The 523524-nt window shown below is 39.6% G+C and overlaps 3 protein-coding genes, 1 long non-coding RNA gene and 1 other non-coding gene across 6 annotated transcripts; 4 read left to right on the top strand and 1 right to left on the bottom strand.

The window, feature by feature from the left end:
* The first annotated feature begins 29962 nt into the window (after positions 1–29962).
* On the top strand, positions 29963–35162 carry LOC128628578 (uncharacterized). Its single transcript, XR_008392996.1, has 3 exons — positions 29963–30089; positions 30334–30409; positions 35105–35162. It is a non-coding gene; the product is annotated as an uncharacterized LOC128628578 (long non-coding RNA).
* A 2205-nt stretch (positions 35163–37367) lies between these two features.
* LOC119034874 (small nucleolar RNA SNORA51) lies at positions 37368–37500 on the top strand. Its single transcript, XR_005079654.2, has one exon. It is a non-coding gene; the product is annotated as a small nucleolar RNA SNORA51 (small nucleolar RNA).
* Positions 37501–47942: 10442 nt separating this feature from the next.
* GPHB5 (glycoprotein hormone subunit beta 5) lies at positions 47943–53199 on the top strand. Of its 2 annotated transcripts, XM_053673380.1 has the most exons (3): positions 47943–48181; positions 49169–49381; positions 52562–53199. In XM_053673380.1, the coding sequence occupies exons 2-3, from the start codon at positions 49178–49180 to the stop codon at positions 52748–52750; spliced, it is 393 nt and encodes a 130-aa protein (XP_053529355.1). In that variant the 5' UTR covers positions 47943–48181; positions 49169–49177; the 3' UTR covers positions 52751–53199. The 2 variants fall into 2 exon arrangements, with proteins under 2 accessions (XP_053529355.1, XP_036981915.2); XM_037126020.2 differs by lacking the exon at positions 47943–48181 and having other exon boundaries at positions 49096–49381.
* A 12614-nt stretch (positions 53200–65813) lies between these two features.
* On the bottom strand, positions 65814–146826 carry RHOJ (ras homolog family member J). The gene is made up of 5 exons (XM_037126018.2): positions 146141–146826; positions 89135–89193; positions 78655–78819; positions 76650–76745; positions 65814–66751 (listed from the first exon to the last, which is right to left on the bottom strand). Exons 1-5 carry the CDS (start codon positions 146385–146387, stop codon positions 66605–66607), a joined length of 714 nt encoding a protein of 237 aa, XP_036981913.2. The 5' UTR covers positions 146388–146826; the 3' UTR covers positions 65814–66604.
* An 89472-nt stretch (positions 146827–236298) lies between these two features.
* KCNH5 (potassium voltage-gated channel subfamily H member 5) lies at positions 236299–496001 on the top strand. The gene is made up of 11 exons (XM_037129143.2): positions 236299–236662; positions 263433–263556; positions 270833–270939; positions 275676–275804; positions 283822–283937; positions 287596–287988; positions 311895–312321; positions 400610–400809; positions 432605–432857; positions 444253–444449; positions 495054–496001. Exons 1-11 carry the CDS (start codon positions 236590–236592, stop codon positions 495999–496001), a joined length of 2967 nt encoding a protein of 988 aa, XP_036985038.2. The 5' UTR covers positions 236299–236589.
* The last annotated feature ends 27523 nt before the right edge of the window (positions 496002–523524 follow it).

The raw sequence follows: 523524 nt of genomic DNA, 5'->3' as shown, positions 1-523524 counted from the left end.
ATACCATTTTAACTAAAAAAAAAAAACACAAAAACAAAAACAAAAAAAAACAAGAAACAAACAAAAAATAAACAACTGGTGCTGGTTAACCGGTGGGAAAACTGAAACCCTTGTGCACTGTTGTGAGGAATGTGAAATGATGCAATCATGGTGGAAAACTATGGCAGTTTCTCAAAAAACTGAAAATAGAATTTCTACGTGATGCAGCAATTCCACTTCTGGGTACATACCCAAAAGAAGTGAAAGCAGGATCCCAGGAAGATATTTGTATGCCCACATTCATAGCATCGTTATACGCAATAGCCAAAACATGGGTGCAACTCACGTGTGCATTCAATGAATGGGTAAGCAAACATATATATACACAATGGAATGTTACTCAGCTTCAAAAAATAATGAAAGTCTGAAATATGCTACAACATGGATGACCCTTGAGGACGTTACGCTAAGTAAAATAAGCCAGTCACAAAAAGACAAATACTACATAATATCGCTTAGAAGAGGTACCTAAGAGTAGTCAAAAGTTACAAAGACGGAAAGGGTAATGGTGCTTGCCAGGGCCTGGGAGGCGGAGAGAATGAGGAGTTCTGTGTGACAGGTGCAGAGTTGGGTGTGAGACCAGAGTCACCAGGATGCCTGGTGACGATGGTGCGCAGCAGTGGGAATGTATTTCATACCATCGACTTGGACACTTACAATGGTTAAGCATGACAGATTCAATCACGTGTTTTACCACAGTAATAGAACACTACAAATCATGTCCTACAGTGGATGTAACATTTCATACTCTGACCAGCGACGTGTACGCCAGCTGCTCCACATTTTTGTCAACAGCGGTGGCTTTCTTTAGAATGTTAGCCATTCTGGTGAGTGTTTACAGTGCTGTCTCATGTACATGGCTGTGATCTGTGCTCTTGATGACTGATTATATTGAACAAGTTGTTGATGACTTGTATACCTTCTTTTGTGAAGTATCTTCTCAAATCTTTTGCCCATTTTGCTTTATTGTGTTCTTGGCCTTTTTTAAAAAAAATATTTTATTTATTTATTTATCTTTAGAGGGGAAGGGAAGGAGAGAGGGACAGAAACATCAATGTATGGTTGCCTTTCATGCATCCCCTGCTGGGAACTGGCCTGCAGGGAACCGGTCTGCAACCCAGGAATATGCCGTGACTGGGAATCGAACCGCAATCCTCTGGTTTGTAGGCCTGTGCTCAATCCACTGAGATACACCAGCCCGGTTTGTTCTTGGCCTTTTTATAATTGAGTTGCAGGAATTCTTTATACACCCTGAATAATAATTCTTTGATATATGTTTTGTAATATTTTCTCCCTGTCTGATAAGAAGTTTTAAATATTGGTGAACTATAATGTAACTTTTTTCTTTTATAATTACTGTTTTGTGACCTAAGTAACATTTCTCTCTTCTTCCTCCCAACCCTGCCAAATATAATTCTCTTATGTTTTCCCTCTATGAGCTTTATGGTTTTTACTTTTATGTTTATATCCATAAAACCTTGGATTATTTTTCTGTTGCATAAGCTGTGAGATAGGAGTCTATATTCATTTTTTTCCTATATGGATATCAAGTTATTGCAGCAGCAGTTTTTGAAGACTTTCCCAAAGAATAGCTTTGATGCCTTTGTCAAAAATAAAACTACTGCCCTGGCCAGTGTGGTTCAGTTGATTGGAGCACTGTCCTACACCTGAAAGGTGGTGGTTTCATTCCCAGTCACGGCACATCCCTGGGTTGTGTGTTCTAACTCCAGTCGGGGCATGTACAATTAATTCCTGGTGTGGGTGTGTTTGGAAGACCATCGATCAGTGCTTGTCTCCAGCATCAAGACTTCCCTTCCCCCTTCCCACTCTCTGTAAAAGCAATGAAAAAAAATTTCCTCAAATGAGGAATAAAAAAAACCTTTTAAAATAAAGTTACCATAAAAGTGTGGATCTGTGTGTGGGTTTTCAGTTATGCTTCAGTGGTTGACTTGTTGATCTTTATGCAAGAACCACATACGCTGTCATGATTACTGTGGCTTTAAAAAACTCTGTAACCAAGTTGTCTAAGTCCCTAATTTGAAACATTTTTTCAAGATCACTGTGCACATTACAGGTCTTTTGTGTTTTAATATAAAATTTAGAAGGAGCATGTTGATTTCTACAAAGAGAAAACCATAGTGGGTTATAATTGGAATTATATTGAATCTGTATAATTTTGAAAAAATTTGATTATAATATTGAGTCTATAGTCCATGAACATGGTATAGTTCTTCACTTACCTAGTCTTTAATTTGTCTCATCAATATTATATATTTCACATAGAAGCCTTACACATCTTTTGCTAAATTTATCACTTTTATGTTTTTTGAAGTTATTATAAATAAAATTTTCTTAATTTTATTTCAGTTGTTTGCTGGTAGTATATAAGAACAATTGGATTTTGTAAATTAAGCGGCCCCCTTAAACCTTGCTTGAAGAATTATTAGTTTAACTAGTTGTTTTAGAAATACTTCAGAATTTTCTATGCAAACAATCATTTTCTGCCTTTTTATTTCTGATCTCTGAATTTCTATTTGCTTCATTTTGAGACTGGTGAATGGTAGTTATGCTCCCTTTGCATGATCACTCTCAAGGTACTGTTCAGTTTTTTTTAAAAAAGTAACTTTGTATTGAGATAAATGTCTCATAAAATTAACACTTTTACAGTATACAAATCAGTGACATTTAATACATGGTATTGTACAGCCCTCATTTCCATCATTTCCATCTTGTTCCAAAATACTTTCATCACCCAAAAGGAAACCTCATGCTCATTAAGAGTTAATCCCCAATCCTCCTTCCCCAACCCCTGGCAACCACTAATCAGTTTTACATCTTTATGGATTTACCTATTCTGGATATTTATGTAAATGGAATCAAATAGTGTGATCTTTCATGTCTGGCTTCTTTCACTTGGCATTATGTTTTTGAAGTTCATCCACACTATAGCATATATCAGTACTTCACTGTTTTATGGCTGAATAATATTCCATTGTGTGGATATACCACATTTTGTTTATTCATTCATCACCCGATGGACACTTAGGCTGTTTCCACGTTACGGCTGTTGTGAATAGTGCAGCTGCGAACCTTCAGCATGAGTTTTTCCTTGGATACCTGTGTTCAGTTGCTTCGGCGTGTAGGTAGGAGCAAAGTTGCTGCTGGCTGTAGTCATGGGGCTTTTCGAGGGACTGCCAAATTGTTTTCCATAGCAGCTGCACCATTTCACATTCCTGCCAGCAATGCACAGGGTTCCAATCTCTTCACATCCTTTGCCAACACTTGTGTTTTTATTATAATTATCCTAGTGGATGTGCTGTTCATTTTATTTTTAAAAATGTTTAATATTCTCAAATTGAATAACTTCAAGTTCACTGGCTCTTTCTTCTGTCATCTCTAGTAACTGCCATGCCCATATAATATTTTTATTTTAGATACTCTCTTTTAAAGAATTTCTTCTTGGTTCATTTTTATAGTTTCTTTTCCTCTGTTGAGATTTTCTATATTCTTACTCATTTTGATTATGTTTTTCTTAATATCACAGCATAATTATAGTAGTTGTCATGATATTATTGTTTGCAACATTGAGGTTATCTAAGAATCTGCCTATTTTTGTGGTATTTTCCTTGACAATTTGTTACATTTTCCCTGTTCATCATATGTTGGGTAAATTTGGGTTTTTGTCCTGGATACTTTGAATATTATGTTATAGGAAGTCTAGATTGTGTAGTATTCCTCTCAAACATATTAATTATTTTTTTCTCTCAAAAACTTACCTGGAGGGCGTTAAACTGCAAAGCCCTTCTCTTGGGCAGTGGCCCACGTCTCGGTTCAAGCCCTTTATCATTCCCTGGAGCTTGTTCTCGCAGTGAAGGCCAGCGCCAGCTGTCGCCTGGGGCTGAGTCGTCCTTTCGAGGGTGTTGGTTCCTGCTCTCTGGCGCTCTCCTCTGTGGGATACCCCCACGCCCTTTCCAGTAGCCGTGATCGTCCCGGACTGCGTCCTCTGATTCTTCAGACCAGAAAGATAGTTTCTCTCTTTGCCTTCTCCTGCTTCACATGGTGTTAACCCTCAGCCTGAACCCCGTGAATGTCCCTTTCGTCTGCAGCCTCCGGTCCAGGAGTCCATACTGTGTTCACTACGTGTCCTTAGTCCCTTCAGTGTGTGACAGTTCCTCAGTGTTTCCTTATCCTGCAGGACTGATACTTTTGAACAGTGCTGCACTGGCCGGTTATTTTTTTAGAATGTCCCCCAATGTGGGTTTCTTATGATTAGATTGAAGTTTCGCATGAATGAGAAGAATGCTTCCGAGTGATGCTCCTTTGAGGGCGTGATGTCAGGAGTACACGGTATCACTGTCTATTACTAGGCTGTGGAGAGTAGGAGCATAGTCATATTAACACAGTGTCTGATTATATTGGGAAGGTGGGAGAGAGAGATATGGGTCATGCAAAATTAAGCTGAATTCTTAGTAGATAATATCTGTGAAGTTGCTAAGTCAAGGAATAGTAGTATAAGCGACTGGAAATGTGGAAGCAACCACCATAAGGAGTCAGTGTCAGCTACGAGTAGTCAGAAGAGAAGAGCGTGCTCATGCAAAGGAAGTGGAATGAGCCTCATGAAAGTCTCAATGCCTGAGAAGTAGGTCAGACTGATATGGGAAGCTTTGAAGAACCTTTGTTTACCCAAACCCCAAGTACCCTAAGAAGAGTGATAGGGCCGTTTGGGAAAGCAAACAGGATATTCACAAGGGCTAGGACTAGCACCCCCGAGGTTAGCACTAACTTCCGCATTTAGCCTTTGTCCTCTGCTTCTGCCACGTAGCTAGAACTAATTACCGCATTCTGTTTCTGCATCTCGCTTTGCTACGTAGACAGGAAGACACCGTAGACTATATAAACCCCAAGAATCCTTTGTTCGGGGCTCAGAATTTGGAGACTGACTATTATGGGCTCGTGCATGTTAATAAACCTCATACTCCATACTCCAGAATCCCTTGGTGTCTGGTTGCTTCATTTTCCTGTAACATCTGGTTCCCTGACCGGGAAGCAACCTTACACAAATTCGGGCGACTTGCTGCCAACTGGATAACCGGGGAGGCGGCCGGAGGTCCAACTGGGGAAGTGGGGGTGCACGTGCCCTGAGATTTCTTAGGCCCCGTCTGGTTGGGGCGAAGGCCGCCGGCCCGCAGTCCAGGTGGGAAGTGAGGGTTTTGGACTGCGACCTGACAGAAGGCGCCAAATTGGTAAGTGCCCCGGGGACCAGACCCGAGGCCGTCTAGAGAGAGACTGATCACCTCTCAAACTAGGAATCGGGTCGGTTCGAGTCCAACCACTTGGAACTAGGAATTAGGTTGGTTCAAGTCCGGCCAGGAAGCCCTCACCTGGGGAGGGATTGTTTAAACTCATTGTGCTTGAGAGTGAAAGTGTGAGCGACTGTGTTTGTGGCTCCACAGGCTGGTCCTACGGAGCAAGAGTGGGCCCCAACCTGTGGTTCCTGTGTCAGATCATAACAGCATAACGGTTGGCAGCTAACCCCGATTTCTGCTGGGGCAACCTTAGCCAAGACCGACTTCGTCCTGAGAGGGAGCAGGCCAGGTGGGCGAAATGAAACCCCCTTCCCTTTGTTTGTCTGCATCGTTCTGGGAGGATCACCATGGGTGGGGGACCTTCCACTGTGTTAGATTGCATGCTGCAAATCTCTGACTGATTCCGGGGCCAGGAACCGAGCATAGATGCCAGTCAGTTAGAGGTCTTTTGCACCTCTGAGTAGCCAACATTTGGGGTAGGATGGCCCCCTGAAGGAACACTGAACTTAGGTATAATTAGGGCAGTCCACCTCATAGTAACAGGCAAGCCAGGACACCCCAATCAGTATGTTTATATAGACCACTAGCAGGAATTAGTGCAGGACATGCTGTCAGGGGGCAGGTCAGAAGCCTAAGACAGTGGGAAAGGCTGGCGGTAGGTGAAAAGTGGCGCAATCCAGTGTTTTAGTCGCCTGGTCAAGAGGAACACGCTGCCCCCCATTTTCAAAGGAGAGCCAGAGGAAGAGCCGCCTATCAGTCTGCCTCCCCTATATGCTCTGGAAACTCTCGGCCAGACCGGGGAAGCAAAGACCCTCATCTGCGACGAAGATTCCGGCTCCTGCTGGTCTCTGGAGGCAGAGTAGAGACCCTGCTCAAAGGGGTCGGCCTCTCTAAAATATGCCCCAGTATAACAGAGCAGTGAGGCAGCAGGCAGTAAACTGCCCCCCTCTGCTGGAGGGACAGGAGGTGGCTGAGGCCCACATGGCCCCCTGCACCTAGTCCTGCTAAAGGGGTTGCCAGGAAGACAAGCAGGGCTGCCCCAGCCAAGCCCTGTGATTGAGGCAGGAGCGAGCTGTGAAGACCTCCTGGGCCTGTGCTGGCAGCCCTGGCAGTGGGTCCTTTAGGAAACCAGATACCTCCCGGGAGCAGGGAGCCACCAGATTGCCTAAGAAGAGAAAATAGAGACTAGACTGCAGGCCAGAAGGAGAAGTCCAAAGTGGGCTGTGGGAAAGGAGCCTCCCGACCCCAGACCCGTGCCCTAGTGGCCTGAGGACTGAAGATCCCATATATCAGGGACACCTTCCCCACGAGGATGACTTACCGCAGCTCCCTCCCCATATCTCAGGCCTCTGCCTGTGGCGCCAGGGCTCCAATAGGCCCAGACATACCGCCCCCATCCGTTCCATCCGCGGTGAATAGTCCACCCCAGGATTTTCCTCAGCCAGAGTCTGCGCAGCTGCCCTAGCAGCCCCAACTGCAGATGTCCAGAAAAAGGGGAAAGAAAGGCCACTTAAGGTTGAGAGACCAGTGCACCTACTACAGAGAGAAGGGGTACTAGAAAAGAGAGTGCCCCAAAAGGAAAGAAGAGAAGCCCACTGGTGGGTGACAAAGACCAAGGTTACAAGCGCCTACAGTCCTCAGGTTAACTGGCTTAGACCCAGACCAGACTGCCACGGGGCTTCAGAAACCCTCCCACTCCCCTAGGAGAGGCCCTGGCCAGAGATCTAAAATCATTTACCAAGAAGGAGACTGACCCAGTGTTATCAGTGTGTCGATAACCTCCTTTCAGCCGCACCAACCCGAGACTAGTGCTGGGAGGGCCCTTGCCAGCTGTTTGAGCTGCTGGCTGGGACAGGGTGCCGGGTGTCCTTGAAGAAGGGACGCAGGCCTGGGCAGGGTGGGCACACTGCGTGCTGACCCCAGAGCTCGGGAAGGGTGGGGTGTGTGGACTGGACTCTCAGGGAAGCTCTGGCTCGGTTCCACTGGAAGGCTGGACTGATTTGGTGCTGCTGGGGCTGCTTAGGGTTGGCAGTGCCCCTAGCCCTTTGGGCTGTGCCCCATGTAAATTAGTCTTTAGGAGACTTCCTCCCATCCTCAGAATAGACAATGGGGGACCCTTGAGAGCAGGAACTCCAGTAGTGACGCTGCCCTCTGGGTAAGTGAGGCCCAGTACAGCTTCTCCTGCCCTGCAGGTGGGAGAAGTCTCCACCATGGATTTGCAGCCTCTGCAAGTGGGCTCTGCTCACCCGCCAACCCAGGGGTTGGCAGGGGCTTCCTTGACTCCCAAAAACGGAGCCGCAGGGCCCCCACCTTCAGAGATGGGCAGGACCTCTGCCCCGCCTCCACTAGTGACTGCAGCCTCAGTAAACCAACCCCAGTGGGTGGAGGGTGGCTTTGTGGTGCCTCCACACCCACAGATGGAAGGGGCCTTGGGGGCTTTCGGGTTCCTGAAACTGGAGCCCTGGGACCTTCACAGGTGGGCAGAACCAGAGTACTGCCATCGTAGGTAAAATAGATGAGCCATGTGAGTACCCCACTTGGAGAACAGAGCATGCACGGGTGTCGCCATCTTGGACCTGGGTAAGGCTTCTCTTCAGATTATAGGCTGCATGCTACTGCTGCGTGGGCACTACAGCAGTCAGATTCTCTGTGTAATTGGTCCTAATAGTAATGGCTCTGGTTTTGAAGGTCATGAACTGAGGTCCAAGAGTGACCATATGATTTATAGGGTATTTGCAAGGTCTAAGCTTCAGAAAGGTGCAAATATCCCTGTGAATCTAGGGACTTTTAGTAGAAGATACCTAAAGTGCTAGGGACTTTTAGCTGCCACATACTGAGTTTAATCTGTGAGTTTAAGTATAGTCCTTCCCAGTGTGGGAAAGGAACTGAAATGAAAAGAGTAATAATTAAATCTAGATGAGTATATATATATATAAAGGATATGAAAGTTTTAAACCTAGAGTAGAGGAAATCTCAGCTACTTGTTTTCTGGTTTTGTAGGAAAAGAGCGAATTTCTCTTCCATTGGTAGTTTCTGATCAGAAACCCTGTGTACCTGAAGACCTAGAAGAGGTCACTATAGCTGTTTGGAGAGGATGCCTTTGCCACCCAGGACCCAGGAAGGGTCATTAGGGGCTGATAAGTATTTCAACCTGAGGCAAAGCAGCATGTCTCTGCCATGAGACCGGGCCTGAAGGAGCATGTCTCTGCCAGGCACCAGTGGACGCATTGGTGCAAGAGAATGCCTCTACCTGTGTATTGTTTCAGAACTCTGTGTTTTGGGTTTTGCTCTGTATCTACTCTGAGAAAGGAAATCGAGGATTCCAGAAAAGTTTGAAACTTTATACTCTATATGAAAGTGAATAAGGGAAAGTATAAGATATATAAATAAGTATATGAAAGAATGTAAAAGTTTTTTAGATGTTGCTGAGGGTCTGTGGAAAGCTGTGCAGATAGAAGAGGGTGTGTAAAAGGTTACAGAAGTTTACAAAAGAATTATAGAAGAGTTAGTAATGGGAGGTATAAGGCATGGAGATGCAATCTTAGTGGGTATCAGAAAGAAAAGGACTTTCCGTCACGCTTTGTATTTTCTCCCTACCTGATCCCTCCAGAATTTGGCACTCTAAAGGAATGAGTAATGACATAAGGTTTCTTTGCATAAAACCAATAAGGCCAGTCATTAATAGTGGTTTTGTTAACCAGGACTTTGACTGAAATGTCACACCTGAAGGAAGCATGTATAGGTTCTGGTCATTATCAGAAAGCCCTGAGGAACTGGGATTGACCTGTGAAGTTAGCAAAAGCCCACGAGAAAAGCCTGGTACTTTGGTTAGTTGTGTGGTTCCAGCCAGCCTTTCCAGGGAAGGAACGAAGGTTGCTTTCCCGAAAGATGGCTAAAAAGGAACCTTTAGGTACAATAGAGGCTCAAGGATTTGAGTGAAACGACTGTTACAGGCGAAGCCAGATGGCAGCTGTGTGGCTCTGCTTCTGTGCCCTGAGGGGTGGACTGAGAAGTCAATCTGAAGGTTCCCTGTGTGAGTTCCAGCAAAGCATACTTAAGGATCAGAAGTGATCCAGGCTGCTCTTGGTGTGTTTATGCAAATGAACAGTCAAAATCAAAAGCAGGACCCAAAGTAGTCCCTGTAATAACAGCGAGGGTAACCTTAAGGAGAAAAATTGTAGTTCAAGGAAAAATCACTATATTCAGTATTAGAAATCAGAATGGCACAGCTAACTATCTTAAAAGTTTGTTTTCATTTAAGAGTTGAAGTCAGGTTTGTGATGTCACCGAAGATGTACAATTTACAGGTGCAAAGGACCTGTCAAATTGCCACTGTTAAATGTCATTGCAGGAAGGACTTTGCAATGGAATGTCTTCCCAAAAGACAGTCTCACAGGCACAGAGACTAGTTTAGAGATTGTTGTGTGAATTAACCTGTGTGTTCTGTTTTCATAGGGTGTATGCCTATGACCAGCCTATGCCTATGAGCGATTAGTTACAATATAGGCCTCACTTAAGGAGCCCATCTTCATCATCACCCACCCTGAGACTCAACGGTTTGATTCAGCTACGTAGTTAAGTTGATAAAGGGTTAGGGCAGTCTGTGGGTTTCACTTTAGAACTGATTTTCCCTTTTCTGCCTTGATAGCTTGGACAGAAAGGGCTCAGAAATCCGAAAGGATGGAAATCCTAATGTATTCCCCTCAGCCCGAGTAAAGTATAATAGACCACAAGAGTCTTGGATAGGTGTAGCATACCTTGTACACCTTCCTCCAGATAAGCCATTCTTTACTGAAGTCCCTATTTTTGTCACTTAATAGTTATGATTTAATTGTGCTTTCAATTTCTTGCCTAATCTGTCACTTCCAGAATACAACCTAACCAGGATACAACCTAACCAGGATGTCAACGGTCCAGTAATGCCAGACTTTGCATGCAAGCCTGCAACTTCCTGGTGACAGCCAACTGACCAGGACCCTGTAAGGTCCTTCCCCTTGCAGGAAGGACTCCCTCCGTGCTACACCCCCCCTCTTTCAGGGTACCCCTGACCCAAGGGTAGGTAGGACGACATCCATGTCCAGCCGGAAGCAGTTACAAAAAGGTGAGACCTTCGTCCATTGTCCTGTATATAATTCCAGAAGGGAAAGAAACCTCATTAATACTCTGAATCCAGGGAATGGGGGGACCTGTACGCTCCTAGGAGAGGAATATCACTACTATGTAAATCAGTCAGGGATCATAGCTAAGAAAGTTAAAGAAATCAGAGAGAATATAAACCGCTGCACCAAAGAAACAGAAAGTTAAAATTAGAGAAACTGAGGAATAAATCCTCAAGCCTGGCTCCAGTAGCTATTTCCCTTTCTAGGACCCCTAATTATTATCTTCTTAGGTTTAAGCTTCGGCCCCTGTACCCTGTGGATCATAGTCCAGAACTTAGAAGCAACAGTTACCCGCAGGGCAACTGCTAGGATCCTGTCCCTCCAGTGATACCGTTATCAGATATTACAACAGCCCCCTGACATATAAGAATAACCGTAATGTGATGCTAGAGCAGTCAACATCACTGTCAAGCATCAAAAGGAGGGACTTGTTTATTCCTACAAGAAGAATATTGTTATGCTAAAACAAGCACTAGTGTTGTTTAGCATAAAAGGGGGGAATGATGTGGGAAGCTTTGGAAAACCTTTGTTCACCCAAACCCCAAGTGCCCTGGGAGAGCGATAAGGCCTTCTGGGAAAAGCAAACAGCAGGATAATCACAAGGACTGGGGCTAGCACCCCTGCAGATAGAACTAATTTTCACATTTAGCTTTTGTACTCTGCTTCTGCCCTGTAGATAGAACTAATTACCGCATTCCGCTTCTGTATCCTGCTTTGCTACGTAGACAGGAAGACCCCGTAGGCTATATAAATCCCAAGAATCCTTTGTTCAGGGCTCAGAATTTGGAGACTAACTCCTCTGGGCCCATGTACGTTAATAAACCTCGTACTCCATACTCCAGAATCCCTCGGTGTCTGGTTGCTTCATTTTCCTGTAACAAGACAAATAGGGTGAATGCTTTTTTCAAGCATAACAGACCTTAAACAACTTCAACAACAGATTGAGACATGCCTGTTGGTATAAATGGGGCTTTCTTTGAGGCCACAGTGGCTGCAACATGTACAGATAAAGCAGACCCAGGTCAAGCATTAGGAAGTTGCTTTGACAAGCTGCCAGCCCCTCCCCCCCCGCAAATACATAATATTTTCTTAATTTTTGACAAGGTAGGGGGTCAGAACTTGACCTGTGCCACTGTTTTCTGTATCCCAGACTAGAAAGAAAGTTGGCTCAGATAGCTTTACGTTTGCTCAAATGAGGGAATGTGAACATCGGGTGGTGTTAATTAGTTAGGTGTTTATGGGCGATTTCCCTAACACAAAAAGGATATTATCACTGTTCTCCATTGCACTTCAGCCCCTGGAATGTCTCAGACAATAGCAAATTCACAGAGTGAGCAATCTGCAGTGCCAAGGGGTTAGGACTGAACAAATGGAGCTTGTAGAATCGCAAAGGCAGGGCAATTTCTTTGTTGAACCCTGGAATAGCACTGTTTCCTTAGAAAGCCCACTGCTGGTTACAAGAGACCCAGTGAGCCAGGAAGGTCTGCCTGGAGAGGCCTGAGAGGAGGCAGTGAGGAAGTGGGAGGGGCTTCTGAGGGCCCAAAGGCATCCTTTGTGGGGTGTAGCCTGGAACTCTTCTTATTAGTGATTTGAAGGAGAATTATTAGAGAGAAACATCCGAAGACCCATAAAACACTGCACGAACGGTTTAGCTCAATTACAGCACTGGGAGAGAGAGAGGAAGTGCTGGGGAGGATGCTTTTAAAAGCTCATAAATAAAAAGCACATCAATTTTGGAAGCTTTATTTTCATTATGAAATTGCATGTATGCTTTTATTTTTACTGTTTATTGAAGTATAATATCCTTGAAGAAAAGTACACATGTCATACACAAACAGCTCACTGTTTTTACTGGTAGCTTTTTTTTTTAATATTAAATTTTATTTAGTTACTTTTCAAGTACATTTTTTTTTTTATCTATTTCTCCCATCCCACCCCCCCCCCCCCGCCTGGTCTCCCCCCTCCCTCCCATCCCCCCCCCTCAGTCCTCATCTCTGTGTCTTTCATACTTGTTCCTCAAAATCCCTCCCCCTTTTTCCCCTTAAGTTCCCTTCCCTCTCCCCTCTGGTCGCTGCCCACTTGTTCTCTATTTCAGCGTCTTTGTTTTTATTCTGTTTGCTTGTTTGTTTTATTCTTTAGCTTCCTGTCAAAGGTGAGATCATATGGTATTTGTCCTTCAATGCCTGGCCTATTTCACTCAGCATAATGCTTTCCAGTTCCATCCATGTTGTTGCAAAAGGTAGTAGCTCCTTCTTTCTCTCTGCTGCATAGAATTCCATGGTGTATATGTACCACAATTTTTTGATCCATTCATTTACTGATGGGCACCTAGGTTGCTTCCAACTCTTGGCTATTGTAAATTGTGCTGCTATGAACATTGTGGTGCATAGGTTCTTTGAAATTGATGTTTTAGGATTCTTGGGGTATAATCCTAGCAGTGGAATTGCTGGGTCAAAAGGCAGGTCAATTTTTATTTTTCTGAGAAAATTCCATACTGTTTTCCATAATGGTTGTTCACTGTTGGTGGGATTGCAGACTTTACTGGTGGCTTTTTAAAGGTTAAAACAAGAAACCAAAGTTAGAAGTAGGAGACAGGTTGGGAGAGACAGTATTCTTGTCTGTCACCATCTAGTGACAAGTGTGCACTTGATGGCCAGCCGTGGCTGCATCTCCCCAGGACTGTCTTTGTTCCTTGAGGGACCAGTCAGGATGGCCTGAGGCATGACCTTTTGTGGGCATGCCCACAGTGACCTGCAACCTGACACCTGCATGGCTGCACCCAGTGACACCTGGGAGGGCAGCAAAAGTCTCCAGGTTCTAGGCTGTGAAAGAAGTAGGGCTACGAGCAAAAAAAGGGAATAAATACGAAGATCCTGCTGTGATTTTTCCAGGGAACAGCTTTTGTTTCCATGCCGTGACTCATCACTGATTCAGACATGGAAGAAACCTGAAGGAAAGACAGTACCTGGTTCTGAATATGACATCATGTCACTCCCCTTCCTAAAACCTTTCCATGACAACTTGCTACACTAAGAATAAAAACTAGACTCCCAACCATGGTCTCCAAGTTATCTGGCATTACCCAACTCTCTGACCTTCTCTCCCGATCCCCTCCTCCTTTACTCATTGATCCTAACCCTACTGGCTGCCATCCTGTTCCCCAGCCGTGCCTCAGGGCCTTTGCACTTGCTCTGCCTGTGGGGTTCAGTCTCTCTGCTGAGTGAGCAGGACAAAGTCCCTTGAAGCCATGCTGCTGCATCTAGATTCTGGGCTTGAAGTTTCTGGAAAATATTAACACCAGGGAGGATACAGTTGGGTGACAGTGGCTCCGACTGGTATTAGGGATGAAGCATTTGGTGATGGGATGTGCTCTGTGGCTTTCAGCGCATCTGAACGAGTGAATTCCCCAGCAGGCTACTGGGCCACTGCCCATGCATTTCCTCCAGCAGACTGACCTTTGAGCAGGATGAGCAGTTCCTACAATGGCTGTCCCCTTGGGTGGCAGCCAGGGTACCCATGCATTCTGACACATGATAAAAAAGCTTCAGGCTAGAAAGTCCTCCTAGCAACTGTATTCTGCTCTAGCAAGCCAGGTTGGCAGTGGGATTCCTCGGCCTGTGTCCACTTCCAGGGATTTGCCCTGAAGGTGAGTCTGAGGATCTGAGGATCTGAGGATCCCGGCTGGGGGTGTCCTGCAGCCCAGGAGTGCCCAGTGGCAGTCACGCGTGGTCCCTGCTCATCCGGAATGTTTCCCTGCAGCGAGTACGAGGGTGACTGATCTATGGACATTGGACGGCCCTGAGGATCATGCCCATCTGACTTGGGGTGTGTTGCATGAGCTTTATTAGACATGAACTCAGGGAGGCCCTGGGCACATCCCTCAGTGTCCTTACACCTCTGCTGACCAAGCGAGCTGTCGTCCCGCATGCACAGCATCTATTCTCACGATGTTCCCTTTCATCTCGGTGGATACAGTCTTCAGTTCTCTCCGGGACTCTCTCCTCCACTGTCGTGTGGATACAGGAGTGCTCTGTGTCTGTTTTCGAGATTCATTTTTACTTGTCTGTTAGGAAACCTCCCTCAGTCATGGGTGGTCCTGCCTTGTAATTACCCCCAAGAGTTTTTGTCCAAGTTTCCAATCAACTTTAATGAAAACTCATTATCTGTTTTCCCTGTTTGGGTGGACGGGGTCCCCAGGACAGGGTCATGTGGGTCGCAGTAACTTCGGTTGACATGAGGAGCAGGTTGTTTCAGAGTGCTCTCTAAGTAGAAATGCCAGTTCTTCAACACACACCCACCAACACACAACTCAGATCATTGTTAGCTTTTTTGGGATATATATATATATATATTGAATATTATTGCCTTGAACAGGAAAGAAATTCTGACATGCTACAATACAGATGAAACAAGTCATTTGCAAAAGACAAATACTATGTGATTCCACTTAGATGAGGCCCTTAGATGACTCAGAATCCTGGAGACAGAGAGTAGAATGGTAGGTGCCAGGGTATAGAGTTTCAGTTTTATAGGATGAAAAGAGTTATGGAGACGGATGATGGTGATTGTTGCATGATACCATGAATGTACTAGATAGCACTGAACTGTATGCTTCAAAGGCTAACATGGTAAATTTCATGTTATGTGTGTGTTACCGTAATAAAAAATGGGGGGTGGGCAACACTGGCCAAACACCTTGACAGGGTCCCTTTCATCTCTGACTTGTTACAGCTTTATGAGAGGAGTTGAGGCCTGGCTGATGTAGCTCAGTGGATTAAACACCGGCCTGTGAAGCAAAGGGTCGCCGGTTCAATTCCCAGTCGGGCATATGCTTGGGTTGCAGGTTAGTTCCCAGCAGGAGACACATGAGAGGTAACTATACATTGATATTTCTCTCCCTCTCTCCTTCCCTTCCCCTCTAAAGATAAATAAATAAAATCTTAAAAGAGAGAGAGAAGTTGAGAGTTGGTTTACTTGGCATTGAAATAAACCAGAATTGTTTGGTTGGGGTGAGATTGGAAATAGCCAATCTTTTTTTTGTATTTCATTTTATTTATTTTTCTTTCTAATATATTTTATTGATTATGCCATTACAATTGTCCCATTTCCCCCTCCGTTCCCCTCCACTATGCACGCCCCTCCCCCACCATTCCCCCCCTTTAGTTTATGACCACGTGTCTCAAGTTCTTGAAATTCTATATTTCCTCTACTATTCTTGCCCTCCTCCCTATCTATTTTCTACCTACCATCTAGGCTACTTATTTTCTGTACCTTCTCCCCCTTCTCCTCCTCCCACTCCCCTGTTGCTAACCCTCCTTGAGATCTTCATTTCTATGGCTGTGCTCCTGATCTAGTTGTCCTCTTAGTTTGCTTTTGCTTTAGGTGTGGTTGTTAATAACTGTGAGTTTGCTGCCCTTTCACTGTCCTTAACAGAGAAGAAGGAAGGTACAGGCGCTGCTCATTTCTCATCAGCTGTAGAGGGTGATTGGTGGACTTTCCCTAATGACGTCATATCTGAGCCCACTGTGCAGCCTTTCTTCTCTTTTCTCTTGAGTCTATCAGAGTTGGTTTCTCTTGCTTGCACAATGTGTCCTTTTGTAGAAATTAGACTCTCTGGCATCAGCTTCAAATTAAGCTCCTTGGAACACTAGGATGAAAGACTGGAAGCTACTGGGGTCAAGGTGTCAGAATCAAAGCTTGCTTATCTTTTCCTCCAGATCAGGAGGTGAGAGGCTCACTCTAAAAACAGCCCTATACGTGTTCAGTTATTCATTACCGCACGGTTTGTGGCCACAGAAAACCTCCACGGTCTCCGTTTTCTGAGACAAGGAGACCGTGGAGACCGATGGGCTGCACTGGAGCATGCCCGTGCGGCCAGCAGTGAAGGACAAGGCCGTCTTCGTGAAGCAAGGACTCCGGGGCACATCATTAGGCTAAAAAAGCAGAATTCCAGAGAGTTCATATGCTATGCTTACATTACTTTTTTAAGAGGTAACATAAGATTGGGGGGGGGGGTACTTCCTTATATGTGCCGTGTGAAACCCTGAAAGGATAAGCAAGAAATCAATGCAAATGGTTCCCTAGAGGGGGTGAGGGCAGAACAGGGAGGAATAAGACGTAGTACTGGTTTGCTTTTTAAATAATGTAAATATGCTACTTTTCAAGAAGAGACTAATAAGACTGAGGTTTTCTTTTTTGTAAATATAGCATGTTATATATAATATATAAAATCCATAGACCTAACTAACTAGCTACCTTTCTTCTATGCATCTATGTATAATTTTTTAAAAAAAATTCAGTCTGACAGTTCAGTCTTTTACTTAGAGTGAGGTCTTCAGAAGATGAATGTCCAGGTGGAGAGAGCAAGGAGCAAGTGGGCGGGGCTGGGTCACACACAGCTTTATAGTTGGTATCGCAAGAGCAATCCAGAGTCACCGAAGGGCTTTAAGAGGGGAAAGGGCTGAATACAATTACTACATATTAACCTTTCACTGCTCAATTTTCTTTTCTTTTTTTTTCTTTTGCCATTTCACTGATAGAATAAATGAAGTTTCTTGCAACTCCCAATACTGTATCACCAATCACCATGAATCGACCCTATTCAGGGCAAAACACTTTTGGAAACTTAATAAAACCTAACATTATTAACAGAGTAATCACCTAATATGAAGACCACTCTTTCAGTTAAAATGGTTTTTCCTAAAAACTATTGGAATTTGATTTTGAGATTCAGAAAGAAATCTTGGTAATTGGTAATAATTCATGTGTTACTGACCTCATGACCATTAATACAAGTTGCTGATTACGTCATTGAAAATGTATTGAAATGCATTCATTTTAGTTATACTACGAATAAGTTTATGTAAAAAAAGTATAGTGACTTTTAGAAATGAATTAACCAAAAATCAAATTGGTCTCTTTCTCTTTTTTCTCCCCCACCCTTTCTAGTTACAGTTGAGTCTACCTTTTTTTGTAGAGTAGTACCCCTCAAAGTGAGACCTTTGAACACTGGGATGTTTTTAGGAGCTTGCAAGGTAGAAACTATTGTCTGGGTAAATCAGGACAGTATTTGCTCCTTTTCCTGCACTGGAGTCCTCTCTGGGGCTGAGAGCACGGGGCTGGGGTGTGAGGTGTGGAGCCCAAGCCTGAGTTAAGGCAGCGGCACCAAATCAAAATTTTCACCACCACACATCTGTAGTTAAAAACAAAAAGCTAGTTTCAGCCAAGAATATCATGTAAAAAGTATTTGAGTTATCTTTCTTTATGCCCCATAAAGAGAACAAATCCAAGCGGTAATCCCTAAGTAATGCTTGTTGTTGGTTTCTAAACAGAAAAAGTGGTGCAGCCCGCTACAGAACTTTCTTTACAGAGAGCAGCAACCTGCTGTAGCATCTCCTTATCCTCAGGCTGTCTGGGAACCTTAGTGAATCCGAGCGACAAGTTTCTAAGAGGAGAGATTACAGAAATCTTTTAGTGCATTGAAAAATCCCTACTTACAACCTTTCTTTTTTTTCCTCTGCTTGACAAACTGTCCCTAAAAATCATTGACATTACTACTATTTTCTGGTTTTTGTTGCTTTTTTTTAGACTTACCTACAACCCCTCTGAAAAATTCTTGGCTATGATGTCTGAGATTTCAGAACAGAATGGCTCATTGATGTGACTAGAAACTGGATAATGAAATTTGTGTTTGGCTTAACTACTAGGGAAAAGGGCATAGAGAAATAAGCCACATGTAGTCCTTCTAGTATTTTCCTTTGATCAAATGTCATGGTTATGAATAATAGAAATCCTGGGTTAGTTGGAAAGTTGATTAAGTAGCACAGAGTTACTATGTTATTCTAAAGTAAACAAACATGCCTCTTTGTTGTCATTGTGGTTTCTTTTTACAGATGCGTTTTAAAAGTTTTATATATTTTTAAAAAGATTTATTTATCTTTAGAGGGGAAGGAAAGGAGAGAGGGAGAGAAATATCAATGTATGGATGCTTCTTGTGTGTCCCCTGTGGGAACTGGCCTACAACCCAGATATGTGCCCTGACTAGGAATTGAACCGCCATCCTCTGGTTTGCAGGCCTGTGCTCAATCCACTGAGCTACACCAGCCAGGGCCTAAAAGTTTTATATTTTAATGATATGGATTTCATTACCATTGATGACATCTGAATGACAGCTCATGAACATGAATTGGAAGAAGATTAATTCTTTAACTTTGGAAATGGCTGGAGAATATTTTGTTACCAGATAGGTGTCCTTTCTTAAGGAAACTTTCCGAGTCTCCAGTCATGGGAGAGGTGATATGGGAACCCACTTAGAGCCGGCTGGAGAGAAATTGGATAATGGAATTGGAAGAAATTTATGTAAAAGTTGATTTTGCAACCTGGCTATATATTTACTTAGCTTAAATCTCTGTCTCCATTTTCCTCAGTGACTATTTTAAACCCTTGCTAGTCTTCTATGAACCTGAAGTCCACTTCTTCCTTCTCTGTGGCTTGGTTTCTATTTTTAAGAGAAAACATAAATCATAAATATATACTTCCCAAACTTCTTGTTGGTCCCTCTCTGGTAAACTCATCGACTTTTTTTCACTGAGCCCTGCTTTGGTATCATGTCACTAAGCTTCAATAAGAAATAACTTGATATATTACAAAGCTACAGTTATCAAAACAGTATGATACTGGCACGAAGATATAGACCAGCAGAACAAAGTGGAGAGCCCAGAAATTAACCTAGTCATGTATGGCAAACTGACCTTTGATAATGGAGTTAAGACTACACAATGGGAAAATGATATTCTCTTCAACAAATGGTGTTGGGATAATTTGATATCCATATGCAAAAAAAAAAAAAGAAACTGTAACCTTAAATTAGATCATCTGCAAAAGTCAACTCAAAATTGATTAAACCCTTAAATGTGGGACCCAAAACTATAAAACTTCTAGAAGAAAACACAGGAGAAAAGTTCTTGACACTGTTCTCGGTGATTTCTTGGATGTAACACCAAAGCACAGTTAACAAAACCAAAAATCAACAAGTGGGATTACGTCAAACTAACAACCTCTGCACAGCAAAAGGAACCATGAAGAAAATGAAAAGGCAGCCTACAGAATGAAGAAAAAATATTTGAAAACTCTGTTTCTAATAAGGGTTAATATTCAAAATATAAAAGAAACTCCTACAACTCAACAGTGAAAAACCAAGTAACCCAATTAAAAAATAGGCAAAGGACTTAACTAGATATTTTCTCCAAAGGAGACATACAAATGGCCAACAAGTACATGAAAAGCTGTTCAACATCGTCAATCATCAGAGAAATCCAAATCAAAACCGTATGTCAGTTCATACTTGTTGGGATGGCCTGATGTACTTAGTAGGTGTCCTGTAGGGTCCAGTGGTACAGCTTCTCCATTCACCCAAGCTGGGCACTCCAGTTGCACACCTCCATGTGGGCTGTGCACACCCTCCTGCTGCTGTAGTTGAGCCTCCATTGCTGATGGCACATTCATAGGAAGGAATTACCACAAGACCCTTTAGCTGCAGGGACTGGCTGAGGCCACTGTGGAGGATCAGCTGTGCAGGGGCCCACCCTATGGAGCAGGACTTACCTCAGTGGGGCTCTGGTGCTTGCTAAATCTGCCCCTTGAGTGTGCTGCTTGTAGAAGTGGTTGGGTGGTGCTTTGATGTGGTCTGAGCCTGTCCACTGGGTACACTGGCTCTGGGGCCTCCCAGGAGGTACACGCCAAGATCAGCCACCTGTGTTCTTCTTAGAGCCACCTGGCATGAGCTACAAAGTGGTCTGCAGATGGCTACTATGTGTGCTGGGCTTGGAGGTGCCCAGAAGAGGCCCAGCTGTGGACCAAGACCAGCTATTGCTATTGCCAGGCCTGGGGCCATTTAGTGAGAAGTACAGAGCATGCTGAGGCCAGATGCTGCTTATTTGAGAGATTTTAGGAAAATCTGAAGCATGTTCCAAAACAGATCATTAGTATGGAAAAGCCACTGGAAACAGCTTGGGTGGGCCCACAAGTTGGTGGGGTGGGGTCTCAGGGAGTCACCAAGGTGTCATGACCAGGGTGAGCCAGGTTAATGGAGACTCAGATATGGCCCCCACCTGCCTGCTCTATGGGGGGAAAACTCATCAAAGGAACAATGTCCTCTGCCAGCACTTCTGCCTGGGAGAAAGCTGCCTGACCAGCTCTCACTCTGATGCCTGACACTTCAGTTTCTCCCTGTATGCCCCTGGTGCCTTTTGAGCTGCTGCTCCAGCACTGGGGCCCAGAGGGGGTGAGTCCAAGTAAGTCTGTGTGTGGGTTCTTTAAAAGGAATTGCCGGGTACTTGAGCAGTTTGTCTTCCAGAGCCTCAATCCCTGCTGGTTCTTTACAGCCAGAAGTTATGGGGACTTCTCTTCTTGACACTGGAATTCTGTGCTGGTGACCTGGTGCTGGACTGGGACCCCTTGCTCCTCAAGGGGGCCTCTATAGCCATGATATCCCTCCTGATTTTTATCTGTCACACGTGGGTGTGGGACCAGCTCTTTCTGCGCATCTGCCCTTCCTACCAGTCTCTGTGTGGTTTCTTCTTTCTACTCTTAGTTGTAGGACTTTCATTCATCTAGATTTTAGTTAGTTCAACATGATAATTGTTCTGTAGTTTAGTTGTAATTTTTAAAATATATTTTATTGATTATGCTATTACAGTTGTCCCAGTTCCTCCCCCTCCATTCCCTTCCACCCCGCACACCCGCTCCCGCCCATATTCCCCCCCTTTAGTTCATGTCCATGTGTCATAAGTTCTTTAGCTTCTACATTTCCCATACTATTCCTGCCCTCACCCTATTTTCTACTTGTTGTTTATGCTACTTATTCTCTGTACCTTTTCTCCCTCTCTCCTCCTCCCACTCCCCTGTTGCTAACTCTCCATATGATCTCCATTTTTGTGGTTCTATTCCTATTCTAGTTTGCTTAGTTTGCTTTTGTTTTAGGTGTGGTTCTTATTAACTGTGAGTTTGCTGTCTTTTTTCTGTTCATATTTTTTATCTTCTTTTTCTTAGATCAGTCCCTTTAACATTTTATATAATAAGGGCTTGTGATGATGAACTTTTTAAACTTGACATTATCTGAGAAGCACTTTATCTGCCCTTCCATTCTAAAAGAAAGCTTTGCTGAATAGAGCAATCTTGGTTGTAGGTCTTTGGTTTTACTGACCTGGAATACTTCTTTCCAGGCCCTTCTTGCCTGTAAGGTCTCTTTTGAAAAATCCGCTGACAGTCTGATGGGAACTCCTTTGTAGGTGACTATCCCCTTATCTCTTGCTGCTTCTAGGATTCTCTCCTTCATTTTAATCTTGGCTAATGTAATGATGATGTGCCTTGGTGTGTTCCTTCTTGGGTCCAATTTCTTTGGGACTCTCTGAGCTTCCTGGATTTCCTGGAAGTCTATTTCCTTTGCCAGATTAGGGAAGTTCTCCTTTATTATTTGTCCAAATAAGTTTTCCACTTGTTGCTCTTCCTCTTCCCCTTCTGGTATCCCTATAATTCTAATGTTGGAACGTTTAAGGATGTCCTGGATGTTCCTAAGCCTCTCCTCATTTTTACAGAATTCTTGTTTCTTCATTCTTTTCTGTTTGGTTGTTTCTTTCTTCCTTCTGGTCCACTCCCTTGATCTGTGTTCCAGTTTTCTTCCCATCACCATTGGTTCCCTGTGCATTTTACTTCATTTCACTTAGTGTAGCCTTCATTTTTTCATTTAATTTGTGACCAAAATCATCCAGTTCTGTGAGCATCCCGATCACCAGTGCTTTAAACTGTGCATCTGATAGGTTGGCTATCTCTTGGTCACTTAGATGTATTGACTCTGGGGCTTTGATCTGTTCTTCCATTTGAGCCATTTTTTGGGGGGGTCTGGTCATGCCTGTTTTGTGGTGAGGGGTGGAGCCTTAGGTGTTCACCAGGGTGCGGCAACCCAGTGTCTGGGTTGTGGGGGTGAAGTAAGAGAGGGAACAATGGTGCTTGCTCCACTCTCTTGCCACTTCCCTCAAGCAAATTGGGCCCTTCTGGTGCTGGTTCCCAGGTGGGTGGGCTTGTGTACATTCTAGGATCCTGTGGGTCTCTCCAATGAACTCTCTTGTGAGGCTGGGAGTCTCTCTTGGCACTTCAACCTCCACAAGTGTTTTTTTTTTAAAAAAATATTTTCTTTATTGGGAGGGGAGGGAGGGAGTGGGAGTCAACCCGTGGGGATTGAGGGTACAATGTTTTTAATCAGTGCTTTTAGGCTTTATTTTCAGTGCTGGGGCCTTGGGTTGCGTGGTCTGTCTCGTTGCCCATTTTTGCCTGGTTTATCTGCGTGCAATGTGTGACTGTGGTCAGCCAGTCATCTTGTGTGCCTCACTGGGTCTGCCCATTGCCACCCTGCGCCTGGGGTCTGCCAGTTGCTGCCTGTGTGCCCAGGTCCACCAGCCACTGCCTTTTCCTGTCCGGACCCCTCTCCACTGGCCGCCAACTCCGCCCCTCTTACTGGTCTGGATGAATGGTTGTTGGACGTCCATACAGTTCAATTTTCTGTCAGTTCTGGTTGTTATTTTGTTTCTAAATTTTTGTGGTCCTTAATTTTGGTTGTGCGAGGAAGCACAGTGTGTTTATCTATGCCTCCATCTTGGCCGGAAGTTTTTAGTTGTAATTTTGATGTGTTGTGGAAGTACGTGAGTACTGTATTTATCTATGCTGCCATCTTGACCAAAAGCCCCAAAATATTTTCGCTTGTGCCAAACTGCTGCCTCTATTCATGTTCCTTGAATATGAACTTAGTGACCTTTAATTTCTGTGGAGGAATATTGTATTTTGTAGATGTTTTATGTTTTGATACTGATTTGAAAAAAATGCTCTCTAGTAAAATGTGCTTTGCAGTGCTATTTTAACTTCCTTCTCCCTCCCAAGAGAGGGATGTATTTGGCTTCCTTTCTGTCAGGGCTCAGGCACTTCTGGGAGGAAAATTTGTAAGGCAGCCCCCAGATGTAAGTGTGGTATTCAACTCAAGAAGCACTCTAATGAATTGACTGTGTTTCAAGATTCCAAGAGCTCAGTTACTCTACCAGAAAATGCTACCTGGGCTTTAGGAGTTCCTCTGAGTCAAGATCATGGTGATCGTGGCTGGTCGTCTCCCCAAGTCAAGCACTTACCCACTCCGTCCTCACAACCCATGTGAGGCAGCAGAGGCTGATCCCAGCTTTTCTCAATAGGTGGGTTCTGATTCATGGAGTTCTGCCATGGAACTCAGTTATCCTTTTTGATGGCTGCTTCAGGGTGGTCATGTGAAAAAATGGGGCTCAATCAGATCCAAGGGATGACTTTTATTCCATGATAGAGGGTGTGATGAATCCTTTCATATGTCAACCTGAGAGAATTCTGACTAACCTTGGGGGGCAGTTTTGTTCCCTCTCAAGGTACATGAGGAAGAAAGCTCATTGCTCCAGTTGCTGCTTAGCCGTCTTATGACCATGAACAAAACTGGCGGGCTAAAGAGGGAAGGACAGAGAGACCTGCAGAACAAGAAGAAGTCTTGCTTTTTCCTGGAGTCTGTCCCACCTTGGGGATTCAGCTGTGTGAGATAATAAATCTTTTAATTGTTTATATCTGTATTAGTCAGGCAGGTTTTCTCTGGCTTCAATAACATTTTTAAACTGCTCTCTACTCACCAACCCCTATTTGCCAGGTGCTGTCCTAAGTACTGGCTATGGAGCAGCGAACAATATGGTCCAAGTGTCTACCCTCATGAAACATACTTTCTGGTAACAAGAAAATAATACATATATGAACACATAAAATGATGGCAGGTAATCAAGCAGGGGAGTGAGGTAGGGGCTATTGGTGTGGGTCATATGTCTGAGAGGCATGCTATTTAAATCAGTGTGGTGGGAAATGAATAAAGTGAGGGAGTGAGCCATTAAAATATTTGAAGAAAAAATCTTCCCAGGCTGAGGGAATGGCATGTTCAAAAGTGCCAAGGCAGGAACGTGTAGTGTGCTTTATTATTTTTTTACATTTGGAAATCTTTTATTATATTTTATTGATTATGCTATTACAGTTGTCCCAATTTTTTTCCTCTTTGTCCCCCACTACCCAGCACCACCCCCACCTCCCTCAAGAAATTCCCACACCTTCGTTTATGTACGTTGGTCCTGTCCCATGGTGTAAGTTCTTTGGCTACTCCATTTCCTATACTGTACTTTACATCCCCATGGCTGTTCTGTGATTACCAATTTGTAATTCTTTTTAAAAAAAATATTTATTTTAACTGTTGTTCAGGTACAGTTTTCTGTCTTTTACTCCCATTCCAGCCTCCCCCCCCAGTGCTCCCCACCTCCCTTCCATTTCCACCCCCCTTAGTTTTTGTCCATGTGTTTTTTATCCTTGTTCCTGTAAATCCTTTCCCTTTTCTCCTGAAATTCCCTCCTCTTTCCCCTCTGGTCACTGTCACAGCCTGTTCTCAATTTCAGTGTATTTTGTTATATTTTACTTGCTTGTTTGTTTTGTTGTTTAGCTTCCTGTTAAAGGTGAGATCATATGGTATTTGTCTTTCACCGCCTGGCTTATTTCACTCAGCATAATGCTTTCCAGTTTCATCCAGGCTGTTGCAAAGGGTAGGAGCTCCTTCTTTCTTTCTGCTGCATAGAATTCCATTGTGTAAATATAGCATAGTTTTTGGATCCATTCATTTACTGATGGGCACCTAGGTTGCTTCCAACACTTGGCCATTGTAAATTGTGCTGCTGTGAATTTAGGGTGTGTAGGTTCTTTTGGATTGGTGTTTCAGGATTCTTAGGGTATAATCCTTGCAGTGGAATTGCTGGGTCAAAAGGCAGATCCATTTTTAGTTTTCTTAGAAAATTCCATACTGTTTTCCATAGTGGTTGTACCCAATTTGTACTTCTTAATCCCCTTCTTCTTCACCCATTCGCCCACACTCCCCTCCCATCTGCAAACCATCAAAAATGCCCTTTATATCCATGATTCTGTTTCTGTTGTTCTTGTTTGTTTAGCTTTTTTTTAAAAAGATTCAATTGTTGATAGATATCTATTATTGCCATTTTATTGTTCATAGTTTTGATCTTCTTTTTCTTAAATAAGTTCCTTTAACATTTGTATAATAATGACCTGGTGATGATAAATTCCTTTAGTTTTTTCTTGTCTTGGAAGTTTTACCAGCCCTTTGATTCTAAATGATAGCTTTGCTGCGTGGAGCAATCTAGGCAGGAGGTCCCTGCTTTTCCTGACTTTGAATATTTCTTGCCAATTCCTTGTAGCCTGCGAAGTTTCTTTTGAGAAATCAGCTGACAGTCTAATGGGAACTCCCCTATAAATAACTAACTGCTTTTCTCTTGCTGCTTTTAAGATTCTCTCTTTGTCTTTAAACTTTGGCATTTTAATTATGATGTGTTTTAGTGTGAGCCTCTTTGTATGCATCTTGCTTGGGACTCTTTGTGCTTCTTGGACTTGCATGTATACTTCCCTCACAAAATTATCAATTTTTTTCACTATTTTTTACAATAAGTGTCCAATTTCTTGCTCTTTCTCTTCTTCTTCTGGTACCCCTATGACGAGAATGTTGGAATGTTTAAAGTTGTCCCAGAGGCTCCTTAGGATGCTATCCTCATTTTTTTTTTATTCTTTTTTCTTCATGGTTGTTTTTTGCTTCCTTATGTTTCAAACCAGCCATTCATATAGAAAAGGCCCTGTTAACAGTTTGGGTAGGCCCACAAGTTGGTAGGACAGAGGCTCAGGGTATATTCAAGGTGGGGCAAACAGTGTTAGCCAGGGTGATGGAGACTCAGATGTGGCATCTGCCTGCCAGCTCTGTGGCTTTGTGAGGGGAAGGTTCAGAAAAGGGATGATGACCTCTTCCTGCCTTTCTCTCTGGGAGAAAGCTGTCTTGTAGCTAGATGCTACAGTTACTCTTGATGCTAGATGCTTCAGTTACTCCCTGTTTGCCATTGGTGCCTTTCAAGCTGCTACTCTGGTGCTGGAGCTCAGAGAGCGTGAGTCTGAGTAGGTCTGTGTGTGGGTTCTTTAAGGGAAACTGCTTGGAACTTCAGAAGTTTCTTCCATCAACTCATTTCCTGCTGATTTTGCAGCCAGAAGTTATGGGGACTTACCTTCCTGGCTCTGGAACCATGGCTGGGGAGCCTGGTAGGGGGCTGGGGCTCCTTGTTCCTGAGATATCCCTCCTGAATTTTTATCCACCATGCGCGGATGTGGGACCAGCCTGTTCTGTATCTCCACTCTTCCTACCAGTCTGGATAGATTGGTTTCTTTAATTCTGTAGTTGTCAGACTTCTATTTAACTGGATTTCTGATGATTCTGAGTGATGGTTTTTCTGTAGTTTAGTTGTAATTTTGATGTGACTGTGCAAGGAGGTAAGTCTTATTTACCTATGCCTCCATCTTGACCAGAACTCTATTGGAAATTTCTTGGTGTGTTTTTTTAAAAATATTTTATTTATTTATTTTCAAAGAGAGGGGAAGGGAAGGAGAAAGAGAGGGAGAGAAACATCAATGTGTGGTTGCCTCTCATGTGTCCCCCAATGGGAACTGGCCTGCATGTGCCCTGACTGAGAATCGAACCTCGATCGCATGGTTCATAGGCCCGTGCTCAATTAACTGAGCTACACCAGCCAGGGCTCTTGGTGTGTTTTAAAGAAACACAGGAAACTGGCACAGTTGCGTGAAAGGGAGTTTGGTGGTAGAATGAGGCAGTGATGAGAAAAGTGGGTTCCTAAAGGCTGTAGCAGTGAATTGGAATTGCCTGTCTATGTAATTGGAAACTATTGGAGAATACTAACAATGGTAGTTATGTGCAACTCAAAGTATCTTAATGGGTACAGAAGTAGGGTAACTTGGACCTGAAGTTACAATCTGTAAGAACCAGGGTACTCTCTGATGGCAAGTCTGCCTTTAAGCCTTTGAATGGTTATTACACCCATTTAGTCTCCAAGGAATTCATTAGATCAATTAAATGTTGCTGCATTTTTATAGTTTTGAGGAACAAAAATTCATTGTAACTATATACTCATGTATGGATATAATATGATATTGAGGAAATAACTGATTTTCCTGTTGTACAAAAATTTAAACATTATTTAAAATCATAAAAAACTATTGTATTTATTTGAGCACAAACTTTTGCAGCCTCTGTTGAAATGACATCATGTGTTTTCTCTCCTTTGATCTATTAATACAGAGAATTATGTGAACAGATTTCCTGTTACTGAATCATCCTTATATTTCTGGAATAAACCCAACTTGGCCATGGTATGTTATTTGTTTAATATAATGCTGGATTCAATTTGCTAATATTTTATTTTCATTTTTACATTAGTATTCATCAAAGAAATAAGATTATAGCTTTCTATTCTGTTGCTCTCTTGTTCTGGCTTTAGTATTAGTGTCTTTGTAAAAGGAATTGGGATGTTTTTCTTCTGTCTCTGAGATTGTTTAAGTAGTGTCAAACTTTCTTTCCTTGGAAAGTTTTAGAAAAATCAGTTTGTTTAAAAGATTTTATTTATTTATCTTTAGAGGGGAAGGAGAGAGGGAGAGAAATATCAATGTACGGTTGCCTCTCATGGGTCCCCTGCTAGGAACTTGGCCCGCAACCCAGGCATGTGCCCTGACTGGGAATCGAACCATGATCCTCTGGTTCATGTGAGGCCCACTCTCAATCCACTGAGCTACACCAGCCAGGGCGCAAGGTTAATTACCTGGCCAAGGTAATTAACATTGATTGAGCTTGTACTGTATGCCAAAACACAAAGTCTTAACTGCATTTGCTTAGTTAATTCCCCAAAAATAAAATGATTGGGAACATGAGGACTTCTCCAGGAAGATGAAGTATGAGCCTCCTTTCAAAGACAGAATGCCTTCCATCTTTACTTCCTCTCAAACTCTCTAAAAAAAATCAGTTTTTATAGTTAACACAATCTACTCACCTTAAAAAAATAATTTTTTTTCATATGACTTTCTGTTTTTGTCCATATGCCTGAATAATTGTTAAACGGATGTAGTTATACCATTTGTTATATATAATTTACATTCTAATTTTTCCTTTAAACTTATTTCAAATGCTATTCTACAAGCTATAGGCTTTATAATTTCCATTGATAAATACTATTCCATTCTGTGGATGGACCATAGTTTAATAATTTCCTATCCTTGCATAATTAGGATGTTTCCTATTGCTATTTCTGTAAAATAATGCTTCAAAAAGGCATTTTGCATAAGTTGTATTCTCATTTTAGATATTTTTGCTTTAGTGCAAAGTCCCAGGCATAGTATGCTAGAAAACTTTCTATGACTTTTGAGACATGTGGGCAAATTATTTTCCAAAATGTTTGTACCAATTTATCAGGTCTTCAGAATCTGTGCATGTTATTTGCATAACATTTTTGTCAGTATTGAGTGTTATTTATGTATATATTTTCTGTCATTAGGTATGAAATAGCACCATAAACATCTAGTTTGGAGTATCAGAGGTGGGGCAATGAGGAGAGAATTTTCCATTAAGTGCTGATTATCTTATTCATTCTGGAGTTGATTTAATTGCTGTTGTTTCTCAGGTGTAGTAAGTGTTAGTCCTGAGGTCTCTCTGGGACCCTGGCCCCAGCTCTTGGATGCATTGCACTAACTGAAGTCAAAGCTCAGAACTCAGACTTTGTCGTGCTTTGGTTTTTCTTATTTTAGGTTATTGATGAGAGAGAGAGAGAGAAACTTGTTATTCCATTTCCACTTATTAATGCATTTATTGGTTGGTTCTTGAATGTACCCTGACCAGGGATTGAACCCACAACCTTGGCATACTGGGATGACACTCTAACCAACTGAGCTACCTGGCCAAGGTAATTAACATTGATTGAGCTCGTACTGTATGCCAAAACACAAAGTCTTAACTGCATTTGCTTAGTTAATTCCCCAAAAATAAAATGATTGGGAACATGAGGACTTCTCCAGGAAGATGAAGTATGAGCCTCCTTTCAAAGACAGAATGCCTTCCATCTTTACTTCCTCTCAAACTCTCTAATTTGGTGACTATGAACACTGATCACTATCTTCTGAGTAGGCTGTTAGCTGGCTTAGGGAGGGGAGAAAATATCTTGGCTCTTTGGCACTGAACTGATGGTTCTTACCCAGTTAAGCTAGAAAAAAACAAAACACCACTTGCCACCTCAGCGGAAAAAGACCTCTTATTTTTGTGAAATCAAAGTACTTTGTAACCATGACGAATTTCCAGTGTCAGTAAACTGTCCCCAGGGAGAGGTCTGATTACTATCAGCACCTCACGTAGGACAACCACGCTTGCTTTTCCTCCAGCGGCAGTCGTCACACCGGTGACGTCTCCAGCAGGGAAGCTGATCTCACCCACCTGTCAGGGGTGCACAGAAGGATTAACTGGAGAGCCGAGGCCAGCTGACAGAATTTCTATGGTTTTTAAGTTTAGTTGAATTAACTGAGCCCAGGCAATTCAGGAAAATAAAATCTCCTGTTTTCATGGTGATGAAAGGATACAGATGATGGGGTCTAGAAACCAGACTTCTGCTCTTGAGTGAGTAATGAGACTGGGGGGCAGGGAGAAGAGGCGTGTTTTTAGATTAAAATTCATCTCGAGTAATATGCTACAGCCTGGTGCTTTCCTGAAGTTGAAGCCCATCGGACTTGCTATTTTTTGCCTTTTCCATAAATTAATATCAATCATTACTCAATAAACATATTGAACATCTAGGATATTCTTAGTTGTATTTTTGGTCCTGAGAATACTAATATAAATAATGTTTTGTCTCTACTTTCAGGTTAATTATATTAATGAATGGGGGGACTGAAGAGGAGAAGGCACATAGACATGAGAGTGATCGATGTTGGGTCAAGGTACTATGGGAACCCTGAGGAGATAAATACTTTGGTTCAAAGAAGCTGAGTGCTAAGCTTTAGGCCTCTTACTTGACTTCTTGCCTTTTTCTCTACTACACATCTTTCCTAGGAGATCTTGTTCAACCCAAACCTTTCCATCACCCCTGTGTGCAGATGACTCAGTTGTCTTCTTCATTGCTCTGACCATTCTCTGGACTGCATACCCACATGTCTACTTGAGAGTAGGTTTCTCTTCTCAAATTTCTGGCAAATATTTCAAAACCAACACAAAGTGAACTCACATGCCTGCAAACCTATTTCCACAGATTCTCCTCCCAAGCCAGACACTTGGGCCATCTGAGGTGCCTCCCCTCCTTCATCTTTCACAATTGGATCCTGGTGCGTTAACTTCCCAAATAGATTTTGATTGTGCTCTCTTTCATCCACACCTATATTGTCTTAGTCCACACTCTTGGGATTTCTCCCCTCATTACCTCAATGGTCTTATGTCTGATAGGAGTCTCCTTTTTCCAGCCTCACCCTCCGTCCCCAAATACACACACCACTTCAATTATCTGAGTTAGAAGGATCTACTGTATTGGCAACTCCTGTGCGATTGTATCAATACTCTGTACTTTAGTACAAGGATCATACAAAATCCTCCAGTGTCTCCCCAGCAGAACCTGGCCCTTGCTTGCCTCTGGATTTGCCCTCCATCACCAGTCACTCATCCCCATGCCCAAATGATTTTTCACTCCCTGACCCTTCTGAGTTCCCTTTCACTTCTGAGTGTTTCATGCTCTTTCCTCTACCAAGAATATCCTTTTCCTTTCTCTTCACATGTTTAGTCCTAAGTCCTTGATGTGCTCAGAGGACAACTCATCCCAACAGACCTTCTCTCCCTCCTCCAGGTTGGGTTTAGTGTCTCTCCTAACTTAGAGCCTAGCCCTTGTCACTGTTGAAATTATTATCTTAGTTTTTAGTCTGTTTCTCTAGACTAATGCAAGAACTATTAATATGCTTTTCATCTCTATCCCCAATACCTAAAATGGTGCTCAATAGGTAACTGCAGGATAAATGTTGTTGAAGAGGCAACTGAAACTCCAAAATTAAAAAAATATAGTCAAGCATTCAGGGCCAAGTAAATGACATTCTAATAGATCTCACAGAACTGATAGCAGAACCATTGCTAGCAAACGCTTAGAAGCATGGAGGATGACAGGAGAGTCAAGAGATCAGCAAATGTTGCTTACATCAAAAAACAAAGCAAGAGGTGAATTTTAAAGATTAAATAGGTAAGATTGATAGGTGTACATTAATTTAGGAAGGCAATGGTTGTACACCATGAGCTCACAAAAATGTCATGCCAAACTCAAAAATTTGAGAGGTCTATGAAGCTACTAGATAAGGATATAAAACATATTGATTTCAGAAAAGTACCTAAAATGTCTTGTTTTCCCTTTTTGGGGGGAAGATGGAGGAGAGACCCAACATAGTGGTCATCACTGATGCTATTTTAGGAGCTCTGTTCACGGCCCCATTTGCTCTTCCCAGCTTCTTCCCTTCTTGCAATGAAACTATTTAGGAAGATGGGGCTGCAGACCTGTACTTTAAAAAAATTATTATTGTTCATATACAGTTGTCTCCATTTTCACCCCTCATGTCCCCTACCTCTCCCATCCCTGCCTCCCATCCTTCAACCTACCCCTTTGGCTTTGTCTATGTCCTTTACATATGTTTTTGTTGGCCCCTCCCCTTTTTTCCCTCATTATCCCCCTTCCCCCTCTCCTCTGGTTACATCAGTTTGTTCTTTATTTCAATGTCTCTGGTTATATTTTTCTTGCTTGTTTCTTTTTTTTTTTTATTAGGTTCCACTTATAGGTAAAATCATATGGTATTTGTCTTTCACCACCTGGCTTGTTTCACTTATCATAATGCTTTCCAGTTCTATTCATGTTGTCATGAAAGGTAGGAGTTCCTTGTTTCTTTCTGCTGCATTGTATTCCTTTGTGCAAATGTATCACAGTTTATTGATCCACTCATTTACTGATGGGCACTTAGGTTGCTTCTAGCACTTGGCTACTGTAAATTGTGCTGCAATGAACATTGGGGTGCATAGGTTCTTTTGGTGTTTCAGGATTCTTAGGGTATAATCCCAGCAGTGGTATTGCTGGGTCAAAAGACAGTTTCATTTTCAGTTTTCTGAGGAGATTCCATACTGTTTTCTACAGTGGCTGCACCAGTTTGCATTCTCACCAACATTGTACTAGGGTTCTCTTTTCTCCACAACCTTTCCAGGACTTGTTGTTTGTTTGTTTATTTTTTTTACAATGGCCATTCTGACTGGTGTGAAGTGGTATCTCATTGTGGTTTTAATTTTCATCTTTCTGATGGCTAGTGATGCTGAGCATCCTTTCATATATCTCTGGGACCTGTGTATGTTCTCCTTGGAGAAGTGTCTGTTCAGGCCCTTTGCCCATTTTCTAATTGGGTTGTTTGTCTTCCTGGAGTGGAGTCATGTGAATTCTTTATATATTTTGGAGATCAAACCCTTGTCCAAGGCATCATTGACAAATATATTTTTCCATATAGTTGGCTCCCTTTTCATTTTACTGCTGTTTTATTTAGCTGTGCAGAAGCTTTTTATTTTGATGAGATCCCATTTGTTTATTTTTTCCTTTATGTCCCTTGCTCTAGAGGATAATTGAAAATATTGTTCTCTGGAATATCTGAGATTTTCCTGTCTATGTTCTCCTCTAGGACTTTTATGGTGTCATGACTTATATCTTTTAAGTATTTTATCCACTTTGAATTTATTTTTGTGTATGGTGTAAGTCAGTGATGGAGTTTCATTTTTTGCATGTGGCTGTCCATATCTCCCAACACCATTTGTTGAAGAGGCTATTTTTACCCCATTTTATGCTTCTGCCTCCTTGTCAAAAAATTAATTGACCATAGAGATGGGTTTATTTCTGGGCTCTCTATTCTGTTCCATTGGTCTACATGTCTGTTCTTATGCCAGTACCATAATGTTTTGACTACAGAGGCCTTGTAATATAGCTTGATATCAGGTATTGTGATCCCTTCTACTTTGTTCTTTCTCAAAATTGCTGTGGCTATCTCTTGTCATTTATGGTTGCATATAAATTTTTGAAATGTTTGCTCTATATCTGTGAAATATGTCATTGGTATTTTAATAGGTATTGCATTGAATTTATAAATTGCCTGGGGTAATATGGGCATGTTGATGATGTTAATTCTTCCAATCATGAACATGGTACATACTTCCATTTATTTGTGTTTTCCTTAATTTCTTTCTTCTGCGTTGTGTGGTTTTCTGAGTACAGGTCTTTTACGTCCTTGGAAAAGCTTATTCCTAGGTACTTTATTTTTCTTGTTGCTATAGCAAATGGGATTTTCCCCCCCTGATTTCTGATTCTGATACTTTATTGTTGGTATATGGAAATGCCTTCGATTTCTGAATATTGAGTTTGAATCCTGCTGTTTTGCCAAATTCACTCGTATTGACCAGTATGTTTAATAATAATTGAATAAAAGATAAAACACTCTGCTTTGGACTCAAAGAAGGCACCACATTTGTGCACATTTGCTCGTTCCATTTTTCCTTCCTTGACATTTTGATGCCATGATGAGCTTCTTGGTTGTAGCTCTGGGTAGGATGAAGGGAAAGCTTATGAAAACTTCTTTCTCCCTCTCTCCTTTTTATTGGAAAATATGTAGAATTTTTAGCAAAGAAATATAGTACATGGCTACAAAGTAAAATACTATACTAAGAGTTATGATACAAAGTGGTGTTTCTTGCTCTCTTGCAGAAACCATTTTCAACACTTTTGAGCAGTTTCTTTTATAATAAACTTCTTATAATTGACTTCTCCATTTCCAAGCCTTATAATATGCCTATACTTCTGCTTCTAGATTTACAAATTTAGGACATTCTACATTGACTTTGAATTATGGAAGATGAGGGGCAGGTGTAAGCTGGCATGGTGGTATAAGAGAGCACACATATCACCAGCCCTTTTTCCTGTCCTTGTCCTTCAAATAAGTTACCCAGTACCCTTCTGCTCCAGTTGGGGCCATCCATATGGCTATTATTTCGGGATTCTTTTTGTCACTGTCATGTTGGATCCATGATTCCTGAATTTAATATTTTTGTTTCCCTTTGCTTACTTCCTTGTTTACATTGTTTGGTAGCTCATGCAGGTCTGAATATTTCTTTATTCTGTCCTCCTGCTTGATTGAAAGTTGTTTGGGTATAGAATTTCCTAAGATTAAAACAATTTGAATTAGAATTTTGAAGGCATTGTTCCATATTCTTGTTGAAGCTGTGGTGGATGCAGGACAACCTCATCCTCAGCCTCAGTTAGGTCAGGGTTGTAGGACTGAGTTATGGCTAGTGGTTGTGGCTGGAAGTGATGCACCCACTTCAGACCTCCACAGTCCCCCAGGCTCTCCCTTACCCTTCCATGGATGTCTTAATAGGCCATATTTTGAATAAGGTGGCTCCACAAGATGGATCCTTGTCCCTTAAAGATTGCAGAGACTGTCTCTCTGCTTCTGCTGACTGTAATTTTATTGTGTTAACTCATTGAGATTTAGTAGCTGCTGTTAGCTGACCCTGATTAATGAGCAATTCCTATGTCATTCTGATTCTAGTTCCTTTTTATGTGACTTGTTTTCCATGTGACCTAGCTTTCTCTTTGGAAGATGGTTGGAAAGAACACAGCAAGGATATGGCATTTGAGCACATTTCTGAAGGAGGAGTAAGTGTCTGCTGAGCAGAAGGAGCATTGTAAGGTAAGGTATGATGGTACAATAAAGTCTGTTTGAAGAACAGTGAAAAACCTGCACAGGAAGTCATTCATTCATTCACTCACTCATTCAGTATTTATTCACTGTCTATTACCTGAAAGATACAATATGAGGGGATAGAAAATTGGCCCCTTATAGAGTAGAAATAGAAATGTAAACAAAAATTTATAAAATAATATTTAAATACTGCCAGAGAAATGTAGCATGTGACTAAAGGCATAGGATCTGGACACAGACTGCCTAATTCAAATTTTGATTCTGCCTGCTTTAGATGTGTGACCTTGGGCAAATTATTTAACTTCCATTTCTCTATAGGTAAAATGAAGGTAATGGTATTATAACAATGTTCCTGTTGCAACAGTTAAGGAGACAATGAAATGTAAAGTGCTTCATACATGTTGACCACAGAGAAAGATTTTAAAATTTTAGCCATTACTATTATTATTATTATTAAGTATGTGTAGGCATAGGCTGATGCTTGGCTGGGAAGGACCTTTTATAAGCGAGGTCAAGGTGTTTGAGCTGTGCCCTGTAGACATTAGGAGTCATTTCAACACAGAGACGAAGGAGAAAACCATTTTTAGTGTCTTGTCATTCTACTTGCCTTACAAAACCCACTTTCAAGGGAGCAGCAATTTTCCTAAACTTCTGTAAGTCCATTACATGACTACCCTCAATAGCCTGCCTGAGGCGCATTCACAAATTCTTATTTTTATTAAACTGACACTGGCTTCAGAGTTCATCATTGTTTCATCATATATCAGTTTTGATTTCCCAGGGACAATGTGAGTCAATGTGAGAAGAATTTCTTCCTTTTATAACATCTGTTAGGCTACTGAGGTTTGATTCACTGGGTCGAGACATTTGAATGTTATAGGACCACAGGCTATCAGAGCAGGAAGGAGGCTTTGGGGATGCTCTCATACCAACCTCCTCACTTTCCAGATAAAGAAACCGAGGCCCAAGGGGGGCTGGTGATAGCTTTTCCTACAGTCAGCAGTCCTCCTGACAACAATTGTTAATGTTTGGGGGTGATAAGTAATCATGACTCTTTCCTTGCTCTGAGCTGTGAACTAATAGAAAAATAAGACACAGGAATCTGACAGGAGGAGGTAAAAATACTTTTCTTTTTTTTTTTTACTGAATGAAGTTAAATTAGAGAGCACAACTTGATGTGTAGTCAAATGGCCTTTGCTCAGAATTGAACCAACATGTTTGACAGGCACTGGTGGCTGTCTGCCCTACAGGTTTGCCTTTTGCCCTTGACAGTAGAGCTAGTCTTCCACTGTAGAGGCTGTGAGTGCCTAGAACTCCCCTTCCAAGACGTGCTTGCAGTGAGGGCATGGGCATGCGGCCTGATTCTGGCCAGTGTGATGCAAGAGAAATGTGCAGGAACCTCTTGTAAGACCCTTCCTGTCTTAAATAAATGGTTGAGACAAGATAATTTCCTCTCCTTATTCTCTCTCTCTCTGCTTTGGGCAATGTTGCTGAAGGACACTAAGCTTGGAGCTGGGGCAGGTCATGAAGGGACTTATGCCAACACACTGAGAACAGCAGCCAGAAGTCTGGGAAGTACCTGAGCCCTTGGTGATACTTGCAGAGCCATACCGATGCCCATCTCTCTGACTCCGAGCTTCCTGGTACTTAAGCATAAGTACATTTATGCCTCCTTTAGTGGTTTACACTTGTTATTTGCAGCCCAAACCATCCTAACTGATAAATCTACCTGAACTCTAACCTTCCAACATGTTGACTCACCACATTATTTATCTATGTCCTGAGTCAATCAGATAAGCGTCAGGGTGGGAGTGTGGAGCAGTGTCCCATCCACACTTGTTTCTCTTGTCCGCTGCAGAAAAGTGAGAGTGGGAGACAAACACCCCTCCCCACAACCAACCCTGGTCAGAGCACTGAAAGGGAAAGATTAACCTAGTGTCTAAAAATAAAAGGATCTTGTATCTTTTTATAAGATAAACAATAAAAGGATAATTGTTTGAGTTGAGAAATTAGACTCATAACTTTATGTGATGAATGGAGTTGAATTGAGAGTGTGTGTATTCTGATAGAACTTCTAAAGCTTCATGCCTTTGGCTCAGTCTGCTGCAGGCCTCATGGGTCTTCCCAGTTCAGAAAGCAGAATGTTGGCCTCCTGGTACTTACCACAAGTTGTGCTCTTCCACTGACTGTGCAGAAAGAGGAGGCGGAGTAAACCCATTGTATATACCCCACAGCCCAGGCCTTTTGCCTGGTCTGTTTTGTGAATGGGGGTTGCAGGGTGGGGGTCATGGAAAAACAAAAGAAACTAGTACCTTCTGCTTTCTATCTCAGATGCTGACTCTTGAACCAAGCCATGATGTTGGGAGGAAGTCCAAGCAGCCTGTGGAGAGGTCTAGCTCAGTTGGTTAGAGCATTGTCCCGATATGCTAAGGTTGCTAGTTTGATCCCCAGTCAGGGCACATGTGGGAATTAATCAATGAATGCATTGGAACAACAACTCGATGTTTCTCCCTCCCCTTCTCTTTCTATAACCAGCTGACAGCCAGAATTAACTTGTGAACCTAAAGTGGACCCTCCGTGCCCCAGTTGAGTTGGTGTAGTTGATGTCACATGGGTCAGAAATGACCATCTCTCCTAATCTTTGCCTAACTTGCAGAACTGTGAGCAAAATAAATAATTGTTAAAAAAGAAAAAAGCAGAGCATCAACCACAGTGTTAGGCAGACCTGAAATAGGCATCTTTTTTCCAGAGTCCCGGACGTGAACAATGTAAAAAGGATGAACCTAGTGATTACATCTTTGAGGCACAATAATTTCATTATGAAGTTTCCTTCTTCACTTCTGACCCCGAGGGGAGAGGATTATTAAAATTATGTCATTACCCATCAGGCTGTCAGAAAAGCCCAAACTCTTTTTTTTCCAAAGAGAGCTACAGAATAAGAGAAATGATCGAAGTGAATAGCTGTCTGCTAATCAAATATAATTTCCATACTCTCCACATTTCTTTGATGAGATATTTTAAGCTGCAAAGAGGGAAAATGCTTTTTCCCCTCTCCAGGTAATTGGGGTTAGTCATGAACACAACCAGACCAATGTGCCAAGGAAGGCCAAGAAACAGACGTGCACCCTACCTGACCACTCATGTGGAGGGGTCTGTTCAAATGGGTGGGGGTGGAAACCATCAGGTTTAGTGTCCTGTGATGGAAAAGGAGACAGTGGGGAAGTGGGCACTGACCGTGCCCTCTGGACCTAATGTTTCCAAGATCATTGCTGCCTGGGTTAGTCCAAACCCCCATGTGTGGGCCCCACACTGCACAAATGTGAGGCTTGAGGCATTTCATGATCATCCCTGCACAGACCCACTGAGTTTTCATTTAGCTATGGGAAAGCAAGTCTTATTGAATTGACCATTTACTCTTCTGTGTATATTTGCCAAACTTTAATGGAGACTGACAAAGTTTTGAGTTGGAGAGTGTAGAAATAAGTGATATTTGTTGTTTTCCACCATCATTCAGTTGTTCACTCGTGTAAATGTTTGTTGCCTACCATGTGCAGGCATTGGGGAGGGATGGGTGAACTGAAGAACACAGCGCAGCTCCTTGGAGCTAACATGTGGTGGCAGCTGGAGACAAGTGAACTGTTGATGACGATGCCACGTGGAAGGAGCTCTGATAGGGAGGCATGAGGATGATGAAAGCACATGTCTTGGGCACCCACCTCAGACTTTGAGGATCAGAGAAGACTTCTTGGAGGATGCGGTAGCTAAGCCAAGTCCTCAAAGATGTGTAGGGGTGAAGAAAATGTAGCCGTTGGGGAGAGGAACAGGCAAGTGTGAAGACCTGATGGGAGAGAGAATGTTGCTTGGCTCAACCTAGAAGTTCTGAGCTTAGAGTGAGAATGGGGAGGTGGCAGGGGAGAGGCAGGGCTAAGGAAAGGGCTTTGTTAAGGCGTTTCTATTTTATCCTGAGTGCATGGGGAGCAGTGAGGGGTTTCAACTAGAATATACAAGTCATGATTAGACTGGCATTTAGAAAGGAACTTTTAGCCTCAGCGAACAGAGAGAAAGGAGTCAGAGGCATCAGGGAAACGGTCTTCAGAGGTTCTGAATTAGGAAACTGAGTCACAGTGTGTTTGGGAGCTAGAACTGACAGAATTGTATGTAGCAGGGCAGTGGGACAGAGAAGCACCTAGAATGCATCTCAGGGGTTTCGTTTAGAGATGGAGAAGGCCAGGTGGAGGGGGTGGAAAAGAGCCTGGAGAGAAAGATAGTGAACTTTGGTTGGGACATAATAAGGTTGGGTTATTTCTGAGGCACACAAATGACAGGGTCATGTAGATAGGGAGGAAATCCATTAGATGTTCATATAGTAACATTCAGATTGTTCCAGTTCTACATCCTGGGTCTGCTTTACTTCTCTCCATGGATTGTTAACTCAGAATCACGATTTTGAGACTTTTACTTTACTCAGCTCTGAAGTCTCAAACTATATCTCTAATCCTTGGCTAGCATTTTGCAAAGGTGGGTCAGCAGTTTCAGGAGATGCTGGTTCCAAGAGATACCCAGGCCCCAGGGGCCATGGCTGCACAGAGAAAGGGGTCTTAGATCAGCCTATCCTTTATCATGAAGTTTCTCCATCCCTTTGATTGTATTAGCTTCCCTTCTCTGGACCTGATTGCTACCAGGCTTCATTGTTCGCTAAACATCAAGGGCATCAGTACTTTGGAGAAATTTCTTCTCGTAATTTGTTTTGGTGCAAGCCCTTCAGTGCCATGAGGTAAGAAGCTGTGATCCAGTCAGGCAAACTGCACCTTCCCGAAGACTGAGACTCTTGGATACCGTGATTAGGCTCAGCAGCTCAGAAATTTGGTTCTGGATTAATAAGGAGTTTGACAAATTCCCCCCCGAAAAGTCTTTTATGTACTCTTGGCTGCTTGAAGCTTTGAAACTTAACATGCATCAGCCACACAGGATCAGCTGGCCTAGCAAATCAGAGATCTCTAATGTTGATCTAATGATCTCTTCCCTGTAGCCAGGGGTGTTCAATCCATGGCCCATGGGCCACATGGGTTTCAGAATGGCTATGAATGCAGCCCAACACAGAATCGTTGACTTAATTAAAACATTATGAGATTTTGTTGTGATTTCATGTTGGAATGTATTTAATGAGTGGCCCAAGACATCTCTTATTTTTCCAGTGTGGCTCACAGACACCAAAAGCTTGGACGCCCCTGCAGGCTGAGGTTTCTCACTGCAAGAGCAAAAGAAGTGGCTGTAGCAGCCAAAGACAGTAAAACATCAGTCAGTCAGGGCTGAATTTGAATCCACCTCCATCACTGATTAGTCAGTTTGTTTAAATTCTTGGGTCTTGTTTTCCTCATCCTGAAGGGAAGGTAATCACACTTCATAGGATGTTGTTGTGAGGATCAATAGGCATTCCACGTGACAAAGGGCTAGAAGGAGTTCAAATAATTACTCCTTTTCACCAGACTGCACTGTCTAACAGGGGGGCCCCCTCCTGCCGCTCTTGAGCACTTGAAGTTTGGCTGGTTCGAGCCGGGGTGTGTTGTCAGTTACAAGTTATCAATGCAGATCAGACCCAAAGACTTAGTGCAAGAAAAGACTGTAAAAAGAGTGTCAAATATTTTTATTAAAAGTGTTTGAAATTCATTAGTTGTTGAAGTGTAGACATTTTCATAATATATGGTTAAATGTAATCTATTTTATTTCTAGCAATGGTCACACTGTGATTAATTAAAATTAATCTCCTGTGTTTTCTTCTAGTTTCTATTTGTTTAATCCTCACCTGATGATATGTTTATTGAATTGAGAGAGAGAGACAGAGAGGGGAAGGGGGGAATGAAAGAGAGAGAGAGAGAGAGAGAGGCTTCGATCAGTTGCCTCTTGTATGTGCCCCAGTGGGGGATTGAACCTGCAACCTAGGAATATGCCCTGACTGGGAACTGGGAGTCGAACCCACAGCCTTTTGGTGTAGGTGATGACACTCCAACCAACTGAGCCACCTGGCCAGGGTTCCTTCTACTTTCCTCATGTGGCTACTAGGAAATTGAAGATTGCTTATGTGGCTTGAATTTCATTTTGACTGGACACCTCTGTTTTGGAAATAGGCCTTACCTGGAAGGGCTTCAAGATCTGAGGTGGCAAGCAAAGTACTCACCAGAATCACCACAGCCACTTCCCCAGCTGGCGTCTTCGCTCCAGTCTATCTCCTTCCTATGCCCACGAGGTCATTCTAACCACAAACTTTGCTCCTACCGGATGTTAGAACAAAGATCGGATCCTTCACAGTGCCTATCGCACAGCCCGTCTGCTGCAACCGTTCCCATCCCTGTCTCTCTCCTTGAACACACTCTGTGTGCAACCATGATGACTTCTTGTGGCTTCTCAAACTCACCACATCCTCTTCCATGTCTTTATTCATTCAACAAACAGTCTTTGGTAATTAGCTGTGAGCCAGGCAGTATTCTATGCACTGGGGAGTCAGGGCTGCACAAGACTGAGATTCTGCTCTGAATTCCAGTGGCAGAGTCAATGTGTGGATTCCTTTGTCTGGAATGAATTCTCTCCCAACTCACAGAAGTCAGGTCTCTCGGAAGTTTCTCCTAACAACACCCCATCGTCTAAGCTCTCAGGGCATCCGGCCTCCATTTTATCATAGCATTTGTGCATCTAATGTTATTCTTATTCTTATTTATTTATTTTTAAGCTTCTAGCTGTTTTAATTTAGTTTCTTTTTTTAAGATTATATTTATTTATCTTTAGAGGGGAAGGGAAGGAGAGAGGGAGAGAAATATCAATGTATGGTTGCCTCTCGTGTGTCTCCCACTGGGAACTGGCCTGCAACCCAGGCATGTGCCCTGACTAGGAACTGAACCGCAATCCTTTGGTTCACAGGCCCATGCTCGATCCACTGAGCTACACTAGCCAGGGCTAATTTAGTTTCTTAACAGCAATGCTTAAAAAACTTATTTATCTTGTTTTTCTTAATATATCATAATTATTTATTATCATTTAAAAATTGAGCTATAATTGACATACCATATTGCATTAGTTTTAGGTGTACAACACAATGATTTGTTATATGTATGCACTGTAAAATGATTACCAAATTAAATCTAATTAATGTCCATCACCATGCATAGTTACAAGCTTGTTATCCTTGTGTTGAGAATTTTAAGATCTATTCTCTTGGCAGCTTTCCAAGACACACTAGGCAGTGTTAACCGTAGTCACCATGCTAAAGGTCACAACCTCTGGACTTACTTATTTTATAATTGTAAGTCTGAACCTTTTGGCCCCCTTCACCCATGACTCCCACCCCTCAAATAAAATGTTGATTTATTTTTAAGCAAACTTTTTATTTTGAGATAATTGTAGACTCATATGTAATTGTAGGATATAATATGGTGACACCCAAGCACCTCTTATTCAGTTTCCTCCAATATTTTTTTTATATTTTAAAATTATCACACACTATCACAACCAGGGTACTGGCATTGCTATAACCAGCTACCTTGTCTAGATGTACCTAGTTTTACTTATATTCCTGTGCACGTGTTTTACTTCTGTGCAAACTTGTGACATGTTTTGTTCACGTATCTACCACCAGACTCCAGACACAACATTTCCATTGTCACAAAACTCCTTCATGTCACCTGTGTATCACCATGAGCTCTTCCTTCCTACCCCCAGTGTTCCTTAACCCCAGGTGGCACAGTCCATCCCCCATGTCTATCATTTTGTAATTTCAAGTTATATAAATGGGATGCTACAGAATATAACCTTTTTGGATTGTTTCTTTTTCACTCAGCGTGGTTCTCCAGAGATTGGTCCAAGCTGGCGTGTGTTCATTCCATTCTCCTGCCCCGTGGTATTCCATGTTAAGGATGTGCCACACTCTGTTGAACCATTCACTGGTGGGAGGACAGGTGAGTCGCTTCCAGGGTGGAGCTATGATGAGTAAGGCTGAACATCCGTGTACCGGTTCTTCTGTGAACATACATTTCCATTTCCCTGGGAGAAATGGCTAATAGTACAAGTTCTGGGTCACAGGGATGTTGGTATATGTATCTTCCTTGCTAGGCTTTGGACTCTTCGAGGGCAGATTCTTAGCTCTGTTCATATTGGCATCACATGTACTTAGCACATATCTGACATATGGTAACATGTAAGGACAAAAAGAAGAAAGAAAGAAGAGATGAAAGAGAAGAAAGAAATCTATTATTCCTGTCAGTTTTTAGCTATTCAGCCCCCATACTTCCTTATACCATCTTTCTATCTTTTTTAGTGAATCCAGTGACTCCAGTGCTGGGCAAAGCCTGGCACACTGCAGTTGCTTAATAGGTATGTGTTAGATTATGGAATGAACACTGGAGAGGAGACCAGCTCTTCTCTACTCTCTACACGCTCCCATCCCGCCCCATCACCTTGCTCCTTCACTCAAGCCCAAGCACAGCACAGGAGGACACACGCATGCACTCTGGGGCCATAATCCTAGGGGTAGTTTTCTGGAACAAAGCCAATAACTAACAAATGAGGTGCTGTTGCTTCGTAGCTTAGCTAACAAGAGCCTTGGCCTTGCCTGGGGAATTGCAGATGAAGGATTTGGGGACCCAGCAGCCTTGTGGACTCATTCCAATGAGAATACAGGGTGCACTTGAAATAAAGAATGCTTCTTTGTGACTCACTAAGCTCCCCTCTGTTCCTCTCTATTAGGCATGTGTCTGCCACACCCTGCAAAGCTATGACACTCAAAAGTGGAAGAGTCAGGCGGAAATAAAAACATTCCACTTCAGCACCTAAACTATGTGCCCTTAATCTGAAATAAATCTGGGACAATTGACAGATACTTCTTTCAGGCAGTTGTGGAGAAAGGCTTGACTTGTCCTAGTAAATCAGACACAAGCTTCATTATTTTTAGTCTCATAAAAATTGTCACCATAGCAACAGTACTATCATCTAGGGCAAATGTTATCTCTTTAAGTCAAAACGAGGAGCTGTCCCACAAGTACCCAGTGCTTCGAAAGGAAGAAATAACTTTGCAATAAAAGTAATTTCTTCCAAGACTTCAGCATTCATCTTAATTTATACTCCCAGAACTTTCCCCTTGTCAATAAGGGATATTACAAGCACCATACAACTTTGTAAAATACAAGGCTGACCTTTCTTGTAACTGTTACCAGAAAATCATTAATTTTATTACTTCCTTGAGACACATAGCTTCATCTGTGGCTTTTTTATTCATCCACAGGAGGTATACTGCTGATTAATTTTATCCTTGGACAGAGCATTGTGTACTCTGAGAGGACAATGGGGAAAAACATATGGAAGCATGAATATCTTTCTCTACTTGCAGGATATCATTGTAAGTGGTACAGCAAATGGCTTAGTTCTATGGGTCCTCACTTGGTACCTGTAGACCAGAGAGGGTACTCAGTGTGTGTTGGTTGGCTCAGTTGCTTTGACTCCACTCTTGGTCAGAACTGAAATTGTTTGAAAGTAGTCCTGAAGATTTATTAATATATTGAATTTTAAAAATCCTCATCCAAGGAGATGTTCACTGATTTTTAGAGAGACAAAGGGAGAGAGAGAAACATCAGTTGGTTGTTTCCTATACACAACCCCACTAGGGATTGGATACACTCTGATTGGGGATTGAACCCCTTGACCTTTTGGTGCATAGGATGACACTCTAACAAATGAGCCATCGGGCCAGGTCAATATATTAACTTTTGGAACCATGGTAAACCTTATACCTCCAGAGTGTCATTTGGAACTTATAAATAAGCTCTGATACTTCAGACATTTTTTCCTGCTGCAAGCCATGTTAATCGCAGTGTCAGATCAGGTTGGCTTTGATTGGTGCCCACCATGTCTTCTGGTTTCAGAATGCTGGTGAGGTCTCATTGCCTGCAAGGACTTTGCTTCCTCTATTTTTAGACCCATTTTATCCCAGGGTATGCCTAACAATTAGTGGTGTGACATAATTTTTTATTGGCAGCTTTATATTTCTTTGGGCACACACAGTGATGATGGAATAAGAAAAGAGGAACTACCTTTATTGCCAGTTTATCACAGAATGAGCAATGAGATAAGAAATTTATAGACATTATTTCATAGACTCTTCCCATGAGTCTATGAAATAAACTGTGAAGGAGGCATTTTCAGTTTTGTGGGAAGTTGAGATTCAGCAGGTGATGAGACTTATCCAAGATCACAAGCTGGCAAGTGTCAGAGTTAAGATTTGAACACAAATCAGAATGGCTTTATTATAATACAAACCTTTGGATTCTCCATCTAACTTCCCATTAGCTTGTTATTTCATAAAATAGTTTGCAGACATTTACGTTCTGGTGCGAAGAAGGACCTTGGGCACAGGGTCAAATCCATGATGTTAGAAGTGAGGAAGCGAAGGCCGGGAGAAGTGCGTTTCCCAGCACGGCCACACAGGAAGCTGTGCCGCTGAGAATCAGCGTGGCTAAGCCGGCGGGGCGGGGGCAGTTCCAGGCTCTGGCAGCATCTCCACCTCCTGCACACAGTGTGCACTGCCAAGCCCTCCGTCTGGGGTTGCCCATCACCCCTCTGAGGCACTGGCGCTGAGCTCACGCCTCCTTTGTTGTCAAGCTCTTTCAGACCTGAAGACAGTTGCTCACCCAGGCCCCTTCTTTCCTCTCCTTACCCCTAGAGAACCTGTCTCTTGTGACTCACCCTCCAAAGTGGCAATGAATCTATACGAAGATGATAATGGAACAAGATGAGAGAAGATTCTCCAGGGCCTGTGCTTGGAGACACTGCCCACATCTTTGTTACAAGACAGTGACTTTAATGGTAGAAATGTCAACGGAGATGGGAGGGAAGATGGGAAATGAACAGAGTATGGTGATAAGATATTTTATAGCACCAGGGCTTCAAGGAGCTGTTGACTCACTCAGCAGCCTCTCACTCTGCCTATAAAGAGGTGGGTGGGCTGTGTAAGGACTGGCGTCCACACCCCACTCCCCTTGCTACCCCACGATGAAGCTGATGGGCCACTACCCTCCACACTGGGGAAGGATTCGGAGGCCTGTTCAACACAGTGTTTCGGACAGCACCTTTCGATCGGCTGCAGCTGGTTATAGGGGTGAAACAAACCTATTTGCCATCATCAGTGTCATCAAAGGCAGAAGACAGCATAACTGAGCCTCCATTTCTTCCAATGGAAAGAGGAGAAAATAATCATTGGCTTAAAGAATTGCTGTAAGACTGAGAGATACCATATGTAAGAGCACAGTGGATTCCATGGACCCTGGTAGGTAGTGAGTGCTCAGTGACTATACATGGTCATTACCATCAGGTTAATGCTGATGGGGAGAGGTAAGCCTAATGCCAAAGCTGCAGTATAAGGGAGTCAGGGGTTGTAGAAGAAAGGCACTCTTAGCCTCCATTTGTTATTTTTCTTTATCTTCTGATGTTTCAGACACAAGTCCATATGTTTCGGGTCTAATCTAAAAGGGTCCCACAGTTTCCTTCAGAAACTTGGCTCAGGATGGCAGCTCACTGCTGATTGGCTGGCTCTAGACCCAGCAAGCTGGGAAACTGCGCCAGGTAAACAGTCTGTCCCCTTGCGCCCAGGTTCTGATTATGCCATTCCCAGGCTGAAGCGCTGAAGAAAGTACTTTATTCCAAGCCTAGTTCAATTTTGCATAGAACACATACGATAATAATCTGACTCTAGAAATAGGTACATTGATGATACAGTGATGGATTCGCTGAGGGTTGTTATATGTTTTGAAAAAGACAAACCTTTAATGAGTAACATGTTTATTTAAAGAGCACCCTTTTCTTTTGCAGGAAATAGGAATATTTTAACTTATTTATTTAGTATCATTTATCCATTTAATGGGCATCTTAACCATCTCTGGCTATGTTGTTATTTACAGTGATACATAAACTCTGAAGAGCAGGGATAATGCCTGCTTCTTTTATTTTTTAAACCACCCAGAATATTGCTGCAAACACAAGGTTTTCAATCCATTTGTATGCTGCTGCTGCTGTAGATTGGAATGCAAACTGAGTCCCATCCCCATAAGGGATGCTATTTTACTCTTAGTTTAGACTCTTAGGAACCAGCTATCATATCTTGCATGTAGCACAAATGTGTACTTACTAATTTATTTTAAAAAGTATCAATATTAACTGACTTTCTATTACCAAAGCCTGCTCAATGTAGAGAATGTGACAAGAAACATAGAAGACACGAAATGTCTTAATTTCCATGCTGGAAGGTAGATCACTTTGAACATCTTGGTTATTTTTTTCCTGTATGATTCATTTCTAAGTGCTGTTAATATTATCTAATCCTTAACTTATTTTAAGGCTTTCAAACTGATTCTTCTCACTGTGATTTCCATCCTTTCAGTTAGTGATTCCATGTTCTTTCCAGGAAGAATTATTGTTTTGTTATTTTTCAATGTATTGAAGTGTGTCGTGAGGGAAAGGAGTGAGTTTGCCATGAGCTGCCAGTGACTGCCTCCTGTCTCAAAGGAAATTTGTGGTCACCAGAAAGGAAAATTTAATCCATCTTGCCCCAATGCACTTGTTCTCCTGAGAGCCAGGTGAACTACCTTTGACTGTTTCCCTGAGATTATGTCACCCACCAAGGTAACTTTCTGTTTCAGTAGGTGATGTTAGGAAACAAAACAACACCCTTTAAGTGAATCAGTTTTGGAAAATAGAGACCTGCTTTATATCCCAGGTCTTTGATGTGTTTAGTGGTTCCAGTAAGGATCTGCCTCTCTTTTGTTTTGATTTACAAGACCTTTCCTATATATTTGAGCAGTCAAGCAGCCCAGTACAGAGGGTAGAGACATTTACCCAGAGGAACTTCTATCACTCATTGTGACTTGCAGGGATTTCGGGTCCCGGTGTGAGCTCTAAGAGAAGAGTTAGTTCCAGCAAGATCAGGTAAGTGTGCCTTTGCAATTGTGACTTCACTCTTCCTGAGGGGAAGTCCAACGAGCCCTGGTAAAGTGACAGATTGGGCGTAGGGCTGGGAGATCAGATTCAGAAATAAGTAACTTTGTGGCTTTTTAAAGCAAAATGAGTTGAGGGTGTTCCGTAAATGCAATGTCCACTCTCACTTTAACATCCAAGTATGTTCTTTCTAGTGGGTTGAGCATGAATGGATTGATTCTGACTTCTGAAAAAGCACAGGAAGCAGAGGATAGATTAACAGGAGGTTGGGACTACGTTTTAAACACCTCTGGTGCTTTCCATCATTTGGATTTAAATTGAATCACAACTAGGTACCATGATGGCAGAGGCATAGAGCAGAGGCATTTTATAGTGACTAGAGCATATTTTTACAGATGGCCACCAAGTCAGGTGCCAGGTTTGATAATATCTTGTGCATATCCATGCTTTGTGGAGGGCTGGGTTAGTAACAATACAGATGGGCATACAATTATTTACCCACCTCCATACCTTAATTCCCCACCTACGACTCTGAAAGTGTAATTTTGAGCAAACATGTAATGTGGCACCAAATACAGTGGATCTGAGTAAAAATAATTTGTGTGTTTTCATGTATTATGTTAGGAGATATATTACTTTTGATGCAACTCATATTTTGCGTTCATTTTGAAGATACCATTGGAGCATGCTTTTTTAACACCCAGGCCACGTCCAGCAGTTAGGCCAAAATAAGGAAAAGCCTGAGGATACCCGTGGTGTGTTAGGTGTCCAGTGAGCACAGTGGGGCCATGGAATCCATATCGGAGTCACTTAGAGACAATTTTTGGCACCTGTATTGGAGCTTATGGGCATCTGCAATTTCTTGGCTTATTTATTCTGAAATGCCAAGAGCAAGGTCCCTTTGATAGCAACCGTGTTGGCTGCCCCTTGGAGTGCAACTGGATCTGTTCATCAACTGTCTTTGCTTTCCTTCCTCAGAGGAAGGACATGAAGCTGGCACACCTTCTCCTTGGCCCCATGGCCCTCCTCCTCCTGGTTGGCTGCTGCTGCGTTCTCAGCACCTCCGGCGGGAACCTGCACACCTTTGTGGGCTGTGCTGTGAGGGAGTTTACCTTCCTGGCCAAGAAGCCCGGCTGCAGGGGCCTTCGGATCACCACTGATGCCTGCTGGGGCCGCTGTGAAACCTGGGAGGTGAGTCTAAGGCAGGCCCTGGTGGCAAGGCCTCTAGGGTCTGCCACTTGGCCTGATTCCTGAGCACTTTTTTGATGAAATGAGGTAAAGCTGGGAAATCTGTCTTTTCCTGTAGATGTTTTAAAAAATAACAATTATTTGTCATGCTCCAAAAAAAAAATCTGAAAGAAACATGACCTTGCCCCTCTAACAATGCATTGATAAAAGTAATAATTTTACTTGGGTGGCATCTGTGTATTTGGAAATCAACTCTGAAAGTCAAGACGAGCTATTATTCTACCCATTTTACAGATGACATGGAGGAATCAAAGGGGTAAGTGACTACAGAGTCATGTTTATTCCCACAGTGGAAGAAAGGTAGGAATAATTCTCGGTTCAAGCACGGAACCAAAACTCTTCCCTGTGTTCTTCCTCCTGTGACAGAGCCCTGAGAGAGAGAGGCCCTGAGCTGTAGAGCAGGTGAGGAGCATCCTCAGCCCCTCCTTCGGTGCTGCTCCCACCGCCCCACTCCCTCCCACTCCCCCAAATTTCTGGGGGCTTCAGGGATTATCGCAGACATATCCCTTAAGTCCCTTTATATTGAATTTCATTCAGCTTTTTCAGAGGTATTGCATTTAAACTGGGAATAAAAATCTCAAAAGACCCTGTAGGGCCGTGGTGAAGATGTATTTGCTGGATGAGAAGAGAGAGGGCCATGCAGCCCCCCCATCAAATCACAACAGAGTGACCATTGGCTCTTCCCACTGGGCCCTTAATTGGCTAATGAAGTACCAGCTCTGATCTGGTCCTCCGGCTCACAAATCTTTAAACCCACGACTGCCAATTCAATAACCGACTGTCAAGTTGTTAGCCATATGACGTCTGCCTCTTTTTTCAGCGACTATACATATTCTGAGCTCTATCCTTGTCAGATTGATTTTAAAAGTCTTGTTCAACGCCCTTCATGAAATCTCAGTTTTGGCTTTTTTGGTATCCTTTCTCATTTTCATCTGTCATGATCAAATTTATACTTTGATGCCTGTCTCCAGAACTGACTCCTTTCCTAAGGGTTTTCTGACTCCATGGTCAGCCCATGCCTCTACCCTACCTTGTGTCTTGCTTCCTTGCCCACTCTACAACTCTAAATCTAAGATTTTTGAGGGCAGAGATAAATTCTTGCAACTTTTACAGCTTTTGTCAAAGTCATGCATGAACCAGGCAATCATAAACACCTGGCGATTTATATAGGCTTGACCTCTACCTGGAGTTATGATGTTTATCCTCTAGCCCGATCAGTGCCAACTTAGAGGACCTTGAGCACCATGAGAAGTCAATGCCACTAGGACAAATGTCTTTCTATTCAGGGACTCAGAGAGCAATCTGCTATCAGATAAAATTATAGCCCCATGAAGGAACTGAGTTGTGGTGATGAAACTTCCAAATGAAATGAAACTGCTCCAGCAAGTTAGTTTTATTTTTGCATCATCAAGGGCTCGAGACCTAGTAGCCAAATAAAATTGAGTTGCTAAAGTTACTGTGGTCGTGACTTGACATCAAACATACTTAGGGAACTTTGACACCTTCTCATATTCAGGGCCTGGCCTGCTGGTGGCTCCCTCTGCTTGAAGTTCATTTTGGGCTATTTGGAGCTCTTCCTGGGCCCACGTCTCACCCCTCCGTTTCCCTCAATTCCCTCTTCCTTCCCCCTTTTAGTTGATGAATGTCTTTAATTGGATCATGGTCACCCACAGGAGGTCAGGAATTATGTTCTCACTGGAGAAATGAAAGCCCCAAGATGATTAGACAGTGAGATTCTCCTTAATGTTAGCTAGCTTTTATTTATGGCTTTATTTTGCTATGAAAAGGGAGGTTACTTATAAAAAATAAGTAAAAGAATGTGATTAATTTCCCCAGCAATCTGAAAATATAAAGCACTTATTTCTGGTAACTTAACTGGGGAGTATGTCTGAAAATAGTGTGTTCATGGTGAGAAAGTGGCTGCATTTACTTTGAAGGTCAAACTGTTGCTGAAAATAAGCATTTACTCATGGCCTAGGTTTAGGGTTGCCTGGTTTAGCAAAAAACAAAACAAAATAAAAACAAACAAACAAACAAAAACCCCCAAACGGAACAAAACCATGGTGCATTAAACTTGAATATCAGATAAACAACCATTTTTTATAAGTCTGTCCCACACAACATTTGCAACAGACTTACACTAAAAGAATTTGTTGTTCATTTGAAATTCAAATATGACTGGCTATCCTGTATTTTATCAGGCAACCCTGCCTAGGATTCCAGATTACTGAGGAAAAAGGACATGCAGCAAAATGAGGAGGGTGAAATACTATCGTAGAAGCAGGAGAAGGCAACTGATGTTAAATTCAGCTTTTCTACAAAGTCCTTTCACTGAAGAACTTCATCCTAAATCTCCATTACAGATATCATTTATTTATTTAAAAAATTTTATGTATTTATTTTTAGAGAGGGGAAGGGAGGGAGAGAGGGAGAGAAACATGCCCAACTGGGCATGTGGCCTGCAGCCTGGGCATGTGCTCTGACTGGGAATCGGACTGGTAACCCTTTGGTTTGCAGGCTGGTGCTTAATCCACTGAGCCACGCCAGCCAGCGCACCCATGTTTTTTAATTTGCTCTGATAAGAACAATAGATTACATTCACTGAACACTTCCTCGATGTAAGGCCTCGTGCATTACTAGATCGCCTCACCTTATCTCCATGATATTATGCTCTGAGGTGGATACTGTGTTTTACAGATGAGAAACTGAGACATCGGGAGTTTATTTACTAGGAGGAGACAGATGAACAAGTAAACAAATGAATTATAAGTTGATTACTGATAGCAATAAATGGTACGAAGAAAATGAAGCAGGATAGTATGTTTTAATGCAGCAATTTCCAACCTTTTTCATCTCATGGCACACATAAACTACTAAAATTCTGCAGTGCACTGAAAAGTATTCTTTTTTGATCTGACAAAGAAAGATGGTATGATTCTGATTCATTCACACTGGGCAGCTACTATTGTGTTAGCTGTTGTCGTTTTATTTGACAATTTAAGGGAAAAGAGGTCAGTGCCCCCGACTAAGTAGTCAGGTGGTGCATGTTTTAAAAACTCTTGCAGCACCCCAGTTGAAAATCATTGTTCTAATGGGTTTCCTGTTTTCTACCTGTGGGAACAGAAGCCCATTCTGGAGCCCCCGTACATCGAAGCCCACCATCGAGTTTGTACCTACAACGAGACCAAACAGGTGACCATCAAGCTGCCCAGCTGTGCCCCCGGAGTTGATCCTTTCTACACCTACCCCGTGGCTGTCCGCTGTGACTGCGGGGCCTGCTCCACGGCCACCACTGAGTGTGAGACCATCTGAAGAACACAGATGACAGGCGTGAGCCTCACAGACCCACCGGCATGGGCAGCACAAGCAGCTATTACCCCTGGATTCAAGGACTTTAATTTGGAGGAGGTTACCTGTCCCCTCCAGCCCAGGCACAAGACCCAGAGGAAGCATACGTAGGCTCATGATGCAAAACAGTATTTGTGCCTTCACTAAAATAATTCTCTAGTTCACAAACCTGCACATTTAATTTTTCTTCACCTTGAAGCTCAGAACATAATTTGAATAACACTCTCATCCTCCAATTTGGATTTATAATATGCCAATGGTTTAAATGCATTTGGGTGTAATTAATTAGGCATGGGGCTGGAAAGTTTTTAAATTCTCATGTCCTCCTTAATGACGGGTCTCCCACTAGATTTATGACCAAAGGGCCGGAAATCAATAAAATCCATGTTTAATCCTCATACCCCTACCCCAGATCTCACTGCAAGCTTCCTTAGAGGAAGACTCCCTTCTCCTTTTAACTTTTAATCAGTTATCTCCATGAGAGATAGAGAGCACTCAGACCTTTTAAAGATAGAAATAGTAGCTCCAATTGAAAGGAGTCTGGATTTGGGTGATCCTTTTTCTAAGCGAATTCCCTAAGTCCCCTTAAGATCCTTAACAAAGAGGTCCCTTTTAAATAAAAAATCTCACAAAAACTGTAATTATAGCTATCATCTACACTTAGAAACTTATAAAATTAAACTCATGTTTGTGGACTCATGTGATGTTCTCCCAAAGTGACGTCCAAAATGATGAATCACAAATGGCATTTCCCATTTAGCATATTATAGTTGTAATCTTTTAAACTCAGAAATTTTACAGTTTGTAAGGGGTAAAACTGCATTGCTGGCTTAGGTGAAAGTCTGTGGCTGCGTAGCTTGTGCCCTCTCGAAAACCTTTCAGCAGCTGATTCTCTGTGACTTTAAAAAACAAACTCTAATGCTATGCAAGTGTCTGTAATTCTGACATTTTGGGGGTTGAAATTAGCCTTCTTCCTTTTCCACAATATGCCAGGAGAATCTTATTAATGCCAATAAAGCATGTCTTTTGAATTCATGAAAACTTTCTGGTCTTAGTTAATATACTTGGAATAGCAATAACAAGCCTTTTTAGAAATGAACCACAAGGTTATTTTTACTTACATATTAACGTAGGACGTCATGTTTAGTAAGGCACACAGAGAGCTGGCTGGGTCCCATGAGTCCCCAGAGGGTTCCTACCTGTGTTCCTACCCCCCCGCCCATCACAGCTGGGGGCCAGGAGTCCTCCCCGAGTGATGGACTAATCGGTTCCCATGAAAACGTAAAGCAAAACTGGGATTGATAGTCAAGGACTGGGAGCTGAGGTGGACATCTGGGAACAAAGACCACGAGCAAAATGCAGCCCAACCTTTAGTGCGGATCCGGAGATGAGGGAAACGAACAGGGGCTGTGAAACATGTCTGAACACTTGTTTAGGAGCCATGGGCAGCCCGAGGCTGATGGAACAAGAAGAGGATGTGATTATCAGACCCCAAAGAGCCTTGCAGGAGAGGGGTGTACAGGAAGATGCAGCCAACACCACACTGAGACCTGGTAGGGAGGGAAGCTGACAATACGCCAGCATCACGCTGCTCCCCTGCCTGGATTTTCTGCTGAATCCAAGGCGAAGGCAGAGAGCAAGGGAGCCCAGTGACTCCATCCATAACTGTTGGCCTCCTGGGAAGCAGGTTGCAGAAGGGTGAGAGGGGATCTAAGGGGCAAAGAAATGAAATCCATCATAGCTACCCTTTTGGGAAGTGTAGTGAGGATGTCTGCCCCTGGCAGTGCTGTGGCCGAAGAAGCAATGAGGCACGCCGTAGCATCCCAATTACTCTGATGGACTGGGAGGGGATACACATGGGAAAGTAGGTACCGGCTAACACAGTATGAGAGGTGTGGATAATGGTACCTACCAGGACTGTGGGATTAGCTGGTTGGTAAGTGCAATCAAAGCATGGTATGAAAGCTGAATTTGAAGAAATTCTTTTCTCCTGAAGCTGGAAATCAGGCCTAATTGGGAGAGCCTCTGAATTATTAAGAAGGCCGGGCGCACCACACTTGCCATCTCCTATACTTAAGTCAAGGGCCTCCTGGGGAAGGAGTGAGGCACAGAGGCCTGGCATGAGGACAATTAGTGGATGAGGCTGAGTTTCCTTTGCAGAAGGGGCCACTTCACCTTGCCAGAGTCAGCCTCCCATGCTTGGAGACCCGGCTGAAAACTCATCCCAGGAGGACGCTTTCTGAGGTAATACCTGCACTCCTCAAACACTGCCCACAACCCCTGCTCGTTCTACTTGGGTAATTGGGGTCAAGTGTCAGGAAGGCCTGGCTGGGGAAGGGCTTTTCCAGTGATGGGAGGACTGATTGCCACTTGACTAGTGTACACAGTGATCAGTAAAATGAACCTGGGAGTGGATCTGAGGGTGTCAGAGTATAAGACTGGATAAGAGTTCAACTGCATGGGGACACTGTCCCATGCTCAGGATTTCATATCCTCATGAGAATACCTGGATCTAGTCCCTATACTAGTGGATGACTCCGTAAAGCTTGGGGAAAATGGTGGCTTACATTAATGAATAGAAGATGCCAGAACTGTCCTGGAAGAGTGAGGACAAAAGGCTCAGAAAGGTGAGTCTTCTAAATGGTTTTATTACATGAGACCAGAGAACCAGCCAGCTGGCTATGATCATCTGGCGGATTCAGTTGGTGCACCTGCCCTTTGATAAAGCAGTGTAAGGAGTGCCCCGCTGAGGGACGCCCGCGTCCTAGGAAAGCTTCACGGTGGCTGTCCTTTGAGACGGAGGTTGGTGGCAGGAAGGAGAAACTGCCATGAAACTGGGCTTCTTGGTGTCAGTGGAGGGGAGAGGGGTCTGGAATAAGAGACTAGGTAGTGACGTGCAGCTGTAAGAGGCAAGGTGACCATAACGGCTGTACCAGGCAGCAGAGCTCATGGCACCCAGGGGACTCAGAAGGGCAGGGTTTGTGGGCTGTACCTAGTCCATGGCACTCAACACACTTCTACAGGAAATATGTATTATAATAAAAGTTATTAATTAAAAGGAGGAGACTACATCTGTCAGCACTAAACTTGTTTCAAATTTCTCTCTTCCCCTTTTCTTTCTCCTCCCTCCTTCTCTCTCTCATGTCCCTCACTTCTACAAACATTTATTAACTCTAGTTTTGTGCAAGGCACTGTGTTTTGAAAAAAAGTTATAACTATTGCTACCTTTTATAGATTTCTGACTATAAGCAGGACTCTTGATATTAATGCTTTGTAATTCTTGTGTCAACTATACTCTTAGGCACGGTTGTTACCATTCTCCAGGTAATAAAACCAAAGCTCAGAAAGGTCAGGTAAGTTGCCATAGAGCAGACAGCTGATGGACAGCATGGGTGAGATTTCCCCGACCCAGAACCCAACTCTCCCCATCGGAGCACGATGCCTCTTTGGAGTGCTCCTTCCAAGTCAATCCTGCCTGGAGAAGGCTTTGAATTTATTGATGTCAACCTCGCCCTCACCATTGATGAGCACGTTTGCAGTTCCTTCTGGACCTGGCTCAGTGCAGACTTGGGTTGTTTTATGGAGATTGCAACTCTTCTCTAGTTTCTGCTTAACCTCTAGGAAGGCAATGTTTTGCTGTAGCTCAAATCAAAACTTATTTCAGGAGAGACTGAGGGTGGAAAGGAGTTAAGCCTCAAAGGGAAATTCAAACAGACTGCTGTGGAGATGAAGATGGTGTGCTCGCACCTCATTTCCCAGGTAAGGTGAACTTGGGGTGCAAGGAAATGAATGATGCTTCGGTGCCTTTGAGGGGAGCTCTGGATAAAACTCAGCAACTCATTACTCTTGGAAATATGTTTATTTCTGCAGTTAACAAAAGGTAAGGAGAAGTTGAATTTCCCCACTATGAGAGCATTTTTAAATGAAGAAGATAGTTTCTCAGAATTCACTGTACTTCTGGGTTTATTAGCTCCATTGGTTAAATTCTGTTTCCCTTCTTCCATTGGTTAGGAAATGAATGAGGCACCAGGAAAGTATCAAATTCTGCTGAGTGACCAGATGAACTCCTCTGATTAATTAGATTTTTAACTTAATAAAAAATATTTCCGAGATGACAAATGAACTATATATGTAATCGAAAATAATGTAGTATCAGTAAAACAAATGGTATTTCATGGAGTTTTCCGAAAACTGCTTGTCTTCTTCATTCAGAAGATGTTTTCTTAAAAGTAATGTGCACTTATCCTTTTTGGTTTTCTTCAAAACATTAAATTATTAAGAAGTAACTTTTAAACCATTCTTTAGCAAATTCTACCAATTTTATTTTCTGTTGACATTTTCTAGTAGCACAACAGTTTACTGGAAGTTTGGTCTTCATTTGCAAGATGGATCTTCTGGTATTTATTTTACAGTGATCTCCCTTTGTTTTAATAAGTGCAATTGTCTGCATTTGGAATGGAGAGATCCTGGCTTAATGGCTGGTCGTGACCTTGGAGTATGGAAAGGGGTGCTGAAGTCCTCCCCGGTGGTGGTGTCCGGTAAAGCAGCAAGAGACAGGAAAAGGATGAGAAAAAGAGGAGCACGTGAAAGCACTGTAATTGGTAGGGGAAGGCGGAGGCTTGTAACAAATTTAGGGGGATTATTCTATTCTCTGCTCCAGGTCCTCATTATCAAGAGTCAAGCAAACATTTCCCAAGCTTTGTGGCTTTATATTTGACTCTAAGTTCCTCTGGCTGTGCCATTTCCTTAGCACATGGGGTAATTGAGTTAACAAAAACCAAACAAACAAGAAGGCTTCCTGATACACAGAATCAATTACATGATTTGAACTTGGTTGGTAAGAAATTGGGGCTTCTGAAAGTTATTCAAAGCCCCAATAAAACAACTTCCCAACAGCCAGCCAACTAACCAAACATTCCCCAAAAGAGAAAGAAAAAGCATTTTGCTTTAACAAAGAATATCAATATTACTAAAATGAGAATGGTAACTTATTTTGGGGGGGATTGATATTGAAAATAGGATTTCCATCAAGAAATAAATGTAAATATCCCCGAGTCTCAAATAACACGATACGACTTAAAATCACTTGAAAGAGTATCTATTCACTTAGAATACACTATGGACACACAGTGAAGGATATAGGTGCATTGTAAACAATCATTATCTTAAGGAAGTATACATGCAGAATTATGTACTTAAAATAGAAATTTAATCCTGTTCATTTGCAAGTTCTTCTTACAGGAAACACAAGAACAAATCATGCTTTCTCGGCCTCACTGCGATGCTGCAGCAGATTCCTGGGATGACTGTTGGTGAGGTGCACCTTCAAAGGAAGGCGAACTCAGCTTCCAGGCTGCTTTAAACTTTCCTCTTCCATTTCCTTCTTGGAGTCTGCATATTGAAATGGAAATATTTGGGGGGAACCAATGATCCTGAGTGGAATTAAGACACCCAGCACTTTAACAAGATGTTGGGAATGTTTTTAAGAGGAAGATTTTGATCAGCTTTCGGCTCCTGCTTGAGCAAGCTCAGAAGCTAATGCTGAAACATCTCCCCATTGAAATGTAAACACCAGTTAATGAGAAACAGAGTCCATTTGAAATAGGCTGCAAATTTCAGCATCAACGAAGCCCAAGCCAACTTCCAGACAAAGCCAAAAGGAACTAATGTAGCATCGGGTCACTCATGCCAATCTCTACTCTGTCAACTGCAGACACGCCGGGAAATAGAAGCAAGTCGACTCTGATCGAGGGGTTTTTCTTGTTTAGCACTGAATTATTTTCAAGGCGCTTCATTCAGTAACGTTTTTATTCAAACGAAGAGAGGCCCTCAGATATCCTGCACTGGGATTTCATGTTACGGTTGCAAGAAAAAGATGGTGAATCAAACATTTTAAAAATTCCAAGTAAATGGATTTCGAAGGGTGATTGAATATTGATGCAAGTTTTCCTGCCCGATTTGTTTCTTAGGAAAAAGGTGAACAGACTACCCTGTGGCCAGAAAAGACAAGCGAATGTGAGGGTGTGCCCCTGCGCGTAGGCTGTAGGACAGGCAGTCCCCGGGGTAAGAAACACTTTTTGGCGGCTTGCACCAGTGGTTATGAGCAAGAAACCAGGGATGCATTTGTGATGATGAAAATAATCTTTGGTAAGACTCTGTTTTGGGATTTGACTAAACCCTTCCGAGAATGCTAGCCATTTTGGGTAGCCATGCTGCTCCCAGACAAAAAAAAAAGCAGCTGTCCCAGGTTACAAGCTTCTCAGTTTAAAGGTATCTTGGGCACACGTGCCTTCCTGAGCCTAGAGCAGGAAGGAAGACACCTGACTGAAATCACCGAAGCCAGAACTGCCCTCAGTGCAAAGGGCGGCCTGCTTCGGGGAGCAGAGGTGGTCCTTCCCCGAGGGGGTGGGGCCTAAAGGACTGCGCGTGCTTAGTGACAGCAGGTCCTTATTCTGTCATTTTTTCTTTTTTCTTTTTTAAGATTTTATTTATTTATCTTTAGAGGGGAAGGGAAGGAGAGAAGGAAAGAAACATCAATGTATGGTTGCCTTTCGTGCGTCCCCTGCTGGGAATTGGCCTGCAGGGAACTGGCCTGCAACCCAGGAATGTGCCCTGACTGGGAATCGAACCCTGATTGTCTGGTTCGCAGGCCTCCACTCAATCCTCTGAATTACACCAGCCAGGGCTTGTCATTTTCAGGAACAGAAAAAATGGTAACCCTTGTGCACTTTCTTTATTTGTTCGGAGGTAGGTATGATTTGCTTTCAGAACTTCTTTAGCAACAGTGGAACCTGAATGAGACGACAGGCTTCAGTGTGTACGCACATGTGTACACGTTTTTAAGGGCTCTTGTACACAAGGTGGGGAGTGGGTGGGGAAAGAAAACCGGGTTCCCTGGGATGTTTAGCAAAAACATGTTGAATAAGTGAACACAACTCCGGTCTGTGCCTAGGACAACACACACAGAAGTCTGTGGAATGCCCTGCTGAGAGGACACGTTGTTTGCAGTCCATCTTCACTCTGGTGTCTAGGGCGCAGGGTCTTCGTGAAGCTTCACCAAAAGTTTCATGCCTCAGAAATTTGTTTGTTTTATCTGTGTTTTATAACTTCATGCGATATGAATCTTCCTTATTTCTCCACGGAAAGTCATTCTAGGGGGGCATTTTTCTCTCCCTTACAAACAGCAGAAAGACTTTCAGAACAGAAGGATTCAATCCTTCCGAGTGAGCAGATCTTTCCAACCAGATGCTGCTTTTCTCTTTTGATTCCAAAATATGCCTTTTCCTTTTCTGCAGCTGGGCAGCACATGACAGGAAAAAGAAAGGACTTCCAAAAAGCCTTATTATCCATCCGTGAATGTGAACAATATTAGCCGAAGGAGCACCTACCGAAAATGTAGCACCTGAGAGTCAAGTGAAGCTGACGGTCTCTTCCTCAGGCCGCTGCACGTCTGGGTCTCGGGTGTCTCACAGACCAGAATTCTCACATTTTTACGCACACACAAATCACCTGGGGCCTTTTTAAAATGCAGATTTGGATTCATTAAGTCTGGACTGGGCCTGAGATGCTGCCCTAGTCCTAACTGGCTCACGGGCAATATGCACACTGTTGGTTCTTGCACTACACTTTTGAGTAGCAGAGGGCTGGACAATTTCCATGTTCTAACAGAGGCCCGGGGAAGGCAGTTTCCTTGAGTGGCTGCTGTAGACACCCTCAGATAAAGCAGAAATGACAGTGGGAGAAAAGGCACACTACCTAAAGGTCAGAATACGGCAGGAAATAAAGTTCAAAGTTAAAGAGAACATTCCACTAATTACAGTAAGTACACATTAAAAAGTCATGACCTGAGAAACAGATGGCAAGAAAGCAGACCATGGGCAGACTAGCCCCCTTCCCTTGTCCTGTCGTCTCCCCCGTGCAGATGCACAGGGAGAAACATGGACTCTTTCCGCTGGGTGAGATCCCGCTGAGTGTACTCAAACAGGAGTGCTGTTCCCTCAGAACGAAAAGCAGTTTAAGTCGGGTGATGAGAAGAGTGTAGAATTTATTAACCTCCTGGCCCATGGCTTCTCTAGAGAGGGACAAAATCCAATTCCTAAAAAAAAAAGGCTGATTTGAAACATGGTAGTTGGTGATAAAATTTTTTAAGTGTGTATTTACAAAGCTGCCATAAATATATTGCCCTTCCACAAAAGAGTTTCTATTATTTCTCCAAAGACCATAAACTCAAAAGACTGACTTGTGCAGGGTCACTGGGAGGCTAAGTGTGCCACGGTGGCTTCTCGGGGGACCCAGCTCTGGACCTCGGGGACCCTCTCCTCAGATTGCCCCAGACCTCATATCCCCTAAGACACTCATCAGAACCTCTCACCAAAGATAACTGCATGTACGGGAAGGCCTGGTGGACATGGCTGAAAATGCAACACCGTTCCTGCAGCTAGAGGGTGCTGTGAAGTTCCTGAGTCACCAGAGAACTCAGGACAAAATAAAATTGCCAGAGTAGAACATGTTGTAAACACATGCACAAAATGACTCTGGATTGGGGTGTAATACTCCCTAAGGAGGAGAAAAATAGATTGTGACGAAGATTAATCATGCATCTTTTACTCTAATTTCCTGTCCTGGAAGCTGAAAGCCAAGAACTGGGGATGAACTCACACCCCACGACTTCAGAGACGAGCCAAACCCTCCTTGACTCGTTCCACCCTGACCCAGAGAACTCTCCAAGGAACAGGGCCAAGCCCCTCACGCCTGGACTGCCTCTCGTAGAGCCCCGCGCTTTCATTTCCTTTTTGGTCTTTGTTGACTCTGGAAGCACCACAGATTGTTGCTTTATCTCATATTTTTGTACTCCATTATCGCTGCCGTGCATTTTAAATGCAGTCTTTCCGTTTAGATACATTTCACTGAAGATGATTAAATACCATTCATGCAAAGAATGGTTTTTCCAGATATCCTAGTCATTCTGTTCAGGTTTTACATTATGTTCACTCCCAAGGAAACTTTCAAAATAATTTATTCACTCATATTTCTTGGTAAGCTTCCCTTCCCTGCCTGTTCTATGTTAACAGAGAAAGTAGGAGGGTGATGACCAGCATGCTGTTAAAGAGCCTCCTTCTCCCCCTCCAAAAAAAAAAAAAAAGAAAGAAAGAAAGAAACCCAAAGAGCATTGTCCAGAATTCTGTCCGTTTTAAAGGAATGATGAGGTAGGGTAGAATTATCGGGGACTGTCTCACAGCTAATCCTGCCGGTTGCCTCTGCGTAGATGCTGGGAAACTTGAAGTGCTCTCGCATTAACAGTCCTCTTTTCGCTCTGTCTGAGGGACAAGGCAGGCGTACAGTTCTCTGGGAGAATTGTCAGGTATGTGTTTTTGCCTTGTGGGTGGTTTTAGTTTTCTCTCCATTCTCTAAACGTTTCCTTTAAAAAAGTACCTACCTTCCTTTTAAAAAGCTGGGTTCCCCTGACCTTCTTTTTTTCTCTGTGTTCCTAATGGTCCTTGAAATGGAACTGGTTTGTTGAGTTTCCCGATTTGTACTTGGGACTCCTACTCAGTGATTCTTAAGAGAGTGACTGGTGACCCGTGGTTTTCTCTGTGGAGGGAGAGTGCACACTTTGCATTCTGGCATCTAAACACGGGGAGATTTAAAACCAAAGGCATACATGGTTAGATAATCATCTCGAGCATGGAATCAAATGATCTTTTAAAGCAAAAACCCCAGAATCTGATCTCCCATCACTTTGGTCTCATGGATGAGTTTGCCTTTATGAATGCAAACCTGGATCGTTAAAGTGTTACCTCAGGCTGAATGTTTCTTCTTGAAGAGTCTCCATGTTGCGAGTTTATTGCTCACAGAAACTTAACACTCTAAATAATGACATTGTTTTGGCTTCAAATTCTGGGTTTAACTTTTTAAATGTTCTAAAATTGTGAATGTGGTTGTGATTGCTCCTTTGCTACTATGTAAGTTTTATTTCCTTTTGGGTGATTCTGTGAAAATTGTGTATGGTTATATTCACTTTGTCTGGCACTAACAAACCAGAATCTTCCTCATGGTTCTTTGTGTGCCACGATCAGACACATTGTTGTTGAAGTTTCAGGACTAATACTCTTTTCCTGGCATAGGTACCTGACTTACTTTTTCATTTCTCAGTTTGGACCCTCCTGGTTTAGGGTTGCTGTAGTTAATTGTAGTTATTCAGTAACTGTTCTTTGAGTATAATTTTTCTTTGTAGAAATTAGGCCAGATTTCTTACTGTTGACATGGCTTGGACTAATGTCTTAGTATTTTGTGTTTCTAAAATAGCCCAAATAGTCTATTAATTCTACCAAACAACTAGCCATCTGATTTAAAAAAAACAAACAAAACATCTATCAAACTAGTTATCTGAACCACTAGATTGGGATTATGTTTCTGTATACTGCACAATTAAATTGGGATTGTATTACATTGTATACTATGGATTCTAGGCATGTCATGTGTCAATTCTTGTCTCTATGTTATTAGTGGTTTGATGGGTTATCATATTCATAGTGGCCTAAGTTGTGCGTTTGAAATGTGGCTGGGATCTATAGGAAAAAGAGATGCTATTCCAGTAATTATACCTACAAAAGTCAAAGTTACTGTATGTGATAACCATGTAGCATGGAGTTAAAGGGCACCAGGTGGGAAGTACATAAACTGAGCTATGTCTCAGCTTTATCACAAAGTGTCTTCTTTAACCCATTTAGGCTTAAGTTTCCTCATCTGTACAATGAGGGCATTGGACTATAGTTTCTGAGGCCTCTTCTAGCTCTGAAAAGTTAAGACTCTACCTTCAAATGGAGATCAGGTTATCCTTTCTTGACTTGGGAAAATCGTGTAGACCATTAAAGGACCTGTCTTCAGATTTCTATGTGTCTTATCTTTGGTTTCAGGATATCACTGTATTCAATCTTAGGGCAGAAAACACTTTTTCGGGAAATGAACTAATACATCTTGCCATGAAACAGGATAAGTGATTAATGTGGTGTCATGAAATTAACTCATTTTGGCTGCTTTGTTCTTCATTATTTTATTCAATAATTAGCTCCTAAGAGCTCCAGGAGCCTGTGCTCCACCCCCACACTAACAGTCTCCCCAGGTTCTGGTTCTGGGAAAGGGTGCAACCTTCCCACCGTGAAGGAGTTCATTCCTGCGGCGCCACTGGAGAGGCGGTGGCCTGGGGAACCACTTGCCTGTTGAGGGGTTGAGAATCACATCCGGATGATTCTCCCTGGGGGAGCCAACGTCCTGCGCTCAATTTTCCATCCACATCAGTGAAAAGTGAGGAGCGGCCCCCCGGCAAGATGTAACCATGCAGTAATGTAAGAACACTGGCTAAGCGTGCTTCATTTATTACAGAACTCGGTGTTCATTGTTGTTTGTAAAGGAGGACTTCATAACCTCTGCAGAGTTATATTTTATGCACGGTCGATTTCCATTTACAAAGGCAGAAAGTCTTGTTTTCTTGTCAGGCTTTGACTTACAAAACTCCTGTTTTCTTTAGGTTGGTGTGTGTGCATGCACTTGTGTGTGCCTGTGTGTGTAAGTGTTTAAGGGAATGTTTTGCAATTAGATGGGAGAGAAGGGAAATAAAATTCAAAATGTGAAAGAGGGAAAACACACTCAGAAATTCTAGAAAACAAACCAACCAACCCCAACGCACTGTCTTGGAAGGCCTTGACTGAGAGGACTCCCACCATAAACTCCTGTTTTTATGTGCTTCCTCCAGGGGCAGAAGGGACCAGAGAGGCTGGATTTTTCTAACAGAAGGCGTGTGAATCTGAAAATTCTTAAACGAAAATGGGTGTAATTTCATGCTGCAGGGAAGCATTTTGCTTATGTAGTTGAAATAAAAAATAAAGTGCCTACCTGGGTGTTGCTAGGATAATTGTAAGCAAATGAGACTAATTAGAAGTCTTAGCAGTCTGTAATTAAAAGCTGGAAGTAACTTACTCCGTGATAACATATCCCTGGATGTTGGGAAGAGTCGTACAGAAAGGACACTAAAGCTTCCAGGGGGCTTTTTCTCCCCCAAGGCACAAGACCCTGTTCTGGGGAGCACATCACTTTGAAAACGGGATAAATGGATCGAAAGCTTGGTACTCACAGATCTAGCCCCTAAATACACATTTTGGACAATGACTATGGGGAATAGGGAGGGACAGTATTTCAGTACCAGTTGTACTTGGAAAATGTCATTTACTGGTAAAAAGAATGGGAGCGTACATGGGGCAAGCTGAGAAAGTACAGTAACACCCCTTGCCCTTTATCTATGGGGGATAAGTTTGAAGACCCCTAGTGGATGCCTGAAACCAAATCCTACACATATCATGGTTCTTCCTATACATACACACCTTTTCACTTAAAGGAAGCACTTCACAGCTTCTCGTTGGCATATCCAAACGGCCAGCGTCACTGCTCTTGTGCACCGGGGCCATTGTTAAGCAAAATCAGGATAACCTGAACACAGGCGCTGCTACTGTGAGAGTCGATCTGACGACCAGCAGGGCTCCCGAATTACTGGCGGGCAGGCAGCATGTACTATGCGGAGAGGCTGGGCAGAGGGATGATTCCCGTTCTGAGCGGGACGGGGTGGATGGTGCGGGATTTCATCCCAACACTCAGATCAGCATGAAATTTTAAACTTATGAATTGTTTGTTTCTGAAATTTCCGTTTAATGTTTTGAGACCACAGTTGACTGTGGGTAACTGAACTGTAGAAAGGAAAACCACAAATAAAGGGGTCGGTGGGGTACCTGCACTTTCAGTTGAAGCAAGAGGAAAAATTGAGGCACCTGGCTTCCCTTTTGGGGACTTTTAAATGCTTGATTTTTCATGCCCTGTGGCCAGACCCTTCATCTAGATCAGGTTCTTACTGGGCATGGGAGGAAGAGTGAAATCAGGGGAGGAAAAGGGGGCACAATGGGGAAAGGAAGTTCATTTTGCTGAATGAAGACTATTTTAAAAGGTAAGTGTACCATGTTTTTCCTCCAATCAATTTGACTGAAAAGCAAAAATACAACTTTATTAAACACACTTCATTCCTAATTTGCAATGACAATATATAATACAGAAAAAATAAGGCTACTTATCAATGTAAGCATTTCCAGGGTGAATCTTTGGCAAAAATGTAACCTGCAACTGTTCACACAACATTTTTTTCAACTGGGTTCAAAAACCATGGCTCTGAAGTTTCCAAAAGTTCTAACGTTTTCTTGTATCATCTCATAGTCAGGCATTCAGAGGTACAAGTTGGTTCTAATAGCTTTGGTAGGAACAGGCTGAAGATAGAAATGAATATAAAACACGTTAGGCTAATTTAGTATGGATTTGTGAGGCGTGAATAAACTGGGGAGTTAGTAAATTTCTCAAAATAATACATATGAATGTAAGACACATAGGAAGAATAGCAGATGCAGAAAAAGAGGTTGGTATTGTTTTCCCATGTTTTGTAAAAGACATCAAGTCAGGCCACCAGTACAGGAACCTAGTGCCTCTCTTAGATTTCCTACGGCCTCACGTTCATGGGAGGGACAGATGCAAGACAGGCTTTGACTCTGTTTCCAACGTGTCAGCAGTGGCACCGGCTGAAACCCGGCTCAGCCTTCTGGCAGAGTGTGCAAGGTGGATGCTTCTGGCTGGTTAGTGGGCTGTGCTTGGGGGTGCTCGCAGGGCGGAGACGGAGCCTCCGTGTGAAGGGACTTCCTCTCGGGTCGTGTCCTCCTTATTGGCTTGACCTTGGTGGTGGAAGCTGGCTGCCGTTCTAGATGGGGCGGAGGTGGGTCTCAAGCCACCTCAGATAACTGAGCAGCAGCCGTGGCACGCGGGGCAGTGTTTCTTCTTTCTCTTGGGGTGGAAGATGGTGAGGATGGCTTCATCAAACACAGCTTTCAGACCTTTCTGAGTCAGGGCCGAGCATTCCAGGTAGCACTGTGCTCCGATCTGCAACACAAAAGAGAGAGAGAGAGAGAGAGAGAAGAGAGAGAGAAGCACAGTGATGTCAGCCCTCTGCCTGGCCAAGTGCAGTGGCTGCTTGTTCCACAAAGAGCCTGCGGGTTGGTTTGGATAGTGCTTTTTATATTTTGCATTTCATTTTGCCTCTGCTATCCTGATCTTTATATATTTATATATTTATATATTTTTTACTTTATGTCATTAACAATAGATGGTTCTGGATTTCTTTTGGTAAACAAGAAGTTCTGAAAGCGACCCATAGCCATGTATTCCTAATGTAAAAATTTAAAAATATAAAAATTAATAGATGATTCAAAAAGAGCGATGTGGTTTCGACATACTCTGCGATCCGCAGGGCTCCATTCTGTTGGTTTCAGCACCCTCTCACCTGTACACGGAACGTGTAAGTCCGGTCCAAGTGAACTGTGTCTCTTTCTAGACACAGTGAATGAAGCACAGTGTCAACTTGGTTGATAAACATACAGGAAAAAAGTGGCTGATACAGTTTTACAGGTTAATCTTGAATGAAATTTACTTGTGATAGCTAATTCTCAGCAAGGAAATATCCAATTGATGTTATTATTTGGTTTTAAAGTCATATTTTTAAGTGCTTAATAAAACCCAAAGCATGTAAAAATAAAATTAGCAGAATCCATTTATTGGCAGAGACACCCTTCTTGTCAGAAGACAGTCTATATGTATTTAGAGAATAAAATATTTTATGTTTGCTTAGGGCTTTATTTCAAAGCTTCTAATGATTTCATACTATGGTATACTTGATCATCACAAAGTCCCTATGAGAAGTAATAGAGATTCAAGCCAGAACTATAGCTTCTCATTAGAAAAATGCTAGGGCAGAGCAGACCCTGTTTTGCAATCAACTTCACAAAATAATTCACGAGAGGGAGACCCACAGTTGTAAGTGCTCGCAAACTCAGTCTGGGCCAACAGTTTGATGCAGGCCTTTTAATATCAAGGGCATATAGAGAAATGCTCTATTACATGCTTCACATTATGAGAATAACTTTGAAGAATTTAAGCAGGTTTAGAAGAGAATGGCTGGATGGTGAGCTCCTGGAAACCACAGCAGATAAATGATGAAATAAGGGTAGCAAAACCACGTGCCAATAGCTTATGCAAATGAGGAAAGGGCTGGTGCCAGGCAATAGGGAGAGGTGGGGACTGTGGTGTGCTGTGAAGTGCACACCACCTCTAGACTTGGCAGTCTTACTCAGCTTTAGGCAATTGTCACCATGCAGTAATGTTGGTTCACTATTGCCCAGCTTTGTATTTTTCAAGAGGAGTTGGACATTTGCATTTTTTAGTTAATATTTCCCAATTTTTAAAATACTCTGTGGGCCAAGCAAAATCCCGATGTGGTATAGCTGTGGCAGCAGCCCGCACTTGGTAATGTGCAGAGGAAAGAAATTTGTGGTTCAGCTTAGAATAGAGTGGGCACAGTCCCACAAGGTAACATGAATTACTTAAGGACATTCAAATAGAAACTGAATAACTAGACCCAGAACCTGGTCCTTTCTCTGTATGTTCTTTGCCTTGTTCTATAACAGTAACTATGACCCTTATCAATTAGCTTCTCTCCAAGAAGCTGAGCAAGTAGACAATTAGTGAAATAATATTATCCGCCTAGTTGAAAGCCCATAGTTATAAAAAGTAAGCATAATGTTTCAGGAGCTTCCAGTCAAGATGGAGGCGTAGGCAGATATGCTTCACTTCTTCACACAGCCCAAGAAGGATAACAACCAATTTAAAAACAGAAAACAACTAGAACTACCAGAAAGTCAAACCGTAGGTAAGTCTGATAACCAAGGAGTTAAAGAAACATTCATCCAGACCAGTAGGAGGCATGGAGACAGGAAGCCAGGGAGCCGGGCAGTGAGGATGCAACAAGGTGGCGGCTGGCAGCCTGGGGCACACAGGGCAGCAGCTGGTGGAGCAGGTGGTCCCACACTTGCGTGCAGATAAGCCAGGAGGAACAACTGGGGAGCGAGACAGACTGTGCAACCCAGGATTCCAGCATGGGAAAAAGAAGCCTCCAAACTTGTGGCTGTAAAAATCCGTGGGGGTTGTGGCAGTGAGAGAAACTCCCAGCCTCACAGGAGAGTTTGTTGGAGAGACTCAGAGGGTCCGAGAACATACACAAGCCCACCCACCTGGGAATCAGTACCTAAAAGGGTACAATACACTTGTGGAAAGTGAGGGAAGTGACTGAAAGCTGGTGGAGAGCTGAGCACAGGGCACTGTTCCCTCTTGGATCCCTCCCCCACATACAGTGGGACCCCTGCCACAACAGCAGTGACGTGGGTTCCCCACTCTGGTGAATAACTATGGCTTACCTGTTACAACTTAACAGGTGCGCCAAGACAAAGAAATGTGACCCAAATGAAAGAATAGATCAAGACTCCAGAAAAAGAACTAAGCAACAAGGAGATAGCCAAACTATCAGATGCAGAGTTCAAAACACTGGTCATTAGGATGCTCGCAGAAATGATTGAGTGTGGTCACGAAATAGAGGAAGAAGTGAAGGCTATGAAAAGTGAAATAAAGGAAAATATACAGAGAACCAACAGTGAAGGGAAGGAAACTGGGACTCTAATCAAAGATCTGAAGCAGAAGAAAGAAAAAGACATTTAATCAGAATAGAATGAAGAAATAAGAATTTAAAACAATGAGGAGGGGCTTAGGAACATCTGGGACAACTTTAAATGTTCCAACATCTGAATCATAGGGGTGCCAGAAGGAGAAGAGGAAGAGGAAGAAATTGAAAACTTACTTGAATGAATAATGTAGGAAAACTTGCCCAACATGGAGAAGAAAATAGACTCACAAGTCCAGGAAGCTCAGAGGGTACCAAAGGAGTTGGACCCAAGGAAACACACACCAACACCAACTCTGTGGGCCGAGCGAATCATAATTCCATTACCCAAGGTCAAAGATAAGGAGAGAATCTTAAGAGCAACAAGAGAAAAGGAGATAGTACCTACAAAGGAGTTCCCATAAGACTTTCAGGTGATTTCTTAAAAGAATCCTTACAGGCAAGAAAGGGCTGGAAATAAATATTCAAAGTCGTGAAAGGCAAGGACCTACATCCAAGATTACTCTATCCAGCAAAGCTATCATTTAGAATGGAAGGGCAGATAAAATGCTTCCCAGATAAGGTCAAGTTAAAGTAGTTTATTATTATCAAGCCCTTCTTATATGAAATGTTGAAGGGATTTGTCTAATAAAAAGAAGAATATCAAAACAAAGAATAGTAAAATGACAACAAACTCACAACTATCAACAACTGTACCTAAAAACAAAAACAAACTAAGCAAACAACTAGAACAGGACCAGGAACAGAAATGGAGATCACGTGGAGGGTTATCAGCATGGAGGGGGAGGCAGGAGAATGGAGGAAAAAGGTACAGGGAATAAGAAGCATAAATGGTAGGTACAAAATAGACAGGGGGAGGTTAAGAATAGTATTGGAAATAGAGAAACCAAAGAACTTATGTGCATAACCCATGGACATGGACTAGGGGTTGAGAGAGAACGCTGGAGGGAGGAGATGAAGGGAGGAGGAGAAAGAGAGAAGAAAAAATGGGACAACTGCAATAACATAAAATGTACACACACAAAAAACTAAGCATGAAATAAAATTGTTCTGTTTGGGTCTAGGTAGTATGTACTTTTTTTTGAAGAATGATTACTGTGTGAAGGAAACTACCCAAAGAAAAGATATTGGATCTTGAAGATCTATGTTATGGCTTTCATTTTGGTCCTGTGTTGAACTTTGAATTAGATAATTTTTTTTCTTAATAATGAAAAACAGTTGGATGCAAGAGAGGAGTAAAAGGGAAAATTTTCCTAGTAGTGTCATGAAATGCCATTTGTTACACGTCGGGATTGTGTCCAATGCTCGATATGAACACATGTGAAAAGCACATTACTCTGGTGAATGTGTCATCTGAACGTCAGAGAGAGATTCAGAAGCGTCTCTCGGACACTTGCTCTGGGCGTCAGAGAGAAGGTTTCATGCTGGAGTCGGGAAAAGGCACAGCCTTGTTACAGGGATTGCTGAAAAACAAACACATGGTCCCCTCCTGAGTGCCCCCAAACAAGAAAATCCATTGACACCCACAAAGATGTGAAATGGAAAACTGTCTCAAGGAAATATGCTGTTTTTCTTATGGCAGTGAGTTCCTTCACTCCTCGGAGCAAAGTGACCAGCACAGCCAAACACTTGGAACCCATAAGTAAGGGCTTGAGACCTGCAGGTCCTTGTTTAGATACATGTGTCAGCAATCTGGAACAGCCTTCACCAGAATGATTTACTTCCAAAAAAGAAAAGAGAGAACAAAAGAGGGAGAGAGAGAGAGAGAGAGATGGAGGAATGTAAACTGAGAAAACACTTTCCTAATAACTTTATAATAACTAAAATTTTTAAATTAATGTGGGAACTATATGGCATTTGTGAGTCCTGTGCAGAGAGTAAAATGACATTTTTTCTTTTTTCCAGTTTTACTGAGAGAAGGAGCTGACGTCATCACTGCCGGAGCTGGAGGTGCACAGCACGATGCTGGACTTTGACACACTGTGGCAGCAGCGTGCGCCGTTACTGTTCACTTGTTTTCTTGCTTGTTACGGCAATTGTTTATTGTAGCAAATTGGTACAATATGAAAAACAAGTCTTACTTTTCCTTAATCCTGGTATTTCACAAGGTTATTCTAATGTGTACATTGTTGTACCCTTCTTTTTTCATAAAAAAGCTACATGAAATTATTTTCCCTTTCCATAAAAAAGTTATTGTCCCAAAGCTAGGAAATTTATCAGCAGTGTACAGAACACACAAGTATCTGACTAGAAGAAATAAAAAAACAAACAAACTAACAAACAAACCCACACTGACCAAACACGTGGAGAAAACCTAGAGCTTCTTCCAGGCTGCCCTTGCAGAGCTGGGACAGGTTGCAGGATAAGGTAGAGTGTAACTGGGAGGAGTAGAGGCAGAGGGGTTTTTCCAGCTGTAGACACGTCTGAGAGGGAACGCAGATTCAAGGACAACTGTAGTTTCCTGAGCTAGCCCTCATGTTAAATCAGCTGGGTTATTCGTCCACAAGAACCTCGTGAAGTCAGTCTATCACCATCCTCCTTGGCAGCTCAGAAAACAGATGCCCAGAGAGGTTAGGTGCCTTTCTCAGGCCACTGAACTAGCCACATGGCTGAGATTTGGATTTGTCTGTCTGCAGAGCCAGGGTCTTAACCGCTCTGTTGGGCTGCCTCTAGCAAATGTAAAAAAAAAAATGTGGCTGAAAGAGCAAAAGTCATGAACAAGTGGAGAAGGAAAGGGAAAGGAAGACATACCCTCTAACTGGAGAGGAGAGATGAGGTTAGTGGGATAAACAGTCAGCTGGACTCTGAAGAAATGGCTGATGGCAGGGAAGTTCTTTATTTCTTACCTAAGAACTAGAAAAGATACACAGAGAGGGCAACTTGCGAGTCAAGAAAAGGAAAAAGAGTCAAATGGCTTGTGCCAGAAAATCCATCTCCACAAGTCAGGATTACGATAGAATTGCTGAAAGAGGAAAAGCATTTCTAAGCTGGACAGGTGTGCGGCTGCTTTTTCCAAGCCTGTGGAGAAGAGACAGCCCACGCGGGGTGGGGAACGAGGGCGCGCTGCCTGAGTGCAGGTAACAGGAAGTGCTGGGCTTGTGGCAAGCCGAAGGCTACACATCTCGTCTAAAAGGTGGTTTGAAAGTTGTAGTTGATCTGGACATGCTGGCTAGTTTTGCCAGACCTGTTGTTTTAGAAGCCAGAAATGTGTATATTTATGTGAAGTTTCCAAACTGTTCAATGGTGGCCACTAACTCACGTGAAAAACACCTGTGTGGACTGGTCAGAAGATTTAAATGTGGCCCATCGCTCACCAGTGGGCTACTTAGGCCTGAAAGGCCGACTTTGCTTGTGCTGCTCACCCCATTCGAACATTTTCTCCCCAGCCCCTAGCTTTGTCCACCTGCCAAACACCCGTGTCCGTGAACCTGGCTCAGATGTCGACCGCTCCAAGAATTTCCCTCTGAATCCTTCTCCCCTGAATGTACCCGGTACTCCCTCCTCTCTGGTACTTCGCACATGTGCATTGTGCTTACTCAGTTGGCATGATTTTCTTGGTCCGTCTCTCTGCTTTTCTAGCCTGTGGGCCCTTTGAGGGCAGGGCCTGTCTCTCCCTCATCTCTGTAAACACAGGCCTCAGTGGGGAAGCCACAAGTTGCAGGGAGAACAGGAGAAGGAGGAAATGACTGGCGTATAAAACAAGTCAGGACGAGAGTACCCGAGAATACGGTTGGCGAACACGGTTGAACGTTGATTACAGGATTTTTGCAGCAATTTTGCTGCTTTAAACTGCACCGGTAACTGTTATAAACCCAGCAAGACACAGGTGCTACAACGAAGAGTGAGAAGAACAGTAAATAAGGCACAAGGTGAAGAAGATGGCAGGAGAGGGCAAAAGGAGGGCAAAGACCGAAAAGAGAAAAATGGCAAAGTGTTTCTATCAAGAAATGCCTTAGGAAGTCTGAACTTAGAAAACCATGTGTAGGGCCCTGGCTCGTGTAGCTCAGTGGATCGAGTGCGGGCCTGTAAACCAGAGGATCACAGTTCGATTCCCAGTTGGGGCACATGCCTGGGTTGCAGGCCAGTTCCCAGCAGGAGACGCACGAGAGGCAACCATACATTGATATTTCTCTCCCTCGCTCCTTCCCTTCCCATCTAAAGATAAATAAATAAAATCTTTAAAAAAATCTTTTAAAGAAAGAAAATCATGTGTGGGTTGTAACAGATGGAATTGGGAAAAAACACGCACAAAGAATTACAATCTCAGAGCTACATGTAGTGAAGCTCCTGGCACATACTGGGTATTCAATTGATTATTGCTGCACAAATCTAGCAACAGGGACATACAAAAGTGAGCAGCGGATGGGGAAAGTAGGCTGGAGGTTAAAGACGATGATGAAAAAAGAGGGAGGGTCACGTAAGTGCAGGGATAACAATAGGTATTTATTATAAATCGATACAAATTGACACAAAGTATGTAAATGTGGTTGATTTTGGAGTGCAAAGAATTGTAAATATGCATGCTATAAAGATGTCCTTTAAAAATAAAATGCCATTTGAGGGCAAAAAGAGATGATAGATGAAAAATGCTTTGGAAATGGAAAAGTATTGAACAAAAGGAATCAGATATGAAAACTCTGGATTTGCAAAGCATATAATAAGTTATGGGGAGATATGCACATTAAAATATTGGGCTTCAGCATATAAAGAGAAGCCCCAAACCTAAGGGTTTCCTTTCAGATCATGGTAGGAGGGGCAGGAGAACGGTTGTGCTCACTTCCATAGTTCTGCTCTGCCACCGTCTAGAGGCGGGACTACCTACCCACATCTGTTTTCTCTAGGAGAGTGGGGATAATAGTATGCACGCCTCCGGGGGCTGCTGTGAGGACTAATTAAGACAAGACATGTAAAGCACTTGGCACCAAGCCTAGCACTGCAAACACTCCATAAATGCCGACTGTTATTATAAACTCCTTGACAGGAAAGTCAGGGAGCAGAGCAACTTAAAGCATCTCTATAATTACATGAATTGTGATAAAACAAGTTAAACTTTTGCTTGGTTTTCTTCTAAATTGGATTTGGTAAGCTAAACACGATTCTCTCTGTATCTGAGAGCAGTTGCTAGGAGAAGCTGGCAAAAGGCAATAAAGTGGTGAACTCAGCCATTGTTCCTAAAATAACATGACAGGAGATGGGAGGCCTTGGAACAACTTCTTTTCAGAGGGAGAATCAACTTCCCAAATGAGGAGCCAGGCCAGGACGCTGATGGTGGCAGGGGGTGGGCCCAAAGCAAGGGGTGCAGATGCGGCACCAGCAAACAGCGGGTGCTGGGCCCCTGGGACCTCCTCGCTGTGAAAAATGTATAGCTGGGGATCATGTGCAATTATTTATGGAGCTATATGTTTATGCACCTTAATAGGATAGTTTTAACTGGATGTTTGAGGAAAAGACAGAACAAACTATAGACATGTACCCATCTTACAGGAGGAAAAAGAAATGTTGGAGGAGACAGTTTACACAATAGCCAGGTGCACAGGTGTGAGGTCTGCACAGGTGTGATGTCCACACAGCTGGGATAGAACCGTTTACGTGATTATCAGCCTAATGACTCAAATGTGCTTCTCTTTCCAAGACTCTCTGTCCTCATCTGCAAGATGAGACAAACACTGTCTGCTCAGGAGAGGTCTACCACGAGGCCGAAATGGGACAGAGCTTTAAAGTGCACAGTGTACTGAGTGCTCTGTGAAAGGCTCACACTAGTTGTTCTGACACTACTATTCACAGAGGTGGGAAGCAGTCAGTTTCTCAAGTATTTGTACGGAGTTCTCATGTACTATGCCCATAAAAACAATTTTATTGAATTGATTTCTATTCAAGTGTATTGTACTTCGTTTTGGTACCTATAGGAAAGTTTTAATATGAGGAATGCATATGCTTTTGTTAATGAAGCATTTGTGGTTAATTAATTTTTATTCATTGATTGATTTTAGGGAGAGAGAGGAAGAGAGGGAGACAGAGAGAAGCATGGATTTGTTGTTCCACTTACTGATACATTCACTGATTGCTTCTTGTATGTGCCCTGACCAAGGATCGAACGGCAACCTCGGTGTAGCAGGACAGTGCTCTGACCAACAAACTATGTGGCCAGGACCTTAATTTACTCTTTTTTTTTTAAATCAATGTATGGTTGCGTTTGTGCATCCCCTGCTGGGAACTGGCCTGCAGGGAACCTGCCTGCAACCTGGGCATGTGCCCTGACTGGGAATCGAACCATGATTGTCTGGTTCTCAGGCCCGCGCTCAATCCACTGAGCTACACTAGCCAGGGCCTTAATTTACTCTTGATCAGTTTAAAAGGGTGACTCCTAACTCCTTTTGGGGCATGCATTTTGCAGGGTTAGTTACTTTAGAAAGTAAAAGACATTTCCAAAACCTCTGGCTTAGGTTGATAGGTTTATGGCTAAATCAACAAAGGGTGAATTCAGGTTATGAAAAAAGACGTATAATCCTTCTCTTGCATAAAGCACCTCATCCCCTTTATTTGTTTTCTGTGTCTGCTTTTGCATACATTTTTGTGGTAATCGGAAGACACAGATTTGGTGTCTGGCAAATACTTATAAAATATCACCCCCGCCCCCCCAAATCACTATTCATGTGAAGCTCTCAAGAATGAGAAAGGTCTGTCGAAAACAGTTCCAGCTGTGAGCAAGTTTCTATTGTCTGCAGCTTGGATTCTCCAACTACTTACTTTTTGGTCTGTGTTACTCTTCTAGATGCTGTTTGTGACATAAGCCAGCTTCAAGTGGTTACACTTTATTTGGTGAGAAATACCGAACAAATATAAGCCTGCCAGGTGCTTTACCTAAGTTTCTCCCAAGAAAACCACAAAGTGCCTTTTATGGGGTCATTTAAATGAGTTACACCAATAATAAGCAGTGAGATTTACAAATACATATCGAATGACTCTGTTTATTCATAATAAGTACGGCAAGTAGGTATTCTAGAGGTTGCTAAATCACATGCTAAGTGCCTCAGCTGTTTGAGACTCACCAAGTTTCTTTCCTAATGAGAAACAGATAATGCTGGCTGACAAGAACGCGGACCAAATGGTCCCCACTGGCCTGATTACAACAGAGGGGAGAACGTGAGGCAGAGAGAAGATTCCGAACATGAGGCACTTCAAAATCAAAAGCCTGTGTAGCTCCTGTGTTCCAAGGCACAAACCAAACTCTTCTCAGCATACATTTAAAATTGAATTCACATCTGACCGTACCGCTTTTGCAAGCTTCACACCATGCTCGTAAGTGAGAGGTTTTTCTTTCATGTACAGCAAACGGGCCAAGGTTTTGGGGTCATCGCGGAGATCAATCTGACAAAAAACACACGCGTGATAAACTCATTCTTTTCAGGCATGACCAGGTATTTTAAACTGTGACATAACAGAGATCCTCCTCCTCCCCTTAACATCTATGAAGTTGCCAGATTTTCTTTAAGGAAGCCCATATGCGTGCCCCTATTATGTCTACAAGTTAAAGCAGCTTCTTTGTAAATGTATATGCATAAGGCTTTTCTTGTCCTCTCCCCCTCAAAGCAGTTACCCTGGAAGCTGAGGACTTTCTCCAATGATTCTGTGGCTGTCTCAGCTGGTTTGGGAATTTCCTATTTATTTCTAGAGCATTCTTACAGGGCAAACGAGATCAGTCTTACTCCCTTACAGTGATGCTCATTTGATCCCAAACTTTACTACTCATTTTTAGTGGTTACATCCTGGTAAAACAGATGGACTTTGGCTTTTCTAAACCAAACCTTTACCCTCAATGGAATGAGGTTTGCCACCGGCGTGGATATTCTAACAAATGTGCCACTGGCTCGGCAGGCAACTCCCGAAGAGGAGCTTCCAAAGGGTCCGCTCAGGGAGTGAGCATTCAACTTTCCAGAGGCAGAACTGCTCTGAAAATAGCATGTATGTTTGGATTAGGCTTTCTCATTTAATTAAGTATTTTAGTCGCTTTAAAATCTTACTGTGTATGGGAGCCCACGCATCCATGGATGGGTGTGACTGTGGGTCCGTGCAGGCTTGTGCTTTAAAGAAAAACCAACACATTCACGCACTAGGGTCCTGTTTATGAGCACATTGTTCAGCTTTACTAATGTGCAGCTTTTTGGTTTTTGGCTTTAATTGTTCAACTTAGCACTTGAGTTGTATAGAGATAGATGTTCGCACGTCCCATAACGTAATTTGGCGGCAGGGTATCTGGGCTGCGTCAATACGGCCAAATGTTATTATTATTGGGAATCAAGGCAAAGGGCTTCATTTAAACAAATAAGTAACTTACAGATCAGAATCATCAACTATGTTATTATTTATAAATGTGTCAACTCTATGACCATATCTTCTCTAGAAAATATTTTTACTTTCTTTTATGTTTTTTAAAAACTTTATCTTTGTCAAGCAGAATATACAATGAAGAATAGAAAGCAGCAGCCTATGAAACAGACAACAGGGCCCTTCGGTATTTTTTCTTTCTACGTCTCTGGGAGAGTCATTTAGGTTTAAACACAGCAAAGAGCAAAATCTATTTAAAACTATATACATATATACAAAGTTGGAACAATATTTAAAATCTCTGTGCAATTGCTGTTGGAAATTCAAACAGTGGGCCTTCATTAGCTTTCAAAACACTTTTAAAGGCTTTTACAGTTGCGGTTTTGTTTCTCTCGTATATCTGTCTTCACTTTTGTTCTAAGTTCTGGAAGGCCAAGGGGCTTGAAGGGAATGGAGAGGAGTGACTTTTCTGAATTCCCTCCCCAAGAGTGTTACTGGGGAGTTCTTGTCATACTGTGACCATTCTAATTGCTGGGGTTATTTTACATTCGCACCCACTTTGTGGCTTTCAAACAATCATGGATTTCAGATATAAAACATGTTAGGTGACGGGAGTAATTGACATCCCCACTTCAACCCTCTGGCTCAGGGCTGCAGACGGGTGCCTATTTCAAACGTTACTTTGTTATTTAAAATAAAAAGCCAAGAGATTATTTTTTAAAGGTCACACCAGAACCTCCTGCCTCACATTAGATAGCTCTCCTTTCTTTTCAACTATGGCTAAATAATTATGCGGACCTTAAGAACAGGCTGTTCACGGGATTGGTGTCTCTGAGATTCCATAGTGTTTGGTAGAGGAGGGTGTTCAAGGGATCCCTGAAGGCTCTTCCCCTTTGCCGCTCTCCCCCATGCCCCCCACCCTGGCCCTGCCAGTGCCCGCCTCTTATCCAACCTGGGTTCCTATGAGGACATAAGGCACATGAGGCATGCAGTCCTTCAGCTCCGGCACCCATTCCTCCTGGACATTGTGGTAAGAGGCAGGATTGACGACCGAGAAGCAGATCAAAAACACATCAGTGTTGGGGTAGGAGAGAGGCCTCAGCTGGTTGTAGTCCTCCTGTGGGGAAAGCAAAGAGTTTGTGCAGGAAAAGCCTGAGCGAGGTGGGTGCCCTGTGTTCAGGGAGCCACACGGGCAACCTTCCACTGTGACCCACTCCTTCCCCTGCCCCGGGGAAGCTTCCTTATATTACTAAAAATTAAAGAGCCATCAGTTAGAAAAAACCTTTGTGTTGTGTAAGGAGATTATAAATTGCTCTCTTTTAAGATACACTTTCAGAAATATAGTTTTAATAGCTTTAGTGAGGTAATTTACATACCATAAAACTCACCCATGCAATGTGTATAATTCAATAAGGATTATTGCAATTCTACTATCATGTTGAAACTGTGTTGTATTAAATATGGATTTAAATTAGTGGGCCATTGGCCAAGGCACAGGAATTCTCTCCTTATACAATTTTAAAAAATGGCATTCAAATTCAACATTATAGAAAAGCTAACTAAAATGCAAATCAAGAGTTGTTGCCAAATCAAACACCACAATAGTGGAGGAAATATATTGTGCATGGGTTTAGAGCTCAGGATTTGGGATTTGTTTCTAAGTTTACCCAAAGGCTGCTGTGTGGCCTAATAAATAAAATGTCAGCTTAATTCTTTTCTCCTGAAAGGGTTTCAGACCAGAAGATGCTCTGGCTGGAGAGTTCCTGGTTATGTAAAACCTGCTATTTCAATAGAAGATTTTATATACTTTTATAGAATTTAAAGATTAAATTCTATAAGTAACATATAAGCCAAAAGTAATTTTATATGTATGTGTGCATACTTTTGCTACATATGTGTGTATACTATACATACCTACATGTCCTCACACACCACAATGATATGTGTTTACACACACCACACACACTTTATATATGTATACACACATGCATACAAGTACACAGGTACAACCAAACATATATGTTCACACTTATCACATATGTTTGTACATAGAAGTGGAGCAACATGTGAATTCACTTTTTAGGGTCCAGACTACTGCCCCTAACATTAAAAAATTATAAAATATATGCTTACTGCAAAAATGTGAACATTCCAGGTGTACATAGAATAGAAGTGACACTTTGTTATCATTTCCTACATGATCTCTAACAGTTATTTCCTCTCTTTCCAGAGGATGCTGCTACTTAATACGATTCTTTCATGTTTCAGGTGTACAGCATGGTGGTCAATCATGTATTCTACAAAGTGGTTCCATGACATTTCAAGTGCCCACCTGGCCCCGTACACAGTTATTACAATATTATTGACTATCTTTCCAAGGCTCTACTTTACCTCCCTATGACTATTTTGTGACTATCAATTTGTACTTCTTAATTCCTCACCCTTTTCACCCAGGCTCCCAACCCCCTCCCCCTCTGGCAACCAACAGTCTGTGTCTATGAGTCTGTTTCTATCTTGTTTGTTCATTTATTTTGCTGTTTAAATTCCATGTATAAGTGAAATCATAGGATATTCATCTTTCTCTGTCTGACTTAGTTCATTTAGCACAACACCCTTTAGTTCACCATTGGTTCACCCTCTAGGTCCACCAATTTTACCATGTTGCAAATGGTAAAATTCTATTCTTTTTTGATGGCCGAGTATATATTCCATTGTATATATGTACCACAGCTTTTTATTGTCTATTGATGGGCATTTTATATTTATATAGATATTAATACACATAAAGGTTTATGAAGATAAAATGATAATATAATTTGAATTGTTTTGCCACTTTTTAAAAACTTATTGTGTCCTGGATATTTTAAAACAGCAATGTCGCCATCTTTCTATGGACCCTGTTAATGTCTCTTTAAAAGGGGGTGCACACATACAGGGTGGGGCAACAGTAGGGTCACAGTTATTTGTATAGAAAAATGATACAATAATTGATAACTAATACTTCAAGAACAGACTCTGTGTTTCACATACAACTGTAAGCCTTCTGCTGCCCCACTCCATACATGTACACGTGTGGCTGGAAGGAAGCTCCTCAGGCTGTGAGGGGTGCTCGAGGTTGGTGGGCATCCATTTATCGATGGTTTAGCTATTCCAGGTACCCAGCACACAGGACTCAGTACGCATGCCTGCTACTATTCCTGCTGCTAGTGCTATTAAAACCTAAGCAGAGGTTTTCAGCCACCTAAACAAAATGCAATGCAAGATGACAAGGATGCTGAAAAATCCTAAAATCCTAAAAATAAAATTCTTTTTAAAAAGAATTAAAAAAATGAGTTACTGTGGGTCATTTACCATATTTCTATTAAAACAAATAAGTGGAGTTAGGTTCATTGCTGAATAAGCGTTGGTCATCCTGGGTAATCACTCTTAGCCGAGCTGCGCCCATGTCTGTGTGTCTGTGTGTCTGTGTGGTGGGAAGGGGATGGTGTGTATGTTGTTACCAGCCTCCCCTCTTCACACAGTTAGCTGTGAAAATGAGGTCTTGTCTCCCACAGTCTCTGAGCCTCTCTTCTTTCTCTCTGTGAGTAGCCCTGAGCCCTGATGCTAGAACTTCCCATCACCTACAGCTGTTTATGACAACACCCGCCCTCGGCCACTTGTTCCTCCATCTGGACTGTCAAACAAGCCCCACTTGTGCTCTGCCCACAGCAAGTGTTCCGTGAGTACTGTTGACGGATGAGCTGATGCTGGGTCTTCAGTGACTCGCAGCTGAACGCAGGGCTCTTCCATGGGCCTCTTACTGCGGTAGACTCGCCTGCGGAGGCTGAGAACATCGTGACGCCCCGTGCGTTAGCCAACCGCTTGCCTTTACCCACTCTCCTACTCCGGGACCGAGCAAACCGGAATCTCTGGAGAGTGGGCTGGCATGTCTGGGCTTTCTCACTTCACTGGCCTGGAGCTGAGAACCACTGACTGACTTACATCATCATCATCATCATCTTCACCAGCAACTGAAGATTTATCAAGGGTTTATTACTAAGGGCCGGGCATTGTTTCAAGCACTTAAATGCATTATCCTGTTGAATCCTCACCACTGGAAAGATGGTGAGGATTCAACCATCAATATCCACATTTCATAGAAGAGGAAGTTAAGCTTAGCAGAGGTTTGGTGATAGACAAATGTCACAGAACTGTTAAATATCAGGATGGGGTAATTAACCTGAATCCAACTCTAGCTCTTAATTGTGACCACATTATTTTCTTCAGAATTAAAGTGGCAGGTTAACCATTTTTTTCTTTTCTTTTTTAGCACTTTCTTGAATATTCAGTTATCCAGGAATCTTCATACAGACTCATGCTTTACTCAGGGATCTACGAAATTTAGAGAGCTTGGGGTATCGTCATCTATTTCACAGCCTGCATCTGTCAGACACTGCCGCCAGATGGCAGCAGACACCGCATATTTAAAATCTCAAAGCCCAAACAGGAAACACAATAGGGGAAAAATCTCACTAGATGATACACTCGGTAGGAGCAAATAGCTGGTAGTTTGAAAGGATCATGTTTATATTTGACTGTTTCCGCAGAAGCCATCAAAGGAGTCCCTCCGGCTGAGTGACTTCTGAGTGGGTCCTTCCTTGGGCCGTCCCGCTCTGCCTTCTGACGTCTCTGCTTTGCTGTGCTATTCCACTGGAAAAGAATTACTGTACTAATTGCCTCGTCTAGCACTGTTAAGGACGTGTTGTGCATTATATAAGGAGAATAAGAATCGGGAAGCTAGTTGAGGCAAAGAAATGAAAATATGGGAAATGGTTTAATATGGGAAAGTGAGATCGGTGAAGATTTTCTTGTTCTTTGTTAGCGCTCTGATGATAGCATAATGTAGAATATTTATCTGACTGAATTGGAAAAATACGATTTCAAGGCTGGAGGAGGTCTTACAGATCAGTTAGTGCAGCGGCTGCCAAAAGTATGGCCCCCGACCCGCAGCACTGGTATCGACTGGGAGCTCCGTCCACTCCAGGGCCCGCCTGGGCCTCCCAAAGCTGAGGCTCTGGGGAGGGGACTGCACCATCTCTGTCTCAGCATGCCTTCCAGGTGACTCTGCTGCAGCTCAAGTTTCAGAACCATAGGTTACTGAGCTTCCCTTTCACCTCAGCCAATTTTATAGTTTTAAGAAACCAAAGTCTAGACAGACTAAGTGATTGCCTTGGGACTACTGAGCCAACATACCTTCAAAGAAGCCTCACACCTGGGTCGGCTGGGCTCCTTTTGCCCCCATTTACCACCGGCTGCAGCTATGAACTGTGGCAGTAGGATGAGGGTTAATAACAGGAAGCATCCCCTGGGGACTCAGAGTCGGCAGTGGGAGGTTGAGAGATGCCTGCTGATAACTTAAGTGACTCTTTGTATGTGTGTGTGTGTGATGGAGCACATTTTGAGCCTAGGTTGGAGGCTAAGAGAGGGAAAAGGGCCCTGAGCAGTGGATAAATGGCGTAGCTGGTATTTGACACGGAGTGGAAGACCAGTGCTTGAGTGCTTCTTGAAGAGACAATGTTTTCATCTAAAAGAACAGCTCAAATGGGGCATTGGGGGATTTAAGTGGACAAAGAGGCTTGGGTGAGAGTAGGGGTGGGGAAGACAGGGGAGTGGGTAAGGAGGGATTTGGGGCAAGGCAGGCTTTGAGTACTTCCCACCCAACTTCACCCCAACGGCAGGAGAGTGTTTGGTTTGAAGGCAGATCTGGTGTTCGGGGACGACTGTGGGGACTGTGAGAAAAGTTCAGGCCTTGCTTCAGCATCAAATGTACAGGGGACGCGTGAAACCGCCAGAGCAGCCCTTCTCGGACTGCGTACATCTGCATCCCCTGGGACCTTGTTAAAGTGCGGATCCTCATTCAGCAGCAGGTCTGGGATGAAGCCCAGGAGTTGGCACTTCACACAGTTTCCGGGTCGTGCAGACACTGCTGGTCCAGGGACCACACTTTGAGTGGCCAGGAGCGTTGCTCTGTGAGCTCCTACCCCCTGTCCCGCCCCTGATCTCCTATCCCCGCCACGGTTAATTGGAAATAGAATTGCTTCCAAGTCTTCTTGGGTTTAGTGACATTTATCCTGGATTTTCAGCACATCTCATTTTCATGTTGTCCAATAAATACACTCCTATCTGTCAGGCTTGGTTTGGAAAATCCGGACAATGTACCTCTGACGACAGTGTAGCACAGTGCGTAAGAGCATGGGCTAGAGAGGCACGTGCTCTGGGTTCAAATCTCAGCCCTGCCGGTGACTAATACGTAATCCTGAAGAAGTTCTCTCTGCCTTGGTTTCCTTGTCTATAAAATGAGGTTGATAATAGTGCTGGCCTCATAGGACTCTTTATAAGTATAAAATGTGTCAATACTTATAGTCCTTTTAGAACAGAGTCTCGAATACAGTGAGCTCTTTCGTGGTCAGGAGTCCATCCTCCATCCCGAGTCAAAGGCAGCTGCTGTGTCCCGGCCCTCGCTGGGTCTCAGGGCTGAAACTGAAACGAGCTTTCTCTACACTGAGTGATAACGAGACCCACATGTTTACATGCTCCGGCTGAACCTCTGATAATGTTCTACTGATTCATTTTTCTTAATTAAGGGAAAAGTAAGACGGTGTCCTATGGTTACCTTCACCAATAACTTGTCTCATGGGCAAACTGCTTCCTAACCCCCAATTTGCACACCTCCCAAACCACATTCCGATGCATGTGAGCAAGAAAGGGTGAGTTTTCCGCCGAGGAAAAACACGTACTTGGAGGTTTTAGGCAAACTTTCCATAAAGGATTGACACCAGGTTCTGTGCTCCAGATGGCCTCACCGGGTGAGCCAATAACAAAGGGGAAGACTGGCGTCCTTCCACGTGGACCCTGGGTTGTCGGTAATGAACCCCAGATGCACTTGCCCCCTGCCTGGTCCCACGTATCTTCAGTACATTGGGGATGAGGGGCTTCAGAAATCAGGCACGGAGAAGACATGCCGTGTGCAGCCCTGGCTGAGGGGAGCAGCCGAGGGCCTTCCAGCTCCCGTGCTCTGACTGTCACTGGTGACAGCTAAGCTGCTGTGGGCCGTGGTTTCTCGGTGACAGACACCACTGAGTGCTTTCCCCGTGGGGCTGGTGTGCAGAGGACTCCAGGGGATTACCCTGCTGAGAAACCAGGCCCCTGACACCAAAAGATTCTTGTTCCTCCCTGGCAGGGCCACTAACTACCACTTTTGCAAATGTTGCCTTTGAGATATGCCCATCCTGGAGTTTGGCCTGAGAGGCCACGGTTCGAGCAGGGCTTTGCCCACACTGCTCCTGGAAGCCAGGGTGCAGTCAGAGAAGGAGGCAAGACGGCTTAGTACCACGGCTGGCTCCAACCCCAGATACTGAGCAGGGGGTGGGAGGGTGCCGGGCTCAGAGCTGTGACCTGGGAAAGACCCCTCTCCTCGTGGGGCACTCCTCCCCCGGCCAGTGCCCAGGCTCTGCTCCAGCATCCCCACCCCAGCACCTTGCTCTCACTTGGTCCCTCATGATGCACTCTAAACAAACTGGCCTGTGAGCACGTCATGGAAAAGTCGGCTCTCGGACTCCTTGTCGCTGAGCCAAAGCTCTGAACTCTAGAGATCCCTTTGAGAGAGACTTTCAGTCATGTGCTCCAAGGGACATGCGCCGAAAGGGATGAGCTGGTGAGACCTAAAGAGATCTGGTATACAGGCCTGGCCTCACTGCCTCCCCCGTGTGAGCTGAGGGCTAGTGAGCAGAGTCACAGGAGTTTTCTCACTTCATTGCCTAACCTAATGTTTGGAATTCTACCCAACAGATGAACTAGAGTTCTACAGACTTTGTCTTTGAAGGACTTCACTCCAAGTTCAAATATTAATGCGTTCCTGAGTTTTGGGGAGAGAGTAAAGTTGCATAGCAGCTGCCATGTGCTGCCAGCATATGTATGTGACTTTATTATAAATTGTCTTTAGCAGATGCCTGGCTGACTTGTGAAGGCTGGGAGTGGGTCTCAGGTGGGGCCAGTGGGGTTTGCGGTTGTGCCCAAGGCTGATGAGGTGCGGCCGAGAGGTGGAGACCAGGTCAAATGATTTCGTTCAGGGGTAACTTGGAGGGTAGAAATAGTTCCAAGTTCCTATCACTTTACCTTCCAGAGCCCTTGTGCTTCTTGAGGTTGCTTTCATCACCTCTGATCCCCAGTTGGCTCAAGACAAAGAAGAGAGACACTGCTCCTTGGTTTGTTCATGAAAGAAAGTCTAATCATTCACGGCAAGATGGAACTCCACAGCAGGGCTCAGAGACTTATTACTTTTTTTGTGGTTCAAGGAGCAATCAAGTTTGAGATTACTTCTTTCTTATTAGTGACTCTGTCCCAATGTGTATTTTTGAGTTGGTTACAGATGTTCCTTAGCCGTGTGGTTGCAGCAACATTACTGGACTGTAACTGAGGAGGGTGGACGAGTCTACCTGAGGCAGGGAATGGAAATTTTGAGACAAGGCTTCTAAATTAAATTTGTTACAAAGTCTTACTGGCAGAGTCATGGAACCATGGGGAGCAACTCGGGTAATAGTTATTTCTACGACCTTCGAATGTTAGGAGCTGTGCTTCAAGCACCAAAAACTTCTAGAGCAGAGCTCCTCAAATTTTACTGTGCATACGAGTCTCCTGGGGAATCTTTTAAAACTGAACTTTAGAATTTAGTAGGTGGGGCCCGAGATCTGCATTTCTGCTCAGATCCCCGGTGACGTCGATGCTGCTGGTCATGGGACCTCACACACTTTGAGTGACAAGCTTCTAGAACAGTGGTTCTCAGAGTATGGTGTACAGACCAGTGGCAGAATCACCAGGAAACCTGTTAGAAATGGAAATTCCTGGGCTCCACCTGTAGAATAAGGGACCCTGGGGCTGGGGCCCAGTGGCTCTTTATTTTTTAAATTTAAAATTTTTAAAATTTTTACAAGGCCTCCAGGTGATCCTGATGCCTGTTCACATTGGAGAACCACTGGTCTGCAGAATGAACTACCTGTCATCCTTCAGTGTAACAAATTCTGACATTTAATAATTCCTTCCTGCTGAAAGGTCTCCCTTAGGTCCAGCCTCAAGTCATTTTGCTTCATTACTGCATTTCTTTTAGGCTTTCTTGGAGTTCATCTTCTAAATGTCCTAATCACAGAATGTGAGGCCTAGAAGAAACTGTAAGACATGTTCCCATTCCTTTTCCTCATGTTTTATGGCCCTGTACGAACCTTGTCTATCTCTGAGCCTTCTAAGTAGCTGCTGGGAAGGATTAAAGCGAGAATTAAGTTGAAGAAATGCCTATAACCCATTTGTTATTATATTTTATCATCCCTGCCTCCTTTGTCAGAGGATTGGGTCATTCTTTAATTTGGAGATGGAAGACATTTTTTCACTGCCTTAGAGCTTCAACTCTTATACTAGTATTATTTAAAATTATTTTCTATAAAGGACAGAGCAGTGGGGAAGAAAAATTAAACTCTATAAGAGCTTTTAAACCATTTTATTGAATTTGAAATTAAATGGAGGCCTGGGGAGGTTGTCCTGGGGGCAATTAACACACAGAAGCTAACAACTGCCATGGATTTCAATAGGAGCAGGGGGAACGGACAGGTCTGAGGGGCACAGAGCACGTTCTAGAAGACAAGGGAAGCAGAGAGAGTCAGGCAATCATTCTTGCCCTATTAAACTGTTTAAACTGGATTTATCATCTATAAAATCTTGCTGTCAGGAAGAAGGATGTAAATTCCTCTGTCTTTAAGGCCGTGAGTCCCTGATGAAGGGGACAGCCCCATGGTTATGTGATTGAGTTAAGCACCTCCAGCCCAAAGAGCAGTATTCCCCTAATGCCGAAATACTTTCTGGTGCAGGAGTAGCCAAGTGTGAGCTGCCCTGAGCCCTTGTGTTTAGTTCAAAGGAGCCAAACCAGATTTCTGTATTGGGTGTCTGGGGGTGTCCTTTCCTAGTTGCGTGTCTTGGTAATGATGTGAGTGAGCTCCCCAGGTCTGGAGAGGAGCTGGCCCCAACAGTCATCTGCTGATGAGGGGAAACCGGATGCTCTGAGGAGCCTTGGGTCTCCTGCTAGATATTCCAAGTTCCCCACTGCCTAGACCTGCCCAACACCCGCCTTTGACATTCCTCGGGTATTTCTATAGTGGTCCTTGCAAATGCATACAGAGATCCCAAAGAAAATGCCACTTACTATTTTTTTCTAGTATAGAGCTTTCGAGTTGGGCAAAAAGACATATCTTCAGATAACTGTGAAAGAAAAAAGGCCTAGACAAATGTGTGACTATAAATAACAATTACCAGGAAACTCACAGTGGGAAAGAACATGGTCAGACATTCACCCCAAAGGACTTAAGATGTAAGACTAAACAACCTGCTGATTTTGGCCTACATTAGTAACCCAAGACATATGGTAACAAAGGGTCTATCAAAGAAATTGGCCCACAGTGATCAATTGCTTGACCATTTTCCCTGTATACCATGAGCTTGTAACGTTAGAAACTTTTCATAATGGAGCATAGGGTGTGAGGAAGGAAAAATAAAGTGGCATTTTCATCCAAGTAGAGCATGTGCTAACTAATTAAGTGTTCAGAGTTCTAGTTCATTGCCTTACACCATTGGTTGGCCTGGTTTTCTGGCTTGAAGAAATGTATCTGCCACAGTGAGAATATTTCAAAAATCTTAGAGAATTTAGAGACAACCTCTAACCATTCAGAGGTTGACTGACCTTCACTTTTGGAAAACATCTAGTTCTGGCTTTTCTTCCTCCCAAAACTTCGTCTTCTTCCTACTCCCTGGCTCCCCATCCCTTACCTCTTTCTGGACTTTTGCACAGGCAATTCAAAGAAAGATGGGCAAAGAATATTACAAGAAAAAATGGGCGAAACAGACTTAGTAATCCTAGATCTGGAATTGGTACAGGTAGGGAGAGTCTAGAATGGAGAGTCTTGGCCAAATATATTATTTGGGTTATTGTCAGTCATCAATCAGTGAATGAATCATTATTTGCCTATCAACACCTCAAATCATGTAATGGTTTAGTTCTTTATAATTATAAATATATTTTTTAAAGATTTTATTTATTTATCTTTAGACAGAAAGGGAAGAAGAGAGGGAGAGAAATATCAGTGTATGGTTGCCTCTCATGTGTCCCCTGCTGGGAACTGGCCTGCAACCCAGGCATGTGCCCTGACTGGGAATCGAACTGCAATCCTCTGGTTCTCAGGCCTGCGCTCAATCCACTGAGCTACACCAGCCAGGGCTATAAATATTTTTATGATATTAAGAATGTGCTTTGGTCGTCATTTGGGTAGACAATGATCAGAAGAGGTAATATCTATTGAATGAATCAAGATAATGAAAATGAGTGAAGATAATAATAAATGAAGATAAAAATGTACCTGTCCTGCGGTGTCATACAGTCCGAGCAAGTGCTGCTGGCCTCCCACTGTCACGGTAACTAGAGGAGAAGAGGAGAGGAGAGTCCATGAACACGAGCTGCAATCCGGAGCCCTCCCATTTCCGCCTGCCAGCATTTCCCTGGATGGCGAGGACAAGCGTATGCCTCATCCGTGTGCATTCTAAACCAAGTTGGCGGCGTGATTTCCAGATGAAAGACAACCTTGGGCTTGCATTTGGAAATCAGCGACAGTGAATGAGCTAAGCCAAGTCCCAATTTCTCAAATGAGAAGAATAGTATTGGGGCTGCTAAGGCACTCTGTAGGCTGCTCATTGATTTTTATTAGGCCCTGAAATATCAGGCTCATGAAGGAAAAGAATGCTGAGCTTATTCTTGGTGAGGTTATCTTCTCCTCCTTTCCTGTGGTTTGAGTCACCTTTCAAGACACTAGAATTGTGTAAACACTTTCTTAGAGATCTCCATTTTTATCAGTCTTTGAAATGTTAATGAAACCCCCCAAACAAAGAATATTAACCCACATGCATATTTTATAACCTATAAGGCAAAGCAAATAATGAAATGAGATGGAATTCATATTTATTTTAATAAGTTTTTTTTAAATTGAATATTCCTGTGCTTTAGCTCAGCTGATTCATTGCAATGATGAACTTTAGTTGAAGGAGGACATTGTTGGACAGGTTCAGTTTTACGGGCTTGAAGGGTGTACATAGAATGAAATGTGGAGGGTTTGATTTGCAAAGCAGGCTTACTGCTTTGTGAAGCAATTGTATCTGAAAGCGAGACGTGATAGAGGGATGCCAACCACTCTGTACAAGCCTGGAAATGAAATAAACTCTCAGTTTGAAACTAAACTGAGATGCAACAGATTGAATGCAAGATTAACACAATTCTCTTGGTGAATGGAAAGATCAAATTTAAATAAAAAAAATCAGTCTTTGGAAAAGAGAAGTAAAATAATAAAGGAGAATGTGTGATTTTTCTCAGTTTATTGGAAACTGTATAAATGCAATGTAAAGCTGATTTTTAAAAGTTGACTTTATTGGGGTAACATTGGTTAATAAGACTATATAGGTTTAAGGTGTACGGTTCTATAATATATCATCTCTATATTATATGTATGTTCACCATCCCAGATCAAGTCAGATTTTTGATGCTTCCTACTCTTAGCTGTGCAGGAAATGAAAGATAAACTAAATAAGCTATACTTCAAAGCCTATTTCCAACACACGCCAGCAAAATTCTCTAGCCTGCTGCTCAGAGTTGCCGATTTGGGACTGATTTTACTTTTGTTTTCAGGTTCATGGGCTACATGTATGCAAAGTACTTCTTAATGGCTCTTTCTTTGCAAAGCGCTTGTTTAAAAGCATTGCCTCCACAGACACTGGGAAAAATTTTTCTGTCTACTCAGATCCGCATGTGTTCAGCTTGATAACATGGCTGTAGCCATTCAGATGAGCTTTAAATGTGCATTTTAAAGTGGTGAACTGGCTCCATCCAACCTTAGTGACAATGCTGACAGAAGAGGGGATTTTAAGCATTTTTACTTCCTTTCAAATGTCAGCCTAGCAATGGAAATGAAGCTGAGACCACGCTACCTGGACTTCTTCGTCCTATTCTATCTTCCTCTTCCTGCATACTTTTGCTTAAAATTACAGCCAGATGTTCCTGAAATCCGCCTAAATTTTTAAAAAAGTTTTTATTTTATTGTATTTTCCTCCTGCCTAAGTTGTTCTAGTGACTATTTCCCTGCTTAGTCAAGGATCAGGACGAAAGGGAAGAAATCCAGCACATGAAATTTTCTGCCTCCAGCGAGCCGGGCCTCCTGTTCTAGAGACCGGCCTTGCACCTTGCCTCACACACAGGCCCAGAACCATCCGTGGTGTGAGCACCAGAAGCTGAGTCCCCTTCAGGGCTCTGCTGGGTACTGCAGACATTCCTCAGCAATGGCTCTGTGTGAGCTTGTTCAGAGAACAACATCGCCTCCCGTCTGCTTGCCCTCAGGATGCACCCTTTCCCACTCGGCAGATTTGACTGCGAGGATTGTACGAGAGGCCCAAGGCCAGCACCAGCCCGGGAAGGGTGGGCAGTGGGCTGAGAGTCTTCTTTCCCCTCTGGCCTTCCTTTCCTCCAGGGTTTGTCGAGCTCCTGGACCGCTCAGGATTTGGGAGTAGCAGGACTCCTGCCCTCGGGCATGGAGAGGAGCGGTTTACTGGCAAGGTCTGGGCGAGATGTAGCAAACTCCATCCCAGGGAAACGTGGAGGGGTGTGGGAGCTGGCAGTGGGTAGGACTGTGCGTGCGTACACGTGCGTATCTTGCACGTGCGTGCGGGGGAAGTGTGCGGGAACACCGGAGGGGCACTGCTGCGCGTGCGCACAGGAGCTGCTGGAGGGGAGTGGCGAGGAGCATTCGGAGGACGCGTCTGAGCTGAGTCCCGGAGATGGCCTGGAGTTACCCAAGGTGCTTGGAAGAAGGGAAAAGGGTGGCCCAGAAGCTACATGGGTTGCGCCGGGGGAGGCGGTACAAACGAGGTGGATGTGCAGGCTCGGGCTGTGATGGCGCACTAATTTAGACTTGACTCTCAAGGCTTTGGTAATGGAAGTCCCGAATTCTCCTTTTTCCCGAAGAAAGCAAAAAAGAGAAAATTAAAATAATTTCTGTGGGTTATGGCAAATGGCGACAGGAGGGAGGGTGACATGTTGGGGTGGAGGCCCTGCCGCCTTTCTGCTTTGCTGCACAGTGGCGTCTGCTTTGTGTGTTTGGCCAGCTCCGAGGGAGGAATCCCAAGCAAGGGGGCGGAGCTTGTGGCCCCGTCTCTGGACATCACTTCCCCACCCTAAAAGCTAATTTCGTCTTATTTATTTTTTCTTTTCCTTTATTTTTATTGATGACACTATTACAGATGTCCTCATTTCCCCATCCCCCTCGTTTGCCCTCCACCCCCTTCCCTCTGGCCCTTACCGGACTGTTGTCTGTGGCTGAGAGTTACACATATGTGTTTTTTGGCTGATCCCTTCACCTCATCTCTGCCCTTTTATTTTGTGTTTTATCGGAAAGAAGATAAGTGGATCACACAGTTGATGCTAGAGAACATCTAGGGACAGCCAGAGACAGATCCAATCGTTAATCACAGACTGCGGGTTGTCCAAATGGCTTTGCGAGTCCTTATCTTGGACCCGCAGTGGATGCGTTATTGTTGCCAACAGGCTGCAACGTCCTCTGAGGCCTCTCGGTTTGGAAATGAATCAGCCACAACAGCACAGAAGGCGGGTGTGCCCTAAAATGCTAATGGTAAAGGCAGTGAGGTTGAAAGAGCAGGATCTTTTAAGTCAGATGGTTCTGCTTGACAATCCTATCCGCTATTCACCTTCTGAGTGACCTTGGGGAAGTCACCTAACATTTCACAGCCTCTGTTAAAATGGGGATAATATTACCTACCAAAGCGCGTACTTGTGGGGAGGCAATTAAAGAGAAAATGCCTGGCATACAGCACGGCCCGTAGTGGGGGCCCAACAGTTGCTACTTCGCCTCCTTCAGCAACTGCTTATTGAACCTCTTTTAAGTCCAGACTGACTTGCCTACTAACTGTGCCCACTGACTGGCACATAGTGGGATCTTAATGTTTGTGAAGTACTAGTCACTTTCTACCCTAAAGATAGTTATTTAGTTCTTTGTATTCCATCTCCCACTGGACAGGAAGACCCCGAGGACGGAATTTCCATATCTAATGTCTCACGTACTACACAGCCCAGATCGTGGCAGATGTAGTGGATACTGAGTCCACAGCTCAGAAATGGAGCACCAGGGTCAACTCAGGCCGAGGCGAGTCCTCCAAAACACGCAGCATGAAGCTCCCTGGAAGACACCAACTGCTGGGAAGCGCCTGCAGCCAGCAAATCTGCCTGGCAGACAGTGGTCAGGCTAAAGTCCCAGATCACCTTCTATTCTCGGAGCTATTAGAGTTGTTTTCTGAGTGTAGAGAGGTTTTAAAAAGTGCGGGTCACAAGATGGCTCAGATAGTTCTGTCCGTAAAGTGTGAAAAGTTGTCAGTGACCTGTTAAGTATGTACAATGAAAGCCTTCTTGTCAAATCCTTTAAATTCTTTGCTGCTTTGTGCTTCTTCTTTGTGTAGATTGAAATGGCTCATTTTGTGAGTTGAAGTGAAATCTAAGTCATGGGTTCGATGTCTTGAAGCTCAGTCAGTTTCGCCCAGAGAGGAAGTGCCCCAGGCAGGAAGACCTAAACTTACTCCCCTCAGCACTTCAGCCACTTCACAGAACTGAGTGTCTTTTGCAAACCTGGATGAGGACGTGTTGGTTAATACCTGTACACCAGCTCAGCCCCCCAGTCTGGCCCATCGTCAGCACTAGGAACCTGGTTCAAAGTCCCCTCCTTGATGGGCGGTGGGCTGGCCAACTCAGCTGCCAAGAATGGTCTTTTGAAATCCATGTTAGGAATATATGATGACTCATGAAAACTCGCATGGTGAAAATGTCAGGCCCGTTAGGAATAAGCCCCCATGTGCCCTTCCGTTCCCAGCACATAGACAACTGTCTGCGTCACTCATGTCGAGTGTATTCTATTTGGCTGGTAGGATGAAGCAGACCTGACTAGGTGCGTGGATGTAGTACCATCAAGGTGCTGTTTTGGAGGGAGAAACACTGGATTACAGACATGGCATGAAATGGAATTTTAAGAAAGTAACATGGCTCTCATATAAATATAGGATGAGGGTACATCAAAGATTTATTAACTCAATAATGAGAGACCCAGTAAGATTATAAATCTTGTTCAAAGAGCGTTTTGAGGAGGTGGGCATATATACGAGGGGTGACCTCCAAACACCAGAATTACCTTCTGGAGGGCCGGCCCCTTGTAGTACAGACTTCCCTGCTAGGTGAGCCTTCTAGGAACCCTCTGTATCTCTACCAGCTGGTGTTGTTATGAGAGGCTGCATTCGGTTTCTGGGAATTTTTTTGAAGACTCTCTTAACACGTTTGCCCCTTTCATGATGGGTGGTTTATGAGCGCACTTGCCTGCACTGTGCTGAGTGTTTGGCAGTGTTTCACCAAAAACAGCATGACCCCTGTGCCCAGCTTTTCCTGTTTACCTGATTTCACCTTGAGCAACATTTTTTGTTTCCTTGGAGGAAAAGTCTTTCGGGAGTAAAAGGAAACATGTTACCAATGTGGAAGAGGTGAAATAAGAAACAGCAGAAGCACTAAAAGGCATGAAAATCAACAAATTAAAAAACTGTGTTGAACAGGGGGAAAAAAATCTCATTAGGTATATTACATCAAATGGTGGGTCCCTTGAAGGTGACTGAAGTTTAAGTGTGTAAGAATAAATACATAAATTGCATAAATACATAAATTTCATAAATAAATCCCAGGTATTTTGGGGTCCCCCATTGTAGGTACCTAAAAAGGAGAATGTTAGAATAAGATGGTTGTGTTCAATAGAAAACTGATTATTTTCCTATGGAAAAAGATAGCCTTTGGTGTTTTCTTTTATACTACGTAGTAATTATTTGCATTTCTACCCCCCAAAATTTACAAGTTAACATGCAACTTCACAAAGTTTAATCTTTTAGTTAACAGTTGACTGAAACGAAGGTATTTTCATTACCCTGGATTATTAATCCCTGGGGGAGGGTGTTAGGCACTGCCCCAGTGTGACATTGAAAGGACAACTGCATGTCCTTTGCCTGTGTCCATGCCTGAATTCAAGTCCGTTCTTTGCTACTCATGTGGTACAATGTTGGGTAACTGTATGTGTCTCTCTCACCGGAACAATGAACAGATCATGTTTACCCTAAAGGGACGGAGAGCTCTTTAGCAGCTGTTCAGAAGTCGGGGGGTAATCATCACAGCAGCTTGTCTGTCCAGGGGGCTGCAGGAATGGAGCGCTTAGGTGGAAATTCACAATTCGGACCCTCGTGGTGCCTGCTGACTAGACATCTTCAGCAGCATCCACTGACTTTTTCGTTTTACCCCCTCTCTGAACTGACGCTCATCCCCTGCCCTTCCCCTCCTCTCTTGTTTGGGACAGTGACTCACCTACTGCCAGTGCCCACCCTTTGGGGCAGCCTGTGTGTGTCTGTGTGTTTTATAAGGAACCAACCCAAAGTAACTCAGAACACAGTCTGAAACTAGAAATAAACAATACATTTTCATAAGCACGAAGGGTGGTGAATTCCTTCCTGGCGTGTTTTTTTTTTTCATCCTTTCTATGTACGTGATCCTCTTAACATGGCTTAAAACCCTTCTTACTTGTCTGCATGGCTCACCTCAGCCTGCTGATTTCCCTTCTCTGCAAAGAACCCTTCTTGCTTCCTCTGTGTGTATGTGAGTAAAATAAATGTTGCTTGAGGAAGTGTCTTACTGGACGTGTTGGCACGAGGTCCTGTTTCTGTGAGTGCAAAGACTGAGGAGAAAAATCCAGGGGGCTTCCTGAAAACCTGTTAGCCCTCTGAGTTGAGGGCTTGCTTTTGTGAGGTCTGCATGTTTTTCCTGCAGTAACAAGAGTCCTTGTGAACAGGCTAACACGAATCTCCCCTGCCTCTCTGTTCCTTTGATCTGTTTGGTATGCCTGTTGTGATGGGGCATTTGGCTTGTAGTGATTCCATGTCCTAACTGCCCTTTTAAGGTGGAAGAGCTGTTTGGAGCCCTTGACTTGCTGTGAAAGAACTCTAGGACCTTGAGTAAGCCACAGCTCCCTGTGACTCAGTTTTTCTTTTTAACTGGCCAAGTGCAGTTTGTTTGAGGAGCTGAGGAGGTCATGAATGAAAATTTTGTACAACGAAGCTTACACAAATGTAAGGTGGCATCACTGAGCAAAATGGCTTCCTACATAACTTAACTTTTGGGAACAGAGCTTGCGGGAGTGAAGCTGCACTGGTTCTAGATGTGGGGTGGCTGTTCAGGAAGTATCTTCCCTCGCCAGTACTTGTTTGGTGATGGAAGAGGAGGAGGGGGGTGGGTGAGAGAAGGAGCAGCGGGGCTTGGAAGTGACTGGGGATGGGGCTGTGCCAAAGCCATGATTCCACTACATCCACATCCTGGAATTTCAGAGTCTTGCTTGGCCTCACTCACCCTTCCTCCCCCAACATTCATTTGGTCTCCACTTCCTGCCACTTCTACCTGTTAAGTATCTCTAGAATTCAGCTCCTCTTTACCATCCTTGTAGCTACCTTGGTGCAGCCCCTCACGCTAACCTGGTCCATTTCAAAAGGCTCCAAATCCACCTTTTGTGTGCCAGGCTCGGTCTCCTGTGTTGCTTTGTCCTCACTGCCACCTGTCCATGCAGCTGTGGCTCCTAATTGTCTGCAGCATGCAATTCAAATACCTTCCAAGAGTGTATGAAATCTTGGTAATCTGGCTCCTGGTTTATCTTTCCAGATCTCTTATTTTTATAACGTTTTACAATCCAGACTAATTACAGTCTTTTATACTCATGATGCCTTTGCTTAAGCTGTTCACTCTGGAATTCTAGAAATTCTAGAATACTTTCCCTACCCTTGTCAGCCTGGAAAACTCACTGCCATACTCCTCTTTGATGCCTGCCAAGTACCTTAAGCCTCTTTTCCATGCTTGCTTGCCCATCGGGTCATAAAGTGCTGAGTGTTATTTATTCTCATGTTCCAGTGACTAGAATGGGCCTGGCATGTAGCTACTGGTCAGGTGACTGTGTAGTGCTAAACTCCAGTGACATTGGAGGTTTTCTCTGAGGCATCTGTTTTCTCGAGATCAGTCTTTGGCTTTTTCCAAAGGGTCACCATGAGCTTTTATGGACACTAAGTGGCAGGATGGGGTCACCGGCAATGCCATCTTACGCTACAGCTGGCCTGTTCTGAGGTGCTGCCGCAGAAACGTGACTCTCCGGGGTGGCACTGCTCCACTTTTCCAGGCAATGTTCACCAGCTGCCGGGCTCCAGGCCAGTGGGGCAGGGCCACTGCCAAGGTGTCGTCCTGAGGCTCACTGTGGCTGTGCAAGTTATGGTAGTCAGGCTCCCTGGCAGTAGCCACAGAGTCCAGGGGAGCTTTATGTACTTAAGATGTTGGAAAGAAGTGACTGAATTATAAATAGCGCCTGAACATGGAGGCTTGTGGTCTGCAAACCAGAGCATACTTTTGTACGATCCCCTGTATAAAGAAATACTTTAAAAAATGTCAGCTCCTGGGATTATACCCTAAGAACCCTAAAACACCAATCCAAAAGAACCTATGTGCCCCAATGTTCATAGCAGCACAATTTGCAATAGCCAAGTGCTGGAAGCAACCTAGGTGCCCATCAGTAAATGAATGGATCAAAAAATTGTGGTACATATACACAATGGAATTCTATGAAGCAGAAAGAGAGAAGGAGCTACTACCCTTTGCAATAACATGGATGGAACTGGAAAGCATTATGCTGAGTGAAATAGCCAGGTGTTGAAAGACAAATACCATATGATCTCACCTTTAACAGGAAGCTAAATGATGAAACAAACAAGCAAGCAAAATAAAAACAAAGACACTGAAATAGAGAACAGGGGACAGTGACCAGAAGGGAGAGGGGAGGGAATTTCAGGGGAAAAGGGGAAGGATTTACAGGAACTAGTACAAAGGACACATGGACAACAACTAAGGGGGGTGGAAATGGGAAGGAGGTGGGGAGCACCGTGGGGGTGGGCTGGGATGGGAGTTAAAAAACAGAAAACTGTACTTGAACAATAATTAAATAAATTTGTAAAAAATTTAAAAAAATGTCAGCTCCTTTAGTCATATTCACATATTACTAGAAACTCAACAAGTCAAGCTACCATTGAGGTATGGTGAAATAAATAAATACTTTCCACTTTCTCCTTGACTTTGACTTGGTGATCTAAATGTTTTGTGGCAGCCATGGGGCGGGAGGGGAGTGAGTTAAGGACACAGATTCCCTGGTTTCGCACCCTACCCCCCGCCTCTAAGATTCTGAGGAAATAGGTGGGTGAGGGCCGGGGCGCCAAAGTCTGCATCTTTATCACACTCTCCTGGTGAGTGATAAAAGGATGAAGTCAGTTTCTTCATCCTTAACGTGATAATAAAAACTCAATTACTGTATAGTATCCAATCCACTTTAGACAGGTTTTGTGAACAATAGATGAAGTAATAGAAAGGAAAAAACTTAAAATTTATAAAACCCTACAGAGACATTTTTGATCATATCTGTCACGCAGTATAAAACTAGGCGGTCTGTTTGTAACAACACTCCCCCCTCCTCATCTAGAAGTAGTCACGCAGGAAACTCAGACGCTGAGGTGACTATAAAAGTGGAATAGTGTGTTCCTATCAAGAGTTTTCAAAGAATTATTAGGCTCATAAAAATTCTATCAGGTACCAGCAATAACTAGTTAGAAAATACGATGGGAAATATGATTTTCACAACAACAACAAACACTATAATGTGTCTAGTAATGTGCGAGGCCTTTACGAGAAGCCACGCAGGAAGCACTTTGCTGAGACCATAAAAGAAGACAGATGGGGAAGCAACTCATGGTCTTGGGTAGGAAGCTCTGCATTGTAAAGATGTTACACCTCCCCAAATTAGTGAGTTTAGAGTAATTCCAATGGGAGTTTTGAGTAGGGGACATGACAGAGGGATTATCTTTGATACATAAGGGTGCTTTTTAGTCAGTCAGGAAAATAACCTCGAAAAGAAAATAAAAAATATAGGCAACTTAGAAATAGAAGGCCAATGAATACTAGAGTAAAAGAAACACAGATTAAACAAGATGCAATCTTTGCCCTATCCAACTGACTGAAACCGTGAGACCCAGTGCTGATGAGCACGTCATGACGCGGCCCCGCACACCGCTGCAGGAAATGGAGGTGGGCTCGCGTTTCCCCCCAAACCACTCGGCTGTGTAGACCGAAAGCCTAACGGTGGGTCTGTCTCTGACTTGGCAAGCCCGCTTCTGCAGTGTACTCCCCGGAATAGTCACGCGAGGGCACACCAGGGTGTGCGTGGGTAAAGGCTGTTGGTCAAGGGTGTATGATAGCCAACAGGTCGAAACAGCCTAAATGCTTAATTATTGGGGATTGGTCCTCATCAGTTATGGAGCAATCTTACTGTGTAACTTTTTAAAGATTGACGAAAGTGGTAAAATACTGAGGGTATAATGCTAGATAGTAGAGATAAAATTTCACCTTGCATAGTAAAAATATTTATAGAAAATGCTTTACATTTTTTCTATGCTTTGTCACCATGAACGTGTAAATCAGAAAAAAGACATTTGGGTGCCCAACTGCTGTGGCTGTGCCCTTATTACTGTTACACACGGATTGGACTCAGTGTCATCAAATCTGTCTCCTGTCACTTTGGTTCTACCATGGCCTCTTGGTTCACTCTTCGATTTTGCCTGGGGTTTGCCCAGATTTGTTTTAGGCGGTGGGGCCAGGCATCTAGTTTTATGAGCTGGACTGCGTGATGGATCAGTCTGCTGCAGTGGACCTTTATCAACTGCGTACGGCAGAGCAGCTTGTCTTTTTCAGAGAATTACGAGGAACCAACCACTCATGTTTTACCTACACTTGCTTTGCGAAGGTACCGAGAAAATATTGTGCATTTGAAGATGCTAGAATCTGCCAAAACACATTCGCTGTGAACTGACGGAAGTATCTGAGCTGTAAAGACAACAGCAGTAAATTCGTTCTAAGTAGAGCCCTTTCCTGACAGCATCTGGGCCTCACAAAGTGAACTAGCCAAGTGAATATTTAGAGTGTGTTTCTGCTCTCAATAACTTATTTTTCCAAGCGTTTTAAGATTATTTGGAGAACATGAGGCAATTTTTCTGTTTTCTACTGTTGTGCATGGTTGTTGTCCTAGATTATATTTATTTGTCTGTGTTGTCGTTCTTCAGGATCCTAGAAATTTCTGTACTTGTGGGTTTTTCTCCTTTATTTCACTTATCTTAGTCTGATATCCCTAACCAGAGTAGGTGTTCTTTTCAGCTATTTAAAAAAAATTTCTTAACAAGTGTCAAGAAATATTATCTGCTGGTTAATTATGTTTAAAGAAAGATGTGCATATAACAGTTTGAGATAACACTGTCCTTGGATTCTTTCTGCAGTGAATATCTGGAAGCCGATTTTGTAACTTTTTAAAGTATTTTCTCAGAATTTGTATAGGGTAATATGTACGACTTATGTCCTTGTTCACATATATTCTCCTAATTTTTTTGCTTAAACATCTAAAAATAAAAGTACAATTTGGGGATGCTTGTTAGCAATGTAAGCCCATGGCTAGCCAGTCCCGTTAAGGAGAGCCAGTGAAGGGATGTGCTGAGTCTCGGCTGCCAGCAGAACCTGTGGTGCCCATTGTCACTCAAAGCTAGGAGGCCTTCTGCCGTTCTTGGCACCTGGGGGTCAGCTGAGTCAACGGATTAGCAACCTGGGGCTTTGAATTCTTATTCTTGTTTTTGCTGATGCTTTTCTGTTAGGTTTTAGGTGAAGTACCATTAACCTAGTAGAGTTTCTGTTTATTTTCAAAGGCTTAAAAAATCTAACAGACAAGTGGGGAACCATGTGGTATGTTCTCAGTGTAGTTTCACATTCAAGGACACACCACACTAACAACCCAAAGTCCTTATAAACCATCCTGCCTTTAAGTGAAAGATTAAGACACCAAAAGGGGATTCAAGTCATAGACCATGGCACTGCTTCTTAACATCACCTTCTCGGTGTCTGTCATCACCTAGCCCAGCCTTGAAGCTTTGCCCCTGCCCTGCATTCTTCACCACCACACCTCCCGTGAATATTTTAGCCTTCTTCCTGCCAACACAAGAAAGTCCAGGGCTTGACCGGCTCTCTCCTTTAGGGCTTTGGAAGACAGGGAAGGTTAGTCTAAGCAAAAGGCACTTTCTCTCCTCAGAAGAAGTGGGGAGGATTTGGGGGAACGGGAGGATTATAGACATTTGTAATTTAATACTCTTTCGTGTGTCTCAGACACATTTATAATGTGGGTAATTGTTTTACTGGTCAAGGGGTCCTTTGTCAAATGCTTTCAGGATACTGGCATCATGTCTTTCTCCTGGAACCTATAGGCGCTCAGCGATTTATACTGCCACATTGTCAAGGACACTCTGGGTACTTGGAACTGCAGTCCCTGCTAGAGCAGAAGGGTAAAGGCTCAAGAGTAGAAGGGGAATTAGAGATAAGATGATGGTCCTCTTGCATCATCACTAATTGGTCAGAGAAAGATGAGATTGTACCAGTGGGAGCCATGTGGACATAGGCTGTGGACTGCGTGTGTAAAGGCCTGTGGGATCATCTTTACCAGATCAGTGCTGCCCTTGAGAAGGCAGGCGTTCAGGACCTTGCGTAGCAGTGGAGCTGTTCACATATATTCTCCTAATTTTTTTGCTTAAACATCTAAAAATAAAAGTACAATTTGGGGATGCTTGTTAGCAATGTAAGCTCATGGCCAGCCAGTCCCGTTAAGGAGAGCCAGTGAAGGGATGTGCAGAGGGGTGTTCAGTGGTTTTGCCAGTAACTGCAGAGAACTTGCAATACCAAAGGGGAGAAGAAGAAGGCGGACTTGCTAGAGACAAGGAGTCATGGTAAGAGTGAAAAAGAAGATGGAGAGGAAATAAAGGACTTGGGGAGAGGTGGGTTACTCTAATTGAAACCAATCTTTGGAAGCTTAGTGTGGGCTGCACTCCAAGGCAGACTCCAAGAGCTAATTTAGTCTAGATATCTAGGCTAAATTATTTGGGTTGCCTTAAGAACTTCCATGATATCTCCAGGGTTGCCCTGAACTGGCCTTGTCACCCAGGTTGCTTCTGACCTGTGGCCTCTTCGTACTTCCCTCGTTCTTGACTTGTGGTCCTCAGAGGGGAAAACCCAAACCTCTTCTGAAGGGTTAGGCAAGTCTCCGTTTGAGCTGGTTGTGTCAGGAAGACTGATTAGGCCGGGGCCTGGCTCTTCAGTGAACCACTGTCAGGGACTGGGACTGGTTGATAAAGAGACTCTTGTCACTTCTGTCCAGCCTGTTCTTTTCTGTGTGCAATTACATGCTGCTGAGCCCTGTCTTCCATAAGGGCCCTGGTAAAGGGAAAAGGGTAGACCAAGGATGCTGCCGAAGACTGCAGTATTGGCGTGGTGAGGGAGGTTGCACCAACATGTCTATAGCCTTTACTGCAACTCAGGTGACCTCCCTTGTGATGCTGGTACCTCTCCCTCCCCTTCCATCACGAACTTCTACTAAGGGCTGTGATAGCTAATCTTACATGTCAGCTTGGCTGGGCCATTGGGTGTCTAGATATTTGGTCCGACATTATTTTGGGTGTCTCTGTGTGGGTGTTTTTGGTTGAGAGTAACATTTGAATCAGGAGAGTACAGCAGATTTCCCTCCATAGTGTGGGTGGGCCTCATCCAATTGGTTGAAGGCCTAAATAGGAAAAAAAAACCCCAAACCCTGACCCTCCTGTGAGTAACGGGGAATTCTCCTACAGACTGCTGTTGAACTCTGTCAGTGCTGTCGACTCTCCTGGGTCTTGAGCCTGCTGGTCCACACTGCAGATTTGGACCTTCTGGTCTCCATACTCACATGAGCCAATTCCTTATAATAAAAGCCTCTTTCTCCATATTTGTATATTCATATCATATTGGTTTTGTTTTTCTGGAGAAGCCTAACTCTGATCTACAGGCTCTTGGTTAGAGACAAGTGCCTAGCACAGTGCTTGGCCCACTGTAGGAATTCAACAAATAAAAGAGTATATTTAGTCACAGAGTTTGTTAGGTGAGACCTGATGCCAGCGCCAACTGATGTGCAGTGAGTAAGGGACACAGAAATGAGCTATCGAAGCATGAGGGTGATGAATTAAGGTGCTAAAATGATTTTCAAATGCCTCGCTCACCAATGACACAGACCATCCCCTATTACTGGTGGAAGAGGCATCCGTAACAAAGTAAATGCGAGAGCCACTTCTTTAGGCATCAGGAAGTGTGTCTCCAACACAGGGACAGAAAAGACAGCCTACAAAGCGGTGGCCCATCATTTGAATGTGAGATGGGAGAGAGCAGGCCTGGAGCTGTTTTCAGCCGCTGCTGCCGTTAGAAGGTGCATAGGAATCACAAGGATGGTGGGTAGGCGTGGGGAGTCGGGCCTGGGTGTTCTCGTTAGGTAGAGTGCAGATGCTGAATCAGTTGGTCCAGGTTGGGCTTGAGAATCTGCATTTCTCATAAGCTTCTAGGTGGTGCCCATGCTGCTGGTCTACAGGCCACACTTAGGGACAAGGCTCTTATCTGTCTTTAAATGTGGCTTCTTTTGAGCCCATCAGGTGGTTGACAGATAGGAAGTGCAGGAAGCACTAATGAAGTGCGGGAAGGAGCGGAGTCTGGACAGTAGCGGCGTGGTGGTGGGGGGGGACTCACGCTCCCCTGCCCACTTGCTGGTCTTCAGAAATTAAGAGGGTGGATGCGTAATCTCCATCTAAGTCCTGCAAAGAGCCCAAGGCCTCTGCTCTCAGGGGGCCTCTGGAGAGGGCTGCCAGTTTCCCTGGTGGAGGTTTGAGGGCTGGAAAGAACTTGGGCCAGAAGAGAGGACTGCAAAATGATGAAAGTATAAACAAGTAATTTTGAGGCCCGGAAAATGTTGTCTCACTCCCCTGGGTCATCGCGGAGGGGAAATTGACCTCTAAATGTGAGAGAGTGAGGAAAGGGCGGGAGGCAAGCAATTTGGGCAAATGAGACCATAAAAAGGGCTGATTTTCTCAGTCATTTATTTCAATATTTCAGTAAATTGTACCCAGCAGCTTGGAGCATAATAAAAACTAATGTGCTTTCTTCTGTGTGGGGATTTCTGAGTATCTTTTTGAAGTTCTGTGACCTAATTTATGAAAGTGCTTCTGGACCTTAGGAAGTGCTTGCTGTTACTGGTCTGTGGGGCTTCCGTAAGGGCCTGTGTGGTGGACATGGTGGACTTGACCAGGAGCAGCTGGTAGAGTCAGACTAGTTTATGTTCTCGGGCCAGCTTCCCTCACCCCAATGTCTCCTCTCTGGTACTGTAGTTGGTATCCTCTCCTTTTCTCTTGATCAAAATCTATCTTCTTTGCTTTTCCACACACACTGAAGTTCTGCAAATGATTAACAGACTAGACCGTGAACTCCTTACACAAAAAGACAAACTTCTAAGGCCCGGCATAGTGTCTTGAAAATAAAGGGTATTTAATAAATGGGTATTTGTTGAATTAATGGCTAGCTCTAGGTGTGCCCGCTCCCAGGGAGGGTACACATCTGAAAGAGGGTCATGCCAAACTGCTACAGCTCTCATCAGGATCTCAGAGCAGCTGGTAGGCAGGCGGGGAGTTGGTGGAGACCTGCGGCTTTCTCAGCACTCAGGAAATCCCAGTGGGAGGTCCTGCTGGTACGTTCTGGTATGGATGCCAGGAGACTCAATTGTTGAATTGAAAGTGATCAATTCTGGAAAACAAGAAAAGCTATTGAGCCCATGGCCTGGGCTCACTCCTGGATAGGCAGTGATAGAATCTTTGCCTAGCTCCCTGTTCTGACAATTGAGAAAACAAATGCTGATTCAGTTTTGAGTGACAAAAGCAGCCATAGAGGGTGTCAATTTCAGGGCCTGGGGGGTGGGGAAGGGCAGCCTGAGCCCTTGACCCTAACCATTGCCAGGGGCTGACTGGTGGCATCACCACCCTGAACACCACGCTGCTGGGAGGCCTGTGGGGAACGGCACAAGAGCTGCAGACCCTGCTTTCAAATCCGACTTACCAGAAAAACAATGGAGAAAAAAAGAGCTGATTATGTTTCGGTTAAAAAAATTAAAATGAGTGAGAGTAAATGAACGTTATCCATACCTCTTCAATCGTTTCTAGTTTTCCTTTTTTTTTTTTTTTTTTTTTTTTTGTAAATCATCAAATTGGCTCACCCTTGAGTGAGTGATTAGCAAAAAGTTTTCTCTTAAACTTTGGTCCTGAGGCCAGGTCTTCTGCCTCCCCGGTGATGTAGGGCATAGAAACCAGCTGTTTTTGTTATGTGACCCCAGGAAGAGTGGGAAGGGAGCAGCCCATCACTAAGTGCTGACCCACATCGATATGGAATCGGCTGGAGGAAAGCAGAGATCAGCAGGCCAGAAGCGGGCAGTGATCTAAACCAGCGAGAGGAAATACTAAGTGAGTGATTTAAAACATGTAAAACCCATGTGCCTTTGAAGTACGGTTGACTCCTGAACAGTGGTGGAGGTTAGGGGCTCCAGTCCCCTCATGTTTGAAAGTCCATGTGGAACTTTAGCTCTGCAGTCAGCCCTTTGCACCCTGGGATTCACAGTTGGGAATCTGTGCTTCGGAGAGTGAAAATACTGTTTTCCATCTGGGGTTGGTTGAAACTGTGGATGCAAAACCCATGGATTTGAAGGGCCAAGTATATTTATTGATAAAAAAAAATCTGCCTATAAGTGGACCCATGCAATTCAAACCCATGTCGTTCAAAGGTCAGCTGTATTTAGGGGAGTGTACCTTTAGAAAGAAGATGAGGGGATTAAGAACTGACATTTGCAAGCCCTGGCTGGTATGGCTCAGTGGATTGAGCACTGGTTTATGAACTAAAAGGTTGCCAGTTTGATTCCCGGTTGGGGGCCAGGTTCCCACTTGGAGGCGTATGAGAGGCAGTTGACCTGCGTTTCTCTTCCTCCCTCCCTCCCTCCCTCCCTCCTCCTTTCTCTAAAAATAAATAAATTTTTTTTTAAAAAGAAAGAATTGGCATTTGCAGGTAAATGGCAGCTGGATGGTCATGATGAATAACAAAAAAAGTATCTATTGACTATCCTTTTGCATGACACTACCCTGGATTCTGAAGGTCTTTCATCTTGAGAATTACAGAGGCCTAGACCTTTTGGTCAAGAGTAAGGAAAGTCAAGTGGAATAAACAATATGTATGTATAAATCAGAGCTAGGGCCAGGGCTAGAAAAATTGTCTAACAATCCAGCCAAATGCTTCTTAAACAATTACAGGGAATTTCCTCATTTCTCTGTCACACATCACCTCTTCACTTACTGGTCTTATGAGATGCTTCTTATCCTGTCCTCATGTCTCTCTTCTGGTGCTCCTGCATTTCTGGGGAAGGGAGAGGAGGTGTGCAGGGCAGGTGGGAAATGCTAGGAGTGTGTGTGTGGTGTGCAGTGGGCAGGGGCGGTTTGAGGGACCACAGAGGGTGGTGAGTTCCAGGCAGGAGGAAAAGCAAAAGAGCTTCTTTCATCGAAGCTGCATGCTGGAGGGCTGTTGATGAGGAAATAGTGATATTTTTCTTAGATCTTTCAGAGTATCTCTGGACTATGATTCCAGGGTGAAAAAGTATTTTCTATTATGTCTTTGGACTGAACTGTTGGGATACATAAATTGGATGGTACCAGACTGGGAACAGTTCTATGATGTGGTTTTAAAGACATCCCCAATTCATACTTTGGTATTCCACAGGCACCTAATTATTTAATGCAGTGATTTTCAACTGGCGTGCCACAAGAATTTTTAAAACATGTAATACCTGACTTTTTTTTAGTCAGGGGCACTGACCTCTTTTCCCTTAGACTGCCAAATAATAAATGACAACAGCCAACACAACAGTAATATATTTTGGGGGGTGATGCAGAATTTTAGTAATTAATTTATGTGTGCCATGAGGTAAATAAGGTTGACAATTGCTAATTTAGTGTAACAGTGGAGGGTTACACTCCCCCCAAGTATCTACCTTCCAAAAGGGACTTTGCATATGTGATTAAAGATTTTGAGTTGAGGAGGTTATCCTAAATTATTACTGGGTGGTCAGGATGGAAGCCGAGTTTGGAGGGATGCGAAGGAGGCCATAAGCCAAGGAATGAGGGCGGCCTCTAGAGTCTAGCTGGACAAGGCAAAGAATAGATTGTCCCTAGAGCCCGCAGGAATGCGGCTCTGCCCACTCCTTGGTTTTAGCTAGTGAGACACATTTCTGACCTCCAGAAATGTAAGGTAATAAGCTGTCATAGTTTGTTATAGCAGCAGTAGAAAACTAACACAGAAAACTTTGTTATAAAATATCTACTAGCTGAAATAAATGCTTTGAGGTTGATGATGTCTGGGGGGAGAGGACATCCTTTCCTTTGGCTTATTGTTTCCATGTGAAGGGCATTACTCAGTATTAACGCTCCGGACCTGACTGTTCTCAGGAGCGTGGTCTGCTTGGTAAATTTGGGAGTGGTTACGGGCACACATTACTCTGCTCTTCCCCCTTTCCCTTTTGAATCTGTCTGCCAAGGGAATTCAAAGCTCTGCATGCGCTTGAGCTCGCTCTCACTCTCTCTCTCTTTACCTCTACATAGGCCTTTGTTTTCAGTGCTTTTGGTGATGGATTAGGAAGCTCACTGTTACCCATGGTCCTAAGCCAATTGTGGTCTTTTTCTGTTTGACTCTTGTTTCTGTCTCTCAAGCAGGGAAGAGAGGTTTCCTTTAGTGAATCCCCTGAAACGTAGCTCATCATATAGCTATTCTCTCTTTTCCTTGAATAAGTTATTTGTAATTATTTAATTTATTTACTATGTCTTGCTTAGTTCTAGTGAGTATCGAAGATGGCTTATGAGGACATTATAATTAAAAACGAGGAGCATAGCGGAAATGAAGGAGGGATTCATTGGATGAAACCAGAGTGAGATTAGAATGCAAAACACATATCATGAGAGTGTTCTGGCGCCAACAGGGGGTGAGCTTGGGGAAGGTCACACATTTGGCTCTGAGCTTCTTATCACTCAAAGCACCGAGGGAAGCCGGGTTGGTTAATGATTTGTAGAATCATTATAGAATCAAGATCAAATGATTTATTGACTATGGAAGCAAAACACCAACTGGCTGCTCAAGAGAAACCTATTTTTAGAACTGAGACTGTGGAAAAACTCTCTCTGGTGGATCTTTGTAAAGAGAAAACTTATAGAATGTAGTCATTTTGACTACATAAACTATTCCTGACAGTATTCTTCAGTGTATGTAAATGGAACTGTAAAAACACTTCTTCCATTTACACTGAGAATTTATTGAGAATGACTCTGGGTTGGGGCAAGGTTGGTGCTGGGGCAAACACGGTGAGCAAAGCAGAGTTGTTCTTGTCTTCAGGGAGCTTATGGTCTAGAGGGACCCCAATACCATACATGTAATGCCACCCCCTGAAGATGTAAAATCAGGCACTAAGGGAGTGTAAAACATAGGACTCACTTTAGATTAGGGGTCAAGGACAATCTCTTTGAAGAAGTGACATGTACGTTGAACAAAGAACGTGTGTGGAGTGGGAAGAGATCAGGTGTGGTGTGGGGTATGTGTGTGTATAGAACATTCTAGGCAGAAGGAAAAACACTTATAGAAGCTCTGAGATGGAAAAGATATGGAGGAAATGAAAGGTCTGTGTGGCCAACCTGTAGTGGATGAGTTGGGGGCTGGGGGTGAGCAGACAGTGGCCTGGGGAGCTTGTGTATTTTGTGGCATAAGCAGTGGGAAGTCTGAGAGTTTTTGAGGAAGGAAATGACATGTTGTATTTTAAGAAGCCCACCTGTGGCTGCTGTGTGACAGTAGGCTAGAGAGAATTGGGAGACCGTTGCAGGGGCCAGGGAGAAGGCGATGGTGGCTCAGGCCAGGTGGTGGCGGTAGAGATGTGGAGATCTGCCTGTGGTGGCAGGGACAAAAGCAAGCACAGATGGGTGGCTTGCTGTTGATCTAGGGAACATTTCTCCTTATTTCTGAACTTGATTTAATCCTAAATCCATTTTAACTGTTTCTTAACTGACTATAGCATTTAAATTAGTTTCAACATATAAATTAGGCATGTTACCTAGGAGAGACATATCTGCATCTTGAACAAGGTTCTGTGTAGAGCAGCGGTTCTCAACCTTGGCCGTACCCTGGACCCATGATAATGGAACCTCTAGGGTGGAGACTTAGGTATAGGTATATTCTAAAGCTCTCCAAGGGATCCCATTGTGTGGCCAAGATTGAGAACCACTGACTGAGAGCGTTACATTGATGAGGTGTGACATGTGAAGTTAGACTTAAATCCAGCATTCCAGGTTGTGTGTGAGCAGGTGGAGAAGGAATATTTCTACTAATGTTAGGTTTGAATGGAGCCAACTACTTACCGTTTTCTCTATCCAGCTCTATGTGGGGAAAATTAAATCATGATTAGCCAAGGAAACTAACATCCTTGCAAACACTGTATTTCAGCATTTTGAAATTATCTTGAACTTTATTATTATTATTATTATTTTATTTGAAACCTTAAACTTTAAAGGTGAATTCTGAGGCACTGCATGAATCAAAATGTGGGCTAATTGGACATAAAAGGTTTTGTTTTTAATCATTGCCAGAGGCCATCAGTGTTGAGGATATAAAAACTGTTCAATGGCAGTTTTTAACAGAACAATCGTCCTGCATCCTGTTGCTATGGAAAGATTCCCAGGGCTACCCACTTATTAGCTTTTACATATCAGAAATGATTCATGCATGCAGTGAATTGGTTGATTTCTATCATCCTACCAATTCTTTAGAGGCTACTGGGTCTTTAAGGAGAGGGGGTGTAGTATATGTATCATGTTCCTTCCAGCATCAATTTCACATCTTCCTCTCTTTCCTAGAAGTGCCCTGAGCTTTCATGATGCAGTGGGCTCTGATTGGTCCTAACAGTGAGCTGTGATTACTATAGGCCTATCACATATATCCCTGATCACATTACTTGGTTGGGAGTTGGCGCATGGCCCAATTCAGAACAATAGGGACTAACACGACTCCATTCCATGTCCTTTATTTGAGCTATTGAGGGATGGACTACATTTCTCTCTGGAAGTGAGTGGCTATAGAGGTAGCTCCAGGAGCTGCTGGTAGCTATTTTGGAACTGTAAAAAGAATTCTCTCTGAGAAAGGAGCTAGTCCTGAGAAGGAAGGGCTGAAATGTTGTGTGAGTCACGTATAAAGCTTTATCAGAAGCTAGGACTAAGCTTGTAACATGCAATGATGTGGGGACCATGACTCCAGCATGTCCATAAATGTTGAGTGAATGAATGGTAAGCAGAGAAAAGAGGAAAATGTTAGGAAATAAAAATCAGTATTGAGTGTATGTAATTGCAGAAGTAAAGACCATTATCTAAGAGGCCAAACTCTCATTATTTTTCTGACTCTGAAGTCTACTTAAAATAGCAAAATATGGAATTTCCTTCTGATTACTTTATGATGACAAAGGGAGCTAACATGGAAAAGAGCAGTGATAAATAGTAACTCTGGCCATGGGATGAGCGGGAAGGGACAAATCCTTTTTCCAAAACACTAGTATCGAGGGAAATCTGAGTCAGATTTAAGGCATGCAAGTCAGTGTCTTTTCAAACTGAAGCATCTGATTATTTTCTTAGCTTTACAAATGGCTGACTTCATTTAATCACCTTTTTCTTGATTTAATTATTAACATTTTGCTCATATTTGAATTTATAGAATCACCATATCATGAAATAAAATATGTTCACATGTTTTAATATAATGATAGAAAGATAAACATACCTAGTCAATGACCTACATCATGATTTGTTATATGATAATTTATTGGGAGCTACAGGTACTTTAAGAACTCACACAACTCAACTCCAGGAAGACAAACAATCCAACTGAAAAATAGGCAAAGGACCTGAACAGATACTTCTCCAAGGAGGACATACAGAGAGCCCAGCAACATATGAAAGGATGCTCAGTACCACTAGCCATCAGAGAGATGCAAATTAAAACCACAATGAGATACTACTTCATACCAGTCAGAATAGCCATCATAAAGAAATCAACAACCAACATGTGCTGGTGAGGTTGTGGAGAATAAGGAACCCTAGTCCACTGTTGATGGGAATGCAGGCTGGTGCAGCCACTGTGGAAAACACTGTGGAATTTCCTCAGAAAACCAAAAATGGAACTGCCTTGGGACCAAGCAGTTCTGCTGCTGGATTATACCCTAAGAATCCTGAAACACAATTGAAAAGAACCTATCCATCCCAATGTTCATAAGAACACAATTCACAATAGCCAAGTATTGGAAGCAACCTAAGTGCCCATCAGTATATCAATGGACAAAAAAACTATGGTACATTTACACAATGAAATACTATACAGCAGAAAGAAAGAAGGAGCTCCTATCCTTTGCAACAGCATGGATGGAACTGGAGAGCATTATGCAAAATGAAACAAGCCAGGAGGTGAAAGACAAAAACCATATGATCTCACCTATAAGTAGAACCTAAACAACAAAAGAAACAAGCAATCAAATATAACCTGAGATATTGAGATAAAGAACAAACTGATAGTAACCAGAGGGGAGTTGGGAAGGAATAATGGTGGGGGGAATAGGAAAAGAGTTTCATGGAACAAGTATAAGGTCCAAGGAACATGTATAAAGGACACATGGACAAAGCCAAAGGGGGGTAGGATTCAGGGGGGGGAGGGGGAATGACTGGTGTGGATGGGAGTGGTGGGAGAAAAATATTGTACTTGAACAACAATAAAAAATGTAAAAAAGAAATCTGCCTCATTTCATATATAACATGTGGATGAGAAAATGGCAAAAGAAAGGTCTACCAGTGACCTCTCTGATGATTTTTACCCAAGAATGTAATTCAAATATGAAAAAGAGACAATTTACTTCTGTAAATGGGAAAAAAAGATAGCTTGTATTTGCCAATAGGCATGTAGGATAGAAGGAAGAAGAAATGACAGATACCATATGATTTCACTCATATATGGAATCTGATGAACAAACTGAACTAACAAGCAAAATAGAGACAGACTCAGAGCAGTCCGACAGCTATGGGGGAATGGGAGGAGGGTGGAGGGATTGAGGAAAAAGGACTCACGGACATGGACAAAAGTGTGGTGATTGTGGATGGGGGTGTGAGTGGTAAAAGGGGACTACATGGTAATGGAAAAAATACAATAAAAAACAGAATGATGAAAAGTAGGTAGAGTCTGCAAAGGATTAAAGTTTTAAATTTCAAATTTCATGCTTTGGAAATTCAGATATATTTGGTGAGCAGGTAACCATCACTGGAGCTGCTGCTTTAGAACTACTCACTGGCTATAGAATGTGCCCTTGTAAGTCTGCTGCTTCAGAGGCTTGTTGGGGGTCTGAGGAAACAGTGTGGTCCTGTCTACAGGAATGTCGACATTGAGAGAACCTCAGCGTATTATTTCAACACAGTCTTCAATCTGGCTACTCCATCCTTCACTTCACCTGACAATAAGGGCCAACAGCCGTATGTCTTTTGGGAGCCCCCCTGATTATCTCTGATTCTTTCTGATCCTAGCCTTGTTCTGCATTCCCTTCCAATTCTGTCTCCAGACATGGAGTTTGGTAAGATCCCAGTTAACAGTTAAAAGGAATTAATCAGTCTATTTCTACTAAGAGCTGACTCTAATAAGTCTTTTCTTGTAAACCTGTAGCAGCTTGTGATCTGGATTTGCCAAGCTGCATTTGTAGCTTGGAGTATATTCCCCTCATCTCTCAATGTTTAGGTTTCTAGGCTAGCCCACAATAGCACATAATAAAAGCTGAATTTTTATGAGTGTATATAAAAAAACAGCAGGGAGTTTTATTTTTTAATTGAACTTATTGGGGTGACTTTGGCTAATAAAACTATATATGCTTCAGGTTTATGGTTCCGTAACACATCAGCTGTATATTGTGTTGTGTGCACCACCCCTAGTCTCCTTCCCTCTCCATTCATTCCACCTTTGCCCTCGGCTACCTTCTTCCTCTACACACTGTTACAGAAAGAATGTTTAGCAATGTGCCTTGAATCTTAGTGGTGAAAAAAGCTAAGTGCAAGAAATAGGAGGACGATAACAGGATTACATTCCTGCAAACTTGCTGGGTAGGCACTGTGCTGACGTGTTTACCTGAATTATCTCATTTAATTTCTCACTTGAACAATGAAGGAAAAAGTCTCAGGTTAGACAGTTTCCCTAAAACACACTAATAGTCAGGGTCCGAGCTGGGATTGGAATGTTGGTTGGTCTGGTGAAAAGGCCAGGCTTTACCAACTCTGTGGTTTTTGTAGAGATTCTAAAGAAAATTCCGGAAACTTACCACGTTCTTGATGTCACTGGCTTATTATTAAGCCCAATTTTCCTAAACACTCAAGACTTTTTTGATTTTTTAAAATTGTGTGTTGTGTTCTTTTAGCTTACACATGAAATGGAAGAGGAGAGACTAAATGAGAAATAGTCTGAAGACCAAGATGAAAGGTAGGGTGCAAGGTGAGTGGCGAGAAGTAAGAACACAAGGAAAAGGCAGGAGGGGGAAGCGGGTACTTGAGAAGGTGATAGTAAAGGGATATGGGGTTGGGCTGTTCCCTGGAGTCCAGCCCAGTCCCCTTGGCTGCTGCTGGGAGAGAGCTTAGGGGGAGGGGAGAGGGAGGAGCGAAGTGTAAGATGCTCCTGAGCTGGGTCTTTGAAACTTGGGGAGTTCTTGCATGAAGTACAGGGTCTCCTTTAGGTTTATGAAATGGTTACATATCATCTAGTAGTAACATAAGCTCCACAGTTAATTGGTGACAAAATCAGGATTAGAATTTAGGTCTGTACAAGATCAAAGGCTTGGTTCTCACCACTTTCTTTTCCTGATGTCTCTGGTGGTCTGAGCTCCGCTGTGTGACTGTGGGTGTCTGGGTGTGTTCTTCGATGCCCCTGCCATTGGTAGTTATGGATTTTATGTTTTCCAGACTCTCCATAAGCATTTACCCATGAAGAGATCACAGACCCAGACTTGTACACTGGTGTACACTTAGGTCGGGTTTGGATAGTTTAAAAATGTGTGTATTTTCTAAATAATACCCTGTGTGTATTAGTGTAGCCAACTGAGTCTTCTGCTTTTCATTCCAAGGAAGCAAAGCGATCATGAACTTTTTTCCATGATTGAGTTTACACTGTGGTGACTCAAATGTAAGGCAAAGTAATGGTGACAACAGTCCCTTAGTGCACACAGGGCTCCTTAAAACTAGAAGGAAACACCGTAGGTTTAGTACTTCCATAGATGTGACTGAGGTGATGAGGAAATGTTTTGTTTTTAGTTATTCAGTGACTTGATATTATGGGTCAGTTATTTATCAATAGTTGATAAATTATTCAATTTGTTCTTTATATGTTCACTATTATACTTTTCCAGCAAGAATCTAAAGGAGTTTGCTAAAACAAATACAAGATTTTTTTTCAAGTGAGGAAATCAGGGTGAAAAGAAAATTAATAAAGGGAAAACTCAGTGAAGGCAAAGAAGATGCTAATATACAAAATTTACCATCTACGCTCCTGTACACTTAGTAACAAGAGGCGGGCATACGGTCGGTGCTGAGGCTTTCACAGTCGATACGAGGAGAGTCAGAGAAGAATTCACTAGTTTGCATGAGTCCTTTTTGCCGTTAAGGGCCCTGCTAGGCAAAGACGGCCACACAGCTAGTAGGTGCTGGACAGTGCGTTTGAGTTCCTGTCTGTTCGACCCCAAGGCTTGTGCTCTTTTCAGTCAGCTGTGCTGCTCCCGCACACACACAAATACCCACGTGCGAGTGGACTCAGTCAAGGACAAGGGTAAGGACATCAAAGCTAAGGCTTTGTGTGCCTGAAAACTCCTTTATTGTTGAACATTAATTTTTAGGTAGTTTTATGACCTTGGGAAAATTTATTAATGCATTTGAGTCCATTTCCTTGTTTTTGAAATGGGGACCTTAACGTCTTTGTGTTACTGTTGTAAGGGTTGCAGATAATGGGTCTATGAACCGCTGATATAATGCTTGATTGAAATTTGCCAGGTGTTCAAAAATGGTAGCCATTAGTAAGTTCTAAAGCCATGTACTTTTAACCAGGCATTACCTTGGTTTGATCACACTTCTAGCAGTTTTACTGATGATAAGAGTAATAGCAATAATAGCTAAAATAGACTGCCTCCTTGTAATGTGCTAATAGCAAAGCACTTTTCTCTGAGTGCATCGTGTCTCACGTGTTCCTCCCCCAAAGCCCATGAAATTGGAGCTCTCCCATCCCCATGTTAGAGAGGACCAGACTGAGGATGAGAAGTTAACAGAACCATCTGTCTGGAAAATGAATGTTGTATGTGTTCTGAGCAGGAATAGGTGCTGGTAATCAATTGATGTTAGTCAGTTGTAGGAGTCCATGGGTAAAATGTGCGTGTCATGATGCTACTCTTTAGCATCACATCAGAGATAGCACCTTTTATGCAGCTGTATAGAATGATTACTATTGTCTCAGAAGAGTCTGTGGCTCTCACAGAGCTGTTCAAAAGCAGAGCGCCAGCCCAGAGTAGTTACTGTCATTGCTGTGTTTCCCTCGTTATATTTTAAGGAGTCATGAGTTCATCCTTCCTCGGTTGCTGTGGAGTTGTTTCACAGCTATACTTTTAAGGGTATCCTTGCCATTAGGCAAAATATGATGTGAGTCACTGGATCAGAACCTTCACTGGTGCATCAGAAATACCAAGTTTCACGTCAGCATTGTCATTCCAAAGAGCAGGGGATTTGGAGGAGCTAGCTTTGGTTCTCATGGGTGGATCATTCCAATGAGGGGCCAGTTAATGGTGCCTCCGGGCTACCTGGAGACATGCAGGGAAGAAATACTTATTTTCCTTGGCTTTTCTTAGGGCTTGTTCAGATTGGGAGTGGAGAGAGACTGAAGTTATATTTTATCATCTTTTCCTTGGAATTCTATTTTTCAGTTAATTTTTAGCTTAAATTAAAAAAATATGGGAAGGTGCAAGCACTATAGTTCTCCATTTGGCTGCCCTATCGTTTTGAATATTTGTGTGTCAACAGTGCACATTCCCCTGCCCCCCGAGCACAGCGGGGTCTCTGTGTTTGGTGATTTGGGTGACATAGCACATGCCATCTATTGATTTGAACTGGAAAAGCCAATAGTAAATGAATCCTACTTTTGAAGTGTTTGTCAGAATTTTTATTTATATAAACATAATGTATGTAGCAAATAATTGTGGCCATTTCATTTTGCATCTCTGAGTTATCTGTCTGGTGTAACTATAACATAACTGCTTGCAGGGGTTTGTGGACAATTGAATTCACTTTGAATAAAAGCTTATGGACTTTTCCCACAGAATGGGAGTGGGGAGTGGCTCACGTGGAGGGAACGATGGTGAGAACCTTGCAGTGATTGCTGACGTAAGCCTCTCCATCAGGACCGGGCTTCTCAAACAGCATCAGGTCCCAATAAAACAGCCAAGTAACACTTCATTGTCGCATTAGCACAAAGAAGGCTACATTATGGGACAGGATACCAAATTCAAAAGGATATTAGAGATAAAACATGGGACTTCAGAGAAATTTTTTATTTGCCATTGCCAGGTGTGCTCCCCTGCATTCCTCTCCTACTCCCCACCATTTCTAAGTGGCTCACCTCCACTTTGGGCCAACCATTAAAGGGTTTACCTTGTAGTCATTTCCACCAAAAGAGTATATTTGGTGGAAAAGTTGGAGGGGTCCTGGTGATTCTACCATGACCCTTTAATTGACTTGAAGGTAATGGGGTCTTTAGAAATAGTATCTTTCTACTTATTTATTCATTTATCTTGATAAAATGGAATCTCCTGGCATGCATATAAATTAGCTTGACATTCAGCTACTGGATCAACTGGTGACCACAGGGGCTCACTCCTGCGGACCCCTTGCAGGCCTTGGGCTGACTCCCTGGTCGGCCCTGAGTGCCAGCCTGTGCTTCTGTCCTCTTCAGCTCTTAACAACATAACTGACTGCTCTGCAGAGTTACCTGGGTATTGATGTCCCTGTCATCCACAAAGCTACTGAAAGCACATAAAGGTAGTTAATGTGAGTGTCTTTTGCTTGTACTTCCTTTTCTTTATATCAGTAAACCCTAAACCCTTTGGAGTGACCCAAACAGCTGACAAATCATTCTTTTGAACTTGTGCCCTGAGACAGGGAGAACAAGGATCTATTTAAAATATAAAAATGAAGCTGGCAGGTTGTTAATGAGATTCCCAGTCTCTTCTTCTCTCTCTTTCTCTTCTGTGTTTATGACTATGTCAAAGATCTGGGAGGATGCTGATGGTTTTGGTCCTTACTTTCCCAGAGGCCTAGAGGATAGAGGATCAATACAGCTAGGATGGTATCTCATTTTTGCCTTGCTGTTTAAAATCCACATTAAAAAAATAATGGACATGTCCAATGACCACGGGACAAGTGCATGTGTGGTGTTGCCTCCTGGTGTGCTTGACCTGTCCCTGAGTAGCATTTTGTGAGTAGCTCTAGCACTGATGACTTCAAAGGAACTTCCCTGTGCAGTGTCCTTGATAGCTGGGATTTATATAGATTAGTCATGATTTTTCATGAGCACTCTGGGAAGAAAGCAAGTGAAATATTGAGAGAGGACTTGCCAGCAGTTGAATTGGAAAGCAAAAGCTTTAGATTCTTAGTCCACTGTTGGACACATTCTTAACAAAATAGTTTCAGTCTCACTGAATCATTATGGGAAAACAAATACAAATATATGGTAATAAATGTCTTAGTTACATCGAATGAGTTGAATAATTTTCCTTGAAAATTCTAATTTCATGGGGAAAATCCTGACTTAACTTGATTTTGTTATTTTTTACTTATTCTGTAAAACTAGTAGATATTTATGAAGTATCCACTGCGAGACTTAATAACAAGATCTTGAAGTGGTCCTACAGTCTGTGGGCTTGGTTGCTGTTTCTTGACAGCTGCTGCTGGGCATCGATCATCTGCTCCCTCCCTCACTGTGTCTGTCTTGTGTTCAATGTAAATATTCTAGTATCTTTCCATTTACTCACTGTTTCTCTTCTGCTGCCTGGAGGCTTCCATATCTCCAACCATATCATTTTTTTTCTTTCTGAGATCAATCAACCAGCAAGTATTTATTTGTTATATTGTTGCTGTAGCAGGCTTTGCAGGAATTAAGCTATAATTCCTAAAGGAATGGGGAAGATTTCAGTCCAAATTATTCTGTATGGCAACTAATACAGTAATATTTCATGCCAAAAAGTACTTAATGGTTTTGATGAAAATAATAAAGGATAGGATCTTTACATGTAGTTGCTTTTAAATACAACCACACTTAGACTGTTCTAGAAAAAAAGTATATTCACATACTCTTAATATTAAAACATGTATGGTTTTGTTTATCTATGAGTAACCCCCCAACTTTTGTTTCTTCCTATTAACCAAATCCAGCTCCTTCAGGGTTTTTCAACAGCCGCATTTTCAGTACTATAAACTACTCATTTTACCATTCTACCATACTTTCAGAGTACTTATTGTACAGAATAAAATATAAAATTCTGTGACACTCTATAAAGGAAATGCCAGAGCCATTGCCCCTGAGGACTGGAAATAGTAGCATTCGGATAGCTGCAAGGTTTCTATTTTAGTTCTTCAGAATTTCACATCTGGTCTCTCAGCATAGAGCCAGCTTGCTGGATACTCTCCCCTTTCTGCTGCTCTTATTTCCAGAAAATATCACACAGATTGGTAAAGAACCTTTTTGTCCTCTTCCTCTACTCATATTGAGAGGTCTTCTTTCATGTATCTCTATCCTGCAAGTAGACAGCAGTGACCATCACAAAGTTACGGCCAAGGCACCCTGACCTGACTCTCTCAACCCCTGAAACAGAGACGAGCCCTTGACAGGTGCAGTAGGTCGGTCAAGTCAGCTTTTGGCAATTAAATTAGCGGTTCTAGTCAGTAAAAGGGTTTGGACTGCTGACTTCTAGTGTTCTTAGAATGATAAGGGGACCACAGAAATTCTGTGAGGCTTCCCCCAAATTTCTGAGGTAACGTGGGTCAGACTTGTTAGATGAGCTGTTCTATTTCTACTTTAACATGATTTGCTCTTCTTTCAAATCTGTTGTGGTAAGCAGTGTATAAGGATGCAGAAAGACCATGGGCTGAGTTTGGGCTACCATAACCCCCAGCACCCAGCCTAGGGTGGTAGACAGTGTGCTTTTATTGTCTGAGCAAAGGATGGAGTGCCAACTCTGCCACTTGCTCATGAGTGATGCGACTGTGAACACGTTTCCTAATTGTGTTGTATTGTCCTCACTTCCAGAAGTGGAGAAATCATGGATACCTCCCAGGATCACCATGAAAAGGTACTGGTAGATATGAACACCCTCATTACAGTTCCTGAAGCAGGAGAAGTGGTGAATAACTTCTGGGATGATTGTATTATCATTCTGAGCAGGAAAAAGTACACAGCTCAAGACTTGCCCTGGCCCTGATTTTGAAAAGCTCATTTTACAGCATGTAGCTTTCTAATAGTGATCTGTTCTGAACTGTGTTTTTCCTATGCCTGAGGAAAACAAAGAAACAGGTAGATAAGCAAACTATTGCAGTTACCTTTTTTTTTAAAAAAGATTTTATTTATTTATCTTCAGAGGGGAAGGGAAGGAGAGAAGGAGAGAAATATCAATGTATGGTTGCCTCTTGTGTGTCCCCTGCTGGGAACCGGCCTGCAACCTAGGCATGTGCTCTGACTGGGAATCGAACCATGGTTGCTTGATTCCCAGGCCCACGCTCAATCCACTGAGCTACACCAGCCAGGGCTTGGATTTACCTTTAATAATGCTTCTAAGATGGACTTGACTTTAGCTTTCTAAGTATACCTGAATTCTGCATTTTTTCCTTCCTCATGTCTTATGAGTTACCAAGAAAAAATTTTCCCTCTGTGAAAGATTTGTTAAGACATGATCTCCTGCTGGTGGAAACCAAGGCCAAGAGGTGGGCTCATCAGAGTGAATCGAAAATGTGTTGTTGAACGTAGCCTGCAGCTTGCCAATGCCTGGCAGCTATAGAACCAGCAGGACAGAGCAGGGTGGGCTAAGAGCCAGGCTTCTGCACCAAGGAAAATTCCTTTCACACCTAAGTCGTGCTTGCTGAAGAATGAGAAGCATGTGAAAAATCCCTGGATCTCACTGTGCTGTGTGCTAACAAGACCAAGTGTGATAGAGATGGTCCGATGATATACATTAATTAATTCAGCCTAACCTTCCAATGCAGTAGCTCCTGATAAAATCTGATTCACAGAATGTATACCTACATTTTCATCAGCCTTTCTCAGTTCTACCTCTTGTTTCTACCGTATTTGGATATACTGGGACAACCGAACAAAACATTACCCTTTGGAGCTGGATTTGGCTGAAACTTAACAAGTGTGTAGTTGGAGTTTCTGACTAATTGGTCACTGATTGAATGTCACACACTGCTCTCTTGCTGTTGGCCTAAAAGGGAAACCAGGATAATTTCAGAAATAATAATGACTGTCAAGAGCAGGTATGTTTTAATGTTTAAAATTAAACATTTGCAGGATGTGGTATTGATCTGACATTCATACTGTTTGTGTAGAGTACTTTGGAAACTAAAGGAAATTATTCTTTTTAAGTTTTAAAGTTTTTTCCCATGAGATAAACTGAGTTGGTTAGTGTTTCGTCAGATCATACTTTCTAGGTTATGTCATCTTGTTTCCTGCCGGCGCCAAGGTCTTTCTTAACAATAGAAAGACTCTGATTTTTTCTCTTGCTTGTATTTTCTCTTATTTCTATAGGCAAACTACATCTCATGAAACATTATCTTTTGTCTACTCAATGTTCATTGAAATAAAGTTTCCCACTGTGTGTGTGTGTGTGTTTCCAACTTCTTTCTACAAAGAGAGAGTTCTGGCCCTTTCACTGCTTTTTGGCCACTAGAAAATATTCCATGCCATGTGTGGACTTGGGAAAGACTGTCCCCAGAGGCATTCAGCTGAGTCATCTGCCACCACAGCTGGTTCATGTAGCAAGTTCTGTTGACAAGGCTTTGCTAGAGGCAAAGGTACTATGTTGTGTGATTCACGGAACTTGCATCTTCTATGGGAACTGGCAGCCTCTCTGGGAACTTGCTGACCATGTGAGAGACTTTGTGGAGTCACAGTAAGGAGATTTGACTTATGTGGAGAAATGCAGAAACAATTTAAACTCTTTGTGAGTGCTGTGTTTAGCTTTTAAAACATTGCAATAATGAAGAAATGTATTTATGAAGGGAAATTTCTTTTACGTGTCTCAGATGTAGACTTTTCCCTTGGGAAAATATTTAAGCAAAACAAAGATATGTTTTTAAAAAGTAATAAATGTGCATTTGGATAATTCCTTTCTATGTAAAAAAGTATTTTGCATGATTCTAGAGTAGGATTAGAGAATTTAGTCTTCTAATTTGAACACAGGTCCAGATATGATAATCAGAAACAAGGCACCTCTGTAGTGTCAGCTTCAACAACATGCTTCCCTATGACTAATGCAGAATGACCATCTCAATTAGAAAAAGTGTGTGCTGTAGCTCAGGCACAATTATTATTTTAAAAAAAACCTCCCTTTAAAGAGGATTTTATCCCAATGTTTTATTTTGAAAAATTTGAAACATACTGAAAAGTTGAAAGAATGAACACTCTCTATCCCCCACCCAGATTCAACAGTATTAACACTAAGTCACAAATGTCTTGTCTCTTCCTATGCACACAATTGTTTCCTCTTGAGCCATTCGAAAGTAAACCGCACACATGGTATCATTGTACCCATATGTACTTTAGCAGCATCTCCTAAAAATAAGAACATTCTCCATAAAATCATAATGCTGCTACTACACACCAGAAAATGAACATTAATTTCTTCATAGAATGTAAAGTAATTCACATCAAAATGTTCTTATTTTCTCTTTTAGATCAGGACCCAATTAAGTTAAAACATGGCATTTAATCTAGAGTGGTCTCTACTTTTTTTCTTACCTAAGATACTGCCTTTTTTTAACAGCCCAGGCCAGTTTTCTTATGAGAAGTAACACATTCTGGAACTAGTAATAGTTTTGATATGCCTTATCACAAAAGAAGCTTAGGCTTAAGAACTTACTTTAGTATATTAGGAAAGAGATAGTTACCAAAGTGGTGAGTGCTTTCACAATATAGCCACCCCGGGAGATTTAGATAAGAAAGAATAGATTTGGCAGGAAACATAATAGTATTTTGGGATCATGATGTTTCCAAGTTTTCTGGTTTTTAAATATTCTAAATCAAAAGAAAGGGAGCTGATTTCTTTAGCAGGTCATCATTGCTCAGTGGATATGTTTAGCAAATGGCCAGGGATGCCAGTTTGAAGCCGGCAAGGGTAGCTGTGGTTCCAGAGGCCAGTCATTTGTGCACAGGAGGTGGAAATCTGTGGGGACAGGGAACATTGCCTTTCCTCCCACATGCCCAAGTTCACAAACATTTTTTTTGAAAAAGTGAGAAAAATTATCTTTCTTTAATGGTTTATTTCATTTGTTCTAAACCCTTTCAGGTTCAAATATGCAAGTGTATGTATATATGTGTGTATTAATATCCAACAACTTTAGATCTGAACAACTACAAAGCTGGCATCACTGTTACTAATACCAATACCAATGTATCTCTTCTATAGCACATCTTTTATTTTGAAGTGAAAGGATGGTTTGTAAATAATGCCGACAGTATTCAGATAATCTCTTTAGTTCTCTTTTTTTTTCATTTGTCCAAAGAATTTGCAAGCACCTACAGTGTGTCAAGCAGTGTATTGGGGATGCAGAGGCAAAGATAAATGATAGAACATGATCCCTTTTCCCAAGGGATCTGTGGAGGAGACAGAAATTTCTTAACTGTGTGATGTGGTATAATAAAGGGGCATATGAGGTGTCATGTGCTTGACATTCAGTAAAAATTTGTTGAATAAATGGATGGGTGAAGGTAACGTTGAGGAGGAATCATCCAGTAGGACATCTGGGGAAAGAGAGAAGGTTGCAAGAAGAAGGTGGAGTTTATGCTGGATCTTAAAGGAGGTCCAGGAGTTTTCCATGTGGACAAGGATGGTGGGACGTACCAAATGGCTGCACAATCATGGGAGCAGGAGTATGAGGACTACGCCTGGTTTATTTGGCCCAATCTCGGGATCACATGAGGTGCTGATGGGGGATATGGTTGAAAAGAGGAATCACAAGACAGAAAATGAAGGCATTTTCAGCCTTTCTAGAGATTCTTAATTCTGTTCTAGAAGTGGTTGGGAGTCACTGAATGATTGAGTGGAGGACTGACATTCTTGGGTTTCTGTTTGGAAAACCTCTCTAGTTTGTGGTGTGGAGAATGAGTTGAAAGGGAGAACACAGCTGGTTAGAAGGTTCTCACATAATCTAGAGAAGAAACGGTGAATAAATCAGTGACAGGCAGAATGGAGAGTGATTTGGCCTATTAGCCAGTTGTTACTTTAGCTGTTCAGTAGAACTCTGGGTATGCATTCAGGAACTGAGAACTTGGAGGAATTCTCTAAGGGTTAGAAGCAAAGTTCTCTATTGTTGTTTCATTTATTAACTATTATCCAGTTTCAATTTGACTTGTATAAGCAGAGATCACATTAATATTTTCACTTTTTTCTGTTCTCAATTATATTTTATAACTTTTAATCTTGAGATATAATTAATATACCATATGTTTCATCCATTTAAAGTGAACAATTTTTAAAAAGTGTACTATTCTATGATTTGCTTAAGTATAATCACAGAGTTGTACAACCATTATCACAATCAATTTTAGATTATTTTTTATCACTCCAAAAAGAAACATTGCACCCTTTAACAGTTACTCCCTGCTTACCCCTTTCCCCTGCCCTGGGCACCACCTATCTACCTTCTATCTCTATGGATTTGCCCTTTCTAGACATTTCATATAAACAAGATCCTGCAATATATTGTATTTTGTGACCAGCTGCTGCCTTCACTTTTGCTCATGATTACAGCCAGGGAGAATGGACTGAGAAGTGGAGAAATCCTTTTGAGATTCTCTCTCCTCTGAAGACTATAGAGAAGGTACAGTTGCTTAGAGCTGTGTAAGAGGTCAGATAGAGAGAAATAAATACTTTTTCAGTAATGATGCCACTTAAAATTATCATAAAATATGTAATAATATTTCCATGCATCAAATGCTTGTTAGATGCTTTATGTACATTAGCTTATTTATTCCTTATGACATATCCATGAAGTAGGTATTTATTTCTTTTGCAAGTGAGGAAACTCAGTATTTGGCAACAAGTGACTTATTTCATATCCTACCTTGTATAAGCTCAAAAGCCATACTGTTGGCTATGGAGAGAGAATACAAAACACCTTATTTTTTTTATTCCCAGGTAACTTTCCTGTTTCTTTTTTATGTACCACTTTTTAAAAAATATTTTATTTATTTATCTTTAGAGGGGAAGGGAAGGAGAGAAATATCAATGTATGGTTGCCTCTTGTGCGTGCAATGCTGGGAACTGGCCTGCAACCCAGGCATGTGCCCTGACTGGGAATGTACCACTTTTTATAATCTTCATATTTTCTTCAACCTGGAATGGCTTACCTATCCTTTGGCTATTGGCCTCACCACTTAAATAACTAAGAAAACTCATTAAAATATCTCTTAATTCTTGGAGGGACCAAGAGATGGTAGATCCAAAAATCTTATAGCATCTACATCCTTTAGATAGATGGGTGGTAAACTCTATTGTGAGAGTGTTTCCTGTTTAATCATGCAGCCAAATAGGTAACACTCACTCCTTGAAAAGCATAGTCATTTTTGGAATTATTATAATAACAATATAATCATATTTTATTTGTTATTTTCTATCAGTGTTGTACAAGAAACATGATAATCTGACTTCATGTTAAACCAACTATGATTTATTGAGTTAGGTTATAGACTGCCATGAAAAGTGGCCCACAAGGTACCAACTGTGAACCAGCTGTAGGCTCTGCATCTGCCCAGTTCCTTAAACTATTACGCAGTGAAGTGGCTCTAAGAAATAGACTGTTGGGTTTTTTTGTTGTTCACTTCCCAGGCACCCAGCGTATCTTTCTCCCTTCTGATATCATCTGGCTACTCCTTGAGATGATAGTATAGCACAGTGTAAGGGAAATAAGAGCTTTTCTTACCCTGAATTTAAGTTTAATAAGTGCTTGTGAAAATTAATCTTTTCCAGAATCAAAAAGGATGAAAATGTGCCTGGATACGCAAGAATGTACACATTTACTGGAGGCAGGCAGTACTAACTCTCTAGCTGAAAATAATTTCATGGAACTTACAGTGTGGGAAGGCTTGACCAAGAAAAATAAAATGTAGGTCTAGAAGGAACCCCAGGAAATCATTTCATATCTCCCACTGCTTCAGACACATCAGTGTCCTAACCACCCAAGTACCATGATTCTCTATTCTCTTTAGGAAGAAATCCTTGTATACACACACTCTATAACCCTTATCTCATTTCAGTGTCTTATGAACCAAACCAACTAACAGCAGAATCTATATTGGTTTAATCTGTGGACTTTTTGTGTTGTGTACTCTTCCCTGGAAACTGACCATAGTCAGGGAAAATACAGTCTCTGAGATGAGATGTTACAGAAGGACACAGTAGTTGGATCAAGTACCTCTCCCACATGAACAAAAGCAACAATAAAAGCAAAAGCCACTGACAATTATTTAACACTGATGCATACACTGACATACTGGTTCCCTTAAACTTCATATGTCCTTGAAGAAATAAGTTCCATTATATCCTCATTTTACAAATGAAGGAATATCTTAGAGAGTTTAAGTGAGGCCAAGAGTAAACTTCCACTAAAAGACAGAGCTGTGTGTCTAATTTTGGTATATTTGACCTGAAGGACGTTCTCTTGGTACATGTGTGCATCCTTTCCTACCACGGCTATGCGGCAATAATTATAAGATAAAATTTTATAAAAGCATGACTAGTTCTTTGCCCACACAGTCAGGAAAAACAATAGTTCAAGTGTAGCATGTTATGAAGAAAGTGATTTTGATTTATTTCACTAGCAGTTAAAGTCACCCAGCAAGATGGTCGGGTTCATTGAACTATGAAACTGTTCAATTTTTCTGTACTTATTTACAAGTATGCTCTGATATCCATTATAACGGACTCAAAAAATTAGAAGGAAAAGGTAGAGATGAGTACAAAACAATTGTTGGAATGAAGGAAGGACCAAGATATAAAAGTAACTAGAAAGTGAAAGCATTATAGCTTTGTAAACTTTAGTCATTACTCAAATGCTATTTATTGAGTGCCAAGCATTCTTTTAAATGCCAGGGATAGAACCCTTCATCTTAGTAGACAGATGGTAAAGAAATGTGCTTTGTAAATGCATGCATATGTGTGTGCAGTATATTATGTGATATCTTCTACAGGAAATAAAGCAGGAAGAGTGGAAGTAGTTTATTATCATGCAGAGTGATTGGGAAGACCTTGCTAATTAAGTGACATTGGAGAAGATCCCTGAAGGAAGTAATTATGCCAGTCATTTGGCTGTTGAGGATGGAGTGTCAGATTGTGGGATCAGAAAAAGCAAAATCTGGGACTTCCGCCAAGATGTAGGCATAGGTGGAAACACCTTGCATCCGTGCACAACCAAATCTAAAAACAATAAAATTTTAACAACAATAAACGTAACTAAACCACACAGAAAATCAACAATACAAAGTCCAAAAACAACAAAATGCTCAGTTAAACCGGTAAGAGGGGCGAAGCCAGCAGTGGAGCGGGTTGGCCAAAAAGATCCCCGACCAGGGTGGTACGCAAGGAGCTGAAGGCGCAGATCCCAGTTGCGGGCTAGCTACGGGTGGACACAGGGAAGAGGCGTGGCTGGCTGTCTGCGGTCGGTCGAGCATTTGCATGCAGATAAACCAGTGAAGAGGCGAGCAGTGAAGAGGTCTCAACCACATGGTGCAGAGTGGCGGGCTCACATATTTCCACTCAGATAAACAGGCAGGGCGAGCGGTGGGACGGAATGGGCGAGTGGAGAGGACCGCCATTGTTCCCTCCCTGACCCCACCCCCACATACAGCATCACAAACCAGTGACCTGGGTGGCCCTGCCCTGGTAAACAACTAAGGTTCCGCTCCTCATATGTAACAGGTACAAACAAATAAAAACATGGCTCAAGAACAACTCAGAGCCCCAGAGCCGATAAATCTAAGTGATGAAGAAATAGCCAAACTTTCAGATGCACAGTTCAAAACATTGGTGATCAGGATCCTCACAGAACTGGTTGATTTTAGTCACAAATTAGAGGAACATGTGAAGGCTAAACTAATTGAAATGAATGGTAATGCACAGGAAACCAATAATAATGGAAAGGAGACTGGGACTCAAATCAAGGGAGTAGACCAGAAGGAAGGAAAAAATAACCAAACAGAAAAGAATGTAGAAACAAGAATTCAAAAAAATGAGGAGAGGCTTAGAAACCTCCAGGACATCTTTAAACGTTCCAACATTCAAATTATAGGGGTACCAGAAGGGGAAGAGGAACAGTCATGAGTGGAAACCTTATTTGAACAAATAATAAAGGAGAACTTCTCTGTTCTGGCAAAGGAAATAGACTTCCAGGAAATCCAGGAAGCTCAGAGAGTCCCAAAGAAGTTGGACCCAAGAAGGAACACACCAAGGCACATCATCATTACATTATCCAAGATTAAAATGAAGGAGACAATCCTAGAAGCAGCAAGAGATAAGGACACTGTCACCTACAAAGGAGTTCCCATCAGACTGTCAGTGGATTTCTCAAAAGAGACCTTACAGGCAAGAATGGGCTGAAAAGAGGTATTCCAAGTCATGAAAACCAAAGACCTACCAAAGACAACCAAGATTGCTCTATCCAGCAAGGTTTTCATTTAGAATGGAAGAGCAGATAAAGTGCTTCTCAGATAAGACCAAATTCAAGGAGTTCATCATCACCAAGCCCTTATTATATAAAATGTTAAAGGGACTTACCCAAGAAAAAGAAGATAAAAAAGATGAACAGTGAAAGGACAGCAAACTCACAGTTATCAACAACCACACCTAAAACGAAAGCAAATTAAGAGGACAGCTAGATCAGGAGTGAACCATAGAAATGAAGATCATGTGGAGGATTAGCAACAGGGGAGTGGGAGAAAAAGAAGGGGGGAGAAGGTATAGAAAATAAGTAGCATAGACAGTAGATAGAAAATAGATAGGGGGAGGGTAAGAATAGTAGGGGAAATACAGAATCTAAAGAACTTGAGACACGTGTTCATGAACTAAAGGGGGAATGGTGGGGGAAGGGTGTGCAGGGTGGAGGGGAACGGAGGGGGGAATAGAACAAATGTAATGGCATAATCAATTAAAAAAAGAAAAATAAAAAAGAAAAAAGAAAAAAGAAAAAGCAAAATCTCTAAGGGAACTTAATTTTTTTAAGATTTCATTTATTTATTTTTAGAGAGAGGGGATGGGAGGGAGAAAGAGAGGGAGAGAAATATTGATATGTGGTTGCCTCTCATGTGCCCCCACTGGGGACCTGGCCCACAATCCAGGCATGTGCCCTGATTGGGAAGCAAACTGCCCATCCTTCGGTTCACAGTTCTGGTACTCAAGCCACTGAGCCTCACCAGCCAGGGCTAAAAGGGAAATTTATTTATATGAAACAGTAAAGAGATCGGAAGGAGTGGAGGAGAGAGTAAGCTTAAAAAAAATACTACTAATATTTTCCTTGTATCTGAGTACTTCATCTTGTACCTCCCATAAAATGTCAAATAACAATGGTAATATGGGAACCCTTGCCTCATTTCTGACTTTAGTGGAACTATTTCTAGTCTTTTCCACTTAAATATGATTCTGGCTTTTGTACTGAGATAGGCATATAAACTAAATGCCCATATGTTTAAGTGGTGTATTGCTGCATGAGAAACTACACCAAAAATTTAGTGACTTAAAACAATAATCATTATTTCATGTATATGTGGGCTGACTGGGCTTGGTGGGGCAACTTTTTCGCTTTGCCGTATGTCAGTAAGGGCTGCAGAATTCTGGGGGCTTGACCTGGTTGGAGCTTCCAGGATGGCTCACTGCTATGTGCGGTAGCTGGTGTTGACTTGGGGAGCCCTGCTGGGGCTGTTGACCAGAGTGTTTTAATTCTCATTTGGTCCTTCCATATGGCTTGGGCTCCACACTGTTGACAGCTGGGTTCTAAGAGAGAGGAAGTCCTGGGCTTTCATGTACCAGAAAATCAGTTCCTCTTCATTCTCCTGTTGGAGAATGAAGGACCAGTCCAAATTCAAGGGTTGGGGAACGAACTTCAAGTCTTTGGAGACCATCATATCATAAATTACCTATTTTGTTATTGTTTAAATCAAATTGTAATGATAAATTTTTATAATGCTTTTCCAATCTCCATGAAAATGATCATAATACTTTTCTCTTTAGACATATTAATAAGATGAATTTTATGATTATTATTCCTAATATCGAAATATCCTTAAATACTTGCAAAAAACCTCTTTTGCACATGGCTTTATCTGATTCTTAATGGGGTCCTTAAGTTTCTCTAATCTGAACCTATTCTCTTTTCTGGATTCTTCTGTACACATGGGATATAGATCTTTTCTCTTTTAGGTGAGTCCCTCACCTTCTTCAGGAACAGTATATTTTTGTTGGCAGTTTTTGACCCCTATTACCAGTAGATTCTGTTTCCTCAACTTCTTTTTACTCCCTTCTTTTCTCCAGTGAGTTCTGCTGTTTTTGGCATTCTTTTTTTAAAAAAGATCTTATTTATTTATTTTTAGAGGGAGGGGAGGGGAGAGTGAGAGTGAGACAAACAACAATGTGTTGTGGCCTCTAGCTTGCCCCCTACTGGGGACCTGGGCTGCAACCCAGGCATATGCTCTGACTGGGAATCAAACTGGCAACCCTTTGGTTTGCAGGCCGATACTTGATCTACTGAGCACACCATCCCAGGCTGTTTTTGGCATCCTTTTAAAAGTATTTTGGAGTATATGTCCTGGTTGTACTGAAAATATAGTTTGTATTTTTGTTCTCCATTTTTTCTTTTGGATAGTTTTCAGGAAGAGGAGAAAATGGGATTTATGCAATTATGGTTACATCAGAAGTCCCAATGAAATATGATTACTTTTACAGAAGTAAATATAAAAATATTAAATTGATTTTCACAAACTCTCAATAAACATTTTAGAGTTGAAATTGCCTGAGAAGTGAAAGATTTCAGTATTTATGGGACTGGGATGAAATTATTATAAGTTAATTATTTATCTTTGGTAACAAACATAACCCTCTCCTAGAAAGTTAGAGGCAATTTATATTGCTCACACAAAAATTTTTCTCCCCACCTCAACTTCCATCTGTAGCTTAACATGTATAAATGATAATTGTATAAGCGATAAGAGTTAAGTGATAGTTGGATGCAATTGGGGGAAATGCTTTTTCTTGATGGGGTTCAGGGACTGAGGAGTCCCTGAACAAGTCCTAACAAGGCTGGGAGTTAGCGAGAGTCCCCCAGGGTGTGGGGTAAGGGTGACCATTAACTTCAGAAGTCAGAGAATGCTGGGGGAATCAGGAAGGAAGCAGACAAAATCTTCCAAACAACCAACTTCTTGATCTATCCCAAGAGGGACTAATTGAACTTATTAACTACCCTGAATTTGGTATAAAGTAGGCCTGGATTTTCCACTGGGCAATAAATTGTTTGAGGTACATTACCAACAGTAAACAATACAATTACAATTATGTCTTTAGAATAGAGTGTTTTAATATCCAAATGTTCTTCTTATGAGTCTTTTTAAGGTAATAAAAATGGATTTACATGCTTGATTAGAAACGATTTCTCTGGTACTACAGCTGGATGATTTGAGCTGTGGAGACCCCCACACCCCTCCCCACATCTGCTGCGGAGATAATGCCAACAGTTCTGAGTCATTCCACCCATAAAAGGCACAAGCAGCCTGCATGCACGAGTTACAGGACACGAAGCAGAGACCTCTGGTTCTGAGCCCTGCTTTTGGCACTCATGAATCCACATTGCTTAGACACATGTGAAGGAACAAATAAGGATTAACTGCATTCCTGGAGACTCAGTCCTGGAGAAAGAGGCTATGTTTGGTTTTATGCCTTTGCTGTACCTTGTGGTTAATTACATCTTATGTCATTCTACACTTGTAGTGCCTTTAATGAATAAAGTGATTTATTACTAATAAAAAATAACATTTGATAGTGTTTTCTAGCACACGAAATACTTTCACGCACATTATAGGATATGTAATTTCTTAGAGATGTTTGGCTAATACAGATTCATTATCCAAGGAACCTCACAACGTTGTTACCAAGAAGAAGGGTTATTTCCTAGATACTTGCTTTCAGTGCAAAATTTCATGTTAGAGTTATAGTGATGATAAATTTGCTCAGCAAGATATTTTTAGAGGTACTCAACATAGAGTAAAATTGAACTATAAGGTGAAACTAGAAACTTTTAAAGTGGGTTTATGGGTAATACCACCTTCTCTTAAAAACAAGTGAAACATGTTGAAATCATTTCATAGGGATGAGACTGAGCCCTAAGCTGGAAGAGCAGAGTTGTGTAAGGGAAATACCCCAGGAATAGATTAATATGTGCATGCATCCTGCCTTCTTTCTCTGTCTCTCTGCCTCTGCCTCTCTCCCTCTCCCTGTCCCTGTCCCTGTCTCTGTCCCTCTCCCTCTCCCTCTTCCTCTCCCTCTCTCTTCTAGGGATGACCGGCTGTCTCCTGTTACGTGCCTGTGCTGACTCAGAGGGACAGGTCCCCAGGCAGCTCCTGCTTTTAAACAGCACCTCTTTTGTGGAGTGAGCTGGAGTTACCTCATCAGGGACCCCAGGGACAAGGTATTTCCTCTGCTGGTCTTCATCCCTGCAATATAATCTTTTTGTTTCTGAGACTTGGTAGTAAAACAAGGGGAAAAAAAAGCAGAAATTTAGAGAGTAATAGAGGAGGAATGTTGTCTGTACTGAAGAAAGGATCCTTTTGTGATTCTAGTGGCAAAGTATAAGGATTTGAGGCTCCTTGAAGAAGCACACAGAAAAAATTTACTTCATTTTCTCTTCCCATAAATTTGATAGACATTGCTCAAGGGTAGACTTGGATTATTCCTTCTGAATCACTGATTAATTCACCAAGGAAGAAATATTCAGCCCTTCTTCATTCCTCTTACATCACAGTGTAATTTCCATAACTGAGTTATTGTGATTCTCACATATACCATTAAAATATTTCTTAAGTTTTTCCCTTAATAAAGGATGGCATTTAAATGGTATTAGTATTAAATTTGGATAATCAGGGGCTGCTTGTCAAGTTAATACACCAGCGCCTGTCTTTTAAAAGAGGGGCCTCTCTTTCTTATAGAATTCACCAGATAAAGGGACCTAGGAGGGAGGGAAAACTCATGTTCACACCGAAACAAGTTTAGGACCCTTACAAAAAAAAAAAAAAGAACATAGAGAACGTGAAAAGACTAAGTAAAAGCAAAAACAATTTTAGTGAGTGTCTTTCTTGAATATGTCATCTATCTTTCAATAGCAGATTTTCAATTTTAAGAACCACAAAAAGAAAAAAATGTTCATTAAATTTTCTGCAGTCACCATTTTCAATTACTTTGCTTAAAGGTTGTTGGTGCCCTTTTACAAAGAGAGAGAAAATGTGAACAACTTCTGATGTACCAGATGGATCATCTGTGGGCTGATTCTTCTCACCCTCAAACTGCTCCACCTGGTGCTCTTTTTCTCTGGGCTCTGAGTTAATTGCAGGATTTGTGAAAGTAATGAGACTTTGGCCGTGGAAGTGGAATGAAACATCTCTGTCAGTGGAACAGAAACCCCTTCCTCATTTCACAGGCAAAGGCTTCTAAACTGTTCATGACGTGGTAAAATCTGGGAAAGTGGAGGCAGTGAAGAGGTAAGATAGGAAATCTACAATGGACTTGGTGGCTCCTTGTTACAGTAAAAGCAAATAAAATGCATTCCCAGATGTTGTGTGGATCATTTGGAGGCTACACATTGATTAATCTATTTTTCTGACCCTTCCATATCCTCCCCACTACTGTAAGCTCTAACACTTGGATATCAGTGAACATTTTGGAGACGACTTGAGAACCCACATGTATAAACAGACACAATGTGAAGTCATCTCCTTTACTGTGTAAATTACTTCAGGTTAGTTGGTAATATATAGTAGGGTCTAAAATAAATTAGGACCTTTTGTAGATACTTCAGGGTTTTTTATAGCTTGGCATCTAAGATTTCTTTCTGTGTCCAGAATAACCCACTGAGTTCTAGATGACACTGGGCCTTTCCTTTCTGTGAAACTGGAGTTGAATCTGTGATCATTGGTGAAGTTGCTAAGTAGGATGTTTGGCTGGTGCGCACAACTCTTAAGAAGCTTTTAATGTGTTAACTGGTAGGAAGTGAATGAAATATAAAAGTCAGTCAGAATGATTTGTAGTCTACTGTATCCTAAATCCTTGTAAGACTAGCTTATCTGTTACAGAGGCAGGGTGAGTACTCAGCACAATAAAACACAGTGATCTATGGTAACCACAGGGACCAGCATGCTTCCTGTAATACCAAAACATGTGTCAACTTAAGAACACATTAATTTTCTAATAACAAGAGGGTAATAGATAAGATAGTGGTATTCAAAAGGATTATGTAGTCTAGACTTCCACATCCTGTTAGGACTGCACCTAACTACTCCTACTGAAAGAAAAATTACAAAAGCTATTGTGTGCTGGTTGTGGATTTGAAAGATAACTTGTTTATGATTGACTTGAAGTGAATTAATGAGAAATGGCCCATAAAAATGGGGAAAGAACAAGAAATATATTTAACGGGAGGTGGAAACATCTGGATGTCTGTATTATCTGAGGATGACAAGGATGAAAATTTCCTCGGTCTTCAAATACATTAAGACCCATTATCCTGTGGATAATAATGAGGGTTTGTCCAGCTTTGTTAGACTTCAGACAGAGGAAGTGGCTTTAATTTTCAGTCTGATAGATTCAATTTACCTAAAAGGGAGGATGGTATGGAGAGTTATTAGGATGGTAAATGAATTAAATGGGTAGAGTAAAATCTCTATAGCAAAGTTAGTGCCTAATACTGATACTTAATATTGAACATTAACTCTCTGTCTCTTTTGAAAAGTTTGGTTAAAACCTGTTATTGAAAATTCTTAAGCCTTTTATTGATCAACTTGAACTACTGCAATTGTCACATGAAATTACTTTTAGTTGAAGAAAGCAGCATGTAGGACCCGTAGTGCAAGCTAATCCAATATGAACAGAGGGGAGAGAAAGCATGGCCATTTTCCCCTAACAACTCTCACTTTGACAAGTATAAAGTGCCCCATTATTAATATATATGAACATGTTCATTGAATTTCTTGCAAGCATACCAGCTGAAAGTCCACTTGCTAGCAAATGAGTGGGTTGCAATTTGTAATCATCATTCATAATTCTTAAGAGGTTTATACCTAATATACATTAAGGAGATTATTGACTTCCTGTTTTTCCTCATTATTTGAAAAAAGTTATACAGTACATGCTTTATGAAATTAAATTTTCTTTTTTGCCTGTAGTATGTGGTGGGGAGAGAAACCTAGTTAAATCATTCAGTATTCACAAGTTTGAAACTTGGAAGTTTTTTTAGTAGTAGCTTTTATTTTATTTTATTGTTGGTCAAGTACAGTTGTCTGCCTTTTCCACCACCACTCCATGCCCCACTCCAGCCATTCCCATCTCCCTCCCCTGATTCCACGCCTAACCCCTGGGTTTTGTCCATGTGCCCTTTATAGTTGTTTTGCCTCCATTATCTGACCCCAGCTCCCTTCTGGTTACTGTCAGTTTGTTCTTAATTTCAATGTCTGTGGTTATATTTTGCTTGCTTGTTTGTTAATTAGGTTCCACTTAAAGGTGAAACCATGTGGTATTTGTCTTTCGCTGCCTGGCTTATTTCACTTAGCACAATGCTCTCCAGTTCCATCCATACTGTCACAAAATGTAGGAGCTCCTTCTTTCTTTCTGCTGCGTAGTATTCATCATGTAAATGTACCATAGTTTTTTGGCCCATTCATTTACTGATGGGCACTGAGGTTGCTTCTAGCACTTGGCTATTGTAAATTGTGCTGCTACTATAAATATTGGGGTGCATAGGGTTCTTTTGGATTGGTGTTTCAGGGTTCTTAAGATAAAATCCCAGCAGTGGAATTGCTGGGTCAGAAGGCAGTTTCATTTTTAGTTTTCTGAGGAAATTCCACACTGTTTTCCACAGTGGCTGTACCAGTCTGCATTCCCACCAACAGTGCACCAGGGTTCCCTTTTCTTCACATTCTCTCCAACACTTGTTGTTTGTTTCTTTGTTTATGATGTCCATTCTCACTGGTGTGAAGTGGTATCTCACTGTGGTTTAATTTGCATTTCTCTGATGGCTAGTGATGCTGAGCATTGTTTCATATGTTTCTGGGCCCTCTGTATGTCCTCCTTGGAGAAATGTCTGTTTAGGTCCTTTGCCCATTTTTTAATTGGGTTTTTTGACTTCCTGGAGTGGACTTGTGTGAGTTCTTTATATGTTTTGGAGATCAAACCCTTGTCTGAGGTATCATTGGCAAATATGTTTTCCCGTACAGTTAGTTCTTTTTTCATTTAAATGCTGTTTTCTTTAGCCATGCAGAAACTTTTTAATTTGATGTGTAGGGGACCGGTTTGTTTTAGTCTGGCAAATGTGACTCAGCTCTGTATGGAAAACCTACAGAAGTGAAGTGGTGGGCAGAAGCCAGACCCTCAAACCAAATTTTCTCATGGGAATCGGGCCTAGAAAATGCGTACAGACTGTTATGGCTTACTCTTGCTAAAACTCCATCACCTTGGTCTAAAACAACAAATGTGTATTGTCTATCTTCAAGGTAATATCCAAAGCCTGTGTGAACTTTCCCAAGGACAGAGCTAATCAGCTAATCACCATTCCCCTCTGCATGTTATTTTCATTTCCTTGATTGTACCTAAAGTGTAGACAATAACATTCTATGTAACAGATAATAAATCTTTCTCTGATGTAAGACCCGAGGAAAACAATAAAAGCCTGTCTAGGCAGGGGTCGGGACACTCTCCTCTTGAGGGAGTAGCCGTGCTGTTCCCCTTTTCTCCACAGGATTGCTGTCACCTGTGCATTCATTCTTGTCGTCAGCCACAACAGGCGGACTCTGCTGGCCGGAGTCCACCACATGTTGAGGTCCCATTTGCTTATTCTTTGCTTTGTGTCCCTTTCTCTAGGGAACATATTGGTGTAAATATTGCTGCATGGAATATCTCAGATTTTTCTGCCTATGCTCTCCTCTAGGACTTTTATGGTATCATGACTTACATGAAATTTGGAAGTTTTAGAAGCAAAACATTTTGGAATTTTTTTCCTAGAAAAGTGAAATTGTTTTATCCATTCTAAACAAAGCTGATACAGTATTTCTGAATGTATGTTCATGATGTTTAGAATATATCCTTTTAGGATGTGGGAGGGTCAAAGTCAACATAGAAAGTTATGTTCACACTTTACACAGGGCGCTTAACTTCAGTATAGTGTAGTGGCTAAGACTCTGAGATGCTTGGATGTCCTTCATCTGCTCATTCATTTGTCAGTCAGTCAGTCATTTATCCAGTAGACATTTCTGGGTGTCTGCTGTGGCTCTTTCCCAGGCAATGGGGACATGAGAGTAAATGAGACAGAAAGAGCTTTGCCTTCATGAAGTGTACATTCTAGGAGGAGACAAGCAATGAGCAATTAAATAAACAAGATAATAACTACAGAGGAAATAAGCAGGTTTTGAAAGGGAGCCCAATTTAATCAGGGTGGTCTGGCCTCACTGAGGAGATACCATCTGAACCAGGTAGAGTTGAATGTCACTTCTGCCACTTGGCTATGTGATGGTTGACCAGTTACCTCTCTGAGCTTCAGTGTCTTGTCCGTAAAGTGAAGATACTTACTCCCTGGAGATAATGTGAGGCTCAAGAAAGATAGCAACAGTAACACAGGGCTTGACACATTAAATAATTAGCTACTTACTATTTTTATTTATAAAATGTAAACATCACTGCAGTTTTGTCCAATTTTCTAATTTGTTTTAAAACAGATGGAGAGACTCCAAAGGAGGGCTTGGTCCCCACTACCAAGGGTGCTTGTTGGTTGGCTGTTCAGATAAAGGTGCCTTAGTCCCAGTTATGAAATTTCTGCTGCTTCCACAGTTTACGTGCTATCTCTTTCAGGAACCAGATTCTAGTCCAAGTACAAACTTTTTGGACTCTGAGAAACTGAATTTTAGGCGACTTTCCATTTTTTGTTTTTTTCTCCCTTTCCCCGAAGCATGAAGAACAGAGGGATTTGCAGAAGGGGAACAGATGTTTTTGTTCATTTCTCAATCATAGAGCTGGATGGATATGGAAGAACGATAACAGCGTCCAAGACAGAGATGTACCAAATCATCCCAAGGATTCCAGGCTCTTTCCTGTTTTTAAAAACTCCTTTGCTTCAGAGAGTAGGTGTTCTCTGATTTCCTTCAGTGACCCTTCTGAAGGTCTTACAGTCATGCTGATTATTGTTATACAGACAGCAGGGTCAGCCAACAGCCATTCATGCTTATGAAGCTTTGCTAATCGTGACTGAGGCTTTTCTCCCAGCAGCGTGTGCTTGGTGCACCCACGTTTGCCTGCTGCTGTGGTCTGCAGTCCCCACTTATCTCTCTGCTGAGTCTCCAAGGCTCCTCTCCCCTTCTCACACTAGCCTTCTCCCAACTCTCTCTGGTTCTCAGCATCGTATGTTCTCTTTCTTCCAGGGTCCCCCCTTCCATAGGGGGGACCCCCAAGATGTGGGTACAGACATTATTGCCAAGCACTGTGGTTCCTCATGGAGGCATTTGCTAGCTGTTTTTGAGCAGCTCTGAAGGCCTCTTCCAGTTTGACACAATTTCTCCTGTTAGAAACTACCAAGTCAAGAAATTATATGTATGTATTTTAAATTGCTTTTTACTGATTGATGATTGATTATAGAATTGTTCCTCTTAACTTGATTTATAGGCACTGTTTTAGCATAAAGAAGGTTTTTCTGAACTTGCTAAATGACATTAGATCAAACTATGTGAACTTACGATATCCAAATGGCTTTGAACTATAACATGGGAGTTTCATCTGATCAGAAATGCTAAGGTGCTTGTAGAAGTTTATATTTACAGCTCTTTTTCTTAGTGGGCCTAGTACATCAGCCTTGGCGTGGAGCAGAGAATCTGCATTTTTAACAAGCAGGTGTTTCCAATGACTGGTGAACTGAAGAATACAGGCATGCCATTTGTAGTTGAGTAACACCTAACTACATGTGGTGCCTCGGGCAGTTTGCGTTGTTTATGTGGGTCTATTGTGTTTAACATAAAATCTGTAAAAATATGTCCTCTCTTTGGGCATATAGTCAATCTCTCTTAAAATTATGTGTGGCCGAGGGTCTAACTCCCCTCCAGTGAAATGTGAACAGGACTGGTGTATGCTACTTGTGGACCTGGCCCATGCACCACTCGGTGCCGTCTCTCTACCATAGTCTTTCATCTTCCGCTGTCTACATACAGGGCACCACAAAGTCCCAGGCAAGAGCAGAGTCACAAGACAGAAAAAACTGACCTATGAATGACCACTTGGAACAAACCATCTCACCAATATGAATCTTCCTCAGGTTTGTCATATGGCAAGAAATAGAATTCTTTTTTTTCTACTTTATTTTTTTTTATTGTTCATTCTATTACGGTTGTCCCAATTTTTCCCTTTTGCCCTACTCCACCCAGCCCACCCTCTCTCCCACAGTCAACCCCCTCTCTGTTGTACATGTCCATGAGTCATTCATACATGTTCTTGACTAATCCCTTCCCTTCCTTTCACCATCCCCCCCTCCCCTCCCGTAGCTATCAGTCTATTCCACGTTTCCATGTCTCAGGTTCTAAGAAATAGAATTCTAATAGTTTAAATCACTGTGTATTTGAATCTGTCTGTTACAACATCCTACCCTATCTGGTGAGCTGCCATCATTTAAAAAACCTTTAAAAAGTTTTGGCTTAGCCATTAAGTGGTAGGTGGTTAAAAAAAAGCACACAAAAAGCAGAACAGGCTGGGAAGATAGAGATCTATGTCATACTGTGGAGAACTGTTCTGCAAAACTCTTTTCTGTGAAACCTGGAAGGTGAACCTAGTTTACAGATTCTATTGTACTCAAAGAAAAGACTGGGAAATGCCAGAATTATTGTGTTTAGCCAGATGTTGAAAGAAAGAGCTGAATTTGTTGTTTTTAAAGCAGGGGTTGGTAGAACACATATTAATGGACTTTCAGAGTTAGAAAATTGATTATTTCTGGATCCCACAAATAGGGAATACAATAAAGAGAAGATTTGAGCAACAAATGTTCATTTCCCCCTTTAAACAGGAGACTCATCTCTGTGTCAAAGATGAGATCCAGCCTATCATCCTCCCATCAAGCCTACTGTTTCCTGTGGCCTCCAGATACCTATTGTTGATTTGGCCAGAGGAAGCAGACGAATGGAGCGTGTTTAAGAAATATGTGTACGAAAGACACACTTCAGTTTTGGGTGTGGTTCCTGACACCAGGAACTTACCAGAAGCCCAGTGAGTTTTGGAGAGAGTTGTATTTCCAAAGAAACATCAAGCTTGGACTAAATGTACTTAGGACTATAGTAAAAACAACCACATGAGCCCCCCAAACTGCACAAGTAAGAGACGGGCTCTGAAGTTGTGCAGCTCCCACGGAGACATACCCTCAAAGGCCCAATGCAGATGTGAGTCCTAGACCATAATGGGCGAGGAAGGAAAGCCTCCCAGAGAGTCTCGCTGGGGACAGTCAACAGTGATGGATGAAGGGATTCCTCCTAAAGAACACCATTGGGATTAATTCAAGAGACTTTCCCCACTGCCAGGGAAGAGGTGGGTTTGCCACCAGGAGCCTGTTATTGCCAGGTGTCTCATTCTTTCCAGTCCTGAACGGGGAGTTGAGTATTTTGGTTATCCTGTGCCCATTCTATTGATGTCCAAGAGGTGATGGTGCATATAGGGCAGATAATTAGTCTTCTGTGGGACCATAAGGAGCCATATCTCCATCGGATGGAAAGGACAATGTGTCACTTGCAGACGCCAGACTTTGACCTGCTTCAGTGACAGAATGGGACCCTGTGCATTTCCTCTTAGGAACAAGGTGAATTTGTTTTACATGAGGGAAAAGGTATACAAGGATATTTGGTGGCTAGTGACCATGCAGACAGAGATGGCTGGTTTCCGTCAAAATCCATTCTTCCTTCTTTTGGCCATGTAGGCAGGCTTCATTCCCCAGCCTCACCTAGGGTGCGGTGTGGCCTTGTCAATAAGTTATCACCTGTGGAGTGTGACTAGAAATGATGTCTGTCACTTCCAGACCTAACCCATAAAACTTTCCACTCAAATTTTTCCATTTTCTTTCTCATTAGTCTGGTTGGATGCAGATAACTGTGACATCCTGGGGGACAGCAGGGCCATGAGGTGGAAGGAACCCACATTCCTAAAAGACCACGTGGAAGAAAGCAGCCTCACTGACATGAATAGCTGCTCAGGACCATAAGATGCTCAAGGGACACCCTACCATGGTGTTAACCCCTCACACGTTTGGGTCACATGTTGCTATGTGTTATAGCAAGTTGGTGTACCCTGGCCAACACTGGCTTTGTGATTAGTGTTATTAGCTAAAACCCATACACTGCTTAAATGTTTGTTACTATTTTAAGATCTTCACTTCCTCCATTACTAGGTACTTAACCTTGGGAGAATTGGAAAATGTCTTTGTACCTCAATTTTCTCATTAGTAAAATTGGGAAAATAATAGGAGCTCATGGAATCATCACGAGGAGGCAATGAATTGATATACGAAAATATAAATGTGCCTGGCAGGCTGTGGAGGTGCATAGCTGTTATTGTTGTTAATACACATTTTTGTGGCATGTGAGTGTCATAATTAATACTACCTCATAATGAGATTGGGACTGAATAACACCCTAAATAAAAGCTGTATTGTGAACCAAGACAAAATGCTGAGTGAATTCACACATGAATCAGCTCTTTTTGTTTTGTGAAGATTGAACACATCCAAAAAGTTCTGAGTATTCAGCAATGACGCCAGCCCTCTATGACTCACAGATGGTCCCTACTGAATTTATGATGGGATTTATCCTGTGTCACACCCAGAAAATTAACTATTTGGGTTCTGTGAACTAACCCAAAGGGTGGTGTGTCTTTTTGTTTGTGGGAAGGTAAATTTTCTGCCTTATCAGAACCCATGTCCTTACACAGAGGGTAGGGTGTCCTACATCCCTGTGACCTTGTGCTCATGATTGATGAGGCAGAAGGTTTCTGCTGCATTTTCTTCCCTGTCCTTTCCTGAGAGGCCCTTTGTGTGTTGTCCACCTTCATGCTGCCTTTGTAGACCAGGCCACCTCTATCCAAAAACAGACACCCACTGTACAGAATGCTCTCTGAGCCAAATTTGCTGTTCGACTCACAAGAAGAGAAAGAGATGGCAGATTTTGAGAAAGCTATCACACTAATAAAATACTGTTTACCCGAAGCCCAACCTAAATGGGCAGTTAAGTAGTAAAATTTATGAAGCATTTCCTAGCCCAGACAGTGAAAGGAGCCAGGCCTCATGGAGCTCAAAGCCTTGGTCACCAGGAGCCTGTCCTCTGCAGCCTGAATTGGTCAGGGCCTTGGTTTGCGGCCAGCTACAGCTGGGATGCAGGAGGGTTGTGGATGGCAGATGCAGTTTCTAACCTAGGAGAGCATGGCTTTCCTTGGGTCACTCTGGTCACAGGTACTTAATTTTCTTTTTTTTCTTCTTTTTTACATCTAAGAGAAGCAGGTCACAACTTTTCACCTCTGCAGTATACTTTTGCTTTCTGAGTTTACTTTCCACCCCTGGAATCTCTACACTAGGTTGTTGTCGCACACAGTGCAGTAGAGACAGTGGGAGGAACTCTGTGTAATTCCTGCCTCTGTACCTTTGGTGTCATCTCTAAGAGTCCAGAAAGCATTAGACACACAACACACTGCCTCAGAAAGGAAGTCTGGGGGGTTGGATCTCTGTGAATCTGGGTTTTATGTGTTACTGCATTTAGAAGGGACTGAGGGAATGATTCCCCGGCCCACTCTTGTCTCCTCTTTCACAAACATCTTTTATATTTTTGTCTCAAGTTAAAATCCTGGTGCTCTATCTCACAGTCCCAAGAGACTGTGTTTTGGGTTGCGTTTTGCCTTACAAAAAAATGAATCTCACCCATTCTTCAGAGACTCTCAGGTGTCTTCAGACAGAACAAAAGAGAAACTACTGAGTAAATATTCCCACATGGGCAGGACTATGTCACAACCTATTATAGGTCTGGAGCTTTGTTTTTATTCACTTTTTATTCTTTTATGTTATTTTTTCCCCATGTGAATTGGACTCCCTCTCTGCTCTGACCATTAAGGTTGTGATCTAGTCAACCTTGGACCAATCACCATTTAATGAGGTGGAAAAAGTTAGAACTGACTTTAACCTCTGTGTGAAAACCTCTTTTTGTATCACTCAGCTGATAGAGCAACTAGATTCTGCACTCCCTCTTCCATGAATTGTGTTAATTTGCTGCATAGGCAGCCTAAGTTTGCAAGTAGTGACTTAAAAATGATATCCCAAACACAGGTGGTCTCAACAACCTCTAGGAGGGACGGGCGATAGAAAGAAGAACTGCAGACAAAATCAGCTCTCATTCTGAGGGTGATGAAAATGGTGCAGGAGGTACGTCTTGCCCAGGCTTCACCTGAGTGGGATCATTTCACAGACCCATACACATAAACATACAAACCACTGGCGTAGTCTAACTCAACATGCAGTCTGGCTAAGCTCAAAATGGAAGTGCTGTCCTTTTGTTGTCATGTCATGTGAAATACTAATTCATAGTACTTTCTCAGTGAAGGGTCTGCCGCAAAACTCAACACTAAAGATAAGGATAAGGTAAAGAATGGATGGAGGAGTGCGGTGGTTCTATGGTAGTCTGTGAAAGCTCTAGCAGCTATGAGGGCATCTTTGGTCTTCCTGGAGAGGAGGAAGCAGAGCACATAGATATTCCTTAGGTACACTTGCAAAAGGCATAAGTGGCCCTTTCTACAGTCATCCTACTGCCTCTCATTTTTAGTCCTAGACCTTAGTTGAACTTGGAGCTGCTGTGGAAGATGCTCTTTATATAAGAACTTAAGCGTTTGAGTATGCCACCCAAAATTTAGGCAGGCTTTTGGATATGTGGAAGAATTAGAGTACATCTCACATATTACCAAATGAAATGTACACATTTAGAGTTTCATGTTTGATAGATTTGATATTGGCCACTTAGGTCAAGAAAAGTCAATGATGTATTACAATTCCAATAGAGAGAAAATAATTATTTAATATGTGAACAAAGTAGATAAAAATATAGTACATGTATTAAATATTTTTATATGTTCATTCCTAAAGAGATATCTATTGGACCAGCAATTTGTTCATTTATTCATTAGAGTTTTAATGGACCAGGAAGTGTCTCAACACTGTAGGGCTGAAGATGATTAAAAAAATACTAACCCATTTATTCACTCACCATCTATGTATTGAGAGTCTATGTTGTGCTCTGTTTTAGAAGGTGGTGATAGAACTGTGAATAAGACATAGTTCTTGCTCTCATGGAGTTTACATTTTAGTGTGGGTAAAAATGGTAAGAAAATAAATAGAAACATAATGCCAGGTAGTGTGAAACATTACACCTCTCTTTAACTTGAACTGCAATTTTCTAAAGACTTGGTAACCCAGTTGCATACAGCTTGTCATTTCAGAATAGTCTGGTAGGACCCAGGTACGGGACACTTTTTGCTTCTCTACATGGAGAAGACAGCATTTGATTTTTTATAGTTGGTTGTAGATTCTCACATGACTATGTAGAAACTTGGCTCATATATTTAGAGGATGGTGGTAAAAGGAGCTAGAGTCTTTCTGATGGAGGAGATCCCTTCGTTGATGGAAATGTTCACTTCATTACTATTCTAGACGCATGTGGCTCACATCTTCATTTCCCCTAGAGTCTTAACTGAAAGCACATGAAATGATCACATACTTAAAAGGGTACAAGGTTGAAGCCGTGATGCCTGACAATGCCTACTGTGTGCAAATTATTGCTTTGGGTGTAGTGGCTGTGATTTTCTGAGAGCTAAAATCGAGTAGCTGAAATCTATAAGAAGCTCTGATGCTCGTAACAATAAGTATGCACATGACTGAAATATGACATAATTTGACCCCAGTGGTGGTGGATTTCTAATTTTTTAATAGCCTGACTTCTCCTATAAAGTTGGTTTTATTCTCTTTGTGACACTACAGTGTAATTGGTTCACCCAGTCGATGGAAATGGGATGTGTAATTTTCAAGAGCACGTGAAACCTCTCCCTTCAGTAGATTTGGGGTTCTAGCTTTCATCTGAAAGTTTTTGGAATTAGGTACCAGCCAGTTTTCCTTTTTTGACAGAAAGAGGGTGTAGAATAAATAGCCTTTGCTAAAATGTTTACAGGTCAACTACCCTAATAACCTTCTTAAATTGCAGACTCTGTAATTTCATATTTAATTTTTTCCCTTAAAGTGAAAGCCTACCTGTTGTTTTCTTTATTTTGTTCTCATTAAAATATTCTTCTCTGGGCATAGTCATTATATTTTTAGAAAAGCATAAAGGAGCCAGTATTCAAATCTGCTCTTAATTTCTACAAATATAGCAAAGCCTGCTGGGAAATGGATAGTATGGTTCTTTCCTTGTCTGCTACATAATATTGCCACAAATCATGTAAATGGGGGAGGAGGAGGGAGCTTAGGTGATTGTTTAGCTCTGGGAAAGAAGCTACTTCCTGCAGAAAGAGAATTTCAAATGGCCACATACCAAAGCTAACACATGCACAGGTTTCCTGTGGGCCATTTCCCCTTTGCTGAGTCTGACCTAAGGCCAAAGTGAAGAAAATTTTCCTCTTACAAAACTTCCAATTTCTATGGATCCAAGCTGATCACCAAGCTGATCACTATGTTAAAGAAAGTTATAAAATCTAGGCTATTGCAGATTTCTGAAGAACTTCATGAACTTGCTTTTAAGAAATTTAATAAGGTTTGTTTTGGAAATTAGGAGAAAAAGGAAGAGTAAAATGGAAACATTTAGATAAGGTATCACACTGATAAGCTGTCATACTACAAACTTTTGAACACTTGAAAATATATATGCCTGAAAGAATTAAGTTATGACTATGGTATATCAACTGTCATACTTTAAAATATTTTATCCCAAATTTTGTCTTTTGAGGATGTACTTTAAAATGTTTCCAACTTAATTTTTATTTTTACTTTTTAAAACCTATCAATTAAAAATGTTTTTTTTCCTTCAAGATACAGATTGCCTAATAGATATTTAAACTCTTTTAATACTTTCCTCCTGCCCACAACCCCAGGGAAATTAAAGGACAGTGGTACAGAACTGATTGTTACAGAAAAACGAAAGTTTGAATGTTAATTAATCACAGCATTTTCATTTATGAATGGCATGAGATGAGTATAGGAAAGTGGTGGCATGAACACATCTTTCACCAGCTGTGTGATTAGTGGAGTTTTTTTTTTTGTTAAAAAACAACTATGATGCAATTATGCTACATTTTAAAATGTTCACAACAAAAAGTTGATAGATCTCAGGCACATGTTGAGTAAAATCTCTGGCCCTAAAGCCTAGAGGACATCTCAGGGTATTTCCCCAGTATTATTCATTTGTTTCAAGGGGGTGGAAAAAGTGTTACATTACAGATTGATGTACAAAGTTTTCTCGTAATAACTGCAGCGAAGTCCTTGACTGCATGTTAAGCTAAGCTACATGGGTCTTACCAGGCCTGTACCCGATACTGACATTAGAGATCAGCCAGGCCCCTGTGCAGTTGGGGTGTTGCCTCCTGCATCACTCCCCCCGCGTGTCCGGACAGGCCTTCACCTTTTCTTACCTGCATAGTGGTCAAACACAGTGGGCACGTACTCCTCTGGGAAGGCATCATTGGCGTAGCTCATCAGCAGGCAGGTTTTCCCCACAGCGCCGTCCCCGACCACCACGCACTTCAGCATCTTCTTCTCCTCACTGCTACCGCAGCTGCAGCTGCTGTCATTTACCTCTTTGCAGTTCATTCTTGCGGCTCCAGCTGCTGTGACTGTGCTGCTACTGTTGCTGAGTCTCCTGCTTCTCCCAAAGCCCATGAAACGGTGGGAAGCCACAGCCAATCTGAGATCACTTTGCCTTACTTTGGGTACCTGGGACCATGCAGACTTGTCCGAGGCAACTGGCACATGCCCTCTCGCTTCCCATGCTGGTGAAGAAAGGTAACATACACTTGGGAGAATTATTAAAAGGGTCTGTCCCTTTTCCCTATCAGATTGAGTTCAGAAACCCTCATTTTCACGGAGTTCTAGAGGCTTCCTGGAAGTCTGGAAATTTCAGCAACCTGAGGATTTCACTCTGCTCTCCGCCTCTCCATCCTGGCTGAAGACACGGTGGAATTTTGCTGAATCTTCCCCATTTTCCACTTCACATCTAACATGGAGGAAAGCTGGGCTTTTAAATGGAGTTTTCCCCTTGCTTCCTCCAGCTTGCGGAGTGTCAGGAAATCATGGGTTTCCTGCTGCATTCCATATTAGGATCAGTGGGCTGCAACAATGGGAGCTCTGTGTGTGTGTGTTTGCACTTCTGGGGAATGCTGCCAGGACATGGAGTGGGAAAACACTAGGGGTCCCGCTGCAGACTCAAGCTGTCAGACTTCCTGTTTCATCCACTACTGGGAGGCTGTTTGCCTGTGGCTGGCTGGGAAGAGGCTGACGAAAGGATGGAAAGTGGGGAGTGCTGTCTGCCACAGAAACAGGGGAATGGTTTAAGTGAGCAGGGAGAACCACACCAGCCATGCAGGATAACACATGACATCATCCCTCACTCAGCCACCAGTTAAAAGCTCTGTAAATTAAAAATGGACAGTTCTTCACATACTTAAATGAGAAAACGTAAGCATTTCCTCCCTGCAAGAAAGAAAAAACAACCTCCCACAGTTTCATTGTTTCCAAGGGAAACATACATCATAGGTGTAGTATGTGTGATCACGTTTATAAGTTGCCACAGTTGAGCGCAATGCTCAAACAAATGTGTATTCCAGACGCAAACATTTTAATGGTCACAGCACATAAGAAATCAATCAGATGTGGGACATTTGCAACTTTTTTTTAGTGAGTAAACACACGTGTGCTTGGCTCGCCCTTACTCTTGGAAATGAGAGCGTGGGACGGCTTTCTTGGTTTGTTTTAGGCTCCCAAATGCTGCTTTTACTTGGCCAGTTCTCTTTTTGTTTAGTCCCATCCCCTTGGGTCAGCCTGGCCCTCTTCGATTACAAAGGAGCCGTTGGCAGCTAATTGATTTGTCTGTTGGGTCACTCAAAATGAAGCCCCTTTTAAGCTCTGTGCTCATTTAATGTACTTGGTCGTAAAAAAGTGGAACTCTGGCCCTGGCTGGTGTAGTTCAGTGGATTGAGCATGGGCCTGTGAACCAGAGGATCCTGGTTCGATTCCCAGTCAGGGCACATGCCCGGGTTGCAAGCCAGTTCCCAGCAGGGGACGCATGAGAAGCAACCATACATTGATATTTCTCTTCCTCTCTCCTTCCCTTACCCTCTAAAGATAAATAAATAAAATCTTTAAAAAAAAAATAAGTGGAACTCTGCAAATGACTTTGACAAATGGGCCAAGCTCCTTTTTTGATGGGGGAACTCTGTGTCTTTGAGTTTTTGAGTACTGATTTTTTTTAAGTATTCAGATTATTATCCAATTGATTTGAAGATTTATTTACATATTTATTTTTATTGTGGAGAGGGTGGGAGAGAAGTCTTTCTCTCTATCCACATATATATGCTACTGGATAATACAACTGGATAATAATCCGTCCCCAGATTCTTCTGTTTTGGATTATAGTAACATTTGCCACAGTCCTTAATGTCCCGATAGCTTTCCTGTAAAAGGTTGGTGTCTCAGTCAGGTTATTGTGTATCTACGAGCGTATGTTGCCATAACAAGTGGCTCCCAGTGGTCAGTGATACAGAATAATGTGCATTTCTTGCTTACATGTCTGATTGTGTACTTTTGTCACCTTCATTCAGGCCGATGGAGCAGCCACATTGGGAACATTGATGATCCCTGTGGCAGAGGAAGACACTGATGTGGTGAGTTGGCACTGCCTTTCAGTGCTTCCTTCTGGAGATGGCACAGCTGTCATTTGTTGTAAAGCAAGTCACATACCCTTGCTAGGTACGGCAGGTAGGGTCAGAAGTATAATCCTACCATGTGCCAGGAAGGAGAGAACTAAGTATTGGCGAACAGCTGAAATCAATTGGACGTGGTTTAGAAAACCAGGGCTCATTTAGTTGAGGCTGAGTTAGCCGTGTGAAAGTTGGATGGTTTATGCTTACTGCCATTCAGAAGCACCTGAAGGCACCCGTAACTGCATAAGATTTATATAATTGTATTTTCAACTAGCCTACCTGAAACACTGGGATAAGTGGTAATGAAATTGCAATTTGACGACTTAGATTTTTCTTCTAGAAAATAGGTTCATGTGTGAAAGTGGCAGCCAAGGCCATCTCTGCAGGTGAAGGAGTGACTGACAGTGTCCTAACCCCATTCTGGACATGAACAGGACCACTCTGAGCACAATGTGATGACGTGTGTTTGGCAGACCTTTGACGGTGTTCTGCCTTTGACCTTGTCCCTGAGATCAGGCAATAAATGTGGCATGGGCCAATACGCCGTTCATATACGGAGTTCTCAGATATGGCTGCCCAGCCTGCACTCCTGCATTCACCCCAGCCCACTGACCACTTGGTCTAAGAAAAAATTGGGAAATTGGATTGGATGAAATTTTGCCACATCTGTGTGTAATCTAAACCTTGCACCATCAAACACAGACGTTTACGTCCGTGCCGATGGCTCTGTGGACTACAGTGAAGGGACGTTTATAGGGAAGAAGACTTGCTGCAGCCACTTATGGGTCTTTTCAAAGGATCGGTGCCTCTGCCAGACTGGATTGTTTACGAAGGGTCAGGGTTGTTGACAATGTTGGCTGTATTTCTCAAACTTGTGTTGTCATCCTTACTGTTGCCCCCAACTGAATATTTATAGGGAAAAACATTTGAGACATTCTGAGACAAATGGCAAAAAAGTTAAAATTTTAAAAGCCTGCTCGTTATACGGATCGCTTTGTCCATGTGAGAATAAATCTTTTTTTTAAAGGTTTTTCTTTTTTTTAAAAAAATATTTTATTTATTTATTTTTCAAGAGAGGGGAAGGGAAGGAGAAAGAGTGGGAGAGAAACATCAATGTATGGTTGGTTGCCTCTCATGCATCCCCTGCTGGGAACTGGCCTGCAACCCAGGCATGTGCCCTGACTGGGAATCGAACCTCGATACTCTGGTTCACAGGCCCGTGCTCAATCCACTGAGCTATGCCAGCCAGGGCAGAATAAATCTTTTTAAATATTAAAAGATAGACCTGAAGCAGAGTAACAGAATTAAAAAAAAAAAAGAGAGACATTTCGGCATTGTTCTTATAGGCCCCTGAATTCATAGAATTGTGGTTACTTGTCCTGGCAGAATGGTCAAGAAGATACCTAAACTGCAGATGTTTATAGCTGTGCATTTGGAAGGGGTATGCAGACCACTTGCTGAACTAACTGTTCTTTACCAGATGCCTGTACTTTGGGGTCCTGGGCCAACCGAGTGACTGAGCAGTGGTTTCATAGCCATTAATTATTTGGTTTACCTCAAGCACCAAGTTTACCCAAACTCACCAGGACATGGTAGAGACCTGCTGAGTGGCATTTCCTGCTTTTTCTGAGAGATTTTAAGTCCTTGGCTCTGTTCTGTCCTCTGAGCTTTGGCTTCACATGAATTTTGCCAAAAGCCAAGAGAACATCTTTGCGTACAATTCTGATTCCTCTAATTGTTTCCAGTTTTAGTATGACAACCCCCCCAAAAAAACAAAAACAAAAACGAAAAACGCCCCCACAAACAAAAAAACAAAACAAGAGCCCAGACTTTCCTCTTCTGTTTTTTTTTTTCTTTTTTGCCTTTTGTATTTGAAACTCGAAGCTACTCAGGGAAATAATACACTGGATCAGACGCTCTGACTCTGGATCAGCCTCTGCAGAGGAGACTGCTTTCACTCCCGTCTGAGGACTGTGGGCTGTGCTGCAGTTACTGTGGTCCTGGCTGCCCAGCCCAGTCACCCCCACTCCACAGGAAGTGCTGTGCGAGGCTAGTGTGGCAGTGAGGCCTCTACCAGCGGTAGATTCGGTGCGAGGCAGGAGGGGCTGCTAGCTGCAGTTCTGACCTCAATCTCCCACTGGGCCTGCACCTCGGGATCAGTCGGGACCCTCGTAAAACTGAACAGGCTGTCCTGGGACTAGCCTAGACAGGAACCGCCCTTCCCCAACGGGGTGGGTCATTGCCATCAGGGACACTCATTTCTTAAGGCTTTCCTTAACCATGGAAATAGTTCTATGATTGACGCTGGTATAACCTAGCTCCTCTCATAGTTATGTTAGCAGATCGAACGAGTGTTCTGAGAAGCAGAGGTTCTTCTGTGAGGCAGTAGTGTAAGTCATTAAACCCAGGGGGGCAGATTCTCTTCAGATGCCAACCTCCTCCCCTCAATGCCAGGGTCAGTATGGTGCCCGCTCTAGCTGATTCTGGATGTGGCCACTGAATCCTTCCCAAACCTGTGCTCCAGGCGTCTGTCAAAGACTGATTGGCATGTAAAGCAAAATCCTTTCCTAACCCTGTTCAGCCTTCCCCAGATACAGAAAGCAACTCTTCCTGCATAATCAAGGAGGAAGGAGAAAAGGGAGGTGCATCTTCTGACATTTAACAAACAACTGCTGTGTGAAAAATTTTGCACAATTACTACATTCAGTCCTTTTTCCATCAGAGGGGTAAGGTGTCATGACTTCCATTCTTCTGAATGGAAATGGTCTCAGGCCCAAAGTCACAGAGGTGTTAGGTTAAGGGATGCAGCAGGGATTCACGTCCAAGTCTGAATCTGAAGGCCATATCACACTTGCTCTTCAAGCCTTTGTAGAATCATTGTTAATAATCAATTAGTTATATGATGTTAAATGTATAATGTAGGGATGGGTGATGGCTGGGAGTACATTTTACTGTGAATTTATTAATTCCTGCAACAGATGTTTATTGAGTACTTCCCAGGCACTAAAGGTATTGGGGTGAACAAATCAGATAATTGTCCTCTGGAAACTTACATACTAGTGGGAGGAGGTAAATAATCAACGCTGAGCATAGTAAGTATGTAAATTATCTTCATAGGTGATAGGTACTATGGGAAAATAAGAAGACTGTAGCAAGTTGAGGATAATTGGCCTGGAAAGAGGAGTGGGGTCTCAAAGACTGAATGTTTAATAAGGAGTATTTGATATGTGGGGGAAGAATATTTTAGACAGTGGGACTAGCCAGTTCAAAGGCCCTAATGTGAGGGTATCCCTAGAGTGTTTGACCTCCATGTGCCTGGAACACAGTGAGCGAGGGGTAGAGCGACAGAGGGCGCGGAGTGCCAGGCTGAGGAGCCCCTCAGGTCACGGTATGGACTTCGGCCAAGTGTGATGGGGGGCCACTGAAGGGCTGGAACAGAGGAGTGAAAAAGGCTTCATTGCTGAGGATTTGTTTTTTACCCTGGAACATGATGATGTTCCTCACCAGACACAGGAAAAAAACAACAACAACACCCCAGCCAGATTATGTTATTGAGGTAGATTTGAAAATCTTAAATGCTATAGGAGAACCTGAAGAAATGCTGTCAGAGTGGATTGGGAATTGGTTCAGATTGCTAACCTTTCAGCTTTGATGTGTGATGTGTTCCTTGACTTAACACCTGACAGAGCTTTGAAAGTGGTCTTCCGTGAAAAGTTGTGCTGTGATTTTGGGTCCTCTGCTTAACTCAGCGATGAGCCCTCTGAAAGACCCAGCCTAGACTGCCATTCCTGATGTCCACGATTGTGACTTAGGATTTTAAAGTTTATTGGAAATGAAATATCAGAAAATAAACTGTCTATATGTGCATGGAAACTAATCTAAGTTGATATGATATTGGATACCTTGGTGCAAATTGTGAACAATATTCTACTTCTCAGTTATACATAACCATTGCTGTTTTGTTTTTAGATTATATTTTTATTATTTAATATTGAGATGAACCTTTGTTTTCTTAATCTAAAATTCATGACACTGTGCCAACTGATTGCTCATCAAAAGCCAGGGTTACCCTTGGCTAGGTCACACATATAGCCTTGGGAAAAATGTTTGGACTATATTCAAGGGTCCTGAGAAGCCACTGGAATGTAGGGAATGACATGCTCTTGTCAGTGTTTTTAATAGAGATCCTCCAGTTGTTGTATTGGGTAGAGAGATACAAATGTGGAGTTGGGGAGATCAATAAAAGGCGGGTCTACTTGAGAGATGATGATTGTTGGGACTGCAGGGGTATCAAGGTAGATAGTAATATCGAACAATTATTGAGTACTTACTGTGAGAATCCTATGAAATAGATATCAGTATTGGTCCCAATTTTTTTAAAAATTTTTATTTCATTATTTTTTCAAGTACATTTTTTGTCTATTTCTCCCATCCCAGCCCCCCCCGCCCCATCTCCCCACCTCCCTCCCATTTCCACCCCCCCCCCAGTCCTCATCCCTGTGTCTTTCATACTTGTTCCTCAATGGTCCCAATTTTACAGATGAGGAAACAGGCACTGTGAGGCAAGGTACTAACTTATCCAAGGCCACACAGCTCTGAGATTGAAGAATGGATTTTAATCCAAGTAATCTGATTCTACAAATCATGCCTTTAGTCTACATTAACTTGCCTCCCTTAGGTGGAAATGAGAAAGGGAGATAAAGACATATTAGAGATAGGATTGGGAGGACTTGGAAACTAATTGGCTGTGGTGGTGATGATGCAGAGGTGATGCCCATGTTATTCCTTAAATTGATTAGAAGGAGTCAATGTTTATGAGACTGGCAGACATGCAGATTTGGACGGGAAAATCAAGAGTGCAGTTCGGCATGTACAGGTTAAGGTTCCTGTCAGACATCTAAGTAAAGATACTTAGTAGGCTGTGGCCCATGTGGCATTGCAGCCAGGAGAGTTCAGGGCTGGAGATGGCATCTGGGAACTAGCAGTTCACTGAAACTACAACTGTGCTTTCAGGAAGCCCACCAGTGATGCCGTGTTCAATATGTGATGGGTCCCAGTGCTATGCTGAAAGAGTGGATTAGTAGAGGAGCCGTGGATCTTTGGATCTGAGGTGTGCTGCATATTATAATATGGACTCGTGACATCCAAAGTTGAGCTTTCTGGATGTAGGTGGTTAATAATGTTCTCTCAAAACAGTCTCATGGCTCAGACATTTCCAATGAAACTATCGTGAAAGAAAAGCATTCTGAAAAGAAAAATAGCCACTTCAAACATGTACATGAATATTTAAAGTTGTCGCTTTAATGAATAGCCCTAAGGATCTGTATTCTTAGTTTCCTAAGACATAAGCATCATTCTTTTAAGTTCTAGACCTTAGCAATATTATGAATCAAGATGGTATTGAAAACTAACTTATTTTATGTTTTAAGCATTAATAACCTCATGTTTTAAAAGTTACATTTAAGCATTTTAAAATTTATTAAATTTAAAGAAAAGCTACAAGAATAGTGCAAAGAATTCTTATAAATTCTTTACCCAGATTCACCAATTACGAACATATTGCCACATCTGCTTTATTATGCCTTCTCTCTTCATACATACATAGTATTTCCAGAACCTGTGTTGCAGACATTACATTCTACTACTTCTAAGTACTTAAGCATGTATTTCCTAAGAACGCACTCACTTAGCAAATTCAGGAAATTTAACATCTTGATCATTTGCAGTTCATGTTCAAATTTGTAAACAGCCATAATTGCAAAATGAAAAAAAAAACTCCCCCAAATCCCAGATTTCTTCATAGCAATTTCCCCTCAATAGGGGATACAATGTAAGAACATGCACTTAGTTTAGTTATCCTGCCTTTTGAAATCTCCTCTAGTTTGGACAGTTTCTCAGACTTCATTTGTCTTTCAAGGTGTACATTTTGAAGCACATGGGCTAATGTTTTTTAAATGCCGCCTCACTTTAGGTTGGTCTGGTCCCCAGGGTCAGATGCAGGTCATGCATTTCTGGTGGGAGGACTGTGGGCGTTGGGGTCATACCATTCTCAGTGTATCGGGTCTGGAGGCAAACGTCGCTGCTTTACCTGATTATTAATGATGTTAACTTTGGCACTTGGATGAAGTGGTATTTGCCAAGTTTCCTCATAATAAAGTTATAATAGTACTAGTTAGTTTAAAGAGTTAAATTTTAAGGTAAAACTTTCCCCCTAAAAGCTATGTTTACAACTCAAGATCTGGTTTGCCAATTGCCAGATTGCCTAGGAGGGAGATGCATTAGGAATCTAGCAGGCAGCTAATGGGATCCGGGACCAATATTTATTTGCTTAGCATCTGATGCTCTGATTTACATCTCTCAATCATCCCACAGGGCTGAGTTGGAACGGTGCTGGGATGAGATGTCATGTTCACAATGTGGTTCCAGCCATTCCTAGAAGAAAACATCTGGTCTCTGTACCATCCCTGCTTTCCCTTACAATCCAGTTCTAAAGAGAGGCTGCCTGCTTTTTATTCAATACACACCTAAATTATTTTATGTAAATTTTCATTGCCTTATTTCCCCCCCTGTCACGGATTCTAATATTCTTAATATCCTGAAATTGGGTATTAGTCTTTTTCCTTGTCTCTTATTCCCTACATTTATCCATCTTAGGATGCCAAAATAGAACTTAAAACATCGAAAATCTACTCACATAAGCATGAAAAAATAAACAGCTGGATATATTTTCATATTATTCTTGAATTAAATGATTATTCTCTCAGGCCTGTTATCAGTTTTAACAGAAATTCTGTAACAACCACTAAAAGCAACTTATTTGTGTAAGGCTTTACGCACATTTCAATCCATTTCTATTTTATAAACTTCTAACAAGTCAGCCAGTATGAATTTTGGCAGCCTAGTGTAAAATAGTACAGTTCTGTGGTTTCCCAGGCTTTGGTAACATCAGGACATGTTTTGCCTTGTTCCACATCTCTTCAAAGCTCTCGACAAGTTTACCGAAATTCTTGCTGCTTAAGGACAGCCCTAAATGAGATTTCAGAGAGAATTCCTTTCAGGCATAAATATTTAAACAGAGCATTTGCTCTTAATTCCCTTCCATAAAAATTAGCTTTCCAGTTCTCTGTGTCCAGTTATTTAACCCTCAAGTGAACTTCACTGGGTTAAAAACAATAAGGGAAAATGTATTCCATTTAATCATTCCACGATTGACCTCCGACTAATGGAATGAATCACAATGTAGAAAGTGTATTTTATACTGTTAAGTAGTGTATCAAATTCAGTAAAAAACAATTGCCTTGTTTACTATTAGCAAATTAAAAGATACTGAATCTGCAAGTTAAAACAGGGACCTCATTTGGCTAAGAATTGAAACTGTACACATGAAAAACATACACTGCTAATATGAGCAAATACTCTTAGGTTGGATGCTTTGAGTACTCTTAGAATCCTTTTCAACTAAAGTCAAAATTGTATAAAATAGTTTTTCATAGCCTCAAATACATTATGCCTTGTAATAAATGATAAGAAATTCTCTTCCACAACATTGTTTTAGACTGTCTTATAGTGGTCAACTTCAGCAACACAGCTTTTCTATGGGGGAATATTGAAAGACACTGATAATTTTTTTAAATTACTTTATTGTTGTTCAATTACAGATGTCTGCATTTACTCCCCAGCATTCCCTCCCCATCCCAGCCATCCCCTCCTCCCCCCACTGCTTCCATCCCCCTTGGTTTTGTCTATATGTTCTTTATAGTTGTTCCGGAACACCCCCCCATTATCCCCTTCCATCTCTCCTCTTGTTACTGTCAGATAGTTCTTAATTTCAATGTCTCTGGTTATATTTTGCTTGCTTGTTTCTTTTGTTGATTAGGTTCCAGTTAAAGGTGAGATCATATGGTATTTGTCCCTTGTGGCTTATTTCACTTAGCATAATGCTCTTCAGTTCCATCCATGCTGTCATGAAATGTAGGAGCTCCTTCTTTCTTTCTGCTGTATCATATTCCATCATGTAAATGTACCACAGTTTTTTGGTTCATTCATTTACTGATGGGCACCTAAGTTGCTTCTAGAACTTGGCTATTGTAAATTGTGCTGCTCTGAACATTGGTGTGCATAGGTTCTTTGGATTGGTGTTTCAGAGTGAAAGACAATAATAATTTTATAATGTTCTTATCACTTCCCCTTTATGTAAAGAGTATCAACTAATTCCAAATTGGCCTCAGCATTATTTAAAACTAAGGCACAGAGGGTTTATTAGTTAGGTTAAGACTAAGATACCATAACAAAGAAACTATGAATAATACTGTGACTTGAAGGGCACAGAAGCATATTTCTCTTTCTGAGTCTAGGATATGGGCATGTTGGTTCCATGTACTTATTCAGGATACCATGTTCCTTTCACTTGTTCCTTTACTGTTTTCTAGGATGTTGTCTCTCTTTGCTTGGTTGAAGCTAGGCTTTGGGCACACCCATGTTCCAAACTCTCAGAGAGGGAAGAGAACATGAAGAAGTGCATGTCTGATGTCTTTAAGGTCCAAAACAAGAAATGACACACAATTTGTTCTGCTTACCTTCCTTAATCACATGGTTACTAAATGTAAGGGAGGCTGGGAGATGTGATCTAGCTGGGCAGTCTTGTACCCATTGAAAATTGTACAACTGTGGAAGAAGGGGTGGGCATCTAGCGCCCCAGAAAGACTGGGTAACTTGCCTGAGGTCACGCAGCTAGTAAGTGGAAGAGTAAGTGGAATTCAAACCCAGGTAGTTTTCTTCTTTAAAAATTGGTCTTAAATATTGTTTCAGTCCTCATTGCTGTATAACAACGATCATAAAATGTCTGTCTGTTGGCTGGGTGGCTCTTCTGTTGTCTAGAGTCTCTCATGTGGTTGCATTCAGCTGGTAGATTGGTTCAAGACTAGGTTCAACTGGACCTAGTCAGAGTGGGGCACCTTCATTTTCTTCTTGTGGCTTCTTAACTAGTGTGGTGTTCCCTTATATCACTGTATTCTCAAGGAAGCATTCCACTAAGGAATGTCTGGGAATGTGGATATAGAAACTGTAAGTTCCCAGAAAGCCTGGCATTGGAGCCACACTTCTTCACTTCTACTGCATTCTTTCAATAGAATAAATCAGAGGGCCAATGGGCAGGGGGGCTCCAGAGCTTTATGAGAGTAGTGGAAAACTCTGATGTGAACAGATATATGGGATGGGAGCTACTGTTGTGACTGTCTTTCTAAAAATTTTACAAAAATACTAGGCAATTCCATTTCTCAAAATCTAGGACTGATGAGTTCTGCGGGAAGTTACAGTCTGAGAGATGACTCTGATTCAGTTTTGAAATTCACATAACAGATATATGGGATCGGTGGTCTTCTCATTTTCATTCTGCCCTAAGGGAAGATAATGACATAACATGCACAGGATTAGATTAAGAGACTAAGAAAGAATGTTTAGTCTCAAATGGGCCATTGGCTTCCTTTGGTATAATACGTTACTTTTGGGGTATGTTCCAGGAACTAGGAGGCTTAGTGAGTGGATATGTGTTAGCTCTTAGAGAGCACTCACGGTTGGGAATGAATTCCTTTGGGGAAAACAGGAGAAGATGCACCCTGACTTAAAAGACCTGGATCTTAGGGCTAGGATGCCTCTAACTTTATAGGGAGAGTCTTTGAGAAGCAGAGAACCTCTCAAGAGCAAAGTAGAGGGACCAGAATTGTTTCAAGTAAGAGTCAGGGATGTGGACAGCAGTCAACAGTGGGAAGTAAAGTTCACTGGGGGTCATGGTCAAGGGGGATCACTTGGGACTGGGAGCGTGGAAGAGGAGGAGATTGAGAAGAGCTGAAACCTCAGGTGGAAACTTGAGAAAAGTGATTTCTGAAATCTGCAAGAACAGTGAGTGCCTCCCATTTATGCTCTCATCCTTAGAGGCAGATTAGTTTTAGGCATGTGGTAGATACTCAAATGTTTAAGTAAAGTGATTTTAAACTGAAGAAGTGAGAAAATTCCTAACTAATAAAGTCTAGCTGTAGTGGGTGCTAACAAAAAGGCCAGGAGGCTAGTTGTTAGTGAATGATCAGAATTCATGATTTTGAAACTCAAGGGAAGGGAGGATTTGTCTCTGCATGTTTTGTGGGAAGGGGTCCTTGAAAGAGCCATGGTAGCTCTCTGCTCTTGTCTCTGATCGCGTGGGAAACAGTCTCCATGTGCTCGTTTTTGGGCTTTTGTAGGACATAGTTTGACTCTCAGTAAAAACCAAATTCATGAAACAGTGGGCCATGTTAAAGATGTTTTTCTGAATTGTGTAGCTGAATTTCTAAATCTTGAAGGTGGATGATCCCAGTTGGGCTAAATTACTGATTTTTAACTAGTTCCACATTTTTAAGTCTCTTTCAATATTATTCTTAGCACCAATTCTGTAGGTGCTAAGTTCTTTTTCGTCCTCAGGTTTACTTGTGCTATCAAATCTAACTTTTAAATTTCCTCCTTCTTTGTCACTGAGGTTTATCATTTTTGGCAAAGTAAAATTTCCTGTAGGTTTTAGTGAGTAGCATTTTTAGCAGCTGTTAGTTGGAGCGTATGTTGTACTGTGTAGTGTTGAAGGTTTGTTGATTATATCAACCCAAGAACAACAATGCAGCCTGGGTTTTTGTATAAACTGCCCTTGGAGTGCCAATACTATATTGCAAGGGCATATTTCAAATTCAGGGTAAAAAACCTTCTCCTGGTTATGATACAGAATAGGAAAGGTATGTGCTCCTATAGTAACAACAACTAAAGTCCCAGATAAAATTAAAATTATTCTTGTATATGGGAAATATGAAGAGGAATGAATGCAGGGAGCCTTGAAGAACTTAATGGGGGAAAAGTAAAAACAAAAGAAAAATATTATATTCAGTGTTTTTTATACATGATGTATAGAATACAATAAAGTACAATAACAAATTTAGAATTGAAAAACAGCAAAAATATTTGACTTATAATTAAGAAAAGAGTTGACTTTTGACTCATAAATAAGAAAAAACAGATACTAGACACAAACTAATAAGTGACAGTGAAATTAGCAGGCAAAGACATTAAAACATCTATCATAAATATTTTAAAATAATTTATAGAAAAGGGTGGATATAATATATGAAGAGAGGGTATTTCAGGAGGGAAATAGAAATTCTAAATAAAAACCATCAAATGATCAAATTTAAAAATAAAGTTTTTGCAATAAAAAATAAACAGTATGGAGTTAACTAGATTGGTCTTTTCTTCACTGGAAGAAAAGACCAATCCAGTGAAGAAAAGACCAATGAATTTAAAACCATATCAGTAAAAGTTACCCGAATGGGTCAGGGAGGTTGAAAAAAGTTTTAAAAGAGTGAGCTGTAGGGTGGTAGTAGGCAGTTGACAGTAATGCTGTAATTAGAGTACCAGAGGAGAGAAGAGAGAAAACAGGGCCAAGAATTTTCCACATATGCTGAAAACCATCAACTTGTGAATCAATGAGGCTTAACAGGCCTCAAACAAAAGCTCACCTGGATGATCTAACTCCTGAAAACCAATGATAAAGAGAAAATCGTTAAAGTAACCAGAGAAAATAGTCAACAATAGAGAAAAATCAAAGCCCAAATTAGATCTTTGAGAGGATTAATAAAATTGATGAGGACAAAAGTCCTCTGCAAAGTATTAATAGTGAGAGTGAAAGACTGAACATAACAGACCTTAAACATTAAAAGTGTGGGCGAATATTACAAACAACTTTATGTTAAAACATTTTACAATGTGATTGAAAAGGACAAGTTCCTTGAAAGACATAACTCATAAAACTTACACAAGAAATAGAAACTATAAATAGATAAAACACTAAAGAACAAACTTGGAAGAATTATATTATCTGATTTCAAATTTCACTATACAGTCATCAAGAGAGCATGCTATTAAGTATAAACAAATAGATCCATAAGATCTATAGATCTATTATAAGAAAATGGACAAAAGACTTGAATAGTCCTTTTACTAAGAATGTGTAAAAATAGACAAAACATAAAAGTGCTCAATATCATTCATCATCAGGAGAATGCAATTTAAAACCACAATGAGGTGCCACATCACACCTACCAGAATGATTAAAATAAAAAGACTGACAACAGTCCTGGCTGGTGTAGCTCAGTGGATAGACCACTTGCCTGTGAGCTGAGGGGTCACTGGTTCAATTCCCTGTCAGGGTACATGCCTGGGTTGCAGGCCAGGCTCTGGTTAAGGGTGTGGGAGAGACAGCTGATTGATGTTTCTCTTGCACATCAATGTTTCTTTCCCTCATTTTCTCCCTTCCTTCCCCTCTCTTTGAAAATAAATAGATCTTTAAAAAAAAAGAAGATTGACAATATCAGATGTTAGTGAGGGTGTGGAGCGACTGGAACTCTCATACTTTGCTACTGGGAGTATAAAATAGTACAACTGTTTTGGAAAAAGTTGACAATTTTTGAAAATGAAGTTAAATGTGTAAGTACTTTATGATCCAGTAATTCTGCTCCTGGGTATTTAGCCAAGAGAAGTGAAAAATGTATGTTCACAAAAAGATTTGTATAAGAATGTTTATAGCAGCTGTATTTATAGTAGTCTCAAACTCAGAATAAACCACATTTCCATATACAGGAAAATAACAAAGTTATTTAAGTTAGTTAGGGTTATTAACTAATAAACCTAAATCTACTTAGGTTTATTATTTAGGTTAGAATGTACACTTAATATCTCTGCATTTCACTGTGTATAATGATAGTTCAGTTAAGAAAACAGAATCACAGTAAGGAATTGAAAGTTACAAAGAAAAATAAGAGAATGCTCTCTTGGAGCCCATGTTCTATGACACAGTAGATAAAATTTGTTCAAATTTAGCCTGGACTGGTAATTTATTTTATTTAACAAAAGTGTATTGAATACATCCTGTGTTCATGAGGCATGTTCTGGGTCCTGGCAAACAGGGCCAAAAGTAGCCTGGCTCTCAGATGCTTTACATTTTAGCAGAGGTAAATAATGGGGGTGGGGTGGGGCAGGGGTGGAAGAAGAAGCAAAACTATAAATAAACAAACAAACAACTCCATGCATAAATAATTTCAGGTATGTGCCATGAAGAAAACTGGGAGGAAGAGAGGGGGAAGAAATATTTTAGGTCAAGTAGTGAATGATGACTTCTTTGAGCAGGTGACACTCGAGCTGAATCTTAGATGATAAGAAGGAGCCACCATGCAAAGGTGTGCAGAAAGAGTGTTCGGGGCAAAGAGAATGGCCAGAGTGCAGGCCCTCCAGTGACGGTGAGTGTGGCATGTTGAAAGAACTGCAGTGGCCCTGTGTGACGAGAGTAAAGCAGGCTAGGGAGTGCTTGTGGGCGATCTTGTATCTGCTCTGTATGCTATGTGGATTTCATTGATTGTTTTAGATATAAATATTCCTGGTTAGTATCCAGATCATTTTACGTATATAGAGTTTGCTTGGGAATATGCTTTGCAAACTGAAAGTAAGAATGCTGGATATTTTTGCCATTATTTTAAAGTATATTTTATTGATTATGCTATTACAGTTTTCCCAGTTTTTTTCTCCCCTTTCTTCCCCTCTTCCCTGCACCCCCCACCCTCTAGCATTCCCCACCAGCATTAGTTGGATTGTACATATAAGTTGTGCATATCAGTTCTTTGGCTTCTCCATTTTCTGTACTATTCTTAACCTCCCTCTGTCTATTTTGTGCCTACCAATTATGCTTATTCCCTGTACCTTTTCCCTCATTCTCCTCCCTCCCCTACTGATAACCCTCCATGTGATCTCCATTTCTGTGATTCTGTTCCTGTTCTAGTTGTTTGCTTAGTTTTAGTTTTTGTTTTTAGGTTCAGTTGTTGATAGTTGTGAATTTGTGGTCATTTTACTGTTCATAGTTTTTGATCTTCTATTTCTTAGATAAGTCCCTTTAACAATTCATATAAATAAGGGCTTGGTGATAATGAACCCCTTTAATTTGACCTTATCTGGGAAGCACTTTATCTGGCCTTCCATTCTAAATGATAGCTTTGCTGGATAGAGTCATCTTGGATGTAGGTGCTTGCCTTTCATGGCTTGGAATACTTCTTTCCAACCTCTTCTTGCCTGTAAGGCTTCTTTTGATAAATCAGCCTATAGTCTTATGGGAACTCTTTTGTAGGTAACTGTCTCCTTTTTTTCTTACTGCTTTTAAGATTCTTTCCTTATCTTTACTGCAGTAATGTAGTAAAGATACATTACTTTTCTTCCTTTTGTTCCAAATTGTTGATTTAAGTACCAGTTTCCTTTCCTTCACTATTGGTTTCCTGTATATTTTCCTTTATTTCATTTTGTGTAGCCTTCATTTTGCAACTGAACTCAACCATTTCTGTGAGCATCCTGATTAACAGTGTTTTGAACTCTGCACCAGATAGGTTGTCTATCTTTTTGTCACTTAGTTCTTTTTCTGGAGTTTTGATCTGTTCTTTCACTTGAGCCATATTTCTTTGTCTCGGTGTGCCTGTTACATTGTAAGGGGCAGAGCCTTAGTATTTGCCAGGGCGGGGCAACCCTCCTTGCTGCATTGTGGTGGTACTTGCTGACTGTGGGGGAGAGGTCAGAGAGGCAACAGTGCTGCTTGCTTGGCTCTCATCCCACTTTCCATCACTTCCCTTACTTCCCACAAGTGAATTGTGTACTTTTGGGTGGTGATTTGCAGGTGAGTGGGTTTGTGTACGTTTTAGGACCCCGTGGCCCTCTCCAACAGACTCTGGTGTGAGACTGGGAGTTTCCCCTGATGCCACCACCCCCACAGATTTTTTACAGCCAGGGGTTTTGAGTCTTTAGATTCTTGTGCTGGAAACCTGGGTTTCATGGTTTTCTTGTTCCCCTGTTGATCTTCCCAGCTTATCTCTATGTGAATGTGGGATCACCTGTGTGGTCTACTGCCTTGTCATGTGTCCTCTCTGTCCTGTCTGCCTGTCTCTGCCACTACTACCAGTCAAGGAATTTCTTTAACTCCTTGGTTGTTGGACTTCTAGGAAATGATTTTCTAGAAGTTCTGGTTGTTCTTTGTTTTTACATTGGTTGTTTTCCTTCTTTTGGTTGCATGAGGAAGTGAAGCATTTCTGCCTATTGCCTTCATCTTGGCCAGAACCTAAAACAGTTTGTTTTTGCTATTGCTTTTAATTGTTAAATATCTGTATGTTTTACCAATAAATCCTACTTGTAATAACTCTGCTTTTTCATTGCTTCGTAATCTATGTTATAGTGGAGCAATTAGAAAAGCACAGATAGAGCTAAAGGAATTTTTATTTTTTATTTAAAAATAAAGCCCTGTGGTTATCTTATTATATAATTCTGGACAATATCATGTACATCAACCAACCATGTTGTAGTGTTCTTAAAATTGGTAACACTACTGTATTTCCATGTCATTTAGTATATATTCCTTTAAAGGCTACATAGTGAACTGCTACACAAACAAAATGAATCTTGAATATTCAGGTTGTTTTCCACTCATCATTATATACAAGGGCACATCTTTGTGCTCATCCCTAATTATTTTTAGGGCTGATTCTGGAGCTTACGTTCCTTTTTATATATCATAATTGACCTTCTGCATGTCTGCTCCAATATAATGAACCGTTCTAGTGTAACTTTTTCCTTTATAAAAGTTACCTGGAAAAAAATGATTGTCTTTCTATTGTTTCACAGGCACATTCTAAACCAGGAAATGTGCTGTTTTGGATTTTAGGGAATCAAATCCAAGACAAAAGCGTTGTTTTGAAAAAAGGAAAGGTTATGCCCCAGTGGAACAGTCATGGCTCGGGTTGACCAGGATGCTTTCTTCTTCCTGTTTGCTCTATGTTACTGGAATCACGTGGCTGAATTATGAGGGGAAAGAAGAAGGAGATTGTGACTCATAGGATGAAGGGAATAGATGGAGACAGAGTCTAGCAACAGGGCAAAAGGAATTGAATGAGCCTGCTGTGGTAGGAAGAATATCCTGACACCAAGATGTTCACATCCTAACCTCCTGAACCTGTCACTGTGTTACTGCAGGTGGCAAAGGGGACTTGGTAGATGTGAGTAAGTTATGGATCTTGAAATGGGGAAATTATCTGGATTATTGGCTTGGGCCCAGTGTAATCATGAAGGTCCTTCCATGCAGAAGAGGAAGTTGGGAGAATGGGATTCAGAGGAGTGGAGGTCAGAGCCCTGTGATTACTGCTGGAAAAGGGCGGCCTCCTGAAACCGGACAGGCAGGGAGACCGGGTCTCCCTGAGAGCTCCCCAGAGGAACGCAGGCCTGCCTGCATCTTGAGTTTTAGCCAGGGAGATCCATTCTGGGCTTCTTACTCCCAGAACTTTAACACAATTAATTCGTTTCGTTTTGAGCCACTAAGATTGTGGTCATTAATTACAGCTGCAGTAGGAAAGCAACGCATATGCCAAATTTAAATGCTGGTGGTTCATGGACTGTGCTTTGAGCAGTGAGGAGCTAGATGAACCCTAAGGCTCCTTCTAGCTTCAGTGTTTCTGTGGTTGATATCGCCACCCTGCTGGTTTCCCAGGCTGTGTATGTATACCTTGTAGTTTGCATCAACTTTTTCTTCCTTCTCATTGCCTAAATCCAGTCTTTTTTTTCACTAATTCTGTTTCCTTTTTGAAAATGTCTCTGAAGGGTCCACTGAATCTAAATTATGTTAGAATGATTGAGAAAATTGATAAAACTACTCAATGATATAGCCTTTAAAATTGCGAAGTATATAAATGTCCAATCACTATGCTGGACACCTGAAACGAATATAAAATAATAGTGAATGTTAACTGTAGTTGAAAAATAAAATTAAAAAAGAAATGTTAACATGACAAATTTGTAAAATTCGTAAACCATAAATATATCATATATGATTATTATGTCAAGAGGGGAACATGCCCCCTGCCACCTGAGCATCCAGATACAGAAGATAAAAGGGTGGGGAGGACGTGCCCCAGATGAGCTGAGTTCGGATGGAAGAAGTATGGTTCTCCCTTGGTAGGTACTATTTTTTCTTTCCTATAGTTTCTTCAATGACTATGTAGCATTTGAAAAATATAAGCATTATTTTAAACATATCAGATTTCTGGAACCCTGAGGGACTGTTGTCCTCATTTCTCTCATGAGTATCTTTTTTCCCCTCATTTGCTATCTTCAGCCTTCACTGACGGAAAAGTCCCTACTCTCCAAAAGGATTTTTCACTTCACCTCCCCTGTGAACAGAAACTTATTTCTCCCTGTGTCTAGCCTGATAGAAGGGATGAACCTCCTCCTGAACCGGTAACACGGTGCAGAAGGCTGGTCCCCACACAGCCATGTCTCACTTCCAGTGGCTACTGAGGGCTTAGGCCCAGAGGGCTGGCACTGCACAGAATCCTCTGTTTTTCTTTTTAAGATTTTATTTATTTATTTTAAAAGAGAGGGAACAGGAGGGAGAAAGGGAGGAGAAGAATCACTGATTGGTTGCCCCAACCGGGCAACTGGGCGGGCCCCCAGCTGGGGACCTGGCCTGTAACCCAGGCATGTGCTCTGAACAGGAATTGAACTGATGACCTTTTGGTTTGTGTCACCCAACCCACTGAGCCACACAAGGCAGGGCTGTACAGAATCTTGCCCTGACTTCTTTGGGGTCAGCCTCACATGAAAGGAGAGGGAGAGGCTGTGGAAGGATGAAGTCAAATGTCCAGAAACAACTCGAGATACAACTCCACAGCTGGGAAGCAAGCCAAGCAGCCAGCCATGTCCGCAGCTGCTGAATCTCCAAGGGGAACAGAGCTATAGCACCAGATGTTCCTTGCAGAAAAAAACTGCTGTGTGAAATGTGGCTTCTGAATGGTGCATCTGTGCAGCTTATCATCTACTTGGTCATAGATAACGAAAACTCTGCTAGGATGATCCGGAAAAAGCAAAGAAAGAGCATAACTTGACAATGAAAAGCAAGTCATCATATATATATGTTCTCACCAAAGAATTCATTTTGCAGTTTCTCAGATTTCTCAGCTTGAATTCATATTGAACTGTTTTTTTCCTGGGAGAAAAAATGTCTGTTGATCAGCTGCTTAACACATGCTTTGTTTGATTCTGCATTTTTATGTCCCATAAGGTATGATGAGGAGGCTTGCTCATACCTTAGAGGACAGAACAAAAGCCCTTCCCTTGCTCCAGATTCTAGGTCTTTCCAGCATAAACCATCTCTTACTGTGATGCCACTGTACTTTCCAGGTCTGCGGGGTACGGATGGTCAGGTTGTTTACTGCCTGAGGCTGGCTGAGTGATGAATAAGGGGGAGGCTAGAATCTTTCCTGTGTTTGCACACACTAGGCCTGTGTCTTGTACAAATCTGTGTTTAGCTGGGAGGAGTATCTTTTTATAAATAATACAAAGATGCTGCCCACTTGCCACGTGCTGTGTCCATGGCTTTATCTCTGTGCAGATGGATGCTTTTTCCTGTGTGTTATAAAGTGTTGTATGGGCTTATAGCCCCACCTGACCCCATCTCAGGCCTTCAAGCTGGGACCGCTGCTAGCAGTACCCAAGTTCCAGGATGGCTCCATCCTGACCACAAACCGGAGAGGGTTTGCAGGGTTCTGCCCAGGTCTGGCCCTCAATTTGTTTCTCCATTCTGATCAGGAAGGTTTTCCCCTGAGACTCAGGCTCTCCACTTACACATGAGATAGATTCTTGTCTTATTTTCGGAACTAAATTGATATCTCAGATACATGCCTGGCATTTTGTTCCCTTTAGAGGTTGGAACCTGTCTTACTCTGGTCATCCAGGTGCCAGGAATTCGACAGTGCTCTCGCTGCCCTGCCTGGTCAACGCCCCTTGTTTCCCCAATTCCTTTTCTGCTCAGATCTCAGGATGTGACCCTTTCCAGGGTGAATCTCCTCCTTATTCCATTTGCTTGTTTGGGTACTTCTGGCAATTTGTGTTACGTTCTGGAAGTCAACAGCTGCCTGAACCACTTCCTAAATCTGTTGCCTTCAACCCTCTGTCTACTGTATTCTGTTTCTTGGGCTGAACTTGTCCTTGAGGCCTGGCTCTCTCCATTGGTAGGTCTGGTTCAATGTCTTTTCTTTTGTAGGCTGCCTCATCCTGCTCAGGGAAGAGGGCACATACCTGGTCATCCTCTGAGAAGTAGCATTTAGCTCTGGGAGGGGATAACTTTATGTGAACAAATAATCACTTATCTGTTATAATGAATAGTCCTTCCTAAAAATATCTCCCTACTAGGTGTACAGTGTCTGAATTTCTACTAAAGGCATTGCTTCCTCTAGGGGTCCTTTGAAAGGGTCAGGGACAGTAACCGGTCAGTCACAAAAGCCTATGGCCATTAGTAATATCGTCTTCTCTAATTGTAGGAGTCCAGGGTAGCAGGCTGGCACAAGAGGTCGAGGGAGAGCAGAACTGGAAAACCTACAGGGAACATGTAGAGGTAAGTGCTGAAGACAGTTCTCCCATTTTCCTGCCTTTATCTGGTCCAAGTTGGGGGGTAGCAGCTCACATAACTTTAGGCTTTTGTGGTTTGGCACATCACAGGCGTTGAGAGAATATTGGACAAAAACATTTCCCTTTAGGGTCATTGGAAAAAGAAAGAAAAACAGGATGTAGGTATTATTTGGAAATGGGTAGAAAAGCTGAGGAATGAGCCGTAACTGCACTAATTCATAGATTATAGTGTACAGTAGGGACCAAAAACACAGCCAGTGTTGGACCCATGAGTTAGAAATAAAGGTCAGGGAAAGGATGCAGGGTCACAGGTAACTCAACTGGCAGCGAGGTTGCATGTCATGCCCATTAAACTTTGACAGGCTCGACTACCTTACTTCCCCTATGTAAATAAGGGCAGTACAGGCTGATGGGAATTGCTTAAAATCTGATTGACAGGTCAACCAAGTAGAAGTTGAAAACCTTCAGCTGATTTTCCTGAAGCATTAGGGTTTCTCAGTGAAAATTAAGCAACCGTGGGAGGTGGTGATTGGAGTAGCTGGGACATGGCTTTGGTCAGTGAGGACTGGGTTCTTTCTAGTCCTGGCTCAACTTCTTACTAGTTGTCTGTGCTTGAGTGCTTAACTGAAGCTTCACCGTCCTCATCTGTGAACTGGATACTAGTCAGAGTGTATCGAGAGAACTGTATGGCATCATGCTATTACATGATATGATGCTATGATACTCCAAATAGAGTGTCCAGAAGAGGGTTATGCATGGTGCCTCTGTTTGGGAGGAATTCCCTATCTTCCCACAAAACAACCTGGTATTCCTGTCAGCAGTTTCTGGTATGTCCAAAGAGGTCCGAACACTTTCATTTTTCAATCTTCTGGTATGCGAAGTTGTGAAACATAAAAGTAGATCTATAGTTCACATGGTGACATTTTACAAATCAGTGCTGTTAACACACACACACACACACACACACACACACACACACACACACACACACAGCATCGTCCAATATGATTGTGTTATTCATATGATCCCGGCGCGCTGCAGGGCGGTTTGGAAGGGACCCAAGTTCAAAGTTGTGTAGGGAATGTCTTTCAGTTCTGTTTTTGTCTTTCTATAACTGCATGTTTAACCTTATTTGGAAATAAGGTAAAAAGTCCAAATCTGAGGCTTGGGCGGATGGTCCCCCCAGGCCCTCCCATGCTGAACCCTGACCTTCAGAGAAATCTGGGTGGCACGGACCGCTGTTCTGTTTCTGCCTGTAGAAATCCGAGAGCGCCTGCTGCTTTCCTGTCTGTGTGACACACGTGGTTTAGGCTGAACTTGTCTTGTTTCTGGGAAATTGAGGTGAGGGACAAACCCTGGACCAGGAGTGAGGTCAGAAGGTTTGAGTCCACGGACCAGGGAGACAAGGGGAGGTGCTTCTGTTCTCCAGGCTCCAGTGCCCTGTCTTTCTAGCGAGGGGGCGAGGGTTAAATCTTCCCACGGTCTCTGAGCTCCTGTGATCTTGGGTGTGCGTGGAGGTTGAGTGTGGGCGTGGGATACACTTGAAGGTTGACATGATCTAGCAGAGTGAACGATTCGATCTCACAATTTTTAGGCCAACTAAATTAACTATAAATGTTAATAAGTTTGGTAGTTAATCCCTACACTAATTATAATGATTTCTTGAAATAATCAGTTAGTGGTTATCTTCAGATCTCTTGGTATCTTCACAAGACCTAAAACATCCGGGGAAAATGTGAATCTGGAGATAAAGGGAGTAAGGAATCAGAAGTGAAAAGACGGACGGTCAGAAAGGGACCGGCCCGGGGTAGAAACCAAGGAGACCTTCCCCAGGCACCGCCCGGGGCCGTTTCTCCATTCAGCCCTTCTTTATTTTCTCACTGGGCTTCTTTTTTAGCTTTATCTTCCTCTCTATCTACTTTTGACCATCCACTTATTCTACTTAAATTTTTTTTTAATTTATTTAATTATTGTTCAAGTACAGTTTTCTGTTTTTTGCTCCCATCCCAGCCCACCCCCCCATACTTTAAAATAAATTTTTAAAAAATATTTTATTTATTTATTTTTAGAGAGAGGGGAAGGGAAGGAGAAAGAGTGGGAAAGAAACATCTCATATGTTCCCAACTGGGAGGACCCGGCCTGCAACCCAGGCATGTGCCCTGACTGGGAATCGAACTGGCGACCCTTTGCTTCACAGGCCCATGCTCAATCCACTGAGCTACACCAGCCAAGGCCACTTATTCTACTTTTATTTTTTCTTTTTTTATAAGTTCATGGTATATCACGTAATGACTTAAATATGCTGTGAAATGATTATCAGAATAGTTAACATCCATTACCTCATATAAATGCAAAAAAAAAGTTTTCTCCCTCGTGATAACAACTCTTAGGATCTACTTTTTTACAGTTTAAAATTAATATAACATAAGGTTTAAACTTGCAAATGGTGGAATATTCTTGGACAAGAAGAAAATCATATCTGTGAAACAGGTATGATTTCTTATTGTTTCTCTCTGCCAACAGTGATCAGTTAGGAAGTAGAAAAATATTTTTCAGTAAATAACTCACATTTCTGGACAGGCTTAATTGTTTAGATGAGGGATGAGAAAAAACTATAAAACTTTATTTAAAGAGAAAATTGAAAGTCTGTATTTAAGGCCTTCTGTAAAAGGAAGTAATGCATTAAAAATAAGAAGCTGTGTGTTCAGGGGAAACCATTAGAAAGGAAAAATAACTATGCTGTGATTTAAAGAGTTTGAGAGATAAAGACTACAGCAAAAGACATTTAACAGAGTTAATTTCTTTAGTTTACTTGAATAGCAACGTCTTTTAGCTGGAGGAACAGATTTGTTTATAAAACATAATTCACACAAGTTATGCAAAGATAGTGGGAAATTTACTATGATTCCAGATGAAGGCAGAATTTAGGGTGGGTTATGGGTGCGCCTGTCGTGTTTCTCAAATTGCACCCTTAAGAGTTTTATTCCCTTAGATCCCAAAAGGCCTTCTGTTCTTCTGAAGTCTCTGGTAAGAATGCAGATATTTCTGGAGGGTATGTTCCATTATGGTTGTTTTTTTTCCCTTTTTTTGAGGCAGGGCCTGGGGGAGGAGACAAGGGGACACAATCCCCTGTATTTCGCCAATGCAGCTAGAGAGCTGTTACCAGGAGCTGCATGGAAGGCTAAAGGCTGAGACACAGAACAATGACTTTTTAATTCAAATTCAGATGGTTATCTTGATCAAAAGGGCAGGGAACTCATTCTTGGAGAGTGAATGCATGGATTCCAGGGAAAGGAGTAATGACCCGAAGTGCCTGGAATACTTGGCATCACCATTCATAGAGGTTTCCTTTGTTCAGAACTGAATCCAACCTACTGTCCGGAGAAGTCCTGAGTGAATCTGGGGAACTAAAAGTTCAGTTCCTGCCTTTGCCTACGGGGTCACTGGGTATCTTTCTCCACCTAGTGGCCAGTGCCTCCCAGCCACAAAGCTAAACGACAATTGGTTATTATGGCAAAGAAACCAGTAGGGTTTTTTGTTGTGTTACTAGGCTTTCAAATGTTAGAAGGAGGACGGTATTTAAGCATATGTTTGGTAAAACCAGTGGGCGTGGTGATGATTGGGTTGGCTCGTATACTTCCAGTGTAGAGAGGACATGCTTTACATTCTAGCGGAGCGCGGTCAGGGAAGAATGCTTGCTGATTGAGTCATACAAATGGAATTAAAGGTCGAGGCCAAGTTCATCATATCAGATGTTCATACAGTAAAACCCACCTTTTAAGGACAGGGAAAGAGGAGAAGAGATTTAATCTTTAATTATTAGTTTTATGTGAATTTTTTAATGTGAATTTTGGGTTACCAGTCTCAGTTTTGCTCTAGTATACTGTAGGTGCTCAATAAAAGCATCTGTGGAGTTGATTTTGATAGATATTGCTGCACCTCAATTTTTATTTATTTTTTTAAAAAGATTTTATTTTTTTAATTTTTGAGACAGGAGAAGGAAGGGAGAAAGAGTGGGTGAGAAACATTATTGTGTGAGAGAACTGTTGTAGATGATCGGCGGGTAAATACACACTCTCGGAGTCCGGAACCGAATTGATAAAAATTTTAATGGCCAAAGATTTTCCTGCGCAGGGGCGAACTTCCCCAACTGTGACCGGAGTCACGTAGCTACTCAGAGCTACAAAATGGAAGTCGCGCCTGGCTTACTGGGTATTTATATTTTCTAGCAAGCAAGCAAAGGCATACAGAAGCAGAGGTGGTGGTTAGCTATTGGCTTATTTAAAAACGGCAAGGGTCCCTGATTGGTGGGTGCTGCTGCTGGCGGGCACTTTCTGGCACCGGGTTAGTTACCTTATTTGGCTAGAATTTTAAACCCAATTGTTCCCGAATGTTTGTTCATTACCCTGTTCCAGGAACTGCAGATTTAGGGTTGGGTAATGCCCTAGCTGTAATTTTCCTAGCTGGGTATAACAGAACCATCCATCAGTTGCTTCTCACATGCCCTCATCCCTCACTGGGGACCTGGCCCACAACCCAAGCATGTGCCCTTGTTACTGAACTAGAGGTCTGAGGGAGGGGCAATACAATATTTGGCCCACCTAGGGATGCCAAAAAAAAAAACTGCTACACAACAGGGGCCCCTCCCAAGAACAGAATACTAATATCTACTGGGCTCTTCTGTCCGCCGCCAATTGGAAAGACATCTCTCAATGCCAGAGATTTGTGAAAAGGAAACAAAATGTTTATTTAATGCTATTCAGGCCTAATCCCTCCACTAAAATATCAAAGTCCTTTAGGGTATACACCTACACACACACAGCTCTCCCTTCTCCCACTGTCCCAACTCCGGGTACCGTAAATCAGGAAAAGAACACACGTCTGCCTTGGCTGGTGTAGCTCAGTGGATTGAGCGCAGGCCTGCAAACCACACAATCGCGGTTCGATTCCCAGTCAGGGCACATGCCTGGGTTGCAGGCCAGTTCCCAGCAGGGGACTCACGAGGGTCAACCATACATTGATATTTCTCTCCTTCTCTCCTCCCTTCCCCTCTGGAGATAAATAAATAAATCTTAAAAAAAAAAAGAACACACATCTGTGTTGCAGGCAGCTGGCACTGTCAGCTGTGTCACCGTGCAGGCAGTATCTCTCTTGAGTTAATCCAAAGGACTGTGGTACCCTCTCATGGTCCACTGGCAAGAGTCCTTTGTACCCAGTTCCAGTCAAAGTCTCTCCTGCTTTCCAGGCCACGTGGCCAAAGGGGGCACCCCAAAGCTGTGTGGGCCTCTTCTACCAAAGCTGCAGGGGTTCGCACTCCACCAAAAGTATGTGGCTTTCTTCTTCACCTGGCTGCAGGGATCTCCATTCCGGCAAAGCTGCGTGGTTTTCCCTTTCACCTGGGCAGTTATCCCCTCACGTCCCGGAGCCAGTCTTTTCCAAGCTCTCACACGGGCCCTTCTCACTCCGGGGCGCAGCCCCTAGTTACATTCTGAGTTCCAGCTACTCCCTTCTCCCTGGCTCCAAACTTGGCCACAGCTATTTAACATATCTATGAAGCCAGTTAAAGGTTATAGATATGTTAAATAATCATTTCAGAGGTTAGCTGCAAAACTGTTGCTATGCAAAACAGCTCTCAATGGCCTGGCTCTATTCGTTTCTTCCCGGGGGGGGGGGGGGGGGAGGTGTGAGGACATCTTATATGTCTCTCCAATATTCCTATACACTTCGAATTCTGGACACCATTCTAAATCTTTTTTTTGGGGGGGCCCCCCTGGCTGCACCCTGTATCACCCTGACCAGGATTTGAACTGGTGACCTTTTGGTTTGTAGGATGATGCCCAACCCACTGAGCCACACCAGGCCAGAGCTGTACCTCACTTTTTAAATTGCTCTTATTGTTTCTGTTTTTCCCAACTAAAATCATATTTCATTAAAAACAAAACACTGTTATAATATGCATATATTGAACAATTTTCATTGGTCTTGGCAGAATTCGACACTGCTGAACATTCCTTTTTTCTAGAAACTGTTCTTTTCCCCTCTCCCCTTGTTTCCATGACACCACCCTCTGGCTTGTCTCCTGCTTCCCTGGCAGGACTATTTTGTGTGAGCTTTCCAGCCTCACCATCCTTTCAAGGTCCTTTAACATGACTGTGGCCCGAGGGCCTATTCTTAGCCTTCTTCTTTTCTCCATCAGCACGTCTTTCTCCAGGAGCACACAGGAATGTTGATCTCTAATGCAGATACTGGTGGTTCCCAAGTCTCCATCTCCAGCTCTCACCTATCTCTCCTGAATTCCAGACCAGAATTCCTGTCTGTCTGTTAGATAGCGCCCCCCTCAATGTCCCACAGGCTCCTGGAACCCCGTGAAATCCTAACTGAGCTCGTTATTTTGTGCCCTCTGCTGCTTGCACTCTTGCTTGCATTTCCAGTGTGAGAACCTGTCATTGTTATTCAATATTCAGGACCCAAAGGAAGCATGGTATTTGTCTTCCACACATGCTGGTTTCAGTGATTCATACACTGTACCAGCGAACTTCTGCATCTACGCCATATTACCTACGTCAGCTGGGTGTTAGAGCAGTTATGGTGAAAAGCTCTGTGCCGTCTCTTCAGTTGAAGGACACACCTCCACTTTCCTGCCTCAGGGCTTCCTCCGAAGCTGGCGAAGGCTGGCCAGCCAGTGAATGGGCCAGACAGGTTGCGAAGAGAAGTTAAAGCTCCCCAGAGTGAACCTCAGCAGTGGGCGTTAGTGGATGAATGCCCCAAGCTTCCCGTCCTTCAGAGGCATAGTTTTGAGTGCCATTCTTTAAGGTACTTCAGAAGGCGCCCTGCAGGCTTAAGCCCTGGTGGCATTGTCAACAAGTCAACAACATGTGGCTGGTTGGCTTGGTGTCTCTCCCCCTTGCCTTATTCCCCCAGCTCCTTGGGATCAGCTCCTCAACAACCTGCCTGAACCTGAGTACTGTCTCAGGCTCTGCTTTTTGGGAGAACCCAAATTGAGACACACATTTACTCCTCACAAAAGGCCTTCCTTTGAGATAATGCTGTCCTTAGCCCCATTTTATAGTGGAGAAAACTGAAGTACAGAGAAGGTTACTGAACTTGCCCAGGATTATCCATCCTGCTAGTTGAAGAGCTGGAATTTGACCACAGGTAGTCTGACTCCAGAACCTTCTGTCTGCTAAAACAGACCTAAGGGGCAAGGGAGAGAATAGCTGGGTGAGTGTAACTGGCCTTGATGTCCATATATTCTTGTTCCTTCAAGGGCAAGAGATTTTGTCTTCCTCAGCTTTTTCCAGTGTGGTGATGAGAAATCTCAGGAGATTTTTGGTTTGATGTCTAGTAGATGGGAAATTCACAATTTAAAAGAACCAGACATCTCAAAAAAACAAAGTAGATGTGTATTTTGACAGCTTTAAAGGATATTAATGTTTTATAAGAAAAAATATGCATGATTTTGGAAACTTTTGGATACTTGAAATTAGTGCTTGGATGTTGTGTGAATCTCTCTGCTTTAAAAACAGAGGCATCCAAAATGTTTCCATAAAATGAATAATCACCTCCATTGTTAAAAGGCATTTTTAAATGTAGATAAAATGTGATCATTTAACTCTGGCTGGTGTGGCTCAGTGGATTAAGTGCTGGCCTGTGAACTGAAGGGTCACTAGTTTGATTCCCAGTCAGGGCACATGACTGGGTTGCTGGCCAGGTCCCCAGTAGGGGGTAGGTGTGCAAGAGGCAACCACACATTGATGTTTTTCTCCCTCTCTTTCTCCCTCTCTTCCCCTCTCTCTAAAAATAAATAAAATCTTTAAAAAATGTGATCATTTATATTAATGTGTGACAAGAATTTTAGAAACATTAGTGGTTCTAGTGGTATAATTTTAGAAAGATTATAGGTTCCTCCTGTAATCTTACTGTTTCAGGCAAAAGGAGAAATAAAGGGTGGGAATTCATTTTACTTTAAAGTGACAGATGAGTTTGGGGGTACTTTTTGAAATTGGAAGTAGAATGAGAAAAAGGAACCGTGTGTCACCTTGGGTGCTTTAGATATGCGGTCTCCTTCCACTTTCAACAACCCTGTAAATATTCTTGTCATGTTTCTCTTTCTACAAATGAGGACTTAAGTCGAAGGGATTGGACTTAACTCCCTTTAAATCATAAGTTATGAAGTGGGGAAGCTGGGATTTAAACCCGGGTGAGTGGCTCTTCACACCACACTGTCATCGCATTATCTGGGACATAGAATATACGATCAGGGTGTAAGGATTTTGTAGATGCAAATTTATAATGAGAAATCGAAATGGATAAATCTGTCTGGGTTATGATATGCCATCTGAGACAGAGGATGTGGTTTAGCACACAAGCACCGTTTTGGTGGAACTTGAATTAATGCAGACAACGACCTCCCTCGGAATAGCTACGTTCAAATTTCCTCTAACACTGTTCCCAGTTTGTAGCTGTTTTTAGGGCACAGCATCTGAATTAAGTAGCAGTGACAGGGACCATATAGCTCTCAAAGCCTAACATATTTACTGTCTGGTAGTTCATAGAGAGAGTTTGCTGACCCTTGTTCTAAATTGTTTGGTGACTGGGGGTGAGACTTGGAGCACTGGTTTCCTATGGCTTCGTTCTAAAAAATCATTAAAATATTCAATGCAAATCAATGTACACCCCAATACTAATGGGCTTGTACCTCTTGTTTATACATGTCACTTTTGCTTCTCTACTTTCAAGTTAACACTATCTTGAAACTTTTATCTTTCAGAGTTGTCTATAATAGTAGAGAAATAGGGATGTGAAAACTAAATTCATACCAGGACAGAGTCATTCTTTGAAAGCAATTTCCCTGGTAGGAATCGAATTAACAGTGGTAATAATGTTGTTGTTTTAGGTATTAGTTTTATTGATTTTCTGTTTTAACTCACTTATTTCTGCTTTGCTTTTGTTAATTCCTCCCTACTGCTTTCCTTTGGTTTATTTTGTTATTCCCTTGACATTATTTTGAATCCTATGCATTATTTATTTTCATGTTTTAATGATGTATATATGTAAAAGCTAGGAGTTTTCTTCTGTTCATTGCTTTAGTTGTACCTCTTAGGTTTTGATATGTAGTGTTTTTATTACTATTGCTTTCTAAAAATTCTGTAGTTTCTTTTTGCATTACCCATTTGTCTTACGAGATCAGGTATTTTTTCTGAGGTAGAAGAGTCTGTATTTTCTGAGTTTGTAGTTAATTGCTAGTTTTCCCTCATTATTATTAGCTAATATTATCTATATTCTTTTTACTCCTTGGGGATTTATTAAGATTTTCCTAGTTGACTAATATGTAATCAATTTTAATGCAAGTTTCATGGGCACATGAAGACAAGATATATTTTCTATTTTCAGATACAAAAGTTGGTAATATATCAATCAGATTTACATTATTGATTAGTTGTTTAGGTAGTCTGTGTTTTTATTCTTGTTCAAATCGATCTTAGGCAAAGAGAGATAAATGTAAATCTTTTGTTTGTATATCTTTCTGTAATTTCTGTTTTATGCAAGTTGCTACTCTGCTTTTTTTGTGTATAGATATTGAGGGGGAAAACCAGATAATTGAAAAAAACCCCAAAACAAAACAGTCCCTGAGAGCCGACAGTACCTGTCTGATTTGTACAGCTAGGCAATGATGTTCTGCTGTTGAATTTACAATTTCACAGAATACCAACATCAGACACATGTTGACCATGATAGGTTAGGGTAAGACCAAACAAGATCATTCCACAGTCACATAGAACAAAAGCAAAAATAAGAACACCATACAAATCAGAAAAATGCCCGCACATGTCTGCCTTCCCCAGCTGACATGAGTGACTGCTGCTTCATTACTGTATTAGTCAGGGTTCTCCAGAAAAATGGAAACAATAGGATGTATATAGACATATAGAAAGAGATTTAGTGTGAGACTTACATGACTTACATGGTTATGGAAGGTGAGAAGTCTTATGATCTGCTGTTAGTAAGCTAGAGGCCCAGGAAAGCCAGTGGTGTAGTTTTGGTCCAAATCTAAAGGCCCGAGAACTTGGGGACCAATGGCACAAGTCCTGGTCTGAATCTGAAGCACCAGAAGCTTTGGGAGCACCCAAGGACCAGAAGCACCAATGTCAGAGGGCAGGAGAAGATGTATGTCCCAGCCCCAGCAGAGAACAAGTTCACCCTTCTACCTTTAGGTTCTACCCGTGGACTGGATAATCCCTACCTATATTGGTGAGGGTGATCTTCTTCACTCAGCACACCACTCTAAATGCTAATCTCTTCTGGAAATACCTTCACTGATGCATACACCCAGAAATAATGTTTTACCAGCTATCTGGGAACCCCTTTGCCCAGTCAAGTCAAATAAAATTAACCACCACAATTACCAATTAAAGCTTTAGCCTTATTGAGAATTCTCATCTCCTAGATTAAACATCGTTAAGATACCTGGTCATAGAATTGTTCCCACTTGGAGACAGCACCCATCCAGAGCTAAACCATACCTCCTGAAACTCTCCTTGCAATTACCAAGCAGGCCCCAATTCTGTAATAAGCCCTGCATAACTCACTGGGACGCCTGGGGAGTGGCCTTCCTTGTTTCAACTGTGTCAATAAGCTCTTTGTGGTTGCTGGGTGTAAAACATATAACCGTTATGTCTTCATTGTGAATTGTACCCTTTAGAGACACAGTACCATTCTTTGTCCCTTTTGATGCTTGAACTGAATTCTACCTTGTGTAATATTATACTTACAACCTCTGCTTTTTGTGTGTGTTTTCCTTTACTTTTCATTGCTTAAAAGTAGTTTCAGGCATGTCTGCTGTGCACAGTACGGAACTGAATTCTGTTTTGTGATACTATCTGAAGATCTTTCCCTTTTAATAGCTCCCTTAAGCTTATGTACATGCATTGATAGAAAGTATGTGTTTGGTCTACTGTTATTTCATATTATGTTTTATGGTTTATTTATAAAAGTTTTTTAAACTTTTACTATAGGTACCCCCAGCCCCCCCCCTTTTTTTTTTTTTTGCTTTTTGGACTATAGTCTTTTTGACTATAGACTATAAATATTTAGGAAGTTTTAATTTTATCTGATTTTTAAAAAAAGATTCTGTTTTTTTTAGAGAGAGGGCAAGGGAGGGAGAAAGAAGAGAAACACCAATGCCTGGTTGCCTTGCACGCCCCCTGCTGGGGACCCGCTCACAACTCAGGCGTGTGTCCTGACTGGGAATCAAACTGGTGACCCTTTGGTTCAACAGGCCAGCACTCAATCCATTGAGCCACTCCAGCTGGGGCAGGAAATTTTCACTTTAAATCCAGGTATTGCCCTGACCTGATACTCTTATTCCCCTCTTATTTAAAACAATCAACATTCCCACGTGAGAAGTAATGAAATTAATCTCTGTTCCATTCTCCTGCTTCTCTAGTCTCCCTCTAATTTTAATTAATCAGATTCACCTTTCAGTTTGTTGGAGTTTGTCCTCTATAGGTTTCTGAAAGAAACTTCCACGTGAACAGTGTTTCCTGAACTTTTGAATCTTGAAAGCTATAGTTGGTTCTGCTTGTTTACAGATTCTGTATTTGAGAATTGCTTACTTGCTAAAACTTATTTGTAAACCCACCTCTACGCTCGTGGTGATTTGCGGTCACTGGTGGATGTGCGCAGTGTCCAGAGCTCTGCCACCTGATGCGCACATCCCAGCTGAGGGCAAACATGGCGGCACCTTGCCCTCTGGTTTCAGCTCTCATCTTAGTCTATTTAGCACCATCTTTTTTGCATTTATGTGGTTTTCTTGGTAATTTCACTGTTTAAAATGGCCCTGAAGCATAGTGATGAAGTGCTGTCTAGTGTTTTTAAGTGCAAGAAAGCTGTGAAGTACTTGTTAGAGAAAATTACATGTGTTAGACAAGCTTCATTCAAACATGAGTTATGTGCTGTTGGCTATGAGTTCAATGTTATGTAACCTTCTAGTCCTGACTTTAAAAATATGTGTTTTTATGTAGTCCTTTTCCCCCTCTGTTTATTTTAATTTGCATTTTTGATTTTCTCATTTCAGTCCTCTGTATTCTTACTGTGCTTTTTATGGTGTCTGTTCTTCCTTTAACTCATTATCATTTAGTCTTCATTTCTGAAATAGCTTGGTCTTTTCTACTGTTTCTTTTCTGAGTTGAGTTTTGGCATTTCTCCTTTATAGTCCCAATTGCTGCACAAAGATGTAATATTCTTAATCGGAATGTTAGGTTGTACTTTTTATCTGCTTTATGTCAGTATTTTTCTAGTGTTTTCATTGTTTGTGAATTTGGTCAAAGAACTTACATGCACATGTGCATAGGTCATGGACACAGACAGCAATGAGGTGAAGGTTGGGGTCAGGGCTGGCTGGACAAGGGCAAAGGGGGAGAAATGGGGGACATCTGTAATAGTGCGAACAATTAAAAAAGAGAAGGCTTTCTTGCTCTTGTCATCTTTTTTATTTTCCTTATAATATCTCTGTGTGAATATAGAGAATATGTCCTTGTTGTTAATCGAATATTAATGAGATGGGATTTGTGATGTTTGGCAGGAGGTCCTGTGGGAGTGTGAGGCCAGGGTAGATTCTAGGCTTCCTAGCTCAAGGGCCTCCTCTTCTGTTGCCCTAGCAAAAGATTCAAAGTACAGACTCCTTTGTGGTCCCATCTTATTTCTCTCAGCAGCCTTGGGCTCACCTAGACAGTAATCAATAAGAGAAAAAGCCTCCCAGGGCAGCCCATGCTTTTATAATGTTGATATTTCCTGGCTCTTTCTGAGAGTATTCCTCCTGAGGCCTTCTCCGTACTCCTTATCCCTCCCTTCTGGGTCTGCTCCATCTTTGGGCAGCAATTATTTGCAGTTCGAAGTTTTCTGATTTTTCTGCTTCTTAGTTTCATTGAAAATAAAATTTATGAGTTTATTTTTCATTTTCCTTGCTGTTTTTAATGGTGGAAAGATTCAGGACTAAGCCGCAGCTGTGTTCTTACCAGACTCAGAACTCTTCTGGGTTGATGGTTCATTAGAATCAGAATCAGTATCTATGGTGGCGCTTGTTAGTCCTCAGATTCATTTGGGCCCCAGATGTGATTCCTTATTTCCCAGACCTGCAGCTTGTTCCCAGGCCACAACTGAGATGCTACCCAAAAGTTGCTTATTCCTGTCTCTATCTGAAATTCCTGTGGCCACCCCAAATTTTTATCTCCAACCTTGAGACTATTGCCATTTTACACGATGCCATGAAATCACTTCTGTTGGTTGCATCTTCCTCCTAACCAAGTTTCTTTGAGTAGCAATACATGTTTAAGCCTTTCTGTCTTGTTTCATACTTTCCTTTGATGACTCTCCGCATTTATTGTACATTCCCAATTTGATTTCAGACTAGTTTATACCTTTCTTTCCCAAATCACAGTGCTATCTCCCGTGTTCTGGGCCCCATGTAGAGTGTACGTCCTTCAAGAAAAGGTCTTTGTCATCTATATATTTTGTGCTTAGATCTTAACAGAAGCTGTTGGTTCATAGCTACTCCATAAGACTGATCAGCAGCTAAATCATAGTTTCATGTAATATCTCCTTTTAGTTGATTTATCTGTGGCTTTTCAAGATTATTTTTTTAGATGTTACTGGCATTCAACTTAACTTTAACTCTTTCAGTAAACAAACTGAAGCACAAAGGCTGCTCCGAGGGCTCCGTGAATACTGTTGATAGAAATTGCCCATGTAGTGCTATCAAATAGATTTTTCTGACATTTTTCCCATGACCTTTAACTTCAGGGATTTATAATTGCAAAAGTGAAATGGAATGCAAATTAAATCTCAGAAACTCATAATGCTGTTTTGGAACAGAGTTAGTGGTGGACTGTGCAGAGTTAGTGGTGGACTGTGTTGTAACTTATAGAAAAATGAGGCACCGGGGTCATTTGGTGTTTTGACCCGGGTGATGGTGACGGTTACCCTGCAATACAAAGCAGCCCTCATATGTGTCCCATTAATCTTATGGCATTGGTCTTCTGAGCAGATTAATTGCAGTAGTAAGTGTGGATGGTTTATAATGAAACTCAATTTATTCTGGGATTGAAGACTATATATGAATATTTTTCTTCTTGTATTTCTTGATAGGACAGACAGGATAAATGGAGAGACAGAGATAAATGTTAGGAATATCTAGAAGTTGGTCCTAGAGGTTGATTGCGAGCCCTCTGAATTACATTTCTGTTGACATTGAGGCTATCTCTTTTGTCATAGATTAGTGTTCCCTCTTATTCATACAAAAAAGTAAAGAGAACATAAATATAAAACATGTACTTCTCATTAATCAAAGATCTAATTAATCTTTTTCATAGACCTTAAAAACCATAAATTGCTGATGAGAATTAGAATTATATAATACAATGCTATGAAGTGGGTGGTCTTATTTTAAATACATAAAAGTTTTTATGGAAATCTTTATTCTCATGCTAGGTGAGGACTTGTGTCATGGGTGATGGTCCTTTTCCAATGAGAATCTTTCTTTTTATATAAGCCTAATCTTTCCTTCTCTTGGTGGGAATGACAAAAGTATTTGGTTGGAAGTATTAGCCACAGAGAGGGGAAGAAAGTGTGTCCAGGTGAAGGAAGATGGAGCTAATTTTTTGTGATAATCCCATTAGAACTGCAGTACTGTGAAGGACATTAGAGATGAGCTATGCATGGTTCTTAATGTACAGGTGATAGAAACAGAGATTTAGGGTTGGAGTGGACATGCATGAGGTCCTACCAACAGTTGGCTGATCAGGGATATAACCAGGAAAGCTGTGACCCTCATAAGGGTCACTGCCCACACTCAGTACTCAGCCTGCTCTGCAGTAGTGGGAGTTCCCCTAATCCTCTGGGGATACAGAAAGGGTGGATGGGAGGAATTCTTGCTTAGGGTGTTGCATGACCCAAGGAAATGAGGGCATTCATACTTTTAAATACCTAATGACAAGGTACAATAAGTCCAATAAGCACCTACAAAGGTGCCTCATTCTCATGCAGGTGCTGCCAATTCCCCCCCAGCTACCTGTCCTCACTGAGGTGAGCCAGGTCCCATTTTTTAAACCAGGGGCACACAGCTCAGGTGAGATTTCCCCAGAGGTAGAAGTGGAGGTAAATGCAACATAAATTCTCTTTTTTAAAGAATTTGTAATTGAGGGGGGCGGTGGGGAAAAAAAGAATTTTTTATTGAATTTATTGGGGTGACATTGGTTAATAACCAATTACATAGGTTTCGGGTGTATAATTTTATATAATATATCATATGTATATTGCTGAATTTTGCTGACTAGTGCCAAGTGATTTGGGTGTCTGGTATTTAAAAAATGTGAAAATTATGAAAATGGTATATCGTTGAAAGTATTTAAATATCACCCAAGAAATCTGTTACTCTACCCTCCCTTCTTTGCTCCAGGTAAGGATATTCTATTATGTAGTGTAACATTTCTGAGTGTTATTATCTCTAATTTTTTACTTACAAGTAACAACTAGAATGAATGTACTTATCTGTGAGAACATGTGTGAGCATTTCCTTTTGCTAACTCTGTAGAGGTGGACTTTTTTTGGTCAATGCATTTAGGTATTTAAAATTTTTCAAGGTATAGTCAGTTCTTCCTGAGATTTGTTGTAGAGATGAAAACCAAAGTAATGGGGTAGATGTATGTAAAAGTCTGGAGTGTTCTGAGTACCGAAAGTCTACAGGTAGAGGGAAACTAAAATAACTGGCTTCTTTCACTCATTTTGAAATTCACTGAAAGTGCTCTGAACCAGAGCTCCTCAAGACCATACTCAGACTTGATTTGCTAGGACATACAAGATTCAGAAAAGTTGTTAGGCTTACAGTTGTAGTATTATTTCACAGTGAAATAATACAGATTAAAATCAGCAAAGATAAAAGGCAAAGGGGTGAAGTCCTAGAGAAGTAAGCTGGAGGTTGTCCTTTCCCAGTGAGGGCCACAGACAGCCTTAACTCTCCCGGCCATGCTGTGTGACCACCCACGCGAAGTGTTGCCAACCAGGGGAGTTGCCTGGGCCTCGATGTCCAGGGATGTCAGGTTTATGTTTCCGGTCAGTCTTAGGCATAAAGTGCCTGGGTGTCTGACCTCAGTGACTTCGTTCCCAGACCCTCTGATGTCAAACTGGTGGCCCAGTACCTCAGGCAGACAAGGGCATGAAGTGGGGATCAAACAAAAAAGAAAAAAAAAAACAGAAAGAGTTCGTGAACGCAGACGATAGTGTGGTGATTGTAGGGGCTGGAGGGATAGGTGGAGATGGAAGAGGGTATGGGGGGATAAATGGTAATGGAAAACAATACAATAAAAACACAAATAAAAATAAAAACAAATAAAAAAAGGGCATTTATCATAAGACACATTGCTAGCACACCATCTCATCAAATGGATTATAGCCTGGCTCAAGACCTCAGGAACATAAAAAAAGCACTCTTGTCTGGCAGGCTGTTCAAAGGGCTCAGAGGCTGTGTCTCCAGACAGGGTGGGTCTTCCTGAGGCCAGGCCATCCTTTGGAATGTACAGGTCTTGAGCAAGCAGGCCTGAGTTAACCCTTTACTACACAGCCTCCTTGTCCTTTGTCAGAGTGATTCTGTGATTACAGGTTTTGATCTATGAAGATATTAAGCCTTGGAGAGGAAATACTAAGGCTACTTGGAGGATGTTCAATTCTTTCTTTATTTTAGGGCTCTATAATTTCTATTGCTTTGTAAAGTGGAGCCATAATGCACAGGTGGGCCCAGTATCTGACCAGGGTGGATATACTTGATTTGAGTTCTAGTCTAAGCAAGTCCTGAATTTGAATCTGGAGAGACTCACTATTCCAATAAAGATCAGAGATTTGCACATTGGAGCAAAGTAAGACTTTCCAGGAATGGAAAGGTAGTGATTTGAGTCTGGGGGAAGATGTACTTTTGAGGTGTTTATTCTGGGTATGGTATGGAAGAAGTGGCATTAACAACTGCTCAATATCCAACACCAGTTGTTAAAAAAAACACAAATATTTGTTGTATACCTACTACTACATGCAGGTACCATGATATCCAAGCGGGGGCAACTGGCGAAGACGTTTAAGCTACCCAGTCTGGTCCTTGGTTACAACAGCCCAGTGAAACTAGTGTACCTCCAATATCTGCTCTTATGGCATTTCATGGGCCTTTCTGTTTTTAAAAAGATTTATTTATTTATTTATCTTTAGAGGGCAAGGGAAGGAGAGAGGGAGAGAAATATCAGTGTATGGTTGCCTCTCATGTGTCCCCTTCTGGGAACTTGCCTGCAACCCAGGCATGTGCCCTGACTGGGAATTGAACTGCTATACTCTGGTTCGCAGGCCTTTCTATTTTTTATCCTTGTCTTATATTTTTCTATCCACCAGTTCTTCATTAAAGTAAGTGTATTTCAATCAAAACAACAGGTCAATACCATGTCATATTAAGTAAATAATTGGATAGGTGGCAGGTAGAACGTAGCCTAGGAGTCAGTGAAGAAGAAAAATAAAGAGTACATTAAGTAGAGCAAAGTACATTAGGAAAACACAGACCCATTCAAGACTATTCAGTTTCAAGTAGGTCACTAGTTGGAATCATAAAGAGGGAGAGGGAGAACTGGTTAACATCTTTGTCCTGGGGTAGTTTAGTTCTTCAATGAATAAGTGAAACAACCTTCTATTATATTAATACTACATTACTGAAATGTTTTGACAGGTAGTGATTTTATTTTTGTTACTGTCAATCTGAAATAATATTTTTGATCAGTTTTTTTTCTTATAATATTTTGTGCTTTATATAGTTGACTTTTAAAGATTTATGGTAGTCTGTCAACATAAACTCGCCTCTGTGCTATTTAAGTCTTTGTAATTGGTATGTGTCCCTGGCTTATTTTTTGGTTCTGTATACTTGATAACTGTATTATCATCTTCTTGTTTTTGACATGAGGTGCTCCCAGTTTGATTCCTGGTGTCTAGTAGGCATTGATGTGATGTGGCCCTTCCTTGCTGAAGCAGGATCTTATTGTGTTTTTACCACCTTTGATTCCATGAATCATTGTGACACATGAAAATTTACAGTCCTCAGCATCTACTTCATCCAGAGCTGTTCTTCCTTTCCCTACCAGCCACCAAGGTTTTACACTGGGGGTTGTACCTCTCAGGATGAAATGTGCTGCCCTGGTGATCCTTTCCTCCTCCTTCCTAGTTAGTTGTTTCCCTGAAGTTGCAGCCTCCGGATGTGAGGGGAAAGCGATGGGTACCATTTGCACAATCTGCAGAGTGGTTTCTCAGAGTGAACGACTGCTGCAGGAGAGAGACTTGCTCGGACTTTTCCATTAATACAAAATCTAAATTTTTTATCTGACGCCAACAATGGGTAGAGTGGACATTATATTTGCCACCCCATTTATATTCTCTCCTTTTCTGATATCAAACTCAATTTTTATTCTTGATGAAAAATATCCTTTCTCTAGTATCCAGGGCTGATATGGTGTGGGAACAGGAAAGCAATATCACTAGAGCCCATTTTCCCAAAATGATGCCTTCTCAGAAAATCAGATCTATTAAGAAAATGGCCAAGGTGTGCTTTATGTATTCTCAGTCTTCCTGTTGGTAAAACCTGGCAGTAGGTGATGCTGTTCCACAGTCTCTGTGCTTTCAAAGGAGTGTTTCCCCCCGGTTCTAGGGGTGAGGCAGGTGGGTGAGGCATGGCAGATCAGAGCATTGCACGTTGCGCTGGTCCACAGTTATTTATTCAAAGATGGGATGTGACCAAGGCACAGCCAGTGAGACTTAATATTCCCAGGCTGAGAAAGAGATAGATGTTATTTTGTTCTGTGTCTGAGCACAAGAGAATATGATCCTGGAGATGGAAGGGGCCACCACATGGAGCCAAAGATCCATTCAATTCAGCTAACACAAGATAAACAGTTAAAATACGAAGAGGACTTAAGTCTTAACGATTTTATACAATCCTCTAGATTAGTCTTTGCCTGAACTTTAATGCTAATTTGAGTTGGATTTCTTTTATTTGGAAGCAAAGAAGCATCAGCTGGTATAGTGGCAGAGTATCTCTCTCTGCCTTGTTTTTGGTCTTGTTCCTATGCTTCTTGTAGCAAAGCATGACCCATAACTCACCAATTATTTCTTTTTTTAAATATATTTTATTGATTATGCCATTACAGTTGTCCATTTCCCTCCCTTCATTCCCCTCCACTTGCACACCCCTCTCCCCTCATTCCCCCTTTTTAGTTCATGTCCATGTGTCATAAGTTCTTTAGCTTCTACATTTTCCACACTACTCTTGCCCTCCCCCTGTCTATTTTCTTCCCACCGTCTATGCTACTTATTCTCTATACCTTTTCCTCCTGTCTCCTCCTCCCACTCCCCTGTTGCTAACCTCCAATGTGACCTCCATTTCTGTGGCTCTGCTCCTGTTATAGCTGTCTGCTTAGTTTGCTTTTGTTTTAGGTGTCATTGTTAATAACTGTGAGTTTGCTGTCCTTTCACCATTCATCTTTTTTATCTTCTTTTTCTTAGATAAGTCCCTTTAACATTTCATATAATAAGGGCTTAGTGATGATGAACTCCTTGAACTTGATCTTATCTAAGAAGCACTTTATCTTCCCTTCCATTCTAAATGAAAGCTTTGCTGGATAGAGCAATCTTGGATGTAGGTCCTTGCCTTTCATGACTTGAAATATTTCTTTCCAGCCCCTTCTTGCCTGGAAGGTTTCTTTTGAAAAATCAGCTGACAGTCTGATGGGCACTTCTTTGTAGGTGACTGTCCCCTTAGCTCTTGCTGCTTCTAGGATTCTCTCCTTCATTTTAATTTTGGCTAATGTAATGATGATGTGCCTTGGTGTGTTCCTTCTTGGGTCCAACTTCTTTGGGACTCTGAGCTTCCTGGATTTCCTGGAAGTCTATTTCCTTTGCCAGATTGGGGAAGTTCTCCTTTATTATTTGTTCAAATATGTTTTCCACTTGTGGCTGTTCCTCTTCCCCTTCTGGTACCCCTATAATTTGGATGTTGGAACATTTAAAGATGTTCTGGAAGTTCCTAAGCCTCTCCTCATTTTTTTTTGAATTCTTGTTTCTTCATTCATTTCTGTTCGGTTGTTTCTTTCTTCCTTCTGCTCCACTCCCTTGATTTGAGTCCCAGTTTTCTTTTTGTCACTATTGATTCTCTGTGCATTTTGCTTCATTTCACTTAGTGTAGCCTTTATTTTTTCAACCAATTTGTGACCAAAATCAACCAATTCTGTGAGCATCCCGATGACCAGTGTTTTGAACTGTGCATCTGATAGGCTGGCTATCTCTTGTTCACTTAAAAGTATTGGCTCTGAGGCTTTGATTTGTTCTTCTGTTTGAGCCATAATTTTTTGGTTTGGTTGTGCCTGTTATGTATGAGTGGCAGAGCCTTAGGTGTTCACCAGGGTTGGGCAACCCATGTTTCTGGGTTGTGATGCTGTATGTGGGGGCAGGATTAGAGAGAGAATAATGGCACTTGCTCTGTGCTCTCTCAGATTTTGGTCCCCTCTGCCATTTCCTACAAGCAAATTGGGCCCTTCTAGTGCTGTTTCCAGGGTGGGTGGGCTTGTGTACATTCTAGGACCCTGTGGGTCTCTCCAAAGAACTCTCCTGTGAGGCTTGGAGTCTATCCTGACATCTCAACCCCACAAGTTTTTCCAATTGGTGCTTTTAAGCTTTATTTCCCTGCTTTGGGGCCCTGGGTTGTGTGGTCTGTCTTACCACCCATTTTTTGCCTGCCACGTGTGTCCATGTTGGTGTCTTGTGTGTCTCACTGGGTTTGCTTATTTCCTCCCCGCACCCAGGTCGCCAACCACTGCCTTTTCCCGCCAGGAACCCTCTCCACGAGCCAGCGAACTCTGCTCCTCTTACCGGTCTGGATGAATGGTTTGTTGTTCTTGGACTTTGGTACAGTTCAATTTTCTGTCAGTTCCGGTTGTGTTTTTGTTTCTAAATCCTTATTGTCCTTAAATTTGGTTGTGCGAGGAGGCACAGTGTTTCCACCTATATCTCTATCTTGGCTGGAAGTCAATTATTTCTTATTTTTACTTTTCTAGCCTCACAGTTAGTTGAAATTCCTTTTCAAATTATTAAAATAAATGAACAGTCAGCCCTAGTTTTCTCTTTCTGGTTCTTGTAAATATTTAGTGGGAGGTTGAGTGAGAGTTAATGAAGGAACTCTTTGGATTCATTTAAAAATGAAATGGTGATGCTGATGGCTGAGCTTTACCATATTCTCATTTGACAATCTTTCCCAGTCTCTACTCATGCTGATCCCTTATTAATTAGGCTTCTTCTTCTTCTTCTTCTTCTTCTTCTTCTTCTTCTTCTTCTTCTTTTTGTAGGGGTGGGGAGTTTGGCCTCATGTAACAGAAAAACCAAGTGAGAGTAGCTTAATCTGATTATTTTTTCCTCATGTAGTGTGGAGTTGGAGGTAGGCGGGTAGGGATGACAGAATGTTGTTAGGGACCTATCTTTCTGCTCAGATACCTGAAGCATGGATTCCTAGTCTTAAGTACTTAGGGTCTTGACACAGAATTTCAGACAGAGAAGAAAAAGACCAAGGAACAACTATCATGTGTCAGCTGAATGAATCCTTTAGGAGAGCTTTGTTGGAAGTCTTACTGAATGACTTCTACTTACTTGTCATTGGCTCAGGTTGTCACAGAGCACCCTAGGCTGCAAAGGCTGGAAAGTACAGTTTTTAATTGGGTACATGGGTGCTCTTAATAAAGGTGTTCTTTAGTAAGAAGGAAGGGGAGAGTGGGTGTTGAGTAGGCAGTGGGCTGTCTCATCTATGAGGAGAATAGATATTGATTGAATAGGTAACTGGAAGTCTCATCTATGGAGCTCATAATGCAGCAACCCTTTCTGACATTATAACTGTCCTGTATACGCCTGTAGTTTTGGTGGTTCTAACATTCTCTGATTTTTTTCTTTTTGGCTTTGGGTCTTTCCTACAGTGCTCTGTCCTCTGAAGTCTCTAAAGCTCATGTACACTCCTATGTACTAGTGGCCTGCTTATTACTTTAGTTCAGGATGATATTTTATATATCTAGGCCATGAGTGGACCATTGGTGTGCTGGATGAAGCCAGCTTTGCTGTCCCTTGAGAATCGGTTAAATTTTTAGAAATTTTGTAAGCTGGCTGTTAAACAAAACCATAATTAAATAGTAAATTATGTAAACTTAAAATGAAATGAATTACACTAAGAATACAGGAAAAATACTGAAAGCTTATCATTTCTTTAAAAAAATTTTTTAATCCTCACCTAAAGATCTGTGTATTGATTGAGAGGGGAAGGGGGTGGGAAGAGAGAGAGACAAACACACATAGATGTGACGAAGAAACATTGATTGGTTGCCTCCCATACACATCCTGACTGAGGACCAAACCCGCAACCTTTTGGTGCATGAGACAACACTCCACCCAACTGAGCCACCTGGCCAGGGTGAAAACTCATCACTTTTTAATTAGTGTCCTCTGTAATTATTATCTATGTTCTTGACATTATTGCTGTATGTTTTATCTATATAGTAAAAATTAAATTAACAGTGTGATAGTGCATATCTCTTTCCGATTTCACACAAAAGGATATCATGTCGGTAACTAGAAGGGCCATGGTGGGAGTATTTATACTGTAGAAATCAGTAAACACTGCTCATTAAGGTTTTGTTGATTGTCTATCTCGACCTAAAAAAGTGATGGAGAAAATGTTAATAATTCAGATTAAACTTAAGTGTGTGGTGTCTTCAGCTGTTTCATTGTGAATGGCATGAAAAACTAAGAAAATATTCTTTCAGTGTTAGGAAATTATCATCTCAGTCAACAAAGTTCACATAAATGACAAATGTGAAATTTAAACATTTTAAATTGTTTCATATGTGTCTTACTCACCTAACAGTAGCCAAAACATTGACTGAAGTTCTCATCAGACCTGTGCCCAGAGAGCTGGTTGGTAGACATTCGCCAGAACACCGTGGCTGTAATGTAAAGGGAAGGAAGTCATGTTCTTGACTCCTAGAATTGGTGTGTATTTGAAAAAACATCAAAGAACCTGCTTTAGTTGCAGTGCAAGAGGTAGCACAGCATCACTAGACCTGGGCTCTACCTTCTGCCTGCTTCTTGTGCCCAAATGGAACCTGCCTTGCACCAGGTTCACTGACTCACTTCTATAATATTTCTTTCTTTTTGTGTGGTTTTCTGAAATCAAGTTAGCCCTATTTAATACTTTATATAGTAGATGGGTTATAGTTGACTTCCCATGCAGTGTGCTTTTTAGACAATCACTAGTGCCCACATGACCAGAAAAGCTGGTGTTTCTGCTGCCTGTCACCTACCAGGCCCAATAAGCAGAGACAGGGATTGAATTTGTATGGGTGCTTTATTCAGATGGTCAGCAATCTAAGAAGATGGAGGGTTTGTACCCTAACAGACCATCTTAAAATTATTTCAATTCAACCCTTTTTCTAAGGAGAAGAAAAGTGTAGGTAAGGAGATTGAAATTCGTGGAAAAAGTTAATCAGATAAAAAGCTGCAACATCTTTTTGTGGTCTTTACCTGTGTCCTCAGCGCAGGTGTCTCCTGGAGCACAATGGCTCAGATCCCATCCTGATGGCTCAAAGTTCTCCTGAGGCACAAAGGTGGAACTGCTTATGGTCTCCTGGAGTCAGGGTGGGTCACACCTTCAGTTCCTGAAACAATAGCTTTTTACATACATTGATTACCAAGCTTATTAGCTATTACCTGAAACTAAGCATTTCCAACATTTGAGCCCCCTATCACCAGCACCTCATATCTTCCACTACTTACTGGAGGTTGGCATTGGCAGAGCTAAGAACAAGAGTGCAAATTGGTGTTACACCCACCATATTAAGCTGTATCCTTATTACAGTGTACCTGGGTGCTGCAGCTTCTCAAGGAGTTATTACTCTAAGGAAAAATATTGAAACCAAGTTGAAGTTTGGAGTTAGCTATTCTGAAGATAAGAGATATAGCAGGAATCGTTAGAACACTGAAAAGGTAGAGAAAATTGGGCATGTTCCACCAGCTCAGTAAAATAATTTTACTGAATCATTTTTCTTGCCAGTTTATGATATTCTTGGCTACTAAACTGGTGGTGTTTTTCAAATAAATGTAGACAAATCTCCTCAATTTAGATGCCACCAGTATGTAATTTGAACAAAGGCTGTTTTGGAGTTTACCTGTATGCCATTCCTGAAGAACAAAGATTACTAAATTAATAGTCAAACAAAAAGAGGTAAGACTACAAAAAAAATTGCAAGTTCTTTAGCAGAATACTTGTAAGTATTATATATTACACATTCATAACTTCTGTTGGAGAGGATGTGAGAGGCAAATCATGAAGGGGCTTTCAGGGTCTGTGAGGATCTGAACTTTATCCTGTAGCTATAGAAAAAATTGTTAAGAAAGGAAATCACTTTGTTCTGTTTTTGAAATATTATTGTAGTTGTAGGAGGGAGGATGTACTATAGGGAAAAGATGTACCACCAAAAGATTTACTACAAATTATAACTAAGTAAGAAATGATGAGTGTATTTTGCAGGAAGGAAGGTGGAAAGGAGTTGGTTTGGGAGAGATTCAGGTATTGAAAATGAGAATATTGTCAACTTTTTTTTATTGGGTTGTGGCGGTTCTGAATTCTTTTTTTTTTAAATTGATTATGCTGTTACAGTTGTTCTATTCCCCCCCTTCATTCCTCTCCACCCTACCCCCCGTCCCCACTATTACCCTCCCTTTAGTTTATGAACCTGTGTCTCAAGTCCTTTAGATTCTATATTTCCCATGCTATTCTTGCCCCCCCATCTATTTTCTATCTACTGTCTATGCTACTTATTTTCTGTACCTTCTCCCCCCTTCTCCTCCTCCCACTCCCCTGTTGCTAACCCTCCTTGAGATCTTCATTTCTATGTTTCCACTCCTGATCTAGCTGTCCTTTTAGTTTGCTTTTGTTTTAGGTGTGGTTGTTAATAACTGTGAGTTTGTTGCCCTTTCACTGTTCATGTTTCTTTAACTTTTTCTTAGATAAGTCCCTTTAACATTTCCTATAATAAGGGCTTGGTGATGATGAACTCCTTGAATTTGACCTTATCTGAGAAGCACTTTATCTGTCCTTCCATTCTAAATGAAAGTTTTGCTGGATAGAGCAATCTTGGTTGTAGGTCTTTAGATTTCATGACTTGGAATACCTCTTTCCAGCCCCTTCTTGCCTGTAAGGTCTCTTTTGAGAAATCCGCTGACAGTCTGATGGGGACTCCTTTGTAGGTGACTGTCCCCTTATCTCTTGCTGCTTCTAGGATTCTCTCCTTCATTTTAATTTTGGCTAATGTAATGATGATGTGCCTTGGTGTGTTCCTTCTTGGGTCCAACTTCTTTGGGACTCTGAGCTTCCTGGATTTCCTGGAAGTCTATTTCCTTTGCCAGATTGGGGAAGTTCTCCTTTATTATTTGTTCAAATAAGTTTTCCACTAGTGGCTGTGCCTTTCCCCCTTCTGGTACCCCTATAATTCGGATGTTGGAGCGTTTAAAGATGTCCTGGAGGCTCCTAAGACTCTCCTCATTTCTTTGAATTCTTGCTTCTTGACTCTTTTCTGTTTGGCCATTATTTGCTTTCTTCTGGTCCACTCCATTGATTTGAGTCCCAGTTTCCCTTTCATTGCTATTGGTGTCCTGTGTAATTCCATTCATTTCAATTAGTTTTGCCTTCATATGTTTGTCTAATTTGTGGCTATAATCAACCAGTTCTGTGAGGATCCTGATCACCAGTGTTTTAAACTGTGCGTCTGAGAGTTTTGCTATTTCTTCATGGCTTAGATTTATAGGCTCTGGGGCTTTGAGATCTTCTTGAGCCATTTTGGTCTGTGTGCGCCCTTTAAGTGTGAGGAGCGGCGCCTTAGACTCCCAGGTCGCTGGGTTGTGACACTTATGTGGGGGCGTGGTCAGAGCAGGGAAATGGCGACCCCTTCTGCTGTTTCCCGCTGCTGGGTGATGAGCAGCGCCTTAGGTCGTTCACCAGTGCGGGCCACTCAGAGTCGCTGGGTTATGACGTTGTATGTGGAGGTGAGGTCAGAGCAGGGAAATGGCGGTGCCCTCCATGCCGCTGGCTGCGGGGACCCACTGGGTTCCGGTCCAATCGCCCACTCCCTCGCTTGTCTATCCGTGCACAAATGCGCGACCACAGTCAACCCACAGCCCTGCTCCCTCGCTGTTTCCCCTGCGGTCGCTCGCTTGTTCCCGCGCGCCTGGGTTCCTCGTGCCTGAGTCCTTCCGACCGAGTTTTCCTGTGCAACCCTGCTCCACCAGCTTCTGGTTTCGCCCCTTACCGGTCAGGCTGAAGAATTTGTTGCTAACAGACTTCCGAAAAGTTCAATTTTCTGTGTTCTGGCTGTGTTTTCTGTTGCTAATATTTAGGTGTCTCTAAACCTGGTTGTGTGAGAAGGCATGGCATATCCACATATGCCTCCATCTTGGCGGAAGTCCTATTGGCAACTTTTTGATGCACAGGGGGAGGAAAGAGAACAGAACATGCCTAGCTAGTTTTCTGGCTTTGGTTCTTCATGGATGGGGGGACTGAGGGAGAGCATGTTTGGGGTGAGTGAAGAGATACCAGCTGTTGGGTATAATTTTTAAAGGCATGGATTTAGAGGTGCTTGTGGGATATTTAGTTGGAGATTACACTGAGTGAGTGCAAGTTCAAATATGAAATGGAAGAGAAGTGCTGGGGATAGAAATTTTTGTTTATTGACCAAAAATTGGTAGTCAAATCTGAAGAAGGAAAAGTGGGAACAAAAAGATAGAAGATATTGTGGTAAATTAATATTTAAGAGGCATGTAGATGAGGAGGCCACAAGCACAAGGAGAGGGGATTTGAGGGGAGGAAAGCCAGGAGTCATAGGACAACGGCTGCCCATTTCAGTCCTTGAACACAGCTTTCTAGTCAGGTGTTACCTTCATCTGGAAGCTTAACACTAGCCATCCTAAAAATTTGATAAAAAGCAGCAAGAGAAAAGGAGATAGTTATCTACAAAGGAGTTCCCATAAGACTGTTAGTTGATTTCTCAAAAGAAACCTTGCAGGCAAGAAGGGGCCGGAAAGAAGTTTTCAAAGTCATGAAAGGCAGGGGCCTCCATCCAAGATTGCTCTATCCAGCAAAGCTATCATTTAGAATGGAAGGGCAAATAAAGTGCTTCTCAGATAAGGAAAAATTAAAAGAGTTCATCATCATCAAGCCCTTATTGTATAAAATGTTAAAGGGACCTATCTAAGAAAAAGAAGATAATAAAAATATTAACAGTAAAATGACCACAAACTCATAATATCAACAACGAAACCTAAAATAATAACAAAAACAGAAACAAAGCAAACAACCAGAACAGGAACAGAATCATAGAAATGGAGACCACATGGAGGGTTATCAGTGGGCAGGTGGAGGGGGGAGAATGGGGGAAAAGGTGCAGGGAATAAGAAGCAAAAATGGTAGTTACAGAATAGACAGGGGGAGGTTAAGAACAGTATAGGAAATGTAGAAGGCAAAGAACTTACATGTACAACCCATGGACATGAACTAAGGTCGGGCGGGGGAATGCTTGTGGGGAGGGGGTTGCAGGGTAGAGGGGAATAAAGGGAAGAAAAAATGGAACAATTGTAATAGCATAATCAATAAAATCTATTCTTTTAAAAAACAGATAAATTAGAGTAAGTTTAACTATGTTACCAAATAATATTTGGCTTTATGAAAGAAAGAACTCACCACAGAACAAATAGCCAGTGCGTTCTTCGAACACAAGAGAGAATTTTATTCAAAAAATGTTCTTTATGCAACTCAACAGCCCTCACACAACAAAGGCCTGTCAGATGCAGCACTTAGCATCCCCACTTCTCTGATGCCTGGGACTGCACGGCTACCTCTCATGTCCTGTGACTGGAGGTGAGGAGGGGCACACACAGAGGAGGCTACAGATGTAGGTAATGAAAAGAGATTAATAGCTTGTGCAGGTAGTTGGGTGGCTGCTTTAGGGGAAGCTGAACACTTTATAGGATAAAGATATTGTGATAATGTTGGTCAAAATCTGCCCAGGGCAAACAGACTGCTTTTATCTGTACTACTGTTGGTTGGCAACCCATTAGACTGATTTTTGTGTCTGTTTCTTTATTAATTCTCCATCAAATTTGGATAATACTATGAGCATAAAGCAGCCGGCTTAAAATTAGAAAAATTTTTGAATTCACTCTGAAATCTTACGGTACTGTATCATAAAGGAGAAGAGAGAGCACAATTGAATTAGTCAAACCTAGCCATTTTGCCAGAAAAAATTGGGAGATTCATGATGTAAAACAAAACCATTATATTTCAATAGTCTAAGATTCAGAAGAAATGGGGAAAAAAGGCTAAAGGTATTAATACTCATTTAATAACTAGTCCAGTGTCTTTTTTTCAGAAGTGTGGAATTAAAACCTGCATCATGAGGTGGTGTGTATTCTTTGGGAATGCAAGTTGGTTTCTCACCTGGCCCTTGTTCGCCATGAGCTTTAGAGACTGGAGGTCCCCTGCACTATTTAAAGCTTTTGCTAAATTGGATTTTTTCATATGAATCTTATAGGGGGATTTGTGGAATCCTTTCCAGATATGATATTCCATTATTGTAAAAGCTTTACTCCTCTTATCTTTGCAGTCAGAGGGTCAGAATGGCCTGCATAGGAGGATTAAAACCAGCCAGCCCAGGAGCAGAATCAACTGGGATGGATTACACAGAACATTTTAACTGAATGCTGGAGGTCCTGGCTTGCCTTTATCTATTACCTCTGAGATTTCAGAAAATGTTCCAAGAACATCATTTGGAGGAAAGCAGATATCAGATGTAAAATTCCAGTTGCCACAAAGGCTGAACTTACATAAAATATTGATTTTATTTTCAGAAACCACTTAACTTAAAAAAAATAGATTTTTTTTTAGTTCTTCCTGCATTGGTAAAGTAGGGCTCCACCCTATACTCTGTTCTTCCCCCTTTGTCTCAAAGGAGCTCATTTCCTTTCCCTAGTGTCCTATGTAACCTGCAGGTGAGGGTCTGGGCAGTGCCAGGCCACACTTCTGAGCTGGCCTCACGTCCTGGGGCCATCCTACTGCCTATGGTGCTCTAATAGGAAGTTCTAGAACTGCCTCTCATCCCTTGTGACTAAGACAGACCAGTCCCTTTGTTACTAAATATTTATTGCTAAAGTTTTGGTGGGGAAGTGTTAACTCAATATACAGTAACATGGTCTGGGCTTAATATAATACTTTTTCTCTAAAGTGTTACAACCTAAGAATTGTATTGGCCTGCTATTGGCTCTGTGACTTAGTAAGAGCACCTTTTGCCACTATTGTTCAAAAAGGCAGATGTTTTCTGTGCACTTAAAGTATTAGTAACCTGTAAGTAATTAAAGTATTAGTAAAAGACAGTTAGTTTAAAAAACAAAACCAAACAAAACCCAAATTACAAAGAGCAGCATCTGACTTTTAAAGTATGTAGAATAATTTATGTACATGGGAGAATAAATCTGGATGTGGGAGCTGATATTCCAGATAGAGGGAAATAAAGAAGAAAATAGGCCTTTGTCCTCTCTGGGTATGTAAATTGGGGAACCTAGAGAAGGTGGTCCATTATTGCGCAAAACACATGAATGACTCTTAGAAAACCAGTGATGTGCTCAAGGCAGCCCACAGAGAGCAGAGAGCTAGGGTATTTTGCAGATTAAATGGGGGGATGAGTCTCCAGAGGATTCCCAAAGGAGGAGAGCTGGGGGGTAGAGAAGCACAAAGTCTTCAGGGAATATTGAATGTTCAGATTTTGTTAGCTGTGCAGTACACGGCATGCAACCTTCATGCCTTGTGTTTTGGGTAGAAATCAAAGAAAAGGGGGCTGCGTCCTTTCTCTGACTCAGGATAGGAAGGGCAGAGTAAGTGTTACTAGATAAGACAAAAGCAGCCTCTTTGACCATTTCTGGCCTCCCAGTCCTGTCTAAATTATGAAGAATCCCTGGCAGGCATGGGCGAGGGAGCCCCCTTTCACTGAGCGGGGATGGTGGTTGGGAAAATGCCTTTGTAATCTCAAAGTACCTCTGACCTACACTCGGTGGTAGGTGCCTGCTTGTTAGGCATTTTCAAAAGGAATTCTAGAACTGGTAATGAAGACTATACTTAAAAGAGACTAGTCTTTGGAGCCACCTTGACCTGGGCTTGAATCTTGGATCTGAAAATATATGAAGTCCATATGACTGGGCAAATTTTAAGACTTAAAACAAAGTTTGACTTCTCACCGATGAGATAAGGGTGATGATACTTTTCTTACAGTGTTGTACTGAATTATATAATATTCGTCAAGCAAGTCACACTGAGTCTGATACATGATAGGTATGCAGTACATGGTACCTTGTATTAATGTTAGCAGATTGGGCTTCTATAATTAAACTGCAGGATGTGCTTAAACTGAAGCACGAAGAATAATGGGAAATGACTCATGTATTTCTCTTCTCCCCTCTTTTCTCCTTTTAAAATATATTTTATTGAATATGCCATTACAGATGTCCTATTCCCCCCTTCATTCCTCTCTACCCTGCACACCCCCTCCCCACCATTCCCCCCCTTTCGTTTATGTCCATGTGTCACAAGTTCTTTAGATTCTGTATTTCCCCTACTATTCTTACCCTCTCCCCTAATTATTTTCTATCTACAATCTATGCTACTTATTTTCTGTGCCTTCTCCCCCCTTCTCCTCCTCCCACTCCCCTGTTGCTAACCCTCCATGTGATCTTTATTTCTATGGTTCCATTCCTGATCTAGCTGTCCTCTTAGTTTGCTCTTGTTTTAGGTGTGGTTGTTAATAACTGTGAGTTTGTTGTCCTTCCACTGTTCATCTTTTTAATCTTCTTTTTCTTAGATAAGTCCTTTTAACATTTCATATAATAAGGGCTTGGTGATGATGAACTCCTTGAATTTGACCTTATCTGAGAAGCACTTTACCTGCCCTTCCATTTTAAATGAAAGCTTTGCTGGATAGAGCAATCTTGGATGTAGGTCTTTGGATTTTATGACTTGGAATACTTCTTTCCAGCCCCTTCTTGCCTGGAAGGTTTCTTTTGAAAAATCAGCTGACAGTCTGATGGGCACTCCTTTGTAGATGACTGTCCCCTTATCTCCTGCTGCTTCTAGGATTCTCTCCTTCATTTTAATCTTGGCTAATGTAATTTTGATGTGCCTTGGTGTGTTCCTTCTTGGGTCCAACTTCTTTGGGACTCTCTGAGCTTCCTGGATTTCCTGGAAGTCTGTTGCCTTTGCCAGATTGGGGAAGTTCTCTTTTATTATTTGTTCAAATAAGTGTTCCACTTGTGGCTATTCCTCTTCCCCTTCTGGTACCCGTATAATTCAGATGTTGGAATGTTTAAAGATGTCCTGGAGGTTCCTAAGCCTCTCCTCCTTTTTTTGAATTCTTGTTTCTTCATATTTTTCTGTTTGGTCATTTTTTTCTTCCTCCTGGTCCACTCTCTTGATTTGAGTCCCAGTTTCCTTTCCATCACTATTGGTTTCCTGTGCATTTCCCTTCATTTCAATTAGTTTAGCCTTCATTTGTTCCTCTAATTTGTGACTAAAATCAACCAATTCTGTGAGCATCCTGATCACCAGTGTTTTGAACTGTGCATCTGATAGGTTGGCTATTTCTCGGTCGCTTAGAATTATTGGCTCTGGGGCTCTGAGCTGTTCTTGAACCATAATGTTTTGGTCTGTTTGCACCTGTTATGTATGAGGGGCGGAGCCTTAGGTGTTCACCAGGGTGGGGCAACTCAGTTGCTGGTTTGTGAGGCTGTTTGTGGGGGTGGGGCAGAGAGGGGCAAAGGCTTTTGTTCCGCTTTTTCTCCGATTTCTATTCCCTCTGACACTTCCCACAAGCAAATTGGGCCTTTCTGGTGCTGGTTCCTGGGTGTGTGGGCTTGTGCACCCGCCAGGACCCTGTGGGTCTCTCCAACAAACTCTCCCAGCACCTCGACCCCAAAAGTCTTTCTAATTACTGCTTTCAGGCTCTAATTCTCGTCGCTGGGGCCCTAGCCTGAGCAATCTGTCTCTCTGTTCGCTCCTTCGCTTGGTTTATATGAGCTTGAATGCCTGACTGTGGTCAGCCAGCCACCTTGTGCCCTCACTGGGTCTGCCTGCTACCACTTCACACCTGGTATCTGCCAACTGCTGCTTGTGCTCCTGAGTCAGTCCGGCAGGTCTTTTCTGCCCGACCCCGCTCTGCAGCTGACTGTGCCCCTCTTACTGGTCTTGTCGAATGGTTTGTTGTTGTCGGACTTCTGTACAGTTCAATTTTCTGTGTTTTAGCTGTGTTTTTGTTACTAAAACTTTGTTGTCTTTAAACTTGGTTGTGTGAGGAGGTAAAGTGTTTTCACCTATGTCTCCATCTTGGCCGGAAGTCCTCTCCTTTTTCATTTTCACTGTCATCTGTACCATTGGCTCTGCACTGGCACTGACTCGGAGTAGAAAACAAAGTCAGGAGGTAGTTGCAGGTGGGTAAGAAATTGCTAGCAGAGAGAATAAAAGGAAGGGACATGCAAGATGGACACTTGGTTATTTGGTCAAGGCAGCACTTCCTGTGCTCCTATGGCTGACAGAGAGGGATGCTCCCTCTGCCTGACTCCATCCCAGTACATCCCCTGTGCTCACAGTAGCTCCTTATACCTCTGTCTCAGGCACTATGCTTTTTTTTTTTTTAAGATTTTATTTATTTATCTTCAGAGGGGGAAGGAAGGAGAGAAGGAGAGAAATATCAATGTATGGTCGCCTCTTGTGCGTCCCCTGCTGGGAACTGGCCTGCAACCCAGGCATGTGCCCTGGCTGGGAATCAAACCACGATTGCAGGCCTGCGTTCAATCCACTGAGCTACACCAGCCAGGGCTGGCACCATGCATTTTTAACAGGTGCTAGTTGGGTTGGAGGTGTGAGAAAGGACTGGTGCATCCTGTAGTTATTGGGTCCCTGCTGCAGTGGGCTCACCTCAGTTTGGCCCTACCGATTCAACATGCAGAGCATGTCAGGGATAGCGGCTCTCTATCCATGTGCCCGCTTCTGCTCTCAGTGGCCATTTCCTGTCTGCTCTGGGTCCCACATTCAAGTTTCAGAGGTTTCTCATAGCTTTTGGCCTTCTAAGTTCTATGAACTTCTTCCTGCTGTTTGCGCATCTCCAAGGCTCAGTTCAAGGACTCGAAAGCCAACACTGTGTGTGTGTGTCATTGTTTCTAATTCCCTTTGGAAATGTTCTTTTTTGTATCTGTGATTTTGTTCAGATGTTATTCAGCCTATGGAGACATTTAGTTTTGAAATAAGTCTTTTAGATTTGAGTCTACTCAGTATGGTGGACTCAATGTAACCTACTCAGTAGGTCACATTGAATAGGTAGGAAGGGAGGGGCGACTGATTTCAGATAAGGAGAAACTCCTTCAGGTGCTTGTTCTGTGTATTGGAGAGATATTTTATAAATTTTAAATGAGTCATTTAAAATACTTGCAATTGTCCCACAGTATAATTAGAGAAAATGGCAGAGTGTCAAGTTTATCACTATACGACACATATTACCAAAATCATAAAGGTAGAGGTATTATGTCTTCTTATTTTAAGATCACAATAAAGTATTCTAGATTCAAGAAAGAATGAAAGCTAATAAGAGCCTTGATCATGATGTGCAAATAAGCTGTCTCTAGTGGTGGCAGAGGTGAAGAATGTGGCAATTTGGTTGATTTTGTTTCCTTTCTCCAAGGGAGAGTTTGATCACCAAAGGCACTGTGTGAAGAAAAACATTGTAATCACAAATCATGTTTTTATGAGAAAGAGTGAAAAACCTACTCACATTGGCTTACTTGCTACATCAGCTTCTCTGTACTACAAAACTTCAAAATGTAATTACTGGGCCAAGCAAAGACAATGAATTAAAAGAAAAAAAGGCCAAGCGACCAGGACAGGCGCACTTCCCAGTGTTTCCTTGGCGATGTGTAATCTGCATGGCTTCCACAAAATAAATAATGCTTGGGGCTTCCTAAAGCTGAATTGACATTACAGTAAACTAAGTATCACTAGAGAATAATTATTTTCCCTTAATGAGTAGTAATAATTGCTCTGTGCTGGCCTTCCATGGCCACTCTTCTCCAAAAACTGATGATCTGTGTACTTCTGTTACACTTTTGGGTTTGGATTTGTGATTTTAATTTTTATCTTACAATATTTTAACTAGAGAATTTCCATTCAAATGAATTTATGAGAATAGAGGACATGATTGTAAATGTTAGCTGGGTAGTTTACAAATCAGCTGTGTTATCTTGGTTAGGTCAGTTGACATCATATGCTTTCATTTCTTCACCTGTAAAATGGGAATAATAACACTTAATGTATGGAGTTTTTAGGAGGTTTAAAAGAGATTATGAATGTGAATGTTGTTTTTAAAGCATGAGGCAAAATACAGATATATTCAAAATGATTCATAATAAGATAATAATTACTATTATTCAATAAATATGTTCCTATCATTTACTGAGTACTTTGGTTTTTAGAACATTTCTACCTGGATTTAATGGAATGTTTACACAACCATTAAGTGGTAAAAGTACTTGTTTCTGGTTTGTGCTTCCACAGTTAGATTCCTTTTGACAGCTCAGGCACATCCCCCCCAGAAGGGTCTGAGAGCATGGAACTTTGACGCTGCTCCACACATCCTACGACCCTGTCCTGGTATGTCAGCCCTTTTGTGTGTCTAGGTTTGTGAAAACACTTTTCTTAATAAGTGACCTTCATGCCAAGAATTTGTTTACTTTTATGAAATTGATCCAATTTTGGGGACTTAACCTATCATCAAGACTCCAGCTTGGGCTTAAGAAATTATGTTTGTTCACTGACAGTATTAAAAACTGTCATTTTGACCTCATTGATGGGTGTCACAGTCTAGATTTGGATGGTTCCAGTGGTCCCCATGTAGTATATTTGCCCTTATCTGTGATCGCTGTATCCCAAAGGCTCGAGTCAGTCACTAGCTGAGAAGGTTAACCTTGGTTCACTCCTTGGATTTCTTTGCGGGACAAGTGGCCTTTACAAGATGCCTGGACCATTGCCAGTTGCTTTTCTGTGTTCAGTTGCCCTCACCCAAGTTTAGGCAATCTTCAAGAAGCTTGTTCTATGAATTTTGTTGCTTTAGTTTAGGTTTGTGAACCTCCGGAAGTTATAATAATGCTCTTTTCAAATAATAGAGGCCTCTTCTCTCTGACCTGGTACAAGTCACTGCAAGCCCGAGTACAGCGAGACTCACAATAGCCTAGAGACACTACCTGACCTAACAATTAAGAATATCTGATCCTCTCAAGAATGTCATACACAACTGGAAAATAGAACACACCACAGCACCATCATGTTCTTTGAGAGATTTCTTTTATGTTCAGTATGGTGACTTTGTAGAACAGGGTCTCTCTTTGATCTCTCTGTATAAAAGATGTTTACAGATAAATTTCATGTGTGCCTGTTGGAATTTACGAGGTCCTTATGCTACAAGTTTCAGGTTGATGAAATATGAACTCTTTGAATCCATGCCTTAAAATAAAATGTCTTTTTTTCCCTTTTAAAAAATATATTTTATTGATTATGCCATTACAGTTGTCCTATTTCCCCCCTTCATTCCCTTCCACCCTGCACACCCCTCCCCCACCATTCCCCCCTTTTGTTTATGCCACGTGTCTCAAGTTCTTTAGATTCTCTATTTCCCATACTATTCTTGCCCTCCCCCCTAATTATTTTCTACCTGCCATCTATGCTACTTATTTTCTGTACCTTCTTCCCCCTTCTCCTCCTCCCATTCCCCTGTCGCTAACCCTCCTTGAGATCTTCATTTCTATGGTTCCACTCCTGATCTAGCTCTCCTCTTAGTTAGCTTTTGTTTTAGGTGTGGTTGTTAATAACTGTGAGTTTGCTGTCCTTTCACTGTTCATCTTTTTAATCTTCTTTTTCTTAGGTAAGTCCCTTTAACATTTCATATAATAAGGGCTTGGTGATGATGAACTTGAATCTGATCTTATCTGAGAAGCACTTTATCTGTCCTTCCATTCTAAAAGAAAGCTTTGCTGGATAGAGTAATCTTGGTTGTAGGTCTTTGGATTTCATGACTTGGAATGCTTCTTTCCAGCCCCTTCTTGCCTGTAAGATCTTTTTTGAGAAATCAGCTGACAGTCTGATGGGAAATCTTTTGTAGATGACTGTCTCCTTATCTCCTGCTGCTTCTAGGATTCTCTCCATTTTAATCTTGGCTAATGTAATTTTGATGTGCCTTGGTGTTTTCCTTCTTGGGTCCAACTTCATTGGGACTCTCTGAGCTTCCTGGATTTCCTGGAAGTCTGTTGCCTTTGCCAGATTGGGGAAGTTCTCTTTTATTATTTGTTCAAATAAGTGTTCCACTTGTGGCTGTTCCTCTTCCCCTTCTGGTACCCATATAATTCGAATGTTGGAACGTTTAAAGATGTCCTGGAAGTTCCTAAGCCTCTCCTCCTTTTTTTGAATTCTTATTTCTTCATATTTTTCTGTTTGGTCATTATTTCCTTCCTTCTAGTCCACTCCCTTGATTTGAGTCCCAGTTTCCTTTCCATTACTATTGGTTTCCTGTGCATTTCCCTTCATTTCAATTAGTTTAGCCTTCATTTGTTCCTCTAATTTGTGACTAAAATCAACCAATTCTGTGAGCATCCTGATCACCAGTGTTTTGAACTGTGCATCTGAAAGTTTGGCAATCTCTTGGTTGCTTAGAGTTACGGGCTCTGGGACTTTGAGCTGCTCTTGAGCCATAATGTTTTGGTTTGTTCACACCTGTTATGTATGAGGGGCAGAGCCCTAGGTGTTCACCAAGGAAGGGCAGCTCAGTTGCTGGTTTGTGAGGCTGTATGTGGGGGCGGGGTCAAAGAGGGGCAGTAGCGGTCCCCTCTGCTGCTTCCTGCGGCTGGGGCCTGTGTGGTCTGTCTCAATGCTCACTCCTTCACCTGGTTTATCTACTTGTGAATGTGTGACCATGGTCAGTCTGCCACCTTGCGCCCTCACTGGGTCTGCTGGTCACAACCCCATGCCTGGGATCTGCCAATACCGCCTGCGCGCCTGGGTCGGTTGGGCCAACTTTTCCTGCACAATCCTGCTCTGCCACTTTCTGGCTCTGCCCCTCTTACCAGTCTGGCCAAACAGTTTGTTGTTGTCAGACTTCTGTATAGTTCAATTTTCTGTGTTTTGGTTGCATTATGTTACTAAAACTTTGTTGTCTTTAAACTTGGTTGTGTGAGGAGGCACAGTGTTTCCACCTACATCTCCATCTTGGCCATAAGTTCCAAATAAGTAAAATCCCACTTCAACCTTCTGCAGTACCGAGAACCCCGGTTGCTGTCAGCAGTCACCTCCCTCCCAGGGAGGGGCACGCACTGGTTTGCAGTCTTCCACCGGAATGAAGAGTACTGAGACTCCCCAAGCCTCACTCTTTTTTTCTAAGAGGGCTGTGAACCAAGCACCAACTTCCCCAAGAAATTGTTTGGGGCCTCCACACTGGACCTTGGTGTCCCCACCTCATAAACCGGATTAGATGAGAAGATACCCCTGAGGTGCCTCCCTCAGCTTCTTGTGTTACATATACTCCTGCAGAGTTGGCTGTTATATTACCTCAGGCCGCCACTCGTGCGCCAGACCTTGTAAAATGTCTAAAAGAGATAAATTCCTAAGAAAGATATACTTTAAATTAAAACTTGTAATCTATTTTCATAGGAAGATAGACAGGGTTATTTTGACTTTCAATCATCTTATTCTGAATTTCTAAATATTCTCACTGGTTTTCTAGGCACTTGTATGTTTTTACCTCCATTTATTCTTCAGTAATTTTTCAGCTATGAGTAGGTGGCCTACTTCTTTTGCGAAGTCATACCTTGGTCAACTTAATAGTACCTTTCATTCTTCTTAGATGAAGGGGACTAACCTTCATTGAGTAACTAAGTGCATTACTTACATTATCTTATTAATCCATAGGAAATGCATTCTTCTTCTTATTATTATACAAATAAAAAAGAAAAAAAGAGAGGTTTAATAGCTTGTCCCTGAATAAATGTAAACATACTGGTATATGAAAGAACCTGAATTTGAATTTAGATATTGGACTCTGAAGTTCATGAACTTATTACTATTCCAGGTATGGTAATAATGTTTAAAAAACCCATCAAGTTATAGCAAATTACCACAGTGTACATAAATTTAATGTGTGTATTTCATTATGGCCTGCCAACTTGCAAGTAGAGAGTTGAGGTAACTTAGATACCAGTATGTTTTGAGACCACAGTTGCAGAACCTAAACATGGACATGGTCTAACAGTTGCCTGCCTCCTGCTTAGTCAGCATGGACACGATTCCCCTTATATGATTTTGGAAGCAGAAATCTCATCTTTAGGTGTTTTCCTCTGCTCATATCTTAGTGCAAGGGTATCATTCCCAGCGAATGCAAACTTGGCCCTGGCTGGTATGGCTAGGTTGGATTGAGTGCCAGCCTGAGAATTGAGTGGTCACCCAATGTGATTCATGGTTGATACACATGCCTGGGATGCTGGCCAGGTCCTCAGATGGGGGCGTGCAAGGGGTGGTCAATCGACTGCCTGTTTCTCTTCCTCCTTTGCCTCTCTCTCTCTTTTTCAAAAAAAAAAAAGAATGCAAATTAGAATTTAGAAAAGTCTAGGTTACCATGAATTTTGGTCTTGCCGGTCCTGACTTTTAGTCAGTCACCATGGGACTTGAAATACATAAAGGTAATGTAATCAGCATGAGATGAAGCCAGTGATGTAGTTATAGACAGTTTAGAAGTCAGTGCTCAGGACCCAGCACTGGCAGGCGTCCACTTCCATCTCACTTGGAAGCAATGGGAATCACAAGTGTGAAACAATGGCAGGATCCGGCCTTTTCATGCTCATTCAGGTTTCACACAGAAGATTGTAATAAATGGGGATGTAGGAAGAGGAGGCTTTTCAATGGCTCTGAATTAGTAAGGTGGTATATAGATAAAATACAATCTACGCTACAAAATTATTACAAATCTGCTTTTGCTGAATGGAGAGCAACTGATCACATAAAGTGTAGTGACTTCTTTGCAGGGGACATTATATGCACACATAGATTGGTAGACAGGTAGATCCATTGATTCACTGATTTGCACGTAACATAGAAAAATTAAGAACTGTAATAGTGAAATGGAATAAGTCGTACTAATATCTGGATAAGAGATTAAAGGACCTCAATACCTGTCGTGACTCCAGTGAGGAGTTATCCTGGCTTTAGGCTCTTTGGTGCTTTTAGTCCTTCATCAGCAGAACAACAGACCCATGTTTTCATAACTCTCAAAGAGTCAGGAGTTAGAAGTTTTACTTTTACTCCTGAAAGTTTCCCCACCTGTAAGCAAAACAGTAAATCAGAGGATCTCTGGATCCCTGTAAATAGCACAGGATAAATGGAAGGAGCTAAGATTGACCTATGTTTGAATCATGGCTTCATTCTTTCCTAGTTATATAACTCCTCTGTGCCTTGGATTTTGTCTGTAAAATGAGAGCGGAATATTGTTTCATATGGTTAATGGAAATATTAAATTAGAATAACAAAAATGACTTAGCTCATTGTTGATAAGCAAGGATTTTTTTGAGTGCCCTTTTTATGACTCTTAAGGACTAATTTAAGTACTAAAAGTATTATTCTCACTTGCAACTTTAACAGTTGAAATTAAAGTGGTCAAAACATTGAATATTAATAATTACATGGACCCATAGACAAACGTATTGCAACTACATTACAATAAGCCATGATTAAAAGAGAAGTATCTCACTGGGCTGCTGTGGAAATTAAGTAAGTAAAACATTTTAAAGTGATTTGTTGATTCCTCCATTCAAAATATATTTAGTGAAACAGTCTGTGTGCTGGTGCCACACCGGGTGTGCACTGGTGTGCAAAATCTGAGGAGGCTCCTGGCTTTGGGAAGCTTACAGTCCAGAGTGGGGTGACTGTCATTTTCAAAGAAGCACACTGAAGGAGCACTCTAAAGTCCCTCATCTTGGGGCTTAAGTAATTTGGAGAATTAATCTAAAGAGACACTGAGTATGGCAGGCTTCTGGTTACTCAGTGGTGAGTCAGGGGGAGTGCTTGTGAAGTGAAGTTCTTTTGAGTTAAGGAATCAGGGGCTTCACTCAAGATCCTCCTCACCCCAGGTTTATCGCGAAGATACCTGTGAGCTGATAAAGAGAAGCAGTCAGGAACTGAGGTCACCATGAAGATGCGAGGGGACCCTCTACTCCTTCCTCATGGCCTGCCATGATCTCTCAGCTCATGGGGTCTTCTTTCTTGCTGTGGGTTGTTTGCCTTATAACATTGACTTTCCATGACCCAATACGACCCTGACAAGTTTTCCTGGGTTTGCTTCAACTTGTATTCACACTAGCTGCCTCATTATCTTAATAATGTCTAATTAAAATTCCTGAGAGGCAACTTGGATCAACTCACCTTTTTCTTCAGGTCCCACTGAAGCCCCTGACCAACATGCAGAATGCAGCTCTCTAGTCAGGGGCACATTTTTATTCCTTCTGTTGTGGCTGTGGGTGCTGGACTCTCCAGAGCAGCATGCAGGAAAGCCCTGGGCTGTCTGCTGTGGGTCATCAGGCCTCAGCTTAAAGCCTGGATATAATATTTCCCCAGACCACCTGCTTCCTAAACTCACCAAACAGCCTTCTGTTAATGTATATGTCTCTCTAGGCACCTGACCTTGAGAACACAAGGCTGTGCATAAATTATGAAGGGAATGGTTGCTGGAATGTAATGGTCACTCCACTGAAAATTAGCACCTGAATATTTGATCAGTAGACTCTGTTTTTTGTCAGTGGCCGCCATCCTGACCAGCTTTAGATGTAATGAGGAAATAGTCTGTGAGGTGGCAGGTAACGCACCACGATGGTAACCTCTCCGAGAACCAGATTTGGTTTTGGAGTCTTACTCTCTTAGTATTTCAGGATGGCACTATTTCAGTTCAAGTTTAAGAATTACTTAATATTTGAAATCACCTCTTCATACAAAAGCAATACAAATAAACAAACCAAATATAGAAAATACAAACGGCTGTAAATCTGCCACAGAGCAGTAACATTTTTGTGTCCATCCTTCCACAAAGGGGTAATGAATGTGAGAAAAATATATGTACTGCTACATTTATAAATTGTATTATTCTTTTCATACCTTTGTAGCCTGTTCACCTCACAATATTTATGAAATTTTTTCCTGTTTCTCTAAATGGTCTTCTACCAAACCTTTCCTGGCTAAGGGCATGCTGTTATATGAAGAAAACAATCATTTCCTAAAGTGTTGGGCAATTAAGTGTAGTTCTCGTTATCACAGACAGTATTGTAATGAGTGATTTAGCTAAATATTTACTAACCTCCATGAGATCTTTTCTCAGGTACCTAGTAGTTTTGGTTGGTGTCCTGCCCAAACCCCCTTAAAGAAACAAGTGCATCCAAGCCCCAGTGACAGTGTTTCGGCTGCTAATGACTCAAAACTACCCACTTTCACCAGACACACAACTACTCTCAGCCAATGGAAAACTGCCAGAAAGGTTACAGTTGCAGCCACTGGGGGAGCTGCAGCCAAAGACTGACCAACATGAGGGCATAGAAAGACCAACCCTCTCGATTCCAGGGGGCAGTTGAGGCCCCAGAACTTTATTCTGCCAGAACTGCAGTTCTTACTCCCTTAATACATTATGCTCACTAGAATCCAGGACTCTGGCTCTGTTTCCAGGGAACATGAACTAAGACCCTGATGAAAACTTAGATGATACGTGTAAGAGAAAGGGCATACATGAAAGACCATTGATTTTTGAAAAAAATTACTTCTCTATTGAGAATAGAATTTACACACCATACTATCCCTTTTAAAGGGCTTAAATAAATCAAGTGTTCTAAAATAGTCACAGATAAGTGTGAGCATCACTGCAATTTTTGAACATTTTATCACCTCAAAAGGAAAACTCTTAACACTTTAGCTACACCCCTCTATCTACCTCAGACCTAAGAAAGAACTGATCTATTTTTCTCTTTGTAGATTTACCCAATTTGCATATTTCATATAAATGTAATAATATGACATGTGGTCATTTGTGGCTGACTTCTTTCACTTAGCATAATGTTGTCAAGACTAATCCATGTTCATATTAAAATTTAATCAGTTGACTGACATTGATCTTAATAACTATGTTTTCCTCACTCTAGTTCAGATTCATGCAGTGCGTTCACACATTTAGGATTGCTTATTTCCTGGTGAATTGATCTGTTTACCATCATGAAATATTCCTCAAATATATATTTAAAAGTTATATATGCATATAATTATTGAATTTGGAAGTTCTTTGTATATTCAGAACTTCATCAGAAACATGTATTGCAAATATTTGTTTCAGGTATGTGGCTTCTCTATTCATTTTTTTAAAGTATCTTTTGATGAGAGGAAGTTTTCATTTTGATAAATTCTAATCAACTATTATTTTTATTTTAAGATTTTCCCTTTCTATATCCTAAGAAATCTCTGCTTATTTCCATGTCTCAAAAAATTCTTATATATTTTAAAGTTTTGTTTACTAGCTTTATAGTTTTAACTTTTACCTTTAAATTTGTTATCCGTCTCAAATTATTTTTGAGTTGGGGTTGAGGCTCAATTTTTTTTTCATATGGAGATCTACTTGTCAACACCATTTGGTTAAAAAAAAACCCAGAAAAACAAAACACTTTTTTTTGCCTGTTAGGTTGCTTTGGCACTTTGTTGAAAATCAAATGGCCACAGAATTTGGGTCTATTTCTGTGTTCTCTATTCTTTGTGTGAGTCTCTTGCTCTGTTCTTAGGCCTGTGCTATATGAGCTCGGCTACAGTGATATATGGTAAGTTGTAAATTCAGGTAGTTTAAGTTCTCCAACTTCATTCTTCCCTTCCCAGACAGCTTTAGATATTCTAGGTCCTTTGCTTTTTCACGCATATTTTAGAAAGAGCTCACCAGTTTCTACAAAACATCAATTAGGATTATAATTAAAATTGTGTTGAATTATCTATCAATTTGGTTATGGTGGACATCTTAATATTTCTAGTGCCTGAACATGATATTTTGCTCCATTTATTTAGGTCTTTTTAAATCTCAGCAGTATTTAAATTTTTCATTGCAAGTGTCTTATGTCTTTTGTTAAAGACATGCCCAATTATTTAATTTTTTGATGCTCTTCTAAATGATATTTAAAAATCCTTTTTTTTGCCAGCGGCCTGCTGCTACTGTATTCACCTTATTTTCACATACTGACTTTCTGCCCAGAAGCCTTACTAAATTTATTTAGGGTCATTAGGATTTTCTACTTAAGCAATCACGCAATCTGTGAATAGATTACCTCTTTCTTCCCAATCTTTCTGACTTGTGTTTACTATTTATGCCTCTTTGCACTGGTTAGGACTTCCATCCAGTGTTGAATAGATGTGGTGAGAGCATATTATAAGTTTGTAATGCTGACATCTAATGATTTGAAAGATAGTGAGAAAAGTGTTGAAATTCTGCATGGGTTTATACATAAGGAAAAAACATGCTTACAAACCCTCTATTGTAAATTGTCACATAGATTAAATTCACAAAGAATGAAACTAGAATTTGTTTTTTTTTGTTTTCTTTTATGTAGTAAATTTAGTCTATGTCCAGGTAACATATTTATTTTATTAACAAATTGTTCTAACTGTGGTTTTTGAATACTCTTAATTACTTTGAAAAAATGATTATTTTTTTTAAGTCACAATGTTCAAAGCCCTGGGTGGTGTAGCTCAGTGGATTAAGCATGGGCTGTGAACCAAATGGTCACTGGTTTGATTCTTGGTCAGAGCACATGCCTGGGTTGTGGACCAGATCCCCAGGGGGGACCATGTGTGAGGCAACCGCACATTGATGTTTCTCTCTGTCCCTTCTCTCTCCCTTCCCCTCTCTCTAAGAATAAATAAATACAATCTTTTAAAAAATTGTCATAGTTATGGTCACTTGTTTAAAAATATCACATATAAATATTGTTTTATCTTTGGACTTATGACTTATGTTCTTGTCTTTTCTGACTAGTTTTCTTGATTTTGCCATTCCCAAGTTCAAACCCTAAATTCATAATAATAAAATTATTCAGATGGCTTTTATATTTAAATGGTCTTTGAGTTTCTTAGAATGGCCACTAGGAAACACAGAGATTTTCTCCTCTTTTATCCTATAAAAGAGAGTGCCTAGGAATAATTATGCTTGTTTGACGTTCTCTGTATTTTAATTAATTCAGAACTATTGTGAGAGCTCTTTTGTTTGCCAGACATAAAATAAAGGAACAGTATGTGAAACCAGCAGATCAAGAGACAGTTTTAGGCTTCCTAAATTATTTATGCATAAATAAAATGTATTAATATGAATAGATCTCAATGATCGTATGTCTTTCATAGTGAAATAAACATGATCACGTTCATGTACAAAGGCTGACACTATCTCCAGAAAGATTTTGTTCTAGGCTTTAATACTCGTGTAAATCAGGGGCAACTATAATACAGTTTATAGGATAGAGTAGAGGCCTGGAGGTTTGTCAGGTTTCTCATTTTTCATAATATAATCTTTATCCCAGCATAATCAGTGACTAAATCTTTATAAAATTGATTATGCGTTATAGCTCAGTGGAAGGTTTCATTCTCTTCCATGCTGATATAGTTAGTTGTTATAATAAATTAACCAGAGCACTTGGCATTTGATTTTATAATCCACTGAGGTTTCTGCCACTTTTTTTACATTCACCTAAAGACCTCCGATGTAAGATGAAGATCTAGAACATGTGTTCTGGAAGAAATACCAAAAGAATCAGAGTAAGGGACTACAGTAGGTTCTCGCTCTCTCTCCTCTTCTCTCCTCTCTCCCCTTCTTCTATCTCTTTCTACCTGTCTCTGCCTTTCTAGACCTTCCTCACCCTCTCCATTCTCCCTCCTCCTTCCTCACCCTCTCCACCCTCTCTCTGACTCTCAGGATGTCCACTCTTGGAAACCTGTGACCATGTTGTGAGGAAGCCAGGACACATATATTCCATATATGGCCAATATCTCCAGCCAAGGTCTCAATCCATGGTCAGGTATTAACCATCAGATAGGTGACTGTGCAAACTTTCAAATGACAACAAGCGGATGCCCAGTAAACCCATGAGCAGTCTAGCAAGTGCCTGCTCAGATTACAGATCCATGAGCAAATTAACTGTGGGAATAGTTTATTATGCTGTCATAATAACTGAAATTGATTTTAGTTCTGGCATATAGTAACAGGAGCAGATAGTATAGGCAGTGAATTTATAGGTATCACTGATATTACCACCACCACAAGGTGCCCGAGTCAAGATTTCAAGAAGTATTTGGTTTCAGAAGCAGAAGAACAATGTAAAGTAGTTTGCTTCCTTCTCAGATCTTTGGCACAAGACTCCCAGATTCCAAGGGCCACTGATTGCCATAAGCTTCTTTGTATGTTTTTGTTTTTAATTCTATTTTTTATTCTTATACCTTTATGAAAAAAATATTAGTAGGCAGTGTTCCTCTTTAGTTACAGTATTTTCAAATTCATTATCCTTGACAATGACCAAATATGTGACTAATTCTTTAAAAACTGCGAAGTTGAACAACTCATAACCAAATTAAAGGGAAGGCCAATGCTTATCTAAGGAGGATTCAAATAGATTATGGGAATATATGGGATGTGCTTCAAATTTTAATAAAATCTTTGCCACTGGAAGTAGAAGTCTACGAAAATGATTTTGATGTATTGGAAAATTATTACCCAGGGTAAATACCATGAGAAATTCATGGAGGACCATTTCTACATACTGGAATGAAAATGGAAAATTCATAAATGAAACTAGCTAATGTGATAAATACAAACAAATATAAATATTATTTAAGTTGAATTTAGTTGATTAGCACCTTCCCCAATGTCACTCTGTCCAGCACAAAGCCAGAGCAGTGGTCTGAGGACTAGAAGTGCCTCCAGCTTCTGTCTTCACCATCCCTCCATCCCTTCCTTTTCTCTGTTCTTCCCTTCTTACCTCCAGTACCAAAATGGCTGCTTTAATTCTTTTAAAAAATTTATTGTTATTCAAGTACAGTTGTCTGCCTTTCCCCCCAACCTCTCCCTGCCCAACTCTAACCATCCCTACTTCCCTCTCCTGATTCCACCCCCCTCTTGGTTTTATTCATGTGTCCTTTATATATGTTCCTTGATCCTTCCCCCCTTTTCCCCTCACTATCCCCTGTCACTTCCCTTCTGGTTATTGTCAGATTGTTCTTAATTTCAATGTCTCTAGTTATATTCTGCTTGCTTGTTTCTTTTGTTGATTAAGTTCCACTTAAAGGTGAGATCATATGGTATTTGTGTTTCACCACCTGGTTTATTTCACTTAGCATAATGCTCTCCATTTCCATCCATGCTGTTGCAAAGGGTAGGAGCTCCTTTTTTCTTTCTGCTGTGTGGTATTCCATTGTGTAAATGTAGCATAGTTTTTTTAATTCATTCATTTACTGATGGGCACTTAGGTTGCTTCCAGCACTTGGCTATTGTACATCGTGCTGCTTTGAATATTGGGGTGCATAGGTTCTTTTGGATTGGTGTTTCAGGGTTCTTAGGATATAATCCCAGCAGTGAAATTGCCAGGTCTAAGGGCAGCTCCATTTTTAGTTTTCTGAGGAAATTCCATAGTGTTTTTCACAGTGGCTGCACCAGTCTGCAATTCCACCAACAGTGTACTAGGGTTTCCCTTTCTTTGAATCCTCTCCAGCACTTGTTGTTTGTTGCTTTGTTTATGACGGCCATCCTGACCAGTGTGAAGTGGTATCTCATTGTGGTTTTAATTTGCATCTCTTTGATAGCTAGCGATGTTGAGTGTCTTTTCATATGTCTCTGGACTGATACAAAGTCAATATGCTTTAATTCTAAGCTTCATAATCTACCGACTAGGTGAGAGGGATAAAGTTTTTTCTTCACAAGAGTGTTAAGCCTTTTCAAAGCTCTTTGGTTTTAAGTAATGTGGTCATCTTTAAATTAACCATTGTGGACAAAGTGGGTAGGGAATGCTGATTGACAAACTAAATAGATCCTCTCCTAGAACTGGTAGTGGTGTGGCTGAGCTGATCTATTGTACACCATATGACTGATTTGAAAGATGGATGCCACCAAATAACCTCAGGGTACAATTGAGAAAGCATAGGGGGCTACTGGGGGACACATTTTGAAGAGGGATAAACAAATGCATACCATAAATGTCCTGAGTATTTACTCTGTACTTGGCACTGTGATGGTGGATGCTGTTTGTCTGGCAGCACTGCTGGCCCCCTGTCTGTTTTATGGGTAAAACCTTGCACAAAAGAGAATGCTGAGAGGTTAGAAGGGGGATATTTTTCTTTTGAGTATGCTAAATAGCACAAATCACTGGCATTGTCCTGAATATTGTTGAGAAAGAATGAACTTGCTTGTAATTTAGAATAGTATTTCATTTGATTTTTGTTACCGTGGGTGGCTATGTTATGTCAGGTATTTGTCACCTTGGGAAGACACCTTTTCTCCAGTTAGGAGGTTCGTTCTGTTTCCTTCCATATGGGATATAGTTTGAGGCAGAATGGATTTTGAGCATTCCTGAACAAAGTGAGTGGAACTTTTTAATATGACATATGAGAAAATTATTTTAAATCTTGTAGGTAGTTCTAGCCTTTTAATTCCTGACTTTAGTTGAGCCTGATTCACTTCATTTCGCATAAGACAGAGTAATTTGAGGAGTTATTAAATATTGGGTTGGCCAAAAAGTCTGTTATGCTTTTTTTGTACTATGGCTCTAGTAGTGCTTAGTTGTCTTTAACTTCATTTAAAACAATTTTGTTAGATTGTATTGTGACAGCTGTCAGAGCAGTGTGCATTAAAAAAAACATCAAAATTGGTTAATTTTGTGCAGTCATTTTAATATTGAAGATGGAAGGAAATATGCAAGATTTTCAGTATATTATGCTTTATTATTTTGAGAAAGGTAAAAATACAACTGAAACACAAGAAAGACTTATATAGTGTATTAAGGAAGTGCTGTGACTGATTGAATGTGTCAAAAGTGGTTTGATAAGTTACTTGGTACTATTGACATTTTGGCCAAATAATTCTTTGCTGTGGGCCGGCCTGAATCATTGGAAGATGTTTAGCAGCACCCCTGGCCTCTCCCACTAGAAGCCAATAGAAGGAGACAGCCAACATACTCAGAATATCCAAATCAATAAGGTTATTGGTGAAAATTAAAAATGTGCCTTTTATTTTGTGGAAAAAACTAAATGGACTTTTTGGCCAACCCAACGGAGTATAAAACTCTACTCTGTGAATCTAATCTCACTCTCTGGAAGTTTCATTGCAAGTTCTCCTTTCCTGGGTTCCGTAGGTAGTGGAATAAAAATTTCTTTATTTTATAAAATTATATTTTGCTAATTTTCTCATATTTTAAACATAAAGCATAAATGTATGTATAATGTAGTCTCTATTTTATAAAAAGGTGAAAAGAATTTTAATTTTTATTTATATGATTATCAATAATTATTTTGTAAGATATTTCTGAATATCTGGTTCAAATTTCATAAAGAAAATTTGAGACATCAATAGTAAATCACAAAATTAATAGGAATCTTACTACTGAGGCTTTAGTTTGTAGATTCTTGTCATGGGCTGAACTGTGTTCCCTCAAAGCTCCTATGTTAGTTGTAATATCCAGCACCTCAGAATTATGAGGGTGTGTAGAGATAAAGCCTTTAAAAAGGTGGTGAAGTAACATGGAGATCCTTAAGGTGGACCCTGATACAGTCTGACTGGTATCCTTATGAGAAGATGAGATTTGAATACACAGAGGCACCAGTGATGTGTGTACACAGAGGGAAGACCATGTGAAGGCACAGGGAGAAGGTGGCCATCTGCAAGTCAAGTAGAGAGCCCTCAGGAGACACCAAACCTGTTGACCTCCACCTTGATCTTGGACTTCCAGCTTCCAGAACTATGAGCAAATAAATTGTTTGTGGCATTTTGCTACAACGGTCTTAGCAAAGTAATATGATTTTCTGTAAAAGCCAGGTTATTTCCTTATGAGTTTATTGAGGTCAGAGAATAAGATACATTCATCTACGCTTTCTCATCATCTAGCCCAGGCTGGCCCAGAGTAGGTGCTTGGGAAATGTTTGCTAAATTGAGTTGAACAAACACAAACTATGTTTTGATCACAGCCGTGGCGAAGCATCTGGCTGCCAGCCTGTCTCTTCGGCTTTCACCTGAAGTTTCCAGACTGTTGTTTGTCTGGTTCGTCCTAGATGGATGGCTGTTTTTGTTCTTTCTGATTATAAAGGCAGATGTAAAACACACACACACACACACACACACACACACACACATACATAAATGTGTGTTCATAGTAAAAATAATCTGGTAATACATTAAAGCAGGGGTGTCAAACTCATTTTCACTGGAGGCCACATCAGCCTCACAGTTGCCTTCAAAGGGCCGAATATAATTTTAGGACCGTATAAATGGGACTCCTTAACTAGGGGCAAGGAGCTCAGTGCTGCCACTGGGTAGAAACAAGGTGCTGGTCTGGATAAACAAGGCGGAGGGCTGGATTTGGCCTTCAGGATTTTTGTTTGCCACCCGTGCATTAAACTATGAAAAAGAAAGTAAAATCCCAGTACCAAAAGTAACCACTGTTCAGATTTTGTTTTTGGTGGGGGTTCATAACAGTTTTGATATTAATTTACCTCTCTCTAAAATATAAATGACATGTTTTATACAGCATTTGTTGTTTACATCACTTTGTATCCCCCTCCCCCTCATCACTCACTCCAACCCCACTTTCCTGGGGTTTCTTTAACACCCCAGACTTTTCTGCACCTGAGGCCCGTCAGGTGAGTTCACGGCTCCTTCTGCACTGCCCTTCCTTCTCCTCCTTTCAGGCATAGCTTCTTTCCTTACTGTAGTTTGCCACTTAAATGTTAAGAGAGACTTGTTTTGAGCACTTAATGTGAAATGTGTCTCCCTTTACTTTTTTCTTTGATTTCATTCTCTTTTTTTCCTTTCTTAGAACTTCTTTGACTTGCAAATATCAATATTTTACTTGTTAATTAGTTTCCTTGCTCATTATCTGTTGTCTCTTCTAGAACTCTGTAGACTTCACTCCATTCAGGGGCTGAGGCAATGTTGGGACCCACAGAAATATGTCCCCACCGGATGTGGTCTTGCAGCTCCATGGCCAAGGCGCAGTGACAGTGGAATGACTGCTAGGACTCATCTCGTCCCCTCTCCCCTAGAACCTGTTCCATATGATGAGGCTTCAGGTTCTAGTTTGAGTTTGAATTTCAGTTGCCAGCTAGGACTGATGGTTCCTTAGCTATGGCCATACCACTCCCTTTCCCTGAGACTAGACTTGTTCCCAATTCCATCCCCAGCCATTGGCTGGCTTGTTGCCTCTAACCCGACAGAGTCTTTCTCTGCTTGTCCTTCTGTTCCTCCCTGACTGTTTTAGGCACCTGACAAAATATATTGCCACCGTTTAGAGTTTCTACCATATTTCACTCCCAGGTACAAAGGATAGCTTACATTGGTCATGATGATGCCTTTGGATATTAGGATTTGGACTGTTTGCTCTCCAGTGTCATTGGAGTCAACCTATGGAAAGAGGAGTTTGTAGCCAAATAGTTCTTCTGGTTCTGATGCTTACTAGCTGTATGACCGTGAGCAAGTTACTGATTTTTCTGAGTCTCAGTTTCATCATCTGTAATGTGGGTATATATAGTTTCTACCTTGGAAAAGTGTGAGGATTAGTGATTACCTATGACAACAGCTAAGGCAGAGCCTCATACTCAGGCTTCCCCACCCTGCCAGCTCTAGTCCCTCGGTTCTAACTTCTGGCTGCCCGTGATGCAGATTCTGGCCTATGTTCACAGAGTTGCATGGGCTGTTTCAGGCTGTTCTTTCTGTCTTGATCTGAGCTAAGCTGACTTCTTTAATTCTCTGAGTTTCTGTTTTCTTTTGGCCCATACCCTTTAAACAGCAACTCTTTTTTTTTAACTGCCTCTGGTTTACACATCTGAGCCACTTTGATCTATTTCTTTCTAGCATAAGAGCCATTTGTTCACCCTTGAATGTGAGATGCATGCCATAGTGTTTTCAAAGGACCCTATAGTCATCTCCAGAGAAGATACTGGCCTGGTCTTCCAGAAATACTGTATGGGGTGCATGGCTTTTCATTAGGTTCATATGCAAAAAGTGTTCTTATAATAGGGGACATTTCTTGCCCAATTTTAAGGTTATAAGAGTTTTTTTATACTGCAAATGGAATAGCAATAGAATGGCCCTTTATAATAAGAATCTTTTTTTTGCAATGACTTTTTACATGCATAATTTTTTTCAAGGTTACAATTAGAATTGCATGACCATATGACTTCTCTGGAAGGCATAAAGCTGCTCTCTGGAGCCCAGCCCCTTCAGACACCTTGGCATGAGTAATTTGAAAAATGGCTGGGGTCCCATATGCTTCTTTATTCTGCCTAGACAGCGCTGACATTTGGGGATTTTATTCTTAGAGTTTGCCTCTTTGAACACGTTTGGTTCAATTAGCCCACTGAAGCTGAGGTGGCATAAACTGTTTTTGAAAGTAGTGGTGCCATATTCAGGACAGGATGTTTGAGACACTACAGATGAGCTTGTGATCAGGCTGGATGACCATTTATCTAATTTCGAGTAAACTGAAGTGGATCCACAGCATCTAACCCAGTTTCTTAAGAAGTAGATGCTCAAGAAATGCTGGTTAAAAGAAAAAAATGAATTATAAACAGCCAATGGCTGGAACTCTGCTGACGTCTTGGGGAAAGGAGAACATTGAAATGAGTGGGAGATTATTTAATTTTAGAATGTCAGATGTACTACAGGGTAAACTGTTGCTAATTTAACTTCCTGAGATTTAAAGGTGAGGACAGCTCTGCATGATAGGGACTCCATTTACTGAATATCTACCGTTACGGTTGCCTCTTGTTTTTGCCCAGCATCTCTGTTCCTTTTGGAGAACCGTGCCTGTCTCCGTAGTCAGTGAGATTATCAAATGTGCTGGTGCCCAGCACAGGCCCCAGGCTGAATCACTTCCTGTACTATGTTCTCTTTGCAACTGTTCTTGGTGTGGCCATAGACATGTCGACATGTAACACAGGCAGACCCCGTCAGGGTCGTCCTCTGGATTAATAGTTAGCTGTTCTGAAAGGAGTTTTCTGTTTGCACTGGGACTGTCAACTCAGAACTGGTGAATCTGGGAACTAGTGTTGGGTAAATGTTTAATTGCTGACTCTGGCTGACTTTCAAGAAAAAATTTATCACATATATACACATGCAAACATATTTAAATATATTATAAATTCTACTCTTATAAAGATGTGTAGCACATAATTATCAAGTAATATTAAAATATTCAGCATTCTTTATTATAAATTCCACGTAGCCATTGACTCTCACAGGACACTTGCACTGATTTGTGCTTGACTGTTTGTTGAGCTTGTGGCCAGTCTATGCTTGTCACTGGTGATGCTGCAGTTCCAACATGAATGTTGGTGGGTATTGTCACTTATCTTAATGATAAGAGTGAAACAATGAAGATGTATGCTGGAATTTACATGCTTGCTGATGATGTGAGTGACTTCTTTGTTAAATTGGAAAATAGTTTCTGAAAACTGGTGGAATATTTCTCCAAATATTTTGTTGTTATTTACAGTATGCTGGCTATACACTTGAACACTTTTAAATTCAATCTGAATTATTTATAATCTGCATTTTCTCAATTGCTTCCTTAAGTCTAGACAATCAACAAAGCAATGAATCGAGTCTGTTTCAAAGGCTGACTTCAAGTTTCCAGCGTGACGTCACTGAACATGGGCTGGAAATTGCCGTGAAGTGAGACGTGCTCTGCTGGACAGAATTTACACCACACACACGTAACGGGCATAAATAAGCCCAAGAGCACAGATATTAGTACAATGTAGTAATGTAATTAGGAAAGGATACGTTTTGAGTATTGATTGCCTTCATTTTTAATATGATTTATTTAATTGCAAATTAATGTCGTTTAATTCTTATTAGTGACTATGTTTAACAGCCTACTCACAAGATCTCTGAAAATCTAGAATTTGACTCTCATAAGCTGGTCCCAGTGCACCACTGAACATGGGGCTGTTTTGGGGGCAGACACTTCCTTCACCGGGGGGAGAGGGGGCCTGTCCGCCGGACAAGGCTGCTCCAGGGGAGCACTGCTGTGGGAGACCAACGAAGGGGTGGCGCCCAGGGCTCATCTCAGTTTTTTTTTCCCTCTAGCTAGATGGACAACGATCATTACCAATCTTCCATTTCTCAAATATCTATTACTTCCATTGCTTTTTAAAATATGTATTCATTTTTTTAAATAATTTTTTATTGTTGTTCAATTACACTTGTCCCCATTTTTATCCCATTACTTTCCCCTGCCCTGCTCACTGCGCTCCCTGCTAGACAATCCTCTGCCTCCCATTGTCCTTGTCCATGGGTCCTTTACACGCGTTCCTTGATTTGACCCTTCCCATTCTTTCCCTGTTTCCCTTTGCCCCCTCCTTTCTGGTCACTGTCAGTTTGTTCTTTATTTCCATGTCTCTGGTTGTATTTTGCTCGTTTGTTTGTTTTGTTGATTAGGTTCTGGAATACTATGCAGCAGAAAGAAAGAAGGGACTCTATTTCTTTTTCTTTTAAAGATTTTATTTATTTATTTGACTCTCCCAGGGTCCCTCCTGGGGACCTGGCCTGCAACCCAGGCATATGCCCTGACTGGGAATTGAACCAGCAACCCTTTGGTTCACAGTCCCATGCTCAATCCACTGAGCTACACCAGCCAGGGTGGAACTCTGTTTCCTAAATGGCTTCACAATGAAGGTATTGCCTCCATTTTACAGGTTCTGTATTTGGGTCATTAAATGCTGCCTCATTGAATCCTCAGAACAATCTATAAGCTGTCTGGAGACCTGTTTTTCTTTGTTCTCATTTTCCCAATAAGCTGTGAGAATAGACTTGCTCCGAGGTGGGCTTCAAGCCCAGTTCTGTCTGACTGCAAGGTAGCTTCCTCAGCTGTATTTTCAGCAACTGCAGGGTTGCTTAGCAGTAAAGAGATCGGCATCTATACAATGACTAAACTTTAGGTCAAAGAAGAATCTGTTCACTGGCTTCCCTTACTTCTCAGCACCCTCCCCAGTCTACCAGGGTCCCTTGATGCTCCTTTTCTGCATTTCTCAGGTACTTCACCATTTAATCCGTGTGTTCTCTCCAGCCTAGAGATTTTAACAGTTTAGGGAAATAAAAAGTGGCTCCTCCCTACTAAAAAGAGTCAGTTCTGACCTTCTTTCACAGATGAGCAAACTGAGGCATAGTTACATGCCAGCCCGCAGGCATGCGGACATGCAGAGCCAGACACACTGCCCTGTCTTCTGACTGATGCTCATTCCCTCTGGCTGACTGCTGGTAGAAAATGAACTTGGAAATACCATTGTGCCTCCATAGATGAATTCTTCAAATGCCAGAGGAAGTTGTGCTTTGGCCGTTATTAATGCCCCATGACTCAAAGTTTACGGGGCATGAAAATCACCTGGCAATTTTATCACCCTTTCTGTCAATACCTGTAAAAATCGTGCCTGAATTTCAAAAGAATTATCCTGAGTAAAAGGAGGCAGAGAAATAGGAGCATGCACTGTTTTATTCCGGTTGTATACCATTTTAGACAGTAAACTAATCTATAGTGACAGAAAGCAGATCAGTGGTTGCCCATGGACTGGGAGGGAGGGTGGATTGCAAAGGGGAATAAGGAAACCTCTGGGGGTGATAGACATGTTCATTGCTTGAGTGTGGTGACTTTTAACATTACATCTGTCAAAACTAGTCAGATTCTATATTCTATTTTTAAAAATTTATTTATTTTTAAAAAAATAATTAAAAAATTTCAGTAACAGTTGACATATAATATTATATTAATTTCAGATATATGATTATTTATATAACTTAGGAAGTGTATACCCCAGCAAATCAGACACCCATCTGACAGCATACATAGTTATTACAATATTATTGACTCTATTCCTTATGCTCCAATTCTACATTTTAAATATGTGCAGTTTATTGTGTGTCAGCTATACCTGGACATTTTATGTGTGTATGTGTGCCTTTTCTCCTGGACAGACTTTTGCATTGTTTTTTAATGATCTGCTTAAACATCTGATGGTGAACACTAAATAGAAACATCAGAGTCAGTAGTAACATGAAATATTAGTGGGTGAAAAGAAAAAATTAAGCCCCAATCCTGTAAATCATGAAAAAGTCATAAAATCTATAGACTTTTCCCATGCTTCTACTTACAAGTCAATATATATATTGTAGAAATCAATGAATATATACTGTTTATCTTTATATATATTTTCCACTGACCTGCATTTTTAAAGATCTTTTTCAAATTTCTATATAGTCCTTGAATTTATCAGTTTTTTTAAAAAAAATCTACTGCTGGGCAGATATACAAATACATTCATTTGCTTTGCAATAGACATGTATGAGAATGTTATAGTAGTGCCCTGGCCAAGTGGCTTAGTTGGTTGGAGCGTCTATCTGTACATCAAAAGGTTGTGGGTTCGATTCCTGATCAGGGCACATACCCAGGTTGTGGGTTCCATCTCCAGTCGGGGTGTGTAGGGGAGGCACTCATCAGTGTTTCTCTCTTTCCCCCTTCTTTTCTTCCTAAAATCAATAAAAATATATCTTTGAGTGAGGATTAAAAAAAAAGAATGTTATAACAGTTTTATTTATAGTGGTTCCAAGGTGGAAACTCCCCGCAAGTCCATCAATAGTAGAACGAATAAATTGTGATATATTGACACAATGAAATACTGTACAGCAAAGGGAATAAACAAGCTATAAATACACTCAGTAATGTGGATGATTTTTTAAAAATTTTATTAATTGGAGTGACATTGGTTAATAGAAGTATATAGGTTTTAAGTGTATAGTTCTATAATACACCATCTGTACATTACATTGTGTGTGAATTTGTCAAAATTCAAATGGAATTTTCCTTACAGTTAACATACCATTATCTACCTGCTTGTTTATTCATATCTAAATATTTGGGTCACTTGGATATACTAGTAAGAATATGTAGTTTATACCATTTTTGTAGATTTAGCTTTTCATTTGAATTACCCTCCGGCCAGTGAGATCTGGGGAAAGAGATTGAACAAGATGCCAGAGCAGTGGCCTTGACCTGCCACTTACTGGCTGAGAACCTTCTAGAAATCACTTAGTTCATCTGGGACATTTTAAATAATGTGAGCAATATAAATAATTAGACCTGTTCTGGTAATCTCACAAGGTGCTATTGAGAATAATGACAAATTTACAATTATGGTTATTATTCATTATTTTTTGGCTGTGTGTTTATTGGATTCTATAGATCCTATCTTGTATAAATCTGTATTTATACCAAGCAGATTTTGAAGAAACAATTTTTCCAGTAATATTAATTATGAGTGATTTTTCTTATTCTTTCAAATTCTTTATGTACATCCTGCTCTGCATGTGCAGGTGGTATAGGTCTGATGTGATCAAACCTGCTTATCTTGTTATTTATACTTTTCTATGCTTCAAAAATAATTTAGAAACCTATTTAAATAGTTTTAAGTGTTTAACTTGGTAGTATATTTGGGATTTATTGTGGTGTATGTTGTGAAGTGTGGGTAGAAATTAAAACTTTTAATTCTACACTAAAAAATTTCCCAAAGCACTGAATAATGAACAAATTAATTTATTTTTGTGACCTTCATGTTCTGGACACTGAATCAGAGCTAAAGAAACACATAAAGGAGACACTGTTGCTGACCTTAGGGAGTTCACAGTGTAGTTGCTGAGGGAGTCAGATAGGTAAAACCGTGAATAGATGTGATATAATTTCACTTTCTCTGCATCCTGGGTGACCTGTAGGGCGTGCAAGAACCATTTTATCACGTTCATGTCCACATGCCTGCAGCGGTCTGGGGAATCTCTCTATGCTAAATGACGACCCATCTCTAGTCACCTGACGCCTTTTTCTCCTCTGCAGTCTTACTGCCTCCCTCAAATTCTACTCAGCAGATGGGGCAGATCACCCTGTCCTGACTCCCATAAACCTATTGGTTTTATTGTTTGTTTGCTTGATATTTTGCTTGGAAATCCAGGGCTCTGCCCACATGGCAGCAGAGGCAGGACTTTCTTACTCTGCTTCCTCTCCAGCGTGTCTCCCTTCCCTCAGCACAGGGAAATGTTTTCTCATTGAGGCTGGAAGTGGGAACATACGAGATAGCTGGTTTGTTTGTGTTTTAATCTCCTCATCTGAGGATATTTCCATGGATTTTACAGAGAGAGGGGGAGAGAGAGAGAGACAGATAGACTTCTGTGTAATAGAGAAACATTGATTGGTTGCGTCTTGTATGTCCCCCAACTGGGGATTGAGCCTGCAACCTAGGTATGTGCCCTGACCTGGGGGTTGAATTCACAACTTTTTGGTGTATGGAAGGAGGCTCCAACAAACAGCCAGGTGCCCAGGGTTGAGATAGCTAGTTCTTATTAATTTTTTCCCAGAACTTTTGGGAAATAGCATGGTACAGTGGTTTGACAGTATGGCTAAGAATCTAGCTCTGAGGACAGAATACCTGGGTACATAATTCTTGCTACATCACATACAAGTTTTATGACACTGTGCAAGGTTCTTTCTTATCTGTGCCTCAGTTTCATTTTGGTGCAATGGGAATAATTTAAGCACATTATGTAACGTCTGTCATATAAATGCTAGACACTTACAAAAATTGTAAATATTTGTAGAATTGAATGAAATTTAATTTTACTCTATTAAAACTAAATGATTAAATGAGAAAATGCATGTACCTAGAACAGTGTCTATCACCTGGTAAGAATATAGATACCCTTTATTGTAACGATTTTTTTTGTTTTTTGAAAATATTTTATTTATTTATTTTAGACAGAGGGAAGAGGGAGAGAAACATCAATGTGTGGCTGCCTTTCACACCCCACCTATTGGGGACCTGACCTGGCCCACAACCCAGGCATGCGCTCTGAGTAGGAATTGAACCAGCAATGGTTTGATTTGCAAGCAAGTCATCCTGAGCCACACCAGCCAGGGCTTTTGAAATTCAAATGCCAGGAAGAGGGGAGCATGGTGAGGAGTGAGGGTGCGATGACAGCAAGAAAGCAATAGTAAATATGAGGGTGGGAGAGTATTAATGTTTCAAAAATATCATCTTTTCATATGCAGGATTTTCCTACTGAGTTTATCCAATTTTGGCCTTTTCTCTCCTCAAAGCATCTATTTTCCCCAATTGTGGTAAAATTGACATACCATATTATATTAGTTTCAGAACACAACAAAATTATCTGATATTTGTACATTGTGATCAGCACAAGTCTAGTTAACATCTATCACCACGCATAATTACAATTTTGTTTTGTGATGAGCTCCCAAAGCATCTTGTGTACCAATTACACGCAGATGCCATCTCCTAAAATGTTATGGTACCCCTTCCCTGAAAACGTGTCTTTCATTTGCTTCAGAATAAGCAAACTCATTAAGTTGGCCTCATATGTCCCTAACTGTTCCTCTAATTCTGTCTCCCATTTGTCTTTGTTAAGTCTGGATTACCTACTTTCTATCATACATCTTATGCTTTTCTATTGTTCTGATGTTTTTTCTAGTTCTCCCACCTAGAAAACCTCCTTTCTTCTCCCACTTTGGGGACACCCATCAAGGAAGAAATAGGACCTGAAATCTAGCCCATAATCATCTCACCAACTGGTGTCCCTCCCTCGTCTGTTCAAGGAGACATCTTCTCCCAATCTCGCAAAGATGCCAGAGTGGTCACTGGCAGCTCTCCTGAGGCAATGCCTTGTGTTTCAACTGTATTCGTTATTTTATTTTTCTTATTACAGTGGGGCAGTGCTTTAGGAGAGAAAGAGTACAGTGCACTAGAAGAAGACCCAGGAGGTGCACTTTACCAAATCTTAGAGAGTCAAACAAGGCCTTTTGGAGAAAAAAATCTAACCTATGATCTGAAGACTATGCTTGGCGATATAGGACATAGGTGAAGGAACAGAGAGAGAGCAGAGAAAGTACAGCTGACCCTTAAACAATTAGAGGGTTAGGGGTGCTGACCACCTCTCACTCTCCACAGTTGAAACTCAATGTATAACTTTTGATGCCTCCTAAACTTCACCAATAGCCTGCTGGTGATCAGAAAACTTGGTGTCAGTTAACAAATATTTTGTATGTTATATGTACTATATACTATATTCTTATACTAAAGTAAGCTAAATAAAATGTTATTGAGAAAATATATTTATTGTAGGAGACCATTCTGTGTGGTGTGAGCCCAGCTCCCACTCAGAGATGCACAGAACCCATGTTCATGGATAGGTTCTCCCGCGGGGGAATCAGGCCTGCACTGTGCCTGGACTGCTGTGAGACTTGCTTTTGCTAAAACTCTCTTACCCTGAATTGAGACAAGTGCTTATTGTAACTTCCTAAAATCCACGCTAAAACTTCCAAGGGTGAGGGTAATCAGTCCAACCACTATTGCCTTTTCATTTGCAAATATCCCTCTTCTGTGATGTGATTAGTGGTATCAGCTCCTTTGTTGTCTGTAAAAGGTAACCACCCAAAGCAACCTGTTCATAGTAAATGAGGGCCATCATGTATTGTGCTGAGAAACCCAGTAAAGGCTGGTCATGGCAAGGGCTGTGGCTTTTGCTCCCCTTGAGAGAAAAAGCCATGCTGTCCCTTTTCCTCCACCAGACTCTGTATTCCCAGTGTGAATGTCTCATTTCATCCATAATGACGTGGACACTGTGGGCCAGTGTCTGCATCAATTTATAGTATTTATTGAAAAATCACCTAAAAGTGGACCCATGCAGTTCAGCACTGTGTTGTTCAAGGATCAATTGTGCAAGGAGTAAAAAGGAGTGTAAAGGGCAAGGATTTATGTGGATGTGAGGTTACAGTGGGAAATTATGAGAGTTGAGACTGGATGGGTAAGCAGGAGTGAGATAGGAAGGGATTAAAGAAAGGCTAGCTAATGGCTTAAGACTTTCACCCAAGGGAAGCAAGGAATTTGTAAGGGTGACATGAGTAGATTTTTGCCTCAAGAGCTTTAGTTATAGTGCAGGGTGGAGAATGAATTGAGGTAGAGCTCGAAGGTGGAGATTAAGAGGAATATGGCAGGAAATACAGGAATCAGGGAGACAATTTAGAGGAGTTGTAGTAATCCAAGTGAATGATGAGATTCTGGCACTGTTACTGTGTTGTGCCCTAATCTATCCAAACTGGTACAGATTATTGATTTCCTTTAAGCACAGGAAATTAGGGTAATCATAATTCTCAGTCCTGACTGCATAGGAGTGGACTTGTCCTTGAGCAGTGCCAACAAGGATAGTGACAAGTAGATATTTTTCAGAGCTATATGGAAGGTAGAATGAGCTGGACTGGAGGTGCGATAGTAGAGAGGTGTTGATGTTACTGACTTAGACAACTGGGTGGATGGGGGTGGTGCTCCCGGATGCAGATCTGTGTATTTGAAATCTGAATACACACAGCTGAATACAGATTCCAAATACGCTCCCGAATCTGTGGATTTCTGTATATTTGCATCTCCCCTGTCAGGATGAGGGCCAGAAATCCCTGTTGCTGCAACCTATGCAACAAAACATGTCAATATTCATAGCAAATGGAATAAAGAAAGAGTACAAATAGCTTCATGACAATTCAGGTCGGGCTTTTCTGGTGAATAAGTCTGTGACAAATTTATAAAAAGCTTAGGATTTCAGAGTTCTGCAGTTTTAGAAATGTGGATATAAGGCTGTCCACCTGTACTATCTCAATTAATTCTTACATCAATCTTATGAGGTACGCACTATCATTATTTTATCTTTTTGAAATCCTTACCTGAGGATATGTTTATTGATTTGAGAGAGAGAGAGAGAGAGAGAGAGAGGCGGGGTTGTTGTGGGTTGGAGTGTTTTTCCTAGAGAGAGAGAGAAAGAAACGTTTATGTGAGAGAGAAACATTGATCAGTTGCTTCTCATACATGCCCTCACTGGGGATTGAACATGCAACCTTTCAGTGTATGGGATGAGACTCCAACCAACAGAGCCACCTGGCCAGGGCTATCTCTCTGCTCTTTTTATAGATTAAAAAAATTTAGGAATAGGTAAGTTAACTAAAATACTGAGGTCACACAACCAATATTCAAAACCAGGCAGTCCAAGGTATGAAGAGATGAGTTGGTACCAGGGTCAAATGTCATAAGCAGGTGGAGTAAAATTAAAAGTGAAATTGCCTCACTGGATCTGGCAGTTCAAAAAATGGCCTTTGGAAGGCAGTTTCAGGAAAATAGTGGATTGGAGGCCAATTTGTAGTGGGTTAAGGAGTGTGTAGGAGGCAAGGAAGGAGCGACACCCACTACAAACGGCTCTTCTGAGAAATTGACATGAAGGGTGGGAGAGACAGAGCAAGAGCTAGAGCAAATAGCAAATTAGGAAAGTATTCTTAATGCTTATTAAATGTCAAAGAGAGAGGAATCAGGAGACAGTCAGTGAGTGAGGTCCCTCCAGAGGCACAGGAGAAGAGGATCCAGAGAGAGCACTGGTGAAGCAATGGAGAGGAAAATTGCTTCCTGTTCACCTAGAAGAAGAGGAAGAGAGAGCCAAGGTAGGGAGTCTAATGATTGACAGCGTGACCCATTCTCTGGGAGTCACCTTCAGAGACATCTGAAGTGTGAAGATAGAGATTTGAGAAAGCTACTATAGAGCATGGAAGGACAGTTGACTAGGGATTTGTAGAAAGACTGGGCTGCATTGAGAGGGGCAAGTGGAGTTTGAAGGACTTTACGGAGCATCAGCCTGGGAGGTTTTGTGATTTTCTCTTGAGATGTTCAGCAGCTACAAGTATGGAGAAACTCACAGCTGGGTACTTTATGGTTGGCTCTTTCTCTGGGTAGGTGTAATCTACCCTTGGGAGTTGAGGATCTTGACACAGTATTTCTAGGACAGTGATTTTTAATCGGTGTGCTGCAAGAATTTTTAAAACATGCAATACCTGACTATTTAGTCAGGGGCAGCGAACTCTTTTCACTTAGACTGTCAAATAAAAAAATGACAACAACCAACACAACACACGTGCCATCTGGTGTGGTGTGAATGTATCAAAATTATACCTATTTTTTTGTCAGATGAACTAAAATATATTTTTGGTGTCCCACAGAATTTTAGTAATTAGTGTATGTGTGTCATGAGGTGAAAAAGGTTGAAAATCACTGCTCTAGGACAGTGGTTCTCAACTTCGATGCACAGTGAAGTCACTTGGAGAATGTTAAAACTGATGATTTCTGAGTCTCATGCTCAGAAATTCTGATTTACTTGGTCTGGGGGCCATGGCCCAGATATTGGGAATTTTATAAGCTCCCCAGGAATGTGCAAGCAGGGAATTATTATTCCCCTAACTTCCTGTACTTAAAGCATGTTCATTACTTGTACAGTCAGGATAGACTAGGCTGTGATACAGTAACAAATAGTGCCAGCATTTCAGTGTCTTAATGCAACAGATGTGTAATTCCTGGTTGTATAACATCAATGGCAGGTCTAGGTAACTCTTCTGTGCAGCTGTTCTCTTTGGGTAGCTCAGTATTCCACAGTCACGAGGCAGAGGCAGAGGAGCACTGAGAACTGAGCCCTGGCTCTCACCTGCTTTCACACATCGCCTCCACTCACATTTCGTTGACCAGAACTAGTTTATGGCCACTGCTAATTTCAAGGAGGTGGAAAAAGTATCTGGATGTTGGTGAATATTAGTAATGATCCCCACCTAGAGCTTTCACTGGAAATGAAAGTAGAAGGGAATGAAAAGGCTTATTCACTTTATAAACACTTATGTGGTACTTGTTATATGCCAGATAACTTTGGAATAGGAACTCATTTAATCCTCATAACAGGACTATTAAATAGGTGATTTTTATCCCCATTTTATAGCAGGGGAAATTGAGGCTGAATAACTGGCCTTAGGCCATATACTGTATTTTTTGAACCATAAGATGCTCCTAGGTTTTAGAGGAGGAAAATAGGGAAGAAAATTTTGAAGCAAAAAATGTGGTAAAATAGTTAATAACGTAAATAACATAGTATTTCACCAATGTAAATGTAAACAGAACTCGACAGCAGCATTAACAACCATGATTCCTCCCCAATTTTTTTGGGGGGGGAGGGTGCATCTTATAGTCCAAAAAACATGGTAGTTAGTAAGCTGCAGAGGCAAGATTAAATTCTAGGCAGTCTGGGTTCAGAGACTAAGCATTGAACCTTTCTCTATACAACACTGCATCTTTTTAAAAAAAGATTTTATTTATTTATTTTTAGAGATAGGGGAAGGGAGAGGGAAAGAAAGGGAGAGAAACATCAATTGGCTGCCTTTTGTATACCCCCAACTGAGGACAGAGCCTGCAACTCAGGCACAGGCCCTGAATGGGAATCAAACTGGTGACCCTTTGGTTCACAGGCCGGCATTTAACTCACTGAGCCCACACCAGCCAGGGCCAATACTGCATCTTTATTCTGCTTTCTCTCAACTTAGATTCGTTGAGGGTAGGGCGATAGGGGAAGGAGGAAGGTTTCAGAGCTGTGGTAGGGCTCTGAGGGGAGGCAGAGAGTGAGGCTTGGGGAATGGGCTGGGGAGGAGGAAGTGGTTTGAGCTGATACAGCCCTAGGGAGACCAACCCTGGGGGCCGGGATGGAGAACAACTTCTGGCCATTTCCTTTCTTTCTTCCTCCCATTCCTCCATCAGAGCCGCCTATTTAGCATCCAAAGATTGTACCTTAGACCTCTGCTGAAGTTACCTCGGAAACAGAGCAAGGATGGGGAGAAAAATTATTCCCATGGTGGGTTGTGGGAAGGCCATTTTCACATAAAGGATCAAATATTGTCCGACTGGGCCTATTTATAATGCATTTCTGAGCATTTACATATAATTTTAACTACTGAACAAATAAACTACATTTCAAACTTCTCTAAGAAAGGGTGCTTGATAGAGGAATCCTTCAGCAAATCAGTGGTAGTTACAAGCCATCACCTCCTAACGTATCCGTTTTCTGTCTTCACTTTTATATTAGTTGCTATTAAAGTGGAACACACCTGCAGTTCGGCTAGCTTTCATTCATTTCGTGGCTCTGACTTGGGAGTCAATGAACACCTTTGGGTATTGAACTCTTGATTCTCACAGACAACACGGCTCTAATTACGATACCACAAGAGAGGAGGAAAGGACAAATGATTCTGCTTTAAAATGGAATCTTTGCAAATAGAACAAACAAAAAGTAGGCCTCTGTGTGACACTGAAGCTTTTAGATTCCTGTCTCTCTCTGTCTCACCTGCTAAGCCCTGTTGTTTGGTTATAGGTAACATATGGACTTCGTCTGCAAAATGCTTTTTAAATGCTGTGCTGGCACCTCGCTGCACTCTGCCAGCACCCGCCTCTGGGCCAGCAAGTCCATACGTTGTTGCTTTGTTTTCCTAAACTCCGTTTTGTTTACGAGCTGTTTTAAGTTGTCAGGGGTTTCTCTTCTCTCTAGTGCTACAAAATGAATGATGGCAATAGAGATCACTGGCTGTTGCTGGGTACTACCACACTAAGCCAAAATCAGGCCATTTTCTATTATTTACAAGAATCTCTGGCTGTAGGGTCAGGAGACCCAACTGTACTTTCGATGCAGCCTCTGAAGCACCATGGCATTGTGGGTAGGTACTTCATCTCTCTGAATCCCTGTTTCTTCCTCTGCGGATTGAAAATTAAAAATCACAGATTAAGAAAAGTGTGTAAATCAAGGATTTCATACTTTATAGCTACCATTTTTACAATAATTAAAATAATCCAAAAGTTATAATGCTATGCAGTTATTAAGGACGAAGAAGGAAGGGTAAATGTCATTTTAATTAAATCTGCAAGTGGAAACAAATGGGAAGTTCTACCAGTAACTGTGTGACTGTGTCTTAATGGAGTTTGAAAGGGTTTCCTCTTTGGGAAGTGTGAGCTAATACAGTCACAGAGGAGTGATTTAGAACAGGGATTTATATTTGATGGGAAATGCTGGGAAGCCAAGATTTTATATCAATACTCAGAGGCTAGCGTGGGCAGCTGATGAGGTGCAAAAGCGTATACAGAGTTGAAATATTTCCTATTTATGTTGTTGATGGATTTATCATATCATGTTAGAAGTCTAGGATAGCAATCTATGAATTATACTGGTATATATTTTTAAAAGATTAGCTTGCCTATTCACCACCCCAGTCTCTGAATGGCTGATTAACCTATGATAGCAATTTTCAAACTTAAAAAAAATCTCATGGCACACATAAATCAATTACTAAAATTCTGCAGCCCACTGAAAAATATATTTTTTGCTGATCTGACAAAAAATAGGTATAATTTTGATTTGTTCACACTGATAGCTATTGTTGTTTTGGTTGCTGTAATTTTTTTTTTAATTTGAAAACTTAAGGGAAAAGAGATCAGTGCCTCTGACTAAATAAACAGTCCAGTAGTGCATGTTTTAACAATTCTTGCAGCCCACCAGTGTGCCAAGGCACATTGGTTGAAAATTGCTGGTCAAAGACCATGATCCGTCTGCACAAAAGCTTACTTGCCATGAACACAGGTCAGACAAAACTCACTTGAGGGGGAAAATCCAGCTGTTAAAGATGTCTTTGCAGTTCCCTTCCGCTTCAACTGCAGGGAAGGAGCTGTAACCTCAGCTATGTCTTTGACTCCTACAAGAGGTAGGCGAGCCGCAAGGCTCCAATCTGTGCCTGAGTCCCTTGATATTCAATTAAAGTCACCCACATATTTAGAAGACATTCTGGCTGTAAGGGAAGAAGCTTGCACTGCCAGCAGTGCTTTGGGAGAAAACTCAAATAACCTAGTGTTATGCCACAGTCTCTTAGTTTTTTTGCGGAAGGAATTCTAGCACAGCAAACTGCTCTTTGCCTCCAGTCAGCCTTCTGGGTTTGCTCAGCTGCTCAACTGGGCAAACAGGTGGATATTTCCAAGAGCAGAGGGAATATATGAACCTAAGCTAAAACCTGGATCCTGGTTGTGTGTTTCTGTCTGTCAGCCACAGGGGGGGCCCTTACCCTGGGGTGCTCAGGAGAGAGAGTGTTGGTCACTGGAGGCCAGTGACTGGTAATCTAGGCAGCGGTCACCAAATTTTTTGACACCAGGGACTGGTTTCATTGGAGACAATTTATCCACAGACTGGGGTTGGCGGGGGTGAAGGGGGGTGGGTGGTGATTTCAGGATGATTCAAGCACATTACATTCAAGCTCACCTCCTTCTGTGTGGCCTGGTTTCTAATAATAGGCCTGGACTGGTACTGGTCTGTGGCCCCGGAGTTTGGGGAGCCCTGATGGAGGGATTCCAAACAGAATGAGACACCGCACCTCCTTTTTTTTTCCTTCCAGCCCTGGTCTGGAACTGAACACTTGTTTCCTTTGACCCCAGCCTGAGGGTTCCTGCTGCCTCTGGGCAATTTAGCCTTGACCATTTCTAACAGGGAGTACCTAGCACAGGAACCTCTTCTGACCCACATAAAGGGGACTCCCTGTCCAGCTTTCCTTTTGCTTTCACTGCTTCATGCTTCCTGTCACCACCAGCCTCTGATACTGTCTCAGCACACATTTTGTCCCCACTCCTTGACCCTGTAGTTGTCCTTTCTCAACAGGCCCAGTTGGAGCTTCACAGAGGAAGCCTTATATATCCATGCTTTTCAGATTAGAGTGTGCAATATGTTTGCCAGGAGGGGGGAAATCAGCTGTTAAGGATGGATTGTTGTAAGGATGGATAGAACCGATTGTTGCCTTTCTCCTTTGGTTACGAGTTCCCTAGGTCTGGGGTCAATAGAGCTCCATCACCTGCATTTTTAACAAGTTCTCGGGAGGTGCTGCCAGTGAGGGCCACTTTGAGAACCACTGTCTTAGGGAAGAAAAGCTGCTGCGGCACGAGCTCCCCCTTTTCTCCACGTCTCTCTCAGATGCATTCACATATGCATGCCATTGTCCCCTCTCCGTGGTAAATTCCGGCTTTTGGACTCTGTGTCTAATGGTTGCACTCCTGTCCCCAGTTACGAGTGGTTAGAGGGTTGTTAGAGACAAATCCTGTTCGCACCTCCAGCCCTGCTCAGCTTTGCTCCCATCACCTTCACTGGTTTTCCACCGCAAATGGTGCCCGCTGCACCCTCTTTCCCTACTCCTTGCGTTAAGTGCAGCCTTTTCAGCAACTTCGCTGCCAGGCTGCCCACTTGCCTCCTGCACTCCGCAGCTCTGGGGAAGCGCCCCTGTGCGGCTGCTGCTCTCCCTCGCCAGACCCAGCCCTAGGTGGACCCTATCTGGCTCAGACTCCGCTGCGTGGGGTAGGACCGGTGCTGAAAGCTCCGGTGTTGAGCTTTGGGAGCTGTAGGCGGAATGACAGGGGGGTGGGCGTAGCAGCGTCAGGTGGCTGCTGTGCGTCCGGTGCACCGCCCAGTCAGTCCCTGTTAGGTGCTCTGCCTCAGCGGAGCTGGAGCACTTTCAACCCAGCACTTGTGTTTGAGGCTCGGGACCCCTCCGGGAGAAGCTGAGATGTGATCCCTTCGATTGCCCATTGCCCCCTCTGGCATCCTGCCTGCTTCTCCCACTTCCTCTCCCACTCCACGGCCCCACTGGACGGCGGCGAGCATTTGCCTCCATCTCCAGGGAGAGAGGAGCGGACACAAGGCGCACAGCCCCGCAGAAGTTGGGCTCCGCGGGGCAGCGGTGATCCAGCTGCTAGAGAAGGGTGGGCTGGGGCAACCGAAGAAGGAAGGCGCAGTGAAGGTGTCTGGGTCTGGGCTAACAGTGACTGGAAGAGGCGCTTGAGCTGGCCCGTCCCGCTCCCCTGACCTCGGGGCACGGGGCGGGGGGAGAAATGCTGAGCTCGCGCCCAGGCGGCGGCCACCACGGCAGCAGCCTCAGCAGTAGCTTGAGCAGCGGCACCGGCGGGACAGCGACAGCGGGGGCGGCGCAGGCGCATTGTGCCCCGCGGAGCCTGCAGTTCCCGAGCCCCGTGTGCGGCACCGCCACAGTCTGGGCAGCTGCGGCCGGGGGAGCGCTACTACCATGAACTGCCTGGTCCTCCTCCCCAGAGCTGCTCATCCGGGTTGGGCTGGAGACACAGTCAGGGGACCCCGTCGCCACCGCACCCCCTCTTCTTTCGGCTCCATCTTCTCCTCCACCTTTTCCTACTCTTCCTCCACCTTCTCTTCCTGCATCCCCCCCTCCCCCGCCGCGGATCCTGGACGCCGCTCTCCAGACCCAGGATGCCGGGGGGCAAGAGAGGGCTGGTGGCACCTCAGAACACATTTTTGGAGAACATCGTCAGGCGCTCCAGTGGTAAGAAGAGTTGCAGTTCAGAACACCCCTACTTCTATTCTGCACACGCGTGTGCGCCCCCCATCCCACCCCTCTCCCAAAGGGGGCGGGGATGAAGGCAGCCCAGCCTGGTGGCTTCAGTGACTAGCTGGACCTGATTTTGGATGGGGGTGGGAATGAGTGGTGCTGGAAAGTTAGTTGTACCTTCTCCGCAGGACGTCCTCACCCCCCCTCCCACCTGTCCAGAGCCAGAAACAGGAGGAAGCTTTGGGGGGGGGGGCGGGTAGGGTGCAGGTGCACCTGGAGAATAGCGTTGAGTTTCGGTTTGGTGAGGGCTGTATGTCTTGTCCATCCTCTTTCTACGTTTTTTCCCCCAAGTAGGTTGCAGAGACTGAACAAATTCTTAGAGTTGAATCTCAGTGCAAGGGCTTCCTTCAAGTTGGGAATGGCTGTGAAAGTGGATACTTAATAAGATTTGTCTCTGATTTGGCTTTTGGGCTCAATGGGCACTGCTGGAAGGAACCTTATGCTAGGGAGTGTACTTGAAGCTGAACCTAATGAAGAGAATGCTTGAAAAATGGGAAGACAATTACTATGGTCAAATATATGTTGAAAGTTTCTTTAAAAATTTTTTTGCATTGGCTTATAATGACTCATATGATATTTGATTTGACTTAAACAGGAGAAATGTAGAAGGGAAGCAATAGTTTCTGTGCTTTTAAAGTAACCAGAGAAAGAATGTTTAAAGTGGCACTTTTACCTTGATACTGATGTGAAGGTTTTCTTGCCTTAAATTGTCTTTAAGATGCCATCTGTTTATGCATTCATTTCCTCCAATACACTCTGAATGGGGATGGTTACATATTTCACATTTGAAGACCTAATAAACTTTGCAGTTGACTGAAATCTCTACATCTTCCACTTGCTTTAAATTCTTTTATATAATTTTCACTTTTATAAGGAAGATAGGTAAAGTAGCCTATAAAGTATTCCCCCTCCTCCCCTTTGGGGGCTGTTATTTTGTTTTTAAATCCCTTGCTTGGAGAATTGTGGGAGAGACATTTCTGCATATTGTTCACAGTAGAGCTTGGACCAAAGCAATTGAAATACTCTCTGCAGTTCCATAATTGTTCATTTATTCTTTGTTTATTCATTAAAACAATATTTTTGGGGGTTCCTTATACAACAGACACTCTGTGGGGTCCTTTGAGTAAAAAAAATGATTAAGAAATGTCTGTTCTCAAGAAGTTCCCTGCCTAGGGGGCAAGAGCAAAGCACACTCAAATGATACTAAACAATTGAACACAATGATGCTCTCCCTGAGTTGGTAGCTTAGATTATATTAATTCTCACATTAGGATCTCCGCTAAAGCTGGGTTTGGGGACTGTATATGTATTTAAATGTCCTGAGCTGTTTTTCATAAAGCTCTGGCATGTGACTTTATTTCTTCCACGGGGGTTAACATCTGGTACTGTATAGTCTAGAGTAGACTTTTTGGGTTGGATCTAATTTTTAAAAACCTATAACATTTTTATTTATTCCAGTGTAATTTCAAATGTGTTTTTTAATTTTTTCATGATGATATAAAATATACATTTATAATGGTAGGCAGTTTCTATGTTTATCTGTTATCTTCTTCTGTTAATATTATTCCAGACCTAACAAGGGGATATTACTGTTCAAACAGAGTTTGGAATATTTAAAAGTTCTTAGAATCAGTTAAGATACAGTAGTCTTATTTCAGCTTTCTCATCCTCTTGAGTTATTTTAACTCCTGTATTTTGCCCCGTGAAAGGACTTTGCAAAATAAAGAATAAAACCTATAGGTTCTCGATTGCTCTGTAGGGCATCCAGAAAGCAGATGATAATTCCTTGACTGAAGTTTCCTAATACAGCATCTTTAGTTGAAACTTCTTATACGGTCTGGCACTATGAGTCAGTTTTTAGATGACCTTTTATTTCAGATGTACCATGAAATTAAGACTTCCCTTGTGTGGCTTAAAAATATCTGCTTCTGTTACCTCCATTTTATATCTTCCATCCAAGTTGGTGAATGTCCTATCTTTTTCACACGGTATGTTCATAATCACTTCATTGGTTTAGGGTTTCTTTTCATGGATAACACCAAGTTCGAATGAAAATTTATCTGTTTTGGCATTTTACATACCACCTCTAATTGCTTATTGCTAACTTGTAATGCTACTGCTCAAAGCCCCTGAGATTTGTTTGGAATGTGATAACTTAGGTAAGTATATGTGCTTGTGCATGTAATAAATACTGGGAAGTCTCAGTACCACTTTTATAGGTGGCAAAATTACACCTGTAATTTTTTACTTATGAAGTATTAAAAAATTTACTCCCAATATGTGTGCAAGTATCTCATAGTTGTTGCCATTTCTGTATGATTTGGCAGAGGAGTAGATCCATTTACTCTGAGAAGTTATTTAATTGGGATTAACAGAGAAAATTCCCTTCAGAATTCTCACAGGCAGATCGAGTTTGTCACAGTGAAGATTTTATTATTCACTAATTTAACAACATTGAAAGTGAAGTGTTGGTAGAGTTTTAGTGGAAAAAGAAAGGAAAGGAGGGGTAGCTCCCAGTATATTTAAGAACTGGAGAGACAGGCTGGGATTGTTTTAGTCCATGATATGCTTCTCTTTCTGATACAACATCACTTTCTTGTTTTAGTGTGAGTCAGATGAAACAGAAGCAATACCTAGAGATGCACACAGATTAACATGCAGACTGATATCCCCCTATACGCAAAGATAGTGCAGGAGAAAACACCCTTTCTCTCTCTCTCACACAAAGACAAATGTAGAAAGTAATAGAAATACAGACAGGAAGGGAGGTGGGTTGTGGGGGAGAGAGAGAAGGACACACACACACACACACACACACACACACACGGAGGGAGATCATTGAGATTAGACATGAAAGGGAAACAGACACAAAGAGAAAACAAAACATCAGGCACTTATTTGTCCATGGATGTCATTAATGAGCTGAAGCCTCAGCCAATTAGAAATCCATCGGACAACTTCTTGATGATGCTTTTAAATGTGAGGAGTTCCTAATAAAATTCCGAACTCCTCAGCTGCAATTTCCCAGAATAATGGTGCTATATTCTGAGCCCCAGAGTAGCAGTCTAGCCCATTTGCTGTTATTTTCCACCTCCCGAGATGGGATTGTTATTTTTCTTATTTAGTTGACTCAGTCTATTATGGGCAGACATTACAAATTGTTACTGGTGGTTCAAAGTCTATAAAATAAAGTAAGATCAAACCAAATAATGAGGACCATTGAGTAAGATGGGTACACACATCCTTTAAAGAAAAATCCCCAAATATTAAAAGTAGGGAATTTATTTAGTTTTAAGATAAAAGACCAGATCATTTCAGACAAATAAAAGGAATTATGATGATTCTTGCCATGTGATTCTAGTAGGTATAGAGAGCACATTATTAGCCCAAGAAGTAACAGTCAAAAGGGCCAATAGCAAGGTTTAAATACATTTTTCAGATACGTTGGTAGGTAGGGAGAATTTGGGAACTGTGTGGTGAGTTCATTACATCTGTGCAATGTCTCATAGAAGGTCTCTGGCCCAAAGTGCTTATTAACTAAATCGTGTCTGGAACATTATTAGGCTACCTTCGCTCATTTAAATTTCAATTATTTATGCAAGCTGTTCATCAACATATACTGGGCTGTAAGGAACAAATACACTTGCGGGTAAAGGGAAAGTCACTGAAATAAAACAACAGTTTTTAGAACTATGAGATTGAATTTTTAGGTGCAAAAAACAAAGCATTTCCAAGGCCTTCAGTGTGGTCATGTCTTTGGGCAGCACGTTTTATCAGATGTTGTCTCTGATTCCTTGACAAATCGGCAGAAATGGTTATTTTGGGTAACAGTAAACTAGGTTGCCATTTTGAAAAATGATAACTTTGAAAATAGTGTTTATTAGAAATTAAATATTGTTCTTCAATATTTTGAACATTATGAAAAACTACAAATGTTTTTCTCTTTAGAGAAAAAAAGGGCTCAGGAAAAAAAGACAGTGCAGGTAGTATTTTATGAACCACTTAACTTTCAAGAGAAGAAGTTCAGTATACTCAATTTCTGTTTTTCTTGAGATACCCAGCTGCACCAGCAATTTCTTTACTCAGTTTTTTTTTCCTTATAGGAATATCCAAAGTGATTTTGTGCTGTAATTAACGTGTAAAAACTGAGATCTAAAAAAGAACCTGTAGGAGAGAAAATAAACTAGTGATTTAACAACAAAAAAAGAATATAACTTTTAGGTATTATCCAATTTGAAAGAAGTGGTGAAAAAATGGGTATTTTGGGTAAAATTTCTTGGTATTTTCTCTTGAAAAATTTTCTTTAACATTTAAATCACAATTTAGGAAAATGTTGATAAAAGCACGTGGTGTTTTAGAAGCATTGGTTTACCCAGTCTTACAATGTATCACTTTCACTATTAGAGTATCATAGAGATTAAAATGATACCGACAACTTCCTAAATTATATTTATAAATAAGCCAGGGATCATCGCTTGCTTTGGAGTCCATGCTGCATTATGTGAGGAATGCAGTGCTCTCCTGACTACAGAGCTGTTTGCCCCAGGGCACTCTGGCCCTCATTCGAGTTTCCCTCTTTGCTTATCTTTTGCTTGATTCCAGAAGTAGGGTGTGTGTGAAATCCATGCGCCTAGCCATCTTTTGACTGCCCTACTAACAGGACCATGTAAGACATGATTTTTTGATAGAAGGGAGCAGCTATGATTATTTTAATCGACAGTGACTGATTCGATTTCCAAAAAGAAATCCCTTAGTTTAGTCAATATTTACCTTTGGCTCTCATTGTTAATAACAGCTGTTTGCTAGCCTCGACCAACAATGCTTCCATATTCTCCAGTGTCTGGCCTAGGAAAAGGTTGTATGAATATTTCTCCAAAACTCTGTTGTTAGGACTCACCACCAGAGGTCACTGTAGGCTCTGTCTCAGGTGAACCAAGTAGTTACTTTTGTTCTTTTTCTGTTTTTTTTTTCCTTATTTCCTTAAATTTGATGGGAAGTTAAAATCCATGTAGTTAGTTATTACTTCAGGAAGAAAATATTTAAAATATCATACATAGAAAAGTAAAACCAAGAAAGGTAGTCATTGCAATCTTATTTTAGTTGATGGTAAACAACATTTAATGACTGAATGGGATATTAATAAAGACAGTTTATGCAGAGGAATAAATGTAAATAAATTTTAGACTAGTAGAACATTTACTTTGTGAGATGGACAAAATTTTATTATAATAAACCCTTTCAGTGTGGTGGTAAATATATGAAATATAAGGAAAATGCCGTATAAATAAGGTTTGTACTAGAAAGATGACTATAATATAGAAGATATATTAAATTTCAATAAAATTTGCCCTCCAGCATATGTCTTGCTTTAATTTATGTGAAATTGGTGAGTCAGTTCATGGCAGTGCTCTGATTTTATTGACAGTTCCCAGATTTATGGTTACTTGCGTACTAGGATATGATTGTAGTACTTTTCCATTATCCAAAATTTTAAAATAAAATGCAGAGCTAAAACTAATATTCTTCAAAGTTCTTCAAACTTATTAAGTTACCCCCCAAAATATGATTGGAGGTAATATTACTTTAAGTAGTGTTTCCTATTAATCAGCAAGTCTGAATCTTGGACTTAGGGATTTTTGGGGGGGTGTGGGGTGGGAGGGAGGGTTAGAAACTGCATATTGAAATGTGCTTTGAAATGTCCTCAACAAAATTAGTTTAATGGGAAAATTAAAATATGGCATGTACTAATTATATGAATAGAAATGCTTTGTTGCTAAATCAAATGAACATGAATAAGTCACAACCAAAAACTAGTGGCAGTTGTTGTAAAAACAGGTTGAAGAAAGTAGTCCTGATGTGAGTCCATCTATGAGATGGTATTTATGAAACATTTTCCCTTTACCAGTGGCAGAGTCAAATTTCAAAAAAGCCTATCTTATATTCTTGTCACATATACTCAAAAAGGAAAGAAAACGATAACTATGTGAGGTAATAAATAAAATAATTAGCTCGATTGTGCTAATCATTTCACAGTGTGTACATACATCAATCCATTAAGTTGTACAACCTGAAGTATAAACAATTTTTATTTGTCAATTATACCTTAATAAAGTTGAAAAAGAAATCCTCAGTGTATTCCACCAGACACTCTAATTGAATAATGTATGGCATGACCCCTTTTTATCATTGAGTAATGAATAAAAAGAATTATTTAAATATCCTTACTTCATATAATGTAGAAGTTAATATTGGAAAGGTTTAGTCTTGAAAAATATTTGATTGGATGAGGGCAGTAATAATGTAATCTCATAAATCAGTGTGCAGTTGAAACATTTTGGTTTGGTTGTATGAGGTTACTTTAAAATAGACACATTTGTATATAGTCTAGATAGTAGTTTTGTGATAAGTTTTCACATGGAAAAAGGTAGAAAAATTAAATAAAGAGCAGAGTAATTTAGATAAGAAAGAGTGGTTGAAAAGCTACATGAAATTTCATTGAATTTCTCTGAAGCTACATGAATTTCTTTCTTGGGATCTGGTCCATTAGGAGAAATATGAGTACTATGTATGAAGTCCTATTGATTTCAAGAGATAAGCAATTTGAGTTCTGAGTTTAAGTGTACAGTCATAGCAGTTTCTAGACACTGACATATAACTGGGAAGTCATGAACATGTTGATACATGAACTAAGCTCTGTGAGGATTTGGGTCATACCTGCACATACTTTAACATCCTCCACTGTGAAGAGCACACAGCACTAAATTCTAGTTGAATAAATGCTTTCTGATTTTGTCTCCTAAGTTAAACAAGTCCATAATAGATCCCCCCCCAAACAATGCTGCTTAAATCTGTTAAGTAAGCTTGTATAAGTAATTGCACAGTTTAACACATTTCATCAATGTGTACATTTGAAACTGGAAATCGCATTGTATAGGGCCAATCAGATGGGTTTCTTGAGAGCATGAGAGGTGAATGTGTAAGTGATCTCATGCTCATCTTCTGTTCCAACTTGATGTACAACTGAAATAGTTTCTAACTCTTTGTTCATATCTCCAAGGGCTTAAAAGCACAAGTACTTTATGCAAGAAAGAACTTTCTTTTTTTTTTTACTTTTCCAAATAACATGCTCCCAATGTTTTTCTTCAACCTCTGTAAACTTTTCCATGTGAGGTGTCTCAGTCTCTGTGCATTTTTTTTAAATTTTTTTTATTGATTATGCTGTTACAGTTGTTCTATTCCCCCTTTATTCCCCTCCACCCTACCCCCCATCCCCACCATCACCCCCCCTTTAGTTTATGACCATGTGTCTCAAGTCCTTTAGATTCTATATTTTCCATGCTATTCTTGCCCCCCCATCTATTTTCTATCTACTGTCTATGCTACTTATTTTCTGTACCTTCTTCCCCCTTCTCCTCCTCCCACTCCCCTGTTGCTAACCCTCCTTGAGATCTTCATTTCTATGTTTCCACTCCTGATCTAGCTGTCCTTTTAGTTTGCTTTCGTTTTAGGTGTGGTTGTTAATAACTGTGAGTTTGTTGTCCTTTCACTGTTCATGTTTCTTTAACTTCTTTTTCTTAGATAAGTCCCTTTAACGTTTCATATAATAAGGGCTTGGTGATGATGAACTCCTTGAATTTGATCTTATCTGAGAAGCACCTTATCTGTCCTTCCATTTTAAATGAAAGTTTTGCTGGATCGAGCAATCTTGGTTGTAGGTCTTTAGATTTCATGACTTGGAATAACTCTTTCCAGCCCCTTCTTGCCTGTAAGGTCTCTTTTGAGAAATCAGCTGACAGTCTGATGGGGACTCCTTTGTAGGTGACTGTCCCCTTAGCTCTTGCTGCTTCTAGGATTCTCTCCTTCATTTTAATCTTGGCTAATGTAATTATGATGTGCCTTGGTGTGTTCCTTCTTGGGTCCAACTTCTTTGGTACTCTCTGAGCTTCCTGGATTTCCTGGAAGTCTATTTCCTTTGCCAGTTTGGGGAAATTCTCCTTTATTATTTGTTCAAATAAGTTTTCCACTGGTGGCTGTGCCTTTCCCCCTTCTGGTACCCCTATAATTCGGATGTTGGAGCGTTTAAAGATGTCCTGGAGGTTCCTAAGACTCTCCTCATTTCTTTGAATTCTTGCTTCTTGACTCTTTTCTGTTTGGCCATTATTTGCTTTCTTCTGGTCCACTCCATTGATTTGAGTCCCAGTTTCCTTTTCATTGCTATTGGTGTCCTGTGCAACTCCATTCATTTCAATTAGTTTCGCCTTCATATATTTGTCTAATTGTGGCTATAATCAACCAGTTCTGTGAGGATCCTGATCACCAATGTTTTAAACTGTGCGTCTGTGAGTTTTGCTATTTCTTCATCGCTTAGATTTATTTCTGGGGCTCTGAGATCCTCCTGCGCCATTCTTGTCTGTTCGGGCCCTTTAAGTGTGGGAAGTGGCGCCTTGGATTCCCAGGTCGCTGGGTTGTGACGCTGTATGTGGGGGCGTGGCCAGAGCGGGGGAAATGGCGACCCCCTCTGCCGCTTCTCACAGCTGGGTGCGGAGGAGCAGTGCCTTAGGTGGTTCACCTGGGCCGGGCCACTCAGAGTCGCTGGGTTATGACGCTGTATGTGGAGGTGGGGTCAGAGCAGGGAAAGGCGGTGCCCTCCACTGCCGCTTGCGGTGGGGACCTGCCGGCCCGGTCCAACCGCCCACTCCCTCGCCTGTCCACCCTCGCACAAATGCGCGACCTCAGTCAACACGCAGCCCCGGGCCCGGCTGTCTCCCCCCGCGGTCGCTCGCCTGGTTGCTCGCTGGGTCGCTCACTAGGTCTGACCCTGCGCCTGGATTCCGCGGGCCTGAGTGTGTCTGGCCGAGTCCTCCTGTGCAACCCTGCTCCACCAGCCGCTGGTTTCGCCCCTTACCGGTCAGGCTGAAGAATTTGTTGTTAACGGACTTCCGAAAAGTTCAATTTTCCGTGTTCTAGCTGTGTTTTCTGTTGCTAATATTTAGTTTTCTCTAATCTTGGTTGTGGGAGAAGGCACGGCACATCCACCTATGCCTCCATCTTGGCGGAAGTCAAGAAAGAACTTTTAAAAAATCTATATATTCTTATTAAACTATTTTATAAACAATTTTGCAGTTAGGAGTTATTGATGATAAGTTTTATCACTGAGAATCAATCCTTACCAGGTTAAGTATTTTCTGAGTGTTTTGCCCTGAGGAGCAGCTACAGTTCTACACTGTATTTGGTGGAGGGAGAAAATGAATTTTGACTATTTAGAGACTGCAGAGCCCTTGTCAGATCACCAAGTTTAACTGAAAATCAAACAACTTACTTGGATCGAGGGGAAAAGTAACCTTTATCCTGATCTTTTCTATAAGTCTTTTTTTTTGTCTGCTGGCCTATTTTTTTTATATGGGGCAAATTAAAACACAATGAGCTTATTTTCTTATACTAGTAGCATTGAGAGAATAGAAAACTTTTTCAAGGAAGCTTAAATAAATAGCCCTAGAATAAAGTCTCTTAAAAACAACTCCCATCCTTTTGCTTGATCCTCATACTCTTTCCAGTTAATCATTTATTAATTCAACAAATTTGTTGTGGGCTTACAGTGTGCTAGGAACTGATCTAAGCATTGGGGATGCATAATGAACACAATGATAAAAATGATGTTTCTTTCTTTCTTTTTTTTTATGTGAGGGCAATGCACACACTGGTTAAGAGCAATAGGTTCTGGGGGTTGCGTTAAAATCCCTGGTCTGAGAGTTACTAGCTCTTTGGCTTACTTATCTGTACCTAGTTTTCTCCTCTGTAAACTACAAGTAATAATGGTATCTAGATTATGGTGTTAAGAGTGAAGATTAAATAAGGTAGTATGTGCAGAGTACTAAGAATAGTATTTGGCATGTAAGAAGCAGTGTAAGTACCAGTGCTGTTGGTTTTATTATCATCGAGATGTTTAAATCTTTGAATGCACCATCTGTAGTTGCCTTTACTTCTTGGTTGCATCTGTTTTCAACCTATTTCTGTCTATACCATATTGTTGAAGTTTCCTAGAAGGTTACATACAAGTGAACATTCTTGTGACTCCAAAGGCCTTTTGTTGGTCCGTATAGGTCTGGCTTTGCAGGATTTGAGACTGTGCCCCCCTACCTTCCCACATCCATGCTCACCTTTTGGATTTCATGTCTTCGCACTCTCTCCTGCCCTTTTTCCTGAGTTCCCTTTCTGTTTCCTTTTTCTTCTCCTCTTTTCCTCTCCTCTCCTCCCTCTGAAGAGTGAATAGTTATCCAAGTTCAATCTTCAGCTGTCTTTTAGAGCGCACTTGTCCTCTGTGCTGGCTTTATCCTCTCTGTGCTCCAGCCCCATATTCCAATGGCCTGTACAATTTCTCCTCTTATACTTGTCCCAAATTACCTAAAACTCAGTGTGGCCAGAACTGAATTTATCATTGGTTTTGGCTTCAAACAGACTTAATTTCTTTGGTATTTTCCCATTTCTGTCAAAGGTGTTGAGACACAATTACCAATCATCAGTCCTTCAGGGTAAGGTTTTGCTATGTTCTTCTTTTATGCCCCCCATAAATGCTGTGTGCAGAATGAGTGCATTTATGCCATTCACTATACTGACACATATCAGGGCATGAAACATCTCCACAAGTGACATCAGATGCAGCCAGTACATATAAAGATGATGGACCAAAGAAAGAATGTCAGATGGAAAAAAAGAGTTTGGCTTGGGAACAAAATATCTCCTCTGAGAATGAGGACTGAAAGGTATGATACCTTCTCCCATTTATTCCTCAAGTGGTCTGTCTCTACTGGAGCAAGACCATGGTCAAGGTAACTGGTCATCTTTCTGGAACTGGTTATCTTTCTGCTGCAGGGCATTTCCAAGCTCAGAGAACGGTGCTCTCAACAAAGCAGAGGCGTGTCAATCTTGATGACACATACTTCTATCCTGGCTTGAGCCTTTACCTACAGTGACACACCAGAACTCTCCAGAATTATTAAAACTGCTGGAAAAACTCAGCAAAACCACAAATGCAGTGGATCTTGCTTGCACTGTGCCTCATGATAGTAAGGGCTTAATAATATTAATTTTTTTCTCTCTAAGATAAGGTTTGGGTAGCTTCTCTCCTCTTTCTCCCTCCCTCCCTTCCTTCCTTTCTCTTTTATCCTGAAGAAAGTAAAGTATTAAAAGTTGAGATTTCCATAAACTGGTGGATCTGAGCTTAAAAGCAGTTGGATGCACTTTACCAAGGACTTAATTAGTTGGAGGAAAAAACAAAACACATAAAACAAAAACAAATAGGCACCCCTTCTCTACTCAACAAAAACCTACTATTTAGAGCCAAAGAAGCATCAGTTCTCTTCATCTCAGTGACTGGCAGTGGCTGAAGAAGCGGAAGAAGGCAGAAATGTCAGCCTCTTTTTGTAACTGGCCCAGTGAAATCTGGCTGAAGAAGAGAATTGCATTGAATTTGTGATCTGTATCTTCCCCTTGAACAATTAGCTCCTGGTGCATAGATAGTAGAAATTAAAATAAAATAGGACAAAGCTTTAGAAAATTAATTGGATTGTCAATGCATTCAGAAAAGCTCTGCTTATTTTTCTACCAGGTGTGCAGATTAGGCTAGTCTTTTAATTGAAATTCTTCATTAGTTATCTTGTCATTAGTGTTCAATTGCCTTAAAAGGTTAACTTCCAGGAAAATATATAATCCCTTCAGACGCAATTCATTTGCAAAGAAAAAGGTTTGTTTATTCGCAGGATTGAAAAATGCTGCCGAATCATTAAATATGTAATACTTTTTTCCCCTGATAAACACATCTTGACTTACTTAGTTTTTATCTAAGATTACATAATTAGTGAATGTCTTATGGCTTTAGGTATTTTAAGAAATTTTATTGTGATAAAATCCAGTATGAAACTGTAATTATCTGTGTTCATGTAAAGGGTTTTTGTTGTATTTGAGACTGTGAATCTCTAGGCCACATTGGAGTCATATTTTCCTTCTAATGATTCTGACCAGTGTTCGTTTCAGAAATCCATCTTTTAGTGAACAGATCACCAACTATTAATAGTACAGACTTTGAATTGTTGAACTTTTTTGTATATAGAAATATTTTTATAACAAAATTATTATTATTCCTACCAATAGAATTGTAGAATTTGCAGTATGTCACACATTCTAAACTACTTTGGCTAGATGGAAGAATAATGCCAGCCATCAAAGATACACAGAAACTTAAAAATGTACCTTTGATCTTGAAGGAAATGAAACATGGAGGCATATTTTTAACTTTGATGACAGCTGAACAAATTTGAATAAATTAACAGATATTTTTGCATATTTCAAACTCCCACAGTGATGGTCTGCCTAATGTTGGTAATATTATTATGTAATAATTAGTCTCATTGTGGAAGGGTACAAAGTGTATGTGTCGACATACACACATGCGTGCACACACACACACACATGCACACACACACATTTCCTTGTAGAACCAAAGGATAAAGGTGTGTTGTAAGGGCAGGGAAGATACCAGCCTTTTATTCTGTTGTCGATGTAGTGGAAGTGGGCAGCGTGCCTCCCGGATAACCACATGGTGGATGTGGCCATGACGCGTACATTATTTATACCTTTGTTTAACCACCTGTGCCAGGACTTTAGCCCAAATAAAATGTATTACATGTGCTTCAGTAATGGTTTTGTTGTTACTGTTCTATGAAACTTACATATATCTATGGATATAGCTCACTCAGAAGACAAGTTTAAAAAATAATATATATTCCATGATTTAAATTCACAAGTACAGGGAAATCTGTTTAGGAATATATATGTATACATATATGTATTTTAAATATTTTATTTATTTATTTTTAGAGGGAGGGGAAAGGAGGGAGAAAGGGAGAGAAACATCAGTGTATAGTTGCCTCTTGCATGTCCCCCACTGGGGACCTGGCCCACATTCTGGGCATGTGTCTTGACTGGGAACTGAAAGAGCAACCCTCTGGTTCTCCGGTCAGCACTCAATCCACTGAGCCATACCGGCCAGGGTTGTGTGTGTGTGTGTGTGTGTGTGTGTGTGTGTGTGTGTGTGTGTGTATTTTAACAAAATTGTCAGCTCTCTGAAGAGAAACACCTAGCATGATTCTTCCCTATATTCTTGACAATGTCTAACATTGCTCTAATAATTATTGATTCCTGTATGACTTTACACAAGAATCGAAATTGTTACATTTGATTTGATCATTTGACAAACATTCATGGTGCACAGTGATGAACAAACAGATGTGGTCCCTGACTTCATGGGACTTGGGGTCTGGTAGTGAAACAGGCATTCAGGTGACTCATATCAAATATTTAACTGCAAATCGTGGTGAGCATTTTGAAGGAACAGGGGAGGGTGCTGTGATTAAGGGTAAGAGGGACTAATGTTGGTTGGAAGATCATGTCAGGGGAGGCCCTTGTAAGGAAGTAGTGTTAAAGTGAGACCTAAAGTAAGAGGTAGCTAGATGGTGTGTGGGCAGAGGAATATTTTGGGCAATGAGAAAACATGGGAACAGTCCTAAGGACAGAAAAAGAAAATGGCTGGCTGAGTTTGTGAGGCTTAAAGGCCAGTGAATTGGGATTGCAGTGGGTGAAAAAAGAGTAAGAAGGGAAGGAAGGTGGAGGGAGACAGTTACAGGCCTGGCTATTCAGGGTGAGGCTTTGGTATTATATTCCAGTGCCAGGGACAGGTCTGGCTAGAAGGGTTACTTGTTGTGTAATGACAACTTGGATTGGAGGGAGGAGGAGTGATATTAGGGGACCAGCTCAGGAGAGTCTGACAATAGTCCAGAAGGCATGAATGAAGAAATATGAGGATGACTTTTCAGATTTTGACTTGAGCATCTGGGTATAGACAGAGGTGGGGAAGAGTTCCCTGAGAAAGGGAAATTTGGGAGACAGCTAGATTGGACTGATGCTATAGAGATCATTTGCATAATCACTGTCATCTAGCTTCCCCTTTATTCCTTTGAAGTAAAGAAGAACAAGACCAAAGGGAGCTCAGTGTGACTCTGTCCAGAGGTGATGTCTGTATTCTACTTATAGACATTCGGAAAAGAGTATCACAGGCCAGGCAATTAGCTCGGGCAGTCTGTTCTTGTGGATTAGAAAGGTATAGCTTCAGATTTTAATAAGAGCCTGATTTAGATGAGAAACAAAGTAAATTGTTGAATAAAACCAAAATCCCAAACCAAAACCTAACTTTATAATGAATATTTAACAAGTAGCATTGTTGAAGATATGCAACAATGCCCCCTTCTACCAACCTCTTAGAAAATGATACTGATTATTGCTACGTGGATTTTATTGTGTTGCTTTTAAGCCTCAAATTTCCCTTCTTGGTCGCTGATGTTTGGAATGTGCATTCTTTTTTTTGTTTGTTTTTTCAAAAATATATTTTATTGATTATGCCATTACAATCATCCTATTCCCCCTCTTCATTCCCCTCCACCCTGCATACCCCTCCTCCACCATTCCCCCCTTTTGATTATGTCCACATATCTCAAGTTCTTTAGATTCTATATTTCCCATACTATTCTTGACCTCCCCCTATCTATTTTCTACCTACTGTCTATGCTACTTATTCTCTGTACCTTCTCCCCCTTCTCCTCCTCCCATTCCCCTGTTGCTAACCCTCCATGTGATCTTCATTTCTATGGTTCTGCTCCTGATCTAGCTGTCCTCTTAGTTTGCTTTTGTTTTAGGTGTGGTTGTTAATAACTGAGTTTGCTGTCCTTTCACTGTTCATCTTTTTTATCTTCTTTTTATTAGATAAGTCCCTTTAATATTTCATATAATAAGGGCTTGGTGATGATGAACTCCTTGAATTTGATCTTATCTGAGAAGCACTTTATCTGCCCTTTCATTTTAAATGAAAGCTTTGCTGGATAGAGCAATCTTGGATGTAGGTCTTTGGATTTCATGACTTGGAATGCTTCTTTCCAGCCCCTTCTTGCCTCTAAGGTCTCTTTTGAGAAATCAGCTGACAGTCTGTTGGGAAGTCCTTTGTAGGTGACTGTCCCCTTATCTCTTGCTGCTCCTAGGATTCTTTCCTTCATTTTATTGTTGGCTAATGTAATTTTGATGTGGCTTGGTGTGTTCCTCCTTGGGTCCAAATTCTTTGGAACTCTCTGAGCTTCATGGACTTCCTGGAAGTCTATTTCCTTTGCCAGATTGGGGAACTTCTCCTTTATTATTTGTTCAAATAACTTTTCCATTTGTTCCTCTTCCTTCTCCCCTTCTGGTACCCCTTTAATTCAGATATTGGAACATTTAAAGATGTTCCATTTAAATGAGGTTCCTAAGCCTCTCCTCATTTTTTTGAATTCTTGTTCATTTTTTTCTGTTTGGTTGTTTCTTTCTTCCTTGTGGTCCACTCCATTGATTTGAGTCCTAGTTTCCTTTCCAATAGTTTCCACTATTGGTTTCCTGTGCATTTCCCTTCATTTCAATTAGTTTAGCCTTCATTTGTTCCTCTAATTTGTGACTAAAATCAACCAGTTCTGTGAGCATCCTGATCACCAGTGTTTTGAACTGTGCATCTGAGAGTTTGGCTGTTTCTTGGTCGCTTAGAGTTATTGGCTCTGGAGCTTTGAGTTCTTCTTGAGCCATAATGTTCTGGTCTGTTTGCGCCTGTTACATATGAGGGGCAAGCCCTACGTGTTCACCAGGGCAGGGCAACTCAGTTGCTGGGTTGTGATGCTGCATTCTTTAGCCCTTTGAATCAGAGGCTTGTGGAGGTTGGGGTGACTCAGGTCCTTCCTCAGGGAAGGCTGCTGACCTGGGAGAGTATCAGGACAGAGCCCCGAGCCAGGCTTCCTCTTTCTGCCTGCACTCCACTCTGCTGGGGCAGCTCTGTGCCTGGGTGTTAGGGTTTTGGGAATAAGTGTGATGATTTCTGGCTGGTGTGCTTCCCCAAAGGGAGGACTAAGTGAATGCAATCAGGGGAACACCCAATTGGCTTTCCTTAGAAGTAGTCTTGAAAACTTTGGAAAAACTGTAAATTAGTGAAAGTGTTTTATTCAGTATTTTGGTTTCTTTTTGTGAAGTTTTTTTGCCTTCATCTGGATTCCATGTCTTCCGTCCTTGTCGGTACCCTAGAATTCTTTTGTGTGGCTTAGCACTTCTGAAAATACCTTAAAACTTCTCTGTGCTGGTGCTCTGAAATATATCCCCTAGGGTTATTTGCATTAAAAAGTAGGAGAGGATGGGAGGGAGAGGGGGAGATTTAACCTCTCCCCTGCCCCCATTCACCCATTGTTAATGCCCATGGAATTTCTGGATCAGAATACAGTTTTCATAAAAACCAAACAAAAAGCCAAAAAACTGTCCAATCATGTCAGGTACAGGTCGTGTTGGAGCAGCTCAGAGGAAAATGTTCTTTTCTTGGAATTGCTGTAGAAAGGGAAGAAATATTTCACGTACTTCTATGTTATTTTCATTGACTGAATATAACCTCTCTTCTTCCAGAAATTCCTATTGACTAGAATTATTGACCTCAGGGTTTGCATATGATCTCCTTTAGGAATGGGATTAATATGCAGGGGTATTGAGTTGAATGTAGTTATTTTCCTACTGTCTGAAGGAATAACACCGTAAGAAGGAAGTGCTTTCTTTAAGTCACAGCAAAACAAAAGCTTAGACAGCAGTTCAGAAATACAGTGTGATAGAAGAGGAAGTCTTAGACAGTGAGGCCAGCTTCTATGTTTTGTCCCCACCAAGACACCCCTTTTCTAAGTTTGCTGAGTTCTTTAACTTTCCTGACCTGCCTTCCCATCCATAAAAAAGAAGGCAAGGATGCACAAGATGAATGTATTCATGAGCTTGGGGACCACCAGATGGTCTCGATAAAATGCAGGTTCTGATTGACCAGGTCTGGGGTGGGTCCCAGATTCTGCTTTGCCAGTAAAACTCCCAGGTGATAGTGGCCCACACTTTGAGCAGCACGGTACTAGGTGGAAATTTTCCAAACCTGGCTGAGCAGGAGACATTCCGCTGTGGCTGCATGTGTTTCATGCTGTGCCCTGGGGAGTCTGTTCATGGTGCCTGCATGAGGATTTAGCAGTCTGTATTTGTGATACTCATTACAGGATTCGGCTGCAGCTGCCAGCGTTTAGGAATGATCTAGGCAGTGAATTAGTGCTTCTCCACCATCACTACATGTAAGAACCAAATGAGAGGATTTAAAAACAAATATTGGGTTGACCAAAAAGTTCATTTAGTTTTTTCCCTATGATGGCTCTAGGAGAGATTTGTTGTCTTTAACTTTGTTTGAAACAATTTTGTTAGATCGTATTGTGACAGTTGTCCTATCAGCATGTATTTAAGAAAAGAAACATCAAAATTGGTAATTTTTGTGCAGCCATTTTAATATCGAAGAAAGGAAATACACAAATTTGGCATATTATGATTGTTTCAAGAAAGGTAAAAGCGTCACTGAAACACAAAAAAAGATTGTGTAGTATATGGAGTAGGTGCCATGACTGATCAAAAGTGTCAAAAGTAGTTTGGCAAGATTCTTGGTACTGTTGACATTTTGGCCAAATAATTCTTGTGGGGGCTGCGGGAATGTCTGATGCATTGGAAGATGTGCAGCAGCACCGTTGGCCTCTACCCACTACAAGCCAAAAGTGGAAGGTAGCTGATATACTCAAAATATCCAAATCAATAAACTTATTGGTGAAAATGAAAAGTGTCTCTTATTTTACGGAGAAAACTAAACGGACTTTTTGGCCAACCCAATGCTGATGCCTGCATTTCACTGCAGACCAACTAAGACAGTCTTTGAGGGGCCTAGAAGGGGTGACTGAGGTAGCCCCCTCCAGCCCGCCTCACCTCCATCCCAACTGAATGTGCAATCAAACTGAGAAACACTTCTGATTCCTAGCAGGCTGTTTTGAACTAGGGGCCTGCGATTTAGTTTTCACCTTTCTAACTCTTGAGGGAGAAGTGCTTGTTTGATTTCATATCTGGATGGCTTTGAAAGGATACAGGGTGGGGTGAAGGTAGGTTCACAGTCGTCGTATGAGGTAATAATACAAGAATAAATTCTGTGTTTGGTGTACTCACAATGTAAACCTACTCTGGCCCAGTCCTGTATAATGAGATGTTTTTAAGATTCAGCCTCTTGCAGAGATCCATTCAAGAATCTGCTCACGTGTGGAATTATGGCTTCTGAAATGTTCTGGGCCACGACCACCTGGTAGGCATAATGACCCAGTGCTTAGGCCCTCCTGCAGGAACATGTTGTATATTAGAACCATTTGGACGTGAAATGTGTGTAAACAACTTCATGAAATGGGGCAGTCTGGATTCCAAGAAAGGTTTGGTTTTCCATGGCTTTGATGTGCTAAGACAGCAATTTTCAACCTTTCCATTTCATAGCACACATAAACTAATTATAAAATTGCGCGGCACACCAAAAATGTTTATTTCTGCTGATCTGAGCTAGAAAGGGTATAATTTTGATCGATTAACAACAACAAAATAATAATAGTAATTACCTGCCCTTTTAAATCCAAAGTGACTTTTTAAAAAATCAGGTGCCTATACTTGTATATAAAAGTTTCTGATAAAAAGGAATTAAGCAATCAGAGATAACCTCATTATGTAACGGGACAAATAAGATGCAACTCTATTATATGACCTACATATTTATGGTTCAAGACAGGGCATTCATGCTGGATGGTTATTGTTGTGTTATCTATTGTCATTTTTTTGACAGTCTAAAGGAAAAGAGGTCAGTGTCTCTGACTAGTCAGGTATTGCATGTTTTAAAAATTCTTGCAGCACACCAGTTGAAAATTGTTGTGCTAAGAGCTATGAGGACAGATTAGAACTAATTTCCTGAAGATTCATTGATAAATATTTTTGTGTATTTGGTTCGCTGTAGCAAAACACCAAAAATTGGGGAGGGGGTGGCTTGTCAACAACATAGATTTATTTCTTACAGTTCTGGGGGCTGGAATTCTGAGATCAGGGAGCCAACTTGGTCAGGTTTTGGTGAGAACCCTCCTCTGGTTGTAGACAGCTGACTTCTTACTGAATCCTCATAGGATGGACAACAGGGAAGAGGAAAGAAGCTCTTGTGACTCTCATAAGGGTACTAATCACATTCATGAGTGACTCCACCCTCATGACCTCATCAAACCCCAACCACATTGACTCTAAACTTATGGAACGACCTAGTCAGAAGGTCAGGAAAAGCTTTGTTGGGCTCGTGACAACTGAGTTAAAACCTAAAAAAATATAGATGTTAGTCAGATAGGGAGGGAAAGGAATGATGTTTAGGCAGAGAGAATAACAAGTTAAAAGGTCCCATAGTGGGAGAATACTTGAAGGCTATGAGAACATAAAATTAGTGTGGCTATTACACTGAGAGCTAGGGCAGAATGATGGGAAGTGAGTTTCAACATACTTGCAGGCCAGGATAAGCCCTTGATGGGCATGAAAGCAGGGTGGAGACATGAACCAATTGAATTTTGAAAAGACCAGTTGGGCTTCAGTGTGGACAATCCCCTTGGAAGGAATCACAGAGAAGGTTGGAGTAAAACCATGTAGGTAGTAGCTATTGGAGTTGTCTAGGGAAGAGATTATGGGAGCCTGGAGTTGGGAATGATGGTGAGGATCCAGAGAAGTGGAAATATTTGAAAGAATTGTAGGAGATAGAATCACTAAGATTTGGAAATGGATTAGTTATAGGGCTAATGAGAAGGATCTTGAAAGGTGGCTCCCAGATTTCTGACTTACATAATTACATGGATATGACCCCGTTTTCTAAAGATAGGAAACATTAGAAAAGTACCTGATTTAGGGTAGTTGAAGTCATGGACATGTTCTGCTGAGGTCCATTTACCATATCTAAGAGGAGAGGTCAACTTGGATATCAAGATCTAGAGTTTATTGAAGACGTCTGGTGTGGCAACGTAAGATGTTGAGTTACTGAATCTATGGAGGTCGGCCAAAGTATGAGAGGAGCCGACATGGAGGAGCTCTAATATGTACTCACTGGATCAAGAATGTTGAGGCTGCAAAGGAAATGGAGGTGTGTCCAAAGAAATAGGGGAATGTTGTTCTATAAAAGCTAGTGGTTGAGAACTTTAAAAGGAGGGAATGGTTACCGAGCTTCTGGATTGTCAAGTGAAATGAGTGAAAAGCATCCTTCAGATTTGGTGATGTGAAGAGGTTATTGGTGATCTTGGGTGTCTTGGAGTGGGGAAGACTGAAGCCAGAAAGGAGTGAGTTGAGTGAATAGGAGCTGAGTAGATAAAACCAGTGAGGACAGATAACTTTTATGGTGAGTTTGTCCTGTGAAGGGCTGGAGACAGAAATGGTGGTAGCCAGAGGGGTTGTGGGCTGAGTGGTACACAGTGAATGTGTCACAGAGAAAGTAGAGTTGAGCTGGTTCTTAAAAGTTTTGCTAGGCAGAGGGATGGAGGAAGTGTTTCAGATGGACAGTGGGCAACATGAGTGAGTATATTTGGGGGACACAATGATGGGACCGGCCTAACTTGAGTAGCATAGACTCAAGAGTAGTGAGAAATGTTTGTTTAGGCAGGAAGAAACTGGATTTCAGAGGGTTTTGTAAGTCTGGGAGAGGATTTGACAGTGTAACCAGTTGGGGGTCTATATAAAGAGTAGTAGAATGGAGGCAGGACTTCACAGGAATGAATGAACATTAGTCTGAAAATGAGACTGAAAATCAGGATGAGTTGAGGCAGGAAGAACCTGTGGCGAGCTGTATGGACTGCCACAGGTAGCTGCTGGTCATGAACCTGGTGTGGGCTAAAATGGGAAAGAAGATCAATTTTTGGTGATATCTTACAAATATTTATAATTGATGCTATGCCTAAAAGAAAATATCAGGTACTTATAGAGAAATTCATTTTTTAATGAAGCATTTGTGGAAATAAGCTCATTTTCTACAATAATCACCTTATGTCCCAAGGAAGGGTGGTGTTGCCATTCTTGCAGTTAAGGTGCAGTTCAAATGCCACTGTTATCCTGAAATTTCTGATTCTCTGGTCCTTTGTCTTCCCTGGGTTTTCTTTTGAAGTTGAGGTATAATTTATATGAGGTAAAACACACAGAATTTACACGTGCAGTTTAGTTAGCTTTGTTAAAAGTGTTTATATCTGTGTAACTTACACCTTTATAAAGATAGAGAATGATGACCTTCCCCAGAAAGTTCTTTTTGTCTCTTTCCCAGCAGTTTCTCTACCATCCCACAGTTGAACAGAAGTTTCACTATGCCACAATTTTTAATCCATTCTCTTGTTGATGGACATTTGCATTGTCTTCAGGTTTCGGTTCTTACCAATACATTTGATGTGAACATTTTTCTACAAGTCTTTTTAAAAAATATGTTTTTATTTCCCTCCAGTAAATGCCTAGGAGTGAAATTTTTGGGTCATACCTGATATTTCCCAAATAAATTGTTTTCCAAAGTGATCATGCCATTTTCTATTTGCATTAACATTTTAAAAGAGTTTGAGTGGTTCCACATTTTCATTAACATTTTGTACTGTTAGTCTTTATAATCACTCTAGTGGTTGAGCAGTGATACATCATATCATTGTGCTTTCAGTTTATACTTCCCTGATGCATGGTGATGGTGAGCATCTCATTGTGCTTATTGGCTTGTATATCTTCTTTTGTGGAAAGTCTTCAAATTGTTTGCTCATTTTGTTAATTGGGGCATTTGTCCTTTTGTAGGAATCTTTTGTATATTCTGGATAGGAGTTCTTTCTCAGATGCCTATATTGTGAATATTTTCTCTTAGGCATGGGTTTCCTTTTTATTTTCTTTATAGTGTCTTTGAAGGAGCAATTGATTTTAATTTTGGGAATGTTTAGTGTATTTATCCACATGTGCTTTTAAGTATGATTATTATATGAGTCTTATCAAAAAAACTTCTGTCTTCCTCAAAGTTGCAAAGATTTCCTCCTATGATTTCTTTTTAGCTTTTATTTTTGTATTTAGGTCAATGACCCATTAAAACTTTTATTTTTATTTTTGTACGCAGTGTGAGGTAGAGTTCGATTTTTTCTTATGTGGATATCTAGTTGTTTTAGCACAGTTCATTGAAAAGACTTTTTTTTTACTCTTTAAACTGCCTGGCATCTTTGTAGAAAAAAATCAGTTGATCATTTACGTGAGGCTCTGTATCTTTTTTTTCTTTTTATTTTCAGCAGTTTTATTGTTATCTTCCTACTGTGGCTTTGTTTGTGTTTATCTTGCTTGAGGTTTACTGAACTAAGATCTGTGGATTACTTTTTATGCTATTTGGAAAAATTTTAGTCACCATTTATCCATGTAATATTTGTGCCTTATTCTGTCACTTTTCCTTCCAGACTAAACTACATATATTAAGACTGCTTGACATTGTCCCACAGGACATCTTTTTAAAAAAATTTTTATTTACTTATTTTTCAAGTACAGTTTTCTATTTCTCCCATCCCAGGCCACCCCGCCATGTGCTCCCCACCTCCCTCCCATTTTCACCCCCCTTAGTTCTTGTCCCTGTGTCCTTCATACTTGTTCCTCCAAATCCCTCCCCCTTTTTCCCCTTAACTTCCCTTCCTTCTCCCCTCTGGTCACTGTCCCCTTGTTCTCTATTTCAGTGTTTTTGTTTTTGTTTTTCTGCTTGCTTGTTTGTTTTGTTGTTTAGCTTCCTGTTAAAGGTGAGATCATATGGTATTTGTTTTTCTACACCTGGCCTATTTCACTCAGCATAATGCTTTCCAGTTCCATCCATGTTGTTGCAAAGAGTAGTAGCTCCTTCTTTCTCTCTGCTGCATAGAATTCCATTGTGTATATGTACCACAATTTTTTGATCCATTCATTTACTGACGGGCACCTAGGTTGCTTCCAACTCTTGGCTATTGTAAATTGTGCTGCTATGAACATTGTCGTGCATAGGTTCTTTTGGATTGGTGTTTTAGGATTCTTAGTATATAATCCTAGCAGTGGAATTGCTGGGTCAAAAGGCAGATCCATTTTTAGTCTTCTTAGAAAATTCCATACTGTTTTCCATAATGGTTGTACCAGTCTGCAATCCCACCAACAGTGAACTAAGCTCCCCTTTCCCCCACAACCTCTCCAACATTTGTTGTTTGTTGCTTTGTTTATGATAGCCATTCTGACCAGTGTAAAGTGGTATCTCATTGTGGTTTTAATTTGCATCTCTCTGATAGCTAACGATATTGAGCATCTCTTCATGTGTCTCTGGATCTTCTGTATGTCCTCCTTGGAGAAGTGTCTGTTCAAGTCCTTTTCCCATTTTTTAATTGGATTAGTTGTCTTCTTAGAGTGGAGTCGTGTAAGTTCTTTGTATATTTTGGTGAGTAACCTTTGTCTGAGGTATCATTGGCAAATATGTTTTCCCATACAGTTGGTTGTTTTTTTAATTTAATACTGTTTTCTTTAGCCACGCAGAAGCTTTTTCTTTTGATGAGATCCCATTTGTTTATTATTTCCTTTATATTTCTTGCTCTAGGGGACATATCAGTAAAAATGTTGCTGTGTGAAATATCTGAGATTTTCCACAGGACATCTTTTAAATCTGCTACTCTTTTATCTTCAGTTTGCAATAACTTTCATGATACGTTTTAAAATTCGCCTTTATTTTTATGGTCTAATTTACTATTAAACTTGTTCAATGAATTATCTTTTAATTTCAGAGGTTGTATTCTTTATTTCTATGTTCAAAGTATTGACCTCTTAATTACTTATCTATCCCCAATAGTTGTCACAGCTCTGTGTTTTCATGACTCATGTTTTAATTGTATATTGAGCATTGGGTTGATACATTGTGGAAAGTTTGGATTTTATTATTTTTCTCTGAAGAGGGGAACATTGTATTTTAGCAGGTAGTTAAATTATTGGTGGGTCACCTTGATCATAATTTTAGCTGTGTGTGTGTGAGAGAGAGAGGGAGAGAGAGTAAGAGAGAGAGAGAGAGAGACTGACTTCTACATTTTAAATCTTATTTCCAGGTCATCAACCTTTATCCTGGGACTTTTTTCTTACTCCTAAAGCATGTAAATCTTAGGAATTTACCAAGTTTTTCAGATTGATAGGACTTCGAAACTTATCATGTAGCCTTGAGGACATGGTGAAATTTCTGCCCGCTTCTTAGTCTTCTTGTCCTTTCTAGGGTTGAGTTCCTTTGAGTTCCTTATCCTGTGTGTATAAAGTTTGAGTTCCTTTGCAGTCTTATCCTGTGTGTATACAGTTTAGGTCACAGGTAAGGATTTGAGATAAATTCTATATAGGTTTATGGCTCTATATGTCAGAGCATCTCCTCCTTTCACTTCAAGCTGCCCTGGCAGCCCCAAATCATGACCTTCGACTTTCCTGCTTGAATTCTTTCACCCATGAACAGTACAAACTGGAAAGTGCTTACAGGGGAATGAACAGTTAAATGAATGTATTTTTCAGTTTCTGCCTACCTTTGTTTGGGTTTTAGTGCCTTGAAGCAGATTATTTCTCCATATTTTGTACTATGATTCTTGATTTAACATCTATTCTGCTAAATTGTAATTGGTTATGTAATGTTTTTTCCTCAATGTATAAGTTTATTGAGAGTAAAGGATGTTTTATTGATCTTTGTAGTAGCCCATTGTTTGACCCAGAGTAGTGTCTTTACTTAGCAGCTACTTAATAAATGTTGAATTGCATTGTGATTTTTATGCAGAGCAACTGTGAGTCAGGATTTAAAGTTTTCTGTTCACAAATTAAATAATCTTTTTAGTATACTACTCTGAATATAGTTCAAATATTTTAATTAGAAATTTTGAGTATTTTGAAATGTAGTATTTCTTTTAAAATTCATGCTGTTAAAATATTTATTTGAAAAATAATTTTATTTTTCTATTTTAATACTATTTTAATTTTAATTTATTTTAATGTTAACATATTTATCATATTATCTAAATATTCCTAAAGTTATTGCCTAAGACTATTGTATGTTCAATCAAGGTTGATACAAAATATTATTTTTGTATTAATTTTTATACATTAAACAAACCCACTTCTTTGTGTAAAATAGACTGGAAATGTTTCTTTATTTAGACTAAAGACTACTTCTAAAATTTGTTGTAGCACATGGTTGAAAATAATGTATTTGAATAATTTATTTTAGAAAGGAACCCTACAATGTTATTTTAAATTAAACTTCTTAAGGTCAATCAAATTTGTTCCAGCATGTCTAAAATTATATTAATAGAAGTTTTTGGGTAATCATCCAAGATTGCTTCAGTTATTAAGTCTAATATTCTCATTTTGTGGAGAAGTGACTAGCTCTAATACCTGCTTTTAGGTATAATTATTATAGTCATCAACGTTTATTTAATATTGACCATTCTTTGTTTTCATAGCTTAGAGTATACATGAATAGAAAGAGGTATTATATAAACTGGTTTCTCTTCAACGGAGTTTTTAGTTTGTATGCAAATCTTGAACTGAATGCAGATCTCATTTGATGATCATGCTAAACTCATTATATGTCAATTTCAAGAATAGGTTTTATTATTTGTACTGTAGCATACGGTTACCGAACAAGAGGTCCGAGGGGGGGCAATACAATATTTGGCCCACTTAGGGATGCCAGAAACTGCTAAAGAACAGGGGCCCCTCCCAAGGACAGAATACTAATATCTACTGGGCTCTTCTGTCCGCCGCCAATTGGAAAGACATCTTTCAATGCCAGAGATTTGTGAAAAGGAAACAAAATGTTTATTTAATGCTATTCAGGCCTAATGCCTCCACTAAAATATCAAAGTCCTTTAGGGTATACACCTACACCCACACAGCACTCCCTTCTCCCAGTGTCCCAACTCCAGGTACCATAAATCAGGAAAAGAGCACACGTTTGTGTTTCAAGCAGCTGGCACCATCAGCTGTGTCACTGTGCAGGCAGGATCTCTCTCTAGTTAATCCAAAGTATTGTGGTACCCTCTCATGGTCCACTGGCAAGAGTTCTTTGTACCCAGTTCCAGTCAAAGTCTCTCTTGCTTTCCAGGACACGTGGCCAAAGGGGGCACCCCAAAGCTGTGTGGGCCTCTTCTACCAAAGCTGCAGGGGTTTGAACTCCACCAAAAGCATGTGGCTTTCTTCTTCATCTGGCTGCAGGGATCTCCATTCTGGCAAAGCTGCTTGGTTTTCCCTTTCACCTGGGCAGTTATCCCCTCACGTCCCGGAGCCAGTCTTTTCCAAGCTCTCAACCGGCCCTTCTCACTCCGGGGCGCAGCCCCTAGTTACATCCTGAGTCCAAGCCACTCCCTTCTTCCCGGCTCCAAACTTGGCCACCGCTATTTAACACATCTACGAAGCCAGTTAAAGGTTATAGATATGTTAAATAACCATTCCAGAGGTTAGCTGCAAAACCGTTGCTATGCAAAACAGCTCTCAATGGCCCTGCTCCGTTCATCCCCTTCCCCTTGGGGGGGGGGTGAGGACATCCCATATGTCTCTCCAATATTCCTATACACTCTGAATTCTGGACACCATTCCACTCTTTTTTGGGCCCCCCCCCCTTGGCTGCACCCTGTATCAATACCACAGTTGCATTTGTCTATACTTATGAATTTGTTTTTCTGATTACTTTAACGAAGTACATTGACGAATGAAGCTAAAAATCTTCCTTTTTTTCTTTCTTTTTTAGAATCAAGTTTCTTACTGGGAAATGCCCAGATTGTAGATTGGCCTGTAGTTTATAGTAATGACGGTTTTTGCAAACTCTCTGGGTATCATCGAGCTGACGTCATGCAGAAAAGCAGCACTTGCAGGTAGGTAATAGAACAGCTCAGGAGCCTTTTCTGAAATATAATGCTGAATGTTGTTTAAAAGGCTTAAACTGACTTAGACTCACAGTGATATAATGGTATATAATATACATTTGGTCTTCAAACCAGGTCCTGGCACAGAACTCCTGAAAGGCTTCCAATTAAGATCAATAAAGGTGTCTTTTGTTATGTTAATGAGGCGACTATTGGAAAGCCCTTAGGTGTAACCTGAGGGGGGGGGGCTGGGTGCTGGGGCACCCAACCACGTGATTAGAAGGGTAGAACTCTCAGTACCCTCCCCAACATGGTCTCCCCCCACGCCAGTCACCTGAGAGAGGGGCTGGAGCTTGACTCAAACAGCAGTGGCCAATGATCTAATCAGTTGAGAGTATGTAATGAGGCCTCCATAAAAACTCGGAAGGATCAGAGAGCTTCCTGGTTGGTGAATATCTGGGGGTGCTGGGAGGGTGTTGTGCTCCTCACTTTTCCCCCCCGCACCTTGCCCTGTGCATTTCTTCCATCTGGCTGCTCCTGAGTTATATCTGTTTTAAATAAACTAGTAATTTGATAAGTAAAATGTTTTTCTGAGCTCTGCGTGCTGTTCTAGCAAATTTATCAAATCCAAGGAGGAGGTTATGGGAACCTCCTGGGAACCTGATTTGCATGTCCTCAGAAGTACAGGTAACAACTAGGGCCTGTGATTGGTGGCATCTGACGGAGGAGGAGGGAGAGGGGGAGGGGGTGCATCTTTTAAGACTGAACCCTTATCCTGTGGTATCTGATGCTATCTCAGGGTAGGTAGTGCCATAATGGAGTTGAGTCACAGGATCCCGGGTTCTGAAGCTTAGCCAGATTTGAGAAATAATCTGTTTAAACATCTCCTTCTTTTATTTATTCGTTCCAAGCAATCCTCATTTTTCTGTACCAAATCATTCTCATATTGGGTCTTCACTCTCAGGTCCGAAATTAGTAAACAGACTGATGATAAACTACTATGGCTTCTCATGGAGAGATTCCTTTTGGCAACACAGATGCCTTTTGTGCCTTTTTATCTTCTGGGTAGATATTAGCTCTTGGGCTAGCATCGTCATCAAGGTGTGTGTTCTAACTTCTGGGAGGTTAAGGTTTGTATTGAGCATCTCTGTGCCCTTATATTTCAAGAGGGTTTAGATTAGGAAGAGGTTAGTTTTATGGTAGACCTTACCTATGGAACAGGCTCCGCGGACAGTCTAAGGCATGCACATTCTCCCATACCCATTTCTCCTTGGACTTTGGACATCCCATCATGATGCCAATGCCTGTTTCAGATGATGTCTTTCACCTGAAGGTTTTTATGTTTCTCTCAGCAAGATGTGGTTTCCATTTCTCACTCCTAAGAGTTCACCATGTGGCATCATCATTTGACTTTAAACTAACTCGCTTTTCTTTTCTGTTGGGTTCTTAATTGCTCTTGCTTTTGTTGTCATTTTTGTTGTCATGTCTGGATCTTTTGTGGAGTCCTGCCGCCCTCTCTTCTTCCCGTATATCTATGCCACCCCCACCACACCCCCAGCCTGTTTTTGGCAGGTACAGTTTTTCCTACAGAAGGTTCATTTTAAAAATGCTGGCATGCTATATTAGCATATTCTATCTATTCTCTAGGAGAGTTGCTTTTTCCCTCCTACCGCAGTGCCATGTCATACTTGTGTTGAAAGTGAGGATCCCATCTTGCTCACTTTTGCATGCACTGCAGGACACAGCTCCGTGTTTTGTGTCAGCATTTGTTGAATTAGATTGGCTTGTTTTGCAATAAACCTTAAGCTGGGTCTTACATGCCTCCATATAACATCCTTTTGTTTATTGTATTTCATCCCAAGTGTTACGGTATTTAGGGTGGTTGAGAGAGCAGAGAGCTTTGGATTATGTTATGCTTTTTCATTTTTCTTTGTGGGAAAATGTCTTCCCCTAACTCCCCTTCACTGTTTTTAGAGACTATTTTTAAAATGGTAATATTATTTGCATAAACAGTTCTCACTTGATTGCACAAAATGCCCAATGTGTTTACACAATCTAAAAATTGCAGGAAGTTTAGTGTCCTCACGGGGCAATGAAGACTAGCGTTTGACATGTGAGAAAATGATATCTGAGCCCTATCAGGTTTTCTGAGTGGTATATTTGTTTTAACGCATCCCCTTTGAAAATTCCTTATCCCTTTTTAAAATTAAACTATATCCATTTTGTGTTTACTGCATCAATTTTTAGAATAAGCCAGATCTAAAAATAATCAAAGTGTCCAGTAGTAGATTTGTTAAAAAATATCATGGCAAAGCCCTAACTTACTAAATCACATGTTGGAAGGATAATGATACTGAAAAAGCTGACAACACGTGATTAAGTAAAAAACGCAAAAACACAAAAACAACCACTACCAACCAATCAATCAACCAAACATAAAAACCAATTTCTAAACCACTATCTGTATCATAATTTCCTTTTTTTACATATTTTCTTTAATTTTCTGTATAAATCTGTAAGAGCCTTTGAATACAAGACAGAAGGAAACAGAAGGAGGAAAGAAGAGGACATGTCTATCTACATATATGTACACATGTAGAACTGCAGTGTTAATAGTCAAAAGTTACAGAGTTTTGGAATTACTGACTTCCAATTGAACATAGAGATGAATTGTTTGACACTGAGGTTAGCCTTGTAAGTAGTTCAAAGAATTTTATTGATCATCATTATTAATAATGACAAGTTTTAGAATAAGACTGGGTATAAGAATAAGAAAATACAAATCAGTGAGTGTCAGTTTGTGTGGAAAAGAAAGAGATAGTTTATAAGCCAAAGAAAAAGAATCACCTTTATATACAATTTGTATTAGATGGACTAAAGTCAATAGGATTAAAGTAGTAACTGAGTGAAGATTCCATGTTCCATTTGTAATTGTTCAAATATGAATTGTTTTATGGGAAAATATTAATTCATAATTTTATAATATTGAGGCTAAGATTTAGTTCTTTTGTTTTCGTGTTCTTTTCCATTTCTTGTTCTTTCCAAGCCTTTCTCCATTAGACCAGGTGCACAAAATCTAATTAAACTTACCCTTCAGTTTGTCCTAATATTACCACTGTACTCTTTCTGGGAGGCTCTCTATGTCATTAGTTTTTCCCTTTATTACACCCCCATCCTCTTCTATAGTTATTCATTGTAGCGTGTTTGTTGTATATCTTTCAAATCTGTCTTCTATTTGTTTATTAAATATGTCTATTCTTAAATGATGTTGGTTTGTGTTTGTTTTCAAGGCCCATACAATTCATACTGTGCAGTAAGATGTATACTTTTTATTTTTGTCATTCCACATGCTTTTGAGATTTTTTTGTGTTGCTATATGATAATTTGTTTCATTATGTCTGTTGTAGACTGCCGTAGTCTGCAGACTTTATAGCCTTCATTTCATCTATTTTATTAGTCATGAACTCTGACTTCTGATATTTGGCTACCTCAAACAACTTGGAGATAAACATTCTCGTCGACATCTTGTGACTCCATGTGAGAAGTTGTCTGTTGATACCCAGACACAGGATTACTGGGTAGTAAAAACATACACAAAATTTGTACACTCACTGCTCTCAGATTACTGTCGAGTCGCCTTCTGTTTCCACTCTCACCAGCCATGAGTGAGGGGTTCAGTTTTCTTACCACCTTGTACTTTATAGCAGTATCTAAGTTTCTCTTTTAATAAATTCGATGTGTTCTATGTATTGTCTCATTCTTATTTTAACTAAAATTAAAAACACATTCTCTGGCCTATTTTGTTGTCTAATAATTGCATTCTATGCCTTTGGATTGTTTGGCTGTTTATTGAAGGACACAAAACATACTACGTTTGTAATGGCAATTATAGCTTTTAGGGAAATGGCATTTAAAAGCATATGCTCTTATATCATGGTCCTGACATTTAAGACATACTATTGTAGCTTAGATAAAAACCCAATCAGCACCCATTTCAACCTTTTATTAACCTGAAACGTTAACTGCCAATTGTGCATTTTTTCCCAGGATAGAGGGGTGACAAGAGCAATTATGTCGGTAGGGAGGACTGGAGTACGTAAATGCCTTCAAAATCATTTTTTCCCTGTACGGGCCCAGTAATAATCCTTTGCCCAAGCTATCAAATTAGGGAATGAAGCAGAGATATTAAGAGACAATTTATTGGATGTATTTCCTAAGTAGTTATATTAACACAAGATTATCTCAGCCAACAAGAGCACATTACACATGATGGATGTCAGTCAGCGCACTTCCCTTTGGCTGCGGGCTCTGCTTTACACAGTGGCCCTGGGCAAAGTGCTGGAGAGCAGAGGTGCCTCAGTGATGCTCATGCTCCAAAGGTTAGGGATGTCCAGAGGTATCCCTAGATGCCCTTAATTACATGTCGCGTGTCTACTCCTTATGTCTCTACCCGAGTCCTTCTAAACCTATATAAATGAATGGGTTGTGAAACCTTTTGATTATAAGCTACTACATAAAGTAATGCTTTGAATGATTCCAAACAGTGTTCTTATTTGTTTCTAAATTCTCCTTTTATTCTTCCTCTCAGACTTCTTTATGATCCTTAAACTATAGGTCTCAGCCCACCCTCCCATTAACTTTGCAATGTTAACTTTACTGTGGTGGCTTGTTCCAAGCTGAGGACCATATTTACCAATTAACTGTGTTAAGTCAATTTGTATAGTTTGTATAGTGATGAAGCATTTGCTAGTCTGTGAACTACAGTCTGAAGATAATATTGTTCTTTTCTAGTGGTGACTGAATGCAATATTTTAGGAACATTGTTTGACCATTAGCAGATTGAGGCAGCTAGTGGAACTCATGATTAAGTTACAGTTTTTAAAAAAAAATTTGTAAGATTCCTGTGTTCTTTGAAAGTGTATCAACATTATAGTCATCCCTAGTGTGAGGTATCATATGGGTCTTGTTTGTGAGATTTTGATGGCAGGACAAGGGATCCAAAAATAAGTAGCAAATTCTGCTATAAACCGAAGTCACCAGTCCCCAGAGGTTTCCTAGGACAGACTGTGCTCGACTGTTCAGGCAAGCTGGATGTGGCCTAAGCCAGGCCCCAGGAAGATTTTTCTCTTACTCTCAGGATCAGATCTTACCATCACTTAGTTCTGTGGCTAGAAAAGTGGCCAGATTATCCAGGAGGAGATCTGGAGTGAGTTTATGCTTCAACCTCATTGTTTAGCAAAGAAAGAAGATGTACAAAAGAATGTGCATCTCCTAAAAAAACTCAGTGACCCAGTGACCCTCCCCATTAACAAGCGTGGCCCAATCCCTGTCCTAGAATTGTGGAGAAGCAAGGAAGTGAGGTTGGGCTGAATGGGCCTTCCTCAAACCCCACCCCTAAGAAGCATTCCAGGAATCACTCAGCCATTGTACCACACGTGCTAATTTGTTTGCTGATGAGGAAACTAAGTGAAGTGCAATCCTCCAAGAGTAGTGTTTCTGCTACATCATGACTATTCAGTATTATAGCTGAGATATGGTTTTGTACCTCAAATTTGTCCTTCCAGTAAAGCAAGCAGTGCAGTTGTAGACGTCATTTATAATATTGGTGAAGCAATGTAAGAAATAAGAGACTATTTGGAAAAAAGCATTCAGACTATAATAGTCTGGGACTTTTTTCTTAAAATGCCTTTATATTCTTAGCATAGGAGATTTTGGCATTGGGAGGGCTAAAATAATGAAGAATATATTATAGAATTTTCATAGTTTATTTGAGAAATTACAGGTTTTCATCTTATCTCTATAATTTTAATTGAATCAAACTTGTGCTGTATTTTTCTTAACTGGTAGTATTACATTAATTTTCAAAACAGTCTCTTTTTTTAAAGTTGTAACTTACTTTTCAATCCTATTGAGTTTATTTTTCACAATTATTATCCTTGTTGGTTGTTACATTATAGACTTTTTTTACTTTTTTCTGTTGATTAGTTGTGAATAATTGTGTTTTAGGTTATTGAACTATAGAACCCTGACATTTGGTAATAGAAGTGAATTGTTTTTTTTTTTTTTTCTCTTAGGACTACAAACATTTGGAAAAATTGATTGCTCTGTGACCTTTAACAATGTCAAAACATTGAAAACCCTCTTACTGTTGGTTATAAATGTATGGAAATAAAAATATTTGTAAAACTAATATTTAGTACATTATGATTCAGGACATTAGAAATACTGAGAGCTAAAGTGTTTCATTTCTTTGCAAAACTATCACAAGTCATTTGAATGTTTCTTGCTTTCCTGTAATATAACATGACATGCAGATATCTTTTCCCATCTGTTTGCAAATGGTCACACTCCTTTCTAAGTCCGAATCAGCTTGAACTCTTTTATTCTGCCACAGTCACTACTATTGTGAACTATTTCATAGGGCTCCTCTAATGTGAAGTTTTTTATTTTTTGTTTTAATTTGTGTCATTTGTCTGGGAAAACTTGATCCTTTTGTGCCAATGACTTCCTTGATGGATGTTGGGAGGTTCACCTTCCCTAAGTCTGTCTGGCTGCAGATACCGCGTCTCTCAATGGCAGTCACGTCAGTGCCCTCATGTTCATCTGTTTCTTCTATTATTTCATTTATGTTCAAATCACATTCACGTTCAGCATGATGATCTTCATTTGTTTTTGATGGACTTACATCTTTGATGGCTACTTCCTGCTTTCGATTTCCATGTTTGTAAAATGTCAAGTGGATTTATCACTGGGAAACAGGGGGGCAACATGCTTTGCTTCTGTGTGTGAATTGAGTAATGGATGCACGGTGACCAGTACTGACAGGCTTTGAAGATGTGAGGCGACTGGCCTCTGATCACGATGTGTTATGTGCTGTTTACCAGCACTGTGTAGACTGAAGAGCTAACAGCAAAGTTTGAACTTTATGCCATTATTCACGGTTCATATTCTATGGTAACTGAAATTTGCATGGTGCTGTTGGGAAGCTGGTGTTATTTAACTACACCATAGTACTTGAAATCTGTGCGTATAGGAACTGTGGAAAGTGAGGACTCTGTCTTGCTTTCTCTTTTTCTGTAAGTTTGAAATAACGTCAAAAGGTAGCTTTTAGCAAGAAGTTTAACAATCATGATTAAAATATGGTTGAAAAATTTAGTTAATTTTGTGGGAGCAAGATTATATTTTGTTACTAAATTTGATTACTTAATCCACAAAGACAATTATATGATTTTATGTAGTGTGTGAAAAGCAACACAAAACTGAAATGGATTGTTTTTTTCCCCAGTTTTATGTATGGGGAATTGACTGACAAGAAGACCATTGAGAAAGTCAGGCAGACTTTTGACAACTACGAGTCAAACTGCTTTGAAGTTCTTCTGTACAAGAAAAACAGTAGGTATCTGAATTATCAATAAGATGTACCAACTCTTTATTAATGTTATATTTTGGTAAGTGGTAGTTGAGCTGTAGTACAGAGAGTTATAAAACTGTTCCTTCTCCTGGCAGGGACAGGGGTTCAAGTAAAATTAGATAGCAAAATTAATCAGTGATTCTGGCTATGAAAAGCAACCTGGAATGGGAGAAGAGCATGGTGCATTTTAGATGTGATTCTTTGTGTGCATGTGTGCTTGTGTCAGGTGGCAAAAACTTTTATAATTAATACTCATGGTGACAATTCTGTAGTTATGTGACAGCAACTAAAAATGGGAGAAATGTATTCATTTCTCCTTAGGGTTAAAGAAAAAGGCTATTAGTATCATGGATAAGTGTGATTACCTATCTATATACACCATACATTGATAGCGTGTGAACACAGGGTATGTACTTGAGGTGAATCTTTACTAATACAGCCTTTTGTTGGGCTCAGGCTATTTTGCGTGTAACTAGAGGAAGTAGTTATTACTTTTAGAAGAGGCCATTTTTATCTCGTAAACCTGTACTGATTGTTATGAGCTGTCCTGTGGGTGAGATTTGGGAGTGGTCACTTACACATTTTGTAATAACCTAAGACCTTGTGGTATGAATTTTCCACCAGAGTATGGTAGAAGAACCAGCTAGTACACTCATCAGGCAAGACTTCTTTGTAATTCCTTTTCTTTGAATATTTACTTTTATTCTTTTTGCTGCTTTTGCAAATTGACTTTTCTTTTAAATTTTTAAAAAAGACTTTATTTTTTGCTGTATTTGTTCCCATTACCATTTATCACCCCTGTTTCTTTTTCCACCTCCACCCACCACCCTGTCTCCCCCACCCGCCACAAGCCCCACACTATTGTCAGTGTCCATGAGTCCTTTTCCTTTTTTGCTCCATCCCTCCACCCCTTCTTCCCGAGAGCTCTTAGCCTGCTATGAGTCTGTCTGGGGTTTTTTTTTGTTAAGTTTGTTCATTAGATTCCACATGTGAATGAAGTCATATGGTACTTGTATTTCTCTGGCTTATTTTACTTAATATAATGTTCTCCAGGTCTATGCATGCTTTTCTAAATGTAAAATTTTCCTCTTTTTTATGGCCGAGTAGTATTGAGTTGTGCAAATATACCATTTCACACCAAAGTAGCAGACTATACATTCTTTGAGTGTTTTTAAAATGAACAGTTACTTCCTAAGCTGGATCAATTTATTTAGTGTTATTGATACGTGATAGCAAAGCCAATTATGATCTTTAGTGGAAATTGATGCAGTTTGGGACACACTCTAACTTCGACAGAGGTACTTGTTCCATGTTCAGTGAGTGCCTGTTCGATCTTGTGGAGCATAAATTATTCTTTCTAATTTGCCTCACACATTTGTTCTCATTGGAATATTGGAAATTGAACTTAAGTTTGTCTTTTGAAATTAATAGACCATCATAGGGATAATGACAGCTATGGTTATTGCTTCACAGTAGCGCACTTGGCAATGGGAACATTAGCCTTTAGTGGTTTTACCTAAGTCTTAACATCTTATCTTTCATTTTATTAATAGAATAAAGGCTGAGAGGTATTTCTCTTGTCAAACCCAAATGTCTGTTGGCTTGTCACCTAGAAAACAATCCATTTTGAATGATCAGCACCATCCTCTACAAGAGAAAAGTCAGGCTGTATGTGTTTTCTGCTTTTTTTTTATACCAGGTCCAAATACATACTGATAATTCATATTCTACACCAAAATAGTAGATTCTTATGCCAAAATTCCCTTCTGTTTTTTGTATGCTACTGTTATCCCTTACATGACTTAGATATATGTCTCAAGTTTAGCAAATAATTTAAGAATACTCCATATTACTAAGGCCATATCACTCTGAACTTTAAGCATAATAAATAAATCTTTGCTTGATTCTGAAGCATAAAAACCAGTTCATAGTTTCTGAGTTTCTCAAAAATACCTCGGTGGAAATTCTGTTTGCTTATATTCTTTAAGTCATGATAGCAATAACTTGAATTTGACATCTGCTCAGCAGTCTCCTTTTGAGCTGGTTTAGATTGTCCGCTTTATTTAATGTCTTGAAATAATTATCTGACCTTCATAGAGGCTTGTCTGTTTCTTTTCAGATAAGTACATATATGTGTAGGTGTCTGCTTAGAGGTAGGAAAAGATAGAACCTATAGTACCAAGATTAATACTCCTCTTTCCTTTCTCTGTAGTATCTGCATTGAGTTTCTTCCCTTTAATCTGAAGGAAAAATATTACCCATGTATTATAATGGAGTTCTACTATACTTAAAAACAGCTTTAAAAAATCTTGTAAATAGTTGAAGGCTTTTCAACATCAGCTGAAGAGAGTGTATTCTTGTGACTTTGTCAAATGTTAATAGAAAAATTCGCATGTCTATAGAAAACTGTTTTGGAAATGCCTGAATGCCACCTCCTCCCAATACTTTCATTAAGTAATTAGGTTAAACACCGTTTTGCAAGTGGGGAGATTGAGGTATCCTATTTAACATGTGTCACGCCTGACATTTCAGTTTGCAACCTCTATTCTTCAGGCCTATTGCTCTGAGTAGCAGGGGGCTGTTTCTGCTACTGGCAGAGAAAGAGCAGCTCTGAGATGATGATTGAAAATGGCTCTTTGTGTCTATACAAAGGCAGAACTGTGGTAACGGGCCCACTCCAGATAATGCCAGGGTGCTGCCTTGAATTTCCGGCAATGACAAACCTCTTTGCTTAACTCTCCCAGATATCTCATCCCCCTGAAACCCAAATTCAGAATACGGTTTTTTCACCAGCCAGTCTGTAAGTACTTAGCCTACTTGGGGAAGTATGTCCCTGTAGTTCAACTTGATAAAAGTCCACCATAATATCTGAAAGCAATTTAAGAAAACAGTTCTGACTGTATGCCACAATTTGAAATGTTGCTGTTTTCATAGAAAGATGTGAGCTTCAAAATTACCTCTGCTCAGATTTCTAGCAGATTTTGGAAAACTACTTAGTGTTTCCTGCCCTTTACCCTCTGTTTTGATGCTTTGGCCTCAAACTCATTAGGATGGAACAGCCATAGGCCATGTATCTCTGGCATCTGGGTCTGGTGATTTGTGAAACTGTGCACATCACTCACACTTCCTGGACGCACTGTGTAAAACAAGAAGCAGAAAACAAAGAAAAAGCCTCTCTGGAATATGGATGGTATAATTGTTTCTGAAGTCTCCGTGTCATCCTGTAATGATTTTGGAAAGGACCATGTCCTTCCGTAGGCCTCCTGGCGTCGCAAAGAACCTGGTGTCAGAGCTTGCCCTGACTGGTGTGATTCAGTGGGTTGGGCATTTTCCCACAAACCAAAAGGTTACTGGTTCGATTGCAGGTCAAGGCACATGCCTTGGTTGCAGGCCAGGTCCCTGTTTGGGGGCATGCAAGGGGCAAGCGATTGATGTTTTTCTCACACATTGATGTTTCTCTCCCTTTCTTTCTTCCTTCCCCTCTCTCTAAAAATAAATAAAATCTTAAAAGAGAAAAAACCCCACAAAACTGAGTATCCCCAAAGAAATCTTCTCTCTTTAATTCTCTGAGTTCTTGAACCCAAGTAGTTAAGTCACCTCATCTTGTCTAAATGGCAAATTCCCTTTTGCGGTGACATTATTACATGATATTTTTGAACACAGGTATGGAGGTGCTTCTTATTGGGTTTTTATTGGTAGCCACTAACAGGCTATCAAGTCTCACCTAGAGACTATTTATAGCCATACAGTTCACCCCCCAAACCCCAAATCTGACAAAGGCCTTTATGTGTTTAAGGTAGAATATTTGGAGAGGCTTTACTGCACTGTGGCTTAGAGTGAATATGATGAAAAATATGTCGTTTTGTTTCTGATGGCATATCCCTTCAACATGTTATCATTTAATGGTAATGACTCCTTTGAAGGAGTGTCTCTTGCCTCCATATACTTATTTGACATGGTGCCAGTTCCTGATTTGTTCAGAACCGACGCCTGCAATGCCTTGAAACTGTCCTCTAGAGTCTTAGGAGTCATTTGTTTCAGGAAACTGGTGACGGAGTTCAGCCTCCTGTCTTAAGGAGGTAGGTGGGAAGCAGTGGCTCATAAAGACTCCTGATATTCTTAAGGGCTGGGAAATTTTTTTTCTTTAATATTGTTTTAAAGGCTTCAGGTAGAGCTCTGTGTACATAGGGCTTCAAGTGTCTCTGGTGTGGGGGTCCAGTCAAAACCATAGAGCTATCTCACAGGTCCGCCTGAGCATTTCACATGTTCCTCCCAGAGGAATACCCACCAGAGCATTAGGTATTGTACTTGAAGTCAATTTGGAAACAGCTCTCAAGGTGACAAGGAGAAGCCCGTAGGAGTGGTCACACTCAGTGAGGCTATTGAAAGGAAGTTGAGGAAAGCAGCTGTCGAGCAGGGAGCCAGGCCTAAAGGTGATGCTGGCGTTCCTTCAGTAGCGAGGTTGCCTTTGTGCTCCTGTGTTGTGCTTTACTTTTGAATCTTGCTATTTTGGGTTGAGAAATATGCTTATTATTTGTTGAGCAACTGGTAGTTCATACAAAATAAAATTTTTTGGATTCTTTTTAGCAATGAAAATACTGTTGTTTTGTTGCTAGTTCCTGGCATAGTAGTTGGCAGCTGAAGGAAGAGAGAAGGCAGCAGACCAAGTCATTGCTGTGGCTTTGTCACACTCTATTGTCCTTTCTTTCTCTTCTAGGAACCCCTGTTTGGTTTTATATGCAAATTGCACCAATAAGAAATGAACATGAGAAGGTGGTCTTGTTCCTATGCACTTTCAAGGATATCACATTGTTCAAACAGCCAATAGAGGATGATTCAACAAAAGGTAATTTTCAAAGGAATTACTACACTTAAGAATTAGGCTATTTAAATATATTATGATTATTTTAATAAAATCTGTTGGTTAAACTTGAAGACAAAATTGTACTACATGACCCTTGTTTTGCTTTACATTCATACTAGTCTTTGTCCACATCAGCTTTATTCCATTATATTTTTTGAATGAAATAAAAAGTTAAAATGATAGTTACTTAAACTATAATAAGAGAAATTGGGAAAAGACATAAGGAATAGATTTCATAGAACATTATTTATTTAGCAGTGATGTAATGGGAATTTCAACAACTTCTAATATGGTGAGCTTTAGAAACCAAAAATATAACTTGTGGTATGGCTTGGTAAAGTCTTGTTGGAACACAGTTGATTAGTTGATTGTTAAATTGATTCAGGTTTGATTAGTTGACTTTTTCAGGTTATTCTTCACTTTTTATGTACTTGGTTGTTGTAGATTCTCCTTAGTAGATGTTGCTAGATTAGGTAAAAAAAACAATTTTGTCATCAGGAGAGTATCTGGAAGGTGAAAACATTCTAATTGGAGTCTTATTGACTATAATACTCAGAGAGGCTTCTATAGAATATAGTAGTTAGTGGCATGTGCTTTTATTCTCCTTTGCTCTCATTTTATCTCTTTATTATGTTTAAATTAGAAATTGGTATCACATGAATGAAGAATTTCAAATATCCTTAGAAGTTTCTATGAAATATTATTTTTAACAATCTCTTAGGTGACTAAAAGTGAAATATCTTCCTTTTTGCATTTGGCAGCCATTGCTTTTTCTTTCCTCTTTTAAAAAAATTGCCATAAAACCTTTAATCTTTCCACTGTAATTATAATTATAGAAAAATTGCATTACACGTATATTTTCTGCAGATGAAATTAAATATATATTACCTACCTGCTTAGTTTCTTATTAGTATCAAATTGCAAGGAAAATTTTATGGTGTGCAAACCACTGAAAGCATGACATAGATCAGTTCACTTGTGACTGTTTCCAAAAATGTGTGTATTTAGTCAGCTCCTGGAAGAATGAGTAAAAGCATTTAATTTAGACCTGTCCTACCCATTCCTCTGCCTTTACTCAGACACCCAGTATCTAAGATGTTTAGGATAAATTTAAATACTATTTATAATATATAGTTTCTAATGGAATAGTCTTCTAATTAATGCTTATTTCTTTCTTTAAAAATCCCAAGTGATCCAGCCAATAGCAGCAGAATACATTTTTTTCTCAAGCTTAAATGGAACACCCGCTAGGTAGATCATATTCTGGCCATAAAACACACCTTGACAGACTTAAAAGGATACAGATCTTACCAAGTATGTTCTTAGACAACAATGGAATTAAACTAGAAATTCGTTTCATTTTCTTGACAGAAAGGTAGCTAGGAAATCCCCAAATGTTTGGAAATTAATACATTTCTAAATATCTCATGAGTCAAATAAGAAACCTTAAGGGAAACTAGAGAAATATTTTGAACTAAATGAAAATGAAAGTACAGCTTATCAAGTATGTGGGATGCACGAAAAGCAATGCTTAGAGGGGAATGTGTATGTAGCATTAAATGCATATATTAGAAAACAAGAAAGATATAAAATTGATAACTGAAGCTTCTACCTTAGGAAAGTAAGCCACAGAAGGGCAATTTGAGCCAAAGAAAGCCAAAGACAATAAATAAAATTAGAGCACAAATGAATGAAATATAAAACAAACCAACAAAAAAAATTAGAGAAAATTATTACAACCCAAAGTTGATTCTTTAAAGAGATTATTAAAGTTAATAAACCTCTAGCCAGGCTAACCAAGAAAAATAGAGAAGATACAAATCACCAGTATCAGAAATTAAAGAAGGGACATCACAGCACACCCATGGATGTGAAAGTGTCGTGAAGAGATACTTTGAACAACTCTACAACCAGTGAATTGGTAACTTAGTTAAAATGGGCCAATTCCTTGAAGACACAAACTACCAGAATGCACAGTAGGGGAAGTAACCTCAATTGTCCTATAGCTATTGAATAAATTGTATTAATATTTAATAAACTTCCAAAACAAGAAAACACCAGGTACATATGTTTGCATTGTCAAATTCCAGTCCCTTTCAGAAAATATAAGTAGAGAGAACTTTTCTCATTCTGTGAGGCCAGTACTACCCTCATACTAAACACAGAGAAATACAGTCCAAGAAAGGAAAGTTACATACCAGTATTTCTCATGAGATGCAAAAATCCTCAACAAAATGCAATCCATAATAGACAAAAAACTGTACTTGAAAAATAACTAAATAAAATTAATTAATTAAAAAAATGCAATCCAACAATGTATTAAAACAATTACATACAATGACCAAGTGGGATTTACTCCACATATGCAAAGTTGGTACAACATTTAAAAATCAATCATTGTAATTCACTATATCAACAGGCTAAATAATGAACATAATGGATCATATCACTTTGCATAGAAAAAAGCGTTTGACAAAACCCAACACCCGTTCATGATAAAACCTTTAGTAAAGTTGGGATGGAGAGTAACTTGATCAACTTTATAAGGAACATCTATGAAGAACCTACAGCTAACAGCTGATGAAATCTGTTGTTTTCTCTAATTTACACTAAGTGATGTCATGGCACAGCTAATGTTGGCCAAAATGAGTATGGTGCTTTTTCACAGTTTTGATTTGCTGAACATTAATGGTGGTGTCAGTAGCTTTGTAGCCTATTTGAGGAAAGTGAGAGTTGGCAGCATTTTACAATGATGTTGTGGAAAGAATGATAATGTTAAGGGTTGACTTTTATTTTTCAAATTAATGCCTCTCCATTTTTCTGCCTTCACTTCCATCTCTGCATCTGCACATCAGAATTACAGAGTTCTTTGCCAGGTAGTCTCGTAAATGCATAATCCATTCTTACAAAAAAAAGACATTTGAATATATTCCAGGCAACTCAGACCACTTGATTTTGAACTATGTGTTTGATAGACATGTAAATTAGAATCTATAGGAAATCAGACCCAATTGTGGAAAGAATTAAACTATCTCTTTCCAGTTTTTGTAGAGGAAAGGCTTATTTTGAATAGACTTATTTTATTATGCCTTTCAAATACAAAACAGATTACTGAAGAAAGTATTGCACAAAGTAACTATGAATGGTGTATATGAACTGCTTTCTATTATTCATTTGAGCTATAAATTTAATATGGAGAATTCAATGGAGATAAAGTATTTATGCTGTTACGTAATCATCCTACCATTGCTATAAAGCTATCAGTATACAAAAGCATGTTTTGAAACGTATGCCCCCCAAAATGTGTCTTTTAACCTTTTAAGTTAAGTAAAGGGGACCATGGAGAGTTTAGGAAATGGCAGATGAGATTTTGTGATAAGACTGTAATATTAAAATGGATTGTGGCTAGAAAATTGAAGTTGAAGACAAGATTTACTTTCCATTTACCCGTGGGCTATTTAATCAGAGTTACTTAACATGAGCTTTTTCATGACTCTTCTAGGAATATTTTAATCTCCTTGCTTATTTTAATCCATTTTTAAAACCAAAAGTACAAGTCAAGTGCACAGTATGGGGCAGGCACTGTTTCAGGTCCTGGAAATAGAGTTCCTTTCTTCACATCTTAATGGGGGGACTGACAAACAAATATGTATAAACTGCAAGTTTTCTTCTGATTATTTTTATTTTCTCTGTGATACAGGAAACATGTCTATATTTTTGTCTTTAAAATGAATGGAACTTAATGATATCAATAATACCTTTGATTTATACTGTGATGGATGTTAGCAAAAACTATTGGAGGGGGAGGAAACCAGTTTTGAAGTAGTTAACCATGTGTCAGAAACTTTATGGTCTTTATCGTTCATTTCTGTAATTCTGGAAATTACTGTTATTATCTCTATTTTACTGTTGAAGGCCCTGCCATGAAAAGTTGGACTGATTCCCAATCCCATGTTATTTCTGTTGCACTGTGTGCCTCATCCTTTTCTGTGGAAACTTACTGTTTGGATTTCAAGGTGTTCTCCATTTTTCCTACAATTTTCTCACCTTAATGGTATTCTCCATTTCCCCTTGTTCTCCTTTTTTACTTAAAAAAAAAAAATAAAAAATAAAGCACAGTTGAGAATACTTCGGTTCTGACAGAATTGTACTGTTTTATTGATAATAATGCAAGGGGGCAAGGTGTTTTTATCTTTTGTTTCTAGTATTAAGGTCTTGGAACTGTTGCTCAGATAATCAGTCAATGGTACCTGAAACATCATTTATAATAGTACAAAAATTACAGCCAAGAAATCCATTCTGTTGATTAGCCATATGTGTTCTAAAAGAAATGACCCAAATCTCTACCCATTTGTACTGTGTAGTATTTTCAAACAGATTGTGAAACTGCCAAAACACTTACAGTGTGAAATATCCTGTGCCATGTAGTTATGGCATCTTTGTGCCAATAATTGAGACAAAAAAATTTCTGTAGGATGAAAATAACAGTAAAAATAGCAACCTTCGCCTTGTGGGAAGCCAATGATTTTCTTTAGAGGAAACAACAGATGAAATATGAGTAATTATACCATGTAGTCTCTTTGGCCAAGAGCATAATCGTTTAGATAAGCTTTTTTTCTTATGGATTAGAATCTCGTGTTGCAGTCTAGTAGATTGATTTGACTGCCTCTGTGACTTCCTTTTATTTTTAAGATTAAGCAGTTCATGACCAAGAGGTTAATTGCAACCCAGTAGAGCTAAACTAATGTTTTATTAAGAAGGGCTTGGTATCCTGAGCTTTTAGAAGAAAAAATATTCTCATAATATCATGAACAACCTACAGAGCAAATATTAGGTTCTTCGTATTCATCTGTCTGTTCACATTACCCCATATCGACCACATCTAAGTAACATCAGCGAAGTGTGCTGAATAATCAGTCACACAGATGGGTCTCTGTAAAGGTGAGCTCAGTAAGTGTATCACTAGGGAAGTCAGAATTGCTGATGTGTTTTTTTCCTCTGACCTAGACAGCGTGATTGCTCAACTTTTTCAAAGTTTATACAGTGGGGGGTGGTGGCAGATCAAATGAACTAATTTAATAACAGGTGGTTCTAGATGCAGCCAAGAGCACAGAGAGATAGGCCTAAGGAAATTCACTGTGGCATTGTCAGTGACAGTGAAAAGTCTAGAAACCACTTACATGTCCACTTAATTCTCTGAGATGATGAAGGCACAGACAAGAATTGGTGCCATGTGGCTAGGTGTAGAGGTGAAGGGAACAGAAGGGAACTTGAAGGCTATTGTGTTTCTTATGGCTTTTGTTTCTTCAGTAACTTATTCAATGAGGTAATCTGCCGGAAGTGAGGAGAGGGGGCTGGTATAGTGCTCTTGAGAAAAATGCTGACTGTTTAGAACTGAGGACTACAAGAAAGCCCTAAACCTAGGAAATGGAAGAACATCGGCCATTTAATGATTTGTATTCTTTCATGTGTCATTGAATTTATTCCTTCAATATATTCATATATTTTTAAAAAATATTTTCTGGATGAACCTTATTATACACAGGGGATGAAAGTAGAGTTGTCTTTTACTTCTGGCCAAGATAGAGGCATAGGTAGACACACTATGCCACCTCACACGACCAAAGGAGGACAACAACAAATTTAAAAACAAAAGACAACAAGAACTGCCAGAAAATCAAACTGTATGGAAGTCTGACAACTAAGGAGTTAAAGAAGAAAGAAGAGACCAGCAGCTGGGCAGAGAGGACTTCTAGCAAGGCAGAGGCTGGAGGACCGGGGTGGGTAAGGTGGTGGCTGGAGGACTTGGTGAGGTGGCAGATTGCAGACTGCACAGTCCCACATTTGTGTGCAGATAAACCAGGAGGAACAGCTGGAGAGTGAGACAGACTGTGTAACCCAGGGCTCCAGCATGGGGAAATAAAGCCTCAAACCTGATTTGAAAACACCTGTGGGGGTTGAGGTGGCAGTGGGAGAAATTCTCAGCCTCACAGGAGAGACCCACAGAGTCCTAGAATGTACACAAAACCAAGCCACTCAGGAATCAGCACCAGAAGGGCCCAGTTTGATTGTGGGTAGGGGGGGAAGTGACTGAAAACTGGCAGAGAGCAGAGCAAGCAGCATTGCTCCCTCTTGGACCCCTCACATACAGCATCACAATGCAGCCACGTGGGTTGCTCTGCCCTGGTGAACACCTAAGGTATGTAACAGGTATGCTGAGACCAAAAAAAAAAAAAATGGCCCAAATGAAAGATCAAAGGTCCAGAAAAAATACAACTAAGCAATGAAGAGATAGCCAACCTACCAGATGCACAGTTCAAAACATTGATAATCAGGATGCTCACAGAATTGGTTGACTATGGTCACAGATTAGAGGAAAAAATGAAGGCTATGCTAAGTGAAATAAAGGAAAATGTACTAGGAACCAAGAGGGATGGGAAGAAAACCAGGACTCAAGTCAATGGTTTGGACCAAAAGGAAGAGATAAACATTCAACCAGAACAGAATGAAAATACAAGAATTCAAAAAAAAATGAGGAGAGGCTGAGGAACCTCCAGGACATCTTTAAATGTTCCTACATCCAAATCATAGGAGTGCCAGAAGGAGAAGATGAAGAACAAGAAATGGAAACTTAATTGAAAATATAATGAAGGAGAACTTCCCCAAGCTGGCAAAAGAAATAGACTTTTAGGAAGTCCAGGAAGCTCAGAGAGTCCTAAACAAATTGGACCCAAGGAGGAACACACCAAGGCACATCATCATTAAGTTACCCAAGATTAAAGATAAAGAAAAAATCCTAAAAGCAGCAAGAGAAAAGGGGACAGTTACCTACAAAGGAGTTTCCATCAGACTGTCAGTGGATTTCTCAAAAGAGACCTTGGAGGCAAGAAGGGGATGGAAAGAAGTATTCCAAGTCATGAAAGGCAAGGACTTACATCCAAGATGACTCTATCCAGCAAAGCTATAATTTAGAATGGAGGGGTAGATAGAGTGCTTCCCAGATAAGGTCAAGTTAAAGGAGTTCATTGTCATCTAGCCCTTATTATATGAAACGTTAAAGGGACTTATCTAAGAAAAAGAAGATAAAAAATGTGAACAGTAAAATGACAACAAACTCACAGTTATTAATAACCAAACCCAAAACAAAAACAAAAACAAAAAGGAACTAAGTAAGCAACTAGAACAGGACCAGAATAACAGAAATGGAGATCACATGGAGGGTTATCCGTGGGGTAGTGGGAAGGAGAGAGAGGGGGAAAAGGTACAGAGAATAAGTAGCATGGATGGTAGGTAGAAAATAGAAAGGGGGAGGTTAAGAATAGTATAGGAAATGTATAAGCCAAAGGACTTATATGTATGACCCATGGACATGAACTAAAGAGGGGAATGCTGGTGGGGGTGTGTGTGCAGGGTGGAGGGGAATAAAAGGGGCGTGAATAGGACAACTGTAATAGTGTAATCAATAAAATACATTTAAAAAAAGAAAATAGAGTTGTCTTTTAATCCAGTACTCAGATGTGCTAAGGGGTGCAACATCACCTGTTTTAGAAATATGAAACTTCAGTAAGTATAAGATTGACTTGAAAGTTTCTAAAAATATTCAATGCAATTGTAGTATTTAGTTGATGTAAAAAAGAGAAGTGGTCACAAGAAAATGTTTTAATATATTTTTGCCAACATACAGTTAATATCATCTGAAGGCATCCTTATCATTTTTACTCAAAAAGCAAAATCAGTCCTATATGGTGCAAGGGGGAGCACAGCTAGCCACTTTGGCTACTTGGAGTATATAATAGATATGAGTAAAGCCCAAAGGTCACACATAAAACTTGCTTATTACTTTATAACCACACTTGATATATATGATAGCTATATAGAAGTAAAATACTTTTGATATTTGTCCTTAGTCCTGGATGTTAGGTTATTTCTGAGATCATTTGAATCTTATCAAGAATGTTGATTATGTGTGAAAAACAGACTTTCTTTTTTTATTTTTAAGGTTGGACAAAATTTGCCCGATTGACACGGGCTTTGACAAATAGCCGAAGTGTTTTGCAGCAGCTCACACCAATGAATAAAACAGAGGTGGTCCACAAACATTCAAGATTAGCTGAAGTAAGTATGAGACTAACTTTGCTTTCCATAGTGGTGGTGGTGGTGGTACATTACCACCCCTCCCCCATCCTACCCTGGCCAATGATTCTATATGGATATTTTTGGATATTATTTTACAAATGCTTAAATGATAATTTATTTCTCCCCTGTAAATTTATAGAAATTTCAGATACTTCTTTTTATTCCCTCCTGCTTTTGAAATTGGAAAGTAGTTCATGACATTCCAGGTGATCTCTGTAGGGTGTGAGGTGTCCTTTGAGCAAATAAGCTAGGAGTTCATGCATTCATCCATTTATGTATATGGCACACATCCATTGAGGGTTTGCTCTGTACTTGATACTCTACAAAGAAAGTAGATATGAAACAAACAATGGGTTGTATCACCAAGGAGCTAAAAATCCAGCCAAGGAATCCAGTAATAGAATGTGATAATTATTATGACAGGGTGCAGTGGGAGCACATGCAGGAGCATTTACCCAGACTTGGGGGCGGGGCTACCTGCGTTAGGTGATACCTGGGCTGAGTGAATCTCGAAGGAAAAATGTAAGAGGCAGGTAAAGAAGGTTATTTGTACCAGGGAGGCCAGCATATGCAAAAGCTGAGAGATGAGATGGCATGATGACTTTGAATATTACTTCAGTGTGGGGGAAGTCAGGTGGGAAAGGAAAAGTCAAAGTAGTGTATAGTGAAACCCTGGCAGTTGGTGGAAGTGAGCCAGGGAAGTGACATAATCACATTTGTGATTCAGAAAAACCTCTTAAAAGGATATTAGTTCCAATGGACTCCTTTGTAATCCCATGTTTTTATTGTACTGATTTAAAAACTTTATTCTAAGAAGAGATCCCTAGATTTTACCAGATTATAAAAAGGGATTCATGGCACAAAAATGGTTAAGAACCCCTCCTTGACCTAGAGACTCTGTGTTGAATAGGTAGGTAGGGAAACCAGTTAAGAGTTTCTAGTAAGCATTCAGCTAGGACGAGCGTGGCTTTAATCAAGGGAACCAGAAGTGGAAGTGGGCAGATTGCAGACCCAGCAATATCAGAGTCGACATGTTTGTTGATAGATTAGAATTGGATGTGAAATAAGGAGATGAGTCAAGGACAACTCTGTGTTTTTAGTGTGGACAACTAGGTAGATAGTGCATGCTATTGGTTAAGAAAATGGCAAATACAAGGGGAGGAACAGAAGGTTTGGAGACAATGATAATGAATTCAGTTTTGGACATATTTTTTAAAAATTATTTATTTTTAGAGAAAGGGGAAGGGAGGGAGAAGGAGTGGGAGAGGAACATCAATGTGTGGTTGCCTCTTGTGCACTCCCAGCTGGGGACCTGGCTTGAAACCTAGGCATGTGCCCAGACTGGGAATTGAACCAGTGACTCTTTGGTTCACAGGCTGGCACTCAATCCACTGAGCCACACCAGCCAGGGCAGTTTTGGACATATTAAATTTGAAATGCATGACAGGAAATTGGAGTGGAGATTTATGGGTCGAGTCCCAGAAGGATATCTGGGTTTGAGTTGCACACGTTGGTGGCATCTTCACACATGTGGCTGTTAAAGCCAAGGACTAGACAGTGTTACCCAGAGATGATGTACTGAAACCAGAGAGAAAAGAAATGAGGACAGGCTCTGAGGCAGCCTGAAGCCTTGTTGTCCATGTGTCTTCTGTAATCATGATTTGTCTTACTGATATGAAAGATGCCAACAAGCTAATCAAGGTTCCAAAGATATGCTGAACAATTAGTGGGCATTCACAAAATATTATGAGACAACTGAGGGAAAGATGAAATTAAATGCATGGGTTTGCTCTACTGGAGAAAGGTGAGTTGAAGTGCTCTAGCATAACTTTTTTAATTAGCTGAAGATATTAATTGGGTTTGGAGAGAGGAATTATGTTCCCTGAAATTGAAGGATTCTACACTTTTTCTTGGACTATACTTAACAGAGGAACTGTATGGCTTTCTGCTCTAAATTGACTTGTTAGCTTGGGGAGAGAGTAATACTTTGATGAGCATATATGTTTTTGAAAGTTCAAATAAGATATTAACATAACTAAATATTAACATAATAATAATACTTTAAAAAGATGATATGCAGTTGGCACAAGATTTAAAGTAGACAATTAGATACAACTTCCTCTTTCAATAATGCTTGTTACTAAGTACTACCTAATTTTGAAGCAACTTTCTTGTCTGTCTTGAGTTGTCTATTTCTATACATCGAGCTGAAGTACAGGAGCTTGTTTCTATGACTGCTGACTTATAGAGTCATGATTCCTTGTGGGTCTTAACTACATCCTATTCACAGCTTTCTTTTTCTTTGTTAACACAATTGGACAAGAACAAGGGGAAAGGGATCATAAAGAGGAAAATGTTCTACCTTAACAGCTGAATCACTCATAATTGTTTTTTTTCCCTCTATGTCAAGTGGAAAGTTTCTTTTCCTTTGACAGCTCATCATTTTTACTTTTGTTGTTGAGGAACTTTTATTCCTGTTTCTCCTCATATGACTTTTTGGCTTTGCTTTTTTTTATTATGATTAGTTTCTTTATCAGTCACCCCTAATTCACAAACATTATTCACATACAAAACTACTTTCTGTCATGTCTTAGGCTAGATTTCAGAGAACATGCAGAAATACCAGGGGGTTCAATATATTTAGTCAGTGTGTACTCTTAGATCTCCAAAGGCTGACCCAGAATAAGAATCAAGTTAGTACAAGGATATCATCTTTCTAATTGTTTCTAGGGTCATGTAATTTGCTCAACCTGGGTATTTGGATTTACTATTCAATTTCAGCCTCTTACTTTTCCCAAGATGTAAATCTTACCTCAGCTCCACTGGGACCCTTAAATTTGGAGCTGATCTCAACTTTCAAAGGTCCTGGTCTCTGTGTAGGCAATTTACTAATTTTCCATGTGCGCTGGCTGCTTATTGGCTTCAGCCCCCCCCCTTTCGATACTGGGTAGAGAGAAACACACCACTGTCCATGGTCCTGACTCCATATGAGTCAATACTCTCAGATATTTAGAGAAAGAATGCTTGTATTAGTACAAAAATACATCAGAAAACATTATTTCATTCCTACCTCCAAGTTATTGCTTATGACAATAAAAATGAAAGTGAAGAGTTGTTACTCACCAGTTTATTTTATAAAAAAAGCCTCAGTAAGGGAGCTAAGTATAAAATGGCGCTGTGCCATGAGAAAGATCAAAGCTTAAGCATGTGCCCCCCACTTTTTTCTTTTTGTTGTTGTTTTCCTTCTCCTCTTCCTCCTCTTTATGTTCCTCCTTCTTCTGTTCTTGTAGCATTTTGGGATCCCTTTGCACAAGAAAGTTACTGTGTGAAGAATAGGGTTCTGAATGCTTAAAGAAATAGAGGATAGTGGTTTTACCCCAGACTGCACATTTTAATCACCTGGAGAACTTTTGAAAATACAGGTTCTCTGAGAACCCACACAAGATTAATTTAATTATATTCTAGGGGTGGGGTCTAGGTATGAGTATAATGGGTTTGTAAAAACTTCTTCAGATGATTATAGTTTGTAGCCAGATTTAAGAGATACTGAACTCTGGCTGGACTGCCAGTAAGTTTGAATTCATTCCTAACTGTGCAGAGTTGCCCATTTCATTTATACTCATTTTCTCTCTTTTAGGTTCTTCAGCTGGGATCGGATATCCTTCCTCAGTATAAGCAAGAAGCACCAAAGACACCACCACACATTATTTTACACTATTGTGCTTTTAAAACTACTTGGGATTGGGTGATTTTAATTCTTACCTTCTACACCGCCATTATGGTTCCTTATAACGTTTCCTTCAAAACGAAGCAGAACAACATAGCTTGGTTGGTGCTGGACAGTGTGGTGGATGTTATTTTTCTGGTTGACATTGTTCTAAATTTTCACACGACTTTTGTGGGACCTGGTGGAGAGGTCATTTCGGACCCCAAGCTGATAAGGATGAACTATCTGAAAACTTGGTTTGTGATAGATCTGTTGTCTTGTTTACCTTATGACATCATCAATGCCTTTGAAAATGTGGATGAGGTGAGTTTCTTCTTTTTTTGTTTGAGCACTGTGTGTCCTGTTTTGAGAAAATTAAGATGAAAGTAATTTGGAGATAATCCAATTTTTTTTAGCCACCAGTCAATTTTAATCTGCTTTTCCCACCTGATTTCTGGTTAAAAACACTAATTACTAGGCGAATGTCTGTGGTTGTGGTTGGAAGAATTGGAGGCTGTGTTTGGAAGAGGTGGAACAGAAGGAAAGCTGCAATGCTGGAGTCAAACAGTTCATAAACTAGATGATTGACTGAAAGATGATTAAATAGATGTATTTGCTTTGGAAAACTGCAGCATTTTGAAACTGCATGCACCCATAGAATTTTGCTACCATATATGGTAGCAAAATATGTCTATTGACATATATGGTAAGAGTGATTGTATTAATATAAAGATAAGAAAACTTTTATGGTAAAGCAATTCTTGAATTTTTGCCTTTTTGGTTTCTTCTTTATAGCTTTTGTTTTAAATTTTAAGTAAGTTTGTAGTTAGTGATTGTATTAGATGTCTCCTGATGTCTCGTCTAATGGAAGGTTCTGCTAATTCAGTGTTACCTACACAATAAGAATACTTCAAAGATATATGATATTTTAAAAGACAACTTGATCCAGAGCTTCTTAGACTCTAATTTAGTAGTGGATAATTTCAACTTGCTATACCAAGCTAATAGGATGCAGCTAATAATCTCAGATAACGATATATAAGTGAGGCAATATAGAGTATATAATTAAGATGTGTTCATAATGATAATACTACAAACTTATTTTTCCTAAAGATTCTACTCTGTCCTTGTAGACTGTTGAGGTGGAAAATTTTCCACTACATTATTGTTGCTTTTATTGTTATTTTATGTGTGTTGGGAGGTAGGCCCAAACTTTTCTTTAGTGACTTTTTTCTTTATAAATTTTCTATATTCAATCAACTTTAAGTATATTTAAAAAAACCTATTTGCCTGAAAGTTGCATGTAGGCATTATATTTGATGTTGTACGTGTAATTGTTACTTTAAAATTATGGGGAAAAAAGGAATCATAATAATTTGTTTTCTAATTAGAGATTTTACCTATATCAAGCTGTTAAAGGTACATTTATTTCTTTCCTCTTTACCCTCTGGAAAGAGTTGAGAGGAGTTAATCTTGAAAATCCTAATCACGTGATAAGGAGATAATAAGCAGTATTTTCTATAATTTGTACTAAATAGATTAATATACTAAAATAAATACATAAGATTTTTTGTTATTTAGAACATAGGCATAATGATTTCAGTAAAAATAATTCATTCATAGGAAAGAAAATACATTAAGTATATTTCATAATAATAAATGCATTTGTTATAATATATAAAAATAGCAAAAGATCCTCAGCCACATTCATACTAAGGAAAATACAAAGAAAAACTACAAACTGCAGTGAAATGCTGTTTTAGGTATCACAGCACTAAGACCAACTCTGTATTAACACTAGGTTGCTGAGCATGGTGGCTAAGAAGGTCCCTTTCAGGAAAGCCTGCCACATGGAGCCCAGTTAGTGTCTTCCTGGTTAGCCGCCCCTTTAAACTCAGCATTCAGTGAGTCATCATACTGTCACATGGGTGGCTTGAAACTGCCTACAGTGGAGATTTACACCCAGAAAGATGCAAATGATATAAACAAAGATTTTTTAAAAACTTGCCATAGACCCAGTTGTTAATCATTCACCAGCATACCACTGAACACAGTTGACCAAAAGCGGCTGCGTTTTCTGATCTGCTGTGGTTTACACACTGAAGCCATATTTCCCCAAGGCCAAGGCTGTCTCCAGTGACTAAATATGGTGGTGATATTATATTTATCTATTCTTGATCAATGGAGAACTGCCCTGTTGAACAACTTTTGCCCTGGACTCCCTATATACCTGTACTGTGGTCTGAGGCTCTTCCTACCCAATCCTTCTTTCTCTCCTTACAGATACCAGAACAGCATTGTGGTATGAAGGCTCCTCCCTCCACTCTTTATGCTTCTCAGGCATTTATCTCAATAAAATTTGTGTATATCTAACCCTGACTTGGCATTAGTCTTAGGGGACCTGAATTGATAAAGTGATAGTGAAAGGGGGCACTCTCATAAATGGCTCAAGGGAGTATAAACTGGTAGAAACTCTATGAAAAATAATAAGCTTTGGGTCTAACATTGAGGTCTTTGATCCATTTTTAATTTATTGTTGTATTTGGTAGAAGAAGGTGGTCTAGTTTCATTTTACTGCATGTATCTTTCCAATTTTCTGTACACCATTTATTGAAGAAAATTTCTTTAGTCCATGGTATGTACTCGCTTCCTCTGTCAAATATTAATTGACTATAAAATTGTGGGTTTATTTCTGGGCTCTCTATTCTGTTCCATTGATCTATGTGTCTGTTTTTATATGAGTACCATGCTGTTTTGATTACTATGGCCTTATAGTATAGTTTGATATTAGGTAGTGTGATTTCCCCAACTTCGTTCTTCTTTCTCACAGTTATTGTTGCTATGTGGGACCTTTTGTGGTTCCATACAAGTTTTTGAAATATTTGTTCTGGTTTTGCCAAGATATAGAAGCAGGCTGTGTCCATCAGTGGATAAATGGATAAAATAAGTATGGGACATTTACATAGTGAATACCAATGGAATACCACTTGGCTATAAAAAAAGAAGAAAATCTTACCCTTTGCAACAGTATGGATAGACCTGGAGAACATTATGCTAAGTGAAATAAGCCAGTCAGAGGAAGATAAATATCATATGATTTCACTCATGTGGAATCTAATGAATAAACTGAACTTACAAGGAACATGGGGACAGACTCATAGATGGAGAGCAGGAGGACAGCTGGCAGAGGGGAGGTGAGGAGGTGGAGGGATTGAGAAAAAAGGAAAAAGGACTCATGGACATAGATGACATTGTGGTAATTGCTGGTGGGAAACAGGTATAAGGAGACTAAATGGTAACGGAAAAAATACAATGAAGATTAAGTCAATAAAAAAGGTTAATAAAGAAAAATAATGGGTAATATCTAGTTTTATAAAAGATGAATCACCAATTCAAAAGTACCTATGCACCCCAATGTTCATAGCAGCATTATTTACAGTAGCCAAGTGCTGGCAACAACCTAAGTGCCCATCAGTAAATGAGTGGATTAAAAAACTGGTACATTTACACAATGGAATACTATGCAGCAGAAAGAAAGAAGGAACTCTCACCCTTCTCAACAGCATGGATGGAACTGAAGGGTATTATGCTAAGTGAAGTAAGCCAGGTGGTGAAAGACAAATATCGTATGATCTCAGCTATAAGTTGAACCTAATCAACAAAACAAACAAGTGAGTGGAATATAACTGGAGACATGGAAATAAAGAACAAACTGACAGTGACCAAAAGGGAGTGGGAAGGTGGAATAATGGGGGAAAGAACAAGGTCATAGAACGTGTGTAAAGGGCCCATGGACAAAGACAGCAGTGGGGGGGGATGTTGAGGATTTAAAGTGGGAGGTGGGAGGTAGGTAGGGCAGGGGAGAGTAGCGAGGGGGGGACGGGGACAATGGTAATTGAAAAACGATAATAAAAATTTTTTTTAAAAAGCTCAGAAACTAAAGGCAGCCACTTCCTTCTTTCCACATTTTTAATTGTTCAAGTACAGTTGTCTCCATTTACCCCCCACCATTCCTTCCCACCCCAGCCATCCCCACTTCCCACCCTTGATCCTACCCACCTTTGGTTTTGTCCATGTGTCTGTCCTTTATAGTTGTTCCTGAAAACCCTTTCCCCCTTTCCCCCCCATTATCCTCTCCTGCTTCCCCTCTGGTTACTATCAGTTTGTTCTTTATTTCCATGTCTCTGGTTCTATTTCACTTGCTTGTTTGTTTTATTGATTAGGTTCCACTTATAGGTGAGATCATATGGTATTTATCTTTTACTGCCTACAGGCAGCTACTTCGAATTGTTTGGAGGATTCTTTTATTATCTGCTTCCACGTCACCAAACAATAGGATTATATATCTACCTTTTTGTTTTTTCAGTTTTAGGCCTTGTCTTTGACTTCTCACTATGGAGTTTGAGGTTTTAACCCCTCTTTTTTCACCTGCCTTCATTATATGCATGTACTGTGTTCATCAGCACATTCTCACAATATGTTTATCTGTTTGGTTCAATAAACACTGGTGTTTATATCACTATAACTAGTGGTATTTATAGCTGCATGTCAGCCATAATGCTATGATTACTTCTCCTTTTCTGTGCTTTTCATTTTTATGAGAGTTGATAACTGTCTGGTTTTATCATTTGCTGTTTTATGTACTTATGAGTTCAGTTGTCTAAATCTCCTTTTTTACATTAATGAAAACAATATTCTATTAACATCATTGTATTTATATCTTCTTTCTACTCACCTGATTGACAGTTTGACTAGCCACAGTATTCTAGGCTAGAGATAATTTCTCCTCAGGACTTTGAAAGTCATATTGCCTTTGCAGTCTATGTCCTAATGATTCTGTTAAGCAGCTTGAAGCATTGTGATTTCTGATCCTTTTCATGTGACCTGTTTTCTCTTTAAGGAAATTTGGGGTATCTTCTCTGTCCCATAGTTCTGAAACTTACTCATGATATGCCTTAGTCTGGGTCTGTTTTTATTAGTTTTGCTGGGCAATGACAGGGTTGCGTTTTCAATCTGTAAAGATTGTGTATTGATTTTTTCCCCTATGTTCTTCATCTTCACCCCCCAGTCCTTTTCTCTGTTTTTTTTTCTCTTACTCATCCTTCTTTTATTTGGATATTATGCTACTGGACATGTCCTCTAACTTCCTTGGGGTTCCCCCCTTTCCTATTTCCAAATATTGTATTTTTTTGCTATACTTTCTGGAAGGTATCCTCAATATTACTTTCTAACTCTTTTTGTACCTAATAATCTTTTTTTCTCTTTAAGGTCCAGTGGCTTGATATTACTAAAGCTAAATTCAGTTTAGTGTACAAGTATATATTTCTATTCTTTAACTTTTTGCTATTCTAGATTATTATACTGTAACTGTATTTATTATAAACAGTCTATATAGTTTGAACATTTCTAACTAGTAAGTTTAATCTATGTATATTTATTGAGATTAATTACACTTTGATTTACTCATAGAATATCTTATTTTCCATTTTAAATTGTTTTTTTCTTTGCCTTTCTCTCTGTTTGACTTTAGTTTTCTTCTTTTATTCTATCTTTTGGATTGATTGAGATTTTCTTTAATCTCCTGGGTCTCCCCACTGGTTTGGAAGTTTTTCTGATTGATTACTCTTAACATGCATATTAGTGTTTTAGCATCAATATTTGACTTATTATTATCCTTTCTCTTAAATAATTTAAGGACCTCTGTTCACCTTCTCATTTTTCAAATGATTGTCTTATGTTTTGGTTCAACATTGTTTTAAACTTTCTTTTTTAATTATTATATTATTGTCTTATTTAATTTCAGTATTTATTTAGAGTTATCTGCATGTTTATCAGTTTCTTTGCTGAGACTATTTATATATTTTTGGGCTTTTCAGTTTAGTTCCTGTATATTGCTTCTCTATTATCTATTATAGAATATCCAACTTTCTGGAACATAATTTCTTTCTTTTTTTACAGTCACCTCCAGGGTGAACTCATTTATTTATTTGTTATTTTGCATTTTTTTAGATTGTTGTTCAAGTACCATCATCTCCATTTTTACCCCACCACACCCCTCCTGCCCCACCCATCTTCACCTCCCACCCTCAAACCTACCCCCTTTGGCTTTGTCCATGTGTCCTTTATACATGTTCCTTGATGAACCTTCACTTATATTCCCCCACTATCCCTCTCCCCACTCCCATCTGATTATTGTCAGTTTATTCTTTAATTCAGTGTTTCTGGTTATATTTTACTTGCTTGCTTGTTTTGTTGATTAGGTTCCATTTATAGGTAAGATCATATGGTATTTGTCTTTCGCTGCCTGGCCTATTTCACTTAGAATAATATTCTTCAGTTCCATTCATGCTGCCACAAAGGGTAAAAGTTCCTTCTTTCTTTCTGCTGCATAGTATTTCATTGTGTAAATGCACTAGTTTTTTGATCCACTCATTTACTGATGGACACTTAGGTTGTTTCCAGCACTTGGCTATTGTAAATAATGTTGCTATGAACATTGGGGTGCATAGGTCTTTTGAATCGGTGTTTCAGGATTCTTAGGGTGTAATTCCAGCAGTGGAATTGCTGGGTCAAAAGGCAGTTCTATTATTAGTTTTTTGAGGAAATTTCATACTGTTTTCCACAGTGGCTGCACCAGTCTGCATTCCCACCAACAGTGTACTAGGTCTGAATATATTTCTTACAGGAAGCCTTCCTACATTATTCCTAAGCAACTCTTATAAATATCATCATCATATTTTATCTTTATATGTATGCACATTAACATATTTAAATTATTTTTCTTCTGTTGCTTTGTGTGTGTTCATGAGCACTATACCAGTTATTGGGTGATCTGGGTCTTATCCCTTCTCTAAGGACACATTTGTTGTGAGCCTTTGGATGGTTACTCTGGCTCTCAGTCATATGTATAAAAAAGGGAAGGAATGCTTAACTTACATCACAAGGTAGTGATGAAGAATAAATGAGAAAAAGAGAGATGAATGAATTTTTCTTGTAGAATTCTGCCTGTTTGAGGGGATATTATTATTATTTCATTTCTCTCCTCAGCTGATTTTAAGCCTGGGGATGGAGCGAAATGTGGTCCATCTCCTTGGTAATCCTTTCTTAGTGCATATTGGTAATTCACTGGCTTAAAGCAATGAAGTGTTGGGAAGGTTTTAGGAAATTGTACAATAACATAAAAAAACTAGAACTTAAAAATGAGGAAGTGAGCTAGTGGTGGCTGGGGAATAGGAGAGTGTGAGTCTGAAAATCACAGTTTGATCCTTTAACATGATGCAGGACCAAAATGACTTAGAGGACTTAATAACACTCTTTATTTTTAAGATTGTCTCAGTGGCTGTGCTCTCTGAAGGTAATTGGATTTACTAAGAATTAATGAACTGGATATGTGATTCTTTTTTAAAGAGGACTGATGCAGCAAGGAAGACAGAGTCCATTAAAGAAAAGCATTCTGTTTGAAAAGAAGTAATGCAGATTTCCTAGAAACCAAAACAGTGGAAATGTTGTCACTGTGAATTCAAGCAATAAGAGCAAGTTCCTTTGCAGTGCACATTTGAATACAGCTCTGGGATGTCCAGAAGCTAGATTTTTGGGATTCTGGGGAGAGCTGAATTATAGAACATCTGAGGAAGATGGGGAAGGTGCAGATAACACACTGTTTGGTAGCGTAAATGGATTTAGAAAACGTAATACAGGGAATTCAGAGGACAATGTGTGGTGTCTGTAAGTAGCAAACGTGACAAATCAGGTCAGTGCAGATTGAAACTGGGGAAAAGATAACATAGGCATTGTTTCAGGAGGCAAGATGTATATATAGGTCAGTGACTGCGGAGTAGAAATATGTAAAACATTGTTTATTTTCAGAAAAGATTCAGGGAAATAGTTCTCTAAAACTTTTTATGAATTTTGCTAGTCAAGTGTCCACCTGTGTTACTTCATTTTAGCATGTATGTTTACATTGCACATTTTTATTTCTTACTTAGTCATCAAAACAAGAATTGGAAATCAAAGAAGCGAATTATGCTCATAGATTTTAGTGATTTCTGTCAGCCTAGAATCTTTGTTGACTCTCAGACCCTCTGCCAAAATAGCATTTTAGAAATTGCTGTTTACTACAATTTGATTGCCACTTATTTTTACATTAAAGCCAAGAGAGAATTTAAAATAATGTTGAAGTGGTAAAAGTAGGAATTATGTAATATTCCTCTTTCTTTTTATAGTTTTCCTAGGTTTAATCTTATTAAATTCATAGAAAAACTGTCTAGTCCACATTGGAATTGATTGATTTTTTTTAATCAGTGTTTTGCCAAAAATAAGCTTTATTTTTAAGGGAACTTTCATGTTCGCTGTAAAATTGAGAGTAAGGTACAGAGACTTCCCATGGAGAGATTGCCCCCACACGTGGGTACCTCCCACCTTATCAACATCCTCTGCCAGAGTGGTACACTTATTACAAGCAAACCTACACTGACACATCATTATCACCCAAAGTTCATAGTGTACCTTTGGGTTCATTCTTGGTATTGTATATTCTATGGGTTTTGATAAATATAAAATCATATGAATCCATCATTGTAGAATCATACAGAGTAGTTTCATTGTGCTAAAAATCATGTGTTCCGCCTATGTATTCTGTTCCCTGAACTCCTAGAACCACCTGATCTTTTTACTGTTTACATAGTTTTGCCTTTTTCAAATGTGATATAATTGAAATTATATAGTCTGTAGCCTTTTCAGATTGGCACCTTCACTTAGAAATATGCGTTTAAGTTTCCTCCACATCTTTTCAAGGCTATGAACTCATTTTTTAAAGTACTGAATAATATTTCATTGTCTGGATGTACCACAGTTTGTTTATTCATTACCTGCTGAAGGATATCTTAATTGCTTTAAAGTTTTGGTAGCTATCAATAAGCTGCTATAAAACATTTGTGTGCAGGTTTTTGTGTGGGCATGTTATCAGTTCATTTGGGTAAATATCATGAAGCACAATTGCTGGATCATATGGTAAGAATATATTCAGTTTTGTGAGAAACTGCCAAAGTGTCATTCAAAGTGGCTGTACCATTTTGCATTCTACCAGCAGTGAATTAGTGCTCCAGCATCTGATGTTGTCAGTGTTTTGGATTTTGACCATTGTAGTAGATGTGCCATGATATCTGACTATTGTTTTCATTTGTAATTCCCTAAATCTTTTCATATGGTATTTGCCATCTGAATATGTCCTTTGGTCATGTGTCTATTTAGATATTTTGCTCATTTTTAGTTGGGTTGCAAATATTCTTATTGTTGAGTTTGAAGAGTTCTTTGTATACTTTGTATAATAGTCTTTTATCAGATATGTATTTTGAAAATATTTTCTCTCAGTTTTGGCCTGTATTTTCATTTTCTTGACAGGATCTTTCACAAAGTAGGGTTTACTAATTATTCCTTCCATGAACTATGCCTTTGGTGTTATATCTGGAAAGTAATCAGCATACTTGAGGTCACCTAGAATTTTCCCTATACCATCTTCTAAAAGTTTTATAGTTTTTTTTGTTTTAAATTTAGGTTTATGATTCATATTGACTTTTTTTCATGAAGTGTGTAAGGTCTATGACTATATTCATCTTTTCTGCATTGCGATGTCTAATTTTTCCAGCACCATTTGTTGGAAAGACCATCTTTGCTTCATTGTCTTACATTTATTCTTCTGTCAAAGCTGAGTAACTATATTTATGTGGGTCTATTTCTGGCCTCCTACTGTCTCCATTACTGTTCCTTTACAGGAAGTGCTGAAGTCGGATACTGTCTGTCCTCTGATTTTTTCCTTCTCCTTCAGTCTTGTGCTGGCTATTCTGCGCAATTTTTGCCTCTCCATATAAACTGTAGTTTATTGGTATCCACAAAATAACTTGCTGAAATTTTGAACTGACCTCTTTAGACATAAATTAACTGTTGATATTTTGCACTGATGGTCAGTGGGTCTCTGGGAAGTTCCTATAATGAAAAATCAAGCCATTTTCCTGGGCATGGAGCTGAAGTCCTAGAAAAGTCAAGTCATGCTAAGGACAATAGAGGAATGGTGCAGAGCTACGTCACCATAGACAGTAAGGTATGGTTTTAGTTCTGAGTGTACAAGCTGAGTGTGGGCTTGGCTAGTTTTGGTTTTAAGAGTTTTTAGTTTAGATGGTTTCAGTACCTGCCACCTGAGCCCCAGTTTCTCACTTCTGAGTTGTGCCCTGGAGGAAAGAGCACAAGGAGCACAGCTCTGTGGACTTCTGCAGAGACTGCTATGAGATCAGATCCTGTGGAAGGAGATGCTGAATGCTGCCCCACTGATAGGCCGTGATCACTGCCTGGTGTCCTTCTGAGTCCACTGAGGACAAGTACAGTTTATAATAGTCTTGTGAGTCTGAATGTCTACTTGGTCAGCATTGCAGACACCAGTATGGACTTTACAACTAAGTGCCTGGTGTGCATTTTTCAAGAAGGTGCTAGTTTTCACTCTGATTTATTTGTGTTGAGATCACTGAATCAGTAAAAATCAGCCTTTTGCAGTTACATTCACTCAGGATTACACTGAGTTATAAATGGCCATACTCAGAAGGTTTTGTTGGAGCATTTGCAGATATTACAGTTGTTTTGGCCACAGTGAATAAAGAGACCTAGACGACAAGAACTGGCACAACAATTGCTTTAATAATTACATATCGACTAACAGATTTTTTTACCCAAATATGATCCTGTTAGAGTTTTAACTCAGTTGTATTTCTTGTGTTCATTATTGACATCTAACAATTAAGTTTAATAATAACATATGTTTTTAAAGACAGTGTAACCTTTATTGGCAAAGAAAGTAATCATAGTTGAGAAATAAAATCTGCATGTATAGAGAAGTCTGTCAATGTATAAGATAAAGTTGTATCACTAGTACTGATCATTTCTGTTCTTCATGTATTTTAAACATACATTAAAACTTCAAAAAGTATACATATAGTTTCAGATAGTATGTTCTAAAAATAAAAATAATATGGGATAGCCCTGACTGGTGTAGCTCAGTGGGTTGGGTGTCATCCCAGAAATTGAAAGGTTGCTGGTTCAATTCCCTGTCACAGCACATGCCTGAGTTTCAGGCCAGGTCTCAGGTTGGGGGCATGCAAGAGGCCCCCGCATCCAGATTTCTCTCCCTCTATTTATCCCCTCTTTGTAAAAATAAATAAATAAAATATTAAAATATAAGACAATAGAGAATTGGTAATGACTGGGATGATCAAGATTGAGAAATGTAGGAAGTGTGTAATGAGGACTAAATGAAGCTCTTGGTTTAGGATTTTCTTTTTAGTTGCAAAGAAAGGAGATTTAAGTGATCTCAAGTGCTGAGAGATTTAATATAAAGATAGACATTTAATATGAGAATGGATAATAAGCTGTGTACTTAGATTGACTTGAAATGTGGTCATACTTTAAAAAATATAGAGGAATGGCCCAAGAAGGACTTATTTCTCTCTCTTTTTTTTATTGCTGTTCAATTATAATTGTCCCCATTCCCCCCCCCATTACTCTTCCCTTCCCTGCCCACCCCCACCTTCCACTTTCTCTAAGTTATTCTTTAAATGCAAAATAATGCCTTACATGATTTCATCCATCTATTCACTCACCAAATATCTATTGAGTTACTTGTTTATTCTAAGTATAAGGGATTTAGCAGTATGAACAGGCATACAAATCATCCCCCATCTTCCTGAAACTGTTAAAGAGAAATTGCAGGGGACACTTGTTAAAAAGGGCAAGGGAGACTTTACTCAAGGGGACAGTGACCAGAGGGAACAGGGAAGGGAATTTAAGAGGGAAAAAGGGGGAGAGATTTGGAGGAACAAATATGAAGGACACAGGGACAAGAACTAGGGGGGGCAGAAATGGGAGGGAGGTGGGAGCACAGGGCGGGGGGGGGGCTGGGATGGGAGAAATAGACAAAAAACTGTACTTGAAAAATAACTAAATAAAATTATTAAAAAAATAAAAAATGAAAAAAAAGACTATTGCAATAAGGGAGAGGGATTGAACCCAACTCTGCTGAGAAAAAAGGCAGAAAGGTTGGCTCCTGATTAGGCCATCTGTGCTCGCTAATTGGTGCTTATCAAAGTTAGGTTCCTACCCTCCTACAGAAACAAATGTAGGGGTGCTGTTTTTTTCCTGATTGCATTTCAAAGTGGTGGCTCCCAAATCCTGGAGAAAGAACTTCTTGGGTTGTAAAATTGACGAGAGTCTGAGAGAAGATTTATATCTCAAAGGAGCAGAGAAAGAATTTGTAATTGAAAGTTTTATAAACAAATGCTGTAAGAAAAGGGTAATGAGGAGCTAAAATCAGGAAAAAGCTTATCTCAAGTGTAATCAAACTGACAGAAATGTTTAGACCTTCTTGATCAGAGTTTTATTTTGGTGGAGAAAACATAGTAAATATGTTTAAAATTATGTATATATATTTTAGATAGTGATATACTCTATAGATAAAATAAAATGGGGCGATAGGGGGTAGATAACAATTGGGATGATTGGGAGTTGAGCCATGTAGGAAAGCATGTAGAGATTACATGCAATTGTTAGGTTAGGAATTTACTTTAGTTGCAAAGAAAAGAGATTCGAGCAATCTCAAGTAATGGGAGATTTAATTTAAGGATGGACTTTTTTTGGAACTTTGGAAAAGACACAATGGGACCTTAGGAAGTAGTATATGGTCCTGGACCATGGTAACCCTGGGAACCTGGGCACAGCCAAGTTGTAATATTAGAGAAGCGAATCTGAAAGTGGATCCTTGGTGGAAGGGCTGGGAAGGGAGGGAAAAGTTTATAGGAATGGGGCTACTCTTTGACCACCTTGTGCACATGTCTTGTAGACTTTCTTTGCTATTTTTTAATTATATCTTTAACAATCTCATTGCCACATATTAGCATAAAATGGTTGGAAAAAAGTTGCATTGTAGAAAATAATTTTGGAAGACATGAGCAATTACTCTGTCCTATTTTTTCAGAGTGTGTACGTCTTCACTTGAGTGTTGCACTATTAATGCGGTTCACTGACTGAATTCCTATCTTCTCTTCTTTTTTAGTTCTTGGCTCCCTTCCTGAATCTTTGTATCTTTCACTAATGCATAGTCCATCATGGCCATGCCAGCTTTTCTCTAACTCAGCTCTCACTGCCTGCTACATCATTTCCTCAGCATTTCTTAGATGATATTATTCACACTATAAAACAAGTGTCTAAACCTATTTAAGGATGGGGATAGTTAGGGTAAATGTCTGAAGATGTGACATTTAAGATCAGACTTGCAAGCTGAATAGGAATTAACTACACAAAAGGAGTGGTTGGTGGGTTAGGGAGAGTATTTTAAACATCATATTTGAAAATGCCCCCAGGTAAGAGAGGATGAATTTTTTTAAGAAAGTAAAGAAGTTTTCTATGACTTGAATACAGAGAGCGAAAGACAGAGATGCCCAAGGTGAGACTGTAGAGGCAGGCAGGTTGTGTTAGAGTTTAGATTATTGTACAGGTAGAAACAATTTATTGAAGGGTTTAAAGCATCCACCAACCTAGTTTGTTTGTACATGTATCATAATGTTTGAAAATAAATCAAAGTTTTAGGCAATACACCTTCTTTTAGAGTGTGTATTTTGATTGTGCTTTATATTTGCTGTGGACCCAGGGAATATTAAACAGAAAGTCTTCTTCACAACAAGAAGCATATAAAACTTTAGTGCATTGTGGATATGGCTGAACATCAGTGTCTATTTTTTGTCTATCTATCTGCCGATGCCACATGTTTTGATAAAAATATAAGTTGTGCCCTGGCTGGTGTGGCTTGGTGGAGTGCTGGCCTGCGAACCAAAGGGTTGCAGATTTGATTCCCAGTCTAGGCATGTGCCTGGGTTGCGGGCCAGATCCCTAGCAGGGGGCGAACAAGAGGCAACCACATAGTGATGTTTCCCTCCCTTTCTTTCTCCCTCCCTTCCCCTCTAAAAGTAAATAAATAAAATCTTTTAAAAAAAGAACAGAAGTTGGCTAAAACAAGTTATTTAAATTGAGGTCCTCTGCTGAAGCATGTTAGCTAATGCATGGACTAATTAGGATTATTTACTTCCTCATGGATTTTTCGATAACTTGATTTGGAGAAGTGAATTCTGAATAAGAAGGAGGCAATATAATTTGTCTGGGTTAGAAGTTCAGATAATAATTATAGTTTTCAAATTTCTTTCAGTCTTTAAATTGTGCTGTACAAAAGGAAACAGAAATGGACTATGTAGTCATTCATGTATAAAATCTATTTAGAATAATAATACGGTGGTTATAAAATGGAGCTTATTATTGTTTTGTGTTTTTTATCCAGTTGCCTGATAGGGTGCTACCTGTGAAGATGAAGCAACTATTAATTATTAATTACAACATCAGTGCCAGAGGAATCCGAAATTATTATGAGAGATTAATGTATTCATTTTTTCAGTAAATATTTCACGTGTATTACATGCCAGGAAGTATTTAAAGAATGTTCAAAAGAATGAGCATGATGTGAGTACACAGTCACAAACAGACAAATGTCATGAAGGGAATGTCCTTTGAGATTTTATAATGAAATGACCTGACCTAGACTGGAGAGGGACGTTTCTCTGAGAAAGCAATGACTGAGCCGAGATGTGAAGTATGAATTGAGCTAACTAGGCCAAGGACAGGGGCCTTAAAGAGTTGTAAACCATCCCATTTGGAAGTAATAACAAGTGGATAGACCTCGTGTTTGAGGGAGTATAGAAAATTTAAAGAATTGAAAATTGGGTGGAGAGTGAGCTTAAGAATGTTGAAAGGTGAGATTAGCATGGTAAGCAAAGAGCTAGACCATGCAAGTCTGTGTAAATCAAAATGGATTTTACAGCAATGTATAGAAGCAGAAGCTTAGAAACATAAAAAAGACTGATGGCTGCCAGAAAGGAGGTGAGGGTAGGGGATGAAAGATAGTGAAGGGATTAACCACAGAACATTTTTGCAGAACCCATGGACACAGACAACAATATGGGGATTGGCTTGGGGAGGGTAGAGGGTGAGGCTGGGTGGTGGTAGGAAAAGCAAGAAAAAGCAGGAACAACTGTGACAGCATAAACAATAAAAATAAAATGTAAAAAGAAAGAGCAATGGAAAGATATCATATGATTTTAAGCTAGTAGTGGTTTGGAATTATAACTCATACAGTGTTCAGAATGGGGTCAAATGACTGCCTTGAAAGTCATTAGAAAACTCCTGCAGGTCCGGGGGAGGGATGCTAGTGGTGTGGGCTAAGGTGGAAACCGTGCACATGGAGACTGTGGGTAAATCTGAGACATATTTAGGAGTTAAAATTAATGGGGTTTTTAAAAATAGATTGAGTATTTGGGATGTCAGAGAGAGAAGTGACAAGAATATTTTGTGGTTTCTGATTTGCTTACTAAAATGCCTAATATTTACATTTATTTAGATATTAGAAGAAGACCAGGGACAAAGTCTAGAATGGGATAGTTGAAGGGGGACTAGTAACTTTTTTAAATGGGTGAGACATTTAAATGTCTATAGAAAAGATATAGTGCGGGGGGGGGGAAGTGGATGGAATTTTGAACAGAGTAGAGAAAGTTCGAAATACAGTGAGTGGATGAACACATAAGAAGATTAGTAAAAAAAGATGGTGAAAGATGTTTGAGACTGATGATAATGCATTTATAGGAGCAAGTCTGCCCTATTGTATGTTCAAATTATGACTTTCTTGAACAGCTTATTAACACAGGCATGAATAAAGCTCATAACTGAGCCAGGATTCAAATTTTGATTGAGTTATAATAAAGAGACAGAGATGCTAAGGAATTCAGGGCATATAGTATTACTGAAATTATGGGGCTGTAAAAGGAGGGAAGAGAAGAGTAGAAAGGGTTAGTAGAGGGAGAGAAAGTAGATCTGTTAGTTGACTGGAGGTTCAGTGAAGTGTAAATACTATCACAGTTGGTGAAACTGGACCATTTAGTTTAACAGAGAAGGAGATAGGTTCACACAGCAGGGTTGTTCGATTCAAGACTTCACAAATGATAAAAGTTTTTAGGACACAACAACTTTCAGATTATGGCCGTGGGAGTTGGTGTCTGAGGAGAAGCGGAAAGACTGTTGGTGATGAATTGGTGAAGAAACTGTGAGGCCAGATTGTTGAAAGGGTCATCCACGTAGGGAATGAAGTTACCTAGGATTATGGCAAGATTTTAGGTGAGGTTAGACTTGAGAGAGATTTAGGAGATATATGAAATAATGACTTTGAGGTCTCTGTTCTCATGGAATATTCATTGGCATGAATCTTACTATGCAATTCTGTGGGCATAAACACATAATGTGCTTTCCCCATATTTGTATCAGTTAAGATTTTCCTGTGCCTAACAACTCCAAAACGTTGTGGTTAATAACAATCATCATTTCTTTAACTCATGAGTCTGTGGCTCAACGGGGTGGTTCTGCTAACTTGGGCCAGGTTTGGCTTATCTCAACCAACTTTACACATGCATCCGTGGTAGGCTGCTGCATTGGTTGGTGGCTGACTGGTCTGGGGGGGCTCAAATGGATGATGTGGTCTCTCGTCATCCAGAAGCCTAGTGGGTCTACTTCATGTGGCAGGTGGGCAGGATCCCAAGACCATGAATGAAGGTGCTCTATCTCTTGAGGTTTAAGCTTAGAATTGTTCCAATGTCACTTACACCACATCCTTTTGGCCAAAGCAATCACAAGGCCAGCCTATATTCAAGGATGGGGAAATAGACCTTATCTCCTGATAGAAGAGTTGCAAAGTCACATTGCCAATGGTTGTAGATACAGGAAGGGAAATAATCATGGACATTTTTTTCTTTTCCAATCTACTGCAACATTTTGTGTGTGAGAATGCAAGGTGTAGGTGAAACACTGGGCACCTGGCTATTACAAGTCTGTCTTCCACACTATCACCCTTACTTAATTGTTATGTATCCTTGGACAAGAAAGTTCTTTGATAATATCTTTTTTTATTATAAAGCAAGAAGGGAAGAAGGTAGGAAAGAACATTAGCTGAATTCATTAGTGATAATCAAATGAGAGAATTGAATTATATTTAAATGGCTTTATCATGGAAAAATACTATCTTTATGCTGATAATATCTTGCATCTCTTTAATGTGGGAATCCAATAAATGACTTGAAAAATTAATAGCACAGAGAGTCTTCTGGTTATTGTTCCTTATGCTACTTGTCCAGAAAGGTGGAAGGCTGATGACCAAAGTTCTCCATGAAACCTGCTGTGTTCTGTTACGCATTTGATGTGTTTGTTATTCTCTTCCATCAGGAGAAATGCAGGGACTTGTGTGTTTAGAGCTCAGAGGTGGGGAAAGAGGCAGAGAGCCACTGGAGGGCAGAGGAGGTCGCAGAGGACTGGAAAGTGTGGAGTGAAATGAAGCAGAAAATGAACGAGCAGATAAAACTGGGGGAAAGTACAGATTCAAGAAATTGTTATGAAAAGGTGATAGTGTCAAAGGAGGGCATTTTTTTTGAGGATGGCCTATAAGTATCCAGTATTACCATATGGGTGAAGTAAAAATTCCCAGCAAGCCAAAATGTTCACAGGAGGTGAGTGGATAAAAATAGCTATAGTACATTTACTCAATGGAATACTACTCTGCTGTGAAAAAGAAGAAAATTTTATCCTTTGAGACAGCATGGATGGACCTGTAGATAATTGAAATAAACCAGTCAGAGAAACACAAGCACCAGAAGAATATTTCACTTATAAGTGGAATCTAATGAACAAACTGAACTAAATAGCAAAATAGAACAGACTCATGGAGAGCAGGCTGAGAGCTCTGGCGGGTGGTGTGGCTAGGGGAGTGAAGGAGTTGAGCAAAAAGAAAAGAAAGAGAACTCATGGACATGGACAACAGTGTGGTGATAGTGGGCGGTGGCGGTGAGTAGAACTGCAATAGGGTACAGGAGGGATAAAGTGTAATGTGAAAAAAATTCCCAGCAAGGGAAGTACAATTACTGACCCAATATAAAGGTTATGAGGGTGAGTCATAAAATAAGAAAAATCTGTTATGCTTACAATATTGAATATAACTCCCCCCAAAATCATATGATGTGAAAGAAATTGCAAGTCTGAATTATGTGTTGTGGTGAAATGTTAACCTAACAACACAGCAGCAACTGTTGAATTTTCCAGAACATTATTTTTGATGTTTAAAGACAGCATACTTGAAGAAAATTACACTGATCTTAATGTGGAGATCAAAGCATCTTCACTAAGTGAAGACACCTAGTAATTACTAGCCATATTAAGAAACCGAATATTGCCAGAACCCCCACCCTCCCTTCTTATCACCACCCCTCTCCCAACAAAGGGAGCCGCTATCTTGGCTTCTAATTCCATAGAGAAGTGCCACCTGTTAAGCTTTTTACAAATGAAATTATATAGTATTTACTTCAGTGTCTGGTTTCTTTTGTTCAACATAATGCTTTTTAGATTCGTTCTTGTTATTGCATATTGTTCTAGTCTGTTCATGTTTATTTTGGGGTGGTATTCCATTGAGTGAATGTGAGATAATGTACTTATCCATTACACTAAAGATGAATATTTGTATTATTTTAAGTTTTAACTTATCACATTTTAAAACCAAGTCATTTTGCTTTGAGTTTTTATTATAATGATTTCATTAAATTCTTTTTGATATAAAATAATGGAGAATGAGATAATTAAAAAATTTTCCAAATAATGCTTAGTTATTTGTGTATTTGTGTTCAAAAACTGCTACTCAGAATGAAACTTTGGGGTTATCTTTGGGAGCAAAAAGGAGTTAGGTTTGATTGGAGCACTGTTGCTATGCAGAGACATAGTGGGGAATGACCTCACGGTATAGTCAGAGATGTGACTGAGGACCTTGAAGCCCTGCAGAAAATACTGTGTTTAATCCAGTGTCTGCGATGCGCCCCAGAGGTTATGCCATGTGCTGTCTTTCAGGGAGATTAATCTTATAGTGATTATTGGGGGTACAAACATGAAGACTGTACGGCAGTTGGTTGTCATGGGGAATGTACCAAGAATCTGGAAAACTAGGTCTGAGTGATGCTTCCATTCCTTCCTGGCTGTGTGACTTTGGACATACTATTTGACCTGACTCAGCCTCAGTGTCCTCAAATGAACAACAGGGGTAAAAATTCTGCTATTGTGAGAATAACTGAGTTGATTCATGTTAGAAATTACAGGCTATGTAGAGTTCTAGGGCCTCCACGATCTGACCCCTGTTGTACCTGGATGGAGGTAAGAGGGTGCTAGTGTTTAATGTCCTTTATTCAGTCATGTAGAGAATGCCCACGTTGAAGCCAATATTGCAGGTACTCATGTGCTTAGTTACATTTAACATTATGCTCTAGGTATAGTGAGTTCCAGAGTGTGGTCAGGTAGTGAAGTGGTGAGGAGCAGTGGGTCTGAAGCCAGACTGCTCGTATTTGAATCTTGCCTCCTCCTTTTACTAGCTGCATAAACCTAGTCAAATTAAATTTTTATCCCTTCTGGGCTATGTTTTAATGCCACAAAGAATTGTTTTGAAAATTAAAATTTTAAGTACATACAAAGCTCTTAGAATAGTACCTGGCATGTAGTAATTATTCAACATTATTACCATCTTTTCTGTATTCCAAGTAGCAATGAAGAATCTTGTTTTCTGGTTGGTTTACCGTGTGGAAGTATGTGGTACAGGCTTGTTGAAATCTTCGTTGCACCCTTCTGTGATTCTACCGCAGTTTCCTTTTTTCCCATTTTTTCCCACACTGCCTAATAGGGCACACTTTTAGTTCGTTTTTTTAGCAGTCCTCTTCTGAACATAGTTTACGTATTTCCAATAGCTGTGGTCTGGTCAGTGGAGAAATTAAAGAGAATTTCTCTTTCATACTTGCTGCCATACCTCTATTGATGCAACTTAAAGTAATATAGACTGTTTTGTTATTTATATTTTACTGTTAAATTACATTGAGTTTATTACTAACTAAAATCCCCCAAATTCATCTGAGCCACATTTGCCTGTGTTGCAAATTTTTTTACCTTCATTTGTCAAATGTATTGATGGTTTAATGTATTACCATGCACCAAGCTTTGTAATGGACACTAGGTATATTCTTCAGTGGTTTAGAGTTCCCTGGGATGCCATGCCCACAGAGACACTTGTCATAAAGGGTTATGGGGATAACTGTTACAGTGGAGCTGTGCAAATGTGTCTGATAACACGAAGGAAGGACACCCAACTCTCAGGGTCAGAGAGAGAGGGTGAGGGAATGTCAGTGAAGATGGTCGGGGTAGGAGGAGTGGGAGAAGTCAGAGAAATGTACTTGGAGGAGAGAATGTCGTAAGCTGTCAGATCTTAGTCACCAAGAGTGTGAGGCACAGACCCTTTCAGAAGAGGGAACAGCTTGTGATGTAATGTGAGGCAGAATGGACACCTTAGGGACTACGCATTGCCGAGTGCTGAAAGCAGGAGGAGCGGTTGTGGGAGAGATGCTGACTAGGCAGGTGGGTACCAGGTTTCAAATGGCCTTTCATGTTCTAGTAGACAGTTTATACTTAATCCTATAGCATTAAAGATTTTAGGTTAGGGAAGGACACGATTTTAAAAACCACCAGGTGGTGGCCTGTATAGGGTGATGTGTGAGTTGAAGGGAGTGAAAATAGAGGCAGGGTGACCAATGGTGAGGCTCTTTCTTGTCCTACAAGGAGGAAAAAGCATGAAGTTCTGACCAAGGCATGGCCTGGGAAATGGGAGAGAAGGGACCTTTTTGAGAGATTTAAAAAGTAGACATGTATTGGGCGCTTGGGCACTTAGAATAGTAAGATCCTCAGGACTTGATTGGCAGCTCTGCACCTAGTGGGGGAGGGAGGAGCTGAGGCTCAGTCCCAGGTCGGAAGGACCGGGTAGGCAATGCCGTCGTTCACAAGAGTGGCAAATGGAGAACTGACTCAGGAGCAGAGAAGGGTTCCCTTTGGGACTTACCGCCATCGAACGCCCACGGGACATAGAAAGGGAATGCATAGAAGACATTTAGCTTCTGTTTCAGGAACACAGTGGAGAGTTTTGTGCTAAGAAGTGGACCTGTGAGTCGGCCACCTGTAGAAGTCAGCTGCAACAAGTTCATGTACTAAGTCAACCAGGAAAGGGCCGAGGGTGATCCTGGAGAGAATCCCCACACATTATGGAGGCTTGGAGAAGGGCAGCCCTAGAAAATGATTTTGCCAGAAATGTCAGTTGGGGAGTTGTCTAAAGCCAAGGAGAAAGTAGTGGCATGGAACCTCTGTCAGAGAGTTTACAAAGTACTTTGTGACATTGAAATGGTGTTGGACACGGCTGTAGAAAATATTTTTTTTTTCTGAAGTGGAGTCCAGAGCAGGTGCTGAGCAGCCTCCTTTAGGAGAATCCTGCCCGCATCAGAGAAGAGGGGGAGTGTCCTTTCACTCACCAAGGCCTCGGTCCAGTAGGCCCTCATTCTTCGCATTCCACTTGAGAGTTGGAATGCAACTGTTTGTTAGTTTGAATGGATAAAGATTCTCCTGTTTTTGTTTTTTTTAAATGTTTCCTTTTTTAAACATTTTATTTATTTATTTTTAGAGGGGAAGGGTAGGAGAGAGGGAGAGAAATATCAATGTATGGTTGCCTCTTGTGCATCCCTTGCTGGGAACTGGCCTGCAAACCAGGCATGTGCCCTGACTGGGAATGGAACTGCGATCCTTTGGTTCACAGGCCTGCACTCAATCCACTGAGCTACACCAGCCAGGGCTCCTGTTTTTCTTTTTCTTTCTTTTATAGATGACAATTCAGGTACAAATGACTTTTGTTTGTAGTGTTTGAACAGATGTACCATAGTTCCTTTAAAAATTTTTGTTAACCAAAGAACAGCATCTATAGCAACACTGTTTTTATTTTAACCCTGAGTTTTTCATGCACTTTGACTGTGAATTTCTTTTTTTTCCTTTTTTTTATTGTTGTTCAGCTACAATTGTCTACCACTCCCCACCTCCCACCCTCAGTCCTACCCCCTTTAGCTTTGACCATGGGTCCTTTATACATGCTTCTTGACAAACCTACCCCTTTATCCCCTGTTACCATCCTCCCCACTTCCCTCTGGTTACTGTCAGTTTGTTCTTTATTTCAATGTCTCTGGTTCTATTTTGCTTGCTTATTTGTTTTGTTGATTAGGTTCCACTTACAGGTGAGATCATATAGTATTTGTTTTTCACTGCCTGGCTTAATGCTCTCCAGTTCCATCCACACTGTCACGGAGGGTAGGAGCTCCTTCTTTCTTTCTGTTGCATAGTATTCCTTTGTGTAAATGTACCACAGTTATTTGATCCAGACTGTGGGTTTCTTTAGAGCAGAAGCAAAGCACAATTATTTTAATGTCCCCAGGACCCAAATCAGAATCTTGGCTTATAGAGGTTCTCAACAAATGCTTAGTTTTGTCCTATTTATTTTTATTGTTTGCAAGATTACAGATGTCCTCATTCTCCACCCTCCCTTTGCCCACCCCCATCCAGTCCTTGCCCCTGATTCCCTCAGGCCATCATCAAACTGTTGTCTGTGTCTGTGGGTTATGCCTGTGTGTTCTTTGGCCAATCTCTTCACTTTCTTTCATCCATTCTCTCCTCCCCACTGACAGCTGTCAGTCTGTTCCATGTATCCATTCCTCTGTGTCTATCCTGTTCATGGGGGCATGTTGTTCATTAGAGTCCACATATAAGTGAGATAGTCACATAGTTTCATTTTTTAGGGCTTCCAAGTTCCTTTGAATCTTCTTACCTCTCAATATCTCATGTCGTTGAATTGTGCTAATTCATCTTTAAATTTTATTAAGGCCACTCTTTTGATCTACCTAAAGTTCAGTATCCTCTTTTCTTCCCAAGTGTTCAAGTAAAATGAGTTTATTTTAAGGCTTCATTTATGCCACAGCATTTGCGACTGGGAATTGAAATTGAGCCAGGCTTAAGGACATCGAGGTTGGAACAACAAACTGTCAGGATGCTGCTTCTACTCTTTCACTTCCATAAGGTCTCCTCTTTCTACCTCTCTTTGCTTTCTTTCACGTTTTTATTTTGAAAAATTTAAATTTTATGGAAAATAGTATAACCAAATGCATTTTAACCTTTTTACCTTAACTGTGAAGAATTTTATGATGCCATAACTTAAACTCTTATTAATGTCATCTCTGATCCACCACCCTAACCAGTTCCTCTGTGTCGGTTAGCATTAAGCTCAGAGTAAGTTAGGTTAGATTCCTGTGCCTCTTCTGGGAGACAGAATTAGCACTAAGGATGTCATGAGACTTGGAGGTGATCAGATGAGAGGCTTCCTGGGTCACTGCTCTCTCTTTCCTCCTTGTATGAGGGATGCATTTATCCTATCTTCTTACGTGGCTTGTTATATGCTTCCAAAAAGTAACTGGGGGGCCTTCATTGATTGGAGAAAACTTATGCTTCATTTCCATCTGTATAATGTTGCTTTTGGAATTTTAAGCTTCTCAATAAAATATGATTTAGTTTGCTGCTCTTCCCTTTTTGATATTCTTTTCTGTGACTATTGCTAGAGGAAGATTGGCTTTGGTAGGTTGTGCACCCATTCAAAGTTTATCTCTTCATTTTCTCAAAGTTAGTGCTTATCTCGACTGTGACAGCTGGTAGGGCTGCCAACAATGGTATTGCCTGTTCTCCCCATCGGCACAGACATATTTTCTGTTTGCTTGGCTGTAAGATTGGGATTCCTTCTTCAGACATTTTTCTGTTTGTAGCTATTATAAATTAAGAAATAAAATAAATATTTTAGAGAAAAAGTTTTATAGGAGAAGAAATAAAAGGCCTGAACCCATCACCCTGTTTCTATTATATATTTCATTTAAGCAAATATCTCTTTTGTTTTTTCTCTGTGCCATTTATACTGCACCTATAAAAATAAATTGGGCCTTTCTTAGCTAATGAACTGCTTTGTGCAAGAACTTGCAAATAGCTTATTTCTGAGTGGGAAGGAATCTGCATTCAAAAGATGTTTCTTTATAATTTCATTCAATAAGTGTTTCTTTATAATCATATACATTATGATTATGTTGTTAGTATATAAGTGGGTGATGATCAAGCTCATGAAGGTGAGCCATTGTGCCATTTTCCTTTCTGACACTGTGTGCCATTTCTTTTCTTCTGTTCAGGGAATCAGCAGTCTCTTCAGTTCTTTGAAAGTGGTGCGTCTCTTGCGACTGGGCCGTGTTGCTAGGAAATTGGACCATTACCTAGAGTATGGAGCAGCGGTCCTTGTGCTCCTGGTGTGTGTGTTTGGACTAGTTGCCCACTGGCTAGCCTGCATATGGTACAGCATTGGGGACTACGAGGTCATCAATGAAGTCACGAACAACATCCAAAAAGGCAGTTGGCTCTACCAGCTGGCCTCGAGCATTGGGACTCCATATCGATACAACACCAGTACAGGGATATGGGAAGGAGGACCCAGCAAGGATTCACTGTACGTGTCCTCTCTCTACTTTACCATGACAAGCCTTACAACCATAGGATTTGGAAACATAGCTCCTACCACAGATGTGGAGAAGATGTTTTCAGTGGCCATGATGATGGTTGGCTGTAAGTATCTTGCTTTAAAATTTTTAATTTACTTTTATTTTTACAAGTGATTGTTGTTGGCAATTTTCCATGCTCCAATATCTGGCAGGATTAAAATGAAACTACTTTGTTTTCAAAAGGTGTTTAATCTGTATCATTTTCATTGCTTTGATTTTGTTCAACTTTAGAAAGTGAAAAATGCAAAATAATATATTTTACTTTTTGGAATATGTTAACACATTTAAAATAGTGTGGATAGACTGATATAAGCATCCAAATGGAAACTGTGATTCAGTTCCATTCACAGTGTTGTACCTGGCAGAACGCTTTCCCAGGGAGACCAGCATCTAGACAGGCAGCATCTGACACATGCCATAGGTTTTGTTGGCAATGCATTCAATTCCAGAAAAGCAGACAGGATCTGTTGTGAGATACATAGTTTAGAAAATATTTTTCTAGTAGTTTAGAAAATGCAAAATAATAGAATTATTTAATTAAAGTTGACTTCAGGATATGGTTTGATGCAGGTTTTATAATTAAGACCAGTAAAAAAAGGTTTATAAATTTAATTTCCATTACAAACACTTTAAGTTGGATATATGCCTGTTTGAGATAATGTAAGGATTAGTAAATATAAACCTATTCACCAATGACAAGAGTTTCTAGGATTTAGCGCGGGTACCTGGGTACTAAATGCCTTGAGGGCGCTCTTAGGAGTAGAATGCTCTCTAATGGACCTGAAGGCCACGTGTTCCACACCCAGAGAGACTGGGTGATATAAGAAGGCCAGAACACTAAGGAAATATATACCAAAGAAGTTGTTGTAAAATAAGGTCTTAGGGAGGCGTCACCTATTCATACCTTAAAGTTGACTTAGATGATTTATCCAAACCTAGTTTTGATACCTAAAGTAACCTTAATATCATCGTGTTGGAGTTTTGATTGGTGTTGTTAGACACTGTTAAGCCTTCTGATCACAGTCATTGGTTTTGGTCTAAACCATCCTTTTTAAGTTTCACGTCACAGAGGTTTACATTTTGACACTGATGGGAAAGATGTTAGGACCCAGGAGTGCCAGATGGCCAATGAAGGGTCAATATCCTGGGTTTACGCAAAATAGTTTTCAGAGTTCAGAATGTCTGAGAGCTGTTGGAGTACCTATGTTCATAGTTGTATGGTTTTTGCCCCTCTACCTCCTTTGTACAGGTACAGAAACAAGAACTCACAGGTTCTATTTGCTGGTTAAAATTAACAGTTAGAGGGAGAGTGAGGATTCCAAGTGTTGTTTGCTCCAGAGGCTTTAGGAGCAAAAAATTCTTACATCAGGAGACATTGTGCCTATGTACCAAGATGGTAAGATGAATTAGCAAAAAGGTCTTTTATAAATTCAGAAGACAATGTTTTTTAAAGATGTATTTATTGCTTTACTACTTTTAATATTTATGTAATGCATTTTGCCTTAGAGCATAGTTAGATTTTTTTTAATGTATTTCAAGTAATTATACATTCACCGGAACTTGTAAAAAGATAGTACAGAGAGGGCATTGTGTTCTTCACCTTGTTATCCCCAATAAGTTAGGTCTTATCACACTCCAGTATAAGACCTCCACTGACTTTGGTACAACAGATAGTTTGCTGGTATTCTATCACGAGGGTGGATTCCTGTAACTACCACTGAAATCCAGGTACAGAATAGTTCCACCCCCACAAAGATGTTGTTGTAAAATAAGACCTTAGGGATCCCTCATGTTACCGGATCTATAGTCACATCTAATCATTCCCCCAGTACCCCAAGCCCTGCCAACTATTGATCTGCTCTTCATTTCTATAATTTTTTATTTTATTTTGGGAATGTTGTATAAATGGAATCATACAAAATGTGACCTTTTGAAATTGGCTTTTCCCACTCAGCATGATCCCCTTGAGATCTAAGTAGTTGAGTACATCAATAATGTGTTCCTTTTTATTTCTAAGTAGTGTTTCATGGTTCGGATGTTTTCCTCTGTCTGACCATTTATCTGTTGAGGGGCATTTTGGTTGTTTCTAGTTTTGGGCTATTACGAATACAGCTGCTTTGCACATTCACGTATGGTTTTCTGTTTGGATCTGCGTTCTCTGACCTCTGGGGTAAATACCCTGGAATGTGGTTGCTGGGACATATGCTAAGTAAGTATATATTGAGTGTTTCTTTTTCTTTTTTTAAAAAATTAAATTTTTTTTAAATTTATTTATCTTTAGAAGGGAAGGAAGGAAAGGGAAGGGAAGGAGAGAAACATCAATGTATGGTTGCTTCTGGTGCATCCCCTGCTGGGAACTGGCCCCTGCTGGGAATTGGCCTGCAACCTAGGCATTTGCCCCGATGGGGAACTGAACCGCGATCGTATGGTTTGCAGGCCCGTGCTCAATCCACTGAGCTACACCAGCCGGGGCCTATTGAGTGTTTCTTTTAGGAAGTTAGCCAACTAGTTTGCAGAGTGGATATACCGGCATAGCTACATTTTTCACAAGGGAATAACAGGAAAATAAAATGTGTTGTATGTAGAGTTGAAGGACACCATTATTCATTTTGTTTTCCAAGCCCCAAACCTGGTACTCATCCTAGGTGTTGTTCTCATGTGTTTTATCTGTTTGTAACATGCTCTGTTCGCTTTGCCTTCTTTCCACTTCATAACTTAACACCCAAAACCAAGTTACCACCATCACTGGCCTGGACGTTTGCCATAATTTCCTACATGTTCCGTCTGTTTTTACTCTTGTCCCACAATCTCTACCCAAAGTGGTCCTTTTAAGGTAAGTGACAAACTATAGAAATGATCTCTGAAAGTATAGTTTAAAATAATTAAAAAATACTTCCAAGAAATAAAAAAATGAGATCACACCATTCCTTTGCCCAGAGCCCTGCAATGTTTTCCAGTGCACATAAAATAAAATTCATGTTCCCTATCCCTTTTATCAAAGCCTTAATGGTCTGAAACTTGCCTGCCTCACCCTCTTCACTTTCTACCATTCCCAGCCTTGCTTATTCTACTCCATCCAGGCGAGCCTTCGTGCAGGCTGTCTACACATCAAGCCGAGTCCTGGCTCAGGGTCTTTGTTTTTGTCTATCTCACTTTATAACACCTCTCCTCTGTGTTGTGTTCTGAATTCATACAGGCTCACACTTCAATTTCCTCTTCAGAAATTCCTCCCACTGCTACCCTACTATTAAAAAAACTACCCCAATGGCAGCCACTCTTGTTCTCTGCCCTTGAAACTTTTTTTCTTCTTCCTTGTACTGACCAAGACCTGAAACCATGTTGACTCTGTATTTATTTTCCATCAGTATGTGAGCTCCATGAGAGTAGGGCTTCTGCCTGCCTTTATTTTGCTTTTGTAGGCCCAACTTGTTAATAATTTTTAACACCATGCTTAATCTAAATTTGTTGTATAAATGAATGAAGTTGCAGATGTCCGTGATGGTCATAGTGAGGTTCTCCTGCTCTTGGATCCACTCCAGTTAGGTCTCTGGAGAAGACACATGGCAGGAAAACTCAGTCTTTGAGTTTTGGCCCCAGTTCCTTTGTGAGAGCCTTGGTGAGCTCATCTGTGTTGTCTGCCTGTGGCAGTGTAGTGGCCCCTTTAGCTGGATTGCTGCAACCCTCAGCCTCTCCGTAGGCCTGGTGATAAGTTTTAAGGGGCTAGTCAGTAGAAGGACCAACAACTTTTCCATCACTTTTTACCATTTAGCTCCTGAATCTACCTGCATTGGAAATTTTCACTTGGATTTAGTTGAGTTTTCAAAATTTCATTTGATTCAGAGTTGGTCATATTCCCTCTCAACTTCATGGGTGTCCAGTTATATTGAGCATAAACATTTCTTTCTTCTCCTTTCTTTTCCTTTTCTTCAGTTCCTGTCTTCATTTCATGATGAAGCCCTGGTCCTTTTTCCTTTTTTGAGTTTTTGCTATTTTCTTTCAACATCTGAGAAGTTATTTTTTGTTTATAAAGCACTTCCTGGTATCTTTTGCATGTTGATTTAGGTTTTCTTTTTATGTCTCTGAATAAACTTCAGTCCCTATAGACATAGTGTTCCTAGGAGATGCCTTTTAATTTCCTTCTTGGATCTGGGTCATTCGTAATTTCATGGCATGCTTTTTTTTAACAACCTCTAAGAAGATAATAGAAAACTGTCAGAACCCATGAGGTGTTACAGTAACTTCCCACAATTCTGAAATCTATTTGATACACATATATAAAATATCAAACAAATGTGGCTGTTGCAGATGTCTGCGATCTTAGTGTACGTTCTTCCCTACAATAATGCTAAGGAAAACAAGCCAACCCCCAGTGTTACCATCACCAGTGTGTGTGTGTCAGCAGCCATAGACAGGGATTTAGTGGTGGTGGTAATGGTGGTGGTGGTGGTGGTGGTGTGTGTGAAAGAGAGAGAGAGAGAGAGAGAGAGAGAGATGAGGAAGGAAAGAAAGTGAAGGGGCGAAAACCAAAAGGGTGATGTCTTCAGTTGTGCTAGGGTTCTAGTCAATCCATGCTGGCTGTTTGAGAAGCACCCCTTGTAACTTTACAATGTAGTGACTGAGAGAAAGGTTTTACAAAAGTTGTTGGAGATACAGTATTCCGCTGAGAAACATAATCCCTACTTATAAACGATAGACTCTTTTTCTGAAGAAGGACATCTGAAGTTTTCATTCCTTCCAGCAATAAGGACATTTCAGTGGCAGCACTTACAGTTTCTAGGTCCTTCCTGACAAACCTTCAAGTAGAATTTATGACTGTGGCCTCCCTTTAATCCTGCTCACCTTGTGTTTCCTTTTGATCCCTCCTGTGTCAGCAGGATCCCAAGATATTCCCCTTACCTGTCACCTAGAGATTTCATAGACCAAACCTTTCATGCGTACATTTGCCCCAGGGGGAAAATCCTCCTGCTCTGGTTCTAGAACTGGAAGGTTGTTTGGATCTTCTCAATATATGTCTCCTACCATCTATTCTTTAAAAAAAGATTTTAGTTACTTATTTTTAGAGAAAGGGGAAGGGATAGAGAAAGAGAGGAAAACATCAATGCGTGGTTGCCTCTCACATGGCTCGCACTGGGGACCTGGCCTGTAACCCAGACATGTGCCCTGACTGGGAATTGAACTGGCGACCTTTGGTTCACAGTCCACACTCGATTTACTGAGCTACATCAGCTAGGGTTGTATATTCTTTATATCAAATTTATCTTTTTTTCTCAGTCTTAGCATGCTCCATGCCTTGGGTGACCTGCACATTTCTGACAGCAGCCATTGATCTCTCAGGAGAGTCATCTCCCCCGCCCCATTTCTCTGTATTGTCCACTCATGAATGAACCTGACTACTGTGCTGACGTCCATGAAATTCACAACCAAAGGGCTTTTGTGAAAGGATATTTTTGTAGTTTAGTTCTGCAGCAGTTGTAGAAAAGAACATTTTTTTTGAAGATCAAGGTGTGGGTAATCTCTTTGCTAATTTGCTCAGTAAATACTTAATGATGCCTCTCTGAAATGTTTTTTAATCCATTTTGTTTATATAATCTTATTATTGAGCCCCTAATAATTTTCTTTTTTTGAAAGATTAGCAGGCTGACTAATTTTGCTTCTATTCAGAAAGCACCTTTTGCACAGATGGTTTGTTTTGGTGGCTATAAAAGGAAGGAATATGAGTATGGAATTTTTTGGATATGGTTATCCTTTTCCTATAGTTTATGAATCCTCTTCTAAAGATTTACCAAGAAAATATGCTTACTTAGTCCTCTCTTCATTACTAAATAATGACATAAATTGTATTTTAGTTTAATCCAACCAGTATAGAAAATTATATTTTTGTATCTTTCTGTGTAATTTTATTAAAAAGAAACATAAAAGCATAAGTTATGAATAACTTTTGGCCATGATAATTTGTGTTAAACCATCAACTTCTCCCTCCATATATACAAAATTTCCCCCTTTATACATATGTGTGTGTGTGTATATATATATATATATATATATATATATATATACATTCCTCTCTCTATAGTTTATTTGCTTTGTTTTATTTTAAAGAATTATTAAGTAAGTTAGTAAACATGTAGATGGCATATTTCAAAGGACTTTAAGATCAAACTTTGTATATTTCAGGGTGGGGCAAAAGCAGGTTTACACATTTTTTGTATGGTATATAATACAATAATAAATAATAATACAAGAATAAACTGCTTTGTGCACTCACGACTGTAAACCTACTTTTGCTTCATGCTGTGTTTTATTTACATGCATTTTTACTCTTTCCATTGTTGCCTGCTTTGTTGTTAAATTCAGCAGCCTGACATGTGATATTCAATCATCTGAACCTGTTGTTCTGGGTTGCCAGGCAAACTAAGTCTTTAAAAGTAAAACAAAGCAAAACTAAAAACTATAAATAGGAAAATTGTCAAGGTTTAATTGGTAGACAGGAAACCTAGTCATAATAATGCTAATCTGCAGTTTTCAAACTGGATGTAATTGATGATAGCTGAGACAGTGGGAGAACTTTCTATAATTGACTGGTACAGTTTATGATGCAGAAGGCACATAGTTTAGTATATTTAGAAGTATAGCAGGATCATCTGCCAGTGGGGTGGGTATGAAGGGAAATTTGGATCTCCATGTGGGTGGTTATGTCCCACCAGGGAGCACTTGGTTACGCACTGGTCACTCAGCATCACACCAAGGAGGCTGCCATGCCTTCTGGTCTCCAGTTGATGAGATCATTTAGCGCCCTCTGTGAAGTTCAGATGAAAGCCAAACTGAGATTATGGGCATTTCCCTTACTCCTCTCCCTAGGAAAAGGAAATAACGAGAAGATGGTGAGACCCAGAGACTGGGAGAATGTACAATAAGTTGAGAACAAAGGCCTGTGCAACTTTGTCTTTGAATCTCTCTAGGTTTTATTTTTTTTCAATTGTAAAATGTAGGAATTAAACTAAATGACTTTTAAGGCCCCTTTTAGTGCTAACAATCTGTACATCTAGGATTCTGTTAGTGAACTTACACCACTGTCCATAGGATTGGGCTGGTGCTCTTGGAGATGATATGAAAAAGAGAGGTGTCACTTAAAGGTTCTAGGGCTTTTCCTGTGCATTGCATACCTTGTTTTATGGATAGTGAGGCATGTCTTGGATGGAAAATGTTCAGTAAAGAGTTAAGAGGGGAGACTGTTGGGAAATTATAGAGAAGAAATATGCTTTCGGGGAAAAAATATTTTTCCATATAGACATTAGGCAGCTGGGAACACTGAAAGCCATTTGCCTCTAGTGCAGAGAAATGGGGCCAGGGAGCAGTCTGGCCACCTTGCCACTGGGGAGTGTGAGGGATGTTTGGCCCAGATGGTATCCAGGCAGTTTTAAAAGTGAGTGGTTACTCTTTCCCAACATTCCTCTATACATCCTAAAAAATTCCTCTATACATCTTAGTATGAGACTGCAGGTGACTAAGCTACAATATTAAGTTATATGTTAAGTTGTTCCCTTGCCCTCGCTATCGTGGTGTAGGTAGGAAGTGGAATGTGAATGAGCTGATTTTCATTTCTGGTTTTAGTTTTAGCCAGATGGAGAGAGCTTTAAGCTTAATGTTTATTTTGGAAACTGGGTCAGTTCTTTGTGTCAGCTTTACCCCTCCTTGTAAAAAATTGTTTGTCTTCTTTTTTTCTTCTTTTGAATGAGCTAAATACCTTGTGAGGAAAAACATTTTGTGGAGTCCAAAGTTCAGGGTTATAGGTACCTTTCTTCATAGTGTAGTAGTTTCAGATATATAGTCCAATGGTTAAAAAAGGACTCTGTGATATTCATTTTAGTTCTTATTTCTTATTCAAAGTTGAATTTATATCTTTTTCAGGATTATTCTTTTATAGTGAAGTTTCTTTTTATTCTTCACAAAATTTTCACAAGGCCTCTCAGATCCTGTTGAGGTTGAGTTCTTCCAGAAAACAACAAGAAATTTTCTGTGGCCTATTAACCAGCCTGGCCTGGCCTCTTTGCTTGATTTCTGGAACTGCCTGTGCCCTGCATCCCTAAACATTCTTTAATTCACTCAGCATTGTCCCAGGCGTTCTGGTAGGTATTTGAATTAGAGAGACAAACTAGGTAGTTCCTGGTCCTCAATAAGTTAGTGATATGTTGAGTGTGAGACAAGAAAATCACAGAATCATCTCTTTCTTTCTCTCTCATTCTCTCCATCCCCACCCTCAATCCTATCTCATCTCTCCTGTAAGCTAAGAGCTAAGAGTATGAGCAGGTGAATAGAAAAGCTGGGCTGAACTCTAAGGCTGGTGAGTACAGGGTCTGTGTTTGTCCTGTTCATCATTGTATATGTAATACAAAGCATTGTGCTAGTTGAAAAGTTATGCTTATTAAACATATATAGAATGAATGAATAAAAGAAAGTTCATCTAGCTCAGCCTGAAGAATACAGGAAATATTGTAGGAGAAAGTGACTCGAGCTCAGACTACAAAGAGAGAACATAAATGGTGCAGCATTTAGGTAGTTTTCCAGGTAAAGAGATCATGTGAAAAGAACGCATGATAGAGTTGGACAACAAGAGTGAAATGGCCTGGTCTTTTTGGAGGGACTCCATGTATTTCACTTGGGCGTGAGGGGAATGTAGATGCGGGTGGAGAGGAAGGAAGGAAGCAGGATGTCAAAGGCTTTCATAGCTGAATTGGGAGTTTGTCTTTTATTTGAAAGATTGTGGGATAAGTAAGAATTTCATTCTACAGTGCGAAAGATGGATTGGAGGAGGTAAAGGCTGTGGACAGAGATAGCAGAAGGCAGTAATCCAGGAAGATATGAACTTCCTGGATATAAGGTAGTAGGAATATGGAAAATAGTATAGTTTTAGAACTGGCAATATCTTCTTTTTTTTTTTTCCTCTGTTAAAGGGCAGGTATTAACTTTCTTAGGCTTTGTGGGCCCTAAAGTCTCCTCGGCTGTGGCAGTGCTACAGCAGTCGTAGACATACATGAATGAGCATGGCTGTGTGCCAGTGAAACTTTAAACAGGTGGCTGGCCAGTTCTGGCACACTGGACTTGGTTTCCCCAGCCCAGCATAGACAAGATGGATTGTGAAAAGGCCATGGATTTTAGAGTCAGACACACTTAAGTTCAATTATTTTCATTATTTATTAAGAATTTACATCCATTACCTAAACCATCATCTATAAAATGAAGATGATAATCTCTACATTGCAGAAGTATTTGGAATACTCAAGAAGAGATTATATGTAAAGTTCCTGAAACATTTTTTTTAAAGTTTTTATTGGTGAATGGATGAAGGTGTTGGACATGGTGGATGGAAGAGTTCAAAGAACTTGTAGATTTTTGACTGATGCAGCTGAATGAATGACAAAGTTCTTTTCTGAGATACAAAGGAACGAGCAGATATTACTAGGGGAAGAGGGTTGTTCTCTTCTGGATATTTTGAGTGTGAGGGGCCTGCAAGTCAGTCGGTCATAGATCTCCGTAGGTTTGACAGTTACAAGTGTGTTAGGAGTTCCAGAGATGTGAGGCATGGAGAGATCTCTTTGGGAGTCACGGTAGAAAAAGTAAAACTGATGCCAAAAGAATGCAGGATAAAGTTGGAATGAGGGTGTCCAAGGGTGGACATTTGAGGAAGGAGAGACCCAGAGGGGTTAAGAAGAGAACCCAGAGAGCTAAACAGGATGCATGCACCTCAAGGAGTTTCTTGCTGACAAAAAATGAGGGAACTTTAGGAAGGAAGCGAGGACAGCAAGCCAAAGGGAGAGTGAGTCAAGAGAGATCTGGCTGGCATTAGGTGATCATTGGTGACCTTCAATGAGGAGTTCCATTGGATCATGGAGGGGCCTTTGTCTTTATGGAATCTACAACTTATTTTCTATGTGAAGGAAAAAAAAATTTATCAGTAGCCATTAACCTAGTGTAGGTAGATTATGCTTAAATTAAAAAATTATACAGAATTTTTACCTCCAATTTGCTTTTTTTCTGAATCAACTTTCAAGTTCAATAAAATATATTTAAATTAGATTATTAGCTGCATTACATATACATGGAGGTTTTTTTGTGTTACAAAATAGCAAACAAAATTGACTTGGAGAGAGGTTTTTTTAATGAAATCTCATTTTCTAAGAGCAGTTATATTACTCAGGAGAATTTTATTTACTTGTCATGACAGGATTATTTGGTGATCTTCTAAAAAATTTAGCATTGATTCCTGGGACTGCACGTATTGCCTGGGACAGTTGTTGCCTAGTAGATTAAATGGTGTTGTGCTAGAGAAAAACATGGGGAGCTTATATAGTCTTTACATATGTGGTATCAAGGATTAATTGACATAATTTTAATTTTGATAAAAATAAAGTACTTGGCAAAAATTGTTACAGGTTGAAAGTCTATAAAATCCATAGATGAATATATTTAGAACATGTTAAAATAAATGTTATACCGAAAGACCTTCGTGCATGGTTTTAAAAATTGCATTGGTATGCTCAGAGGGGGACATATTTTGGAGCAATTTCTAAGCCAGTTCCCAAGTGACTGCTTCTTTCCTATTTATTTAATATTTATGTAAATCGTGAAGAATGACTTAGGTCTCCTTGGGAGTTCGGATGCCGGGCACATGCTTCTGGCTTTGAGCTGTATGTGTAGGTAAGAAGATTTCTATTGGATGAAACTATATCCAAGTTGACTCTGGAAATACTGGAGGCTTTAAAAAAATTCACTCGAAGCTAGCTCTGGAATTACCTTTTAGATCATATCATCTTTAAAGTCGAATCTATGTTTAACAACTCCTAAAAGTCTTCCTCAAATTTGGGAGCCTTACGAATTTAAAATGAATATAAGAGAAAACACACTCATGCCTCTCATTAGACTTTGGCATAAGAGATAGGTTGACTCTTTTAAGGAGACTTTGGGGTGGGAGCCATGGACCTTGGGAGGTTTTCTTAGTGCTTATGAGTTAGCCTGTCAGTTTCCTTAGAAAAGAATCCCCGTGGTAGGTGTGATTCCCCAACTCTTTGCCCTTAGGAGGGCCTGCCTAGAGAAAAACATCATTTCCCTGGCCCATACACACTCCAACGCTCTAGATCCCATTATCCCTGCCCTTCTGCTGCACCACCCCCTGAAAAATTCTGGATCTGGATATACCTGCCTCTTTTGCTCCTGTTCCAAGATCACAGAGCACTATCTGGAGTAAAGCACACAGCTGTGGGAACAGGTGCCACTAAAATGCACAGTCTCATTTATTTTATGTCATCTCCCTTTCACATCTGCTGAGCAGCTATTCTTATGCATCTCTCACATGTTTCCTTCCCACTTCTCTGGAACCTATGACCACAATTCTTCATCTCAGCTGATGGCCTTTCTTTTATTTCTCTGAAAAAGAAAGGGTAGCAGTAGCAGACATGCATCCTTTTCATTCTCGACCCTCCTCTGGCAAAGGCAAGCTAGAGGAGGAGGAATGGGTGGGAGTGAGGGCACAGCTGAACCTCAAGCAACATCGTGGCCTAAGTAGTGGCTTTTCTTTTAAGAGAGACAGGAAGACTTTGAAAGGTTTTACGTCCACGAGTGGCATAATTTGTTGTACGTTTTATAAAGATCAATCTGCTTGCTGTGTGGAATTTAGATTGTAACTGCTCAAGGATGGAAGAGGTCAAGGTGAGAGATGATGGCAGAGCAAGTAAGAATTGGTTAGATGCTGGACAAATGGTTGGAACCAACAAAATATGAGAGTATGTGAGAAATTGAGGGTCAGGATTTACTTTAAGGCTTTTGGAGCAAGCAACTGGTGTGCTAAGTTGAGGATGGTCATTTGTCAGGTGGAGTGGGTGGTTAACATGTCCGAGTCTAGAGTTGCGGAGTGGTCCAGGGTGAGGACATATGGTAGATTTGTTTTGCTACTGATGTTCACACTTCTCTTTTCTGTGTTGTCCATTCTCTCTCCACTGGCTCTTTCTTGTCAGCCCATAAACATGCTCATATCTCTTCAATCTTAAAAAATACGTACATGAATAAAACACTCAACTCTGCACTCTCTTTACCTATATCTGTCTACCAATTCTTCCCTTTTTAAGCATGCTTTTTAAAACATGTATCTTTACTTCCTCATCTATTGAAAGTAGACTTCTTCCCCTATAGCACCTCTCAAAGTACATTGGCTAAATTTCACAGCTGCGTCTTCATCCACACAGGAACATCTCCTTTGGCTTGTTTTGTTACATAGGTAGCTAGATATTAATAAAGGAAGAAAGGAAACAGATACCGTTGAGCCTAATAATGGTCTGGGAAGCTAAGTCCAGTACTACAGCTTCTCGCACTCCCCAGGCCATCCTCTGCCCTCAGGACCTAATCCCTGACAGTGGACACAACAGGGGAGAAATAAAAGCAGCAGGGAAATCTCCTCTGCTGGGCACATGCACAGTAAAACCCAAGATGGCCGCTGCAGAGGCCTGCCAGTCTAGCCTGGGAGAAGGAAGGGATTGACTAAGGAACCCCAGCAGATCTAGGAAATGGACTGGTTAGGGGGAGGATACAACAGAAGCCCGGGAAAGCTCGGGAAGTTGATTGGTTGGTTTAAAGAAGTGCCTGGTTCTTCCTAAGTCTGACATAATATAACCTGAGCCTAGCAGAGACAAAGCCCCCCTCCTCTGTAATACAGGGTCACACCATTTGCTCATGCATTCTGTCTGTAGCAGCCATGTGGCCCTAGCAACTGCACTGATTTCAGGCAACCTCCATGCTGAGCCTGGGTACTGGATACAGCAGTGCCAGCTGACCTGAGCACAGTGGGGAACTGGACTAAGCTTTGATATGTACTAAACTTTGGCATGGTGCAGAATTCTTGTACATTGGCCCTGTTTCTGGACCTGAGAAAGACGAGGCTGAACTTTTCCGTAGTAGGACGGACTAAGATGAGACATTGGAAACCTTGGCACAGCCTTCTGTGTGCACCCAAATAAATCTCTTCATGCCACAGCCTCCCACATATGGGTCTCAGAATGCTTTTCTTGCAATCCTGTGAAAAAACACGATTTCTACCTGCAAGACTTTGATGATCTTCTCTACTGCTCTGGCTATTTCTTCTCAGTTCGTGTTGCAGGATCATTATATTCCGTCTCAGATATTGAAAACTGTGATACTGGGAACAAATTACTGAAAAATCAGCTCTCTTGAGAGACTGAGCAGCGTCTCCCTATAAGGAGTGATTTAAGGGGAGCAGGCCAACATCCAGATAGTTCCCTGATCACTTTTCCTGGTGATCCCTGCTTTGTGTATTCTTCCCTCCCAGAGGTCCCTTTGAAACTGCCATTTTAGTCTCTGAAACCTGTAAGTCTGGCCACTGACAGCATAGCAGCGGGGACTGAGTTTCAAACTAGCTCAGTGTCACAATGAAGAGAAAAGAGAGGCTGAGGCTTCTGAGGAGGGTGGAGAAAACATTCAGAGCATGGGGTGCCTGCTGGCAGGCAGGGTGGGAAGGAGCTGAGAGGCTGCTGCCAGAAGGGACCAGCTCTTTTTTTTCTCAGTTCTGTGGTGGGAAAAATAATCAGGGATTTATAATTCATGCTCCTTTTCTCTGGTTTCCTGCCATGACAAGTTTCTTCCCTAACCTGTCTAAAGTGTCCTTATTCTCGATCTCTCATTATCCCTTTATTATGGTCTGTATTATATTCTTTACTTTTTAAATGTATTTACTGCTTGTCTCTGCAACCAAAATGGGAACCACGAAGGCAGGAAACTTGGCTATCTGGTTCAACTCTGTATCCCTGGTTGCTCCATAAATACTTTTTGAGCAAATGAGTGAGTTTTGATACTCCAGATTTGATATTTTGTAAATTCAGAGCAAAGAAAAAGCACACTAGTTTTCCAGACCTAAGTATTTTTGTGGTAGGTTTTTAAATAGTTATACAATGAAACTTACATATATAAATGTGTAGCTGGCTTCATTTTTCTCTAACAGGGCTCACTTAATTTGTGACTTCCCCTTTACTCCCTTCCAACTTTCAATGTGTCCTGTGATGCTGTATCTGTCCTGTAGTTGCGCTGCCCACCGTGTCTGTCACATCCCAGAGCTGTGGCCAGGAAGCAAGATACGCTTCTCTGTGGCCTTCAGGTTTCCTGTCAACCTATTTCAGGTTTCTTCTTTTCACCTCAATTTCCTTTAATTCTTCCCACCTTTGTTTCACTGCTCCTCCTGCCCTCGTATTATCTGGGAAAGGAGCTAAGACTTTAACTGTAAAAACAAAACACAATCCAAGCACAGCAACAACAACAACAACAAAAGGCCATTTGCTGTCTCAAGGGTCTGGTACTTGCCAAGGAAATCTATACTTTAAAGATTATTGTTTTGGCTATGGGCTTAAAAAAAGGTCTAATTTGAAACTGAAAGCTATGCTGCTTTCTTTGTTCTCAGCTGTGTGGACACTGGCCTTGTAAAGTGACTGCCACTGAGCAAATGGGAGGACAGCAGAGGGGCCGTTAGAACTAGCAATTAGAGGGACTGAAGTACTTGTGCGTACATACACTTATATCTTCTTCATCTCCATCACCAGTGCATGCTGGCACATGTGAATGCAATTTGCCAAACTTCCAGTCTCTTTTTGTTCATTGGCTGTAGCAGGGAAACCTTGGGAAATGGCTTAAATGGTTTGGAAACAGCTGGAACCAACTGTATGTACCATAGACAATTTGATGAGGAAAGTTTGGATATTCTATTCTATGGAGGCAACATAAGGTTAGGGCTGTTTCAGTTTAGATCAGAAATAGAAATGTCCTCTTTGTTGTTATCTGCCAAAGAAACGAAATTGTATATTTTAGAGAAATATGTGACCTGAAACAAGGGTGTCCATTTACTCAAAGAGAAATTTCAGTGGCTTCTGATGTTTGGTGAGTGCCTTCCTGTAGCTATTATGTAACTTAAATTGCTAACTTAGATTTAGAGAGAAGTTTCCAGAGAAAGAGAGGTGATTATAATAGGATGTGGTTCATATGACAACACCAGAGAAGACAGCCAAGGTAAATAGGAAGATACCCAGGGTCCACTGGGGAAGGGAAGAAAATCCCAAATATGCTTTGAATCTCTGGTTTTCCTTTTTTAAAAAATTTAGTCTGTGTGGTAATTTAGATTATCTGCCTGTTTTAAATTTAATTTTTAAATCAGAGTAATACATACATTTAGTTTAAAGAGCAAAATGGTGCTAAAAGGTTTACTTTTAAAAAACACAGTTCACAGTTTTTCATGTATTTTTCATTTCTCAGATACTACTTTAAAAATATTTTCACTTTCTTGGTGATATTTATCTTCTTTTTCCCCTCCTAAATAACATGATTATTGGAGAGGATTTTCCATTTCTGTCATTATCTATTAACCTCCTTCTTTGGGTGATGAAAATATAGTTCTCTTTCCTGCCTCCTGCCCCTTAACTACCAGTACATCGCATGTAGACATTTTCCAATTCTCTATTTTCTCTGTACATTTAGATCATAATCTTGATTGAATCAGTACTCTGTTTCCACCATGATGACTATGCAGACACTATACCTGACTCATGTATATACTGTCATTATTTTTCTGAACATTTGTTTTTTCCTAGGATAATTGTTGTCATTAAAATTTACTTCTTAGTGGCTCGGGACTTCCGCCAAGATGGAGGTGTAGGTGGAACCACCTTGCCTCTTGCACAACCAAATCTAAGAACAACTATTTTTAACAACAATAAACACAACCAAGCCACACAGAAAATCGACAATACGGAGTCCGAAGACAACAAAATGCTCAGCTAAACCGGTAAGAGGAGCGAAGCCAGCAGCGGAGCAGGTTGGCAAGAAAAAATCCCCGAATGGGTGGTGCGCGAACGGGTGGTGCGAGAGCAGCCGAAGGCGCTGATTGCGAGCTAGCTACGGGAGCGCACAGGGAAGAGGCGCTGCGGGCTGTCTGCGGTCGGTCCGCATCTGCGTGAGGATAAACCAGTGAGAAGGGAAGCCTGCGCGGGGCAGCAGGCTCGCACAATTCCGATCGGATAAACAGGCCCGGGGCGAGTGGTGTGACTGGACAAACTGGGCTAACCGAGAGGACCGCCATTACTCCCTCTCTGACCACGCCCCCACACACAGCATCACAAACCAGCGACCTGGGTCGCCCCGTCCTGGTAAACAACTAAGGCTTCGCTCTGCTTACTTAACGGCTCGAATAGACCAAAAATGGCTCTAGGACAACTCAGAGTCCCAGAACCGATAGATCTAAGCAATGAAGAAACAGCCAGTCTTTCAGATGCACAGTTCAAAACACTGGTTATCAGGATCCTTACAGAACTGGTTGATTTTAGTCACAAATTGGAGAAACATATGGAAGCTAAACTAATTGAAATGAATGGTAATACAAAGGAAACCAATAGTAATGGAAAGGAGATTGGGACTCAAATCAAGGGAGTGGACCAGAAGGAAGAAAAAAATGATCAAACAGAAAAGAATGAAGAAATAAGAATTCAGAAAAATGAGGAGAAGCTTAGGAACCTCCAGGACATCTTTAAACGTTCCAACATTCGAATTATAGGGGTACCAGAAGGGGAAGAGTCACGAGTGGAAACCTTATTTGAACAAATAATAAAAGAGAACTTCCCCGTTCTGGCAGAGGAAATAGACTTCCAGGAAATCCAGGAAGCTCAGAGAGTCCCAAAGAAGTTGGACCCAAGAAGGAACACACCAAGACACATCATCATTACATTAGCCAAGATTAAAATGAAGGAGAGAATCCTAGAAGCAGCAAGAGCTAAGGGGACAGTCACCTACAAAGGAGTTCCCATCAGACTGTCAGCTGATTTCTCAAAAGAGACCTTACAGGCAAGAAGGGGCTGGAAAGAGGTATTCCAAGTCATGAAATCCAAAGACCTACAACCAAGATTGCTCTACCCAGCAAAGTTTTCATTTAGAATGGAAGGACAGATAAGGTGCTTCTCAGATAAGATCAAATTTAAGGAGTTCATCATCACCAAGCCATTATTATATGAAATGTTAAAGGGACTTACCTAAGAAAAAGAAGATAAAAAAGATGAACAGTGAAAGGACAGCAAACTCACAGTTAGTAACAACCACCCCTAAAACAAAAGCAAACTAAGAGGACAGCTAGATCAGGAGCAGAACCATAGAAATGAAGATCACATGGAGGGTTAGCAACAGGGGAGTGGGAGGAGGGGAAGGGGGGGAGAAGGTACAGAAAATAAGTAGCATAGACAGTAGATAGAAAATAGATAGGGGGAGGGTAAGAATAGTAGGGGAAATACAGAATCTAAAGAACTTGAGACACGTGTTCATGAACTAAAGGGGGAAATGGTGGGGGAGGGGTATGCAGGTGGAGGGGAATGGAGGGGGGGAATAGAACAAATGTAATGGCATAATCAATAAAAAAGTTTAAAAAAATAAAAAAAAATTTACTTAGTTTTACATGTTCTTCTCTTCATTTCATTTCCAAACTCTCTTCTGTTGTATAACTGTCATTTCAATATGGTCATATTAGGTAGTGATCAAGTTGTCATCTTTGGAGGCATTTTCTTTGGAGGCTTCTGTCCATCTCTACTCCGAATTAATCATTATAAGCCAGACCCACAGCTCTCAGCCTGAGATCTCCCTTCATTCATGACCTTCGGGAATCCCTTTGCTTTTCTTTTTTGTGAACCTCATGTTTTCTATGTCTGCTTTGAAGGAACAACTTGTACAATAGGCTCCAGAAAAAGGATGCATAAAAGATACTTTTTTTTAGTTTGCACATCTTTATATGTCTTTAATTTATTCTTACACTTAATTGGTAGTTCATCTGGGTAGAGAGTTCAAAGTTAGAAATGATTTTGCAAAAGAATTTTGAGAATTCAGACAACTGTAATTGAATACCAATAAAGTAATTAAAAAATAAAGTTTAAAAATACTTTTGAGGCATTCCTCCTTTCTCATAGAGTTTTGAGTGGTATTAAATATATCTCTTTATTTTTAAATTTTTACAATTTTTATTTTTTAAATGGATGCATAACAGACATATAACATTAGTTTCAGGTATACAACATAAATATTTGGTATTTATGTACATTGCAAATTATTACAACAATAAATCTGGTTAATATCTATAATCTGAAATAGTGGCAAAATTTTATTTCTCATGATGATAACTTTCAAGATCTATTCTCTTAGCAACTTTCAACTATGCCACACAGTGTTGTTAACTATAGTTAGCATGCTGTAAATAACATTCCTATGTTATTTTATAACTAGAAGTTCATACGTTTTGATCCTTCTTACCCATTTCTCCCATCTCCTACTCCCCTCTCTGGCAACCACCAACTCGTTCTCTGTATCTGTGAACTTACTTTTTGTTTTTTTAGGTTCCACATATAGGTAAGATCATGTGGTATTTTTCTTCCTTTGTCTGACTTATTTCACTTAGCATAATGCTCTTGTGGTCTATCTGTGTTGTTGCAAATGACAAAATTATATTAGTTTCCATGGCTGAATAATACTCTATTGTATTATAAATATACTATATTTTAAAACTTCATTTGTGGATGGTCTCTCAGGTTGTTCTATATTTTGCTATTGTAAATAACACTGCGATGAACATGGGGGTATATATATATATATATATATATATATATATATATATATATATATCTTTTCAAGGTAGTGTTTTTATTTTCTTCAGATAAATACTCAAAAGTGGAACACCTAGATCATATGGTAGTTATATGTTTAATTTTTTCAGGAACCTCCATAATGTTTTCCCTAGTGGCTGAACCAATTCACATTTCCATGAACATTGCACAAGGGTTTCTTTTACTCCATAGCCTCACCAACACTTGTTATTGATGATAACTATTCTAACAGGCATGAGGAGATATCTCACTGTTGTTTTGATTTGCATTTTCCTGATGGTCCATGATGTTGAACACCTTTTAATGTGTCTGTTGACCATCGATGATGTCCTCTTTGGACAATTTTCTTTTATTTATTTTTAAAAGTATTTTTATTGATTATACTATTACAGTTTTCCCAATTTTTTCCTCTTTATCTCCCCTCCTTCCTGCACCCCCAATCCTCCAGCATTCCCCCCACTTAGTTCGTGTTCATGGGTTGTACATATAAGTTCTTTGAGTTCTCTGTTTTTCTATACCATTTTTATCTCTCCCTGTCAATTTTATGGCTACTAATTATGCTTCTTCTTCCCTTCCCCTTCCCCACTGAAATCCTTCCATGTGATGTCCATTTTTATGATTCTGTTCTTGTTCTAATTGTTTGCTTAGTTTTTGTTTTTGTTGTTTTTCATTTCAGGTTCATTTGTTGATAGTTGTGAGTTAGTTGTCATTTTACTGTTCATATTTTTTATCTTCTTTTTCTTAGGTAAATCCCTTTAACATTTCATATAATAAGGGCTTGGTGATGATAAACTCTTTTAACTTGATCTTATCTGGGAAGCACTTTATCTGTCCTTCCATTCTAAATGAAAGCTTTGCTGGATAGAGTCATCTTGGATGTAGGTCCTTGCCTTTCATGACTTTGAATACTTCTTTCCAGCCCCTTCTTGCCTGCAAGGTCTCTTTTGAGAAATCAGCTGACAGTCTGATGGGAACTCCTTGATAGGTAACTCTCTTCCTTCCTCTTGCTGCTTTTAGGATTTTCTCTTTATCTTTAATCTTGGGTAACTTAATGATAATGTGCCTTGGTGTGTTCTTCTTTGGATTCAACTTATTTGGGACTCTCCGGGCTTTCTGGACTTCCTGGAATTGTATTTTCTTTGCCAGATTGGGGAAGTTTTCCTTCATTATTTGTTCAAATAGTTTTCCATTTCTTGCTGTTGTTCTCCTTCTGGCACCCCTATAATTTAGATATTGGAATGTTTCAAGTTGTTCCAGAGATTTATAAGTCTCTTTTCTCTTTTTTAGAGAAAAAAATTCTTTTTACTTCATTCTCTTCCAGTTGGATGTTTATTTTTTCCTTTTGTTCCAAATCATTCTTTTGAGTCCTGGTTTCCTTCCCATCACTGTTGGTTCCCTGAATATTTTGCTGTATTTCATGTTGGGTATCTTTCATTTTTCAACCAAGCTCAATCAGTTCTGTGAGCATTTTGATTACCAGGGCTTTAAATTCTCCATCAGCTAGGTTGGCTATCTCTTCATTGCTTAGGTCTCTTTCTGAAGTTTTGCTCTGTTCTTTCATTTGGGTCATATTTCTTTGTCTTGGTGCACCAGTGTGGTGGTTTTAGTTGACTTTTTCTTTAATTTCTTGGTTTTTGGAGTTCAATGCAGTTTGATTTTCTGGCACATCTGGTTGTTTATTGATTTCACATTGGTTGTTATCCTCTTTTTGGTTGTACAAGGAAGCAAAGGGTTTCTACCTGTGCCTCCATCTTGGTTGGAACTCTCTTTGGAAAAATTTCTATTGAGATCTTCTGGGCATTTTTAATTGGAATTTTTTTTTTTTTTTTTTGCTTTTGAGTTGTATGAATTCTTTATGTATTTTGGGTGTTAAACTCTTATCAGCTATATGGATTGCAAATATTTTCTTACATTCAGTAGGTTGCTTTTTAATTTCATTAATGGTTTCCTTTTTTGTGCAGAAGCTTTTAAATTTGAGGTAGTCCCACATGGTTAATTTTGGTTCATTGCTTTGCTTTATTGTCTAATTCGTTCAAGTCTTGATTTTTGTAAATAATAGTTTTTTTTCTTCTCCTTCCTTTTTGGAAACCTTTACAGTCTTCTTTTGGGAAACAGTATTATAAAATACTATGGGTGATGTCTTTTTCTATGGGCCTGTTTTCATCCATTCTTCCAGATTCTCAGTGGGTATATTTCATCATTTGGAAACATCTATTCTTATTTTCTTTAGTTATTTTATTGATAAGTTTCTCCTTTCCCCCCTTTATTGAAACTCCTAGTATTTGGAAGTTGCATCCCCTGGTTTGATTTTCTGATTTTCTTAGCCCCTTTCTACAATGTTCTATGATTGCCTTTTATCACTCTATATAATAGAAGTTTGTTTTAAGATTATAAATCTGGAGTTTTTATTTTTAATTTTTTTACTCTTAATTCCACAGAGCCAGTTTCCAAGAGCTCTAGGGTTTACTTTGGGTTCCTTCTTATAACATTCCTTTTTTGGTTCATGATTTCAAATTCTATTTTCTCTCTGAGGATGTATGCTAGTTCACATACAGTTTTCATGTACCTACATAGTCTTTTTTTTTTTTTTTTTGAGTTGATTTTTGGTTTGCTGGTTTGCGTCTCTGTTTCTAAAGTTGGAAGTTTGGTGAATTCAGTCTGGGTATCCCGGCTGTCTTTTTAAGACTGGAGTTGTGGTTATGGCTTTACTGTAGGGAGATCTGAATGGCTTATTTTGAACATTCAGCATCATGACTTTTATGTCATTTCTTTGGGTCTGCCAGTTTCCCCAGAGAGAAATTTTTCCAGTATCCAAGCTGGAGAATAAAAGCCTTGCTTCCAACTTCCTGGAAGCTGAATGGGGAAATAGAGCTGGAGGTTTGACATTCAGTGTGTAGGCTTTCACATCACCCCCTGATTTCAGTATGATGTCCTACTTTCTTCTGTTTCCTCAGTCTAGAGGTGCTCTCCAGTCTTCTGCTGGGGTGTGCAGGGGAAATTGCCTGGCTCTGTGGAATTAGGAAGGACATTTGGGGATGGACATCTACCTGCTTCTTAAACGGACTTTCAACCAGTCCTCTAGTTTCAGCTCCACCTTTGTCTTTACTTCCAGAAGTAGCTGATGGCAACTAGTCCTGGTGTATTCAAAGGTTCTATAGTGCAAATCAGAGGGGTTCCTGGCTTTCCTGCTGCTGGTTTAAGTTAGTTACTACTTGTCCTATGCTTTTCAGCTTTCAAACTTTTGCACTGTGTGTGTCTCTACTCTCTTGTCCTTGTGGACTTATGCTTTTAAAGCACCTACTTATTGTTGTTTTCTGGAGTATTGGGAGGAAGCAGAGGTGAATACATGTGGTCAATCTTCCACCTTTGGCTGAGTCTCTCTGCCTCTCTACATGGTTCTGTCAGTTCTGCTGGTTTTTGCTTCTCTTTCCTTTGTTTATTATCCAGATTTATATAACCGCTGATCTAAAAATTCCCACTGCTATTTACCATTTGTCTCAAGCTTTTTAGTAGGGAATATCCCATTCTAGCTAAACCCACTAATGGTCCATTGCTTTAATATCTGTCTCTTGAACTTGTAAGTCTCCTCCACTGTCTGCTTGTTGTCTCAGCTATACTCTGTGGGCCCTGATATTTCCAAGTCCTGTGCTGTTAAAAAACCCCTGCACAATCATTCTTTCTGGTGTTCTACCCCCCTGTATTCATTAGAACCAAGCTTTCTCTTATACTGTGTCGATCCTCAAACCCATCTCCAGCACAGCATACTACCCAATTCCTTAAATATATAGACTAACAGTGTAAAAATGATCATATACTTTGTCATTAGCTAGATTGAGTTTGGGGCCTAACCTTTCATGTAGGTTGATACTCTAAAGGACAGTATGAGATTTACCACCATGACAGGTAAAGCTGGATCTAAATATCTTAAATTCCTTAAAGTTAGGATTCTGTTACACTCTTAGGCCTAGAAATGATCAGCAATAAAGGAGAGGAAAAACCACTCTCAGTACTATGGACTAAGTTGAAAGCAATGAGGGCTAAAATTCCTCTTCTGCATTTAATAAATAGCATTTTATAGTCTACGGTAAATTGAGCACAGTGATGTTTGGATTTTGCTGATGCCTGTTGTAGGTGTTTTTCAGCTCATGCTTGGACTGGAACACTTCATCAGGGCACTCAGTGTAAGATGGGAACATATGTGCCTTTGATGAACACTGCTTTGCAGTGAAAATCACTGGGGTTCCTGTGAATCTGTATATTGTGAGCATTGTTATATAAGTGCTGCCTTTACAATCTTTGGCTTGAGGTTTATAGAGTAAGGGCCTACTGGACGAGCAGGACTGAAAATGGAATATCTCAACTACTATGGTATGTGCAACTTCTCTGTTGTCAGATAGAACTTTGCCCATAAAGCAGGGAAGCCTGGAAAGTAAAAGTCATCATAATTCATGGTAAAAAGTGAGCTTTAAAAGTCTCATGATTGAAGGCTTTGCCCCCATTAGAAGTAACCAGACTTTCAGGAGTGCAGTGAGAAGGGGAAAAATGATGTGGAATAAGGTCAGGAAGGGACTAGGATCTGGTTATTCAGGGCCCTGGAGACCATGTTATGCTGTGGATGGGAACCTGCAGAGGGTTCTGAGGAGAAAATGACATCAGTTAGCATGTCAACAGGGCATTCTGGGCACTATGTTGAAAGTAAACTCAAGGGTGACAAGGGAGGGAAGAGATAATTCAGGGGAGTCTCTTGAAATAATCTTAATGAGAAATGATGGTGGCTTGGACCAAAGCAGTAGCAACAGAGATCGTGGGGTGTGGTGAGATTCTAGTTCTAGTCTGAAGCTAGAACCTATATGACTTTCTGACATGTAGATGCAGGCTGTTAAAGGAAGAAAGGAAGTAAAGGTGACTGCAAGTTATTTATTTATATTTTGGTGTATGCATCTTTAGAGATAGGATAATAATTATAGGGAAAGAAGAGGGTTATTTCGGAGGGGGAGGATGGGGTAGAATTAGGAGTTAAATTTTGATAAGTCATGCATGTTAAGTTTGAGATGAATGTTAGACATATAAGTGGAAATGTCTAATAGTTCATTGGATAGAGAAGTCTGGATTTTAGGGGAGAGATTGGGGCTGGAACATACCTTTGAGAATTGTTGGCATAGGGCTGATATTTAAAGTCTGGTTGATGCTGGGGAACCCTCCAGAGGATTGAGTGTTGATGAGGAAGAGGTCTAAGACCTAAGCCCCCTGGGTCATTCCAGCACTCAGAATTAGTAGACAAGGTGAAACCAACAAAGACACTGAGAAGGAGCACTTGGTGATGTAGGAAGAAGCCTTGGAGTGAAGTGTCCTGTGGGCCAGGTGAGGAAAGTGTTGCAAGGGGACATGAGTGAGCAGCTGTGACACATCAAACAGGATGAGACCTGGGAATCAATCATTGCATTTTATAGTCTGGGGGACACTGGTGGCCTTGAGCAGTTTCGATGGAATCATGGGGAGGGGGAAGCTATTACCTTTTTAAACCTCAATTTTCTCATCTGTAAAATGGAGTATCATGACTTATGTCATAGGTTGTTTTGAGAACTAAGCTAATTGATTCATATAAGTACTCAGGACAGTGCCTAGCATGTTGTAAGTGGTAAATATTTATTTTATTGCTTCTAGACACCTCTATTCAGGTGGACACTAAATGCCAGATACAATCCTTTTGGAAGGCCATGCAAATTAATTAAGAATCCACCTAACTGAATGAGCATCCAGCCCATACACCCCCATGCCAGGCTACCATTGAAAATCTGGTCCAGCAGCTCATCAAATGGGTGAATGTGTATAGTAATTCCATCAAGCATGAAATGACATGACCTCTTCCTCAAGATCACATACCAAATATTAAAGATAATCCCTCTTGTTTCTGGATGCTTATCCATTCCAAATATTGTCCAAAGATAATACTTAATTTACCAGTTTTCTGTTAAAAAGGAATTTTGTTATTCCTATTTGAAAATTATAATTGGGTTTGCTTTATTATCTAGTGTTTTGCCAGCTTTATCTTCTTCAAACATAGGTGTCAGGGAAACAATTATTTCTTTGGCAGGTTCTCTAGTGTCTTGGGATAAAATCTGAGGGAATTGGAACACATGAATTCTTTTAGAGCTATTAATGATTTTTTTAAATCAGTTTGTCTCCCGTTGGGTTTATGTCCTCTCTCAGCAATGCTCCTTATTATCTATACTCTAGTCGGAATGCCATTCTGCTTGAAGCAGAGCGCAGGCTGAGCAGAAGTGGAGGACTTGTAGTGCCATCCATCAGCACAGACCCACAGCCCAAGAAGCAGGTGCTGTGGAATGAATTGTGTCTCCCCACATACGTATGTTAAAACTCCTAACCACCATGCAACTGTGTTGGAGATCGGGCCTTTAAGGAGATGATTAAGGTTAAATAAAGCCATAAGAGGAGCCTTGACCTGATAGAACAGGTGTCCTTTTAGAAGAGGAAGGGACCACAGGGCTTCCTCTCTACCATGTGAGGGCACAGCAAGAAGGTGACCTTCTGCAAGCCAAGAAAAGGCCCTCACTAGAACCCAGTTTTGCTGGAACCCCTCTTCCAGTCTCCAGAACTGTGAAGAAATAGGTTTGTTTTTTTAAGCCACCCAGTCTATGGCATATGGTTATGGCAACCCAAAAAGTTAAGTCAGTGGGACTCTGCTTTCTTTCTAGTATTTGTTGTCCCTAACCTTTTTTAAAAGATAACTTTTTTTGGGGGGGTGGGGGACTTTAGATCTCCTAACAATCTAGTTAACCATGTCCATAGGGGAAAAAATCACTATTTAGGCCTTGAAACACTGTCAGTTTCTTTAACTGCATTCAATATAGTACTTCTGCTGAAGACCATCTAAAAATTTTATAAATTGACCAGAGCAGCTATAAAGATGCACTTGTAGTTTATCAAGCTCCTTTAATGTCCTGGAAGTAAAGGGCAGGGTAGCTAATACAAGCCTACTTTGCTTGCCTTCCTTCCAGTTTTTTCCCTTCTTTTTCTTCTGTACTAAAAACTAGCCTTATTTTCTGTCTGAAACATTTTGAAATGTTTACTGTATGGTATTTCAGAATACACGGAACATTCATCCAATATTGACCAGTATGTAGCCTTTGTAACTTTAAAGCTTGTGCAAGCCCATGGTGGCAAGTAGAAAGCTTATCTACTCCTCTGGTTTATGCACTAACAAAAAAAGATGCCAGTCCTACGCGGTCTTTTCTCTGATTGTTCCAGATTTTTTTTTAAAGGTGGGCATTTCTTTCTTTTTTAATATTTTATCAGAAAGTAATAAAACATTAAGCTCTTATTTGTAGTCTCTGGAAATCTGTAATTGGAAATCTAATTTCAGATTCCAGAATTTCAAGTGTTGAGTAGAGGTTACATTGTGTCCACATGGTTCACAGTGTGGACCATCTCAAAGTCTTACAAGCACAAAAGAGGAAGGCTACTCACTGGGGATTTAATGGTTTAAAGGTATCAGACGTATGTGCAAGGAGCAGTGGAAAGGGCCTGGTTAACACTTTTAATGTCTCTTAATTCATTCTGTGAAATGCAGAATGAATATTACTTATATTATTTGTATCTATATGTCTCTGTGTAACATTACCCAACTTATTATATGTAAATCTATATTTTAGGCCCACACAAAACTGATATTGAAGAATGTTCATTATGACACTCAAGGGGGAAAAATAAAACAGTGTGCTCTTGGAGAATTTTCAAAGAGGAGGAGAAAACATTTAGAAGAACAGCTAAATATGCAAGCTACAGTTTACAAAGGGAATCCATATGGTTTAATGCCATACATTTGTTTGTTTTAAATTTTCGTGGTTTATTTTCAATTTAAAATGAATAGGTACTTTAATTAGTTTTGAAGTAAGCTACAGAGGCATATGTCTGCTAGCAAACACAGAATAACTTATGTGGTCTCCTCTCCCCTGTCCTTGGTGAGAGGTCTGAATTCCAGTTAGCCAGCAGAATGGGGTCCACAGAGACCCCGGCCAGCCGATTCTTAATGTATTGAGAATATGGTTTGGTTTTTCTCTTATTACACTTTGCTTAGAAAAGAAGGAATTTCTAGGTTTTCATTCATCTATTAGTCAGTGCAACACTTATCTGACATATTTCATATTAACATATGTTTACTATTTAGTAGAAATTTACATGTGTCTTCAGTGTCTTGGTATATCTCTGCTTGGCTCTCTAACTATCAAGAAAAGTCTAGATACAAATAGAGATATCTAGGCCTAAGGGTGCAAAGTCAAATAAAATCCTTTTTCTACTCCCTCAGCCTCAAAGGTGTCAAAGGAAAACCACCTTATGGTGGTTGAATCTAGAAGTTGAATCTGGAAGAAAACTTAGTGTCTAAAACTTAGACAGTTGAATGTGCTTACTTATGTAAGGTGAAACCCAGAATGTATATCCTGGGATAAGCCAGAACAAGAGCCCTGGTTATAGATATAATCATATATGGCCACGTATGTCACAGAGTCCCTAAGAGGTCAAATTAAAAAAACACATGATGAGGGTATTTTAAGCTTCTGAGCATACAAAAATTATTGTTGGTATTTTTAGAATACTCAAAATCCAGTCCCTGTTAAACCGGGGCAATGTGGGATGTATTTTATTCATGATGTGTTGGCCCCAAAGGCTCGTAGGTGAAAGGACCAGTCCTGCCCCTTCGGAAACCAGACCACAGCCAGCCAGGGTGATGGGTGGAGAGCTGTGTCAGTGTGATTCCCTGGCATTGTGCTTTCCCCAGCACGGTTGTCCGCTCTTCGTGTGTCCATAGATGTGTACTGTTGGAGACTCATTCACGGTCATGAGCAGTTGTGTCACTTCGTCGAGATTGCCCAGGATGTGGATGACTCAGAACGTGATCGCCCTTTCTCAGTCACACTTGATTGCTAGGTGAGACCACAGCGTGCCCCTCTCGTCAGTGTGAGACGCTGCCCATTCAGTTCGGCTTTCGAGATTCTATTCACAAAGTCACGAATCATACTTACCTGTATTTCAAAGAACCAGCTTAATTTATCCTCCATTTATTTAGTGAAGTGATAGAGTTTGAAACTCCTATTTTTGCTTTGGTTTGAACTAATGATTTTTGGTAGCAAGAGAATGAATACGAAGACCCGTGTCCCTGCAACTATGTTTATAGAACCTACTGAGCCACGCTGGACCACTTTTTGCTTCTTTTTAAAATTTATTTAGAGTTTCTTTTTTATTTTATTGTTTATGCTATTACAGTTGTCCCACTTTCCCTCCTTCGCCCACCTCCAGCCTGCCCCCACTTCCAGAATCAGTCCCCTCACCATTGTCCATGTCCGTGGGTCCTTCATATTTTGTTTCTGAACCAGTGTCAGCTTCTCTAGGCTGCCATGAAAGATGTTTTACAGTTTCACAACAAAGGGTAAAAATAAAATAAATGTTTGGGAAAGCACTTGGAGATAGCTAAAGATAGAGAGCCACACAAAAGCATTCAGACATTGGTAGGAATGACAAATTAATTGTGTGTCCTCTAAGTGGTAACACAGAACAATTAGTACACTTAATTGCTTTTTTTGAAATAAAAAGCTCTTTTGCACTTTGCACAATTTCTTTGTGTAATGAGAATGCTTCATAAATTTGTAAATGAATGCATGACTTATGCTTTAGGGAGTTTGAGCAATGTTTCTCTTTCTATATTTTTTAATTTAATTTTTGTTTTCAGACAGTATTTTTCTTTATTATTACATAAATCCAGAACTGAGTTCTTAATGAGTTAAGTTATTATAAAAAGTTAGGGAAGGGATGGAAAGTAACATTATTTTTAAATGTCTAACAGCTTTGAATAATTTCTCGCTATTTTAGATTTCATGATTTAATGAATCTTGTTTTCAAGACTGTAATTTTTCTTTCTTGGTGGAAATATACCCTAAATAAGTTTTAAAAGATTGTTTGAAAAACACAGAATAACAATGAGTTCAGTGGTTTAATAGTTGTACTGGAGGCTTGGAGATAGATGAAGGGTCATCTTGGAACTGGGGTCACCTTAGAACTGGTAAAGTAGGTGAGCAGACAGGGCAGCACCCTGTGAGCTACATGAGAATTTCTGCATGTCATTGTATGCCTAGCATTGAGCACATGGTGCACTGGAATAAACAATTGAGCAAGTTGGCCCCACCCCTCTATCCCTGCTTTAACTTCTGAGGTTCTGATTTTCCCATTTTTTTAATTGCAGTCAGAATAACTTTTCCAGAGTTCACTAGAGGAATTCCAGAGTGAAGTAAAATATTATCTGGGGGCTTCTGCCCTGTTGCTCCTACTCATCAGTATCCTGGCTCTGCTTTCGCTTCCCCATCCCTCTCCACTATTCTTCCCAGACCCCCAGCTCCCCTGTACCATTTACCCCAGTGGGAGTTGGTGTCCTAGAATATGGTCAAGCACCAGCTGAACTGGCACAGTTATTAGAAACATTGCCAACTCTTTATGGAAATGGGCAAGCTCTCTGAAAATTGCCATGCACTGTATAAACACAAGGTGTAAGTAATAGTTTTATATAGTAGTTTATTGATTTGTCAAAGCAATTGTATCACCTTGACAAAACTGGGCAACCTCAGATATCCTGGGACTTTGGCTATATGGCGTGTCTTCTGCAACCTCTGGTGACTTCTCTTTGTCTCCTTGGTTTGGAGTGCTGTGTTTGAATTTAATCGTCTTTGATAGGCTCTTTGACCTTTTGTATTCTGAGAAAATGATCTGTCTTCTCACGGAGTGCATGGATGACACACGATGAGCAGGTAGATGATAATAGTAAAGATTTTTTTACTTCTGTGAATAACTGATATTTTGTTTATGATGTCAGCTATGAAGCTAGGTGCTTTCCATAATTTGACTTATTTCTTTCTCACAATAACTTTGAGTTAAGTTATATAATTACCCACATTTTATAGAGGAGAGGAAATTGTCACAGAGAGGTTAAGGCTGGGAATCATAATTCCCAGCTTGTAAGACATGAGACTTGGTTAGGCAGTCTTACTACAGTATAGGATGTCCTTTTATGTTTTTTTCTTTTATTTTGGTGGATTCCAGAATGTTTTTCTAACTTTATAAGACATAAAAAGAAAGCCTAGAGCAGTTATATTATTATTAAAATATGTGTATTGTCTCTAGGAAAGTATCTCTAATATTTGTATTCTGATATAAAAAGTTTTATTTTTTCTGATTATAAAACTAATTTGTACTTGTGAAGGAAAAATGCCACAATGAAGAAAATACAAATGAGAAATTATAATCACCTGAAGCCTTGTGTCCTTTAGGTATTTGGGTAAATATGCCATTTCTCTGTGTACATGTATGTATGTGTATATGTGTATATAGTATGTATGTATATAGAAGACTGTACTATGCATGTTGTTTTGTCACCTATTCCTATACACAAAATGTGTTGGCAATGTCCTCTTTATGTCAGTGATTATAAGTATATGCCATGTTTTTTAAAAAAATTGAATTTATTGGGATGATGTTGGTTAGTTAAAACCATACAGGTTTCAAGTGTACAACTTAAGAAAACATCCTCTGCACACTTTAAAGTTTACTAATATTTTACAAACACATTCTCATTTAATTTAGTTCACAATTTAACATTATTAATATTTCTCAGATGAGGAAAAGGAGGCAAAGGGAATGAGTAACTTACCCCAAATCACACAGCTAATGAGGATTAGAATGTAGATAGGATGCTCAAACCACGCTTTCAGCCTGGGTGCTGCACTTGACCTACTAGCAGAGGAATGGAAAGGTTAAATGGCCTGCCTCTGGCTGAGAAATATTCCCCTCTTTTGATAGGAAGATTAGGAATTGATCCTTGACTGTTGATATGACGCTTCTTGTAGTAATCAGATACCAGTTCAGTCTTTTGAAAGGAATTTCAGTGGAAAAGCAATTAAATGTTAAAAGAGACATACAAATGTTGAGGAATTAAGAATAATGTGGGGTATGCTTTGGATTTTAAGAATTAAGAGGATGATGTCCAAGTAGTTAAATGAATTTGTGAAAATAGGTCAATGAGAGAGCAGCCCATCAGAATGCTTGGCCCATTCTCAGGCAGTCATACTGAGCAAATTCTCCCCTCATCTCATTTCCACTCAGTAGTCAGAGCAAGTATTAAGCAGGATTTTACATGTACAATTAGAAAGGATTTTATATCTGGTATTATACTGGATTTTGATGCAGATAAAGTATTCACGGCATACCTTCAGTCTTCAGGTCAGACTTTAGTGTTAGAATAAAGGGGTCTATGATTCCAGTTGCTATCCTATCATTAATTATAAGCACTGTGTGAATGCACTGATATTTCTGGCAAGCACTGTATTTGAGACAATGTGAAAAGTAAGGTTTTTTTTTTTTTTTCCATTTTGTCCCCGTTCTGAGGGTAAATTGAAGTAGGGAGCAGTAAGCACAACCTGATCCCTGGTTTTGCCATGAGATGGCCAGAGCTTAGTCTCATGAAAATACTTGGAAATTTAATGTAGAACAAAAGACGCTATATAACAATATAAAGTATGTAACAGGATCTTACACTGACCGTGGCAAAACAAATTGTTATTGTTTTCTGATCCATCCTCATGACAGTTAAACACTTTTTAAACATTTTTAGTGTAAAGTGCTAATTTTTATTAGTTTGTATTCCTATTTCATTGGTGTGAATCTTCAAACCCTAATTTCTTGCAATTTTAGAAATAAGCCATCTTGCTTCCAACACAAATTGCCTTTAAATCTTTCAGGACTCTTTCTGAGTGATCAAGTTGATAGAAAATTGCCTCCAGGTAGCACGTGGACTGTGCTGCTTTTACCTTTGTCTAAACCTTTTTTCCTTGCAGTTGAAGTAGATCAGTCATTTGCTGGACAGAGAGCTGTAAAAGCCGAGAAGACTGTTTCTTTCTGAGTCGCAGCATTTCTTTGGCCTGTGCCACATGGAAAGAGTATTAGCATGACCCTCTGTGGAGTCGTGGTTGTTTCTCTCCTCTCTAATCTGGCCTTTCAGTTCTAGAGCCGCTCTGTGTTCGCAAATCCCATTATGTGGCAGTGGGGAAAGATTTTTTTCTCATCAAAAAGGCAGACAAGGCACATCAGTGGTACAACAAACTTAATTGTTTTAGTGTTCTAATAAAAAGCTTTCCCCTGAAGTTAATTACTTCTCACATCAGGGTTGTTCTTTCTAATAAAATAAAACAGTGACCCTGAGAAGAGGCCGATTGTTTTGACATATTATAAAGAATAACATTAAGGCATTTGGATGCTCAAGACACGTTTTTGGCTTTCTTTTCAGCTGCACTCCCCTTTCAGTAATATTCCCCCAATGATTCCAGGTATGGTTGTTAGGAATGTGAATGTCAGCCACACTTGGATTCAAATGCTGGCTTTGCCACTTAACTATGTGGGTAACTTGGGGAAAATTGCTTATTTCTAAACCACAGTTTTCTCATTTATCATGTGGGAGCTGTGACCTTTCTCTCATTCAAGTCACATTAAATGAGGTAATAGACATCAGATGCTTTCATTGTACCTGATATCAAATAAAGTTCAAGGGAAAAGAATTTAGTATCATTATTAGGCACTGATCATTACCGAACAGTTGGTACTTTCATAAACAGCTAACCTTTATGCATGAATTTTGGAGTAACATTTGCACCCTCCCCCCATTAACTTATACTTTTACTTCAGTGGAACTGAGGGCCCTCTATGTATTCAACACTGGGATACAAAGAATAGTAATATATGGCTCTCTAGAGCTTAGGAGCTCAGCAGATAATTATACCTTTTGTTTTACTTTCTTCACTTGTTCAAATATCGTGTGTGATTTTCATGGTGTCAGTAACCCTTTAAAAAGTCTGCTGGGAAAGAGTACAAGCATACTATCTGTAAGAATTCCATTACTTGCATTGGTGTCTCTGCAGCAAATGACAGAAAATTTGGAAACTCATGTGCCTTAAATACTCTACTCAGTGTGGTGTAAACTAAAACATATAGTTCTCACTTTCAAGAAATATGGAAGGAAGGACTTAAAGATTATGCAAATTTATATAGTGAGTTGATAGTATTAATTTAATGCAGAGAAGATAGAGAAACACAATTAGTTATACCCAAAACTCTTGTAGGAACAAGAGTTTTGGCCATTTAACAAAGTCATGGAGCTGATAGATAAAAAGATTGTTACATTTCATATATTGCTTAAAGCAGGGAGATCTCTGGTTGAGACCTTTGGTGTATTGATCTGCTTCCATTTGTTGAGTATTTGTTCTCCTCCAAGCACTGGACCAGCTTTGAAAATGCAAAGGAGTACAACAAAGAGCCTGTGTTCAAGAAATATAAAATCCAAAATCTAATGGGAATTTGCCTGGTAATTTATGCTTGAAAATTAACTTTCTGTCTATTCTCACTGCTTAAATAGCAAGGTATACAGATTTGAAATGTGAATATTCTCTTGAGTATTTTATCAAATGTGTTTACTTTTTGTAACATCTCATATAGCAAAATAGCATTGAGTCAATTGCCAGATTCTGAGGGGTACTATATATTGCTACATATAAACACTCCTATGTTTAGAAGTAGTGTATTATTATAGTAGGTACTTAAATATAATTAAAAATTGTCCTAATTCTTTAATTAGTAAAAAAAAGGGACATAAAGAAAACATAAAAAGAGCCCAGCTTAATGCTAATGGAATAAATATTTTTTAGTGCAATAATACCTTGTATGCAAGCTGAAAAATATTACAAATAAAGAAAGGTTGGGTAAATACATGGTATTGATTTTTTAGACTGTCAAACTTTAAAAGTGGTATTTTATTAATTTCAAGTCAGTTTCTAGCCTAGTATCCATGGACTGGATTAGGAACATATCATTTTTCTAAAAAAAGAATAAGGAAACTGGGACTGTGTAGGCGCTTATTATGACAGACGGGTTCTACGTAACTTTCTTAAGTATGGTGGTGCTACAGAATGGGCTATTAATTTGCACCACTGTTCTTCATCCTCGTAGCTTACTTTCTGAATATCAGAACTGCTGATAATGGGCCGTGGTTATAACCTGTTACTTTTCCTTTCCTTCTCTCCTGTGTTTACTGAACACAGGACACAGTACTAGTGGGGAAATTGAGGCATGCATAGAACTAATGTTACTTTTGAGGTCAAAGTAGCAGGTATAATAATGTAGGTGCCTTAGTACTGGGCAGTGATAATTCTGCTCCTGTGCTTCCTGGTTGTGTCACCTTGGACCACTTCTTGGTCTAAGATTTTGTTTTGTATCTTAAACAACAGGTAACACTATCAAATGGGTTGTTGTGAGACATGTGTTCATTTTGTCCATTTGGCAAATATTTGTGGAGCACCTACTATGTGTCAGATACTAGTCTCGGCTCTTGGAATACAACAGTGAACTAAGGATTCCTTTTCTCATGGAGCTTACATTCTAAAAAGGGGAGACAGGCAATAAATAACAGACATAGTAACTAAGGGAATGAATGGTGTATTAGCAGATGATAGTGATTAGCAGGTGGAGAAAGAATAAGTAGAACAGGATCTGGGAGTGTGGGGGTCAGGGAGGGATCCAGGTATGTTCATTGAGAAGGAGGTGATTGAGGAAAGCCTAGAACGCAATTAGAGTTACTCTTTGAATCTTGTGGAAGTGCCTTCCAGATGGAGGGCACAGCTAGTGCAAAGCCCTTTGGTGGGATTGTTCCTGCCGTGTTAATATCTGAGGAATGATGAGGAGGAAGACAGTGTGGCTGGGAAAGTGTAAGTAACATGCCCCATGAGTGCCTGAGCAGTAATGGACACTATTGAAATTTATTATTAAAGCATGAGAGGCTGAAGGAACTGAGGTAGGCATCAAACTGTTTTTGTAGAACTAGTGGTGTTTAAGATGTACCTTAAGGGACAGGCAGGATGTAGGCAGCGCCTGCTAATTATGCTAAATTTAGTCCTTGCACTATAAGGAGGCGAGGACTTGAGCCCAAACTGTATTGTCATCAGAGCAACAGAGTCTGATCAAACCGCTCGTTTTCTTGCCAAAGCTTGGGCAGTTTTAAGATCACTCTCCCACCTATATCCTGCACATCGCTTCAAAGAAACTTGTACATGTAATATGTGTAACTGTACATGTAAAATATATGTAACTATGAGAAGAAGGAGAGAAATGAAGAGATTTTCTTCTTGTCCAATGAAATGAACAGTTCAGGTCACCTCTATTATAAAGCTACCTTGTAGCCTCCTGTTTTTATGAAGTTTCATGTAAAATCATAATTTTTTAAAATCATCTTTTAATTGTTATTCTAATATGCTTGTCCCAGTTTTTCACCCTTTGCCCTCCTCCTCCCCATCCCAATATTAATTATGTTTTTTATCTGTCTCCTTGATAGAGGCAAATTGTATTTAATTTATTCAGTATTTGGAGTTCTGTGGTGGTGCAGAATTCCTGTAGCATTCTCTGCCTCTATCCCTGTACTGTAAACAACTCCCTCCCCCCATCTCTTTCTTCTTTTATTGTATTTTTTCTATTACCATTTATTCCCCTTGTATCTTTCTCCCCACCACAATCAATACATAGTCATATCAATGTCTATGAGTCCTTCTTCCTTAATCTCTCTACCCTCTAACCCCCCACTCTCTGTAGCCAGAACTGTCAGCCTGCTCTCCATCTATGAGTCTGTCTCTAATTTGCTTGTTAGTTCAGTTATGCTAAGTGAAGTAAGCCAGCCAGAGAAAGAACTATCATATGATTTCACTAATACGTGAAATCTCTCATCTTTTTCAATTTAAAGGGGTGGTTTGGGGGCCTCCAGAAATTAGGCCAACGTGAATGATGACTCACCATGACTAACTCAATAGAGATGGTGATTAAAAATATCTATTTTTGTAGAGATTTTTAATAGTTAACATCTATAGTTAACATCAGAAGCTCTTTATATATCATTAGCAAATTAAATTTTTTATAATAACCTTTGATAGATTTTTCTGTTTTAAGAACACACATTAGAATGTTGTGTATATATATACTCCAAAAAATTCTCTCTGCTTATAGCCATTAGCAGAATATCTGTGAATGTGTTTTTTTGTAGATAATCTCTCAGACTTAAAAATGAGGTGAAAATTAATTCTTTGATTTTTGTACACAGAATGAGGGATTTTAGTTGGGGAGGTTTGAGGCTAAAATTGTTGCTCTTCTCTCCAAGACTCTTAAGAGCATATTATGGGAAGAAGGCCAAAAGCAATTTTTTTTAAACCTCAGGGATGTATTACTGCTCTCTGGTTACTTGAAAAATTAAAAAAAAAAACCTCTCTGACAAACTATGTTATTTTAGGTGATGATTATGAATCATTAAGAAACCAAAGCTGCTTCCAGTATACATTAAAAACCATTTTGCCTTCAATTTTATAGTGTTCTTACTTTTTAATTTCTCCCAAGCACTGTAATTATTCTAGGTGGTTATATAAATTGAATTTAGAGAGTTCCTATTAATTAGACAAACCGTTGTTTTATAACCTATGTTTCTGATTCAGCTGCCCACCACTGCTCTCCCAAAGTACAAGGTTTCAAATTTATTTTGACATGTGGTTTGTCCCTGATTTATGTCACCATTGATTGTTCATGGCTCACTTTATATCCCAGGCCAAGGAGAGGCATTAGATTTATCCTGTGGCTTCATTTGTCTTGACGAATCACTGTCCCAACTCCTCCCCTTGTAGATTTTTATTCCTTAGGAAGAAAATATTTAACTAAGTACCAATTTAGAAGTCATTTTCAAATAGATATTATTAGAAAATATAGATACATTTTTAGGTAATTCTACAATTTAAGGGAAGAAAAATGTACTACTTTTTGCTCACCGTAGCAATTTATAATTCCAGGAGATTTCTAGCAGGGTTTTAGTCTTAAATAGATATGCCAATCTGTGTGAAACTTGAAGGGAAACGTACTTCGATGTGTATAAATTTATTGAAAAATAGTTGAAGTACTCTATACCCTCCCATTTTCCTACTCAAAATGGCTTTTAAAATGATTAATCTTATATTGAGCTATGTATTTGTGCATGGAAGTTTGCTTTTGAGCCAATTATTACTGTAAATCAAGTTATAAGAGAAAATAAAAAATAATAGAGCAAGGTAAGAGACTGGAAGACTAGATTCTGATTTAATTTGGCAAACATTCTAAGGACTCTAAGACAAAGAAGAGGAAGATTTGATTTTCATCAAATTTTAATTTATTTAAAAAATTCTATATATTTATTTTCAGAGAGAGGGGAGAAGAGGGAGGAGGAGAGGGAGAGAAACATTCATGTGCTAGAGAAACATTGACTGGTTGCCTCTCACACACCCCCAACCGGGGGTCTGGTCAACAACCCAGGCATGTGCCCTGACTGGGAGTTGAACCAGTGACCCTTTGGTCTATAGGACGATGCCCAACCCACTGAGCCACACCAGCCAGGGCTCAAATTTTAATTAATTATAAAATTGTAAAATAATTCTTAGTACTAAATTTACTGAGTGCTTACTATGTTAGGGACATTCTAATTGTTCTTTTTTTTTTTTTTTACACATACCATCTCATTCAATATAACAATCCTAAGAGACAGGTAGGCTTGGGTAAAAATAATTTTTAGTCATATATATTTTTTAGTATATCTTTTCCCCACAGCTTTGTTGAGCTATAATTAATGTATACTAATGTTGTGTAAGTATAAGCTATACAGTGTGACAAATTGTGATATGTATGTATTACTGTGAGATAAACAGAAGAATATGTAAAGCACATTATATTTCATGAGTTTTCAAAAATTAACCAAATAAAAGCCTTCACTAACCAAAAATGCTAATTTTCTCATATCCAGAATTTTTACACTCAATGACCCTACTTCTCCAGCTTCTATTGTATTTTATTAAGATGTTTATTTCTGAACCAGTGACATCTTATATTTATCTATACATCTTTGTAGTGTATTTTGATAATTGGCAGGGTACAATTCCAGGCTTTAGCTATTCTTGAACATTTAACTCTTCTATATGAACTTCAGAATTATCTTGTCAAATTCCACATAAACATTCTACTGGACTCTGAAGATTGAATTTATAGATTAATTTGGAATTGTTAGCATATTTATAGCATCAACACTTCCCCTCCACTCACAGTGTGTACCCCAATTTACTGAGGCATTCTAGTACATCCCTCACTCAACAAACATTTTTTGAGCACATACTCTTTTTAGGGCCCTGCTCTAGGTGTTGGGGATACAGCATAGATTACACTGCCTCCACTCTTGTGTTGCTCATAGTCTAGTGGGGGAAGCAAGAAAACAAATAATATTCCAATATATAATATGCTTTATTGTGATAGTGCCCAGAAGGAACAAAGAAGTAGGGTGTTGGGAGTGAGAACAATGAAAGTGTGTGTATGTGCATGTGTGCACATGCACACACCTGTTTGGTTTGGAAAAACTTCCGTGGTACAGTAAGATTTGGACAGGAGAGAAAGCGAGCTGTGCTATATCTTGAGAAAGAGCTGCTTTCTACAGGGAACAACGGATGCAAATCTATGGGGTAGGAACCTGCTTGATGTGTCCGAAACACATTGCAGAGCCCAGAGTGGTTAGAGCATGGGGAGAGAGAGGGAGAAACGTTTCGTAGTAGCTCCATAAAAAGATCTCAGATATTTCCTATTAGGTTTATTTCCAGATATGTTACAGTCTTTGTTCGGAATATTTTTTTATCTTCTTTCTAACATTACCTCAGAAATTGGTGATAGCTGGTGTGTAGAATTATTGATTCTTGTATGTTGGTTTTCTGTGCTGTCACAGTTCTGAACTCAGTATCTCAACAGTTGATCCTATGAGTTTTTCTACTAGTTGACAAACTGAATCTGCATAGTGATAATCTCTGCCCTAGCTTACAGGTTTTATTTCTTGTCATGTTATATTCCTAGGATACTTAGTACAATGTGTAGTAGTAGCTATAAAAGTGAGCATTTTTCCTTTCTCTAATTTTAATGAATGGCTTCTACTTTTACAATAAAGCATGATGTTTCCTATTTCATTCTTTAATGAAGCAGAAAATTTTTCTCCTCTTTATGATTTGGTAAGAGACTTTTTAAAAGTAAAAACATCAACTATTATGAAGTGTGTGTGTGTGTGTGTGCGTGCGTGATGTTAATGCAGTGAGTCGCATTGGTATCTCTTCTTGTGAGAACTATTTTTAGTGTCTGGAGGCACAGCGGGCACTGTTCTAGGCACTTGAGCTGAGTTGATGAACAAAACATCCCCAAATTCCTTACTTCATGGAGCTTACATGCTAATGATAGGAGGCATAATATAAATAATAAATATAACAAATGGGGAAAGTGTACTTTTAGTTGGAAGAGGTAAGTGTAATGGAAAACAGAGCAGAAGAGACAGGTAAGGGGGTCAGGTATGGGCAGTGGGCCTGGACTGTGAGTTTTATAGGTGGATGTTGGGGGCTCTGAGCAGAGGAACGGCATGAGGCTCTGTGGGCTCACTGGACTCATAGACTGTAGGCAGGCGGTGAGCAAGGGAAGGAGCAGGAGACACTGTTAAAGGCACATTGCAGTAGTACAGGAGGGAGTGATGGAGACAGACCTGCTGAATGGTTGTGGATGTGATGAAAATTCACTTCTATTTTAAATTAGAGCTAAGTGGGTTTTCTGGTTTTTTAATTGCTCACAGGGTATGAGACAAAGAGAGAGAGAGGTTAAGGATTTTTGGCCTGAGAAAACTGGTCATGGTATTTCTTTCTTTTAGTAAATAGCTTTTTGGTTTGATTTGCTAGTAGGACTTTTGTAATAATACTCAAATTAAAATTGTGCTAGGTTGTCAGTTCTTTCATAAGCCTTATGGTTGGTTGTATTAGCCTTAGTAGCTGTTTCTATGTTTGGGAGCAGTTTGTATGAAATGAGTTTTCTTCTAGTGAAAACATTGGTTAAGCTCGCTCAAAAAGTCACTCAGATCTGTGCCTTTTTTGACTTATCTGAGGAATGTGTCAGGCGTCTCCAAGACCAGCCCCAAGTGTGGCAATTTGCTAGAAGAAGTCGCAGTATTCAGTGTTTAGTTGTACTCCTGGCTAAGATTTATTATGGCTACAGGGTATAAAGCAAAATCAACAAAGGGCAATGGTGCCTGGGGTGAAGTCCAGAGGAAAGCAGGCACAAGCTTCCCAGAGTCCTCTCCTGGTGGAGCCAGGGTGCCACCTCACACAGTTCCTCCAGCAACAAGATGAGCACATGTGTGTGGTGTACCAGGGAAACTCCTCAGAGACTCAGTGCCCAGGGATCTCACTGGCTGCTGGTTGGTTACATAAGCACCCTCTGTCTAGCGCGTACCAAATCCAGACTCCCAGAGATAATGCAGACATGTAGAATAAACCACTCTGTTCATACAAAGTGTAGGCACAATGAACCAGTCACTCAGATAGTTTTGTGTCAGTGCAGGGAACTGTAACTAGCCGAGTTTGCAGATGCCAGCCAAGAGCGCGCCTGGCAAGCTGACCATCCTAAGGACAGCAGCCTCGGGCCTGCCCTGTTAACCCTGACCAGAGGGGACTGGGTGTTAGAGAGACAGCAGGTGGATCGTGATGACTGCTGTTCAATTTCTCCTGAAATGTTTTGATGGATTCAGATTTTTAACTTCTTCAGGATTTGGGTACTGCCCCCCCCGCCGAAAACTTGTCATTTAACCAGGTTTCAATTTTATTGGCAGTTGTTCATAATATGATCTTAAAGCTTTAATATTATTTTCCACATTTCATTCCATTTTTTTTACGCCTAATACTTATTTGTGCATTGGTCTCACTTTTGTAGATTATACTTGCCAAATGTTTGTCTCTTTTAACTTTTTAACTGAAGTAATTATAGAGTAACATGACATTTTAAGAAACAATAGAAAATGATCCCACGTTTCCTTCACCCAGTTTCCCCCGGGGGAACGTTTTGCACAACAGGAGCATAACCTCACAACCAGTGTATTGACACTGTTGCAATCCACTGAGTTCACTCAGGTTTCCCCAGTTTTACTTGTAGTCAGTTGTGTGTATGTGTGTTTGTTTAGTTCTGTACAATTCTGATGCATGACTGGATTTGTGTTTATACTGCCGAGGTCAAGATACTAATTAGTTTCACCACCGCAATAATCTGTCCTGTTGTCCCTTCATAAACACACTCACCTCCTTCCTGCACACATATCCTTCTGAATCCAACACTAATCTGTTTTTCTATTTCTGAGAGTTTTTTATCTAAAAAATGTTATATAAATGGGAACATATACTATGTAACCTTTTGGCATTGGCATTTTTCACTCAGCATACTCCCCTGAAATTAATCTGAGTTGTTATGTGTATCAACAGTTCATTTCTTTTTAAGACTGAGTAGTATTTCATGGTATGTGTATAAGTAGGCATCTGGTCTATTTTCAGTTTTTGTCTACTTGTGAATTAAGTGTTTCCCCTTACCAATATTTCAGGTTGTTGCTGTTCTTTTTTTTAAAGCCCTTTTTGAACCCTACTTCCCTTTTATTTATTTATTTATTTATTTATTTATTTATTTATTTATTTATTTATTTATTTATTTTTAAAAAGGTTTTATTTATTTATTTTTAAAGATTTTATTTATTTATCTTTAGAGGGGAAGGGAAGGAGAGAGGGAGAGAAACATCAATGTATGGTTGCCTTTCATGCGCCCCCTGCTGGGAACTGGCCTGCAGGGAACCGGCCTGCAACCCAGGCATGTGCCCTGACTGGGAATCAAACCATGATTGTCTGGTTCACAGGCCTGTGCTCAATCCACTGAGCTACACCAGCCAGGTGCTGTTCTTAATTTTATCCATTCTGATGGGTGTGTAGTGATGTTGTGGTTTTAATTTTTCTTTTTCTGTTGGTTAATAATGTTGAGCATTTTTTCATGAGCTTATTTACTCTTTGGTTATTTTAAAATAATATTTGACATCATTGATAATTTTATTTTTTACTTAATTATCTAAATTTTATTTAGCTTTTTATTTTTCTTAGAGCTTATTTTGTCTTTAATCTTTAATTGAAAATATAATTCCTAATGGTAGTATTTTTATTTTCTATTATCTATTGTTGAAAACCTCCTCCGAGAATCTCCCACAGGTTTTGACATATAGTGCTCTCTTACTAAGTTTCCTGTTTCCAGTTTTTGTTTTATTTGTTAATACATGACTTGTTTACAATCTCTTTATTTCCAAATTTAAAATTTGCATTGCTTTCTAGTATCATTTTAGTTGTTAATTTTATTTCATCTTGCTTAATGAATGTGGCTCTCATGAAATAAGCTCTTTCGGAGTATATTTTTGTCTACTCTATACTCAGTTTTTGAGGCTGTCTCTATAATGTTTGAAAACAATGTACATCCTCTATTCCATCTATCTATCTATCTGCACACATACATATATAAAAACTCATGAATCATATGTAGTGTATACATACTATACTAACATAGTATATCTATGTTAACTCTATATAGTGTATATATAGTATATATAACTATAATCATATATAGTATATATTAATATAGTTATCTTTAATGACCTTTAACATTTTGATCTATTTATTAGCTAAAAGGTACATTGCAATCTCAAAATGTTTGCAGATTTATCAATTTCTCCTTGTATTTGTATTAATTTTGATCATTTATGTTGTTTGCTTTATCAAGGTTTTCTCTGTTGATTGTTAGTTTTGTCAACATGAAATCTTCCTCTGCTTCTTGTTCCTGCTTTTTATGTTGCTGCTGCTCTTTTTTCCTTCTCCTTCCTTTTGTGTTTCATGTCATCATTGCATAGTTTCTGTTTATGAACCTCCTGGGTACCTCTTTTTCCACCTCTAATTTCTATTGTACATTCATATGAAATTTTGGTTTAGATATTTTTTATTTCCTTTCAACAGAACTTATAAAAACTTGTATTTTAAACATTGAGTTAATATAGTCATATTTAATTTGAATTTTACTCTGTAGGAATTATTTTGTGTACCATGTTTTCTTCCCGCCCAAATTCCTGAAATTTGCTTAATTGACTATTTTTGTTGTTTGTTGTAGTTTTATTTATTTCCCCTTTAATTATTTGAAAATTAAACATGTCTATGTTTGGCATTCTAAATTTTGAATGCACATACCTGACCATCTTTTTCCCAGTTTTATTGAGAAATAATTGACATATATTGCTGTATAAGTTTAATGGTTTGATTTATATATATTGCAAAATGATTGCCACAGCAGATTTAGTTAACATCCATCATCTCATGTAGATACAAGAAAAAGAAAAGAAAACATTTCTCCTTGTTATGAGAAGTCTCAGGACCTACTCTCTCAACCACTTTCCTGTGTACCTTAGCAGGAGTGTTAACGGTAGTCCTCATGCTGCATATTATGTTCCTAGTACTTTATCTGATGACTAGTTTATGATCTTTTGACCACCATCCTCTAATTCTCCCTTCCCCAGTCTCCCTTCTGGTAAGCACAGATCTGATCTCTTTTTTTCTATGGATTTGGCGTTTGTCATTTTGTTTTCCTTTACACATTCCACATATGAGTTCATACAGTATTTGTCTTTCTCTGTACGACTTATTTCACTTAGCATAATGCCTCAAGGTCCGTGTGTGTTGTCACAAATTATAGGATTTCCTCATGGTTTATGGCTGAATAATCTGTTGTCCTTATATATACTACAAGTTCTTTATCCTTTCATCCATCGGTGGCTACTTAAGTTGTTTCCATGACTTGGCTACTGTAAATAATGCTGCAGTGAACATGGTGGTACAGATATCTTTTTGAGTATCTTTTAAAAAGTGTATTCAAAGAATGGAATCGCTGGATATAGTAGTTCTGTTTGTAATTTTTTGCAGAACCTCCATGCTGTTTTCCCTAGTGTCTACCAATTTACCAACTCACCAACAGTGCCCAAGTACCCTTTTCTTCATAACCTCCCTACCATTTATCTTGTCTTTTTGATGATGGCCATTCTAACAGCGTGTGGTGGTATCTCACCGTGGTTTTAATTTGCCTTTCTCTAATGACTAGTGATGTTGAGAATCTTTTCATGTACCTGTTTGCCATTTGTGTATTTTCTTTGGGAAAATATGAGCTCTTTAAAAACATTTTTATTGTAGTACTTGGACAGGCAATAAACTATATGTTTAAAATGTAAAATGTTATATTTTGATATGTATTTCAAATATATGTTTACTTTATGTATAAATACATATTTAAAATACATATTTGAGCTATGTAAAATAGTTTTAATAGGGCTCAGAGTTGATTATGTTCTTTTCTGCACAGTCCAAGAAAAGAGCTATGGCATTCTCTCACCTTTGCCCCTCCTTTACTTCTCCCCTGCCACCCACTGTGTTGTCATCACGTAGAATTTATTTCACACTGTTGTTGTCATTATGAGCAATCATTCCTTGTTTACAGCTGTTGAGTCTGGTTCATTCCTCTCAGCGTTGGGGCTTTGTTTTCTTTTTTGTTTAGATGCTGTCTTCCAATGTGCAGGGATCCCTAATGGTTCCCCTGAATCTGAGACTTACTGAGAGTTTCTCGTCTTAGTTTTAACAAACTCTTTTGTAATTTCTAGGAATTTGGGGTGGGGACAAGGACCATAGCATGTTCTAAGGCTGTCATCTTGACCAAGAACTCATGAGGCATGTTTGCATGGTAGGAGGCCTGTGTGTGAACAGAGGGCAGACAGGTGTTTGGAGGGAAGCTTGTCATAACTCTGCTAATGTCTGCTCCCCTGACTGCTCACTGAGTAGTTGACCTCACTGAGCTTCAGCTTTTTAAGCTGTTAAATGGACATCATAGCAGTCTTCTTCTAATATTTTTTATTTTATTTTTCCATTACTGTTAAACTCCCTTATATTCACTCCCCGCCCTGAAATCACCACACTGATGTCTGTGTCCATGATTCCTTCTTCCTTTTTGTTCCATCCTTCCATCTCTTAACCTCCCCCTTATGATGATGAAAAGAATCAAAGAATGATAATGAGCCTCGTGCTAGTAAATATTTGATGGTAATAAAAACTGATTTCTTTTTTACTTTTTGGTCAATTAAAATGACACATGCTACTTTTATGCAAACTAAGTTGTAATATATGGAATTGATTACCCCTAAGAGTTTGTTTATTTTGTATAATAACTATATTTGAAAGTCATTTATAGAAGAACCCGGATCATATATTCATACCGAGGTATTGAGGATACCCTTAGGATGCCTGGGAAAATATTCCCAATATTCTAAAGACAGACTTAGTGATAGATGACATTCACCTTGCCAAATGCCCTCATGTGAATCTAACAGCAGGAGAGCATTGGCTATTAGTTGGTCACTGAGTTACTTAAGATGTTATGTAGGACACAGGTCCAGAATGAGTGTCAGATGCTGGTGTGCTTGGTACCTATCACCTGCCAATCTAGCCAGGCAATCCAACCTTGGAAATTGCCTCCTGATTTATAGAAAACATATGAATGAGGAGGGTATGACAAAAGATGTGACTTAGCATCAAGATCCTACTTACATTTAATTTCCAATACTTGTTACATCTTGTCTAGGTACTGACTCTCAGTTTCTGGACCCTGTGGGCATTCCTGGATAGCCGCTGCTTGGTTTCCTGTCCTGGAAGTCTTTGGATTTCAGACCCCTTGTTCTATACTAATTTTGGCGGTTGCCCTTTTTTTGAAGACGTGATATTGTCTTGTCGACAAGACCATCATGTAGGAGAAAATAAAAATGAACAATAAAATAGGAAACAGTCAGTGTGGTACTATGAAGACAAATCACGGCAGAGTTATTTCATTTCCTTTGTTGATAGAGTGACAGGCCTCATAAACAATGGGGAATAATGGATACAGTCTGTGTTGCTTCCTTATAATCATTCCTGAACCACTGCAGTTACAACTGGGCCATATTTTATGTTTCCATATAGATAAGAAACACAGGGTCTTTGTCACTGGGCCTGATTAATAGTCCCGTTTTCTCTGAGACTCTGCATCTAAGCCAACATGCTGGATAAGTTGTGCTAACAAAAGTCAGGGCAGCAGAATTAAATAAAAAAATCAGAGTGAACTCTGTCTATGTAGAAAGACCAGTAGAGGTTTCCTCCGAGTGTGAAATGTGGTCAGAATTACAGGAAGGAGCTGGAATTACAAGGGTAGGAAACACACTGGAGCTTGACGAGGCAAGCTGCATCTTAAATAATCCAGGAAGAATTGAGATGATATTTTAAATTGTGCCACGAGGGACACAATTTTTATTTTTGAGACAACTGAGGGAAGGTGTTTGAGACTGCTGTGAAGTAGGTTGGATTCTAATCTCCTTTTATGTCCAGTAGGATGTCTTTACAAACATGTACTTTCATGGGGAAAGTGGAATGAGAAAGAATATTGAATGCTACCAGAAAACGAGACAAGAAAAAAAAAGTCTTGCTATTAAAAGGGAAAAAAGAAAACAAACAAACTCTCTAACTTTTATCCTACATATAGTGGGGGAGAAACATGACTGTATGTGAAGGGTGGTCCTCATTTAATCTTTGTGTGTTTAACAAATTCAGTTGGAAAGCAAAGGGGGAAGCCCGCTGTGCTCTGTTTATCGTTAAACACAGATGAATAGGTTTTATATTTTCAGTGTCCAGCCTTTTTTATTTAAAGGGAAGATGGATTATTCTCATTCTTTATAGAAATGGTGAACAGTGTTTACCCAGGTGAAATATAGATTTGTGTAGAGAGGAATTGGTTTCATTATAGAATGAGCTTTATGTTTCCTCTACATTTCAGCTCAGTCATTGTTTCAGTATAGAATTCTTCTGTGATCTGTGAGACCAGATCAGCTCAGCCTGTGATAAACTCACAACAGCAAGTACATGTGTGTCCATCTGTGTGTGACACTCATTTTCATATGGAGATAGTATTTGTGTCTTTTAAATTTATTTAGATAGACTGTAAGCACCACTGAATGCAGGAAGTGTACAAGTTCTGCTTCAGCATTTTCTAACCAAAGCCTAACATGGTATCTGACACTTGTTAGACTTTCAATAAATGAATGAGACAATGACTTGAATGGATGTAATTAAGATATTAACACAGTGAGAAAAAAAACGGAAAACAAAGGAACCCCCAAACTATTAGGTTGAATAAAATTGTAGTCATTGCCCATGGAAGGAATTTTCATGTAGAAGTTTTACTGTAGGTGTGTTTGTTACCATTCTGAGTAAGGAAGGTGACTTCCCAAACATAAGGAACAGGCAGAGTGGTGGATAGTAGTTAAGGTTGTCACATTCTGGGTGGGTGGTGGATGCATGTGAAGTGAGCATGGTTCCAGCTTCAGTCTTGGCCCAATTTCAGAAGCTGTTCCTGGACGCTTCTCTTTTATGGTGCCACTGGAAGCCTGTGTAAAAGTGCTCTGCAGGGCCTTTTGATACAGCAAGTGAGAGTGATGAAAGCCCTGAGAACTAGACATCACTGGCTCACCTTGGAGGGCTGGCGGCAGTAACTTTTCTTCCGCTCTCTCTGCTTATAGGTGGTTTGCTGAGCAGGAAGCTAGGATCCATGTCCTGGAGAACAGAAAAAGTGACTGGGATTTCACAGCAATTGAACACATTTAGCAGAATAATTTTCTAACCTTTGGCAACCTCACAATATCACTACTTTCATTTTGTTGGGAAAGTCCAGGACTTTTAGCTAATGTCTGCCAACTTTTTGTTTGTTTTCAGAAAGTAAAAGAGAAAGGGGAAAAAGAAATCTTAGCAAGGAAGCAAAAAATAAGATGGAAAGAATCCAAATGTTTATCTTGTAGTCATTATGGAATCAAGTCCTGGGCAAGGGCAGCTTTCATGGGAGGTATATGTCGAGCCTCACCTTCCATGGCCTCATCCTTTGTGCCTCATTATTTTCCATATTCATTAATAATTTTTATTATTAGGGTTAATGTGCAAATGTTACCAAGTATTTTCCCTTTTGTTTGAAGCTCAAACAAAACAAAAGAGGGTTAATTGTATTTCAAAAGGATCTGATGAACTGGTGAAGTCTTGAGATTTGGAGAGAGGACAAGAAGAGATGTTGTGGCCACTTATTTGTACTTCATTAGAAAGGAGATTGTGTGTGTGTGTGTGTGTGTGTGTGTGTGTGTGTGTGTGTGTGTGTTTTCTTAGCCTCATATGGGTACAATGCCGTCTGAACTTGGATGATTGGCTTGGTGACTTTTTAATGACTCCTACAGCTCTGTGATTCTGTGATTGATGCTAAAGAAATAAACTGATATTCAGAAATGCATCTAGATCAGTGGTGGGTAAATTTTGAATTTTATAAATAGATGTTCTTTACATTGTAATTGAGTTATTGTAGTTCCATTTTCTTTGAAACATTTTCTTCATGCAAAGCAAAGCTTGAACATGTAAACTAATAATTACTGTTGGTTTACAGAAGCTGGACACAATAAAGTTTCAGATGTAAGACCTCCATTTGGCCCATGGTAGGGGGAAAATCAATTGAGGAAAGTTGGAATTCAGCACCTTGTATTTTATCAGAACCTGGGATAATGATTGTCATTGGCAGCCACTTAAGCCATACTGCATCATCTATGAACAAAATGAGAAATGATCAACATGTCTAAAAAAAATGTTTTTTATGCAAACTAGTTTCTTCCTAACTTACATTAGGTGAGGGAAGGAATGAGACCCAACCCAGAATCTCTCCTTTTAGAAATAAAGAGGAACCATTCTTTTGAGATTGGGAAGGACAGCTGGGGGCTGGAATGACAGACAGCTCCAGTGAATGTAGAGAGAGGATGGGTATCACCCTCACTTTGTATTTCTGACTTCAGTTTCATGAAAAAACTGGTCAGACAACATATATTGTCCTCTTCCGTTCTAGCATTCCATTAGCCTATGTAGAATGCTGAGTCACTGTGAACTCAGAAAAAGTAATCTGAAAACAGCAGGGAATGAGCCAGGGCCTCCTGATAAATAAATAAAAAGAGTCTTCTACAGTGAGAAAGATGAAGCTAGACTGTATCATTCATACAGCCTGAGGAGGTAGCAGGAAAATAGTGACTGGATAGATGACTGGATGGTTGGTCCCATTCTTGGGGCTACCAGAGTTATATAGCATGTACGATTACTAATGATATTAGAAATAGTTTAATAATTAAAAGTTGATCTGATGTCATATGCAAATAATTTCACTATATTATACTTGTTTATTATTCAGAAAATACTGATTGTGAAGAGATCAGAAGCTATTTTCTTAAATGAAAAAATCATTCTTACATCAGTTCTTAAGGAATTATAACATTTATGTGCCATTAAGAGAGTTTTTCCAATATGCCAAAAATTATGGCAGTTCTATTAAAAACACTCCAAGACTGCTCCCTATTGAATTTGTCACAGATGCAACCCCCCAGAAATGCACATCATCTCCATTAAGAATGCCAGTAGGTCAAAAAATAGTTATTTCCATATTGACAGATAAATAATATCAGCCTAAGTAAAGTCTCTAAACATCAAGAATGAAGCTACTGGAATATTTACCCTTAATCACTACACTTTCCCTTCACTGACATGAATCTGTTATTTGACTCAAGTGATGGGTCTCTACACTGAATTCAGCCATGATATCTCACTTTTAAGCTACCATTCAGAAGCAAGAGCAGATGAAACTCAGTTCGAAGCAGTGTAGTTCATTAGACTGCGGGGTGTGTTGTGTTTGATTCTTCCCATCCAACCACAGAGGTCCTGTCGCCAGCCCCCAAATCACACACATGCACGGGCACACAGCACACACCCTGCTTCCCTGTGGTGTCTGCGTAAACCACACCGTCACATGGAGAGGCTGCCATGAGTCACCTCGCACACAGGCACATGCACACACTCCACAGAAATTAAACTCTGATCTAGGGCAATAAACCCGTGACGTATTTTCATCCTGAGAAGATTTTTGGCAAAATGGACACCGGAGGGGACAGGATTGGTGGTGTAGGAGTGTGTGTTGAGGTGGGGGTGGGGGTGCGGGTTCTGTCTTCCTAGGAACATGAGGGTGGAGTGAGCAAGGGAGGCCTTTTATTTGGAGAACATTTACTGGACTACTGTATTCTTCTCTCACAACCAGTTATGGGCATGACATTGTTTTTAATGTTCGTAATTTGTAAAAAAAAGTTACATAATTTTCCCTTTGGCTTTGTCCTTGGGTCCTTCATACATGTTCCTCGAGGACCCTGGGAAATGGAGACAATGTGCTTGAACAACAATAAAAAAATGAGCATACAGAAAGAACTTGCGTTAAAATGTATAGTTTCAAGTTAAAATAAAATACTATGGGTGATTAAAAAGTTACATAATTTTCAAAAATGCCTTGTAACCGTCTTATGAAGTAGATATTATTATGCACAGGGTTTTTTTTTTTCAGTGAGAAAATGGAACCAAGGGATAAAATTCAGGGATTTCTCTGAAGCCCGACAACTACCGGGTGGCAGAGCCACGGTTTCAGCCTTGCGCCCTGACTGCACCACTGGGCTCTTCACAGACGCGCTGGGCTGCCCTTGTCGGCCCCACCCTAGGTTAGAGAGTCGACAAGATGATAATTTCCAAGAGTGCAGATATAAATAGCAAGTAAAAAAGAAAGTATTTTGTAACTTTGTCCCAGTTGGTGCAGACGCACACGTGCAGGCTGAGTAACTTCTGTGGGTCTGTCGGACGGCCTGGTGCCCACAGATGGAAATGCTGAGTTGCACATTTACGAGTATGTTAAGAAGTTGGATATTATTTTAAGTGTTCTTACCACAATAAAATAGAATTGCGTATGTATTATAAGCAGCATTTATTACATATTTTTAAAATACTGTGTATTTTGGTGAGGGCAGGTATTTTAAGTGTTTTTTATTTGTTAAGATGATTTTTTGTTGTGGGATATATCATACATCCAAAAGCAGCGTTTATCAAATATACGTAGACTATCAAAGCAGTAAAATGTACTTACCACCCAGCATAAAGCAAAAAGGGAACCTTATCAGTGCCTTAGATGTCACTGTGACCCTTTACAAGACAGGACCCTCTGCTCCGCCTTCAGGAGATCACTCCTGGTTTTGTTTTCATACCGAGGAGTGTGGCCACAAACAATGCATTGTTTAGTTCTGCCTGGTTTTGCACTTTATATAAATAGATTTCTGTACTATATGCATTCTTCTGTGATTTGCTTATTTGTCTCATCATTACATATGTTTTTTAGATTTATTCCTGATGCTACATGAGACTACTTTATTTTTTCCCACTGCTGAATAGTATTCTGTTGTATAACTGCTATAATTATTTTTTACCAGTATAATGTATGGTGTATATTATGATGATATCTGTTTTTTTCTGAACAATGTTTTTATAAACATTTTTTGCACATCTCTATATATACCATATAGTGTATGGTATATATTATGATGACACCTGTTTTTTTCTGAACAATGTTTTTATTAACATTTTTTTGCACATCTCTTGGTGCTCATGTGCAAGAAGTGTACATAGACCAAGGAATAGGATGGCCATGTCATACTGTGCACCTGGTTGGCTTTACGCGATGTGAATTTTTATTACATACTCTTCCAGCAGCTGTAAATGTGAGCTCTCCATCCGTATCACCACCAGCTAGATGGCAAATATGGCAATTAAGTTTTCAGGTTACATTTTCTTGATTACCAATAAGAATTTTTAAAAGATGAGAATCATTTCACATCTTCTATTCTGTAATGGACCTTTTCAAGTTCATTTTCATTGGGTTGTATATCTTTTTAATTGATTCATAAGAGTTCTTTCTATATTGTGGACATATCCTTTGTTGGTTATAGGTGCTGCAAATATCTTCTCCCAATGTGTTGCATATCTTTTTATTATCTTATGATATGTCACCCTCTTTTTACCTTTGTTCTAGTCTTTTAGTTCTATTTAGTTTTTAGTGCCAGAAATTATGTATTATAGTGACTAAAGCTTATGTCATAGTGAATACTTTTCTCTTATTTTCTGAAATGTAATCTTAGAATTTAACCCCCTATTATATTATTAATATGTTACATTACAGTCTCAACTCTGTGTCACAAACATATCCTAAGCTTTTTAAGACCAACTATCTGGTATTTCTTATTTATTTTTAAATCCACAGTGCCTGGGACAGTTTCAAATACTTATCAGGTACTTAATAAGTGCTCGTTGGCTCATTGACTCAGTGTTCAATCATACTCTTGAGGGTTTTTTTTGTTAAATAAAAAAATTTAACATCCAAGTTAAAATGCTGAAGTATATTATTTCTGCCATGGTTAGTATTGGTTTTCCATGCTTGATTTCCATGGGACAATTCGAAGGAAAGTTTCAATTAGCAGGTCAAGTTGGTGTGGGAAGGAGTGGGTAGGAAGAGGGATAAAGAGAAACAATGGGGAATGCAAAAAGTATTAACTGCATTTTGTGACTAGGTGAGAAACTGTAAAACTAATATGGTTCCATTTCTTCTATGTCACTATAGTCTTTACTTTTTTACTTATTGACATCCATAAGTTCTCGTAATTTCTCTATGCTATAGATGAGGCGATGATATTCCTTGGCTTGTTCTGGATCCAGCAAGGCCATGATAGGGCCAGGGTCAAATTCATGCGACTTTTCTTTATTATGCGTGCTCTTCTTTTCCAGTATTCCAGTATCTTCAGATAAACAGCTCCAGTCTTATCTTTTCGGTTCATCTAGAAAAAATTTTTTTTTCTCACTAATAAAAATACCTTTCTTGCTTTACAATATGTGATTTAAGTATGTTAAAAATAAGCCTGAATTTTAATTAAGATAATATAAGAAAGGTTTCCTGAGCAGACATCTGTTACTCATTCTTTATAACCCCTGGCTAAAGGCCATGCTAATCAGGAGTTATTGCTATTTAATTCCCAGACTGCTTGCTCAGAGAACTTAAGCAGTGTCTTCAGTCATTCTAACTTTGCTTGTGATGTTAATAAAGCATAAGTAAAATCTGAAACACTGGTTGTTATTGGAAATGGGGACCCACCCCCACAAAGCAATTTAATGATCAAAATTTGTCAGTTTTAACCATGGTTCTTCAGTTGCTCAAGGATAATTTGGCATTCCTACCATTCGATAATTGTTTTCTTCTAAAGATAGGGGTGCTTTTTATGTATATTCCTCATGTGTGGCTGCATGATATTATTCATATACTTTTTAACAATTTTTAAATCTCCTATTGAGATTATTTATTGTGTTGTAATGTGTAATCCTTGGGACCCAAATGATGGCTTCCCATGGCTTCATACAGACCTCTGTTTCTGACAATCACTGAGTTTGGATCACAGTGCCCATAAAGGAAAGGGAATTCACTTCAAAGTCTGTTAGTCAAGTAGCAGGTTATTGTGTAAATTCAGTTGATGGCTGGACAGTGTACACCACGTGGATAATAAAATTGAACTCTGAATCCACCTCACAAAAACTTTTGAAAATGTGGATAAATCTCCTTTTTACTCTTCCTTTAAGGATATTCTCCATGGTAAGAGGAAGATAGAAGGAACATTCTCTCACTATTCCCAATATTCACTGGCAATGTGAAATGAGGAATTGAAGTAGCTATACCAATAGTAGGCCTTGGACTCTTCCCTCACCCCCCAAAGCATTTTTATCTTCATTATCTGTAATTGACAGCAGTGTGGTGAAGGTCAGGGGAGGGGGAGAGTGGGGACTGGATGGAGGCGGGCAAAGAGGGGGAAATGGGGGCCAACTGTAATAGTGTCAACAATAGAGAAAGTTAATCAAACCATTACAAATATATTCATTCCGAGTTCTTTTATGTGGTCAGACAATGTACTTACTTTTGGTTAATTTATAACTTATAGCTGCAGTGACCTGTTGGGATTACAAAAAAGAAAGAAGTTGCTTAGAGCTACTGATCACTACTATTTCTGCCCTTTCCACCTAGTCTGAGAATTGCTATCAGGGAAAGCAATGCTCTTGGGCCTTTTGCGGTGGGTTCCCCATTTCTGGACATACCTACAGAGGATTGGATTGAAGACACAGCAGAGATATCCATAATTTCTACCCACTGGAAAAGCTTGTGGTGTGAAAGTGATTTCTTTCTTCTACACCCCCAAACTTGGTCACTATTTTCCCTACTATAAGAGTAAATTAAGCCTTTGCAGTGTGGCTCGGTTGGTTGGAGCGTCATTCCATGACCAAAAGATTGCAGGTTTGATCCCTAGTCAGGACATGGGTGTGAATGTCCACGGGTCTGATCATGTTTGATCCTGCGTCTGGGTGCATGCAGGAGGCAACCAACTGATGCTTCTTTCTCATGTTGGTGCTTTTCTCCCTTCCCCCTCTTTCTTAAAAAAATGAAAAAAATTCCTTAAGTGAGGATTTTTTAAGAAAAAGAGTATATTAGGTCTTTATATAACTTGAGTTAGTTAGTGTTATACCTGCCACAGGAATTCTTAGAACGGAGGGTTCAGTGTAGGCTAAGAATGCATGCTAAGAAGTGTTCCTTCGTAATGCTGATGAACCTTTACAAGGAAACTCTTTGGAGCACAAGTTCTATCACCAGAATTTCATGAAAAAAAGAAAAAGCGTAAGACTTCTGGCAGTCTTAAATTTCAATGTCTTCTTATGATATCTCTGAACTAAGGAAACTGTGACTGTAGATGCTGCATATGATACATTTTGACTTGTTTTTTGCCTTTGGCCTGACTCAGAAAGGGATTTGCTTTATTCAAATCCCGTTGCTGTGTTAGTTATTGTTAACTAATTAGTTTCTTAATTTGTATTAATAGTATAAGAATTAAATTTGTGGGATACTAGGTTATCAGAATCTTTCTATAATTTCCTAGGAGTCTGAAGAAAATAAAACACAGGATATTTATACTTAATATTAATACTTAAAATATCTGTAAGAAAGAACCATCCTATCTTATTTTTCTAAAGCTTAAAAGCTTATTTAACAGTTAACTGAGCTCGTGGGAAATATGTATTATTTATAATTTATCAACAGAGTCTACAACTAAAGAAAGGCTGAATGTCGTTTTATTCTATTATTAAGTTTAGTATTATGAATTTAAGCTTTTTTCCTCTGTTTCTGAGTTAGCATTGATTTTAGACTTATCTATAGATTTCAAGCTATATAAGAGGGAAATGTATTCACTCAGAGTTTTAGAAATTAAATTAAGTTGTCTTTTGAAGTGTCTTTTGGAGTTGTCTTTTGAAGTGTCTGAAAAGTTTATTGTACCTTGATGAGTTTAATTTTCGTGCACTTAATGAAAATCAAAGGTGGATCCATTTAGTTAAGGCCATCAGGTGGAGAAACTTCATTCTGTACTGAGACTTACAGTGAGAATGAAGAGTGACTTATAATTAACCTTTGGTTTCTCGTTTAGCACATGGTCAGATAGATGCTGTCTAGCTTTGGCTGGAACACTACCCAGTGCTGGATAGCATTTGCTTTGATACAGTGGAAATAATTACCTTGACTTCTAGGTATTCTAAGGATGCAGTTTGAATATTCAGGTAAAAACAAAGATAGGATAATTTGATGCAATAAGAACCTTGGATTGATTCAGTGGTACTGCTGCTCATGATCGAGGTGGTTGGGCACAAATGCATTTACAAATAAAGAAGAGGGCAGTGAAGGAAGACACCTGCCTCCCTTAGTTGATGATAGCTTTTATTACTCACCAGTCTGAACTCTTCTCTGTCACTGCCACACCTCCCAGGATGTACGTTTCTTCTTTTTAATACTTAGATTCAGTGTGCACATACAGGGTGGGGCAAAAGTAGGTTTACAGTTGTGAGTGTGTGAAACATGGAGTTCATTCTTGCACTATTATTGATTCTTGTATTGTTTTCCATATGAACAACTGTAAACCTACTTTCGCCCCACCTTGTATGTTTCATGGTGCGGGGGTGTGTGTGTTCAGAGTACAGGGTTGTGGCATTAGGGGTATGATGTTTAGTTTCAAGTCTTATGACTACTATTGAATTGATGACTGGTTGATCCATGACATTTTTATGACCTTCAGCTACTAATTTTGCTAACCTTCTAATGCCTTTCTGAACAACTGTTTTTAGTAGCTTATCTCCTATGTGGTTATATATTCAGCTGAGATACAATGGCATTAGACTGGATAATTTATTACCACAAAGGATTATTATACTGTCTAATTGATTTGGGGTCAGTGATCTTTTTTGTGTCATGAAGAATAAACCTTTGGGGAGAGGGATGCAGATCCAGATGGATTATGCAAATACATAGCAGGCATTCTGCTCTCTTAGAATATCTACAAGTAACAAGGATATGATTGTGTGGGTCAAGATGTATGTAAATACTTGCTTCTAATATCCAGTGACATTATTTCTGCCACTGAGAGTCTAACACAGCTTTCTGAAGGGAACCTTAAAATTATGTGAGTCTGAGGAATGGATTGATATATCAAATTACTTTCCAGCTTAAAACCATAGAAATATATCACAGACTGTAGAGCCGAAAGGCCCCTTAGACATGAGCCATCTCAGATGCCTGCCTACAGGAGGGTTAGGTGAAATTTGAATTTCACACAAAATATTCATATAAGACCCAAAGAGGCTGAATGACTTTCCTGCCAAGGTGACATAGCAAAGCTTTGAGGAAAACAAATTTTATCTATTGAATTATAGCCCAAATGTGAATATATGTTCTCATAATTTTTGTTTGAGTTTTTCTTTCATAGAGGACCTCCAAAACTATCTACAATGTCATAAGTACAACTTCTTATAATATGTGTGGGACTTTCAAACTTTGTAGTTTTGGCTGAATGGGATTAGCTGATAAAATCAAAGGGTTTTTCCATTTTTTGAAGAAGAGGGTTTACACTGTTGGTAAGACAATGCACACAAATACATTGTTGGCAAAAGCAGGCTTGCAGTGGGGAGTATGTGAAACATGAAGTTTACTTTTAATTATTATCTATTAACCATTGTATTGTTTCCCAGATGAACAACTGTAAACCTACTTTACCCGCAACCTGTATGATAAATGGTAGGAGGCCCGAAAGTCTTCTACAGACTCTTTACAAAATGTAGAAGTTTTTTCAATTACAGTTTACATGCAGTGTTACTTTGTGTCAGTTTCAGGTATGTAGCATAGTGGTTATACTTCACAAAGTGTTTCCCCTGATGTGTCATCTACAGACTCTTGATTGAGAATCGGCATGCCAACATTTTTCCTTGTATTAGTAGAGGAAATGTAAAATGCTCTTAGAAACGTGAATTAGAGTTAGCAGAGATACTCATAAATTTCACAGCTGAGACTGAACATCGTCTCCTCTGTCCTCCTTATTTTAAGGAGGAAGAGCTCAGCCCTAAAGAGTGATGAGACTATGCAGGGGTTGGCAAAAGTAGGCTGTCTGTTGTTGATATGGAAAAAGACAAGCAGGTTATGATTATTACAATAGATTTATTAACTGCTTCACATACTGACAAATGCAAACCTACTTTTGCCGACCCCGTATGTTTGACCACAGTGGAGAAAAAGCGACAAGGTGCCAAAGGTTCCATGCTAGACCACTCAGTGGCAAAGCCAACACTAGGATTCACTTGTTCTGACCCCAAGGCCAAGGCTTTTTCCATTTTCACGAAGTGAGCCCCCTTCTTAGAACCTCAAACCTTATCTCAAGCTCAGCATTATTTTATAGGATGTGTTCAGCACTGTGGTTTACATTGAAAGTTTGTTGCCATCTTAAAAAAATGTACCTTAATGATTGTTAAAGCATGGATGGGAGATATATTTGTCTTGCTTTTTTTTTATACCTCTGTGTTCCTCCTTCTGGAAATACCGTATAGTCTTCAAACACTGACATTGAATTGCATGAGCCACACAACTTCTGATCCAAAGCCTTGAGCAGTCCTTATTTGTATTTATAGTCTGTGTCAGAGCCAGAACATCTAACTGATGCTGTTTTGCTTCTGTCACAACCAGAAACTGATCTGACTTGTATTCCTTTCCTGCCGTTGCTGAAAAGACCACATAAGCTGAGTTGTTCCGAAGTCCATTGAAGTACAGCTGGACATGTAAAGTTGATTAGATCTGTGTTCTCTCAAACTCATGCAGTGTTAACAGTAAAATAAACATGTGATATAGATAAGATAGTGTAATCACTTATATAAGGGAAATTAGGAGCAAGGTGGCTAACTACATATTCTCCCTTAAAATGCCCTTTCTGCCATTATCAGAGATAAAAGATTAGGTAAACAAAGTATGGCATTTTGTTTGGTATTTTCCTATATCTAGAAATATGATTTTAACAATATGGAAAAGTACAATTTCTCATATCATTATACTATCAGTGCTACTCATATCTAAATGTTCTGTTATTTAGCTGTCTCATCTACCAGTCTTAACCATTTGGGGATTAGCTCCTTAGTTCTTTACATTTTTTTATACAGACATGTAGTAATTTACCCAGTTTGTGCCTTTTAAAAAATTCTTCATAAACTCAAACCTATTCTATACCATAGCTGAGTCTTTGAAAGGAAGCACACATCCAGCCCTGTGTGTAAGTTAGCATAATGCCCATGTTGACAGGAACCATATTTTTCCTGAAAAGCATGATTGATGAAGCCAGTTTTGCAGAGAACTCATGACCAATTTCTTTCAAGGTTCAATTCAAGTTTGACAGCATGAAGAATTTCATGCAGCAAATGGGAAATGTTCTTTTACATTTCCAACTGGTATGACAATCATGTTGGGTTTCCAAACACATCCACGCCCCAGCCCTGGTTGAAGACACGGGAGGCCCTGCCGTGCCAGAGCTCTGGTGCAGCACAGCCCTTAAAGGGAACACATGTCTAGCTGTGTTCTTAAAAGCATGCACCCCACAGGATTCTGCTTTTTGTCAGCTTTAAGTGCAGACCTCATGGCATAATAATGCAAAAATCAAAGCGTGAATTTTTACATGCTACAAGTATTGCAGTTTTTGACCAAAGTCCTTCATGCTTGGCTGTTATCTTTTGGGTTGATGGTTTTTCAGGGAAGCTAGCTGTGCAATTGGAGATGTTTTGGTACATCTGTTCCAAAATTGCAGCCTGAAGTGCCAGAAGTGTGATATTCTCATGTGTGTGTATGTGTGTGTGTGTGTTTGTGTGTGTGTGTGTTTCCTCTGCAGGTGCTAAATTTGCAAGGAAAGAAGTGTTCAGCTTGAGCAAACATGAGTAATAATCGTGAGATGTTTAATTACAAACAGACCAGAGCTGGCAGAGGAGGGCCCAAAGCAGAAACTGTTACCTTGCAGAAGAGCTTTGGGGCTCGGGGCTTCAGATCTTCCTTGCAGGCCTTGCCCTTTCTTCTAACATCCTTTCTATTTTGAAATTTTAACATTTTATTTATTTGTAAAAAAACCCACACTAACATATATACTTTATCGAACTTTGTACTTGACTGTGCTTGTTCCATTTGATGATAAATAATAATTCTGAAATACAAAATGATCCGAGGTGATGATCTTCACCATCCTGTTAACAATTTATTTTCTTATTCTGATAATATTTTAAAGTACTCCCTTGTTCAACTTCCTGCTACTTCTACTGGAATCTAACTTCTCTGAGGGCACAGGCCATGCCATTTTGTCATTGTCTCCCTACTGTCTGTTATTCTGTATTTGGGAAATGTATGGGGAATGAATCATATCATTTTTAGCATTTATTCAATAGAGTTTTATACTTTAAATATTGAAAAGTTTTGTCTTCAAGTGTGTTATGTAGGATAATTCTTTACGATCTGTATATGACCCTGTGTACGTCCATGGTGGAAAAAAAGAACAGCAGAGTCTGAAGTGAAAAGTTTCCTTCCACCCTCAGTATCCCATCATTTTATTCTACATAGATATTGAGCATTATTAATAGCTTCCTGGCATTCTAACATAAATTTTGTTTATCTACAAGTATACAGGGTCTGGCACAAATAATGCCTCGTTTTATTTAAAAAATTTATTACAAAATCATAAGCATTTAATTCTGTTACATAATAATATCACACTCAAGCACACCATATAGCATTTTATTTTTTAAATAAATTTTATTTAGTTATTTTTCAAGTACAGTTTTTTGTCTATTTCTCCCATCCCAGCCTCCCCGCCCCTTGCTCCCCACCTCCCTCCCCTTTCCCCCCCCCCTTAGTTCTCGTCCCTGTGTCCTTCATATGTGTTCCTCCAAATCCCTCCCCCTTTTCCCCCTTAAATTCCCTTCCCTCTCCCCTCTGGTCACTGTCCCCTTGTTCTCTTTTTCAGTCTTTGTTTGTTTTTTTTTCTTTCTGCTTGCTTGTTTGTTTTGTTGTTTAGCTTCCTGTTAAAGGTGAGATCATATGGTATTTGTCTTTTAGCACCTGGCCTATTTCACTCAGCATAATGCTTTCCAGTTCCATCCATGTTGTTGCAAAAGGTAGTAGCTCCTTCTTTCTCTCTGCAGCATAGAATTCCATTGTGTATATGTACCACAATTTTGGAAGCAACCATATAGCATTTTAGATGAAATGTTTAAGTTAAAACTATAAATTAGGCCCTGGCTGGTGTAGCTCAGTGGATTGAGCACGGGCCTGCGAACCAGACAATTGCGGTTCGATTCCCAGTCAGGGCACATACCAGGGTTGCAGGCTGGTTCCCTGCAGGCCAGTTCCCAGCAGGGGATGCATGAAAGGCAACCATACATTGATGTTTCTCTCCCTCTCTCCTTCTCCCCTTCCCCTCTAAAGATAAATAAATAAAATCTTTATAAAAAAATAAATAAAATAAAATAAAAGTACTTCAATTTAAGTAAAAACTATAAATTATTACACCCATATTATTATCCTACCAACCACACGTAAGGAAGCGTCACTTCTGCTGGACCCTGGATACTTCATTTAGCCAATCTGAACCTTAGTTGTTTTCTCTGTAAATGTCATCTGCAAGTCTAGTCTTAATGAACACTGGATTGCCAGCATCCCAGTTTTAAAGTGTCCTAGAACTTCACTGTTCATATTTTAACTCACAGTTATTAACAACCACACTTAAAACAAAAGCAGTCTAAGAGGACAGCTAGATCAGGAGTGGAACCATAGAAATGGAGATCACATGGAGGGTTAGCAACAGGGGAGTGGGGGGAGGAGAAGGGGAGAGAAGGTACAGAGAATAAGTAGCATAGATGGTAGGTAGAAAATAGATAGGGGGAGGGCAAGAATAGTATGGGAAATATAGAATCTAAAGAACTTGTGACACATGGACATAAATGAAAGGGGGGGAATGGTGAGGGAGGAGGTATGCAGGGTAGAGGGGAATGAAGGGGGGGAATAGGACAACTGTAATGGCATGATCAATGAAATATATTAAAAAAATAAAGTGTCCTAGAACTTCAATATAAAAGTTTACATTTCACGAGTAGCAGCAGCAGCAGCAGGCGTGGTCTAAGGGACTAACTCATTTACTAGCTTTTTAAACAGGGCAGCTGAATTTCCTCAGATACATCCTAGGTAACTGAATTCTCGCGGAGCTTGAAATATGTCCAGTTCTTACTCAGAAAGTTGTTCTAATTGGATCAAGTTGTTCAATGAGCATCGAGGATGCGGGGAGAGAGCCGTGCCGTACTTCAGAGAGCAGAAGGAAAACATCTGCTGCTCATCGCCCAGACTGATGAGTGCAGCTATTTCGGAAATGTTAGTGTTGATTAACTAATTAAACAGTTCCCTCTGTGATTCCTCAGTGTGATTTTGGGCTAAACTGATGTTTAGAGACTTAAAACCTAACCACAGAAACTTATTATAAGCTAACATCTCTGGAAAATAAAACTTCAGGGATGTGAGAAAAATTTCTTAGGTAGTAGAAAGGATGTAATAGAAAGCTCAAGGCTCTTGCGCAGAAGATACTTAAAAAATTTAGCTTAGTTTTCCAAATGCTAATGAAGTTGACCAAATAGAGCTAAAGTTGCATGTTTTATTAATAAGCGCCTTGATTGGTTGTGAATCTGCGTCTGTGTCTGATTCTGGAGAGTTACACTGCTCAGTTAAAATCCATGCAGGAGGCATGTTCAGCATGTACAGTATTACAGTGATAAAACAAATTTATTAAGCTGCATTAAAAAATGCAAGAAATGAACATCCCAAACTCTGCTTTGAAGTGACAGGTGAATCAGACTGGTGGCACAATTACTCCAGAAAGCACACTACACCAGAGGGTAGAGTCGTGAATGCAGGTGGCCCCACTCTGGTCCACCACGCGCATGTCACTGTTGTGGGCACCGTTGAGTTATGCGTCCCGTATATTAAGCAAGAATCTGATCGTCAACGAACATATCCAGGACTTATTTTTTTTCATTGTCTTCTAAAAATGGATCCCATGATTCTGAGATGTTTTCAAATGAACAGATACTACACTAAATTTCTACAAGATTGTTAATTATTGAAAAACAGAGAGAAAAATAAAAATTGGGCACAGAGAGAAAGTTGCCACCAAGATGATGAAATTCTTCACAACCCTCTCATCTATGCTTGCCCACAAGCCACTTCTTTTACCTCTTGCTCTTGTCTATCTGCCTATCATTTTATTTTTATTCTACAAGTTCATGACTGTATGTAGTTTCTGGAGTATAGTTGGTACTCAAATAAGTGTTTTTTTAAAAAATGGTACTCCTTCTGGCTATAGAATGTCACAATATCCTCACTAGTGTTCCCATTCAGTCAGCTTCTCGTTCCACCAGCGTTGAAAATAAGATTTTTTTAAAGACATTTTGTACATTGAGAAAGGGCTTTTAAACTTCAATTTAGGGTTGTTTTATTTTTTTGAAAATTTTCTCATATTTTCTTTGAGATTTTTTTTTTCTTTTGGGAGTTCGGAGTGCTCATGTGTAAGTGTATGCATGTGCCCGGGTGTGCATTTTTTCAGTGTTTTTTTAAGAAGGATGGAATTTATAGCTGTAATATTTAATTGTACCAGTAATGGACTATTTTTCAAGTGCCATAGTCTTTTCCACAGAAGTTATTTATTCCATGTAAAATTAGCTTCTAATAAAGCAACTGCCACCAGGCCCTTGATTATGCAAGCATGAGTAGGAATTGAGATACAATGTGTCATTCTGTGTCTCACATGTTATTGTCACCACCAGAAACTTCTCAGACTGTAAACTTGGATCAATAAGTTTGTGATAGAAAAAAATTATAAATGCAGCTTGTTGTGAAGCAGCTATGAAATAAACATTGCTTAGTGTGCTTCATTATATATTCCTTAATAAAAATGTCCTTATGTAGCAGAAAGTGGACACAAAGTCCTGGTCTGGTTCTGTGAAGTTAAAAATCGTAATATTGTATGGGCTGTATTATAATTAGAAGACATGGATGATGTTTGCTTTTGAACTCTACTAAAAGCAGAACTATGAAAAAGACTTCAAAATATGCAAAGAAGGAACACAAATTTTATGGAAAATGATCAGTACCACTGATAATTAACAAAAATACAACCTAAAAAGGTAAATTCCAAGTCAATTTGGCAAAGGTGCAGTAATTTTAATGCCTGGTACTGGGTTAGAGCAGTATGAGATACTGTATCAGACTACAGGTAGGAATATAAATTGCAGAGAAGTTTTCAATTTCAAATTTCATAGATTTTATAGACATTCAAGTTTTATATTTATTCTTGCAGCTGTTTGATAAATTGTGTCATTCAGGAATTTATTCGTTCTACCTAAGTCACTGAAATTATTGACATATTCCCATATAACAATATAGAACTGACAAAATTCCACCAATTTATATTATGGAATTATAGCTTAACTCCTTGAGTGCTTTGTATGTTGCAGCGTTTGTGCTAGCCCTGTTATGTACATTATGCCATTCAGTTCTCCCAGAAAGGTTTATTATTATTATCATCATTATTAGTTTTAGCTGATAAACCAGAAACTCAGAAAGATTAAATAACTTTTCCAAGGTTACCGACTATTGTGTGGTGCTTTTGTGAATCCAGACCCATTTGAGCAAAGTCTCCAGCAAAAACTTCAGTTATTCAAAAATGAAGTCCCCAGAGGAAAACTGTAGTCTGTGCTCTATTCTTTTTTCTACTGGAGGATATTTTACTTTAACTACAAATTTTTTTCATCATTAGCCTCAGGAGTTTCTCAGGCCTCAGGCATCCTGAATGCTTAAGAGTTAGTCATTATTGAGTCCCCTAAAAGACCCTATTATATTAGAAGCCTGGGCTTATAACTAAAAGAAGAAAGACAGAACCAGGTCAGCTGTTGGCGCATGGACCATCAGCAGACTTACGCATGTGCAGAAAGCACTGTGTGTTGGTAAGCAGCAGACTTGTGTCTGCAGAGTCCGAGGGCCCTTCTCCTTTGCAGTTACTCCTATACTTAGTCCCATGCTCTGTATTTGAGGAAAAACATGGAGGAGGACTGGGCATTTATTTATGATATGTGGATATGGAATTTTATGATTTTCTTGTACTCTGAATCTCAGAAGAGCAAAAATAAGAGTTAGATTTCTTCAAGCACCTCAAAACAATAGCTAATGAAATTCAAAGGGCATTGGATTATTAAACAATCATACTTCCCAAATATAATATTTGTGATTTTGCCAGTTGGTCAACTCATTTTTACTGAGCTTCCAGGGATGTCCAACTTACTGATATGTGCTTGCATTTCTGATTTGTGTATTGTTCTCATTTCCATATAAATCATACAAATTTGCTGAAGACTGAAACAATTACAAAATGCATTTATTTTGTTCAGCATTAGCCACATTTTAGGCCTATAAATTGGCAAAACATCTATCCGGTAGTTGTGAATTATGTCGTTAAGCAACTGAGTTTTCTGATTCTGTTGTCTCCCCCAAAAGCCTAATATTAGTCGGTTCTGATATTTGGAACGTGACCGTCGGCAAGGACGGCAGTAAGGAGGCTGGCACAGTGCCTCAGCCGAGAGGTGGTAGGTAAGTGTCTGAACTGGCACAGAGGAAATACGGCTGGGGAGGAGAGGTGGACTTCTCGTGGGGAGAGAGTAGGGCCCCTACCCATGTTTGTCAAAAGGGTTAAATGCAAATGTGGAAGCACCTGTGATTTGTGAAAGCCGGGAAGTCTTAGGTGGCGCATTTCTTCTTCACAGTGTTAATGATAGCAGTCAGCCTCACACGCCCAGCCTCTCCATGTAAATATTCAGTTTTAACCTCCTGTCAGCTTTATGGACTACCTGCCAGGTGCCTGAAGATCTTTTTCATCACATGCTTATTACAGTTGACATTACTGCCACAGTGATGTCCCCAGTGGAGTGAACTCGGTGTGGCTTTATGCACACACATCAGACCTTGGCAGTAATGATTTATTAAAAAGGTAAACATTTGGTACCAAGTGTTATTAGGGAAAAATGAATTCTTGGAATGTGGGAGATAGAGAAGACATTAGTAACAGACGATGTGGTGTTTCATGGGGTACACAGTCTTGCAAATTAAAAAGATAAGAATTATCTTTCAAATCAAGAACTAGTTTTAGTCAAAAAAGTTTGAAAAGTTTTATGAAATCAAGAATTAAAACCTTTGAACCTATTAAATCAATGGCATTTCTGTTGACTTATCAGGGTAGTGTTGGCTCCATTTATTTCAGTCAGTGAACTAAGTTTTATTTTCCAGCTAACTCCTAATGAGTAGACTGAAGGTAGAAAGTTTCTGTGACCAAACACTTGAAGTTTCTGTGAATCATAGTTCTCAGGAACCACATGTGGAGAAACATAGTCTGCCCTTCAGGTTTCCAGATGAGAACCTTTCTGAAAGATTAAAAAGTTATCCAGATGAAAACTTTTTCATCATATGTCATCCCATGGGTCTGTTCCTCTAATTTGATGATAATGTGATTGTCTCGTCCATGATAATCTTTTGGTGATTACTCGCAATAAGATCCAATTTTGATTGGGGTGCGGAGGAGTGGTGAGGGTAAAATGGAGACAACTGTACCTGAACAACAATTAAATTAAAAAATCCAATTATGTTTAAACACAGGATGGGGTAGTATCTTTAAAAGAATTCAGTGAAGTGCCCTATCATGCACAAACCCACACTCACAGTGCATGCTCAACTTCAGTTAATGTATTGCTGCAAGCAATGCACAAGGGTCTCCTAGGAAATACACACTGCATGGAAAATGTATCTTGTCTATGATAAATTTACACTGTGTGTGGAGAAGTGAATGTATACAACTCTGAGGTGATTTACAAAAAAGAATTGGGAAAGTGCAGTTTGATATAAAGACTGAGTATGCAGAGTGCCAAGATATGGCCAGCCCTTCCCAGGCCCTGGCATATCTTGGCCCTGCACTTCCCAGGCCCTTTGACTTGCACGAATGTAACTGTTAGGGTTCAGGTATTCTATCTTGCTGATTTGTCCTCAGGTCTTTTGGTTTATGTGCCAGCCCCTGGTCTGTTTCTTATCATTTAACCTCTTCACAGACATGGTGACCAACCTGGTAGCTTATTTACCTGTCTTTAGTTTTTTTTTTTTCATTCCACTGTAACTTGTCTAAAACCATAAGAGTAAACTTTCTCAAATAGCATTTCACCCTTTATTTAACGAACACTGACATAAGAATCATAAGACCTACAAACATGGTGGCAAGGAGAAGCACAAAAATCTGTGACCCATCAGGCCTTGACTAGAGAAAGCATGGAGCCCTGCCTGCCCATGGGCACTGTCCTTCACCTCGCTGCCCTGAAAGGGCCTGGGTTATATTTTGATCAAATTCTAGTTTGGCCTCACCACCTGGCGCTCTTACTCTCTTCCCGTTCTTTCTTCAGGGAGGCATTACCTTTCATGACTAGTTTCTTCTACACCTCAATCTGTGACACTGGTTGATGTAGCACTACTAGTTTTTAGATTTGTGGAAATGGGTTTCTTAGTTGCCAGCCTGCGTCAGCACGCTGGGATTGTGGCAGTAGTCCCCCTATGCTCCGATGTCTGAACCTCTTCCCTCCTGCCTGCTGCAGTGATTGCAGAATGGTTTTGCATAGAGATGTGCAAATGTTCATAGGTTTTTAAGGAACAAAAAGGGTTCCAAGAACAAACAAGTATGAAAAATGGTGTCTACTGCAAGGCTTCTCAGAGCTTTTAATTTGTTAGCATGCATTGTGGTATGCTAATGTGAATTGGGACTCTTTAAGAAGAAGAACTAATATGAAAGTTACTTCATCCAGTAACAACTTTGTTAGCCAAACATCATCTTACCATCACAGTTAACTATAGTGTTTCAGTAGAGTATAGTTTGTGAATTGGGAACTGCACCATCAGATCAAATTTCTTATATCTTGACCAACTCATCTTGCCTTCTCTAGAAAATAGTTGTTGTATCTTACTCATAATTTTCAAAATTCATTGTTCATTTTATTTTACTTTCATTGTTCATTTTGAATCCTTAGTGTCAGCTAAATTAGTCTGTGTGTAGTCTCAGTAAAAATTAAACTAAAAAGATTAGTGGTTTCAACTTCTAGACCCTTGTTAATACTTTATGCTCATTCAGATGGATGTAGAAAGCAATTTGGGGAAGAGTAATATTTGAGAGGAAATGACATGATTCATTTAGGCATCACAGCAGGCAGTTTGAAAGCTGCAGTCAAACAAAGTGATTATATAATCACTTGCTATGTGAGATGGTAGTGCGTGTAAAAAGGAAAGCCAGCTGAGTTCAGATGTTAGCAAAAATCTTGTAATTGGACAGACTTCTACAGGGAGTGAGGGCCAGTGTAAATGATGATCAGGAGCCCAGACACGTTGTCCCTTGTAGTAGGGGAAGGGCCATAGATGGAGGGACGGGAATAGTGATGGAATGACCCAGTGACCCTGGTTTACCTGGGATAGCCCTTCTTACTCCTGTTGTTACAGCATAACTTTGGAGCATTCTCTTTTACTCTCAAACAAGTGCTGTTTGAATTGCACAGGCACTTAGATAAGGAAGAAGTCAGTAGAGGAACATTGTATCCTAAAATTGAAGGAGACTGCACTATCTAAAAGGAAAAGAGTAATGAAACTCGTCCAGGGCAAGGTTAAGTCAGTGATAATGAGGCTAACTCAAGATTTTAATGTGGAGCCGTTCTAGTAGGAAAGTAAGGCCAACCCGTTTATTGTTGTCCTTGTTCCTTCTTTCAGAACATTTTGCCATAGGTATTGTTATTTAATGATCAGGCTTCTTATTATGTTGATATTTTGGCAGCTTTCTGATACCATTATTTAGAATTTTTAAAGAAATATGATAAAATCATACTCATTCTTGAGCATAAAATTTTATAACCAAATTGGTTTAAGTATTAGTTAAAAATAAAAATACAAGGTCTGTCCAGAAAAAATCCAACCATTGTTAATATATTGGGAATGGTTTGCCCAACATCAGTGTAGACTGGCAGCCAAGGAAAGTGGACTGGAATGTGTGTGTGAACAATGTTGACTTCACTGTACTAGTCAGTGGGCACAGTAGATGCATTTGAGTGAGCATGTGTACTGTGTGGCTATCACATTCAAAATTACTGAGCTAGTAGAACAACAGACCTGCATCAATTTTGTGTTAAGCTTGAACATTCCTCTGTGGAAACTGTTTGGATGATTCAGAAGGCTGCAGCTATGGGCAACTGGTGATTGGCAGCTTCAACATGACAACACGCCTGCTCATGCATCATGTCTTGTGCAGCGTTTTTTGGCAAAACATTAAATCGCCCAGTTGTCTCAGCCCCCTACAGCCCAGGTTTGGCACCCTGTAGCTTCTGACTTTTCCAAAACTAAAATCACCTTTGAAAGGGAAGAGATTTCAGACAGTCAATGAGATTCAGGAAAATACAATGGGGCAGCTGATGGCAATTGGGAGGACTGAGTGAGGTCCCAAGGTGCCTACTTTGAAGGGGACTGAGGTGTCATTGTCCTACATACAATGTTTCTTATATCTTGTATCTTCTTCAATAAATATCTCTGTTTTTCACATTACATGGCCGGATACCTTTGGACAGACCTCATATGTATATAAAATTGCACTTCTGTATATCTCCCTTAGTGCCTAGCATTGTTTTTATACACAGTAGGCACTTAATAAATTTGTGTTTGGTATCAATGAATCCCTGACCATTGGCCAGTGCAAAAGAGGCTGAATTATAATTTTAAAATGTCTACTATACTATTCCGAAGAAATTTTGGCAAAGTGCATGAAACTTAATTAAGTCCTCTATACTCACACAAACTATTTGTATCATTTCATCAAACAAGGAACAGGATTTAGATCAGTCATTATAATTTTTTCATGTTAGTCTGAAACTTTGGTTGGTAAGTCACTTTTTTGAAGAACATGCTAGTTATTCTCGAGGAATATGAAGGAAATAGATGATTCTGGCCCTGCCTTAAAGAGCCGAAAGGACACATTTATTCAAAGATGTTATTGCCTTTCTTTCTCTTGCTGAACCGTTCAAAGTTCATTACATGAAACTTTAATAGTGAGATCATTCATGCCATTCTAGCAGCCAGAGAGTCAGTAATGCCAATGCTCTGTTATGCTCACACAGTCAGAAAAACCTCACATCCCTTTATTTATAGCTAGGAGAAATTCACTTTTTAAAATTCATTCACTGGGAAAAACTCTATTTGGTTGGAAAAGAAGTTGAGGGTGTAGATTCCCCTTTCCAATATCTAGGGTCTAGGTAGGAAAGTGCTAAATTATAGAAAAAATGCAAAGTACTAAGTCTGGCACATAGAAACTTTTCCCATTGTCTAGATCCTATGGGTTCTCTCACATTACCTTTCATATTTATAAAGTGTATTTATATTTTATATCTCTATTTATATTTATGTGTAGTGTACAGGCTATGTGTGTACACTAAACATTTTTTAAGGGGAAAATAAAATAAGAAAATATTACTATTGTAGGAAACTTTGCCTACTGGCCACATGTAAGGCTATATGATAGTGGAGACTAGAGGCAGGTTGAACAGTTAGGAAGCTGTCACAATAACCTAGCCCTGGGATGCTGAGACTAGACTCTGAGATGTGAATAGGAAGGACACTGAGTGAGAGCCATTCTGAAGGCAGAATGAAAAGCTCTCAGTAGCTGACTTCATCAAGGGGTCCTGCAGAGAGAGGCGCCAGCCGTGGCCCAGGAACAGCAGTGGTACCCTTGACCCAAATGTCTGCCTGACAAAACCATCCCATTTTTTTCCTTGAAAAGTTGGAACTTTCTTACATTTATCATATGTAGAGTTTCTGTTAATTATGTATGTTGTAGAAATGCTTACAGAAAGAAATCAACAATATCTCATCTTCCTTCCCAGCTCCAAAATGAAAACCGACACGTTCCCACTCAAAGTGCTGCCTGATTTGGAAATGTGATGTTCGTGTAGTTTCCAGGTTAGAAGGAAGCACGAGAATAGTGACAAGTAGATGGATCTCTGGATCTGAACAGGTCACTCTGCCCAGTGTTTTAAAGAAAGGGTTAAAACATTGCTGACGAAACACATTTATTTGTTCATGAGTTCAGTGCACTGACCTTAATATTTGAGAAAATAGGAGGAACCTGGCTGACCGGGGAACCAGCCTTTACAGAGTGATGGCAGAACATCTATGCAAAAAATGGTGCATATTTACTGTAGAAAATCAAAGATTGCAGAAAAGTTTAAAGAACATAAAAATCACCACAAATCTTACTACCCAAATATAATAGCTGTTAATATTTTATAAACATTCTTCTAGTCATATTTCTGTGCGTCTCGCAAATCATCCCCCCTTCCCCACACACTCACAGACACATATCATATTACAAAGAGTGGGATCAAGGTACATGTTTCTTTTCTAACAAAAATATGACATTAGTCTTTTTTGATATATGCCCAAAGGCCCTGAAATCATCTTCATATCAGTTATGCTGTGCAGTCATTTGTATCACACAATCTTCATTTTTGAACATCTTACTTTTTTTCTATCATGAACAACCTGTCAGTGAACATTTGAGTGTGCTCACCTTATTATGCTACATTTAACTTCCAAGAAATGGAATAATTGGGTTACATGGCACCATTTAAATTGGTGCAGGTAAATCTTCTGATAAAGTGTTTTTCTACAGTATTATAATATCATTTATATTTATTTTTATAAATTATTCAGTTTCAACAATTGGTGCACCTAGATTGTAATATTCTTGGGGTTGACTAGCAGGTCATTTCTATTATAGCCATGGCCTTTGTGGTTTTGTATCTTTTTATAAATATTGCCCCTGCTCTCCACCCTCTGTCTCTTCACACTGTCAAGTCAGAATCCTTTGATGACATTCTCAGTCAGATTTGACCTGGGGTGGTTTTTATGTACTTGCTGTCTACTTTGCTACATAAAGATTCTTTTAAATTTAATTCAACTTTTGTTATTTATGTGTTCAGAACTATTCTACCAAAAGATAGGTTTGAACAGGTTTAAAGGGCCTTCCTTTCAAGAACTTTGTTATATTTATAGTAAGATATGTTAACACATATAAAGGAATTTAAAAATATGAAGCAGGGCATATAATTACTATTTTCAGAGTGATGTATTCCTAGGTTATGCATAGGAATAGGAGAAATTCCTTGACCTATAACAATCAGAGAAGGTTTTATGAAGGAAATAATAAGCCCTGAAGAGTGGTTGGGGTTGAGGAAAGGAGGGCTTTCATGGAGAGATGTACCAGTTATCCATCACTGTGTAAGAAGTGGCTTCAAACATTGTGAAGGAACACCACCATGGTTTATTCATTTTCATGCCCCTAGTGGTTCAGTGGGCAGTTCATTCTTCTGCTCCTCTTGCTTGGGCTCCCTCTGGCAGCGACATTCAGTGGGTGCCTCATCTGGGGTCTTGGTTCCACTGGCAGCACAAGGATGATGAGACCTCTCCATCCTTGCTGTCCCTCAGTACAACCCAGGCTTCTTCAGAAACGGTGGTCTGAAGGCAGCATTACGAGAAAACAAAAGTGTGGAAGTTCCCGTAAGGTCTAGCTTTGGAAGTCACCTAATATCATCTCTGCCACATTCTATTAAAAGAAATGAAGTTAAAGCCAGCACAGATTAAAATAAATAGATTTTGGTGGAAGAAGCAGTGTAGTCTCATTGCAAAGAGATGTGCATACCAAGGTAGGAATAATTTGTAGCCCGATTTTGAGATTCACCACAAGGGAACTGCATGAACAAATATTTGGAAGCAAGAATAAATTATATGGAGAGTCAACGAGAAGACAGGTTATGATGCTGTTTTTCAGAGGATAGGAGAAGTGGTTCTTGGCTATTCTACAGGTACTGTTCTCAGTGTCACGAACAGTATATTTAGGTTGTCAGCACTGATACTTCACTTTCTGGATCATGGATAAAGAATGCATGTGTCTTGGCACAAAGGTATTTCAATATTATTTCAAGTTATTATACTTAGTGCTTCCAAATTAATGTAAGCATAATAGTAATACCTACTGTGTAGACATATAGAAAGATCGAGTGATTTAATGTTATTCTCTATTTATTGCTTCTTTTCATATTTCAGTGCCAAAGATCAGAGAAATGCTTGCAGGTATCATTACTGAAAAGTAAGACTTGCCAAAAGTAATTAAAATATGTATTTAGTATAAAATAGAGAACAACCATAATTTTTTAAATTCCATTTTTTACAATAGTGAGACAATTCTGGACTCACTGCATTTTCCTAATTTTTTTCCTGTAGTTGATAAAGCTTGACTCATAACCATGTAGAGCAGGAAGGACTGTGCATTTCTGACGTGAAGGACATAGGAAAATCCGTCCATCAATCACTGGGCTGCTACTGTATCCAAATCTCACTATTGTAGTTTTCTTATTTGGCATTTTAAAGTTTTTTAAATAAAGAGATGCAGTATAATTTATACATGTCCTGAAAATACCACTCATGTCATCATCAGCTAGTCATCAGATTGTATCATAATGGTCCTCTCTGTGTGTGCGTGTGTGTACATGTGTGCATGTGTGTACACATGTACGAATGGAGATGGTAGCCAGAAAATGTGCCTTCTCCTAACTTGAGAACAAAAAATAGTAGAAACAAAGTGGAAACACCAAAAGCAGGTTGCTAGCCACATAATTTGTGAAATGTTATACTTTCGGTTGTTTCTTGAAACTATAGAAGTACCAATTTTTAGGTATAGAATAAAAACAATCACCTTAATTGTAAAAAAAAAAAAGTCTATCACGTGACCTTTCCCAATTGGTGTTCTGCTCCTTGAGTCGGTGCTGACCCTGACCCATCTTTGTGTCCCCTGAACAAAGGTGCCCTATTTTATCTTTGAGTGATTTGTATTCAGCTAAAGTTTTATTCTTTGTAACAATAATATTAAAAAATAATGTCAGAAGGGCAGATAAAGTACTTTTCAGATAAGGTCAAATTCAAGGGGTTCATCATCACCAACCCTTTATTATATGAAATGTTAAAGGGACTTATCTAAGAAAAAGAAGATAAAAAAGATGAACAGTGAAAGGACAGCAAACTTTCAATTATTAACAACCACACCTAAAACAAAAGCAATCTAAGAGGACAGCTAGATCAGGAGTAGAAGCATAGAAATGGAGATCACATGGAGGGTTAGCAACAGGGGAGTGGGAGGAGGGGGGGAGATACAGAGAATAAGTAGCATAGATGATAGGTAGAAAATAGACAGGGGGGAGGGCAAGAATAGTATGGGAAATGTAGAAGCTAAAGAACTTATGACACATGGACATGAACTAAAGGTAGGGAATGGGAGGGAGGGGGTGTGCAGGGTGGAGGGGAATCAAGGGGGGAAATGGGAAACTGTAATGGCATAATTAATAAAATATACTTTAAAAAAAGTAATATCAACATACAAGCATCTCCTTTTCCTTTGGACATGTTGGAGAGACTGTGCATCACCAGCAGTCTCTGTCTATGTGCCTTTTTATGTCCCAACCCCTGTCCTTCACACTTCTTCTACTTCTTTCTGAGCTGGTTTGAGGATTCCTGAGAAACACGATAAAGAGTGACCAGTGTCCCAGGGTGGGCACATCTCGGAGTGCCCTCACTGGAGACAGTGTTTAGTGCCTAAGACAGCTTCCTCCAAATGGTTGTGTGTGTGTGTGAGAGAGAGAGATGGAGACAGAGAGGTAGAGAGAGGCACTCAGGTAGCCTTTGTGTCAGCTGTTGCATTCATCTAAAAACAACATACAGTTTTAATCTTTAGTTGCCTCTTGTTGCCTGATAGGTGCCATATTTTGGGAGCTTTCATTTGACTCATAATAAATGAGTCTGAAATGATGAAGTCAGTATTCATTGAGCATCTATAATTATTGTTCCTGTTATTTAAGAGGCTGTATTCTATTTTGTCCAGTTTGTCTTTAACAAAGTTACAAAAACTTCTAGATAATTGTGATAAGCAATGTGGGTGTACTAGTTTTAGAGAATAAAGAAAATTGATTTACTTACACCAAGATAGGATAAAGAAGAGATAAAAGCTATTGAGATTCAAATAGGGATATCAAAGAAGGATAAAGTGGAGATAAAGCTATTTAGATTCTTTGTTTTTACTAATATTATACTTTAATTTCTCAGAGTTTTTTGGAAAGAACAATTCTTCTACATCTTTCCATTTATCCCCCGCCCTCCCTTTCTAACATTTTTTATTTTGTATTAGTAATTGAGTAACATAGGCTCATGCTTAATTTTCTAAATTAAGTGACTCTCTAGAGTATGTAGGAAAGGATATCAATAAGCATTGCCACTTAATTATTGAGACTATTTTAATGAAGTCAGTTTTTATGCTAATCATGGGGTCAGCCATAAGTTGGTGCAATCTGTTCAATTCATGCTATAATTAGGGAAATTCTAAAATGTGTCCCTTCTGCGTTCCAACCTATTTAACCAGTAAACAATTAATTCAAACAATGATTCCATCAACTTGTATTCCCTGGAATTCCTCCTTCAAAATTGCAACATCCCTGAGAGGGATAGTGTATTAAGTAGTTTTTAATAGTTAACACATAACATAAAGACATTCATGAGATTAATTTTAACATGATAATTGACGTAGTTCAGATAATTGACATAGATGAAATGGGGCAGAAATTAGGTGAAGACTGGGAAAGCAGACACGTCTGGCTCTCAGGTGGATGCCTAGAGGATGCCTGCACGCGTGGGTCATCCCAGACGCGCATCCAGGGAAACCAGGAGCCATTATAACAGAGCGAGAACAAGAGTAAGACTTTGAAACTGGAAGTTTCTGAAGATCAGCTTCTTCACTTTGTTCTAAAGCCAGCTGGGGTCATTTCTAATGTTTTAAGAGGTTGAGTGCCACACGTACAATCACCGATGGATGGAACACTTTCCTACTGTACCTTAAATATCATTATTAAAGATAGACTTTAGTGAATATAAATAAAAAGGAAAATGATGGTTGAACCACCTGTGTGGCCTTAAATGTTACCAGAAATGCATCCTCATATTAATATTTTAAATTGCTGAGTCTAGAGCCAATGATTGCTTGCCAAGACTTATAAAAGAAAGATAATTAGGAAAAGTAAATGTCAGATGTCATCATGAACAGGCACGAAAAATCTAAAAAAATACAAATTACTAATAAGGAGATGAATGCATGCAGCTTGACCTCAGGAGCAAACAAAATGTGATGACTAGAGAATATAATTTCTTCAGAGGCCTGCACATCATCTTATTGTTTAGCGTGAGCAACCATGGGAGTGGTGGCTGAGTTACAATGAATTAGCTAAACATAGATTTTTGCTTGACTCTGCAAATTGTTCAACCATGAGAATAAACTATAGTTTATACATTTAGAATGGCTCTCTAAGTTTATTTGTGGAAATTTTGTAGACTATGAAAGGGAAAAGATCATTAGCTTTCTTTCAAAAAATGTGATTGGGAGAATTAAAGACTAATAGTTTTCTGTAGGGAGCAGTGGATACTACTTGAGCGCAGAGGTTAGGGCTGTCTGTGTTATCATTGTATCACTGGTGGCTAGCATAGTGGCTGGCATATAGTAGGTACTCAACCACAGAATGCAACAATGTTTGAATGAATAAAGACAGCTCTGATTTGTGTTAAAGCATCCTTCAATCTTTTAACCTTTGCCTCTTTTTGAAAGCATTAAACATTAACTCATGATTCTAACATTTATATTATAAAATAATAGGTATTTTTGAGCTTTAAAATATAAAATATGTGAACTATTTAGAAAATCATTTTCCAAAATGTACTATTGTGTTCTGATGTGCATGATGAGAGCCTCACTAATATTCTCACCCAGGTTCTCTCTCCAACTGAGAGCCAATCTGTCTTTATTAGAGTTTATTATTATAGTTGCATAACTAATCAAACTCAGTGACTTAAAACAAGAACAAAATATAACCAGAGACATTGAAATGATGAACAAACTGACAGTAACCAGAGGGGAGAGAGGAGGGGGGTAATGGAGGAGAGAAGGAGAAGGATCATCAAGAAGCATGTATGAAGGACCCATGGACAAAGCCAAAGGGGAATAGAATTGAGGGTGGGACGTGGGGGTGGGTGGGGTGGGGGAAAGTGGTGGCAGGTAAATGGAGACAACTGTACTTGAACAACAATAAAAAAACCAAGCAGCTATTTTACTGATGAACCTGCAATTTATGCTGGGCTAGAAGGCCATGACTTATTTCTGGTCCATGTGGTATCAGCTGGGTTGGCTTAAATGGGTCTGAAAATCTACTTCTTAATTAGCTCAGCCACTGATATGGCTGGTAAGCTGATGTTGTCCAGCTGTTTGCTGCACATACAGTCATCGATTGATGGGACATTTTCCTTCATATCTTACCTGTCATCATTAGATATGAATATACGTAGAAAGAGAATGGGTGACCACCTATGTAGCCTTGGTGTTACCAGAGAAGTCTTCTCATATCAACATTTTAAATTGCTCAGTCTTTGGCCAGTGCTTAGCAAGGAGCTCAGTCAAGGCTATGAGCCAGGGACCTTGGTTCCTCTCCATGTGAACCTCTCCAGAAGAACGCCGGAACTTCCTCACAACATGGAAGCTAAACTCCAAGAGCAGGTGATCTAACAGGGAGGAATTGGAAGTTTCTAGTTTCTTGAGGCCTGGGCCCAGATATTGGCATATGATCATATTACTATTGTTAAGTTACCACATTGTTAGGCAGTCACAGAGTACACCTGTATTCAAGGGTAAGCAATATGTATGCTGCTTCTCAATGCAAGGGGTGGCAAGGAAGGTGCAGCCATTTTAATATATCACAATTATCTTCTAAATAGTCCTTTTATGGTGATTAAAAATACGACTTTTTATAAGACATTTACTGGTGAGTATGCCAGAATTATCAAGACTTTAAATATGATAAGTTTGTAAAATTAGCTAGTTTTAAGGTTTCTTAAGCTAAAAGGTTATGAGGGCATGAAACAAGAAGCTTATCAAATTTTAACAAATTAGCCTCATTAAAGTAGGTGAATTGACTATATGGCATCCCATCCAAAGGGTAAAATTATATAACATGCCTGTACAAAACTGGCCAGGCCAGGCACGGGCATTCATATTTATTATCTTTACATGGTCAGGACATGGATCACCTTGGCTTCTCAATATCTGATAATGCTACGTGCACTAATAACATATATTCCTTCTATGTTTTTGTATCACCAACAGTGAGACTTTGGCTTGAACAAAATAATGTTTCTGAAAACCTATTTTCTAGATTTCTGGTGTGTGAATTTACTGGAAAAAATGTTTGAATTCCTATTATGTTTCTGGAACTTGGCTGTGTTCTAGAAGTGCAGCAGTTAGCAAAAAGCCCAATGATGGCACTCATGGAATTTGCATTTCTATCAGAGAAGGTAGATAATAAACAAACACTAAATGTGATATAATTTAGTGATAAATAAAATTTAGAGCAGGCCATAGTAAGGGATCAGAGAGTGATATTGGAAGAAGTGGGTGTTTAGACGGGTGGTCTGGGAAGGGCTCCATGTTGAGCTGATTTCTAAGCAGAGACCAAAATGAGGAGAGGACGTAGACCAGGTGAAGACTCGCAGAAGGGTGTTTTAGGCAGAGGGAACAGCTAGTGAAGGGGCTCTGAAGAGTGAATGCATTCAGAATGTTTGAGTAGCACCAAGAAAGCTAGCGTGGCTGGAGCTAAGGGAGTGAGGGATAACTGTAGAACTTATTTGATTAGTGAGGGAGGCAGTGCTCCGATTATATGTGTCCTTGGACCATGACTAGGTTGGATTTTAATCTGTGTGTGATTTCATGTATATAATTCTTCCTGCTGCAAAAAAAATTATTTGGAAGCTATTTTCATGATGGTGATGATGATACAAAACAATCCATGGGTAGTTTTTACTAGACTTTCTTTTTAACTTGTTTTGTATAAGTTATCTCATTTAAGACAGTCCCTTTGTAAAGATTTTAGTGAAATTTTAAATTTATAGATGAGGGTGTAGAAGTATAGAGAGATTTAATAACTGACCCAAAGACACAAAACTAGTGAGTGGAAAAGCACATTCTACTAAAGATTCTGCAAGGATACTGGTAGAGGAGGGGAGAAGTGATTGAACTGAGGCTATATTTTGAAGGTAAAGCCAAGAAAAATTGTTGAAAAGAGTGAATTGAAGGATGATTTGGTTTGGTCTGCGCAACTAGGTATAGCTTTGCAGTGTACTAAGATGAAAAAGTGCATTTGGGTTGTTAGAGAAAGAGTGTTGTACATTAAGAGTTCTTTTTTTGGAGGTTGCAAGATGGCTATAGAGTACCTGAAAGCTCCATCCATTTGCTTCCCACCTGGACCAGTCTTGTAGCTAAACCAGAGCAATCAACTCAAAAATTCAGCTGCGGGTGAGTGGGAGCAGGTGTGAGTGAGCCTATGTGTGGAAAAATGTGTGAGTGTGTGTGTGTGTGTGTGTGTGTGTGTGTGTGTGTGTGTGTGCCTGCCTGCCTGCCTGCGAGGGTACTTGGGGGCGGGCAGCCCAGGCCCTTTTGGCAGAGCTGCTGCCATTGCTGCTGCCCAACCCAGTGCATCTGTCTGTGCAGATTTGGAGTGGGAACCATTTCATGGAATTTATAAAATCCTCATCCACAAAGGTGCTGAAGTGGCCATGCCTGGACACCCAGACTTATCTCTGTGCCCTCCACCCCAGGTAGGGCTGCATACCCCACTGCTGCTGGAACCCAGGGGCTGGGGGCTGGGGTACTTTCCCAGGAGGGGGCTGTTACTTCCCTGGCCCTAGGAGCCACTTGGAACAGTGAACAGGACAGAATCTGACTGAGGAGGCTGTGGATAAGCCAAGGAGCTGGGAGCCCAGGAAGGGGGCATCTTTGGCAGTGTTGGCTGCAGACACCATGGTGGGAACATAGTGGCAGGAGCCTGAGGCTGAGACTCACTGGAGGGAGTGGTGCGAGTACCCTGCTATCATCCAGTATTACAGGTTTGCTGCTGGACTCTTCCCTTCCTTCCCCTACCCCATCAGGATGATATGAGACTTTAAAGAAGATGATACATGCAGGATATAATCTATTGATTTGAGAGAGGAGAGGCATCAGTGTGAAAGAGAGGTGTTGACAGGTGGCCTCCTGTATGTGCCCCGACTGGGGTTCCAGCCCACACCTAGAAGCCCGGTCAAGGCAGAGGCAGCCATGGTAGGGGTTGAGACCCTTTGTCAGCCAGATGGGGAAAGTTCCCACCCATGAACATACCATAACAATCAGGACCCAAATACAACAGTAGAGTCCACATAATCTGCATGAAGGACATTCCTAGAGCATCCAGGTCAGGAGATCAAGGAGGCTGAACTGTGGAGGTCTCTGCTCTGGGGAAAAATGAAAACTGCTGGAGACAAACCTACCATCTTTTTTTTTTCTTTAAAGAGGCAAAGCACAGGTTTTGCGTTTGTGGCTACCTACCTAGAGCCCCAGCAAAGGGAGAGTGGCACAGACTGGCATCGCACGAGGAGAGTCGGGAGTGAGAGGCACTGGGGAGAGTTTTGGGGGAGTGGCTGTTGGATTTCCAGGGCCTGACTATCTGAGATCCACAGCAGCCATGTATCTTGAGAAGAATTGGACCCTCCCAGGGGAAAATCAGTTATCTTACCCTGTGGGATACCACTCTCCCCCACTCCAGAAATCTCACCACAACCTCTGAAATCCTGTTTGCTCCACTCAGGAACTTTTTTGCTCTTTTATCTTTCTTTCTTTTCTCCCATCCTGAATCTTAAACCTTGCTGAGGAGACAGCAACTTAAATAGGCTCAGAGGTCATCAGAGACTGGTGGTAGGGTGCAGCCGATCCATACATTACTCCTGGGAAACAGACTGGTGCTTCTCCATCATGTGGGAGCCACAGAAACACTCCCGTACCATCTGGCAGACCCCAAATCTGGGCTCTGGAAGCCTACTAGGGGCCCTGCCCTGCCGAGTACAGGGAAATGATCTTGGACAGACTCAGACTAGTGGCACAAGGAAGGGAAACACACCCACCGTCTTCCCTGAAGTCTGAAAGGCACCTGCCTTGGAAGATCCAGGAATCACAGCCCCTGTTTCCGCCAGAAGCTTTCCCAGAAATGATCAGGTCTGTGACTAGTCTAAAACTGATAGGAGGCCAGCAGGCAGGTAGGCAGGCAGACAGGGGCTGATCCTGTGATGACTTGGGACATTTGCTGACATACCCCTGGACCCAGGGCTGATAAAAGCCAGCTTTGAAGAGCAGCTTGGCCCACCCTGGGAGCAGCTAAGCCCAGAAGAAGCAGCTACAAACTGTGGATTGCCTGTAGCTTTAAAAAGTCAGCTAAGAGCCAGACGTGGACAGCACCTGACATTGACTTACAGCACCCAGACTCAGGCATCAGGGCAGCATCCAAAGAGAGAAGCCAGAAGGCAAGATCTAAAGTGTTCTGAGACAAATCCGACTTGGTTCTTTTTTTTTTTTTTTCCATTATCTTGGCTGCTTTTTCTTATTCATAGTCTTTTAGCTTGTTACTCACCTTTTTTGCTTTTCTTTTTGGTGCTCTAATTTTTCTTTTATGACACTTATTCTACTTTTACTTTTGATCATTTTATTCTTCCCTTCTCTCCTTTTAGTATTTTTGTCACTTTTTCTATGTTCCTTTTCCCTGTTTTCCTTTTATTTCATTATGAATAATAGTTCTCTTCCCCTTTCTCCTCTCATTATCATTTTTTCTTTGCTCTTCTCATATTCATTTCCCTTCCCCCCTTTATCTACTATTACATTTGGCTTTCTGCTGTTGTTGTTCTTGTTCTCTTGCAGTTGATATTGCTGAGGTGGTTGGAGGAGTTGCTTGTTTTGGTGTTGTATTTGTGTTGTTTTGCTTTGTTCTGCCAGCCCCTCTACAACAGTGTATAACACGTGGTGGGGGCTGAACCTCTTAGCCAGCCAGATGGAGAGAAGTCCCACCAGTGAAGGTGACAATAATAATCAAGATGCAAATACAACAGGAAAGTCCACATAACCCACAGAGAGGTCATTCCTAGAGGATCCACATCAAGAAATCAAGGAGTCTGCACCACTGGGTTCCTCCACAAGTCAGAAAGTCAAAGTAAATCAATCTAAAAAAATAGAAACAGACACAAAGAGACAACTAACATGGGTAAACAAAGAAAGAACCCCAAACCAAAAGAAGAAGGAATTTCCAGGAAAAGAGCTAAGTGAAACTGAGTCAAGCAATTTATCTGATACAGAGTTCAAAGTAATAATTATAAGGATGCTCAAGGAACTTAGTGAGAACCACCAGGAACTTAGTGACACCTACATCAACATGAGAAATGACATAGAAATCTTGAATAAGAACTAGTTGGAAGTGAAGAATTCGATATATGAAATGAAGAATAGACTTGAAGGAATTAAAAGGAGGCTAGATGAAGCAGAGGATTGAATGAGCGAGTTGGAAGACAGGGTAGAAATAAACACCCAGTCAGAGCAACAAGATTAAAAAAGACTCCAAAAGAATGAGGATAGTTTAAGGGAGCTTTAGGACAACATTAAACACAATGATATTCACATCATAGAGATACCAGAAGGAGAAGAAAAGGAAAAAGGGATAGAAAACCTGTTTGAAAAAAATGATGACAGAAAACTTCCCTAAACTGATGAAGGAAAAAGTTATGTAAGTCCAGGAAGAACAGGTCCCAATCAAGATGAACCCAAAGAGGCCTACTCCAAGACACTTTACAATCAAAATGGAAAATTTCAAGACAGAGAGAAGCTTAAAGACAGCAAGGGAGAAACCGCTAGTAACATACAGGGGAGCTCCGATAAAGCTATCAGCTGATTTCTTGACAGAAAAGCTACAAGCCAGAACAGATTGGCACAAAATATTCCAAGAAATGAAAAGCAAGGATCTTCAACCTAAAGTCCTCTAACCAGCAAGGCTTTCATTTTAAATGGAAGGCAAAATAAAGAGCTTCCCAGACTAAAGAAGACTAAAAGAATACCTCTCCACCAAGTCAGCACTGCAAGAAATACTAAATGGACTGCTTTAGGGAGAAGGAGAAGGAGAAGGAGAAGGAGAAGGAGAAGGAGAAGGAGAAGGAGAAGGAGAAGGAGAAGCAGAAGCAGAAGCAGAAGCAGAAGAAGAAGAAGAAGAAGAAGAAGAAGAAGAAGAAGAAGAAAAGAGAGAGAGAGGAATACAGGTCAAAGGGAGGGGGAAAGGCAATGAATAATAATAATATCAATCTATCAATAATAACCTCAAATGTAAATGGATTAAATGCCCCTATCAAAGATATAGGGTAGCTGAATGGATAAGAAAATAAGACCTGCATATCTGCTGTCTATGACTCCCACCTGAGAACAAAAGATCTACACAGATTGAAAGTGAAGGGGTAAAAAACATCCACCAAAAAAAGTACTTAAACTAATAAATGAATGTGGCAAAGTACTGGGATACAAAGTCAATATTCAGAAATTGATGCCATTTTTTTACACCAACAATGAACCATCAGAAAAAAAATCTAAGAAAAAAATCTCATTTACTATAGCAGCAACAACAACAAAAAGATACCAAGGAATAAATTTAGTCAGGGAGGTAAAAGACCTGCACTCAGAAAACTATAGAACGCTGAAGAAGGAAATTGAGAAAGATACAAACATGTGGATGAATATACCCCGTTCATGAATTGGAATAATTAGCATCATTAAAATGTCCATACTACCCAAAGCAATCTATGGATTCAACACAATTCCTATTAAAATACCAAGGGCATATTTTACAGATGTAGAACAAGTATTCTAAAAATGTATATGAAACCAAAAAAAGACATTGAATAGCCACAGCAATTTTGAGAAGAACAAAGTTGGAGGGATCATAATACCTGATATAAAACGATACTACAAGGCACTGTAATCAAAGCAGCCTGGGACTGCCAGAACAGACACATAGATCAATGGAACAGAATAGAGAGCCCAGAAATAAACCCCTGTCTCTATGGTCAATCAATATTTGACAAAGGATGTATGAGCATACAATGGAGTAAAAATAGCTTCTTAAATAAATAGTGTTGGGAGAACTGGACTGGTACATGCAAAAAAAGGAAACCAGGCCACCAACTTACAACATAAACCAGAATAAACTCAACATGGATAAAAGACTTAAATATATGTCATGATACTATAATAGTCTTAGTGGAAAAATAGGCATTAAATTTCAGATATCCCACACAGAAATATTTTTGCTGATATGTCTCCTAGGGCAAGGGAAGTAAAGAACAAAATAAACATATAGGACTACATCAAATTAAAAAGCTTCTGCGTGGCCAGAGAAACAATCATCAAAATGAAAAGGGAACTGAATACATGGGAGAACATATTTGCCAATGATACCTCAGACAAGGGTTTGATCTTTAAGATATATAAAGAACTCATATGACTCAATGCCAGAAAGACAAATAATCCATTTAAAAAATGGGCAAAGGACCTGAATAGACATTTCTCCAAGGAGGACATATAGATGGCCCATAAACATATGAAAGGATGCTCAACATTACTACCCATCAGGGAGATGAAAATTAAAACCACAATGAGGTATCACCTCACACCTGTCAGAATGGCCATAATTAATAAGTCAGCAAATGATAAGTGCTGGTGAGGATGTGGAGAAAAGGATACCCTACTGCACTGTTGGTGGGAATGTAGACTGGTGCAGTCACTGTGGAAAACTGTGGAATTTCCTCAAAAACTTAAAAATGGAACTGCCTTTTGACCCAATGATTCCACTGCTGGGAATATACCCTAAGAATCTGAAAAACACCAATTCGAAAGAACTTATGCACTCTTGTATTCAAAGCAGTGCTATTTACAATAGCCATGTGTTGGAAACAGCCTAAGTGCCCATCAGTAGATGAATGGATTAAAAAACTATGGTACATTTACACAATGGATTGCTATGCATCTCAAAGAAAGAAGGAATTCCTACCCTTTGTAAGAGCCTGGATGAAACTGGAGACTACTATCTAAGGGAATTAAGCCAGTTGGTAAAAGACAAATACCATATGATGTCACTTATAAGAGGAAACTAATGAACAAAATAAGCTAATGAGCAAAACAGAAGCAAAGACAGAAACGGAACAGACTGACAGCTGCCGGAAGAAATGGGGAGGGCGGCGGTGGTGGACGGAAGGGGAAAGGACTAGTCAAAGAACATATATGAATGACCCATGGACAGAGAGAGACCAGAGTGGTGGGATGGACTTGGGAAGCAGGGGTTGGGGCAGACAGAGGAGAACTATGGGGGGAAATTGGGACAACTATAATAGAATAAAGAAGAATTTTACAAAGTTAAAAGAAGTTCTTTTTTGGGACATGGTTGACTTGAATGTCTATTGGGCATTTAAGTAGATATGTGTATCTCTAATAATTCAGGGCAGAGGTATGCTTATCATGGAGAGAAGTTGCATGAGATCTTTCCACACTCTTTTTGCAACTTATTTTAAAGTAAAAGAAATTTAAATATATACATATACATTTACTTGAATCTCTTACCTTAGATTATAACCTTCTTTTTCTTTAATTACTTTATTGTTGTTCAATTACAGTAGTCTGCATTTTCTCCCCACCCCTCGCCCCTACCCCAGCCAAGCCCACCTCCCTCCCTTGGTTCTATCCTCTCCCTTGGTTTTATCTATATGTTCTTTATAGTAGTTCCTAAAGACCCTTCTCCACAGTGTCCCCTCCCCCCTCCTCTCTGGCTATTATTAGATTGTTCTTAATTTCAATGTCTCTGGTTATACTTTGTTTGCTTTTTTCTTTTGTTGATTATGTTCCAGTTAAAGGTGAGATCATATGGTATTTGTCCCTCACTGCCTGGCTTATTTTGCTTAGCGTAATGCTCTCCAGTTCCATCCATGCTGTTGCAAAGGGTATAAGCTCCTTCTTTCACTCTGCTGTGTAGAATGCCATTGTGTAAATGTATCGTAGTTTCTTGATCCGCTCATTTGCTGATGGGCACTTAGGTTGCTTCCAGCACTTGGCTATTGTAAATTGTGCTGCTATGAACATTGGGGTGCATAGGTTCTTTTAGACTGATGTTTCAGGGCTCTTAGGGTATAATCCCAGCAGTGGAATTTCTGGGTCAAAAGACAGTTTCATTTTTAGTTTTCTGAGAAAATTTCTTACTGCTTTCCACAGTGGCTGCACCAGTCTGCATTCCCACTAACAGTGTACTCGGGTTCCCATTTCTCCGCATCTTCTCCAACACTTGTTTGTTGCTTTGTTTATGATGGCCATTCTGACCAGTGTGAGGTGGTATCTCATTGTGGTTTTAATTTGCCTCTCTGTGCGAGCTAGTGATGCTGAGCCTCTTTTCATGTATCTCTGGATTCTCTATATGTTCTCCCTGGAGAAGTGTCTGCTCAAATTTTTTGCCCGTTTTTTAATTGGATTTTTTTTGTCTTCCTGGAGTGGAGTTGTGTGAGTTCTTTATATGTTTTGGAGATCAAACCCTTGTCCGAAGTATCACTGGCAAATATGTTTTCCCATATACTTGGTTCTCTTTTCATCTTAATGCTGTTTTCTTTAGCCATGCAGAAACTTTAATTTGACGAGGTCCCATTTGCTTATCCTTTCCTTTATGTCCCTTGCTTTAAGGGACATATCTGTGAAGATGTTGCTGTGTGGAATGTCTGGGATTTTCCTGCCAATGTTTTCCTCTAGGACTTTTATGGTGTTACAACTTATACTTAAGTCTTTTATGTACCTTGAATTTATTTTGGTGTATGGTGTAAGTTGGTGATCGAGTTTCCTTTTTTTGCATGTAGCTGTCCAGATCTCCCAACACCATTTGTTGAAGAGGCTATCTTTACTCCATTTTATGTTATTGCCCCCTTTGTCAAATGTTAATTGACCATAGAGACTTGGCTTTATTTCTCAGCTTTCTCCTTTGTTCCATTGGTCTATGTGCCTGTTTTTATGCCAGTACCAGGATGTTTTGATTACAGTGGCCTTGTGATAGTTTGATATCAGGTATTGCGATCCCTCCTGCTTTATTTTTCTTTCTCAAAATTGCTGCAGCTACTTGAGATCACTTATGGTTCCATGTAAATTTCTGAAATGTTTGTTCTATATCTGTGAAATATGAGATTATAACCTTCTTTAGATATCCCCAGTATAGGACTCCATACTTCCATGAAAATGGGAGTCGCAGTGGATATGTTTGTAAATATGCCAAACTTATGAGATCTTGATTATGTTCTTCATTGATTAATGCTGCAAACTTTTAATACATTGGCAGTTTTCTTTATATTTTGTTCTTAAACTTTTCATTTGACCAGAATATATGCACATTTAATGTACCCAAAAGATGAAATGTGTAGTAATTTATTACACTAAAAAGCAGTAGTAAGATACTTTGGCAAATAGAGAATATTGCAAGTATCTTAGAGAGCCAAATATGTTAAATATATCAAAATTATAAGTAGTTCTCTGATTTATTGATAACTTGTAATTGCTAGACACTATTAAAACACATGAATGTAGCATTGTTTTATTCATAAAATGCTCATTATTTTGAAAACACATTCTAATTATTTCTCTTTTCTAAGAATGTGAAATTCTGCCTTTGTTTTTTTCTGCCTTTGTTCTGCCATAATTTTTTATTATTTACTTATTATTAATAAATTAATAATATTTATTAACATTATTTCTGTTTGTTTTTCTTAGTACCACAATAGTGGAATGCAGATGTTAAGTTTGTGATTACCTCTACTTTTTTTAAAAAATAAAGGCTTAAAGATCTAGTTAAGAGTGTCAGCACTATATTCTTCTTATTCAGTTTTAACAAAACATCATCTGTCTTGAAAATTATCTGCACTGACATCAAAATTCCTAAGTAAGCAGAAAACTGGTTAAATATTTCTAAAATTATTGCTTCCTGTTGTAAAATTATAATTTGTTGTACTCAGAGAACAATTGTTCTTGAAAGAAACAAATGGTTTTCTGAAAGTATGTTAAGGATCTTAAGTCACTTCCCTAGCTTGATTTTATTTCACTTCTATCAGCAGGGATTTGTTTAATGAAACAGGGAAGGGAAACAGCCCATACCTTGTTTAGGGGAATCATTTTATTCAAAGGCTTGGAGGATGGAAAATGGAAATGATCCTCATCTGATATTCTACTAAATTGTCAAGTGCTCATGTAACGTACATTTCTATAAACATTGTGTTTACTGAATGTTAAGGTAAATAAAGTACTGCCCTTGTTCAAAAGAACTTAGTGTTAACAAGGGGATGAAGTCAAAGGTACAGGATGGGGTGGGGTTGTGTGCAGTTGGGGGTATGTTTGATTTGAGGTGAACTCAACTGCTTTTCAAAGCTTGTAAACATGAGTGGCCCAACCAGATGTGAAGAGAGGGCTTGGTAATTTATGGATTGAGCGAGGAGGTCATGGTCAGGGGCATTACAAAACCCTCTCCCACTGGTGGGCTCCTATAAATAAATACACTGGTCTGCAAGCTGGCTTTACTCTTAATTAAAATAGTGGAATAAAAAAATTTACAACACTGATGTACTGACATGAGTTTACTAGCTTGAATTTTTAGGTACTCCCAAAGTTTTATTTTAGCTGTTAATTCCAACCATGTTTCTCCTCAGAAGCTTCTAAAAATGGACCACTTTAATCTGTCTCCATCCCCTATATTTCTTGTGCTCTGTCAACAATATTTATAAGTAGGGAAGTGTCCCGAAAGCTGGAAGGTACAAGCAGTGAGAAAGAGTGTACATTTTCTGAAATGGGTCATCAATCCCTAGAAAATTCAAATTGATTAGGCTTCATGCATCAGGCAAGGCTGGAAGATAACTTAAATTGTAAGGTTAGAACTCCTTAGGTAAATTATAATTTTAGGTCATTAATTCTTCACAAAATCTGTTAGCCATTCTCATGTTTTGCCACATTGACACGAGTGTTTCATGCTCATAAAATTATGTTTCTCTTACTGAATGAATACCTGATTCCAGGCACTCTTTTCTCAAGGGTTAACATGCATTAACCCCTCAAGTTTATAAAAATATCTGTTACATTATTCATTGATGGGGCCAATACTCTTTTTTTTTTCACTTGGGATATTTGTTTCATTTTCATCATTTCTTCTTTTTCAGCTCTCCTTTATGCAACTATTTTTGGAAATGTTACTACAATTTTCCAGCAAATGTATGCCAACACCAACCGATACCATGAGATGCTGAATAATGTACGGGACTTCCTGAAACTCTATCAGGTCCCCAAAGGCCTTAGTGAACGAGTCATGGATTATATTGTCTCGACATGGTCCATGTCTAAAGGCATCGACACAGAGAAGGTATGGGTAATTGTTGTTGTTGTTACTTATTTTCTACTTCAATCGGATCTTCAGAAGCCTGTAGTTTTCCCACTCACATATTTATTGCTTGTATAATTGCTTCATAAATGCTACTCTATTCCAGAAGTAACATATTAATCAATCATATTATTGAGTGCTTAGAAGGTGCAAAACACTCAGCCATTAATCATCAATTAGTACTAGTCATCACACTTAATTTAGAAATTGTGGTTCCTAAAAACAGCTAATTACTGTGTTTCCATAAAACACACTTATTACCACTCAGAGTAATTTCCTGCATTCCTCCAAAACCCTAACAGTGCTGCCATTTCTCCCGGTCAATTTTATTCCTGTGATGTTTTGCCCATTTTAAATTTAGAAAGCAACTTCCTTGCTTATAAACTGAAAAATTATGTTTGCTATCCTCCACTTAAATCTCTCCCCTTTCTCTCACATGTTTATAAAGCAACTTATAGTTATTAGTTTTTTTATACAAATCTATTAAATAGATATCATCCTCCCCATTCATTTGACATCTCTAATTTCTTACTTGTATTTTCATGGAACCTTAAAAATTTTCCCGCAACTATCTTGTATTAGGGGCAAAGAAGGAACCGAAGGTCTTCTCACAATAAACAAAACCAAATAAAAAATTTACTTCTGCCTTGCTCAGTGGGTTGGGCATCGTCCTGCAAACCAAAAGGTCACTGGTTCAATTCTGGTTAAGGTATATACCTGGGTTATGGGCCAGGTCTCCAATTGAGGGCACGCAAGAGGCAACCAGTTGATGTTTCTCTTGCACGTTAATGTTTCTCTTCCTCCATTTTTCCCTCCCCTCTCCTCTCTCTAAAAGTAAATAAAAATAAAATCTAAAAAATATTTCCACCTCCTGCATGCAACTGATGCACACAAGAGTTTTGGAGGAAACTGATTGTGAGCCATGTTACTTTGTGAGCAGCAGGGGAGACTTTTATTTTTAGGTACTAATTTTTGACAGATAATAGTGATATATAGCACATGACTTTCCTTGCCATTTCCCACAAATTTGATTTGCTCTCTTCATTGTATAAGTTTGACTTGTAGTTTTTCTCTAAGACTTGCTCAGCAAGCACCTTTCAAAGTCAGTGGGAAAGAGCAAATGAGTAAAGCAGGTGTTGAATTAGGGGAATTTCATGAAACCACAAGCAGGCAGTGTTTTAAGCCAGAACAGGCATTGCTAGGAGCAGAGGGTTGAGGGGACATGTAGAGAACAAACACGGAAGGTGAAAATTGAGGGGAGCAGTCTCAGAGGGTGTGTGGGTGGTACACTCGAGGGCAGCTATTTGGGAGGATAGTGAAAGAGGGTGAGATGTGCTCCCCCTAAATATTTTACAACATGCAGTATAAATTTTCTAGTTCAATGGCCACTTAAAGCGATCACAGAGGAGAAAAGGACAAAGTACATTTCCATGGAATTTGATTAGTATGTAAATGAACCAGTAAATGGTTAGTAGAGAGGGTACCCAAAGAAAGAACAGAATCTTCCTCAGAGGGGCAGGTATGACTCAGTGTTTAAAATTTAAATTTAGAATGTCCTTTGAGTTCCACATTCAGGGAAACTGAGATCAAGAGGCAACTATCTACCTTGTCCATCACCATCTCAGGTAGAAGCTTTACTTTCCAGAAAATACAATGGGGTCACATGGTGGCTGACAGAGCTATCAATAAAATGATGGAATGATGTTTGGTCTTTTACATGAGAAAAGAGCCAGACTTGTAGCCTGTGCTGCTTTTGGTGGGCCTGCTCAACCCCCTGCTTCATGACATTGTTAGGTTGAGGCACTGGCATGGGGTGTTGGCATGGCACGTGCCAAGTAGCAGGAAATGATTTCTAGGTTCCTATTATTTACCACAATTTTTGGTGCTCATAATTTGTACTTCTGATTAGTAGAGTATCCACTTGAGTAAAAGGAAAAAATAGGTGGAGAGGGTAATATTAAAAGTGAAATAAAAATTTAATTCAAAAGAAAAGATTTTTAGAGAAATAAGGATAAATATCAAAATGAATTAGCTTTTGGGAAAAAAATCATGGTTGTGCCTTCTAAGTGAATGGGAAATCTATGGGTAGTTATTAGCTAATAGAAGAAGCAGATTTAAATAACTGGTAAATATGAAAGTTTTGTTGTACATGTGTAAAACATGTCTAAATTTAATTTATTGTAGCAGCAAACTCCCAGGCCTGTGTTGATTTCTTCCAGCCTATTCAGAAAATCCCCTCTCAGGTTCATAAGAACTAACCATAACAGCCGGGTAAGTAAAGAGACACAGGCCAAAGTCTGGGCCTGGGAAGGGGGTATAGGAGATTTCCACTAATTGCATAGGCAATGAGGGTGAATTAAAAAATGTATTCTTAGACTAAATACTAAATGCTATACCAAGCAAGAAGAAAATAAAAATAGGCATCTAAATCTCTGGTTTAGTAGTGAACCTAACAACCAGGGAGAAGACTTAAATTCCTGTTAGGCATTCAGCTATATGAATAATAATTAGTATATGAGGTCTGTCTGGAAAAAGTCTAACCATTGTTAAAATAAAGAGAACAGTTTGTGTGAACTGATGTGGACTGGAATGTGAGTGAGTGAATGACAGTGACTTTACTGTACAAGTCAGCGAGGATGGTAGATGTGATTGCGTGAGCATGTGTACCATGTAGCCATTACATTCAGAATGACTGAGCGAGCGGCACAATGAGTCTGCATCCAATTTTGTCTTAAGCTTGAAAATTCCTCCTTGAAACTGTTTGGATGATTCAGAAGGCAGCAACTATGGGCAACTGGTGATTGGCACCTTCATCACAACAACTTGCTTGCTCATGCATATCATCTCATGCAGAGTTTTTTGGCAAAACATCAGATCACCCAGGTAACCCAGTTCATCTGCAGACTAGATTTGGCTCCCAGTGACTTGTAGCTTTTTATAAAACTAAAATCACCTTTGAAAGGGAAGAGATTTCAAACCATTGATGAGATTTAGGAAAATACAACAGGGCAGCTGATGGTGACTGGGAGAACTGTGTGGGATCCCAAGGCGCCTACTATGAAGGGGACTAAGGCATCATTATCCAATGTACAATGTCTCTTGTCTCTTGTACCTTCTTCAGTAAATGTCTCTGTTTTTCATATGACATGCCTTCTGGACGGACCTTGTATAAAACATATAACTTAAAAATATTATAATAAGTAGTGAGGTATATATGCAAGAATTAGTAGCCAAAAAAAGAGAGGGAATAGATATTTCAGAACTAGATTTTACTATAGATAATAACTGAATATAAGTGAAAGGATACATTGCAAAGACAGAATTGATATATTATTTAATATAATTATAACAAGCTAAAAATCTAAGAAAATGTTTAATGAGAGTCTGTCTATATGACTTAACATAAATATCAGAAGCACTGAGAGTTAAATGTAAAAAAATAAAAAAATACAAAGTTTTAGAAGAAAACACATAAGTATTTTTGTATGTATTAAAACAATGGAATACATAATGAAGAAGTAATAAATAGATTTGATTAGAAAATGTAAAACTTCTCATACCAAAAACTATGCAAATGAGAGAATTTACAATAAATATCATAAGTGAAAGATGAATTATCTTAATATGTAAAGGTGATTTTATAAATCAGTAAGAAGAACCAAGGACAAAAATGAGCTGAGCACATAGGTAATTTATAGAAGATGAAAATACAAATTACTAATAAACACAAAAATATTATTTTTACTTGTAATGAACTAATACTGAAACAGCAAAAAACTATTTTTAATCTGCCAAATGGACAAAAATAATGCCCAGTCTTAGACAAGGCTTTAGTGACTGACACTATCATATAATTTTGGTCTGTGTGTAATGTGATAGGGCATTGCTTGAACGAAGCTTGACTAAGATTCCTAAACTTGGAATAGTCTAGATAGAGCTCAGTCCTGTGCCTCTTCTTTTTTCTGACTATATTCTTTCCTTCAATGATATCACGTAATCCAATTATTTTAGTAATATATGCCAATATCATTGAAATATACAACATACTCATCTTTGAACTATTCCTTGAACTGTAGACTTTCTATCCAATTGCCTAATCATGTCCAGTGAAATTGTCCGGAAGTGAACTCCCAGTCATCTCCTATCAACCTGCTCCACTGATATTCTTTCCCATAGTAATTAATGGAAGCGCCAACCCTCAGTTGCTTAGGGTGAAATCCCCCACATTAAAACCTCCACCAAATTTTGTTGGCTGCAGCTCCAGTTATCACCTTTATTGCTATTACCTGGTTCAATTCACTGTCGTGTTCTATCTGGGTTATTGTATAGCCGATTAACTGTACTTTTATCTTTGTCTCCATATAGTGTATTCGCAGCACTGCAGCCTATGAGTTTATATGACTTCCATAACAAAGCTTTTTATCTATCCATTCATCCATCCATCATTTATGTATCTTTTATGTATTCATCTTTACTATGGAATACTTTTTTTAAAGATTTTTTTAATTTATTTTTAGAGAGGGGGAGGGAGGGGAAAGAAAGAGAGAGAAACATCAATATGTGGTTGCCTCTCACATGGCCCCCACTAGGGACCTGGCCTGCAACCCAGGCATGTGCCCTGACTGGGAATTGAACATGTGACCCTTTGGTTCGCAGCCCATGCTCAATCCACTAAACTATACCAGCCAGGGCTACTATGGGATACTTTTAAAAACATTTTATTTATTTATTTTTAGAGAGAGGGGAAGGGAGGGAGAGAGGGAGAGAAACATCAATGTGTGGTTGCCTCTCATGCGTCCCCTCCTGGGGGCCTGGCCTGCAACCCAGGCACGTGCCCTGACTGAGAATAGAACTGGAGACTCTGGTTTGCAGGCCGCACTCAGTCCACTGAGCTACTTCAGCCAGGGCTGGGATTTTTTGATAATAAGAATGAGATTGATTGAGCCTGTTAAAAATACAAGAGTAGAAAAAAATGTAAGGCTGATGACAGTAATGACATAAATTCTGTAATTATAGTTATAAAATCTTAGAAACAAGAATATACTTGATGTCACTTTAGTAAACAGTTTCTCAATTTTGACAAATATCCCATTTTTGAGGTTAGAGATTTCTATTAGATTTCCTATTCCTCAATAAGCCAAATACTTGTCTTACTGTATTTCTTGTCTCACATTTTGTTGGTTGTTTCCATCAAATATGTTATGAATGGTGGTTGTTACAAGATTTAATATGTGTATATAATGAAAACAATTGAAATATAATGTATGAAGCTAAATGCCTTTGTTCTGATGCTTCTCTTGTTACCTCTAAAAGAGCTATATTTTTTTAGTTGCTAGTAAAATAGAATTTAATGAAGCGTGGCAGCTAATTACAGAAAAACCTTCACCCCAATTACTGAGATTTCCCTCTGTCATTTCTACATACTTAGTTTTATAGATTTTTAAAATTCAAAACCAGAGGCAAATTAATCACTGTGATTTAATTCAGTATTAACTTGCCTTATGTGAATAGTGCTTCCTCTAATATAAGTTGTGGCATTAAAATCAGTACTGATGTGGAGGTTGTAGCATTTCTATCATCAAAGGTAGCCTTAGGTGATTTACTTTTAAATTTATAGAAGAGTACTTAAATTAATTTTATTTGGTTGAAAGTATTTTATTGACTACTAATTATAATCATTGTTTTAGATTCTTTTAAAATTTAATAACCAAAATCTATCCTCTGGGCTTTGATACTTGCTAATATTCTGTGCACATAAAAGACAAGAGAAAATGGGTGGAATGAGTGAAGATTTAAAAGGGAAAGAGGAGATTACGGAAAAGATAGAAAGGAGGTCAGTTAAAGCTAAAAAATATACCCTACAGTTTGAAATTACTTTACTGAGAAATAATTCAAGTGAAGTAGATGGCTAGAGACTTTATTTTCAGCCTTTGGAATCCTATGAAAGAATGTAAGTGCCCATCACTAAATGAATGGATCAAAACTTATGGTACATTTACACAATGGAATACTACACAGTAGAAAGAAAGGAGCTCCTATCCTTCATGACCACATGCATGGAACTGGAGAGCATTATGTTAAGTGAAATAAGCCAGGATGTGAAAGACAAATACCATATGATCTCACTTGTAAGTGGAACCTAGTCAAGAAAACAAACAAGCAAGCAAAATACAACCAGAGACATTGAGATAAAGAACAAACTGACAGTAACCAGAGGGGAGGTGAGAGGGGATAATGGGAGGGAAAAGGGCAAAGGATTTTAAGGAACAACTATAAAGGACACATGGACAAAACCAAGGGGGTGGGAGGTGGGGATGGCTGAGGTTGGGTGGAGTAGGAGGGGAATGGAGACAAATATACTTAAAGAACAATTAAAAAAAGAAAGAATGTACAACTTGTATAATATGTAGACCACATATTTCTCATCCTACTGGATTTTGTTCATCTTGTTTTATAGAATGAAGCTTAACATTAACCTAGTCATCATATTCTAATTTTTTAATGTCTTTTTTTATAGGATGTAGTTTGGAAAAATCAGTAGAAACAGCTCTTCAGTTTTTATTTCTTGTTTCATGTGTTTTGAAATAAGCATAAAATACCAGTGGGAAGATCCCATTATATGAAAAGTTATGGCAGAATTATGCACAACATTCAAGCACAATTGTGCTTTTAGAATTTAAAGAAATTGAGATTTTGAATATTTTAAAATCTTAGTTTATTTTTAAACTCAATGTATCACAGAAGCACTCTACTTCCTCCAAATATAGTAGGCAATATATTTCTCTATAATTAGAAGTAATTTTCTTTTGATCAATTTAATATATATTTTTAATTTAGAAAAGCTTCTCTAAATATTTTTTGTATTCATAAATGTGAAAAACTATACATTCATGACATAATTTTCTTGGCTCAATATTTACCTACTTCAAGAGGTTCCTGTGGCTAAACCCAAAGGTGAAGGCAGCAGCCTCCCAAGAAGAGCTCCACAGACAGATGTGCCGTGTTCAGTGTGCCATGTAAATGCATATATGTGAATACAAGTATAGTAAAAGGAAACTGAATTGGTCTTAAGACGCATTAAAGCATGTTTGTCTTTGGATCTAGACAGGTAATAATCATTCTAATACAGTCCATATTAATTCAGCTTCCAGCTGGCTATTTTATTTTTATTTATTTTATTTTATTTTTATTGTTGTTCAAGTACAGTTGTCCCCATTTTCCCCTACTACTCCTCCCCACCACCGTTCCCACCTCCCGCCATCAATCCTACCCTTCTTTGGCTTTCTGCATGGGTCTTTTTACATGGTTCATGATGACCCTTACTCTTTCCCCCCATTATCCCCTCCTGCCTCCTCTCTGGTTACTGTCAGTTTGTTCTTTATTTCAATGTCTCTAGTTATATTTTGCTTGCTTGTTTGCTTTGTTGATTAGGTTCCACTTAAAGGTGAGATCACATGGTATTTATTGTTCACCACCTGGCTTATTTCACTTAGCATAATGCTCTCCAGTTCCATCCATGCTCTCATGAAATGTAGGAGCTCCTTCTTTCTTTCTGCTGCATAGTATTTTATTGTGTGAATGTACCATAGTTCTTTGATCTACTCATTTACTGTTGGGTACTTAGGTTGCTTCCAACACTTGGCTATTGTAAATTGTTCCAGCTGGATATTTTTAAAGAAATATTATCAAATGTCCACACGCATACCAGAAGATAATTATGAAGGTATAATGTTCTGGGAATCTTGTTATAAGTCTCATAGTGGAAAGAAATATGAATATTTAGTTTGGCTAATTGAAGACTTGGGGAGAATTATGACAGTTGACTTAATGTATTTGTAACAACATTGGTGGACCTAGAGAATATTATGCTGAGAGAAATAAGTCAGTCAGAAAAAGCTAGGAACTGTGTGATTTCATGCATTTGTAGTATAAAACTGAAACTGACAGACACAGACAACAGTCGGGTGGTTACCAGAGGGAAGGGGGTGAGGAGAAGTAAAGGATAAAAGGGCCAAATATATGGTGACAGAAGATCATTTGACTTTGGGTGGTAGATACATAATGCAATGTACAGATCAGGTATCATGGAGATGTACACTTGAAACCTATATAATCTCGTTAACCAATGCCATTCCAGTAAATTTAATTAATTTTAAAAATTAGAATAAGAATATTTGAACTATTTAAAATAACAAAGATCTATCTAATTCAGGAGAAAAGGAACTCCTTACCAGTAAAGGATACAGTCAGAATGTAGTGCAGGTCCCAACACTAAGATTACATGGTAATTGTGTCTGAATGCTTTTGAGTCCCATTATCTATCAGATGTTTATAATCCAAACACATCTATTCTTCAAGGGATCTTGTATAAAAAATATAGAAAGGAGACCTGACTTTGGGTGGTGAAATATGATACAATATATAGATGATGTATTATGGAATTGTACACCTGAAATCCATGTAATTTTTTTAACTAGTCACCCTAATAAATTCCATAAAAATTTAAAAGTTGTAGAACCCATTTATGTAATAATAATTATTTCTCCCCAATGTTTTATTAGTACATGTAAATACTATACTTTTACAAATGAAACTACCTGGTTTTTCCAAGGTGATAGAATAAATACCATCTTTAAAAAATTGTGAGGACCCAGAATGCCTGATAGGGCTAAGCCAGGCTAGGCTCATGGGACCTCATAATCTTTAAGTAGACTTCTAGTTGAGCACGAGAGTCTGTGCCTGGCCTATCATTACAAGGAACTGTATTCCGTAGCCTGTGGTATGAAAGCGTCATGCCCCAGGAATCTGAAAACCATGCCTTTTCTCTCAGTTTTCTACCTAAACACAGCAGGGGAACTGAACTATTGGCACATCCGCATGCGCTTTTCAATTGTTACCTGCAGAAATACTACAGAGCAAGCATTGAGTTGTTTTTAATATTTCCCTTTCCTAGCTGATCTTCAGGCCTTATCTGAAAATGTAGACTTTATCTGAAACCTCAGTTTTATTTTTTCCTTTATGTATTATAAGTTAAGCTAAGGCTCAGGGGTTTATTAGAAACATTACATGTAGAAGACAACTTTTAATATTTAATGTGATAGTAATTTGGAACATGCAAGTATATATATATATATATATATAGTTTGTTGTGACTTTTGGCATAGTTGAAGAATGCTCTAATTTAAACTTTCTATTACTGTTAGCTAAATAATTATTAGGAAACTTTTGTTTCAGGTAGTGGGCAATATTAGTCTTCTCTGTTAAGGATTATTAAGGACAGGAAGATGTTATATAACTAAATTAAATCCTGAGTGACTCAAACCTCTCTCTAGGAATTATATTAATGGCATTCTTTTTATGTTCTATGTTGAAATTACTTTAGTGCACTAGTGTGGGCTAGTTTGTATTTCATTTTCCCATCACTCTGCCACTAGCCTCTGAGGAAGGGACAAGGAATCATTTGATAATAATAGTCCAGGAATAAGAAGTAGGAGTTGTCCATATGGGGCCATGGATGACTTGCTCAATAGCCTGGCTTTATTTAGACCATGAAGGAGTGGGTTCCATGCTCTGTGTTCCCAGCTGTGATGGAGATATCGTACCACCACCCACCTTACTTACTTAGCTGGAGGATGAAAAGTGCCCTCATAGTGCAATTATAAGTGTTAGCAAGTAATTCAGTCTATGGTGGTTATAATTGATTTCTCCTTTACCAGTTGTAAACAACAAGGACCAAGTCATGCCTTGCACTATATTTAATATTAAGTCTTTACCTGGTATTTAGTACACATTGTTGTCTTTAAATATAGATGAACATGTAACCTCATTTGGAGAGTAATTTGGGTGAATAAAATATTTCTATATACATACATACCGAATGCAAAGACACAAACATAATTTAGACTTTTAGGGAAAATTAAACCATGAATGAATCCACATGCTGCAGACGGTGTTGTAGTATGAGGAGGTGTTTGTATCTAAACTATTATTTTGTTCTGAGCTGTCTTGATTGATCCATTTTCAACTCTCCCTAGAGTAAACCCACAGAAATGGCTATTGAAACACCTAGTTTTGAATGAGATTCCAGTGCTTTCTACATAGGTTTTACAGTTTATTAGAAAAAGGTAGGATCATGAAGATGGTTGGATTTTATAAACGGAACTTTTTTAAAAAGATACTTTTGTTTTTGTGATTTCTGTTGTTATTATTTGACTATATTTGTTATATTTTATGTTTTCTTCCAGGGCTTTGTCTGCTTCCCACCCAGTCTCACATCTCTTTCATGGTTTTTATGATAATGCCTAGAAGATGCCTGTCTTTTGGCTCAGGCTGATTGCTTTTGATTTGGGGTTCATTTAAATCCTGTGAAATACTGAAAAGCCACTTTTAGCTCCTTTACTAGTGATGCCAAATAACCACAGGCGTCACTGTTGGGCACAGCAGAAGGCAGCAAGAGGGTGGAGAAAAATAGAGTAAAACAGATTAGAAGAAAATAAAAATAGTTATGTAAGAAAGAGATTCCTCAGCTGTTCACTGTGCATTGGCTCAGATGGCACTGCATGTCTTGCTCCTGTGTGTGGTCCTGGAGTCAAGGAGGTGGCCACATGATGAGATGGCCCAAAGGCTTTCACTGCTGCTCTTTATGAGTCTCAGTCTGTCTTGAGACTTTCAAACATTCTCTTATTTTCTTGTATAAGCATTCTTAAGCATTGTGTGTTTTTTTCATTTCTTTATTGTTGTTCAGTTACACTTGTCCCCATTTTCCCCCATTACTCTCCTCTGCTCTACCCACCCCCACCTCCCACATTTAGTCCTATCTGCCGTTGTCTTCATCCATGGGTCCTCTATACCAAGGACCCATGGACCCAGGGACCCTTGGACCCAGGGACCAAGGACCCAAGGTCCTCTATAGTCAAGGTTCCTTGACTTCAACCTTCCCCTTCTCTCCCCCATTATATGTCTCCTCCCTCCTCTTAATTTGGTATTGGTCACTGTCAGTTTGTTCTTTATTTCCATGTCTCTGATTCTATTTTGCTCATTTGTTAGTTTTGTTGATTATGTTCCACTTATAGGTGAGATTATTTGTCTTTCACCACCTGGCTTATTTCACTTAGCATAATGCTCTCCAGTTCCATCCATCACTAACAAATCAATAAACAATTGCTGGCGAGGTTGTGGAGAAAAGGAACTAGTGCACTGTTGGTGGAATGCAGACTGGTGCAGCTGCTGTGGAAAACAGTGTGGAATTTCCTCAGAAAACTAAAAACAAAGCTGCCATTTGGCCTGGCGATTCTACTGCTGGGATTATACCCTAAGAATCCGGAAACACCAATTCAAAAGAGCCTATGCACTGCAGTGTTCGTAGCAGCATTATTTACAATAGCCAAGTGCTGGAAACAGCCTAAGTGCCCATCAGTAAATGAGTGGATCAAAAAATGGTGGTACATTTACACAATGGAATACTATGCAGCAGAAAGAAAGAAGGAGATCCTACCCTTCGTGACAGCATGGGTGGAACTGGAGAGTATTAGTATATACTAAGTGAGATAAGCCAGGTGGTGAAAGACAAATACCATATATGATCTCACCTGTAAGTGGAATCTAATCAACAAAACAAACAAGCAAGGAAGATAGAACCAGAGACAATGAAATAAAGGACAAACTGACAGTAACCAGAGGATGGGGAGAAGGAGACAATGGGGGAAAGAAGGGGAAGGTTGGTCAAGGAACATGTATTAAGGACCTGTGGAGAAAGCCAAAGCTGGGTAAGATTGAGGGTGGGAGATGGGGAAAAAATGGAGACAACTGTACTTGAATAACAATAAAATAAATAAATACATAAGTACATAAAAGGAAAAAAAGAAAAGAAATTAATGGGAAACAGCTTTCCCAGGGGAAGCTAGTCATTGTTAGAAGAGAATCAGCCAGGTACAGCCACCAAGTTACACCCAGTTCTTTCAATTAAGATCTCTCTTGTCTAATGGCACACATTCAAATTCCGGTACTTCCAAACAGGCTTGCATGTTTAATCTGACAGTTTTTACTTGGCTTTAGAGTGCCTTCTAAAGTAGTGAAGTTAGTGGTCTCACAATTTTAGCATGTTTTTAACCATTCCCACTATTCAGTAAATTACAGATCACAGTACACTTAGAAGTAATTCACTCATTCAACCATTCTCAAGATAGTTGAGAACCATTCTTCCATTTGGTAAGGAAGCAAATAAAACCAAAACCCCAAGCCAACATCCTCTTTACTGTTAATAATAACACTTTATTATTATTTAAATCTTCTGTTGGAAGAGTTATGATTTTACTAATGGCTTATTAACTTTGTAATAAGTATTGTGTAGTTAAAAGAAAATGGAACATAGTGTTTAAAAGGAGGTAAAATTTACTATGCTGAGAGCTGAAGCTTGACGGGAAGTTTAGTCAAGAATTCATAAATATTTAGATAAATATTGATGCACAGGTTGGAGTTTAAAGATTTGTTTCTGGTTCCAATATTCAATAATAAATGTTGATTAAGTTCCTACTTACACTCAGGACATTGCTCCAGTCTCTGGGGTGACACTGATGAATTAGGTGGTTCCCGTCACACAGGACTTGCAGTCTAGTAAGACTGTTAAAATCAATTTCTGCTTTCTTTGACCTGCTGATAGTGTTTAAATACTTATTTCAAGAGGTACTTGGCCCCCCAGGCCTGTGACACCTGGAAGAATGTAAACCAAGAATCAGAGGTAAACAGACACACATTTATTAAATGTTATGGCAGAGTCAGTGGCTCGAGTTCTGACTCCAAAGTCCATGCTCTTCACATCACTTACGTGTTCCAGGCCTCCTGTGTTCCAGCCGCTGTGCCAGACACCGGAGGTGAAGGTGTAAATGAGAGAGGCTGGGTCCTTGCCTCATGGAACTTATAGTCCAGTGGGATAGACAGACATGATTGCATAAACAACTAATATTTTTCACTTTCCTGATAAAAATCTAAATGATTATGAAGTGTTAGCATTTAAGGTAAAAAAATGATTTTCTTTGTTAACATAGAAAAGGGTGGGTGGTTATCACCTGCACTGAGAGTAGGTGCACTAGTCCTAAACATTCTGTGCTCTGAGATACGGTGAAGGCTGTGAACCCTAAATTGTACAACTGTGTGATCTCTGATTACTGCTTTGCTGAGTACTCTGAAGCAAACATCATGATTGTGATAGTCTCTTGTTTCTGTTTTTATTAAGCCATAAGAGGTGTGCAATTTTACTGAACTGAATTGGTATAATTACAACTAGGAGCAATGAAAGTTGAAATTTTAGTAAGCTTATGTTGCCTAACTTGGGATGTGTATTAGATTCATATTAGGACTTTCCAATATGGAGAAAAGTTCTTGTCCTCTTATTGTTGGAGTTAGAAAAAGATGCTTCAATTGTACAGGTGCTTAATATGTAACATTTCAAAATTCTCTACAAATTTTATTTCTTAAGTTCTCTTAAGAACCTAAGTTTTCTTAAGAATGTTATTTTAGTAAACAGAGTTCAGAAAGCCATAGAATCTGACTTAAGCGAACAACCATCCACTACCACCATGAGAAAGTACTGAATGAATACATGTATTAGTAATGGTCTTGCCATCAAAACCTATTACATATACGTGACATGTATATACAACAGAAAGACCTGGTTCTGTCATCTAAATTTGGTGGAACACTAGAGCTAATATTTTCAGTATTAAATTCATTTAAATTGTTTTTTAATCTTACCTGAGGATATATTTGTTGATTTGGGAGAGAGAGAGAGAACTTTGTACGAGAGAGAAACATCAATCAGTTCAGTCCTGTATACCCCCTGACTGGGAATCAAACCTGCAACCAACTGAGTCCAGCCATCTGAGCAACCCAGCCAGGGCTACCTTTAATTGGTTTGAGGAAAGTTCTTGTAATGAAATTTTCTTATAAACCCACAGACAAAGAGTTTCATTTCTTTGGCTTCTTGAGAGCTATTGTAAAATGTTAAAAAATAAGGTAAAACAAACCAAACAAGCCAACAAACAATCAAAAAACCTAATTTTTATTTCTTGATATTTTATTTTTAAGGTATTTTATAGGGGATTCAAAAGAGCTGAGTGAAAAACCCAAATCTTAAATGTTATGACCTTTACTTTCCAACTAAAAATGTGTGACCTGAGATTATTATTTAATATTAACATGCTGCCTTTCTCTGTTGGCAAGTATACATAAGAATGTTACTGTCAAAGCATGAGTTATTTCACAGAAGTAAATTTTCTACTTGATTGAGACTTGTACTTTCCTGCATAATTATTTACAAAGGATCTTGAGAAAAAGCTCTCAAATGATATTGCATATTTTCCTTAAAGTATATGTAAGAATATTATGTTACATAAATTATGAGAATATGTTCATCACAGAGTAGCACTACATCTGTTCATGAAGTTAAAGATGTACTTGTTTAATCCCATCATTCCAAATCCCTTAACAGAGATAGTCAGGTGGGTCATTATAGGTTTAAGGATGACCTCTTAAAATAGTATATCAAACACAACTTATCTTTATGTTTGTTCATATTTGTAATGACTTTTACACACAATTATAGATGTCATAAAATTAAAATCAATATAAAACAAGACAGCAGACATACATAAACTATTACACATACACATTTCCGTAAAGAATTAAACACAACAGAGGTGTATCCAGCCACCTGGAATGTCACTGTCACTGAACTTGGTCATAGCGAGCTTCTGATTTTCCTGACAACTTAATTAAAAAGAGAAATGCTGTCTGTTAAAGGAAGCAAACACATTTGTCTAAAAAGTTAGAAACTTTCTTCTGGTATTGAGTTCAAAAAGGGCTTCATCATATAAGGCTACTTGTTTGCAAGCAATAGAGCATTTTGATTAAGATCACAGATCAGCAAACTTTCTGTGTACAGTACCAGAGAGTATAGTATAGTTTAGTATAGTTTAGATTTGGTAGGCCATGGAATTTTTGTTTCAGCTACTCAACTTTGCCATCATAGCATGAAAAGAGCCACAGATAATATGTAAATAGATACAGCTATGTCCCAGTGGAACAGTGTTTATGAACACATTAATTAGAATTTCATATATTTCTACATGTCATAAAATGTTTTTTTCTTGGACTTTAAAAGTCATTTAAAAAATGTAAGAACCATTCTTAATTCACTGGCCATACAAATACAGGTGGTGGGCCAAATTTGGCTTCTAGTTCTTGGTTTGCTGACTTCTCCTTATGATTATTGAATAAGATTGCCAGATTTCTATTCTATTTAAAATGGCAACATCTCCAACTCTAAAGTCCTTAGGTACTGTCTATGATTTTGTTTTATTCATAGAATTTCTCATAATCTGAACTGTTATATACATAGTTTGCTCCTTTATTGATTGTATCCTATTAGAACAAACATTTTGTGTAGACAGGAAGTTTTGCCTCTTTTGTTTACTGTTAAATAATTAGCACCTAGAATAGTGATTGGTACATATAGATGCTCAGTAAATATTTATCAATGGATTTAATTCTGGGTTTCATAAGAACATATAAATTTGGTAGCCACTAATGTATAAAAGGCCATGAAGACCTAGCTATAATCACTCAAAATGATATTATAGCTAGGAAAGAGAAAAGAGTATAAGATCAAGCTTTAAGAAAATGCTACTTTTTTATTGGTGTTCAAGTACAGTTGTCTTCATTTTCTCCCCAACATTTCCCCTCACTCCAGCCTATAAGTGGAACCTAATCAACAAAACAAAGCAAACAATGTATAACCAGAGAAAATGCTACTTTTAGATGAAGTAGATGAAAATGGCCAGCAAAGACACTGAGTAGTGCTGGTGATATCAGATGAAAAGCAGAAATATTTGATTTAATAGAACCCAAGAAAGAAAATGAAAAACTGTGTTGAAGTTTTAAAAAAGATAAACAGTATGGAATTTCTTCAGAAAACTCAAAATGGAACTTCCATTTGACCTGGTAAATCCACTGCTGGGATTATACTCCAAGAATCCTGAAACACCAATTCAAAAGAACATATGCACCCCAATGCGCATAGCAAGAACAATTTTAATAGCCAAATGCTGAAGTGACCTAAGTGCCCATCAGTAAATTAGTAGATAAAAAAACTGTGGTACATTTACACAATGGAATACTATGCACAGAAAGAAAGAAGGAGCTCCTATCTTTCGTGACAGCATGGATGGAACTGGAGAGCATTATGCTAAGTGGAATAAGCCAGGAGGTGAAAGACAAATACCATATGATCTCACCTACAAGTGGAACCTAATCAACAAAGCAAACAAGCAAGCAAAATAGAACCAGAGACAATGAAATAAAGAACAAACTGACAGTAACCAGAGAGGAGACAGAGAGGGATAAGGGGAAAGAAGAGGAAGGGTTGTCAAGGAACACGTATAAAGGACCCATGGAAAAGCTAAAGGGAGGGAAGGATTGAGGGTGGGGTGGGGGAAGGTGGTGGTAGGAAAATGGAGACAACTCTAATTGAACAAAAATAAAAAAGATTAATAAAGATAAAATTAAGTGTGAATAATTTCATTTGGATTTTCCAACATGGAGTTTTCTGGTGAACTTGATAAAAGGAGATTTATTAGAGTAGAGAAGACAGATGCAACATTAGAATGAGGAGGAGTAATGTGTAGTAATTAAGACAGTGCGATATTTGGCATAGGGATAACCAAATTAACATATGATAATGATACAATTTAATGAGTTTAAAAATAACTCCAAACTTATGGGGAGACTTTGTATATTATGGTAGAGACAGTCCATATATATCAGTGGATTAGATAAGGCCATTCAGTACATGTTACTGAGATTAGTGGATTCCCACATGAGGAAAAAAATTCAATTTGACTTCTCCTTCACATCATATCAATTAGTTCTAGACATTAAGATTTAAATATGAAAAATTGCATCATTTTTTACAGAAATAGAAAAATATATATATTCTAAAATTTGTAAAGAGCCACAAAGGACCATAAGAGCCAAAACAATCTTGAGGTAGAAGAACAAAACTAGAGGCATCATACTTCCTGATTACAAAATATATTTCAAATATATAGTAATTAAAACAGTATGTTACCAACATAAAGACTGACATAGACCCTGGAACAGAATAGAGGGCCCAGAAATGAACTCATACATGCATAGGCAACTGATCTTTGACAAGGGTGCAAATAATTCACAATGGGGAAAGGATAGTCTTCAACAGTGATGTTGGGAAAACTGGATATTCACATGCAAAAAAAATGAAATTGGATACTTACTGTAAACCATACACATAAGTCAACTCAAAATGGATTAAATATAAACATAAAATCTGAAACTGTAAGTCTCCTAGAAGAAACCACAGGGGAAATCTTCCTGCTATTGGTCTTGGCAGTGACTTTTTGGATATAACTCCAAAAGCATGGGCAGCAAGAGCAAAAACAGACAAGTGGAACTAACTAACTAACAAGCTCTACACAGCAAAAGAAACAACAGAGTTTAGAAGATGGCCTACAAAATGGAAAACATTTGCAAATGCTATATCTGACAAGGTTAATAACCAATATATATAAGGAATTCATACAACTTAATAGTAAAAAAACAATAACCCAATTTAAAACTGAGCAAGGGCTTAAATAGATGTTTCCTACAAAAAACATACTAAGACTAACAGGCATATGAAAAGATGCTCAGCATCACTAATCATGTGGGAAATGTGAGTCAAAATCTATTTCCCTGATATTACCTTGTACCTGTTAGGATTGCTGTACTAAAGAACCAAAAGATAACAACTGTTAGCATGGTGATTCTATAAAGAACAGTATGGAGGTTCTTCAAAAATTAAAAATAGTATATCATATCTAGCAATTCCACTTTGGATATTTGCCCAAAATAATTGAAATCAGGATCTGAAAGAGGTATTTGTACTGCCATGTTCATTGCAGTTTTATTTATAGTAACCGAGATTTGGAAACAATCTAAATGTTCATTGACAAATAAATGGATAAAGCAAATGTGGTATAGATGAGTGGGTATAAAGGCTGTGGTATATTTACACAATGAAATACTACTTAGCCATAAAAAGGAAGGAAATATTACCCTGTGCAACAGCATGGATGGACCTAGAGAGCATTATGCTAAGTGAAATAAGTCAGAGCGAAGCAAGTACCATATGATTTCAGTCAAATGTGGAATCTAATGAACAAAATAAACTAACAAATACAATACAAACAGACTCACAGATACAGACAACAGACTAATAGTTGCCAGAGTAGAGGGGGTGAGTGGCTGGGTGAAAAAGGTGGAGGAATTAAGAAGTACAGATTGGAAGTTATAAAATGTCAGGGGAACGTAAAGTACAGTGTAGGAAATATAGTCAGTAATACCGTGTTAACGGTATGGTGCCAGTTGGGTACTGAAATATCTGGGGAACACTTTGTAAAGTATGTGATTATCTAAGCACTATGCTGTCCACCTGAAACTAATACAAAATAATATTGAATATAAGCTGTAATTTTAAAAATCTAAGAATAAATAAATTACAATAAAAAAGAAAAAAGAAAAGAAGTCCAGATTGTATTGTCTAATAAAGAGACTTCACTTACCTATAGTAACGGAAGGTAGCTTTGAACCCCCCAGAATCTGGTAAGATATGGAAGAAACCTCCCCTTATATATTCTCTCCTTACTCACTTCCTCCTTCTCCCCAGCACCTGGAGGATCACCTGTGATTGCTGGTTAAAATAATACATCACAAATCATCATACACAGAAAAAAAAGCTTTCACATAAAAATGATGGAAAATAAATAAAAAACAAAACTCTTAAACATAAAAGCACAGAAAGCTATGATGATACGGAAGAAAACTAATATAATCCTTAAATTAAATTAAATAGTGAAAATAGCAATTTAGGACATGAAAGTATTTCATGAGTCATAATTCTGAAGATTTGCAGTATAGAAAGATAAGTATAGGAAGCTGATCGAAACCAGAAAGTAAATTTAAAAAAAGATAAAATAGTCTTATAAAAGACTTAATTATAAGATACCTATATTCAATGTTGTGTTATATAATGATGATTATAAGAAGATATATAAAAGATTAAATGAGGAGAGCAAAAAGTTAATGAAATGGAAATAAAGAAGTATAAAGTGTGCAGACATGTAATAGAAGATCTAATGAAGACGGGCACGAAGACCTAACATACGTATAATCGGTGCCTATCAAAACATGATATAAAACAAAAATAACAGAACTAATATTTAAAATTCAGGAAAGCATGCCTGAAACAATCAACACTCCCCAAATTGTATATATAGGCCAATACCTACTGGGGAAAAATGGACCTGTTATTATAAAATCCAACGTAATATCTTACCAGTGGGAATATGCAAATACCAGGGAAATATAATAGAAATGCTAGATATTGATGAGTGCCCATTCACACTTACTGAATATATAAGTGTATATTCATTATTTCAAAGTAAAAGCATTCAGCATAGTTGTGCGATGTTATCTAGCCAAACAGGGATAAGTCAAGGATGGGTTTCCATATATATAAAAATAATAGGAAGTGTTTATAACGGTGGACAATCAGAATCTGTGCTATACATTCAAAAAGTGAAGACAGGAGGGGTTAAATGAATAGGGAGAGAATACTCAGAGTGGTCAATGGTTTGAGAATCTTAATCCAGTTAATGAACTGCTGCTGACAGTGTGCAACAATTTGCCTGTCGCAGAGGTGTTTAGAAGTATTTAATTTCACAATGACCACGTTATGCACACCACCAGCCTCAGTGTTGTATGGAGGCTCTGTATGACAATCTCTATCTTGTACCAGAATGAGCTTTCTGAAACCTTTGACAAGGGATAAGCTAAATGTAGAAATGACTGCATTTATTATGGCAGTGAGTGGGAGAAGATTAGGGTTAGTTTGAGGAGCAGAAATAAATGAAAAGGTTAGAAAACTCAGGGTGAGAGACAGGTGGCCAGGTTGTTATAAATTGTTGAGTGTTGTCAATTAGATTGGGTTTTTACTAAAGGGACCAGGTGCCAGTCTGAGGATCTTCCAAGAAATGTTTTCAAGAACACAGTGGAACATTCTGAATGAGACTTAGATTATGTTGTCTGTGTGCCACCAACTGTTACAAGTTGACCTGGGATAAACTTCTGTGGTCTCTATTCAGAAGCATTGTTGTGTGGTAGGAAGAGCAAGAGGGCTTTAAAGTCACCCAGACCCTGGGTCGCTTACCAATCTTTGTAAAATGGGATCAACAATACCTGCATTGTATACTTTTTGTAAGAATTAATTTTAATTTTCTATTTTCTTCAAAACCTGAACTGAATCTAAGAAAGCAATATTGAAATTCCTGCTGAGCTGTGTTTAAACCTTAGGAAAAGGAAATTTGGTTTGTTCCTCCACTGAAATATGAGATTCTGTGACTTCACAAATAGGTGTAAGGGTACTGACCATCCTAGGAAAGGTGCTCTTGAAGTTGCTCAGGTGTTTGGCCTTTCCCAGTATGTTGCTCACATCTCATTGATAAAATAATATACTTGCTGTTGTTGTTGTTAAAACTTCTTACTAATCCCATAGACTAGAGGCTTCTGAAGATAGTAGCTGTGTACTTTTTTTGTCTATATCTGAAAGACATATAATGTTTCTGGCATTCATGGGTGACCAGTGAATCTATGAACAAATGAAGTAGCAAACAATGCTAGAACATTTTGAGAGTGATTTGAAAACTTCTGTGAACTTAGGGAAGGATTTATTTCCTTTTCTTTGATGCTGCTGCCTGAGTTTGTTAGACCAGATAAAATTTGAAAAACTTCTACACAATAAATAAAGGATTTTTTAATGAGAAAACTATAGTATAGTTTGTGCAGTTAAGAAACATCACTGAGGGCCAAACTCTTCATCTAAATCAAAATTTCAGTACAGTTTTGAAGTGTTCTGGGCATGCAAAATGAAACTGGAATATTTTATGGAGCGCTCTGTTATAAATTATAAGGTTGCAAATTGATTTCCCAGAGCAGAGTTTTTTTGGGTCAAAGCCCTTGGCTTTGTGCTAGAGGCTAAGGCCTCAAGTCAGGGGTTTGGCTTTCAGTCTACTCTGGAGCTGAGGGACAAGTGACCGTTGTCCCTGGTGAGACTCAGCTAATCTTGTCAAGCTGGTAGATGTAAATCCAAGGCACACAGACAGTTCTGCTGAGGGGCCTCCTCACGGGTTTTGGGGTTAATGGGAAGTAACACAATGAAAGTGTGTTAATGGCACCAAATGCAACATCCTGTTATTACTTGATGTTCTGGGGGCTCTGTTTATTGGGGAGGGCTATTCTGCTCTCAAAAGGGAGGAACAAAACTTCAAGCTTAGGCTAATTAAAAACTGTAACGTTTTTAAAGTTTTATTTTGAGATAATTGTAGCTTCACATGCAGTCATGAGAACTAATACAGAGAGATTCTGTGTACCCTTAGTTTCCCTGACAGCTAGGAACTTGACATTGATAGGAAATCATCAACTTCATTAAGATTTCACCAGTTTTAAATGCTCCCATTTCCCTTTTCTTTCTCTCCCTCTCTGTTTGGTTCTGTGCCAAACAACTTTATCACAAGCTTAGATTCAGGTAACCAGCACTAGTCAAGTTCAGAATAGTTGTCTCGGCAGGATCTCCCATTACCTTCTAACTTCCCTCTTCACCCACCTTTCTAAAACCTAGCAACCACTCATTTATCCTGTCTCTTACTTTATTATTTCAAGAATGTTATATAAATATAATCATGAAGAATTTTGAGATTAGCTTTTTTCGTCGAGCATAATTCCCTAGAGATCCATCGAAATTATCGCCCGTAACAATAGTTTGTTCTTTTTTATTGTTGAGTAGTATGCCACGTGATAGTTGTAGTGAGTTTGTTCAACCATTCACCAGCATAAGGCAATTTATATTGTTTCCAGTTTGGGGCTATTACAAATAGAGCAGCTGTAAACATTCAGGTATAGTTTTCTGAGTGAACATAAGTTTTCATTTCTCTGGGATAAAAGCCCATGAATGCAATTGCTGGGTAATTTGCTGAGCCCACATTTAGTTTTGTGCGGAATTGTCATACTCTTTCCAGAGTAGGTTTACAATGTGTATATGCAGTATATGAGCAATCTAATTTATCTGTGTCCTCACTATTCAGGGTTATCACTACTTTTTATTTTAGTCAGGTTTGATGATCTCACATTGTGGTTTTCATTTGTATTTCCCTAAAGATTAAGGATGTTGAGCATATTTTCATGTGCTTATTTTTTGTCTTGTATATTCTTGTCAGTGAAATATCTTTCCAAGGCTTCTGCCCATTTTCTGATTGGATCATTTAATGCGGAGTTTAAAACTTCTTATAAATTTTAGATATTTATCTCTTGTTGGGTATGTGATTTGCAAGTAAATGTTTTTCCCAGTTTGTAGTTTATCTTTTCATCTTCTTCAAGTTTTATAATCTTATATTTTATACTTAAATCCATAATACATTTTGAGTTAATTTTGATATAAGGCATGAGATGTGGTTAAAGGGTTTTTTGTGTGTACGTTTTTTTTTTGCAAATGTATGTATCTAGATTCTCCAGCACCATTTGTTGTAAAGGCTGTCTTCCCTCCCCACTCTGCTATACTGTCCTCATTACTACAGCTACACAGTATGTTGTAACGTTGGGTAGGTGATTCCTACTGCCTTATTACTTTATCAGTGGTCTTAGCTACTCCAGATACTGTGCCTCCTTATATAAATTTTAGAATAAGCTTATTATCTATCTCAATAGAAAAACTTTTTGGGAATTGCATTAAACACATAATCAATTTGGTAAAAATTGACATATTTACTATGTTGGTTATTCCAATGCATTAAAATGATATATTCCTCCATGAATTTAGATGTTCTTTGATTTCTTTCATCAGCATTTTGTAATTCTCAAGATACAGATCCTGTCTGTGTTCTGTTAGATTCATACCGAACTGTTTCATTTCATGAATTATAAATGATATTATGTTTTTAATTTAGGTTTTCATATGTTCATCATTATGTTTTAGGTTTTTTAATATTTCTTTGGAATTTGGCTCTCCTCTTTTTCTTTTCCTTACAGTAAGCACTCTCACCTCCAGCAAAATTTCTGTGAACCCGCAGTCTTTGATTTGCCATAGGCAGAATCCAGATCATGTTTGCAGGACTTGGGGCCTCTGATAGGGTTCCTTGCAGCATGACGTGACGCCTGAGAGTGCCTGTCACATGTGAGGCCTACATGCTCTGTCACAGTCCATCTATTCTGTTCAAGAATATTTTTACTTACTGTTATTCATGGCTATTTTCTGGATGATAAGAATTTTTATAGGTTTGATTTATGAATGGTGTTATTGACATGTCTGGTTTCTCAGTTATGAAGACATTGATGACAAATATTAATATAAGTAATACACAAACCAAAATTTATTTAGGCCTAATTTTCCCCAAATGCTTTAAATAACGTTAACACAACATGCTATCACAAAAAAACGATAATTTGGTTTCTAGGATATTGTAGAATACTAATGAATTTTAAAGGTATCTCTTAAACTTAAAGATAAGTAAGTATATAAATATGCAGCCTGTTCATAAAATATCCAGTTATGCACTATGAAAAACAGAGACATTTATTGAAGAAGATACAAGAAATATTGTACATAAGACAATGATACCTCAGTCCCCTTCAAAGTAGACACCTTGGGACCTCACACAGTTCTCCCAGTGTCCCTTCCACTGTTCAAAATACTGCAAAATCATTTGTTGGAATCACTATCAGCTGCCCTGTCATATTTTCCTGAATCTCTTTGATGAAATCTCTTCCCTTTTAAAAAAATTTTTATTTATTTAAATATTTATTATTTACTTACTTATTTACTTATTTATTTAAATTGTTCAAGTACAGTTTTCTGCCTTTTACTCTCATCCCAGCCCACCCCCTAGCCCTCCCCACCTCCCTCCCATGTCCACCCCACCTTGTTTTTGTCTCTTCCCTTTCAAAGGTGATTTTAGTTTTGGGAAAATGGATGTTTTGCCAAAAAATTCTAGGTAAGGTGGGATGCATGAGTGGGTGTGCTGTCAGGATGAAGCTGCCAATCACCAGTTGCCCATAGCTGTAGCCTTCTGAATCATCCAAATATTTTCCATGGAGGAATGTTCAAGCTTAATGCAAAATTTGATGCAGATTTATTGTTCTACTTGCTCAGTCATTTTAAATGTGACAGCCACACAGTACACTGAACAGTGCTCACTCAACAGTACCTACTCACCCCACTGACTAGTACAGTGAAGTCCTCATTGTTCACACATGCACATTCCAGTCCACTCTCCTTGGCTGCCAGGTCACATTGATGTTGTACAAACCTTTCTCTTTATATTAACAATGGCTGGACTTTTTCCAGATGGACCTCATATATAAAATAAATATAGATAAATATAGATAAATATAAAATATATAATTTCCCCCATGGAGCTTAGGATGCATGCAAATAAAAAAAGTGACCTTATTTTAGGTACATATGTATGTTCAGCTTTGGAGCCACGTAACAGAAGTGCCCACTCATTTCCTCGTGCTACACTCATTCTTTTAAAGAAGCGGGAAGCTGGGAACCTTCTTTGTTGTAGGTGACTGTAAAAAGATGGTGTCGGGTTGTTTCCAATATTATTTGCACTCTGGATAACTAATAAAATATACTTTAAATACATTTCTAATTTTAGAAACTATGTTCACACATTGAAAAGTATTCTTATTTAATCAAACATATGTACATTAAAAAGGACAAACATGAGGTTAAGAATAGAGAACAGACTGTCTGAATTTCATCAGTCCTAACTTTGAAGTTAGTGGCCCCAAACATCTGCTGATTTAAGAAATTAAAAAATGGTAACAATTGCTATTTTTTTCTTACTCCCTACTGCAAAATCAAGACCATGAAAAACATGATAGTGTTTGTTCTCTGTGTTTTTTAAACAAAAAGCTTAAGCCTCACTTTTGTACTTAAGTCTATTCACAGGAAATTTATCTCTAAAGTGAAACCCACGAGTTTTCACCTATAATCTCTCACTGGTTATAACAGTCTTCTCTTGCTAATATGACCTTTCACTTTTAAATAATGAAAGTTAATTTGCTTTGGTTTTATTTCATTACATTGTTCCTGAGTTAATTCCTTGGAGGTTTTGATAACCCCAGGAGTTGGCAGACTAACATCCAGACATCTGCTCTTCCTTGGTCCACATGGCTGACTCATTATGTCTTTTTTTCTAATAATATGAGCTTTCTTTTCTTTCCATAAAATGGATGAGAATTGAATGCCCGTAGAGAACTTTACTATATTTGTTGGCAGTCTTTGAGCACCTCATTCCCAGGAAATATTGTGAAAATATTTGGTGTTTAAATGTCACTTGGCTGAATCTTCCCACAGATTTTCACTAACTTAATACCAATTAATTGGATTGGCAAGGAGAGATTAATCAACAGTGCATAAATTTAATTGCATCAAAGGAAGTAGTAATTTTGAAGAATGTCAGTGGTAGCTTCAATAATATCATTAATGCATTTATTCCTTTGTCCTAAGAAAGAAAGCAGGGGACTCCTCTTCATTTGTCAATTATTGTTAAAAATAGCTGACACTTCATTACTCCTGATAGAGGATTTTATAGATAATCAATGAAATAATTTACTTTAGAGCAGTAACAGAACTGAAGAGGGAGCCTTATTTAGTTTAGTACTTTTAGACACTTAAAGGGAAACCCTTATTACCCCCATTTTCATATTAGAAATTTATTATAGATTAATTAAAGTGGCCAGTCTGTGGTCCCAGAACTAGGGTATAGTGGTAGGAGATGGCTAAAGACTGACATTCTCTAGCCTTCTATGTCATTACACTGTACAAATCTGTTTCACATAAATTGCCTTTTCTCTTTCAAATGCAAATGGAAGATTTCAGGGGGCTTATTAAAAACACGTAAATACTCTCATACACTACTGGAAGGAGTGTAATTTGGTACACCTTTTCTAAAAGGCAATTTGTCAAGAGACTTAAAAGTTATTTTCTATTTTACCTATTAATTTTACTTCTATAAAAACCTGTTCTTAATGAGATACACGTACTGTACCTGATTTTTTTGTTACAACTTGTTATTTGTTACAACTTGGTTTCTGAAAGAGAAAACTAAAAATCTTAATATCCAATTATAATGCAGTGGTTAAATGAATTGTGTTTCTTTTATAATGGAATATTATGCAGGGATTCAAATCATATTTTAAAATTAGTATTTTATGGCATGGGAAATGATTATATTATAATATTATAATCCTGGGTGATTATAGCAGGAAGTAAAACTTTAGAGATTCAAGTTTTATGAAACTGGTATATAAATATGTGTAAATAATGGAGAAAATTTATTTTTTTCATTTTTTTATGTCTTCCATGTGTAAAGATTATTCAAATACATTTTTAGGTTATTCAAAGAATGAATAAGAGAGAAGATAAAGCTGCCTTCTTTTAACTCTCTCCAGTCAAACATTTCCTCAGAGGATCTTGATTCAACTCATTGGTTTCTAATTAAACTATTTAGGCTCATTCTTCTAAATTTTTTCTAAATCACTGATGCCATAGTGGATGAACGTGATGGAGGAGGGGAACTCAGGAGACTGACATTTATGAAATATTCTTTCTATGCCAATATCTAGCTTAGGTCCTTTTCATAAATATACTAAAACTTATATTTCAGATAAAACGACTGACTTTTGGCAGATAGTAATGGGTTAAATAAATAATTTACTAATGGATCCTTATGTTGTTACCAGTATGCTAAAACATGTAATACATTTATTAGAGGTAAAATTAAAGTGTTTAGAAATTAAAACAACTTTGCAAAGAAATCTAGGCAGTTCTGTGCTGATGGTGGTGGTGACAGTGATTTCCTAATAAATAAACTATGATTTGATTAATTGGACTCTAAATGAATTTTCAGAAATCAGCATTTATATTTTTGTACTATGCAAAGTACCAGAAAATGTCAGAAAGTGCCAGATGATTTATTCCATTCCTGGTTAGCTTCATTGAGGAGCATGGCTTAAGAGTTAGAAGTCAAAGTTTTAGGTTTTACTGGTAATTTATTGAGAGGTCTTGAGGAAATCATATAACCTTGATACTATACAGTCGCCTCATCTGTAAAATAGGACACTGGACTAGGAACAGAGATTTTTCAAGCTATCCCTGACTGGAAGCTCCAGGGAGGCAGGCACTAGGAGAGTTTTTGCTTGTGATCCAGATGGCCTGTGTAGTAGCCAGCATGTAACCTAACACATATGTAGCACTCAATAGCTATGAGTTAAATGAATGACTGAAAACGCCCCTGGAAAGCCCTGCCTGGGAGTCTCCCTTCCCATCAGAGCTTCACCTCGCATAATTCTGCTTGTATCAGCTTTACATTGGGCATAAGGTAGTACTTCATTAAAAACCAAAGAATGACTTTACTATTGAAAATAAACATTTGAAATCATTAAAGTCCTTTGAACGCTGTGACAGTTTAATCTTACTATTGTGTGCTTTTATTATTATTATTTTTTAAAGATTTTTATTTATCTTTAGAGGGGAAGGGAAGGAGAGAGGAGGAGAAACATCAATGTATGGTTGCCTTTCGCGCATCCCCTGCTGGGAACTGGCCTGCAGGGAACTGGCCTGCAACCCAGGCATGTGCCCTGACTGAGAATTGAACCGAGATAGTCTGGTTCACAGGCCCACGCTCAACCCACTGAGCTACACCAACCAGGGCTGTTATTATTTTTAAAACAATATAGATCACAACACTTCTTATTTCCCTCTCTACACACTACCAAGTTCTGTGAGAGAGCTGTGTGTATGTTGAATTTATGGCACGGAAAGATGGTCTGTGCTTGGTGGATGGATCAGAGTTGACTGGGCAGAGAAGGGGATGATGGGGCATGCCAGTCAGAAGGAAGAGCGTGGACAAAGGCAGAGTCATGAGAGAGTATGGCAGGGGAGGGAGAGGTGAGAAATGTCATGTGATTGAATGCAGGGTTGGAGCAAGGTAGTAAGGGGTGCATCTGAAGGAGGGTCCCATCATAAAGAGCCTTGTATGCTTGGTTAGGACTTTGGCTTTACTTGGGGAAGCAAGCCGTTGGATATTTTAGGGAAGTGAGATAACATGATCGTATTTGTGTTGTACTAAGGGTTCTTTAGTTCCAGTGTTGAGGTTAGATCTTTGGAGCCAGAGGGATGTCTGTTAAGATACCTCTTAATCTGGAACTGGAATTTTAAAAGAGTTTTCTTTGTCAGACCATGGCATAATTTTTTTCAGGGCTTGTTTACAGAATTCTAAAATGATTCCTTATATGCAACCATAGCTCTTCCAAAGAGAAAACTTATTGTCTCAATTAAGAATCTAATTTTATACATATCCTGGTATGGAGAGGGGATAAATAATCAATCTGAAGACAAACAGAAGTCAGTTGAACTTGAATATTTTCTATTGGAGTGTAATTTCATTTGTTTATGACTATGAGATCCCTGTTAGGGAACTGACAAGACACCGGATGTGACATTCAAGGCAGAGTACATTGAAATTGGGATTAATGGACCAGGTCTTAGTGTCATCTTGAATTAGAATTTTATTTCATCACTTAAAACTAAATCTTTACTACCTAAGACATTTATCAGTGTTTTCATTTATAGAAAAAAATAATACTGTACTCATATCTGAATGACAGATGTACTGTGTAAGGCATATGCTCTGTCTAGGAATGGGGAAAGAGCCGGTGTGGCTTTGGCCTACTTTAAGACAAGTTTTAACTTTCAGTTTATGACATCTGCACTTCGGTCTATTCCATCAGGCAAAGGAATGAATCTGTCATAAGTGAAGTAAAACAAAAAAGGAAAGATGCACTTAAAATAATAAAAGTCCTCTTTTGATACACTACTAAACACAGGATGTTGCTAACATTGGAAGATTTCACTTGCAGCATGAATCCTGAAAGAAATAATTAAGAAGACATAAAATGACTATTATCAAAATGAATCTAAAACAATAAAAATCCTTTAAGGTAAATGGGATAGAAATGGGATAACCCATTTTTTCCATTAAGCTCTTCAGTGTAATGTTAATGTGTATGTATTTTAAAATTATTTTTACTTTTTTGCTTTCCTAGCACTAATTTTATTTTCAACTTGAGATATCTCTAGGTTCATGCTGAAATATATCCTTAATCGTGCCTGGAATCTCATCAGATAGCCACGATACAGAATTTAGACAAGGGTAGAAAATGAAAAATAGCAAATCGCTTTTGTAGGGAGCTAAAGTGACAATAAACTTTGTAGGAACACTCATTTGTGATGAGGATGATAAAAAACAGCATTTCTTTAGCTCTTGCCATGTACAAGGCTAAACTGGGCTAAAGTTTTATTTAATTCCTGTAATGAGCCTATGAAATAAACACTATCAACCTATTTCACAAATGTTTAGAGAGATTAAATAACGAGTTATAGAGGTACTGATAGATTTTGTATACCTTAGGTTACAGAGGTAGTACATGATAGATTTGCACCCAGACCTGTGTCCTCTTGAGCCCAATCTAAGGGTGCCCTAAGTCATAAGTAGTGACTTCTCAGCAGCACATGCCCCATGTCACCTGGCCACACCCTGTCTTTTTTCTCATTGTATTATAATTGTCTCTTTACATGCCTACCTCTCCCTACTACCTGGTTAGCTCCTCCAAGGCAAATACAATATCTTACTTCTTCTAGTTCCATGGGGCTTAATGTAGTGTTGTGCCCCACAGAAGAAACCCAGTGAGTGCCTACTGAATGACTAAGTTGTCAGAGGTCACTAAAAGTTGAAGAAAACATTACATTATTATGGAAAACAATGGATGAGGAAAGAAAGTGTCAATTGTTCCTGAAGCTCTTGTTAGGTATTATTTTCTTCCAAGGTGAGCTTTTTCAGAAAGCCAGGTGAGCTGATTGCTATTGCTGATAGGAATTCAAAGGAGTATAACCCCACCCCCCACAGAGATACTAAGTACCACATTTTTTGGATTATAAAATGTACCCTCCAATTTGTGAGGAATAATGGTTGTTAATGCTGCTGTTGAGTTCTGTTTACATTTACGTTGGTGAAATATGTTACTTATGTTATTAAATACTTTACCACATTTTTTGCTTCAAAAATTTCCCCTATTTTCCTCCTCTAAAACCTAGGTGTGTCTTATGGTCCAGCAAATACCGTATGTGAACTGATATATACAGCTTTAGGAGAGGTCAAAGACAGGGGTATGGAAAGCATAATTTAATTAATGATCTTTACATTTATGATAGGCTTGTCTTTTACACAGGGAAGTAACCAATTTTTCATTGATAGTGAGCTCCAAATAAAAAGAATAATCAGGCCCTGCCTGGTGTATCTCTGTAAATTGAGTGCCGGCCTGGGAACCAAAGGGTCACTGGTTCGATTCCCAGTCAGGACACATGCCTGGGTTGTGGGCCAGGTCCCCAGTAGGGGGTGCTCAAGAGGCAACCATACATTAATGTTTCTCTCCTCTTTTTCCCTCCCTTCCCCTCTGTCTATCAAAATAAATAAAATCTTTTTAAAAAGAACAATCAGGGGATTATTTTAAGTTTTAGGTAATTTTTAAAGGTTAATGTGAAATTAGTATAAGAAAGAAAATTATTTTATATTAAAACATTATTCAGTATAATTTAGACTTCATCTTGAGGGATTTAAAGCCTAGCAAAGAAAATCATTTCTGATTATAAGAAATAGTTTACCGAGGGGATTGGGAGAAGATTCTAAGTGAGTTTGCACATGCATCTTTAAAGTGGGTGATACTGACTTCTGTAATCACATCTTGCTTGATGATGATCTGATTAAATATGATGATAATGTCCATTTTAATCTGGGTCTTTAATTGCCCTGTCTGAAAGCTATTGGCAATGAAAGCTCTATAACCCCGACTCTTCTAAAGGATGCCTAGAGCTTGGGTTCTGCAGTTGCCCTCAGCAGTCTTTAGGAGTCAGAAGCCAAATGCAAGAGCTGCCAGCAAAATGATGCGCCCACTTTGCCGGCATTGACATTTGCAGTTGCCTAAACCCTACAGAAGGCCAGTGAATACACTTTTCACTTCCTGGACATAAATGCATCTGTAAAATGAACAATTCAGAGTGGGGAAAAAACACATATAAAGTGGAGTCACATCAGCCAGTGACAGCATGTGAAGTCGCAAAGGTGCTTTTGTTGATTGTGTTTTCTTATAACTGGTTTCTACAAATCTACCTTCAGTGTGGAATAAAGAACATTATCCTGAATTTTCATTTAGTCATAAAACATTCTAAAACTGAAACTATACAAAAATGAATGTTAATGCCCTATTGTAGTTGGCTCTTGGGTGCAGTTACATTACATATTTTTCTGAGACTCTCCCTGACCACCTCGAGGCTGTTCTATGGAGAGATCCACACCCCTCTCAAAGCCTCACAGTGCGGGACTGTATCGTGATAGTCCATATGCTCATCAGCCCATCTCACTGGATTATCTGGTCTTTGAGAGTAGAGCTGTGTCTTACAACTTTTCCTTCAGAGTATCTGGTACAGTGTGTTGCAGACTTTGTCATAGTCAATAAACATTTATTGCACGACTTTTTCTGAAATAGCCACTTTCTCTTTTCTTCTCACTTATTTATCTTTCACTTTCCTCAGGTTCTGTCTATCTGCCCCAAGGACATGAGAGCTGATATCTGTGTTCATCTCAACCGGAAGGTTTTTAATGAACATCCCGCTTTTCGATTGGCCAGCGATGGGTGCCTGCGCGCCTTGGCGGTAGAATTCCAAACTATTCACTGTGCTCCTGGGGACCTCATTTACCACGCCGGAGAAAGTGTGGATGCCCTCTGCTTTGTGGTGTCAGGATCCTTGGAAGTCATCCAGGATGATGAGGTGGTGGCTATTTTAGGTACTGTGAACTTTCCTAATGTAGTAGCAAATGCGTAACAGTTTTAGAGATTTTCACTTCTCGGGTTTCTTAAAAGAAATTTCCTTTGCTTGCTGACTTCAGAAATTGGGTCACTAATGAGATGATGAATCTCAATGAAAACTAGTAATGCTACTTCAGCAAGGAACATTAGTATTTGTCACAGCTCAATGGGCTGCATGAGGGTTTGATAAAACTTTCTTTGGCAACAATAGGATAGTACCTTTTAGACCAGAGCTGGTCATAGCCTTACCTGGCTGAGCCTCCATGTTGATGAGTGTGAAAATGGCTTGGGGAATTAATCCAGGATGTTACTTTTAGAGGGGCAATAGAAGCTGTCTAATTCAACACTTTCTTTTAAAGATGAGCAAAGGGAGGCCCCACAAGTGTAGCCACTTGCCCAGCTCGTTAGTAAATGAGTCAGAGCTTGAGTTGAGATCATTTACTCTAAATCTTTTTACCGAATCCTAGTGGACCTAAGTGGCGAGCTGAAAGTGGTAAGGAGATAAATGAATTTGACCCACTATATTGGAGTAATCACAATGTAAATAAATTTAGGATTTTAAAGCTGGTTCTGTCCGTTCACCAACCAGGAAAACTATTTGGTTAATAAATTTATTCTATAATTCAGAGACCTGCTAGTTAGTTGTACTAGCAAAAAAAGCAGTGACAATGCATATAAATGACAATTTAAAAAAATTCATGTTTGGGGACAGTGTAATATATACATATTGTTATAACAAATGCTAAATGATATTTTAGATTATTTTTGCTCAAATATCAGCAGCAGGCACATGAAGTTCACATAGATATATAAGGAAACAATAATGAGGTCAGAGGAGAATCAACCATGTTTTTTTCCTCAAGTAAAATAAGTTAGAATTGCAGGTTGTCAACTCCCTTTTGATCACATTTTCCTGGTTTGTGTCTCATGAAAAATGAGCTCAATTTTAAAGTACTGGGTTTTTTAGCTTCTGAGGTCAACATAGCATAGCTTGAATGCCACTTAACTCTCGTAAGTACAAGATTGGTTGATGTATTTCAGCAACTGCAAAAGCGAACTCTAGCACAAGAAATGGAGAAATGATTTCAAAAAGCATAATTGCCTGGCAAAGACAGAATGGAGAACCTAGAAACAGTGACCCGACCCCTCACAGGAAAACAGGTTCTGTAAAATTGGTAAGAGCTGGAGAAAATGGTTCAGGGTCACAAATGACTGAACACTGTTGTTGGTAAACCTTTTCTTATCTGTTTAGAAATAATATTATAGTTACCATTAAATTTCAATTAATAACTTTTAATTTTATTTTTTTTTGCAAGAAAAATCCACACAGCATTTTAGAGTCAGCCCTGGGGGTGTATTTAATGCCACTTAGTGCTTATTTTGCTTTGTTTCCCGGAATATAAGGGGGTTGTATATAATCTTTCATACAAGGTGTACATTTTGCTAGAACAATCCTTTGTAGTGTATACATACTACGACCATTCTTGTTTACTTAAAGAAGAGGATAAAACACAAGCCCCAAACAGGTGTGTTTTCTTTTCCTGCACATTCATGTCGATGGTGGTTGGGCAAACAGATATCAAATATATTACAGTGATGTGAGAACCATTGTGATAAATTACCTCAGCTGTGTACTCATTGCCATTTGCTTTGCCCCATATTCTTCGTCACGGCTTCATCTCCGTAACTTCTTTTCTTAAAAACAAAAAATTGGAGAAAGCCCTGACTGCAGTCTGGGTCTGCTAAGCTGCAATCATTTGCTCAGTGAGAGAGACAAAATGCGTTTTCTTTTTCTTTTAAAATCAAATGGTAGCTGGTTTTGCTCAGTGACACAGTAAAAATGAACACAGGGCCTCTGGGTATTGGACCAATCTCATCACATATCTGTCACATTTTATTTCCTTGAGTGTGTGCTTTTTGTTTATCCCCTCAAAAATCTTGGGATTCAGAGACTTTTCATTTCTGGGCTTAATGAGTCAAGTTATTTGTACACCTACCTCTCTGGCAAACTTTTGTTTTTTCCACGGGCCTCTAACAAATATTAGTTCCACCAAAAAGCAGTCAGAAGGTTTTCATTTTTTAAAAAAATGTTTTGACCTGGAAGTGATCTCCTCAAGACAGAAGTAGACAATACTGGTGGGGGTGACACCACGCTGACAGAGGTGTGGGCAGGCTGGTGGGGTTGCATCTGTGTAGTGGGACCCATCAAAGTCCCTGCACTCCACCAGTCTATGCTTTGGATCATCTAGGAGGAGACAGATGCAGAGACAAATGTAGGGAACTCGTCCCAGTGTTGAGCTTTCCTCCAGTCTGGGTTTAGTGGAGAGGCAATCTGAGGGGATTGTACACAGGATTGTGGACTCCTGGTGACTTTGTGCAGGAGACCAGTATGAAGCTGCAAGAGAGAGATGACTGCACATCATGCCCCGGAGAGCACACCGGCCATGGCCCAGACTCATGCTGTATTCACACCATTTGCAGGTTTTGTCTTTCAGGCAGCTGAAGCTAGGTGCCCGCTGCTGCCTGTGCTTTGCTTGAAGGGCCTGGAAACTGCTAGGAGGGCCCTCCCTAACCAAGCCAGCAGGTCATCAGACCAGCTCCATGTTGTGCCTTCTCCATGTGGATTCCGCTGGGAATGCATGCTTTCAGATTTTTCTAAATCAGAAATACTTTATTTTATGATTAAAATTAGGGGAATATTTTTTTAATGCTCAAGATTGCTTAATATTTTAAGAAAGGGAGAGGAAAATAGTTACTCCTGATATTTTGATGATGTCCATTCCTTTCCAGCTCCTCCTGTTTTGCTTCTTCTCCTTACTCTCCTCTCCTCCCCTCTTTTTCCTCCTCCTTCTTCCAAATTTTTGGTGGTATTTTACTTTTGGAATAATTACAAACTTAGTGAAAAGTTCCAAGAATTATCAGGGTGCAAAGGTTGATACATATCTTTAGGTTTTCTACCTTAAGTTAGGTCTTCTTATTTTTTCTTCTTCTTGATCTATCTTTTAATAGAGAGTGGCATGTTAAAGTATCGTATTATTAATGTGCTTTATGTATGTCTCCTCGAACTTTCTGTAGTTTGTGCTTTATAGTGGTTGTTGCTGTGTTATTTGGTGTGCAGATATTTATAACCATTCTATCTTCATCGTGAATTGTGGCTTTGAACATTGAAATATGTCCTTGTTCATCTTGTCTAATAATTTTTTTGCCTTGTAAGGGTTAAACAGAAATAGTATCCCTAACCTCTGAGTACATTTGGAAAAATGAGACTTTGTCAACATTGATCTGATAGGAGAAATAAGCAGGCTTTGCCCTGTCTTAATACCGATTCGTTTGCCAGTTGAAAGGTACAGAAGGGAGGTCATTTTAAAGTTAATTAAGATCTTTGAATTCAAAAAACAGGTGCAGTTTCATCCTTTGGATCCTTGCCTCTAAACAGTCTCTTGGGAGGTACATAATTCTTTAGTGTGTCAAAACCCTAAGGTGTTTAATGAATAAGCTCTGAAGCGTAACTAATTAATGGAAAGATTAAAAATGTAGTCAACAAATACCTTCTTTTTTTTTTAACACTGAAAGATGGCTTCAAGATGGTTTTCTAAATAGGGCATATAAAGATAATTGCAGTTCATGTCTTTTTTCAACTTGAAGTTCTTTCAGTTCTTCCACCTCCACTTTTTTGACCTTCCCATTTTTTATGAAACACAAAGAATTCTAAATTAAGTTCATGATGCATGCATAATATTTCATATTCTTTAATATCTTCTTGCTTTTTTGTTCCTACCCTATAATTACCTAATGTGAACAGATTTATCAGTATGGCTAAAATAGCCAGGTTACTTCCAAGTGACTCAACCAAATACATAGTACCTTTCAGAGACTATAAAAATGGCATTTCCCTATTAACAATAGACCTGCTTCTAAGATATTTGTTTTGTTACTGTTACAGTTTGTCAATATTGCTGTGTTTACTAATTGTTAGAATCATAGGATTGGAGTAATTAGTCTTTTTTCCTCCAGTGAGTATAATAGTGTCTTATTTATGTATTTATTTATTTATCTATAATGTTTTTATTGTTGTTCAATTACAATTGTCCCCATTTTTATCCCATTACTCTCCTCTGCCCTCCCCTCCCCTCTCACATTCAGTTCTCCCCTCTCTGTTGTCTTTGTCCATCGGTCCTTTATACATGTTCCTTGATTTGACCCTTCCCCTTCTTTCCCCCGTCATCCCTCTCCATCTTCCCCTCTGGTCACTGTCAGTTTGTTCTTTATTTCCATGTGTCTGGTTCTATTTTACTTGCTTGTTTGTTTTGTTGATTATCTAACACAATCTGTATCTAAGTATTTTAATTTTAACTTCAAATTCTCAAAAGATCTGTGCTTGTTCATATACATTTTGGATAGAGAGGTTAGTTATTAAGTGGGGGGAAGGGAACATCATGAGGAAGGAAAAGACAGAATTAAATGAACTTCATAGTGTAAAAAAGTATTTCCTAGTACTAAGGTTGAGATTCCATTTAATAATTAGAATCAGTCCATGTCTTATAAATATCTGTGCATTGTCAAGGAAAACTTATAAATTATGGTTCTCAGAATTAAGAGCCTGCTTCTTATTTTTATTGCAAAAAGAAAAAAATCTGAGATGTGAATGAATAATATTTTGCTATTTTGAGAAACTGTGAAAATGTGACTTTTATTCTGCACTTTAGATTTCTTCCTGCATACTTGCTATTAGTTGTCAAGTGCTTCACACTTTAAATAGCTAACAGAATTTATCCCAAGCCCCAGGATTTTTTTCGCATCTACATTTCTGTGTTTTGAAATACTGAACTATGCACCGGGTAGGTTTGCTCTATATATTATGATGATGAACTTAGTTAATTCAGACATTAACTAAGGGCAAACTTTATGGCATTTTTGGTAAAAAAAAAAATGCATACTTGTATTGCTTTAAACTTCCCAAGTTGTGATTATAACATCACTTATCCATGGTTCAAATGGTACACTTAAGAGTTCCTCAGCCTGCAGATTAAACTCAAACACTGCCTTCTCTGTGTGGTCTTTTTCTGATTCCCCTAAAATCCAAAAACAGTGCGTGCCCATGTGTGTATGCTTTGCCTATCCTGGTCTGGCAGAACTTTTCTCCTCCTATTTTGTAGATTTTTTTTTGCATGTCTCTCTGACTTACAAAATTAGACTCTTAAGAGCAGGATTTTTGTTTCTTGCATGTCTCTATCCCTGCATGGCACATGTTCCAGCTTAAGAAGAGCATTAGGACACTGGATGCATTGATTCAATGGGCTGAATAGGGTAGCCATCCTTTCTCCCATATGTGAAATTATGTGACTTAGTTATAATATGGACATTATGATAGGCATCAACTCCAAATGCTTTCCTGGGAAAAGAAAGCAGAAGAATTTCAAGATATAACTTTTTCAATTTAGTCTTTATCTTGGATTTTTAATAATATGCTATAACTTCCTTGATTTGGGCACATGTTTGGGTTTCTATTTATAACCAATGTGTTCTTAATGCCAATAGTGCCAAACTCAGAATTAGCAACCTGTGTCTTACCATATAATCTGCCTTCTTAAAGGTGGTTACCATAATTTCTTACCAATGTAAGGATACTGTCTATTTTTTTACAAGTACTTAAGAAGAGTTAGTTGGCTCACTCTGTGTGTGTGTAAAAAAATCTGTAAGCTACATTAGTAGCTTATTTTTAGTAGATAAGAATTATTTACCTATGGGGATGGTTGGGGTGAGGGGAGTGGTGGAGGGAAAATGGGAACAACTGTACTCGAACAACAATAAAATGTGAAAAAAGAAAAAAAGATTTATTTACCTATCTAAAAGTGTCTACAAGTTTATATTCAATATACTGGTAATTTTTCAATAGAATGATCTTGGATGTTGATCACTGAAGATTGCCAGGCATCCATTCTAAATGTTTGAGAAGATTCTATGCTAATCCCCTGATATAATTCCTTAATTTTAGTACACATCATCTTGTTATTTTTGTTCTTTCCCTTGAAAATATTACTTTATAACACTTGCTGTAGATACTCAAAGCTCTTAAAATTGTATAATTTAAAAATTCATAGTATTGTTCATTTACAAATGAATACATATTGTGCGTATGTATTCATACTAAAGTTTATGAGTCTACTGCAATAATCAATTATAGTGAAGGGCTACCTAATAAACAAAATAGATTAAGTCTGTTCTAGAGAAGGATCATCAAATAGAACCACCACTATAACCCCATATACACTCCCAAGAAACCACCTAAGTAAACTTCAAATGATAAACTTTTCAAGACTTGTTGGCTATATTAGACAGCTGTACACACTAATGAATAACTGAGATAATTTATATGCATTCATTGAATCCATGTCATTAACTCACCAAATAAAGTGCTTCACATTTTTTAGAACACTCTGGCTATAAAACCAGCACCTCAGAGGATCATAATCTCCAAGCATGCCATTATCCATAGTACTCCTTTAATTATGGTGTAATGCTGTTTTTATCTTGTCTTTAAATTTTCCATTACCTACTCTATGAAACTTTCACATTTGCTTCTATTTTACAGTCCTGTTTTCTGTGGTTTAGAAGGGACATACTTCATACGACTTAATGCAGAGACCTGAGAAAATATAAATAGACCAAACAACAACTTTCATGTTGAGTGTGAAGTTTTCTACTAATTTTAGGGCTTTGAGGGAAGTTTAATTTTCTCAGGCTCTAAAATGTTTACAGCTAAACTACTTGTACCCAGTAGGAGCTGACCTAAAAACTAGCATCAAATATTCTTCACTCATGAAGATGAACAGCGTTTCCCAGACCTGCAACTGTACAAAATGTTTGTGGTGGGGAGAAGCGTACTCTTCTCTATTGGACATTCCATGCAAAATCCCGTAGCTCCTCAACCTGTAATTTCTGCAGGTCTCAGTGTAAATGTGCATAATATTCCTTGAAGAAGGACATTAGCCAGCTCTACTGTGGCTGGTAAATTAATTAATTGATTCATATGACAATCATCTTCTCAGAAAGGCCATAAATGTTTGTTATGAATCAAGTAACTATTAGGTGATAGAGAAAACTGGATAAATGAATTTTGAAATAGTTGATTAATATCCAGCTGACATACTGTGTAACCTAATGGAAATTCTATGTTATAAAAGAATTAGTATTAGTTGTTAGGTAATGTCAGTTCTGATGTTGGGAGTAGAATTATCCACATTTGTTAATTTTGCTATACTTTTCTATAGGCTTTTTTTAGGGGGGAGATGAATTGAGGAGATAAGTTTTACTTTGCTTGAGTTAACTTTTCTGTTACTTTACAACATTTTAATGCGATTTGGAGTTGAGGCTCTAGATTTTAAAGGTATTTTCTTCTGACAGTGAGACACTGAAAAATTATATTGGAAATATAATTTGATGATTTTGAGTTCACTTAATATAGACTTATAGGTGTAGAGAAGCCTTAAGCTTTAGTTGTTCTTTATCCCATTCCCTTCAGAGTCAGAGGAATGGATGATGATTCAGGTTGCTCCGTAACCTGATCTAAACTACACTGCTAGTTGTGGTGTCAGTTCTAACTCTAACCTTACATTTCTGGTTTGTACCGTTGTCTCCGCTTCTCTCCTTTTCTCATGTGTGTTTTCTTTCAATAAATATTTGTTGAGCTCTTGAACTGTACTGTGCATTGAGATTAATGGTGGTGGTCGTAAAAACACAGAAAATTCCCTGCCTTCATGAGTTTATATTATGTTATAGTTTAATTCTGTTCTTTGTGCATCATGCGATTTTTATTTCTCCAAGATACTAAAAGTATAAATAATTTAAATTTAATATTTTTGATGAAAATATGGTGAGGGTTTTAATTTTATCAGTTAGGTAAAGTAAAATATGTAACAGACATTTGAATGCTTCCATAATTAAAATGGCAAGGGGAAATTTATCTATATATTTACATATAATTATAGAAACATATAATTTATATATCTATATATTGATTATGCACTTATCATCAATGAATATTTATTTGATATACATAGGTTTATGTACATATTTTATTAATTTGGTTTTATTTAAAAGTGTAAGGAGGGGCATCTGTGAAAATACTTTGCCATTTTTAAATTAGGCAGATTCGCTTGAGAAAAATTTGATAAAACATAAAGTAGAAAGAAGAAAAACAATAGACATTATTTGAAACCAATTACTGTAATTATTTAAATGCATTCTCTTTTAGTCTTTTATTCCTTTTCATTTTTAGCATACTTTATTGTCAATGGACATATTAATAATAACATAATATGCTATATAGAAGAACAAAAAATACAATATACTTTGGTTCTACCAACATTATTTTTCTTAAGAAAAAAGAGGTATACATTTCATTAACAACTCATTTAGTCTTGCAGTTTCTCTTTCATTTTTATGTACTTCGTTATAGCTGTGACCATAATCATGTTCTTCTTTGAATATTTTTTTAAATGTAACATTAGGAGATAAGCTTTTTTTTTTAAGATTTTACTTATTTATCTTTAGAGGGGAAGAGAAGGAGAGAAGGAGAGAAATATCAGTGTATGGTTGCCTCTCGTGAGCCCCCTGCTGGGAACTGGCCTGCAACCCAGGCATGTGCCCTGACTGGGAATCGAACTGCAATCGTGTGGTTCGCAGGCCTGCGCTCAATCCACTGAGCTACACCAGCCAGGGCAGGAGATAAGCATTTTTTCAGAAACTAGTTTTAATTCTGTATGAATTGATGATGGATAGATAAGATAGATAAATTTCCATTGTTGTTGGACATTTATTTATATATGCCAGTCTACAGCGAGTGTTACACGTGTGGCTTCTGATTCTTTTGACTGAGTCCCAGAAGCAGAATTACTAGGTCAAAGGCATTGATTATGATTAAAGTTACTATACATGAAAATCAAATACGTGAAAACTAATGAGTGCTGACATGTGGGTCAGAGATTGTGTTGTGAGTGATAACTCGAAAACTGGTCACAGAAATGAAACAGAAAGAAATGTAATCCTTTCTCTATCTTTTCAAAGAAAACCCTGTATAGAAAGAGTAACAATGATCATAGAGGAAAAGAAACAAGAAGTAGATCGAAGATGCCATTTAAAAGCCTGTTATTTTCATAGCACCAAGGACTATGATAATACAGGGTCTGGAACAAATAATGCTCCCCTTTTTTTTACAAAATATTTTATTACAAAATAATAAGCATGTAATTCTGTAACAGCAATGTCACACTCAAGCACAAAATATGACATTTTAGTTGAAATGTTCAAATTAAAATTATAAATTATTACACTCATATTATTATCCTACCAACCATACTCAAGCAGGCCTTACTTCTTGAGTTAGGCTGGACCCTGTATAACAGTTGATCTGTTCTGTTAAAAAAAATTAGACATGTAAATTATAAGACTAAAGAAAATCTATCTCTCATGCCCTAAAGCAGACAGAGAACCTACCATTTTCCTGCATTTTCTTTGTGGGTGCACATGTGTGTTTCTGCAGGTGGGACAATGCATAAAATGAGATCATATGTATATGATTTAATATTGTGCTTTTATTATTTTACATAACATGAACATATCTGTCATTTTTTCAATTTATCTAGTGGCTGCAAAATAGTCCATAATTTATTTATTCATTTATACTTGTCTTCTACCTTTTTTGGATGTTTTAAATATTATTTCAGTGAACATTTTATAAGTAAGTTGGTACTTTAATAATGTAATTAGAAGAAATATGTATAATTTGGCATTACTAACTTAAAGAGAATGGCGTTTCTGAGCCTGCTCTGTGTAAGTGGAAGTAGGGTTTTCTTTTAGATTTCTACAGCTGAAGGTTCCATCAGGTTACCGCAGTGCTCTGCAGCCTTGGACACTTTATTCCGGTGCCAGGCCCCTAATTACTCTTTCTCAGACAAAGGTGTGGCGACCAGGCAGGTAGCTGAGTTGTCAATGTCACTAACTAAAAGGAATATTTGAGGTCCCAGAAACAAATATCACTCGAGATTCATTAAATATTGATTATGGTTAGTTCATGCTGACCATATGATTGTATGGTACTTTTAATCACCTCTTTGATAATAGGAGTGTTTTCTTTTCCTACCTCAGATTGCCTTGTGGTTCTCTAAGGATTTCCAAACTGCTTGTGTGGGTCAAGAATCTGTAATCTCACTCACTCAACCTTTCTTTGTTCCCCTCCCCTCCCCTCCCCTCCCTCCCCTCCCCTCCCCTCCCCTCCCCTCCCCTCCCCTCCCCTCCCCTCCCTCCCCTCCCCTCCCCTCCCTCCTCTCTCACACCCACACACTTCTCTGGTTACATGTTATTTTTTCCTCTGGTAGTCTCACTGGCCTGAAGTGTTATGTCTTTATCCTTCTTTTATTTCCCTGTCAGTTCTGAGTTTAATCTTCATGATGAAAACAGGTACTCGACCATCTCTGTGGTCAGTCTAGAAAGAGTTTTTGGCAGAGCATCTGTGGGAAGATTTTACCACCTGCATGTCCTAGGCAGGGGCTTCACAAAACTGCCTCAGCGGGGAGGCAACTACATAGGACCTCTTGATTTGGGATGGGGAACTGTTGAGTTGAGGTCATGGACTGGAATGTACTCTGCAGAGAATAGATTTCTGTGTGTTATAGAATTTAAAAAAATATCCACATTTGACCACAGTAGACATACCCTTTGTGGGACTATTTATAGCATAACAAATCTGGGTCTCTGTGTTTTACCCCACTCAGCTCGCTGGCCTCTGTAACTGTGGCCAGAGCGCTCTGAGGCTGTGCCATGAGGACTTGCATAAGGTTTGGCTTGGTGGCGAGAGAAAAGCATCTTTGGTGGAGTAAGTCCTAGAGAGTGTCTGCTGGAGTGCAAGACTTAGTTGCTGAATAATGCATGTTTCATAGATGTTGAATCAGTTCCAGATTTATAAAGGCTATAACAGTAGATCTTATATATTGCATTTTACTGTCATCTCTACCAGAAGGAGCAGAAGAACAGATGAAACTAAGGAGTCTCCTTTGCTTCTTCTGGTCAGAATGAGAAAAGTTAAGGTGGCAGAAAATAATGAAACTATTTGTTAAAATACGGTTTTTGGCTTCTCCATCTGATTTCATTTATTCATGTCACTCCAGATTTCCATCAAGAATTGAATTCAAGGTGATATTATTTTACATGTCATAGAAAAGTATTATAAATTGTTATATGTGTACAGATAGGATTATACACTCAGGCTCAAAGTTATGCTGGGAGATCAATACCACCTATGAAACTGAGTAAAAAGAGTGGTCAGGAAAGGAACTGGTGTGGATACTTGAATACGTATCTTATGCTGTTTTCCAGGAAAAGGTGATGTATTTGGAGACATCTTCTGGAAGGAAACCACCCTTGCTCACGCGTGTGCCAACGTCCGGGCACTGACATACTGTGACCTCCACATCATCAAGCGAGAAGCCCTGCTCAAAGTCCTGGACTTTTATACGGCATTTGCAAACTCCTTCTCCAGGAATCTCACTCTTACTTGCAATCTAAGGAAACGGGTATGTTGTCTGGATCCACTTCCGATTATCGTGTCCAGGGGGTTAACATGTCCTGCTCCGTTAGTGGAGGCTTGGAAAAGTTCTTTCATTTTGCGGCAATGTGAAGTGACATGATTTTTCCCTTTCTTTGCATTTTGTTTACTTTTTAAGAGAGAAAAGCCCCTGAGTACATGGCTAGAGATTTTAATTATTACTATTTAAGATGCAAGATGAAAAACAGACTTGAGGAAAAACAAACAAGCTGTACTACAATATAATTAGTCAGTTCTTGGGGTTTATAGTACTGCCACAAATTTAATATTTATGTCTCTTTATTATGTGGGTTTCTTTAAGCTGCTGAGGTTATTCAAACTGGTTGCTTATTTTATTTTCCTGATTCACTTGAAAACCTTCTTCTCATTTAGTAATCAGTTCATAAAGGTTTTTCCCCAATAATTCTTTCCAAGCACACTATCTCAGAAAATAATTGGCCACCCTGACATATCCTACACATACAGACAGGAAATCTTTACTTTGCTCTTCTGTTGCAAATAGAATCTTCTTTGCCATTTTCTTTTTTACGTATGCTGTAACACAAATTTAATTTATGTAAAGAAATCTTATAGCTCTGGTTTATAGGTCATTGGACATTGACTAGGGTTCTTTTATTGCCAAGAATGAAATGCCCATTTGGATAACTGCATAAATGGAATTTCATGTGAAATGGTTGCCTGTCGACTATCATGAGGTATTTTGAAATAACAAAACTTCTCTTCCAGTAACCCCATTAAACAGAACCTTCCCTGTAGTTAACATGGAGGAAAAATATCAAGCCAGGAGACAAATGAACATCTCTGCTGTAGGAACAGAGAAATGAACATAAGCAAATCAATGTAATTCCCTAGTTAGGGTTCTAAAAGAGGATTAGATTCAGAAATCATATTTGTCCTAGCTGTGTCGCATTGTTTGTTCTGTATCTGAACAGCATTTTCAGTCTGTATTTTTGTCAACCAATAGCTACTGAGTATACACGGCCTGCAGGACAAAATGTAAAGAGCTGTTGAGAGCACACGGACTAAATACAGACTTCTTGCATCAAGGAGCCCACAGTCCAGTGTGGATATTACGTGATACACTATTTGTAAAACATGTTTTTATACAGGCGAATGAAAGTTAAGGTAGTGATGAATGTGGAATAGTGTTGCCAAATATAGTAGAAATGGAGAACTTTCTTGCTTACTCACTAGGGATTCTGAGTCCCCTTTAGTACTAAGCAAAATGATGTCTCCTTTGGTTTATGCTCTATCTTCTCCAGTGACAAACTTCTTTTCTACAAGGCAGTCTGTTAGATGTTTGAAGCTCTTATATATATTTTCCGATCTAAATTTTGCCAGTTTGAGAATCTTTTTACATCCTGCAAGATTACCAGAATACCTGTGTTGTTCCAGTCCTCAGTACAGATCTTGTTTGTCACTGTCCCCCTCAAAACATATTGTTTCCACAGAATCTCATCTTATGTTTACAATATTCCCATGGAAAAAAAGAGCAGTTATTTTCCCTTCAAAACACATAAGGAAAGTCAAGCCCAGAGGAATTTATATCAAATCACCCACTGATATGTTTGCAATGCAAAGTCTCAATGACATAATTAAGAACTCACCAGTAGAAAACAAATTTTGGTACTGCAAGATAAATTCATCACAAAACTCCACTGCTTTTTTTCTCTTTTAGAGTATATTTTATTGATTATGCTATTACAGTTTTCTCAAATATTGGGAAAATTTTTCATACATCTGAGCACATGCACACACACACACACACTCTCACATGTGTGCACATATACACAGGCATACACACAGGTTAGAAGAGCTGAGTGCACATACCACCAGAATGCCCACTTCCGATAGGAAGAGAAGCTGGAGACAAAATGCATTGTGGTATTTTAAGGCGGCCTAGAAATGTGTGCCTGCCCCTGCAGATGCCGCTGCACGAGTCCCATCAAATGGCTTCTTCCCTTTATAACCTGTCTCCTGTTATAATCTGTGTCAGTTTAAATAATTGTTTTCAGTGTTTCTGAAGTCCATGGACAATCTTGATGCATTGGGTAAAAATGTAGGGACAGGTGTATTGTCAGTCAGTGTCACTTTATTCTCAGGAAAAAAAGAGAGAGAAACTGTGAGGAAAATATACTCCAGTGATTCACGAGAACAGCTACCATTTTGAGAGCCTATTTTATAGCCATGCACATCAACTTATTTTATGTATAATAACTAATCTTACTAAATATCAACCATCCACAGATAACACACCCCTGTATCATCTCTAGTTCATCAATGAGGAGTTTAAGTTCAGAGAGTGGGGCATTTAGTTGCCAAATAAATGGTGAGTCAGGGTCTGGATTTGAATCCATCTCTGTCTGATTCTAAAACCGGTATTCTTTTTTCTCTTTCTTAAATATATTTTATTGATTATACTATGACAGTTGTCCCATTTCCACCACTTCATTCCCCTCCACCCTGCACACCCTCTTGAACCCACATTCCCTCCCCCCTTTAGTTCATGTCTATGTGTCATAAGTTCTTTAGCTTCCACATTTCTCATACTATTCTTGCCCTCCCCCTTGTCTATTTTCTACCCACCGTCTATGCTACTTATTCTCTGTACCTTCTCCCCTCCTCTCTCCTCTTCCCACTCCCCTGTTGCTAACCTTCCATGTGATCTCCATTTCTGTGCTTCTGTTCCTGTTCTACTTGTTTGCTTAATTTGTTTTTGTTTTTGTTTAGGTGTGATTGCTACTAATTGTGAGTTTGCTATCATTTTACTATACGTGTTTTTGATCTTTTTCTTAGATAAGTCCCTTTAACATTTCATAAAATAAGGGCTTGGTGATGATGAACTCCTTCAACTTGACCTTTATCTGCCCTTCCATATTAAAGGATAGCTTTTCTGTATAGAGCAATCTTGGATGTAGGTCCTTGCCTTTCATGAAGGAATGGAATACTTCTTTCCAGCCCCTTCTTGCCTGTAAGGTCTCTCTTGAGAAATCTGCTGACAGTCTGATGGAACTACTTTGTAGGTGACTGTCCCCTTTTCTCTTGCTGCTTCTAGGATTCTCTCCTTCATTTTTATCTTGGCTAATGTAATGATGATGTGCCTTGGTGTGTTCCTTGTTGGGTCCAAATTCTTTGGAACTCTCTGAGCTTCCTGGACTTCCTGGAAGTCTATTTCCTCTGCCAGATTGGGGAAGTTCTCTTTTATTATTTTTTCAAGTAAGTGTTCCACTTGTTCCTCTTCCTCTCCCCCTTCTGGTACCCCTTTAATTCAGATGCTGGAACATTTAAAGATGTCCTGGAGGTTTCTAAGCCTCTCCTCATTTTTTTGAATTCTTGTTCATTCTTTTCTGTTTGGTTGTTTCTTTCTTCCTTGTAGTCTACTCCATTGATTTAAGTCCCAGTTTTCTTCCCATCACTATTGGTTCCCTGTGCATTTTCCTTCATTTCACTTAGCATAGCCTTCATTTTTTCATCTGTGACCAAATTCAACCAATTCTGTGAGCATCCTGATTACCAGTGCTTTGAACTCTGCATCTGATAGGCTGTCTCTCTCTTCGTTGCTTAGTTGTATTTGCTGTGGAGCTTTGATCTGTTCTTCTGTTTGAGCCATTTTTTTTTGGTCTTGTTGTGCCTATAATGTAAGAGGGGCAGGTCCTTAGGTGTTCACCAGGGTGGGGCAACCCAGTCACTGGGTTGTGATGCTGTATGTGGTGGCCGAGTCAGAGAGGGAACAATGGTGCTTGCTTCGCTCTCAGTTGGATTTCAGTCCCTTCCCCCACTTCCCACAAGCAAACTGGGCCATTCTGGTGCTGATTCCTGGGCGGGTGGGCTTGTGTACCTTCTAGGACCCTGTGGGTCTCTCCAACAAACTCTCATGTGAGGCTGGGCATCTCTCCCCGCACCTCAACCCCCACAGGTGTTTTCAATCTGTGTTTCGAGGCTTTATTTCCTGGCGCTGGGACCCTGGGTTGCAGGGTCTGTCTCACTCTCCAGTTTTGTCTGGTTTACGTGCATGTGAATGTGCGACTGCTCAGTCAGCCAGCTGCCTTGAACGCAGTGCCTCGCTTCACAATCTCCACTGCCTGCTTGTGTGTGCCCCGTGCTTCTGCTTTTTGTGTTGCAACCCCTCTCTGCTGGGCCATCCAGCTCTGCCCCACCTACCGGTCTGGATGAATGTGTCTATTTTGTCTCCTAGGTTGTCTGACTTCCATACAGTTCAGTTTTTTTGTCAGTTTTGGTTGTTATTTTGTCTCTAAATTGTCATCCTTATTTTGGTTGTGCAAGGAGGCACAGTGTGTCTACCTACGCCTTCATCTTGGCCAGAAGTAAACATCTGTATTCTTTAGATAGCTGACTCTTTTTTTCCTAGGACAATATTCCACAGGCAAACTTGCAGCAATTTTCAGAGTTTCTAATTCATTGTCACTGTTAACTTCACTCCCAAATGAGCTATTAATAAAAAATTATTTTGTTCTCATTGCTATTATTGTAAGCATTATTGCAACAAACATTTGTTGTGAATTATATGACTAAAACTATGTCCTTAGGCCCAGGCTGGTATAGCTAGGTGGATTGAGCATGGGCTGTAAACCAAAGGGTCACCAGTTCGATTCCCAGTCAGGGCACATGCCTGAGTTGCAGGCCAGGTCCCCAGTGAGGGCCATGTGAGAGGCAACCATACCTTGATGTTTCTCTCTCTTTCTCTCTCCTTTCCCTGCTCTCTACAAATAAAGAAATAAAATCTTTAAAAAACTATGTTGTTAGTGTACTACTGATAACCTCATAGCTGTCATAACCATCATTAGGGTGTGCTTGCTCCTAGTAAACTGGGGGAGCAGATTTGGAGCCCTGGTTTTCAGCCACCATTGATTATAGTTCTGGCCACATGAGCATGTACGTGGCCCTGTGAGTGGTTTGTCCATTTTGCAGTTCTTGGTGGCTGCCACAGGAAGGAATGTCACAGTGTTTTAGCTGCCTGCCTTCATCCTCCTTAAGGAAAAGTAAGTCTTTTGTTATGCAAATATAGCTCTCACTAGACATTCTTCAGCTCCTCTATATAAAATCCTAGAACTAAAACTGGTAATTTCATCAGGTAACTAGAGTGGGGGTTGGCAAACTTCTGTCAAAGACCACTAAGTAGATCTTTTGGGATTTGAGGGCCTTGTAATGTCTGTCTCATCTACTCCCCCTTGCCACTGCTTTGTGAAAGCAGCTGTCTCAACTCCAGGCTGCCGTAACAAAAGACCGCAGACCAGGGGTGCTTGCACACCAGAAGTTTATTTCTTACAGCTCAGCCCAGTTAAGAGGCCTTCTTCTGGAATGCCAAAATGGTGTTCATTAACTTAAGAACCAGCTTGTATGTGTGGGTCTGAGAAGACAAGCTGGACACCCAGCACAGGTGATAGCTAAATTTTAAATGATTCTAATCAGACTTTCAAAGAAGTTTTTGCAAAATTGCCTAGCTGTTATACAATGATGTTTACCATTTGTGTAAAGGAGTTAACATGGCAGCATGATGGCTGAACTTTGAAAGACCTGCTTTTAAAATGGGCCCTTGGCTGGTATCTGGGAACTTGCATTTCAAGAGGGTTCCCATGACTCTGACAGGAGTGGCTCACCATGCCCGCACTATTTATTCATACAGTGTGGTTTATACTAGACATTTACTTCCAGGAGCCTGGAATTGTGGCACCTGTGAGGCCGAGGATACCTGTGTGACCAGCCTCCACCAAAAATGCCGGCGTGGAGTTCCAAATAGCATCCCTGCTGGCAGCATTTTACCCGTGTTGTCACAGCTTGTTGCTGAAGGAATTAGGTAGCGGACCTTTGGAGACTTGTGCTTAGCTTCCCCTGAACTTTGCTCATGCATCTTTTCCCTTTGCTAAATTTGCTTTGTATCTTTATGGTGTAGTATGTTGAGTTCCTACTTACTGTATATTCTTACTGTATATTCAACATATGCTGTATATGTTGAATTCTGTGAGTCCTCTTAGCAAATCGTCGACCCTGGGGATGGTTTAAGACCCCCAATGTACCATTTATAAAGGCTAATTAAAAATCTGTATTCTGTGAGGTCCTGAAATCTGTGCATATCTTGGTGATTTCACTATAACCTTTTTCCATAAAGATGCTGAAACCTACTGACATTATGTTTTGCGAGTATAAAGAATGCAGTATTTTCAAATTGGTGAGTATATATGTCCATGAGACTGTCAGGAATATTCCTTTTCCTTGAAACCTAAAATAAAGGCTACATTAACACTTCTAGCAACATTAAGTATGGCTGGGATTTTTAATTATTTCTGAACATCTCTGTCACTTGCAAAATAGCACAAACATACTTTCCTCCAATTCACTGCTTAAATAGGGTGAGTGAGGAGTTCTATTTGTTCTTTTCTGTACCTTTTCTGGTGAGATGTTTCAATAAAATGTGGCACACAAAGTATTGGCTGGCTCAGTGTATATTCAGTATACATCCATCACTCCCCTGTTGCTTACCTATGGGGTAATGGAGATAAAAGGCTGAGTGCCTGCTTTCCAGCAGCCTGCAGTGTAGTGGGAGAGTCAGGTGAATAATCATAATAGAGCCAGGTGAGTGCAATGAGAAGGCTACTCTCGGGGCACCAGGGGGGCATGGTGGGGATGAATCTATTTCATCCCAGGAGGTATGACAACACTGGAGTTAGAATTTTATTTCAGAGAAATATTCTAGAGCAAGGAAAGATCTTGTAGATTCTGTAGTTCAACTTATTTTCTTTAAAGATGAGAAAAATGAGACCCAGAGAATTACATGATTTGCTTAAGTTCATTTAGCTAATTAGCTTCAGAGGCAGGATTGGAATCCACACCCTCTGAGTCCCATGCTGGCTGTGCTTCTGCTATTTAGCTGAGATTAGAATCATTGGGTAGAAGATTGTGACTAAAATGCAATGGTTTTTATTAGGGAAGAAAGAAGGTGTATAGCATGAGTTTGCATGTGATTCATAGATTGATTTTAGTGCCTTTCTCACTGTGGTTCAGAATAAAACTAACAGTGGAGCCAAAAAAAGCAGTTCTAGGCTGTGTTCAGAGTCCAGAATAGGACTCCTAGGCTCAGCGTGAGCCAGCATTTACGGTGTGGCCGCAGCAGGTATGTCATGTTCATTGTGAAGGGTCTGGTTTCAGGAAAAGCATGCAACTTACATATCAGTGTTTTTCAAGTGGTGCTGTTGAATGCAGTAAAATCTTGCTTTGCTGATAATGCTATGCTTTGACATACTCTTTGCTATCTTGTCAATACTTTTAAGAACTATATTGGCTGCTGTACCACCTCTTATGGACATTGATTGGAAGCGTTGCCAAATTGACACTGGCCCTTTAGTTGTGGTTGCAAAAAAAGGCCTCGTTGTTGCTTTGGGGACCCATCTTGCTTCTGGTTATAGTCCTTTTCACTGAATATCTCCATACCCCTTAGTTCAAGATACAGGCCAATCTGGGCTCCTTCTACAGTATTCATTTAACCCTTGTGTTAGTTTGCTCAGACTTTCATCACAAGATAACACGGACTGGGTGATTAACAGACATTTTCTCACACTCTGGAAGGCAGAAGTTCAAAATCAGGGTGCAGGCAGGGTCAGAGTCTGGTGAGAACCCTCTCTTTGGGTTGAAGATGATTGCTTTCTCACTGCAAGCTCACATGGCCTTCCCTCTGTGCATGCACACAGGAAAGAGAATGAGCTCTCTGGGTCTCTTCCTTTAAGGACACCAATCATACTGGATCAGGGCCCCACCCCTTTGACTTCATTTAACCTTAATTGCTTCCTCATAGACCCATCTCTAAACACAGCCACACTAGTGGTTCGGGCTTCGACATACGGATTTGGTGGGGGAGGGCAAAAAACATTTGGTCACTAACAACCATGTTTGTTGTTTGTTTTTAAGTTTCAAATTAAAACAGCTGAAACGGATCTATATCACTAGGGGTGTGCAGCAGAATCAGCTTCAGTATTGATTTTTGTAGCTTCTGGGAAATACATAATTATCAAGCCCAGCAAAATGGTCTTGCACTCCTACGGTGATTTAAGAAAAGATTTTCATTTAAACTTTAAAAATGTCCCCTAATGACTAATACAAATTGAAATTTGGAAAAACAGAACAGAACTTGCAGCATCCCTTTAACCCCATAAGGACAGAATCCCTTCCCATAGATGGCCCTGTTCTTAAACAGAGAGCAGCTGAATCCAGCTGGCAAGTTCATAGGCAAGCATAGCACCAATCCTGTATTTTAATTTTCCAGGAGTAAGAAATAGCGGTTTAGGCTCACTCTAGCATTGGAACAGGCTAGAGCTCAGTGACTGTTTTTGACGCCAGAAAGCATTCTTATCATGGTGAATCCAGTGGCTTTTTTCTTCTTTTCTGTGAGCAATGAAGCATCTGTGTAACAATTACCTTTGGTGGATGGAAAATGTGCTGGAATTAGGTACCAGGCAGGCAGAGAGGACTTGTTTGGTGTCTATGTGGTGTAGACAGCACGTATGTCAGTGGCGGCATCTTTGAAGAAACAATCTAGGAAAGAGATAAGGGGACTTCCAACTTCACTTGTTTCTTTTCATCCCCCCCATAACAACACTGGTATGTCAGTTAAAAAAAAGATGAGAACACACTCATTCCAGAAATCTGTAGTTTCTTAATCCCATGAGAAAGACATTGCTTAAAACATTGTCTGCAGTTGGGACCAATGATAATATGGATTCCATAAAACCCTGAAATATTCCATAGTGTCTATGCTTACTTTTCTTGTAGCATTGATTGTGGTGGTTTCCTATTTATATTTTTGTTTTTGTACCTAAACAAAGAGCTCCATAAAGTAAATGTTTTCTATAATCTCATTGTTGCCAATAAGCACAACGGTGCTTGCCATGATTGAGTGAATACATCAGTAAATGAATGAAATACATCAGTGAACAGACATGCTGCTCAGAACAGCTTTTATCATTACTGATTAGAATAATCACTGTCCTCCAGAAAAACAAATGATACCTTTGACAACTTTGGCAAAAATCATTATGAAATAGGATTATGAAAATGACCATTACTAATTCTTGTTAAATCACAATTAGAGTTAACTTCCAGCTGTGGTTTCTAACATGCAGATTCTGCCACAAGGTAGCAACTTGGCATGTGCTTTCAGATTAGCACAGCGGTTTTGACATCTCTGTTGAGTGAATTAAGCTCACCTAATGCCAAGGGCCATGATTTCTGGAATAGTAACCTAATCTCATTCTAAAGGACTTACCGCACTTGGATCTGAGCAGAGAGTAGTTATAAATCTCATAACCTCAATTGATCATCAGGATTGCAAATTCACTGCCAACTCCTGGCCTTGCCAGCAGTAGCTCTGCTCACTTAGAACTTGAACCCTCCCACTGAGCTACATCCAGAATGATGTAGCTCACTGCCTGGCAGTTTACACCACACAGCACCTTATCTCATTTGAACTTCAAATGAGGTAACGAGGAGTGAGCTAAGAGAGATGCGGTGACTTGCTCGTGGCCACACAGTTGGTGGCTGCTCTGAGGTTCCAGCCACGGTTTCCCAGCTCTGAGCTGGCTCTCATTCCACTGGTGGTGGTAGAGAGAGGCTGACTTTCAGCAATTCCAGGACTTTGTTGTATGCATTTAGATGAAGCAGAGACCTAATTATGCAGTCCCTGAGCCCTGATGCTGCTTCTATTTTGGGCTCTCTGTTGGCCCATATCCAGACAGAATAGCCATTTTTTCCACATTTAGTTACCGGCACTTAGGTTCACAGAGCCCTCACTCTTCAATAACGCCTCTAAAACAGTTACTTAAGGACAGAGTTTCCCAAGTTTCAGAGTGGGGACAGGATTCAATAATTTACCAACATACTCCAATTACCTTACCTGCTGTTTGACAGTGCCTTTTTTCAAACTAGAGTTTATTCTAGATCACAAGAAAATATGTATTTTAGTAGTAAACAAGAGGGAAATGAATAAACATGTAGTAGACTGAAAAGTATTCATTTAACATAGTATAAGAAGTAGACATTTTATAAGTTATTTTTGGGGGAATCCTCAGTGTATCTAACAATGCACTTTCAAGTGAAATGCTTCAGCAGGTGTTTTGAATTAGGGTTGAATCCTGCTTTGCATTGGTGCCCGTCTAGCAGCATCATAGCTGGATGGGACTGTTTATTCCCACTGTGTCTACCACTTCTTAATTCTCGACAATTAATATGAGGGGCCACTGAAAGTATGGTGCTCTGTCACCCCATCTTTATTTGAAGGAAATACTCATTTTGAATGAAAAAGCAAGGATTTATATTAAGACTGAAATGCATGTATTATTTTCTTCCCTAAAACCTTTTGGTATTGATTTGAATTTGGAGTCCATGCAGCTCTTTAATATATTAACTTACCTTCTTATGTCTCTTTTTGGGTACTTTTTATTGTATTTTTTCCATTACCATTTATCTCCCTTATAACTACTCCCTGCCTCCTCAGTCACCACACTGTTATCCATGTCCATGAGTCCTTTTTCCTTTTTGCTCAATCCCTCCATCACGTAACTACTTCTCTCTTCTGGAAAAAGAAGTCAGTGGATATTATCTGTGGTTGAAAAATATGTAATGTATAGAATATTAAACTAGGATCTGTTCATGGATTTGAACTTTAGTATATTTTTAGGCAGAGTGCTTTTGGAGGGTTCCTTTCTCCCCAATATGTAACATAACATCTAAATTCGATCATGTAGTTTGTCACTTTTAGGAGTTCTCCCTTCCCTTTTCTGAGCTGAATCCACTGGCTCAGCCTTTTCTGTGCTTTGAGGTACCTGAGAAAATCTTCTGCTCAGCAGACATGTGTTGAAAAGGCTTCCATGTTGCTTCTGAGAGTAGCTTTGTAACAGTTTACAACCATGACATATTTTGAGAAACATTTGGTTATTCAAAAGGGGGGTTTCAAGTTGTTTACAATGGATTCAGTATTACAGTGAATTCAGACTATTGCCAAAAAAAGTAAAATAAATATTGTAACAGCATGTATTAGTCTATATAGAATAGAAAGCAGTTTAAAACACTATGTACATTTTGCAAATGAGAAAACAGAGACTTGCTCTGTCACTATGGTTGACTATTAGTAGCAAAATTGTTATCTGACTTCTTAGAATGTCCATTTTTTTTCCTCAACTGGGAGGTGCATTTCATAGATTTTGACATTCCAATCAAGTTATCTTTTCTCAAAGGAATCAAATCAAGTCATTCTACTCAATAGCCAGAGACACTGAGATGACCCAGCAAGGATACAATAATTTCACCCAGAGAAAGTCATTCATATTCTACCTCTTCATTCTGAATCAGGTTACACCTAATTCACCCAACATTTTCAGAAGTTGGCATTTGATTTAAGTGGAGTTTGTTCTATGTCCACAGTTTAATCCCCTAGAAAGTGATGGTATTGGTAGAAATTCAGTGGAGGTGCTGTCCCTTCGGAAACTTAACAATCACAATGGAAATGACAGAGTAAAACTCTGCTGGTTCTGCACATAAGAAGCAGCCGGTTCCTACTAACAACAGCACACAGAGGTGATGTGGGGCATTGAACCCTGTCCAGGAATTTGCTTCCTCCTTTTAACAGGTGCTTTAGCAACTGCTTTAGATGTGTCTGTGGACCGCATCGTGATGGCAGTGAACTAAATAGGTAATATGTCACACAGGTCCTTTGAGAGCTAGTTTCCCTTGACAGGAAAACTTGACACGCCTGCCCTTCAGTGAGAGAACAGGGCTTCCTAAGGCTCAGAAATTCAGAAACCAGGATGGTGAATGACCTGCTTAGCTGTTGTAGGGTGTGCTATTACCCGAGGAAGGGTCTGTTGTGCCAGCAGAAAGCGAGCCTGAGAGATCAGATCCACTTGCTGGATTTATGACTCCGTAAGATGAGGCTGGCTGCCTGCCTGTTGACGGTAACATTTCCACACCTGACAGTCACTCGGTGGCTTGTTACTGCATGAAATTCCACACCAGGAGGACTTTCTCTGTGGGCTGTTGGGGTGGAGGAGGGAGGTGGGGAGCAAAGAAAGAGTGCCTGACAGACCTCATCCCCATGGTTCTAATGCAGCTGAATTCTCTGAAGTGTTTGCAAAGAAGGTCCTAATATGAACATTTGCTCTCCCGAGAAAAATATGAAAGTAGATTTGGATTTGGTAGCTTTGCCAAGCTGAAAAACCTCTGCTACTGGGTTCCTATGCCACTATGCTTAGCAAATTCCTTTAGAGAGGTGTTTTTAATTGTGAACCAGCAATTCTATGGAGCTTGGCAACATTAATGAAACTTAAGCAATGCTGACAGAGAGAGAGAGTGGGGGGCAGGAGGGGAGAGACAGAGAGAGAAGGGTGCTTTAAAATTTTAAAACTCAATCAGAATGAGTTTGTTAGCAGAATAAACTTGCAACAGATATAATTTTATGAAAATGTATCTGATGCTTGATGAGTAAGTCAGCTTTACTATGTTAAACAGAATAAGAGACTTGAATTTCTAGTTTTTGAGCCAACTTTATAAAACAGACATATCATCTCTTTATGGATGCACAGGGTCCCTCTGTATTTTCCATGGTTAAGTGTCCATATCCCAGGAAAAAAATTATAATTGATGCCATGCGGTCTAGTACCTATCTCATAGAGATGTTGTGAGTATTAAGTGCATAGAGACCACTGCATGTGGACAATAGTGACAATAATAATGATGGCGATGAAAATGCTGACGAAAGCATATTCTATAAGTGGCAATGCCAGACTGGTACTCAAGAGCCTCTCCCACAATTCCGGCGGGAGAAGGTCAGGCTGGGGGCTGTCATTCACTGGTGATGGTAAAGTAACAGAAGTGTTAACAAGGCATCCAGCTCTGATCTCTTTTGAAGCTAGAAACCCATTTTATAGGCCAAATGGGATACATAGTGGCAGGGAATTCGACACACAGTAATGGAATGTGCTGAGGATTGTGGAAATGAACACTTCTGCACTTTCCCAGGGGAAATGCCTATTTTCTTCTGTTAACAGAAAGCAGTATGTACCTCCACCTCTTTGTAAACTCCACACATTCAGCATAACCTCTATAGGAGTAAAATCACAAGTGTGATCCTAACACTTGATACAATGATTTGGCTCATTATACATATTAAGGGAACAGGCAGAGGTTGTGATATCAAATCCAGTTCATGGCACTTTAACGCATGGATTGCATGTCTCGAATTGAGGTTAATGAACAAACTTCTACGCTCTGTTTTGTTGTGTATGTAAGATCAGCGTTAGCCAATTTAACTTGACCTAAAACTCGCATTTTCACTAGAGGTTCTAAACTCATCCTAAATTATATCTATAAAGGTTGGCCAACTGAGCACTCTGCTATCTATTGGAAGACTGTCCCCTTACCAAGCCCCTGTGGCTATAGAAACAGAGTTATTACATAAATGTGTTCCTCTTAATGGGAGACACTCAGGGGAAACATTGAGGAAAATAGAAAAGTTTTCCAATCTGTGTTTAGTATTAACCCAGTAGTTTTATAAAATAAGAGCTAAGTTCACTCTTTTTATTTAGAACCTCAAGCTAAATTTAAATTGCACTTTTAGTCTTTAAAGGCAACTACATTTTGCTTTCATAAAAATTTGAATTTCACCTGCCTTTAACATGATGGCATCTTTGAAGAATTTAATTTTTTAAATCCTATTTTAAAGGCAATTTGCATCTATTCATTTACTCCCAAAAGAACATAAAGAGAGGCCACTAGCAGGGAAAAAGAAATATTGCTTCGATAAGCTCATTCCACAAGTCAGATTTGTCAAAGAAAATGTGAACTAATATCTTTCATTTTTATAATATTCCCTGTAAGAAAAAGTCACTTGTTTTATTCATGTTTGACATTTTGTGGTAAAGGTAAAATTCATTTTTAATGAAAAATATTCTACGGGATTATTAATTAAAAGAAATGAAGGAGAGAACTGTCATTTAGAAAGAGCGAGTTGTGAATTAGAGAAAGCTTCCAGTCAAAAATACAATGCAATGAAGTTCTCTCAGGATTGGTGGCTGGCCAGGCAGTGGCCGTGACCCTCATCCTGCATCCTGCGTCCTGTGTCCTGTGTCCTGCCTGCATGCGGAGGACCTACGTCACCTTGGTCTGAGGTGTTTTTGCATCAAAGCTTTGGGAACATTTAGAGAAGTAGCTCCTTGAGTTATTGCTTAGGTTGTTTATTATACTTTTCATTTTTGTTTTATTGTTCTCACCAAATTGTAAACTACTTGAGGTCAGAGACTGTGAATAATGTAGTCATAGCACCTAGAGTAGCACTTTGTACTGTAATGTTCCAAAAATGTTGGCAAGTGAGTGAATCAATATTTGAGTGTCTCATATTTGGAAGAAGACTGAAGATAGTTACTTATTACATGGATTTATATTCCCCTAACATAAATAATGTGTCTAAGAAAATATTAAAGTCGCTCGATTGTTTAACTTGCTGAAGAGAAGCTAATGCTATAAAAATCAGCAGAGCCAGGTCATGAGAAAATGGTAATAAAAATTTTGAAGATTTCATATATCCCTCCCACCTCCTAGAACTTCTAATCTTGCCTTGATCCCCACTCCCTATACTTTATTCTCAACCTAGCTTTTTGGGGCTTAGAAATACCCACTTCTCTGTTGCTCCTGGCATCTGTCTTTTGGGACATGGTAGAGGTTCGAGGGATCCAAGATAGATAACCTCTATGGCTATCCCATATTTGGAACCAATAAAAAGATCAAAATATGACTCTCAGATGATTAGAGATTATGGCCATAAGATTTTATCAAGTGAACTTTCTAGTACTTAACCTTGAATCAGATACATTTACCATTCAGGCACTGGTCTGGCTGGTAAGCACAGCTCTCCCCACTGGGGGCAGTAGAGCTTGCTCAGCTGAGCTCATCCCACGCAGGTAGGTCCAAATGCTTCATCTCTGCAGGAAGGACAGCTTCCGAAGGGGAGAGAAAGTGACTGGCCTCTGTTTCTTCTTCCAGCCTCCCCAACCAGGGAGGGCACTTCTTTCCTAGGGAGAAGAAAGTGAAAGGTGGAGGAAAATGTTGGGAATATTAATTAGCCTTGTAGAAGTCTCACCATTTGGATACATAATGAAGGGGGAGTAGGTGTCTCTCCTGATGAGTGCAAATGGGAATCATAATACTTATGAATGATTGATAAGATATAGGTATAACATATGCATAAAATATGTTAACATTTGTAATGCATGTAATATTAACATGGTTAACATTTATATATGTTAACATATTAAGATATAACACTTATAAAATATTAAAATATTTTAACATTTATAATGTGTATAATCCCATTAACATAGTATTATATATTATATAAGTATATATACACATTATATACACATATGTGTATATTATATATACTTATATACATTATATAAAATGTATAAAATACTATTGTACATAATATATTATATATTATATAATATGCTAACATTTATCATGCATATAATACTATATACATTTGTAACATGTATAACATTTATAAAAATGCTTTTGTAGGTATAACTATGTGACACACATATACATATGTGGCATTTCACATATATATTTTTTCACTTTAAGAGGTTACCCAATTTCCACCAGTGGAATTCGAGGCAAAATGACTTGTATGAGTTGCCCTGCAGGGAAGTAAGTGGTAAAGAGTTTCCTCTGCTAGACTCCAGGTCAGATCAAAGACTACCTCTGTTGATGGTTCCATAGGACGCACCCTTCACATTCTCCCTGGTTGCTTACCCAGTTTCTCCCCTTCTCCCTTCATTTCACCTTCTCCCCACCAGACTTTTGGGTTAGAAGGCATTCTGAAAGTTGTCATGATTTACTTAATTTTTCTCAGGGATTCTGATTTTCTAGACCTTAGTGACAGGCATATGGTATGGGAAGAAAGTTTCTGCTGTTTTAGCCATTTCAAATCAGAGGTTTCCTCCAAGAGCTTTGAATGATTAGTTTGACATCATGGTTTCTGATCATATTGTGAAGTTTGATGCCAGTTGCTAAGGGACTCTATTTTCATTTAGTTTTTCTCCTTGTTATTCAGAATATATAAACTCATGTAATTACAACCCCCTTTCTTAAAGATATGGTCAAGATACAAAAAGCTCTTTCTGTCAGTGTTTAATATCCCAGACCACATTAAGTTTTCAATATTTTTTTATATGTGATTTGATGTCAGAAAGTCTATTTGCCAGTATCTGAAACTATTGGTGATAATATGGAAAAAAACATTACTGACAAGGAATTTAAAAATCCACGTTTTATCCACAGTAGCATGTCTGTCTTACCTTGGGTGATCACCTTAACCTCTCGTGCCTCAATTTCATCATCTTTAAAATTGGAACATTTGTAATGTCTGACCCTTCCATAGTTATGGCAGTTTAGAAATCTATTTGAAATGCAATGTCTTATGTGTTCTTCAGAGAACATACAGTTGTCTTCATTTTATAGTTGAGAGAACCAAGACCTATATAAGCAGAATAACTTGCCAAGATCCATCAGTTCTGGAACCAAAACACAAGTTTGGAAAAGCTTACTGATTTTTCCCTTCTATAAATATGTCTTTCAGAGTTTAAGGAATTAATTCAGAAGAATAAGTGAGGTAATATCACAAGGATTTTTAAATAACCACTAGTTATATAAATGTAACTTAATATTTAATAAAGCAGAACTGTTTTTTTTATTAATGAAACCCTTCGATACTCTTCTTTTTCCCTTTAGTTCCCTGAAGTTAGAAGAATTTAAAGCTGATATGAAGAAAATAAATTAATCTAGAGGCAAACCTTCAGATAGCAGTTCAAAAACTTAACTTGATCCTCATTTCTTGTGTTAACTAGTGAGTCAAAGCAGGCTGAGGCTGTTTGCCAGCTCTTGTACTGGCGGGGACTGTCCTGACCTCTCTGAACTGTGCATGGGTGCTCTGCAGCCAGCCTTCTCTTTGCTAAGACAGCTTTCCTTTCACAACCGAGTCATTCAGGAAATTTCTAGTGACTTCTGAAACGTTAGCCATTGTTAAAATAAGTAAATGCCTGTTTTGGGTCACCCTGAAGCCTCTTAGAATTGTCCATGTGAAGAAACAATTTTCTTTGCAGATTGGTCCCCGCCATTCGAAGAATAGGCCCTTGGGACTTTTGGTTTTGGCTCATATTTGGAGCACTCTGTGCTCCCTGACCAGAGCATTCCAATACATATATCCTGTTCTTCCTGGGAAGCAGTTTTGGGGCCTTTCATTGCATCCTGGCTGCTCTGGGGGGGGGGGCTGCTTAGCTTTCATCATGCTCCCCAATGTGTGAATTTCATGTGCACCATATAGCAAGTATATGTCTCAAATGTACCCTCCAAACTTGGTAAAATTAGTCTATTGTTTCATGATGTGGTAGACAGATTCTGTAATTTTATTCATGTAGATTTCAAAAAGTTGTCAGCAAGTTTGGAAGTTGTAAATTCACCCTAGATTGTGCAATCCGTTGGCTACCACTGTGGCTTTAAGTTTTAATAGTGAGCTTTCTACTTTTAGTCTTTTAAAGACAAAGAGACTGTGATAGATTGAAAGTTTGTGCCCTTCAGAATTCTCATGTTGAAATTTGATCTCTCAGGGTGATGATATCAGGAGGTGGACCTTTGGATGGTAATTCAGTTATAAGAGCAAGATCTTGTGAATGGGATTAGTGTCTTTATAGAGAGTGCCCAGAGAGTCCCCTCACCCCCTTCTACCACGTGAGGCCACAGGGACCAGGTGCTGTCTCTGAACCAGAAAATGGGTCCTGACCTGACACCACTGAGAATCTGCTGGTGCCTTGATTGTGGACCACTCAGCTTTCAGAACAGTGAGAAATAAATTTCTCTTGTTTATAAGCCACCCATTTAGAGGGGTTTCTTGTTGTTTTTTTTGTTGTTGTTAGAACAGCCTGGACAGACTAAGACAGAGATCCATATCCAATCAACAAATATTTATTGAGTGCCTACTATGCGACAAAAAGTTGCAATGAAATAAAAAATGGTGAAGTGAAAAATTTCCTTTGAGCATTGGTTTTATTCTTGAGATTAAATTGGTCAGATTGGGAGTGGAGTTGAGTGGAACACACCCTAAAACTTGTCCCTGGGTGGACATAGAAACCTAGTGAACGTGGAAGCGGGAGGCCCTTGCAAACCGCAGCCGTGGGGTCCAGCTGCAGGTTTGCACAGAACGGTTGATGTTTCGATGCAGTTGAAGCAGAGCGTCGTGGCGAGTGGTAGGGCAGTGGTCCTTCACCCAGGCTGCACTTGAGAACTTGGGGGCTCTGAAGGAAAGTATGATGCTGGGCCTTACCCGTAAACAGTCTAATTTAAATTGGTTTGGGACAAGGTAGATATCTTTCTTTTTTCTCCCTGGGTGGTTATATATGCTTCCCAAGTGATTATAATGTGCAGCCAGTGTTGAAAACTGGTGTTTTAGATCAGCGATTTTAAAACTGTGCACAAGAATCATCTGGAGGATATTGGTTAAAATTCAAATTCTATGGGGCCTGCCTTCAACGATTCTGATTTGATTGTTCTAAAGTAGAAAACAGTGATAAACCCCACTTGTGAGTTTCAAGTGTTTATAATCTGATTGACTGTCTTGTGGGAATCAGACCACATGTTTTAGTTCACTAAAAATGACCATCTAAGTAAACCTTCCCAGGTAGCTAAGGGAAAAAATATAGCAATTTATTTCTTTTTATTTTTAAAAATATCTTGCCTTTCCCTCTCATCTATAAAATTATGTATTTGCTGTGCAAGCGCTTGTAACCTTTGGGACATAGACTCCATCTATACAATCTTTAAGAGTTTCTGCTTTTGGTTTTATGAAAATATAATTGAACTATTTTTATTCCCTGTATTTAGGATTTTACAAATTAAATATAATTATGTTACCTTATTTTTATTGAAGGCTGATGATAAAGCTTACAAGAAATGAAGATCTTTCAAAAATCTAAAATAAGTTGAATCACATACTGCTGGGTACCTTGTACTTTTGCTACTTATGACATTGGCTATTCTAAAACTTCTGAAATAGGTTGTATGCTGTTTCTGCCACCAGATTCTGTATGCTATTTTATTTAACTCTACTAGGCCTTGGAGAAAGATATCACTGTCCCATTGTGTTCTCCTGAAAACCAAAATCCACAGAGGCTAAGACTAAGTGGATCCCAAAGGTTGTAACCGTAAGAAGCAGCAGAGATGGTGTTTGAACCCTGGATCTCTCTTTGCAGTCAGAGGTCTCATCTTATACCAAACTATCTTAAGCTACAGAAAAATCACAATTTTTTGCACAACAATTCAAAGTGCATTTAAAGCTTTTCATTTTTTAAAAATGCAACTTTTCCTTTGCACAGGTATGTGTTAAAACACCAATATAGAGGCTATTGTAAAATAAAAGCAGAAAACAAGACTGTATTCCTGCATATTGCTGGAGAAGAAGGATTGGATAAGTAATAAAATTTATAGAAAAAGAATATGAAATTCTATTAGCTGAAAGTTTCTTTTTATACTTCCTCTCTCTGCCAATAAATGAAAAAAAACCATTCTAAGGGAACTGCAGCCATCACGTATGTGGGTCGGCCTCCTCCTTGTGCCTTTTGTGGTCACTGGGTGGTGCAAGGGGACTGAAGGTCAGGTCCTGTACGATACCAAATGAGATGCAAGATCCTTTACAAACCAAAATCTGGGAAACTCAGGCTTAGTTTCAACTGAAAATTGGCTTGGAATGTTCAGCTCATTTAAAGAATGAGCCATGGCATGTTCTGTCGCTGTCTCTAGGCAACCTGTGTAACAGAGTTAGGGGGTCACTTTGTCCTGTCATGAGCCTTTGTGAAAGCTTTCTTCCCTACCTCATCTGGCCTACTGATAGAGCAGGACTTCCCATCTGAAAACATAAACGGTCCTTTTTCCCTTCCACATCTGAAGCACTGGTTTCCTTAAAGAAGTTCTAAAAAAATAGTGGAAACCACTTCATCTATCTGTACACCTATTTTGCTGAGAAAATTTCATTATAACCCTTCTTTACATAGCAGCTGATATAGTTTAATATTATAATGTTTGCCCTGAAGATGTGGGAAGGATGTTTCTTACGCTTGTAAGCATTTTTCTTTCTTTTATACTCAAGGAAATCAAGACATATGTTTAAGCGACTTCTACTTAAACATAAAATACACCCGGAAATTAGCAGATTAAGCTTTGATAAGTAAGTAATAGAAACCAGAAATGACACTATTAAAAGCTTCCCATGAATTCTTTGTTCTAAATTGCTGTACAGAACTCATCAGTCTGTATTACTCTAAAGAGACAAGGGGAAGGCTTTACATGTTAGTGGTTATTCATTTCATTGTTACTAACTATAATCCAGAAGAGATTCCTTGACACTAAATGATCAGATGTGTAATGTATCAGAGAATTGGCTAAATTTCACTTTTACCTCCATATTAAAGATCTTTTTATTTTATGCAGAGCTTGTCAAAGTGTATGTATACCAAGATAAGCTTAATAAAAACAAACAAAGGAAGGAAATCAGAATGAGGTTGAAATATTGGGACATTATCCTTTGGGATTACATCTCCTAAATGTCGAGCTCAACTAGTGTCACAGCCTAGGAAGGCTTTTTTCAGGGTGGGATGAAAGCAAAGGGAAAACTTAGGAAATAGTAGGGGAACATAATGGGGTGAGGGTCTGGTGAACAAGAGGGGGACAAATAGACTGAATAGTAGCTGGAACATGTAGTCTGATCGCCTCCGCAAGAGATATTATTGACAAATACACGCACACACCAAGGGTGGACAATGGACAGGAGGAGGATAATGACGAGAAGTGTGTCTTTACACAGTCACATATACAACTGGACAAATGCCCATATACATCCCTTCTATATATTATGTCCAAGTGGTTGTTCAAAAATACATTGATGTCTGAGTCTGACCCCTGCTTGATCTTTCTTCCTTTGGTTTAACCAGAACTCACACTTGTTTAAATGTGTGCTCTGTAGAAATGGAAAGTAGCTTGACTGTTTATATGGCCTGTTTGTGAAGGGAAAGAATTCTTGCTGATTCAGATGTTAAAACATTTCCACCGTGCCCCTCCAAAACACCATCTTTCTTTGCTAAAAGGTTTACATCTGATTATGTTTTATGTTTATGGCCTACCTATAAAATACCACTGAATTGCTATTGTAAATCAAAGATAGTGTTCTGGCAATCCTTGAGCTAAGCAGCAAAGTTTCCCTTCATTAAGGTCCCTGCAGGTTTGTATCACAGAGAATCAACTCTCAAATCCTATGCCGTAGGTCTCTGTCCACTTGCACTGTTTGTACAGAACTTTCTCATAGAAATATTTCAATCTGCATAATAGTATGTGTTGGAAATTGGCAGGCCTTTGGGGTTTATACTGTCAATGGGTCACAGGACTCCCTGTTCAAAGTTTTCTATTAAGATGGCATATGATGACATTCAGTAGACAATAATCGAGACATTCTGTAACACATGGACAAAAAATTTTTTTCTTTTTCAAGTGATTTAAGTGTTACTCTAGTACTGCCCTCCAACCTTGACTCTAAGAAGTCCTATATTCCTTGGCAAAAATGAATTCCTCAACACAAACAGTTTTGTCATTTTGACTAGAGGTTCTAAGCACAAGGTTCAAATGCAAGTGTTAATGAAATTTATTAAACTTTTGAAATAAGATTAAAAATTTTCCATGTCCTGGATAATGTGTATTCTTGAAGGAGATTTTATACATTTTACCAGATTCCCAAAAATATGTGTGATCCCCCAAGAGATTAAGATTTCTTCTGACCCAGCCCATAGGAAATGCTGTGTACCCCTGTCGTTGGCTGTGGCACCATCGTGTACTTTGTACTGGAGTGAATCTTCAGTATTGACATGATTAATCCTTCAAGATTAAGGATGACCCTTGAATGTCTACAGTGCCTCCTTACAACCAACCTTCTTACAGATAAATTTCCCACACATCTGTGTCAGTTCTTCTTGAAACTTATTATTTCTCCTGGTCAAGTTACTCCCTCTGCCTGGCATGCCCTTATACACTCCCCACCTCTCTTCAAGCCCCAACTAAAGTAGCACCATCTCTAAAAACTCTTCCAGAACCCCTTAGTTTCTGTCTTTGACAATATACTTTTTGTGTGAGAATTCCTTTTATTAAAGAGCCTCTTACAGTTTGTTTTATATTGAGGTTATATATGGCTGTACATTCCTAACTAGATTGCAGACTGGTAAAAAGAGAGACCATGTTTTATTCATCGTTGCTCCCTCCATCAGACACAGTGCCTCATCCTCCACTGTGTCTAAAGAAATGCTTTCTGTTTAATTGATGAATGTTAAGCTGATAGCAAACTTCCTAAGTCTGACTATAAGAGATGATAAGGAAAGGAACACAAAGTATATATTGTTTGTGGAATACTTACTTGGCAGGAGTATATTAGCATATGTAAATCATAGTGGACAAGGTAAATTAAAGAAACCACTGTATGATACAATAAGTCCTTACTTAATGTCATTGATAGGTTCTGTGACTTTAAGTGAAACGACATATAAATAAACCAATTTTACCATAATTTACTTGATGTAAACAGGGTTTCTCCAAGGCATCTTATCAACATTTTAATGAAATGATGTTGAATGAAATGATATTATTCAAGACCTATTGTATTTTTAAATATTTTCTCTTTTTTAAAATATATTTTGTTGATTATGCCATTACAGTTGTTCTATTTCCCCCCTTCATTCCCCTCCACCCTGCACCCCCGCCCCCACCATTCCCCCCTTTAGTTTATGACTATGTGTCTCAAGTTCTTTAGCTTCTATATTTCCCATACTATTCTTGCCCTCCCCCCTATCTATTTTCTATCTACGGTCTATGCTGCTTATTTTCTGTACCTTCTCCCCCCTTCTCCTTCTCCCACTCCCCTGTTGCTAACCCTCCATATGATCTTCATTTCTATGGTTGTGCTCCTGATCTAGCTGTCCTCTTAGTTTGCTTTTGTTTTAGGTGTGGTTGTTAATAACTGAGTTTGCTATCCTTTCACTGTTCATATTTTTTATCTTCTTTTTCTTAGATAGGTCCCTTTAACATTTCATATAATGTGGGCTTGGTGATGATGCCCTTTCTGGCAACAATGCTGAGTCTCATTCAGTCATAATGAGCTTTTTGTGGCACCAAGAAAGCTAAATGTCCTGGGTTATTAAGCATTTTGCTATATATACAAGTATGTTCAGAATCTCTTAGCAAGTAGTAGCTATGAATAATGAGCATAGCATTTGGCAGCTCCCACTTCTAACAAATATTACAGTGGTGCTGGACAGGGGTTCTTTTTACATTTTCTTTCTTAGGACCTATTTTCAGGAAGCTTGCCTTAACAATTAAGAATGTCATCTTTTATTACTTACCTTTTAGCATATAGAAGAATCACTTTTATTCCATAAAAGTGAATAGATTTATTTTAATAATGGCTCTCATATTTATAAGATACTTTACAGATTGCAGATATACTTTTATATACAGCACCCAAGCTGATCCTCAGACCAACACTGTGAGGTAGATAAAGTGGATTTTATTCTCCTGATTTGCACAGGTGTGTAAACAGACTCAGAGACTGGTAAGTGGTTCCGTGGGGTGTGGAGCCCAGGCGTTCCAACTTCAGTGGCAGTCAGTATTCACTCTACTACTTGTGCTTCCTCTAAGTACCAGAGATAATCCATTTGTATACTCAACAGATGCACCTCATGCATTTTCATGTGGTAGGCTCTGTACATTCTAGGCACTCAGCATACATACATCAGTGGACAAAACAAACATCAAGTCTGATAAATTTATGTTGGGAAACTAGCAAATAAGTAAACTGATGGTGATGACTATAGTGGAATAAAATGAAGCAGGGAAAGAGACTGGATCCTTTTCAGAGGGTTGTAATTATATATAGGATAATTGGGCCACATCAGACAAACGGTGCCTGAGAAAGACCTAAAGAAAATGAAGGAGTGTGGCTTATGGATATCCAGGGGTGTAAGTAAAGGGAACAGCAAGTGCAAAGGCCCTGAAACAGGAGTTTTCTTAGTATGCTTGAGGGACAGAGGGGAGGCCAGTGAGACTAGACTGTGGCGAGTGGAGAGAATAGTGGAAAATAAGGTTAAAGGGGTGGAGTCTTAGAGTCCACTGTAAGGACTTTGATTTCTTCTCTGAAGAAGATGGGAAACTATCAGAGGGTCTTGGATAAGAGAGTGTATGGCCTGGTGTACATTTTAAAATCTTCACTCTTGCTTCCATCTTATATATTGAGAAGAGATTATGGGGAATAGGGGAAGAGGCAGAAATGCAGAATAAGAGAAATCAGAGAGGAGGCTATTGCAATGAACCAAGCACTGGTGGTCGCATTAGTTTTCTAGGGCTGTCTCAAAGCACTAAAAACTGGGTGGCTTATAATAGAAATTTATTGCTTCACAGTACTAGAGGCCCAGTACCTGAAATCAGGGTGTCGGCAGGTCACACTGTCTCTGACTGGTCTAGGGGAGAACCCATTTTTGTCTCTTTTAATATCTGCTGTTCCCCTGCAACCTTTGCCATTCTTTGGCTTACACACCCATCACTCCAGTCCTACAGCCATCTCCCTGTGACTGTCCACTTTTTTTCAATGTGCATCTCTGTCTAGGTCTAAAATTCTCCCTTTTTAAAAAAACATTTTATTTATTTATCTTTAGAGGGGAAGGGAAGGAGAGAGGGAGAGGAATATCAATGTATGGCTGCCTCTCTATGGGTCCCCTGCTGGGAAATGGCCTGCAACCCAGGCATATGCCCTGACTGGGAATCGAACTGCGATTGACTGGTTTGCAGGCCTGCGCTCAATCCACTGAGCTACACCAGCCAGGGCTAAAATTCTCCTTTTTTATAAAGACACCAGTCATATTGGATTAGGGTTCATCCTAATGACCTCGTTTTAACATGTTTCCTTCTGTAAAGCCTTTCTCAGTGAAGTCACATTCTGAAGTACTAAAAGTTAGACCTTCAAGATATCTTTTTTGAAAGACACAATTCAGCCCCTAACAGTTGCTTAGACTACAGTGATATCAGTAGAAATAGTGAGCAACAGTATTTACTGACTACTTGGAGATATATATTATAGCATAGTGACTAATATAAGTATTAATTAGCAGCTATAATATTTTTATTAAAAAAATTATTATCATGGTCAGATGATCCCATAGTAACAATCCTTGTATGAATGATAAGAAGCCCATATTCCCTTCCATACTCACTGAGGTAAACAGTGTCAGTGAAATCGAGGAGCCTCAGGCATCAAATCCTTCTCTTCCGTTCAAAGGGTCTCTAGGGTAACTCACCTGCTCCTGACTCATCTTGTCTCACTTGCTCTACTGCCTGCTCTGCCCTGTAACTAGAGTCACTGTTACTCCTGAGCCCATCCATGTCACTTTCTGCAGCTCCATCATACTTGTCACATCCTTATGTCACCAACATTGATTTGATTATATCAATTCTTTTTTTGAACCCTACAAGTTCTTGTGCTGTGGAATCCTTCTTCCACTTTCCAAACTGAACATCATCACGTTCGTTTCCTGCAGGACCTCTAGTGGGCGTCTCAGGTATGGGATGGGCTATCAGCTCTAAACACGCTGACATGACATCTTCCTCAGTCTGCAGGCATAGAAATCCAGCCCACTCTGCCCCAAGGACTTGTCCACACTTTTCTTGATTTCAAGTGAATGCATAATGCAGGACCTTATACTGCTGTATGGCTGCTGCATATAATATATCTGTTCATGGCTTGGAGAAACTTTCCTACGATATGCCAGAATACTATTTTTTATGGATATTCAAGATGTTCCAGTATTCATTTTCTAAGTAATGACATTGAGGTTAAATTATAATAGGAGGCTTGTTATCAGAGGACAGGGGAGAGGGGGATAATAGGGGAGAGGGGGATAATGGGGGAAAGAAGAGGAAGGGCCGTCAAGGAACATGTGTGAAGGATCCATGGACAAAACCAAAGTGGGGTAGATTGAGTATGGTAAGTGGGGTGGGAGAGATTGGGGGCAGAAATGGAGACAATTGTACTTAAACAACAAAGCAACAACAAAATATAAACAAATAAAAGTTTATGTTGTGGTATTGAGAAAAAAGAGGCTTGTTATTAATACTTACTTTGAAGTATAAAAATTGATGATAATTTGAGTTACTGTGCTATGCAGTTGTGAAAAGATATCCAAGTCATGCTTCCTGCCTTAGAGCACTTTTAAGGTTAATAAAGTAGAGAAAAATGCTAACAGATCATTTTAATATACTATCTTAAATTCTCTGAGGGATTTTAAGATGTTCTAGGAGCCCAAGTGTGGGCACTTATAAGCAGGAAGACAGTGGGGAGGGTATAATGCCAGTAGAAGAAGGCAGTGGGGTAAACAGGGGCAAGAGGAGAGGCTTCCTGGAAAAGAATGGTGCTTAGGCTAAAACACGGAGGACATGATCAAACAACAAGGTCAAGACCATTTTTGGGAAAACAAACAGGCTTTCAAAGTCATGGACATATAAAGTATTTTCACTTGAACTAGAAACTATAAGCAATTTTGATATTAATAACACACAAAGCATAATATGTCATAGTTCCAGCACTGCCAATGAAGCTGATGGTCAAAGCACTAAGAAAGCATCCATGTGCCTTGAAAGAGCTCCAACTAGAGCCACTGAAGGGCCTTAAGCAGCGGAAGAGCATGGTCAGACTTTCACTTCAGAAATTTCTCTCTGGTGGAACTATGAATGATAATTTTAATAAATTATGACTGTGAATGAGGTAGAGAGAGGAGTCTAGGATGACTCAGACTTCTGATTGAATAAATGGAGCAATTAGCCTGGAGGAAAATAGAAATAGCAGCAATTCTGAGTATAAGCATATAGTATAAGGATAAAGTTGTCATTGGAATATACAGATAGTTGTGTCTGATGTTCCGATAGTGAGCTTTGGACCATGTTGAGTATGTTTAATGTCTTGAGAGTAGAAGGCTTCACTTAGGAAAAGCATATAATGTTAGAAGAACATTGGTCAGTACTGAACTATGGGGAAGTACTAATGTTTGAAGGCATAGTAGTAAGAAGAACCTATGAGAGCAATATAAAGGGAGAAGGAAAAGGGTATCATAGATGCTAAGAAGCAGACCTACTAGAAGAATAAAATGATCAACAGTGTAAAATGCAGAGAAAAAGTCCAGTAAAGTAGGGACTGAAGAATAACCACTGGATTTGTCTATGTGGGGATCAATTATAATGCCTGGAGAAAAAGAAAATAGTTTTAGTCTAGGGATGGTGGCACAAAAGCTAAGTTGTGTGGGTTGATGACTGAATAGGAAGTATGCAAGCAGTGTCTATATAAACTATTCTTTCAAGAAAATTGTATCACACTGGGACCCTGCAGGAATAAAATGGCAGACTCTTACTGGATAACTCGAGGCTAAATGAAGCCTTAAATATAAAGAGTGGGCAACCCTATGGTTTCTCTGCATAAGAGATAGTGCTACCCATAGGCTAGTCACAGCACACTGTTACCATCCATTAACCTAAAGAGATAAGGAAAAGGAGAGAGAGGAGGATAGGAAGAGAGGGAAAAGGAGAACAAAAGAGAGGGAGTGGAGAGAAAGATAGACACAGGGAGAAACCATACCAAGAAGGCTGCCTGGCACAAGTTGTGCCAGCCCATGGCGACCCCTCAAAAAGGAGCTGAGATTAAAAAAAAAACATGACCCTCACTCTCCTTCCTCCTTTATATCTCCTCTAGTGTCTCCTATTGGCAGAATCCAAGTGGAGACAAGGCTGCAAGTAAGCCCATTAATGTAGTCATACAGGCCAGTATCTCAAAGAAAAAAAGCAGGGTAGAAAAGGGAGAGTGGATCTGGAGGGGTAAATGGAATATGTTCAGTATAACATTAGTTCGAGTAAGAGAGTAGGAAGATATTAAAGTAGTTGAAAAGTCAAAGGAAGTGTTGAATTTTGAGAATGTCCTCTACCAGGATTAAGAGATGAATTAAAAGTTGAGGTGAAGAGTTAACAAAAGAAGTTAAAGCTATTGGAAGATATACAGGTAATTGATGGAGAAAAGTCCTGAACATTCAGATCCTCAGATAAAGGGTCAAAGTGGAGAAGTTGGCTTTAATCAGAAGGAAGAGCATTTCATTCTCACAGGTTGGAAAGAATGAGAGGCAGAAGCATAGTGGTATTGAACACCTATGTGGTGAGAGTCAATAAATTGAGTGAGCTGACCACCCTGCCCCAATTACCCAATGAAGAAGGAATGATCATATGCAAAGACTGAAAGGGTGGGATCTGGGTGGGTTCTGAGGAAGTTATATTTCTTTGAAGGTCTCTTGGGTGGGGGGGGAGAGTTGCAGGGAGGGCAGAAGAAGAAATTGATCAAGAACAAGATATATCCAGTGAAAGCCCAGATGATGCTGGACATCCTGAGCTATCACAAGTGCCCTATATGTATGATGGGGTTCTCTCATTCAGTGGGGTGCACACAGCAGCCTGATTATGTAAGTCAGGATGGCCAGTTGAAGGAATGATGCAGGATCCTGGTTTTATCAGATTAGTTCGATTAGTGGGGCAGAACCGCAGGAAATGAGGCCATTGGTAACCATCCTTCAAAATTCATCTCATACCACTGAGGTTATTTTATTTTCTCTCTCTCCTTTTGGATGCTGTTTTTAAAAAGCACATTTGCAGCCCTGGCTGGTGTCACTCAGTGGATTGAGTGCAGGCCTTTGAACCAGATGATCACGGTTCAATTCCCAGTCAGGGCACATGCCTGAGTTGCAGGCCAGTTCCCAGCAGGGGACGCACAGAGGCAACCATACATTGATATTGCTCTCCTTCTCTCCTTCCCTTCCCCTCTAAAGATAAATGAATAAAATCTTTTAAAAATACAATAAAACAAAGCACATTTGCAACATAGTTAAATCCATGATAATATTATTCTTAAAATATTTCATAATACTTGTGGGTAAAATTCCCACAAGTATTATAATTAGCATGTTCATGCCCAGTACATGTCTTCTGAAGGTTAAAACAAGTGTCACATAAGGCAGAGAAATACAATCAAGGTTTGAATTTTAAGAAAAAATTGCACTACATTTATATATCCACATTGCATGTACAAACCATCAGTGCTCTTTGCTAAATTCATGTGACTTTGAGCTAACAAATTAATACTGTATTTCATTAAAACACAGCTGTGATATTTTCTCTTCTTTTGTTGTTTCATCAGTATGATTAGTTTTGATCAGTTATTATAATTTGAAAATTCCAAAAAATTATTTCTTATAAATAAAGTGGAAAAATGGCATTGTTAGAAGGATGTCACATACTATAGCCACTCTCCACAAAACTATTCTTATTGTCTGGAATATAGTTAAATATCACCCAGTTGGAAATTGTGCCTTTGCAGTTTTGCTCTACCTCCTACTTACCAAGGACACTACATATGTGTGTCCTTGTGTAGGAAATCTGTCTACCAGTAAAGACATATTTGAATTGTACATATTGTCATCCCCATAGAAGCGAAGATTTCTGTGAGTCTATTCTCAGACTTATTCAACAAATAAGCACTCCCATGATGTTGTTCTTGATTAAGTGTGAAAAGAGGTTTCTTGATTCTGTCAATGTTAAACAAGTTAATACAATTTGGAGAGTTTTCTTCCCATATAGTGAAGAGTAATAAAAGGAAAATAGAGAAGGGATGTGAGTCATGTAATTTGGTTACTATGGCATTGATTGTAATTGATCCACAGTGGACATTATGCTATAAAGTTATTGATTTTGCTCTCTTGCAATAATTTTCCATGTAACTATCAGAGGAAATATGATAATCTTATCTATAGGAATTACTACTTTTCAGGCAATGCTTAGAATTAAATAACTGTACTTTAGCAGCTATTTTATTTTGGCTTCAGTAAAATAAGGATCATATCTCTTTATCCTCTTATCTCTTCTTGAATACAATCCATTAAGTCCAAAACTATAGTTTCTTTTCCAACTATAAAAGTAAATGCTAGAGAAACAATATATTCTTGCAAAGTCTGGAAAGAAAAAAATAAATACCTGATTGGCATGCAGAGTCTAGATCATTTTAATTTACTCTTTGATTTCAATTCAATAAAATAACATTTATATGACACAAAGTAAATCAAACTGGAAATTCACAGAAGGTCCCTTGGTTTCTTTGCAAAGAAACTACCAGCTACTAAAATCAATAACTCCCAAATTTTAGTATCTCATCACAGTAAAACTTTAATTCCCATTCATATATCAATCCACAGCAAGTGTTTGGTGGGCAGTCTTCCACTGAGTGATTTAGATACCCAGGATCCTTCCTTTGTAAAAAAATGCATCGTTGCCTGAATGCACTGGTCCTTCATTTCCTGCTGACAACAACAGAGTGGATACTGCAGGGAAATTACATGAGGCTAGGCCTGGACATATGCACATTTTTTCTCTTCACATCTCCCTAACTGGAACTCAGCTGTAGGGCAACTCCTCTCTCAGAAGGAGGCAGGGAAAGGTCATCTAGCTTTGTGCAAGGGAAACAAGGGAAACAGTTTGGTGATAAATTAGTAATCTGCCATAGAGATTGACTATGTGTTTTACCCTTCTCCCCACACCTAGAACACAGAGTAGACAATAGCAAGTTTCATCTAGGTACAGTTTCTGGCTTACAGTTCAGGATATCTAGGCAATGTGCAATCTTCTTCCTGGGTAGGTAAGTCAAGAGTCTGTTTGGAGACACGTTAAGGTTGAAGTGCCTATTGGTCATGTAAGTGGGGATGTTGAGTAAGTAATTGGATGCATGTGGTGTCCATATGTTCCACTTTGCCCAGGACAATTATCTTGGAATAATTATTGATAATGCCTTCTATCTCTAAAATGTGTCCACTTTAGATGATACCTTGCATGGACATATGAATCTGGATTTTAGGGAACAGATTATAACTGCATAAGAAATGCATCATTCTTGGAATATACCTGCTACTTATTGTAAAATGATAGAACCTCAGACACTCTGAAATGTAGACTTTGGGAAGAGGAAGAGGATACAGATAAGGTGACTAAGGTTGGTCCTCGGCCTCTGACCAGGTGAACCAGTAGAGTGTGCAGGTTATATAATTTGGAGGAAAAGAAGAAAGGGTGACTGCTCTCGTGGAACTCACAGTCTTTTGGGGAGGTATGGATGTTTTAAAAAATGACAAATATTTTGAGACGGAATGGACTTACTAGATTAAACTTCTATTTCTTAGTATGAGGGACCTTTGACTGTACGAATTTAGAACAATTCAAAGCTCTTTAGATGCATCATGCTCTTAGTTTTCTATACCTTTCTACCAGCTATGTCTCTGCCCACAGTTCCTTATGGCCCATATGCCTTTGTTGGATTTATACTCAGGATTCAAGATCCTGCTCAAAGGTTTGTGAAGCTTTCCCCAAATCTCTACACCAGACAAAGTTGTTGCCTTCACATAATTGACTATAATTAGTCACTCCTTCCTCCAAGATCCATTTCATTTTCCTGTACCTATAACGCTACAGCCTCTTTTATCTGATGTAATAGGGACCAGAGATATTGCTAATACAAATCAAGAGAATGCAAATGATGTGCAAGCATTCTTCAAGTTCTTTAGATATAACAATGTATTTAATTACTAACAACATCCATATAAGAAAAATACTGTTACTGTCTTTATTTACAAATGAAGAAAATGAGGTGCAGAAAAGTTAAATAACTCACCCAGAATCACATAGCTAGTGAATATATGAACAATAATTTGAACCAAGTCCACTCAAGGATATGTTTATTGAATTTAGAGAGAGAGGAAGGGGGTGGGAAGGAGGGAAGGAGGGAGAAAAGGAGAGAAAGAGAGAGGGATAAACATCAATGGGAGAGAGAAACAATGATCAGTTGCCTTTTGTACATGCCCCAGCTGGGCTCACACACACAACCTAGGCATGTGCCCTGACTAGGGATCAAACTTGCATCCTTTGGGTGTATGGGACAATTCTCCAATCTACTGAGTCACCTAGCCAGAGCCACAGCTTATAATCTTAGGAAAGCATTTTATGTACCTTAAAAATTAGTGGTTTAATTAAAGAATGTTGGTTAAATGTTTTATTATAACCTTAATAACCTTAAGGTTTCTTTAAAACCTTAAAAATGTTCAATCAGTACTACTGCTGAGACATTAATAATCTTTTTTTATATAAAGCATGCCATAATATTGCCTCTGAAATTTCCAATTTTGGTTTCTTTAAGTGGAGCAAGAGACTTTACTGATAAACATACACACAACTAACTATTAATAAGCATGCACTTCAACTGATGAAAGTAGAAGTTCACAGGTTGGCCAATCTAGAGTTTCTGGTGTGCTGTGGGCATCGGTCAGTGTGTTTTACAAAGATGATGGAAGATGATGTTCAAGCTAGTTTTGTTGATTCAGTGAAGGTCAGTTAAACAGGTAGTAGTCTGTTCAGAATCGTGTGCATTTCTCTAACTCTGCATTTACATATTGTGTTGAAAATTACCTGTTTATATACCTTAATTCATTATCAGACTATAAGCAGCAAGCTTATTTTATTCATCATTATATCCTCAGGATCTACAAGCCTATCCTGCACATAATAAGAAGGGGTTCCTCTAAATCTTTGATGAATTATAATCCACTGAATTACTCCATTCATGGTAGTTACATACTAATGAAAGGTTCTAATCCTGCTACATCCTTGAGGATGGGAAAAGGTCTTATTTATTAAGTAAAATTTAATCGAAACATAGCTTATACATAAATGGATTTTAATAAACTGAACACATCCTTGTAAGCAGCACAGCTTAAGATGAACACTGTTCCATACATTTAATGGCCACTTACATAATTTGGGGGGGTAAAATGCCCATTTTTCTGTTGGACTTGGCTGTTTTTGTTCTTAAAGATTTGTAACAATTCTTTATATATTCTGAATGTGAGTCCTTTTCTGTTAGGTATTTGTATTGCATCTTTCTCCATTCACGCTGACTTGTCTTTTGATTCTCTTCATGGTTTTTCTCAAAAAATAAAAGTCTTAATTTTAATGTAGTTTCATTTATTTTTTTCCCTGTACAGTTACCACTTTTTGTTTTCTGTTTAAGAAATCTTTCCTTATCTCAAGGCACTGAAGATTTTTGTCTTACACTTTCTTTTAATAGGTTTATGGCTTTTACTTTCCACATTTGGGTCTATAATTTTTTAATTTAATTGATTTTTTATTGTTGCTCAGTTACAGAGGTTTCACTTTTTTCCCCATTGCTCTCCCCTGCTCCCTCCTCCCCCCACCACATTTCCCACTCCCACAGTCAATTTAGAGTTGATTTTGGTGAGATACAGATTAAGATGTATGAACCAGGACACCAAATCTTCCAGTCCTTGATCTTGGACTTCCCTGCTTCCATAACTTTGAGAAATAAATTTCTGTTGTTTAGAAGCCACCCAGTTGATCGTATTCAGTTATAGCAGCCTAAAAGGATTAAGATATCTGGTAATACTACACTATTTTAATTACTGTATTTTTAAGAGTAAAATATGGGCAGTATAAGTCTTCTAGTTTTGGGGGTTTTTTTTGTTCTTCATTAGTATTGCTTCAGTTCTGATTTTGCCTTTTCATATAAATTGTAGACTTAGTTCATTAACTTCTTCAAGAGATTGTGCTAGGGTGTATATTTGGATTATAATAAATCAATCAACCAGTTAGGGAATAGTTTTTTCCATCTTAACATTGGTCACTTTTCTAAACCGTGACATGGTGTATCCCTGCATTACTTAAGTCATTTATTTTTTTGTTCTCTGTTCATAGTATGTGTCCAGAGTTAAGCTGACCCCCCAAAATATGCACTCTCAAATTCTCTCTCCTTCCTCTCTGATGTCCCCAATCAACTATGAACTCTCAGATTTTCCCCCTTTTAGACCCTGTGATCCTCAACTAAAAATAGTCAGTTCTCTTCTCAGAGATTATCTTTCTCTCAGAGCCAAACTCTCTAAAGTATCAACTAAGCAAATGTAGTCTGTGCTTTCTAAGACAGGACAAATACTCTTCTCAAGTTACCTGTGTTATGTTATTTATGTTAGTGGGAGACAGTGCCTCCAATCACAGGGAAATATGGAATATGAGATTCTTCCATACAAGGTCAACATAACCAGTTAATAAACAGAATAGCACAGTGGGAGATCTATCTTAACTATATAAAAATGCTTCCAAATAGAATTGTTCACAGATACATATGTTTTAATTAACAAATATTAGATTTGTTATCAATTATAAATACTTATATAGAAAGTTTCACATAAAGTACTCACATGTAAGTTTTTGCAATTTCTGCTCCATAATGTGCAGAGCTGCAATCTCTTTAATAGAACTTTTCGGTGACGACAGCTCAGGCCTTACTCCTGAGGCTTCTGCTGGCTTTGCCATGTGCAATGGGCATGCGTGTTTGTGGGCCAGGGCACTGGCCTGTCTCAACCACTTAAACAGCTCTACTCTTTTTAAAATTGCAGTTTCCAACTCTTGGCCATTGTAACACTAAAAAAACAATCACATAGCTTCTCATACTCTACTTTGACTGGAATAACTAATTATAATTCAGCACTGTAGGGACAGAGTTATTAGCTAATACTCAACTCTAGATACTACAGTTCAATTACTGGCCAGCAGTGTTTAGAAGCAGAAACCTTGGTAATTAGCAGCAAATTTTCATTATCTCTCAGCAGAGCATGTGAACAATTGCCTCCAGAAGAAGCGAAATCAAAACACAAATAAAAGCCACACATGTACCCTAGATCTGTAATTGTCATTGAGGGCCATAAAAGCATCAGCAGGGTTTGACACCTATAAAATGAGGCAAATGTGTTATCACCTGATTCAGAAGTTATGTTAGAAATGAGTTAAACAGCCCTGAAGTAGATTGTCTTATTTCAAAGTGTTTTTTTTTTTTTACCATCAGGTAATGATCTCTTATTTTATGTATTTGAAGAATGTTAATGCTGGAAGAAAGCCCAATATTATCATCACTATTTAAATAAAAGAACTAAAGTCCAAAAAGATTGTATAACTTGCACACAAGGTAGTGTAGCTGAGTAGAGCCCTGGCTACAGTTGGAACTCTGATTTCCAAACAACCCTTTGTTGTTCTCTCTGCTAGATCTTCTAAATATCAGGTTCCCTGCAAAGGAAGTCATCAAGCTGGAAGTGGCACTAATCACCAATTCTTTCTGTAGTAGCCTTTTACTAAATTAAACATAACATAGCGTACATGGCATACTACTTTCTAACCTTTGAAAGGCAAGGATCATCTATCTCCTTTGCATTATCTAAATATATTGAACAAATTCTTCAATTGGAATAGAGTAGAGATGGTTCAAACAGATGGGGCAAAGTCACTCGCATGTCTAATTTTGCTGTGGAAAGTTCAAAAATCAAAGTGGTGAATGAAAGAGGAGAGATTTCTGCACCAGGGTAAACATATTCTATAGTTCTGCCACTTGTTAGGTCTGGCTATTGATATCTACTTTACATGGCATGGCTGTATCGTCCTGATGAGATAGAGATTCGTCTGCCTTAAACAGACCTTAGGGCACACCTGATGTGTAGAAGGGCCAAGTTTACACTGGTAGTCAGTGTCAGAGATGGGATTCAAACCCTTGCCTCCTGGCTCTCTGAGACTTTATAAATGATTTCACTGCACATTTTTATTTTAGAATTAAGATATATGCTATGGGGGAAATGGAGAGTGGATTTAGAAACCAGGAAAAGTAAGTTCTGAGTCCAGCTGTGGACATTCAAGTGCCTAATCCCTTTAACTCTTCTGAGTGTCAGTTGTCAAATTCCACACAATTAAGAAATTCCCAAGAATTATTCCATTTTATGTAAATTTGACTCCAATGTAAAAGATTGAAAGAGCAATCAATTAGCTAAACTAGATGTATGTTTCTAAATATGTCTAAATGCTAATGCTCCAGTAGAGAGAAACTCTACCTGCTCAGTCTGTATTGCCCAGAAGTGAAGAATTTGTATGTGTGACCTTGAGTAAGAGCTGCATTATTTTTTAGAAATCAAATGAAAAAACTAACACACATTTAAATAAATATGCTAGAGTTGGTTTTGCGAAGGAAAGCTGTAGGAATTGCTTTCACTGTGGGGGAAAAAAAAACCACTTTAAAAGTATTGTAACTGCCTCCCCTCAGTAAATCTCAGTAATTGTTCTCCCTGAGGCACAACAATGATCTTACAGGGCATAAGCTAAGGCCATGTTAGATGTGTTCCTGGGGACAAAGAAATAGTATCATATAGTTGAAAGTGCATTGTACACTACAAAACAAAATTACACAAAGCATTTGGAATGTTGGCATAGAATAGCAGAAGGGACATTGGAATTGGCATTAGGAAATAGATTTCAGTCCCAGCGTGGCCATTTATTAGCTAAGTGAGCTTAGGCAAGTCACATAACTTCTCTGGCCCTCATCTGTCAAATAGGGATTATCATAATTGCCCTGCCTGACTCATAGATTGTGGGGAGAAAATGAGGTGATATGTGCTAAAGTGGGTTGTAAAATGTATCGAATTTGCCAAACATTAAATGTTATTTTCTACTTACATACTGAAAAAATCCCATTACATATTCATGCCTCTACATCTTCTGTGTGTAAAACATCCAGCCCAGCGTCAGGATCTTTGGCCTACTCTATTATTAAAGTGATTCAACCTCCTTTATTATGTCACGTCCTTCTCCCCAGGCCTTTGATCATTAGCTACTTTGCCCCTCTCTTAAGTTTAGATAAGCATTAGTCTTTGAGTCCAGTAGACCCAGGCTGGAAACCCTGCTTTGTTACCCATTGGTTGTATAGATTGGGGGAAGATTTTTAAAATCTCTTTAAGCCTCAATTTTTCATCTATAAAATTGATTATTGTACATTAAGTGAGTAAATAACCCATGGAAAATGCTTAGTACAATTCCCCCAATCTTTGCATTTTTATTGCAGTGATTCTAAGATGGAAACGTGTGGAGGCAACCACTACTGTGACCAGACTAATTACGTGTGCAAAGACAGTGCTGTCTAATGGTTCACTCATGGGACTCCGGCAGTACTCGGTGCTGTATTATTACATATGCAGAAAAGAGTAGTGATGTGGTTTTCTTTGACAGTTTTGTTCCTTTGAACCTGAGTATGCTAAACATTCTTTGCTAAGAACTTAGGACTAAAACAATTTGATTCTTCTAAACTTTCAAATTCTAACAAATAAGTGGCACTTGCGATACTATTGGATATTAGATAATTATCATTAGTGGGACTGCCACCATTTATTCTAAAATATGTGGTATTGACTTAGCAGGAGTGGAAATAAGTAAGGAAATTGATATTTCAAACTTGGGAGGATGGAGGCAAGTAAGTTTCAGTGCCAAAACACTTGGTAAAGTTAATACCTGCCATTGCTTTCTAATGCTAGCTCTTCCAGAAGATACTGGAAAGCAGAATATTAGTAATGAGTGGTGATTACATGTTGTAAGCCATGAGAAGAAACAGGTGGTCTCAGTTAAGGGTCAGTTGGTGTGGGGGTAACTTTGCCCTCAAGTGCCCCCGTCCACCACAGATGAAGATGAAACTACCAAGACATGATCTGTTTGGGAAGGAGAGGTGGTCAGTCTCTCAGAGGAGAAAGACCAAGAACCTCTTCTTCAGTGGCTTTTATTAAGTTTGGAATACACAGGAATACAGGTAAAGCTCATCAATCAATGTCAGGCAGCAAGGATCAAACAATAGATAACATTTCAAAGAAATTTGACGGCTTAGTCTGAGTCAGTGTCTGTCAGGTAAGGGGGTTTCAAAAACTTTGAGAGACATACTTGTCTCCTGCTTGGACCCTTATCATATGAATGAAAGCACTCTTAACAAAGCAGGCTTCACAGGACTTTAGGAACTCTTTCTTTATGCCTGATCACCCCGGAACCCACTCTAGCTGGCAAAGGGCTGCACCACCTTCCCAGTTATAAGTTTTTAGGCTTAAGTGGATTAGAGCCAGGAAGCGCTTCTCCCAGACAGAAATGGGGACTCAGGCTATGTCAGAATAACCAGGGGGTGAGGGTCCATCACCCCCTCTTTGCTGCAGCCCCCCAAGTCCTTCCTTGAGGGCCTCCCAAGTGATCATGTCTGGCTTAGGTTGCCCCTCCTCTGAGGGGTGTTACCCGTCACTGACTAACCAAACAAGTGTTGGGGGCAGGGGATGAAGCAGAAGTAGTGTTGCTGCCAGAGATATGCTTTGTCTCCTTAGTGGCTTGCAGTCTGAAGGTGGCTCACTCAGCCTTAGCCATGGGGGGGCAGTTACAACTCTTAAACCAGGCAGAGCAGTTCCCAACAAGTTGGCATTTAAGCAAATATGGAAAAGAATCAAGAATAGGAAAAAGCAGAAATAAAAATGAAAGTCATTGTACAAAAAAGATCAGATATGCATGATGTTGGAGACCCTGAATTTCTATTTTGGATGGAGCTCTGCACATTATATAGCTGGTCCTGCCTTATAAAGAAGAGCATAGCTAATCTGAGTATTAGAGGATTAGCAGGAGTTCCTTAGAAGGTGAAGAGGAGAGAACAATACATGCAACACCACGAATAGATTCTGGGCTTCTAAGTTATTAGCAGCAAAACAGAACCAGGATATTCCTGGTGATTGGACCTCAGTTTAGCAACCTCATTACTTGAGTTCTGGCTAAGAAAGAATTCTTAGCCAAGATTCATATACAAGCAAAAGTTTATTTAGAAAGTCACAGAGGTAGAATAAGTGAGCTGTGGAAGAAGTGAGCCAGCTGGGCTGCATGGGCTCAGGAAGCAACTTACAGAGGCAAAAGAAAGGCCCTTAGAATTTAGGAATAGGAAAGGCAGAAAGAATGTGCCTGGGGGAAAGAGAAAAGGGGAAGTTATGGGCATGCTTCAGAGAGAGAAAGAGCTCATAGGGTCCTCCATCCCGAGGGTTTTTATCTGCTCTCTAAAGGTGGGGATCTTAGGGGAGGCCCCAGGGAAAGATCTTAGTGGAATATTCATCAGCTTTCCAGGAGTGTCCTTTCAAGGTCGTGTACTCTACTGGTTCCTCAGTGTCAAGGTAGGGATCAGTAGTCACTGCAGCTAGTTCTGATGTCAGTGCCAAAGAGATGTCAGCCATGGCATTGCCCCGCCTGGCCTTGCTGCTTTTCTGGGCCTGGAGCTGAAACACAATCGAGGCCTAGATGTTATCTCTAATTTAACTAAAACTCTGTCTCTGTGGCCAACAGACTTGAGGCTGTGTTCCTAAGATTATTTCATGTGGGTCAGAACCTCATTGTCTGGAGGGCTTAATGCTTAAGGGCTTGTATGGGAGTCATATGAGGCTGTTCTCCTGCCCCCTTGTTCCTCCTCTGAGGGGTGTCTACTACATGATTAGCAACATGCCAGGGAAGGAAATGTCTGGGGAGGGTCTGAATTGCTGGCCAGTGATATGAAAGGACAAGGGGTCTACACTACATGACCTTTCTTCCCTAGAGGAGGAAAGGTTCCCCCAGAGGAGGGAGGTTACCTGGGGGCAAGTTCCGACCTTACAATTCCTCATTGCTAGGCATCTGAGGCTTTGTGCCCTGGAGACATACCCTACCTGGCCTGTACTTCCTACTTTGCTTATACCTGTCTAACTGCCCACTGACCTAGCGCAGCTGGTGTGCAGAGGTCAAGTTAAAAATGAAGTAAACATGTTGGAGAGGCAGGTTCAACTGAACCACAGTAGGCTTGCTGACTTTATTAAAGAGTTTTAATTTTATTCTGCGATTTTTTTTGAGCTGAGGACACTATCATGTTTGATATGCAATAGCAAAAGATGGAATGAAGGGAAACAAGACTAGAAATTGAGGCAGGAAGGGCATTTCATGGATTAATGCAATATTTGAGACAGTGACTCTAAACCTTGCCAGCTTTACCTTGGAAGAGCTATATATTTAAATTTGAAGACTTCACCTTCCTTCTTTTACTATCTTTTTTTAAATGAAAAACCTTTAGTAATTGAAACAGAAGAAGTATTAATCAACTCTATTTCAGGGTTATGCTAAAGTCAGTAATTGAGTTTATAATCTATGTTTTGTTCCTTAGGAAAAAGACATTTTCATGTTTGTGATAGCCCAGGGATTTCAGATTAATGATCTTTTATATGGTAAATAGAAATAAGGCCTAGAACATTTCATTAGTAAATTCAGGAATTATATTAGTAATTCTAAAATGTTCTGCATTTGCATCTTACTAACCACCCTTATCTACATTTGCAAAATCAAAAAATATTTATTTTTCCTCTTTCTTCTGTGTGGGAAGAAAAATTTTTTTCTTCTACCCTATTAGACTGAAAATAAAAGACAGATTAACAGAAGAGAGAAGTTTAATAACAAGCATAACTTTTGTATACATGTATACCTCCTTAAATAGCATTTCCAGCTAACAGCAAAAGGAGATATTGGGGGAGGTATGGAGGCCAGTTATGGGGAGGTGGGGTTACTTAGAAAACCACAGTAAACAAGGGTAAGGTTGTTTTGTAGATATAAGTCATTGCCTCTCTATTGATAAAGAATTTCTAAAAATTTAGAATCATTTTTCTCTTTCTGATCAGAGACTCTTACAAAAAGAGATTTCCCTTATAAATGTAAATGTCTCTTACAAAGGAATGACTTCTACTCAGTTTTTAAAGCTTCTCCTGTGTATGATGTTTCTTAAAAGTAACCAGCTCAAGATAATCATTATGCCAAAGAGACGTGTTTTGGGAGTGATACATTTTGCTCTCCTTCCCTTCCTCCTTCCTTCCCTGCCTTCTCCTGCTCTACTTACCTCCCTTCCTTCCTTTTGTTTTCATTAATCAATTGATTGATTAATGTCTTAAAGTTTATTTAGGACCTAAGAAGCTGGACTAGATCATAACACATCCTTTTTGTTACCGAACAGAAAGAGTATATCTACCTGATGTAACCCCAGCTGTCCACATTTTTCACCATTACTCTCCTCTGCTGTACCCCCTGCCCCACATTCTATCCTTCCCTCCATCTACTGTCGTTGTCCCTGGGTCCTTTATATGTTTTCTGTGACCCCCCCTGCCCCTTCTTTCCCCCTTTATTCTTTTCCCCCTCCCCTCTGGTTACTGTCAATTTGTTCTTTATTTCAATATCTCTGGTTATTTTTTGCTTGCTTGTTTCTTTTTGTTGATTAGGTTCCATGTATAGGTGAGATCATATGGTATTTGTCTTTCACTACCTGGCTTATGTCACTCAGCGTAATATTCTCCATATCCATTTATGCTGTTGCAAAGGGTAGGAGCTTCTTCATTCTTTCTGCTGCGTAGTATTCCATTGTGTAAATGCATAATAGTTTATATTAAAAAATTTTTTTTATTTATCTTTGGAGGGGGAAGGGAAGGAGAGAGGGAGAGAAATACCAATGTATCAAGTTGCCTCTCATGCGTCCCCTGCTGGGAACTGCTGGGAACTGGCCTGCAACCCAGGCATGTGCTCTGACTGGGAATCGAACCGCGATCCCCTGGTTCGCAGGCCACGCTCAGTCCACTGAGCTACACCAGCCAGGGCACACAATAGTTTTTTTTTTTTTTTTAAATATTTTCTTTATTTATTTCTCGAGAGAGGGGAAGGGAAGGAGAAAGAGTGGGAGAGAAATATCAATGTGTGGTTGCCTCTCATGCGTCCCCTGCCGGGAACTGGCCTGCACCCCAGGCATGTGCCCTGACTGGGAATCGAACCGCGATACTCTGGTTCGCAGGCCCGCGCTCAATCCACTGAGCTAGGCCAGCCAGGGCTCACGATAGTTTTTTGATCCACTCATTTACTGATGGGCACTGGCACCCCTATGATATGAATGTTGGAACATTTGAACTTATCCCAGAGGCTCCTAACACTAGCCTCATCTTTTTGGATTCTTTTTAGTTCTTCTGGTTCTGACTGGTTGTTTTTTGGTTTCTTATGTTCCAAATCATTGATTTGATTCTTGGCTTCATCCACTCTACTATTGTTTTTCCCTGTAAATTGTTCTTTATTTTAATCAGTGTATTCTTTGTTTCTGACTGTATCTTTTTTATGCTGTTGAGGTCCTCACTAAGTTACTCGAGTACTCTTATAATCAGTGTTTTGAACTCTGCATCTGATAGATTGCTTATTCCATTTTGTTCAGACTTTTTCTGTCATTTTGATCTGTTTCATTTTTTTCATTTGGGCTATGTTTCTCCGTTTCCTCATTTTGGCAGCCTCCCTGTGTTTGTTTGTATGTATGAGATAGAGTTGCTATGACTTCCTAATGTAGTAGGTGTCCTGTACGGTCCAGGAGCACAGCCTCCCCATCACTCAAGCTGAGTCCTCCAGGTGCATCCTTCCTGTGGGCTGAGTATACCCTCTTCTTGTAGTTGAGCTTTGATTGCTGTTGGCAGGTTGGGGGAGGGATTTACCTAGGTCAGTCAGCTGCAAGGACTGGCTGTGACCACTTACCACCAACTTCTGCCTTATGTGGAGGATCAGCTGTGCAGGGGCAGGGTGGTGGTGCTCTGAAGTGGTCTGTAGCTTTCCACTGGCTGTGCAGTCTCTGTGGTTTCCTGGGTGGTGCAGGCCAGTGTCAGCCCCCACCTTTGTTCTGCCTGGGGCCACCGTGCCTGAGATATAAAGCAATCTGCAGGTAGCTGCCACTGGTGCTGGGCTTGGAGGTTTCTAGGCGAAGCTAAGCTGTGAATCTAGGCTTGCTGCTGCTAGTGCCAGGCCTGGAGCCACTTAGCAAGAGATATGGGGGTTGGGGGTTCACTGAGGTCAGCTGTTAACAGCTTGGGTGAGCTGTAAATTGGGAGGGATGGAGCCTCAGGGGAACTCCAGGGTGGGGCAAACAGGGTTAGCCAGGTTGATGCAGTCTCATACTGCATCCACCTCCTGGCTCTGTGGCTCTGTTGGGGGTGGGTTCGGAAGAAGGACAGTGACCTTTGCCTACCTTCCTATGTGGGAAAAGGCTGTCCCTCAGCTCTCTCCTTCAAGCCAGCTACTTCAGTTCCTCCCTGCACGCCACTGGTGCCTTTCAAGCTGCTGCCCTGATGCTGGAGCTTAGAGCGAGTGAGTCTGAGTGACTCTGTGTGTGAGTTCTTTAAAAGGAACTGCTTAGGACTTCAGAAGTTTCTTCCACCAACTCATATTCCACTGGCTTTTGCAGCCAGAAGCTATGGGGACTTACCTTCCTGGCATTAGAACCCTGGGCTGGGGGGTGGGGCTGCTTTGGGACTGGGACTCCTCATTTCTGATATATCCCTTCTGAATTTTTATGCATCACGTGTGGATGTGAGACCAGCACATTCTGTGTCTCTGCCCCTCCTACCAGTCTGGATGGTTGTAGTTTTTTTAATTCATAGTTGTTAAACTTCCATTCAACTTGATTTCTGATGACTATGAATAATGGTTGTTTTGTTGTTTAGTTGTAATTTTGTTGTGGTCATGCAAGGAGATGAGCCATATTTACCTATGCCTCCATCTTGACCAGAAGTCCTGATGTGTTCAGTACCCTTCCTTCACACATCTGAATTTGCTGGATGGCCACCAGCCACAGCTTCATCTCTGTGGCCTTTTCTAGGAAGAGCTTATAACCTCCAATGTGGCAGTGTGCTTAATAAATATAATGCTTTGTAGTATTAGTTCAGATTGGAATGGATTGAAAGTACTAGAGTTAGAATTAGTGACTAAATTTATAGAAATAGAAAAAAAAAGAAACCAACTAGATCTCATATGGTCAGGGAACAGGAGCTGCTGTTTGATTATACGTGTCTATAAATTCCTAGTCAATTCCCTAGACTCACAGATATGGAGAGTCATGGGCCATTTGAGACAAAACACAGAAGCTATCCTTCTTCATATTATAAAATACTGAACCTATATCATTAAGCAAATGATTCTAACCCCTTTTTCCTTTCCTTTATTAGATTTCAAAGTTCAGTACATATTCAAATTACTCAATTTTGCTATCACTTTTATGATCAAATGTCCTACTTTTGAAATGGAAAGCTCAGTTGGCTATGTTTCCTATTACGTTTAAGAAGCTTTTATCATTTAAATAAATTAAGTCTTCCAGTATGAGCTCCACAGAACATAATGAAGCATGCAGAAGAAAAGCTTGAATGAGATAAACCTCTCTACTCACAGAAACAGTACAAGCTATTGTGCATTCTGCCAATAGATGTATGGCTGAAATCAGCCTGATTCGTGATTAAAAAAAAATTTTGTCCTCAATTCTTTTGTCATGTTCATCAGCAATTTGATTTGCCATTAGGGGGAAAAATGGACACAGAGCACATTGAGTGCAAGAAGCTCTAAATTTTTAATACTGAGAAAAAAACTGTTAGATTTTTAAAGGGTGATTTAACACCGCATTGATAATCATGTATATACATTTTTCCTTTTATGTCATTTAATCCATTTGCATTGCTGTCCTATGAACTTCACTCAGATTGTTTAACATTTTCTTTCTTTTTTCCACGTTCTTCATTGTTGTCAAGTACAGTTGTCTCCATTTTTCCCCCACCATGTCTCCCCACCCCAACCATTCCCACTTCCCACCCTTGATCCTTTTTGGTTTTGTCTATGTGTCCTCTATACATGTCCCTGAAAACCCTTCCCCCCTTTTTTCCCATCATCCCCTCCCATCTCACCTCTGGTTACTGTCAGTTTGTTCTTAGGGTCAATGTCTCTGGTTATACTTCACTTGCTTGTTTCTTTTGTTGACTAGTTTTCACTTATAGGTGGGATCTTATGGTATTTGTCTTTCACTTCCTGGCTTATTTCACTTAGCATAATGCTTTCCATACTATCCACACTGTCACAAGGGGTAGAAGCTCCTTCTTTCTTTCTGCTGCATAGTATTACATTGTGTAAATGTATCACAGTTTTTTGATCCATTCATTTACTGATGGGCACTTAGTTTACTTCCAACACTTGGAGGTCTAACATTTTCTAAAATGACATTTTGGGAGTGGTTTCTTTTGTTTGTCTCCTAGAGATAAATCATCATCATTTCCATGTAATAAATGTGTAAAATTAATCTATATAGCTAATGTAGTGGATTAGCAGGGAACATTTTACTTCTGTATGGCACACTGCCCATATAAGAATCAATTGGATTATAAAAACTTTTATCAATATGTTTGCAGATTCTTGCAACTTCCAAAGAGTAGCATGTAGGTTTTTTAATCTAAATAAAATAATTCTCTTTTTAAAGGATTTAACTAAATAAAACTTATCAATCTTTCATTCTGTTACTCAGTTGAACTTTTTTATTATGTGCATGATTAAAAAGGTAAAAGTAAAAAGCACCTCTTAGAAGGAAAGACTCTGAAGGATATATTTGAGAATACTTATGCTTGTATGGTAATGTAGAATAATCAATCACCTTGCTATTTTTGTGATGAAGTGTAGCTCCTTAGTAGTACAAATACATTGTTATTTAAATTTAGAGTGAAGGGTCATAAAGTTTATCTTCAAAACTATGAGGATTTATAGAGAGGGCCTATTACTTTTAATGTTTTTGAAATATAATGCATTACTTTAGGCATCCTGTTTTATTTTATTTGTGACATATGCACTCTTTAAAACAAGACAGAACAGAGAGCTATCCATGCTTAACATATAAGACATGTATCAAGGGTGCTGGCACCTCAATAAATTGTTAGTCTTTAAACCTTGTAAACATAATTAAATCATCTTTTCATTTCTTTGTTTTTAATCTTAGTGTCCATATTCTTTTACTTCACATTAAGAAAGTGTTGCATTGTCATTAGCTGGAAAATAAGTTCTTAATGGACGTTATTACATCCTTACAATGAAATTGTTCTGACTCAGGTCTTTAAAGACTGATTCCTGGGTCGAAGATCTAAACCTGATGCTACTCAGAAAGCATCTGTTAACCATTTCCTCCTGCCTGGCAGTGGGCCAGGTGCCGGGGATGCCAGGGTAAATGGCTTCGTGTTTGCTTCCAAATGGGGAAATAGGAGAAGACATTAATGATTGATTATAATAATATATATACCATTGATTCATTGTTTAGAGAGTGAGAAATAATAAAGTTAGAAAAAAGTCTTCCTATTTGTACTATTTTTGATTCATAGGCTTATTACAACCATATATTTGCTGAATATATGAAAAGGTTATTGAATTAATAAATAACATTTATTTATTGAGGTCTTTCAATGTAACATACACTGTTGTAGAGACTGGAGGTACAGACAACAATCCCTGTCCTCATAACAAACAAATCTGGGAATTAGTTGAATCAAAGATGGTATTTAAGTACAGAAAAAATAACTTTCTTTGACCTTCCTCAGTCATTGCCTTTCATAAAGGTAATAAATTTAATATATGTAGAAGCAAGTTACAAGAAAATACAAGGGTTCCCTTGAAGGGAACAAGAAGCCACAAAATGGTGGCAGGTATTTTGAGCACAGGTAGACAAGCCTACAGGCTTTGCCTTTGAGAGTGAGGACAGTTTAAAGACTGTCTTCTTTAAGGCTCTCCTCAGCTTTTTTGGCAAGGCTCTTAATTACTCAACAAGCACGGGGCTCAGTCTTTCGTTCAATTGACTGCTTTTAGGGATGGTTTTCCAAGACAAAAGCTCTGTGAAGGGCTACTTGCTGGGTGTGGAAGTGCTGTATCCCTACTTCACCCACTGGACTGTCTGGGTCTTCACAGCAGGAAGTGTCAAAGTCACCCTGAGGCGCTGCAGTGGGGTATAAACTGTTTGCAATGTGGCTCCTTGGACTTGTATCCTGGTCACTTACTAGTTGTGTGACCTAGGGCAAACCACTTAAACTTTCTGTGCCTTAGTTTGCATTTCTGTAATGTGAGAATAATAGGATTTATTTCACAGAGCAATTATGACAGTTAAATTAGATAACGTGGGTGGACATAATCTTTTTGCTGTAGGTAAACTTCTTATAACTGTTTTTCAGTTAGTCTTAATTTCTCTTCTGCAGTCAAAAGATAGAAGATAAATTCAGTCTCATTCACCAAATTCCATCCAATCCAGTAATGTTTTTCAAAGTTGATTTTGGTGTAAAAACCTGGTTATGGTAAGTAGTTGATCAAATACAAATATTATTATTTTTTGTTAGGCTCCTGTTCAAATTCTGTAGGTTGCGTAGGAAATTGCCTCGTGACCCTCCCTCTCCTCTCAGCCCTTCCTCTACACCTGCTTGTTCTTTCATGGGGCTCAAGATTGCCTTTGTTACTGAGAGAGGTGTGTGTGTGTATGTGTGTGTAGTGGGGACAGTGGGTGGGAGTCACTTCAGTACCAAGGGTTTGTCCATAAGATCTGGAAGGCTTCTGGTTAATCCATAGTGTTGGCTTTTTGAACTGTCCAAGTGAGCTCTAGGGCTTTATTTATTGTGGGGCACGTGTAATGGTCTGTAAGTCCTGCCAGCAGGTATCTTACTGGGCGTAATAATAACTTCTACCTCATGGGGTACCTTTGCCTCATTGGGCTTTGGGGGGATGAAATTACAATCGGCTCCCTTCTGTGGCTTCCTGGGCCCATGGGGATCCTAGCCATGCCCATCCAGGCTACAGAGGAGGTAATCTTTGCTCTCCAGTGAGGGTACCTGTGTTTTCCACTCAGCTTTCCTGGCTCCAGAGAGGAGATGTGTAGGTTCTGTTGCTCTGCAAACTCCAGATGAGAATTTAGGACCTGTCTTTATGTTCATAAGTACAACCCAACCTCAAGGGAGCTATGTCTAATATCACCTCATCCCCTGTCCCCTGGAGTGGGGAGTAGAGGGAACAGACCAACATGCCACACTCTTAGGAGTCTCCTAATGTCCCAAACCTTTCTCTCTATCATTCTCAGGTCCTTTTATGTCTTCTTGGTGGCAGAATATGCCAACCCAATTCTATTGCTTTATCTGCTAGTGCAGACTGTCAGGACTCTGACAGTTTGACATTTGGAGTCTTCGTTCTCAGCGGTCCAAGCACCTTTGATCTTGGCTGCTGGGGTTGGGGTGGGATGATGCAGCTGGGGGTCAAGAAAGCTGGAAATGGCTTTTTTAAATTGATGTTTTACTTGGGCATATTACACTCTTAAATCACCAAGCATCCTGAACGTGGTAAACACACAATAATTGTAAGCAATTATTAGTTATTATTTTAAATATAAAACTTCCAGCCTCAGATGTCTCCAAATCCACAGTCTTCAAGGACCTCAAATCTTTAAAAAACTACAAGCCTCCCAGGGTAGTGCATGTGGCCAGTGCATGTACCCAGTAATGTCCTTGTCTATCATATACCAGTAAGTCTGCCACATTTAGCAAACAAAAATACAGGACACTACTTAAATTTGAATTTCAGGCAAACAACAAATAATAATGTACATTTTTTAGTATAAGTATGTCCTAAATATTGCAAGGATATCCTGCATATTATCTGATATCCCTGTGTCAAGTACCTGCCCTCCTCCACTAATAGTTTGAAATCGATCCTTTTTTCCCAAATGGGAAGGCCACTGTCACCACATTGCACTAGGCTATGTCTATGAAAGGATAAGTAACAATCTTTAAAAAAAACAAAAAAGATAAGAACTGAGTATGAAGCAGGATGTGGCCAATTATTTATGTTAATTCCTCATGTCAGTTCATAGAACCAACGTGAGTGCCCTCTTGGCAGTAGGGGATGAAACACAAATAAAGTATCTAGGTTTCCATGTTTGAATATATCTGGTCCCAGAGAGTATTAATATCTTTTCTTTTAGGAGTATGCATATCTCGAAGTCTTAGAACAAACTCTGTTTACTCAGGAGATACAAGAAATTTGCCAACCCTTTGAAAGATGTGTAATTAAACTGTTGGAGCTTTGATGTTAGACTTGGAGATTAGTATTACATCTTTTAAAAAGATTCAATATCCTGTGCCACTAGAATGGGGAAAATATGCTGATCTTTACAGACAGTTATTGAATTTAGAAAATATTTATTTTAAATTTCAAATCATTACCACATGATGAGCTATATTTAGTGCATCAGTCTCACTTTTTAAAATGTGCCCTTAGAGAACTGCTGTCTCCCTGGCTTCCCTGTTGATGAGACCATCATCACTATTGGTTTCGGGTATAAAATCAGTGACTATGTGTTTCTCCTGGAAGCTGGATCTTCAAGACGTGATGAAAATGGCTTGAAATACAAAGCATTTTATGAGAGTTCAGAGGAAAGAGCCAACATATTTTGAGAGTCTATTATATGCCAGGGACTCTTCTTGTATATTTCCAACCTAACCAAAAACTTAATGAGACAGGGTGATGGAAGTAAGTAATCTTGCTGTTATCATAAAATTGTCTGTTTCTGAAAGCACTTCATCTAACTCCCCTTTGAATTTTTCTTACAGCCTTCATCTGCAGTTATTTCGTTTTTCAGAAGGACTCAGTCAAAAATCTTACACTATTAAATTCATTTCTAACTCTGATAATAGAAGTGATAATTTCTTATGTAGTTAATATTTTTATTTCTCTTGATGGAATTATACATTTCTAATATCATTTTCAAAATACATTTATTCATAAAAGTGGGCGTATTTATTTGTGGATACTCATCTAACATCACACACACTATGTATTTAATTTTATGTTTAAAATTTAAAGAAAACTGGAATTTGAAGAGTTCAGCCTTCCACTCAGTGAAAATATTATATGGACAATATCCTTCCTTCTGTTTGAATATTTTAGTGGTGTGAGGTTTGTGAGTTTTCAAGTTAGTCAGTTGACAGATAGCAGCTTGAAATGAAGTGTATACATGGAGGTCGTGTTTACCTCCCAGAAACGTTTACTGATAGATCCTGGGTCTGCCCTCTGGGACCATAAGAATAAATGTAACCCTTCCTCATGCCCAGCCCAGGGGCTTCATTGGTAAACTGTCTCACTTTTCAGTACTTTCATTCCCTGGAAATTTTACTATCTGACTTTTAAACAGGGGATGGTTTTAAATCCATTTAAAATGGTTTTGAATCATATATATTAAAGGAAAACATACAAAACAGTGATGTATTACAAGTAAATTTAAGAGACAAATATATATTTCTTTACCCATATATGTATGCACACATATATATTAATATATAGATATTTTCTATTACATAGGAACATGAACTAGAAAGCAAGTACCTCTATTCAGTTGTCTCTTCACTACACTCTCTCTAGAATTACGAAAGCTAAGTAATCTTAGTCAACGGCCCCATGCTGAGTTTTAAGTACATATCATGTGTTGAATAGTATTAGAATACTTTTTGCTTTCAGAAATGATCTTGCCCTGTGTTTGATGGTTTCTTCTGTAAAACCAAGTACATCTGCTACGGTGTCACACAATTATAAATTCATCTGTTTTTATCATATTTTCGATATCTCTGCCCCACCACAGATCATTTTCCGTAAAATCAGTGATGTGAAGAAAGAGGAGGAGGAGCGCCTCAGGCAGAAGAACGAAGTCACGCTCAGCATCCCGGTGGATCACCCGGTCCGGAAGCTCTTCCAGAAGTTCAAGCAGCAGAAGGAGCTGCGGAATCAGGGGTCAACGCAGAGCGACCCGGAGCGGAACCAGCTCCAGGTAGAGAGCCGCTCCTTGCAGAATGGAGCGTCCATCACTGGCACCAGCGTGGTCACGGTGTCGCAGATCACGCCCATTCAGACATCGCTGGCCTACGTGAAAGCCAGCGAGTCCCTCAAGCAGAACAACCGTGATGCCATGGAGCTCAGGCCCAATGGCGGTGCTGACCCCAAATGTCTCAAAGTCAACAGCCCGGTAAGAATGAAGAACGGAAATGGGAAAGGGTGGCTGCGACTCAAGAATAACATGGGAGCCCAGGAGGAGAAAAAAGAAGACTGGAATAATGTCACAAAAGCTGAGTCCATGGGGCTATTGTCAGAGGACCCCAAGGGCAGTGACTCAGAGAACAGTGTGACCAAAAACCCTTTAAGGAAGACAGATTCTTGTGACAGTGGGATTACAAAAAGCGACCTTCGTTTGGATAAGGCCGGTGAGGTGCGAAGTCCGCTTGAGCACAGCCCCATTCAGGCTGATGCCAAGCACCCCTTTTATCCCATCCCCGAGCAAGCCTTACAGACCACACTGCAGGAAGTCAAACACGAACTCAGAGAGGACATTCAGCTCCTAAGCTGCAGGATGACTGCCTTGGAGAAGCAGGTGGCAGAAATTTTAAAAATACTCTCAGAAAAAAGCGTGTCCCAGACCTCTTCTCCCAAGTCCCAAACGCCACTCCAGGTAGCTCCCCAAATTCCGTGTCAGGATATTTTTAGTGTTTCCAGGCCTGAGTCACCTGAATCTGACAAAGATGAAATCCACTTCTAATTTATATATATATATATATATACATACATATATATTTGTTAATATCTTAAAATAGTATATACATCTATATACAGAAGTGTGTATATACAGTATATACATATATATTTTCACTTGCTTTCAATATGATGAACACAATATGGATTTTGATATGTAAATATTGCATGTCCAGCTGGATTCTGGCCTGCCAAAGATGATTATTAAAAACATAGATGTTGCTTGTATATGATGCAGTTGACTGCATGCACACTTTGCTTTCATTTATAATCTCTAGTCTATAATTTTAAAAAAGAAGTATGATTTTTGTTAATCAAGGCAATGTAATATTTGAAGAATCAGGGTCCAACCTGCCAATGTTGCGGTGACAAATCTGATCTCAGGCTGAGTAGATTGCACTGTCATTTCCTCACTGTTCTTTTGAGTTAAAATTATGGATTAATGCCAAGGAAGAGTTCAACTTTCTAAACTCTTAGGGTCATTTTATGATCTTTTTCTTTAGAATATTTTTCTATAACTCAGCGCTAGGCTATTTTCCCCAATAGGCAGTGTTTTCTCCATTTAAATGACTCTTTTGTTGCCTAAGTCAGCTAGCATTGTGGGGTATTGAAAACTTATTGCTATGGGTTTTGTGCATGATTGCATTTTTGCTCAGCTATACCTCTTCTTTTTCCATATTATATTAGATAGTAATCATTAACTCCTATGTAAGGAAATCCCCCTTCCCTCCGTCTTGGAGAACAGCTACCATCTTGTAAGCTGATTTTATCAACCCCATAAACACTAGACTATTAATGTAGTGTATATTACTATAGAAATACTGCACCACAGGGTAAAAGGGCCTTTTAACGATTTATGTTAGAGATGCTGGTTTTCCAAAGGTGATAAATGTTCTAAATTTGTGTGTCTAAAACTTGTTCAAAGGTGAAGTTAAAAGGCTCTTAGTGAAGAACCAAACATTTAAGTAATCATATCAAAGTTTTAACTGTAATGATATAAAATAAAAAAGAATGTAAGTAGACAAGTTTTTGTAGCACATCTGTATCTTTTAGGAAGAATGAAACACAGGTACAGAATTGCTCACACATGATGTTTCACTGTGTGTAGCAATAACACATGAAATGTGATTAAAAAACAACTAAGAAGTAGATGTTAAGTTGCTCAACGCAGATAACTGCTTTTCTATCATTTTATTCTGGTTGCAATTTTCTACAGCTCTTTTGTACACAGTTCTACTGCTGGACTTCTGCGAAGTTGACAAATAGACTACTATGGCTCAGGCAGATCCACTTATGAAAGAGCAGTACTAGAGACTGAATTTCAGAGTCTTTTGGGTCACAAATCCTCTTAGAAAGTGCCTATTATCAACTAAAAAAAGTCACAAACAGTTGTGTATAACTAGTCCTTTAAATGATGTGTATTGGGAATCAAATACACATTTATTTGTAAGAACTCAGAAGAATTTATTGCTTTTGATTACAGGATATTTTGTAAAGTTGATGAGTGAGACATACTTTTGAACTGGTATATGCATGGCATGTAATGGGGGAGCAGGGCAGTTAGTGTTTGCATCATGAGAAAATATACACCAGTAATTTGTGCATTATCGGGCCATCTATACACATAGACTGACAACATACACAAATTGATCAAAGGAGAAGTTTTGATCTATTGTGCCCATTTTTATGAGCCTTTCTGACTATCTCCCGGCATCCCTCAACCAAACCGCCAGAACCAAAAGGCCAGTTATCACAATCAGACTGGGGAAGTGCAAAACAAAGACATGTATAAAAACAGTCGATACTGTAGAAGTTTTATTAGAACTTCTTCACATGCCCTCATGATGTGCCTCTTTAATCCAGGAGTCTCGGAACAGCTGCCATGTGCCATAGGTTCCCTTTTCCTTCCTTTGTGCCCATGACTTTTATCACCCACAATGGAAGTTTTCAAGGGAGCATGTCTCCATGCTCTGCTACAGTGTTCCCCTCCCACAGGCACAGAAGAATGAAGTAATCAGGTGTAAGGGGTCAGCCTTGAAATGGGGACTTTGTTGCTTTCATGGGGAGGATGGTACCTTCTTCTTGACCTCTGACATTTATTGAATTTCAGGGATGAGTTTTTAGTGGAATTTCATTTTTCCATTTAACCATGTGTGAGACAAGCTAGGCTAAGCGTTTAAAGGTGGATGAGTGGGAAAAAATAATCTGAGTACAGAAATGGCAGTTCAGCTTTAGCCACGTGCTTTGGAAATAACAGTTGCTGTGAAGCCGTGAGAGAGTGACTGTGAAACAGCCGGGCAGTGTGAAGCTGCAGCCCAAGCCTATCCACAGTGGGTGGATATACCCACTGTGGTCTGGCACTGACTCAGAGTTTCACCACATTGACCTCTAATGTCATTCTTTATTTGTGTGGGAAAGAAACATGCAGTTTTGAACTACTGCGAGTCATCACAAAGGGTGAAAAAAGTATCAACTGCTTATTTATGGTGCAGTTACCACTATATTCTTTCTCAGCCACCTCTGTTCCTGTTCGTATGACATTGTGAGCTGCCGAATGCACTCTGGTGTTTTCAACAGGAATGCATGTGTTCAGCAAACACTGTAGAATAGTCCTTCAGGTTCCCAGATTCTACAGTTCTTACCAGTTGAACTTACTCAGAGTCGAATGGAGGGTGAGCACTTGCTTTAATATGTGCAATAATGATACAGTCATGTTCTGTGTTTCCTCAACCAGCATAGACGTAGATTCTCTTTGGGGGGACCAGATGACTGCATGTTTATTCTTACACTGTATAGATGCTCCTGGTGTATCCAGAATGCAATTTTTACTATTATATTTCTGAACAATGTACTAATAGGAGTAAATAGATACATATTTAAAATCCAAACATTTTCCAAAGCAACTTACACAACTTCAGTATTTTTCTATGACAGTATATAAGATCAGATGCTGTACCCTAGACAGGTGGTTGTAACAATAGTGAAAGTCAAACAAAAGTGGAAATGTGAGCTGTGCCTCACAATGGCAAGTTTTATTGGTCCAATAAAGGGTACCATTGCATCGAATGTGATCTAGTAGATAGGGAAGCTCATGGTAAAAGGCAAATAGGCACACACAAGGCAGATGACAATCCCAAAGTCAACAGCATCCCACATTGATGTAAGCAGTACTTAAGATAATTTAGTATGGATGTTGAATAGAGACACATACTTCATTCTTAAAATGGAAAAATGTCATTGACACTGGCTTCGTCTTGCATTAAATACATAAGTACAAATGTCCCAAGTCTCAGAGCAACAGAATTAGAAAACTTGGTGTTTAAAATTGCTCCTAAGAACATATATATACTCCCAGAGTACCCAGCATTTTAATAGAAATGTTAATTATGACCACTAACTAAAGTACTATTTTGAAATTTAATCTTATTGAAACCCAAATGCAAATCACAGCTTCTCTTAAATTTAAGGGAATTTTGTTTACCTATGAGATCTGGCCCATCTATTGTTCTATTTTAAATAACTAAATTCTTTGAGAAAACTATCTTTTTAATTAGTCTTCAGAGCAATGACTGTTTTTGAAGTGTTCCCTAGCTGGTACTGGTGAAATTATTTGTCATATTCCTAATGAATTCTACTATCTTGTATAATTTTTATCTTTGAAGCTATTTTATCTATCTCTTTTCAAAAATCTGATGTAGGTAATGAGAAAATTTGTCTAGAATGTACATACATACACAATCAACTTGAAAATATGAATATTTTGTAATTATGTAAATGTTGTGTTTTCATATTTGGTATGTATAAGAGTAGTTCTCTTGTGCTCTTGATGAAAAGGGACAGAGGAAAGATCAGTCTGGAAAACAATTCAATTTATCCACCAATAAATAATAAAATGAAGAACCGTTCCTGTCACATATCAAGGCAATGTTAGGTGATAAAAATCATCTTTCTCTTAAATGAAAATCACATTAAGACAAATTATCATTGTCTTTTTCTTTCTCTCGTAGGAGATCAGCCAAGATGGCTTTCCAAATAGTGTAGGTTTTAGTGGAGACTTCTTCGGTCAGAGCTTGGGGAGACAGGTCGGGGGGCTGACCAATCATGAGTAAGTGGCATGGAAGCAGAAAACTTGAAAATTACCTGGGAATTTAGAACTACTAATCAAATAAACATGCAAAGAATGAAGGTCTTTTGAGGGAAGGGAGAAAAAGACAAAAATTATACATGTAAATATGATTTTTTCTTATTCTACTTAGTCAGAAACAGATTGGTGAGTACTCGAAGTGTGTGTCTTCCCACTTTGGTGAGTATTCATCTTCCCATTTTTTTGTATAAAATAATCATGACTTGAGATACATGGTTCCACAATGGCAGGTGTTCTTATAAAAAAATTTTTAATATAGAAAGAATCCTTTCCAATGACCAATTTTTCAATGTATATCTTCAACTGAATAAATGTTAAGAAAAGGTTAAAAAACACTTGAATTTTATTTAAACACCATTCATATTATATTGTGTCCTAAGAAACAGGGTTTGAATTTTTTTAAAAAACTATAATGAGTGATTAGTAATATAGGGAATTCAAGAAAGCCACTTTTAGCATGTCAACATTTTTTTAAATGAGATTCATTTTGTTAACATTTGCTCATTCTGCAAAGACAGCCTTATATCTAAGGGATACACTCAAACTTGCAGTCACTTCAGAGGCCACGACCCTTTGGGTAAAGAAAACAAGAGCACATAGAAACAAAGGGGAAAATTTTATGCACTAGAAGAGATATTTAGATCTCCTTTTGGGTTTTTTAATCTTTCCATCGAGTTAGAATTTAAAAACTGTTATACAAGTTATCGAACGTTATTTTGAAAGCAGACAATATTTATCAAGTTAAAGAAGGGTTAGTAAGAGAAATGCCTGATGTATTTGAGATGTATTAAAGGAGGCTTAGGAGATTGGTCATTACTGACTGACTTTTTACTATCTGTTGTAATCCTTTTGATTTATTTGCTACATGGTCAATAACATTTGCTAAGTGGTCAATAAAAATAACATTTATATTTGTATCTACTATGATAGGCCCATGGCATTCCAATTCACAGTTGCATTACATATGTAAATAAATATTTTCATTCAACTTGCTTTCAGTGTAAACTTTGTACTTACAGCTCAAATGGTGTTAGCAGCTTCAATAATAAACATTCTAACAACTATGGCATGACATTTAGTGTTTTTAGAGGGTTGATAAAGATCAATTTGACATTATGGGAATACTCATCTTGGTCCAGGAAAACAAACCGAGAGGAAATGTGTGTGGGGCTATACAGTCAGAACCAAAACAGTCACGTTTGAAATAAGGTCCGGTGCCAGGCTAACATGAGCTCCCAGGAGTCCAAATCAAGACCTGCATTTCCAATTTGGAACAGATACACAAAGAGAATCGTAACAGAAGTGGCAATTTAGACTCATGGAGAAGTACGGTAATTGGTAATGCTATGGGTGCAATCAGATCAACTCTGGTGAGTTTATATAGACTTTTTCATTGTTTTACCTTTGTTTTATCAGTATACCTTGCTTTAGATTATGTTTATTGACTGGTGTGTGTAAGTATGTGCAGACTTCTCAATGAGAAGGGTTGGCTAAGCCTGGATATGCCATTAGTCATTTTTTTTTAAAAAAGAAAGAAGTGCAAATGGGCCAAGAACAACAAGGGCGTTTGAATGCAAGCAAAACTATAACATCTACATTTCTGTAGTTACAGCCTGTTTTTCTAGCATGTCAGCAAAACAAAAGGACAAATTCTGATGCATTCCTGTGTCAGAGTCTTTAAACAGTAATACTGTGAATTACTAAATGCAATGCTAGCACTTGAGCAAGTAACAAATTCATACATACCTGTGTTGCATACATTCCTTATGATCAGTTTTTCTCATTCTTAAGTAAAAGTGCTCCTGTGAGATGTTTTCAGGGTCCATAAATGAATTGTGAAAATTGTAGTTTTAACAATGTAGCTACCGAACCATCCTCATTAAAAGAGATATGTGTTCAGGTTTTCCATATCATTTTCCTGTGAAATATAGAACTTCAATGACATCTATTTCTGGAAGTCTATTTATTTGCACAAAACCATCACCCACAGGCTTAATATTTACTAGTATTTGTATTTTTTCTTTTTGGCATTTGCCACTTATCTATTTTTCCCCCAGAAAAGTGTCTATTAATTTTTCACAAATTTATAGGTCTTTTATTTTCTGGATTTTAACCACCTTTTCTTATTTAGAATATTTCTAGAACTAGAAATTTAGATGCTAAAAATAATTACTTTATTAGCAATTCTAATGTGAGTTATTAAGTATGCTTAACACTTAAAAATTAATAGACTTTCTTTATATAAGGATAAAATGCTTACTCTGAATTTTAACGGTTTTATTAGCCAAAACTTAAAAATAAAAAAAAAGTTCCTTTGTCCTTAGGTCATTTTCTACATTGGAAATAGTGAAGATGAGCTTTTATAAAATTATATATTTGATTTTCATTTTGTTTTCCATGATAAAGGAATTTAGTTTTTAATTCTCATAATTTAAAAAATAAGTGGTTATGTTTCCAAATGTCATAGTAAAAATCTGTTAGAGGCCATAAAGTATGTAAAATGAGAAGTGCTAAAAATTTTTTTATTAACAAAGTAATTAATAGAATTATGATGTCTAATTATATCAAACATCAATTTGTTAAACAGTGCACATATTAATTATTATTAATGAGTTTAATCTTAAAGCTTTTTATGCCAAATAATTTGTTCTCAGCCACCCAACAAGGGCAGAAAATGTTCTTCACCCAAGTCCGAAGGCAACTAAAACATCTGAGAGTTCTGTCTTTATTGTCCTTTACCACCACTCAAAACACTTGGGGGTATACACAAACACACACAACCAAAAAAAATCACCTTCTGTGTAGAGAAAGGCTGGTAACTTTTTCATTGTTGGAGAGTATTTAAATTCATAAAACAGCATGATAGACTTTGGGAATGTTTAATTGAGAAATTAAGAGAAGATAGGTAAACATTTATGTTGCTGTACTTGTTTAGATGGGACTAGAATTTGTAGTTGGTCCTACATTCTAATTAAAATTCTGAGTCATGTTATGTAGGAAAGGTGGATATGAGGTAGCATTTTTTAAATGCCTATTATGTGTCACGTGTTTTAAGAGTACTAGCCTGTATTTTAACTTGAGATTTTCTACCTCCTGATTTTTACGGTGAGACCAATGTGTTTGCATGCTTTCTGAGGGTCGGGACCATTGAGGATTTGGACTTGGAACCAGGAAGATGATGAAGGCAAAGGCTGAGAGAGGACGGAGTGGAATCTATCTGCTGCTTTACCTTCAGGCTTAGAAGTTAAGTAAGTTAATTGAAGCTTATATATATTGAGTGCTCACTCTCTATTTACATTATGCTAAAGGCTTTATTTAGATTATCAAATTTAGTTAAGAAGTTAATTGAAGCTTATATATTGAGTGCTCACTCTCTATTTACATTATGCTAAAGGCTTTATTTAGATTATCAAATTTAGTTACTGCAGCTGCATACCTATTGAGTGGTTGATATTCTAACAGAGTCAGGCAAGCTTTGGGGAGGAAACTTCATCTTATAGAGTACTGACATTGCAAGTCTGTCTAGTTCAAAGGCAGATTCCAAGACTTTGAAGACATGTACTTTTAAAGGTTCCTGAACTTAAAATATTTTTTTAAATTTTACTTTGTAATGTAAATGTAAATGTTTGCTTTTTTCATAGTAGGTTAGAGTAAATGACAGAGATTGAGGTCATAACTTTACAAGCACAAGGTGCCCCATCCAATAATAGAATTTCTTATTACTTTTCCCACCAATTGAAAGGCATGGGGGAATGTCAGTTGCCAAATGTGGTTATTAATAAGAGGCTAGTTGTAGTCACTGGTATTAGCATTTGCTTTTTCAATTCCATTTTAAACCTAAAAAAGTAATGCGCAGTAGTCAAGGAAAGTGAAAGATATTCAGGATTTTTTCTATAATTTCTTTTCACTTTTAATATAGGGATTTAGATGAGACTCCAGAAAGATTTTATTTTTAGAATTTAGTTTTTGACCCACTGAGTTTTAAGTAGACTAACACAGATCTTTTTACTGATTACACTGATGTTGGCTTTTTGGCCAAACCACTATTAAATGCATTCACCGAATAAACTATTTCTATTTTGAATGGCAATGTGTTATTTTCAAATTTAATAAACCTGTTAATATTTACTTCAGAGAGTTTAAATATTCTCTAATAAAAATGTTAATTTTCTGAATGAGATTTGTTTTTTCCATTGAGAATTTTTAAAGCTAATGTCTGTAGAAAATGAGAAAAAAGAAGGTATTATGTACTATATTTCACTCTGGAATCCTCAGCCCATACCATCTCATTTTCACTTTGGTGATAACATAACCAGAGATAAGCAGGGAAAAGGCCATTCTGCTTTTTTCATAACAGCTGTGGGGGACCTCAGTGATGCTATATGAAGCTTTTGAGAGTTAGCTCACTTTCATCTCTGGCTTTTATATTATTATGGTATTATTGTTTAAATGAGGTCATGACTTGTACTATATCTAAAGGCAGTTGGTCTCAGGACAATTGACCAAAAAATATACTTTTTGGCCAGACTTTTGAGAAAAATGAAAGAGGCAGGAATGGCATTTGCTTTCTCTTAATGTGGTGTGTGTGTGTGTGTGATGCTTTTTAATAGTTTTTATTTATTTATTTGGAGATAACACATTGTCATAGCTATTGTTCAGATTTTAATGCAACATTAGGAAGCATTTTTAAAGCTTGTTAAATATTGGGTCATATATACATATTCCCTTACCAACCCAGTTTAGAACCTCTATGTCTGACTTAGAAGCCCAGGCCCATAAACGCTTGGCTGGTTGAACTGTGTTCATAGAGGAAAGCCAAGAGGATTTGACCAGTATCTCCTTCATGAAGAACCACTGACTACTGAATGAAAAGACCAGACAAGGCTAAAATACCCACGCTGATGCCTGCATAAACCAGATTGAGTATTCATAGTCACTAATTTGGTTAATTCACTGTCAAATATTTTATCCTCCTTCTCTATAAATCATCTTTGATAGGTTTATATCAAATCTATCCAAACCAAGGAGAAGTTTAACCTTCTCCTCCCATGGTCAGACTCTTTATTGAGTTAGGAAAATTGAACTTTGTGATTAAAACAACATAAAGGTTATGGTTGGTCATAGAGCTCTTGGTGTCATGGACCCCTCATTTGCTCTTCAACTTTTTCCAACCATGGTATGATGAGAAAGATTTGTGATGAGGATGAGATTGAGCAAATAGAAGAGTAGCTAGCAAACTATGCAACTTCATAATAAAGATTCATTTTGAATTCCATGTTGAAGAAGGTTTGATAGCCCCAGTCTTTAATATTGGTACCTCACATCACACCCATGAATTGTTCGTTTATACAAAAAATAAACGTATTTTCATTTAAAATCAAGATTAAGATTATTTCACCTATTCCATATTTAGAAAATAGTGGGGGGATTGTTTTTAATCTCTACATGAATATTTTCATGTTGCGATTCTTGAGATTCTTCTGTGGAGAGGATATAAGTGTAGTGTTTGTGTGCCTCTCGTTTTCCCTGGAAGCACTGGCATATTCCCCTAAGCAGTCAGTCATCTTCCACCTTAGAACTCATTCACGTTAAAGCAAGACAGAACACAGAGTTCATCCTGGGAACAATGTGATTGTTACCACATTGGAACTGGAAAACAGTTAGAACCGTTTCTATCCTGGAACATCCATTGTAGTTTTTTAAAAAGCAATGACTCCTAAAAGTGCGTGGTACTCCGACAACACAAGTTAAATGTATGTATTTATATATATTGAAAATTGTGTATTTCTTTTTATTCTATGTTGTAGTGACTTTGGTTGCACTAGTTGACGGCAGTTTGTATAGCATAATGCAAATTCCTGGCTAATATTACTATGGGAATTAATTTTGGAAAACTCATAAATATTTTTGCCACTGCAACTATACTGGTGGGAATTGGGGATACTAAAGATACTTCTATCTATAATGGTTAATTTACTAGAGACAGTTAATTCTCATATTGGCCAAGGAAACAGCGCAAAAACTTCATGTGATGTTTTTTAACACCATTCCACTAAGCAGTACTTGTTTGCTCTTTTCAAAATCTAACTTACGCTTGGCAGGTCATTTTTTTTCTATTAAAACAAATGTATTGCAATGTGTAACACAGAAATTTTAATCTACTGTTGACCAATCACCTGATTGCTGAGAGAATGTGTGAAAACATCTTAACTTTGTGACTTAGAGTCAATTCTAGAATATTTGTGATAAAAATTTGATTGCTTCTGGGATGTTTATGATGGTTATCACTTTATTTCAAAATTGTTCTCCAGAAATCATCATTTTAAAAATGATTTGGTAGATGGATGTTTTTAACTCCCTAAAATTCTGGACTTCAGCACAATAAACTATATTTCATCAGGGAGGATTAACTTTGGTTTTTTTTCCCTCACTTTATTTAAATGTGAATATTTTTTCATGACACAGAATAAAATATGCATTTTATGGAACTTGTTTGAATTGAGTCTTTGTTGAAAGTTACTGTTTTGAATCTGGCCTATTAAATGAAAAGCTTCTCATTACAAAAATAGGAAACAGTGTGTTCAGATAAATCAGCCTTTTGATACATTAGCTCTGATAATGTTATTTTAAACTTCTGTAATACTTTATCTCTGATAAATTGTACTATGACAGTGTAATAAAATTAAAGAAATGTTATATCAGAAGTTAAAATTTTAAACCCCAGCAGTAAATATGCTTGAATTACAAGATTTTTCTCTTCCATGAAAGTAATGATAAAATCTATGTAGAATTTTAGAGTTTTTATTTTACAAGGAAGTTTCTTTTAATGTTTCTTAATTCTGCTAACCTGTCAACAATTTTATTTTCCTAACATTATTGGTTTATCCCAACATATGAAACTTTGAAGCATAAGGGCAGAATATACATGAAACAATAGAATGATTTTATTTTTTAGAAAAAAATCACAAATGGTTTTGCCACTAAGCCTTGAGGCATTAAATGGAAAGAGCTAAATATGTAATACAGGAAGACAATTATAGGAGAACTACAGATTTTTCCTAATTAAAGAAACACTAGTTTAAGGTATGTATTTTTGATATCACTTATTCACATCTAGTGCTTTTCTGTGCAATATAACAATGGGTGGAGAACAACTAAATAAAGAGTTGTTTTGTTATAGTATATTAGGGTGCATTTACAGGGATAGGGATTCTAGAGTCAGTTTCAGCTAATGCTACTGACAATATTGCTAGCCTCATCTCTGAGTGTTGCTGAAAGGATAGTTGTGTGTTCAACTATGCTATTTACATAAGGGTATGTGTCTTTTATTTTTATCAAATCAAAAAATGGTATCTTATGTAAGATGTATGCCCCCTTTGAATTGAGATTGTTATTTAGTACCCTACAATCATGATACCTAAGAGTTTTAGAAACAGAAGTAAATAGATCATCCATTTGTTGAATCTAGCTAAAGCTGCCCAGTTGGGAAGGAGTTCAAAAAGATTGGGAAAAAAATGTTGACTAGCTGCCTAGCGCCCCAAATCACTCATTTATACAGGAGTCAAGGATATAATGATCACACATACCTAAATGGATCATCAATGTGCTGGCATGCTGTCTACATAAATATTCAGTGATTAATACTTACTCAACTCTTTCTCCTCTTTTTCTTACACACATGTGCACACACATGCACACTCAATAATAAATTATACTCTTTTCTTGTAAATTCTGTGGTAATGACTCAATTGAGAAAGAGACCAATTTTCAAAACAGGATAAAACATACTATAGCTATTTGAGTAAATATTCAGGTGCCAAATGGCACTAAAAGAAGATGAAACAGAAACTTTTGTCCCATGGGATGTTTTCTCGTAAGAGTGTGATGAAAGGCAGAACATGGTTGAACCTTGTTCTTGTGTCAGTGAGGCTCTACTCCCAACCAGCAAAGAGGGTATTGCTTTCTGTATGATTGTTGACATTAATGATATATTGTTCATGTATATTGCTCAGTCTTGTGTCAGCAAGGCTCTACTCCCAACCAGCAAAGAGGGTCTTGCTTTCTGTATGATTGTTGACATTAATGATATATTGTTCATGTATATTGTGTCAGATCCATTTTGTTTAATCCAGGCAAGTAAGCATAATGTGCTTTAATTGGAATAAATAAAGATGTGCCCAATGTGAACAATCTAGAAGAGACATTTTACAACTGGAAGGGACTCTGGAAATGAATCAGGACCACACCTGCTTTGGGAAATGAAGAAACCAAAAATCAGAGAGGGTAAGCAATTCTCCAAATGTGTAGTTGATGGAACAGCTGGGATGAAAATCAAGTTGTCTTGATTCTGAGTCCAATGTTTTTTCCACTGTATCACCTTGCTGTTTAGGTTTCCCACGATGTGACAGCATGTGCATTTGTGCTCACACACACATGCATTTCAGCTAATGCTACTGACAGTATTGCTAGCCTCATCTCTGAGTGTTGCTGAAAGGATAGTTGTGTGTTCAACTATGCTATTTACATAAGGGTATGTGTCTTTTATTTTTATTAAATCAAAAAACAGTATCTTATGTAAGATGTATGCCCCCTTTGAATTGAGATTATTTAGTACCCTACAATCATGATACCTAAAAGTTTTAGAAACTGAATTAAATAGATCCATTTGTTGAATCTAACTAAAGCTGCCCAGTTGGGAAGGAGTTCAAAAAGATTGGGAAAAAATGTTGACTAGCTGCCTAGCACCCCAAATCACTATGTGAGGAGCAGAAGCAAAACTTCTGGGACTCTGTCTCCTGTAGTCTCCTGCAGGTGCATTAAACACTACTTTCCACCTCATCTGACTCTACTGCTTTCTGATGCCCAAACATAAGTCTTTTAAGTATGCATGTGTGTACATGTGTGTGTGTTTAGGGAAGACATCCTCTTGGTTCTTAAAATGGGACTATGATCATGGTTCAATAGGGTCAGTGGCTAGTATAGAAGTGTTAACATCCTGTCACCTGAAGTTATTCAGCCCATCAACAGATATTGCTTCCATGTACGATATGGTGACCATACGTATCAAATTCAGTTGCACCCAATTGTGACTGTCCATGTTGTCTCACAATGGTGAATATCCTGTTCTAAGATCAAGAAGATTCTGTTGAAATGCTTCATGCCGATGACTTGAGGTATGCAGTTTACTGATTGGCAGGAGTTCAGGTTTAAAGAAAGGGAAGAATTTCAGCTCTCTTGTGCCTTTTAAAATTTTTCATTCTCTCCACTGTTTTTTAAGTATATTTTTATTATGCTATTACAGTTTTCCCAACTTTTTCCCCTTTATCCCCTCTTCCCCTGCACCCTCCAAACCTCCAGCATTCCCTGCCCCCTTAGTTCATGTCCATGGGTTATACATATAACTTCTTTGAGTTCTTTGATTCCTATACCATTTTTTACCTCTCCCTGTCCATTTAATGCCTACCAATTATGCTTCTTCTTCCCTGTACCATTTCCCCCCTATTCCTCCTTTCCCCTCCTCACTGAAAACCCTCCATGTGATGTCTGCTTCTCTGATTCTGTTCCTGTTCCAGTTATTTGGTTAGTTTTAGTTTTCATTGTTTTTCTTTCTTTTTTTAAAGGTTCATTTGCTGATAGTTGTAAGTTTATTGTCACTTTACCATTCATATTTTTTATCTTCTTTTTCTTAGATAAGTCCCTTTAACATTTCATATAATAAGGTCTTGGTGATTATGAACTCCTTTAACTTGACCTTATCTGGGAAGCACTTTATTTGCCCTTCCGTTCTAAACGATAGCTTTGCTGGATAGAGTCATCTTGGATGTAAGTCGTAACCTTTCATGACTTTGAATACTTATTTTCAGCCCTTTTCTGCCTGTAAGGTTTCTTTTGAAAAATCATCTGATTGTCTTATGGGCACTCCTTTGTAGGTAACTGTCTCCTTTTCTCTTGCTGCTTTTAAGATTTTCTCTTTATCTTTAATAAAAGACATCTTGGGTAAATTCTCTTGGGTAACTTAATGATGATGTGCCTTGGTGTGTGCTTCCTTGGGTCCAACTTGTTTGGGACTCTATGGATCCCCTGGAATTCTTGGAAGTGTATTTCCTTTGCCAGATTGGGGGAGTTTTTTTTCCATTATGTTTTCAAATAAGTTTTCCATTTCTTGCTCTTCCTCTTTACCTTCTGGCACCCCTATGATTCGAATGTTGGAACATTTCAAGTTGTCCCAGAGATTCAAAAGTCTCTCTTTATTCTTCTGAATTCTTGTTTCTTCATTCTGTTCCAATTGGATTTTTATTTCTTCCCTTTGTTCCAAATCGTTGATTTGAGTCCTGGTTTCTTTTCTGTCACTGTTGGTTCCTTGAATATTTTGCTTTATTTTATTTTGAGTATCTTTCATTTGTTCTTTCATTTTTTCCACCAACCTCAATCAGTTCTGTGAGCATTTTGATTACCAGAGCTTTAAATCCTCCATCAGCTAGGTTAGCTATCGCCTCATTGCTTAGCTCTCTTTCTGAAGTTTTGCTCTGTTCTTTCATTTTGGCCCTATTTCTTTGTTCAGGGCACCTGTTAAGTTCTAAGGGGGCAGGGCCTTAGGTATTCAGCTGGACGGAGCAACCCTCCTTGCTGCCCTGCAGCACTGCTTTTGCTGGAGGGAACAGTGTAGCTTCTCTGCTCTTCTCTAGCCCTCTTTTCATTGAACTCTCAATGTGGTGAGACTGGGAGTTTCTTCCACCGTGGCAACTGTCATAGTCCACGGCCAGCTCTAAGTCTCAGTTTCCCCTTAAGTCAGCCCCTCCTTTGCAGACTGCTGCCTCATCACAGCCAGCCCCACCCACACAGTCTGCTGCCTCTCCTCAGGTTCTTTCCATCTGCAGCCTTACAGGTCTGGTTGTTCTGTTTGACTGTTTCTTTAATTTTGTTGTTGTCAGAGTTCTATGCAGTTTGATTTTCTGGCACTTCTGGTTGTTTATTGATTTTTTAGATTGGTTGTTGTCTTCCTTTTGGTTGTGCAAGGAAGGGAAGGGTTTCTATCTATGCCTCCATCTTGGTCAGAACTCTCATTCTCTCTTACTCTCAATACCTTTCCCTGACATTTTAGGCAACTAAGAACAACTTAAGCAAAGAGAAAAGAGTACAGTTTTCAAGATCCTGGTTCTTTTATAGTGTATGCTATGTGCACACCCTATGGTTTTCTTCTAGGCTCAAAGGAGAGGCAAAAGAAGAAACACTCTGCAGGTGATTTTAAGCTAGGGGCTGTGTGGCTCCCTGCCTGTTTAGGGAAACAAAGGAAGAGTAAAATGAGACATCCAACAATCCCCATTAAACACTCCGAAAGGTAGGATCTGAGAGGAGAGGGGGCATGGAGGAGCTTTGTCTCTCAGCACATCAGCAGCAAACAGGACAGGTCTGTGCTGGTAGAGTTGTCAGAGACTCTCTCCTCTTCCCTCTGCTAGCAGGTGCTTTATTCTTTGTGTAGGTAAAGTAGGTTGGGACCAAATCAAATGAGATAATAGCAATAAAAGTGCTTTGAAAAATGTAATGGGTTATACAAAATATGGGGTTCTCTCTATTTGTCATTGATTTTCCCAGTAAAGGGTGGATTCTAAAGGTTATTGAGAAGGACCCATTAATATTAATAACATACATTGACACCCAGCTTCTAGTGACATTCTAGGTTTTTCTCACTTATATAGAGACTCTATTGGACAAGATCAAAATGTGTTCAGGCGTGGCTAGCATCTGGGGTGCTTTTATTTTCCTGTTAGCCATAAAGTCAAATGCAAACACCACACATACTCTCTCCTTTCTTCCACCTCTATTTCTGGACACAAAATATTTTTTTGAAAAACTCATTAACTTATGGGCAATAATGAAAATAGCCCTAGCTTCATTTATCAGAAATTCTCAAGAAAGCAATACTATTTAACAGTTTTTTCTTTCAGCATTAGTTTCAATGTCTTATGAGATCAGTTACACAGGTTAGGAGTTAAATACTGTTTCTGAGTTCTTCTTGATTTATGATTCAGAGCTCTAAGATGAATTTCCAAAGTCAACGTTGAAACAGTAGACAGGCTCCTAGATGTTGAGTTATTTTAGGACTCACCCAGTTTATTTGGATATAAGTGAGGAAGTAATGCTGGAGTTGGCAACTTGAAGAGCTTATGTCATACATAGATAGCACAGAGGTCAAAAGCCAATACCTTCAACTTCCTCCTCCCCACTGAGCCTTCCTTCAACACTTTGACAGGATGTTTGTACCTTTTATAGAACTGCATTTGTTGAGTTTTTGCTGCTGTTGTTATTGTATTACTTGAATTGACTTTGATAACAGGACCAAAATTTTTACTATTTTGAATGTTGTATATGGATGAACAGATGGACGGATGGATAAATAGAATTAGCTACTGCCTATGAGATAGCATCTTAGTTACTTTCATATATAACCCTCCCAATGACCCCATTAGAGAGACAAGACTCTGGGCTCTGGATAACTAGGAGCCTTTTCTACGCTCATATAGCTAGATAGTATCAGAGTTTTCAAACCCATATCTCTGACTCCAAATCGAGCTTTAATTTGCCTCAAAGTGACTTTTGGACATGCATTAGCTATCTGGTTTTTATATTGAAACTTGTAGAAATAAAACAAATGTTAGTATTTTGCAAGAGAGGACTTTTTAGGGATTCATGGTTGTTATAGAAAGTTACTACCTGATTTTTCATGGTTTGACCTTGTTCTGTTTCTAAGGCAGGAAAAAGTACTAAGGTTTACCTTTACATAAGGTCTGCCTATTCACAGATGTGGAATACTGCGATTCATAGCATCACCCAAGTTTCTCCTTTACAGGGTCGTCTATATAGAAAAGCCCACAGGAGCACTGAGATCAGTGCGGGACACTCTGGTGATGTAGACATGAGCTATTGAAAGGAAACGGCTATGTTTTCTTCTTCCTTTATAGCTCCCTGAAGTGCTTATAAGTGTGTGCTGTACCCAGTACAGTAACAACAATTACAAATCTGGAAAGAATGCTTGGAGTGCTTTCAGGTCTATTTCTTTTAGACTCATCTCTTAAAAAGCTTTAACACAGCTCACACATGCAGGAAAGATACCTACCATTTGGTGCTCTCTTTGCATTGGAGATGAGTGAGCCATCGTAAATCACTTCTGTCTGAGAACGTGTATTATAAGGTTTAAAATTCTGCATGCTGCCTAAATATCTTTGTGCCTTCCAGGGCCCCAAAGATCTATCTGTGAATTCCCTCATTCCCTATGCACCCCCTGTGCCAAAGGTGCAATCCCTATCCCCCGTCCTTCCCTGGTCAGGAAGGTCTTCCACCTGGCTAGTTCACTGTTAGCTAGAACAGCTGCATTTCACCTGGTTGTCAACCTAATAATAGGATTTTACTTCCCTGCCAGCTCATGAGTTTTTTCACACAAGCCAATCACATCCTCACGTGAGAACTGAAGCTCACCTCACCCACTTGTTACTATCAAGGCTCCCCACCTCACCCCAGCCACTGCTTCCTGTTCCTGAATGCAATTCCAGTGTGGCTCTGTGTGGTATGAAATGTCCTCTCTCTCACCCACCTGTGAGTATAAGTGACTAATAAACTCCCATTTGTTTCATCTGTCCAGTGTTTGGTGGTGCGCATTTGACCATCTTGTAGTCTTTGGAATGAGGCATCCCTCTCTCTTCAACGAGGTAATAGAATGCAATTAGAACAGAATGTTAATTCAATTTATTGAAGAGAATGTCTATAAGCTAGTAATTCTCAAAAGTAAGCACATTATGTCTCTTCTCACTTTGATGGTTTAATTAAGTGATGATCTTTGTATAAAGTGGAGCTTTGTAGTCAAATGTGATGATAAAATTTGGGTATACATTTGGGATATTGTCTTTTTGATACAGGGTGCAGCCAAGGGGGGCCCCCCCAAAAGAGTTGGAATGGTGTCCAGAATTCAAAGTGTATAGGAATATTAGAGAGACATATAAGATGTCCTCACCTTTCCCCCCCACAGGGTGAGTTGGGGGAAGGGACACATAGAGCAGGAACATGCAGGACTGTTTTGTACAGCCACAGCCTTGCAGCTAATCCATGGCAGGGTCATTTAACATATCTATAGCTTTTGGCGGGTCACTTGGATATGTTAAATGGCTATGGCCAGGCATGGAGCTAGGAGGATGAAGTCACTTCCCCAGAATGTAACTGGGGGCAGGTCCCCCAAGTTACAGCACCTGCGTGGGAGCTTGGGGAAAATTGGCTCTAGGACATGAGATGATAACTGCCCAGACTAACAATGGCAGCCCAGTAAACTTGTAATAATACAGAAATACTGGCAGATGTAACTGATTGTGGGAGGAGTTGAAAATAGGGGTACAGAGGAAGATAGGTGCGAGGATTTAAAAGCCAGACATGGCAGCCATTAAGAGGAGAGCCACGTGGTTTAGGGCACAGTGAGGGTCCCCTCTTGGCCAGGTGAAAGAGAGAGCCACATGCTTTTGGCAGTGTGGACCCCTCTTTCCCAGGTGGAAGGGAAAACCACGCAGCTTTGCCAGAATGGAGATCCCTGCAGCCAGGTGAAGAAGAAAGCCACATGCTTTTGGTGGAGTGCAGACCTCTGCAGCTTTGGTAGAAGAGGCCCACGTGGCTTTGGGGTGCCCCCTTTGGCCGAGTGGCCTGGAAAGCAAGAGAGACTTTGACTGGAACTTGGTACAAAAGAACTCTTGCCAGTGGACCATGAGAGGGTACCACAGTACTTTGTATTAACTCGAGAGCCTGCACTGTGACACAGCTGACGGTGCCAGTGGCCTGAAACACAGATGTGTGCTCTTTTCCTGATTTATGGTACCTGGAGTTGGAACAGTGGGAGAAGGGAGTGCTGTGTGGGTGTAGGTGTATACCCTAAAGGACTTTGATATTTTAGTGGAGGCGTTAGGCCTGAATAGCATTAAATAAACATTTTGTTTCCTTTTCACAAATCTCTGGCATTGAGAGATGTCTTTCCAATTGGCAGTGGACAGAAGAGCTCAGTAGATATTAGTATTCTGTCCTTGGGAGAGACCTCTGTTCTTTAGCAGTTTTTGGCATCCCTAGGTGGGCCAGATGTTGCCCCCCCCCCCGACCTCTTGTTTGGTAACATTTTGACATGAAAATATTTCATAATAAAGGTAATTTGTTTAGCATGGAGGTCAGCTGTGTAGTAAAAATCAGTCTCCTTTTATCCAGTTTGAATACTTAGACAAACTCATTTCTCTCATTTGTGTGTTTGATGCTGGAGTTTGCTAATGAAATAAAACTGGATGGAGTACTTTCCTTCCTGCAAATGTCTTCACTTTCCAGTATACTAACTTGCATTTTCCAGTATACCAGGATTTTCTAGGTATCAGCAAATATATAGTTACCAGGACAATTCAATGGTGAGAAAAATTACATTTTTTCAAAGTTGTTTTACAATCTGCAGTGTTTGAACTGATTATTGAGACCATTAGTTCTCAACTGGGGGCAATTTTGCTTCAAAGGGAAATTTGTCAATTTGGGGGGACATTTGTGGTTGTTTAACTAGGGCAGAAGTACTATGGGTGTTTATTCTGCAGAGACCAGGGATGCTGCTAAATATCCTACATTGCATAGGATTAAATGCCCTCCCACCCAATATGGAGTTATCTAACCCAATATATTCATAGTGCTTAGGATGTGTGATATTGTGAGTTATAACAAAAAATATGTATTTGGTCTTTACCCCATTTTTGGCACAAAGCTTCTAAAAGTCTTGGGATTTCCTAAGTAATAAGAGTGATGTATTTTGTTATGTTAATGAGATGACTTTGGGACCACACCTAAGGGTGGCAGCTATTGCCATGGGAGCCACCAATGTGACTAGTGAGTTGGAACTTTCAGTCCCACCCCCAGCCTCAGGGGAGGGAAGAGTGGAGGGGGGCTGGAGATTGAGTTCAATTGATGTTTGTCATCAATTATGCCTAGAATATAAAGCCCATATAAAACCTGGAGAACTGGGTTCCGAGACCTTCTGGGTTGGTGAATACATGAGGATTTAGGGTGAGTGCTGTGCCCTTTCCCTATACCTTGCCTTATGTATTTCTTCCATCTGGCTGTTCTGGAGTTATAGCCTTTTATAATAAATAGGCAATTGTTGGGAACAACTCTGCCTGGTTTGGGTTCCTGGCAATCAGGCTTAAGAAAAGAATTCATAAAGTCCTGTGAAACCTGCTTTGCTAATACCCTCAATTTAAATAAGGGTCCAAGAGTAAAATGAGTTAGTTTCCCAAAGTTTTATGGCCCTTTGGCTATCTGACCCTGATGACTCAGAATAAGCCCTCATAGTTCTTTGAATGTTATCTATTGTTTGATCCTTACTGCCTGACAATGATTGAGCTTTATGTATAAGCCCTGTATTCCTATGCAAATTAAACCAAATAAAAGCCCATTGAGGAAAAGGCTCAAAGCCCTTTTTCTTTGACACAGCAACCACCTTTCCTCCCCAAGCAGATCATGTCTTGGTAGACTTATTCTCATCCATGAAGGGTACAGCAGAGCGCACCCCCCCCCACAGGCAATCTAATAAGTAAATATTTCTCTGAGTTCTGTGGGCAGCTCTAGCAAATTAATTGAATTTAGGGAGGGAACTGTGGAAACCTTTGATTTATAGCTAATTACAAAAAACATAGTGTGAATTAATTTGACTTGAAATAGGGTCAGCTATTGGCTCATTCAGAAAGCAGGCCTTGAGAACATTGTCCAAAATAGTCTGGGGGACAGGGGATGGCTGATCCACGATTTCCAACCCTTTTAGTCTGTATATAATTTCTACATCCAGCAGTCCCTCCCACCTGTCTGAACAGACAGAGTCATATTCTGCCAGAATGGAAAGGCAGTTCTCAGTCTATTGATATAACTTTCAACTCAGTGTATCTCTTACAGAATACTTGTATCTTTTATTTAATTTTTAAATTTACATATGTTGGATATTTATAATAACCTTTTTAGTCAAAATTTGTAAAAGAAAGTTATAAATTCATAATTTTATTTGGAAGAATTTCTCACCCTTCAAATGACTTTTAACTAGCTCTCAAATAATAAATTAGCCTTTTTAAAAATAGTACCTAGGATATTATAGCTTAAATTTTAGGAAACAGAATAAATGTTGGCCAAAATGTGTTCTCTGGAGTCATTACGATAATAGTGAAAGAAAGGTACTATGTCTTAATTATGTTGGAATCCTTGACCTTGCTCATTCTCTTTTTCCTTCTAAATTGTACTCAGCTGTGAGGGACTCATTAAACAATCTCTGGAAGAAGAATCTGGGTTTAGAGGCAGAGAAATGACCTTGCCTATGTACATCAATGAAAAAAATCATTGAGAGCCCTGCCCACGTTCCAGTTTCCGTTACTATTATTATTATTATTATTTGCAATTCCGACTGAAGTGATGGCTCCTGCACACTGAACACACATGTACATCATATATGCATGAGTGGAAGAAGCTTATACATGAGCTTAACTGACTAGCCACCATTACCATTTCTGTGGGAATGAGATGATTCCTAGAAATATTCTTGACTCCAGCAAGTTTGTCCTCCTAAGCCTTTCTAGTGATTCACAGTTTGTTTACAAATTAGTTTATTCTGCTATTGGAACATTGCTGCCAGGTGCAGACCTATTGGAGAACCTGTCATTGGAGAAGCTTTATTGCCTCTTTACAAATAACTTTTTTGGAAGTGTAATTTAAATAGCATAAAATTCACTCATTATGTTACAATTCAATGATTTAGTAAATTAATATAGCTGTATAATCACCACCATGATCCAGATTTAAAGCATTTCCATCGTCTTGAAAATGTTCTTCGTGCCTATTTACAGTCAATCCTCCCTACCAACCCAAGCCTCGGGCAATCACTGATCTGCTGTTTCTATAGATTTGCCTTTACTAGAAATTTTAATCAAATCATGCCATATGTAGGCTTTTGCCTCACTTGTTTCACTGACAAAATGTTTCTGAGGTTGATCTATGTTGCTGCATGCGTCAGTACTTTGTTTTTATTGCTGAACAGTATTTCAATGCACAGTTATGTCCTGTTAGTCTGTCCATTCACCAGTTTATAGACATTTGCATTGTTTTCATTTTTTGATTGTTTCGACTAATGCTTCTCTAAACATTTCATACAAATCTCTGTATGGAGATAACATTTTCATTTGTTTTGAGTAGATGTTTAGGAGTGGAATTACTGGGTTATGTGGTAGCTGTATATTTAACTTTTACAGAAAATACCAAACTGTTTTTTAAAGTTACTATTCATTTTACATCCTCACCAGAAATGTAGATGATGGCTCCAGTTTCTCCACATCCTTGCCAACACCTAGTATTATCAGTCTTTTTGACTTTAGCTATTCTAATAGGTCTATAATGGTATGTCTTTGTAGTTTGAATGTACATTTCTCTAATGACTAATGAAACTAATCATCTTTAATGTGGCCTTCCTGTATTTTCTTTGGTGAAATATCTATTTGAATATATTGCATTAAGAAAACACTCAAATCTCTTGCCTAATTACTTTTGTCTCTTGGTGCCACTAATTTCCAGCTCCATAGGATGACAATTGATTTGTGAGATATAAGAATATATCCTTTTCAGCCCTGGCTGGTGTAGCTTAGTGGATTGAGTGCAGGCCTGTGAACCAGACAATCGCGGTTCAATTCCCAGTCAGGGCACATGCCTGGGTTGCAGGCCAGTTCCCAGCAGGGGATATACGAGAGGCAACCTACATTGATGTTTCCCTCTCTATCTCCTTTCCTTCCCCTCTAAAAATAAATAAATAAAATCTTTAAAAAAAAGAATATATCCTTTTCAAATATTTTAGTGAGTTGATATAGATAGGTAAGAGATGGAGGTAAGAGATACTAGCTCTTCTGGGAGGTATTAATGTGAAGTTACAAAGCTATATTAATGCTTAATATGTTTGAATATTCCAAGGAACCCACTTAGGCTATTTAGAGGTTCATGCCACTAATCACTGTACTTGCTACTCCATTTATACCACATTTAAGGTTTCAAAATTCATGTTTGGAAGCTTGTACTTTATTTTGGTGTGTTTTTGTTTGCTTGTTTGTTTTTTAGTTAAGCTAAAATAAAAATATTATTCTTTCTCTGTAAATCAGGTGATATGGCTATATAACAATGTTCTGTTTAGAATAGTCATAGTTTGGTTCAAAACTTAAGAAATACAATATTATAGAATTTACTAATATACTTTTGCTGGCTGTGTATTTCAAACTCATTCCTGAAATATTATAAAGAAAAGATTTTTTCTTTTAACTTGTTAACTGTGGTTCATTTTCCTAAAATAACATAATAAAAAAGAGCTTGAATAATTCAGAGTGGAACACACTTAGAGGGAGTTAGAGGGAGGTAGTGTTGCTCCAAGCCAAGTCTTTGCCTCCTTTTCCTGCCACATCTCAAGCCACAGCGAAGCTTTGAAAGAAGACACCTATTGAAAAGTGCTTCACAATCCTGGGGCCCCAGACTGTGCTGCTTCTAAATATATTTGTTCTGTGCCCATAAAGTGCGAGCTAGGCTAGGCTCCCAGTAATTTACAAAAATAAACCCTCTTCCCAATGGACCGAGTCTGTGACCTGATTCTGTGAGGGCTAAGACCACATTTCCTGGACACCCTTGTTTCTCCTGGACATGTATATGGAATATGGAATTGTATATTCCATATACATGTATATTCCATATGTATATTGAATGTATATTTCATGTATATGGAATATATTCTCTATTTGTGGACTAAAAAACATTGTATGTTATCTTAACATTGTTTAAATGTTGAGTGAATGAATATCTGGGTACCTCACTGCCTTACTCCCAGAGAGATTAACTCCTAGCTCAGTATTTTCAGGTTTCTTTAAATTTGTTCCTTCCAGTGCAGTATGGTTAAATGAAGAAACCAGCATTGTATATTCTGGTATGGTGCTCATAACATTATAGAATATCCATAATCACCAATACATTATTGTGCCATTATAATTCTCCTATGATTATTCAAGTGTATTTTATTTTAGAAACATGCACTAGACTTGTTCTGTATAAAACTACTATGCCTAGAAGGGGAGAGTTACACAGGTGAATCAGAGAGAAAGCTTGCCTTCAAAGGAACTTAGAATTCAGGATAGGAAGCAGAGAAAATGCTGATTGTGGAAAGAATTGTCCTGAAATTCCAATAGGGACATCAGGAATAGGGCCCAGTTTGTTCTCCCAGGAATTAGAGCTGTGAGCAGGAAAATAGATGGACTGAAGGCACTGCTCCTGAGTCTCAATGGTGTGGCTAATGGTCTGAGTGCACCCAGTCCCAGTTCAAGGGTGCTGAAGCATGTTACTATGACATACCCAGTCTCGAGACCTGTCACATTAATTTTTCTAAGCATAGGTGTATTAATCACCTGTTTTTCATAGTGTATTAATAATTGGTTTAAGATGAAGCATATACAAACCATATTATTTTAATGGATAGAAATTAGATTAAAAGTGTATGGCCTATAGAAATAAAGAGGCGCTATTTTGTTTACTGACTTTTAGGAGTATTGTGCTGTTCTAGTTTCACAAGTAGTATGCGGAATACCCCCCATCTTTATTGTCTTTTAGTGAGTGAAATTCATCAATATTTAGTATGATGCTTTGAAGCAGAGAGCTGCAAAGGCTATTGACTCCTTTTCCACTCAAACCACTCATTAAATCTTAACAGTATATTCCAGAACTTATTGCTTAATCTTTAAAAAATTTAAATTATAATTTAATACCTTTAAAGTAAACTTTCAATTTTTTCCTGGCTGGTGTGGCTCACTGGACTGAGTGTCAGCCTGTGAACCAAAGAGTCACCAGTTTGATTACCAGTCAAAGAACATGCCCAGGTTGCCAGCCAGGTCCCCAGCAGCAGGCACATGAGAGGCAACCACACACTGACATTTCTCTCCCCCTCTTTCTCCCTCCCTTCCCTGCTCTCTAAAAATAAAAAAATAAAATCTTAAAAACTAAATTAAACTTTTTATTTTGAAATAAATTATAGATCTGCTGTTAGTTATGTAGTACAAAGAGGTCCTGTGTATCCTGTACCCAGTTTCCTCCAAAGATTACATCTCACTTAATTATACTATAATATTAAAACTAGTAATCTGACATCATCACAATCTCTTCATCATTCCAACTCATGTAATCTCATGAGTAGTTTTATGTAACCACCACTGTAATCAAACACAGAAACTATGTCATTACCACAAAGACTTCCCTTGTGCTGCTACCTATAGTCATATCCTCCTCCCTGACATCCTATACCATCCCCAGTCCCTGGCAACCTCTGATTTGCTTTTCATCCTGTAATTTTGTCACTTCAAGATGCTTTGTGAATAAAATCATATAGTATGGCACCTTATGAGATTGACATTTTTCATTCAGTGTAATTCCCTGGAGATCCATCCAAGTTGTTGTGTGTATTAATAGCTTCTCTTTTTATTTTCTCTATAGTGTTTCATAGTATGAATGTAGCACACTTATTTTATCATCAAGGGGTGTTTTAGCTGTTTCCAGTTTTAGGCTATTATACAAAGTAGGCTATTATGAACAGCGGTGTAGATACATCTGTTGGAACATCATTTGTTCCATTTATCTGAGATAAACGTTTAGAAGTGCAAATTGCTGAGTCACAAGGTAAGTTTTTGTTTAACATTTTAAGAAATTGTACTTCTGGCCAAGATGGAGGTATAGGAAGGAACACTTTGCCTCCTAGCACAACCAAAAGAAAGGTAACAACAAATTTAAAAACAAAAAATAACCAGAGCTGCCAGAAAATAAAACTATATAGAAGTCCAAAAACCAAAAAGAAGCATTTATTCAGACTGGGCAGAGTCAGGGAGCTGGGGCAAAGAGGATGTACAGCAAGGTAGTGGCTGGTAGACTAGGTGGTCCCACAATTGTGTGCAGATAAACTGGGAGGAACAACTGGGGAGTGAAACAGACCATGTAACCCAGGGTTCCAGCATGGGAAAAGAAAGCCTCAGAACCTCTGGCTGTAAAAATCTGTGGGGGTTGCAGTGGTGGGAGAAACTTCCAGCCTCACAGGAAAGGTAGTTGGAGAGACCCACAGGGTCCTATGATGTACACAAACCCACCCATCAGGGAATCAGCACAAGAAGGGTACAATTTGTTTGTGGATAGCAAGGAAAGGGACCCAAAGCTGGCGAAGAGCCCAGCAAGTGGCATTGTTCCTTCTCTGACCTCTCCCTTACATACGACACCACACCACAGCAATGTGGTTTGCCCCACCCTGGAACATACCTAAGGCTCTGCCCATCACAATGTAATAGGTGTGGTGAGACAAAGAAATATGGCCCAAATGAAAGAATAGATCAAAATTCCAAAAATAGAACAAAGTGATGAAGTGATAGCCAACCTATCAGATGCAGAGTTCAAAACACTGGTAATCAGGTTGCTCACAGAAATGGTTGAGTATGCTCACAAAATAGAGGAAAAAATGAAGGCTACACAAAGTGAAATAAAGAAAAATGTACAGGGAACAAATAGTGAAGGGAAGGAAACTGGGACTCAAATCAACAATTTGGACCAGAAGGAAGAAATGAACATTCATCCAGAACAGGATGAAAAAATAAGAATTCCAAAACATGAGGAGAGGCTTAGGAAGCTATGGGACAACTTTAAACATTCCAGCATTCGAATCATAGGGGTGCCAGGGGGAGAAGAGGAAGAGAAAGAAATGGAAAACGTTTGAAAACATAATGAAGGAAAACTTCCCCAATCTGGCAAAGAAAATAGACTTCCAAGAAGTCCAGGGGACCCAGAGAGTTCCAAACAAGTTGGACCCAAGGAAGCACACACCAAGGCACATCATTGTTAAGTTACCCAAAATAAGTTACCCAAGATATCTTTGATTAATGATAAAGAGAAAATCTTAAAAGTAGCCCAAGAAAAGGAAACAGTTACCCACAAAGGAGTTCCCATAAGACAATCAGATGCTTTTTCAAAAGAAACCTTACAGGCAAGAAAGGGCTGGAAAGAAGTATTTGAAGTCATGAAAGGCAAGGACCTACATGCAAGATTACTTTGCCCAGCAAAGCTATCATTTAGAATGGAAGGGCAGATAAAGTGCTTCTCAGATAAGGGCAAGTTCAAGGAGTTCATAATCATCAAAACCTTATTATATGAAATGTTAAAGGAACTTATCTAAGAAAAGGAAGATGATCAAAAATAGGAGCCGTAAAAAAATGAACTCACAACTGTCAACAACTGAACCTAAAAAAAAACAAAAATAAAAACAAACTAAGCATACAACTGGAACAGGAACAGAATCACAGGAATG

This window comes from Artibeus jamaicensis, unplaced genomic scaffold (genome assembly GCF_021234435.1).
Source record: "Artibeus jamaicensis isolate MK-2021 breed Jamaican fruit bat unplaced genomic scaffold, CSHL_Jam_final contig_851, whole genome shotgun sequence".
In the NCBI taxonomy this organism is placed as follows: Eukaryota; Metazoa; Chordata; class Mammalia; order Chiroptera; family Phyllostomidae; genus Artibeus; species Artibeus jamaicensis.
This window is presented reverse-complemented; position numbering and strand designations above follow the sequence as displayed.

Bases quoted from the DNA above. Each gene is read 5' to 3' on its own strand.
- GPHB5 (XM_053673380.1), top strand. From the start codon at position 49,178: ATGAAGCTGGCACACCTTCTCCTTGGCCCCATGGCCCTCCTCCTCCTG. The intron at 49,382-52,561 runs GTGAGTCTAAGG...CTGTGGGAACAG, and splicing joins GCCGCTGTGAAACCTGGGAG to AAGCCCATTCTGGAGCCCCC.
- RHOJ (XM_037126018.2), bottom strand. From the start codon at position 146,387: ATGGGCTTTGGGAGAAGCAGGAGACTCAGCAACAGTAGCAGCACAGTC. The intron at 76,746-78,654 runs GTTGGATAAGAG...GTTTTTTGTCAG, and splicing joins ATGTCCTCATAGGAACCCAG to ATTGATCTCCGCGATGACCC. The intron at 66,752-76,649 runs GTACGGTCAGAT...TTTGTGTTGCAG, and splicing joins GTGTGAAGCTTGCAAAAGCG to ATCGGAGCACAGTGCTACCT.
- KCNH5 (XM_037129143.2), top strand. From the start codon at position 236,590: ATGCCGGGGGGCAAGAGAGGGCTGGTGGCACCTCAGAACACATTTTTG. The intron at 400,810-432,604 runs GTATGGGTAATT...CACTTTCCTCAG, and splicing joins AAGGCATCGACACAGAGAAG to GTTCTGTCTATCTGCCCCAA. The intron at 444,450-495,053 runs GTATGTTGTCTG...GCCCCACCACAG, and splicing joins CTTGCAATCTAAGGAAACGG to ATCATTTTCCGTAAAATCAG.